We start from the raw sequence: 576,716 nt of genomic DNA on the forward strand, positions 1-576,716 counted from the left end.
GTCAATGCCCATCAGTGCCACCTACCAGTGCCTCCTCATCTGTGCCATCTATCAGTGCAGCCTATCAGTGCCCATCACTGCAGCCTCATTAGTGCACATCAGTGAAGGAGAAAAATTACTTATTTACAAAATTTTATAACAAACTAAAAAAGACTGAAAATTGTGAAAACAAAAAAATGTTTTTTTCTTTGTGACATTGATGGGCACTGAAAGGTGGCATTGATGGGCACAGAAAAGTGGCACTGATGGGGCTACACTGATCATCAGGGCACTGATCATCAGTGCCCTGATAATCAGTGTAGATTCTGTTTGCTAAACAAAGAAAGACTGAAAATTTTGAAAAAAAAAATGTTTTTCTTAGTTTGTCTAGCAATAAATAAAAAACCCAGTAGTGATTAAATACCACCAAAAGAAAGCTCTGTCTGTCTCAAAAAAAATTATAAAAATTTTGTTTTGGTACAGTGTTGCATGACCGCACAATTGTCATTCAAAGTACGACAGCTCTGAAAGCTGAAAATTGGCCTGGGCAGGAAGGGGATAAAAGTGCCCAGTAGGCAAGTGGTTAAAGAGAAAAAAGTTTTTTTGCTAGAAAATTACCTTGAAATGGTGGGTGTTGCAATGTTTTATGTCATACAGTATTTGCGCAGCGATTTTTCAAACACAATTAAAAAAAAAAATAACACTTTTTTAAATTTTAATGCACAAAAACACAATATATTGAAAAATTGTTTAATAAAGCATAAAAGAGGATATTATGCTGAGTAAATAAGATACCAAAAATGATATGCTTTAAAATTGTTCACGCCCATGCAATGGCGACAAACTATGTAAATCTTTAATATCTGCAGGTGATGCTTTAAGATTTACAAAGGAGGTCTAGTGCTAGAATTACCGCCCTTGATCTGCTGTTGGTGGTGATACCTTACACGGGTGGCAAAATCTCTGTTTACATACTGACTCTAAACCGACGCTTATGCCAGAAGAGGGGGGGGGGGTTGGGCTGATTTTGTTTTTTATTTTTATTATTTTGCTTTTTTTTAATTTAAACTGTCCCTTTAATTTTTTATCACTTTTTTGTAATCACAGGGAATGTAAATATCCCCTGTGATAGCAACAGGCAGTGACAGGTACTCTTTTCTGAGAAATCTGGGGTCTGTTAGACTCTAGATCTCTCCTCTGCCCTTAAAGCATATGATCACACCAAGATCGGTGTGATCAGATGCTTTCCCAATTTTAAAATGACGCTGTTTATATCTGGCAATACCATAATAATGAAATGCTCGTATCTTCTGGTTTCTTAGACTATAAAAATGATTGGAGCTTTCCTGGTCTTCCATGATCTCTATGGTCAGTCAGCGGAACTGCCATCTGCATTCTCAGGTTCCCTGGTGGAACGGGAGAGCCCCAGAAAGCTGTGGAAGGAGGCGGGGGGGGGGGAGAATGTCCCTTCCCACTGCTTTTTAAAGTGATTCAGTGGCTAATTAGCCACTAATTAACCACTCAAAGTCCAGTGTTGTACCAGTATGTTGTTGGGTTGCTTTTACATATATGTAACAGCAGAGAACATGGGCATGTGATGAATCGGGTCTGTTGACCAATATGAGCGCAACTGATTTTTTGTAATGCCCATGTTGAGGGTTAGGCCCAAAAATGTTTTAAATTTAGAAACCATATTAGGTTTCCATGCGAATTGTCTGGCAAGAACTAAATTTGGGTGGGCTGTGACTGTGTGCAGGCAATCTAATGCTAGCTGACCCTGGCTGGGAGGGGTGCTTACAGACCCTTATGCTATCGATCTGATGTCACTAGTGGCAGTAATACAGAGATCAGTGAAAAATTATATATACTGATGCTGTACTAATGGTAGTGGATGGGTGATGGGGTGATCAAAAGGTTAATAGGGGCGATCAAAGGGTTAAATGTGCTTATCTAATGTGTGTGTGTGTGTGTAAAATGTAGTGCTTTTACTCAATGTATTGTTCTCTCTTCTCTCCTTGGACTGGCATAGAGGGCAGCGGGGGGCGTACGCACACCAGGAAATAGAAAGTGACATAAGGGTACGTCACTTTGCCCAGAGCTGTTCTGAGCGGTTGGCAAGTAATACAAAAAAAAAGAAAAAGAATGTTAAAAAAATATATTGAGAACATTTTTTAATTTTTTTTTTAATGCTTTATAGTAACATTGTACTACTCTGGAGGGGGGGTGATCAGGGATTTTTTTTTTTACACTTTGCATTGCAGGTGCAATAAATACAATGCAATGCTTTGAACTGTCATGAATGGGTTAAGTTCATGACCCTTAAAAATACTGTGATCTGTGATTGGCTCCAGTTGGTCACATGGTACAGGGTGCTGTGATTGGCTATGTACCATGTGAGAGCTGTGGACCAATCATGAACAGAAGCAAAACTGTTCTGAATCAGATTGATCCATAACAGCTTCTCTAGCATTGTGATCATGTGCGATGACATGAGCACCGGGTCCCGATTACCGGGAGCTGCATTCCGCTGTGTCCGATGGACACATCGGTCGCTGGGGGGAAGCATTAGTATAGTGGTAAATGGTTAAACTGTGTGATTACTCAGTGTTTCAGGGCCAGGGGATTCTTGTGGTCAAGGTTACAGTGGTGTCAGCAGGGGCTGTGTTTCCAAATCTGGCTCAGAACAGACAGGGAACCCAAATTATTCAGCAGCTCTGAAGGGGTAGCGCTACATTAAATGCTTCCAGCAACAGAGTATAGAGGTAGGAGAGCCTAGATATTTAAAAAAAAAAAAGACTGTGTGAGACATATTGGGAAAACGTTTAGTTAAATTATTTTTTAAACACATGTAACTACGCCCGCTGAAGTTAGGTAAGTTGCACATAACCACCCCTACTCTCAAACACACATCAGCAGTGAGAGAACTGAGCATACCCAGGGCACCATGATGATTGTGGCTGCAGGAGAGAGGAAGAGCAGGAGCTAATCACTGACAGAGGATACAGCAGCCAGAGCTGAACCTGACTGGGGACCATTAGGAGAATAGGCACAGTGACAAGAAAAGGAAAGATGCAGTCACTCGGAGGAAGGAAAACAGAGTTGGCGATGATCTGGGATAGGGGGATCCAAGAGGCAGAAAAGAAGCTCACTGCTTCAAAGAATTGGAGGAAAGAGAGGTGCAGTAGCTGGTTGTGTGCTATTTGGAGTAAAGACAGATGGATACCTAGGAGGCAGTGGGAGCTTATCATAGCTAAACCAAAGTGGTTGCTGATAACAGATTACTGGAAGAATGGAAGGCAGGAGATGAAGGCGGAGTAGTAGCCGACTGTAGGATTAAGTGGTAGAATTGAAATCTTTTGCTGCAGAGGCTGTGGAGAAGGACAAAATGGGAAAAGGTTATAAGATTTTGACTAAAACCAGCCATACTTGGATTGAAATTTGGCAGGTTCAGCAGGGACTGGACCAATTTTGATGCATGTATTGGCAGGGAGGTTGTACAGAAGTTGATCTACCTATCGACTTCTGTACAACCACCATGTTAGATGTGAGGTTTTTTTCATTCAGCCCACTGGGTTGAGTAGTGTGTACCAGGCTTAAGGGTGGTACAGTAACTGATTGTGGGTTGGGCAGCACAGGGGAGTGATCAAGGTTAAGGGAGGTAGTGCAGGAGCTGACAGTTGCAGGGAGAAAAAAAGCAGCGGTATAAAAGAAAATCATAGTAGGCAGAGTGTGGGTTTGGGGTGGAGAGGGGGGGGGGCATTTATTGGTATCTGCTTGTTTAGGTGGGGAAGGGACATAGCAGCATACCAGATGGGCAGTGCTGCCAGTAGATTCTATACTTATAATACAAGTGTGCACAATATTGAAATGTTACAAAAAAAAGGATCAGAAAAACATATGCAATAGCTTAGATATGAAAATAAATAGTATTATTTAATTTAACAAAGAGCAGTGACAATGCACTTCATTCACAGAAGCAGATAGCATGCGGTATTTAGGTGTCCAGACACATTTTGCCTAAATATCGAATGTGATCCTGAAATGGTCAATTCACTATATTGTTTTGTAGTATTTGTAGTAACACTCAGTAAATACCGAATGAAAGGCGTTAAAATCAATGCACAGAAGGAAATAAATATTTAAATGCATGAGGTAATGGTAGTGGTCCAGGCATGTAGTATTTAAGAAATGTAGAAATATAATAATAGGCAATTTTGAGTAGTTTCTGCCTTTTTGGATCAGTTCTCTCAACAGTAATGCATAGAAACCTAAATATGGAAATTATTGGGGTTGATTTACTAAAGGAAAACCTTTTTTTTAGTTTTGGATAGAGTGGAGGTGGATTAGAACACCTGTCAGGTTTTTACTGTTGTCTGTGCCCCATCTTCCAAAAAAAAAAAAAAAAAAAAGCTGATAGGGGTTATAACCCTCCCTTACTCTATCCAAAAAATGTTTTGCCTATAGGTCTACTTCAAGGCAATTTGCAAGTTACTCCAGAGCTTAGTACATGCAATCACATGCAAGGAAAAAGAAAAAAATTTTTCCTCGCACATGATTGGATGATGAATGTCAGCAGAGCTTCCTCTAATTTACTAAGCTTTGGAGCAAGTTCACTTGCAAAGTGCTCACTCTATGTGCCTTTAGTAAATCCACCCCATTATATGTAGTAAACTTTACTTATTTTCTCATTAGATTTTCAGAGACATTTTACGTGTATATACCAGCACATACATCATTTGCTGCAAAAAAAGCTCCCAATCACTCCAAACATTATACAATGTTCATGCATATCACAATGGTCGAATCCCTTGTTAGAACATACAGTTGTGTTCACAATAATAACAGTCAGACATCACTAACCTGATCAATCACTGTTTTTGGTAGAAATGATATTTCTACATGGCAAATAATTTACTAGCAGGTGTAGTAGAGTAATCGAAATCCAACAGACCCAACAGTCATGACATGCATGCTGCTGATTCTGTTTAATTGAATCACTAATTGAAAGTGGCATGTTCAAAATAATAGCAGTGTGGAGTTCTATTAGTGAGGTCATTCATTCTTTGAAAAACAGGTGACAATTATTGCCCTTATTTAAGGAAGGAAGGAAGGCAGCAATTGTTGTACATGCTGGTTACAGTGCAATTCTGAGGAAAATGGGTCGTTCCAGACATTGTTCAGAAGAACAGCGTACCTTGATTAAAAAGTTGATTGGAGAGGGGAAAACATATAAAGAAGTGCAGAAAATGATAGGCTGCTCAGCTAAAATGATTGCAAATGCTTTACAATGGCAACCAAAACCTGAAAGACGTGGAAGAAAGCGAAAAACGACCATTCGAATGGATAGAAGAATAGCCAACATGGCAAGGACTCGCCAACAATCGGCTCCAGGAAGATCAAAGAAGGTCTAAAGTTACCTGTGAGTACTGTTACAATTAGAAGACGCCTATGTGAAGCCAAGTTATCTGCAAGAAGCCCCCGCAAAGTCCCACTGTTGGAAAAATGATGTGCTGAAGAGGTTACAATTTGCCAAAGAGCACATTGACTGGCCTAAAGAGAAATGGTGCAACATTTTGTGGACTGATGAAAGTAAGATTGTTCTTTTTGGGTCTAGTGGCTGGAGACAGTTTGTCAGACGACCCCCAAACACTGAATTCAAGCCACAGTACACTGTGAAGACAGTGAAGCATGGTTGTGCAAGCATCATGATATGAGGATGTTTCTCATACTACGGTGTTGGGCCTATTTATCGCATACCAGGGATCATGGATCAGTTTGAATACATCAGAAAACTTGAAGAGGTCATGCTGCCTTATGCTGAAGAGGAAATGCCCTTGAAATGGGTGTTCCAACAAGACAACGACCCCAAACACACCAGTTATTGTGCAATATCTTGGTTCCAGACCAACAAGATTGACATTATGGAGCGCCCAGCCCAATCCCCGGATCTTAATCCAATAGAAAACTTGTGGGGTGACATCAAAAATGCAGTTTCTGAGGCAAAACCAAGAAATAGAGAAGAACTGTGGAATGTAGTCCAATCATCCTGCGCTGGAATACCTGTTCACAGGTGCCAGAAGTTGGTTGACTCCATGCAACACAGATGTACAGCAGTTCTCAGAAACAGTGCTTATACAACTAAATATTAAGTGATTCAAAGGAAAGCAAAATCTTCAAACATGTTTCAGTTTATATAGTGAATGTTTGAGTTTGTAAAGAGAATACAAACACTGCTATTTTTTTGAACAGTCTAATATTCACTTTTCTTCAATTTGTGTAGAGGAACAACACAATTTGATCTATTTTTCTTCATGTTTTGATTTGGAATAGAATGTGTAGTGTTCCCAATGCATTTGTGTGTATGGAAATAAAAGCTATTAGAAGGATTTTGAGCTTTATTCACTTTTTTCAACACACTGCTATTATTTTGAACACAATTGTATGTCAAGTGTAGTGGAGATACTTTACTTTTTCACAATTATTTTTAGAGATATTTTCCCACTGACAAGTTCCCACTGCCATCATTGATCTTTTCAGATATCTATAAGGGGGTAAGTCTTCCCATGAGTTGTATATACAGTATAGTAATTTTTAGCAGGGGTTTCCTGAGACTGGAAAGGTATTCCAAGGGTTCCTCTGTGTTGATAAAGTTGAGAAAGGCTGCTTGAAAGTGTAACTAAAAGCAAAACTTTCATTTTCTTTCTGGATGGCGTAATGGGAGGGTTAAACCTCTGTAATGTTTTTATAATATGGGCAGAAACCTATAGCAACTAGTGAGATTTTAGTTTCCTACAACATACAGTATAACCGGATTAGTAAAATATGAATTCTGATTGACTGCTACAGTTTTCATATTGCAATGAGTCTGATGACAGGTAACTCCTTAACGTTTAAAGGAAAAGTATGTAAACATTACAGAAGCACAAACGCCTATTAAGAACGATTCTCTTTATTTTACAGAAATTGCATAGAACTTTAGTTTTCATCAAAAAATATCCTTATAGTTCTTTCATATACAGCGTTATATGGACTCCTGGAAAAAGACAATTTTTACAATATGGGATAGATTTACTAAAACATAATTTATGAATCCTATAAATTTAGTTCATAGTATGACTAAAGAAAAACAAACACCAAGAATGACCTCACTCAATCAGTACAGTGCCCATCTTTCCAAAGGGAACACTTCAAGAGCACCTGATTTACTGTAATGTTGACACATGGTAATGAGACCTTGCAGCACATGAGAACAATTGTCACTTTTCATAAATGATGATGTGGTAAATCTATCCATCTCAATTACACTATGGCAAAGCTATATATTTACATAACCATCTTCAGCGTTTAGATGTCAGAACATTATTTTTGGAGCTGTTTGTGTGGCCAGGATGTATTGTTCATATTAGGAATTTAATTTTTCCATACAAAACATGAATTCTGGAATTCTGACATAACACAGCCTTCAAAAGACACACAGAAAACCATTTAATCTCAACCAAGAAACACATCAAAACTGTCTCTAATTCATTTATGGAGGACAACCTAATTCTTACCAGGACCATATTATGATTTTTGACAAAATGTTCTCTTTATTATTACAAACATTGCAGGTGTTGAAATAATAAACGCTCAGAAGCATGAACGACTTTGAAGGAAGACAATGTTCCTCACAATCCAAGGAAACAATACAACAGTCCACTACTAAATTGGGTAACAACATACCAGTTTTTGTGATGCCAAAGATTGTGATGCCAGCTGAAAATACGCAGACCCATTGTGGGAGATTTTGTTTATAATGTGGGTAATCCAGTACCAGGATTTTACTCTTCTTTAAAAAAAATAGTTTTAGAATTATATGGTCTTAAAAAAAAGACAAAAATAAAACAGCACTGGATGTTTTTGTTTCCTACATTATCTGTCATGGCTCTTTTACTCTGGCTCACTGCTATTTGTAGTCTTTTCCCACAAACTCTCTTCACTTTGTGCTGGAGATCCACCAGTTGGGCGTGTTCTGAGACCCTGAAAACGGCGACACTCCGGGCAGACTCGAATATGTGTACATTCTCTGGCAACTAGAGCTGCTTCTTGTGCCAGTCTCTGTGCCAGCGGGTCGGGGCCACTGCCCCCACACAGTTTACCATTGCTTAGAATGCTAGTATTGCGTCCTCTTTTATCCTCCGGAACAGCTGATCTGGAGCGTATAATGCCTGCCCGTCTTCGACGTGGCAGAAAACTGTCTTTGCAAAGTATAATGCTACTTAACTCTGACATCATTTCTTGACAAACAGAAACCTGCAACAACACAGAAAGCAAAACATTTTAATAAATAATGTTTTATTTCTTGATATTTCGTGTTTGGGGTGCAAATATGCATAGTTTTTTTCACAATTCGAAATCTTGATTTTCATGTGACAATGCAGAATGAAACACACTGAAACTTCAGGGAAAATTAAAAAGCCTTTGCTTTTTTAACAAGGGAGGAATTAAAAAATGAATTTTTCTCTCTGTCTAACAGAGGTAATACCAACTCAAAAAGTCTTATATACATATACTGTATGTAAAAGAACAATTATACCTAATCATTTTGTCATATTGTGCCTTCATTAAATGTTGCCTCTCCTTGCGTATCGCATTTACTTTCAATGACATACAGCATATAAAAATGTAGTCTGAACAACAGATATGCAAGTAGATGGTATGATCTTACCTGAGTATCTTCAGAATTTCTTATTGTCCACAGGAACTCCAGCATGGCCATGAAGATAGCCACTATTAATCCACAGATTAACACAACAAATATGCCTCCAATGTTTTCCATGCCCAAACCTGAGAAAATGAGAAAAGTACAGCAACATTTGATTACTGTACATTTCACAAACCATCATATGTTGTATGTTTGTTTTAGACTCTGCTTTGTTGGGTTTGCACGTGAGCGTGAACATGTCATATTCATGATAACAAACATTGTGTGCTGTCTGCACTGCACTGCTCCCATAAAGCTTTAACTCTAACTTAAAGCTACTATAATGTTTATATAGACAATACAAGATAGCAGGAATATAGCCATCTTTATATAGAAATGGATTTTCCACTACCTCAAATTATCTGTATACCTCTTACAGAAGCCTAGGCCTGCACCCCACTCAAGTGGCTTCTGTCTCCCTCAATAAGTCAGTGGGCTGCAGAAAATCATGCATACATGGCTGCTTCTCTATAGGACCATGTGGAGAAGCTATCTACTAGCAAGCTTTCTATAGAGAATATCCTGAGCATGTGTCCTGCACTGTGACCAACTGTAGGCTTCAACTACTGCAAAGGTTGCCAACTCATCTGAAGCACGTAGTGGAGCATATCTATGGAATGGGGGAGGGGTGGACAAGGGGACAATTAGGCCCCAACTTGAGCTAAAGGTAGGACTATACAGTATTACCATCACTTAGCTTTCACCTGACAGCTCTTATGAGTAAGGAGGAGGTAGTGGTTGCTGGGGGAAAAGGGAAGAAAAGGGTTACAGTTATTCTTCTAAGCAAGATAAGTGATGCTTCAATGGAATATGTTTTATTGGCATGTTTAAAAACGCAAGAATAAAATGGATAATTATATCAAGAAAGAATGAAAATGCAAATTGTAAAAGATGAAATAACAGTTACCTTTTGCTCTGTGGTCTTCTTCTTTTGGGCATTTACCGCCATCCCACCATTTCCGCTTTAGGTCTTCCAGACAGTTGTTTTCCTGTAGCTGCAAGATTGCTAGATCAAATTCATCACGGAAAGCAGAGCCTGTAGTAAACACAAACATGTGGATTGAGGTGTATGCCAAAACTTTTCAAGAGTAAGGGAGTTATTGAGTTATTGTTTAACTGTCTGTGTTCTGCTAGGGAGATTTCCCTTTATCTTCTGTCTTGGAAACACAACAGAAAGAGAGAAGAAATCTCCCTAGTGTAAGTAAAATTTCGAATTTGTACAACTGCTACCAACTGGAAGATTTTAGGTCACCTCTTGTTTTCTTGAAACTATACAATGTAGAATTACCCTTACTTTCTGTCTCATTGCAATGGTCACTCAAACAGAGAGGTGAATCTCCTCAGTGGGGGCCCAAACAGCCATACAAATTGGTAGGGGGTCTAATGGTGCCTCACTCCATCCAAATTTCAGCTCTGCTTTAACATACACTTTCATGTACTCATTATTAAATATAATTCGTTTTGTGATATGTATCCTTGCAGTGAGCTATTTTCAATGCACAACAGAAAGCTAAAAGAGAAAGACAATTTACTTGTTTTGGCATTAGAAGTGCATTATTTTCTGAGAGGGCTAAGATGACCTTGGAAAATCAAAGATTACCAGCTGCTGATCTATACTTATAAACTGTCATAATTAGCCCATTGACACTGCTACACTGGAATATTGACAACAGGCAAACTCACAAATTAAAAAACGCTCATCAAGGCCACGCTTCATCAGTCCGTCCTGCCTATGCACAGCAGCGCAATCCAAGTGTCCTTAGCCACCAAACAGTCTTGCAGTTTTTTAAATTAGCACAAGAAATGCATGAAATGAAACATAGACTAAGAAGAAAGTACATGGATCTGGTACAGCATAAAAAAAATCCCATTCTATACAAAACCAAAGGGATATATTGCCTCAAATTTAAAATGCAGAGAGGATGCTTTGTACACAGCCTGGGTGCACACCCACATCTTGTCCTCATTCACTTCTTCATTTTACTGTCTTAATTAATTACATTATGGGGGTTTCATTATTATTTGTATTGTTTAGTGTAGTCTTGTCTGATACTGTATCATATATACAGTTGCAAGAAAAAGTATGTGAACCCCTTGGGATTACGTGGAGTTTTGAATCAATTGGGCATAAAATGTGCTCTGAAAGTCATCTAAGTCACAATAGAAGAACACAGTCTGCTGAACATAATACTACACAAACATTAGATGTTGCCTTGGTTTAATTGCACATAACATGTAAACATTCACAGTGCAGGGAGGAAAAAGTATGTGAGGCCCTAGCTTAATGACTTCTCCCAGAGCTAATTGGAGCCAGGAGTGAGCCAACCTTGACTCCAATCAGTGTGATGATATTGGATGTGTTGCTGACAGCTGTCCTGCCCTAAAAAAACACACACCTGTTTTGGGTTTACTGTTTTCAAGAAGCACTGTCTGATGTGAACCATGCGTAGCAGAAAAGAGCTCTCAGAAGACCTACGATCAAGAATTGTTGACTTGCATGAAGCTGGAAATGGTTACAAAAGTATCTCCAAAAGCCTTGATGTTCATGTGTCCACGGTAAGACAGACTGTCTACAAATGGAGAAAGTTTAGCACTGTTGCTACTCTCCCTAGGTGTGGTCGTCCTGTAAAAATGACTGCAAGAGCACAGCGCAGAATGCTGCATGAGGTAAAGAAGAATCCCAGAGCGTCAGCTAAAGACCTACAGAAATCTCTGGCACATGCTAACATTTATGTTGACACAACTACAATAAGTTAAACATTAAACAAGAATGAAGTACATGGGAGGACACCACGGAGGAAGCCATTGCTGTCCAAAAAGAATATTGCAGCACGTTTGAATTTTGCAAAAGAGCACCTGGATGTTCCTACAGCACTACTGGCAAAATATACTGTGGACAGATGAAACCAAGATTGAGTTGTTTGGGAAGAACACACAACACTATGTGTGGAGAAAAAAAGGCGCAGCACACCAACATCAAAACCTCATCCCCACTGTAAAACATGGCGGAGGGAGCACCATGGTTTGGGGCTGCTTTGCTGCCTCAGGGCCTGGACAGATTGTTGTCATTGATGGGAAAATGAATTCCAGAGTTTATCAAGACATTTTGCAAAAAAAACATACGACCATCTGTCCGCCAACTGAAGCTCCGCAGAGGATGGGTGATGCAACAGGACAATGACCCAAAGCATACAAGTAATTCAACAAAACAATGGCTGCAACAGCACAGAATTCACCTTCTGGAGTGGCCCAGTCAGAGTCTTGACCTCAACCCGATTGAAATGCTGTGGCATGACCTTAAGAGAGCGATTCCCACCAGACATCCCAAGAATATTGCTACACTGAAACAGTTTTGTGAAGAGGAGTGGTCCAAAATTACTCCAGATCGTTGTGCAGGTCTGATCTGCAACTACAGGAAATGTTTGGTTGAGGTTATTGCTGCCAAAGGAGGGTCAACCAGTTATTAAGTCCAAAGGTTCACATACTTTTTCCTCCCTGCACTGTGAATGTTTACATGTTATGTGCAATTAAACCATGGCAACATCTAATGTTTGTGTAGTATTATGTTCATCAGACTGTGTTCTTCTATTGTTGTGACTTAGATGACGTTCAGAGCACATTTTATGCCCAATTCATGCAAAACTCCACGTAATTCCAAGGGGTTCACATACTTTTTCTTGCAACTGTAGATACATAACTCATCTATAACTCATATGAGAAGGGGGGAAGGGAGCAAGAACTAGGCAGACTTTTAAGGGACACAAGGATTACACATTTCTTGAATGAAAGTACAGATATTTTTTAAAAACTAATAATTTTTATAAATTTTTCAACAAAAAAGACTACAGGGCATTCACATAACAGAAATGCAAAAATCTCCAATACACAGACATATGAGTAAAGGTACAATAAATGAAACAATCCTAACCGTTCTGAGATAAGCAGCTACCAACCAATGGTCACTGTACCAAATGCAAAAAAAAAGTAAGGGAGTACACGGGTGTAAAAGTAGGAGAGAGAAGAGAGGGGAAGGAAGGGAAAAAGGATGAAAAGACTTCACCTACTACGGAGCCCAGCCAAGACCAAAAGACCCCCCACTTCCATCCCACAGCGACCTGAAATATGTCAGGTAAGGGGAGTTTTCAAAAGGTCCCGCAGTTCCCAAACCCAGTTATGTGTAAAAAATAGTTTAGGGAAGCTGTCAATTACTCCATCCAGTACAAATCTTTTTTATTGTTCACCATATCATAAAAATATAATTATTAAAAGTTACAGACATAGAAAGAGCCTCCTTCACATGTCACGATCTTATGTATATCTAGGAGGGAGGCTCTGTATATGACTGTCATTTTTATAATTTTATGATATGGTGAACAATAAAAATCTTTGTACTTTTTTTCAACAAATTGTAATTCTAGTTCTGGCTCCCTTTTTTGCATGAGTCATCACTGTTAAATATGCATACATATTTATCGTAATGTAGTAATATACCTGAATAATTGTATCACTATCATTTTCTGGTGTTTAGGTTACTAATATGTGCTCCCACCCAGAGCTCAAGAGGTTGCCCCTTCTAAGTGTTCGCTGGTCCCTATAAAAAGACCTGTATGCCATACACCTTTCAGGCTTGAAGAAGGCGAACCCGTCCCTGAAAATAGTTGCCTAGCAACCACCAATACAGGAAGTGTGCCAAAACAGTGCCAGATTCCAATTGTAGCTACAGTGAAGCTCTGGTGTGGAATACACAGACAAGACGTTGGTATGAACCTTTCTTCTACCATGGTCCTACTGAAATAAGGAGGTGGAGAATGGATCTCTGTGCAGAGCTGCTATTCCTGGTTACTGCATTCTCCCCTTCACCCAGGCTGTGCACAAAGAGCCCCATCTACATTTTAAATGACAGTGCAATACATCCCTGGGTTTTATATGGAATACAGTGTGTTCTATGCTGACCCAAATCAGTGTTCTTTCTTTCTTGTTTTATGTTTATAAATCACAAAATAACTTCATTAAACAAGCTGCCAAAACTCTGTGCCCTTTTTTTTTATTTAAAATCATTTGTTTTTATTACCAGTATTACAAAATAAATTATTTTAAATCTGAAATGGTAATTTTTTTGGAGGTTTTCCTAAATAGATTTAACTTTTTGAGTTTAAATGGGCTAACTGCAACAATTTATAAGGTTTTGTTATTCATTTTGAGCTCCATTTACTTGGTATATTACATTTAGTAAGCACTACATACAGTAGCAGAGGAAGACTTGAGTTGGACTAATAATTTCAGTTTCTTAGCTACTGATCTATGCCAAAAATCTAATCTCCTCCATAGTGTACATCTCAGATAAGGAAAAAAAAGTTGTAAAAGGAAAATACAAGTAGAGATGCTGTATATCTTGCTTACTAGAACATTGCCAGTCAAAGACTGGCCAGAGATCATGCAGTGGGTTAATCGAAAAAAAAAACACAAATGGATTCCCCTATCTATACAAGCAAGGTGGATGGAGGAATCCTCCAGAATACACTGATTAGAATTCAATGATCAGCCGCTGATCTAGAAAAATGTTTTAACAAGCTCGTTTGACAGAAGTCAATTGTTGAGCAGCAGCAGCCACACATGGATCAAAATTCGGCCACTCCCTGCTGAACCAGCTTAAACCTCTGTACTAGAGATATGCACAAAAAAAGGGTTTAGTTTCATATTCATTTGTTAAGTCAATCATTTTGTTTTGTCATATTCATTATGTTAGAATGATTTGTCTTCAGAATTTGTTTTCGTATATCTGGATTTGTTTAGTAAATTCAATGTTCTGAATCAATTCTTATTTTCAGAAGTTATTTTGGAAGATTCAGATTCATTTGTTATGTCATTGCAACTTGCTTGTGACTTTGATGTGACTTGCTGTTTTGATGCGACTTACTTTGATGTTTTGTTTGACTTTGATGTTTTGCTTGACTTTGGATTTGGCCAATCATACCAATACAGAGTGTGACAATATTATAGAACTTACAACACCCTCTGAAGTCACAAACAAATGAATATGGAATGACTTAGTCTACATTATAATTTATTTGGGATTAGTTGAAATTCATTATGATTGCGATTTGAAGATTCGGATACATTCAAATCTCTGAATAATGAACATTTTGTCAGAATTTCGATTTGTAAGGAAACAAATCCCACATGTCTACTATGTACAAACTAATCCATATAACCATTGTACCTTGCATTAATGTCTTGTAGCAAAAGGTTTCTCTTTACCATCTCAGAAAGCTGGGAAATATACTTAAACTCATGGCTGCACATACCTAGAGGCATTCCAATGCCATAGCCCTTTGTGTCAAGCAGACCTCCAACCTGAGTGAGGTTACAGTTGCGTTGACGATAGTACTCATTCATAGTGGACTCCAGAAGGAAAGCATAGTTTGAGTTCAGCACTCTGGCAATCCCTTCTTCAGTGCTCTTGACAAACACACTGGGCTGTTTTGAATGCATGTAATTCCACATCCGTTGATAGGTCTGGTATCTAGAATTCTAATAATTAACAACACAGCATTATCACATTATGATATTATTAGTTACTGAACAACTGTAACAATATAAGCTTGTGCTTTGAAATTTAGCTTGCATAAATGTTTAATGGAATTCTTGAATTTTCTGTTTTCTATATAAAGAATAGTAAACTTAATATAATATATCCAACAGCCTTGAATCTCTGAAACATCCCGCAAAATCTGCTTACCTGTGTTTATTCTCTCTAATATACTGTGAATGTACTACAGTGTATGCAACAGAATTCAAGCAGATGGAGAAGCGTAGTTGTGTTCTTGTTTTATATTATATGTTACATGTACACATTACTGGATTGAGCTCCATGGTCCTTGATTATCAATGAATGGACACTTTTCTAGCCCATGTGACACAACCAGAGTGATTGCTAATGAAATACAAAATACAACTCACTGGTGCGAGAAATGCTCTGTAAAGATACTGCATGTAAAGTATTATTTATTGGCTATATAAAGTTGGCAATCACTGGTGAAATTACATATTATATTACTTTTAAGTGAAAAGCTGTCTCTGCAGAAAACAAAGACAAACATGGCATAATTCTGCAAATGGGATGCACAGTTATATATTGGCTGAAATTAACAGACTGGGGAACATATAAAATGTTGCTTTGCAGGAAAATGCAGTCTGACATTAATAAGCTGTAATATTTCACCTAGTAATAAATAAAAAGTGAACAGCTACAGCAGTGCATCATCAATATAGCTGGGTTACCTTTATGGTATTAGAGGTAATATTTAATATTTCCCTTTAGGTGCACTATGATGGCAATGTTGTAGGTGCAGGTCTGTTTAAAGCTGACGTTTAGTTAAAAAACGTGTTTCTCTACAGCTTTAATAACTTTACTTCCCGGTATTGAAGTATTTCCTAGAATGTGCAGGCTGCTGGATTCTGTAGAGATCTTCACTGCAGAGCTGCCCTGTCCTCTTCCTCCTGCTAAATTTCCAACACTGTGGAGTTGATAACTCCAGGTCCCGGGGCTCAGCTGATCTGATGGGGGTCCCTTCCTGCCCTCTCCTCCACTGAGAAAAGTTCTTTCTATGATCACAGGCTAGGCTCACACATATTTGGGTCGGGAAACACATGCTAATCGCACACATTCCCCAACCCGCAGGCAAGACACAACGCTCTTTAGCAATCTGTGCTTCTATTAATCCTTAATGGCATCCCCATGCATTGAAAAACAATGTAACATGTTTTTGGATGCGCAAAACTGTATGGTGCAGCCACACCATGTTGTTGCAAAGAGGAGTGTAGAAACTCCAGTGGGAGAAGCAGAGACCGGATCTATCTTAAGAGATCTGAAAAATAGCTAATTTGCATTACATTTAAATTAGCATGTTATAAAGTAGTGTAAAGAAGGCTTGGTCAAGCAAGCAATTAAAAGTCTTCTATGTAGCTGACCTATCTTTGTATACTGTATAGCTGTTTGGTACAATGGGTATAATTACTTGGAAGAAAGTCATGCTGGATCCTCCATGTATGGTACCATACTCAATAGTAGTCTGATCAGCCAAGTCATCCACTGACTCAATGGGTACATCCATTCTCTGTACAGTAAGAAAGGCAGCAAGATTTGCTGTATATGAAGAAATAATTATCAGGGTGAACGCCCACCTGTTAAAACAAACACACAATCTTTGATTATATAATGGCTTGGCATTACTTTTAACATCCCAGCATTAACATGACACTTGATGTTTACACAGCTAAAGGTACCAGGTGGAGGAAGCTCTCTTGCGTCAACCAGTGTATATATATATATATATTCCAATTTTATTTCCTTGAGTTAAAACTGTGTGTTTCCTGGCATATTGATTTTCCAGAAAATGTACTAGGGTGGTAGAATGTCCCTTTGTTTATGGTTATATTAAAATGCACCCATGGGCCAAATATATTTATCAAACCACCATTACATCGCTACAGGAATATCATTTCTGCATTTCTGTAGAGGGGAAGCTTAAAAACTTGGAGCATTCTGTTGCTCAAACAGCTACAAGCTTCTGAGGTTGTGGGCTCTAGTTCACCCCCTGCCATGGTCCACTACTGGTTAATAGAGGCCAATCATCACAGTGATGGGTTTGTAGCGTAGCTTGGTCTCTGGGGGACTCTGTTATGCAACGCAAGTGATAGTTGCATAAATTTATCATAGCGGCAAGCTTTGGTGGAATGTTTGTTGGAACCCCTCATGTTAGGTGCATGCAATTTTTGTATTACAAAAAATACATGGCCATAATGGCCATTTGGACCTGACAACAAAGAAGAATAAATTTTGACATGCAGTTCCCCTCCAGTGCATGATATCTTATCTTGGAATTGTACAGTTTTCTATATATTAAACACAGCACCCTGTAAAACTATATTGTTTACATTTTTTTTGTAAAAATGGTCAAAACTGGGCAGTAAGAAAGGTCATACAACAAACCTGGCACTTGCTAACCAGAGATTCTATTGTCAGCAAGTATATTAAGGAGTATCCAGAGATCTCCTACAGAAAAAACAAGTCCTTAAAGGATCAATTGGTCCATATTCATTTTAAGGAAACACCTGATATACAGGGACAAAGGAAAGACACATTTAGGTGAGGTACCTGTGAATATTGTGAATGGATTTTGGAAGGGAGCTCTACCATGCTACCAAATTGAATGACACATATGGCTAGACACCATGGAGGGGATTTACTAAAGCTAGAACATTTGGGATCTGGTGAAGCTGTGCATGGTAGCCAATCAGCTTCTAACTTCAGCTTGATCAGTTCAGCTTTGACAATAAAATCTGGAAGCTGATTGGTTTCTATGCAGAGCTGCAACCGATTCTGCACTCTCCAGTTTTAGTAAATCCCCCCCTATGTGTACTGCCAGACGAAGGGGGTGGTCTGTATCATGTTTTGCAAATGTGGGGCCTTCTACATAGGATTTATATTCCTAGGGTTACCTCCCCCTGGGTTTAAATGAAGCATTCAGTGTCAAACTATTTTTGTAATGGAATATTTTTTATGCCCCCCTGGTCTGACAGATAAATATATAATCATCTGGCTCGCCTTGATCAATTTGATCTATCATGTATGGGGTGATAAGTATTCAGCTTTATATATGTAAATATTCAGCAGTATAATAGTCATTGACTGTTCTTACAGATTGCAAATGGAAATGCGGTGTTTTGATGTGTCGGCTTCCTTATGTGGTGGTTTGAGCCCTGTGTGACAAATGTTTGGTGTAGAATGGTGCAGTAGGGTGTTTTTTATTACATGAATGAGTTTATTATTTTGGTTCCTGTTTATTATTATTTTGGTGCTTGTGTCTATGACCAGGGTTTTCATCTGGGCTGCCAGTGGATGGCAGATGTCTAGCACGGCGTTTATAGATATTCTCTTACTATCTTTTTGGTGTTGTGGCTGGAGCTGGCTGATATGAGATACAAGCTCTAGTGATGTGTTATCTGTGGGCATTGCGGTGGCTGTGGATTGGGCTGACATTTTGCGCGCCTGGTGGGCGGACCGGGGGCAGTGCTTAAGCCGGCTGGCCAGTCTGGCCCCTCACCTGTGGTACTGCAGAGAATGCGCATGTGTGGCCTGGGTCGGCAGCTTCTACAATGCTGCAGGATATAACTAGTAGAGGATCAGGCATGGCGCTGGCATGTGACATCAATGGATGTAGCCTGGCATTCCTTTCTGTAAAGGCACCATTTGGGGAATTTAAGCTACTCTATCTCTGCTTTATTTGCTGTGGCGTGCACTGTGGTCAGATGTAGCGATTATGAGATAAGTTGAAATGATATGGTGACTTGATGTAGAATGGCGATTATGAGTTAGGTTACATCTGACATCTTTGTCACTGTTTAATTATTTAAAGGTACTGGTAGATTACCATCTGATGTGTTATCTAGCGGATATTGTTTACTTGCTGAGTGGAAATCGGGATGGCAGTATAATAGTCATTGTGCTGAACATATTATCAAACTTCAGTACAGCATTTGGGCTGTATACAGGTATGTGGAGCAATTGTTTGATATGTTGTATTATATGAAGCTTGATAAGCAGCCAATAAAATACCCTGTATTGATTTATTTTAGAATGGATTGGATCTTTGGAAGAACCTAGTCTGTATATGAATATGCATTATAAGTAACAGGTAATGTATTGAGGTTTTTGCTCATATGTATTCATATTTATAGGTTGGTTCCTCTATGATCCCAGTTGTGGCTATCCTTATGTCGGGGGAGATGTCTCATCATCACTGTTTGAACGCATGGTTGGCCACATCTATGAGGAGCTGCCTTATTACTAGTGTGAACCCATAATTAGCTACATCTTCAAAGTCATTTGATTTGAATGGAATGTAAATAAAAACCTATTAGTTATCATAACACCAGTCTGTGGATATATCCAGTTATAATTACTATATAGATCGGTATAATGTAAATGTTTTGAGAATACCTTTTTTGTCTGTATAGTTATAACTAGCACCAAATAGCCATACTTAGGCAAAGTTGGTGTTGTTGGTTGCCTACGCCCGCTCTTTTTGAAGCAATATGTGAGTAGTCAGGAAATTACAAGAGAGAAAAAATATGTTTGCTTCTTTATTTGGCATATTGTGCATATGCTTTATACATGTTTTGCATTGTAAATTGTTATATTTTTTTTAGAGAAACCTCTCACTCGGAAGCTATATATTTATGAGTGATCTATATGTGGTTGTGGCATATGCTTTCACCATTTTGTACCAAAAGGGATGTCTAATTTCCCCAGCATAGGTTTTAACATAGCTTTTTTAAATCAATAAACATATGTCTAATTGTTTTAAATGTGTATACGTCCTTCTTGGTACCAGTAAAGTCCATTTTCTTTCTCCTCGGCTTTTTTCAGTAATGTTTTATTTTTTCTCCACTGAGGGACACAGGAATTAGGGTTATATCATCATCTACATGATAAATGGAAACACAATCTGCTCTCTCCTGACCACCACTCAGCATAGATGCAGCACCATCCAGCTGCTGCTCCTACTTTGCAAAGCATCATGAGGAGAACCACTCTGTTCCTACTGTGGCCTACAGTGACCTGGTCATTACCTGCTCTCTGACCCTTATCAGCACGAGCTGCCAAATCTGTTGAAAAGCACAGATCTAGGGGGTGCTGTGGTGGCCAGCACTTCCCCACAGATTGTGGTCGCACCTCCCCAGGTCTCTGTCAACGAAACGAATCTACTGAGCCATGACCCAGACCCTGTTCCCCAGCGCAGGCCCTCCCAATCACTCTTCTCTGAATTGGTTGGTTGCTGGGACCGCCGATGTCTTAACAACCAATGACGTCACATATTAAACCATGTTAAACTTGTTAAAGCATATTAGACTACTAGACGGATAGAAGGTGTGCTTACCTTTAAGTAGTCTGCTGACCAGTACTTGATATACCTCCTTAAATCCCAGTTTATTCTGGCAGGTTCTCCCCTAGAACCTTGCCTAATTGAACATGTGGAACAAATGCCTGGAGTCTTATGCTTCAGTTGTGATAGCTTATTAAAAGCATCTAAGCTTATGTCCTGTATGGGTTTTTTGATGTCCACACAGATGTGCAGTCCATTCTGGTTGCACTGCTGGGGGCTGATTCCAAATCAAAAGATCAAATTACTCACTTGGATTTCGAGGGGCAATATCCCTTTGGCCCTACACTTGATATTGTGTTATGGATCCCAGGGGAGGTCAGAGTAAACTAATGCCTCAAAAAAGATCTAGAGAGAAGTCAGAGCAATCCCATCATTCTACTTCCGCAGTAGGTGCCCAAAGGCCCTACTACCTGCTTCTCAGGCAGCCCATAGTAATCAAAGTCACAGACTAGCTAAGCCCTCTAAAAAGCCTTCAGCATGAAGTTGTACCCCCACTTCTTAGGGGGGCTGATTGTGACTCCTGGTGGGTTTTTGAGTAGTTCACCTCTCCAATATTCATATGCAGAGTGCCTCTTAAACTCACAGGCTAATCCCTTGCCTCTGGTTGCCTGAGCTACTGCACAAACCAGGCATACCTGCTGTGTCTTGGAGCATTGTCTCTTGTATTCAGCCTATTGCCTTTTCTTGGCATCTCCATTGGGTGATGCTCAGATAACCTGCTGTAAGGAAAGTCAATTTTATGGATCCTTACAGTAAGCACTTTCCCAAAGGTCCTAACACCTTCAAAATCTGGGCCGATTAGGCATCGCTGGGTTCCAGTGTTGGTAACTACCTGTCACCCTCACTAAAATATTCCAAAGTTTGTATACCCTAAAATCTTCAATCTCTGGGTCTACCACCAGGTTCTTCAGACCAGGTAGTCCCTTTCAGGTTGGGCTGTCAGGCCTTTGCCACCAGGAGGTGGGAATACTTCCTGCGACAAGGGAGGTAGTTTGGTCTCATTCTTCTCAACTGTTAGCTCTGTACCAAGAGGAGAGGTTTATGCACCTAGATGTGCTACAGATCCTGTGAAAAATTCAGAGATAATTGCTGTAGGGCCCTTTGCCTCTCTGGATTGCCATCACCCTAGTTTCCTGCTGCAGGTACCCATTGCTGGGAATAGAGTATGTCTGGATGACTTTTTTTGATACTTCGGCTCACACTAAGGTACAACTTTTTAGGGTGTGTGATGTGGATATTCCAGAAGGCTTTGGGCAGCCGATTACTAGGGGAGAAATTAGGCAGTGGATGACTGCACTATTATCGTAGTAAAAAAAAGTATTTACTTAAAAAAGCATGTAAATTATCTGTAACTGCTTAAAAGGGAGAGGTTAGGAAGAGGATGAGAGGAAGTACATTTTTTGGTAAAGGATCAACTTATTGAAACCTACAGACATAAATATATTGAAAACAACTTTTAAATTGCATAAACAAGTTACAGACTATATAGCATTTTATCGATAGGGTTTATGTCAGGTGACAGTGAAACAGTTTAGATGTGCTAAGTATCCTGATAGTTCAGTGATAGCCCACACCACGAGCAGGACTGTAAGCAATGCTGTAAGCAGTGCAGCTGCTTGCTGGTGTTTGTGGTACACCACTGCAGATGTAAGTAGAGCAGCACTGAGACTACTATGCAGCAGGAGCAGGTCAGAGCAGGCCAAGTAGCAATAGCAGAGAGAAGAGAACAAGAAAGCGCTTATCACTGTGTGTCAGCCAGCTATGCCAGCCAGAAGCTGCAGGGAGAGCTCAGGGTGTGATGCCAAGATGGCCACTGCTCTTCTAAGAAGGTGCTTTAAGCATGGACAGCAAGGAGCTGGCCAATCACCGTCATTTCCAGGTAAGAGCTTTTTCAGGTGAATTTTCCTCAGGCATAAGAGGATAGCCCGAATCCTGATACTGGCAGTTTACAAATACATGTATCATGGGTTCAGGCAGCTAAAATGTGAGGGGAAGGTTTAGTGCCAGAAAGAATAACTTTCTGCAATACCTTCTTATTTTAACTAGAATTTGATATGGAACTGTCCATGCCAAGAAATTACAAATCTTAGCTGTCTTTTGCCCTGTGACTTTTAATACTAATACAGAAGATACGTTTTAAGAATGGCTGTTTAGAGGAGAAACAATTTATACAGAAATCCGCAGTACTTGATTTTGAAAGCACGGTGTATACAGTATATTGTTAGTTGCTAGATGGATTACTTTGCATCAGGACTGCAGAATGTCAGTCACTACACTCACTCAGGACAAGCAAGTAAAAAAAAAATCATTGTGCACTATATTTTATGCCAAAAATGAACAGACCAGTAAATTAAATAGGATTTATTATTTTCGAACTGTTATTTTGAGATTAATTTATGAAACTGAACTGCCCACATCATTGGATACTCCCACACTTCTGATTAATAGTAAAACTATCTATCACATTCCACATAGATTTTCCCTATTATATTTGTACTGATTTGTTGTCAGGAAACATTATACATTTTATTTTTAATGACACAATCCTAAATTAGTGTAGCGAATCAATGTAATGTGAATAATAAAATTTATATAAATAAATTCCATAAAATGGTGAACAAACTCCAAAACAATACTGTGCAATTCTTGACACTATATCTTCAATGTTCATCAAGTGCCAAGCATGCCTTCACCTAATAGTTGAAAAACCTGTTCACCTTGTAAAAGATCAAATAATGCTCATCAATACCTCAAAGATATCTGCCGGCTACATTTTTTAGATAACCCCCTTCACGGTCCTCCTTTAGTTCAAGGGTTTATATACTCTTTGAAAACAAGTATGCTCATATGCCATGAGACACGGATCCCATAAAACAAAAAGGCAAAACCACAGTGCTCTACGTTTTATAAAATGTATTAGACACCCAAAGATTAAAAACACTTACAAAAATAGTGTGCAGTAAAGCTTTATGATACTGTGACAATCCCAGCTTACTACATTACATTCTAAGATGGTACTGGACAGATGGTACGATGTCATGGCTCGGGCTTGGCTTCTCCCTCATATGCGCGTTGTGCCCTGTAATATGGCTTCTTCAGTAGGTCCTACTGAAGTTTGTTTTATGGGATCTGTGTCTAGTGTCATATGTGTAGACTTATTTTTGAAGATTATATAAACCCTGGACCTAAAAGAGGTTTGTGAAGGGGGTTATCTAAAGCAGTCTTTTTTGACCAGGGTGCTCAGGCACCCTGGTGTGCATTCAGGTATCTTCGGGGCTGCCTTGGCAAAATGCCCAAAAATTGTATAGAACCCAGCAAGTGGATCAAGCCTGCCTTTTAGTTACACAAAGCCACAGGTTTTCATTGTGCACCATTAGAACTTTCTAATCACCGCCGACATAAAAAAACAATTATGTCATCAGTTGATAAAAAGGACATTGGGTCTCTGCACAGCATCCTTCCTTGCCCCTCCCCAACCCCTCTCCATCAGCACTGGGGTCACATTAGCAGAGTGACAGACAAAAACTGAGGGAGAAGAGAAACAATGGAATACTAGTGAGTACCAGTGTGCAAAGGTGTATTTGCTTTGGAAGAATAAATCACCTCTGATGTTGGGTATCCCACATGTGCAGATGTTGCTGCATTCTGCAAAACTATTAGTTTAGTTTTCACATTTTGTAATGGGTACCTCAAGATTGTGCAGAATTTTAAAGGGTGCATCAAGATTGTGCAGAATTTAAAGGGTACCTTGACTGAAAAAAGGTTGAGAGACACTGATCTAAAAAGTATAACCAGCAGATATCTTTGGGATTTTGATGATCATTATTTGATTTTTTAGGAGGTGAGCAAGTTTTTCACCTATTGGGTGGAGGCACGCATGGCACTTGATGAAAATTGAAGATATAGTGTCACGAATTTCAGAGTGGTGTTTTGGAGTTTGTTCACCATTTTATGGACTTTATTTATATGTTTTTTATTATCCATATTATATTGTTGCGCTACACTAATTTTGGATTATTTGATTAATTGAGGAGGTGTTGTGGAATCACCTGCACAGTGTTTGAGTGAGCAACAAGTTCTTCAGTAATATAGTTTATTTGTTCATTTCATTCATTATTTTAGAGGTTGTGCTGATTGAATCTAGATATAATTTTCAATGACATGACTGTGCCAACTATTCAAATACACAGAATTCAGTGTTCTGTCAGCAACATTAAGATTTTAAGCAACAGTCTATACCTATTAACAGAAACATCTAAACTATTATGGACATCAGGAAAATGCAGATACCTATGATTCAGACTTTTGGACAGCTACTGTGCACTATAGAAAACTTTTGCTGGCTTCTTTTTGGATAAGTTGGTGGCGAATGGCAAAACATACTCTGTGGTTCCAATCAGAGTAGCAATTGTGCTGTTTGTTGTTAATCTATATTTATAGGTCAGTTACAGCCTAACACAAAAATAATTTAGAACACAACTTTTAATATGTACCGTACTGTTTATTGTCTTTACTAAAATGTGCCTGCAGAATAGCTATGCTGCAGTATGGGGGAGCAGGTACTGGAACACTTTTAGCGGCTGTTCGTATGTTACTTTAGAATTTTACCTAATTTTGTCATTATGTGAAAATTGATATCAGTACACAGAGACATTCAACGTTGAAACATTAGCTGAAGATTGTTTCTTTTCTTACCATACTCCACTAACACATCGCGTAGACAAAGCTCTTGGCGCAATGGTAGATCCCTGCTGCATAAAACCACCAACTGGAAACCACAGACTGTTACCAAGAGAGTACTGATTAATTAGAAGATTGCACCGTCCTTGAACACATGGGTGGGGACTGTACCATTCATATGGAGTTAACCTAAAGCAAGGAAACAAAATAAAACGTAATTGGCTTATAGTGTGTTGAATGTTGTATAATTTATGCATTGTGGAACATCAAGTTTTAAAGTGGTTATAAACCCTTACCTATACCCAGTAAATGTGAGTAGCCTCAGGTGATATACAAAGATGGAACAGACCCTCCTACATATGTTGTACATGTTTATCTGCAGCCATTTGTTCTGTACATCCTGGTAAAACTCAAAGATAAAGGGATTTTTCACAGACTCAGGGGGGAGTTGGGGGCTGCAGTTACACACTGTAAAAGAGCTCTGAGAGCTGACTGGAGGGAAGGGCACCTTCCCTTAGCAGACCGGAACAGAGTTGAGGCTGTTAATCACAGGCTGTGTGCTGGGGATCCCTCCCCTGTCACCTTTTTAGCTCTCGGTGTCAGGAAACCTTATTAGAAGTGACTCACGCAGATAACAAAGGAACTATACATCAAATAGAAATGACGCATAGGGGCAGACTATAATAAACCCCCACCTGCAGAACCCCATAACCACAGGGACAGGGTTGTGAGGAAGAGGCCCATGTCCTTATCAACCAGGGACCCCCTGCACTGAACCCTGGCACATTCATCCCATCACTATCCGGGAATATATATTTACATGTTGTGAGGATACTTGAGCTGATGGACCCTCAAGCACCTGACAAACACCTACTCCTTCAAAGTGCATACCACCACCAGTAGCATACATTTGAATATACTGGGCAACTTCAGGAGGAGAAAAGAGATGACTAGAGCAACTTGAGTTTTAGACTCTTTGGGATTTTGGAAATTAATTTGAAGATACAGTATATGCAGATACATAAGGAAGCTTGCTTTTCATTTATATGGTGTCATTTTATGTTGCTTTTTGAAAGAAATTATTTACTTTAAACTGTAAGATGATGATGATGATGATGTGATTTGTTCAAACAGGATGATAATCATAATAATAAGCAAAAATACTAAACACTTACAAAAACACTAAAATTCATTTTAATAATACTTATATACTATAATTGCAAAACAAAACTAGAAAATGAATGTATCCTTCAGTAGCACTTAGAGATGGGTCAGAATGGGGTAAAAGGTGCTGACTTGTAAACCTCATGATCTATTATGTCAGACGTCAGAATGCAGCAGGGGAGATTTACTAAAACTGGAAAGAGCACAATCTAGTGCAGCTCTGTATTGAAACCAATCAGCTTCCAGGTTTTATTGCCAAAGCTTAATTGAACAAGCTGAAGTTAGGAGCTGATTGGCTACCATTCACAAGTGCACCAGATTCTGAGTGTGCCAGTTTTAGTAAATCTCCCCCACAGAACTTTGGAGAGAGGCAAGTAAACATTTTGCTGTGTTCAGATTTCATGTCTGAGGTTTACAACCACTTTAAAGTGGTTGTAAACACTAACTTTTTTTGCCTTAATGCATTCTATGTATCAAAGTAAAAGACAGTGCACAGTCTGTTACCCCCCCTCCTCCTCCCTAACACTTACCTGAGACCTTTATCAATCCACCGCTGTGCCTGGCTGTAAGTCTCCTCTCCAGTCTTCCAGCCCCACACTTTGCTGATAGCAGTGGCAGACATTGGCTTCTGCTGCTTTCAATCAAATCCTGTAAGCGGAGATTGCCGAGCCAGGCCTTGTGTATCTATGAATACACATAGACCAGCTTAGGTGTAAGTTCGCATGTCTGAGCCCATAGCAGGCGGCTTGTTATGGGGCAGACACAGAAAAGGAGCAGCGGAGACAGCAGGAGGGGGACCCAAGGAGATGAGGTTCAGGAACGCTCTGTGCAACCATTGAACAGGGCAGGTAAGTATACCAAGTTTACAATCACTTTAAAGAAAAAGTCTCACCTCAGAAGTTTTTACTTGCTCTATACCCCTATGGTACAAAGTGCTTATACCATACAGTTTGTGCTGAAGGAGCGGAGATACGGTGTGGCAGCAGCACCTGTTCTCCACTGATTTCTGAGCACACTGAATTGAAACAAATAGGTAATGAGGGATAGTTAACAGTACTTTTCTCTGTCTCTGTGCACTTGCCTGAGAAAAGCACTGTCGTATTGAATGCAGGGGGAAGGGGTATGTCCAATATTCACTGTACATCACAGGTGCATTCACAGCAGAGCTCTGCCTGTGCTACTCACATATGCCCAGTCTGTAAACATGCAGGGAGAGGCTATGGTGTCAGGATGAGGCTCCGCTTGTCACTGCTTCACACAGAGTGCAAAACAGGGAATTAAAAAATAGGCCCAAAGAGGCACACTTGCTATACAGGGGGTGGTGGCAGATGTGCTCTGTCATGCCAAGCCAGAATACCACCCAAATCTGCCATGATTAGGAGGATAAGCAGAGAAGTAGCAGATGAAAGGACAACACAAGCAACAATGCCACTCCATACAATGTAAGATCCAAAATAGGCACACAGGTGATATCCAGACATGATATAGGCCATTCATAATCAATAAAAAAAATGAACATTTACAGAACTCTTAGCTTGGAAAGTCAGACCTAGCCTGTCTTGTGACAAGGTAAACTTCGGGACCAAACCTTATAACCTGCCCCTGTTCTTTCTTTTGCTTTTTTGAACCCTAACAGTTTGGGAAAATCTGAAGCCTGTCCCTATTACCTATGAATTTCCTCTCTAAACTCTATATAAGTCAAGTTGATTAGTCATTTTGTGGTTTGGAGTTCCTCAAAATCCTCTGCAGAGGTAAAGTATAAACTGCTTAAAGAAAGTGTCATATTGGTCTAGGACAGTGGTGGGCAACCTTTTTTTTCAACTGAGCCAAAACCACGATTGAAATTTATTTTGAGAGCCACATTTTTAAAACTGAAAATACATCTCCCATATAGTAATTCATCCCCCATAGTAATTCATCCCCCATATAGTAATTCATCCCCCATAGTAATTCATCCACCATATAGTAATTCATCCCCCATAGTAATTCATCCCCCATATAGTAATTCATCCCCCATATAGTAATTCATCCCCCATAGTAATTCATCCCCCATATAGTAATTCATCCCCCATATAGTAATTCATCCCCCATAGTAATTCATCCCCCATAGTAATTCATCCCCCATATAGTAATTCATCCCCCATAGTAATTCATCCCCCATAGTAATTCATCCCCCATATAGTAATTCATCCCCCATAGTAATTCATCCCCCATATAGTAATTCATCCCCCATAGTAAGTCCCCCCATAGTAATTCATCCCCCATAGTAATTCATCCCCCATATAGTAATTCATCCCCCATAGTAATTCATCCCCCATATAGTAATTCATCCCCCATATAGTAATTCATCCCCCATAGTAATTCATCCCCCATATAGTAATTCATTCCCCATATAGTAATTCATCCCCCATATAGTAAGTCCCCCCATAGTAATTCATCCCCCATATAGTAATTAATTCCCCATATAGTAATTCATCCCCCATAGTAATTCATCCCCCATATAGTAAGTCCCCCGTGTCAATTCACTTACCTTTGCTCCGCGCGTTCCTCTCGCCGTGTTCCCGCGCCGTTCTGGTCTTCAGGGCGGACTGTGAGAGGAGAGGAGTTCGTCACGCTGCCCCGCCTACATCCTGGCTGCCCCGCCTACATCCTGACAGCTGCAGAGTCCTGACTTTTGGGGCGGCCGCCCGAGAGGAGGGAGGGGGGCGGCCGCCCGAGAGGAGGGAGGGGAGGGGGCGGCCTCCAGAGAGGAGGGAGGGGAGGGGGCGGCCTCCAGAGAGGAGGGAGGGGAGCGGGCGACCGCCCGAGAGGAGGGAGGGGAGCGGGCGCCCGGCACACAGAAGAGCCGCATTTAAGTTTGTAAAGAGCCGCATGTGGCTCGCGAGCCACGGCTTGCCGACCACTGGTCTAGGAGATGCTATGTCTCTGGGACCAATATGACAGTTTCTTTAGTATTTGGGCAATATGAAGATGATATGTTTGATTTTGATTTTCCATTATTTCATTGACTTTAGAGAACTGTACCCCACCATGGGAGCTCTGTTGGTTTTTTATTAACACAGGATGAGGCATTTAGCCCTATTCAAGAGGTGAGGCACTGGAGACTTTTTGTATTGTTAGATGTATAGCACAATGCAAACGTTTTAGGCAGGTGTGCTGTAAAGTAAGCATGTTTTAAAAAATATATATTTTAATAGTTTACTGTTATCAATTTACAAAATGCAAATTGAGCAAACAGAAGAAAAATCTAAACCAAATCAATATTTGGTGTGGCTCAAACCAGCATCAATTCTTATACTTGCACACTTTGTATGCTTGCACAAGTCAGGGATTTTCTAGGATTAGTGTCAGGAGTATGATTAATGAATTATACCAAGCAGGTGCTAATGAACATTCATTTCATATGTAGGTTGAAACACATTTATCACATGAAACAGAAACACCTGTGTAGGAGGCTTAAAACTGGCAGAGGAACAGCCAAACTGCTGCTAAGGTGAGGTTGTGGAAGACCGTCTCATGTCACAGGTTATACACCATAGCAAGCACAGCAACCAGATATGAGATACTGCATCAGCAAAGTTTCTCCCGGGTAAAGATCTCAATGCAGACTGGAGTTTCAAGTGTACTGCTCAAGCTCCTTGAAGAAGCACAAACAAAATGGTCAACATTGAGGACCACAGATGTAGTGGTTGGCCAAAGAAATAACGCAGCACATGTAAGATACACAATGCTCTACTGTGCAGAAAACTCTGGCCAGAAGTGGTCTTCATTAAAGAATTATGGCAAAAGAGCCATATCTCCCATGTGGAAACAAAGTGACTCAACTATGCACGAAAATATAGGAACTGGGGTGAAGAAAAATGGCAGCAGGTGCTCTGCACTGTTAAGTCAAAATTTGAAATATTTGGCTGTAGTAGGAGGCAATTTGTTTACCAAAGAGCTAGAGAGCAGTACAATAGTGAGTGTCTGCTGGCAACAGTGACGGATGGTGGAGGTTCTTTGCAAGTTTGGGGCTGCGTTTCTGCAAATGGAGTTGGAGATTTGGACAGGATCAATGGTGTCCTCAATGCTGAAAAATACAGGTAGATACTTCTCCATCATTCCATACCATCAGGGAGGCATGTGATTTGCAGCAAATGTATTCTGCTGCAGGACAACAACCCCAGGGTGCACTGCTAGCCCAGGTGGATGTTGTAGGACATCCTCCCACTTGCGTGTCTCATGTGCATCCTAAGGGGTGCGCAGCGGTGCAATCTGTGACCTGCTGTGTCCACCAGACACAGCAGAACACAGGTAGTTGTACAGGACCGCTGTGCGTGGCCCTGGTAATATGTGATTTCTGTGACCAATCACAGTGATTGCATGTCAGTTGTAAACAATGGCGTTCATTCATTCATTGTGTACTACTGTGATCTATGTGATTGGTCACTGATTACATAGTGCAGGGCTAATCACAGCAGACCTGTACCATATGATAGCTGTGGCCAATTAGAGCTATCACAATTGTACACCATGGCATATGAACGGATACCATTCAAAATTACAGTGTAAAAATGATTGCTTATACAGTGATTATCACTGCAATAAGCAATCAGTGTAAAAAGAAATCCTGATCACCTCTATGGTGATATTGTACAGCTCTGGTAAAAGTATGTAAAAAAGAACAAAAAGATAAAAAAAAAATTTAATAAAAATTATACATATACAGTATATATTTGTTTATATACTGTGAACAGTCAGCTTCCCTGATCACCACCACACCAGTCATATGGTGATGCAGTGTTGCAGTCACAGTATGTGAATAAAAAAATGTGAAATAAATTACAACTTCAAAAACCCACCATGACTCTTACTAAGTACCTTGGGGTGTCTACTTTCCAAAAAGAGGTTACTTTGGGGGTATTTGTATTGTCCTGGTTTTTTCAAGCGTCAAGAAATGAAATAGCCAGGCAGAGTGCATCAGGACTAATCAAGTTTCAAATATATACTGTACACTATAGATCAGCCTTTCTCACCAGGGTTCCATGAAACCCTAGAATTCCTCCAGAGGTTGCTAGGGGATCCTTGAGCAAGAAGCAATTTCTGCCTCTCATATAAGTTCCCATTGAAACTAATGATTTTTTTTATCTATCTGTTCTTCTTCTTGAGAATTCTACCAATGTACTATGAGCTGTAGATATGGTAAATAAAAGCTGGGGTTCCCTCAGAACAGAACATTATTTTAGGGTTCCTCCATGTTAAAAATGCTGAAAAGGGCTGCCATAGATTGTAGAAGCTATAACTTTCATACAGACTAAATAATATACACCTCTTTGTTTTTGGGGGTTTTTCACTAAAGAAATGTAGCCGAATATCCATGATGTTATATGATTGTTAGGCTCATGATTTTATTAGTCACAATTACATATTCACATTATATTTTACTTTGTTGTAGCCCTGATGAGGGAGGAGTTCCTTTGACCCCCGAAATTTATTGGCTGTCTTTTAGCACAATTCCAATAAATAAGTTTGGGCTCTCATCTTTTTGTCTGGCTCTCCTTCCATGTATGCAAGCTTTTTTTTTTCTGGTAATCTGCTGGGGTACCCACTGGAAGGTAGCCTTGTCTGTCATTAGCAGCCAAACCTGAGCCAGTGGGCTCTTCAAATGTTTTTTCCCTCTTACCACTATGTATAACCCCAGCGTCTCTTGGATGACTTTTTTTTTCATTTACAGTTTTAACTACTGCCACAGTGGTGAACACACCTAGAAAGGAAGTTGTCTTAGTTGAATCTCAGTGCATGATAATTTCTTAATACAACAACATTGTTTGCAGATAAGTTAGAAGTCATAATGTGTTTTCAGTATAGTACCTAGACAAAGACTAACACCAAAGCAGTAGGTTTTCATAAAACATAATAGTGGGGTTTTCTTTTCAGATAGAAAGAGGGGAAACAAGGGGACACTTTAATTATTTGCATTATGACTCCAGAAATAGTTATGCCAGGGGCGGACTGACCATTTGGAAACTAGGGCACTGCTCGAGAATCCGGGGTCAGTAGGGGGCCCCATGAGATGCCCCTGGTACCTTTTTCATAGGCTTTTTTGAGTTTGGGCAAGGACACAGGGGCCCCATGATCCCCTATTGCCCAGGGGCCCCATGAGTTGTCAGTCTGCCCCTGGTTATGCCTCTGACTATTCTCTCAAAATCAAACACACAAAATACAGTCAGAAAGCTAATGGAGGACAGATTTGGCCATTAACAATTCTCCATTTGAACACTGTCAGTACAAGAGATGCTGTGGCAAATTCCAAATGACTATGTCAGAATGTACAAATGTAAGCTGTTCTTTTTATGTGTCTGTTTCATTGTTATTTTCTACTCCTTTTCTTGTTCCTATTTATTCCCATGTTCATGTTTAAACTGCAGAAAGACTGACTTCTGTCTTTGTGCTTAACAATTAATTTCAGTCTGAAAAACAGCTGCAGAAAAGTAATAAAAGCTTATGTAGACAGGAACAGCCAAGGTGGTTGGCAAATTGGTTTGGGCCATAACCACCTAGTTACAGGCATCTGTGACATATACCTCAATAAATGGCAGTGGAAATGTAATAACTTCAAACATTACCTGGCTACTAAGAATAAAACACAGCTGACAGCTAAGTAGCCAAGAAGCATAAACAGCCATACTCCAGGTGAGAATGGATCTAGGAAGGAAAAGTAGCCTGGCTTTCTGCCCTGCAATAAAACACAATTGATTAATTGAGAATATAAAACAATTACACTGTAAATATAAAAGCAAGTTCAATGTTATCAAACAATATGCCATAGCATCCATATTACAAAGTAGTTAAAGGTGATATATAATGGTTTTATACACATGCACACAATATACAGTGCATATATATATATATATATACAGTTGCAAGAAAAAGTATGTGAACCCCTTGGGATTACATGGAGCTTTGCATGAATTGAGCATAAAATGTGCTCTGAACGTCATCTAAGTCACAACAATAGAAGAACACAGTCTGCTGAACATAATACTACACAAACATTAGATGTTGCCATAGTTTAATTGCACATAACATGTAAACATTCACAGTGCAGGGAGGAAAAAGTATGTGAGGCCCTAGCTTAATGACTTCTCCCAGAGCTAATTGGAGCCAGGAGTGAGCCAACCTTGACTCCAATCAGTGTGATGATATTGGATGTGTTGCTGACAGCTGTCCTGCCCTTAAAAAACACACACCTGTTTTGGGTTTACTGGTTTCAAGAAGCACTGTCTGATGTGAACCATGCCTCACAGAAAAGAGCTCTCAGAAGACCTAAGATCAAGAATTGTTGACTTGCATGAAGCTGGAAAGGGTTACATAAGTATCTCCAAAAGCCTTGATGTTCATGTGTCCACTAAAAGACAGACTGTCTACAAATGGAGAAAGTTTAGCACTGTTGCTACTCTCCCTAGGCGTGGTCATCCTGTAAAAATGACTGCAAGAGCACAGCGCAGAATGCTGCATGAGGTAAAGAAGAATCCCAGAGTGTCAGCTAAAGACCTACAGAAATCTCTGGCACATGCTAACATTTTTGTTGACACATCTACAATAAGGAACACATTAAACAAGAATGGAGTACATAGGAGGACACCACGGAGGAAGCCATTGCTGTCCAAAAAGAATATTGCAGCACGTTTGAAGTTTGCAAAAGAGCACCTGGATGTTCCACAGCACTACTGGCAAAATATACTGTGGACAGATGAAACCAAGATTGAGTTGTTTGGGAAGAACACACAACACTATGTGTGGAGAAAAAAAGGCACAGCACACCAACATCAAAACCTCATCCCCACTGTGAAACATGGCGGAGGGAGCATCATGGTTTGGGGCTGCTTTGCTGCCTCAGGGCTGGATGGATTGTTGTCATTGATGGGAAAATGAATTCCAGAGTTTATCAAGACATTTTGCAGGAAAACGTACGACCATCTGTCCGCCAACTGAAGCTCCGCAGAGGATGGATGATGCAACAGGACAATGACCCAAAGCATACAAGTAATTCAACAAAACAATGGCTGCAACAGCACAGAATACACCTTCTGGAGTGGCCCAGTCAGAGTCCTGACCTCAACCCCATTGAAATGCTGTGGCATGACCTTAAGAGAGCGATTCATACCAGACATCCCAAGAATATTGCTACACTGAAACAGTTTTGTGAAGAGGAGTGGTCCAAAATGACTCCAGATCGTTGTGCAGGTCTGATCTGCAACTACAGGAAATGTTTGGTTGAGGTTATTGCTGCCAAAGGAGGGTCAACCAGTTATTAAGTCCAAAGGTTCACATACTTTTTCCTCCCTGCACTGTGAATGTTTACATGTTATGTGCAATTAAACCATGGCAACATCTAATGTTTGTGTAGTATTATGTTCAGCAGACTGTGTTCTTCTATTGTTGTGACTTAGATGACGTTCAGAGCACATTTTATGCCCAATTCATGCAAAACTCCACATAATCCCAAGGGGTTCACATACTTTTTCTTGCAACTGTATATATATATATATATATATATATATATATATGTATATATATATATCTTTCAAGACCCTGTGTATATACAGTTGTGTTCAAAATAATAGCAGTCAGACATCACTAACCTGATCAATCACTGTTTTTGGTAGAAATGATATTTCTACATGGCAAATAATTTACTAGCAGGTGTAGTAGAGTAATAGAAATCCAACAGACCCAACAGTCATGACATGCATGCTGCTGATTCTGTGTAATTGAATCACTAATTGAAAGGGGCATGTTCAAAATAATAGCAGTGTGGAGTTCTATTAGTGAGATCATTCATTCTTTGAAAAACAGGTGGCAATTATTGCCCTTATTTAAGGAAGGAAGGAAGGCAGCAAATGTTGTACATGCTGGTTACAGTGCATTTCTCTCTGAAATTCTGAGGAAAATGGGTCATTCCAGACATTGTTCAGAAGAACAGCGTACCTTGATTAAAACATTAATTGGAAAGGGGAAAACATATAAAGAAGTGCAGAAAATGATAGGCTGCTCAGCTAAAATGATCGCAAATGCTTTAAAATGGCAACCAAAACCTGAAAAACGTGGAAGAAAGCGAAAAACTAGCATTCGAATGGATAGAAGAATAGCCAAAATGGCAAGGACTCAGCCAACAATCAGCTCCAGGAAGATCAAAGAAGGTGTAAAGTTACCTGTGAGTACTGTTACAATTAGAAGATGCCTATGTGAAGCCAAGCTATCTGCAAGAAGCCCCCGCAAAGTCCCACTGTTGAAAAAAAGACGTGCTGAAAAGGTTACAATTTGCCAAAGAGCACATTGACTGGCCTAAAGAGAAATGACACAACATTTTGTGGACTGATGAAAGTAAGATTGTTCTTTTTGGTTCCAGTGGCCAGAGACAGTTTGTCAGACGACCCCCAAACACTGAATTCAAGTCACAGTACACTGTGAAGACAGTGAAGCATGGTTGCGCAAGCATCATGATATGGGGATGTTTCTCATACTACGGTGTTGGGCCTATTTATTGCATATCAGGGATCATGGATCAGTTTGAATACATCAGAATACTTGAAGAGGTCATGTTGCCTTATGCTGAAGTGGAAATGCCCTTGAAATGGGTGTTCCAACAAGACAACGACCCCAAACACACCAGTAAACGTGCAACATCTTGGTTCCAGACCAAAAAGATTGACGTTATGGAGCGGCCAGCCCAATCCCCGGATCTTAATCCAATAGAAAACTTGTGGGGTGACATCAAAAATGCAGTTTCTGAGGCAAAACCAAGAAATAGAGAAGAACTGTGGAATGTAGTCCAATCATCCTGGGCTGGAATACCTGTTCACAGGTGCCAGAAGTTGGTTGACTCCATGCAACACAGATGTACAGCAGTTCTCAGAAACAGTGCTTATACAACTAAATATTAATTAAGTGATTCAAAGGAAAGCAAAATCATCAAACATTTTTCAGTTTCTATAGTGAATGTTTGAGTTTGTAAAGAAGAATACAAACACTGCTATTTTTTTAACAATCTAATATTCACTTTTCTTCAATTTTTTTAGAGGAACAACACAAGTTTGATATATTTTTCTTCATGTTTTGATTTGGAATAGAATGTGTAGTGTTCCCAATGCATTTGTGTGTATGGAAATAAAAGCTATTAGAAGGATTTTGAGCTTTATTCACTTTTTTCAACACACTGCTATTATTTTGAACACAACTGTATATATATATATATATATATATTTTTTTTTTCCTTCATGTTTATTATTAGTATGGAGTAATAAATAAGTGTTTGATTTTCAAAAAAGCCTCCATATGGAGTTATGTAGTTGAAATAAATTTTGAAGAGAGGAGTTAGAGGACAGGAGGGGGTAAAAGAAGAGGGAGGGAACGTGGCTGAACTAATCTTTTATCATAATTTGTTATACTTGAAGGGTAACAAGTTGTATTTGAGTTTAAAACTATCTAGACTGACTGACTATCAAGAGAGGTCATACTGGGCTTTAATGAGGTCAAGTTCTCTGAAATAATTGCAGGCTCCTGAAGTAGCAATGCAAATATGTCCATGGTTTTAATAAATTGCAGTTTCTGCTTGATCAGATCCATTGTGGGAAAATTAATGTCTGTCCACTTTTCTGAAACAGAGCATATGGCAGCAAGTATGGCTAAGTACACATTGGATAAAGCTCTGAAAGCCTGGAGCTAACAAAAAATAAAATAGTCCTAAAGTGCAGTATTAAAGGAATCAGCTATAAAAAAAACATACAAATTGATGGAAGAGCTGTATCTGCAAAGACAGCTTCTTCATCGGCGATGGGGGGCTACCAGTCCTTGTCTCCTGCTGAACTCTGGATAAACTGATTTTTTCTGTTAGTCTTGTAAGTGGGATTGTATGTGTATATTAACTACCTGCCGACCGCAGATAGCCGAATGACGGCTGCACTGCGGCCGGCCAGTTCTGAGTGGACGTCACAGCTGATCACGTGATGTGGTAAAAGGCCAATCACAGCGGCCTTTTACCACGTGATCAGCGGTGTCCAATGACACGCTGATCAGAGGGAAATGCAAGTGCCGGTTCTCGGCTGCACTTTCCTCACGCTGTCAGATCGTGAGGAAAGTACTGCCGAGAACCGGCAGTTGTCAGAGCGGGGATGATCAGTGCCCTGATGATCGGTGCCCAGCAGTGCCACCCGCAAGTTCCGCCCACCTGTGCCCAGCAGTGCGCCCACTAGCTCCGCCCACTTGTGCCCAGCAGTGCACCCACCTGTGCCCAGCAGTGCACCCACCTGTGCCACTCTGCAGTGTCACACACCTGTGCCCAATAGTGCCACCTACCTGTGCCCACCCACCTGTGCCCAGCAGTGCCACCCACCTGTGCCCACCAGTGCCACCCACCTGTGCCCACCCACCAGTGCTGCCCACCAGTGCCACCCACCAGTGCAGCCCAGCAGTGCTGCCAGTCAGTGCCACCAGTCAGTGCCCAGGGGTTGTGCCAGTCAGTGCCGCCAGTCAGTGCCCAGCAGTGATGCCAGTCAGTGCCGTCTATCAGTACCCATCATCAGTGCCGCCTATCAGTGCTGCATATTAGTGCCGCCTATCCGTGCCACCTCATTAGTACTGCCTATCAGTGCCCATCAGTGCTGCCTCATCAACACACATCAGTAAAGGAGAAAAAATACCTGTTTGAAAAATGTTATAATAGAAACAAAGAAACTTTTTTTTTTTTTCAAATTTTGTGCACTTTTTTTATTTATAGCGCAAAAAGTAAAGTGCCCAGTGGCGATTAAATACCACCAAAAGAAAGCTCTATTTGTGAGAAAAAAATGATCACAATTTCATATGGGTACAATGTTGCATGACCGCGCAATTGTCAATCAAAGTGCGGCAGCGCTGAAAGCTGAAAATTGGCCTGGTAAATAAGGGGGTATAAGTGCCTGGTAGGCAAGTGGTTAAAGTGGATACCTTTACTACTGCACTTAAAAGTGGTAGTAAAGGCTCAAGGTTTTTTACCTTCATGCATTCTATTGTTGAGACACAGCCAGTGAGCCAATGAAAAGAGAGAGGGGACAGGGCTGAGCCATGCCTCCATGTGTAAATGGACACAAAGAGTAGCGGGTGCCCCTAGAGCAAGCTGCTTGCTCTGGGGGCATCCAACAGGAGGGAGGGGCCAGGTGAGCCTTTGGGGGACCTGAAAAAGAGGAGGATCCAGGCTGCTCTGTTCAAAACCACTGCACACAGCAGGTGAGTATAGACATGTTTCTTATTTTTAGAAAAGAAAACAAATAAGCCTTTAGTATCGTTTTAAAGTGAAACTAAACCATATCTGATGATTTTAATTTGTTTGTTTTAAATTTTCAAAGCAAACCCATCCATCCATGTCTCCATGCTTTATTATGTTAGGAAATCACTTTGAAAACACCCGCATAGCATTTCCAGCTGTGGTCATCTTAAGTAAGGGAAGATGACTCATGTAGCATTTACTTCCTGGATTCCATTTGCCCTTAGGCAGGCAGGAGGGTGTCACAGTCAGGGGTAAAACTCAGAGACCGGTAACTTTAGAAGAAGAGAGGTTCACACCAACCAGCAGGATAAGTACACGAGCAGGTAATCCTGGCGGATGACGCGGACTCACCCAAACACTAACTGGCCTTCACCAGAGCTCCTGATGATGGAGATGGGTTTTGCTACATGCTAGTGCCAGGTCCTGATGATGGGGATGAGTTTTGCTACATGCTAGTGCCAGGTCATGGCCCTCAGGATCTCCTCATCAGGAGGTGAGCAAGCCAGGGTCTAGTGGCAGATGGAGCAAGTAGGGATCAAGCAAAAGTGTAGTCAGTAAACAAGCCAAAGGTTGGTAACATATGGTTACAGGTTAGAATCAAGCTAAAGCGCAGCTGAGGAACAAGCCACAGGTCAGCAACAAATTGGTTGTGAAGGTACAGATGGTAGCAGGAGTGAAAGGAGCAAAATAATCTGGTAAACAGGAATTGAAGAAATGGCTAAAAAACAGGAAGTTCTTTGGAGAAGCAAAGGGTTCAAGGTTCACCAGAAACAAAACACGAAGCAAGGTTTTCCATGGAATCAGGCAGGGAGCTGTCCAGCACTTCAGGTTGCACAGCAAGAAGAAACACAGACATCACAGAGGTTCCAGGTTCAAATCTGATCCTGACAGAGGGTGTGTTTAGCTGAAAAAGCCCCTCTTCCTCCCCTACAGATGATAGAAAAAAATGCCCATGAAGTGTCCCGGGATGTTTGACATCATTTTGGTCTAGGCCAGAAACCAGGACACAATTACTGAAATGTAAAAAAAAAAAGTAAACAAAACAAGTAAATATGATATGCTTTCTGATCAATGTACTAAATCTTGCAGCATAAGGATTAAAAATAGTTAACGTGGATTGAGAGAGTTTAGCGCCGCTTTAAGACTCTGTGTGCCATTTTCTCTTTTTGTATTTTTCCATTTAGACTGCAGATTATCCCTGCCCTGCTAGGGTGCTGCAGGACCTGTGCTTTCCTTGTGCTTCAGTACTTGAGATATAACTATAGGAAAAACTTTTTTTTTGTTTTCGATAGAGTAGAGAGAGATTAGACCTGTCAGGTGACCCTGATTGCTGTATATGCCCCTGTTAGGGAGCTTCACCCTCTCTATTTGTCTTGCTTACCACAATCACTAAGAGTGAAAGTGAAACAAAATCCCAAATTTTGGGTTGTCACTAGAACATGAGTAGAGTGGGAACTTTCCAATGGGAACACTAGTTCTGGTGAAAACCAGGGATTTCTTCACTTTGGAGGGATATACTCCCACTTCCTGTTTTGGCTATGGGACATGAAGTGAGGGGAAATCTCCCCAGTAGGAGACACAGATGGCAAAGAAAAAAAAATCTGACAGGGGTTTTAACCCTATCGTACCCCATCCAAAGTGAAAAAAAAAGTTTTGCCTTTATATCTACTTTAAGATGTGGAAAGGATGTTTGTTTTCAGCATATCTGGTAGTGCAAGTCATGACTCTTTCTTTTATTTGTAAGTCTAAAGCTGGTATTGCAAGCATCAAGACAAATTAATTCAGTTCAGTGATAGACAATTTCCCCCAGAAACCTAAAGCTGGCCATAGATGAATCAAAATTCGTCCAGTTTAGCAAGTCCGGCCAAATTTCATTTCAAATGACATTTCCTGTTCAAGAGGAGTCACCCTAGTGATCGACACTTCTCAAACAGGAATGTTGGAAACTCTGATTTCTATCAGTGCATGCTGCCAAACAGATGTAGTGTCGATCAGTCTATTTTGACAGCAGTCGTGTCCTGATGCCATCTGTTTAGTTTTTTTAATCAGCCCACTGGCTGATCAAAAAAATTAACCATGAAAGGCAAGCTTTAGGGCAAAATTAACCAGTAACAGCACATCCCCTCCAGAAAAAGGAAGAGGAACCCAATAAAAGGCAATCTCGGGCTTATTTTATCATTTGAATGAACTGCATTGTCCTGGAGGACAAAGGTGATAGTGCACCCAAATTCAGGATTCCATTATCTAATATAATTTTTTGGATGGTCAAGGTACCCATGAAGTTATAGATTTTTGAGATTAGCCCTTTGCACACTGAAAATTTTTGGACAATTTTCCTAAATGTTGTGGAGGGCTGTATACACGGTAGGTTTATCAGATTTTAGATAATCAAAATGTTTTATTTTTAATAATACAATCAGGAAATTGAAGGGACACAAAATTTGGCCTGCTTGAGTATGAAATTTACAGGTTTCTGGATATAAGGGATCCTAAAAGGTGAAGTTCACCTTTTAGAGCAGGGGTAGGCACGTTTTGAGAAGTGGAGATCTACCTGAACAACATGAAAGAGATCAAATATCATGTGCTGAAAACGGGTTGCAGAATGAACTGCACTCCTGTGATCCACAAGAGAAGTACAGCCAAAAGAGCTGTGGGTGTACTTCTCCTTTAATAGTAATTGCCATTGCAATTGCTTGAGCAATTATTGAGCTTCTTTAAAGCTAGAAACTATTTTAGAGACTGGCTTCTAATGCAGCTACTTAAGCCCAGTACACACAGTGAGCAGCACGCAAGAAGGTCTTTAACCTCTTGCCGACCGCGCATAGCCGAATGACGGCTTCACCGCGGCCGGCCAGTTCTGAGTGGACGTCATATGACGTCCTCCCAGAACGCGCTCTCCTGCGCGCCCCAGGGGGCTCGCACCCGGCGATTTCCGTGATCGCTGTGTCCTATGGACACAGCTGATCACGTGATGTGGTGAAAGGCCGATCCCACCGGCCTTTTACCACGTGATCAGCGGTGTCCAATGACACGCTGATCACAGGGAAATGCAAGTGCCGGTTCTCGGCTGCACTTTCCTCACGCTGTCAGATCGTGAGGAAAGTACTGCCGAGAACTGGCAGTTGTCAGAGCGGGGATCGGCACCGATCATCAGGGCACTGATGATCAGTGCCCTGATGATCGGTGCCCAGCAGTGACACCCGCAAGTTCCGCCCAGCAGTGCGCCCACTAGCCCCGCCCACCCGTTCCCAGCAGTGCCCCCACCTGTGCCCAGCAGTGCCCCCACCTGTGCCCAGCAGTGCACCCACCTGTGCCACTCTGCAGTACCACCTACCTGTGCCCAGAAGTGCCACCTACATGTGCCCAGCAGTGCCACCCACCTGTGCCCACCCACCTGTGCCCACCAGTGCCACCCACCTGTGCCCACCAGTGCCACCCACCTGTGCCCACCCACCAGTGCTGCCCACCAGTGCCACCCACCAGTGCAGCCCAGCAGTGCTGCCAGTCAGTGCCACCAGTCAGTGCCCAGGGGTTGTGCCAGTCAGTGCCGCCAGTCAGTGCCCAGAAGTGATGCCAGTCAGTGCCGTCTATCAGTACCCATCATCAGTGTCACTTATCAGTGCCGCCTATCCGTGACCCCTAATTAGTGCTGTCTATCAGTGCCGCCTATCCGTGCCACCTCATTAGTACTGCCTATCAGTGCCCTTTAGTGCTGCCTATCAGTGCCCATCAGTGCCGCCTATCAGTGCCGCCTCATCAACGCAAATCAGTGAAGGAGAAAAAATACCTGTTTGAAAAATTTTATAAAAGAAACAAATAAACTTTTTTTTTTTTTCAAATTTTTTGCACATTTTTTAATTTATAGCGCAAAAAGTAAAGCGCCCAGTGGCGATTAAATACCACCAAAAGAAAGCTCTATTTGTGAGAAAAAAATTATCAAAATTTCATATGGGTACAATGTTGCATGACCGCGCAATTGTCAATCAAAGTGCGGCAGCGCTGAAAGCTGAAAATTGGCCTGGTAAGGAAGGGGGTATAAGTGCCTGGTAGGCAAGTGGTTATACTAACTATTCCATGTTAGAACAGTGATCTCCCTGCTGTGCTATTGTGTTCTGACAGGGGTACTGCTCCCCCCCCCCCTCCAGAACGCACCAGTCAGTGCTTACAGCCATTGGCTACAGGATTTCCAGCATGCCTGTTCGATAGAGGCCGGTCATGAGAACGACTTCTGTCAAACAAGGACCTGTACACATGGGCTGTATGTCAAACGGTATCTACTGTACCAGCTGATTTCAGCAGATATTTGGTACAGGTGTATGGGGCTTAAACCACTTACCGACCTCTCACAGTACTTGTACTGCAGAAGGGCAGCATGTAAAACAATCTGATTCATAACAGCTTTGCTTCCCTTCTGGGTGAGCTGTGATTGGCTCACAGCTCTCACATGGTACATAAGCCAATCACAGCACCATTTACCATGTGATTAGATGTAGCCAACTAGTATTTTGAACTGTCATGAACCCATTGATGACAGTTCAAAGTAAGCATTGCATTACAGGTGCAATGATCTTTATTGCACCTATAGTAACATTGAACTAATCTGATGAAAGTATTAAAAAAAATAGAAGAAAATGAATAATGTTAAAAAAAATTAAGATATTGAGAATTTTTTTAAAAACTTTTTTAAAGTTTCCTTTTTAACTACTTGCTGACTGCTGCCCCGCAATGGGCGTGTGCACAGCAGCTCTGGACAAAACGAAGTACCCTTGCGTTACTTTCTATTTCTGGGTGTGAGCATGCATGCACATGCTCCCCGCTGCCCCTCCTGTCGGTCCAGGGACAGAGAGAACACTACACTGTGAGTAAAAGCACATCTTAAAACACGTGTTAGATTAGACATTTTACCCCTGAATTGTCCTTATTAACCCTTTGATCACCCCTGTCACTGAGCCAGTGCCATTAGTACAGTGTCAATATATACAATTTTTCATGCAAAACCGCAAAAGCCTTTCACACAGTTCCCCACACATGGCTAATGTGTCTACGGGTCTACGGGCTTGGAAAAATCCATATGTAAATGGATAGAAAACTGGCTAAAAGATCGTATTCAGAGAGTAGTGGTTAATGTTTCATACTCTGAATTGTATAGGGTTGTCAGTGGTGTAACCCAAGGTTCAGTGTTGTGACCTTTAATTTTTTATATATTTTTAAACAATATAGGGTCTGGGATTTAAAAATATAACTTCAGTCTTTGCAGATGACACCTAGCTGTGCAGTGGAATAACGTCCTTACAAGATGTCTTCAACTTACAAGCCGACCTCAATGCACTGTTTAATTGGGCAACTATGTGGCAAATGAGGATTAATGTTGATAAATGTAAGATGATGCACTTGGGGTCTAAGAATATGCATGCATCATACATACTAGGGGGGGTACAACTGGGGGAATCAATGGTGAAGAAGGATCTGGGGGTTCTTGTAGATCACAAGCTTAATAATGGCATGCAATGCCAAGCTGCGGTTTCTAAAGCGAGCAAAATCCTCTCTTGTAGTAAAAGAGGTATAGACTCCAGAGAGAGAGATATAATTTTACCCCGGTACAAATCATTAGTAAAACCTTATCTGGAAAATGCAGTTCAGTTTTGGGCACCAATTCACAAAGAGAACATTGGGGAACTGGAAAAGTGCAGAGAAGGGCAACCAAGCTGATAAGAGGCATGTAGGAGCTCAGCTATGAGGAAAGATTAGAGGAACTGAATTTATTCTCTCTTGAGAAGAGGAGATTAAGGGGGGAAATGATCAACATGTATAAATATATCAATGGTTCATATAGTGAACTCGGTGTAGAGCTATTCACCCTGAGGTCATCACAGAGAACAAGGGGCACTCTTTATGTCTGGAGGAAAAGAAATTTAATCTCTAAACACAGAAAAGTTTCTTCACAGTGAGAGCCGTAAAAATGTGGAATAGACTCCCTCAAGAGTTGGTTCTGGCCAGCTCAGTGGATTGCTTTAAAAAAAGACCTGGATTGTTTCTTAGATACACAGAATATAACTGTATACTAACATTTATAGGTAAAGTTGATCCAGGGAATATTCGATTGCCTCAGGAAGGATTTTTTCCTCTGCAGGAGCAAATTGGATCATGCTTTGCTGGGGTTTTTTTTGCCTTCCTCTGGATCAACTGTGGGTATAGGATTATAACTTTTTTTTTAATGGTTGAACTGGATGGACTTTTGTCTTTTTTTCAGCCAGACTATCTATGTAACTGATCACTTTATTACTGCTACTAGCATCATCAGATAGTGTCAGGGTCAGTAAGCACCCCTCCCAGCCAGGGTAAGCTAGCACTCACGCTATAGGTTGCTGATCATCGCCATTACCAGTATAGTGCTTGTATGGATATATTGATCATGAACAGAACTATATTAGTCCCCCCTTAGTATAGTGTCCCCAAAAATGCAGTGTTAGCAGGATCAGCCCTATAAGCTGTGAGCACTAGCATTTAGCCCCTCCACTCTTTTTTCTGCAAGATTTGTATCCATTGATTGAGGGCCAAAGCAATTTATACACACAACTATACATCACCGTCCACCAAAATTCAGCTCTTGCCAGACAATTCACATGGAAATTCTCATGGTTTCTGAATATATGTAATGTTCTTTTTTTTTTTCATGAGATTATTAGTACTGAAATGAAGCGCATTGTTGTCTCATATCTATGTCTGGCTATGGCAGCAGAGAACATATGGTGAATCGGGTTTGAGGACAAATATGACCGCAATTCATTCTCTTTGGTAATTCCTGTTTTTGGGCCTAACCCTCAACAATTTGGCAATATATTGTGTTTGTGTTCATTAAAATTCAAAAAAGTATATTTTTTCCCAAACAATTTGCATTTGAAAAATTGCTGCGCAAATACTGTGTGACATAAAAATTTGTAGCACCCACTGTTTTATTCTCTAGGGCCTCTGCTTTAAAAAAAAATCACATTTGGGGGTTTTCATGTAAACAAAAAGTGTCAAAAAAGGCTTGGTCTTCAAGTGGTTAGAAGAGTGGGTGATGTGTGACATAAGCTTGTAATGTTGGACCTGAAATGGCAGGATAGTAGAAGAACCCCTTCTCCAAATGACCCCTTTTTTGGAAAGTAGGCACTCCAAGGTATTTGCTAAGGGGCATGTTGAATATTTTGCACATCTCATTTGTTTTTGGAAAATGAAAGAAAATGAACATTTATTTTTTCTTTTTTTTCTCTTCTTCAAAACCCTGTGACAAAAATATATACAACATACTCAACATGCCTCTTATCAAATTCCTTGGGGTGTCTACTTTCCAAGAAGTGGTCATTTGGGGGGTGGTTGTATTTTAGGGTCTCTAAAACTGTGATAGGCAGTGAGGAAGTGACATGAGGAAATATGCCCTTTGAAAGCCTGAAGGTGGTCATTGGATTTTGGGGGCATATATGTGGCTAGGATGCCAACAAGTCTCTCACATGTGGTATCCCCATACTCAGGAGAAGTAGCAGAATGTGTTTTGGGGTGTTATTCCACATATACCTAGGGCATCTGTGAGCAATATATCATTTAATTGACAACTTTGTGAAAAAAAAATAGTTATTTTCTAAAAATTTGTGGCAAAAAAATAAAATCTTCCATGGACTCATCATGCCTCTCAGCAAACTCCATGGGGTGTCTACTTTCCGAAAGGGGTGGTAATTTGTTTTTTTTTGTACTGCCATGGCATTTTAGCACCTCAAGAAGTGTGATAGGCAGTCAGAAAGTAAAAGCTGTGTAAATTCCAATATATATATACTATAGTTTGTAGACGCTATAACTTTCACACAAACTAATTAATATACACATATTGGGATTTTTTTTTACCACAGACATGTAGCAAAATACATTTTGACCTACATTTATGACTAAATTTGAGTGTATTGGATATTTTTTATAACAGAAAGTGGAAAATATTGTCTTTTTTTCAAAATTTTCAGTCTTTTTTAGTTTATATCACAATAAAATAAAAAACCCAGTGGTGATCAAATACCAAAAAACAAAAGCTCTATTTGTGTGAAAAAAACTCATACATTTTGTTTGGGTACAGTGTTGCATGACCGCGCAATTACCAGTTGAAACAGCGCAATGCCGAATAGCAAAAAATGGTCTGGTCAGGAAGGGGGGAAATCCCTCCGGGGCTGAAGTGGTTAAACTTGGCCTCATCCTTGAAGCCTGTGTGGTTGTTTGCGAAATCTGGCACCATACTGGATTAAAAGGTCCACTGTACAGACTTGTCCATTTGTAGAGCAGAACTAAAGTATATACTGTATATATTTTTAACTGCAACTTAAAAATAGCATATACTGTACATGCACGCTTGCAAATCCATATTAAAGTGTCCCTAAAGGCTCAAGGTTTTTTACCTTCATGCATTCTATGTACAGTGGCCCCCAGCCCCCCCAATCCTTACCTGATCCTCCTCTGATCCAGTTGCATTCTCAACAGCCTCAGCTGCTGTTAATCACAGTCAGTGAGCCAATGAGGAGAGAGGGGGGGAGGGGCCGAGTTGCAGCTCTATATGTCTTATGGACGCATAGAGCAGCAGCTCGGGGATGAGCATGCAGAGGTGTCCCCAGGGTCAACAGCTCTCCCTGGGGGCACTGCACAAGGAGGAACCAGAAAAACTGGAGGGGACCCGAAAAGAAGAAGATCAGAGCAGGTAAGTATAGACATGTTTGTTATTTTAGAAAAAAAAAAACCAAAGCTTTAGTGTCACTTTAACTTTAGCTATATATTACATTATATATTTGCAATCTTGCAGCATCTCCTCCATTTAATTCTTTAGCATAAGTGTAGGATGAAAAAGACAGTGCTACCGTTTGAAGGAAGTGCTGCAATCGTTTACTTACTAAAGTTTCTCAGTAGGAACTACTTGAATTCTATGCCAGAAACCAGGTGAGTGATATGGTAGCTGTGCCCCCACACTAATCTCTCTCTGCCCTGCTCTTTTATCAGCCACCTGTTACTGTTTACTAAATGCAACTGTCTATCCAATGAGAAGGCAGAATACAGGGCACAACTAAAGGCAGCTGCATTGTGTAGTGTTATGCACTGCCATGTAAAATTAGTACGTTTTACATATTCCTAAGTTTTCTGTGCTGACTTCATAAACTGATATGTACTAAAGTGTACAAGTGTGAATGTAGCTGAAATGCTGCTTCTAGGTTGTTTATACCAAACACATCAAATACATGCATTAGTGATCTTTAAATCAAATTTAAATTGTCTTGTAACTTTTCTCTGATTTTTTGAGCACCCACCTTTGGTGAACTAAATTCTGCTACATTTTTACTCATTTATTACATTTGCTAATTAAATGATACCTTTTGAACTGTATGATTTTATGAGATACAGATCATAGAGGCTATGTCAGACCCAAATGAGACACTTAATACTTATCTATGGTCAAAATTTAAAACCATTATATTCATTTAACCGGTGAAGGTGCAGAGGGGATAGCAGGAAGATAATGAGGTCCACACACACAGTCTGTAAAACTGAAAAATAACTCTTGATAACTGAAATAAAAACCTTTTTTTCTTCTATAAGAGTAGAGAAGACGTCAGTTCTCCTAGAACACTAGCAAAAAACTGAGACATGCTGGGAGTGTGAGGAGTCATACCTGGCTGTCCTTACAGTTTTGCTTTGCAGTTGTCCAATTTTCTAATGGCAGATACTACAGTTCTAGCAATTTTAGATTAGGATCCCTGAAGGGGCCCATGCCTGACTCAACATCTGCACAATGCCCAAAGCATGGTTTACAGCATGCATATTTAAAATAAAAGGATAACACTGGGGTGGGATCACTGGCTGATAACCTAATTGGAAAAACGACTTATGCTATCTACCACCAAGTTTGTATACAATTGCTGTAGATACTCCATATATGATTGTTTTACTGGGGTTTTCAAGTAAAAATGGGCAATGATTATAATAAAAATAGGGGGCATTCTTGATAAAATGGGCAAATTGCAACCCTTTACTGGAAGATATAATTTCACATTACAATTACAATTTACAATTTGCTAACACAGGAAAGGGCCAATAATGGGCATTTAAAGAATTGTAAAAAAGAAATGATGATCCATAGCAACTAATTTCAACAGTTTAAACCAGACAGAAAAAAGAAAGATTAGACGATTAGATGGCATGCACTACAGCACATTGTTTTTATTTTTTTTAAATGAGTGTGTTGTAGTAATGTATCACATTCATTTCTTTATCACAAGAGCAAAAGTCAGAAAATTTGGATCAGAATCACACCAAAATAATCTTGACTCAACAAGATCATACATCAAATATACAATTTAAAAACAGAGTTATGTTTTCAGATTTACAGATGAAAAAAGCAAGAGAAGCTCAACGACATTAGTCTGAATATCGTAGGTGACAAGATTATTGAACTTACCATGTGAACACGGTACAGGATGCTGATTCCTAAGGTCATAAATGGCTTGGAGAAATCAATAACCTTTTCTCTTTCTGCTGTAATTGTGAGACCAGCAACAGCTAAATCTGCTTTCTGTAGAGGTACATACAAGAGAAACAGGTAATCTTACTTTTATCAAGCATTATTGCAAAGCTGTATGCACAAAGAAATTATACTGTGCTTAAAAAAAACCTTTTCATTTTGCACTTACAATGCGAGAAAGTAATATTATTCTTCTGGAGATATAAACAACAGATATTATTCACACTGCACAAATTACCTATGTTATTGAGTTATTACACCGAAAGCTTTTTGGCTCTTTTATGTGGATTTGTATCGTAAAAAATATGTAATTTAGGCCAATGTGATGGTATTAACTCTTTGAATCTTAAACTGATATGGAAATTCATGTTTTTTAAATGTCTGAAAAAATAGCTCCAAGTTTCATAAGTAAGAATAGGCAATATATCTGTAGTATAAGAATCAGAACACTATAATATGTTGAAACAGTCACTGATATACTTTATGATGTATTCAAAATGAATGTATTGCTATTGTTCAAGCTACAATTAAATTGTATTGGTGGTAATTGATCTTGACACACTTTGGGGAATTTATAAAGGATTTAGAATTCCTTCGTGCCTCCACACAGCAAATACTATTGAACCGTCTGAAAACTACCTGAATCTTTGGCATGTTTTAGGAAAATTATCAAAATTGACAACAGGGATATGTGAATCTGTCACAGGCCATTTTAAAGAGCCATAACACAAGAAAAGTGTTGGTAGGGATTTATAGAATAAGCCGTGTGAATGCTGCCTAAAGTTTAAGTTTAAATCCAAGCTCAGGATCCATAAAAATATAAATCCTTTTCCAGTCGTGGGTAATGCAGCATATTCCTGTAAGACCAAGGTGGTAGGGGACTTTGATGCCCTGAACGTATAGCAAGTGGGTTGAATGACATCGGACATCATTCATCCAAGAAACGGAGTGTCACTGTATTAGTGAGCAAGTGTGTCTGTAAGGGACAGCACTGGGAGGTAGATGAGTACTGCAATCAGAGCTGCTTTTGTTTTGTTTGTAACAGGGGCGAAGTGACCATTTAAGAACTCGGGCACTGCCCGAGGGCCCCGGGTCAGTAAGGGGCCCCATGAGATGCCCCTGGTACCTTTTTCATAGGCATTTTTGAGTTTGGGCAAGGACACAGGGGCCCCATGATCCCCTATTGCCCAGGGGCCCCATGAGTTGTCAGTCCACCCCTGGTTTGTAACAAATATTGGGGGCTGTATTCTTTGTTTTATGGGAGATTTTCTCCCTTTTGCTGTTCTGCCCGATATCCATCAAATATCCCAAATGGGGACACAGACGGTAATAAAACACTGTTAGAGGTTCTAAGCATTGATTTATATATTTATTAAGTCATTTAAGCTTTGATCACCAACAAAGTTGAATCCGAGTTAAAATTTAACAATTTGTGCAGTAGTGCATTACTGAATATAACACACAGGATGCACGCTTATTAAACATGGCCAAACCATTAAAATGTGCTTTGACCTAAAATATTTCTTTAGACACTGATCCACTTATACAGCCACCTTGTCAGGGAATTCTGGTGAGATGTAAGGGAATTCCAGTACGGCGACTGGTGCATAGATACAGTGAGGACCAGAAGTATTTGAACACCCTGCGATTTTGCAAATTCACATTGTAGGTGCATTCCCACTCTCAGAGACAGAATTAAAAAAAAAATCAGGAAATCACATTGTATGATTTTTAAAGAATTTATTTGTCTTGCACTCCTGAACATAAGTATTTGAACACCTGAGAAAATCAATGTTAATATTTGGTACAGAAGCCTTTGTTTGCAATTACAGAGGTCAAACGTTTCCTGTAGTTCTTGACCAGGTTTTCACACACTGCAACAGGAATTTTGGCCCACTCCTCCACATAGATCTCCTATAGATCTGTCAGGTTTCGGGGCTGTCGCTGAGCAACACAGAGTTTCAGCTCCCTCCAAAGATGTTCTATTGGATTTAGGTCTGGAGACTGGCTAGGCCACTCCAGAACCTTGATATGCTTCTTACGGAGCCACTCCTTTGTTATCCTGGCTGTGTGCTTCGGGTCGTTGTCATGTTGGAAGACCCAGCCACGACCCATCTTCAATGCTCTGACTGAGGAAAGGAGGTTGTTGCTCAAAATCTCACAATAAATGGCCTCATTCATCCTGTCCTTAATACAGTGCAGTCGTCCAGTCCTCTTCGCAGAAAAGCACCCCCAAAGCATGATGTTACCACCCCCATACTTCACAGTAGGGACGGTGTTCTTGGGATGCAACGCATCCTTCTTTTTCCTCTAAACACGACAAGTGAAGTTTAGACCAAAAAGGTCTACTTTGGTCTCATCTGACCACATGACTTTCTCCCATGCCTCCTCTGGATCATCCAGATGGTCATTGGAAAACTTCAGATGGGCCTGGACATGTGATGACTTGAGCAGGGGAACCTTCCGTGCAATGCATGATTTGAAACCATGACAGCGTAGTGTTCTACCGACAGTGACCTTTGAAACTGTGGTCCCAGCTCTCTTCATGTCATTGACCAGCTCCTCCCTTGTAGTTCTGGGCTGATTCCTCACCTTTCTTATCATCAGTGATACCCCAGGAGGTGAGATTTTGCATGGAGCCCCAGTCCGAGGGAGGCTGACAGTCATCTTTAGCCTCTTCCATTTTCTAACAATTGCTCCAACAGTTGATCTATTTTCACCAAGCTGGTTGGCAATTGCCCCGTAGCCCTTTCCAGCCTTGTGGAGGTCCACAATTTTGTCTCTGGTGTCTTTTGACAGCTCATTGGTCTTGCCCATGGTAGTAGTGGCTTCTGACTGACTGTGGGGTGGACAGGTGTCTTTAAAGAGCTCAGACAGGTGCTACTAAGTTAGATTAATGAGTGGAGTAGAGATGGACTTTTTAAAGGCACAGTAACAGGTCTTTGAGAGCCAGAATTCTTGCTGTTTCTTAGGTGTTCAAATACTTATGTTCAGCAGTGCAAGACAAATAAATTCTTTAAAAATCATACAATGCGATTTCCTGAATTTTTTTTTTAATTCTGTCTCTGAGAGTGGGAATGCACCTACAATGTGAATTTCAGACCCCTCCATGATTTCTAAGTGGGAGAGCTTGCAAAATCGCAGGGTGTTCAAATACTTCTGTTCCTCACTGTATGCGCATGCGCACATCATCGCTTATAGAAATGAACACAGGCGCATCACTAATAAGAATGAGCAAAGGCTTGCGCATGCGCACAAGAATTCGCGCACATGTGTGCACGCACACGGGAGATGGGCTATTTAAAGGATGCACTTGCTCACTGTCAGTGCTGACTGGTCTTCAGATGTTCCCTGTGTCCTGCTTTCTTCCAGTGTGTTCCCTTGTTACTGACCTGGTTTGCTCATGACCTGATTTAGGATTCTGATTCTGTTCTTAACTTGTCGCCAGTTCCTGACCCAGCTTGTTCCTGACCCGGCTTGTTCCTGATTACGGCTTTGCTTGTGATTTGGTACCTCGCTGCCCGCCTGTTGATGGCCCCGGCTAGTCCTGTGATTTTGCTTCTGTATCCAACCTTGGCTTCCCGACCTGTTTGAGTGCCTGCCAAACTATCTGCTGCTGAAGCTTTGCACCTGGCTGAGTGTTCCAGACATCACTCTTCTTGGAACCGCATCCACTGCTGCAGGTTCTCCTATCAACATCTGCTGACACTCGTGTTCCTCCTGTCCCTCAGCACCCTCTGTTCCACTCTCAATGGGGCCTGGGCTGGAGATTCAAGAGACGCTGACCTCATCATTTTAGTCTTCCCTCAAGCACCAATAAGCCAGTGGTGGAATCTGAAAGGGAGGCCTCTCTGCCCATGACCCTCTGCAACTATCCCACGTTGTGCAGGGGCTGCATAAGGACTCTGCTCAGTTATAGGGCCAGCTGCAGTCCTTGTCAAGCACTTCTCCTGCCTCTGATTCTCCAAGGGTCAAAGATTAATCTGCACAGACTGTGCCCTGTAACTTCAATGAACTGTCTCCTTCTCCTGAACCAGGAGCGGACTAACCGTTTGGGAACTCGGGCATTGCCCGAGGGCCCGGGGTCTGAAGGGGGCCCTATGAGATGCCCCTTATACCTTTCATAGGCTTTTTTGGGTGTGGTTTGAGTGTGACACAGGGGCCCCATGATCCCCTATTGCCCGGGGGCCCCATGAGTTGTCAGTCTGCCCCTGTCCTGAACCCAGTGTACCTCTTACCTGAACGTTTTTTTGGAGACCGTAAGAAATTCAGGACTTTTCAGAACTCCTGCGAGTTGTACTTCTCTCTTCTGCCTCAAACGTTCTCATCTGAAAAGGTGAAGGTGGGATTCCTATTCTTCCAGCTCCTGGAGGAACCTCAGGCCTGGACACATCACCTTCGGGAATAACATTATCCTGCCTTTGCTTCTGTGAGCTCCTTATTTCTTGGCCATGTCCCAGTACACACAGATCCTTTCCATCACCAGACTGCCGAGACCATGCTGAGCAATTTGTAGTAAGGCCCAAACTCAGTGGAGGACTATGTTTCTGACTTTTGACTATTGAGATATTCAGTGGAATAACTCAGCCTTGCGCTTCCAATTTCGTCATGGTTGATCTGATTCATCTTAGCATCCAAATCAATCATCGTCTGCGTGAACGGCAGCCTGAAAGATCCGGGAACCTCTGCCATGCTTCAGCTAAGTCCTGGGCTCCACCTGCTGCCTCCATTGCAACCATGACAAGAGACACTGTGGGCATCAGTGAATCTCCACAACCCAGTTCTCCAAGACCTCCTCTGTCTGAACAAGAATGGCTAGGGCGTCACCCTGGTAAACTCTGCCTCTACTGTGAGGATGCAGGGCACTTTTTATGAACTTGTCCCAGAAGACGCATTAGGAGACTTTCTTCTACAATCCGCACAGTTGCCACTTTGGACTCTGGTCGCGTTATTACTATTCTGCCAGTTTCCCTTCAGCTACCAGAAAGGACTCTTTTTATTTCTGCTATCATGGATTCTGGGGCCTGTAGCTGTTTTGTGGATTCCGTGTTTGCTGTCCAGCATGGACTGTCTCTTTGTGCCAAGAAGAGTAGTTTCTCAGTCCATTTAGTAGATGGTTCAAACATTAAATCGGAGCCTGTCACTCTAGAGACTGTACCTATCCTATGCTCTATGGCCTCAGGGCACTGTGAGTTCCTTTGTCTGGACATTATCACTTCTTCTTTGTTTCCGGTTATCTTAGGTCAGCCATGGTTGAAGGCTCATAATCCCCACATTGATTGGTTCACTGGGGAAGTGACTTTCCAATCTAGTTACTGCAATAATTTCTGTCTTCCTCCATCACCTAAGCCAGGAGAACCTCTCCTCAATATTAATATAGACTCTGAAACTGCTAAATTGGTACCCGCAGTCTATCACTAGTACCTAGATGTCTTTAACCGCTTGCCCTCTGCCCTATAGCAGAAGTACTGCTACCGGGCGGCAGAGCTGTGCAAAATCACGTATATTTACCTGATTTGCATTTCTGGGTAGGGGGTGTGTGCAGCCCTACCCGTGCCTCTATTGGCGCTAGAGATGTCAAACACTGGGTCACGGCTGGCGATTCCCAGCCTGCACTCGGCGATCATCAAGGAAAGTTGACAGGGGAGAGACCTGTGTGTAAACACCAGATGTCTCTCTCCTGTCAGCATGGACACAAGATACAAAACAGCAGGTCTCCCTAGTAAAACACAGCACACAGTAAGACACACACAGCACACAGTTAATCCTTTGATCGCCCCAGATGTTAACCCCTTCCTGCCCAGATTCATTAGTACAGTGCCAGTGCTTTTTTTTTTAGCACTGATAACTGTATTAGTGTATCTGGGGATGTCAGTGGCAGTTAGTCAGTTCCCACCCAGTGTCAGAATGCCCGCTGCAGTCTCGCAGTCCCGCTATAAGTCACTGATCGCTGCCATTACTAGTATAAAAAAATAAAATAAAAATTTCAGTATATATACTGCCATTTGTAGAAGCTATAACTTTCACGTAAACCAATGAATTTATATGTATAGGGATTTTTTTTAGCAAAGACATGTAGAAGAATACATTTTGGCCTAAATTTATAAAGAAATTAGATTTTTTAAATTTTTTTTCTATTGGATATGTTTTATAGCAAAATAAAAAAATATTTTTTTTTCAAAATTGTCGGTCTTTTTTTGTTTATAGCACAAAAAAAAAAAAATACAGAGGTGATCAAATACCACCTGAAGAAAGCTTTATTTCTGGAGAAAAATGACATAAATTTCATTGCATTGCATGACCGCGCAATTGTCAGTTAAAGTAACGCAGCGACGTATCGCACAAAATGGCCTGGTCAGGAAGGGCAGTAAATCCTGTGGAGGAACTTCATTAAAGACTTTTCGGGCATCATTTCCCCAATCACACAGCTGAAAAAATAATGCTTTCACCTGGACTTTGAAAGCTCAAGCTGTATTTGAAAAACTGAAGGGTCTCTTTACATCTGCACCCATCTTAAAACATCCTGATCCTGCATTGCCATATGTCCTGGAGGTGGACACTTCTGAGAATGCCGTGGGGACCATACTGTAACAACAACAGAGAACTAAGTCCTTATGCCATCCTAGCCTCCGGAGAGGAACTACGATGTAGGTGATCGGGACCATTAAATCAGCCTTGGAGGAATGGCGTTACCTGCTGGAAGAAGCAGCACATCCTATTCTTTGTTCACGGATCAAAAGAACCTAGAATACTCAAAGGCAGCTAAATATCTAAGGCCCCGCCAAGCCAGATGAGTGATTTTCTTCTCTAGGTTCAACTTCCATATTACTTATCGGCCTGGATCAAAGAATGGGAAGCCTGATGTCCTTTCTTGTATATTTCAAGATACTGGGGTGCCCCCTGAACCTGACATGATTCTACCCGCTAAGATGTCAGAGCCTGGAATCGAACCTGGGCCTTCTGCGGTGAGAGACAGTGTTTCTTCTCACTGAGCCACCTGGAATGCTGGACAGCTCCCTTGACAATTCTTTGGATGATCCTGCCTTTGCCCTGTTTTGTCTTGAACCTTGAACTCCTTGCTCCTCCCATGAACTTCCTATAAAAGCCATGTCTCTGCACTTCCTGGTTGCCAGATTATTGTGCCTTACCAGCCAATATCCCGCTTACTGTTCCTGCTGCTGTCTTCATCTACGTTACCGACCTTTGGCTTGCTACTGACTACGATGCTGCCTCATCCTATCTACTACCATTGGTGACCAACCCTTGGCTTGTGACTGACTCCGCTTCTGTTTGATCCCTGAACTGTTGATCCGCTTTTGGTTTCCAGCCTACTCATTCCCTGGTGGGGTGATCCTGAGATCTGTGACCTGGCATTCACACGCAGCCAAATCCATCTCCACCATTAGGAGCTCTGGGGAAGACCGGTAGATGCTTAGACCCTGCACCTCAGGTGAGCCTGCGTCATTCCCATGGTGGGCCGCTGGTGTACCAATCCTGCTGGTTTCAGGTAAGCCTTACAACTGCTGTAGCAACTGGTCTCTGAACCTGACCTTGTACCGTGACAGAATAATCTGGCCCAAACATGGAGGCCGCTATAGCAAGTGTTGTGAATCCTCTTAGACAGCAAATTGCTGAGCTGCAGGAATTTGGGGTTACCCATCAGGAAAAAGTTGCCAAACTGGAAAGCATTGTGAATAGGCAACAGGGAGAGATTCAGGCTCTGCAGAGGCAACTGTTGAACCGTGATGATCCTAGCTCACATATGCCCCAGCCCCAACCATCTAAGTTTAATGGAGACTGCCGCCAATACAGGGGTTTCCTTAATCAATGTCGCATATATTTTCAAATCTACCCTGCTGCGTTTCCTTCAGAGAAAAAGAAGGTAATGTTTATTATTGGACTTCTTACTGGGGAAGCTTTAGCTTGGGCCTCCCCTTTATATAGAGCAAAACTATGGCATTCTAAATAATTTTGATACCTTTTTGACCGCGATGAATCAGGTTTTTGATGATCCCAACCGTTGTGCTTCTGCCGAAGCAAAATTACATAGTCTAAGGCAGGGTAGACGATCGGTCGCTGAATACACAGCCGAGTTCAGAAGTTGGGTTGCAGATACCACTTGGAACCCTGCAGCACAAAAGAGCCAGTTCCGCCAAGGGCTTTCTGAACAGGTAAAGGAGAGCTTGCCAGAGGTGATACTCCTAATGATCTTGAGGAATTCATCCAATTGTGTATCTGAATCGATCAAAGACTTACAGAAAGGAGAAGCTGGGAATACTTGGAAGTAATAGGGGCATGCATCTCTCTGCTAGTCCGTTTGTTCAGCAGGATTCAAGAGTCTCTCTGGGTTCTAACACTCCTGAGCCTATGCAGGTTGATGCAATCAAGAGATCCATCTCCATTCAGGAGAAAGAGAGAAGACGTTCAGAGAACTTATGTCTTTATTGTGGGGATTCTGGTCATTATGCAATTAATTGTCCTAACAAGGTTAAAAGAACTATTGCTGTGACTGATGTGATTGAGCCTGAACACATAAACTCTATAAGCCAGTCTGTCTCCCCACTGATTTCTGAAGAGAATAAAGTGAACTCCCTACTTTCTCACTTTGTTATCCCTATTAAACTTGTATTTGAGGGCCATGAAATCTCCTGCTCAGCTATGCTGGACTCCGGGGCGGGGGGGAACTTTATGGATATAGAGTTTGCCAACAGCAATAATATTGAAGCAAGAGACACTTTTACCCCTATTGATATGGAGACAGTTGATGGGTCACCCTTATCTTCAGGACCTGTTACCCATAAAACGGTCCCCCTGAAACTGTTGTTTGAGGCTGACCATTGTGAGACCATCAGCTTTCAGCTGATTACATCACCCAAGTTTCCCATCATCCTGGGCATTCCTTGGTTCTCCACTCACAATCCTTCCATCAACTGGGGAGCACGGACTATAGATTTTACGTCCTCCCACTGTGAAAAACATTGCAAAAAACCTTGCCGACCAAGTTCATCACCGACCAAGGAAGCGCAAGGTGATATAGTGGCTACCCAGTCATATGACAGCTTGCCCACACATTACCATGAGTTCCGGGACGTCTGTGACAAGAAGAATGCATATCTATTACCCCCTCATCGCCCATATGATTGCCCCATTGAGCTGCTCCCAGGGGCAGAAATACCTTTTGGCCACCTCTTCAATCTGTCGGAACCTGAATTAAAAGTACTCAGGGTGTGGATCGATGAGAATTTGGAGAAGGGCTTTATTAGACACTCAACTTCTCCAGCGGGGGCAGCCCTGTTCTTCGTTGAAAAAGACTCCACCTTGCGTCCATGCATTGACTACAGAGACATGAATAAAATTACTATTAAAAACCGCTATCCATTACCTTTTGATCTCTGAAATGTTGGAAAGACTTCGCTCTGCCAAGATCTTTACTAAGCTTGATCTACGAGGGGCATATAACCTTGTCCGCATTCGTCAAGGAGACGAATGGAAGACTGCCTTCAGAACTAGGTATGGGCATTTCGAGTCCTTGGTGATGCCGTTTGGACTTTGCAATGCCCCTGCAACATTTCAACATTTTGTCAACGATGTTTTTCGTGATCTGCTGGACCAATTTGTGATTGCCTATCTAGATGATATCCTTATCTTTTCCAATAATTGGGAGGAGCACCGCAAACATGTTTGCACAGTCTTTGAAAGATTAAGGAAGAATAGACTCTACATTAAATTGGAAAAATGTGAGTTTGAACAAACCCATATCCAGTTTTTAGGCTATATCATTTCTCCAGAGGGCGTGAGCATGGATCCTGAGAAAATCAAAGCAGTGGTAGATTGGTCAGCACCTGGAAATGTTAAGGAGATTCAACGTTTCGTTGGGTTTGTCAACTTTTAAAGAAAATTTATAAGAAACTTTTCTAAAGTGATAGCTCCAATCAAACAGCTTACAAAGAAAGGGGTACCCTTTGTGTGGACCTCTGAGGCACAAGCTGCGTTTGAAAAACTAAAAACTCTTTTCACTTCTGCACCAATTTTGGTACATCCGGATCCTGAACTACCCTTTACAGTGGAAGTGGATGCCTCCAATTCTGCCGTGGGAGCGATCCTGTCTCAGCGAAGTGGTGAAAAGATGCAGCTTCATCCTTGTGCCGCCTTCTCCCGTTTGATGTCCTCAGCCGAAAGAAATTACGACATTGGGAATAAAGAGCTACTGGCAATTAAGAAAGCCTTTTCTGAATGGAGGCATCTGCTAGAAGGAGCTAATCATCCTGTAGCTGTTCTCACAGACCATAAAAATCTGGAATTTATTCGTTCGGCCAAGAGATTGTCTTCTAGACAAGTTCGTTGGTCTCTATTCTTTTCCAGATTTAATTTTGTTATATATCGACCGGGATCGAGGAATGGTAAGGCCGATGCCTTATCAAGGATGCTGTCCGAGCCTCTCCTGGAGGGCAACTCCGAATATTCCATCCTAACACAAAAGAACTTCCTAGGGGCCACAAGTGCAAAGACATTCTTGAGTCTTCTCAAAGAGGGGTATGAGAATGACCCACTTCTCAATGATCCTCCTAGGGACATGAACCTGGTGTACAAAAATGGCTTTTGGGTTCAAGGACATCATCTTTATGTACCTGAATCTGTTCGGGTGGAAGCTCTCAAGTTGGTTCATGATTCCAAACTTGCTGGGCATTTTGGAGTTACTAAGACCGAAGAACTGTTGTCACGTTCCTTTTGGTGGCCGGGGTACAAGAAGGATGTCAAACGCTATGTGGCCTCATGCTTGACCTGTGCACGCAATAAAACTCCCCGAGCCTCTCCTTTGGGGTTGCTTCAGCCACTCCCTGTTCCATCGAGACCATGGGGGTCTATTTCTATGGATTTTGTGGTAGATTTACCTCCCTCAAAAGAAATGACCACCATTTTGGTGGTGGTTGACCGTCTCACAAAGATGGCCCATTTTGTTCCAGTGAAGGGGGTGCCCACTGCTGAACAGACTGCAGAACTAATGGTTCGAGAAGTATTTAAACTGCATGGAATCCCTGATGATGTGGTGTCTGACAGAGGTGTGCAGTTTACTTCGAAATTTTGGAAAAGCTTTTGCTCAGCCTTGGGTGTTACAATCAATCTGTCCTCTGCTTTTCATCCCCAGTCTAATGGTCAGACTGAGAGAACTAATCAAACAATGGAGCAGTATCTTTGATGCTTTGTCACTTATCTTCAGGATGACTGGATGGACTGTCTTCCCACTGCAGAGTTTGCATACAACAATTCTAAACATAGTTCCACCTCTCAAAGCCCCTTTTACTTAAACAACGGTTATCATCCAGTTTTTATTCCTGATCTCCCTATCACAACTCCAATTCCTGCTGTTACCAACAGACTAACTACATTGCAGGAGATTCAGGAGAAATTGATTGAGACTTTGAGGGAAGCTCAGGAATATTACAAAAAGGCTGCTGACAGACACCGGAGAGCACTTCCTACGTTTCATGTGGGTGACAAAGTTTGGTTATCAACGAAGAATCTGAAGGTGCATGTGCCATCTGCTAAGTTGGGTCAAAAGTTTGTTGGTCCTTTTCAGATTTCTGCTCAGATCAACCCAGTTACCTTTCGCTTAAAACTTCCTGACAGTATGAAGATTCACCCGGTTTTTCATGTATCGCTTTTCAAATCATTTCATGAAAATCCTTTCTCTGGAAGAATTCTTCCACCTCCTCCACCTGTTGAGGTACAGGGCGAAGAAGAATATGTGGTGGAGAAGATTCTTGATTCTAGGATGTTTAGAGGAAAGTTGCAATATCTGGTCCAATGGGAAGGATATGGGCTAGAGGAAAATTCTTGGGAGCCTGAGGAAAATGTTCATGCTCATAGACTAACAAGAGAATTCCACCAGAGGTTTCCCCACAAGCCTGGTCCTAAGACGTCCAGGGGACGTCCTGTGAGGAGGGGAGTACTGTCAGAGCCTGGAATCGAACCTGGGCCTTCTGCGGTGAGAGACAGTGTTTCTTCTCACTGAGCCACCTGGAATGCTGGACAGCTCCCTTGACAATTCTTTGGATGATCCTGCCTTTGCCCTGTTTTGTCTTGAACCTTGAACTCCTTGCTGCTCCCATGAACTTCCTATAAAAGCCATGTCTCTGCACTTCCTGGTTGCCAGATTATTGTGCCTTACCAGCCAATATCCCGCTTACTGTTCCTGCTGCTGTCTTCATCTACGTTACCGACCTTTGGCTTGCTACTGACTACGATTCTGCCTCATCCTATCTACTACCATTGGTGACCGACCCTTGGCTTGTGACTGACTCCGCTTCTGTTTGATCCCTGAACTGTTGATCCGCTTTTGGTTTCCAGCCTACTCATTCCCTGGTGGGGTGATCTGAGATCTGCGACCTGGCATTCACACGCAGCCAAATCCATCTCCACCATTAGGAGCTCTGGGGAAGACCGGTGGATGCTTAGACCCCGCACCTCAGGTGAGCCTGCGTCATTCCCAGGGTGGGCCGCTGGTGTACCAATCCTGCTGGTTTCAGGTAAGCCTTACAACTGCTGTAGCAACTGGTCTCTGAACCTGACCTTATACCGTGACATAAGAACTTCTTATTACAAGCAGATCTCGTATCTCAGACAAAGGCAGCGGAGTTCTGGATCATCCTCTGCCTCAGGAACTTCATCTCCAACTTAAGGAGGGAGTCTAGTTCCATAGTGAGCAGATCTTTGTTCCAGAGCAATTTCAGACGGCAGCCCTTTACATGTGCCATGATCATCCTCTGGCAGGTCATTTTGGAATTCATAAGACTTCAGACTTAATTCTTCACTTGTTCTGGTGGCCAGACTTGATGCAAGATTGCAGGGACTATGTTAAATCATGCACGGTATGTTTACGGAATAAGTCTAATAGAACTAATAATTGGGGTCTGTTGGAGCCACTTCTTGTGCCTAATGATTTATGGAGCATGACTTTATTGTGGAGTTTCCCTCGTCAGAAGGATTTACCACCATCTTTGTGGTGGTGGATCGTTTGTCCAAGATGGCCGACTTTGTGCCCTTAAAAGGAACTCCTTCTGCTGTGGAGACTGCATCTGCCTTCATCCACGAAGTGATACGCCTACATGGTATTCCCAGTAACATCCTTTCTGACCGTGGAGTACAATTCACTTCTAGGTTTTGAAGGGCCTTGTGTGAAGTGTTAAGCAATGAACATTGTCTGTCTTCAACTTACCATCCACAAAAAAATGGCCAGACCGAGAGGACAAATCGGACACTAGAACAGTACTTACTTTGCTTTTCTTCCTTTGCGCAGGATGATTGGGTACCTCTTCTTTCATTGGAAGAGTTTGCCTATAATAATTCAGTGCATTCTGCCATAAGACAGACACCGTTCTTTGCGAATGATTGATTTCATCCTTCTTTTCTGCCAGATTTGCCTCGACAATCTTCAGTGCCAGCTGTGCAGGGTCGTCTGGAATTTTGGAGGTTCAATAATCAGTTCCTGCAAGAAGCTATTTCAAAATCTCAAGCAAGCAATAAGATGTTTTTTGATAAGAAGAAGAGGGTAATCTGGATCTAGAACCTGGAGATACGGTATGGCTATCCACTGCTATCTTAAAATTGGCCTGCCCCTCAAAGAAATTGGGGTCAAGATACATTGAGCCTTTTCCTGTAAAGAGGAGGATTAATGCAGTAGCTTACATATAAAAGTGATGGCAGAAAAAGACCAAGTGGTCCATAGAGTCTGCCCGTTTTTTTGGCTTTTTTTGTGTTTGTTTTTTTCCGCTATTCATCCTGTGTTTCATGTATTGTTGTTAACACGGACTATTTCTAACCCATTTCTTGATCAGGAACCAGAGGCTCCGGCTCCACTGCTTGTTGAAGGAAATCAAAAATATGAGGTTGAAGCCAAAAAAAGAGGGGGGTCAGACTTAGTTCCTCATTAGATGGAAATGTTACAGCCCAGAGGATAATTCTTGGGAACCTTCCTCTAACGTTCACGCTCCACAGTTGGTGCAAGCTTACCTCCATCTTTATCCTGAAAAATGGACTGTGGTGGGCATCTGGAGACCTAAGGGAATTCCAGTATGGCGACTGGCACATAGATAAGTGCACATCATCGCTCATAGAAATGAGCACAGGTGCATTGCTAATAAGAATGAGCAAAGGCTTGCGCATGCGCACAAGAATGCATGCACACGTGGGCACGTACACGGGAACGTGCCCACAGTTTCTGGAGCCAGACAGGCTATTTAAAGGATGCTCACTTTCAATGCTGTCTGGCTGATCTTCAGCTGTTCCCTGTATTCTGCATTCTTCCAGTATGTTCCCTTTTTACTGACCTGGCTTGCTCCTGACCTGATTTCGGATTCTGCTCTTGACTTAACCTGGCTTGTTCCTGACTTTGGCTCAGCTTATGATTTGGTACCTCGCTGCCAGCCTGTTGATGACCCTGGCTAATCTTGTGACTCTGCTTCTGTATCCGACCTTGGTTTCCCGACCTGTTCGAGTGCCTGCAAGGCTATCTGCTATTGCAACTCTGCACATTTCAGAGTGTTCTGGATACCAGTCTCCTTGGGACCGCAGCTACTGCTGCGGGTTCTCCTATCAACATCTGCTGGCACTTGTGTTCCTCCTGTCCATCAGTACCCTCTGTCTCACTCTCAGCTGAGGCTAGGCTGGAGATACAAGAGAAGCCGACCTCGTCATTTCAGTCTCCTCTCAGGTACGCGACACACCTGCACTTTATAACAATGCACATGTTCTTAGGTTATACATTAGTTATTCCTTCTGTAACTCTTTCTTTTTTCAAACCTTTATTTCATTAGATTACAAACTTCTATAAGCATGTCTTGTATCTCTCCATATTTCTATCCCAGACCCTACATCAAAAGGCCAGCGTTTTTCGCCTACGAGTAATTCCTGTCCCAGCACTGACTACGGAGTAATTTTGAGAGTGACAGCTTACAGCACCATCTCTCCCCACCAGCTGTTGCACCACATAACTCTTTACCATCTCACCCAGCCTGCAGGCTAGGAGAAAGCTGCTGTACACATTGCTAGGCTTCACACACAGTGGTTCCAGGCCGTGGTCCCTAGAACCAGTTCCACTCCTAAGATAAGGGCCTAACAACTCATAAGGGCAAATGACAGCTACCAGTCCACCCCTCTTATGGGACCCCCACCTCTGCCACTACCAATTCCATTCCCAATCCTCCTTCCCGTAATCCAACCCTTTGTTACCCAAAGAGTGTACCCAAAATCAAACTCTCTATTCCCTGAAGAGTTAACTCACACTGTTCCCTGAAGCACGTTGAAATTTACTTCACTTTCCTCTTCACAATGATCCAGGCCAGTGGGTGGAGTTTCATTTCATATGCTCAGGAGCCTGGTGGGAGGATTCTGTGCTCTTGCACATATCATTTCTGGCTTCTTCTTCCCCACACAGGGAAACTACACTTCCCATAAGCACACGGGAAGGGATTAATTTAGTGGGCATGTTGGCGGGCCTTCCTTTGGCAGTTCCCAATCCTCAACAGGAAGATGAGGGAGATCAGGCACCATAGGAGAGGAGTATATAGGCAAACAGAGGCAGGGAGCTGTGTGACAGGCAGGGACAGACAAAAAGAAAGCGGTGCTGTAATAGGGAAAAATATGCACAATTAATCCAATGCTGCCATGCATCCAACTGCAGCTGTACAACTATAGAGGGACAGTTAGGGGACTATTCACCTCAGAAATAAATGACATCAGATTTCTGCAGGTCCCCATAACAGGAAATACTGTCACGTACCTGACCGGAGACTGCAATAGAGAGAGGGCTCCCCTTACGGCTAAGTGCAGTGCGCCCCTGGAGGTGGAAACAGGAGACGCAGTGCCCAAAGAAGCATGGGTTGCCAGTGGTGTTGCTGCTTGGAAATGTCTGATGAGATGGAACCTGTGGGTGCTCCAGTTGCAGGAGGAGTTTCTCCAGAGGACATGTGGATCCCAGAGGACGGGTAGTGTAGTCAGTAGCCAGAGCCAGGATCAATATGGAACAGCAGATAAGAGCAACGTCAGGATCAAGCCGGGGCCATACAGAGAGTAGCAGCAGACAGGAGCAATGTCAGGATCAAGCCAGGGTCGTACACAGAGTAGCAGCAGACAGGAGCAAGGTCAGAATCAAGCCAGGGTCATACACAGAGTAGCAGCAGGCAGGAACAAGGTCAGGATCAAGCCGGGTTGGTGACAGGAAATCAGCAGGAAACTCAGGAACACAGTAACAGGAGGGGCTGACGATAATCCAGCAATCACTGAGCAGAGCTGCAGTCCTTATAAAGGCCACTGAGTGTCAGCAATTAGTGCACCCTGCATGTGCTGGTGTATTTTCGTGCACAGGAATGCTTTATTATGTGTCGCCCACCTATGCGCATGCGCACTTCTTTATGCGAATTGGCGCATTTGCCCGAGCTTACTCGTCTTTTCCTCTGACAAATACACTGCACACACGCACACAGGAACCTGATACTTGAAAGGAGCAGAACACAAGATGTGTAACACACATGAATGAGAATGGTACATAATTCAGTATTTACTTAAAATAGTATATTTTTCATGGAGTTCAGCTTGAAACATTCCTTCGACTATGTAACTGTTTAGCACTTTGAATTCAGTCTGCTTAAGGCAGCAAGGGCAAAAAAAAATCACAATTATACTATAGATTTTATTTTATGATTTTTGTTTACGTTATCCTTAGTTTAGTTGCATACAAATTAAAGGATAAGTATGGCCAAAACTATTTTGGCCATACTTTTCCTGTAGGTCACATGAGTCCACCTAGTTCTGCACTCCTAAGACCCATATTCATCCTTATTCTTAATTCATTGTATTTAATGCCTCAGCCCTAAGTTTAAGTCTAGGGTAATATAAACTAAGATATATTTATAATGGAGGATCAAAAGAAGAAAAAAGCCAGGAGGAGAGCCCAGTCATTCTTTCTTTTGCTTTAAGCAAACACAACTCTGTAAGCAACCCCAGGCGCCACACAGCAGACTGCATTTTATGAATGGGCTGCAAAATGCAGGGTATGATGGGCATAACCTTGTGGAATATAACAGTGAGTGAATAGCAATATCTGCTGTTATAAATGAGCCTCTAGGTGATTAGGCAGATAGCTGTTGGCATAAGCTTTCAACTCAAACATTTTTCACATCATGGTGCAGCTCTTGATTTATGAGATCAGATTTCCACAGATACCTCTACTTGTAAACTTATGAGCTTATAGAGTGGGAGGAGAAGTTAATACAGATGTGCTGCTTTTCAAACTCATTTGCCTCTGTCCTCCACAGCAGGCCTTACAAGTATGAAGAAATGTTCAACCCTCAAACAAGCTGAAACTTTATGATCCAACTTATGGATACCTTTCTGCACTCTACATCAAGGTCACATGGGAAGGCAAGATGGTCTTTTTTCATCCACGTTAGTTGAATGTCATTCACTGCTGCAGTGTACTTATATAGCTCAATAACAGGCTGATAACTAGGGCACTGCCGACTCAGCGTACATTTTTGTCAAAATTAGAGGTGTGGGGGGGGGGGGGGGGGGGGGTGCTGAGTACAGACTTACTTTAATGTGGATCTGAACAGATGGGGAACATCTAGAATTAATTGTGCCTAAGCAGCAACCTAAAAAATCTACCTTTTGGCTTGAATTCCTCCTACAAATAGCAATGCACTTCTTGGTATGTAAGTGTGCCCAGGCACTCGTGTACCTATAGCCTCATAGCTGTATACCTGCAATCTGAATTCAAATGCAATGCCGCCTCTGACTTCTAGTCTTAAAATAATTGGAGTAAGATTTGTTCATGTAACTGTGCTATTTACTGTTCTCCTTGCTGGACTCTTGACATGTGGAAGTGAAGCCCTACCTCTACTAAGATGGCCAACTCCACACAGAGAAACCGTGCAGAACAAGGCACATAAGACAGCAATGGGGAAAAGATAAGTTGCAGAGAGACCACATGCATAACTGGTAACTAGTCTGATACCTGTTTGTTTTTTTTTTGTTTTTTTTTTTATTTTGGCCTCAGTTTCCAGTTTAGGGGGATCAGGAAGGAATTTTTTTTTGAGCAGGAGCAAATTGGATCATGATTTGCTGGGTTTTTTGCCTTCCTCTGGATCAACTCTGGGTATATGATTAGACCTTTTTTCTTTTTTTATGGTTGAACTGGATGGAATTTTGTCTTTTTTCAGCCAGACTAACTATGTAGTTCTTCTTTCAGACAGTGGTAAATGATTTCACTAAATTCGGTTTGCATTCTATTTTTTTTTTTTTTTTTTTACAAAATATCATTTGCAACCAGGTTTTTAGCATTTCCATTCTGTATCTTCCTTACCCTGGATATTAGTTCTCCCACCATTCCAGTCCAAGTTCCATTCACCTCTGGAACGCCATAAAGGCCATCAGCAACCAGGCGGATTTTATAGTTAAAATGCAGGATCTTGGACAGTTCCTTGAGCATGTCCACACAGAACCCCTCATAACGTTCATTACCCTCCAGATCATGATGATTTGGTTTAAGCATCAAATATGGGTTTTCCTGTAAATAAAACTAGTTTTGGTTATTGCCATTACCTCAGGAGAATCTTTGAATGCTAATCTATTAATTATTATAATGCAAGTATACAAATCATTTAGATATTAGTTTTAACATATATTTTGAAAATACATGCTGCTACCTCCCAGCCATATGACAAAGACTAATTGTTTCATAGTAAAAATGTAAACAAAGATCATATAAGTGGAGAACCCACTTAAAAGGGGTTTTCTATAAAAGATACTGGGATCCATTCACAAAAGCAGATCGCATATGGTATTTAGGTGTTTTACTGCATGCAATCCTGAAAATGGCAATCCACTATTGCTTTGTGCGGTATTTACCACATAAAGCAAAAACGCTCCTTAAATGCTGCATAAAACAGGAGTTAAAGTCAGTTCACAAAAGGAAATAAATAAATGCATGTGGTAAATAAGTAGTGGTTCAGGCATGCGATAGTTAAGGATCCGTCAGTAGCCAGAGTTCTTAACAACCAGTAAACAACATGGTTGTTAAGGAGTAAGCGGCCACCACTTTCTTAACAGCCAGTGATTCATGTAAAGAAAAGAATTGCCAGCATTTAAAAATTGCTGAAAAAAAACAGCATGGGGTCCCATGCCAAATTAAACTTCCCCCAAAATCCATACCAGACCCTTATCTAAGCATCTAGCCGGCAGGTCAGGAAAGGGGGGGTTTATTGTGATTGACATTGGATCTACACTAGGGGACATTTTTAAATTTTTTAAACATTTTTTTAATGATGACTTGTTGCCTTTTTACTCTTTTTTAGCACTTTTTTGGTGAATGAGTAGGGGTACTATGTACCCCATACTCATTCACATGGGGGAAGGGTGGGATCTGGGGGCGGGATTCAGATATTTATTTCTAAAAATTTTGAAAACCATTTATCATTTTCCTTCCACTTCACAGTTATGTGCCACTTTGTGTTGGTATAGCATATAAAATCCCAATAAAATACATTTACGTTTTTGGTCGTAACATGCCAAAATGTAGAAAATTTCAAGGGGTATGAATACTTTATAAAGGCACTGTAGTACAGCCTGCAAAAGATGAAAAACATTGTGCAGGCTTAGTGGATGTTTGCTATGAGGGGAGTCTCTTTCCAATATGGGGATGTCTCTTTGCTGGATTGAGATGTCTCTTTGCTGAATATATGGGGATGTCTCTTTATTGGATTGGGCTGGCTCTTTGCTGGAATGGGATATCTCTTGATGAATATATGGGGATGTCTCTTTGCTGGATTGGGAAGTCTCTTTGAATATATGGGGCTGTCTTTTTGTTGGATTGGGGTATCTCTTTGCTGGATTGGGCTGTCTCTTTGAAATGGTAGTGCAGTTAGTGTCAGTTGAGGGCCCTGTTCAAAAGAGAAATACTCATAAGAGAAATAAATGGAGAGCATTCTGAGGAAGAGGTACAACCTCGAAACGTGTCAGTCATCAGCTATCCAGAGGTCTACAGTCCCCCACCAGACTACCTTCAGGGGTATTGGACCACACTGCATTTTTTGTGACATGCTTTCCATTTGATTTTATTTCTCTTGTGAGTATGTTACTTTCTATCAATAAATTTTGTTTTTAAAGGTAATGCACTAGGCCCGTGAGCCCTCTTTTTGTCTCTTCATATGCAGTTCTTTTTGGATTTCCCTGGTCTGTTGGCAGCAAGGTTTGCATTCCTTTCATACACATGTGGGGATACTGACATTGTAGCGCAGGAGCTCAGGCATTCGGTTGCTTTTTTCTTCTTGTTCAAAAGAATCTACCTTGTTGTTGTGGCAGGCTTTATATTTTTTGGCCAATATATAATTCCTTACTGTTAACTCTTGAAAGCACTGATGACTTGGAATACATTTTTTATTTTCACATATTAAGTTGTAAGAATGTTAAAATAAAAGTGGGTGTACTGAAGGACAGGGATGGCCAGTGGACGAAATTGGTGGGACAGGCCTTAGGGAATGTTAGTGGTCAGACCCGGTGGGGGCCAGGCCTAAAGCTGTGTAAGGGGCCCCAAAATTTCTGTTGGCTGTCCTGGCAGTAAGGTACTGCTCTGTGAATGGAGCCCACTGAAAGAAAAGTTTTGCATTTGTTATGAATTATTTTCATCATATTTCATACTCTTGAACTAATATGAGCTTGTGAGAAATACTTGAAGTAGTTTTATTCCATCATTATATTTCACCACAAAAATATAACTGTATTAATGCATTTAAAGAATGACTTATCCAACCAATTCCCAAGGCACTTCAATAACTGGAAATGAGCAGACTTACTAGGATCGTAGTGATTATTAATGTCTTGTTAGCCAAACTGTCAGAAATGTTTTGGAAGAAGTATCTTCTGTCCATGGATACACCATTAGTGACATGCCATCGTCCAATCTGGAAAGAAAAAATGATGTAGAAGTATATAATGTAAAGGTAAAAACAAAATAAATAATGTACATTTAAATGTTTGTTTAAATCTGTGAAACATATAGTATGTTATAAGTACATAGTATATTACTAGAAGCCAATGAGTATTTGACCCTCCACCTTCTGGTGTAGCAGCAGGTCACATTAACAAATTACAACCATTTTCCCACTCACCCCCCCCCCCCCATCCTCCACCTTTCAGAAAGCCTTGTGTGCAAAACCAAGTAATGTGCTAATCCAACAGCTCTACAATGGAATTCACAAAACAAGTAATGAGCATCACTATTTTTTAATGTCCAGTAGTGAGCATGGCCGCTAAAGAGAAATGACACTGGTCTTTAGTATTCCATGTTTTACGTTCATTTGATATATGTGAACTGAGGTTTTCCATGTAATACAGGTACCCCAAATGGTACCTGCTGTTGGTGACAGTAAACACATCATCATGGAGTAGACTTTTAGCAGATAAATTATGTGTAATGTAGATTATATCAAGTATGCTTATTTTGCTTTACTTTTACCTGGTAATCCTGCTTATAACACATTTCCTCTCCCTAGTTGGCAGTGCTGACTCCTCCATTGTATATGTGGAAGAAGGGGGGGGGGAGCCATGGTTGTCTCCCATGCTGCTCTCCTGATTTGGGCTACACACATGGCCCCCTCTAATAATTTCTATTACTTACATGGGGGAGGGAAATTAGTAGGCTAGAGCAGACAGCCTGGAAGACAGATAGTGATGTTTGTGTTTTCTATTAAAGTGGTTGTAAACCTCAGACATGAAATATGCACAAAGCATATCCCTCTATAGTGTGTACTTGTCTCAATCCAGAGCAGTAAGTGTTATTTCTGTCTGCTGTTTCATTTTACTGCTATCAGCAGGAGTAATGTCTGACAAGTTTTCCCGACACCAAGAGAAAAAGGTGACAGGGGAGGGATCTCCAACACACAACTTGTGACTGACAACATCAGCTCTGTTCCTGTGTGTTGTGTGAAGGGAGGTGTGTCCCTTCCCTCCAATCAGCTCTCAGAGCTCTTTTCAATGAGTTTTGCAATGTGTAACCTCAGTAAAAAAATGAAAAAGTCTAAGCTCTGGTAAGTTACAATACATCTGATTTTATTAATGGGTTTAGCTATCCGTTAAAAACATTGAGTATTACACAGTTACAGAGTAACACTAACAGTTTATTGCAATACTAAACTTTATTCCTAAAAAAGTAACCCCTCGGCTTCCCAAAAATTACTAGTTTTATCTCAAGAAATGTAAATATTATAACGTGAGGTGGCCACCAAACCTCTGTACAAAAGAAATAGCACGTGCATAGTGGTGCAGTCCATGTAGTGATAATTAAATGGATAAAGTTCAGGAAAGACAAGGGCAATCCAGTAAGCACTTGGGCAAGCTGTGATGGAGTGAAGTAGACTCTGAAGTAGAAGAATCAAAGAAAAGGACACAGCGCCTCTGAGTGTAGACTGTATAATAATTTTAATAAAAGGTAAGTATTACAACTCACATCTTAGTGTAATAAAACAGGCTCATAGGGATGAAAGCGGTATGTCTATCGCCAGATGTAAAGACTGCTCTGGAGAAGAGGAACCCGGTCGGTCAGCAGGAGGCGCTGCAACAGGTAAGGCATAGATGGTAAGGCCTGACTGGGTATTCCAATATGTCCGGAGCTAGTGGAGTTGGGCATCTGATGCCATCGGGATGCCATGCTTTATCTATTAAACAGTCTAGACTTAGAGGGGCTATGTCCTTTGCTTTTATTTTGGCCACCTAACCTCACCTTTTATATTCAGTTGAAAATAAATAAGAAAAATCATGTGCTACTATGACTAGATATTACAATATGCTATAGAATTCTCATAGGTGGTACTTTAACAGCTTAGCATGCCAATATACTTGTATGGTTATGTGTTACCTTTTTGGAATCACAAATTGTCCTTTTAAATCCCTTCTTTTTTGAACAATATCTAGAAACCAAACCATGGAGTGACATGTCAGTGTGACTGGAAGACCTAGAAAGCATTTTGTATAAGGAATAAATGTTTTGGTTTTATGGGAATAGGATTTGGGGGGATAAGGTGTAGGTTGTTTTAATTTTTGAGAATTAATAAGGCTGCTGATGGGTACAATCATATTGGATTTAATGGTATTATATCTTTAAGATCTTTAGTGGAATATGTAATTTGATTGATCCGTTGGTATAAGTTCAGGTATCCTTGTATTTCTATGGTTAAGCCCTCAATAGGAAGAATGCATTAGTGAATGGATCCAGGCAGTGGATATGTGTGGATCATCTTACAAATAAATGGATTAAGTTTTTTCTGACATTGGCGTGGTGATTTGCCATACAAATCCTGCTGATTAAAGCCAAGGAATCCTCTTTGTCTACCTTCTATAGGTGTTGTGTTACACTATTTGATTTATTATTATTCCTCTGTGACCATTACTTGTTTATCATTGCTCTGTGTCTTTAACCACTTGAGCTCCTGAGGATTTACCCCCTTAATGACCAGGCCTCTTTTTGCTACTCGGTGCTGCACTAATTCAACTGATAATTGTGTGGTCATGCAATGCTGCTTCCAAACTAAATTTACGTCCTTTTCTTCACACAAATAGAGCTTTCTTTCGGTGGTATTTGATCACCTGTGCGCTTTTTATTTTTCACGCTATAAACAAAAAAAGACCAAAAATTTTGAAGAAAAACAATATTTTTTACTTTCAGCTATAAAAAATATATAGTAAACTCAAAGTTAGTTATAAATTTAGTCCAAAATGTATTCTGCTACATGTTTTTGGTAAAAAAAATCCCAATAAGTGTATATTGATTGCTTTGTGTGAAGGTTATAGCGTCTACAAACTATGGTATAGATACCGACAATTGCGCAGTCATGCAATACGGTACATAAATTAAATTTACATCCTTTTTTCCCCCAAAAATTGAGCTTTCTTTTGTTTTAAAATGTGGTTTTGCCCAGCCGTGCCACCCTGCCGCCGTATTTCTACAGTGGCTGGGCGGCATGTGGTTAAGCTGTCTCCTTCTGTCTAAGCTGCGCTCTTTCTCTCACCGTACTTGTGTATACTCCTCCCCCCTGCCTCTCTCTGTGATCATTCCACTGTATCCTGTCTTCCTAAATGCATCTTCCATGGGGCTACAACATTAACGTTTTTCTACCTATGAATATTCGCCATTAAATGGAATATTCGAATGGGTTTTCTCATCTGACTTCCTCAACATGTGAGTTTATTCATTGAGTTAAACTATCTCACCCTATGCAAGGGATAAATTCAACACTATGTGGTATAGCTGTATACATTGTTGGAGATAAGGTTTATGGCCTTGTAGTCTGAGTCAGAATAGTAGAAAAATGAAGTTACAGACTAATTACAAGATTCCTGGGAGACAGTACTGATAAAGACAAGATTTATTGTTCTCATTGCAAAGCAAGAAGACAGCACCTGTAAGCCTCCATAACTAGCCCAGGCCGTCAGCATTCCCGCTTGTTATCTCTCAGTCATTATCTGCTTGTGTCAACATGAGTTATAAGGGCTCCGTCTGTGAAGAGATGTCACACACAGCAGACAAAACACAAGTCTCTGATCCAGCTGTGTTACCCAAATGCTCAGTTAAACCAACTTGGAAAATGATGGAAAATGATGAAACTTCAAGAACTGAAATAACTACTAGCCTGAGGTTATTATGGGAAAAGATTGTTACTCAATCTAACACACTGTCTGTTGAACATGGGGTACGGCCACTAGAGGGTGCCATCCAACAACTTTCTGCCTCATGGAAGCTTTATCAGTTTACCAGCAGTAAATTCAGTAATCTTTTAAAGAGCATGCACAAGGAAGATTCATTAGAGGAATTAAACAGCTTCCAGGTTCTTAATCTAGAAAGAGACAGTTTTATCCAGCAAACCAAATTAAAGGCAGAAGCAAAGATAAAGCTGCTACAAGAAACTACATCTCACAGATCCGTTTCTACAAGACATTCTAAAAGGTCCTCTAAATCTCATAGTTCAAGATGCTCTACACTCAGTGAGTGAATTGTTAGTGACTGTGCTGAAGTGGAAGCCAGTAAGGTGCAGACTGCATATGCAAAAAAAAAAGAGAGCAGAGTTAGCACCTCAGATGGCAGAGCTGGAAATTCAGTCAGCACGCCAAAGAGCAGAGCTGGAAACTCAGTCAGCACGCCAAAAAGCAGCGATAGAAATCTTAAAAAAACAGTGTAAGCATGATACAGCTATAGCAAAACTAAGGGTCCTAGAATAAGCTATCAGTGCAGACGGATGTGCAAGTGAGAGACAGCATTAACCTAAACATAGCGGATATGGAAGATCCCCTCAAACGCACTACAGACTATGTTATAAGCCACTGCAGTGGACACTCTATTGTCTCCAATGCTCCTGACAACATAGAGACTTCTTTTCAGCATCAAGTTAAAGAGGTTTCAGCAACTTCCTGCATGCAAAATCACCTCAACACCTTTCCTGCCTATCTACCTAACTTTCCTTCATACGTCACTGAGCATCAGAACAAGCTGCAAGCAAGTCATCAATCTCCTGTCATCAGAACAGCCTCAAACAAACATACCAATGGAGCAACTGACTTTAAGCAAGAAACTCGCCTGAATGCATCTGATGCACCATATTTCCCTGTGTCTTATAACAGCGATGTCAAAGATCAGCACCGTTCAGCCAACAACATCTTGCATAAAGTCGGAGACAACTGAGACAGCAGAGTTTGTGAAATACATACTTTGCAGAGAGCTCACAAAAACTGGTCTTACCAGTTTTGATGACCAACCTAAAAACTGCAGAAGTTGGAAATGTTCTTTCAGAACTGCAACCAATGATCTTGGTATTACAGCTGCTGAAGAATTGGATCTGCTGATCAGATGGCTTGGTCCTCTATCTGCTGCATGTGTTAAGCCATTAAGATCAGTTTTCATGGACAACCCTACAGCAGGCCTCACAGCTGCATGAGATCGATTATAGCAAAGTTATGGCAGTCCAGAAGCTATAGAAAATGCTCTATTCATGCATCTGGAAACTTTTCCTAAGATATCTGGTAAGGACAACAAGGAGTTCCAGAGACTGGGTGACCTTGTTCTTGAGCTTCAGCTAGCCTAGGCAGACCCAAAACTACCTGGACTCAGTTACCTGTACACTGCTAGAGGAATAAACCCAATTGTCTCCCAGCTCCCATATGGTTTGCAAGAAAAATGGTCCGCACTAGGGTCATCATACAAAAAACAGAACAATGTTTCCTTCCCTCCATTCAATTTCTTCTTCAAATTCATCAAGAACATTGCAGAGACCAAGAACGACCCAAGTTTTTCCTATGGTGAGTACAGTCTCTTTTTATCCTTTCCTAAGAGTACCAGTCTGCAGGTCAACTATTGGAACCATAGAGGCCCAGTATCCGTAAAAAAGACTGACATCCTTCCCACTCCCACCACAGTTGTGGCTGCAAATAGGAAGGAATATAGTAGGAAGATTGAAAACTGTAACCAAGAGTGTCCTATTCACAAGAAGCCACACCCCCTCAAAATATGCATCGGCTTTAGGACAAAGCCTCTTGAGGAGAATAAGGAGCTTTTATAGACATTCGAGGTATGTTTCAAGTGTTGTGCTTCTACGAACATTTTGCTAAGAATTGTAATATGTCCATTAAGTTCAGAGAGTGTGGCTCAGAAGAGCATGTGCAAGCCCTCCATCCACTTAAGCCCAGCTCTGCTCTGCACAATCTGTTAACTCTCCTCCCAGGTCAAGGCAAGGTGGGGAGAATACAGACCTGATTCCACCATAAATTCTTCACCCTGCACTGAAGTCTGTGGGGAAGACTGCTGTGATAAGTCCTGTGCTAAAATATGTTTGGAGAACGTATATCCTGAAAGTCGACCAGAAAAGACTTTAAAGGTGTATGCGATCTTGGATGATCAGAACAATAGATCACTTGCAAGATCCAAACTGTTTGATCCATTTGAAATAAATTGTGAAGCTCAGCCTTACACTTTGGGTACTTGTAGTGGAACTACAGAGGTTTTTGGTAGAAGGGCTCATGGTCTCATGGTATCTCCTCTCAAAGCTAACCTGCAATTATTCCTACCTACACTTGTTGAGTGCAACCAGATACCTGCTAACAGGGAAGAAATCCCTACGCCAGCTGTTGCCTTCCTTCACCCTCACCTGAAGGTAATAGCAAGTGAGATACCACCACTTGACAAAGATGCTCAGATCCTTCTTCTGTTAGGAAGAGACATTCTAAGGGTTCACAAGGTACACAGACAAGTCAGTGGAGCCCCAGATGCCCCATTTGCTCAGCTTACAGATCTAGGTTGGGTCATCATAGGCAACGTCTGTATAGGCAAAATGAAGAGACCTACCAACGTTTCATCATTAAAGACAAATATTCTGCCAAATGGCCTAAACACTTACTTTGAGCCATGCCCACATCACTACTGGGTGAAAGAGAAGATAGCAAGCTGCAAATGGCGACATAGTGTCTCAGGTAACACAAGCCCTCTCTCTCCCCATGACAATGACCTCGGCTGTAAAGTGTTTAATAGAACAAGTGAAGATGATATACTGGCTCCTTCAATAGAAGACAAATAATTTCTCAGATTAATCGACAATGAGGTCTTTGAAGACAACTCTAATATTAGGGTAACACCCCTACCTTTTCATCTCCCAAGAGAGAGATTGCCCAACAACTTGCAGCAGATCATCTGTAGATTCTCCTCCTTAAAGCACAACTTAAGCAGGAAACCAGAGATGCAAAGGCACTTTATGGACTTTATGCAAAATATATTTGACAGAGATCATGCAGAGTCTGCACCCCCACTAAAGCAGAGAGAAGAATGCTGGTACCTTCCATCCTTTGGAGTGTATAACCCATGCAAACCAGACCAAATCAGAGTTGTCTTTGATTCCAGCACTCAGTATGAGGGTGTTTCTCTTAACAACATGCTCCTTACTAGACCCAACTTGAAGAACAGTCTAATAGGAGTCCTGATCTGCTTCAGACAAGAGCCCATAGCAGTAATGGCTGATATTTAACAAATGTTCCACTTTGTTGTCAAAGAAGACAACAGAGACTACCTCAGGTTTCTATGGCACAAAGACAATGACATCAACAAGGAAGTGATAGATTACTGAATGAAGGTACATGTCTTCGGTAACAGTCCTTCCCCTGCAGTGCTAAGGAGAACAGCTCAGGCTGGAGAAAAGGATTATGGATCTGATGCCCACCAATTTGTTGAAAAAAACTTCTATGTTGACGACGCACTCAAATCCTTTTCATCTGCTAAAGAAGCAATTGATCTTCTCACCAGAACAAAGGAAATGCTGTCTGTAGCAAACCTTAGACTTCTCAAGATTATATCTAACAGCCAGGAACTTATGAATGCCTTTCCCTCTTAGGACTATGCCACTAGTCTAAAAAAACTTGATTTAGGTACAAATGTGCCTCCCATACAACATAGCTTGGGTTTGCTGTGGAACATCAAACAAGACACATTCACCTTACAAATGTCAACTTGTGACACACCCTTCATTAAGAGAGGAGTCTTGTCGGTGGTGAACAGCATCTATGATCCATTGGGTTTCATTGCTCCAGTCACCATTCAAGGTAAGATCCTGCTAAGACAGTTATCTACTGAGAACTTAGACTAGGATACTCCTTTACCTAGTGAGAAACAACACAAGTGGGAAAGGTGGAGATGTTCTTTGGGTTCCTTAGAAAAACTTCAGATTTCATGTTGCTATGTTTCAATTTCCATTTCAACTGCTGACCATAGAGAGATTCATATTTTCTCCGATGCACCAGCTGAAGCTATTGCTGCAGTCGCCTATTTAAAGACCTCTGGGATTAATGGAGAATCACACTTCAGTTTTGTTCTAGGCAAGGCAAAACTCACTCCCAAACCTGCACATACCATACCAAGACTTGAACTCTGTGCGGCTGTGCTAGCAGTAGAAATTGCTGAAGTCATACAAAGTGATATGGACTCCAGAACTGATTAATTGATTCTTTCACCTTTATACAGACAGTTAGGTATGTGCGGTCTTGTGATGCACTCCAGCTTGGAGAGCATGATGACTCTCAAAGCTACAGTATCCAAGGTAATGAGCCTCTAGTGGCTGAGGGGGAAACAATTGTCTGTTAAAGAACACAGCAGTGAACAAGATCAATTTGGGCTGCATGTGTGCACTCCTAGTGGTAAACCAAGGAGTTTGCACATCTACTATTTGGATTGTCATACAGATGTGGTCTGCTGTTGGATGCCCTATTGTCTTGTTATGTGATACAACGAATTGTGAGAACATATTAAAAGGAATGACAGAATGGAATGCCCATATTCTTTAACAGGGTAGTGGAATGCCCATAGAGAATAATGGAGTCAGAACCATTAGACAAATCACATAAATCCTTAGCAGACATACTCTCCAAGTTCAGTGGTGATGTTAAAAATTTAGATTAACCACTTTACAACCGCGCTTTAGCTGAATGACCGCTACAGCGCTGTTGTCTAGTTCTGGGAGGGCGTCCTCCCAGAACGCGCCCCCAACGGCACGCACCCAGCACTGTCTGTGATTGCTTATCACATGACAAGGTAAAAGGCCAATCACAGAGGCCTTTTACCACATGATCAGCTGTGTCCCCATCAGCGCCGCCTCATCAGTGCAGCCTATCAGAGCCCATCAGTGCTGCGTATCAGTGCAGCCTCATCAACGCACATCAATGAAGGAGAAAAATTACCTGTTTGCAAAACAAACAAAGAAAATAAAAAAAAAATTTTTCAAATGTTTTGCTTTTTTTTTGTTTATATTGCAAAAAATAAAAACCCCAGTGGCGATTAAATACCACCAAAAGAAAGCAATATTTGTGTGAAAAAATGATAAAAATGTCATATGGGTACAATGTTGCATGACCGCGCAATTATCATTCAAAGTGCAACAGCGCTGAAAGTTGAAAATTGTCCCGGGCACAAAGGGGGTAAAAGTGCCTGGTAGGCAAGTGGTTAAGTGGGATTATTATTGCTTACTATGGAATGACTAAAGTGAATGGCAGAAAAGAATGCCCATAGAATGTAATGGGAAGTAAAATATAAACTCATTTTGCAGACAAATCTGAAAAACATAGCAATTTCACCTTTCCCACAAGTGTTCCCCAAGAAGAGTAGCAGATTGTAAGATTAACATAATTTGAGATTATAGCTCTTTTCTGTAGAATGACAAAGGTGAATGACAGGGTATAATGGGAACCAAGATGCAACCTGGAGGCAGAACCATTAAACATTCCAAATGAATCATTAGCAGACAAACTCTCCATGTTCAGTGGTGATGTTAAAAATTTCGATAAAGTGGGATTATCATTGCTTTCTATGGAAGGAGAAAGGTGAATGACAGAAGGGAATGCCCATAGACTATAATGGGCAGTAATATATGAATTTATTTGCAGAAAAATCTGTGTCACGTAGCAAATTAACCTTTGCCACATGTGTTCCCCAAGTAGAGTAGCTGATTGTATGATTGAAATAATTTGGGACTATAACTGTTTTCTATGGAATGACAAAGGTGAATGACAAAAGAGAATGCCCATAAAGTATAGTAGGAACCAAGATGTGATCAGGAGTCAGAACCATTCAACATTCCAAATAAATCCTTAGCAGACATACTCACTATGTTCAGTGGTGATGTTTAAAATTGAGATTAAGCAGGTGCATTGTCAGGTGACCACCTTACCCGCTGAATCCTGCTGAAAATTAATAAGAAAATGTGCTACTATTTCAAGATGATTTAATATTCTAGAGGATTCTTAAGGTTGGTGCCACTAACATTAAAAGTTATCCCTAAGACGTTTCATTGAAAACAGATCTTTACATAAAGGTCCCTATATAACTTTAAAATGTTACTAAACCCACAACAGTAAAATCAGTCTGTGTATGCAGTACAGCCTGCTTGTTATACGCACTGTGTAACCTAAGGGGTTAATCCTCTGCATTGTGTAAAAAGGCTGTTTGATCCTTTCTTCTCTCCCCGTTCTCTTGTTAAAATGACCACCTGATACAAACTGAATCCATAGTCACATACACATGCTCAGTTTGGTATGTATTGCTAGAGAGGTTTTTTTTCTTTGGAGAGTGCATGTGACCAGCACAGGGCCAATCAGTACTGTTTAGACAGAGGGTCAGGGGGTTTCACATCCTCCTAGAGCAGAAAGAAAACTCCTCCTACAAGCTTTAACCAGTGCTCTGCTGAAGTCACAAGACTGCTCTAACTGCTGATGAGAAAAGGTATTTAGCAGTTTATATTTACTCAAATATGTGAATGCAGGGTCCTGCGTTTAGTAACATTTTAATAATTGTTAGCAACCATAAGGGATCCCTCATAGTCACTGCCCTGTATTTTTGGCCAGCTTAAAGAAACTGATTTACGGAACGAACTGATGGTCTTACTGAACAATCTGGGGAATGCTATGCACACTATTGTACACAACATTTGCACTTCCCTGGTGGCCAGATAATTGAACATAGTCTTATGATCAAGGCACAAAAAAATTACCCTAAAATCTAAATTCCCAATGGTATACACTAAACATTGTACAACAAATAGCCACAATATTAGCATATCACACATTTTTGTACACTCCTTATTGGAATTTCACAGCACTCACCAAATGCATGTATGTTCTCCATGTCATCCAGCCTGCCAATACTAATGAACTTTTGGTCATTATTTTGTAGAACAAATGGTAAATTGAATAGAAAATGAGATGGGTTTTATTTTTTTTAAAGTTGAAAAGAGTAGTGAGGGTTTGTCCTCACCACCAATGTTATCAGAAATTAAAGTGGTAAATCTAAATTTCTGATTTGCCAACAGAACAACAGCCTTCCAACGGGGAACACTTTCACCCATGACAACCAACAAAGAGGGGATTCTTCTCATTTTAGAAACATCTTTCCATTTTTTGTTGAGTATACATTTACATCCAGGACTTATATTCTAGCAACTGAAAATGCAGTGTGCCCAACATGTTGATAACATACGGTAAAGTTGAGTTTAAGCTTACATAGCTGCTATACTTTACACACCTGAGAGAGGTTGAAGTAATGAATGGTCGTATTCCAACAGGGTAAAGTTCTTATGTCAAAGCAACAGTCTTAAGGGAACTAAACATTCTCTTAAACTGCTGTCTGTACTATCTCTCTAGCCTTTGCTCTGTACGTTCTCTTTGCCTTGTAAAACTGTGGGTCCTCTCTCTTGCTCATAGTCCTGTTGCATATTGCTTTTCTGCCATACATTCCCTCCATTTCTCACTTCTGCTTATCTCTTTCATTCCCATGTTTCATGAAATGCTCTTTTTGCTTTCATGTTGTTTTATTTTGCTCCCTTTCTGCAATTTTAACTTTCTTTTCGTATAGCAACTCTCATCTGAAACGTGCCCCTCACCATCTTAACGAGCCCCTCCTTTGCTAAGGAGCTTGTCATACTCCATACCTGGAAACTGCCAGTTCCACTATTGGAATTTTGTGTGTGTGCATTATATATGGCACGCCATCAATCTAACTGCTCAGCTCTTCTTCAAAGGCTCATTTCAGCACCTGTGCTTTCTCTAGAAAGGTAGCAAAAACATGAAATTGTGCACTTGACCAACCATGCTACAGTTAAAAACCCCTGTTGTAAAATATTACCAGACTAAAAAAATCTATTATATATGGTAATATGACTATCCATTCTACCATAGTTCAACATTAAAGTGAATTTGCCATATTCTAAAACTAGTTGCTTTGCTGTTTTGTCAATGAGCAGGCACCACAAGGTAAAATACTATTACACCAGCTGTCCAGAAAAGCATCCTTGATCTGAGATCGCTTTCAGTTTGCTTGTGAAATATTTACTTCTCTGGTCTCAAGCTCCACCCACCAATCAATCTACTGACCGATGGGAGTGCTTTGTTGTCCAGTCTGGGTGCTCTCACTAGACAGTGGGCCAGGGACAGAGTGCAGTACAAAGGGTTAGAACTAATGCTGGCCATAGACGGGTCTTTTTCAAGGTAAAAAAATGTGCATTTAGTATTTTTTTTAACTTGGAGCCTAGAAAGGACTCCTGCAGACTTGTCAGTGTATCTGTGTGCTTGTACCTTGTACACGGGCAGGCAGATACACAATGACAGAAAGGGACAATGAACTGTCAAAGTGCTCAACAGCACCATGGTAGTTCATTGTAAACTACAAGCCAATGGACACGAAGGTTGTTGATATTTGTAGTTTGCCATTCACAGAATTCTGTGAATGAATGACGCAGTCAGGCAGGCAGAGCCCCGCATGGCCATGTTTTTGAAAAAATAGTGCCAGCTAGTGGGGGGGGGGGAGATCACCTGCTAGCGATCACCAGATGTAGTGGAGCGGCAGCGGCTGTGTATTACATGTTCCACCGAAAAGTGAACTGATCCTTTAAGGGACACTGTACAGTTACAATACAATTCAATACAGGAGGATTAGGAAGGCCCTGTTCGTGGGAGCTTGCAGTCTAAAGAGAGGGAGTTCTTTTCCCTGAGTATTATGTATGATGAATAACTACTCCAGAACCAGAATGATACATGCCCAGACATAAAGAAGTGAGGATTTTCAATGTAGCCATGCAACAAATGCAGATAAATATATATGTATAAATGTATGGTTATCATACAATGCATTCAACTGAAATAGGTCTCAACATTTACATCTGGACCTGCATGCCTGAATTGTAAAAGTAGTTCACAATTAAATGAGCACAAGCAATAATATGATAATATATGGTACCTCCTGAAATCCTATCCTGGTATATTGCAGAATCTTGAGATCATAGTTTGACCTTTGGCCTTTGCTATTGAATTCCACATGTCCGGTAAGACCTTCCAACTCTACCTGTGCAAGAGAAAGCCAATCACAGAAAGCCACAGGCAACTCTAATTCTTCTGTTTACAAATATGGGCTACAATAACATGTATTAAAAATTCAGTACAATACGGTCTATGTAAAAAAATAGGATACAGTATATTGAATAATTGTTACTTTTATAACTTTGTCCTATGCATTGTAATATTGACTACTAGCACCCAATTTAGAATCCCCATAATCACAGGAAGAGTGTTTCTCCACAGACTGGACGAGTCTGCAGGTATACAGTTAGGTGAATACAATGTGATAATTCACCTTAGGTGCCAGTTGATTTGCACTATGACTCTTTGGCCTCTTTATTGGGCAGTAAGCCCACCTGCAACATTGAAAGGTATGTATATCCTAACAATAACCTTCTCTAATTTTCTCTTTTTTCTTTTGGTCTTAAACATACCATTAAAATTGTTCTTTTATAGCCACTCAATAAGTACAAAAAACTTTTGTTAAACCTGCCAGAATTCCAGTGAGCTTGTAGGTTCTGCAGTGTTGTCTCAAGCAGTGTAGTCAGCCCTTCCCAACATTTTCTGTGGACTACAAAACACCCCCACAGTATGGTGATTAGGAGAAGGGAAGGACTGCTGTAGTCCTAATGCTCCTCCTTTCCTAGGGTGATAACATATTTCCTTCATAGGTACAGCACCCAAAAGTGCATTACTGGCAGGATAACCAGGTGAAAATAAAATAAAAAATCTGAAGAAAAGAAAATCAATGCAGCTACCACATCTGGACTAGCAAGCTGATATATATTTTATTTTTGTTGTTGTTCACTCCATTCACACTGGCTTAAAAAAACTCTGCTCCTAGAGGCGTTTAGCGTGTTTTTTTAATGCCTCTAGAAGCAGCTAATGTTATCTTATGTGTCCACGTACATTAGGTAGTCTAGAGGCGGTTTTTAAACTCAGCGTTTAGAGGCATAAAAAAAACGTTTGGTGAGCATTTTTCTGGCAGAAAAAAAACAGCTAAATGTTCCTAAACACTTCTAAATGTTGATGCCTGAGGCCGGCACAAAAAACACTAAATATGAGCGTTTTTTTTATACAGTAATTTCTGACAACTCTTGTTTTTGTTTTTTTTAAGTACAGTGTGCATGTACCTTAAAACACAACAGGCAGTTTCAGGAGGAAAGAGAGGTGTGCTCAGCTAACACATAGACAACACTGTCTCAGTGACTCAGTCAAGTGTCCTTTACATGAATTATTAAACTGGCAAAAAATGTTAGCATGCTGGTGGGTATCTTTGACCCATTCTACATATTTTAACACTCAGAAAATGAGTGTTATATACTTATAGTGTTTATACTTCCTATAAAGATTTTCATAAGTGAAACAATTGACAATATTAGCCTCAAATATTTTGCATAACAGATTGTATACCTGTACAAAAGACACTTTTTATATATGAAAATGCTGAGCCTTGTCAAATAGCTACTCTGTCTTTTTCCCAAATAATGCTCCTTTCTTTAAACTTATAGAATATAATTGAGAAATGAAAATCTCTCTTCCTTACTCACCATTCTCAGGTAGTTCATAAGGCTAGTGCCATGTTGCCATATTTGTGCGGACCCACATGACAGAGGTTTAACGCCAATTTCCTGACTTCGGTTTAGCTCCTGCACGGCATCCACTATACCATAAACAGCATCAAAGAGCAAAGCAGAAGAAAGCTGAAAAAAATGTGATTATTCGTTTATGTTAACAATGTGAATGAAAGCTAGAAAACCCTTTTAAAGGGCACCTGTCATATCAGAAATTTGGGAGTAGCTACTGTTAACTTTTTTTTCAAGCTATAAGCTCCTAAGTTTTCTTCCAATTTTACTTCAAAAGTCCAGGAAAAATATAGAGGCAGAAAAGTCATTGCTCTGGTCACTGCAATTGTTTCAGTACAGTGACTTACTAAGTTAAGAGGCAAGGAAGAGGATAAAATGTACCATTAAAATGAAGTTGGGAATGGCAGCTCTAATGTATGCATCCTGAGAGTTTCCATTAGAGCTTTGGCCTTTGGAAATGTGATAAGAACCTAAAGAATAAGTCCACTTTTAGTAAAAACTCTCTTACATACGCTCCATCCTCACTATCTCCCCAAAATAAACTAACCTAGGAACACCTATCAAACTGTTTACATACCACAACATGTCAGCCACTGTCTCCTCCATGGTTTACAACCTCCAAGTCAAAACCTTCATCAGCACTGGTCACAGTGCACAGTTAGTCCTCATAAGCTTGAATGTGGCCAAACTTTGAGTGCCTCTTGTCATGGTGAATGGTCTATGCGGGCCTCCATTGTCATCTATTTTTATCACCAAACCGCACTGAAGATTACCTTGATGGGTGATGTCATTCTGGAGGAGTAGGTATTCTAGGCAGGCTATATTTGCCTGCAGGTTGCCCTAGGTATATGAACCTCCTGGAGCAGTGTGGGAGTTTTTTTTAGAGGTTAGGGGAAGGGTAGGGATTTACCAAACCACTGTCGCCTTGCCCTGAATGAGAAAGCTGTTGGTTTATTAAAACTGGAGAGTGCAAAATCTGGTGCAGCTGTGCATGGTAGCCAATCAGCTTCTAATTTCAGCTTTTTCAGTTAGGTTTAGACAAAACAAACTGGAAGCTCATTAGTTTCTATGCAGAGTTGGAACAGATTTAGCACTCTCCAGTTTTAATAAATCAACCCCACAGTGAATCTGGGATACAATATGGTTTTTAATGAGTATAGATATACATGTGATCATATGTATGTATCAATGTATGTTATTTAAAACAAATTTGTTTGTATGTATAGATGGTCAAAGGTCAAATGATGATTGGTAGCCAGAGACAGGCCCAGACTGGCCATAGGGTACACGGGCGTTTGCCTGGTGGGCTGGGTTTGCATGTCCTAACAAGACCACAGCACAATTCCCACTGACATTCCCCAGTTCCCGGACAGTGTTCACAGCTTGCCGCAGATTACAGTAGTTGCACTGAGCTATAGCAGATGATCCGCACTCAGCAGTCTCCATTATAACGTGTTCCCTATTCAATCATGTGAAGTGTAAATTTTGTTATCCAAACAGCAAGCTGACTATGGGGTTGATTTACTGAAACTGGAGAGTGCAAAATATGGTGAAGCTGTGCATGGTAGCTAACCAACTTGTAACTTCAGTTTAGCCAATTAAACTTTGCCAGAAAAAACTGGAAGCTGATTGGTTTCTATCCAGAGCTGCACCATATTCAGCATTTTCTAGTTTAAATAAATCAACCCCAGTGAATTGCTTATGCTATCCACCAAAAACTGCAGTTGTGCCAAAGTCAGAAAGATCACTTAATTAAATTCAATCTGTGTTCTGTGTAATCAGACATTTCTGAAGCCTGTGCTGTAAAACATCCATTCCAAAGCAAGTTTGAATCAGATCAATGACTGAATTTTTTAGCGCTAACATTTTTTCACATTAGGTTTTCCGTATTGAGAGACAAGAAGCCTACAATGTATGTGTGTTGGGAAATTCCTCCTATGCAGAATCATTTTTGGATCAGCAGATGACAGACAAAAGACACTGGTGGGGGCTGGCACACTGCTGCTCTCCCTCTATGCATCTCAAGGTTTACTGTTCAATATTGCTAGACTGTGCTGTTAAGTTAGATAAAAAAATGTGCTTATATTGACATATAAACAAAAACATAAAGAAGGCTGGGGCTTTATTTGCCTTCATTTTACATGTCATGTAGGCAAGATAAGCAATGTTTTCGTATCTGCAAAATGTTATTAATATAGCAGCCCAGGCAACAAGTAAATCCGTTCAGTGAATTTTATAAATCCACAATTTCCCACTCCCTCCTACTGAGCAATGCTAATAACGCCAATAAATTCAGTGAAATGGGAATCTGTTTAAATAATACCCTCCCTGTAGTCCTAAATCTCAATATATTTGTAACAAAGCTTGAATCATACACCCTTTTTCTTGTTATATTATTTAACTAATAATAAACCTCATAAATACAATGTATGTCTAGCTGTTGTGTTTTATCATGCAGTAAATGAATAGGAGTGTGTACTTTAAAAGGGTTCAGATTTACTGAAATTTGAGGATATTCACACAATAAATTGTGTGAATATTCACTTGAATTATCCAGTCATGTGAAAAGAAAATTCCTGGTTACCTATTTAACCTGCACATGACTCCTTTAGTAAATCATTCTTAAACTGTATCAATGCTAAAGTAGAAAAATCACTCAGTTTAATACAGTTTGACTAATATAATTTTTCTATTGTTAGATCGAGCAGAGATCTCTGAAGGCAAAAGAGGGAAAAACAATGGAACTAATTTGTTCTTTTTTTGTTAGAAATGTATGCAAATGCTCTGCATGGATGCAGAACTCTAAATACATATATGTAAAGCTATGATGTAAAGGCCACAGTAAAAATGGACTGGATATCATTCTGATACCCCTATAGATTTTAAATGTATTTAAGTTAAAAATATCAAACTATGATGTAATACAATTTCAGTGTATAGAAATGCACAAGGTAGGTAGAAACACTACCCCATCACTCATGTTATTATTTCACAATACATAAGTGTTTAAGTTTACCGATTTTCTTTTCTGTATTTTTTTGTGTGAAACAATAAACAGCTTTTTGATTTTACTTTAAGCAAGGAGTGAAGAACATAGTGCCCTTGTGTTTAAAGCTCTGAAATATTCCTATATGTTTTCAGAAGTACCAAACTTTTCAACAACTGCCGTGGGGGTAAAATATGAATAATTTACTTCTCAATGATCACTCCTGATAATTACACTGCATCAGACATATGCATAATTTAACTGCACAGAGAACTTTAAAGAGCAAAACTGAGAATTTTCATCTTGCAGAATCACGGGCTCAAAGATGGGTGTTCCCAGAAAAACAAATAACTATCATACAGGTGATCCAGGATGAAAAACAAAACTAATAGGTAGATACGTTTTATCCTGTTATTTATCTCCATGATAAATGCTCACATTCAGCTAATGTGTATTGTCTGACAATGGGAATTAGTGTGAAGGATAGGCTTATATTGATTAATGTTTTGCAGGGATTTTCAAATCTAGGAAACTAAACATTGCAAGACAGGTACCACATTGCTTTTGAAATTTACTTCACCAAAAAAAACATGAATTTTAGTGGTTAAAGTATCACAAACCAAACACTTATATTAAACCTTTCCTTTCAAAAATCAGTGCAAAGTGGCACTGTGAATCAACAGATATGCTCAGGGGTAGTAAGTATCTTCAACATCTTTTCCTAAGCTCCAAAAGCTGGTGTGCTCTAAAATGCAAATATGAACTTAAAGTACAACTAAACTGTATCTGCATAATAAAAATAAATTAAATAATGTTTTTGGTTTGCAATGCTCAAAGTATACTCACCCCTCTATTTATGTCTCCTTACTTTTTTTTTTGAGAAATCACTTCGATAAACACCCCCTAGCAGTTCTAACCATGACTTGATTTAGGCAGGCATCTTGATTTAGGTAGATGATTCATGTAGCATTAATGTAGCAATAATCTATGCATCTATCTATCTACATATATATATATCTATATCCACTACTTAAAGCGGAGCTCCACCCAAAAGGAGAAGTTCTGCTTTAAGGACTGCTCCCCTGCTCCCCATTAAGGATTGGCACCTTTGGGGGGCGGGGGGGAGCGGATACCCGAATTTGACAGGTACCCGCTGTCCTCCCACCCTGTAGTCTTTTGGGACATGTGACAGGTCCCAGAAGACTACAGGACCATTCATGAAGTGCAGTGCTACTCGCGCATGTGCAGTGGGTACCTGGCTGTGAAGCAGCAAGCTGTCACAGCCGGGTGCCCACACTGAAGATGCCGGCCTCCTGGAATACAGGACGGCCGGTGAAATGGGCTGTGGGGGACACACCACGGGACCAAGGGACAGGTAAGTGGCTGTTTTTAAAAAATCAGCAGCTACAGTTTTTGTAGCTGCTGACTTTTATTTTTTTGGCAGGATGACTGGAATTCCGCTTTAATAGCCCTGTAATCTATTTTTCATTAAATTGTTTTTTACTGTGTTTTTCTGTGTCATTGCAATGTCCTCAATGAGTTCTCGAAACCTCTTCTTTTCCCCATCACTCCAGTTTTTTGGAAAGAGCACTGCAATTTAGTTGCAGTCAAGTGCACTGCTTTATGCACACTACAAATTGTATAATCCATAGTACCTAGTCCATCTACTAGATAGCGAGCAAGAGAGAGTGGCTACATTCGTACACACAGTGGGACTGTGGAGAAGTGCAGGCACCCTCTAACAGTAAGTCAGATCAAAGCAATAAACAGGATGTGAAGTTAAGAATACATACCATTTTTTTTTTACTTTTTTAAAAAAAAGTTTAGTGTTAATTAAAGGAAGGAAGACTGAGGGATGTGCCACTCCTTCCACACCTTCCTCTTCTAGGTAGGGATGAGGTCCAAATTTGCTTCGAACACAGGGTCTGACCAAATTTTGCTTGTGGGAGCATTCATGAAAATGCCAAACATTTTGCCCATTAGGCGTAAACCAAATGTCATATACAGTAGTGGCTTTACTACCATACAGTATATATATACTGTATATATATATATATATATATCAGCTTCCACTATAAATGGTTGTTAAGGAAGCAGCAGTGTCAGCATCTATCATGTCCTTAGCAACCAGTGATGTCACCCAGCCCCATTCATTTGTTGGTCAAGAATCCCTGGCCATGTGAACAAAGGGACTAATTGCTGGCATCATTGCCCAAATATGACCACACAGTCATACTTGGGCAATAGCATTAAGCAAATATAGCCATGGCCATATTTTTGTCAATGAAAACTCTGGATATTCCTTGCCCCTTTGTTTATATTCCAGATGACAGCTCAGGAAGCTGTCATTCGCAGTGAGTGAGCGACAGTATTGGACACATTGGCTAGTCAGTGAGTCTTTTCTTTTGGCGAGTCATTGATCATGACTGATGATGATCTGCTTTGCCAAATGACTTGACTGATGGTGGAACTTATTATTTAAAAAAGAACTTGTCTAAAATTGAGGTGTTTTTGTTTACTTTTTAAATTTATATTTGTGAATGCATAACAGTTACTCATCCATGTGGGGGGGAGGGGGGGGGCAGTAACTGGGGGCCACCCTTTCAGACTATAATAAACCCCCACCTGCAAAACCCTATAACAGTAGGGGAAGAGTTGTGAGGAAGAGGCCCATGTCCTCATCAACCTGGGACCCCTTGCACTGAACTCTGGCACATTCATCCCATCACTATCCGGGAATATATATTTACATGTTGTGAGGATACTTGAGCTGATGGACCCTCAAGCACCTGACAAACACCTACTCCCTCAAAGTACATACCACCACCAATAGCATACATTTGAATATACTGGGCAACTTTAATGACCAATAGTGAGGATGGAGTAGGAGGTGAAAAGGGATGACTAGAGTAACCTGAGTTTTAGACTGCTTGGGATTTTGGAAATTAATTTGAAGATACAGTATATGCAGATACATAAGGAAGCTTGCTTTTCATTTATATGGTGCCATTTATGTTGTTTTTTGAAAGAAATTATTTACTTTAAACAGTAAGAAGATGATGATGTGGTTTGTTCAAACAGGATGATAATCATAATAACAAGCAAAAATACTAAACACTTACAAAAACACAAATTCCTTTTAATAATACTTACAGTCAGGTCCATAAATATTGGGACATCGACACAATTCTAACATTTTTGGCTCTATACACCACCACAATGGATTTGAAATAAAACGAACAAGATGTGCTTTAACTGCAGACTGTCAGCTTTAATTTGAGGGTATTTACATCCAAATCAGGTGAACGGTGTAGGAATTACAACAGTTTGCATATGTGCCTCCCACTTATTAAGGGACCAAAAGTAATGGGACAGAATAATAATCATAAATCAAACTTTCACTTTTTAATACTTGGTTGCAAATCCTTTGCAGTCAATGACAGCCTGAAGTCTGGAATGCATAGACATCCCCAGACGCTGGGTTTCATCCCTGGTGATGCTCTGCCAGTCCTCTACTGCAACTGTCTTCAGTTCCTGCTTGTTCTTGGGGCATTTTCCCTTCAGTTTTGTCTTCAGCAAGTGAAATTCATGCTCAATCGGATTCAGGTCAGGTGATTGGCTTGGCCATTGCAGAACATTCCACTTCTTTCCCTTAAAGAACTCTTTGGTTGCTTTTGCAGTATGCTTTGGGTCATTGTCCATCTGCACTGTGAAGCGGCGTCCAATGATTTGTGAAGCATTTGGCTGAATATGAGCAGATAATATTCCCGAAACACTTCAGAATTCATCCTGCTGCTTCTGTCAGCAGTCACATCATCAATAAATACAAGAGAAGCAGTTCCATTGGCAGCCATACATGCCCACGCCATGACACTACCACCACCATGCTTCACTGATGAGGTGGTATGCTTAGGATCATGAGCAGTTCCTTTCCTTCTCCATACTCTTCTCTTCCCATCACTCTGGTACAAGTTGATGTTGGTCTCATCTGTCCATAGGATGTTGTTCCAGAACTGTGAAGGCTTTTTTAGATGTCGTTTGGCAAACTCTAATCTGGCCTTCCTGTTTTTGAGGCTCACCAATGGTTTCCATCTTGTGGTGAACCCTCTGTATTCACTCTGGTGAAGTCTTCTCTTGATTGGTGACTTTGACACACATACACCTACCTCCTGGAGGGTGTTCTTGATCTGGCCAACTGTTGTGAAGGGTGTTTTCTTCACCAGGGAAAGAATTCTTCAGTCATCCACCACAGTTGTTTTCCGTGGTCTTCCGGGTCTTTTGGTGTTGCTGAGCTCACCGGTGCGTTCCTTCTTTTTAAGAATGTTCCAAACAGTTGTTTTGGCCACACCTAATGTTTTTGCTATCTCTCTGATGGGTTTGTTTTGTTTTTTCAGCCTAATGATCGATTGCTTCACTGATGGTGACAGCTCTTTGGATCTTATCTCGAGAGTTAACAGCAACAGATTCCAAATGCAAATAGCACACTTGAAATGAACTCTGGACCTTTTATCTGCTCGTTGTAATTGGGATAATGAAGGAATAACACACACCTGGCAATGGGACAGCTGAAAAGCCAATTGTCCCATTACTTTTGGTCCCTTAAAAAGTGGGAGGCACATATGCAAACTGTTGTAATTCCTACATCGTTCACCTGATTTGGATGTAAATACCCTCAAATTAAAGCTGACAGTCTGCGGTTAAAGCACATCTTGTTTGTTTCATTTCAAATCCATTGTGGTGGTGTATAGAGCCAAAAATGTTAGAATTGTGTCGATGTCCCAATATTTATGGACCTGACTGTATATACTATATTTGCAAACTAAAACTAGAAAATTAATGTATCCTTCAGTAGCACTTAGAGATGGGTCAGAATGGGGTAAAAGGTGCTGACTTGTAAACCTCATGATCTACTATGTCCGAAGTCAGAAGCAGCAGGGGAGATTTACAAAAACTAGAGTGAAAAATCTGGTGTAGCTCTGCACAGAAACCAATCAATTTACTGGTTTATTGTCAAAGATTAATAGAACAAGCTGAAGTTAAAAGCGGATTAGTTATTATGCACAGCTGCACCAGGTTTGGTGTGCTCCAGTTTTAGCAAATCTCCACCAGTGTCTTGAACTATGGTGTCCTTTTATGACACAGAGAATAGCTGCGATTCAACGGATCTCAGCTATTCTCTGGTCATTCACAGTTTATGACACTCAGGAGATCATGTCAGCCCTTCTCTGGAGATCTGTGTTCTCCCTCCAGATTCTCCAGCCCATAGCTGGAGAATCAGAGGGACCGAAAACTAAGCAGAGATAATTTACCTCTGCTTAGTAAACTGATCTTTTACTGTAATCTGGCGAGATTATAGTAAAATGAGCCGTTTTTCACAGTTTGTAGACCGTTCTCCAGCGTTTGGAGACCGTTCTCCCTTCGTTCGGAGAACTGCTTCATAAACTGCATTCACAGGAGAACTGTGTTCTCCGAGAATGCTGGAGAACTGAGCAGCGATCTATTACCGCTGGTCCATAAACGGACACCTAAACTGGATGCCACTTACTGCAGGGCCCGTGAAAGGAGTATGATCACAGTTCTCTTCCCAAGATTGCTGGAGTATCTGTGTGAATTCCTGGAAGTAGCTGTGCGATTGATTAAACATAGAAAAACTCAGGATGTTCACCCGTTCATCCAATGGGCTGTCAAAGCGCTGCAGAGAAAATTCCTGATTGAAGAACATTTCAGGGTTAATTACCAATTCAGCAACATAAAACCATCAAGAATGACCATTTTTACAGCTATCCCTGGTTCACACCACTGCGACTTCAGGTGTGACATTCGATTTACAAATCGCACCTGAAGTTGCACCCAATGTATGTCTATGACACATATTCAAATACACAGCACAAAATTCCCATATAATATCCCAGAAAAGTCATCCACCTCCACCCTTGAAGGCTAATCAAAAAAATATATATAAAGCTTTTCTCTTTTAAAAAACCACAAAAGTGTCCAAAATATCCAAACAATCCCCACTAGTGTAAACAATTGTTTAGCAAAGTCTCTTTTTTTCTTCTTTCAACAACAAGTCTCTTTCTCAACATCCGCAATTTCTGATGACAATATACCTCAAAAGGAAAAAAAACTCAACATAGTGTCATACCTTTTAAATAATAAATACACACGTGCCACTTACTGTGCAACATGTAATACTGTGAGAAAAAAAAAAAATATATATATATATATAGATGTGTTAATCTATATGCGAATATCTACATACACGCATATATTTTTTAAAATTTCTCTGTGTAACCAAATTATTTATAAGTGAAACACTCACACATCGTGTCCACTACAAAATCTGTGAAAGCAACTCAAGTATATCACTGCAAATGTGTATCACCACACTCTGTATTCATCAGTGATCACCTTAAACCCTACACACACCCAAAACCAACACTCTCCAACTCCTGTGCTGATGGATAATTACCCTATATATAAAATGACAGGGCATAACACAAATCTGGGTTAACTTCTTATCAGTAGGGTTCCATCCAGTGTTAGAGTTTTTCTTCCATTATCCTCAAAAGAAAATCTGCAATTACATATGGTAGATTCAATAAAATATCATCCTTTATTTGATAACTCACATTAAAGTTTGGATAAAGCAGCTCCTCCTCATAGAGATACAAATGCAGACAGACTAGGGAACACTGGCCACATGTTCCCACTTCCAAGATGGCCGCGATCGCACTTCCGGTCAATGTCGATGCGTCTGACGACCCTTCTGAAAAAGTCATAGGAAGTGACGAAACGTGTCAGGGACACGTGACGTCAGACGCATCGACGTTGACCGGAAGTGCAATCGTGGCCATCTTGGAAGTGGGAACATGTGGCCAGTGTTCCCTAGTCTGTCTGCATTTGTATCTCTATGAGGAGGAGCTGCTTTATCCAAACTTTAATGTGAGTTATCAAATAAAGGATGATATTTTATTGAATCTACCATATGTAATTGCGGATTTTCTTATGAGGATAATGGAAGAAAAACTCTAACACTGGATGGAACCCTACTGATAAGAAGTTAACCCAGATTTGTGTTATGCCCTGTCATTTTATATATAGGGTAATTATCCATCAGCACACGAGTTAAAGAGTGTTGGTTTTGGGTGTGTGTAGGGTTTAAGGTGATCACTGATGAATACAGAGTGTGGTGATACACATTTGCAGTGATATACTTGAGTTGCTTTTACAGATTTTGTAGTGGACACGATGTGTGAGTGTTTCACTTATAAATAATTTGGTTACACAGAGAAATATTTAAAAATATATGCGTGTATGTAGATATTCGTATATAGATTAACACATCTATATATATATATATATATATATATAATTTTTTTTTTTTCTCACAGTATTGCATGTTGCACAGTAAGTGGCACGTGTGTATTTATTATTTAAAAGGTATGCCACTATGTTGAGTTTTTTTTCCTTTTGAGGTATATTGTCATCAGAATTTGCAGGTGTTGAGAAAGAGTTGTTGAAAGAAGAAAAAAAGAGACTTTGCTGAACAATTGTTTACACTAGTGGGGATTGTTTGGATATTTTGGACACTTTTGTGGTTTTTTAAAAGAGAAATGTCTATGACATTGTCTTAGTAGGTGCAATTTCAAGTAGCACGATTTGAAAAATAGTTCCTGCATTACTTTTTCTCCACTTCAATGCGATATAACTCTCATAGACTATTAGGTAAATGGCACTGAAATTGCACCTGTGTCTATATGAGCGCTACTTTGAAGTCATGCTTTAAATGGGACCAAATCAAATTGCGTTCAGAGTGTACCAGGGATTAAGGAGAGGTTAGTAGTGGAGAAGTATTTGCATAAGCTTTTTCCATAAATGCCGTGGTAGTTCATTGAAGCTTCCTGTCAGAATATCTGCTTGCTCGTACATCCCGTACGGCAAGCAGATATTCTGACAGGTCTGCAGGAGACCTGCATGGCATCAGCGATCTACTGATCGCTGGTGCAATGCTTTCCAGGCTCCTTTTGGCAAAAATAATAAATGCACATTATTTTTGTCCAAAAGGTGAACTTATCCTTTAGGACAGATTAATGTTAGAGATACTGGTGTTTGAGTTATAAAGATGTTGTCACACAAAAACTTACAGAGGCCACAGGGCCTTGGAACAGAGCCTGAGCAGAACATTCCCCATAATTTCTACAGAGTTAACATGTCTTGTTTAGTCCTTAACCTGTTATTTTTTTCTCTACCATGAGAAAATTTTTCTTTTACACCTCTTGCACCTGGATCAGGTATTTTTGTAACTGATTTAGATGCAGCCCATTGTTTTTAATGCACCTGTACACACAGACACATAAATTTACATTGTATATAGATTAGTTAAAAGAAAAAAAAACTGGCTTGACTGGACAGTATTTTACTCGATTACGGTATATGCACAAATATGTGCATATACGCACATACAAACATACAACAGAACCCAAGAAAAGCTGTCATTTTTATGCAAGTGTACACATATGTGGGAAAACACATGAATACATGCATTTACTAACAGCATATCCTCATGTTTTTATGCAGGGACTTTCTACCAGGAAACTGCATCAGTACTGTGTGCAATACCTTTATTAATTACAAAAAACCTTTCTATAAAATAACATACAGGTGAAACTCAAAAAATTAGAATATCGTGCAAAAGTTAATTTATTTCAGTAATGCAACTTAAAAGGTGAAACTAATATATGAGATAGACTCATTACATGCAAAGCAAGATAGTTCAAGCCGTGATTTGTCATAATTCTGATGATTATGGCTTACAGCTCATAAAAACCCCAAATCCACAATCTCAGAAAATTAGAATATTGTGAAAAGGTGCAATATTCTAGGCTCAAAGTGTCCCACTCTAATCAGCTAATTAAGCCATAACACCTGCAAAGGGTTCCTGAGCCTTTAAATGGTCTCTCAGTCTGGTTCAGTAGGAATCACAATCATGGGAAAGACTGCTGACCTGACAGTTGTGCAGAACACCATCATTGACACCCTCCATAAGGAGGGAAAGCCTAAAAAGGTAATTGCAAAGGAAGTTGGATGTTCCCAAAGTGCTGTATCAAAGCACATTAATAGAAAATTATGTGGAAGGGAAAAGTGTGGAAGAAAAAGGTGCACAAGCAGCAGGGATAACCACAGCCTGGAGAGGATTGTCAGGAAAAGGCCATTCAAAAGTGTTGGGGATTTTCACAAGGAGTGGACTGAAGCTGGAGTCAGTGCATCAAGAGCCACCACACACAGATGGATCCTGGACATGGGCTTCAAATGTCATTTTCCTCTTGTCAAGCTATTGAAGCATCCTGGTCTTCCATAACACCTCAGCAGTGCCACAGGCTGATAGCTTCCATGCCACGCCGCATTGAGGCAGTAATTGCTGCAAGAGGGGCCCAAACCAAGTACTGAGTACATATGCATGCTTATACTTTTCAGAGGTCCGATATTGTTCTATGTACAATCCTTGTTTTATTGATTCCATGTCATATTCTCATTTTCTGAGATTGTGGATTTGGGGTTTTCATGAGCTGTAAGCCATAATCATCACAATTATGACAAATCATGGCTTGAACTATTTTGCTTTGCATGTAATGAGTCTATCTCATATATCAGTTTCACCTTTTAAGTTGCATTACTGAAATAAATGAACTTTTACACAATATTCTAATTTTTTGAGTTTAACCTGTATGTGCATTCCTATGAGAACAATAAAATCTGCTTAGCGAATTATCATATAAACATATTACATAAACATAAACACAATTGCTATAGAAAAAATGTAGGTATGTAAAAAGCCTAGTAAATGCTTAAACAGCAGATATGAAAAAAATAATCTATCTATCTATCTATCGTATCTATCGTATCTATCGTATCTATCTATCTATCTATCTATCTATCTATCTATCTATCTATCTATCTATCTATCGTATTTATCTATCTATCTATCTATCGTATCTATCTATCTATCTATCTATCTATCTATCTGTCTATCTATCCATCCATTAATCTAACATCAATCACTGTATCACTTAACATATTTTGCCCACTTTACAGAAAACACGGCACTAGTCACATCAGCTACAGATAGAAAATTACACTTTGTATTAATTTTCAAAAGTGACATTCTATTCAACTGTTAAAGGTACTTAGCACCAGCAAGTGTGGAGTAGGGAGAGGTCAGAGCCACCCATATTGTTATGGCTCAAATTCAGATTACTCTTGAAACTTCCATCAGTATGTACAACTGTGCAATAAGTGCTTTTTACAATTTGCAGTTCTAAAAGTGCTCTCACTTCCAATCAATATTTTTATTCCCGGTGTGAAAAAGACCATCTCTATAAATGCTTTACCTTTCAACAATCTGCAGTAATTACATTTTACAGTTGTTTCATACTTTAGTTACCAGTAATATCATTATAGGTTTAAGTGGTCTATAGAAATACACAGGATAAGAGAACAGAATTTACAGCACTGCTTGTGCTGTTAATAAAAAAATAATTTCTCACCAAATTTGTAAAGATATATGTGTAATAAGCGGAAACCATTCCCAGCTCTGCGGCCTGAAAATAAGGAAAGCAAAATATTAAAAAGAAAACCCCATAAAGGTTTTTTAATGAGCCTTAACTGTTAACCTGCAAGTTTCACATAATAATTTCTTTATAAAAAAAGCATTACACCAACAATAATGTGGCACAATTGTTTTTCCAGTGACACAGATAAGGTGAATCTCTAGTGATGTTATCAATCTGATTGGGCCATTTTGAAATGCAAATTTCGTACAAAAAGCATTTTTACATTGTGCTTTATTAAGTGTTCTTGCATGGCAAGACCACTTACTGTTATCTCACATATATATTCTTATTATTATAGCCAAATTTACCACCCTAACTCCTCCCACAGTTTTTACACTATATAGACAGTAACATACCGAAACGTGCGGATTGTTCCCGATTGGTGTGCTATTACTTTGTGGAACGTTTCGCCGAATGCTACACGAAATATTGGCGTTTTTGTGGTGAAATTGGTCCTATAGGAATGAATGGCGGAATGTTCAAAACTAGCGTGGAAGCTAACAAAAGCTAGAGTGTGAGATGAAAAATCAGGACATGATTTCTAAACTGCCATCACTCCCTCATTGTCAAGCCCAACTACACAAATCGTATATCAAAACGTTCAGCTATCCCCGCTGCCACTAAAAATGTCCACGGCTAAGCCATAGTCCTGATAGTTTTTACAATATGACCATTTGTTGGCAACTCACGCCGCTCATTGAGATTCATTGAAACTCCACTCTAGCCACCTCAAATTTAAAGGGCAATATCTAAACTGCGACTGTGCCTTCATTTTTAATATTTCAGAGACATACTATGCATCAAAATGTAGGTATGGGTCTTGTGATTCTCACAATATAAAGCTCTTCGCTGTAGGATTTAACATTTTTAAACTACAACTGTTTGAAGATGGCAACCGCCAGTGAAGTGAGCAAGTTGGAGCAGTTTGTTTTTAACCACTCTTCTCTGCCCTTGCTGTAGAGTGCGTTGCCATAGGAACCCAGGTGTGTGAGCAGGCAGCAGAGTGACAAAAGCTAGAGTGTGAGCTGTAAAATAAAAGTTGAAATGCATTTCTCACTCTATCAAGCTTGCCATGTGCACTTTTTAAATTTGATCAATCAATTAATTAGTGTAATGTTTACTATCTTTACTCACTCTAAACACTCCACACGGTTACTCTGCCCACTCCATAAAGTTACTCTGCCCAGTCCAACCTTTTCACAGTTATTCCAGCCACTCCAACCACAAAACAGTTACTCAAGCCACTCCAAACAGTTACTCCGCCCACTCCAGTTGTAGGCTACTGGTGGAGGCAAGAACACTTCACACAATTTCCCCAGAAATTGTAGCTTTTCTAGTTAATAAAAGAAAACCTACAGCCTAAACAACAAACATTTCCATAGTGTTCAATAGAAAAGCTATTTATAGATACCCACCTATAACCTATTACCAATTGTGTCTTATTGTCTGCAGCTGAGCATCCTGTTAATGTACAGTTTCATGTATCTTCCAAACCAGACACATATAAAATTTGCAGGTCACGCTTACTCTGATATCAAATTACTGGATGTCAGTGGGTAACATGTGATGTCTGTGCCTGCACCCAAAATTTCATTTCATAAATCAAACATGGAGCACAAACAAATGAAAGTAATCACTGCCAAAATCATTGGAGCTGAATTATTTCCTAAAGCAGACATTCTCAACCATACTATGGTATAGGCAGAACTCTGATTTATTTATTTATTTAATAAACTATATTGAAGAGAAATGCATTTTCCTCAATACTGCATGTGTTAATGTTACTATGGCAATGTATAGATGCATGGATGGAGAAAAAAAACTAACATATATTATACAGCTCTGTGTGAAGTGGGGCATTTTGTGAGCTAAAACAGTTGTAAAATCATGTAACTTGCACACCTTAATTAATATTGTGTGGGACATTGATGCATTAGCATGAATAATGATCGTACTGGTCTTGTCATCACGGATTTCTTTTAAGAGTGGAGTTGGGTCCCAACTGTCATCAAGCATCCTGACTGAAAGACAGTCCTTGGAAATCAGAAACTGACGCAGGAGCTTCTCCAAGTTCAGAAGACCTTAAAAAAAAAAAAATAGTCACTTTCAAAGTAAGAAAAAAAAAGTTAGTGGCCTACAAATCCTCCACCAAAACAATATCTACAGTAAGTATCAGGGTATGCAACCAGAAAAGAGAATACTCTTATTAGAGTACAATGGACAGCAGCCATGATCTTATGTATTTTACTCAAAGTAATGTAAAAACATTACATTACAAAAAGTATAAAATTACCAAAAAAATTAAGACGTTTCCAGTTTAACCACTTGCCCTCCAGAGGATTTACCCCCTTCGTGAGCAGGCCATTTTTTGCTGTTTGGCACTGCGCTATTTCAATTGGTATTTGCGCGGTTGTACAATGCTGTACCAAATGAAATTTATGTCCTTTTTTCACACAAATAATTTTTGCGCTATAAAGAAAAAAAAGACTGCAAATTTTGAAAAAAAATTATATTTTTCAATTTTGGTTATAAAAAATATCCAATAAACTCAAAGTTAGTCATAAATTAGTTTTTTTGGACCCAATTATAAATATATGATAATATTGTAAACACATATATATGCCACATTTCAAAATGTGCAATTTACCATATGCAGAGTGTATACATGGCCCAACCAAAAAATAGCTGAGACAGGTCACATCCCACATGGTCCAGCTGAAATTTAGGATAGACAAAGTCAAGTACATAGGGAACTGCAAACGTATATATTAATTTTAGTCATTAACAGGAGACCTGCAATCAAACCTTATCGTACAAAATGATGATGCTCTTTACTCTCATTGTGCCAGAAGTAGACAAATCTTTCTTTTACAAAGAGCTTTATTGAATAGGAAGCAAAAAATAAACAGACATTCGGAGCATAAATTCAAGGACCAACAATTAAGGATCATATTAAATGACGAGGAACTTATTCAAGGCATGCATCAATAAAGACATAAGCTGAAGAGTTAACATAGAAGCCTTGTAGGAATAGGTGAAGGAAGGGGTTATAAGGGAATGATTAACAAACCTTTGTGGGTCCATGATAATGTAAACTCCAGAGAGAGTTTTAGCTACATCAACATTATAGAAAACATGAGAGGCCCAAGAAGAGGCCTCTCCAAAAAATTATTCATGTTCATAACCTAGAGAAAGTATTGCGGATGTAGCGCAGAAAACAACAAGCACAATCTGTGAAATATATTTAAGGACAAATTGAACAGCAGGAAAGGAAAAGACATACAATAGAGAGACACGGACATCACAAACAACAACGACAACACAAAAAAAAAAAAAAAAAAAAAAGGGAAAAGGGGGGGAAGTTGGGGCTCCAAGGGGATCACGGCAAAATCCAACCTCATATCGACAGGAGAGATTGGTCGAATCTCGAGGGTTGAGCTACATCCAACCAGGGGCGCCATATCTGCAAAAATTTTGTATGGGTATCTAACAATATGGCTGTCAATTTTTCATTAACCATGATGAAATTCATCCGGTTTTTGACAGCCTCAAAACTAAGGACAGGAGTCTTCCAAGCCCTTGCAATTGTCAATTTAGTTGCCATAAATAAGTGTGATGCCAGCTGCCGTTCAGAACGGAGAAGACCCTCCAATGGTTTAAATAAAAGTGCTTCATACGGATTACGCTTGATGTCTGTGTGAAGGATAGTGCGGAGAAGGGCGTACACCCTAATCCATAATCTACTTACTTTAGGGCAAGTCCACCATATGTGGGCCATGGTGCCCAATTGTTGGCAACCCCGAAAACAGACTGGGGAATATGTAGGGATAAAACTAGCTAGGCGAGCAGGCGTATAATACCATCGGTATAGAATTTTGTAGGCATTCTCAAGGATAATGACATTCCTAGAACATTTAGAGATTGCTTGGGTCATGTTCTGCCAGTCCTGTTGATCCAGGGTCCCCCCTAATTCAGACTGCCAACGCTGATGGTAAGAACGAACCGGAGGGGTTCTATAAGATATAATGGAAGAATAAATCAAAGAGATCAAACCCGGGGCATGAGGTCTATGTCTGCACTGGCTTTCAAAGGGGGACAGACGATAAGGTCCCGATTGTGTACGTATCAGTGTTTTTAGGAAATGATGAAGTTGAAGGTAACCAAAATGTTCTCGAAGGGGGATATTATAAGAAGAGCGCAGAACGTCAAAGGTAATTATTCTAGTGGGAGATAGAAGTGAGTGAACATCATAAAAACCATGCGCCTGCCACCATGCAAACTGTCTAGGATTGTCCCTACCCGGAGGGAATAATGGATTATGTAATAGACGTAACAGCGGCAGGTGAGGAGAGATAAGGCCAGCGGAGTATTTGATAGAATCCCAAAGACGTAGCGATAACGTCAGCGTTGGACTAAGGGTAGATGGACGTTGAGAAGGAGGAAGCCATGGCAAGGAGGAGAGCGGTATTGGATGAGAGTCCATCATATCTACAACAGCCCACAGAGGGAAGTGATGAGATGCATGAACATGAGCCAAGGGGGCAATATTAGCCGCCAAATAATAAGACTGGAGATTCGCAACCGATAACCCGCCCGCACTCCTTCGCGCGAATAAGATATGTTTGCTAATTCTGGGTCGAGAGGAGCTCCAGATAAAGGACAAAAGTTTTCGCTGATGGATACGCAATATATGCGAAGGTACTGGAACTGGCAAGACACGAAATAGGTAAAGTAGTTTTGGGAGATAGGTCATACGGATTGCATTAATTCTGCCGAACCATGAAAGCGGTAGACAAATCTTTCAAGCTCTTGGTACAAAAGTATAAATATAAGCTGAAAAATTATTGAGGTTATCAGGGTGAAACATGGTCACTGAAACGGGATGGCGAATCAGCGAATATTTATCCATAAATTGGGTATTTATCCAAAGAATCTGATCCATAGTGAGCATCAAGAGATCCTTGCTTTGCACACATGCCATTAGTGGTAAATCAGATCCCTACAGTCATCTACAGGTTGAAAGTTATATGCTAGATACTCTAGACCTCAATGGATGCCTGGGATAGAGATACTATTATGGTGGATCAAATGCAGTCTGTAGTCATATCTTCAGTGTAATATGTTATCTTTTCAGAGAATACACGAAGAGAAACAACAGTCCAGTGCATAAGATGAAAGCTCAGGTGAAGTCACTCCACGAAAAGTAGTAAAGACAAACTTAGCTTTTATAATAAAAGTGTCTACTGTAGTTCCACTGTGGCCTATGCCAACATACATCATCCACCGTAGTAATGTGGAAATCGAACACATAACGTTGTTCCGAGAGGGACATCCTCCACATGTGATGAACCTTTGCTCATGGTTCTATCATCTGATTATTTGGTGGTTAATGAATATGTCACTCTTCTCAGATAAAAAGAAAGGTTGCCATACTACATATGGCCACCATATTTTTCAGTGATTCTGTGACTCTGCTTCTGTTTATATGACTTTGTCTAAGCTTCATAGAATATACCTGTCAGTACCATCCACTTGCTGTAGATGTGGAGACCCAGCAACAGATTTCCTACATATTTGTTGGCATTGCCCACATATATGAACTTTCTGGGCAGAAGTTTTGGGTTTCATACGTACCTTATTCACCATTAATATCCCCCGTACAGTGGACCTATGTTTACTGGGACTTGTTAATGCCTTAGCTAATACTAGAGTGGTTGGGACTTGGTTTGTTACTTTTCTATGACAGGAAGACCATAGTCTTGAAATGGAAAGCTAAGCTGCCTCCCTCCCTAAATCACTGGAAAACGTTAGTCAATTCTGTTATACCTTTGTAGATGCTAACGTCATCTGTCTAGTGGCTGTCCACAAAAATTTCATAAAATTTGGTGTATATGGCTGGAGTCATCCTCTACAATAGCTGGAGATCCATACATATAGTATGGTAACTTAACTGGGGGGAGGTAAAGGGACTACATAAACCACTGCTTTGTCCAAGTAGCTACACATATTTGTAATTGGTAATGTTTGTATTTGCTGGATGCCCCCCGGGACACTTCCCATTACTTCTGGGCTGTATTTGGTTTAAAAGAATTATTCTAATCCCCATGACCCCTCCCCAACGACTACACTTATTGTGCCATAAACAAGCTGACTCGGTTTTATAATCCCTTCTGACTACGTCTGCTATTAACGCACTGGTAAGAGATATTGAGAAACTGTTTCGTTAGCTAAGTTCTCTTTATTTTGTTTTCACTGTATTGACCTCAAGCCGGGAAATTCCCAGAGGCTGTTTTGTAACTCTTCTTTACAATATTAATAGAAGAGAAGTTAAAAAAAAAATATTTGAGTTTGGCAACTCATTCCTTACTATACTGAATGGTTTATATTGCTCTCCTTTAGCTCTGATTTCCTTAAAAGGATATAAATCTTCCCCCTTCTCTATTCAACATGGCACCCGACAAGGCTGCCCTCTCCTATACGTTTTGCACTGGCGATTGAACCTCTTGTTTTTGCCATATGCTCTCACTCAGATATGAGAGGGGTTCTCTTTGGTCAGCAGGAGCACAAATGTGCTTGTTTTGCTGATGATGTACTTCTATATGTCTCAGCCCCTCATATAACCTTACTGAATCTTTTTGCTTTATTACGTAAGTTTTCGTGCCTTTCGGGTCTCACCTTAAACTCTCATAAAACAACAACCTTTAATACTAACTTACCCAAATCCGAAGTGAGTACTATGTGTGCTAACATTGACTTCCAATGGGCCCAGGGATCTCTTCCTTATTTGGGAATCAACTTAGCATCCTCCATTGAGACTCTTTACCGTGCACATTTACCATGACTTTTCAAAAAAACTTAAAGAAGATCTTCATAATGGACCAATTATCCATTTTCTTGGTTTGGAAGAATCAACTCAATCAAAATTATTTTATTGCCCAGGTTACTTTATTATTTTAGGACTCTACCAGTGGTAGCTCCTAGAAGAGAAATACTTCACTTACAATATGAGGTTCTACGATTTGTTTGGGGCAACAAACGCCCTTGGATAAATAAACAAATGTTGTATTCTGCAAAACCACGTGGCAGTTTGGGCCTCTCCAACCTTTAGGCCTATTTCCATCCTCTGCTCAAATAACCCAATTGGCTTATACTTTGGTCAAAGGACCTACACCTCTGGGTTTCTATTGAAGCCCTTTCCTGTCATCCCATTGACATTGGATCTGTAATGTGGCTTCCCAATCGACTGCGCCCCTATCCTTTGTCATATTCTTTGGCTGTCTGGGACAGACAGCAGGTCTGCAAATCTCTATCGTCACCTCACACTCCTTTAGCTTCTGTCTTCTGCAACCTGGAGTTCACCCCTGGACTTTTACCGAAACAGTTCCAGTGGTGGATCAACCAAGGTCTCTTCCGAATAGGGGACTTTCTTAATGTTGATAAACCATACGCATTGCAATACTATCATGAAAAACTGCAATTACCCTCTGCTGAAACATTTCATTGCAACCAAATCATATCTTTTGTGCAAACCAAACTTATGTACGCTGCTCAAAAAAATTAAGGAACACTTTGAAAACACATCAGATCTCAATGGGGAAAAGATCATGCTGAATATCTATACTGATATGGACTGAGTAATGTGTTAAGAACATAAGGATGAAAAATGAAAATTATCAACCTACAGAGGACTGAATTCAAAGATGACCGAAAAATCAAAGTGTAAAAATAATGCAGCAGGCATTACAGCAACTCAAAATGGTGCTCAGCAGTTTGTATGTCCGCCAGGTGCTTGTATGCATGCCTGACAAAGTCAGGCCATGCTCCTAATGAGATGGCGAATGGTGTCCTGGGGTGTTTTCTCCCAGATCTGGACCAGGGCATCACTGAGCTCCTGGACAGTTTGTTGTGCACTCTGGCAGCGTTAGATGGACCGAAACATGATATCCCAGAGGTGTTCTATTGGATTTAGGTCAGGCGAGCTTGGGGGCTATTCAATGGTATCAATTCCTTTATCCTCCAGGAACCGCCTGAATACACATGAGGCCGGGCATTGCTGTGCACCAGGAGGAACCCAGGACACACTGCACCAGCGTAGGGTCTGACAATGGGTCCAAGGATTTCATCCCGATACCTAATGGCAGTCAGGGTGTCATTGCCTAGCCTGTAGAGGTCTATGCATCCCTCCATGGATATGCCTCCCCAGACCATCATTGACCCACCACCAAAACGGTCATGCTGAACGATGTTACAGGCAGCATAACGTTCTCCACGGCTTCTTCAGGCCATTTCATGTCTGTCACATGGGCTCAGGGTGAACCTGCTCTCGTCTGTGAAAAGCACAGGGCACCAGTGGTGGACCTGCCAATTCTGGTGTTCAATGGCAAATGCCAATCGAGCTCTATGGTGCCGAGCAGTGAGCACAGGGCCCACTAGAGGACAGAGGACGACAGGCCCTCAGGCCACTCTCATGAAGTCTGTTTCTGATTGTTTGGTCAGAGACATTCACACCAGTGGCTTGCTGGAGGTAATTTTGTAGGCCTCTGGCAGGGCTCATCCTGTTCCTCCTTGTACAAAGGAGCAGATAGTGGTCCTGCTGATGGGTTAAGAACCTTCTACGGCCCTGTTCAGCTCTCCTAGAGTAACTGCCTGTCTCCTGGAATCTCCTCCATGCTCTTGAGACTGTGCTGGGAGACACAGCAAACCTTCTGGCAATAGCATGTATTAATGTGCCATCCTAGAGGAACTGGACTGCCTGTGCAACCTCTGTAGGATCCAGGTATTGCCTCATATTACCAATAGTGACACTGACCCTAACCAAATGCAAAACTAGTGAAAAACAATCAGAAAAGATGAGTAGGGAAAAAATGTCAGTCGCCTCCACCTGTAAAACCATTCCTGTTTTGGGGGTCATCTCTTTGTTGCCCATTTAGTGCACCTGTTGGTAATTTCATTAACACCAAAGTAGCTGAAACTGTTTAAAGGTACCCTGTGCTACTTAATTGACCAGATCAATTTCCCAGGAGTTTAATTGACTTGATGCTATACTCTGATTAACCACTTCCCGACCGGCCGTTGTATATAAACGGCCGGACGGTGGCACTGCAGGGTCGGGTGGCCGTCTATAAACGGCCTCCCCGCACCCTGCTTGGGCGCGCTCCCTGGGAGCGCGCAGCACCGCGATCCGGTGCCCGCTGTGTCCTCCGGACACAGTGAAACACTGATCGTCGGACGGGACCTCTGTACGAGGTCCCGATCATGTGATCACTGATTGGCCAATCAGTGATCACATGCAAAGTAGTAAGCAAGATGTCACTTCTGACATCATTGCTTACTATGTGTGAAATCTGTGAATGATCACAGAGGTCACATGGTACAAGGCTATTCACAAAAGCCTTGTACTATGTGACAAGCTGTGACCAATCACAGCTCACTCAGTTCTTCTCAATGAGTGCAATAATGCACACAGAGAGAAAGAGAAATGATTGCTTTTACATCCTATATGGGTGTAAAAGCAATCAGTGTAAAAAATCTTCATCACCCCTCACAAGTAGTACAGTGTCACCATGGTGACACTGTACTGCTAGGGTGACAGTATGTAAAAAAAAAAAATAAAAATAAAAAATAATAATATAAAAAAATAAAATAAAAATGTAAAAAAAAATGTTTAAAAATTATAATTTTTGCTTATAAACTAATTTTGATTTTTTTTTTTACTAAAAAGATAACGGAATAAATTTTGGCTAAGATTTATGATGAAATATTATTTATTTGCAAAATTTTATAAAAAAAACACTTTTTTTCAAAATTTTTGGACATTTCATTTACATAGCAAAAAAATACAAATCCCAGTGGTGAATAAATACCACCAAAATAAAGCTTTATCTATCTCAAAAAAATGGTAAAAAATTCATTTGGGTACAGTGTTGCATGACCGCGCAATTGTCATTCAAAGTGTGATAGTGCTAAAAGCTGAAAATTGCCCTGGTCAGGAAGGGGGTAAAAGTGTCCGGTCTGGAAGTGGTTAAAAAGTGTTACTTTAATTTTTTTGAGCAGTGCATATATACATTATATGCTTCCCTCATAGACCTAAACTATAAACTTTAATATATGCTTATTTGGGAAAAATATATGAATCTCTCCCTTGAACTAGATGAATGGCAGGACACTGCCAATGCTTTATCTAAAATATCTGTTAATACTATTAAAATGCATCCTTCGGCTTCACTAGCCTGTTTCCGGCACAGTGACCAACTGGGTACAGTGTATCATATCTCGTGTGAATATCTTAAAGTATCCAGATTGTGGATCAAAACGTTTAACTTTATTCATTCGGTGATGAAAGTGAATGTACATAGGTCCCCTGAGCTAGCTTTATTCCAAAAATTACTTCCAGAAGTCCCAAAATAATCCACAAAGCTTATATATGGTTTTTGCAGCTAGGATCACCATTGCGAAGCATTAGAAGCAGCCTGTGATACCACTTGACTATGTCAAACAAAAATTGAATTGGTTTATGGTTAACGATAGGCCCACCTGTACCCTCCAAAACAACACAAAATTTTAAAAGACATGGGATCCATGGATTAAATACCATTCCATAGACTAACAGTTCCTGAGATGACCCTCCTTATTATACTCCACTATCTTCTTTCTTCTTTCCTTCTATTACTTTTACATACTCCACGTTCATACTTGTTCTCACCCATTCCTTAATGAAGTTATACTCTCAAGTATTTAGAATGGGTCTATTAGGCTGTTAAATTTATTGTTTGTGCTTAAAATTAGTTCTCTGTATGACACTTCCATTATGCCCACTAGTATGGATGTATTGGCTTGTTTTGCCCTTGAACCTCTTTGTCCTTTCCATGACAAATATGTTGGATGTCCAGTGCTCATTGTTTGCACAGTTTTTATTTGTCAAATCCACTGGTATATAGGTTTTTCACCTGTTCTACTTGAGGTTTGATCTCTACTATATTCACTGTGGATGATTCATGTATCTCATTCTCTTACATAACTGGACATTTTCCTATCTTTATACTGTTACTTTTGTCTATCTGACAAACATTTTATACAAAATAATTGAAAGTAGAAAAACACCTCATGGCATTTCTGGTAGTGGCCAATTTGAGTAAGGGCAGATGATTCATGTAGCAGTTACTTCATAGAATCCATCTGTCCTTAGCTAAGGCATAGGCTGAGCTGAGAACCCTCTCCTCCTGAAGACTCCTGAGATGTATGGCATAATTCGCCTAGGCATGGAAACCAGAAAGTAAATCAAGGAATGTAAAACAAAAGGTTAAAACAAGTAAATATGATATACTTTCCTATCTATTTACTAATACTATCAGCATAAGGATTAAATAGCACATGTTGAGTGATAGAGTGAAGTTACACTTTAAGGAGTTAATATCTTAATATGCATAACCATTATAATTAAATACATATTTGTTCTGCCCTGGTGCAGTTTCTTGGAAGAAGAGAAATATCACATTAAAAACTGCAACTCCACCAAGAAATGATGTGCCATCCGCATATGCTTCTAAAATTCAAAAGATCAAAGTAAAGCAAGTGTTCTTAATGACTTTGCCATGAGGACAATGGTTTCTGGCAGATAAAAAAAACAATAAAACTTTAATAAGCACTAAGTAAGACCAAGTGATTACTTCATCTGCTGCCTTATGACAATAAAAGCTTGTTTAATTTGGTTAAAAAATAATAATGTATGCTTTATCTGTTTAAATTGCTTGCAGCCATAACCTGACTGGGTACACTGTGCTTTCTTCCGCAAGCTTCGTTTTGTACATGTGGTAGGGATTGATTTAGAAATGTCCTACGTACAAACTCGGGTTTGTCAGCATCTACATGATGCTGAGACTTGCCATACTCCTAGATTGTAAGCTCCAAGGAGCAGGGCCCTCGAACCCCTCGTGTATCGCACTGTATTGTTATTGTACTGTCTCATGTATTGTCCCCCATTGTAATGTACAGCACTGAGCAAACTGTTGGCGCTATATAAATACTGTATAATAATAATAATATTCCTATTTACTAAAGCAAAACAGGATGCTCGCATGTGTACGTGTTCTCTGCATGAACAATTCAGGTTTGGAGATATTATACACACATTTGCAGACATGGTACACATGTTCCTATGGCTGTATTCACCAATTTGCAAATCCAAATTTTCTTTATCTCTGCAAAGTAGAAATTTTATTAGTAAAAACCATTTTGACAAGGTTTTAGTGAAATGTTAACATAAATGTTTTCCTTAAAGTTATTAAACCCAGGACCCTGCATTCACTATATCGGGTCTCCCACAGTACACAGAAAATGGAAATGCAATTATTTTAGTAAATATAAACTGCTAAATACCTGTTCTCATCAGCAGTCAGAGCAGTCTTGTGACTTCTATCAGTGTTCAGGGGAGCACTGGTTAAAGCTTGTAGGAGGAGTTTTCTTTCTGCTCTATGAGGATGCAAAACCCCTGTTCTCTGTCTGGGCAGTGCTGATTGGCCCTGTCCTGATCACATGCACTCCCCCAAGAAAAAAAAAACCTCTCTAGGAATACACACTAAACTGAGCATGTGCAGAATGGCTACAGTTTAGTCTGTCTTATCAGGAGATAAGACATAGACATTTGAACAAGAGGTGGAGCAGAGAAGACAGGATCAAACAGCCTTTTTAAACAATGCAGAGGATTAACCCCTTAGGTTTCAGAGTGAGTATAACAAGCATACTTTACTGCATATACAGACTGATTTTACTGTTGTGGGTTTAGTAACACTTTAATAAGATTGTTTTCTTCCAACTAAGAAATGTTATAGCAATGCAGTAAAAGAAAATAAATAAATCATTTAAAATCATATTGACTTCAACTTTTTATTAATCCGTTTTCACCAATTCACTATATCAAAGTATAGTTAGACCTAATTACTAAAATGTTATTTGAATTTTTACACGTTATTGTAGTTTGTAAAGTCTCTTTATTATTTTTAAATCTGCAACTTTCATTAAAGAAAGATCTGGTGATCCCAACTATGAAGGTCCTTTTTTTAGATATTTACTGTTATTGGATTCTGCACTGTCATTCTGTCACATAGGCTTCCGATGGAGAAACTGAAACAATTTAACACACACTACGAACAGGCATTGTCCACTGTTGTCACTCTCTGTCAAAGGACCTCCTCTCTGGCTACTGGCTATCCTAAAATGTGCTGCAGTATTCCTCTGTTTAAATATTGAACCAGAAAAGGCTAAAATAGTGTGACATTGTTTTATTAAAATTCACAATAAAAACAAAATATATCCAGTGCATATCTACTTTCTTTATATTATCTGTGTAGCAAAATCTTTACTCCTGCCTCTATCACACTTTTGATTCTGTCAGTGGGTATGTTCATTTTCATCTTCTTTCAGCAGGGTAAAAACACCATTTATACAGCAGTTATATCACTGCTGCACTGTCCCTCTCTGGACAGGATAGTTTTGGATGGGCTCGTAGTTTTAACCTCCCTAGCAGTCTGATTATGTCCATATTTCTGTTCTCAAAGCGGTACATTTTTTTGCATGGAAATATGTATTTTATTTATTGTAGGCCTGTAAATTTTAGGAATAACTCACTGAAATCTGTCCGAACAAGAGTCTAGTAAACATCCCGGGTATGATAAAATTTGAAACACGAAATCATAAATTATAATTTAATAAATCATAAAAAAATAATAATATAATAATAATAATAAATTTAATTCAATAATATAATCAAACCAAAAACACTGAAATTTGAAATATAGCGCCAAGTTCGCACATCACTGAGCAAAGTCGCAAAATCGTTTTGCGTGTCTGATGACGAATTTCCCCACGAATCATTATCACTCAATTCTGCAAGTAGTTCTAATTTACTATCGCTGTTCTCTAGCTGGTCTAAAGCCGATTTTGACCTAAAGGGACGCTTTTTGGACACCCTGAACGTTTCTCAGTTTCCAGGCAGAAAGAACAGTAAAAATTCAGGCAGGGCACAGGACAAAGCACTAGGGACAAAATGTATGTGAAATGGTTTGATACAGTAATGTTATACTATGTGATTTTAGTGAATGTCACTTTTTGTCATTTTCAAATTTCCCGCCGTTCCGTCCCCCTGTACGTCCCGATGCTCGCAGGGTACGAAACCCAGATGACAGATGCCGGCATCTGCTGGATTACATTGCAGAAACACTGCAGGAGGGACATCGCGGGAGCGCAGGACAAGGTAAGTGATCGAGGATCACGGAGAAGCGCCGCATGGTAAGCCCGAGTGTAGCTCGGGGTTATCGCTTTTGGTATTGAAACTTTACCCCGAGCTACACTCAGGAATACCGTCAGGGAGGCTACATGGGCTTTACGTAAGAAGCACACAAGTTAAAGCCTGACTTATGCTAAAAATTTTAAAGCAGTTCTTTTTTAATTTTTGGAAAATAAAGGTTAAATCATATGAATAAAAGCTTCTCTTCATAGGTATCCCCAGTATATGATTTGTTCCTACTCTGTGCAGTAAGAAGCATAAGGTCTGGATGGTCCACTATGTCCCTTTCCAAAACCTGTAACCTGAAATAAAGACATAATACTGACTTCATGGGAACAATTTAGGGGGAACTCAAGTTTATTGCAGAATTTCAAGCATTTTATTTTACAAAGCCCTACAGTAGATTGCCGCATTGTTGGATCGAGATAGGTCTTAAGGAAGCATAAGGGGGGGCTGAAACCCAGAAGGTTTTTTTTACCCTAATGCATAGAATGCAATAAGTTAAAAAACCACTAGAACCACTTTAAGGCCAGTTGCACACAGACCTAATAATTTACTGATGTTTATACTATTGTTGACAGAAAGAACCTGAATAAGGCTAGGTTCACATCTGTGCAGGTGCGGGAGAGTGTGTAAATCACCCACAAAAAAAATGCACTGCTTTTAAGAAAACCTTTGGGGTAACTCTTAATGGTATCCCCATTCACTGAAAAATGTGGTGTTGTTTCCCACATGTGGAAATGCATGGTATCAAAGCATCATGCAGTTTCTGTGAAGCCACTTTTAAAAAAAGGTTCAGGGACCTTTTCCTGCAGAAAACGCAGGTACAACAGCTTATACAAATGAAAGGGCTGCTGTGACTGCACAAACGTGGCAAGCAGAATCATGAAGATGTGAACCTAGCTTACAATGTTCCATAAAGACCTTGAGTAAATGTACATATGCATATGCATAAGTATAAACCTTCTTCTAATTGCCAGTGTTTCAATAAATGTGTGTATAAGCACATATACATGGGTATACACATGTATGCATGTAAATTTCTGCACTCAAAACATAACACTTTCTATTTTTATGTTATGCCACTGTACTCAATGTTATATTACACAACTGAGTACACTGTTCCATAGACAACAATGCAGCTGTGTTCAGATCAATAAAAAACATGGCATTTTTTACTTCCATATGCACAAGGCCTAAGGTGGACTGAGATATAGTGCAGGTATAGTCATGGATAATAAAACCAGCCTATAATTGGTAAATACTAAAGTGTTTTGAAATTTGTATATTTTTTTGGTTCTCTAGCATCCGCAAGTAAAATAAATAAGAATTCTGATTTATAGTTTACACACTAATACACAGTAAAGGAATGCTAAAAACAGCGGTGTATCTGGCAGCTGTTATGCTGAAAACGTTCAACCTCAATAAACCTACTACAAAACACTTAGAACAGTCAGCACTTGCCCGAGATCTCTCAAAGTTAATTTTCAATTTCAGGGTAACAGGGAAGTTTAAAAACAAATGTCTTTTATTTGTAATATGTGAGAAATACCCATTATCCAAACATTTTAAGCCGTACCATTGTATAAGTTCGAAATGTACCATCTTTTGGTGATTGAATTTGTGTAACAGTATTAGCAGGTGCTAATTATAAACAGTACATAGAAGATGTCCAAAATGGAATCGAAAAACTAAAAGTATGACTTTTTACAGACTTAGTTGCTTTAACCAGTTGCCATCCGCCCAATAGCAGTTTTACTGCTACAGGTCGGACTCCTTGCACAAAATAACGTATATATACACGTTATCCGCGCTCCCACCCTGGTCGTGGGTAGGGGGCGCGTGCCAGCCGACTCGGTGGTGCGGTGATTCGGTGCACCACCGATCAGTCAGCACATTCAGGCCAGTGATGATTCTGCAGCACCCGTACTTCCCCCATTCACTGCCCAGCCTGGAATTCAGGTGAAAACAGCAAATTTAACTACTCCCCTTGATTTTTTGGAGCCATTTTTCACGGAAGATCCGTATGAATTGATTGTGGATCAAAGCAATTTAAATGCACAACAATTTATCGCCGCCAACCCAAATTCAAACCTTGCCAGACCATTTGCATGGAAACCTATTAAGGTTTCTGAATTTACATTTTTTTTGTGCCTAACCCTCAACATGGACATTACTAAAAAAAATGAACTGTGGTTGTATTGGTCCACAGACGCGATTCATTATATGCCCAAGTTTTCTACTGCCATGGCCAGACATAGATATGAGAATACAATGTGATTTATGCATTTCAACGATAATACACTCTGTTCTCCTCGAGGTGACCTTGAATTTGACCAGCTGCACAAAATTTGGCCCCTAGTAAATCACCTTAACCAAAAATTTGCAGATACCTATACTCCCCAGCAAAACATCTGTGTTGATAAGTCCCTCATTAGTTTTTCTAGCTGATTTGCATTCAAACAATTTATCCCCAGCAAGAGTGACAGATATGGGGTCCAGATGTACTATATAAGACCTGTGAGAGGGCAACAGGCTACACATGTAATTTTCAGATTTACGAGGGAAAAGATAGTCACATGGAGCCCCCGGTTGCCCAGACTACATAGGGAGCAGTGGCAAGCTAGTTTGGGACCTGGTGTCACCCTTTTTCCATATGGAGTACCACTTATATGTGAACAATTTTTATACAAGAATGCAACAATTTAGACATTTATACAATCTTGGAATTGGCGTAGGTGCGACCTAATCGCCAGGGCTTCCCCCAACAGCTTGTAAATACCCAATTTAGAAAGGAGGAAAAAAGTCTGCTTGGAAAATGATGAATTGCTTGCAGTGAAGTAGAAGGACAAGTTAGATGTTTTTATCCTGTCTTCCATTCACACAGACACGACCATCCAAATTTCCACGACAGCTGGTTTTGTTGAGAAGCCCCTCTGTGTCCACAACTATAATCTTAACATGGGAAGGGTGGACTTCAACGACCAGATGATGATGCTGTACTTAGTTTCCCGAAAAGCCAGATGCTGGTACAAAAAAGTGTCTATTTATTTCAATTGGCTCTGTACAACGCTTTTGTGCTTTACAAAACAACTGGACAAAGTGATTCCTTCCTAAAATTCCAGGAAGAGATCATCACAGCCCTTTTGTATCCGAAAGGTGCTGTGGCCCAAACCCCCAACTCAGATGCAGTGAGCCAGCTACATGAGAGGATTTTCCCGATGCCACTCCTGGTACCCCAACCCGAAAAACACCCCAAAAAAGATGTTGTGTCTATAGCAGACATGGAATTAGGTGTGACACCTGCTTTTTTTGTCCCTCCTGTCATGGCCAACCTGATCTCTGCCTCAAGGACTGCTTCTGTCGCTACCATACACTAGTGGACTATTAGTATAGAGTACAGCAAGGCAAAGTCTAGAGCACATATATACGCAGGGTCTTGAAAGATGTTAGGTAGTTGGGAAACTGACTATCACATTTTGAGAGACCCTACCATCTGGATGTTGGTTTTTAAAAAAAAAGTTAAAAAAAAAACAAGAAATATACACAAGTAAAAAAAAAAAAAAAATAGTTGTCATTTTATTGAGTTACATTTTTATTGTTAATGTTTTATTGAGCTACTGTTGTATTGTTAACCATTGCTGTTTTTTTTTTTTTTGCAGGAATACCATTCAGCTGCAGCACCAATTTGTTTATTCTGACAGCAACAGGGTCTTGCTCTCAAAATATACATAAGTGTGTGCAGCACTGTTGGATGAGATTTTTCATCCACAGTTAATAAATAGCATATATACCCAAGCATGGGGGCCTGGGGTGGCCAGTGTGTGGATCACCCTTATGCCTTGGCATATATTTAAAACATTTTTTTTTTTGCCAGAGATTTCTTCATCCACATTGATTAATGTGAATAGAGGAATCTGTTAAGTTCTTTTTTTTTATACAGCCTGTGAGCTGAATGAAAAAAAAACATTTCATGTGGGCCCACTATTAGAAGTGGGAGGATGCAGGGCAGTATATTCTAATGGTGGGCATACCACACACTTTTCTTCATTCAGCCCACAGGCTGCATAAAACAACATAGCATATATACCAAACAAGGACCAGCAATGTACTGGTACATTTTACAAGCAGCAGGAAGGGTTCCCCCCTCTGCTGCCTTCCACGGCTGTCTACGGCAGTCCTGTGCCATTGGGGGGAACCTGTGAATGCAGCCGGTGATTCTATTAGCTGACCATAGAGCTGATTGGAGACCGGCATAGCTCCAATCATCTCTATAGTCTAAGAAACCGAAAGCTATGAGCATTTCATCACTTCAGTTTTGCCAGACATAAACAGCGCTATTTTTAAATTGGGAAAGCATCTGATCACACCAATCTTGGTGAGATCAGATGATGTAAGGGCAGAGGAGATATCTAAAGTCTAATAAACCCCAGATTTCTCAGAAAAGAATACCTGTCACTTATCACAAAATTGTCACTCAAATGGCATATTGCTAACACATGCTATGGATATATGTGGAATTACTCCACAAAATACATTCCGCTACTTCTCCCGAGTATGGGGATAGCACATGTGAGAGACTTTTTGGCAGTCTAGCCAGGTACGGAACCCCAAAATCCAATAAGCACCTTCAGGCTTTTAAAGGGCTTCATTTCCTTACTTATCTTAGTTTCGGAGGCCCTGGAATGCTACAATAGTACAACCCCCCCCCCCATGACCCCTTTTTGGAAAGTAAACACCCCAAGGAATTTGATAAGAATCATGGTGGGTATTTCACAGATCTCTTTTGTTGCCACAAAATTTTTGTAAAATGAAAGAAAATGAAAACATTTTTAATTTGTTTATTTTTCTAAACCTTGTTAGAAAAAGAGAGGTCTGAAAAATACTCTTATTAAATTCCTTGGTTTGTCTACTTTTCAAAAAGGGGTCATGGGGGGGGGGGGTTTGGTGCTATCCTGGCATTTCAGGGCCTCCGAAACTGTGATAGGTAGTGAGGAAGTGAAATGAGGAAGTTAGGCACTTTCAGGCTTTCAAAGTGGTCATTGGATTTCAGGCTCCTGTATGTGGCTAGGCTCCCAAAAAGTCTCACACATGTGGTATCCCTATACTCAGTAGAAGCAGCAGAATGTATTTTGGGGTGTAATTCCACATATACCCATGGTATGTGTGAGTGATATACCATTTAAATGAAAACTTTGTGTAACAAAAAAAAAATTCCAAAAATTTGTGGAAAAAAAAAAAATATTCCATGGACTCAACATGCCTCTCAGCAGATACCTCAGGGTGTCTACTTCTAAAAAGGGGTAATTGGGGTTTTTTGTACTGCCCTGGCATTTTAGCACCTCAAACCAATTAATAAACAATAATTGTCAGTTAAACTAGCGTAGTGCCGTTTAGCAGAATATGGCGTAAATTGCAGTATCTATACCATAGATTGTAGACGCTATAACACAGAAAATAATTAATATACACTTATTGGGATTTTATTTACCAAAGATATATAGCAAAATACATTTTAGCCTAAATTTATGATGAGATTTGAGTTTATTGGATATTTTTTATAACAGAAATGGGAAAATATAGTTTTTTTCAGAATTGTTGGTAATTTTTGTTTGATCATCACTTGGCCTCCGGAAGGTTTTACCCCCTTCATGACTGGGGCATTTTTTGTTATTCAGCACTGTGCTACAACTGGCAATTGGTCAGTCATGCAACACTGTATCAAAATTACATTTCTATAATATTTTTCACACAAGTAGAGCTTTCTTTTGATTTTTATTTTATATTATATAAAGGAAAAAACACCAACAATCAAAAAAAAATTATAGAAATACCAAGACAGAATAAACAACACCGAATGATGGTTGAACTGTATGGACTTTTGTCTTTTTTCAGTCAGACTAACTATGTAATTATAAATGTCCCCTTTTTGGAAAGTGGACACCCCAAGGAATTTTTTGACAGGCATTTCAGTCTTCGGAAGATCTTATTTTTCACCACACGTTTTTGGAAAATTAATTTTTTTTTTTTTTTACACAAAGTTGTTGTTTAACTGAGATGTTTCACACACATGTCATAGGTATATGTGGTATTACAACCCAAAACACATTCTGCTTTTTCTCCTGAGTAAGAGGATACCACATGTGTGAGACTTTTTGGGAGCCGAACTGTGTACAATCCAATCCAATGAACACTTTAAGGTTTTCAAAGGGAATAATTTGCTGACTACCTATCACAGTTTTGGAGGTCCTAAAATGACAGCACAGTACAAACAGCCCACAAATGACCACATTATGGAAAGTAGACACTCCAAGGTATTTCAAAAGAGCCATGGTATTTTGCAGATCTAATTTTTGTCACAAGACTTTGAAAAATGAAAATAAAAATACATTTTTGATTTTGTTCATTTTCCAAAATCTTGTGGCAACAAATTAGATCTGCAAAATACTCCTGGCATTTTAGGGCCTTTGAGACTGTGATAGGTAGTCAGGAAATTAAATGCGCAAGTTGTGCCCTTTTCAAACCTAAAAGGTGCTCATTGGTTTTAGGCCCTGTACGCGGCTATGTTCCCAAAAAGTTTCACAAATGTGACATCACCATATTCAGAAGAAGTAGCAGAATTTGTTCTTGGGTATAATGCCACATATACCCACGATGTGTGTAAGAAATATACTATTAAACTGACTACTTTGTGGAAAAAAAAATAAATTTGTTTTTTAATTTTCCAAAAACCTGTGGCAAAAACTAAGAATTCCTAAGAATCAACATGCCTCTCAGTGAACACCTTGGGTTGTCTACCTTTCAAAAATAGGTCATTTGGGGGTATTTATACTATCCTGGCATTTTAGGCCCTCTGAAAATGTAGTAATGTTATCCAGGAAATCCAATGCCTAGTTAATGCCCTTTGAAAGCCTGAAGGTGGTCACTGAAATTTAGGGGCCTGTACATGGCTAGGCCAAAAGGCCTCACACATACTCAGAAGTAGCAAATTGTGTTTCAGGGTGTAATTCCACATATACCCACAGCATGTTTGAGAAATATCTCATTAACCGTTTCCCGACCTCCCTATAGCAGAAATACTGCTACAGGGCAGCACGGGTGCGCGAAATCACGTATGCATTTCTGGGTAGGGGGCGTGCGGTGTCAATTACTGGGTCCCAGGTGGTGATTACCCGTCGATGCCCGGTGATTACCGAGCATCTCCGACGGGGAGGAGGACTGTGTTGTTTACTAACAGTTTTCCTCCCTGTCAGCTCAGGCACACTGCTTTGGATGGCTGTGCACAGCACAGCCATTCAAAGCAGTGTGCTGACAGTGAAGCACACTGACACGGCCCCCTAGAAAACCACTCCCTGCACACAGTTAACCCTTTGATCGCCCCTCATGTTAACCCCTTCCTTCCCAGTGCCATTAGTACAGTGTCAGTGCTTTTTTTTAGCACTGATCACTGTATTAGTGTCACTGGGGATGTCAGTGATACCAAGTCAGTTCCCCCCAGTGTCAGAATTTCCACCGCTGATCGCCGCCATTACTAGTAAAAAAAAAAATTCCAGTATCTATACCGCCATTTGTAAACGCTATAACTTTTATGTAAACCAATTAATTTACACGTATTGGGATTTTTTTTAGCAAAGACATGGAGCAGAATACATTTTGGCCTTAATTTATGACGAAATTTGATTTTTTAAATTTTTTCTGGACAAGTTTAATAGCAAAAAGTCAAAAATATTGTTTTTTTCTCAAAATTGTCAGTCTTTTTTTGTTATAGTGCAAAAAATAAAACACGCACAGGCAATCAAATACCACCAAAAGAAAGCTCAATTCGTGGGAAAAAGGATGTAAAAAAAGGATGAAAGGGATGTAAATTTCATTTGGGTGCAGTATTGCATGACCGTGCAATTCTCAGATAAAGTAATGCAGAGCCGTAATGCAAAAAATGGCCTGGTCAGGAAGGGGGGGGGGGGGGTAAATCCTCAGGAGGGCAAGTGGTTAAAGTGGCAACTTTGTGTAAATAAAAAGAACTTTTTTTGTCATTTTCCAAAAACTTGTGGCAAAAAAATTAAATTTTCAATGGACACAACATGCCTCTCAGCAATACCTTGGGGTGTCTAATTTCCAAAAAGGAGGCATTTGGGGGGTGTTTGAACTGTCCTGGCATGTTATGCCCAGCATATATGCACGGTTCTTTTTTCTGCACAACCTTTGGGCTGAATGAACAAAAGAACCTAACAGAATCCTCCATTCACATTGATTAATGTGAAGAAATTTCTACAAAAAAAAGGGAAAAAAGTAAATGCCAAAGCATAGGAGCTACCAGCTACTGACCACCGCCCGCTCCTAATATTGGTAATACAAGCTCTTTTTTTTTTTAACGGTGGATGGAGAAATCCCCTTTGCAGTGCTGCAAACACTGACATTTCTGAGAGCAGAAACCTGCTGCTGTCAGAATACACAGATCGGTATTTCAGCTAATTGTCGCTCCTGCAAAGCAAATAACTACAGATAACAATAACACACAGTAGCAATATAACATTAACTCAAAAAACAATTTCTTTTTTAAACTATTTTTGTAACTTAGCTTTTCAGAACAATAACCTTTGCAACCTTTGATTTTAGGGATTCTCAAAATGTGTTAGACAGTTTCTTGACTACCTAACAACTTTTCTCAACCTTTTCAATGCAAAGGAACCCTTGACATACAGGTGAAACTTGAAAAATTAGAATAGCGTGCAAAAGTTCATTTATTTCAGTAATGCAACTTAAAAGGTGAAACTAATAGTGAGTTTGCTGGCCAATCAAGCACAGTAATCCCACGGTCATTGAACCAGGTTTTGGTGCTTTTGGCAGTGTGGGCAGGTGCCAAGTCCTGCTGGAAAATGATGTCAGCATCCCCATAAAGCTCATCTGCGGAAGGAAGCATGAAGTACTCCAAAATCTCCTGGTAGATGGCTGCATTGACCCTGGACTTAATGAAGCACAGTGGGCCAACACCAGCAGATGACATGGCTCCCCATATCAACACAGACTGTGGAAACTTCACAATGGACTTCAAGCATCTTGCAGTGTGTGCCTCTTCATTCTTCCTCCACACTCTGGGTCCTTGGTTTCCAAATGAGATGCAAAAGTTGCTCTGATCAGAAAAGAGGACTTTGGACCAATGAGCAACAGACCAGGTCTGTTTTTCTTTAGCCCAGGCAAGACACTTCTGACGTTGTTGATGGAGTGGCTTGACAAGAGGAATACGACATTTGAAGCCCATGTCCAAGATCCATCTGTGTGTGGTGGCTCTTGATGCACTGACTCCAGCTTCAGTGCACTCCTTGTGAAAGTCCCCAACACTTTTGAATGGCCTTTTCCTGACAATCCTCTCCAGGCTGCGTTTATCCCTGCTGCTTGTGCACCTTTTTCTTCCACACTTTTACCTTCCACATAACTTTCTATTAATGTGCTTTGATACAACACTTTGGGAACATCCAACTTCTTTTGCAATTACCTTTCGAGGCTTTCCCTCCTTATGGAGGGTGTCAATGATGGTTTTCTGCACAACTGTCAGGTCAGCAGTCTTTCCCATGATTGTGATTCCTACTGAACCAGACTGAGAGACCATTTAAAGGCTCAGGAACCCTTTGCAGCTGTTATGGCTTAATTAGCTGATTAGAGTGGGACACTTTGAGCCTAGAATATTGCACCTTTTCACAATATTCTAATTTTCTGAGATTGTGGATTTGGGGTTTTCATGAGCTGTAAGCCATAATCATCACAATTATGATAAATCACGGCTTGAACTATCTTGTTTTTCATGTAATGAGTCTATCTCATATATTAGTTTCACCTGTTAAGTTGCATTACTGAAATAAATGAACTTTTGAATGATATTCTACTTTTTCGAGTTTCACCTGTAACGTTCCGGTCTCAGGGAACCCCTGCTAAAAATGACTATATCTACAATTCATGATACATTAGTGTGATGGTCAGAGGTAAGAATGCTCCTTACACTTGTGGTTATTGGGAAGAATTACCCCCTTGCTAAAGTTTGCTAAAAAGATCAACGGTGTCAGTGAGAACTTACCCGAGAGGCAAAAATTGCTCAATGCTCAAGGAACCTCTAGCAACCTCTGGAGGAACTCTGGTTGAGAAACCTTGACCTAACATCTTTATAGACCCTTCTTCTGCAGAATTTTGTGGACTCCTATACTGTGCCATGCTGTACCCTAAATTAATAGTCCACTATGGTAAGGTAGGGACAGAAACATTCCTTGATGAAGAGGCCAGGTTAGCCAGGACAGGAGGGACAGAAAAATGTGTGTCACACCTTATTCCATGTTTGCAACAGACACAACATCTTTTTTGGGTGACTTTTGTGTTGGGGTAGATGAGAGGACATCTGGAAAATGCCTCTCATGCAGCTGGCTAACTACATCTGGATTTGGGCTTGGGCCACAGCCCTTCTGGATACAAAAGAGCTGAGAAGATTGCTTCCTGAAATTTTAGGAATTTATCCCGTTTTTCCAGTAACTTTGTAAATAACAAAAGTATTGTATAGAGCCACTTGAAATAAATACACTATATCGCCAAAAATATTGGGACACGCCTCCAAATCATTGGATTCAGATTGGATTCCAATCACCTCCATGGGCACAGGTGTACAAAATCAAGCACCTAGGCATACAGACTACTTCTACAAACATTTGTGAAAGAATGGGTTGCTCTCAGGAGCTCAGTGAATTCAAGCGTGGTACCGTGATAGGTTGCCATCTGTGCAATAAGTCCATCCGTGAAATTTCCTTGCTACTAAATATTCCACAGTCAACTGTTGATGGTATTATAACAAAGTGGAAGCAACTGGGAACAACAGCAACTCAACCACAAAGTGGTAGGCCCTGTAAAATGACAGAGCGGAGTCAGCACATGCTGAAGCACCAAGTACACAGAAGTTGCCAACTGTCTGCAGAGTCAATAGCTAAAGACCTCCAAACTTTACGTGGTCTTCACATTAGCACAACAACAATGCGCAGAGAGCTTCATAGAATGGCTTTCTATGGCCGTGCGGCTGCATCCAAGCCTTACATCACCAAGTGCAATTCAAAGCGTCGGATTCAGTGGTGTAAAGCACGCTGCCACTGGACTCTAGAGCAGTGGAGATGTGTTCGCTGGAGTGACGAATCATGCTTTTCTGTCTGGCAATCCAATGGATGTGTCTGGGTTTGGCGGTTGCCAGGAGAAGGGTACTTGCCTAACTGCATTGTGCCAAGTGTAAATTTTGATGGAGGATTATGGTGTGGGGTTGTTTATTAGGGATTGGGCCTGGCCCCTTAGTTCCAGTGAAGGGAACTTTTAAGGGGTCAGCATACTAAGACATTTTGGACAATTTCATGCTCCCAAATTTGTGGAACAGTTTGGGGATGGCCCCTTCCTGTTCCAACATTACTGCGTACCAGTGCACAAAGCAAGGTCCATAAAGACATGGATGGGCGAGACTGGGGTGGAGGAACTAGACTGGCTTGCACTGAGTCCTGACCTCAACCCGACAGAACACCTTTGGGATGAATTAGAGTGGAGACTGCGAGCCAGGGCTTCTCATTTGACATCAGTCGCTGACTTCACAAATGCGCTTCTGGAAGAAGGGTCAAACATTCCCATAGACACACTCCTAAACCTTGTGGACAGCCTTCCCAGAAGAGTTGAAGCTGTTATAGCTGCAAAAAGTGGGCCAACTCCATATTGAAACCTGTGTACTAAGACTGGGATGCCATTAAAGTTCATGTGCGTGTAAAAGCAGGTGTCCCAATACTTTTGGTAGCATAGTGTATATAAACACTTTTTTGTGCCAGTGTCTAGCTCTGTGGGAGGCTAAACATGGCTTCATCATTTGGTCATTGACATCTACACTTCCATATATAGATTAAAGCCGCGGATGTAGGAGGCTTTTAAAAGACACCAGACACCGTGTGAATTTGGACTGTTGTATCTGGGTGAAAACAGGATGAATATATCACATTTTTCTTACCATTTTAGTGTAGTAGTTCTTCATTCCTCAATCAGGCATTCTCCCCCTTTCCAAGTGGGTTGTTAGCAAGCTGTTGGGGGAAGCCCTGCAATATGGTTTCATGGTGCCACAGCTAATTTCTAAAAATTGGCACACTTGTATAAGAGTTGTCCATGTACAAATGGTACAAGGGAGACAAGACAAGTCCCACACTATCCGGCCACTGCTCCCCATGTAGTCTGGGCATCCCGGGGGCCCATTTGACGGTCTTTTCCCTCATAAATTCATAAGCTCTAAATACTGCCTGTGGCCCTCTCACACAAAGCTTATACATTTTGACCCCATATCTGTCTCGCATGCTGGGGAGATATTACTTTACGGCAAGCCTGCCAGTAAAATGTACAAGGGACTTGTTTATGCAGATATTTTGTTGGAGCGTTCACACATCTGCAAATTTCTGGGACAGGTAATTTATGAGGGGACAAATTTTGTGGAGCAGATCATAGTAAGAGTCACCCCAGGGACAACAGAGGGTATTGTCACTGAAATGCATAAAATGTATTATTATCATATCTCTATGAGGCCTATGATGAATCGGGTTTGTAGACCAATATGACCGCAATTCATTCTTTTTTGTAATGCCCACGTTAGGCAAAGGGTTAGGCCCAAAAAAGTTTTAAATTCAGGAACTGTAATAGGTTTTCACTCGAATGGCCTGACAGGGTTTGAATTTGGGTTGGCGGCAATGTACTGTTGAGCATTACCATTTCTTTGGTCGACAACTGAATTATAGAGGTCTTTGGTGAAAAACAACTGAAGAAAGTCAAGGGGCGTTGTCAAGTTGGCTGTTTCCACCTGAACTCTGGGCTGTGAATGGGGGGATAATGGGTGCTGCCGAATTTAGGGGCAGTCAGTTAGGGTTTTCAAGTACCTCTGGAAGGCTACTATGGCTCTACAGGCCTGTGCTCAAATTCTTGGTGGCTGCAGTTGCATTAAACTACAAGTTTCAGCTACTACTGCCCTGCTAGTATTCACCATTTCACGATGAAATACTGCAGTGTTGGTGTCTAAAAGGTCATGATGTACTATGCCGCTGGAGTTGGTCAAAACACCAAAAAAGTAGTGCAGAGTTATTACTTGCACCCTGCTGCATTTAAACATAATTATGCGTTTCTAGCACTTCAACAACATGGAGTCGGGTACACCTGGTTATAGCAGGGACCTTTTCATAATCCAAGCTTGATGTCAGGGTGCCACTGCTTTCAACAGGCTCATATTCTAGGTCATCTCCTTTGCTTTCATCTGTTATACTCAGAATATTGTAAGACTCTTCACTAGTGTATCATTTTTGGACACTAACTTTAGGGGTATCCAATGTGGCAACTATGTGAAAAAAAGCTCCTGGCTAGCAATCAGGGACTACTTGTGCACTACAAATAAAATTAACTGCTATTGCTAGCAGAGATCATGCTTGATTTTGCTAACACTACAGTTTTGCAGATAATTTTTCAGAGGTGGCAATGATCATAAAAATTACACTGCACTTGTTGGAGAGGGGGGGGGGGGGCTGAACACAAGTTCTGGCAGTGACAAGGCGGAACCTGTTAACATTGTGTTTTTGGGGACACTATAATATTAGGGACAATAATATAGTTCTGATTATGATCAAAATACCGGTCTGTACAGACACTTCATTAGTAATGGCAGTGATCAAAGACTTATAGTGAGACAGAAAATGTGTGGTGGGCAATCTGGCACTGACACTGACTGTGAGAAACACTATCTTACTGACACTGAGGACGCTAGAGACACTAGTACAGTGATCAGTGATATTACTGTACAGTGATACTGTACTAATTAAATTAATAGGTGACAGTGCAATCAAAAGGGTTAACTGTGGAGAGCAATCAAGTGATTACATGTGCCTAACAAGTGTATATGTGCTGCTTTCACTCATCTTTCACACATATCTGGCTTTCTTCTCTCCCTGAAGGAAAGTAGCTCATGGAGGAAGAACTGGCCAGATCCTGTGTGTTCTGTTTACAAACAACACACAGGTCTGTGATGTGATTTTCCAGAGCAAATCAGCTGGTATAAAGCCAAAATGATTGGCTGCAACCAGCTGACCAACTTATGCTGTGCCCAAAGACAGCATAGGTCAGCAGAGGGCAAATGCATGCATGCCCTAAAATCAGGAAATTCACAGCAACGTACATATACATCCTGGAGCCCTGCTGTGCCATGTACTGTGTGCAGGCGGCAAGTGGTTAAAGATTTATGTATGGTTTGTTTTGTTTTTAACGGATATATCTGATTAATGCTGGTAACAATTTACTGAAGCAGAACGAATTGACACAGAGCCTATCCAGCTGGACTTGTAGAGCATCTTAACGGTCAGGAGCAAACAAAGCATGCTTCTTTGTGAGTTAGGATTGATCTGCTCTGTTTTCTATGATTGAATATCTGATTGCTCTGGCTCTCTCTACCCATACCCTCAATCAACTGAAAGTGAGAGGAAAAAGGAAAGCTGTTAACCCTGCATTTGCTGGGGTTAACAGACGGGCACACAAGCAAGGAAAGGAAACTTTCCCTGCCTAAATGCAGGCTTTGCTCATGTAATATGTTCACATTTGAGAGACATTTGAGCTTACCAGCAGACAATTACCAGCAGACAGTTCACATCTCATATGCCAGGTCCAATCTCACTGAGATTTGTGGCAGTTTTCCATGTTGAAAACTGCACCAATCCCTTTGTAATTAGGCATTGAACACAAGCCAGTTTATATTTCATTTTTAAATAGAAACTGGCAGGGGTAACACAGATCTTTTTGTTAATGTGGTGCATGCCACATATGCTACATTAACAAGAGTGCAAAAAGTTTTAATCAATCCCCTCATTGTTTTAAGTATTGTTTTTTTTTATTATCCCTTTGAAATATATATAAGGAGAGGTATATTTTTTAATTCCTCTTTTCATAAAAGGAAACACTTATTATATTCTTTATTGGGGGACATTGAAAGAAATTACACATCCTTCCCACCCAGCCCCTTAGCATGCTATGTTAAATGGCAGCTTTCATGTTTATTGGTGCATTTACACAGCTGTCATCCTGAAATTTCAATGTCTACACCAACCACTGCCCTCCCCTTCTTTTCACGAGAGCATTATTGTTAGCAATCTCCCTGAGCCTACCCTCAAGGGCAAGGCAAATGGCACTTTAAAATAGAGATTCACACAGCACACATATTAAAAACATTTATATTCAACTGCAAGAGAGAGATGTGCTGAAACTTGCATATGTTCTTTGCAAGAGAAATGTGTCTGTCTGCCACAAGAGGCTGCTGTTAATGTGCTAACGATCCTCTGTAACAGCACTGGGACCATGCAGCTACATTTTCATGATTTCCATAGTGATCATTGCATTCTTCCAATATGTATAAAGGTATGTGTGACTAGCTTTACTTAACTTATAATAAATCTGTTTACTTCACTGCTAAATGTTTGTCCTATTACTAAAAGTTTAAGAGGGTCTGGGGCTATTGGCAACACCTCAGTTTGCATAATTGTGTAAAGACTACATAATGCGTATCTTTTTTTTTTCTTTTACATTTTTAAAGTTTGAGGTCTCAATACAAGTTGAAGATTTTTATCTGTGGAACCACATCAATCTTTGTTATATATTTGATGGTTACACGGTAAAGTATTTTTTCCAATACTTCTGGAATCCTGGTATTTAATTAACATTGAAGCCACCAAGATAGTGTTAGTGCAATATGGTGTTGCAAAACAGATATGGTAACCATAACCAAGTGTCAGCCTACCAACTATGTTGATGCAGACCCTCTAGCTACGCTGTAAGGGATACCTAATGAGAGTTGATAGGCTTACCCAAAAAGTATAGGCCAAGAGTCAGCACAATAAAGCAGGGCACCACAGGACAGGTTAGACCTGGATGCTGAAATTGCAGAGTAGTTAACACACTTGAGCACACTGGAAGACGGAGGTCCAGGAAAGGGGAGTAGAATCAGCTCTGGAATAGATAACTTGGATTAGGACTTGCTGAAATACAGTCAGGTCCATAAATATTGAGACATCGACACAATTCTAGCATTTTTGGCTCTATACACCACCACAATGGATTTGAAATGAAACGAACAAGATGTGCTTTAACTGCAGACTGTCAGCTTTAATTTGAGGGTATTTACATCCAAATCAGGTGAACGGTGTAGGAATTACAACAGTTTGCATATGTACCTCCCACTTGTTAAGGGACCAAAAGTAATGGGACAGAATAATAATCATAAATCAAACTTTCACTTTTTAATACTTGGTTGCAAATCCCTTGCAGTCAATGACAGCTTGAAGTCTGTAACGCATAGACATCACCAGACGCTGGGTTTCATCCCTGGTGATGCTCTGCCAAGCCTCTACTGCAACTGTCTTCAGTTCCTGCTTGTTCTTGGGGCATTTTCCCTTCAATTTTGTCTTCAGCAAGTGAAATGCATGCTCAATCGGATTCAGGTCAGGTGATTGACTTGGCCAGCAGTCACATCATCAATAAATACAAGAGAACCAGTTCCATTGGCAGCCATACATGTCCACGTCATGACACTACCACCACCATGCTTCACTGATGAGGTGGTATGCTTATATATGCTTATATATATATATATATATATATATATATATAAAAAAAACATGACACAGTCATCATTGTAAAACATGTAATATCCTTACATTTTATGCTTGTCGTTTGCATTATATTTGTGTGCCTTGCAATATATATTTTTAGACTTTCTGAAATCCCAGCATCAATAATTTACATCAATACATAATATTTCCCCCACTTACTCTTTAAATATGTAAAAGGGAGGGGGAATTAAATAAAATTTGGAGCCAAGACTAAATAAAAAGGATTAAGACTTAAAAATAATTTCCTAACCTTACCTTTTTATATTTCTGTAACAAGTTCCCTTAAAAACTACTGTACAGTAAATTACCACTATATACTGTACTGCTGCGCAAACTATTTTCTTTTACAATTCATTTTAACAGCTGGAAATGTATAGACAGCCAAAGGTAGAAAGTACAGAACATGGTCATAAACTATGGTATAGTTTTAGAACATTTTTGATCCATCCTTTAAAGTTTTTGTTCAAATATCAAAACCCAACTTGGCATAATGTAATGTTTTAATGAAAGTAATATCCAAGAATCCAACTTCTGATATCCTTTTAATGATGTCTGAAAATAATTTTTTATATAAAACACTAATTCATTGTTTATATAAAACACTAAATCCAAAAGAGGAAACAAAAAGGAATTTTTATCAGTACAAATCTTATTCTCAAAGTCGTTGTAAACCTCAGATATGAAATCTGAACAAATCTCATATTTCTATAATGTGTACCTCTTTCCAAAGTGCTAAGTGTCATTTCTGTCCACTGTCTAGTTCTGCTATCAGTATGAGTCACTTTTGACAAGTTTTCCTGACACCAAGAGTTAAAAAGGTGACAGGGGAGGACACAGCCTGTGATTGACAGCCTCAGCTCTGTTCCTGTGCACTGTGTGAAGGGAGTGTGTCCCTTCTCTCCAATCAGCTCTCAGAGCTCTTGTACAGTGTGTAACTGCAGCTGCCTGCCCCCTGCTTTGTGAGTCTGTGAAAAATCATTTTCACCTCTGAGTTTACAACAGGTACAACAAATGTAGCAGGATTGTGGCCACCTCTGTGTGTCACCTGAAGCCAGCCACTTCACTTGGTATAGGTAAGGGTTTACAACCACTTTAAATCTGTTCCATAGGCATCTTAGTAAAATAGATTTATTGATATACGTACTGTTTGGCAAGGCTAAGCTTCTCTTATTAAATTAATTTAAAAAAATCTTCATTGATATCAGTTGTTTCTTATTATTTCTGAAAAATTACATTAAGGCTTGAGAATTGACAAAAATGATTATGTTTAGGAAAAAGTTTACAAATAGCTCAATTTCAGTACCAGAATCAATCTGAAAATAATAATTCATTTAATATAATTTAATTGGATGAATTTTCTTTTTTTTTTTCATTTTAATAATTCTATGTTTGTTGCTGGGTAATTTACCTCATGTAAGTCATTAACCAGTTATGACCCCAGTTTACAAATAAATGTTCTTCAGTGTGGTGTTCATTTTCAAAACTCTGCATGCTCCAGACTATGAGACTACTCTGTCACTGATGGCTTCTGGTCTCTACTAATGATCGGGTACCAATCAGTGTGGTTCCCGATCCAGTCATCACATTATCTGCTATGACATGGCAATCATATGCTTTTTTTAAGGAAACAAACCTATATTGCTCTAGCTCTAGTTTATTTCTTTCACTGTACACACAGAAATAAGTACACTTTTTAAAGAAGACAGCATATTGTTAAAAAATAATGTAACAAAAGAAAACTGAACATTCACATTTTTTTCATTTCTAAGTCTAAAATAATAAATCTCAGCAGGGTGACTATTAAAATATTGTACCAAAAAGCCTCAAGCAAGGTAAAAATAATTTAAGTAGTAAATATAGTCACATAGTTATTGTCAGGTTAACTGACACATACTGACACTGCTAATTTTGGTCTGGACATTGATCATTAATGACCGCTGGTCATCAAAGAGTTAATATATATTTGTCTATATATTGTATGTTTTAATATTTAACTGGTTTTGATAAATGCCTGTGACAATGTCCCTTTTATTTTTCCATATTACATTAGTAATACTGATTCTTTCAATCTCATAGACCAGTAAATCTATACATGTTTCAAATGCCCTAATATCCTCTCTAAGACTCTCATTTGAATTCTTATTCAATGATAACTAGTTTGTTATCAGCAACCTCTCCCAAAAAAGCCATTGTATTGTCACTAATAAAAGATTTTAGTGCAAAATTAAAAAGCATGGGGTACAGGAGGCACTCTTGGCATGTGTCTTTTCCAATCTTAATCCAATCTGAGAAGGACCCATAAAATAGAATTTTCCCGAGGCTCTTATATATAGACGTAAGGAGCTTTAAAAGGAACATTTAAAGCTGAAAAGTTCAAAACAAGTCTTGGATATTTTCATTGGCTTTGAATGAGTGCACAAGGGAAAGTCCAAATGAATGAATGAAAAAACTTCTGCCAATGCTTCCCTGGTGCTTTGTGTACCTGACTTGACCTTCATAAATCCTCTTTGTTCTTCTGTATCTAATCTAGGTATCACCTTTGCTGAGCTAGTAGATTTTGATATCCTCTTTCAACAGTAAACACACTTTTAGTGCACTTAGCCTTAGCAGGCCTCAATACCCTTCCCTAGCATATCTAGCCAAGCCACCTGCCTGTCATCACAGGACAGGCAGGCCACACAGCAAAGAGGAAAAGAGCTCACCATAGTGAGGACAGGACACCTATGGCTTGTCAGTGATGCTATAATATTACTATAAATGTGAGTGTAAAATTACAGGTACCACATGCTCCGTGGGATTGATCACTATACTGTATAGTACAGTTCAAGAAGCGTCTCTAATATAGTTTCCTAGTATCAAGAAAAAGGCAACAGGCTAGTAATGTGTGATTATGTGAGAAGGGTCAATATTTTTTGACTCCAAGAAGATCATATACAGAAGGTAATTTTGGAGTAAAATGCATTCAGAGATTGATTATAGTCATCACCTTTCTATGTGTCAGCTTTTTAGATGGTGCTGTTCTATTGTTTCATTATTCTATGCAATCTTTCTCACTACTGTGGTACAATGGCTTAACAATTTGGGGATTAGATTAAAGTTAGTCTGTTTGATAAGTATGCATATGGCTGTAGGGTCTGCAAACTTGGTTGTGGGCTGTTCCCTAGACGGTAAGTGTATGGATGTCCTATTGGGGATTACTTGTCATTCTACAGCCTGATGGTAGGAAGTGCTTTCTTCCACCCTGGGGTCCTCCCCCTATTTGTCTTGTGGGCTTGCACTCCGGTCCCTCCCTGAATGTTTGTGTATCAAGGAGGGGGCAGGGGGCATGCCAATACGGATGCTATGTGGTGTGCAATTATCCAGCATAGTCTGGACCTGATTGTGCAACATTATATCAGACGCATGTGCAGTGTAAGTATCTACATCACACACTGCACTTGATGCCCCCTAATAATGGCTATTATAGGAGTGCCTTGTGGTCAAGGTGAAAGACGACCATATAGTAATCAGAGACTAGGGAAGATAGACTGCTGCACGCATGTACCAGGCCTGCATAACTTGCTGCCAAACATGTATGTCCCTGGGTCTGTGGAGGGAGCTTTCACTCAGGCACTGCCTGGGGTAAGCGCTGTTACAAAGTGAGCACATGCAGATACACACAGCTTGGAGTTGTCAGGGCTGGGCTCCTGACACTTTTCTTTCAGTGCTCAGAAGCTGCTCAGTTGTTGGTTAATTACCATCCACTAGTTGTCTCCACAGTGACTCACCTGGGTGCTATTACCTGCCTCATTAGTCCAGCCTAAAGCCAGCCCTTTTTTGCTATTTTAGCAGCTTAGCTCATTTCCTCCTTGCCCTTGCGCGGTCTATGATCTCCACTGTGTTCCTACCTGTGTTCCTGTGTACAACTCAGTTTGGCTGACTTCTCTTCTGATTCTTGTTCCTGATTTTTGGCTCCTGACTACACTGACCTCTGGTTTCCTGACTCTGTCTCATCTAATAACCTGCTCTGGAATCCATGCCCTGGCTTCTGTTTTGATTACGTTCCTGATCTATGTTATATTTGCTATTTCATTAAAGGTGTGATTTTAACTGCACTTTCTGCCTCCACCTGGTTCAGGGTTCCTGACAGGAGTATTGACTAAAACTGTGGTATTTTGTGGGTATAACTTATCTAATGGAGTCCATCCCCCATATGTTTGGATAACTAGTCATGTGGAATTGTAAAAGGGCCTCTTGTCCCCTCTTGTGAGAGCTGAAGAAATGATCTCAGATTTTGGCAATGTGTGTTTTTTTTGGTTACAGCTTAAAATGATCAATCTCTAAGCAGCATGCAGCATGCTATAACCTAGGTGAATTGTGATTCCTGGTAGGTCCACAGTAGGAGGGCAGAAGTGCTACCTTCTTCAGTGCTCAGATGGGAAACTCAGACTCTTTTTAAATATATAAGGGCCAGTCCATTATAATTGCTGCTACAGTAAACTTGCCTGCTATACTATCAACATTAGGTGTTATTGAGATTAAATATGGGTTACTAGGAGTATTTGGGATCTTGCCTGTATTTTCCATTTTCTTATTAAATGGGTTAGATACCTTAGTTTATGACTGGTAGTTTATGGTTGGAATCATGTAAATTAATTATTATTATACAGGATTTATATAGCACCAACAGTTTACGCAGCACTTTGCAACATAATTATTCTTATATTCATTCTCATATATATATATTCTTCAGGGCCCTCGATTTTCCCATGACTTCATAGGGGGGGTCTTTGCAATACCGTGCGCACACCCCAGGGACTTCACTTATGCATACGCCCTGCAACCTGCAGTCATTCAGTATGTAGTGGACTTTAAAGGAGAAATATGGCCAAAGCTGATGTCTGACCGCATCTGGGTCAGCCTCTCAGCGCACCGCTGAGAGCCTGAGCCAGCCGCTCCAGTGCCCTCCACAGCCCTGCGCTCCATTGAGCGCTGGAGGAGCAGCTGGAGGAGCAGAGCAGAGTGCCAGTGCCTGAAGACTGAGAACTGAGCAATCAGCGGTCTTTGTCACTCAATTCTCAGTGTAGTGCTGGTGGGGGACAGCTGCAGCATTGAGCCAATGCTGCAACCATCTAAGTGAGAATGTATGTTGTTTTTTTGTAAACACGCACTTCTCTTTGGAATTTTAGATCATCATGTATTGTTAATGTATTGTAAATATGAATATACAACTATGCAGATATATTGTTATATAAATATTTTTGCAATTGTATCTATGTTTAATACAGTGTTAGACCTTTTCCTTCTATTAAGGAGGGGCATATCCAAAAAACACATAAGGAATAAGGATCCTGCTGTCCACTGCAATTTCAGTCCAAAAATCTCTATTTGTCAACTTGACTGGCGTGACTTCATGAAACAGATGTACTTAAAGTGACACTAAAGTGACACTAAAGGTTCTGATTTTATTAAAAATAACAAACATGTCATACTTACCTGTTCTTTACAATGGTTTTGCAAGAGCAGCCAAGATCCTACTCTTCTTGGGTTCCCAGCCGACACTCCTGGTTCATCCCCCTGCTGATTGCCACCAGAGCAAAAAACCTTCAGCCTTTAGAACCACTTTAATGCTAAGGCATAGTTGACATAAATACTTATATGAGGGATGCATTTTGACTGTAATTTCCTATAATTATATAATTCTTTTTAATAATATTAACAGTAATAAATCTTTGTACTTTTGTATAAATATAGTTGTAATGCTTGGTTACCTCAAAATGGCATTTGCCATTTGAGATCATTACCTAAATATGGCTCCATTATTATTTAGTCTTTGCAGTTTCATGCAAAAAATAGCTTCCCAGAATAGGTTTTTCTGCTTACATTACACAAACACCTTCACTAATTCTGGGTCTTTGTCTCCATGTAATACTTTATAAGCTGTTGGACTATACTCATCTGGGACTCACAACTTCTGTTCTAGAGAGGCCTATATTATCAATGCAATCCTCATAAAAAAAGATGGGTTTAATATTTTATATCCTGTTTTGACAGCTGTGGGAAAGACAGAAATCATGAAAAGGACGCTATCTTTGTCTTCTGTAGATGAATCATGTAGATCAATGAAATAATCTAAATCTATGTTTGTGACTTTTCCCCTTTTACTGGTACCATATCCAGCAATCACACATTAGTGTTACTGATTACTTTTTATTTTCTTTGTTAAATTTAACAGGGACATCCTTACTTTAAATAATGAAGGGATTTTATCTTTTAAGTATTTAAAATTAATTCCCCCTTGGCATTCAACCCTGCATTCAAGGAATGACATTTTACTTTCTAAACAAAATTTCTTATTGATATCAGCCAGGTTCTTTGGAATACAAAATATATTTCTCTGTAATTATTGCTAAACACTATTATGTTACGTGACCCACGATAAATGCTTAGTGCCCCTCGTCAGGCTTACAAGGTCCAATAAATAGGATGCCACTGACTAGTGAGGGTGCTGGCTGGGAAAAATTTTGTCCAGATCCAAATCACGCTGTAGAAATAAGAAGAGATAGCCCGGCCGCCACATACTGTACCCAGCCCAAAATGGGTAGTAGGTAAAAGCAGCCTCAGCTTGATTCATCCAAGCCATGCCCCCATCATGTTTCACTCTACCCTCAGGGTTTAATCATAGAGGATGGGGCAAAATATGTTGGGGGCATGGCTTGAATGAATCGAGCTGAGGCTGCTTTTACCTGCTAACCACTCAGGCTGGGCGAGGTCTACACCATTATGTTATTTCTATTTTTCAGTTCTGTGACAAATGCAAATAATTAAAGTGTTACCAAACCCAGGACCCTGCATTCACTGTATCTGGTCTCCCATGGTACACACAACACGGAAATGCAATTATTTTAGTAAATATAAACTGATAAATACCTTTTCTCATCAGCAGTTAGAGCAGTCTTGTGACTTCAGCAGAGCACTGGTTAAAACTTGTAGGAGGAGTTTTCTTTCTGCTCTAGAAGGATGTGAAACCTCTGACCCTCTGTCTGGACAGTGCTGATTGGCCTTGTGCTGATCACATGCAGCCTCCCAAGAAAAAGAAAAACCTCTCTAGCAATACACACCAAACTGAGCATGTGCATGTGACCACGGGTTCAGTCTGTATCAGGTGGTCATTTCAACAAGAGGAGGGGCAGAGAAGAAAGGATCAAACAGCCTTTTTACACAATGCAGAGGATTAACCCCTTAGGTTCCACAGTGAGTATAACAAGCATGCTTTACTGCATATACAGACTGATTTTACTGTTGTGGGTTTTGTAACACTTTAATATACAACTTCTTAACACTCCTTTCAGTGCATCACAATGTAGTCACATGTCATCTTTACCACTCCTATTGTTCTGTTTATATTCTTTCCAAGTACCCAAATTATAATAATAACAATATTTGAAAACCATAATAAAATACTAGAAGAAATCATTGGTGTTGGACACAGGAGCATGATCTGAGTGAAGTACTGGTAAAACCCTGCTTCATTTAGTTGTGGTTAGTGAATTTGATGACATCAGCCAATAGACAATTCTTCAGAAAGAGTAATGCCTGGAGGAATAAACTTTATATTAGGTGTTATCTAGATGCAATGTCTTCTATGTAATCCAGGGCTGTCAAAAACTCTAAGCCTTGCTCATTAGTAAGGATGAGTATGGGTTTGGACTCAACCCAAGCTTACACTATTCATCAGGTCATCCTGTCTTGTATATCTCTTTGAGCTCTTAAAAGCTGAATTCAAACATTACGTAATATTACCAATTTTGAATATCAACTTCAGCTTGCAACCTTGAGTTTGTTACAATTGCAAACCTTCCTTTCTTTCCCCTGAGCTGGGGCATGGAAATGGTGGCACACACAACCATAATTTAGATATCCTTTTTTGATTCTTACATTTATAAAAATATTTACACTGTTCCTCATAATAGCCTGTTACAGATGTACAGAAGGATTGGGAAAGAATGTACTATATATACACTCACCGGACACTTTATTTAGGTATACCTTGCTAATGCCAAGAAAATATCCCCCACACCATTACACCACCACCACCAGCCTGAACCGTTAATACAAGGCAGGATGGATCCATGCTTTCATGTTGTTTAAGCTAAATTCTGACCCTACCATCTGAATGTTGGAGCAACCAGTCTGCCCATTCTTCTCTTAAAATATTCAGACCAGCCCATCAGGCACCAACAACCATGCCACTTTCAAAGTCACTTAAAGTGGTTTTAAAAGCTCAAGGTTTTTTATCTTAATGCATTCTAGGCATGAAGGTAAAACACCTTCTCTGTACTCCATACCCCCCAGCTCCACCTAATACTTACCTGAGCCCCCTCTCAATCCAGTGGTGTGCACTGGAGTCTCAGCTATCCAAGGACTCTCACTTATCACTGGCTGAGACAGACGCGGGAGCCATTGGCTCCCATTGCTGTCAATCACAGCCAGTGAGCCAATGAGAAGAGAGAGCGGGCAGGACTGAGCCGTTGCTCCTTGTGTAAATGGACACACAGGGCAGCGGGAGGCCCCATAGCAAGATGCTTGGACAGGACAGAGGGGCCATGAGCGCCGGCGGGGGACCCAAGAAGAGGAGGATCCGGGCTGCTCTGTGCAAAACCACTGCACACAGCAGGTAAGTATAGACAGGTTTGTTATTTTTTCTTTAAAAAAAAATAAGCCTTTAGAATCACTTTAATTTTCTCTTTCATTCCCATTTTGATGCTTGGTTTAAACTTCAGCAAGTCGTTTTCACCGCGTCCACATGCCTAAATGCATTGAGTTGCTGCCATGTGATTGGCTGATTAGCAATTTGTGTTACTAAGCAATTGAACAAGTGTACCTAATAAAGTGGCCGGTGAGTGTAGAAAGGCATTAAACCAGTTATGGAACAGAGGGCAAAGGGCAGTTGTCAATGCAACATTTCATGTGGTACAAAGTTTGAGTAGCTTTTTCGCAAGTGTCAGCATTAGTCTTAGTTATTTTAGTCATTTTTTTAATGATGTGGTGTGTGGGGTAGAGTAATGGGGCCATGTTGAGAAATGCTAAGGTTGTATGCCCAAACCATCATAATGAAACCCCTGTAAAAAAAGGAGATCTAAAGTCACAGCATAAACTTTCCATTTACAACATCTGTATTGTATTAGCAAAAAAAACAAGTTATTTTTGACAATCCAATACCAATTTACTTGAAAAATTTACTTGAAAAATATCCTTTCATGTTTTGAGTGCTATCTACTGGCCATCTCTTGCATCAACTTTCTGGATACTATCTCAACTGTAAAATGTGGTTTAATTTCAGTTTCTAAGGACTACATATCCCATATTACATTGCCACACTGCTGATTGCAAGCAGTGATAACTTTGTAATGTATGGATTTTTCTATACTGATGGTGCCTCCTGATACTCTCCTTCAACAGTTATTTGAAATGTGTGGCACACAGCAGTGCATATTCACAATTCATAATGAATATGGAACTCCCTTCCGCAATGTGTCTGACTATCTCCTACTCTGTCTACTTTTAGATGATCCCTAAAAACTCATCTCTTCAGAGAGGCCTATCCTGCCCCCACTTAGCAACTGTACATGTATTTTCTCCATCAGCCCATCCCCCAGTTATTACCTTTTGTATCTTTTGACCCTCCCTCTTAGATTGTACGCTCTAATGAGCAGGGCACTCTATACCCTCCTGTATTAATTTGTATTGTAATTGTACTGTCTGCCCTTATGTTGTAAAGTGCTGCATAAACTGTTGGTGCTATATAAATCCTGTATCATAATAATATGTGTCACCGCATTCAAGGAAGTAAAAATATAGGATTCTTCAAAAAGTAAGTTTGCAAACTTCAAGACAATTCAGAATAATAGACGTAAACTAGAACCAATGGGAATTCAACGTGAAAATAAATAAATAATTTTACATTTGACCATAGATATACTTTATGTAGCCTTTCCCCATCAAGCGTATTCTGTTTAAAGAATTTGGAATATTGATTATTAGTATTCTGAGCAGCACCACCAGTGCTAAAAGACACCTAAAAGCTTGTGATGTGTAAAGGCCGGATAACACCTGATGCACATATTACAAGGCTACTCTAAATCATGTTTAAGGCTGCATCTTGATTATATCACACCGTTTTGGGCACCATGCTATAAAATGAGAATTTAAATAGATTACAAAGAGAGGTGGAAAGGTCTTCAATTTAGTTAGCAGTTAGGAAAACTGTTTAGGCTGTAAAAAAGCAAATTAGAAGTGACCTAATTAACACATGTAAATATATTCAAGGTCTATATAAAAGTTTGAAATTAAAACATTTAAATTGAAAATGTGTACTGTTAATCCAAAATACTGTACAAAGGACACGGGGACATCAGTTGCATATGGACAAATGGAGATTCTATTATCAGTTTAGGAATGAGTTCTTATGGTGGAAATTATTAAACTGTGGAATGCTCGACCACAGAAGGCAGTAACGGCATAATTAACATGACTAAAACGTTTATAAGACTATATCAAAACTGATGGTATCCAAGTTAGCATTACTATAGACAGGCTGAAGTGTTTTTTTATCCAGTAAACTAATCTGACTGTCTAGTGGGGTCACCAAGCACAGCAACGTTACAAAGGTATTTGTTTTGCGTTCTTCTGGACCAAATCTGCTGGAAATTTTTTTCAACCTAAATTACTATTTAATCATTTAATATACAGTAACAATTTCCAGGGTTATTCTTTGTTAAAAAAACTCTGCATGTATATACCTACCCTTAAAGAGAAGCTTCAGTCTCCCCCAAAAAATTAAAAGTCAGCAGTCACAAATACTGTAGCTATTGACTTAATATAAAGACACTCACCTGTCCAAGGATCCAGCACTGTCCTCACCTGAACTGATCCTTCAATCGGCTTTGGGTCCATGTATCGGCATCTTCACTAAGGGAAACAGGCAGTGAAGCCTTCCGGCTTCACATTCAGTTTCCCACTGTGCATGCACGAGACATGCTGCACTTTGTGAATGGTCCCGCAGTCTTCTGGAACCTGTGATGTGTTTGGGATGCTGCGGGGGAAGAAGGAGGAGCAAACTTCTACTTGGATTCCTAAGGCGATCTGAATGAAAGTGGGAGCAAGCACCTGTCAAAACCAGGTACCCGCTCCCCCCTCCAAAAAAGTGCCAATTGTTACAGAAGAGGGGGGAGGATTCAAACAAGCAGAACTTCCCCTTTTGGGCAAAGTTCCACTTTAATTTTGCCAGTGAAGTATGAACAAATACAAGGTTTACAGTACAACTAAGAGTGATAATATTTTCTTTGTTCCGGTTCTAAGTCTAAAACTAGCTTCCACAGTAGCTGGTATAAATTCCCAAATAAAACTCATGTATTGCAATGGTTTATTTATACACAGTACAATTTTATTTTTATCTTGAAAGCTTTTCTAAGTTTGTGATGCCACAGCATTTCACAAAAATATATCTTAAAGCTGTTCAAATTTTTTATTTCAGGCAGGTGTTTTCTTTTCCATTCTCTAAGTACAGTACATATTTATTAAACACAAACGTTAAGAATCAGTGCCATCCTAGTGAAAGGTACAGCACGGCACAACGCTTAAAAGGTATTTTGTGTGTGCACTTGCAATGCATTTTTGAAGTATGTGTGCTCCCTAATGCCCATGTGTAATGCTTATATTGAGCCAAATGGCATTATAGGAACTCATCAAAGCTTGCTTCAATCCACGCCATGTCAAAATAAGCATGGGCTGCAGGTTTAGTCAGAATTGATTCTGCAAGCTCTGTTTCGCATTTCAGGGAGGTTCTCTCTGTCTAAAAGATTGAAAGATTGCTACAGCAAGACTGTTTGGCTGTTTTGTTATGACCAGCAGTTACAGTACCTTGCACAACTAATCACACTTTGGTTTTTTCCTGTTTTTTTGCATTGCAACCTGGAAATAAAATGGGTTCATATGACTTTAAACGATAAGTTCACCTTTCAGGACATGTTACAAGTTCCACCCATTTTTAGGGTGGAACATTTAACATGTTCCCAATCCTGCAACCGCCGCCCGCTGCCTCCCTCTACCAATGACAGAAGTACTGGGAGAAGTTCCCAGTACTAGCTGTCACTTTTCAAAAACAGCGCCTCTGTGAATGAATGGATTACAGGTCCCGACAGCCTTAGCGACTATCGGCTTGTAGTCCTAAGTGAATTACCATGGCGCTGTTACTGCTGTAATAGTTCATTGATTCTTCCTGTCAGAAGTATTGGCTTGCTCATACGGGATTTACGAGCAAGCAGATATATTGACAGTCTACAGGAGCCCTGCATGGTATCAGCGATCTGCTGATCTCTGATGCAATGCTTTAGAGGCTCCTAACACAAAAAATAATAAATGCACATTTTTGTTTACCTGCAAAAAATGTGCATTTATTTTTTGTGGAAAGGTGAAGTTATCCTTTACAGGTGCAAAATATTTTTTGTCCTGACACAAGCAATATTTAATATAAAAAAAAACAGAAATCTTGAGTGTGAATAAAGAAATTAACTTCAAGATACGTACTGCAGGAGCATGGGAGTCAACAAACAGCATTAACATATAAAGATCAAAGAATGATCATTGCAAAGCCCAAATATACGTAGATTGCAGACTACAGTGCCTTGAAAAAGCCTTGCACATCTAGAAAGTGAAAGTTTTGCCCATTCTTCTTTGTAAAATAGCTCAAGACTCTAACAGGTTTTCTTCTAAGATTGCTCTGCATCCATCTTCCCATCAACTCTGACCAACTTCCTTGTCCCTGCTGAAGAAAAGCATCCCCACAACATGTTTCTGTAACCGCCATGTTTCACAGTGGGGATGGTGTGTTCAGGGTGATGTGCAGTGTTAGTTTTCCCCCACACATAGCATTTTGCTTTTAGGCCAATAAGTTAAATTTTGGTCTCATCTGCCCAGAGCACCTTCTTCCACATATTTGCTGTGTCCCCATGGCTTCTCGCAAACTGCAAAATGGGACTTCTTATGGCTTTCTTTCAACAATGGCTTTCTTCTTGCCACTCTTCCATAAAGGCCAGATTTGTGGTGTGCACGACTAATAGTTGTCCTGTGCACAGATTTTCTCACCTGAGTTGTGGATCTCTCCAGAGTTACAATGGGTCTCTTGGCTGCTTCTCTGATTAATGCTCTCCTTGCCTGGCTTGTCAGTTTAGGTAGACTGCCATGTCTTGGTAGGTTTGCAGTTGTGCCATACTCTTTCCATTTTTGGATGATGGATTGAACAGTTCTCTGTGAGATGTTCAAAGCTTGGGATATTTTTTTATAACCTAACCCTGTTTTAAATGTATCCACAACTTTATCCCTGACCTGTCTGGTGTGTTCCTTTGCCTTCATGATGCCGTTTGTTCACTAATGTTCTCTAACAAACCTCTGAGGGCTTCACAGAACAGCTGTATTTATACTAAGATTAAATTACACACAGGAGGACTCTATTTACTAATTATATGACTTCTGAAGGCAATTGGTTCCACTAGATTTTAGTGAGGGTTCCCAGAGTAAAGGAGGTTGAATACAAATGCACACCACACTTTTCAGATATTTATTTGGAAACAATTTTGAAAACCATTTATCATTTTCCATCCACTTCACAATTATGTGCCACTTTGTGTTGGTCTATCACATAAAATCCCATTAACATACATTTAAGTTTTTGGTTGTAACATGACAAACTGTGGAAAATTTCAAGGGGTATGAAAACTTTTTCAATGCACTGTATAAAGCAATAGTCTTCAAGAAATCCACATTGTGATGAAGATCCACTTACGGCAAGCTTATCCAAGAGTAGAAGCCAACAGGGAAATAAAAGTTGGAGAATCAAGATACAGGAGGAGAAAAGGAGAAAGGCTACTCTTGTCCAGATCACCGGAAGACGGAACTATCCAGCGCAGTGTGAACCGCAACACTGACATGATGACCTCACCAGGGAAGGGAAGTGGATGCTGCGTTTCAGAGCATGTGGAATGACGGCTTCCAGTTATCCTTCCTCCTCCTATATCACGGTTTGTGTCTACCTTCCTGCTTGCGGACCCTGGGAGTTTTTGGTCAGCTGATGTTAACCAGTATCTTATATTTTTGTACCAAATGTGAGTGGCCCCTTTTTAATGTGCTAATAAATTGATTTTACGATACTACACTTAGGGATGCTTCTCCTGCTTTTATAATACAGTCAGTATTTTACTTTGTGCAGCCATCATTTGCTGGAAATACAAATGCAAGTCTCTTGGGGGTATGTCTCTATTAGCTTAGCACAGTGTTCTCCAAACTGAGGCTTCTTTGCTTGACTCTATCTGGCCTTCAGGGTACTATTCCTCCCACCAACACCAACAAGGAGATACCATTTTTTTCACTGGCACCAACTATGGGGCACAATTCCTCCGACTGATATAAACAATTAGGTACTATTCCTCCAACTAACACCAAGGATGGGGCTCTATTCCTTCAAATAATACCAAGGATGGGGCACTATTCCTTCCTCTGATACCAATGATGGGGTACTATTCCTCCCACTGACACTACTGATGGGGCACTATTCCTCCCATTAACACCAATGATGGGGTACTATTCCTCCCACTGACACCAAAGATGGGGCACTATTCTTCCTAGTAATACCAATGAGGGAGCACTGTTCCTCTTAGTAATAACAATGATGTGGCACTGTTCTTCCAACTAATACCAATGATGGGGCACTATTCTCCCCACTGATACCAATGATGGGGCACGATTCATCCCACTGACACCAATGATTGGGCACTATAATTCCCACTAATACCAGTGATGGGGCACTGTTCCTCGAAGTAATACCAATGACTGGACACTATTCCTCCTTCCACTGACTATAAGGACTATGTAATTTTGTTTTACTATTACTGACGTTGGGGCATTTTATACTCCCACTGGGCTTTATGGCCCTCCTAACATCTGAAGGAGTTTAAACCGGCCCTTTGTTTAGAAAGTTTGGAGAACCCTGGCTTAGCACATCTAGCCACTGGAATTATTGCACATTCCTCAAAGCAAAACTGTTCTAGCCCCTTCAGCCTATATGGGTTGTGTTGGTGTATAGCAATCTTCAAGTCACACCACAGATTCTCAATTGGATAGATGTCTGGGCTTTGACTAGACCATTCCAAGACATTTAAATGTTTCCCTTTATACCACTCCAATGTATCTTTGGCAGCATGCTTAGGGTCATTGTCCTACTGGAAGGAAAACCTCAAAGTGTTAAATCTCTGCATGCGTTTTTTTTTTTTATTGCCCTATATTTAGTGCCAACCATCCTGGCTAGTTTTCCAGTCCCTGCCTTTGAAAACATCCCCCAGCATAATGCTACCCTCACCCTGCTTGCTTATGGATAGGGGATTGTGTTCTCAGGATGATGGGACATGTGGGCTTGACCCAGGGGGGAGATTCACTAAAAAGGGTGCAAGTGTACAATCCTAACACACACGCTCTGCGTGTATAAGTGGGTGCTGCAGCAACCATCGGCTGGAACTGACCAGAATCAGCAAGGGAGAATACCAAAAGGACACAGAGGATCACCAATATGGGTCCAAAAGTTTTAATTAATATACAATATACAGTTGTGTTCAAAATAATAGCAGTCAGACATCACTAACCTGATCAATCACTGTTTTTGGTAGAAATGATATTTCTACATGGCAAATGATTTACTAGCAGGTGTAGTAGAGTAATAGAAATCCAACAGACCCAACAGTCATGACATGCATGCTGCTGATTCTGTGTAATTGAACCACTAATTGAAAGGGGCATGTTCAAAATAATAGCAGAATGGAGTTCTATTACTGAATTCCATTCATTCTTTGAAAAACACGTGGCAATTATTGCCCTTATTTAAGGAAGGAAGGCAGCAAATGTTGTACATGCTGGTTACAGTGCATTTCTCTGAAATTCTGAGGAAAATGGGTCGTTCCAGACATTGTTCAGAAGAACAGCGTACCTTGATTAAAAAGTTGATTGGAGAGGGGAAAACATATAAAAGAAGTGCAGAAAATGATAGGCTGCTCAGCTAAAATGATCACAAATGCTTTAAAATGGTAACCAAAACCTGAAAGATGTGGAAGAAAGCGAAAAACAACCATTCAAATGGACAGAAGAATAGCCAAAATGGCAAGGACTCAGCCAACAATCAGCTCCAGGAAGATCAAAGAAGGTCTAAAGTTACCTGTTAGTACTGTTACAATTAGAAGACACTTATGTGAAGCCAAGCTATCTGCAAGAAGCCCCCGCAAAGTCCCACTCTTGAAAAAAGACGTGCCGAAGAGGTTACAATTTGCCAAAGAGCACATTGACTGGCCTAAAGAGAAATGGTGCAACATTTTGTGGACTGATGAAAGTAAGATTGTTCTTTTTGGGTCTAGTGGCTGGAGACAGTTTGTCAGACGATCACCAAACACTGAGTTCAAGCCACAGTACACTGTGAAGACAGTGAAGCATGGTTGCGCAAGTATCATGATATGGGTATGTTTCTCATCCTACGGTGTTGGGCCTATTTATCGCATACCAGAGATCATGGATCAGTTTGAATATATCAGAATACTTGAAGAGGTCATGCTACCTTATGCTGAAGAGGAAATGCCCTTGAAATGGGTGTTCCAACAAGACAACGACCCCAAACACACCAGTAAACGTGCAACATCTTGGTTCCAGACCAACAAGATTGATGGTATGGAGTGGCCAGCCCAATCCCCGGAACTTAATCCAATAGAAAACTTGTGGGGTGACATCAAAAATGCAGTTTCTGAGGCAAAACCAAGAAATAGAGAAGAACTGTGGAATGTAGTCCAATCATCCTGGGCTGGAATACCTGTTCACAGGTGCCAGAAGTTGGTTGACTCCATGCAACACAGATGTACAGCAGTTCTCAGAAACAGTGCGACTACAACTAAATATTAATTAAGTGATTCAAAGGAAAGCAAAATCTTCAAACATTTTTCAGTTTATATAGTAAATGTTTGAGTTTGTAAAGAAGAATACAAACACTGCTATTTTTTTGAACAGTCTAATATTCACTTTTCTTCAAATTTTTTAGAGGAACAACACAAATATGATATATTTTTCTTCAAGTTTTGATTTGGAATAGAATGTGTAGTGTTTCCAATGCATTTGTGTGTATGGAAATAAAAGCTATTAGAAGGATTTTGAGCTTTATTCACTTTTTTGAACACACTGCTATTATTTTGAACACAACTGTATATATATATATATATATATATATATATATATATATACATACATATATATATATATATACATATATATATATATATATATATATACACACACATACACACACACACTATATCGCCAAAAGTATTAGGATGCCTGCCATGAACTTTAATGGGACCCTAGTCTTAGTCTGTAGGGTTCAGTATTGGGTTGGCCCACCCTTTGCAACTATAACGGCTTCAACTCTCTTGGAAAGGCTTTGGGAATGTTTGACCATTCTTCCAGAAGTGCATCTGTGAGGTCAGGCACTGGTGTCAGACGAGAAGGCCTGGCTCTAATTCATCGCAAAGATGTTCTATTGGGTTGAGGTCAGGACTCTCTGATCCTCCACCACAAACTCTTGCTCATCCATATCTTTATGGAACTTGCTTTGTGCACTGGTGCGCACTTATGTTGGAACAGGAAGGGGCCATCCCCAAACTGTTCCCACAAAGTTGGGAGCATGAAATTGTCCAAAATGTCTTGCTATGCTGAAGCATTAAAAGTTCCCTTCACTGGAACTAAGGGGAAAATAACCCCACACCATAATCCTCCCTCCACCAAACTTTACACTTGACACAATGCAGTCAGGCAAGTACCCTACTCCTGGCAACCGCCAAACCCAGACACGTCCATTGGATTGCCCGAGAACACATCTTCACTGCTCTAGAGTCCAGTGGCAGCGTGCTTTACACTACTGCATCCAACACTTTGCATTGCACTTGGTGATGTAAGGCTTGGATGCAACTGCTCAGCCATGGAAACCCATTCGAGGAAGCTCTCTATGCATTGTTGTTGTGCTAATCTGAAGGCCACATGAAGTTTGGAAGTCTTTAGATATTGACTCTGCAAACAGTTGGTGAATTCTGCACCCTGTGCGCTTCAGCATGTGCTGACCTCACTCTGTCATTTTACATGGCTTACCACTTTGTCATAACACCACTAACAGCTGACTGTGGAATATTCAGTAGCAAGGAAATTTCACAAATGGACTTATTGCACAGGTGGCAGCTGATCTCGGTACCACACTTGATTCAATGTGCTTTTAACATGCTTTAACGAATTTTTTTATTTTTTTTTATTGCCCAGTTTTTATCCCTAACGAAGGGGGCGTGCTGAGCCCCCAAAACGCATTGGCTGTTGCAAAATAATCTTTTAAAGGAATATACAAGCTGGTGTGGCACTGCCATCCTTTCAAAACTTTAGTAAACTTCTCTGGAGATTCCAAAAGACCCCACAGTTACGGGTGAGCAGCCTCTAGAACCATAAACCACACATTACATTATAAACGCACCTCCATAAGGTTTAGCGCTTCTACATCTCAAAGATTAAAGTGGTCCAAAGGACAGTTATTCCCATCTCTAGGTTTTTGCAGCTCCTTCAGTGTTATCTTTGAAGATTTTGTTGGACCTTGTTTCCTGGTCGGTGAATTTTCGCGGTTTCTCTTTCCATATTTGTAATAGTGCAATATGCTTTCCATATTGTTTTGATGGCTTTAATGGTGTTCTTGGTGTTTCTTTTTTTATACAAGTCAACCATGATCTATACTTCTTAAAATACAACTTTGTGTCTGAGAGCTTTTGGAGAGCTCATTGATCTTTATGTTGCTTGCTTGGTAATGATGTAGACTCAGGGGCCTTTCAGAACAGGTGTACTGTATTTATACTGACATCATATTGCAGATCATGTCATATGATGGAACGTCTTAAGATAATTGGTTTGACCACTTTTTTTTTGGGGGGGGGGGTCATAGCAAAGGGGTGAATACTTATGCACTCAAGATTTCAGGTTTTTTTTAAGTTATGTTTTGCACCTTCAAAGTTGTAGGCATGTGTACACCACAAGGTACAAAGCCGCAACAACTGCAGGTTGTGATGCTGTAAAAAAGGGAAAGGGTGGGGAGGATAATTTTACAAGGCACTGTAAATGCTATCAGCCAGCTGTCACCTTTTCAAGAATTTCAGACATACATATGAATAATCGGGCTACTCAATTTACTATGCTTCAAGTAGCCAGTCTGGTTATTAATAGAATGAGCCATCCTAGGGTATGTAAAAATTTGATAGATCCAGATGTCCGCTCAGATTTTTTTTAAAAGCAGTATTAAACAGGGAAGGGACTAACCATTCAACACAGACAGGAGTGCACATAGATCAGTTTTTATTTATTTTTGTAAAACCTTTATCCCAAAATGGAAAAATGGTGTGCTGTAACTGATTAAAAAGTGTTAGCTAGAATTTGGCTTCAATTTGTTAGTGAATTGAAATCTACCAGTACATTTAACACTACCCTTCTCCCAGACTGACAATGCTGCTGTGACCTCTGTGTTCATTCTTCCAGAGAGGGGACACTTTAATATAGGAGATGTGTTACTGGCCATATCACAGGTGAAAACAAAGGGAAAAAGGCTAAAAAAAGAAAACGAATGCTGCCAATGACTGATAAGCTGCAATATATTTAAGTTTAATATCGCTTTAACTGACTTGGGTCTTACAAATTTACATCTCAGTAGTAAACACCCTCAGTGAACTCCCATTGCGCAGTTGTTCAATCACCAAATAGTAAACCTACACTTCATTCCGATAATCTAGGACTCTAGGTAGATCAATTCTTGTTTGACAAAAATATTTTCATTTCCATAACCTTTTATTACAGAAATGATGTAAGGAAATACATAAATTGTCTCAAGCTATTTATATACATCTTTATAAAGGCAGAATTCAGTTTCTTCAGAGCTGGTCTTCACTGATAGCATGATGTATAACTGTTCAAACAATCAACATTAGCTTTATTTAGTTTTAAGAAAATCACTTAGTTAACATTGTATATGATCAGAAGTTATTTTCCTATGCCTTACAGCTTTCTTTTTTCACTGTAGAAGCAGAACATTCTTGATACTATTTAGAGGTGGGGGCTACTCTACAATGGAATGTAAGAGTGTTCTTAAATGCTGTCAGCTCAATGTTACGGGGGTAGCATACTCAATTAGTATACTACCAACCTTGCAAGGTACAGAATTGCTAAGGTAAATTGTGTTCACATCATTTCAAAGACAAGTCTGTAAATGTATTATATAACCTTTTGGTTCCTTGTTATCCCCCATGAAATAACATGTAAATTAGGAAGTGCAAATCCTCTGACACATTGCTGTCATTTGTACCGTATTCACAGATGCATCATATCCCTACAGGTGACTTGTGGTTTTAGCTAAAAACACTGAAAGGTGTTTTATATACATAAACTTATGTTATTAGATTAAATTCGAGTATTGTCCATCTGTGAATACATTTACACTTTTAGCATATGATGGGCTACTTTTGACAACAGCAACTGATGCATAATAGTTACTTTGTACTCTTATCTGGCAACACACTGTTATATTTTTATTCGTTCAGCCTGCAGACTGAACAGCTGCTGCACCTGACTGGATGCAGCCACTGTCTGGCTGACAACTCTCCACCCTGCTCCTCTGATTTTTCAGTCAAAAGATGTCAACCATTTAAATGGCATTACCCTTTACAGCCTTGCTAAGAAAGAAATCAGCTAATATGCATTGCGGGTGGAGGTGAAGCTGTCTAAAAAGCATAAATGTGTCCCCAGTAGAAGAGACACGTTACAGAACTAAATATAACATGTAATTTTTGGACCTGAAAGGAGTAAAATGTTATAAACATTCAACAAGTATCTCTATAGGTGAATGTATTGAATAATGCAATTGAACAATAAAATGATTTTACATGGAATTATTTATAAGGTCAGAAGGGGTTTTATAATAACGTAAACCTCTTTAATGACTAAGTTTTTCTGTAAAGCTAAACTCCATTCTTACCTTAAAGGAGAAGTATAGCCAAAGCTTTTCTGGCTGTGCTTCTGCTATACTTCACAGGAGAGCAGTTTGTTCTGCACTCCTGTGACCCGTCAGGCTGAAGCTTGCTCTTGGTTGATGTCACAGAACCGGTCCAGGCATTGAAAGATCCTAACCATATAGTCAGGCTCCCCCCAGAACCCTGGGCTGGAACTTGGCTCAGCCTCTCAGCAATCAGCTGAGAGCCTGAAAAAAAACCCTCCCGTCCCCTACACTGAGCTCTGCAGCGGCAGAGCAGAGAGCCGGATACTGACAGTCATAGTGTTTGATCGCTCAGTTCTCTGTACCAGAGCTGGTGGGGGACAGAATTGCACACAGTGGTGTGCAAAAGAAAAAAAACAATAAGTGAATAAAAAAGGAGTGCATGTGAATACACACAAGAAAGTGCACTTTGGTGCAAGGCTCTTGACAGGGACAAGGATTCAAACTTGGTCTGCCTAGCCAAAAAGCCTGGCGGTCTCCTCTCCTCGTGGCCAGCTGAAGTCGACCACCGAGAACTAGGTCGAGGGGCTCTCCTGAAGAGAAACCTCCCCCCCAGGTTCAGGGGAGGAAGGAACCTGATGGCCACACATCCTCCCCCTAGACATCAGGGCCGGCCCGAGGACCCACACCCTCCATCCAGTGAGAGGAAAAAAAATTTAATTGAAAGGTGTAAAAACGTGAAGAGAAAAAGAAATGAAATAAATAAGTGGCCACGCAATTGCGTATTGGCTAAGCCCTGAGGCCTAGTAGCAAAAATTGCCCCGGACTTAGCTAAAATGCCTAGCCCAAAGTGGCGCAGTGCAGAATATAATTTAGTGCCATGACCATGTGCTCGTTCACACAGTGGGTATCCCATGTCCAAGTGTTACTAAGAGCACTCCTAGAAGCACAGACACCACAGACTGTCTGTCTTCCCAGCCCATGGCCAGACAAAGTAGACCCATTCACCCCAGGAGGAACTGGGCCCATTCAGTTTTCCCAGGAGGATTACTCCCATGCTGGTCGTCCTGTGCCACTGTGCCTGGTTGGGGACATATATGTATATATATATATATATATATATATATATTTTATTATTATTATACAGTATTTATATAGCGCCAAAGGGTATGCTCAGCGCTGTACAGTAGCAAGGGGGACATAACATGAGACAAGACAGTAACAGTACACTACACGAGGGGTTCGAGGGCCCTGCTCTTTCGAGCTTACAATCTAGGAGAAATATATATATATATATATATATATATATATATATATATATATATATATGTATATATATATATTTATAATTATTATTATTTTTTTATCAGCCCCTACTTCTCTTTTGGATCCAGCACAGTTGTAGAAACTCCTTTCCTGTACTAAGATCACATATGGTTGTTACTTAGGGCTGTCTGCATGCAAATGAGGTCTGCATAAAAACGGTTACACCTCCCAAAGACATTCACCCATCAAATCACTTTGATATGTATAAATGTGAGAAAAGTACAGTGCTCAAAATATATAAACAAGTGTCATAACATAAGCATACATATACAAAGAGTTCATCCAGTAATGACAGTTCATCTAGTGATAAACACTGTTCAGTGAAATATCAGTGTTCTTTAAATTCTCCACCAAAAAGACCTCAGTGAGTCCCACCACCACTCAAACACACTCCCCAGAGAGAGTTGATGCACAAATTATAGGCAGCAAATTGAGACCAACAACATCCTTCCCAGTAGATGGAATTTTTTTGAAAGAGTCCTTAACCACTTGCCCTCCTGAGGATTTGCCCCCCTTCCTGAGCAGGCCATCTTTTGTGTCACGGCGCTGCGTTAATTTAACTGACAATTGCGTGGTCAAGCAACGCTGCACCCAAATGAAAATTACATCCTTTTTTTTTACCACGAATTGAGCTTTTTTTTGGTGGTATTTAATCACCTGTGCGTTTTTTACTTTGTGCACTATAAAAAAAAAGACCGATAACTTTGAGAAAAAAACAAGATTTTTGACTTTTTGCTATTAACCTCCCTGGCGGTCTGATTATGTCAGTATTTTTTAATGTCAAAGCGGTACATTGTTTTGCATGGAAATTTGTTGTTTTATATTGTAGACCTGTATTGTAGGAATAAACTCACTTAAATCTGTCCAAACAAGAGTCAAGTAAACATCCCGGGTATGATAAAGTTTGAAACACAAAATCATGAATTATAATATAATAAATAATTATAAAAAATAATAATATAATAATAATAAATTCAATAATGTAATCAAACCAAAAACACTGAAATTTGTCCAAACAAGGGTGCAATATTGCTAGACACTGCATATTGGTTTAGTAAACCTCACGGGCATGAAAAATTTTGAAACATGGGACTGCACAAAGTCCAACATCACAATCAGGACAATGGAACCTGGTTTCCTTTTTGATTTTCTTTCCACTGTCATCTCGCTTTGAGCAAAAAATCACGCACATCCTTGTAGGTGCTGACTTTTTCTGGGATTGGTGGGATGTAGTCCATGAAGTGACGGCCAGTCAGGTGTTACGGGTTGACAACGCCAACAGCACGATGACCTCTATTCACAGCCATTGATGGTGTTTGGTGGTTCACAAAGATACGTTTGGCAATTTTCCAAATAAAGTCTGAATTAATCACAGGCTTGTCACTCTTTTTTTTAGCAGAATGTAGGCATCCCACAAGCATTGCTCAAGAAGATCTTCTTGTAGTACTTCTTTTGCTGTTTCATTGCTGGGTAGAATGTCATTGCTTGGTCGGCTCTGTCAGCACCTCCCATTATGTTATTGTAGTCTATAACTACTTGTGGCTTCATGATTTCTTTCCCAGCTTTTGTGCGTACCATAACAGTGGAGGTATTATGAATCATACTCATTAGGCACACATCTTTCTTGTCACACCATCGCAGTGCCATCATTTTGCCTTTTTGCCAGGCAACCATTTCTCCAGTCTTCAGCTTCTTATTACCAAACATTGTCAGCATGTCTTGCCAGTTTTCCCTAACAGTTCCATAGGCATCTGTTTTGTTTTGCAGAAGAAACTCCTAAAGTTCAGGAGACATATAAAAGTTGTTGGTTGTTACGCAATAGCCCTGATTTAGCAATGGCTCAATTAGTGAAAGAACAGAAGAATGTTGTTCTTGTTCTGAATGTTGCCATTCAGTAGTTGCTGTATTTTGGATTTCCAGTGTATATGACTGAATTCCAAATGTAGCCAGTTGACGATTCACATAGCATGTAGGATTTTACGCCAAATCATGGTCTCTTTGATGCAATGTATTGTACCCAGCTGAGCCTTCCCTTGTGGGTATTAGAATATGATCTATGCTGATATCTCTTTCTAATACATAGCTCCGTTGGAAATTGTTTAGAATTATTTGAGATACTTCCCAAATTTTCTTTAGTTTTGGTGCAGGATGAATAGTTTCATTAAATTCTTCATTGTTTTCGAAGTGTAAAAATTTCATGATTAGGGAAAATCTGTACTCTGTACCGTGACAGGACCATGCCAAAGAGTGGAGTTACATAGTTACATAGTTAGTCTGGCTGAAAAAAGACAAAAGTCCATCCCGTTCAACCATTAAAAAAAAAAAAAGTTATAATCCTATACCCACAGTTGATCCAAAGGAAGGCAAAAAAAACCCAGCAAAGTATGATCCAATTTGCTCCTGCAGGGGAAAAATTTCCTTCTTGATCCCCCGAGAGGCAATCGAATAGTCCCTGGATCAAGTGGCAAGTAATTTATTAGTTGTCCAATACCACTTTTGCAGGGGTTTCCCCACCACTCCCTGAAGTATTATTAGGCCCAGAAATTTCCAAATGTCATCTTTGGTTCCCACTTTCTGCTTCTTGGAAACTTCAGATGCAGAATAGTCAATTGTTTCTCTTGGTACCGGTTTGTCTTAGTAACTATTTTTTCAATAACCTCATCGGTCAGAAATAATTATAAGTATGCCAAGGGGTCGTTGTGTTCAACGTCTACTTTCATACCAGATGCTCCAGTAAATAGGAATCTTGGGGGCGCTGCCTGATCCGTACCACAGTTAATAGAGCACCAAGTTCACACATCACCTAGCTCAGTAGCAGAATCGTTGCTGTAGTCACTTTCAGTGTCTGATGACAAATTTCCCCATGAATCCCTATCGCTCAATTCTACAAGTGATTCTAATTCACTGTCACTATCTTCTAGCTAGTCGTTCTCAAGTTTCCAGGCAGAAAGAACGGTAAAACTGCAGGCAGTGCACTGGACAAAGCACTAGGGACAAAACTGAGGTGAAATGGTTTGATATAGTAATGTAATCCTAATAGATTACAATGTATTGTGTGTATGTCATATTATAACTTTTTTGAATTTCCCACTGGTTCTGCCCCCCTGCGTCCCGGCACTCGCACTGAAGACAGATGCATCGGCCGGACGACATGGCTGGAGGACACAGCCGGAGGACATCGGGGGATTGCAGGACAAGGTAATGATTGGGGGGATCGCAAGACAAACACTACAGTGTAATCCCGAGTGTGGCTTGGGGGTTACCACTTTTGGTACTGAAAATTAACCCCGAGCCACACTCGGGATTACTGCCAGGGAGGTTAAACATGTCCAGTAAAAAATATAAAAAATCAAATGTCATCATAAATTTAGGCCAATGTGTTTGTGCTTCACTGTAAGCACACTGCTTTGTATGGCTGTGCTGTGCAAAGCAGTGTGCACGAGCTGACAGGGAGAACTGTTTTGTTCACAAACAGTTCTCCTCCCCGTTGGAGATCCTTGGCAATCACTGGGTGCCGGCGAGTAATCACCAGCTGGGACCTGGTGTTTGACAGCCGTGGCCACGATTGGCGGCGCGGGTAAGGTGTGCGTGAGGCACGTTCTGCTGGCAACCGTCAAACCCAGACAAGTCCATTGCATTGCTAGACAGAAGCATGATTCTTCACTCCAGAGAACACGTCTCCACTGTTCTAGAGTCCAGTGGTGGTGTGCTTTACACCACTGCATCCGACGCTTTGCATTGCACTTGGTGATGTAAGGCTTGGATGCAGCTGCACGGCTATGGAAACCCATTCCATGAAGTTCTCTACACACTGTCCTTGTGCTAATCTGAAGGCCATATGAAGTTTCAAGGTTCTTTAGCTATTGACTCTGCAGACAGGTGGTGACTTCTGCCCACTGTGCGCTGTGCGCTTCAGCGTGCACTGACCCTGCTCTGTCATATTACATGGCCTACCATTTGTGGCTGAGTTGATGATGTTCCCAGTTACTTCACCTTTATAATACTACTAACAGTTGACCATGGACTATTTAGTAGCAAGGAAATTTCATGGATGGACTTATTGCACAGGTGGCAACCTATTACGGTACCACGTTTGAATTCACTGACCTCCTGACAGCGACCCATTCTTTCACAAATGTTTAGAGAAGCAGTCTGCATGCCTAGGTTCTTGATTTTATATACCTGTGGCCATGAACTGAATCCAATGATTTGGAGGAGTGTCCCACTACTTTTGGCAATACATTGTGTGTATATATATATATATTTTGAGCGCTGCACTTTTCTCACATTTAATGTTATCACAAGGTATTATCACAAGGTTTAGCCTTTTTAGCCTTTTTTTTCACAAAGCGTGGATTTTTTCAGATATTTTTTGGCACTTTAATATCTGCATAACCCCCCAAGAACCAGTCCACTGTTTTTTCAGGGCTGATGGATGTTATAAGAAGTAAAAAAGCAGGAAGCTGCAATGTTTTCAGGAAGCTATGACCAGAACCCTGCTCCCACCAGCCATGATTTGCCTATTTTAGATCCAGGGATTACATCATTGGGTCTAAAACAATGTGTGTAATGAAAAAACTGAGTGGTATCATTTAAGAATTTGATTAGCATGTTGATAAGTGGGGAGGAAAGAACCATGGAATGCAAATATAAGTAGAGTAAACGTTAGCTTTAATTCAGGATGAGAAAATGTCTAAATTGACAATATTAACTGTTGTAGCAACTACTTACATTCGGCTTTGGCACAGATAAGACAGGCAGTGGTACTGTTGAAGAAATTTAGTAAAGCTGCAATAGCTGCACTGATGTCCGTGTTGCTGGGATGAAGGTTCAGAGTTGTGAATCTAGGAAATTGAGATCTTAAAACTTCCTCTGGGGATACTTTTATGTGTGGTACCTAATGAAATAAAAACATCCACAGCAGTTACCTTATGAGTTAACTGAAATACAAGAAACTTATAAATAAAAAGGAAAACATGCAGAGATGGGAGTTACAAATGAGTTAAAACAATGGTCAGTATTAGTAGAGGAGAAAATGAACACAGTAAAAGTGTTACATCTCAAATAATAAGGGGAAAAGGCTTCTTAAAAGGTGTATGAAGAAAAGGCTCTTCAGAGTCATTAAACTGGATCCATCATCATATATGCTTGTGTTTAATATACAGTATATATTGATGCAGTAAAGTTAGCACTTGTGCTATGCTATAAAGTGAGAATGCATTCAAAAATTATGCAACGAATAACAAACTACAAAGTGTCTACGCAAAAACTATAATACATTAAGATTTGATATGTCCCTTCTTTGCCTTTAAAACAGCATCAATTCTCCAAAATATATTTGCACATAATTTAAGGAACTCATAAGGTAGGTTGTTCCGAACATCTAGGAGAACTAGCCACAGTTATTCTGTGTATTTAAAACAGTTCTAAAGTCAAAAAGGTTTTTGTACGTAAATGCTTTTCTGCATTACGGTAAAAAACTCCCCGCTACCTATCCTACCAAACTAAAACACTTACATGACTCCTGTCACCGCTTCAGCACTGTCTTGGTTGCAGCACTATTCCTCTCACTTCCTGGTCTTACAGGAGACACTGAGAGCAGTGGGAGCCATAGGCTCCTGTGGCTGTCAGTCAAACTCCTTCGAGTCGGAATGCACACAGCCTGGCCAGGGAGTGCATAAACAAGGGTGCCTCCATAGAATCTGACTTGCTATGCAGGCACCAGGTGGAAAGAAAAGCAGTACCCCTTGCGTAATACGTAGCCTCGCAGTCCATAAAACTTGTGCGGGTTCTAGAAAGTGGATATTATTTTTATAGGCCTGTTTTTGATTTGTTTTTTTACAGATCACGAGGCTACTTATTATGCATAGGGTACTGGTTCTTGAAGTTTATTCACCTATTTAACCAAGGCCATTAAGGCTCATAGTGGGGTGCTGACCATTATTAATAGGAAGAAGTTGGAAGTCTCAATTGTGGAGCTTTGTAACTAGGTGAGAAACTCATGGTCTTTTTATGAGTATACATGAATAAATAATATGTTTTAAACAAAACAAAGTAATTGTGCCTCAAAAATCCCACTTTGATATATTTATGTTGTTACTGTATAGTGGTTATCCTACTGCAGAATGAATTTAGGAAGTGCCACCTTGATGGTAGCGCATGATAGATAAGTACCTGTCTGTACTGTTTAGCATTAAGGAAATCATTATTTTTGAATAAATACCCAACTCCATGTGCAGAAAGGCAGCTTCTCCATACTTGCAAGGAAAGTCCACATGCTTCACTGCTGCCTTTAGACACTCATTTTTAACCCAGTCTTTGGGACTGAAAACAAACTGCATTTATTTTTTAAATCAGGTAATTTTTATTTCAAACAAAAATTTCAGATGCTTGTATCTTAAATACAACTGTAAAAAGAGTTAGAAAAAACAAAAAGTAAATACAGTCTTTACCAATCATCAAAGCATAAAGGTAACAGGGTTAAGCATCTAAGTGCAAAACAGTATACATAATCACGTTTAGCAGTAGATCGCTAAATGATTGACAGGTATATTATATAAAGTAGAAGATGTCTGTCTATAAAGCCAAGATAGTATCACATTCAGCACATCAACTATCTCATTGGGGTAAACAGGACTAGTTGGATTTTAACACATTAATCTGGACAGGACAGTTGGGGATGGGGCAAGAATAGGGGAGGTCACCTAAGATAACCACACATTAACCGCTTCCCTGACGCCCTATAGCAAAAATACTGCTACAGGCCAGCAGGGCTGTGCAAAATAACATATATATACATCATTTTCATTTCCAGGTAGGGGGTGCGCGCATTGGCGGCTACAGATGTGGATCACAGGTTGCACCGGGCGATCGCCGTGAAACAGTGACAGGGGAGAGACCTGTGTGTAAAACAACACAGGTCTCTCTCCTGCCAGCAGTAACATGCTGCTGTGTATTTCTCTGCACTGTAGAGAAATGCACAGCAGCATGTTTCCCAAGTAAAACAAACACAGCACACATAGTAAAACAGCACACAGTTAACCCTTTGATCACCCCTGATGTTAACCTCTTCCTGTCTAGTTTCATTAGTACAGCGTAAGTGCTTTTTATTAGCACTGATCACTGTATTAGTTTCATTGGGATGTCAGTGGCAGTTAGTCAGTCGTCGTCCCCCCCTCGTGTCAGAATGCCCGCCCATGTCCCACTAAAAGTTGCTGATTGCCGCCATTACTAGTATAATAAAAAATCCAGTATATACTTGTACACCGCCATTTGCTGACGTTATAACTTTCACGTAAACCAATTAATTTACATGTATTGGGATTGTGTTTAGCAAAGACATGTAGCAGAATACATTTTGGCCTAAATTTATGACGAAACTTGATTTTTTACATTGTTTTACTGGATATGTTTTATAGCAAAAAGTCAAAAATATTGTTTGTTTTTTCAAAATGTTTGGTCTTTTTTTGTTTATAGTGCAAAAAATAAATAATCCACAGGTTATCCAATACCATGTTGCATGATCGCGCAATTGTCAGTTAAAAATAGCACAGTGCTGTATCGCAAAAAAAACTACAAAAAATGGCCTGGTCAGGAAGAGGGGTAAATCCTCTGGAGGGCAAGTAGTTAAAGAACTTCTGAGGGCAAGCCCTGCATTGATAAAGTCTTTTCATTTTCAGTCATGTATTGATTGTATATTTTCTCTACATCAGTGTTTCTCAACTTTTTTTCAGTCAAGGCACCCTTCAAAATTATGGACATTCCTGAGGCACCCTTTAAAATTAAGGATAGTTGTGAGGCACCCCATTCTAAAATGGGCTGCCTTTAGACTGTCTAAAATTTTAAAAGGGCACCCCATTCCAAAATGCATATGGATGCTGCTGCATCCATATGAGAGGTGATTTATTCTTCCAAAGTAAATACACTTTTGCACACTGGTACTAACTAGTATGCCAATGTTTCTCTTCTCCCTCAGTTTTTTTCCATCACTGAGCTTATGTGACCCCAGCACTGATAAAGAGGGGCAGGAGGCGGTCAAAATAGGATGCTGGGCATGCAGCTGACATCATCCTTATCAACTGATGATGTTATTTTGTCAGGTTGTCAGGACGCCAGCAGCTAGAGGGTTGTAATGGTGTAACAATGAAATCCTGTGGCTTTGTGTAACTAAAAGGCAGGCCTCATCCACCTGCTGGCTTTTATACAAGTTTTGGGCAATTTGTAGACATTTTGCCAAGGCACCCCTGAGGAAACCTCAAGGCACCCCAGGGTGCTTGGGCACTCTGGTTGAGAAAGGCTGCTCTACATGAACAATTAGGGTGTAGAAGAGGTCCGTTTCTGTGATATCAATTTCCGGGCAATATAGTAACCTAGTGATCGTTAGTTGCAGAGATTCAGCACCTAAGGAGAGAATGTCCAATAAACTTATTTTGGGGACCAGGGGTAGTTGTAAAGAGTGCAGTACATTCAAGGGTTTTAAATATAGATGATCGGTGATATACAGGATTGTGGCTGAAGAGCATGATGCTATTGCAAGTATTGAAAGAAGGATTGTTTAGAAAGGCCATATTCCTCTGATAGTGATAGTGACTGATATGTTTTAAGGATGTTATTCTGGTAAATTTGATGAAGTAAAGTTTTGCCAGACCTCCTCTAATTTCCAAATCTCTCCAAGTTGGATAGTTCTGACAAGATCAGATTATTCCAAAGTGGCATAAATTGTGTATATCTCATGTGCTTAGTAATAGTTTTCATTGCAAGCCATACTTTGTGCAGGTGTGTAAGTGCAGGGTATTGAGATCCCTTTTGAAAAAGTACCTTCTTCCAAAAAGGGAAATGAGAGGGTCTTGAGGTAGAATAGAAGACAATATTCTCTGAGATTGATCTCTTATCTGATACACCTCATCCTGCAGCCTGTAGGAACTGGAAGGCCACAAAATAAAGTCTAGCATTGGAAACCTCCAGTCCCCCATCATCCTTTTGGGAGTTGAATAGTTTCAAGCTTAATTCTGGGTCATTTTCCCTTTCAAATAAGATCCATGAAAAGGGAGTTAACCCATCTAAAAATCATCTGATTTAGATTGGGGCATTATGCCAAACATATAATTACTTGGGCATTCAGAGCATTTTCACTAAATTTGCCCTTCCTACAACAGAAAAAGACAATTGACACCAGACCTTACAGTTAGCCTTTAGTTTAGTCAAAAGGGGTTCTACATTCAGTGGTATATAATCAGATAGTATGGTGGAAATATTATTTCCAAAATACTTAAAGATGGTGACCTTCTTAATTTAGCTGAATTGAAAATATTTCCCAAGCCATAAGAAAGTTACTTAGAACCCCCAAACATTATATATATTTTTTAAGCAGGTAATATTACTAAGAGACAGAGGCAATACCACTTGATGCATGCTTCATAGGGGTTAACGTTTTGATCTCTAAGGGTGTGGAGTTTTCCTGCAGGCATGCTAAGATGGACCCTTTGGGTAGATTTATTTTCTTATATTGTGTCTTGAATAACTTGTGCAACCTACATATGTGTTCACCTTTGTATGGGGGGATGGGATAGCTTTAATATTTTTAAAATTATTAATTAAATTTTTTTTCTCTTTTTTACACTGTCTCATTTTTTTAAATCAAATTTATTGCTATCACAAGGGATGAACAAAATCCATTGTGACAGCATGGGCAGTGACAGGTACTCTTTACTGAGAGATCTGGGGTCTACTAGACCTCAGATCTTTCTTCTGCCCTTCAAAGCAACTGATCAAACCCAGATCTGATGCTTTCAAAGGACAGTAATTGTTTGTTCACCTCAGACCGTGAAGTGGCACAATACTCTTTGCTTCCAGTTTCTTAGACCATAGAGATGCTCAGGGACATTCCAGTTCTCAATCATCTCTATAGTCAGGCGGCTTCAGTCCGGGGCTCCCCATGTGAATGGGAGAGCCCAGAAAGTCAGGTAGCCCCTTCCCACCACCTGTAAAAGCAATCCATCAAAATGCTTTTAGCTTATTCAGCATTGCCGGATGAAAACACTGATACTGAGGGTCATGGCTGCAGCTGCCATGGCCCTAGTATAACCACTGAAACTCAAGGATATCCAGGGACATCCTTGGGTGGCAAGCCATTAAGCAGGGTCTGACACAGGTACTCCCATTCCATGCTAATAAAATCATTGGCAATGTCTGATAATATAATAGCCCAATTGCCTACATTAGTAGGTGGAATTTGTAAATGGAGAGATAATCTATTATTGTTAGTGGTGGTAGACCTCATAAGTATAAAACTAACTTGATCTGGATGTACCAATGTGCCAGTAATATTAGACAATCTATTGGTAAGGACTTTAGCAAAAGCCTTAATGTCTGTCCTGAGAAAAGATGTTGGTTGACACAATTGCGACTGTAGGAGATCTTTGCCAAGCTTTAGAACAACAATAATGGCTTTATTCATGAACTGTGGAGATCTGATGCCTCATTTAGGACTGCAAAGAGCTCTGCAAGAAAGACAGTACCACATCTTTTTACATTTCTGTCATTAAGCCATCTGCCCCTGGGGCATTCATATTAGATGACACACTTAGGGTGGCAGATAACTACTACAATGTGATTGGAGAGTCCAGAACGGTGCTGTCCTCTGCAAAAATTGTAGGGAGAAAAAGAAAAAAAAAATATTGCCTCAACTTTACAAGAGATGTTACTGCTATAAAGGTCCATATAAAAAAAATCCCCAAACCATCTGTTATTTTAGAACAAATAGTCACTATACGTCCCCTATCTATGCTTTAGGCATTGACATGAGCTAGAAGCTGTTGTGATCTAGCAATGGCCACCAATAAGCGTCCTGTATTTTCCCCTTCCTCAAAAATTTTTTTTTCATTTAAAAAATCTTGTTTTTCCACCTCAGAGAAAGAGGGACTTCTAGGCTTCTTGGCAATAGAACAACATACTGTACATCTCCTACATAGGGTAGCATAATCATGTTAAATTTATCCTGGAAAATGCCAGAACCAGAAAATGTGGTTTGCCTGAAAGAAACTAGCAATTTATGAAGAACCAATGGGGAATATAAAAGAACTTACACAGTAACTAAAACCTAAGTTATTCAAGACACAATATAAGAAAATAACTCTAACCAAGGGGTCCATTTTAGCATGACTGCATGAAAACCCCACACCATTAAAGATCGAAATGTTAACAACCTCCCCCCCCCCCCCCCCGGGTTATGAAGCATGCATCAAGTGGTATTGTGGATGATAATGATGTATTTTAGGATAATGAGTGGTTTCACTGTTGAGGTATATTTTACAGTATCACCGACAAAGAAACATGGCCTGTTTCTTAGTTGCATTGCCTAAACCTCTAACATTCCATGATATTATAGTTCTACATTCAGCCATGGTACATGGTAATAACAAGAGAGTACGGGAGTTTTATCACAGTTTCATCACAGTAAAACAGGTAAAAAAAAACACAGGAGTTTTTGCAAGCTAAGACAGGTAGGTATCCATAGTGATACTACAAATGAGCGGGCTATAGAAACAGGGCATACAGTAACCCAGTCCTAACATCATGTGGTTAAGAAAGCTAATTCTGAAGACTCCTTCATTTGCAGGATGATTGGAGAGAACTGTATAGAGAAAATGTCAAAGGAGATGCAACTTTGATGTTGGTAGATAATGTAAACCTGGATGACATCAAGTCACAGATAAAAGCCAGCCTCTATAGCAGGAAATCTCATTCATTGCGCATAATAAAAAAGATCTGTGGAGTAAAAATAAGGTTGGCCCAGTAGACGTCTTGACACGTAGATGACGTTCATGCTCATCTAGCCATGCAACAACTACTGCTGGATGTTCAACTCTATAATCAAGCTGAGCAACTTTTTGTATTAAAACGTACATTTTTGTTGCAATGGGTTGAAGGCATATTCCACAGAGCTAACCCTTCTTTCTATGGCTGTCATTCTCTCAATAATATTCTGTATGCTTTGAGGGACAAGCAGAATGTCCTCTTGCATGCATTAGGCTTACAGAATATCTTTTAGGGTAGGTTCTGGTAGGGGCATATTGGATCACTAGGTGTTAGCAGGGAGGCAAGGTTGCCATCAGTACTTACTATGTTAGTCAGCAAGTCCTGTGCATCTTCTTGCTCTAATGGCACTGAGTTGACTTCTTCCTGTAGTTCTTCCTGTGGTTGCAGGTGTTCAGTGACAGCTGAATTTTTGGCGGGTGTTCATGTAAATCTTTCCAGTTGAGCTTTGGTGTTCCTAAGTTTCTCCTTCCCCATTCTAGGAGATAATGCTCTGGCTCCATCTTTAATGGAATGCTCGATGTGTGTCATATTTATTCTGCTTTGCTATGTTAAAATCACTAGAACAATGGATCAAACAGTAGATGACAGAGTAAATATGAGGGTCCTTGTTCCCAGTAGGGATGGTAGGAAGAGCGGCTGAATCTTTATCTGCTCACATCACTATTCAAGCCAAGCCATATTTATATATACAGTGCCTTGAAAAAGTATTCATACCCCTTGAAAATTTACACATTTTGTCACATTACAACCAAAAATGTAAATGTATTTTATTGGGATTTTATGTGATAGACCAACACAAAGTGGCACATAATTGTGAAGTGGAAGGAAATGACAAATGGTTTTCAAAATGTTTTACAAATAAATATCTGAAAAGTGTGGCGTGCATTTATACTCAACAACCCCTGAATCAACATTTGTGAAATAATGGGTTGCTCTCAGGAGCTCAGTGAATTCAAGTGTGGTACCGTGATAGGTTGCCACCTGTGCAATAAGTCCATCCGTGAAATGTCCTTGCTACTAAATAGTCCATGGTCAACTGTTAGTAGTATTGTAAAGGTGAAGTAACTGGGAACAACAGCAACTCAGCCACGAATGGTAGGCCATGTAATATGACAGAGCATAGTCAGTGCACGCTGAAGCGCACAGCGAACAGTGGGCAGAAATCACCACCTGTCTGCAGAGCAAAGACCTTGAAACATCATGTGGCCTTCAAATTAGCACAAGAACAGTGCATAGAGAGCTTCATGGAATGGGTTTCCATAGCCGAGCAACTGCATCCAAGCCTTACATCACAAAGTGCAATGCAAAGCATCGGATGCATTGGCGTAAAGCATGCCTCCACTCAATTCTAGAGCAGTGGAGACGTGTTCTCTGGAGTGAAGAATCACGATGGACGTGTCTGGGTTTGGTGGTTGCCTGGAGAACGGTACTTGCCTGACTGGATTGTGCCAAGTGTAAAATTTGGTGGAGGGGTAATTATGGTGTGGGGTTGTTTTTGAGATGTTGGGCTTGGCCCCTTAGTTCCAGTGAAGGGAACTCTTAAGGTGTCAACATACCAAGACATTTTGGACAATTTCATGCTCCCAACTTTGTGGGAACAGTTTGGGGATGTCCCCTTCCTTTTCCAACATGACTGTGCACCAGTGCACAAAGGAAGGCCCATAAAGACATGGATGAGCGAGTTTGGGGTGGAGGAACTTGACTGACCTGCACAGAGTCCTGACCTCAACCCGATAGGACACCTTTGGGATGAATTAGAGCGAAGACTGCGAGCTAGGCCTTCTTATCTGACATCAGTGCCGGACCTCACAAATGCGCTTCTGGAAGAATGGCCAAACATTCCCATAGACACACTCCTAAACCTTGTGGACAGCCTTCCCAGAACAGTTGAAGCTGTTATAGCTGCAAAGGGTGGGCTAACTTAATATTGAACCCTACGGACTAAGACTGGGATGCCATTAAAGTTCATGTGTGTGTAAAGGCAGGTGTCCCAATACTTTTGGCAATATAGTGTGAATATATACAGTACAGTTGTGTTCAAAATAATAGCAGTGTGTTGAAATAAGTGAATAAAGCTCAAAATCCTTCTAATAGCTTTTATTTCCATTAACGCAAATGCATTGGGAACACTACACATTCTATTCCAAATCAAAACATGAAGAAAAATATATCAAATTTGTGTTGTTTCTCAAAACAAATTGAAGAAAAGTGAATGTTAGACTGTTCAAAAAAAATAGCAGTGTTTGTATTCTTCTTTACAAACTCAAACATTCACTATATCAACTGAAAAATGTTTGAAGATTTTGCTTTCCTTTGAATCACTTAATATTTAGTTGTATAAGCACTGTTTCTGAGAACTGCTGTACATCTGTGTTGCATGGAGTCAACCAACTTCTGGCACCTGTGAACAGGTATTCCAGCCCAGGATGATTGGACTACATTCCATAGTTCTTCTCTATTTCTTGGTTTTGCCTCAGAAACTGCATTTTTGATGTCACCCCACAAGTTTTCTATTGGATTAAGATCCAGGGATTGGGCTGGCCACTCCATAATGTCAATCTTGTTGGTCTGGAACCAAGATGTTGCACGTTTACTGGTGTGTTTGGGGTCGTTGTCTTGTTGGAACACCCATTTCAAGGGCATTTCCTCTTCAGCATAAGGCAGCATGACTTCTTCAAGTATTCTGATGTATTCAAACTGATCCATGATCCCTGGTATGTGATAAATAGGCCCAATGCTGTAGTATGAGAAACATCCCCATATCATGATGCTTGCACAACCATGCTTCACTGTCTTCACAGTGTACTGTGGCTTGAATTCAGTGTTTGGGGGTCGTCTGACAAACTGTCTCCGGCCATTAGACCCAAAAAGAACAATCTTACTTTCATCAGTCCACAAAATGTTGCGCCATTTCTCTTTAGGCCAGTCAATGTGCTCTTTGGCAAATTGTAACCTCTTCAGCACATGTCTTTTTTTTCAACATTGGGACTTTGTGGGGGCTTCTTGCAGATAGCTTGGTTTCACATAGGCGTTGTTAGGGACCAGCCGGTGGTAGCCTCTAGCATTCCACAGACCAGAATTCCCCTGGGCGTGGAATCTAAGTTCCGACCTGCTTGTTCACCAGAGCCCCTGATGGTGGGGATGGACTTGGAGCAAGCCGAGACCAGGTCGCGACCCCTGGGTGCAACCCGCTGTGGTAGAGGCACCTGTCGGTGGTACGCAGCAGGTGAGAATCTGATGTAAGGAGGTAGAGTAAGTGAGGTCAGACAGGCTGGGTCGGTAACAGCGGAGCAGGTTGGTACAAACGGCAGGCAAAAGAATAAATGGGTCACGGTCTGGGTTTGGCAACTGGAGATCAAAAGTGCAGGAGCAGGCAGGAGAATGGTCAGGCAAGCCAGGGGTCAGAGCAGGAGAAGTCAGCACATCAGGATCAGGCAGGGTCAGCAGCAGAGTAAACTCACAGAACACAGGAAAGACCATATGGCACTTGAGCATTGCAAGAGCCGGGTTTAAATAGCCCGCCCGACTCCTCACAGGTGCTCCTGGGTCCTAGTGCTTGCCCGGCGCCGTCATTGGTGACAGGCGTGCCTGGGTCCTAGTGCCCGCCTGCCTGTACGTTTTGTCAGGATTCTACGCATGTGCAGATTCGATTGTCACAGCGATCTTCCCATTCCCTGACAGGCGTCTTCTAATTGGAACAGTACGCACAGGTAACTTTAGACCTTCTTTGATCTTCCTGGAGCTGATTGTTGGCTGAGTCCTTGCCATTTTGGCTATACTTCTATCTATATCTATCTTCTATCTGTATCTATAATATATCTATATGATATATAGATATATATTTTTTATGTCTGATAGAGCATGTGTGGATGTGAAAACCTATGTAATAAACTAGAATATCATGCAAATGCATAATGAAGTCTATTCCATTGTAAATACTGTCATTGTTTGTCTTTCATGCTTACTACAGTCTGAAGGAGTTAGAAGTCTCTGTGCACCACTGATCACTCAACTTGATGAATAATTAATACAGAGGTGTTTATGTATTACTCATGGGCATTCTGCTGTGTGAAGGAAAATAGTCACATCCCATTTATTCAGGTTCTAAACCTTTTAAATATTATTTTGCTTATTGCATAAAATTGCCCTTTCATATAAAGCAATCCTTACTGTTATAACAACAATAATAATAATAATAATAATACTACTACAGTACCGTACTTGGACAGCATGTGTTTACTAATTAGATTAAATAATGTGTTCAGGTTAGCGTGAAGCTTGAATACTAAATTACTTGTGGCTACTGCCATTTTGAAGAATCACCCGCAGTGTCCAGGCACAAAACACTTTGGAGAGATGCCAAGTCAAATTAGTGCCTGCAATAGAGCCACTGGTTATTCAGGCCTAAATTATCCACAAGAAGCCTGGTGGATGTCTAACGGCTTAACCCACCTTCCTTTTGTGGCATCTGAAATGTTGTCCCCACCGCCAGCCTGCACTGCAAAGTAGTAGCAGGCAGAAAGATGCTGTTTGAGGAGGAAGCTGGAGTAGGACAGGATCCTCCACTCATGCATAGAGAGGGAGGTATGCTGCTAAACTACAATGACAAAATGAGAAAGTAAAGCAGAACTTCAGTCTTACCTTCAGTCTTGCACAGTTTTACAGACTCCTTTCATGTATTGAAAATGCTTAGTCTGATAACACTGCACATTGATTTTCTCACAGTGGGCATTATAAGCCTGCCCCATTTCCTGGCTGAAGGACGCCATATTATCTAGGGTTGTCTACTAGGTTTGTATAGCCTCTCTCACCAGCCATGATCTGCCTGGCATGCATATAAAAGCACAGAGACCCGGTAGTGACACGTCTAAAATAGGCTTTTTAATAAAAACATAAAGGCTTTGTTTTTAAAAATGTAATTAGCATGTTGAAGAATGAATTGGGAAAGGAAAAATATAAGCAGATTTTCTTAAAATGCTTCTAAAACTTTCTTATTTGTGTGACTTGTAGCCTCTTCTCCTGGTCCTCAGTTATTCACTGTAGAAAGTTGCTAACAGCTGCTGAAAGGTCCTGGGAACCTGCCAAAAGTGTCTGTCTTTGACTACTGACTTTCAGACACTTAGGGCAGGGTCATAGCAAGTATCCTGATATTGCAGCAAAATTCTACAGCAAATTACTGAGGGGATGCTGCAGACCAGTGCCTTCCCACTTATAGAAAAAAGTGTCTAGAATGCCTGTGACTGCAGTCTTCCTAGTCACTGATCTACAAACGCTGCTGCCGTTTTATTTTCCTGTTTTGGTCAGCAGTGCAGCAAGGTACTGCTCACTAAAGTACAGTGAAGGTCCTGGGCTTGCTGTGCTATATATCCATTCTCCAGTATGTCAGAGATAGGAAAGGTTAAAAGGTACAGTTACACAGTAAACCATTTAAGTACAGAAATTGGCTTGTTTTTCATTAATAAATCACCAAGGCCCATTCTGATTGGTTTGTTATGGTAACGAGCGGTAAAACACATGTACCACGGTGTGTTCTGATGGAAATCACTGCCCACATTTATTTTAAATATATTTTAAAAATATTCTTCCCAAATATATTAACATATATTTGAAATACTACAGTTTTGGCTGTATTCAATATATTTCACTATATATATATATATATATATATATATATATATATATACACACACACACACACTGTATGTTGAAATGCGTTTTTTTATATACTACAAAATATATGAAAAATATATTTAAAAATGTAATTTTTTTAAAATATATTCTTAAGATTTTTTTAACATAAAATGTTTTTACATATACTCATAAATGCATTCCAAAAATGTAGATTAAATGTATTTTTAAAGACATGCAGTATATTTGAAAATGCAATTTAAAAAATATTTTTCATATACTTTGTAACATATAAAAGAAGCATTTCAACATACAGTATATATATATATATATATATATATATATATATATATATATATATATATATATATTAATATATATATATATATATATTTATTTATTTTAATATATTGAATAAGGCCAAAATTGTATTTCAAATTTATGTCAATATATTTGGGAAGAATATTTTAAAAATATATTTAAAATATATTTTTCATCCATGTGGGTGTGAACGGTACCACAAAGTACTACACAGTAGTGGGCAATGTATAATCTACTGAAGCACACCACAAAACACATTTATTGAGCTGAACTGCTTTAAAACATAAGGTGCATATCAGATTTTTTGTGTATTAAAGAATACTTATACTCGTCTTGGCTTTAGCAATGTAATGTCCTAGAGCCCCCCACCAGTTGCTGAGATGTTTGAGTAATCGCGTCCCATTTTCATTGGCTGGGTAGAGATAAAGTCACTCCCACGCATATGCAGGCGTTCCGTCGGCTTTGGCACTGTCAAATTTCTAAAGTGAGCTGCGTGTGCACAGCTCACTGTACAGGGGCAGGCAGGCAGGCAGGTAATTTTAATGTAGAAGATTTTAATATAGCATGTCTCTTCTGAATTAAAAATCTGCCTGTCTGTCCATTTTTATTTATTATCTAAAGTTTCACTTTAAGGTGTGCTACCACTCCCTTTTTCTGAACTCTCAGACAAAAATTCTAAATTTAGCACTTTGAGCATGAAAGTGCATTTCTTGCGAACAGAGACGATAAAGCCAGTTTCCAAAGTGAGGATCTTTTGGCTGGATGATTGAGGCCCTTTGTATTAACAGAGAGTATTTTAATAGTCATGTTAGCTGATCAAGACATTCGTTGATTGAACACAACTCCTTGAGGAAGAGTTGAAGGCAGAAAAGGAAGTCTTGGCACAGGTTAGAAAAAAGAATGTGATTGGCAGCTACAGAGTTGAATGTACCGTTGGAAACAGCAACGAGAGGAAAACTTAAAATAATAATAATTTTTTTTTTTTAAAATGGAGTTGCACACCAAAAAGCTTTTCACGATGCAGGCGCAACTGTGTCCAGGAAGGGAGTGTAGGGGTCAAAGTTCAAAAGAGCCGAAGGCTAATAGACACCGGGTTGGGCATTTATAGTATTAGGTGTTCCAGAATTAGTGTGGTCTAGACCTGTTGTGTTTACGTTGAGGCTGCGAAAAGTTATGGGATGTTGCTATTCTCACAGATCGTGCGGAGTCTGAGGCAGGGGGTTCTGGTATGATGCCCCAGGAATGCAGTTGTTGTAGACCAGCCTGATGTGACGAAATAATATGTTTGGATCCTTGGAATGTAACCAATAGTACTGCAGAAGTTGCCCATTGATATGGGATTTTATGGTTACGCAAGGCTTTGGTTATTGCTAAATTTAGCACTTTGAATGGCTGTAGAGAAGAGATAAACAGATACAACCTATGCAGGAGGATTTATTTCATCTCTGTGTATCACCCAAGACCAGTCACTTCACTGGGTATATGTAAGCATTTACAACCACTCTAAGCTATACTGAATTGATGGCTGTGAGTCAATTATGCTATATGCTATGTTCAACTATATATACTGTAATATTCAATGAAGTGGAGCTATCCCAGCAGAGGTTAATATTCTTGTGACCTTACACTTAAAGGATAACTCCACTTTCATGGGGAAAAAAATAGCAAAGAAAAACATAATATAGCTTATACAATTATGACACAAGTCATATTGTAATTGAATGTTATAAAAAATGCCTTTCCTTTTCAATCTGCAGTGCTTCAATTTTCTGAACAATGCACTGCATTATGGCTACCTGGAGGCATTCTGTACACAGATAGTATACAGAATCCCCTCCAAATATGTCATTTCCTGCTAGTGTGACTGGTTCACTGATTTTCCCAGAAGTCTGCACAAGGATTCAAGTCAGATTTTGAGCATCCCCTGCAACATAAATGTCATTTTCGGTGAGATACTCCCAAAGGGAATTCACATCCAAAGGAATGCAGACCCTGCAATTTTCCTCATTAGAGCCCAGCAGGTGCAGCAGCAGATAGATCATTATGTGGTTAGGGGTTGGAGCTGTCAGGCTTTTATAGCAGTCTGTCCCCATTAGGGAGATTATGCCCCTAATTGTCCCGAGCACCAATGTCACAGGAAATAAAAGTGAAGGTAAATGCAAAATTTTACGTTGCCACCAGAACACAAATAGAAGGTGAATCTTTCAATAGGGACACTTGTACCTGTGACAACTGTTTAAGAGCAAATATCCTCTTTTCCTGTCTACATGAAGGTGAATGATAGTGCTGGATCAATGTGGGTGCAGGCCAATACAAATGCAATAAAGCTAAAATGCATTTGTTTGCTACAGCTTCATGTATAAAAGAGTTAAGGACCCAGTTCTGGGCCTAGGATGCTGCCTTTCTCATAATCAGACTGCTTTAGGCTTCATTCACACCATTGCAGTGAAGGAGCACTGCAGATGTCCAGTGGTGCTATTAATTCTTAAAGGCACCCCCACACATCATGTTAACACGCGCGCCAAAACGCATAGTACTGCAGTACCATGTAAATTGGTGTGATGTGATTTTTAAAATGTGTCAGGCAATTCTTTTAGTGTGATTCTTGCACATAGGCTAGGCCACTGAAACTGGCGGTCTGCCCTAAATATGACACATGGGAATGCTCAAAAAGAGCAAGCACAGTCCGACGCATCTGCAAGGTGTGAATGGAGCCTTACAGACAAACAAATACTGTTAGGAACACCAAGTAAAAACCCGTCTTGCTTGAAATTTGTTGTAAATCTTTATTTCTTAGGAACATAAAATATAGCTAAAATGTTTTCTTCCATCCAACCTCAATTCAGATTGTCTATGTTATTTCATGCTGATTGCATTACAAATTGTTGCTTAGGCCTGAAGAAGAGGCAGTTCTTTCCCCAAAAACACAATGTCTACATTCGTTGTTCCTAACAAATAAAAATGTATTAATTTTAAAGGCTAACTTCACAACATGTTGCATCCATATTTAGGGTGTAACACATTGCTATGAACCCCCCTCTCACCCCCAGAGTGCCCACCTATGACAGTGAGCGGGGGTTCTTCTGCCCTTAGAGCCGCATTATTCATGCACAGCAATCTGCGAATGAATATGCTACACACCCCACTGCAACAGACAGATAGTAGTTCTCAATGAACTATGAGAGCACTGATCAGTGCCCTCGTAGATTATTGAAATTTCCTGCAGCTCTGAAACTGACAGTCCATACAGAAATACAAATAGAGATCTTCAGAAAGTGCTCTCAGAAGCCTGTCACGGCATCTGAGACCTATTGATCAGGCAGGCTTCTGAGAAACACAATAAAAAGATGCACATTTTTTTACTTGCCAAAACATGTGCATTAATTATTTTTTTAAATCCCTTCTGCCATCTCCTGACCCTTTAAAAGGTTCTATATGCCAGGAGGCAGGCATTCTGATCCCTGCCAATCACAGCGGTCACATGATCAGAAAGCTCCTGATCTATGCATTGGAAGCTTTCTGATACCCTCCGGTTACTGTGCTGGGAGCGCACAGTGCACATGCTCCCAGCACAGAAAGATGTTTAAAAAGTCTTCATATATGCGACCTATCCGCATTAAAGCTCACATATATGCATACTTCCAGTGGGAAGTGGTTAAACAAAGGTGAACTTAACCTTTAACCTCCCTAGCGGTCTGATTATTTCCATATTTCTGTGCTCAAAGCGGTACATTTTTTTGCATGCAAATATGTATTTTTTTTATTGTAGGCCTGTCATTTTTAGGAATAACTCACTGAAATCTGTCCGAACAAGTCTAGTAAACATCCCGGGTATGTTAAAATTTGAAACACGAAATCATAAATTATAATTTAATAAATAATCAAAAAAATAATAATAATATAATAATAATAATACATTTAATAATATAATCGAACCAAAAACACTGAATTTTGAAATATAGTGCCAAGTTCGCTCATCACTGAGCAAAGTCACAAAATCGTTTTCAGTGTCTGATGACGAATTTCCCCACGAATCATTATCACTCAATTCTGCAAGTGGTTCTAATTTACTATCGCTGTTCTCTAACTGGTCTAAAACCGCTTTTGACCTAAAGGGACGCTTTTTGGACATCATGAACGTTTCTCAGTTTTCAGGCAGAAAGAACAGTACAAATGCAGGCAGGGCACAGGACAAAGCACTCGGGACAAAATGTATGTGAAATGGTTTGATACAGTAATGTTTTACTATGTTATTTTAGTGAATTTAGTGAATGTCACTTTTTTTCATTTTCAAATTTCCCGCCAGTTCCGTCCCCCATACGTCCCGACATTGCAGGAGACGGAACCCAGAAGACAGATGCCAGCATCCGCCGGAGGACATTACAGGGGACACTGCAGGAGGGACACCGCAGGAGTGCAGGACAAGGTAAGAGAAGAACAGATCCTAGAGCAGCGCCGCATGGTAAGCCCGAGTGTAGCTCGGGGTTACCGCTGTGGTGCTGAAACTTTACCCCGAGCTGCACATAGGGATACCACCAGGGAGGCTACATGACATGGAAGTTTGTACTAATCACACACTTAGGCTGGCCATAGATGGTTCCTTATTTGTTTTTACATATCAGGCAGCAGGCTGATCAAAAAAAAAAATGAATGCATTCTCTCACACACATGCGAGGTGGATGAAGGGCTTCTCTGCTGTCAGAATACTCTGATCAGCAAGCTGATTGACAAACGTTTTCCAACAGTCCTGTTTGAAAGAGCGGAAATGGCCATAGATGGAGCGAAATTCGTCTGGACTATGATGAACTGGCTAAATTTCAATCCATCTACGCACAGCTTTAGGTGTTAAATCTACAGGACAATCCTGTAGTCCAATCTCCCTAATGATAAACTGGCACAGAAATTTTTTTTGCATTTTACCTCATTTGTTTAAATTTACCACCATTGTTACGTAATAAATTAATACTTTATTCATAAATTATTATCACTTTAATAAAAACATCTTAAAGTAACTGTACAGTCCTTTAATTATTTTCTAGATACACATGTATTAATGCAAACAGCCAAAATATGTACTTTAAGGTTTTAAAAACTCTTGATTGTGTTTATATTTGTAAAACGATGCTTCTATATTAGCTTGTGTGACAGGCTGAGACTCTGTCACTGTGAGAAGATGAGAAAATGTGACAAAGGATTCGCATTTAGGGTGATTACAATGTTCCAGATTAGTGTTTCTAGGCAGAGAAAGCCGTGGATTTGGCTTTCTCTGGATTCTAAAGCTCTGGATCGGAACATTCAGTCCTCTGTTGGGGTTTTACCAGATGCCTTCAACTTGTCTGAGTGCACAGGTGTGCAGTGTCATTATATACTCAGGTCTGAGAATAGCTCAGAGCTCCTAGTCAGTGACAGCTCCCAGTGTGGGAGACGGAAGGTCTCATCGAGGGGTGAGAGGACCCATCCAGAAGTCTCAGTTCCAGGAGTCAGGTCAGCTCCTATCAGGGTGGGCCGTGCAGGAGGGCACAGTGACTAAAGGCTGGAGAGCCAAGCATCTAAGAGAGCTGGACAACACAGTCAGAATGGTAAGAGAAGCAAACTGATACTGAAGTTGAAGCTGAGTGAGCTTACGAGCTAGGTGGCTCGGCATTTTCCAGTGTGTGTATTTCTGCTGATGCTTTCCCACTGCCCTATAGCAGAAATACTGCTACAGGGCGGCAGGGGTGCACACAATCACGTATATATACACGTAATCTTGCATTTCTGGGTAGGGGGGCGCGTGTGAGCCAGTGATTCCCGGTGTATCATGGACGAGGGAGAGACCTGTATGTAAACAATACAGATCTCTCCCCTGTCAGCTCCTGTACACTGCTTTTTATGGATCTGCCTAGGAGAGCCATGCAAAGCAATGTGCTTACAGTGTAAAGCACACACACAGTGAAACAGCACACAGTTAACCCTTTGATCGCCCCCAGATGTTAACCCCTTCCTGCCCAGTGTCATCAGTACAGTGTCAATGCTTTTTATTAGCACTGATCATTGTATTGGTGTCACTGGGGATGTGAGTGACAGTTAGTCAGTTTTCCCCCAGTGTCAGAATGCCCGCCGCAGTCCCGCTATAAGTCGCCGCTTTTACTAGTATTATAAAACAAAATTCCAGTATACATTCTGCCATTTGTAAATGCTATAACTTTAACATAAACCAATTAATTTACATTTATTGGGGGGAGGTGTTTAACAGAGATATGTAGCAGAATACATTTTGGCCTAAATTTGTGATGAAATTTGATTTTTACAGTTTTTTTTTTACTGGACATGTTTAATAGCAAAATGTCAAAAATATTGTTTTTTTTCCCTCAAAATTGGCGGTCTTTTTTTTTAAAATAGCACATACAATAAATAACGCACAGGCAATCAAATACCACCAAAAGAAAGCTCTATTTGTGGGGAAAAAAGGACATAAATTTCATTTGGGTGCAGCGTTGCATGACCACACAACTGTCAGTTAAAGTAACGCAGCGCCGTATCGCAAACAATGGCCTGGTCAGGAAGGGGGGGGGGGTAAAAATAGCTCCTGTCTGTCATGGACTCACTAAAATACTGCATCTAGTACAAGAGCTAAGAGTTGTGCTTTGCAAATCCTGCAAATCTAGGAGTTGGCTGATACATTATAACAATGCACTAACTGCGGTTGATTTACTATATGCAAATAGGCTGTTTACTATGAACTTTCACTTTGCAAGTAAATTTTCTCTTAGCTTAATTTAATGGAATCCGAAATGTAAAAACACATTATGGGATTTTACTTATCTCTAGAACTCTAGTGCCAACAGCTGACGACCTCTGTACATTCTGTCACAGTCATTGCATTTTATTGAATCCAAATGTATAAGTCAAGCCCCACAACTACATTTCCAATTATGTTATATGGAAAATTCAGGTGGTTGGACTTGGATCTAACTTCAACAGTATGAACAGTATGGTTAAAAAACAATCAATAAACCAAGATAAATGTGAATATACAGAAATAAATAAATCCCTTGCGCTGTTGTATAAGGCCCCTTTCACACACGGCAGACTCTGATTAGATCCACAGGGAATCTGTCCACTGATACCCTACTAATCAAAGCAGACATGGACCAACACTGCTCTATGGACCAGTGGGTGTAAACAGACTCTGCTGCCCCAACACCCAACTGCCCTACAATCTGATCCACCTAGACAGAGGGGGATGGATCAACTTCAGTTTTTTTTAGTGGACCAGATGGGATTGGAGGTAGGTGGGAGTAAGCGTACACAGTCAGTTTACACCTGTGTGGGCATTTACACATAGGCGTTTAAATGCCCACACATCATAAACATGTTACAAAAGTAATAATAAAAAAGTAACCCATGTGGGAGATAAAAGCTCAAATCGCTCAAATGTTCAACTTTCTTACAACGTAGATTGCCATAGTGGATCCCTTTTCCAACAAGTTTAACCCATAGCAGAAAAATTAATTTGGCCATTAAAAGGCATTGCCACCTGTTATCTAAGGCATACCCAGACAATATAAAATTATAGGTTGTACCGATATTAGTGTTTATAGTGTTTAAGTGATACTGCACAGTAGGTGACAGAACAGTAAGATCAGATCTTAACCTGCAGAATATGAGTGAACAGGTTCATAGTTGTCTTAGTCATGCACAGTGTCAATTAATGATTAAGGGGAGGGATTTTGTGCACCCCAATACTGGCAAGCTTTACATATCAGTCATCATTTGAGATTTATGCTCTGGTCTACTCATGTAAATATGTTTGTTGGAAAAACAACATAAAAAAATAAAAGATTGCATAGTTCAACAAAGTCATTCAATCGGAAAGGGACAACCAAGATTGCCAGTATCCACACTTTGCAGAGTATGCTCACTTTGAAATTGATTTGACATTTGTAGTCCTGGATGATGTTCCTAGAAGCAGGAGAGGAGGAGATTGCATTTGCACACTCAAAAAGAGAGAAGAGTGGTGGACTGGCAGATTATCTCCTTTAAGGTTAGGGTCAAACAGAGATTTCTACTTATATTTATTTACATAAACTTTCTATATTGTTTGATTTCTTTACAGGAATTTCCAACACTACATCTGACAAAATTTATCTCGGTCTGCATGACCCATTAAGTGTCTTAAAGTGATACTAAACAGAGAAGTGTTAATTGCCATAACTCGTTCCTGAAAATCATATATATCATGCCGTTGTATGTATTTTTTTTTTTAATCCTCTAAATTCCTTATTCCTGCAACATTGTTGTGTGGTCACATGATCTTTTCCTGTCCAGCATCTGCAGGGAAAGATCCTTGGAAAGGACTTCTATTACTCTGCTGATTTATGCTCTCTACAATATGAGTCTGTCTACACAACCTTGATTGGTGCTGTGCCAGTCTCATGGCAAAAAAAATATCAGAAACTGTTTTACAGCTCCCTATAAATCTTTATTAAACGTCAAATTATTGATGAGGATGATTGACACTAGCTTTCATTTTGTTCAGACAACATCTGTATCCAATGCTCTTTTTTATTTTACAGGTATTCACAATTACATTTGCTATATTTAATACTGCTTTATATTAAAACTAAGCTTTTTTGTGAGTTTTTTGTAGTGAACATAATTAAATCAGCATTCCCATAGGTGTTTAGCAATAGGAAGACCTGAAGGAGGTGTCATATACCACTGTGTATATGCCCACATGTGTGACTCTAGTTACATGGGCTCCACAGATAAGAAAAATGAGGAAATGAAGAGCTTAGAAGGGAACTGAAACTGGAGCATGCTCATTAGAGGACAACAGCTGGTCTACACAATCTCAGGCTGCAATTGGTACACAGAGATGATGGGAGGGACAGCTGAAGGCAGGATTAACCAGGTATATTTCACTCAAAACAAAAGCTTTAGTGGCTTTTTGAATATGCACACTCGGTTATGTAATATGTATTAAGAGTTTTTCATTGTCTGGGTTTAATGACACTTTTATTGAAGCCTGCTTTTTTTAATGTAATTTTTGGTTTGTGGCTAGAGAGATGTTGGCTATGAGTTGTATTTTTGTATTTGGAATGATTAACATGGTAGTTACTATCTGTTTAGTGAGAATATGTTAACTTTCTGTAAGTAGTGATGAGATAATATTGCAAAAATCAGACATTTGATTGTTTTGATATTATATGTATCTCTGCCATAGGTTACTTTTTCACTCATGTTTTCTCCATGAGGGGTTATTATGTTTCATTCATATTTTGCCGTGCCATACAGTATTTATGGCTGTGTGAGCATTTAAACTTTGTTGTGATTTACTTACCATGACTGGGATAAAGGGATGCCCAAAGCAGTCTTCCTTTGAGAGCATGTTCTTATGTGCTAGGAAATTTAGATTTGCATAGTGCATTCTGGATAATGTGCATTTTGGAGTGTTTTTGTTTTGTTTTTATGTGTTTAGTTCTGACTATTTAAAAAAGAAGAGCAACTATTTACCATGCAAACACAACAGCATAACATCCAAACACACAAACAATGAATGTTTCATGCAAGGTTAGTATAACATTGCATACAAGGCCTAACCTCCTTCTCTCCACAGATGTTGCTGATGATGGAGCTGGATGACGGACTGTAAGATGGACCCAGAACTCCCAAAACTCCTTTGGGTAAGATCTGGCACACTGCAACAAGGAGATAACATTTTCATATAACAAATTCCAAATTTTCATGCATTTCTATATATACAGTAATCATTTCTGTGGAGGGAAGAGGAGCACAATTTAAATAAGCATTTAAAGGTATAAATATCACTACAAGCACACAATTTAGCATTTTCTACACATATATTTGTAAAAATTATCATCCTATAGCAACCAAAACTATACATTTCTTTCATATACCATATTTCAGTAGCATTTAGTGCACTGTTTCTACAGTATAGCCTTGTTTTCAATGCTGCAAACCAATGGTAACAATGTATGTCACCTGTCTGCCCAGTTCCACTTATTTCTGGTAAATGTAGGACCAGGACACAATTTAAATTTAAAGATGCAAGTGCAAAAGGCTCAGCAATGGGGGGTATGACTTGCCCCTTCCAATCGAGGTGTATAGCACCACTGTCATGTCAAATAACCTTCAAGTGGCATGTCTTTGTCAGGGCAGCAACTGTGCTGATGTGGTCCCTCCAGCTACATATATGTGACAGCCAATGGAAGGCAGTAGGTGTACCTGTGAACTTTTTTTTTTTTTTTTTTAAAGGATATGTTTATTGTTTTTTTTTTAATTAACTTATACAAATGTAATAACAAATACAATAATCAGAACCATGAAACATTGTCTGGAGCAGCAGATAACTTACTGAATAATTCCATGGGCAACGGGGGGGGGGGGGGTGGAATAGTTCAGGAGGTTACAGTCCAGAGATACAAGTCAAAGATCAGGGCAGACAGTAGAATCGATAGATAAGAATCAGGTTAGATAGCAGGAACGATAACCAGGGACTTGCCAGCCAGCTTGCAGAAAAGTTGCTCAGGCAGCTGCACCGAGTTTAATTAAGCTGGGCAGGAGGAGCAAGCTGCTCTGACTGGCTGACTAGTGAGTGTGGTGCTCAGATTGATTGGGGCCTGACAGTAAGAGAAGCACGCCACTGTGGTTGCTGGCAGACAGTCAGGAGTGGGGAACCACTCTGACTGGCTGTGGTCTATCATAGGGAGGTCACCACTTTGAATATACATGGCTACAACACTGCGTATAACCCAGAAGTGTGTACGTCCATACACCATATTAGTAGAGTTGGCAATGTATTGTGGAAGAAGTAGAGCCAGCATACTTGTTTTGCAAGCTCTGCCAAGGTACCTATTTGTTTTATGGCCGTTACACTGCAGAATGTGTGCTATACAATGTTTACCATTTAGTTTGATAGCACAGAATCACTACAAGCATTAAGAACAATGAATCAACAGCAGAAAACAGTTTGCCACTATGCTTGCCTGACAAAATGTTGCCCAATTTCATTTCACAAGTACAAAAGGGTAAAACAAAGAAGGGAGTGTCAAAAACAATGTAGTACTTCTATCATATTGCACGTAAAGGTATCCAGCCAATCAGCCATTTTTTTAGATTTCAACAGAGTGAGAGAGTTAGAAACTATGATGGGGGTTTACTGCTATCTGGGGCTCCGGTAGAGAGATTTCCCCCCTCACTTAATGTCTCAGTGACAACAGTTTCATCAAACAGGAAGTAAAAGAATATCTCAAATAATAACACCAACAACAATAATAAAATATTTTTTTTTATAAATAGTAATAAGAAACAGAAAATGTCAGCTTAAAAACTTAAGAACCCATTTGATCTAATGCTGGCCCAAAATCATTAATTTCCAACTTCAAAAACTGGATCCCTATGTTATCACCAATATGGTATTTCAGCCTATTTATTTCAGTCAAATGTGGTAGTAAAATGGAAAATTGTATACTTACCAGACAGCAATTTTCTATTCCTGACACATAAGCATGACAGTGTACATGGATGGGTATAGGCTCGCCAAAATCGGGGACCGGTTATACTATAAAAATTAGTCATTTCCCCAATGGCGGCATTCTTGTAACTATACTCCATGTGAAGCCTTAGGGAGGGAGCTGTATGCTGACATGCTTATGCCTCGGGAAAGGAAAATTACCATCAGGTAAGTATACAATTTTCTGTTTTCCTGACACAAGCATGACAGCACATATGAATGGGATGTAGAATAACAAACAAGGGAAGGTAAAGCTGAAGCATTTTAGTCAATGTCATTAGATTCGTTCAGAACTGAAGCCAAACTCCTTTATTGTCAATGTTGCTTGACCAACTTTGTAATGAGCTAGAAATGCACCCTACGTGGATTCGGTTGCTGTCCTGCAGAAAATCAGGACCTCTGAATTCTGTCCATGAGCACGCAATCCGTCTGGTAAAGTGGGCTCTGCACTCAATTCATGGATTCATCTTTGCCATATAACCCCAGACTACCTTGACCAGTGACAATGGAATTGTCCTAGTGGACAGTGAAAGTCTTCTTCTGACACTGCTAGGCTTGAAGAGCCCATTGTCCGAGCTTCTGATGAAGGGCCATTTCCATGTATTTCTTCAACATCGAGTCCACTTCCAATGCTTGTGGTGACTCAGAAATTTTGGTTTGGACATGCTGAAAGGATGATGTCTTGATCCAGATTCAAAGATCTGAAGACCTCTGAATGGTGCTGAAGAAGAGACTAGAGCTAGAACTATTCTGTTTGATAATGATAGCTATAAGGTAGTTTACAGCTCGACGCTTGGATGTCTGAGATCCTTCATCCAGACATGGAAGCTGTAAGAAATACTGCTTCGGTGTTACTGAGCACATTGAGGAAGTCTTATCCAGGAGAATGGAGAGTGGAACAATATCTCCAGCACTATTTGCACGCCAAGTCCCAAGGGGAAAGAACAGCCTGCACAGGCCTTTCAGACTTGGTTTACCAAGATATGCGATGGTCACCGGATCCCAGAAAGTGAGAACATGACCAAGACTCTACTACCACTTAATCCCATATCTAGGCTTACTTTCAGAAAACTCAATCTTTAAAGCAGGAAACAGAGGATTCCATCCTTTAAAATTCTGCAAGGTTTACATGAAGCTTGTAGCAGGTGCTCTGGCTTCAACAGGGTTTCAAACACTGAAGGTGAGACCTCCAGGTGAGCCTTCACTTCTTGGTGCCCAGCAGCTATATATAGGAATTTGGAAGTTACACTTGGCCATGCTGTGTACGGTCTGGAATCTCGGGAGGGGAATAGGAGATTCCCGGATGAGAGACTGTACTTGAGGATACCATGGCCTGCAAGGCCACTGGAAAAATTTTGTCCTAGTCATAATTAGACGACTTTGGATCCTGATGAGGAGCCTGGAGACCACGAAGTCTGCTGGATATATATAGGATAACCTGCATCCTTGATGTTAGTAGTTCCACTGCTTCCACCTCTGGGAAGCTTACTCTTGCAAGAATCAACTTCCATTTATGACCATAGAGGTTACTTGTGAGGTTGAGATCCTGATAACCTTATTTGTTGTAGATACATTGAACTACAGTGTCTGACAGAAAGTTCTGGGAAGCCAGAACACAAAGTGATGAGATAAGAAAGGTTCTACTTTTGGCAAATCTGAATGGGAGATACTTTTGACATCAGTTGAATAATCTTGCATTCCTTTTTGACAGCAAAGATAGGACATGACAAGTTTTCTGTCTGTTTGGAGCATAACTGAGGCTCCCTAGGCTGTGTTACCAAAACAACTTCATTGCTTGAGAGTCACTGAAACTCTGATGTTGGACACTTTGTATACCACTGACTTATGTTATTGACCTTGGACTAGGAGGTCAATGAGGTGAATACCCAACAAAGTGAATATATTGTGACGATTGGTATGCCATGTAGCTTATGAAATCTTGACTGGCTTTAGCCTCCACCAAAGGGAAAACTTGTCTCATGTGTGGGGTCACTGTTTTTAGTGCAGGAAGCACATCTTCCATTACTTTAGAAAACCTGATTATAAAGTTCTCAACCTTCCAGTGAGTCCAATAGAGCACATGGATAACTGCAGACTACTTTTCTACCATTTTGTGTACATGGCATGAAAACAGAAGGCTCCACTGCTGCCCCTGACATGCGACTTGGCATAGCATCTTGGCAGGCAAGCCAGCTAACCACAAGCCAAATACTGCCCAGGATGATCATTGTAGTGAGATTTCTTTTAGCCTGCCTCCTGGCAATGCACTGTCATTGTCAAGGCAAGTTGCCTCTTCTCCTCTTGAGAAGTGGTGCTGGTGTTGAGGGGTGGCAAGATTTTTAATCCATTATGCCCATAATGTGCAGTCTTTTTAGGATAGTATACCTAACTTATTCTCACCTTAATTATCCTGGCTGGTCTCTAGGTAGTTCCTGGCTCATAGAGGAGCTAAAGGACCATAGGCATACTGAATGCCTAGGAGTGTTGGCCAGAATATTACCATTTTTACACTACAAGTGCTTGAAGTGATTGTAGCTGTAGCCCTGAAAATTATATGTTAGTGCAAATAAAAAGTATCAGGGATGGTACACAACATGTGGTAATACACCTGCAAAAAAGCCCACTAACAACTGTGAAAGGAGCTGTCCACAACTAGCCACAGTGAACCAAGAGCCTCAGCCAACCAGTTGCCTCCAGCCAGTCGTAGTGCCCAAGGGCTCCTAATGACCAGCAACAAATGAACCTCCATGCCAGTGTAAGCAAGGTTTGACACATCAGAGAAGTAATTACAGACTGATGTCTAACAAGCAAAGCACTTAAGGCAATGCAAACTTAGCAGATACTGAAATTCACTCAAACATTGGAAATGACATGTTAACGCACAGCAGTCATAAAAACGCATAGCAATCATTAGTACTGAAGAGTTAATCTATCACAGGAAAAGCAATGAAGGGTTAATACACACCAAATAATCAGCACTGGCAGGTTAACCTACACCAGGCAAAGGCACTACAGAGGAAAGTACAACAAACCAAGCATTAGAGCATTAATACACAGTAAGCCAAACCTGCAGAGCCAGGCACTGCTGAGTTAACAGGAAAGACCCAACTCTGTGACAGCAAACACCTGTACTATCAGCCCATGCATTAGCAGTACGGCAGACACAAACTACAACCTGTGAGGCATTGACAAAACAGACAGAACAGTGGTCAATAAGCCAGCAAAGATTCACATGTGTGATGCCTACTTTCAGCAGTGCTGGATAACAGCATATATCTGATGACAGCTCTTCACAGTATACCACTAGCTGAACTCTATTGTCTTGTGCACAATGTGGTGCCTTACCACCTGAACACCTCATAGCCAGCAGGAAGTTCAATGAATGTCCATCCAAAGAGTCATGATGAAAGAGACACTTGTGCAATCCCTAGAGACCAGCATTCTGCACCCTGGTACCTGGATTTTGGGGAGGCCTCTCTCTTATAGGAGCTTTACAACCTGCATGAAGAGAGCTGAACCTGTGTGGATAGGCCAGATTAATCCGGCAAGGTGAGGGTAAAAAATCTGCTTTAAAACAATTCTATAACCAGGTAAGCAGTGAGGGGGGAAAAAAGGAGAATGCTGCCACTGGGACAATTATACATATACTATAAATGATTTATATAGTATAACCAATCCTGGGACTGGGCAGGAGGTGGAGCCTATACCCATTCATGTATGCCGTCATGCTTGTGTCAGGAAAGGTCCTGTCATGCAGTATAATAAGGAGGACTAAATCTGGAACTTATGCTACACTATCCACACACAAAATATGCCAATTTAACCAGATATGATCCTTTTCATCACCAGCTCAAAGTGTACCATTTTCATTTAGAAAATGAATGCCAAGTTATGGAATACAGTATGATGCAACTGGGCTTGTACAGTCCACTCAAATGAAAGACTAAATAACTGAATCTTGGTACTTGAGTTGCAGGGAATCTTGTAAAGTTCAGCAGCCACTCCATAGTTATATTACACAAAAATGCCAATAAAGCAGTGTCTATCATCGATGCTGTCATCTCCTTCCTTCTTCCTTGACATAATTAAGTCCAAGAAGAGTTCTGCTGTTTATAAAGTGCTCTGCCCTCTATAGGAACTTTATAAATGTGGTTTTAGAGTGCTCTGCCTCCACGGGAACTTTAATGTCTATGACAAGGCTAAAAAGTGTGCAGTCACTATAATGCTATAATATTAAACTGAAAAACATTTTTTCAATTTATCTAAAAAAAAAAGTTCACCTTTGTTACATATTGATATGCATAAAAGGACAACAAACAAGGCAGATTTTTCCAGCTGTTTGTTTTTTTTATGTAGGTACCCCTACTATTACCCACTCATGATTGTACAGATCAATTGAAATGTGTTGGGGAATTGCGGCTAAGGAACATTTTGAGGTTATTGGTGTATGATTCATTATATGCCCAGAATTTAGGGGTACACATTGTAGTAATGTACATTTCCAAAACCAGAATATCTATATGATATTTTTATGGAGTGATTTAATGAATTGTGTACAATTCAATTATGTATTTTATATACTGTTGTGGTGTTGGCTGCATTAAAGTCCCATGGGACACAATTTACTGTATGATACAGTTAAGGGACATGGCAGCCCTCGACTCATGGATGATTTGCATATTTCTATTTTTGGTTCTTCTGGCATGCACCCCATTGTTTTACAGTTTCAGATACATAGGGCAAAGGATACAAAAAAGGATGTGTGTGGTAAATAGTGCATTATTCTTTACAGAAAAACGAGACAGTGGGCAAACAACTGTAAATGTGACTGCACCTCGCAAATCTGCACCATGATTGTGCATTATAAATGCATCAAATGTTTCATTACTTGCCTCCAATTTTCACAGATGTCTAAATTGATATTAAAGTAACATTTTAAACACCTCCACATTTTCTCTTATTACAGTGCTGAGACTGATCAATTATTTATAGCAGACAACAGTGAGTTTGAGAAAGTTACTGGAGACCCTTGTGCCAGTATCTAAATAACAGTGGCTGGTAATCTGCAATGAGGTTTGCTAAAATGTTGTATTAAGGTTGCTGTAAGTGGACTGTTTCTTACAACAAAGGGCAATTTTACGTTTAACATAAAGGGCAAATTTTGTCTCCTGTTCCCACCAAAATGAACGTTTCTTACAGTACTCTACTGGACTTGTCTGTGTAGGGTTTGCAATGTTTTTTCTCAACAGCTCCCAAATTCCTGTGAAACAGTCATTAATTTGCTGGTCCCAGCCACTGAAAAGCCATCTTCATCTCTAATTTGGGACGTTTATTATTCCCTATAGTTGGGCCCAGCCAATGAACAACCATTTCACAACATAGGTGCAATTAAAAAATAAATAAATAAATAACTATAGCCCTCGGCAGGCAGTAGCAATGTCAGACTGGTAATGTGCTACTAGGAATTCTGATTAATATTCTGATTAATAGAGTGGAAGGTGGAGTTAAGATATACAGTATATTTCAAAGATTACTGATTATTTTGGAGTGGCTCAAAAGGCGATAGGAAATTTCAGGCAACAAATACAATCGCACCTCAATGAGTCTGTAGTATATATGTACTGTATGTTTGTAGCATTAGAAAAAAAAACTACTTACTTGTTTCTGCTGTTTCATATTCGCTGTCTCTCAAAAGCTCAAAGATGTCAACCTCGAGCTTGGATTTTCCTTGCCTCTCAGGGTTTCGATTTATTCTGTCCTTTGCCAATGTAATGGAAAGTCTCTCTCCTCTACTGCATTCCATGGGGTCATCCAGAATTGCAGCTGGTGAAGGAAAAAGTGATGTTTTTAATTTTGTTACCTTTCTACCTTTTGTGGCACTGTTACACAACACAATGGGGGAGATTTACTTTAGTATTTCAGTTATAATCGGACAATTCTTCAGCTGTTTGTTGTGGCTGGAATATTGCTATATTTTGTTCATGTGGAGTTTCTTGCAATACAGGTATCACTCTTTGGCCAACTGGAGCCTCTTCACAATGGTGGTTATATAGTAATGTGCCCATATGATCTATGCATTAGTTCATGTTTCTGAGCATTTTAAAATGTTTTTCATGATCACTCATTGGGCAGATAAATTTAGAATAGGTTTTTGTCACTGTGCAGATGATTGATAGAGGATGCTGGAATAACCTTGTACTAGAGAGCAGATTCAGTTTGAATAAATGTGCCAATTGACATTTGATAAAGAAATTCTTAAAATCTTTAAGGAAATACAGAACACAACTAGTTATAATAAGATAATAATCTTGGTATTGCTGGCAGTAAAAGAAGAATTAAAGATGTGTATCTGCTACAGGGTCCCCAGGATCTTTGATCTGAATACATCATTGTATGAATATGTATTAATAGACTATTTTGATGAATTTTCCTAATAGGGATGAAAAAGATATGCAGTTTTGTTTTTTTGCAAGATGGCGTGATATTTTAACTTAACACCTCTAATAGTACTTATTTGATATATGATGAGCATATATTTATTGGTGTGTTCTGTCCATTGATTGTTCTAACAATTTATTGTGTATCAATGCAGTTAATTTGTACATTTTTGATAATGTTTATTAAACGATGAATAAAAAAAACGTAACAAAGATAGAAGAATTATTTACTTCACTAAAACGCCTTCAGGCAATGCTATTTATGATCTCAGTATCTTCCAGAAATATGTTGATTATTATAGGCCATTTCATAATTGCAGTGGTTTTTCCTCTTATCAAATGTAATAAGATATAGATACTTAATAGATACTATGCCTCTAGGACCAGATATTCTTTTTATCTACTTCAGGTACTGTATAAAGTGCTGACATTTAGAGGTGTCTGAATATACTATACCTGCAGATATGACCAAATGCTAGGCTGTTCTGGCAGACAAATTTCCGCCACTTTCAGGTAGTGCCTAGACTTACACCTAGTCCCATCCTGGTCACACTTTAGCACTATGAGGTATTGCCATAGCTTTGCCTGTCAGAATTGTCTTTCATTTGGCCATATCTACAGGCTTTATGAACCTGTTGCAGGTATGTGCTAGCACTTCTAGAAGAGTCCAGAACACTATTATAGTACTAATGACAGGGCTCAAAATTTCAAGTACTGAGTTGCTAGCCAGGACTTAAGAGTTACTCGCCACCATTTACCCCATCCAACCCCTACCCTGCCCTGCTCTTAATTCCGCCCCTAAATACGCCCTTGTAAATTATCTCATGAGATGGCACTGTTAAATGTTTTATACAGAATGAAAGAAATGAAGAAAGCAAATGGAAGGAAGGGAGGGGTGGAAGGAAGGAAGGGAGAAAGGGAGGGGTGGAAGGAAGGGAGGGAGGAGTGGAAGGAAGGGAGGGAGGGGAGGGGTAGAAGGGAGAAAGGAAAGCGAGGGAGGGGTGGAAGGGAGAAAGGAAAGCGAGGGAGGGGTGGAAGGGAGAAAGGAAAGCGAGGGAGGGGTGGAAGGAAAAAAGGAAAGCGAGGGAGGGGTGGAAGGGAAAAAGGAAAGCGAGGGAGGGGTGGAAGGGAAAAAGGAAAGGGAGGGAGGGGTGGAAGGGAGAAAGGAAAGGGAGGGAGGGGTGGAAGGGAGAAAGGGAGGGAGGGAGAGTGTCAGTGGCAGTGAGTGTCCAAGGTTACCAATGTGAAAGATAAGCCACTACATCATGTAAGTGAGTAAATATCTTATCAGAAAAGTGTTAAGGGAGCCAGAACATACACTATGAACTTGACTAGTGTGGACAACAAAAATCATAGTCATAGTACTTGTAGGTCATGGTTGCAGCTTAATCCTTTGCTGTAACTCTTTTGACAGCTAGAGGAAAAGTGCTCTCTTGTGCTCTTCTGTAAATAGTTTAGCAGAGTATGTGATTAAAGTGGTTGCAAAGGCTCAAGGCTTTTTATCTTAAAGCATTCTATGCATGAAGGTAAACAAACCTTCTGTGTGCAGCTCCCCCCTCAGCCCCCCAATACTTACCTGAGCCCCATCACGATCCAGCAATGTGTATGTGTGTCTCAGCTTTCTGGGGACTCTGCCTCGTCATTGGCTGAGACAGAACTAAGAGCACCAGTGGAGGGACCCAAGAAGAGGAGGATCGGGGCTGCTCTGTACAAAACCACTGCACAGAGCAGGTAATTATAACATATTTGTTATTTTTTCAAACTACCTTTAATATCACTTTAAATGAATTGACTGTTTTTTGATGTTGAACTTCCAGCAAGAAATCCAGATAAAAAGAAAGTGGAGATTTAAGGGAGATCCTTTGTACCTGTTCAACCAAAAGGGTCTTTGGAAACATCACAAAGCCAAAAAACTTTACTATCATCTCCTCCAATCAGGCTTTCTTGTATTGTGTCTGCTTCTTCAATCAGCTCTACCATCCTAATGCTGGATCTATGCAGTTGATTTGCTTGATCCTCTGACCAATTTTGGGAAGCTAATTCTGTGTTTTGCAGCATTCACATCGGCAAATTAGTCTTCTACCTGGTTGATGCAGGTCATAGTTTCAGAAAATTGGATCATCAGTATCTGAAAGTCAAACCTCAGAATACAAACTTTTTTTTTTTGCTAATTCTTTTTATTCGATTTAAAAGTGTAGAAATATACAAAACAGAGCCTATAGGGAATACCCAGGCTCGGTACAACACTTATTACAAAGGTGAAAACTTGTAACTGCCAAAAACAAAACAAATGAAACAAACAAACAAAAAGCACGCTCAGTCACTATGCGGGAGTCTGGAGCATTCCCAAGACACCAGAGACTCAGGGCTAAAATGCCATAAGAGAATCCAACAGAAATAACTCTAGAGCATCTATAATAGTAGTCAACCAACATGGCATCATATAGCTCCATGGGGTCATTAGGGAACATCATTTAAACCATCTCAAACTATGTGGAAGGATCCTGCTCCACATTCGTTCATGAAGAGTCTACCCAAATATCCCAGACCTTGTGAAATTTGCAGGGACATCCCCAAGATTGGTAGGTAGCCTCACTCAATGAGATCATGGAATTGATTAACCTCTTCCAGCAATTAGAAATGGGTACACCTGGAGATTTCCATTTCAGCACAACAGCTTTCCTCGCATAAAACAATAAGATTCCTAATAGGGTTCTGGAGGCCATGCTGTGTGCCAGAGAGTCGACCAACCCCAACAGACACACATCCACCGTTAGTGGTACCTGAATAGTGGTAACCGAAAGGATACAGGCGACCACCGACTTCCAGAAGAGCTGAATATGCGCACACTGCCAAAAAATATGAATGAAGAATGAAGTCAGCTGAGGTCGCCCCACATCTACAACAATCAGTAGGCTGTAGACCATGCCTGCAATACCATTGTCATTGCTCCGGTCAATAGAAGAGGAGCAGCTGGGCCACGATAAATAAGGTTCCTCAACGCCTCATAGGAGCCCAAGCAGGAGGCTTCCAATACCACTGAGGCATTGGATTCATCCACAGTTAACTAATTATGAACGTGCGGGAGCATAGCTGTCAAATAATATTTAAATAGGTCAGGGTACGCCAAGCCTCCCTGCTGCCAGGGTCACTGCAACGTTGATATACAAAATCTCGGCTGTTGCAAACCCCAAAGAAAGGAAGTGAGGCAGGAACTGACCAGGCAAAGATATTTTTTCAGAATCCAGACAGGTAAGTGTCTAAGCACATATACATCAAACTTTACCCATCCAATTCTTTTGGTGAGGCTTACTTTGCAGGTTGCAATAGCTTCCAGATTCTTACGCTGTCTTGTGTGACTATATTAGTTATTTTTCCAGACTGGCCAGTTCAACTGTCTTGTACTTCACGCTAGAATCTTTCCAGCTTGAAAGGGGTTTTAGGCACTCATTTTGGAGATGTCATAATGTTCTGTAGGTAAACAGAAAAGGTTCTAAGCAGGATAAATGTTTGTATCCAGAGCATGGGTGAACCAGATAGATGTGGTGGATTCTCAATCTCACTGTGTCTTGCGTATTACTCCATTAGCAGTAAGGCCACACCTCCCTGTATATACTCTTTGGTAAACTTTACTCCTAGTTTCACTTCTTTTTACATTTGTAGGCAAGTTGCCTATGTGTAGTTTAACTAGATGCAGCCCCGAAGGGGGGGGGGGGTTAGGGTTAACTATTTCCTGTGCTTTTCTTGGTGGGTATTTATGGGTCCCACCCACTGATCCTGTGGCAATATAAGGGGACAGTGGTCCAAAGCCCAGATAGTCTCTGCCATCTGCCGTTGCCACTGTCACTGTTGGGGTTCCCTGCTGATGCTGATGCCGATGCTGGAGTACTCGCCCAGGACTCCTGTCATCAGCCTTCCACTATGTATGGAGACTACTGGGACGCAAAGTCTGCCCTGAAGATGCCAAACCTGGATTCTGAAATAATGGGCACTACCAAGTATGGATTTCTGCCTGAAGATATGCTGGGGCAGCAAATAAGCCTGGGTTAGGGATTAGGGATGGTAGAGAAGATGCACTTGTTTTGGACTTTTTTAATGTTCAGAATGTTCAGTAAAGCTTTTGAAACTTTGTCCTTTGTCTGGTCTGAAGTTACTAAAAGGGGTGTAATGCAAGTAGGCGGCACAGCACATAGTCTATAGTCTGGGTCAGTCAAAGCACATTGGGGTATGAAGACAGCAAACTGGTTACCAAGGGTAACGGAGTTTAGCAAGCAGCCTATCATGAAGCGTGTACCCGTGATAGGTGAGACAGCCTCTTGCAGCGAAAGAGATGTTGTTGACACTGTATCCATGAGTGATCCGTCTCCCATAGCAACAGCAGCAGATCTGTGCTGCAGAGGTCCTTAGCCTGACCACAGGTATGGAAGAATAGGAGTTAAAGTGCACGTATGGAGTCCTTGGGAGGTGGAAAGCGGGGCTCCATTCCATTACTGGTAGTAAGGTAGCAGAAATAGGCTGGATAGGTGGAGTGAGCTTTTGTGTCATGCGTAGGATCAGTGTGTCCCTCCTAAATGCTACAGTCTACAGTGAAGATGTACATTGACACAGGGATGCAATAGTTAACTGGAGCAAAGTTTTATGCTCAAATGTGCAGTGTATGAGCATATCTAAACTCCAAAGTCTGTCTTGAGGTTGAGTTCCCTGAAAGAGGCTTTAGCTTTGTCGCAGTGTACTGATGGATATGGCACAAGCAAAGGTACCCCATGTGCAAGGGAGGTGACCCTAGGCTAGGTGCCTAGTTTAGCCCAGAAGAAACCAACAGAGCATGGAGCTCTTGGCGTCAGCCCATATCATGGCACCTGCCTACATTACATGGAGAGGCCCTAACCCCTGTCCTCTACAAACTAATAGATTATATTAGGCCTATCTTTCTAATACCATAATAGACAGTATGATCCTCCAAATCTATCCACATCTTTCCTTGATATTTACTTTTTATACTTGATAGATTATAATCTCTTCCTAAACAAAAGTGATAATGGTGGTGATGTAAATGTAACAGGAAGCTCTTAAAAGTAATGACACCAAAGAGGTAACCACTGTCTGGAGGCTTGGGACAGGTAAAACACTGGTGACATTCAGAGACTAATAGAGCCCTAAACATTACACAGAAAATAAGCTGCTTCACTGGGGTTAGTCAGTAGTCTCTTGTCCGAGTTCAGCTCTAATATTACATTTAAGTAGATAAAAGTGCACCACTACTTGTTAAACTTAGCAACGTGTGATATTGTGATTTGCAGATTTCTGAAACTTCCGCATTAGAAACAGCTGTCTAAACAGCATAAGCATGTGCTAATTATTCGCAAGATTATGCCTTTTTTAAAAGGATTATAAATGCAAGTGAAAAAAAGACGTAAGAGTTGCCCACATATGCAGTAGAAGCATTGCACAAAACTGTACTGTTCAATATGTAAACCAAACACTTAGCATAAATGCCAACCATCCAAATATATCTGACTGCCCTGTATTTAAAGTCATTTTTCTTTACCCACACTCAACAGCCAGCACTAGGACTCATTCAGTCAGGACCTGCTGGGAGAGTGAAAATGTCACTGACACTATGGAGGAGAAACCTGGCAAAGGAGAGGGAAGAGAGCAGCTGGTCCGGAGATAGGATCATAGCATGATATGCCAGTCAGACATTAGTACATCAGTGTACTATCGGTTGTTTTCTTTTTGGATTGCAATTGCGCATGTGAACATTCCCACACATTCGCGCACACACACACGGGCATGTAATCCAAACCCTAAGCTTGTGATTTGTCAAACATCTTGTTTATTCCATTTTGTAAATCAGCCTCACAACATATAAAGAAAAAAAGCAAAGCAGGAGCGATATAACTATTTTTTAGTTGACTCTGTAGCTGCTTACCCACACAGGAAATAGGTGAAAAAAAAAATAAAAAGAGAATTATCACACAAATAATCCTTCACTACTGATGGACTATGCTAAGCTCTGTATCACATTTTATAAGAGCAATAGCATATTCGTTGTGTGAAAGCAATGTGTCCATATCAAAAGTCTCTGATGTCCATGACATTAAAGCAAGGTCCTCTGAAAGACATCTGCCTTGCACACTAAAGGCTTTGCGTCTATTCCCAGTTGCCTCTAAATCCCTCTCATCAGATTCTATGCCTGTGCCTGACATCAAACATTAGCTCTGTCAGTTTAGCTACAGAGAGATTCAGCAATAAGAGAATATTTGCAAAAATAACTCAACTGTTTCCCCCTTCCACACTCCGGCTCACTAGCTAATGCTTCTCCACAGGAGACACAAAATGTGGTTAAACATGTCAAAACTGCATCTGGGCAAAGTGTGCAATTTCGTAAAGCAAGACACATGCTATTGAATTATAATTTGCATTATGAATTCATTAGCATAAAGAGACTTTTGATTACTGGGTTTTAATGGCTTCTGCAATGAACTAAGACACTAAGAGGTTTTTTTTTTGTTTGTTTTTTTGATTATTCAACATTGCTGGGTGTTACTGTTCATCCCCCTTCCTTTAGACTGTAAGCTCCACGAGCAGGGCCCTCACATTCCTTCTGTACTGAAATGTATTGTAATTGTACTGTCTCCCTTATATATGCGCAAACTGTAGGCGCTGTATAAATTCTGTATAATAATAATAATAATAATATGTGTACCATGCATGTACTTGTAAAGTAAATGCGCACATCTCTGTGTTCTGATATTGGACACTTATTTTAAAAAAATATTTAAATAAAAAATAAATATATTTTGCTATTGCTTTAGAAAGGAAATTGAGAACATAGTGTGTGTGTGTGTATATACTGTGTGTATATACATATATATATATATATATATATGCATTAAATAAAATGCAGCATTGATCCTAGTGACATTACCATATACCACCATGCTATTAACCAAACCATTGATAAATCCACTTAATCAGGACAGAGTAGGTATTTAACCACTTCAATACCGGGCACTTTTAACCCCTTCCTGCCCAGGTCAATTTTCAGCTTTCAATGTTGTCGCACTTTGACAATTGCGCGGTCATGCAACACTGTACCCATAAAAAGATTTTATTTTTCTCACACAAACAGAGCTTTCTTTTGGTGGTATTTAATAACCACTGAGTTTTTTTTATTATTTTGCTAAATAAACAAAAAAAAACCAAAACCTTTTGAAAAAAAGTGTGATTTTCTTTGTTTCTGTTATAAACCATGGTGTGTGTGTATATATATATATATATATATATATATATATATCTGACAATCGATCGATCCTGATGTACTAATGGCCAATCTCATTTCTTGAGGCCCAAAAACACCAGGATAATATAAATAACCCCCAAATGATCCATTTTTGGAAAATACAGTCCAAGGTATTTAGTAAGAGGCATGGCAAGCTTTTTGAAACTGTAATTGTTTGTCACAATTTTGTGGAAAATGAATATATAACATATCGTCACCAGTCCAGTACATCATTATCATATAACTGTTGTGGCGGTGATCAGGGACACTGACTGTGACAGTATGTTTAAAAACAATAATAATAATTTAATTTTTTTTTTCAGTACATGACTCACTGGAGTTTAATGCTGATTCTTATATGTAATGCACATACTCTATGTAGTTATATAATCCATTTTTATATACACTGTAATGCCAAAAGTATTGGGACGACCTGCTTTTACACACACATGAACTTTAATGGCATCCCAATCTTAGTCTGTAGGGTTCAATATTGAGTTGGTCCACCCTTTTCAGCTAAAACAGCCTTAACTCTTCTGGGAAGGCTGTCCACAAGGTTTAGGAGTGTGTCTGTGGGAATATTTTACCATTCTTCCAGAAGCGCATTTGTGAGGTCAGGGACTGATGTTGAATGAGAAGGTCTGGCTCTCAGTCTTCACTCTGATTCAACCCAAAGGTGTCCTATCAGGTTGAGGTCAGGACTCTGTGCAGGCCAGTCAAGTTCCTCCACCCCAACTCGCTCATCCATATCTTTATGGACCTTGCTTTGTGCACTGGTGCGCAGTCATGTTGGAACAGGAAGGGGCCATCCCCAAACTGTTCCCACAAAGTTGGGAGCATGAAATTGTCCAATATGTCTTGGTATACTGACGCCTTAAGAATTCCCTTCACTGGAACTAAGGGGCCAAGCCCAACCCCAGAAAAACAACCCCACACCATAATCCTCCCTCCACCAAACTTTACACTTGACCCAATGCAGTCAGGCAAGTACCATTCTCCTGGCAACCTCCAAGCCCAGACACTTCCATTGGATTGCCAGACAGAGAAGCGTGATTTGTCATTCCAGAGAACACGTCTCCACTGCTCTAGAGTCCAGTGGTGCTATGCTTTACACCACTGTATCCAACGCTTTGCACTTCACTTGGTGATGTAAGGCTTGGATGCAGTTGCCTGGCCATGAAAACCCATTCCAGGAAGCTTTCTACGCACCGTTGTGCTAATCTGAAGGCCACGTGAAGTTTGGAGATCTTTTAGCTATTGACTGTGCAGACATCTGGCGAATTCTGCACACTGACCCCGCTCCATCATTTTACACGGCCTACCACTTTGTGGCTGAGTTACTGTTGTTCCCAGTTGCTTCTACTTTGTTATAATACCACTAACAATTGACTGTGGAATATTTAGTAGCAACGAAATTTGACGGATTGACTTATTGCACAGGTGGCAACCTATCACGGTACCACACTTGAATTCACTGAGCTCCTGAGAAAGACACAATCTTTCACAAATATTTGTAGAAGCAGTCTACATGCCTGGGAACTTGGTTTTATACACCTGTGGCCATGGAGGTGATTGGAACACCTGAATCCAATTATTTGGAGGGGAGTCCCAATACTTTTGGCAATATAGTGTACATTTGTGCAAATATCATGCAACATAAAAAATTGCTGTTTTTTTTTGTTTTGTTTTTTTTGCATTGGTACATGTACCCCATGGCAGTGCCAATGGGGTTGATTTAATAAAGGTACATGGGTTTGGGTATTCTTTGCAAAGTGAACTTTCACCATGTTCACTAAGCTGTGTGAAAGTTACTTTGCAGAGTGAACGTGCTATACTTCTTTAGTAGATCAACCCCAATGAAATGTATGGTTGCCCTGATAAATAAAGAAGAGAGAAGTGATGGATGAGCTTCACTGATTAAGCAGGATCAGTACTCTCCCTGTTCTATCTGTAGGTCTGAGTTTAATTTAATTATGAATGAAAATCACTGTTGCAGCCCTCATTCATAAATTATTTTGATTGTAGGAGTAAAAATGATGTGCATAGTTTCTTATTATCCCTTTAACCCTAATTTTAGAAATAACATTGTTTTACCAGCAGCAGGTGAGTGTAGCCAAACTCACATTAAATAAAACACATAAAAACACTGTGGAAAATTGTTATTTGCCACAAACAGTTGTTTATGAGGTGGAAATCACAGAGTACTTTATGATATACTTTTTTAAATTAACTTTTATTCTTTACTTCTTTTCTCCTTCCTATTTTGTTTCTTATTTTTCACTTGCTGATTTTGTTTTACTCTTTGTATGCAAAAATGCTTTTAAATATTTTGGTTGAAGAAGAAATTTTGGTCACACTATTGTTAATGGAAACCTGGCTCTTTGTTAACATGCTCATTATGGCTAAACACACTAGTTTAACCCTGTCACAACACCTCCCCCATCCAGTTTTGTTCTCCAAGGACCAAAAGGAGGCAACCACAGGATTGGTGAGCAGTGGCTATCATTCCTGTACCAGCCCAGCCACTGTATGTGTGGGTGTGCTCACTTCATCTGTCTGAGCTCAAGAGGAGGAGGGTGTTTTATCATATTTGCCTAGGGTGCTAGAAGACCTTGTCCCGGCACTAGCATAATATCAGCATAAATGACCTAAAAATCACTGTTTTAGTGAAATATCAGAACACTGAGATGATGGAACCTAACTTTAATCTGAATCAAATATTAAATATCTTGCATGGTAGCCTAGAGGGTAGACTTTTTGCCACTTTATTAAATTAAAACATAAAACCATCTTAGCTTGACTTAGAGATCTTTTCTTTTCTATACATATCAAAGGCTGTTTGATATTTCAAAAGACTGTCATCATGAAATAGTCCATACCTTACACCTAGGACCAAGCTGAGCAACTAATTTTCCAGCTCAAACGTAATTCTTTGGCTGGTCTCAAGAGTACTAACTATATCTAAATATGCATATGAAAGATCATCTCTGCAGCTTTTATTTGTTTATATAAATTAATAGCAAGTTGTGCTGAGAGATGGCTAAAAACACCTGGTATACACTAGGCATGTCAAACTCTAATGAAACAGTGGAATGAACTGAAGGCCTTGTCTTTGCTATCCAAAGATTATAGCATTTTGGTAATTAAAATGATAGATATCGCTTCACCTTATAGCATTTTATCATAGGGGAGGTGGGTTATTAAACATTTCCTTAAGCTTTTAGCCTCATCCAGTTTAAATGTTTAAACAACTAACGGCTAAAAAGAGAGAGGTTTGTGTGTGGATGGAAAATTACCGATCTTACATGCCACAAAGGTCACTCTCAACCAAAACTTGTGTTTTTTAGTTTTGAGTAGTTGTTTGCAAGCTAAATCACAGTTACATGTTTCAACTCTCTTGTACAGTAGATTGCAGCAGTAATATATCTCCCTCTCCAGAATTTACAGTTTTGGCTAGCAGATGATGTCTAGCAGATTGATGATTATGGCTAGCAAATTCCTCAGAATATCAATTAAATTAATGGAGAATCCACTTGCATTAGAATTATACATTATTACAGCCTTCTGAGAAGAGACAAAAAGACAGACTACTGCTGAGAAATTTAATTACTGAAGTCACTGAGGGATTGGAGGAAATTGTGTGATTATTATTTATTATTATTATACAGGATTTATATAGTGCCAACAGTTTGCTCAGTGCATTACCATATAAGGGGAGACAATACAGTGCAATACAAGAGGGTTAGGAAGGCTCTGCTCCTTAGAGCTACAATCTAAGAGGGAGGGGCAGTGGTACAAAAGGTAATAACTGTGGGGGATGAACTGACAGCAGAAATAGAAGATTTGGTTATTAGCTGAAGTCAGGATAGGCTTCCCTGAAGAGAGAGATTTTAAGAGATCGCCTAAAAGTGTGCAGAGTAGGCGATAGTCGGATAGATTGGGGTAGAGAGTTACAGAGGATGGGTGAGGCTCTGGAGGAGTCCTGGAGACGAGCATGGGAGGAGGAGACAAGGGAACTAAAGAGCAGGAGGTCATTGGAGGAGTGGAGAGAACGATTTGGGTGATATTTGGAGACAAGATTGGTGATGTAATTTGGGGAAGAGTTGTAAATGGCTTTATATGTTATAGTTAATGTTTTTAATTTTATTCGTCGGACAATAGGAAGCCAGTGGAGGGATGGCAGATTTTAAATGGTTTGTAAGGTGAATGAGTCTGGCAGCAGCACCCATGATAGACTGAAGAGGAGATAGTCTGCGATTAGGTAGGCCAATGAGGAGGGAGTTACAATAGTCAAGGTGAGAGATAACCAGGGAGTGAATAAGTTGCTTAGTGGTTTCAGAGGTTAAAAATGGGCGTTTCTTGGAGATGTTGCGGAGGTGAAGTCTACAAGATTTGCACAGTGATTGGATTTGGGGCATAAGGACAAATGGGAGTCCAGGATTACACCTAGTACCCTGGCATGAGGGAAGGGACTGATGGCTGTATTATCGATCATAATGGAGAAGTCAGGGGAGGGGGCACGGGCTGGAAGGAATAGTATGAGCTCAGTTTTAAAAAGATTTAGTTTGAGGAAGTGGAGTGACATCCATGCTGATATGTCACTTAGTAGGTTAGTAATGCATGAGGAGACTGAAGGGGTGAGGTGAGGAGTAGAAAGATAGATTTGTGTGTCATCAGCATAGAGATGGTAATTAAAGCCATGGGAGTTTATCAAGTGACCAAGGGAGGAGGTGTAGATGGAGATGAGAAGGGGTCCAAGGACAGAACCTTGAAGGGACCCCTATAGAAAGAGGGAGTGGAGAGGAGGAGGCAGAGTTATAGGTAACACTGAAGTAGTGCTGCGATAGGTAGGAGGAGAACAAGGAGAGAGCAGAGTCTCGGAGGCCAAGAGAGCGGAGTTTTTTAAGGAGGGGATAGTCAACAGTATCAAAAGCCACAGAAAAGTCAAGTAGTAAGAGTATGGAGTAGTGGCCATTGGTTTTAGCAGTTAGTAAATCATTAGTGAATTTTAGTAGAGCAGTTTCAGTGGAGTGTAGTGAGCGAAAGCCAGACTGTAAAATTGCCAAGAAGGTTGTTGTCAGTGAAGTAGGAGCTCAGCGATTGTTGACTAAGCGTTCTAAGAGTTTAGAGGTAAATGGCAGCAGGGAGATAGGTCTTAAGTTGTCCCTGTTGGTGGGGTCCAGGGAGGGATTTTTAAGTATGGGAGTGATCTGTGCATACTTTAGAGGGGAGGGTAGGACACCATTAGAGAGGGAGATACTGAAGATGTGAGTGAAGGAGCAAAGGACAGAAGAGGGTGAGCGTTATAGTTGTGAGGGAACAAGATCCAGGGGGCTTCTGAGAAAACTTTAGTGACCTCTTCAGTAGTAGCAAGGTCAAAAGAGGAAAGTGTTAAAGGAGGTTTAGTATAAGGTATGCTAAGTGGGATAGATGTCTTTGTAGTAGAGATGCCCATATGAATTGCATCAATCTTGTTTTTGAAATGACTGGCAATCTCATATGCAGTGAGTGAGTTACTGGGTGGAGATGGAGAAAGTAGAGAGTTAAAATTAGAGAAGAGACGACGAGGACTGGATGACAATGTACTAATAAGAGTGGCAAAGTAGGCTTATTTGGCAGCATAGAGGGAGGAATTGTATTTTAAGAAAGCAGATTTATATAGGGTGAATGCTTGCTGGGATTTGGTTTTACGCCACTTATGCCTCTTAAGATTTCTGGTGTCGTCTGTCTGCCAAGGTTGTAATGGTCGAGGCCTGATACTTTGTGTAGTTAGCGAAGCAAGTGAGTCCAGTGTGGATGAAAGCAAACTATTGTTGACAGAAGTGACCAGGTCAGGGCAGAACAGGGGAGATATTCTGTCAGAGGTGGTCAGTTATAGAGTAGAAAAGAGAAGGGTTAAAGTTGTGAAGGTTTCTGCGGGTAATTGTTTGCTGCTTGAAGGGATAGGTGTTCGAAGATTAGGACACTGAAGGTGATGCGATTGTGATCAGAGAAAGGAAAGTGGGTGTTTGTGAGGTTGTAGGTGGTGCAAAGCTGGGAGAAAACAAGGTCTAATGTATTCCCATCAGAGTGAGTGGAGGACTGTGTCCACTGTGTTAAGGCAAAAGATGAGGTTAGGTTGAAGAGTTGGGATGTAGCTGGGATGTTAAAATCATTAAGAATGAGAATGGGTAATTCAGATTAGAGAAAGTAGGGTAACATGGCAGAGAAGTCATCAAGTGCGACACCGGTCCAGGAGGATGATAGATCACTGCAATCCTCAGAGAAATGGGAGAAAACAACTGAGTGCAGTGAGTCTCAAAAGAAGAGAAGAAGGATAGGGGGGGGGGGGGTAGGGAGGACATGAAAGGTGCTCAGTGGGGATAGAAGCAAACCAACCCCACCTCCTTTCCAACCACTGTGTCTGGGTCAGCGAGTCCAGTGGAGGCCTCCATGGGAAAGTGTTGTGGGAGAAGCAGAATCTGATCCTTGAAGCCAAGTTTCTGTAATTGCTAGTGGGTTAAGGGAGTGGGAGTCATGGACAGAGGTGAGCTTATTACAGACAGAGCGGGCATTCCAGAGTGCACATGAAAAAGGGAGGGTGGTTTTTAGGAGCATGGGAATTGAGATTAAATTGAGTGGATTGCGGCTACTGCTGCAGGAAGGAGGGTGCCTGGTGTGGGGGTGAGATACTGGAGGACCAGGGTTTGGGAAGATACCCCCAGAGGTTAGGAGAAGGAGGGTGAGGAAAGTAAGATGGGAGCGGGATGTATACAAGTGCACATGCTTTCCTATCCTGGTGTTTGGATCAGCAGGAGAGTTAAGTATTAGCAGGGGTGATGAGAGCAGTAGTAGGGGGATGGTAGAAGTGATGGTGATATGTATAAGCTTTGGGGTGAAGCAGAGGGGTAAAGAAAAGAGATTTTGATAACAGAGGATACTAATATGACAAGGAGGAGTAGAGGGGCATATTAAAAGGTAGATAGAGTGGGATTCAGACTTGTAGATGTTTCCCAGGGTGTTTTGCTTGCTGTACATCCAGAGTGCAGTAGAGTTCTTTGTTGTATCTTCTTGCTGCTTTTGTTAAACTGCTGTGTTCAACTGCTGTTTTGCACTCCAGCAGAAAATGCACTAACACAGGACAATGCCCCACCTGTGACTGTATCCACGGCAGGGGCGGACTGACCATTTGGAAACTCGGGCACTGCCCGAGGGCCCGGGGTCAGTAGGGGGCCCCATGAGATGCCCCTGGTACCTTTTTCATAGACTTTTTTGGGTTTGGGAAAGGACACAGGGGCCCCATGATCCCCTATTGCCCGGGGGCTCCATGAGTTGTCAGTCCGCCCCTGATCCACGGTCTGCATGATTAACCTCATGATGTAATCAATCAGGTTGCTGCAAACTTAAGACTGTAATAACAGTCTTCAGTTTGTTTTAGTTTGAAATAGGGATAATACTGAGATCCTCTCCTGTTGTTGGTCTCATCCCACACTTTCTGATTCCGTATGGCAATCCTGGGCTGGAGTTGCAGCAGTGAGTAGTCAGCAGTGCAGATCCATCTACCACTCTACAAGACCAGGGAGAGGACCATGTTCAGGAGCCAGCTACTGAGTAATGACAGGAAGTGAAAGAAGAAGTATTATCTAGTACCGATGGCATACCTAGAAGGATTCTGCTGGAGAAACCTATGTGAGCAGTGACAGCAATACACAGTCCGATGTGGCTGATATTCAAGCGATTGTGACCTGAATGAGAGTATGAGTCTATATTAAAGGTGAGCAGCCACTTCTCACAGATGGTGGAGAACAACATACAATTTTGAATCACAGCGCTGGAGGCTTTAGTAATAAGGATTTTTTTCACGGAATATTTCTCACAAAAAAATTATTTTGGATGTGGACATCTTTATTACAATTGTTTATTTATTGTGTTTAATTTGGTTATAGCACAATTTGTGTAATTTTGGGCATATTAACTTGTCATCTTTTTGATTTGCAAGCTACTTAAAGGGACATCAATTGTTAGAATATTTATTCGGAAAACATTTACAGCACTGAGGTTGTGGCATCAATACTGTTTCAATTGGTGTTTATCACTTAAAGATACTATATCAAGTTTCTAATAATTCTATTTATTTACTTGCAATATTGGAAATTATGGTATTATTGCACGCTGTTGTTGGTCACATTTTGTTTGCGCTGCACCAATATTTTCATATTTCCTTATTGTGGAGTGCTATTGTTAACTGTTACAGTGGATTGCTGGCAGCAATCCATCTTTATTTATATTCTTTATTATTTTTTATTTAATAGAGTAATAATACTCTTCACTATTCACTTACACTAATAGGTAGCGCACAAATATCTTTTACTTCATAAGGACCAACATGCTCAATGTGATGCTGCCTTTCTCTTTTTGTAAATGTGTGTGGGAAAGCCATACCACAGCACATTGCAATCCTGAAATTGCCTATGCTGCTGTCACAAGTTATACTGTACATAGTAGAATATTTATAAAGCAATACATGACACCAAGCATTCACTGTAGTTAACTCAATCATTGTCATTTTAAACACATTCACCTGTAGTGAATGTTGGATGACTGTCTTATTCACTGCTTTCTAAATCTACCCAATGTCTTGTACTTCTGTGTTTGCTATTTTGCCTAATTTATCGTGCATGTTTTAATCATACTAGGGTCATTTTTTATTATAACCTTAAAGGCAGTGCTAAAGTTTTTTTCAGTTTAAAGAATATGAAAATTCAACATTTCATATTTCTGATATGTGCCTGCTGTACCATGTACTTGTATGAAAAGTATCCTGTTCTCTTTTGTATTACTTCCTTTGTGTGAAAACCCTGGTGTTTCTGCCAGTCCCTCTGCTTTCCTATTAAAAACTGACTACACTAGGCATGAGAACACACAATGGTCAGTTCTCTAGCTGTGTCTTACTCTCCTCCAATGATCAGTCTTCTGCACACATGCTCCTAACCCCCTGCACGGCCATTTACTGGGAAGATCAGTGTGCTGCTGTTTCTCTTCCCCTGTCTTGTATGCAGCTGAGAATAGAGGGTATGTAATCACTTATAAAAAAGGGAAAAGAAGGTGTGTGTACATATTGTTTTTTATATCTATACACAAAATGTTGTTCCTTTCATTCCCAGCTTAGACTGAATGAGTTGGTTTACAATGTGAGGGTTTGCAATCACTTTAAGCCACTTATCTACAGTTTTTTATACATTTGATTTTCAATGCTTTGCAAAAACACAACATTTTAAAATTACACATATTTGTTATTTATTACAGTTTGTTTATTTCATACAGTTTTTTATCTTCTACATTAAGAAAGATTTTACAGTGGCAATGTGATGCTTGCTCATGCATTTCCTAGCTTGCTGATGTGATCTGATGAGACATGGATGAGTACAAGGGATTTGTGGGGAGGTATCACTGTGTTTCATATCAGTCTTGTCAAATAGGAGCATGGAAAGGGTTGGGCATGCTAAGTGGTCAAGCATAAATACCTAAAACCATGCTTGGTCAATGTTTTTCTTCAAGTTTGGGGGTGTTTGTCAGGTGTTGAAGTGCTTACCAAGCACCTATTTGTTATGTCCATGCAGCATGGCCAAAGGTAGACATTACCGGTAGTAATAATTTGCCAAATCATGTTACTATTTTTTCCAATTCTTTATTTATAGCAACAGTTTGAACAAATATTACAGATTCAAGTTACGAACACTCAGTACTAACCCTGATGCAGCAATACAACCTATCAGAGGCAATGGCTAGTAGTGTTGGGGTTAGAACAAAAAAAGTTAAATGTTCACAATCAAAGTTGATGAGGGGTTGCCAAGAGCAGGGCTGCTAACTATGTAAAAGCCTGTGAGTGGCATCAGAGTGAGTTAAAGTTGCTAGTATGGGGAGCTGAGGCACCCACCCCACTACAGAATTTTCATTTTCCTGTGGAAAGAGAAAATGAAGTGAACAGTAGACGATAGAAAAAGAGAAAAAAAGAAATGGAAGACTAAGGAAAACAATAAAAAGGGGGGAAGGAAGAAGTAGAGGACATTATTAGTATAAAAAAAAAAATTAAAAATCTGAGTATCTTTCCCGCCATTTGTAAACGCTATAAAACTTTCACGTAAACCAATTAATTTACACGTATTGGGGTTTTTTTTAGCAAAGACATTTAATTTCCAGTCGGGGAGGGGAGAAAAAGAAATAAAGGGGGAGTGAGGCAGGGGAATGGGGAAGGGGATCAAAGAAGGAGAAAGAGAAGACAACAAAAGAGAAAAGAAAAGGAGATCTATCAGCCCAAGAAGCTGAAAAGTACTCTTTTGAAAATAGGAGCAGGCTAAGGAACGCAGGAAAGGTACAAAGCAAGAAAAGTCAGAAAAAGAATAACTAGAGTGCCAAGCACCAGAACTTCTTATTCCCACCAGGGGAAGAGGAGTATGCACAAAGTGGAATGGGTGGCTAACCAAGAGGTAGAGCAGAGGCTGCATCGGGCAAGTTCACTTGGACACATTATATATTTTTTTTTGGTAATTTTTTTATCATAATGTTTTATTAAAGTATTATTGCAGAATTACAATCATAATAACATCATGTTTGACAGGATCATAGAACAAAATATGAGTAACCGATCATGTGAAATCATACAGTCCTCCCCAGAAACGTAGGGTCTAAGGTTAACACTGAACCCCTGCAGGAGCCGATTAAAAAAAAAAAAAAGTAATAGTAAATAGAGATCAGCATTTTAGACATAAACACAGGCTGGTCCTTATGCCCACAGGGGACTTAATGGAAGGTGCAGGGTCTATTAATTTAAAAATTTGAGAGGGACTAGCAGCATGAAGCTCCACCTAGAAACTGAACTCAGACAAAAAAAATGATCAGAGGGGTAAACAGTCTATTGGTGGACAGTTCAGTAAATTTTAAATCTGCCTTATTTATCAGCAAACAGAAAACTGGCACGCTTTGTCTTCAGATTCAGCTCAAGCAAGACAGGTAAATCATCCCATCAGTACAATATACAGTCTCATATGGATAATGTCCAGACCTAGCCACAGCACACACAGTATTTCAAAGTCCTCATTAGAGGCAAGCTCACCCAGCAGGTAAAAGACTATGGAGACTTACAGGCTGCATCCAGTTCTCCTCACCTCCTCTCTTAAATTCTTAAATGTGCCCCAGACTGACTCTCCACAGGGGGTAGAAGGCTGTGGGGGGGGGGGGGGGGGTTAGGAACAGGGTGGATAATAGATGTAGATAGGGGAACAGAGTGCAAGAGAGACAGTAGGTAGGTCTGGAAAAAAGTAGGTCAGTGAAGTGGTAATGTATCTAATTTGATTTGCATGGCATCTAATAGCTAATGTTTTTTAATTCAACAGTAGTTTGATAATGATACCAGCATGTCCAGATTTTACTATATTTAGAGATTCTGTCCTAGGAAATATGGATCAGCTCCTCTATTTTTGCAATCTTATTCAGTCTTGTGAACCATTCCCCAAATGAAGGAGCATGTTGACTCCGCCAATGTGTAAGGATGCATGTATGTGCTGCATTTAGTATATGCATGGCCAGAGATTTTGCACACGCATTACCTAGAGTCGAGGAGTGATGTAGTAGATACTGTATGGGTGAAAAGTCTAGAGAGTAACTAGTGACCTTGGTGATATGTGTATGAACCTGTTCCCTTCTATTATCCCACATCTCTAGCAACGATCTGATGTATTGGGATACATTTTATGAAGCAGAGATGGTCCAATACCATTTTGAAAATATCTTGTAGTTGTGTTCCTGAGTATTAACGTTTATGAATCCAATCTTTCAGGACAATTCCATGCCAATCCCCTAATCTGGTTAAATGGCATGCCTTACAGTATATCTGGAAGTCTTGGAGGCCAATCCCACCCCTGCTTTTAGGAAGGGAGAGAGTGTTAAAGTTTCAATAAACCCACATCATTAAAATATATCAATACATGCTGTATTACATGCTGTTCATACTAACTCAGTCAATATGGGATTTGTTTTGTGTATTCTGCTAAAAAAAACTGGTTGATCCTGCTGTGTATAGAGTCACACATGTGGACATATACACAGTGGCAAATGACAGTCCCACTCCCTCCCTCCTTTTCCATGCCCACTAACCAGCCAAACACAATGGGTGTGGGATAATATATCTTGATTGAAGGAGGCTGCACTTCCCTGTCATTCTAAGACACAAGCTGGAAGGCGTGACACAGCTTGTGACTGGCAGAAATCTGCCTACACCATGTTATTGCCAAAAAATAATAAAGGTTTAATTTCAAATTTATATTTGTATGACAATTTAAAACAGTTAATTGATATTCATTATTAATTTTTACTCAGTATTTTAAAGGCTGTTTGTTTTTTTATTTTGAACCTATGACCAGTATAAGAGGACTAAAAGCTCCTCCTGCCACTGTTTCCCTACAGACAGCCTGGGAAAGAGCTGGATTACGTGACAACTGTATATTGATTAGGGAAAAAAAGGTACTTAAGTTTTTTTTTTTTTTAAATTAAAATAACTACACTTCCATCAACCACATACAGAAAGCGAAAGGATAATGTAAATTAAACACCTAATTAAATTAAAACACTCAATTAAATTAAACACACTTTAATGCTGATCCTTTGGGTGGTATTTTTCCATATATACACGCTGAAAAGCTTACACAAAGATGTAAAAAAACAAAGGGGTTATTTTGATGGGATTCACTCAAAATGGGTACAGTGGATATAAAACACCTACACATAAAGTGACAAAGCTAAATCCTTTCAGAACTTTTTCCACCTTTAACGTAACCTATAAACTGTACAACTCAGTTGAACAACAAACTGAAATCTTTTAGGTGGAGGGAAGTAAAAATACAAAACAAAAATAATATGGCTGCATAAGTGTGCACACCCTTAAACTAATACTTTGTTGAAGCACCTTTTGATGTTATTACAACACTCAGTCTTTTTGGGTATGAGTCTATCAGCATGGTACATCTTGACTTGACAATATTTGCCCACTCTTCCTTGCAAAAACACAGCAAATCTGTCAGATTTCAAGGACATCTCCTGTGCACAGCCCTCTTCAGATCACCATACAGATTTTCCATCGGATTCAGGTCTGGGCTCTGGCTGGGTCATTCCAAAACTTTAATCTTCTTTGGGTGAAGCCACTCCTATGTTGATTTGGATGTATTCTTTGGGTAATTGTCATGCTGAAAGATGAAGTTTCTCTTCATGTTCAGCTTTCTAGCAGAAACCTGAAGGTTTTGTACCAATATTGACTGGTATTTGACGTAAGGAAAGGCTTCCATCTTACCACTCTACCCCATAGCCCAGATATATGAAGAATACGAGAGATTGTTGTCACGTACCACTCAGTCAGTACTTGCCAGATATTCCTGCAGCTCCTTTAATGTTGTTGTAGGCCTCTTGGCAGCCTCCCAGACAAGTTTTCTTCTCGTATTTTTATCAATTTTGGAGGGACGTCCAGTTCTTGGTAATGTCACTATTGTGCCATACTTTCTCCACTTGATGATGACTGTCTTCACTGTGTTCTATGCTATATGGAAATTCTTTAGTACCCTTCTGACTGATACCTTTTAACAATGGGATTCCTCTGATGCTTTGGAAGTTCTCTGCAGACCATGGCTTTTGCTGTAGGATGCTAGAAAACGTCAGGAAAGACCTACTAGAACAGCTGAACTTTATTTGGGGTTAATCAGAGGCACTTTAAATGATGGCAGGTGTGTACTGACTCCTATTTAGCATGATTTTGAATGCGATTGCTTAATTCTGAACACAGCTACATCCCCAGTTATAAGAGGTTGTGCACACTTATGCAACCACATTATTTTAGCTTTTATGTTTACTCTCCCCCCCCCCACCCTAAAAGATTTCAGTTTGTTTTTCAATTGAGTTGTACAGTGTATAGGTCACATTAAAGGTGGAAAAAGTTCTGAAATGATTTATCTTTGTTTCATTTTTTTACGTCACAGAAACCTGACATTTTAACAGGGCTGTGTAGACATTTTATATTCACTGTATATTAATCTGGGGAGAATATTTCTTTTCAAAATGAACTGAGGCTCTCCCATAGTTTAATATCCTGTTGTAGATTATGAAGTAAGGCTAAGGGATTAAGAAAGTAAAGCGCTCCTAAATCAGAGGGTAATTGAATCCCTAAGTATGTAATTGCACATTTTTCCAGACAAAGGGGAATTCTCATTGCAAGTGGTGCACCAAATCAGATAGAGTCACATTCAGTGCATATGATTTATTCTTATTTATCTTTAAGTTCAAGATTTGACCAAAGCATTCTAATTCTTTCAGTGAGTTTGGAATTGTTCTAAGGGGTTCAGACAAAATTAAAAGTACATCATCAACATATGCTGCTATTTAGTGTTCTTTACCTGTGATGTGACTGCCTTTTGATGTCCAAGTTATTACAAAGACTACGTAAAAAGTCTTCCAATGACAGAACAAAATAAAATGCAGGAAAGTGGGCATCCCTGATGGGTGCCATTTAGTTATCTCATAGGGATCTCATAGGTAGCCATTGTCCTTAACTCTAGCCTGAGGCATCCTATACAGAGCCTGAATTCATGCACATTTTGACGCCTAAAACAGGGGGTTTAGTGTACTTTTGACATGTACTCCCAGGCCACTTTATCCAACTCTTTCTTATCATTCGTCAAGTAAAAGAAGCCAGAGGTCCTATGCTTAGTTAGCCAGTGATATATGTTGCGAGTTTTTATAGTGTTAAATGTGTCTGGGAATAAAGCCCACCTGATCATGTAAGACTAAGGATGTAAGGGGAGCAAACGGTTGGCTAAGATTTTGGCATTTATTTTAAGAAGTGAAATCGGTCTGTAGTTTGTAACTGAAGTGGGGTCTTTGTCCTTTTTTGTGTATAACTGTTATGTGGGCCTCAAGTAAGTGCTGCATGGAACTTTGGCATTCTACAATCGCGTTAAAAGTTTTTGGAAAATGAGGGGAAAGCAAATCAGAAAAGCATTTATAATATTGAAAAACTGTCCAGGCCTGGGCTTTTTCCAGACCTCGTCTGTTTGAGAGCCAGCTTAAATTCTTCAACGATGGGCTTTTCTGATATTTTGGCTACCAAACATGAAATAGCAGGGGGACAATAGGAGGATAAGTAGTTCGAAAGGAGGTTTTGACATTAGCGTGAAGGGCGGATTTCTACATCTGAAACATCAAGATTATACAGTTTCTTGTAATGCTGAGTGAATGGCTGAGCTATCTGTATTGGTTTTATGATAAGCCAATCCCTGTCTGTGGCAGGTGATATGTACAGTCATGTCCAATTTCCTAGCCTGTAATGAGTGAGGCAACAATTTCCCACTCTTCTTAGCGTGTTCATAAAATAGTTTTTATGTCAAGACAAACAGACATCTCATCGCTTTCCCCAGTGCCACAAAGAGATTGGTACTGAGTTGGTGCAAAGTGTTAAATGTGTTAGCCACAGCATCTTTTATAGGCTGTACCTAGCTTTTGGATTTGAGTTGTCCGGTGTTTATTCTGGCTTGCTATGTCTTTTTTTTTTAGTCTGCTAGCTAGAGCAATAAATTCATCTCTAACAACACACTTATGTGCTTCCCATTGTGTCATGACAGAAAAGTGTCAAGGGTATCATTTAGTTGGAAATAAGTGGTTAAATGGGACTGAATAGCTTCCAAATCACAGGGGTTACTCAGAAGAGCAGCATTCAATTTTCAAGTCTTTTAACACCAGCCTTGGTCTGGGAAGTGCAAGGTCATAGTGATCAGATGATGGTCTGAGAGATACATGGAGTTAATCTTTTACATTGGGATGTACTAGTCTCCAAGAGTCTTGAAGTGTACCAGTCACAATTTAAGACTTCATTTGTCCGCAATAATCAGTATGGAACAGAGGACACGCCCAAGGAAGTGTCTAGGATTGGGGCAGATTGAAATCACCTCCCAGGATGAGAATACCTAACTGAACTGAAAGGTCATAAGCTTATCACACACCTTCTGGATGAAAAGAACTTGCTTTACATTAGGATACTAACATTTGTCAGTGTTAGAGGTCTGGTACCTATTGTCCCTTTTAGAAAGAGATAGTGGCCCTCAGGGTCCCCCAGCTGATCCATAATCTGGACACCATTTCACACCTTTCATTTTAGATGTTTCTGAAGATGCATGGTAAAATAAGGAGAATCTACGATTTGTGAATTTAAGAGCAGAAGACTTCCTAAGTGAATTTCTTGCAGAAATGCTTTATGTACTCTACAGTGATATCCAGGAGGAGCTGTGACCTTTTTTCAGGTATGTTAAGTCCCTTAATGTTAAGAGACAGTATATTTAGAGTGATTTTCTGAGCTTGGGCTGATGTGGAAGACATCTTAGATACAGTGTATATAAAAAGTTTTCACACACGTTATTGGAACTGTTCATAATTCCCTCTACCTTGACTAAGGCCCCAGTTCCAGCTGAAGAAAAACAGCCCCAAAGTATGATGCTGCCATCACCATGCTTCACCGTGGCTATGGTGTTCTTTTGGTGATGTGCAGTGTTGTTTTTGCGCCAAACATATCTTTTGGAATTATGTCCAAAAAAGATCAACCTTGGTTTTATCAGACCATAACACATTTTCCCACATGCTTTTGGGAGACTTCAGATGTGTTTTTGAAAAATTTAGCCGGGCTTGCATGTTTTTTTTCGTAAGAAAAAGCTTTGGTCTTGCCACTCTACCCCATAGCCCAGACATATGAAGAATACAGGAAATGGTTGTCACATATACCACACAGCCAGTACTTGCCAGATATTCCTGCAGCTCCTTTAATGTTGCTGTAGGCCTCTTGGCAGCCTCCCAGACAAGTTTTCTTCTCATCTTTTCATCAATTTTGGATAGACGTCCAGTTCTTGGTAATACCACTGTTGCACCATATTTTCTCCACATGATGATGACTGTCTTCACTGTGTTCTATGGTATATCTAATGCCTTAGAAATTGTTTTGTACACTTCTCCTGACTGATATATTTTAACAATGAGATCCTTCTGATGCTTTGGAAGCTCTCTGCAAACTATGGTTTTTGCTGTAGGCTGCGACTAAGAAAATGTCAGGAAAAACCTACTAGAACAGCTGAACTTTATTTGGGGTTAATCAGAGGCACTTTAAATGATGGCAGGTGTGTACTGACTCCTATTTAATATGATTTTGAATATAATTGCTTAATTCTGAACACAGCTACATCCCCAGTTATAAGAGGGTGTGCACACTTATGCAGCCACATTATTTTAGTTTTTTATGTTTACTTCCCCCCCCCCCCCCAAAAAAAAGATTTTATTTTGTTTTTCAATTGAATTGTACAGTTTATAGGTCACATTAAAGGAAAAAAAAGTTCTAAAATTATTTATCTTTGTCTCTTTTTGTTACATCACAGAAACCTGACATTTTAACAGAGGTGTGTAGACTTTTTATATCCACTGTATAAGACTAAGTTTAAAAGGTGTCAGGAGACAGGGGAAGTGCACTGTTAGTATCAACCAACCACGCAATCCCTATGTCAAATCTGTTCAACCGCAGTACACAGGGTTAGCAGCCCTCTCGTACTCAGCAGGGATGTATAGAAAAGGGGAGCAGATGGAAGGAAAGATGAAAGAGAAGGAATTCAATTTAAAAAAGGGAGGGGGAAAGATGGGGGCTCAGAAATAGAAATACCCTGGGAATCAGATATTCTGGGTGGGATCAATGAATGAAAATATTTCCTACAACTGTTTATCAAATAAGACTCATCATGGCAGGTAGCCCTGCTGTGTGAGGAGATGAAGGATATAGTGAGTAGGCTGTATAGGCCAAAGTGGAAGCTAAAAATGAAAGCATTACATACGCTGCTTTGTGCTCCATTACTGGAACACTAGTCGCTAATGGGTGGTTTGACCCATCAGTAGGGGTTAGGTGGGTTACACAATGGGGTCCACAATGTCAATTTGGGGCTTAGTGACCACCCATATACATGAAGAGAACCTTTGATGGTATTAAAATACAGTACTCAGTCTAGTACATCAATAATACACCAGAGCTTTGTAAAACCCAGCTTTAAAAACATAGGGTGCTGCTAATATGATGGAAAAAGCATAAGCCTGACATTGTTGACTGTAGAAGTCCAGTACCTGGGCATATTCAGATTTAATGCATTCGCTGCCAGGTCTCTATAGCGTGCCAGGTCTCTACAGCACTGGTTCCAGCTGGCAAGGTCTATACGCCATACTGGCTTGCATTCCTCCTGCTATAAGGTCATGGTCACTTCAGTGGGGGGCATGCCATTTTTTAAAAAAAAATTTAATTGCTAGCCGTTCTTTTGTTTGCGAGAACCCCGCTGACAACTGATGAGTCATCGATTGTTAAGGACATGGCAGCCACCCCAAAGCACCCCTTCATGTTGAGGGTATGTGGCCTGGTATGGTTTGGGGGGGCTCGCTCATCCCACACTATCCTGACCTTCTGGGCTGCATGCTCGGATAAGGGTCTGGTAAAGATTTGGGGGAGGGTGGCCACGCCATTTTTTTTTCTTTTTTAATTGATAGCAATTGTTTTGTATGTGTGAACCCTGCTGACAGTTGATGAGTCATTGGTTGTTAAGGAGTCAGTGGCTGCCAGCTCTTTAACAGCCATGATAGTTACTGATTGTTAAGGATGCCTGCTCCCGCCGGAGTTAAAATACTGCAAGCTTTCACTACTAAAATACCACATCACTACATAAAATAGCACATGCAGGATTTTGGTAGTGATTTTTAATGAACTGCAATAAAATTTTAGAAAAATGCTAAGTGTTTTTTTACCGCATTTCTAAAGCAGTAGATACTGCTTAGTGAATTGAGCCCCCAGGCACTAGGTACACTGTAGGATGTTTTCCTTGACAGAGAAGAAGTGCACTCTTTATAGCACATTCTAAGAGTGGGATGGAGAGCTACTTCTAGGGCCAGCTACCCTGTATAATTCAATTGCATCCATTGGTGGTGTCACGGCACACCCCCACCCCCCTTTGCCTGCTGCCCCTTTGCCGTATCTCTTCACCCCTTCCTTCCCCCTTACAGATTTCTTGCATCCTGTGTGCTGTCCCTCTGATGCAGATTCCTTGCATCCTGTCACAGCCTACTTCAAAGGCTGTGCAGGATGGGAGGAAGCGGCCCCTGTGGTGTGGGTCGCACCTCTCCCGGCAATAGCGCCGTAGAGTCACGACCCCCCCACCAGGAGACCCCGGCGCAGGCCACCGGTGGTGTCTCCGCGTGTCCCCCCGGCGGGAGCAGCGCAGGCATGAGGCTTCCTGCGCTCTGCGCCCGCCGGAGACAAAGGCCTCGCTCCCTGAGCGCATCCCGAGTGAGGGGGCGTGCCTCTTTGCCCCGGCAACCCGACGCTGGGCCGGCCGTTGCCGGGGAAATCAGGAAGCGTCCTGCTCTGGTTTAAGAAGACCGGAGCAGGACCCAGCCAGCGGTTGGTCTCCTGCGCTCGGGAGAAGCGCTGTGTGGGGTCTGAGCTGAGGCCAGACCCCACAGCCAGGACTCCCGCTGAGTCCCTGTAGGCCTGCTGGAAAGATGATCGTTGTTGGTCCCCTGCTCGAGAAGAGAACAGCTGTGTGGGGTCTGAGCTGAGGCCAGACCCCACAGCCCAGACCCCACTGAGGGTCCCTGTCTGCTGATCGCTGTTTCTCTGGGAAGCTGCCCCCTGCCTGCTGACCGCTGTGTCTCTAGAAGGGTGAGCACCGTGAAGGTCCCTGCCTGCTGACTGCTGTGTCCCTAGAAGGGTGAGCACCGTGAGGGTCCCTGTTTGCTGATCGCTGTGTCCCTGGGAAGCTTCCCCCTGCCTGCTGACCGCTGTGTCCCTAGAAGGATGAGCACCGTGAGGGTCTCTGTCTGCTGATCACTGTGTCCCTGGGGAGCTGCCTGCTGCTGAGTGTCTGCAAGCTGCCTATTGTGAGTGTCCCTGGAAGCTGCCTACTGCTGAGTGTCTGCAAGCCGCCTATTGTGAGTGTCCCTGGAAGCTGCCTACTGCTGAGTGCCTGCAAGCCGCCTATCGTGAGTGTCCCTGGAAGCCACCTGCTGCTGAGTGTCTGCAAACCACCTACCGTGAGTGTCCCTGGAAGCCGCCTGCTGCCGAGTATCCCTGGAAGCCGCCTGTTGCTGAGTGTCTGCAAGCAGCCTATCGTGAGTGTCCCTGGAAGCCGCCTGCTGCTGAGTATCTGCAAGCCACCTACCGTGAGTGTCCCTTGAAGCCACCTGCCGTGAGTGTCCCTACAAGCCGCATGTTGCAGACTGCCCTGAACTGCCCCTATTGTGTGCTCAGATTACCCTCGTCTGGACTGCCCCTATTGTGTGCCCGGATTATTGCTGCCTGAACTGCCCCTATTGTGTGCCGGGACTAATACTTGCTCGCACTGCCTATTGCGTGTCTGGAGTATCGTAGCTACCTGGACTGCCCCCGAGTGCTCAGTCCATCACTACCCGAATTGCCCTAGCGTGGGCCAGATTATAACTGTTTGGACTCCTCCCCCCTCTTCCCCCCTTTTTTGGGTACCTGGATGCTACCTTCCTACCCTGATTAATTGTCTTCCATAGTTCAATAAAGCTTTGTGTGTTTACCATCTTCTTTGTGTGTTCTGTCCCTCCTACGCTTCCGTCACATACTGAGACCCCAGCGCAGGCCGCTGAGGTGTCTCCACGCACCCCCCAGGCGGGCGCAGCGTAGGCACGGGGCTTCTCGTGCTCTGTGCCCGCCGGAGATAAAGGTCGTGCTCCCGAAAGCGCAGCCAGAGTCAGGGGGCGTGCCTCATTGCCCCGGCAACGTGACGCTGGGCCAGCCATTGCGGGGCAACCGGGAAGGGTCCTGCTCTGGTTTAAGAAGACCGGAGCAGGACCCAGCCGGCGGTTGGTCTCCTGCGGTCAGGAGAAGCACTGTGTGGGGTCTGAGCTGAGGCCAGATCCCACAGCCAGGACTCCCGCTGAGTCCCTGTAGGCCTGCTGGAAAGCTGATTGTTGTTGGTCCCCTGCTCAAGAAGAGAATGGCTGTGTGGGGTCTGAGCTGAGGCCAGACCCCACAGCCCAGACCCTGCTGAGGGTCTCTGCTGATCGCTGGTTGTCCCTGGAAAGCTGAGTACCGTGGGGGTCCCTGTCTGCTGATCGCTGGTTGTCCTTGGAAAGCTGAGTACCATGAGGGTCTCTGTCTGCTGATTGCTGCTTGTCCTTGGAAAGCTGAGTACCGTGAGGGTCCCTGTCTGCTGATCGTTGGGTGTCCCTGGAAAGCTGTTCCTGCCTGCTGACCGCTGTCTCCCTGGAAAGCGATCCCTGTCTGCTGACTGCTGTGTCCCTGGAAAGCTGTTCCCGTCTGCTGACCGCTGTGTCCCTGGAAAGCTGTTCCTGCCTGCTGACTGCTGTGTCCCTGGAAAGCTGTTCCTGCCTGCTCACCGCTGTGTCCCTGGAAAGATGTTCCTGTCTGCTGACCGCTGTGTCCCTGGAAAGCTGTTCCTGCCTGCTGACCGCTGTGTCCCTGGAAAGCTGTTCCTGTCTGCTAAAGATAAAAAATATTAATCAATAAATAATATATATAAAAAAATACTGAAAATATATGTATATTAAACAAAACAAATTGGCAAATGGCCCAAATCCACAGGGGATATAGGAGAGACCGTGACCCTTAACAGACAAATAATAGTTCAGGACCTGACGAAGTCACGAGTTACGTGACGCAACGCGTCGACGGCAATAGCGTGGTGACGTACTTCCGGCGTGGCGCCATCTTGGAACACCTTTTGATCATGCTGTACACCCAGCTCATTGAAACTAACTGGAAACAGGCTGTTGCTAAGTAAGTGTATTTATCTCTGTTTTCTTGGCTTATTGTTGTCTTTTGGCCATTAAAAGCAGTAATACACTATGAGGATTGTGTTTCTTTCCTCATTTATGAGCATATGAGCTTTTTGACATCCGAGGAGGGTACATTCCGTTTGCCCACTGGTCCGGCTGAATACTGTTCTTGTTCATGCGATGACTGTCCATGCCATTTCTATCTGAGGAGCTACTGGCTGGAGGGATCCAAAGGTGATCTACATTATGCTTTTTGGCCCTGTGGGGTCATAGAGTGGAGGTGAGAGGCCATTGCAGCCAGACTGCCTGGGATCACGTTTGCAGTGTGCTGTGATTCACCTGCACGTCTTAGAAATATGAACTGTGGACACTTTATTTTGCACTAAGCCACTATTATTTGTCTGTTAAGGGTCACGGTCTCTCCTATATCCCCTTGTGGATTTGGGCCATTTGCCAATTTGTTTTGTTTAATATACATATATTTTCAGTATTTTTTATATATATTATTTATTGATTAATATGTTTTATCTTTAGCGCTGCATCACTTTTATATATATTTTTTATTGTCCTTTTTTTTGGTATGGGATAGATGCTGGCTGCTTCTTAGTTAAGTGTTGCATTTATCATAAGAGCGCAGGAGGATATATATTTATTTGTTCCTGTCTGCTGACCGCTGTGACTCTGGGAAGTTACCCCTGCCTGAAACCGTGAGTGTTCATATTTCCCCCGCCTGGACTGCCCCCTTTGATTCTCTATATTGCCCTTGTCTGGACTGCCCCATTGAGCGCCCATATTTTCACTGCCTGAACTGCCCCATTGAATGCCCATATTCTCCCTGCCTGGATTGCCCCATTGAACTTCCCTTTTATCCTTGCCCAGATTATCATAGCTACCTGGACTGCCCCACTGAATGCTCGGGCCATCGTTACCCAAATCGCCCTATCGTGGGCCGGACTATAGCTGTTCGGACTCCTCCCCCCTCTTCCCCCCTTTTTGGGTACCCGGACGCTACCTTCCTACCCTGATTCAGTGCCTCCCATATTTCAATAAAGCTTTGTGTGTTTATCATCCTTCGTGTGCGTTCTGTCCTGCCTACGCTTCCATCACAGGTGGATTCCCCAACACTTTGTTTCGATTAGCCATAACTGCCCCCAGAGACTGGAGGTAAAGGTTGCATCAGGGAAGAGACTGGAAGTGGGGGTTGCATCATTGAAGACGTCAACTAATATTGTTCCTACGGTATCAATTTTCCCCATCTTCCGCCGCAGGGAGGAAATGGTATGTAAGTACTGTGTGTGTGAATGTTCCACCTTGCCAAGCTGGGGACTGAGTTGTTCAGTCATCCACTTTGGCCACTGTACTGGAGACCTGCTGCTTCAAGGTTTCCTTGATCTCCAGTGTCCAGGTGCCTAGGTCAGTCTTGGTGGGGAGGGACTGAAGCAGGAATTGCAGTTCTGGGTCATTCATGTGGGAGAACAAACCTTAAGGCTGTGTATTCTCAGTGGGTTGCGGAGTAGAATAAGGCGGCCAAGTTGGGGTGAGTATTGGTGAGGGAGAGTGCCCTGCTTGTTGCAATGTGGTGACTGAGCCCTTAGATGTGGTAGCAGTGAGGTCCTTGCCTTGAGTTGCTTTGGGAGCCATCTTGGCTGGCTCCATGCTGGAAAGAGGGAGTCTTGAGAGGCAGAAACTGTGAAATAATCCCACAGGTCTTGTTGTACAAGGGGTTCAGAGGTAGTTCTAGGTTTTCCCAGCTATGGCATAGGGAGAAAGCCTTGTTAAGATGACTGCAAAGATGTGAAAAATCAGGGTAGCACAGAGCTTATCTCAGCTGCTTCTGCTCCTCTCCATATTGAGGACACTCCCCCCCCCCCCCCATGTTAATATATTTCAGCTGAAAAGTACTTTTTGCTTTCCATAAACATAAAACTGCTGATTCAGAGCTCTGTACTGACCTAAACCCTGGTAGTCTCAAAAAACATTACAAAGACTATAATTCTTCTTTTTAGGCATAATATGGTGCATAATAATTACAAAAAATTAATTTACCAGAACACCAAATCAAGTCATGCAGAGTATTAAGATCAGGACTCAAAATTTCAAGCCCTGAGCTACTAGCCAGAACATAAGAGTTACTCACCACCAGTTACCTCACCGAACCCCTATCCTGTCCCACCCTTAATTCCGCCCCTAGAGACACCCTCGTAAATTATCTCATGAGAAGTGTCACGTACCTGGTCAAAGGCTGGAGTGCTGAGAGGGTTCTCCTTGCGGCTGAGTGCGGAACACCCCTGAAGGTAGGCACAGGGGATGCTCGACCCAGAGAAGCACGGGTTGCCAGCTTGCTGGAGCCTGAAGAGCCAGGAGGAGGAACTGCAGAGCTGATGTTTCCCAGACGTGGCAGGCAGAACTTGGCAGCGGATATATATTCCCCAGATGTGGCAGGCAGAACTTGGCAGCAAGTATATGTTCCCCAGGTGTGGAAGGCAGAACTTGGCAGCAGGCAGGGTTAAGAGTCAAAGTCAGGGCAGAGGTCAAGCACAGGATATCAAACAGAAGCCGAAGCAAGAAGCAGAAGCAAGGCCAGGAGCAGGCCGAGAGTCAAACACAAGAGATCATGCAGGAGCAAGGTTAGGAGAATGAGCTATGGTCATACACAGGTGATCAGGCAGCAGCAGAGTCACCAGAACAAGCCACAGGTCAGAGCTAGGAGAGATCAGACTGGTCAGAGGCAATCTGGGTCCGCAACAGGAAATCAGGTAATCACAAGGCAAAGGCTCAGGAACACAGGGGCTGAAGATCATCCAGCAACTAGTGGTCAGAGCTGCAGTCCTTTTACAGGAAAATGGGTGCCAGAAACTATCACATCCTGCGCGTGCCTCCGCGCATGCGTATTCGCTAATTCGTGCTTTCACGCACCCACGTGCGTGATCGTGCCCTGCGTGCACTTATGCACACCGGAGCACGCAACCTGTGGCCATGCTGGGTATTGGTGGCAATGCGCATCTTTTTCCACTTGATCCTCTGACAAGATGGCACTGTTAAATGTTTTATGCTGAATGAAAGAAGGGAAGGAAGAAAGAAAAGGGAAGGAAGGGAGGGGTTGGAGGAAGTAAGGGAGGGAGGGGTGGAAGAAAGGAAAGGAGAAAGAGAGGGAAAGGTGGAAGGAAGGGAGGGAAAGGTGGAAGGAAGGGAGGGGTGGACAAGAGGGAGGAGTGGAAGGGAGAAAGGAAGGGGAGGGGTGGAAGGAAGGGTGGGAGGGATGGAGGGAGAGGTGGAAGAGAGGGAGGGAGGGGTGGGAGGAGGAAGGGGGGTAGAAAGGAAGGGAGGGGTGGGAGGGAGGAGTGGGTGGAATGAAAGGAGGGGTGGAAGGAAGGAAAGGAGGAATGGAAGGAAAGGAGGGTGGGGCGGAAGGAAGGGAGGGATGGATGGAAGGGAGGGAGGGGTGGAAGGGAGGGAGGGATGAAAAGAAAGGAGGGATAAAAGGGAGGGGTAGGGGGGTGGAAGAAAGGGAGGGATGAGTGGAAGAAAGGAAGGGAGGGATGAATGTAAGGAAGAAAAGGAGGGGGTGGTGTAAGGAAGGAAGGGAGGGGTGGAAGCGATGGAAGGAAGGGAGGGAGGGCTGGAAGGAAGAAAGGGAGGGAGGGGTGGAAGGGAGGGAGGGATTGGAAGGGAGGGGTGGATGGAAGGAAGAGGGGGTGGAAGGAAGAGGGGTTGGAAGGGAGTGGTGGGTGGGTGGAAATAAGGTAAGGGTGGGTGTAAGGAAGGGTTGGGTGGAAGGAAGGGAGGGGTGGGGGGTGGAAGGGAGGGGTGTAAGGAAGGAAGAAAAAGAGGGGTGGGTGTAAGGAAGGGAGGGATGGGTGGAAGGAAGGGAGGGGTGGCTGGAAGGAAGGAAGGGAGGTCAGATTCACATGCTCACTTGCAAGCATCAGAGCTGTCGGCTGCTCTATGTACAATTTCCCGCCCACACATCCTCTTCTGAGAAGCTACATGGACTGTAGTGTGGGTGGGCACAGGGGAGGCAGAGCAGATGCAGCCTCTCTCCCCTCTTCTCCTATTGGTGCAGAGGATGGGGGGCTGGGCACTGAGGAGCACAAAGTGGGGGGGACCAGGAAAGAAATGAAGCAGTTGGAAGCCGCTTCTCCTCCTCTCCCTCCAGCGACTTTCAGCTGCTTCACTGAAAGCCATACAGGGAGATTGATCCTTGTCACTGGCCCCAGAGCTGCCCCTCCCACACACACCTAGTCCTGGAGCTGCTCAACCCCACCTTATTTCCACTCACCCAATGCGAGTGGAAATTTTGAGGGCTGTTAAGATAAATTAAAAAGCTCATAGGTTCACAATTGGCATAGCATTAATTTTATCTTCAACAAATTTTTGGACATTTTGAAAATATATATAAATTCATGACGGCATTGTAACATTTTTCACTGCAGGAATATATACACCTAAAACTGGTAATTAAGTATGTTTTAGACATGTGTGGAGCTGGTTGTAAATTTTGTCTTCATTGACCTCATACTGTATTATGTATGTACTGTATTATTCTTTTTAAATCTACCCTACTTTGTTTTACTTTGTAGTTGTAGTTCCTTTTTAGATATATTAAAATTACTTCTTCTGCTAGCAAGTGTCTTGTTTCGGCTAATGTATATTTTCTACATCTACAAGTTGGCTGGGGTCCATCCATGTATTTGTAACTTTTGATGAGAATAGATCTTTGACAAAAGAGCCCTTGCCTGCCACTGAGCAGTTTTTTTCCTTTTATATGCTTTTTATAATCTCCACCTTTAGGAGACCCTAGGGGTTTATAGAAAACAAGCATTACATGTCAATTTGAGAGTCAATTACTTGCCTAATAAATCTGGTTTCTTGCTGTTGTCTCTTTATTGTAAGAGCATGGCATTAAAATGTTTGCAGGTTCATTTCACCTTCATTCATTAACAACAATGAAAAAAATCTATGAGAAATACTGGAATGCAGTAGACTAAGGGCTGTGAGTGAAATCAGACCAGAAAGATAACATGTTAAGTGAGAAGGAGCAATTTCCTGACTGGCTGATTAATTGAATTGTGAACAGGGGAGGGTTGGTAACTATTGGCCTTTGGTGCAAACATAAGTAAGTGGCCTACACTCCAGCAAGAAACCTTTCTGAGCAATAACCAGAGTACACACTTCTATTGATCTATTTTTTAATTCAAATTTTAATGTACCTAAAGTGCACTTCTTAGTAACTTTACAGATCTGCATGAATACATTCCTAACATGTCACAATATACAGCAATGGTATGATTATTTCATAATGCTGTATCTTTTATGATTAAAGTACAGTCTTTGAACTTCAAAAGTGAACATTGGCTTGCATTATAGGGAACATCTAGGAATCTTAATTGTGCCTAAGTAGTAGAACCCTGCTAAATGTGCATTTTGTCTTGAATCCATCCTGATATAGAGTATACAGTGCCTTGAAAAAGTATGCATACCCCTTGAAATTTTCCACATTTTGTCAAGTTACAACCAAAAACGTAAATGTATTTTATTTTTATTTTATGTGATTCGTTACTATACTATAAAATCATGTTGATCGGTGGCAAACAAAGCTCCAAACCCTACAATGCAAAAGGGGAATGTGCGGAAGGTGGTGACATTGCGGCCTCTGTTTCAAACCCTACCAATGTTTCATGATAAATGATGTCATCAGTGGCCCAGAAAGGCCGTGACTTATCATCGCTTACTGATAATAAGTATTACAAATTGTCCATGTTGGTTGAGAAAGTGAAGTTCCACTTTAAGGAAACCTTCTCTAGGAAACAGGACTTAAGAATTTCTGCTTGAGGAATATAATCCTCTACATGGAAACAATTCCTCCTAAGACTGAGAAATTGACTTTGGGGCATAGAAGAAAGTCATGATTTTTGGTGACAACTATTAAGGAGAATGTAAGAGTTCCTATCTGTAGATTTGAAATGTGTGCTAGTGATTAAACGACCATCTTCCACTCTAATAATAAGATCTAGAAAATAGATCAGATGTTCACTTCAAAGTTCAACACTATACCCCTATCATTAGTTTTGACTTAATTTTTAAACAAGTCCAGTGATGAAATGTCCCCATCTCAAAAGGAGGAGGATGTCATCAATATACCTCCTCCACAGGACTAAATTAGGCCTTGGGGAGGCATAGACAAATTCCTCCTTCCATTTGGATATGAATAAATTTGCCAAACTGAGGGCAATTTCCACCCACTTGGCAACTTCTTTGTTTTGCAAATAATATTGTCCCTGGAACCAAAAATAAATATGGGTAGCAGAAAAAGATAATAGGTACATAATAATTTTTTCTTTTCAATTAGGAATAGTGTCATTCAAATTTAAATAATGTTCTACAGCCTCAAGGCCTAGTTCATGGGGGATATTAGTATACAGTGAGGACATGTCAGCTGAGACCAACAAAAGTCCTTCCCTGTATTGTAATTGTCCTAGAACATTAATAACTTGCTTATTGTCCCATAAATATGATGGAATCTTAGTGACAAGAGGTTGCAGATAATGGTCCACACTCTTCCCTGCTCTAGCTGAAAGAGAGTCAATACGCTAATGATTGGGTGGCCTGGAGGATAGATCGGGTCCTTGTGGACCTTAGGCAGGTAGTATATTACTGGTACTCTTGGAGTTGAGAGAACCAAATATGATTGTTCTTTTTTGTTTAGAAAACCCATATAATATATTCTACTGACTAGACTAGACAGATTTTTTTTTCTATATTTCAAAGTAGGATTACCCCTTAGAGGTGTATAGGTATCTCATACCAACAACATTCTATAAATTTCACTGAGAAAATCCTGTTTGTCTAGGATAACAGCCAGTCAGCCAGTGAGGAGAGAAAATGGGTGGGGCCAAGTGCAATGGACTGTCATTACAGATCTAGTGGGAAAAGGTATTGTGAGGGGGGTCAAGCAATACTTGGACCTAAGTTTTAGGTAAATCTGGCAAACCTAAGTGGATCACAATTTACAGGTGTGTTTCTGATTAAACCTGTGAGTTCCAGGGGCAATGGGGAAGAAAGAAAGGCTTATTCTATCCCCATCCACAGAAATATGTGGGTTAGAGAGTTCCACTGGATAATTTGGTTTAGTTTAGCTGCCTAGAGGCCTGGGATTGCAGCAGGTTTTGTTCTTAGTTGGGATAGCAAAAGTCAGATCAAAAAGCAAGCAAAGAATTTGTTTCAGATTTTTAATCTTAATATAATGTATTCTGTTCACGAGGGACATATTAAATGCATTCCTTTAGAGTAGTTCTAAATGCAGTATTTTAACCACTTACTTTATATAGCAAAATAAAAAGATAGTTGTTACAATTTTTTATGTCGCATGATATTTGCCCAACTGTTTATTAAAGGCATAGTTTTTGGGAAAAAATATTAAAATGAAAAGTATAATACGCAATTTTTTGGTAAAAGATGAAAGATGGGGTTGCGTCTCGTAAATAGATATTGCATTACTACTCTCATTGGGGCACCCAAAGGTGTCCCAGGTCTTTTAAAATCCTATAGTATATCCAAAAAAAAAATTGCTGTGTGCTGCTAAAGTGTTCAGGTTTGGCAGAAAAGGTGGCAGCCCTTCCTGATGCACTGTAAGAAAGCAGCAGCTCTTTGAGGTGATTTCAAGCATCACCTCTGCGGCACTACAAAAGAAGAGAGCCCAGAAGCAGGCTTTAGTAATTAACATCTTTTCTCTCTCGGGTGAGGGCACAGAACTGAGTCTTTGCCCCGAGTGAAAGAATGTCTAGCTTCGCGATCGTGGTGCGTTCGGAGTTTAGATACACGTTTGCATTTGCAGGTGTGTGCAGACCAGCAGAGTTACAGTTATTTTTATTTTGAGCTTGAGGTACAACCGCTGGGTCACTTTTACTTTATAGCCGGGAGCCGGCTAAGGAAACGGAGCATAAGCTGATGGCTGCTTGACATAAGCAGCACGTCAAAAGAGCTGAACTAGTTAAAGCAATATGCAATTAGTCTATATAAGTTTTATGGTGAAACTGACAACTGAACCAACAGGTAGCTTAAACATTTTGCCATTAAATCAAAACACTAATAATATGTTTCTTATTTTTGTAAGGCTCAGGTAAATTTAATTTGCAAAGCTTCCGAATTTGTTAGGTTGGTATTGAATCTCAAAATCTTGCAAAACCTTTCTAGCATTTAGAACAGGCAAAGTAGTGTGATAAATGATAGACAAGAAGATACAACTTGCAAATGTTGTACTTGTTATAGTAATGTTTTGGATGTTGTTTCAATTACCTATCAAGATAGATTTTTGCTGTGTTCACATAGGAAAGGGGAGAACTTTGATACATAAGTTGCGTGAAGGACTATCAAGTCAGTCCCACATTGCAGACTGTTGTGGAGGTACATAATCCTTACCTTACCTCCTTATGTTATCCTTACACATTTAGAAATAAGCCAGAGAAGCCAAGTTGTTGCAGATTAAAGGCATTGTACACTTTTTAAATGTTTTATTTGTTTTTCGTGTAATATTGGAGTGATTATGTTCACTGGTAGATGCATTTGTAGTAAGTCCATGAGAGTCAGGAACTGTGATTAAAGTTTTACTAAACCCAGGACTCTACGTTCACTATATCTGGTTTCCCACAGTACACAGAACATTGAATGCAATTATTTTAGTAACTATAAACTGCTAAATACCTTTTCTCATCAGCAGTTAGAGCATTCTTGTGACTTCTATCAGTGTCCAGCAAAGCACTTGTTACAGCTTGTAGGAGGAGGTTTCATTCTCCTGTAGGAGGATGCAGGACCCTTGACCTCTGTCTGGACAGTGCCGATTGGCCCTGTGCTGATCACATGCACACTCCAAAGAAAAAAAACTCTAGCAATACACACCAAACTGAGCAGGTGCAGCTTGCCCCTAAACCTCTGTTCTATCAGAAGATATTTAGGAGACACAGGAAGAAGGGGAGGATTAAAGAAGAGAGGAAACAGCCTTTTTACACAATGTGGAGGATTAACCCCTTAGGTACCACAGTGAGTATAACAAGCATGCTTTACGGCATATACAGACTGATTTTACTTTCGTGGGTTTAGTAACACTTTAACCGCTAGCCCTCCGCCCTACAGCAGAAGTACTGCTACAGGGCTGCAGGGCTGCACAAAATCATATGTGTGTGTGTGTGTTGTGTGTGTGTGTATATATGTATATATATATATATATATATATATATATATATATATGTATATGTATATGTATGTATGTGTATATATATATATATTGATTTGCATTTCCGGGTAGGGGGCGCGCCACTATTGGTGGCTAGAGATATCAATCACCGGGTCCCGGACAGCAATTCCCAGACAGCACTCAGCGGTCATCAGGGAAAGCTGACAGGGAATGGACCTGTGTGTAAACACAGCACACAGTAAACTACACACAGCACACAGTTAACCCTTTCATCACCCCAGATGTTAACCCCTTCCTGCCCAGTGTCATCTGTACAGTGTCAGTGCTTTTTATTAGCACTGATCACTGTATTATTGTAACTGGGGATGCCTGTGGCAGTTAATCAGTTCCCACCCAATGTCAGAATGCCCGCCACAGTCCCGCTATATGTCGCTGATCGCCGCCATTACAACTATAATAAAAATACAAATTCCAGTGTATATATACCACCATTTGTAGATACTATAACTTTCATATAAAACAATTATTTACACATATTAGAATGTTTTTTAGCAACGACATGTTGCAGAATTTATTTTGGCCTAAATTAATGAAGAAGTTTGATTTTTTTTTTTTATTTTATTGGATGTTTTATAGCAAAAAGTCAAAAAGTTTTTTTTTTCAAAATTCTCATTCTGGTTTATAGCACAAAAAATAAAAAATGCAGAGGTAATCAAACACCACCGAAAGAAAGCTCTATTTGTGGGGAAAAAAAGGACATTTAATTTATGTACAGCGTTGCACGACCACACAATTGTCAGTTAAAGAAATGCAGCGTCGTATCGCAAAAAATGGCCTGGTCAGGAAGGGGGGTAAATCCTCTGGAGGGCAAGTGGTTAAAGGTTCCCTGGCCCACTTTTATTAAACATGAAAAGAAAAGTTCAACACCTTGTTTGCCCACACAAAGGATTTAAGCTTCACACAGAAAAATGTAAGTGAAAATGCTGAGCCACCTGACTCTCTAGCAGAATCACTGCTGTTATTTCTGGTCTCTCAGACCTGGCTTTCTGGGTTTTCCTGGATCTCAGCCTTTAGTTACAGCCTTTAGCTGTACAGGCACACTTCTAACCTCTTGGGGAGGTTCTGATATTCCAAGCTGTCTCCCTTTTCTGAGACTTACGGACTCCTTCCAGTTCCCTGAACTTGCTAGTCACCTCAGCTTTCTCAGTCCTTCCAGACTCGCACAGCTGCCTCAACTCTCCCAGTCCTAAGGGCAAGAAATCCCTGCAACATGGGGTGCAGTGTCTTGGCAGGAACACATGACCCTCCTGACTGGAGCTCACGACCCTCCTGACTGGAGCTCACAGCTCTCTCCTGACAGGGCTCTGTGTCCAAATGGGAGCCATGAGCTATGATAAGGCCTGGATTATAACTAATTTGCACCCCTGTGCACTCACAGGACCTGCAGGTTTCCAGCAAGACCTGGACACAGGATTCACACTCTGTTTTTTTTCAAATCCTGTGTGTCTTTTTCCTATAATCCCACCGTGGCAGAGCCTAACACTGTCACGGTGGGTATTAGTGTAGTTATATTGCCTGTGCTGTTTGTTTGCCCTACCTTGTAATGATGGGCTCACATGTTGTGGCTGCAGTTGGTACTGTCATGGCTAATTAATTCCCCTATGCCCATGTATTCCTTCAGCTACCAGTGTCTTATGTATTTGGCACGGTCAATGATCAGGCTTAAGAGTCAGCAGCAATATCAGTAGAAAGGTTTACACAGAAACCAGCACGATACATGCACAAGCAAGTCCCTCTGACTGATGGCATGGGCTCACCCAAGCTATGGGGCTCTAACCGGTCTTCACCAAAGCTCCTGATGGTGGAAATGGGTTTTGCAGCATCTTAGTGCCGAGTCATAGCCCTCAGGATCACCTCAACAGGAGGTGAGCAAGCCAGGGTCCGATAACAGATGTAGCAGATAGGGATCTAGCAGAGTAATAGCTTGTAAACATTCCAAAGATTGATAACAAGTGGATGCAGGTTGGGATCAAGTAGAAGTGTAGTTGAGGAACAAGCCAAAGGTTGATAACAAGTGGTTGCAGGTTGTGATTAAGCAGAAGTGTAGTCCAGGAACAAGCCAAAGGTCAGTAATGAGTGATAGTGAAGTGCACAAGGGCCAAGATGATGGCAGGAAAGGAGCACAGTAATCTGGCACACAGGAAGTGCAAAGACATTGCTTAAACACTTCAAAACCACCATCAAAAACAATACATACATACAGTCAGGTCCATAAATATTGGGACATCGACACAATTCTAACATTTTTGGCTCTATACACCACCACAATGGATTTGAAATGAAACAAACAAGATGTGCTTTAACTGCAGACTGTCAGCTTTAATTTGAGGGTATTTACATCCAAATCAGATGAACGGTGTAGGAATTACAACAGTTTGCATATGTGCCTCCCGCTTGTTAAGGGACCAAAAGTAATGGGACAATTGGCTTCTCAGCTGTTCCATGGACAGGTGTGTGTTATTCCCTCATTATCCCAATTACAATGAGCAGATAAAAGGTCCAGAGTTAATTTCAAGTGTGCTATTTGCATTTGGAATCTGTTGCTGTCAACTCTCAAGATGAGATCCAAAGAGCTGTCACTATCAGTGAAGCAAGCCATCATTAGGCTGAAAAAAACAAAACAAACCCATCAGAGAGATAGCAAAAACATTAGGCATGGCCAAAACAACTGTTTGGAACATTCTTAAAAAGAAGGAACGCACCTGTGAGCTCAGCAACACCAAAAGACCCAGAAGACCACGGAAAACAACTGTGGTGGATGACCAAAGAATTCTTTCCCTGGTGAAGAAAACACCCTTCACAACAGTTGGCCAGATCCAGAACACTCTCCAGGAGGTAGGTGTATGTGTGTAAAAGACAACAATCAAGAGAAGACTTCACCAGAGTGAATACAGAGGGTTCACCACAAGATGTAAACCATTGGTGAGCCTCAAAAACAGGAAGGCCAGATTAGAGTTTGCCAAACGACATCTAAAAAAGCCTTCACAGTTCTGGAACAACATCCTATGGACAGATGAGACCAAGATCAACTTGTACCAGAATGATGGGAAGAGAAGAGTATGGAGAAGGAAAGGAACTGCTCATGATCCTAAGCATACCACCTCATCAGTGAAGCATGGTGGTGGTAGTGTCATGGCGTGGAAATGTATGGCTGTCAATGGAACTGGTTCTCTTGTATTTATTGATGATGTGACTGCTGACAAAAGCAGCAGGATGAATTCTGAAGTGTTTCGGGCAATATTATCTGCTCATATTCAGCCAAATGCTTCAGAACTCATTGGACGCCGCTTCACAGTACAGATGGACAATGACCCAAAGCATACTGCAAAAGCAACCAAAGAGTTTTTTAAGGGAAAGAAGTGGAATGTTATGCAATGGCCAAGTCAATCACCTGACCTGAATCCGATTGAGCATGCATTTCACTTGCTGAAGACAAAACTGAAGGGAAAATGCCCCAAGAACAAGCAGGAACTGAAGACAGTTGCAGTAGAGGCCTGGCAGAGCATCACCAGGGATGAAACCCAGCGTCTGGTGATGTCTATGCGTTCCAGACTTCAGGCTGTAATTGACTGCAAAGGATTTGCAACCAAGTATTAAAAAGTGAAAGTTTGATTTATGATTATTATTCTGTCCCATTACTTTTGGTCCCTTAACAAGTGGGAGGCACATATGCAAACTGTTGTAATTCCTACACCGTTCACCTAATTTGGATGTAAATACCCTCAAATTAAAGCTGACAGTCTGCAGGTAAAGCACATCTGTTTCATTTCATTTCAAATCCATTGTGGTGGTGTATAGAGCCAAAAATTTTAGAATTGTTTCAATGTCCCAATATATATGGACCTGACTGTATATGTCCTGGTACTGAAGTGGTTATACCAAGGTCATGACTGCAGCTACAGTCATGATGCTGGTATTGGTTTTTTTAGATCAGGTGATTCTGCACATTGTAAAAGTAATCTTAGCAGCTATACAGTCACTAGATTACATTTACAGGTGGTGTAATGGAGTCCCCCCAATCCGCCGTGACCTTAACCAGGCTCCCCTGAGTGATCGGGGAGCTCAGTAAGGATGCAACCAGTGGCATCAGCTTCCCCGGACAAGATGAGAGGAACTGACGTTGTTGCTCCTTCTGTGTGATATCAGAAACTGGAAGAGACAAGGATTTAGTCACTTCCAGTTTGGTTTATTTGTTTACAATTCATTTCCATTTTAATCTGCTGCTTTGGAGGCCAGAGGAGAGATCTGGGGTCTCATAGACCCCAGATGTCTGCATAGAGAGGACCTGTCATGGCCCGTGTTATCACAAGGGATGTTATTCATCACTTGTGATAGTAATACAAGTTAATCAAAAAAATAATTGAAAGGTACATTCTGAAAATAACACAAAAATAGATAAAATAACTCATAAAATAAAATAACATTGTCAGAATTGGCCAATTGGTTAAATAGGAAAGTTCATGGGAGGTACAAGGAGTTCAAGGTTAACAAATGGCACAGTAAGAAGAGCTACTGGCAGATATAACAGAGGTCCCGGATTCAGATGCACATCCTGCCAGTATGCTTTGCCATCTGCTCTGTGTTGCATCACAAATGCTGGAGGGCTAATGTAACAAAGGCATCTTACAACTGCATGAGTGAACTGTATGTGTCATATCTAAATACTGTGTAGCTCTCACCTGCACAGGCAGGTGAGAACTACACAGAAATTTGAAGACTTAGGCTGCCCATACATTATACAATTTTCCTTTAGGTTTACCAAAACCATATAATATGAAGTCAAACCTAATCACTTTCAATTTGTATCCAATCAGGCAGACCCTTTCACTACATAAGTAAAGGTAAATTGAATAAAAATGTATGGCTAGCCTTACTCTACTACAGTGCCTTGAATAATTATTCATACCCCTTGAAACTTTCCACATTTTGTCATGTTACAACCAAAAACGTAAACGTATTTTATTGGGATTTTATGTGATCGACCAACACAAAAGTGGCACATAATTGTGAAGTGAAAGGAAAATGACAAATGGTTTTCAAATATTTTTACAAATAAATATCTGAAAAGTGTGGCATGCATTTGCATTCAGCCCCCGAGTCAATACTTTGTAGAACCACCTTTCGCTGCAATTACAGCTGCAAGTCTTATTGGGGATGTCTCTACCAGCTTTGCACATCTAGAGAGTAAAAAATTGCCCATTCTTCTTTGCAAAATATCTCAAGCTCTGCCAGATTGGATGGAGAGCATCTGTGAACAGCAATTTTCAGGTCTTGCCACAGATTCTCAGTTGGGTTTAGGTCTGGACATTGACTGGGCCATTCTAACACATTAATATGCTTTAATCTAAACCATTCCATTGTAGCTCTGAATGTATGATTAAGGTCGTTGTTCTGTTGCAAGGTGAACCTTCGCCCCAGTCTCAAGTCTTTTGCAGACTCTAACAGGTTTTCTTCTAAGATTGCCCTGAATTTGGATCCATCCATCTTCCCATCAACTCTGACCAGCTTCCCTGTCCCTGCTGAAAAAAAGCATCCCCACAACATGATGCTGCCACCACCTTGTTTCACAGTGATGTGCAGTTTTAGTTTTTCGACACACATAGTGTTTTGCTTTTAGGCCAAAAAGTTCAATTTTGATCTCATCTGACCACCTTCTTCCACATGTTAGCTGTGTCCCCCACATGGCTTCTCGCAAACTGCAAACGGGACTTCTTATGGCTTTCTTTCAACAATGGCTTTCTTCTTGCCACTCTTTCATAAAGGCCAGATTTGTGGACTGCACAACTAATAGTTGTCCCCTGGACAGATTCTCCCACCTGAGCTGTGGATCGCTGCAGCTCCTCCAGAGTTACCATGGGCCTCTTGGCTGCTCACACGGCCTGTTCGTTTAGGAGGATGGCCATGTCTTAGTAGGTTGTGCCATTTTTGGATAATGGATTTAACAGTGCTCCGTGAGGTGTTCAAACCTTGGGATATTTTTTTATAACCTAACCCTGCTTTAAACTTCTCCACAACTTCATAATGCTGTTTGTTCACTAATGTTCTCTAACAAACCTTTGAGGGCTTCACAGAACAGCTGCGTATATGCTGAGATCAAATTACACACGGGTGAACTCTATTTACCTTCTGAAGGCAATAGGTACCACTAGGTTTTAGTTAGGGGTATCCGAGTAAAGAGGGCTGAATACAAATGCACACCACACTTTTCAGATATTTATTTGTAAAAAATTTTGAAAAACATTTATAATTTTCCTTCCACTTCACAATTATGTGCCACTTTAAATTGGTCTACCACATACAACCAAAAACAAAAGTGTATTTTGTTGGGATTTTAGCATGACAAAATGTGGAAAATTTTAAGGGGTATGAATACTTTTTCAAGGCACTGTGTAGGTTGTTTGTGCAGGTGATATTGGAAGTCACAGATGGTATGGGCATGTTGGAGTTTTTTTTTATTGGAGCACATTTTTTTCACTATTGATTTTGAACATTGGACTTTTATTTATTATTTTTTTTATATATTCACATATATTTATTTCACTAATGAAATGTATTATGTATTTTATTAATTTTTGTGCTGTGGTTTAGCTATATTTACAACTGTATAGGTTGTGCAACCAATTACACCATAAAATGACATGATCAATGGACAAGTTTTTATAGTGAAAACACATGGCACAGGTAATAATGTTTCGATGATGCTAAAACAAAGATACTTTTTTTTAGAAAGCTAAAGAGAGATACTAAAAAAGCATCCAGTACTAACACAAAAAATATCAGATTCAGCCTGCATCTAATGTAATCAATTGTTTTATTCCTGGCAATAATCCAGTTTGATTTGTATGGACCAATTTTGGGAGATTGTTGTTAAAATAAAGGACCAATTTTCTTCTGAATAGCTTTAAAATGGTTGTAAAGGCTGAAGATTTTTTTCCCTTCATGCATTCTATGGTAGAAGGTAAAATACCTTCTGTGTGTAGCAGTGCCCCTAGCCTGCTCAATACTTACCTGAGCCTCATCGTGATCCAGTGATGTGAATGACAGCCTTGGTTGTCCCAGGTCTTTGCCTCCTCATCACCTGAGACAGGAATTGGGAGTCATTAGCTCCCGCTGCTGTCAATCACAGCCAGTCAGCCAATGAGGGGAGGGGAGCACCGTGTGTGAATGGACACGCGGAGCAGTGTTTGCCCCATAGCAAGCTGCTTGCTGCGGGGACACCCAACAGAAAGGAGGAGACAAAAGAGCCTGCGGGGAACCAGAGAAGAGGAGGATCCAGGCCACTCTGTGGAAAACCACTGCACGCAGCAGGTAAGTATAGACATGTTTGTTATTTTCCAAAAGAAAAAAAAAACCTTTAGAATCACTTTAAATCACTGTTACTGAGGTAAATTGGCTTTTAGCTGGGACACTGAGTGGAGTACTGGTTAGGTTAGGCATGACTAATATTGTTGCTTGCAGCATATCTGGCAGCCTATGCTTAATAGAGTCAAAAAGCAACACTAGTTTGGTAGGTAATAATTGAGGATACTTCATAAAGTATAGCTTACATGGCTTCAAAGACTTAGCACTGGAACTTCTTGATATATTATTGAGAGTAGTTATCTCAAATGAAGTAAGTTAAAGTGGAAGTTAAGGCAAAACCTAACTAAGGCTAAGCCTACTCCCATTCCTATTTTAAGGCTATTCTATCTAACCCTGTCAAGAGATTTGTATTCTTACCTATTATGAAGCTGCTCGGGTCCGGTCTCCAGCGGAGGCTTCTGTCTACAGGACAGATCATCAACAATGGCTGCAAATACCTGGGAGGTGACATCACCCATAGACCTACTATGGGGCATCTGTTGTCGGCCGCTCCTTCTCTACACAGAAGCAGCACTGACAGCGGATCCTGGGACCAGACCAAAGCAGCTTCAGAATAGATAAGTATACAGACCTTTTCTTTACAGGGTTAGATAGAATAGCCTTAAAATGGGGGCGGAAGTAGGTTTAGCCTTAGCTAGGTTTAGCCTGAACTTCCACTTTAAGGTAGCCATGCAGTATTTAAAATTGTTCTAAAGCCAATACATTTTTGTTGTAGGACAAAAAGCCATTATCCTCTCGTAAGGAATGCAATCTGGACTCCACTACCCATTTATAGTTATGTTTATGGATATTTAGGGTGTTACATGTAACCTGCTCCTATGCACGCATTTTCTGCTGCCAGCGCTCCCCTCTCTGTGACAGCAGGTGGGGATCCTCTCCCCGCACTAACTGTCACTTTTTGAAAACAGTCATTTATTCACAGATTCCTGTAAATAAAAAAATACAAGTATATAGTGCAAATCTTTCAGCGTCTTAATGTCCTAAACACCAGTGAGTGTGATTATCGTCTTTATCAATATTCTCCTCCAAAATGTGAAATTTCTTTTTATTCGCATTTAACCCTCAAAAGAAAAAATTATAATGGCACATAGTGCATTATCCACAATATGTGATATCATTCAAAAAAAACGCACTTCCAAACTAGTGCCAAATTGTCCAAAAACTCCACCGTGTGTCCACTTCTAAACAGCTGTCATCCTTACTCTTACCCTATGTGAACTTGAGAAAAGCTTTAACAAATTCTACCTCCAAATCCCTCCGTGGTTCCACTTCCCAAATCCATCCTCCTCTGCATAGGAGATGCACCTCCAAAGAAATCAGATTTAGTGTAATATCCTCAAAACAATATACACTGTTGTGCTCTTCTCATGTCTCCACAAATCCCCAGTGTATGTGAACACACTATCCACCACCTCATATATCATGCACCTTACCAGACGGTAAAAATCCACCAGCATTGAACAGACATAGGCTCCTCTCATTCCAGAATATATATGATCTCCAATGGCATCCTAACATCTCAGAACAAATCAATATAGTGTAGTAGGCAATAGTAGGAATTTGGCCATTTATTAGTAAAACAATTGCGCTTACAAGCAAATTCTGGTGTCTCAGTATATATTCATTCACAAATATAGCATGGTATGTAAAAACCTTCTCCAAAATGGCCGCTCCACAACTTTCGGTTTATGTTCAACGCTACAAACTGACGCGTTTCATCACTTCCGACTTCATCAAAGGCTTTACACGTTGGACTGGCGGCCAGCTAAACACTCTCATACGTCCCCACCGTGAACAAAGAAGCACCATTGTAGAGGCGGGCAACCACATACTCAGAGATTCCCCTTACCCCACAAACATAAATTACATCAATGGCATGAACGGCAATAGAACATAGCGATGTAAGTGTAAGGAGGTGTAATTGTAATATACATCTCTATGAAGCTGCCGCATAAATACGGATCCATGAACATATAATTATAACACCATGTGTAAACTCTTGGCACACTGCCATCTAGTGGTATAATGATGGATCTGCACCATTGTATAATTGGAAGGATATTACTACTACATATCTATTGTGTGAATAGCTGAATACACCATAAAAGTAAAACCTAAAAATACTAAGTTTTCATTAGATACGAATCCCTCTGCTATCCTCTTTCTGAAACTAGATAGAGGTAAAATAAATACATATGAATTATAACACTATAAAATAATAAATATATGCTATAAAATGTGACTCATATTATGTGTATTTTACCCCATATCATATGGCCTATGGCTCATGTAGGGGGATATTATAACTTAAAATACCTCCTATAACTAGTTTTCCATCATATAGGGTGGTATATAATAAAGACATACCCCCACTAGCTAAATGGTTGCTTGTGTGAGTACACATAGGTACTAGCCTCATAAACAAGATGGATATGGATAAAATATCTGGTATATAATCTGTGGCATAAGATACTAGCCTCATCATCAAAATGGATGTTGGCATATTATTCAGTCTATAATTTGTGGCATAAGATTCCCTGTAGGCCATACTGCCCTAGAGTTCTCCCCTCATGTGCCCCTAAGAGAGTATGTAAACCCTAGAGTTCTCCCCTCACACCCAATAGTAGTGAACCCTTAGGAAAGCAAGTAAGCCATTTGATGGATATGTTATCCTATGTGAAGAAAACTCAAAATCAGATAAAATAAAAATAAAATATGTACCACCAAACAGAATAAATTCCCTCAAACAGAGCAGAAAATATCACCCTGTTCAGAGAGAAATATCTAAAAAATATACCATAAAATATAAAAATATTATAAAATATTAGCTGTGCAATCATCTATTGGCAAACTGAATGAGATTAATCAAATGGCCCCATATCCAAAATAGTGTAGTAGAGATTGAATTGAAAAGGAAATAATAAAACTCCAACTCTCATACTTCTATTAAACTCTGATCATGCATCTGAAATAAAACCGTTAAGATCTAATTCTACGTTCATGCACTTGGGTTTCATCGTGTCTAATTCAAAAATCCAGAAAGTTTCATTCTGAGAGACCTCTCTGGTTCTACTGTTACCTCTACAGTGTTCCTCTACTTTATCAATCCCATAAAATGTCAAAACTGATGGATCACATTTGTGGAAATCTCTGAATTGCCTGGACGGACTGTGATTTTTCTTTCCTTTCTTAATATTTGAGACATGTTCTCTCAGCCTCTTGAACAATGGTCTGGTTGTTCACCCCATGTATTGGAATTTACATGGACGTTCCAATGAGTAGGTGACGTAAGGAGTAGTGCATATTATACATTGCTTAATATGATATTCCCTACTGGTCACCTGTGACTTAAAACCTTCTATTTTTCTTATTCTTATCCTTATTTTGCAAATATTGCATTTCTTACATGGAAAAAACCTCTGAGACTGAACATATTATACTTATTTATCTTCGGAGGAGAGATGATACTTTTAACTAATTTATTAGGTAAGTTCTTTGCCTTTTTGTATATGAAAGATGGTTTGTTAGGCAATATTGGGCCTAGGAACCTATCTTTTTTCCCTATAGGCCAATATTTGTTAATAATCATCTCCATAGCTTTATACTGGCAGTTAAAATTGGAGATAAAGGCAAACTCAAATCTCCCTTCTGTATTTTGTCTAATCTTATTAACCTTTACCATCTTACCATCTTCTATGTACTCCTTACTAATATGTACTCACTATCGGTTGCAGAAATAGGTCTATGTATTCCCCAATCCTGGAGTGCACAGAACCTATACTGCTAACAATGGGTCTACCAGGAGGCCGACTTAAACTTTTGTTAATCTTCGACATATAGTAGAATACTGGGACCTTACAGCTAGAGGGGATCAAATATTTTGCTTCTTTCTCATTAATTATTTTTAAATCTTTGGCATCCATAACTATCTTACTAAGTTGTTTTTTAAACTTTTTAGTGGGCTTTCCACTAATGTTAATATACGTGACTCCATCACTCAAAATTCGGTTCATCTCCATCTCATAATCGTCTCTGTCTGAAAGGACCACTCCTCCCCCTTTATCAGCCGGGCGAATGATAATATTATTCTTATCTGCCAAATGTTCCAGGCCTAAGCAAAAAGCATTTTCAAATCTCTGTTTCTTAATGTTAAGCTCCCTCCGATCACTGCCAACCATCTGCTTAAAAACCTCCACGTTCTGATTTGATGAAATGGTCGGGTTGAAGGTGGACCTATTTTTCAAACCAAAATACAAGTACTGTCTGCCACCATGGCGATGTACTTGTAGATTGAATGGGTTTAGCACACTCAGTCTTCCCTTAGTTTTGTAACTGAAGACCTATATGGGGATATTGGCACAAAGCAAAAGGAAGACTGACATTGCACCTGCGAATTGCTGATCACAAGTGCAATGCTCTGCAGGCTCCAGTAAGGCAAAAAATAAAATAAAATAAATAAATTACCTGCAAAAATATGTGCATTTATTTATTTTTTTATTTTTTGAAACGTGAACTTAGCCCTAAATGTTACCCACTAAACCAAAGAACACTTTCCATACGTGTAGACAGAAAAGTATAAAGTTCAAGGCATTCACATTTGTCAGGTCAGCGAGATGTTGATATGGAAAACTTTGCCCAAGAACTTCTTGCAGTGCTTTGATTCACTGAAATATTTTGACAGTTCTAATTTTTAACGTTGACAAGTAATCTGTGTAAGTAGGCTTCTGTTGTTTGTTTTATGTACTGTCCAGAGAAGCTGTTTGGAAATGTCTGGCAAGGCCTTCCAACAATCTTTTGGCATGCCATACTGTATATAGTTACCTGAAAGGGATTTGTATTCCATAAATCACAAACTTTGTATCATAAATGTTTCGTTAATGTGAAAAGTCTTCTTGTGGAATGAAAGGGTTAGGTTTCTTAACAAAGTATGTTTATTTATGTATTTATTGCATCCTAAAAAATCTCCATCCCTGTCTAGCACACAACTGCTATGTTTTCAACACTATTATGGCTTCTAAGGCTCCACGTGCACGGGACACTTCTGAACGATGGAAACTGACTGCTGGAAAACGTAGGTTAAAAACGTCTGTTCAGCCGCGTTTGCATAAAGCGTTTATGCACGTTTATGTGTGTTGATGTGCATTTAGAAGCGTTTTTTAATGATAAGCACAGGAGAACCTCCCAAATGCCCAGATTGCACTGAAAAGTGGTAAATTATTAACTATTTCAGACTGTTTCAGAGAAATACAGAGAGTAGAAACAGAGAGAACAGTATGTGTTGAAATTAGCTTAGGCGTGAGTTGCTCATTAATATTTCTTTTGTTTCCAAGGGTGGGAAAGGTGTCTGGTGGAGTGAGTCAGGAGGGCCACCTGGCAGGGGGTCTTCATGAGGAATTTGAGGTGTGAATAGTCATTAACATATCTTTTGTTTCCAAGGGTGGGAGAGGTCTGTGGTGTGAATTGGTCATTACAATGTGTGGGGCTGCTGATAAAAACTCTGAATAGCTCCTAAATGTGAGTTTATCAGCTGCAGTGTACATGAGCCCTAAAAGTGCAAGCATTAGTACTATTACTAGTACTGCTATCTCTTTTATCAAACACAAACACATGTATCTCAGCTTCCTTCAAAAACAGTCATTACGTTTTATTACTATTAGCACCTTACTGACCCCCAAAGGCTTTTGGAACTTCCAAGGACAGGGTGGGCTAGCATTTTCCCCTAGGGTGTAGTAGTCTTAGCAATAGTGGAGCCATGTGTACAAATGTGCACCAGTCACTTTTAGATGCAAAACAATAGATGTTTATTGATTCTCACTCAAAATTACAGGGAGAGAGATTCAGGGCACAGAATGCCCATGGACTAGCCAAGTTCAGAAAAGGGGAAATGAAGAACCTTAAAACTGATGGGCACTCTGTGAATGTACTGTAGCTGTTAACTGTAAGGCACTTGCCTATTCAGCCTCCGAAATCCTGGGGAGTAGACACCATACTCCAGTGAGGTCCAAGCTTTATATTTGATCTTTTCTAGCCCCTCGAACATCTGGAGTTCTTCCATGGTCCTTCAATCCTTATATTACACAAGCCAGGCCTCAATCCAGGCTTTGGTACAGGCACATGTTTTCCCTTTACAGGCATAGGGTAAATGTTTCTATAGTTCAACAAATACCAGTTTTAAGAGATTATATTTCAGGAAAACATCTATAATAGGATCATTATTTGAAGCTCTCAAATATTAGTTATCAGTGTAGGACTAGGACATGAAAAGAGTACTAATTAACCTATGCACAAGGATGCCCACATAAAATAATTAGTAAAATAAGTAAAGTAAAATTATTTCCACGTATGCTTAACTGCTCAGCTGACAAATTAAAGTCTATCTCATAAAATACATTTTGGAGAGCCACAAAGTGATATATATCCACCAGCAACATACTTTTTACACTGAATGATAATTCCTTTTTTATCATTTTAAATTCTGCTTTTTTATATATACACTATATTGCCAAAAGTATTGGGACGCCCCGCCAAATCATTGGATTCAGGTGTTCCAATCACCTCCATGGCCACAGGTGTATAAAATCAAGTACCCAGGCATGCAGACTGTTTCTACAAACATTTGTGAAAGAATGGGTCGCTCTCAGGAACACAGTGAATTTAAGTGTGGTACTGTGATAGGTTGCCACCAGTGCAATAAGTCCATCCGTTCATTCCTTGCTACTTAATATTCCACAGTCAACTGTTAGTGGTATATTAACAAAGTGGAAGCAACTGGGAATGACAGCAACTCAGCCACGAAGTGGTAGGCCACATAAAATGACAGAGTGGGATCAGTGCATCCTAAAGCACACAGTGCATTGAAGTCGCCAACTGTCTGCAAAGTCAATAGCTAAAAACCTCCAAACTTCATGTGGCCTTCAGATTAGCACAACAACAGTGTGTAGAGAGCTTCATGGAATGGGTTTCCATGGCCGATCAGCTGCATCCAATCCTTACATCACCAAGTGAAATGCAACACGTCAGATGCAGTGGTGCAAAGCACGCTGCCACTGGACTCTAGAGCATTGGAGATGTGTTCTCTGGAGTGACAGATCATGCTTCTCTATCTGGCAATAAGATTAGAACTAATACAGCATTATACCCGTCTGCCACATCCCAGGTCAAACTTGAGCACAGCATGTCCAACCCCTTTCTATGTATAATGGAACTAAAAATGGATGTTCTTTATCACCACTTTTATTTATTTTGTCCTACACCTTTGGTAGCAACCATCCACAATCATGTGGATATTCACAGAATCAAATTGAGACTTACGAGTATAAATTATCTCTTTTTGCTGATGATATTCTCTTATGCAACCTCAAATTTCTCTCCCAAATCTACATAGCCCTATCCTGCTATCAAAAAGAAAAAAGGGGAAAGTTTCCTGATGAATATCCAACATCCCCAGAATGTAAGATAAACATAGGAGCGGAACCACCTAAATGAATTGGGACTTTAAAGGCATAAATATGTAAATTGAAAATACAAAAAGTACAAATTCTTTATTTTATCACATTTTCACAGCATAACTGGACATTCAAGATCATAGTATAACATCACTGTCAAAATACTTGTTTGGTAATACATATACTATATGTGGTCATACATAATTAACCATTTAAAAAAAAAAAAAATCATATTGTGACATCACCATCAACACATAAATAAAAATACTCACTTATAATCACTTATGTTCCTGTATTTTTATACAGATTGAAAATCACAAAAATCCTGCTAGTGGATAAAAGCAATGTTTCAAGCAAATATATGTTCAATCTTGAAGATGATGTCACCTCTATGCAAAGTTATCTTACTTCCCTAAAGGAGTGACGTCACTCCGAAACGCGTTGGATTTATGGAAACTGTCTCTGTAACAATATGTGTTGATGGTGATGTCACAATATGTTTTTTTTTAAATAGTTAACAATGTATGACCATATATAGTATTTGTATTACCAAATATTTTGAAGGTGATGTTATACTATGATCTTGAATGGCCAGTTATGCTGTGAAAATGTAATAAAATAAAATGTTTGTACTTCTTGTATTTTCAATTTACATATTTATACCTTTAAAGCCCCAATTCATTTAGGGCGTTCCTCTCCTATGTTTATCCAGCTATCAAGTTAACATTACAAAAACCAAGGCCTTGCCTATCCCAACAGCTCCAACTCAACTTAAATTCCTATACACTAACTACACATATACAGGTGAAACTCGAAAAATTAGAATATCGTGCAAAAGTTCATTTATTTCAGTAATGCAACTTAAAAGGTGAAACTAATATATGAGATAGACTCATTACATGCAAAGCAAGATAGTTCAAGCCGTGATTTGTCATAATTGTGATGATTATGGCTTCCAGCTCATGAAAACCACAAATTCACAACCTCAGAAAATTAGAATATTCTAGGCTCAAAGTGTCCCACTCTAATCAGCTAATTAAGCCATAACACCTGCAAAGGGTTCCTGAGCCTTTAAATGGTCTCTCAGTCTGGTTCAGTAGGAATCACAATCATGGGAAAGACTGCTGACCTGACAGTTGTGCAGAAAACCATCATTGACACCCTCCATAAGGAAGGAAAGCCTCAAATTGCAAAAGAAGTTGGATGTTCCCAAAGTGCTGTATCAAAGCACATTAATAGAAAGTTATGTGGAAGGGAAAAGTGTGGAAGAAAAAGGTGCACAAGCAGCAGGGATGACTGCAGCCTGGAGAGGATTGTCAGGAAAAGGCCATTCAAAAGTGTTGGGGACTTTCACAAGGAGTGGACTGAGGCTGGAGTCAGTGCATCAAGAGCCACCACACACAGATGGATCCTGGACATGAGCTTCAAATGTTGTATTCCTCTTGTCAAGCCGCTCCTGAACAACAAACAACGTCAGAAGCGTCTTACCTGGGCTAAAGAAAAACAATCCTGGACTGTTGCTCTGTGGTCCAAAGTCCTCTTTTCTGATGAGAGCAACTTTTGCATCTCATTTGGAAACCAAGGACCCAGAGTATGCAGGAAGAATGGAGAGGCACACACTGCAAGATGCTTGAAGTCCAGTGTGAAGTTTCCACAGTCTGTGTTGATTTGGGGAGCAATGTCATCTGCTGGTGTTGGTCCACTGTGCTTCATTAAGTCCAGGGTCAACGCAGCCGTCTACCAGGAGATTTTGGAGCACTTCATGCTTCCTTCCTCAGACGAGCGTTATGGGGATGCTGACTTCATTTTCCAGCAGGACGTGGCAACTGCCCACACGGCCAAAGGCACCAAAACCTGGTTCAATGACCGTGGGATTACTGTGCTTGATTGGCCAGCAAACTCGCCTGACCTGAACCCCATAGAGAATCTATGGGGCACTGCTAAGAGAAAGATGAGAGACATGAGACCGAACAATGCAGAAGAGCTGAAGGCCGCTATTGAAGTATCCTGGTCTTCCATAACACCTCAGCAGTGCCACAGGCTGATAGCTTCCATGCCACGCCACATTGAGGCAGTAATTGCTGCAAACCAAGTGCTGAGTACATATGCATGCTTCTACTTTTCAGAGGTCCGATATTATTCTATGTACAATCCTTGTTTTATTGATTGCATGTAATCTAATTTTCTGAGATTGTGGATTTGGGGTTTTCATGAGCTGTAAGCCATAATCATCACAATTATGACAAATCACGGCTTGAACTATCTTGCTTTGCATGTAATGAGTCTATCTCATATATTAGTTTCACCTTTTATGTTGCAATACTGAAATAAATGAACTTTTGCACGATATTCTAATTTTTCGAGTTTCACCTGTAACTTGTGTCAACATTCTATTAGGTTTCTGGGTACCCATATTACTGCATCTTAATCAACTCTGTATGAAGCAAACTTCCTTCTGTTAATCCAAGATATTCATACTTAGACAATGGGACACTTATCAAATATCTCTATTAGGTAGGATCAACATCCTTAAAATGTCCATTCTCCCATAATTGGTTTATCTTTTTGAAACTTTTCCGATCTTTATGTCACAACTTTGAAATTTACAAACAACTTTTCTCAAATTTATTTGGAACAATAAAAGCAACAGAATTGATAACTCAGTCCTGTTATCCTTCAGATTCAGGGGGGCATAGGAGCCCCAGATCTGGTTAAATACTATTATGCGTCACACTTACAGTAGATATATAAAGTCTACACACCCCTGTTAAAATGTCAGGCTTCTGTGATGTAAAAAAATGAGACAAAGACAAATAATGTCAGATGTTTCCACCTTCAATGTAGCCTATAAACTGTACAACTCAGTTGAACAACAAATTAAAATCTTTTAGGTGGAGGGAAGTAAAAATACAACACTAAAATAATATGGTTGCATAAGTGTGCACACCCTTAAACTAATACTTTGTTGAAGCACCTTTTGATTTTATTCCAGCACTCAGTATGCTGGGTATGAGTCTATCAGCATGGCACATCTTGACTTTGCAATATTTGCCCACTCTTCCTTGCAAAAACACTCCAAATCTGTCAGATTGCGAGGACATCTCCTGTGCAAAGCCCTCTTCATATCACCCCACAGATTTTCGATTGGATTCAGGTCTGGGCTCTGGCTGTGCCATTCCAAAACTTTAATCTTCTTCTGGTGAAGCCATTCCTTAGTTGATCTGGATGCATGCTTTGGGTCGTTGTCATGCTGATAGATGAAGTTCCTTTTCATGTGCAGCTTTCTGGCAAAAGCCTGAAGGTTTTGTGTCAATATTGACTGGTATTTGGAACGGATCATAATTCCCTCTACCTTGACTAAGGCCCCAGTTTCCACTGAAGAAAAACAGTGCCAAAGCATGATGCTGCCACCACCATGCTTCACTGTGGGTATGGTGTTCTCTTGGTGATGTGCAGTGTTGTTTTTGCGCACAACATATCTTTTGGAATTATTGCCAAAAAGGTCAACCTTTGTTTTATCAGACCATAACATATTTTCCCACATGCTTTTGGGAAGATTTAAAAATTTAGCCGGGCTTGGATGTTTTTCTTCGGAAGAAAAAGCTTCCTTCTTGCCACTCTACCCCATAGCCCAGGCATATGAAGAATACGGGAGATTGTTGTCACATGTACCATACAGCCAGTACTTGCCAAATATTCCTGAAACTCCTTTAATGTTGCTGTAGGCCTCTTGGAAACCTCTCAGACCAGTTTTCTTCTCTTTTCATACATTTTGGAGGGAAGTCCAGTTCTTGGTAATGTCACTGTTGTGCCATATTTTCTCCACTTGATGATGAATGTCTTCACTGTGTTCCATGGTATATCTAATGCCTTGGTATTTCTTTTGTACCCTTCTCCTGACTGATACCTTTTAACAAAGAGATCCCTCTGATGCTTTGGAAGCTCTCTGGGGACCATGGCTTTTGGATGCGACTAAAACAATGTCAGGAAAGACCTACTAGAACAGCTGAACTTTATTTGGGGTAAATCAGAGGCTCTTTAAATGAGGGCAGGTGTGTACTGACTGCTATTTAGCATGCTTTTGAATGTGATTGCTTAATTCTGAACACAGCTGCATCCCCAGTTATAAGATGGCGTGCACACTTATACAACCACATTATTTTAGTTTTTTATTTTTACTTCCCCCTCAATGTCCATTGGATTGCCAGACAGAGAAGCGCAATTCGTTACTCCAAAGAACATGTCTCCACTGCTCTAGAGTCCAGTGATTTACACCACTGCATCTAACGCTTTGCATTCAACTTGGTGATGTAATGCTTGGATGCACAAATAAATAAAAAATATCCTCCTGCGCTCTTACGATAAAAAATGCACTTAACTAAAAAGCAGCCAGCATCTATCCCATACCAAAAAAAGGACAATAGAGGAAATGCATATAAAAATGATGCAGCGCTAAATAAAAAATATACAGGCAGTCCCCGGGTTACGTACAAGATAGGGACTGTAGGTTTGTTCATAAGTCGAATTTGTTCATAAGTTGAATCAGGCACTTTTATAAGCACTAACTACTAACCAAACGACAGGATATTAGATTACGTTTTTGTAATAAGGTTACAGAAAGCAGTAAAACCTCAAGAGGCTCTAAACTGGTGTTTTGCATAAGAACTGCAGCTTGGACACATGTTTGCCTTAACATATTTAACTTTTATGTTTTACATTTTACATGCTCCATTATTCTACTCTTATCTTTTAAAATTGTTGAAATTGTTGACGGAGCATAACCATATGCTTTGCAAATGGATGATGATTTTTCACCACTCTCTGATCTCTTTATTATTTCTACTTTATCTTCCAAGGAGATTGTTTTTCTTTTCTTTGCTGTGCCAGCACTTGCATCAGCTTTTTGCTTTGGAGGCATTATTGCAGGGTAAAAATACACTGTACTGTAATGTACTGTATGAGAGAACTCTGCTCTCCTTTACACAGCACACGCTGCCCCCTCCCCCCTGCACAGACGGAGGATCACTTCAGTGAGCAGCCTGACAGCCTCTCCTTTCCTCTCCCCGGAGGTGCAGACAGACAGTCTTAAATCACTTTGGAGATAGTGGGCAGACACTGCTAGCCCCACAAGTAACGAGCAATGGATGTCTCTGTCTCTTATGTCTCTCTGATGTCTCTTATCAGCTAGTCTCTTATCAGCTTGCTGCACAAGAATGCTGACAGCTTGACTTCCGGTCCCGAGGGAAGTGTACGTAAGTATGAGTATTACGTAAGCCGAATGTACTTAACTCGGGGACTGCCTGTAATATACTCAATAAATATACATAAAATACTAGAGATATGTATAAATTAACAAAGTATCAAATGACCCAAATCCACATGGGGATATGAAGGAGACCGTGACCCCTCACAAACAGATAACAGTGGCTAAGTGCAAAATAAAGTGTCCACAGTACATATTTCTAAGACGTGCAGGTGAATCACAGCACACTCCAAACGTGATCCCAGGTAGTATGGCTGCAATGGCCTTTCACCTCCACTCTATGACCCCACAGGGCCACAAAGCAAATGTAGATCACCTCTGGATCCCTCAAACCAGTAGCTCCTCAGATAGGATGGTATGGGCAGTCATCACATGAACATGGACAGTATCCAGCCGGACCAGTGGGCAAACGAAATACACCCTCCTCAGATGTCAAAAGCTCATATGCTCATAAATGAGGAAAGAAACACAATCCTCATAGTGTATTACTGCTTTTAATGGCAAAGAGGCAACAATAAGCCAAAAAAAAGGAGATATATACACTCACATAACAACAGCCTGTTTCCAGATCCTTTCAGTAAGCTGGGTGTACAGCATGATCAAAAGGTGTTCCAAGATGGCGTCACGCCGGAAGTACGTCACCACGCTATTGCCGTCGACGCGTTGCGTCACGTAACTCGTGACTTCGTACACCCAGCTTACTGAAAGGATCATAGAAACCCATTCTATGAAGCTCGGAGGTCTTTAGCTATTGACTCTGCAGACAGTCAGCGACTTCTGCACACTGTGCGCTTCAGTGTGCGCTGACCCCGCTTTGTCATTTTACGTGGCCTACCACTTCGTGGCTGAGTTGCTGTTGTTCCCAGTTGCTTTCACTTTGTTATAATACCACTAACAGCTGATCATGGAATATTCAGTAGCAAGAAAGTTTCACAGATGGACTTATTGAATAGGTGGCAACCTATCACGGTACCACGCTTGAATTCACTGAGCTCCAGAGAGTGACCCATTTTTTCACAAATGTTTGTAGAAGCAGTCTGCATGCCTAGGTGCTTGATTTTATACACCTGTGGCCATGGAGGTGATTGGAACACCTGAATCCAATGGTTTGGAGGGGTGTCCCAATACTTTAGGCAATATAGTGTATGTCTCTTAGAGAGCAGAGAAAGGGAAGGTTAATACCTCCATCAGGTCAATAAGATCCTAGATAAAGCCCTCCAAGTACAGCTTTCCCCTGGGGATTTGGAGATTTCAAATGGTTCTGAACCCTTTCTCTTATCATGTACAGTTGCAAGAAAAAGTATGTGAACCCCTTGGGATTACGTGGAGTTTTGCATGAATTGGGCATAAAATGTGCTCTGAACGTCATCTAAGTCACAACAATAGAAGAACACAGTCTGCTGAACATAATACTACACAAACATTAGATGTTGCCATGGTTTAATTGCACATAACATGTAAACATTCACAGTGCAGGGAGGAAAAAGTATGTGAGGCCCTAGCTTAATGACTTCTCCCAGAGCTAATTGGAGCCAGGAGTGAGCCAACCTTGACTCCAATCAGTGTGATGATATTGGATGTGTTGCTGACAACTGTCCTGCCCTTAAAAAACACACACCTGATTTGGGTTTACTGGTTTCAAGAAGCACTGTCTGATGTGAACCATGCCTCGCAGAAAAGAGCTCTCAGAAGACCTACGATCAAGAATTGTTGACTTGCATGAAGCTGGAAAGGGTTACAAAAGTATCTCCAAAAGCCTTGATGTTCATGTGTCCACGGTAAGACAGACTGTCTACAAATGGAGAAAGTTTAGCACTGTTGCTACTCTCCCTAGGCGTGGTCGTCCTGTAAAAATGACTGCAAGAGCACAGCGCAGAATGCTGCACGAGGTAAAGAAGAATCCCAGAGTGTCAGCTAAAGACCTACAGAAATCTCTGGCACATGCTAACATTTTTGTTGACACATTTACAATAAGGAAAACATTAAACAAGAATGGAGTACATGGGAGGACACCACGGAGGAAGCCATTGCTGTCCAAAAAGAATATTGCAGAACGTTTGAAGTTTGCAAAAGAGCACCTGGATGTTCCACAGCACTACTGGCAAAATATACTGTGGACAGATGAAACCAAGATTGAGTTGTTTGGGAAGAACACACAACACTATGTGTGGAGAAAAAAAGGCACAGCACACCAACATCAAAACCTCATCCCCACTGTAAAACATGGCGGAGGGAGCATCATGGTTTGGGGCTGCTTTGCTGCCTCAGGGCCTGGACGGATTGTTGTCAGATGGGAAAATGAATTCCAGAGTTTATCAAGACATTTTGCAGGAAAACGTACGACCATCTGTCCGCCAACTGAAGCTCCGCAGAGGATGGGTGATGCAGCAGGACAATGACCCAAAGCATTCAAGTAATTCAACAAAACAATGGCTGCAACAGCGCAGAATACGCCTTCTGGAGTGACCCAGTCAGAGTCCTGACCTCAACCCGATTGAAATGCTGTGGCATGACCTTAAGAGAGCGATTCATACCAGACATCCCAAGAATATTGCTACACTGAAACAGTTTTGTGAAGAGGAGTGGTCCAAAATGACTCCAGATCATTGTGCAGGTCTGATCTGCAACTACAGGAAACGTTTGGTTGAGGTTATTGCTGCCAAAGGAGGGTCAACCAGTTATTAAGTCCAAAGGTTCACATACTTTTTCCTCCCTGCACTGTGAATGTTTACATGTTATGTGCAATTAAACCATGGCAACATCTAATGTTTGTGTAGTATTATGTTCAGCAGACTGTGTTCTTCTATTGTTGCGACTTAGATGACATTCAGAGCACATTTTATGCCCAATTCATGCAAAACTCCACGTAATCCCAAGGGGTTCACATACTTTTTCTTGCAACTGTATTTCGGCTACTTTGGGGACACCTGCATTTGATTCCTATGTGACTAAGGATGATTTGTCGCCTCTCTTAGAGTGGATTAAACAGCAGCTCTTCAGGATACTTGCAAACAAGCAGGGAATTCCTTTCTTCTCCCCCTTCCATTTTTTCTTATTTTTTTAACTTTTTTATTGACGGAGATGTCAGACAATAATACAATAAGCACAATGCTCAAAATGAGCGAATTGAACTCACATTTCTGTTCACAGACATGAAAGCAAGTACTCTACATAAGCATATATACATAATGTAGTATGACATTCACAATCAAATCCAAAGACCAAGTACCTTCAATAATTCTCATATAACGTATCCAAGTAGGTAGAAAAACACAAGTATGACAGTAAAGACGGCAGATTCCCAGGTTTAAGACCCAACAGTACATGTAATGTGCCCTAATTATTGGTTATAATAAGAACGGATGAGCACAGACATCCCACACTTTCTTATATTTCTTGGGGCATCCCCTATGTTCTAAAATAAGCTTCTCCTATGGTGATATTTGGTTCACCAGTTGCATCCATTTGCACATAGAGGGGGAAGTGAACTGTATCCATTTGAGTGCTATAGCCTTGCAAGGTAAAAATAATGTTTCCCACATAATTATAACATATCCCTGCCATTGTACCTCATCTAAGATACCCAGTAGGCACACTCTTGGAATACAAGGCACAGGTAAAGATAGTATAGTACAGAGAGTGTGAACTATTTGTTACCAATATCTAGAAATAGCGGGGCATGATCTAACATGCGTAAAATTAGCCCGTGAACAATCACATCTAGTGCACTTCTGAGCAGGTAATCAGTGCATAGCGTGAAGTCTGACAGCTTAAGCAGGATTGAGGCAACATATACAGCTGTATACAGCATAGCATACAGCAAATGGGAATGAACTTCAGAGATCAGACCCTTGGGTTCCTGAGACCGTAATACTCCTATCAGTGGGTAATTAGAAAATTTTGTTGTACCATCACCGAACTGTATGAGCAAAGCATGTCTAAACTGTAGATACCTAAAACAGGCAGTACGTGCAATGTCATACTTTCTTTGTAATTCCTCGAAGGAAGCTAAAACATTATTACTGAACAAATCATCTAAAGTAGTTAATACCTTTATGTTCCCAAAGGGGACTATCTGTAAAGTGTTGCATCACTGGATGCAGATATAACAGTGGATGATATCCACACAGCTGTGGCCTCCTTGGCTACAGGTAAGGCATCTAGCCCAGATGGCCTTCCTTTGGAGGTTTACAGCAGGTACCTAGATGTAAGTACCTGAGAATGTTTGCAGGTTCTCAGTCCCCAAGCTTTCCAAGATAATATATTACTAGTATTCGCCTTCATAACCTAAATTATATAGATAATACAACCCAGGAGGTGGAGTCCAACGTAGCTGCAGCCTCATTGGTGTCCAGGAAGTCATGCCATGAGTGTACCGATTAACCAACTGGCAAATAACCCAACAAAACCAGTATATTGCCAAACTATTTACAACCTTTAGAGACAGAAACAGTGTAAAATGAGGAATTTTCAACGGGGCATTACCCACACAATGCATCTCCACTTGCGTGGGCAATACATGGATACAACTGCCTGTACAGCTACCATAAACACATTGCACTGCACAAATATTGTGATAATGACCCATTAATTGAGCCAGCATGGATGTGTGAATACACCTAGTAATTGGGTGTGAATACAGTCCTTGATATCATCTTGAGGTTCAAAGGGTAGTAGCCAAAAGAATGGGCTCTTTTTGCCATAGAGGCCTCTACACAGGTAGGAGAAACACATATACGGCAATTCTATCAGTCCTTGGTCTCTGTGGCTGACACAAGATTTAGTCTGGTAGAAGGCGGTAAACTTCCCCCTTCTTCCCCATAAGTCAAAAGTTGCTAATTCAATAGCATGGGCCACGATTGAGTAGAGTAATATGAAAAGAGTACATAATCCAGGCACTGCAGTGTGCAACATATTGTAATAGACAATGGTTTCAGAAAAAAGTGAACTTCATTTGCTGTCTAAGCAGCAAAGACACTGACTTGAAAGATAAGCGCCTATGTAAAGAGAGGGGGGGGGGGCTGATCTGGATGGACTTTGTATAACAGAAAGCCAAGGAATGTGTGAATAGCTTGGTCATGTGCATGTGACCAGGCTATTTACACACTCCATGGCTTTTTGTCATCAGGAGCCCATCAAGATTGGTCACTCACCCTCCCTTTACACAGGCGCTTGACACTGTCTGTTGCCGGAGTCGATGGAAGTGAATGGCTCTACCAGTTTCCTCTCTCCCTGGGCCCCTATCTTGCACGGTAGCTAGCTGTTACATTCAGAGCTCCTGTCAGTGTGTTTCATCTTCAGCTGGACATCAGAGGATCGCAGGTGGTCAGGCAGGACTCGCTGATCAAAGTGGATATGTTAAGAAATTATTTATGTTGTATTGTATGTCAGCCAAATAAAAGGTTTATTGCGCTAGGTTGCACTTTCCTTGTGTTTCATTTGTTTCAGTTTTTTTCATCCTCTTCTTGCAAGGTCCGATCTTCAATCCTTCTTTACACTCATTGGCTTTATTGGCATGGTCAGAATCCTGAAGGACAGGATAATATCTGGTGTGGTTAATCCCAGGCTTCTTAATGGAATATTTACAGCAGGACCTAGAAATCCTATGTGGCTTGGTGTAAGGCTAGGAAATGTCATCCTTGCAAGTATGCTGTGGGGAATATCTTGGCTTGTTGGCAAACAAGAGCTGATATGCATCTGGCCTTGAATACAATCAGGGATCAGATTTTGGCATTGACAGTCCTCTTTCACAGGCTGATTGCTACTCATTCTTTGGTGCATGTCCTTGTGCAAGGGGTTATGCATATTGTTCCTCTGGGTTATGCATATTGTTGCCTGTGACCCCATGGGATCTCAGTTAGGTTCTTTCTGTTCTACAGAGACCTCCATTTGAGCCTATGAAGGACCTTCCCTTAGTTCTTTTGACATGAAAGGTGGTATTCCTGGCTGCCATTACCTTGGCATGGAAGCTGTCCGAACTGATGGCTCTTGTAAGGAGCCATTCCTGATATCCTTCACCACGACAATATGGTCCTTCTGCCTAAGTTGTCTTTTTTTTATCCAAGGTGGTTTTGGCTTTTCATCTCATTCAGAATTTTTTTTGCCTTTCTTTTTTTCCTAAGCCTCAGTCAACAGGAGACAGGTCTCTTCACAACTTAGATGTAGTTTGGGCTATCAGGATGTGTCTGAAATTGACAGCCACAACCAGGCAATCAGACTCTCTGTTTCTCCTTTCTGAAAGGTCAAAGAAGAGTCATGCTGCTAGTACTGTATGTCTACAATTTCCTGTTTGATTTGTCAGCATTTACTGTATATTAGGCTTATGGTATAAAAAGGAAGGCTACACCTTCCTTCACGGCTCATTGTACCAGCAGTGTATGTGCTTCCTGGGCTATCTGTAATTAGGCTTTAGTGGCTCAATTCTGCAAGGCTACAACCTGGTCCTCTGTTCACACTTTTACAAAATTTTACCAGCTGATTTGTGTATTCTGCCAGTGGGAGCTGGTTAAGTTTTTTCATTCAGCCAGCTGGCTGAAGGAAGAAACCTGTACCATGTATGGGCAGCTTTAATCAGGGTAACATTACGCATAACATAGTCTCTATAAAAGACTATAACAAAGAGACAAGCAGAGAATCACTGCTTCAGTAAAACCATTCAGAAAACAGCTACTTATTATTATTATCGTCATAATCAACATAGTGAAGTCCAAGACAGTTGTGGTAACACAGGTGAACACCTGGAGGGAATCAAGGTCCAAGAACAAAGTGCTTCTCACCTGGCTAAAGATTACTTACCCAGTGACCTCAGACTCACTGAGTGTGGCCTCTCTGAGCTTCTTAGGGACAGGAGCTGAGGAACGTATACTCACTGGGAGTGTCCAGGAACCCAGGGAGCTTTGAGAAATTAAGTCAAAAGGGCCTGCTCATGTATCTTAACATGGTTAGTAAATGGGCACTCAACTGTCCGAATTCATTATATATTCACAACTTTCATCAAATTATTTTAAATTTTTTTCACTATATCATGATTCTGCTTTGCCATTGACAATTCTAGTTCACTGATTTTTTTTTTTAAAAAATGTCCTAAGCATTTGAGTATCAGCCTGTAATACCCTTTCATTGCCAGGCCATTTTCAGTTTTCAGCATTGTGACAGTTTGACTGATAAATACTCCGTCATGCAACACTGTACCCAAACTAGTTTTATATAATTTTTTGAGACAGGGCTTTCTTTTGGTGGTATTTAATAACCACCCACTGTGTTTTTAATTATCAAAAGAAAAAAAGACCAGAAATCTTGAATATACCTGCTTTCCTTACTTGCTGTTAAAATAAAAATGCCAGAAAAGGACATTCCCTCCCCCCCGAAATTACCCTTTTTGCGAAAGCAAACACTCTAAGGTGAACTCACTTTTTGTCATAATTCTTTGAAAAGTAAAAAACATGCTGGTACTGAGGGTGTTAACCACTTCCTGTCCGGACACTTTTACCCCCTTCCTGTCCAGGGCAATTTTCAGCTTTCAGCGCTATCACACTTTGAATGACACTTGCGCGGTCATGCAACACTGTACCCATATGAATTTTTTACCATTTTTTTAGACAGATAAAGCTTTATTTAAAAGTGTTTTTCTTATAAAATTTTGCAAATAAATAATATTTCATCATAAATCTTGGCCAAAATGTATTCCGTTATCTTTCTAGTAAAAAAAAATAAATAAGCCAAATTAGTTTATAACCAAAAATTATAATTTTTAAACATTTTCTTTACATTTTTATTTTATTTTTTTATATTATTCTTTGTTTTTTTTTACATACTGTCACCCTAGCAGTACAGTGTCACCATGGTGACACTGTACTACTTGTGGGGGTGATGAAGATTTTTTTTTTTTACACTGATTGCTTTTACACCCATATAGGATGTAAAAGCAATCATTTCTCTTTCCCTCTGTCTGCATTCTTGCAGCCATTGAGAACTACCGAGTGAGCTGTGATTGGTCACAACTTTTCACATGGTACAAGGCTGTTGTGAATAGCCTTGTACCATGTGACCTCTGTGATCATTCACAGATTTCACAGGTAGTAAGCAATGATGTCACAAGTGATATCTTGCTTACTACTTTGCATGTGATCACTGATTGGCCAATCAGTAATCACATGATCGGGACCTCGTACAGAGGTCCCGTCCGACGATCGGTGTTTCACTGTGTCCGGAGGACACAGCGGGCACCGGATCGCGGTGCTGCACGCTCCCGTTTATAAACAGCCACCCGACCCTGCAGTGCCACCGCCCAGCCATTTATATACAACGGCCGGACGGGAGGTGGTTAAACACAGAACTTGAGAATGGTGCACTAGATACATTAATGTACAACTGATACACAGCTGAAACTGCTGATTGATTAATTTAATGCCCATTTATAAGTACTGATCTCTCTCTTTCCCCTGTATTTCCATTATACCCCTGAAAATATTATGGTTGCTTTACACTTCCACCATTGAACTTTAAAATGACCAGCCTTATAACCATTATTTTCCAAGGAGAAGATGCACACTCCTCGTTGAATACAGCCTTTCAACAGTAAAGAACCTGAAGTCAACTGAGAATTCAGGTAAGTGAGATCTAAACTGAAACCATTCCTTCCTGTATTAGCTTTTCAAATGCTTATAACACTTACTACACCACTATTTACAGTTACCTAATAAAAACCTTGAGAATGACCTTACAATGGTATACCCATGTTTTAATTAAGTTAGCCAAATAAATCTTATCCTGGTCCTTTAAGTGTTTGAATATATTCTATAGAATGCATAGACCGGTATATTTGTGTACAGTCATGGCCGAAATTGTTGGCACCCTTGATATTTCTCCAGGAAATCATGTATTTCTCACGAAACGTATTGCATTAACACATGTTTTGCTATACACATGTTTATTCCCTTTGTATGTATTGGAACAAATATAAAACAGAGGCAGAAAAGCAAATATGACATAATGTCACACAAAACCCCAAAAATGGGCTGGACAAAAGTATTGGCACCCTTAACTTAATATTTGGTTGCACACCCTTTGGAAAACATAACTGAAATCAGTCGCTTCCTATAACCATCAATAAGCTTCTGACACCTCTCACCCGGAATTTTGGACCACTCTTCCTTTGCAAACAGCTCCAGGTCTCTCTTATTGGAAGGACACCTTTTCCCAACAGCAATTTTAAGATCTCTCCACAGGTGTTCAATGGGATTTAGATCTGGGCTCATTGCTGGCCACTTCAGAACTCTCCAGCGCTTCTTTGCCATCCATTTCTGAGTGCTTTTTGACGTATGTTTGGGGTCATTGTCCTGCTGGAAGACCCAGGATCTTGGACGCAAACCCAGCTTTCTGACACTGGGCCCTACAGTGCGACCCAAAATCCTTTGGTAATCCTCAGATTTCATGATGCCTTGCACACAGTCAAGGCACCCAGTGCCAGAGGCAGCAAAACAACCCCAAAACATCATTGAACCTCCACCATATTTTACCGTAGGTACTGTGTTTTGTTCTTTGTAGGCCTCATTCCGTTTTCGGTAAACAGTAGAATGATGTGCTTTACCGAAAAGCTCTATCTTGGTCTCATCTGTCCACAAGACGTTTTCCCAGAAGGCTTTTGGCTTACTCAAGTACATTTTGGCAAACTGTAGTCTTGCTTTTTTATGTCTCTGTGTCAGCAGTGGGGTCCTCCTGGGTCTCCTGCCATAGCGTTTCATTTCATTTAAATGTCGACGGATAGTTCGCGCTGACACTGATGCTCCCTGAGCCTGCAGGACAGCTTGAATGTCTTTGGAACATGTTTGGGGCTGCTTATCCACCATCCGGACTATTCTGCGTTGCAATCTTTCATCAATTTTCCTCATCCGTCCACGACCAGGGAGATTAGCTACAGTGCCATGGGTTGCAAACTTCTTGATAATGTTGCGCACTGTGGACAAAGGCAAATCTAGTTCTCTGGAGATGGACTTGTAACCTTGAGATTGTTGATATTTTGCCACAATTTTGGTTCTCAGGTCCTCAGACAGTTCTCGTCTCCTCTTTCTGTTGTCCATGCTTAGTGTGGCACAGGCAGACACACAATGCAAAGGTTAAGTGAACGTCTCTCCTTTTTATCTGCTTTCAGGTGTGATTTCTATATTGCCCACACCTGTTACTTGCCCCAGGTGAGTTTACAGGAGCATCACATGCTTGTAACATTCTTATTTATCCGCAGTTGTGAAAGGGTGCCAATACTTTTGTCCAGCCCATTTTTGGAGGTTTGTGTGACATTATGTCGAATTTGCTTTCTTTCCTCCCTTTTTTTGTTTTGTCCCAATACACACAAAGGGAATAAACATGTGTATAGCAAAACATGTGTTAATGCAATACGTTTCGTGAGAAATACATGATTTCCTGGAGAAATATCAAGGGTGCCAACAATTTCGGCCATGACTGTATTTAAGAAAGACAACTACTATATAAAATCTATTTCTGTTATACTGAAGCCTTGATGAAGGGGGGGGGGGCATATCCCTGAAACGTGTCATCTCTCAACTATTGGTAGATTCTTTATAGTGACAAATAGACATTATATCTGGACCAATCCCTGTTGGTTATAGCTCCCATCCTTTCACTTTACACAAGCTGACTTTACCAGGAACCCTGTTGGGCTACACAGGCCAACAGAGAGCTACCACATGATAACAATCATTTGATCTATTTTGGATCTCCACCAATCTTGAAGTCCAGTGCTTTGTTACCCTAAAACTGATAAGTTGAAAAACTTTCAAAATTACTCAAATAACACAAATCAAAGGGCAACTTTAATTTGACATGCCCGTTGGGGCTCAATTGGACAACAGAGAGTTGTCACATGACAGCAATCATTTCATTTACTGTATTTGGAATCTCCAGCAAGCTTAAAGTCCAGTGCTCTACTACCCTGATTCCAAAATGTGTTTGTTTACTCTAACTACAAAACTAATATTTGCTTGAATTATTCAAAAAACACAAATCACTTCAGTAACTTTTATTTGATATGCCCTTGTTTTGAACTATGTCCTTGCTTTAAACTGTACAGTTAAACAGCTAAATTGCAGTTGTAGAGATAAATCGAAAACCTTGCTTTTGCTGAGCAAACCTCACTTCCAATTGCACATATTTATACCTGTTTCAGTGACATAGCCACTGCAGATGCCAACAAAGGAAATTAACAATATATATTTCTATTGATTTACTGTATTGTTACAGGCCAGAAAAAATACCTACTGTCTCTTTTTAGAAGAATATTTAGTTTTTTTGTAAAACAATGTACATTTTATCGTCTTAGCATCTACTGTTGCTTTTACATTAAAACCCACTTTTCACCCTTCACCAAACATTCCCACAGTATGCATCAGTCAATCACAAGAATCTATTTACATATAGTGTTCTAGAGCAAATATATTTAGTTTATAGATATACAGTGCTCACCCCAACATATTTGTCAGAAAACCTTTACTTTCCTTAAAGAATCAACATTTTCTATGGGACACTAAAAAATACCCCACAAATGTGGGTCATTGATTGCAAAAAAGACTTGTTAATTTGAACACAAAAAAAGTATATTACCTAACAAATTAATTCAGGACCATGTTGCAAAAATACACCCCAATGAATGTGTTAGGAGCAAAGCTCAATTTTAGACAACAAAATCCTAATTAACAAGAATTCAACTACAGGTGAGTCTAATTATATATTAAACAGGTGTCCAGCAGACAGATGATTATAAATGGGTGTTACTTAACAAAGAAAACCCTTTCCCATTTCATACTGTCAGCAATGGCAGCACATGGAAAAGAAATGTCACAAGGCCTGAGAAAGAGAAAATAATTTCTTTACACAAGAAATGCGAAGGCTACAAGAAGATCAGCAAAGCTTTACTTATAAGTAAGAATACTGTAGCAAAAGTGATACAAAAATTTAACAAAGATGGAACTGCAACCATCTCACAGAGATGTCCAAGCCATCCACGGAAGTTAACATTTCAACAGGCGCGTCTTCTGATGAGAAGGGCTGAAGAAAATCACCATGCAATTTCACTGCAGTTAGCTAAAGAAGTAGAAAGCCAAACTGGGGTGATTGTTTCCCGTGACACAATATGGCATACACTGAAGAGGAGTGGCATGTATGGGTGTTGTCCTTGAAGGATGCCTCTCCTAAAGCCCATGCACAAAAAATCCTGCCTAGATTTTGCCAGGGCCCATGCTAAAAAAGAAGAATACAGGGACTCTGTACTCTGGAGTGATGAGACCAGGATAAAAGTTTTTGGAACTGATGGCTTCAAAACTGTATGGCATCGTGGAGTGAGCAGTACACAGAAAAATGCATGGTGCCTACAGTGAAACATGCTGGTGGCAGTGTCCTTCTGTGGGGCTGCATGAGTGCTGCTGGTGTCGAGGAGGTACATTGATGGTATCATTAATTCACAGATGTACTGCTCTATATTGAAAGAGAAGTGCAACCATCATTCCGTGCCCTTGGTCGATGTGCACTTTTCCAACTTGACAATGATCCATAACACACATTTAAGGCCATTGTTGCATTTCTGAAGAACACTGTGAAAGTGATTCAGTGGCCAAGCATGTCTTCTGATCTGAACCCAATCAAGCACACATGGGAAATTCTGAAGAGACAAATTGAGCATCACTCTCCATCCAGCATCCAGGCTCTAAAAGAGGTAGTTTTTGAAGAATGGAAAAAGATAGATATTGCAATATGTCTCCAACTTGTTCATTCCATGCCTAGAAGACTTGGTGCTCTCCTTACAAATCATGGTGGTCATACAAAATACTAGATGTAGTAGTTTTTGTTGTGGGATGTACTCATTGTTGCATCAACTAATTTGAGTAAAACTGAAGATTTTGTAATCAAAGTTACATTATTAACCTTACTTTCATGTAATGAGCTAAACAAATGTTCTGTAAAACTCAGTTTTGTCACAATTTTGGAAACTGTTCTTGTGTTCATTGAGATATTGATTAAAACCTTACCTTTCAAAAGCGGTGTACTCATTTATGCTGAGCACTGTCTGTGTGTGTGTGTGTGTATATATATATATATATATATATATATATATATATATATATATATATATATATAAATTTCTGTCTTCTGTGGTGTTCTGCCCATTCACTGCTCTACCTGTTTACTGCAGATTAACAAGATTGAAAGCAGATGTGACCATCTTTTTTCAGACATGTTGGCAATGTAGTCTGTTGATAATAGTGAATGGTGCAAGGCTTGGAATTGCTTGAGGAGGGCTTTGATGGTCAATACTTGGTAAATACAGTCGTGATGCAGAAAGGTTGTTTCAAAGGTGAAGTCCTATCTCTAGATAATGTTTTATTTTTGTAAAATCTGTAGATGGGGCAGAAAGGTCTCTGTTTAAGAATAGTGGCGGGAGCAAAGTCTGCAAAAAGCTGGAACAGGAGTTCAACTACCTCTCTCAAAGCTGGGAGTAGCTTGTCTTTCGTGTGAAAGAAGTGCATCTTCACAATTACATCCTTTAGAGAGCCTGAGCACAAAACGTCATCAGCACACTCAGCTGCATGGGAGTATGGGAACTGGATCACCCACAGTAGTAAATGTTGTGATGATCACAACTTTGCTACTGTGGGCAAGCCAGTTCCCATACCTCCATACAGCTAAGTGCCCTCATGACTTTTCATGCTTGTATTCTCCAGGACTCTGTGTATTGTTAGTGACACCAGCTTATCTGGAAAGCCTTTTCAACCTATAGGCTATCATTTCCCATGGACTATTCTTTACGATAGCCATTGAACTGTTATTACTGTGGGAAATGGGAAAAGTATGAGGGATAAAACATATCAGAAGCAACTTCAGGAAAGTAATATGTACAGTCTAGACTAAGAAAGGAAAGGGGAAACATGATTTAAACCTTTAAATACATCAAGGGGGTGAATAAGGTTCAAGAGGACAGGATTTTCAATATGAAACCAAGATCAAGAACACATGCACATAACCTCAAACTAACAGGAGGAAAGTTACTTCAAAGATGCTTAGGACAAACAAAAACATTAACAAAAACAAATAGAAACAAAAAAAAAAACCTATAACCCCCCAAAAAATGTATAAATTTAAAAAAGACATTCAATTAACTACTTTTTTTTTTTTTTCTGCCATCACTTTTCCATATTTTAATATTTTTACATTTGTATCATTGGGATATGTTTTAGTTCCCTGTCCAATCCACATCCATATTGGTTTGTCTCCCTTAGAGGGCCTGAGCATCTCTCTTGTTGGTCATGGTAGTGTGGAGGGGTTCCATTTTTGGTCTGTCTAGATTTGGAAGGAGCTCATGAAAGCAGGCTGCGTTTGTGCCCATCAAGCCTTCTACCATTTCCGGAAGGCCCCTGATCCTCTGGTTATCTCTCTGAGCCCTATTCTCAGCATCTTGCTGCTTTTTTCAAAATTATTGTAGTTCCTCTTACAGAGAGTATATTTAAACTGCCTGTCCTGTGAGGACCATCATGGAATTATCCCCCCTGTCCCCTAATGCAGAAATATGCTGGCCTTGTTTCTTTGATTTTATGCAATAGGTCAGTATATATCTTTTTGGAAGGCATTGTAATCTCTACTTGGATAATTTTTCTTAATCAGTCCAGTAAGTTATGGTGTAGTGGAAAATAAAGAGCTGGCCTATCAGGAAAAGAGTGAGTGTTTCTCAGAGGACTGAATAGAGTTCTCTGAATAAAAGAGCTCCACAGACTCATCATCACAAACAGGAGCGGTCACCATTTCGGTTGCTTTACACAAGGCTGTGGAAGATTACCGCACAGGGTTCAGGCTGTGCTTGGTTTTACCATACTAGCTTGACATGTCAGGCGGTGATGTAGGACTGAGGTGTTCAGGGGTTTATTGGTTCACCCAAGAAGTGCAGAACAGTATCAAATGCCACCGTTCTTGGCTGCTGTGCATATGTACCTCAATTTTCTGTTTATCTAGTTGGCAACAATGATGCAGTTTTAGAAGATTTTTACCAAATAAAATTGTTTGTTGACACATAATCTATTAAATAATAAGCTAAAGTAAAGCAACTGGAACATCACAGTTTGCTAATACTTATATTTATATCTATAAGCCTGATATTTTAACTAGCTGTAAATATCTGCAGGGCTGGAAAACCTGAGAAACAAAGTTCTTCTGCACTCCAGCCTTACACCTTTTTTGTTCTCTGCTCTCTAGTTTTTACTTCTCTACAAGATCTTCTGTTTAGCCCCATTTAAACTAGTAAACAAACTAGTGCAAACAGATAACACTCACTGCAAAGACCACCAATGTAAGCTTGGTGGATAAAAAGAAGGGTGTGACTTGCCAATATGAAAGCTCTATGGCAATTCTGAAGGGACAGGTCAGGCACATAAGGCACAGAGTAAACTTCAGGATTTTGTTTAGCTGTAAGGTCATTGTGCACTTGTTTATGTCATTGAAGTAAAGTGCAAAGTCTGCATTAACAGCTAATCACCATAGCTTCTTAATTCTTCTATGTAGGAATTTCAATCAATAGTAAACAATGAACTTACCAATTCGAATGGAGTGGGGGCTACCAGTGGACTCCATCAGAAACAACAAAAGAAGCACCAGAGGCGCCAGAACACGTAGCATTTTACACAAATCGTCATGAAGCCCTCTTGAAATGCGGGCATTCCATAAATGTCTGCAGAAAAAAAAAGCATATTTGAAACAGTACTAAAATATATGACTATAATGAGAAGAAAGCAGATTCATTCTGCTATTCACAGCAGTAAAGTGAAATGAAAATACCAAAGTTACCTGAAAGCAGTAGATTAAAATGAAGATTAAATTGCAGAAGAGTTTTCTAAATTATTATTAAATGACAATGTTTGACAATATATGCATACATGCAGTCTGTAAGGATATATTCCATCAGCTCATGTGTTTTCGCTTTTAGGCACATTCAGCTAGAAAATTGGTTTCAGTGTCTTTTTATTATGCTCAAAACATTTGGCGCTAGGCAACCCTGATTCCCTATGCAGGAGACTAACATGAAAGAGATGAATGTCTCAAAAAATGTGATACAATTTACAATTGAATAATCCACAAATAAATATAACCACAATGAATTAAACAAATAATCTTATGTTGTCAATATATTCATAGTATGCAAAAGGCTTTTGAAGAGATGCCTATTTCACATAGCTACAAAGTGATCAAATAGTGTACATTTTACTATTTTTATCAATTATAAAAATTCACAGCTTTCAAACCTAAAGACATTTTTTTTTAGTTATCATAGTTATATTTATATTTATGCTGAAACCTTACTGCCTCTGTGGTAATACAGAAAATCTCCATTTTGCACCTCTACGAATTCAGGCATTTAAAATGTAAAGGGATAATTCACCTTGGGAACATGTTACATTTTCAACCCTTATTTAGGGTGGGAAATGTAACATGTTCCAACTCCTGCCTCCTTTCCCCTTATGACAGCTGCTGTTAGAATTTAAAAACAGCACAGCCATGCGGGGCTCCACCCAAGCAACCACATCATTCATTCGCAGAGCTCTGTGAATGAACTAACTACATCTACCACTTGCCTTAGTGCCCAACAGCTTATAGTTCTCAATGAACTGCGAGGGCACTGGCAGGCTTCCTCATAGTTTATTCATTCTTCCTGCCATTAAGTAACTGTCTGCCCGTACAAGGTACGGGCAGACAGTTGTACTGAGTGTCTGCAGGAGCCTGGCATTGCACCCACAATCTGCTGATTGCAGAAGCAATGCCTTACAGGCTTCAGATTAAAAAAATAATAAATGCATATTTTTTACCTGAAAGAAGATGTACATTTATTATTTGCTTTGTAAAAGGTTAACTTATCCTTTAACCACTTGCCCTAAATGACAAGACATTTTTTGCTATTTGGCAATGCACTATTTCAACGGGTAATTACGCAGTCATGCAATGCTGTACCCAAACAAAATTTATGTCCTTTTTTCACACTAATAGAGCTTTCTTTTGGTGGTATTTGATCACCAATGAGTTTTTTATTTTTTGTGATAAAAACAAAAAAAGAGTGAACATTTTGAAAAAAAATTATATTTTTTACTTTCAGTTATAAAAAATATATAGTAAACTAGAAATATAAAATATCATTTTTTTTGTAATGCCCATGTTAAGGGTTAGGCCCAAAAAAGTATTTAATTCAGAAACTGTGATAGGTTTCCATGTGAATTGTCTGGCAAGAGCTGAATTTGGGTGGGCGGTGATGTATTGTGCTTATAAATTGCTTTGGCCCACAATCAATTAATACAAATCTTCCGTGAAAAACAGTGGATGGGCTAAATGCTAGTGTTGGCAGCGAACAGGGCTAATCCTGCTATCACTGCATTTTTGGGCACTCTATACAAAGGAGGCACTAGTATAGTTCTGTTCATGATCAATATCTTGATCTGTACAGATACTACACTAAGGCGGTGATCAGTGACCTATGGCGTGAATGCGATAGTGTGCAGGCAATCTAACGCTAGCTGACCCCGGCTGGGAGGAGCACTAACTGAACCTGATGCTATCTGATGTCGCTAGTGGCAGTAAGCCAGTGATCAGTGAAAAATTCTATATACTGACACTGTAGTAATGACACTGGCTGGGTGACAGGGTGGTCAAAGGGTTAATAGGGGTTGTCAAAGAGTTCAATGTGCTAATCTAACGTGTGCTTGTAAAATTTAGTGCTTTTACTAAGTGCCATGTTCGTTCTTCTCTCCCTGAACAGCATAGGGGTCAGTGGGGGCACATGTAAGATTATGTCGCTTTGCCCAGAGCCGCCACATGCCCACACATTGTTGGCAGGCGGGAGGCAAGTAGTTAAAAAAAAATTTTAAATGACAAATTTTTTACAATAATTTATTTTTTTAACTTTTTTTTTTATACTTTTTTAAAATACTTTCATCAGAGTAATGCAATGTTACCATAGTGACATTGTACTACTCTGGGGGGTGATCAGGTATTTTTTTTTCTACACTTTGCATTGCAGGACCAATGATCACTTTGAACTGTCATGAATATGTTAAGTTCATAACAGTTCATTATAATAGTGATCTGTGATTAGCTCCAGCTGGTCACATGGCACAGGGTGCTGTGATTGGCCACATGTGTCATGTGAGAGCTGTGAACCAATCACAGCTCAGCAGGAGCAGAAAAAAAGCTTTCATGAATCAGATTGATTCATAAAATGTTTTTTGTCATTGTGATCATGTGATCACACAGCGATCACGTGATCACCGGGTCCAGATTACCGGGATTCTCATTCTGCTGTGTCCAGTGGATACGCAGCGCCCCCTGTGTTGACAAAGACCAGCAACGTACGAGTACGTCACTGGTCCTGTAGCTGCCGCTCATCCGCAGTACATTGCGGTCGAGCGGCCTGAAAGTGGTTAAAGCAAAGTAAATACTCCTGCGTTGTTATTCTGTTATACGGGCTTCTGGTGGAAATTATAAGTGGTAGATTCAACATACATTATACAGGAATGGTCCTCTGTTATCAACATTGAATAACACTATATTAAACATTTTCTGTAAAAAAAAAGACAAACACAACCGATTAGGCTCAAAAATGGTGTAGAGTTTGTATATATATATATATATATATATATACACACAACTATATTGCCAAATGTATTGAGGGTATTGAGTCGAGTGGTGGAGTGCTTTACACCACTGCATCCGATGCTTTGCATTGCACTTGGTGATGTAAGGCTTGGATGCAGCTGCTCGGCCATGGAAACCCATTCCATGAAGCTCTGTATGCTCTGTTGTTCTAATCTGAAGGCCACACAAAGTTTGGAGGTCTTTAGCTATTGACTGTGCAGACAGCGGCTTCTGCGCACTGTGACCCTGCTGTGTCATTTTACGTGGCCTACCACGTCGTGGCTGAGTTACTGCTGTTCCCAGTTGCTTCCACTTTGTTATAATACCACTAGCAGCTGACTGTGGAATATTTAGTAGCTAGGAAATTTCACAGATGAACTTATTGCACAAGTGGCAACCTATCACGGTACCGTGCTTGAATTCAATGAGCTCCAGAGAGCGACCCGTTCTTTCACAAATGTTTGTAGAAGCAGTCTGCATGCCTACGTGCTTGATTTTATACACCTGTGGCCATGGAGGTGATTGGAACACCTGAATCCAATGATTTGGTGAGGTGTCCCAATACTGTTGGCAATATAGTGTATATACAGTGGGTAAAATAAGTATTGAACATGTCACCATTTTTATCAGTAGATAAATTTCTAAAGGTGCTATTGAAATGAAATGTAAACCACATGTCGGTAACAACCCATGTAATCCGTACATACAAAGAAACCAAAACAAATACGTTATGTGTAATTAAATGGAATAATACAGGGAGAAAGTATTGAACACATGAAAGAGAGGTGCAAAAAGGCATGGAAAGCCAAGACACCAGCTGAAATCTATCAGTAATTAGAAAGCAATCCTGTCCCGTCAGTGCAAATTAATCAGCTGGTTCAGTTTCAACTGATGGCCTTTAAAAAGGTGTCTCATTACCATGGCATCACACAAGAAACACCTCATGATAGATAAAAGCAAAGAGCTCTCCCAAGACCTTTGCAACCTTACTGTTGCAAAACATACTGATGGCATTGGTTACAGATTTCTAAACTTCTGAATGTTCCAGTGAGCACTGTTGGGGCCATAATCCAGAAGTGGAAAAACCATAATTTCACCCTAAACCGGCCACAACCAGGTGCTCCTTGCAAGATTTCTGATGGAGGAGTTAAAAGAATTATCAGAAGGGTAGTCCAAGAGCCATGGACCACTTGTGGAGAGCTTCAGAAAGACCTGGAATTAGCAGGTATAATTGTTTAAAACAAAAAAAAATAAGTAATGCACTCAACCACCATGGCCTGTATGCACACTCACCACGCAACTCCATTGCTAAAGAAAAAGCATGTTGAAAGTTTGCTGCACAACATTTAAACAAGCCTGTGAAAAACTGGAAGCATGGAAGCATATAGTCTGGTCAGATGAGACAAAAATTTAACTCGTTGGATGCCATAATACACACCATGTTTAATGGTCAAATGGCACTGCACATCACCTCAAAAACACAGTACCAACAGTGAAGTTTGGAGGTGGGCACATCTGCAAAATCTGCTGCCATCTACCAGGATGATGAAGATGAAATGAGGGTGGACATTTCATCAAGACAATGATCTCAAACACAAAGCCAATAGAAAATCTATGGAAAGAACTAAAGATCAGAGTTCATAGAAGAGGCCACAGAACCTTCAATATTTGAAGACTGTGTAGAAGAATGAGCCAAAATGACACCTGAGCAATGCATGCGACTAGTTTCTCCATACAGGAGGTGTCTAAAAGATGTCATTATCAACAAAGGATTTTGTATGAAGTATGAAATAAATTTCAATTAGTGTGTTCTATACTTTTTCCCTGTGTTAATCCATTTTATTACACATAACCTAATGTCTGAACTTACTTGTTTTGGTTTCTTTGTATGTATGGTTTGCATGGGTTGTTACCGATGTGGTGAAAATGTCATGTCAATGGCACCTTTAGAAATATATTTACTGAGAAAAACAGTGATGTGTTCAATACTTATTTTACCCGCTACATATACAGTTCCTTGAAAAAGTATTCATACCCCTTGCAATTTTACACATTTTGTCATGTTACAACCAACAACATAAATGTATTTTATTGGGATTTTATGTGACAGACCAACACAAAGTGGCACATATTGTGAAGTGGATGGAAAATGATAAATGGTTTTCAAAATTTGTTACAAATAAATATCACAAAAGTGTGGTGTACATTTGTATTCAGACCCCTTTACTCTGATACCCCTAACTAAAATCTAGTGCAGTGGTTCTTAACCTTGTTGGAGGTACTGAACCCCACCAGTTTCATATGCGCATTCACCGAACCCTTCTTAATTGGAAAAATAAAATATGATTTTTAAAATTCAAAACATAGGTATATATTTAGGTATATATTTATACATAGGTGCACAAAATGAACAAAACCGTTAAGAACAAAACCATTAAAACATGATTTTCACACAAAAACAAAAACATAATAATGAATATTTACTGCACGAATCATATGAGTCCGGTGTGGGTCTTCACCTCCGCCGAACCCACGAGACTGACTCACCGAACCCCTGGGGTTCGATCGAACCCAGGTTAAGAACCACTGATCTAGTGGAACCAATTATTTATTTATTTCAGGTACTTATATAGCGCAGTCAATTTTACGCAGCGCTTTACACATATATATTGTACATTCACATCAGTCCCTAACCCTCAAGGGGTGTACAATCTAAGGTCCCTAACTTACATTCATACATACACATATTAGGGCCAATTTAAACAGGATCCAATTAACCTACCAGCATGTCTTTGGAGTGTAGGAGGAAACCGGAGTACCCGGAGGAAACCCACGCAGGCATAGGGAGAACATGCAAACTCCAGGCAGCTGGTGCCATGGCTGGGATTCGAACCAATGACCCTAGTACTGCCAGGCGGAAGTGCTAACCATTTAGCCACTGTGCTGCCTTCTGAAGTCAACTAATAAGTAAATAGAGTCCACCTGTGTGTAGTTTAATCTCAGCAATAAATACGGCTGTTCTGTGAAGCTCTCAGGGGTTTGTAGAGAACATTAGTGAACAAACAGCATCATGAAGGCCAAGGAACATACCAGGCAGGTCAAGGATAAAGTTGTGGAGGCATTTAAAGCAGGGTTAGGTTATAAAAGATAACTCAAGCTTTGAACATCTCACAGAGCACTGCTCAATCCATCATCTAAAAATGGCACAACTGCAAACCAACCAAGACATGGCCGCCCACCTAAACTGACAGGCCGGGCAAGGAGAGCATTAATCAGAGAAGCAGCCAAGAGACCCATGGTAACTCTGGAGGAGCTGCAGAGATCAACAGCTCAGGTGGGAGAATCTGTCCACAGGACAACTATTAGTCGTGCACTCCATTATAGAATAGTGGCAAGAAGAAAGCCATTGTTTAAAGAAATCCATAAGAAGTCCTGTTTGCAGTTTGCAAGAAGCCATGTGGGGGGACAGAAAACATGTGGAAGAAGGTGCTCTGGTTAGATGAAACCAAAATTGAAGTTTTTGGCCTAAAAGCAAAACGCAATGTGTGGCAGAAAACTAACACTGCACATCACTCTGAACAAACGATCCCCACTGTGAAACATGGTGGTGGCAGCATCGTGTTGTGGGGATGCTTTTCTTCAGCAAGGACAGGGAAGCTGGTCAGAGTTGATGGGAAGATGGATGGAGCCAAATACAGGGCAATCTTAGAAGAAACCCTGTTAGTCTGCAAAAAAGACTGGGGCCTAGGTTCACCTTGCAGCAGGACAATGACCCTAAACATACAGCCAGAGCTACAATAGAATGGTTTAGATCAAAGCATTTTTATGTGTTAGAATGTCACAGTCAAAGTCCAGACCTAAATCCAATTGTGAATCTGTGGCAAGACTTTAAAATTGCTGTTCACAAATGCTCTCCATCCAATCTGACAGAGCTTAAGCTATTTTGCAAAGAAGAATGGGCAAAAATTTCACTCTCTAGATGTGCAAATCTGGTAGATACACACCCAAAAAAGACTTGCAGCTGTAATTGCGGTGAAAGGTGGTTCTACAAAGTATTGACTCAGGGGGGCTGAATACAAATGCACGCCACACTTTTCAGATATGTATTTGTAAAAATATTTGAAAACCATTTATCATTTTCCTTCCACTTCACAATTATGTGCCACTTTATGTTGGTCTATCACATAAAATCCCAATAAAATACATTAACGTTTTGGGTTGTAACATGAAAAAATGTGGAAAATTTCAAGGGATATGAATACTTTTTCAAGGCACTGTATATACAGAGTATATGGGTTGATTTGCTAAAACTGGACAGTAAAAAATTTGTTGCAGCTCTTCATAGAAACCGATCAGCTTCTAGGTTTTATTGTCAAAGTTTAATTGAACAAACTGAAGTTAAAAGCTGATTGGCTACTATGCACAGCTGCACCGAATTTTGCACTCTGCAGTTTTAGTAACTCGACCCCATAGTGTCATAGAGTCCATTGTATGAAACCATTAGGCAAATTCATAATTTTACCATGGTTTCAATCTTTTCTGCCACAATATTTTGCAGGGTAGTCCAATTATGTACAATACATCCAAAATCTGTTCCATTATTAAAATATGTTTGAGATGGGGTGTGTCCAAGATGGCGACTAAAGCGGCCTCATAATCCGGAGCTCCGGCACCTTGGCTTTAAATCCGCAGTGGACCCTAGCAGGACACCGGAGACATCTGCAGCATCCCCTGCATCTAGGAGAGGGGCTCCGGGCTGTATTGCCCCTCTCCGCAGCAACGGACATCCGCGGCCTGGTGCGGCCGCATAGCCTGGAGCTCCGGCGCCTCGGCACTAAATCCGCCATCATCTGGGCAGCGGTGTATCCTTGCTGGGCATCGGAGGTACCTTCAGCATCCCCTGCATCTGGGAGAGGGGAGCTGTGCTTTATTTCCCCTCTCCACGGCAACAGACGTCTACGGGGGCGGACAGGTGCTGATCATCAGGTCCCCCTCCAGTGATCCGGGGACTGTAGCTCCTCCCTCTGTGAACACGGCCCCCGCTGGGCCTGGAGGCCTGCTGTGGCCTACATACTGCTGCCAGTGAGGTACCTGGGCTCCCTACACCTGTCCTGGAGGACCCTAGAGCCAGCCTACAGGGAATTCTGTGCTGCACAGACCCCTTGGCCCTGTCAGACCCTGTGGTGGGAGTTGGAGCCAGCATCTGGGTCTTTGGCCTTATGAATGGTGCCTACCACAGCTTATGTCCACTCTGCATCTCCACGCTTTGAGAATCATTTTTACAATATAAAGATTTCACTGATAAGCCTGATCGCATCTATGTAACTATAACCTTACACCTGTTTCGGGCATTATAGGTCCCCTGGGGTTATTATCTTCCTTGGCTATCCAATTTTCAGTTGATCACCCCCAGGAGACTTCCTGTATGCCATCAACCAAGAAAAAAAAGTAGGGGAAAAGCTCAAAAGTCCCTTAGACATATCTACTTAAAACACACTAGATTTGCAGCATGTCTCAAGATAATACAGAACGAGCATTCCCATCCGGTCCCACACAGGATACTGCAGCTAATCCATTAGCTCAGGACAGTGAATATGCACAGCAGCTTACAAAGGGGGACTTGGAATCTTGTTTGGAAACTATGTACACCAAGTTAGCCACTAAATTCCAAACAGAACTCCACAAGAGCACAAATGTTCTCTCTCAGGAAATAGCCGCATTGGGCTCCAGAACCGATTGCTTATAGACCAAACATGATGAACTCAGCCTAGCTTATGGTGAGCTTTCCAGAGATCACGATCATTTACAGATGGCCTTTGCACAATTGCAGGCACAGGTTGAGGATCTTGACAATCGCAACCGCAGGAATAATTTGCGAATCAGGGGAGTCCCGGAGTCTGTGAATGACCTTTCACAAGCCATAACCAAGCTATTCAAGTCTCTCCTTCCAGACCATGAACCTAGGTCCTTTGCTTGTGACCACATCCATAGAGCCCTGCGCCCAAAACCTCCTAATGATAAACCGCCTAGGGACATTGTTCTGTGTATGAAGGATTTCCTGACCAAAGAAGACATACTCAGAGCTGCTCGCAATACCCCAATGATCACCTTTGAAGGTTCGGTTTTACAAATATTTCCAGATGTTTCTCCGGCTACGTAAGAGAAACATAGAAAAATGAAGGAAATCACAATTGCCCTTTTCTCAGCTCATATCCACTATAAATGGGGCTTTCCCTTTAAGCTGATAGTTCCTCATAATGGGAGCACATACATAGCCACATCCCTTCCCGAAGGCTGAGAAATCCTGGCCAAACTGGGCCTGGCAGATGCCCCATCACCTCAATGTCCACCTTCCACCCCTCGGGTTTCTCCCATTTGGCATACTCCATCTCCATGAAGGGATAAAAGGAGAGTCAGACAGGAACCGGGATGACAAGACCTTGCTCATTTGCATATTACACACTGTTTTGATGGTCTTTTGTAGGATGCTGCAAAATGTTACATGTTCATATATCATTACTTTTGATATATTATTTAGTTACTTGGACGTGCAAAAACCCAGCATGGGTCTTTGGACCCTCATTTTGCCGCCTGTATGCTCATAGAAATCTTTGACACGTGACCAGGGGCGGACTGACCATTTGGAAACTCGGACACTGCCCGAGGGCCTGGGGTTAGTAGGAGGCCCCATGAGATCCCCCTGGTACCTTTTTCATAGGCTTTTTTGAGTTTGGCCAAGGACACAGGGGCCCCATGATCCCCTATTGCCCGGGGGGCCCCATGAGTTGTCAGTCAGCCCCTGCACGTGACCCCACCCTGCCATCTTGCATGGCCGGAAATGTCGCTGCCCTGACGAGCGGTGACAGCTCCGCTTCTTGTGGTTTAAGGTGGCGGAGTTTGGGCCCGTTTGGCCCTTTGATGATAAGGTTTTCTGTCTTTTCAGGGAAGGCAGTTAGCCCACCTGATCCACAGTTTATTGTGATTGCTTTAGTTGTAGGGGCTCTTAAGGCCCCAATTCTATTGCTTTATGTTTTTGTTTTTTTGACAGTTTTGGTACATGATATTACTCATATACAAAGTTGTGGACGTCCCAGCAGCTATATTGGGACTTGGATGCTCCATAAACTGACTTTGACAGATTTCACTTTCTATGATGTAGTTCCAGATATTCCACTAACTAGACAAACTATTGTTGACTGACACTATTTTCTTTTACCATTTTCATAGATCTTACAGACAGGGGTTTTACACCTTACACTCTAATAAAAGCAGAGAGATGGCAATTTTTTTACAAAACTCATTCACCTTCGATATTCAACATGTATATCGTGACCCTGAGAGCAGATTTATCATTATTAAAGGCACACTTTCTGGTCGTGAACTCACGATCGCGAATGTTTATGCACCAAATTCGGCTCAGACTTCCTTCTTTTCTCACTTTTTCACAGTTCTTGATAGGTTTCTTTCCTCTCATTTACTAGTGGGAGGGGATTTCAATCTGGTAGCTAACGCCCTTTTGGACAGAAGTTCATCCTCACCATCTTCCCAGGCCGTCCCAAAATCCCTTACTAAAAAATTGGAAACACTACAACACTTCAGACTCCTGGAGGGCACGCAATGTAGAAGCCAAAGATTACTCATTTTACTCCCACCCACATGACTCTTATGCTAGATTAGATAATATCTATTGTTCCCCTATTCTGCTAGCCAACTCTAGGAAGGCATGTATTCATTTAAGTCCCTGGTCAGATCATAATATAATGGCATTGTCTATTAACCCGTGCGATTAGCACAATAAGACCTTCCACAGCACCGGACCCTGATGGGTTTACGACTAGCTATTATAAACATTTTGCTACTACACTCGCTCTTTTTTTGCTGTCGTTATTCAATCATGTCTTACAGGGCGGCAGGTTCCCTGAGGAGATGCTGTTGGTTAATATGTCTCTTTTGCCTAAACCCTTAAAAGACCACCATCTCCCTCAAAACTATAGACCAATTTCATTGGTCTTACACCCACGCCCTATTCCTGGCGTCTTAATGACTCTATGCTCTATGATATTAATTCCCGCCAAGAACTAGTTACATCTATTCAGGAATACTTTCAGCTAAACACAATTTATCTCCCCGGCTACTTTGTAGATGGCCCATAAGACGGTCATGCGAGGCCGCCTCATTTCTATGGCCTCAACTAGGAATAGGGAACGGTGGAAACAAATTCAGAAACTTACTTAAGAATTAGAAACATATTATAGAGCTCATATTGGCAATCCATCTCTTTTGAACAAAACAATGATAACGCAAAAGCGTTTAGAACTGAATACTTTATTATCCTAGAAAACTGAAAAAGCCCTACATTGGGCGAAAGCCTCTTTTCTGTTACATAGCAACTCAGCGTCTATTATGTTTGCACGGAAAGTAAACCATTCTATACGACCCCCACATATCTATAAATTACAAACTAAAACCAATAGCGTCTCCTCTTTGCCTCATGAAGTCCTGGGTATTTTTGAAAAATTTTACTCTACCCTATTAGCTCCCCCACAATTATCTTCTGCTCCCCTAAACGGCTTTTGGCTTAATTCTATCCCCCTCCCTACTCTCACACCTTCTCAAGTATCCTCCCTTAATGCCCCATGTACATTAGAGGAAATAACCCGTGCGATTAGCGCACTAAGAACTTCCACAGCACGGGACCCTGATCGGTTTATGACTAGCTATTATAAACATTTTGCTACTACACTCGCTCCTTTTTTGCTGTCGTTATTCAATCATGTCTTGCAGGGCAGCAGGTTCCTTGAGGAGATGCTGTTGGCTAATATGTCTCTTTTGCCTAAACCCTTAAAAGACCACCATTTCCCTCAAAACTATAAACCAATTTCGGTAATGAACAATGATCTGAAATTTTTCAGCCGTATTCTGGCAGATAGGTTGGCCTCTATTATACCCACTTTGGTCTCACGGGACCAATCGGGATTTATTCCAGACAGATTTATCACAGACAACAGTCGCCTCACGCTAAATGTTATACAGGATGCCAATTTGCACTCCAAGGAAGTTTTATTACTGAGCCTGGACATCAACAAGGCCTTTGATAGTGTCCTCTGGCCCTATCTGTTTTCTCTACTGCAGAAGATAGGCTTCAATGCTGAATTTCTGTCTGGTATACAAGCCTTGTACGACTCCCTCAAAACAAGAATCAGACTCCCAGGTTGTAATTCTAATTTTTTCACACTGGGCAGGAGTACTTGTCAGGGCTGCCCACTTTCACCCCTATTATTTGCGCTTGTTTTGGAACCCTTGGCTATTGCAATGAGATCACATTCAGATATTTCTGGTTAACCATTAGTGGTTTTGCATTTGAAATTATGTATGTATGCAGATGATGTTATGCTTTTACTCACTAACCCGTTAGTGTCATTGCCCAATTTATGCACATTATTGCATGACTTTGCTACAGTATCAGGTCTTACAGTAAATTTTACCAAATCAGTAGTTATGCCTATTAATGTTACGGACTCCCTGAGTGCATCTCTCCACAATTCTTTTCCATTTCGTTGGGCCACTGACCGAATCCCATACTTAGGTATCTACCTCACTCCCAACTTTTCAAAACTATTTGCCGTTAATTACGTTTGCGGACTTAAAAAAATTTGCCGTTAATTACCCACCATGTGTGTTTCGCCTTGCTACACTTTTGAAAGTCTGGCATGGATACCCCATCTCATTCTTGGGCAGAGTCACGGCAGTACAAATGAAAATCTTGCCTAAATTACTTTACTTATTTAGGGCACTCCCTATCCTAGTCTCAAAGGCGTTCTTAGATCGCTTTCAACGGATGATTAATAATTTTATTTGGCGTAATAAACGCCCTCGTTTTACATCATCGGTCTTATACCGATCGCAACTGGCGGGAGGCTTTGGACTCCCCAATTTCTGGTTTTACTACCTGTCGGCCCATTTTGCACAGACATCTCAATGGTCAATATTAATTCCCAGGTCCCTTGGATTAGATTTGAATCCCAGTGTATTCGTCCATACTATCTTCCAGGCATATTATGGTCAAAAACGCCCCCCCCCCCATTTATTATTGGCCTATAATTCCATTGTTGCCGAATCGCTAATGCTTTGGTCCCGATATAAATTTAAATTAAATCTTGTCTCCTCTCTATCCCCAGGTTCATAATTTTTTGGTGACCCGAACTTTACTACAGCATTCTCATCCCCACAGACATTTTGTTGGTGGTATGATAGATCCCTCATCAGGTTATCTGACTTTCAAAGAGGAGGCACTTATGTCACTTTTCAGATGCTTCATATACTTTTTGACATCCCATATTGAGAATATTATCATTATCGACAGATTAGACGTTTTTTCTTCTCACATTTTGGTCTGAAACCTTCATCCCCGATCTCACTTTTCGAACGTATTAGCCGTGACTCTCCCAGGGGTAGGGGTCTCATTACGGATTTGTATCGCCAATTTCTGGTTGCTGCCTTCCCGTCTCCCCCCTTTATATACAGAAGTGGGAGGAGGATGGTGGTGTCACCTTCTCTGATGAGGATTGGGAGTCCATGATGGATAATATATGTAAGAGCTCTAGATCTCTTTCTGTCAGGGAAACTGCCCTCAAAATATTAACCAGATGGTATTATACCCCATCTAGATTACATATCATGTTTCCAGGGACGTCCCACCTTTGCTTCCGGGGCTGCGGCCTTACTGGTACCTTGGTGCATATATTTTGGGACTGCCCAAGCCTCTCATTGGTATGGCGCAAGATCTCAGATGTGGCCTCCGCTGTGGCAGAGGCCCCGGTGCATCTGTCTATGCAGTCTTGCCTACTAGGAGCCCATATCCCGGGAGTTCGGACTGAGATTATGAGGCTAATCCATACCATCTGTATATCCGCTCTATAGGCTATAGCCCTACATAGGAAATCCCTCACAGTACCGTTGGCCACAATTCTGCATAGAATTGATGCAGTGATGCTCATGAAGAGAATTAATTACACCTTATTGGATAAGATGCACTTATTTGACAGAAAATGGGAAGTCTGGAGAACTCACAGGCATTTACTATCTGACTAATGTCCACTCATATTTTGGTTGATTGAGTCATTTTCTTGGTAGCTATATAGCTTTACATACCCTTCTACTTATACTGCTCATGTACTCTAATTTCTCTTCTCTTTCTTTCCTTTTTTTTTACTTTGCAAGGTTGTACCATTTGAAATATGCTTTACAGACGAGCCTTGTTCCTGTTGTATGCCTTACTTGATGTTGTACTGCCATTTTGTAGTATATTTCTTGACAAAAAAACAAAATAAAAATGTTTGTAAACAGAAAAATATGTTTGAGATAGCAGATAACACAGCAAAAAAAAAAATTCTCACATTTTAATAATGGAACATGTTTTTGTTGCACTGCAAATAAATAGACTACACTGCAAAAATGGACTGCACGTATTATCTTTGGAACTATTGGGTGGGTAAGGCGAAGCTCTGTTGACTTCCATCATCAAATAATGTGCAAGCAAACATGCTGTGTTTTTTTTCTTGCATTAGACTGGATATTCTTTGCAAAGTGAAATGTCATCTCATTTACTAAGCTCTGGAGCATTTGCACTTGCAAAGTGCACAGTCTATTAGCCTTTAGTAAATCAACCCCGATTTCTCCTATTTCCAAATCAGTGTTTCTTCCTATAGAACATTAGCCATTGCTAATTACGAGAATAGCTATTATTTCAAATAATACAGCCATGTTGTGCAAACAAAAAGCAGATCCAAGAACAGATGTTCAATAACAGCTGAATACTTCACTCTGAGCACCCCAAACCTGAATAAGGCCCTATCAACATGAAAAATAAAATACAGTAAAAATGAAAACCCAAAAATGCTACCCTCCAAACCAAATCTGACTTTTTAGCTCTTTAAAGAGATGCCTGGCAGCCAAAAAAAGTTAAAAGGCTAGGTTTGCCTTTTGGAGAATGTTACACATTACACCCATGTTTAGTTTAGAGTGTAACAGTGACAGTGGTTGGGGTTTCTCTCTCTGCACTTCCTGTCACATTTCAAAATCAATGTGGCTGTGCAGGCTGAACAAGCATCATTCATTCATAGGAAGCTGTAAATGAAGAAAGTACAAGTCCTGTCTGCCACTGTGGAAGGCAGCTTATAGTTTTCAATGAATGAGTGCTGATGAGCGAAGGCGCAAAGGTGCTGAGAAGTTCATTCACACTTTCTATAGAGGTACAGGCACAAAGCTGGGGCCATGTCTGCAGGAGCCTGATACTGCACCTACGATCCCCTGATTATGATGAAATGCTCTGCAGACTCCTCTGAAAAAAAAAATAATAATTTTCCCCCTGCCAAAATATGAATTTGCGTTTAACCTGAAAAAAGACTCTATCAGCATACAACAAAAAACAATGTACCAGATAAATGAAACCATAACTTCCTACCCCCTAAAGGAAAAAAAATCAGTTTTAGGAAAAGCCTGGCAACAAAGACCATATTATCATAAAATAAACAATATACCTCCAACATAAATGAAAAACACCACCATCTTGAAACAATAATTCATTCCCCACAAGGGAAGCGGCAAAAATAAAACAAAGTGTTTGCTAAGGACATGACAGCAGCTAAAAGCTAACCACTGACCTCAAATTCAATGACAACATAAAATAAATGACAGAAAGCTCCCAATACTAAGAACAACAAAAAGAAAAAAAGAGTTGATCGCCCAAAGAGCCCAAGCAGCGTTGAAATACAGTTTCCTAATTGGCACTAACATCTCCCTATACAGGTTTGTTTTTTTTTTTCTTTTAAATATTTATTAATTTTTCATGTCACTTACAATTCATTTCAACATTTCTATTAAAATGGTTATCAAAACCATATTTTCTCCTTATATAATTTATTTATATATATAACTTCCTTTTCTAACCATGCCCCCCTCCCATACCCCCCCCTCTAGCCCCCTATCCCCTCCCCCTCACACGCTCCACATTTTCTCTTCTCTGATTGAATCCATGTTATTCTGTTATTCCTAAACCCATTTCTAAACCCACTTCCAGGTATATTATATCTTCATATATTTCATCTTTCCTCTATATTCTTCCCAGCCTTTCCATTTTTTATTATACATCTCCAACTTGTCTTCATGCGTGCAGTACAATCTTTCTGTCCCTGAAATCTGATTTACTCTACTCATCCAATCCTCCTCAGTTGGCACCTCTTTTTTCTTCCAGAACCTGGGTGTCAGGCTCTTTGCTGCGGTCAAATAATGCCATATGCCCGAACTCTTATATGCTTTCACTGAGAGTTCTGAGATATGGAGGAGACATAGTTCTGGATCTAATCCTATATTGATTTTGGTAATTTTCCCTATCAAATAAACTATCCTCCGCCAAAACACCTGTATTTCCGAACATTCCCACCACATATGATACCACGTGCCCACTTCCCCACATCCTCTCCAACACATCCGTGAAATTTCCGTGTTCATCTTGTGCTCCACATTGGGGGTGATATGCCATCTATTCAAACACTTATAATTAATTTCTACTTCCCGCATACTAATATTTTCGTGAATTAATATGAACATTTTCCTCTGCTCCTCCTCTGTTTTTCCCATATCTCTTTCCCATTTCTCTATGTGCATTAATTTTGTGTCTGTATCAAGTTCCATTAGTATCTTGTGTATTTTTGCCATTCTGTGTCTACCATTTCCCCGTGACTCAAATATTCTTTCAAATGGATTCCAGTCTTTTCTAGTTCTTATGGGCTTTGGAAGGCTCTCAAAAAAGTTCTTCAGTTGGTAATATCTTAGTCTATCCATCTTATTAAAGACTTCTCCCTTTCTTTCCTCCATATCCTTGAATGACCCAATTTCCTCTCCTACCATTATAGCTCTCAATTGCGCCTCCTGTTTTATAATCCATTTCCCTGCTATACTATCCTTACCCGGGATGAAATATTTTGTGTTCCTAAGTGGTATTAATTGTGAATTGAAAACCCACCCCCCCCTTTTGTCTATGTAGTAAATCCCATTCTTTTAAAACATTAAGAGTGTACGTGATTGTGCTCTCCTCTAGTTCCCTGTATTGTGCGGGTACCCAAATATTTTTACTTAAACTTATTCCACTCAGTGATTTCTCAATCTTAACCCAACTTTTCTCCGGATTATGAATCCAGTCGAAGATTCTTTATAATATCTCCTAAAATCTGGTACCCCCAATCCTCCTCTTTCTTTACTTCTGGTCAACATTTCATAACCTATTCTAGGCTTTTTATTCCTCCATATACATTTTATTATCATTTTCCTAAGTTCTTTAAAATATGCGTCTGGGAGTTTGATTGGGATCATTTGGAATTTGTATAATACTTTAGGGACAATTACCATCTTTATCAAGTTTATGCGACCTATCCACGATGGATTTCCATTTCCCACTTTCCTCAGCTCCTCCTTAATCTCATTTAATAAGGCTATATAATTAGCTTTATATAGGTTCTTAATTGAGGCTGATAATTTTATTCCTAAATATTTAAATTCTTTGTCTCTCCAAAGGAATGGGAATTCCTCTTGTAATTTTTCGTTTTCGCTGTTTTAAGGTTTAAATTTAAGATTTCGGTCTTTGTCGGGTTAATTTTCAGGTTCGACAGTTCTCCATACTCCCTCAATGCTTTCATTAAATTAGGAAGTGATGTTCTGGGGTTTCCAACATAAAACATCAGATCATCCGCATAAGCCACTACCTTATGTTCTCTATCTCCTATCTTTATTCCTTTTATGTCTATGTTCCTAATCATGGACAATAAGGGCTCCAGTGATAACACATATAACAATGGCGACAATGGACATCCCTGTCTTGTACCATTTGACATCTTAACCTCCCTGGCGGTATTCCCGAGTGTAGCTCGGGGTAACATTTCAGTACCAAAAGCGGTAACCCCGAGCTACACTCGGGAATACCATGCGGCACTGCTCCGGCATGTGTTCTTCACTTACCTTACCCTGCGCTCCCACGATGTGTCCCCTGCAGCGTCCCCGGCCATCTCCTCCGGCCGATGCCGGCATCCGGCTTCTGTGTCCTGTCCCTGTGACGTCGGGACGTACGGGCGCCGCCGCCGGCGGGAAATTTAAAAATTTTAAAAAATGTCATTTTTTTTTTTTTCATTTTACACAGTAAAACATTGCTGTTTCAACCTATTTCACATACATATTGTCCCTAGTGCTTTGTCCTGCGCCCTGCCTGCATTTTGTCTGTTCTTTCTGCCTGGAAACTGAGAAATGTCCATGGCGTCCAAAAAGTGTCCCTTTAGGTCAAAAGCGGTTTAGACCAGCTAGAGAACAGCGATAGTAAATCAGAACCACTTACAGAATTGAGTGATAATGATTCGTGGGGGAAATTCGTCATCAGAAACTGAAAACGATTTTGCGACTGAGCTCAGCAATGTGCGAACTTGGCGCTCTATTTCACATTTCAGTGTTTTTGGTTTGATTATATTATTGAATTAAATTTTTTATTATTTTTATATTATTTTTATGATTATTTATTAAATTATAATTTATGATTTTGTGTTTCAAATTTTATCATACCCGGGATGTTTACTAGACTCTTGTTCGGACAGATTTCAGTGAGTTTTTCCTAAAAATTACAGCCTACAATAAAAAAAATACATATTTCCATGCAAAAAAATGGTACCGCTTTCAGCACCAAAAATCTGAAATAATCATACCGCCAGGGAGGTTAAAATACTCTGATCTTCCTCCATTTACCATTATGGTAGCGGTCGGCCCTCTATATAACTCTCCAATCCACCCTCTCATTCTATTTCCAATTCCCAGCGCTTCCAGGGTATCCATCATAAAACCCCAACTCACTCTGTCGAAAGCCTTCTCAGCATCTATCAACATCAGTATCATTGGGGTTTTCCCTTTTTTACCCTCCTGTATAATCAACAATGATCTTAAAGCATTATCTCTACCCTCTCTTCTTGAGACAAACCCCACCTGGTCTCCATGTATCCACTCCGGCATCAACTCTTTCAGTCTATTTGCCAGCACCTTTGCATATATTTAGTGTCTACATTCAGCAGCGCTATTGGTCGATAACTTGCACATTGCGAGGGGTCTTTATCTTCCTTCTGTATCAATACTATATTAGTCTGTAAAGATTCTCCCCTTATCTCCATCTTATTCCCCAAGGCGTTCATATAAATCTTCATCTTGGGTATTAAAAGCTCTTTATATTTTTATAGTATTTAACCATATATCCATCCGGACCCGGACTTTTCCCTCCCGCCATGCTTTTTAGTGCTGTTTTTATTTCCTCTGAAGTTATTTCTGCCTCTAAATAGTTCAGTTGTTATTCTTTTAATTTCGGAAGGCCTGCATCCTCTAGGTATAACTTTCTTTTCCCTCTATTTACTGTTTCCGTTTTCTTAAACGTATCCTGAGGAATGATATTATACAACTCGTTATAATACTCTTTAAATATTCTAGCAATATCCTTGGTTGAGTGTACAAATTCCCCCTTGGGATTCCTTATTTTCTCAATATAATTTCTATTTTTCTTCTTTCTTAAAGTTCTCATTAAACACTTTCCCGGCCTGTCTCCCCATCTATACCTTTCACATGTTACTTTATTAAAGACTCTTCTTTTTTCCTCCTCCATTACATTCTCTAATTCTTCTTTCTTCTTTATTAACAACTGCATTGTTTCCTTAGATCTTTCCTTTTTATGCACCTGTTCAAGATCATATATTTCATTTAATAATCTATTTATCTTTTCTCTCCTTTCTTTTTTCCTTTTTGTCCCCATTGCAATGAGTATACCTCTAATGTAGGCTTTATGTGCTTCCCACACCGTTGCAACCGACACATCCTCTGTTTCGTTCTCTTCAAAAAACCATTCAATTTCCCTCTCAATTCTTTGGTCAATCTCTTCATCCATGAGAAGTGCCTCATTCAATCGCCATACACATCCTTCTCTCCCCTCTCTACCCCATCTTAACTTCATTGCAACTGGGGCATGATCCGACAGGGTGCTTCCTCCAATTTTTACTTCCACCACCAACTCTATCATTCGATGTTCTACTAATATGTAATCTAATCTAGAATAAGTCTCATTTACATGCGAAAAGAAAGTATAATCTCTCTCCTTCATATTCCTAATTCTCCAAATATCCACCAATTGACAGTCATGCAACAATTTCTTTAACATTCTCAAGGACTTGCTTTCCTCCCTCCTCACACAGGAATTAGTATCCATCCACGGGTCCATACAGATGTTAAAGTCTCCCGCTACTATCATACACCCTCTTTTAAAATCCATCAATCTCTTCAACACTTCTCTCATAAACTTCTCCGGCCTCTTATTTGGACTGTATATGTTTGCTATTGTACACTCAGTTCCCTGTAATTTACCTTTCAAAAATAAAAACCTTCCTTCCAAATCCGTTAATCTCTCCTCCACCTCAAACCTTATATTTTTTGCAAAGCCTATAGCAACTCCTTTTGCTCTTTTAATTGGTGAGTCCGCATAAAACCATGTTGGGAAATGTCTGGTCCTCAATCTAACCTTCGACTCTATCTCTAAGTGTGTTTCCTGCAAAAATACCACTGAGGATTTTCTATGTTGTAGTTCTTTAAATAACCTAAATCTCTTTCCTGGACAGCTTAAGCCTTTTACATTGTAGGTTATATATTGGATTTCTTCCATCGTACTCTTTTCCTACTGACTCCTTCTTCTTCCTTCCCTTCCTCTTTCTCATTCCTATAGAGCGTCCCAGTAGTCCCCTCTCCCCCCCTCCGCTCCCACCCCCCCCACCCCACCCCCTCTCCCAATGATCCCCTCAGCCCCTCCCTTTCCCCTCCCCATCCGCATCCCTTCCTCCTTCCCCCCCTCCCCTCCATCCCTCCCCATGCACCCCCCTCTTTTTAGGCCTTCGATTTGCCTAACAATCATTTGTGGAGATACAATCCACCTTTGATTTAATCCTTAGGGCTACACTCCTCCTATGGACGAGTTCCCCTCTATCCGGATCCCCCGCTGACCCCCACTTCTTAGAAAGACATCTCAAAAAGGGATATAGGCCGGCAGAGTAAGGGAAGATAAGAGGGAGAGAGAGAGAGGAGAGGAAAGAAAAAAAAAACAAAAAAAAAACAAAAAACCAAGCCCTCTCCCCTTCTCTACATAGGTCGGTACATAGTTCAGCGTCTCTCCCTCCTTCTGTCAGATGCCGGCCGGCTCCCTCGGCTCCCAGAGATGCATAGCGGCCAGCCACGCACTCGAGCCACGCCCCTTAACCTCCCGGCACCCAGACCCGCCGTCACTGCAGGACTGCACACCAGCTAATCTCCGGCTCCAGGGTCTCCCCTCTCGCAGACCGCCACTCTTCCCAGGGTGCTCACTAGATAGAGGTAGGTCTCACCCTGCTGGTTTTCACATATCCATGGGTGCTTGGGGGCCTGGGGGGGATCGGACAGAGGAGTCTAATCCGAGAGCTCCTACCTCGAGCTCTCCTCAGCCACCATAGTCAGGCTCGGCCATCTCCCTATACAGTTAATCAGCATCCCTATCCTTTCGCTGCAGCAGCTTTCAACATACTGACACTATGGCTGCCCTGTGCCCCCTACTTTTATAGTGAGGTGGATGGCTTATTCAAAATTGCCAGTATTGGTCTTTCTAAGCCTGCTGCCCATAGTTCAGAGACCATGAGGTGCATTTTGGTTTGAAGGATAAGTTCACTTTTTCGTAACATGTTACACCCATATTCAGGGTGTAACACGTAACATATTTGAAACGGACTGGCCCTCACACCTCCCCGATCCCCTTTGTGACTGCTAGTGGAGGATCTTCTCCTCCTTGCTAGCTGTCACAATTAAAAAAAAAAATAAAAAGTGACCCTGTGACACTCCGCCCGGCCATATCACTCATTCACAGTATTCTGTGAATGGGAAAACCTCAAATCATGACAGCCTTTGCGGCTGTCAGCTTGTAGTTTTCAAAACTTTACAGCACAGTGGTAGCTCATTGAGCATTCCTGTTAGTAAGTATCTGCTTGCCCGTACGAGATGTAGGAGCAAGCAGATACAGTGACAGGTCAGAGGGAGACCTGCATGGCACCAGCGATCTGCTGATTGCTGGTGCAATGCTTTAGAGGCTTTATAAAAAAAATAATAAATGTACATTTTTTTACCTGCAAAAAAATGTGCATGTATTTTTTGTTAAAAGCTGAACTTATCCTTTTCAGACCTATGGTAGTGGTGAGCCTAAACCCCATCTCTGATCAACGAGTATTTTTTTTGTCATCAACATACAAAATATGTATCCATTGCAGAGATATACTGCATATGTTTTTTACTTTTATTTTGCCCTGATATACACTTGAAGGTAAAGGCAACAACTAGTCAATCTACCCAATGATCGCAGCAAAATAATGGGTAGACTGTGAACCCACCGTGCCGCTAGCTCTTAACCCTGCCTGACGCCTCTCAGAAAAGCACACCAATGTAAATTCATAGCCAAGGGAAGTCCTGAGTGCCTTCTTGGCTCTGACTTTTCTTATGACACACACCTGGGAGGACTTCACTCACTCTGCTGGAGGTTACTGAATCTGAGGTCTAGTGAGTGAATTTCTATAGAGGGAAAATGGAATTTGTGCTTACAATTGACCCCTGCACTCTCCAAAGCTTCCTTACTTTGCAATTGGGCCTTGCTAGCTTATGTGCCTTGATGATCTCTGATTTCTTCCATGTTGTTTAGGTAGAACCCTACATTTCCAGGGTTACCTACCCCTGCTGTAGGGCAACTGGTTAAAAGCCCTGCTCACAAACCGTGGTAAGGGTTCATGAGCTACTAAGAAACTGCTGTCTCCTAGAGATATAAGGGTCAGATTTGACTGAACATTTAAATGTTTCTTATGATAAAATATTAGTGAAAAATGCAAAAAATAACTTAAAGGAGAAGTACACTTGGGTAAGTATAATTTGGAGAAAAAACTCCCAAACTTCTCTTTTTATCAATATGCATTTTTTCTTTTCCATTCCTTTATTTAAAACCTAAAGAACACACAGTGAGAGGTAGGGCAGATACATTCGTTCTGCACTTGACAATATAACTGATTGCTCTTGAAGCAATGACAATAGCATTTAACTAGCATTTGACCAGTCATGGTTTGTTTTTTGAGCAATTTATAGACAAGTGGCAGGGCCAGGGCGATGTTCATTTACTAGTCTTGAACAAGGTCCCTTACTGGAATGAGATACTGTAATGAGACACTGGCTGCAGAGTCTGTTAAAAAGTTCCATCAATGCACTTGTGCTAGGAAAGTTGGCAGAAACAATGTGGTTCAATGTGACAAATACAAATTTTCAAAAAAATCTGTAGACTAGAGCTAAAATCGACTATCAAACATTTCCTTTGTAAAACACAACCCATTTTATTCTTTATATCAATTCAATTCCATTTATTTCTAGCATATGTTTCTGTCTAAATATCTAACTTGCTCTGTCAGGTTTAACCTCATCAAAGGGTACCCATACATTGTCCATAGCATGCAATCAATGCCCTAATCACTGGTGATGACTGCAGCAGGCACGTTTTCTAGCTCACCTTTTCTATCTGTTTGGGCTATTATTTTAGTTCTCTTTGTTATTGTATATAGAAAGCTGTTGATTAAAAGATGCATGGGGATACTGAAATAGTTTCCCACAGACCTATGTGATCTCCCAAAAAAAAAAACTTAAAAAAACCCCAGAACATTTAATAATTGATTATACTCCTCAGTATCCACCTAAAAAGTGAAGCATAGGATGTGTGGAAGGGGTAAACCTGGAGTTGCCTAACCACTTCTTCTCTTACACCTGTTCACCCCCTATGGACCAGATCAATTTTTACATTTCTACTACATTTCTGTTTATTCAGTGATATCTTTGTCATTACTAAAGATAACAAGGTAATGCATATATTGGTTTTTTTTTTAGGATAAACAATGCTTTCTTTCCATGATATTGTCTTTCAACGTTTTTTTCCACAATCCTTAGACAATAAAATGCAACAAAGTAAACAAAATGTACTTTTTTCATTTTTTATTTATTTTTTTGAAGCAGTGTTAGTTTAAAAACAAATAGTGTTACTGCATGTAAAGTGTGCCTTTTATTTTGTAATTTGTCCTTTTTATAATGACACTAAAATTATGATTCTGGTACAAAGCATTGTAAAATTATTTACTAATTAAGTTGGGTTTTTTTCAAAATTTTATGCTTTTTGTACTTCAATGGTTTTTATTAATTTTAAACAAAGAAGGACTGAAGCAAAAGGCTCGCCCACGCAGGGGTTATCAATGGCACATAAGGTATAAAAGGAACAATGTGACAGCACCAGCAACGGAGGAAACACGCCCACGCAGGGGCTATCAATGGCACAGAAAATGCATATATTAAATAAAATAGTGTTATAACTCCAACAGTGAAGAAAACCAGAGACAGGTGTCTGCTGCCTTGCAAAAATCATACAAAGACCAAAAGGAAAGAAGAGTAAGAAGAGGAAAGGAAGACAAGACCAACAGCAGGGATTCGGGAACGCCAATACCAATCAACAGCTTAGACCCAGAATAGCCAGGGGGAGCGTGGGAAAAGCATATTACAACCACGGCTCCCAGATTTTAAAAAATTTGTTTTGGGAGTCATTAAAGATACTCAACATGTTCATTAAGCATCAAAGTGGACATACGGTTCCGCACCCCCTGAAGAGGGACAGATGTACTTTTCCAAGCTTGAGCAATTGTTTTAGTCACCGACAAGAACAAATAGGAGACCAATTTCTGCTGGTGAGCCAAGAGGCCCGCTATGGGACAATGAAGCAAGGCATACCTTGCTTCTCGGCATATGGAGAGATGAAACAATGTGTAGAGAAGTCCAAATACACAAGACCAAAACCAGATCAGTCTCGGGCATGACCACCATACATGCAATACATCTCCACGATGGCTAAAACCCCGAAAGCAGCAATAACTATAGGTAGAGTTCGTCTGGGCTATACAAGTCAGGACCCAATACCAAAGGAACAGTACTTTATATGCCGCATCCAGCGTATTCACATTACATGAACATTTAGCTATAAATGACTAGGCCTTATTCCAGTCCTCCAGATCCACGACCGCCCACAAATCGCGCTACCATTGAGCAACATATAATAGGGAAGCAGACGTTGAGCGCCTATTCAAAGATGCATAGAGTAGGGAAACAAGACCCGGGGCACCAGGACGCTGTTGGCAAAGCTGTTCAAAGGCAGGTTTCTGGTATGGAAAGGTGGATTTGCCACGCAGTGAGGTCAGCCAATGCCGCATTTGAAGATAATGAAAAAATTTAGCTGAGGGAATATCCCACGATCTCCGAAGAGAATTCCAGGTAGGAAAAGACCGAGAGGTCAAAAAGTGTTGCACCTGCGAAAAACCATTGGCCACCCACCAGGAGAACGCCCCTGTTTGATCTTAGCCCGGCGAGAAAAGAGGGTTATTAGTAATTGGGAGCAGAGGTAGAAAGGGTGAGATGACGTCACCAGAGGAACCAACCGAGTCCCATTGGCGCAGGCCATGAAGCAAAATTGGGCTCTGTGTCATTGGGCGTAGAGCAGGGGGGGAGCCAGGCGGCCCCGTTTTCTTTCCCTTGGATGTGGGTGTGTGGCAGAAATCCAGGGGAGGGTAGCGGGTGATCAGCTTACCCCCTTGGGAGCCAGCGGACCTGCCGATGTGTTCGGTGGGAAGGAGCACGCCGATTATGCGGCCATTTTTGGTTTCTGCTCACGAGCATCCCAAAATGTTACGCTTTTTAAAATGGGAAATGTGTAAAAATATATTTAATGTGTAAAAATATTAACAAAACAAAAAAAAGTTTAAATATTAAGCACTTAAATTCTAGAAGGTTTTACCCCTTTATGACCAGGCCATTTTTTTCTTATTTTTATTACTGTGCTACATTAACTAGTATTTGCACAGACACACAACGCTGAACCCACATGGAATTTTATGTCATTTTTTTCACACAACTAGAGATTGATTTTGGTGGTTTTTGATTGCCACTGGGTTTTTTTTTGTTTGTTTTTTTGCGACATAAACGAAAAAAGACAAAACATTTTGTAAAAAAACAATATTTTTTACTTTCTGCTATAAAACATATCATCATGGTTTAATACATTTAAAAAATTAAATTTGTACATCGATTGGTTTTCGAGAATATTACAGCATCTACAAACTATGGGGATATATATTGTAATACATTTTTTTTTTACTGCTAATGGCGGTGACCAGCATAATGGGACTGCAATAGTGTGGTGGGCAATCTGACACTAACAGACACTGAGGGGAACTGACTAACTGCCACTGACATCACCAGTGACAATACTATACACTGTCACTGTACGAATGACACTTGCTGGGAAGGGGTTAGCATCTAGGACGATAAAGGGGTTAAATGTGTGACAGTGTGTAATGTGTATATTATGTGCTGCTTTTACTAAAAGATCTCTTTGTTTCTCAACCCTTTGTAGGGATGAGAAACAGAGATATTGTGCCCTCTGTACAGAGCCCTGTGTTAATTTACAACACAGGGCTCTGGGCTGTGATTGCACACAGCTGATCAGCAGGTACCAGCCATGAATCATTGACTGAGACCTGCTCACAGACTCCCGCTGTGTACATCAATCAGCAGGGAGGAGACATGTGCATGCATATGCCCAAAACCAGGAAGCAGGCAGCCTGTGCCTGTACAGGCTGCTTGTCCACAGTACATTGTGGGCAGGCGGTCCAGAAGTAGATAATGGTTAATAAAATAAAAACAAACAAAAAAATCAGCAGCAAAAAAAAATTAAATGGAGAAGTAGAATAAACAGTTAATTAGGGCTGATTAATATACTAATGGTTAAGACGCAGTTAAACAAAGGAACTTTTTTTTACTGGTCAGGTAGCTTTAACTATTACTGATATCATCTGCAGATCAAAGTTCATCCCTTTAATCTGCAGATGAATGAATAAAGTTTTACAAAAGTAACATTATGTTACTCTGTATTTTTCTATATTCCAGTTTGGAGCAGTGTTGTTTATAAACACTGATTCAGACTGATTTTTTGTCTGATGTCCTGTGTGCAATAAAGTTTTTTGGGTGTGTCTAGCATGGTCAAAGTCTGAAACAATTAAAGAAGGGAATAGAGGCTATTCACAGTAGTGAATTTGTTGGGGAAGACTGGATGAGGACACGTGGATTTTTAAAAATGTATTTTTTTTTCTTGCTTTCTCTTACTTCTTCTTCACTTGCCCATGGTTTTGGGAGTTTACATTGAACATATGTAAAAGAGTTTTAAAGATAGATTTTGCAAATGAATGTTATTTTTCTAAGGTTCTGTTGTACATTTAAAAGAGGATATTTTGCTTTTAGTGTTGTATTAAAAAGAACTCCTTATTAATAAAAACAGGTTTAAAAAGGTAAAAAAAAAAAAGTATGGATCATTCTTTGAGCATTTTCTGTGAGTGTGTAAATGCCCCTAAGAAGAAATGGAAACTAAACATGCAAAACGGTTTTGTCACTCCATCACTCTGAAAGAAGCCACCAGGGCAGGTACAGGTAAGTCACTTCTTGGATAAGTTACACGCAGTCAAGCCAGGTCTCCAAGATCTGACCTTCTAGCTGAGCTAGAAGATCCTAGCATGCAAGTAAAACAGCCACTGAGAAAAAATAAAACAGTGTCTTTATATATGAGCAAAACGGATGCTTACTGTGGAGTAACAGGTCACATTCTGTTTTGTACTACAAACCTCCAGTGTCTTTTTTTCCTGATTTTTTTTTTTCCATTGCTTTGACCTGTGCCAGCTGCTATAAAATTACAGAATTACAGAACCGTAGGCCGTTCCCAACTGATATATAGCTTGAAGCTCATAACATCCAGTAATTGATCATGCTTAATGGGAAAAACTCAGCAAGCGTGGTGTGGTTTATCAGCAACACAGTAGGGAATTCATTGGAGTTAACTTGCAGAAGCAATAGTCACACATTCAGTGCTTACTGAGATGTGGCCAGCTTCTATACTGTTAACCTAAAACTGTACCTTGCCATATTTGGAACTATAGTAAAAACACAATCATGAAGGCTCGAAATATGATGTCAAATCTAATGCTAATTGTTGTGTTTGCAAATTGAACATTTAGACACATTTTTATCTGTGTACAAAATGGTAGGACAAATGTTACACTTTCTTAACCAGAGGTCATTATAGCCTAGGTGCCCAGGACAAATTTAGTAGTGTTAGCATGCATCCCTTAACATGACTATAACCCTGACTAAATTGCCATTGGCAAAAGCTATCCACAGACACCTTCTTTTGTAAAGTGACAATGCTTACTCAATTCAGCTGCAGTGTTGTCACCCCTCCCTGCATGGTCCTAAATTGGAATACAATTGTCATCACTCAGTATACAGGCAGGTTCTATCATAGTCAGCAAAGTAAAACTGTCATATTGGGCTGCTACTGGATCACACACATGTCCACAGGTAGTTCATACAGAGAGTTTACAAGATGTGCACAGTGGGAAAATTAAAATGAGCACAGTAAGGATATGTTCACATCAAATACTGGCAACCACAACCACCCACACAGAAGAATCTAAAGGCATGCTGCCCACACTGGAAATCGCAACCATACTGAGAACCTTGATTCCCATGCAGGCTGTGATTTCAAAATAAGTGCAAGGACTTCTTTCCTGCATGCCAAATAAATGGGCTCTTGTGCCATGCAAATCGTGGCCCACAAGGCCCCACAGGTGTAAGCTTGGCCTAAGGAGAAACTGTGTTTTGTAAACATGTGTTTGGCACCAGGGATATAGACAACCCATTCATGTCCATTCAGACTGGTCATGTACTCCCACATGATTGCACTATATAATTATATACAGTCAGAGCTCATGTGGAAAAAGGATGCAATCTTTCTGCAGGAAAACTCAGGAATATGTATTTTCCAGGAAAAAGGTTTTTTGTTTTTGTAATTTTTTTTTGTGATTCAACATGCAGTATCCACAACTTTTGTTACTTCCTACAACACATTGTCAATGGCTTTGCGGTTTCCTGAAGACTAAGAATCTTTATAAAATGCTACAGAACAGAAAGTATCCAAGCACCAAGTGATGCCTTCACATAACCTTTATTAAAAATAGTAAATCCTGACACTCACAAATGCTCTTTATAGGCTTCCTATATCACATAAAACAGCACCCAGGAAGAAACATACTCATCTCTTACTGCATAGAAGAAATCCCTGTAGTGCAGGGGTAGGCATGCCTTTCAGAGGTTGAGGTGTACCTAGATAACATGGATTAAAGCAAAGATTCCAGGAAGGGGGGAGGGGCTTTCTAGTCGGTACCCGTAAAAAAAATAAAAAAATCACCCCTCTACAGTAGTGTCTTCTGTCCCCCTTTACATCACCCCCTAATGTATTGTCCTGTACCCCCTTTTCGTCACCCCCTCCTACTGTAGTGTCCTCTGCCCCCCTCCACAGTAGTGTCCTGTACCCCCAATGCTGTGTCCTTTGCCCCCCTCCCCCCACAGTAGTGTCCTTTACCCCCCAAAGCTGTGTCCTCTGCCCCTTCACATCACATTCCCCCACCATTGTATCCTCTGACCCCTTTCCCCCAGTAGTGTCCTGTACCCCCTCAAACCAGTGTCCTCTGCCCCCTTCACATTACCCCCCCCCACTGTGTAATGTCCTCTACCCAGCCCCATAGCAGTGTTCTCTGCCCCACACAAAATGTCCTCTGCCTCCCCATCCCCCAAAGCAGTGTCCCCTGTCCTTTTCTCATCAAAATCCCCCCACTGTAGTTTACTCTGCCCCCCTCCCACAGTGTCTCCTAAGCCCCCCTCCCACAGAGTCTCCTGTGTCCCCCCTCCCACAGAGTCTCCTGTGTCCCCCCTTCCACAGTGTCTCCTGTGTCCCCCCTCCCACAGTGTCTCCTAAGCCCCCCTCCCACAGAGTCTCCTGTGTCCCCCCTCCCACAGAGTCTCCTGTGTCCCCCCTCCCACAGAGTCTCCTGTGTCCCCCCTTCCACAGTGTCTCCTGTGTCCCCCCTCACCACAGTGTCTCCTAAGCTCTCCCCTCCCACAGTGTCCACTAAGTCCCCCTGCAGTGTCTCCTGAGTCCCCTTCACACACAGGTAGTACTGCCTACATGTCAGCATGTGTAGAGCAGAGCGGAGATCAGAAGAAAACACAGTGCTGGGTGGAAGGCAGGAGCTGCCAAGCTGGTGATTGGTTGCTAGGACAGCCTAGCAACCAATCACTGAGCTGCTTCCACCCCTGACCCCACCCTCCATCCAGCACTATGCTGCCTCCTGCTCTCCACTCTGCCTGTAATATGAGAGTGGGAGAAGCTGGGGGGAGGCAGAACCGTGGTCACAATCGACCTGTCGGATCCAACCACGATCGACGGGTTGCCTTCCAGTGGATCCTGTTAGAGAGCTGTCTCCAGCATTCATTAATGCTGACCAGTTGGGTGAAACCTCTTCATCAGAGATTGATAAAGACAGTCTATAAAGAACTATTGCGAGTACCAGAAAGTGTCATATGATGCTTGTGCACTGTTTGTTCTATAAATATTATTATTATACAGGATTTATATAGCGCCAACAGTTTGCTCAGCGCTTTACAAAATAAAGGGAGACAATACAGCAACAATACAGTTCAATACAAGAGGGTTAGGAGGGCCCTGCTCCTTGATTCTACACTATAATAGTATTGACTGCATGTGTCAGTATTTAACAAACAGTTCCAATCCAACCTGCAGCTCTGCACTTGAAGTGTGACTAAAGTCAAAACTTTGTTTTACACTTATCACCGAAAGTGAATGTGAAAGAAAATCCCAAATTTCAGGTTGACATTGGAACAGTAGTAGAGGGGAAATCTGCAAATAGGGACAATAGTTATGGTGACCCTGGAGATGTCCCCGGATTCCTTCACTGGGGATTTTCTCTCACTTCCTGTTTTGGCTATGGGACATACAGTAAAGGGAAATCTTTCCAATGGGACACATATGGCAAAAAACGTACTCTATCCAAAATGAAAAAATTGCCTTTAGTTACATTTAATCATCAGGCTGAACTTAAATCAATTTCTGTTCTCCAGTTGGTCCAAAACACTCTCCTGCTGGGCACATAACATTATATGCTTTCTGCACTGGATCTTTCGCTAAGTAGGTGGCTGTCACTATTAGGAACTCATTACTCATCATGTCGGTGTTCCCAGTGGGAGACCACTTCCACTACTCCCTATCTACATTGCAGGAAAATGCTGTCCTTTTCACTGGGGATTCATAGTACCTGAGTTCAGTCCACTGGAGGATCTGCAAAATCACTGTAAAGTCCAATAACTGAACTGGTTAGCCAAATATATTGTTATATTTTAATTGCCTTTGCCAAGGTTAACTAGTTGCCGACCGCAGATAGCCGAATGACGGCTCCACTGCGGCCGGCCAGTTCTGGGTGGACGTCATATGACATCCTCCCAGAACGAGCTCTCCTGCACGCCCCTGGGGGTGCGCACCCGGCGATCTCTGTGATCGCTGTGTCCTACCGACACAGCTGAACACGTGATGTGGTGAAAGGCCAATCACAGCAGCCTTTTACCACGTGATCAGCCGTGTCCAATGACACGCTGATCACCGGAAATGCAATTGCTGGTTCTCGGCTGTACTTTCCTCACGCTGTCAGAGCTTGAGGAAAGTACTGCCGAGAACCGGCAGTTGTCAGAGCAAAGATCGACACCAATCATCAGGGCACTGATGATCAGTGCCCTGATGATCGGTGCCCAGCAGTGCCACCTACCTGTGCCCAGCAGTGCCACCCAGTTGTGCCCATCAGTGCCACCCACCTGTGCCCAGCAGTGCCACCCACCTGTGCCCACCAGTGCAGCCCAGCAGTGCCGCCAGTCAGTGCTGCCCAGCAGTGCAGCCAGTCAGTGCCACCTATCAGTGCCGACTACCAGTACCCATCATCAGTGCCGCCTATCAGTGCCCATCATCAGTGCCGCCTATCAGTGCCACCTATCAGTGCCAGCTCATCAGTGCCAGCTCATTAGTGCCACCTCATTAGTGCTACCTATCAGTTCCGCCTATCAGTGCCCATCAGTGCTGCCTATCAGTGCAGCCTCATCAACGCACATCAGTGAAGGAGAAAAATTACCTGTTTCCAAAATTTTATAAAAGAAACAAAGAAACTTTTTTTTTCAAATTTTTTGTTCCTTTTTTTCTTTATAGCACAAAAAATAAAACACCCAGTGGCGATTAAATACCACCAAAAGAAAGCTCTATTTGTGAGAAAAAAATTATAAAAATGTCATATGGGTACAATGTTGCATGACTGCTCAATTGTCATTCAAAATGCGACAGCGCTGAAAATTGGTCTGGTAAGGAAGGAGGTATAATTGCCCAGTAGGCAAGTGGTTAGTAGGCAAGCTATTATTGACAAAAGGGTCATAGGGAGCTGGGCACTGCCATGATGCAAAATGTTTTAAAAAATACTGTTCAGTGGAGAGAGGGTCATTTCCATCTCCCTAAGAGGGCAGCAGAGAATATATTATATATCCTTTAAATAACATGCTTTGAGGATGCCTTAAGGCTGTGCACATTGTTACGGAACAATACAATGATTTCCTTTTAAAGTGATAATAGGAATTTAAACCAAAGTTAAAAAAAAAAAAAAAAAACAAGAAGAGATTACACTTACATTTCCACCAAGATCCTTATTCAAACAGAAAAAGAAGGCAACATTTTCTTCCTTCTTGTTTCAATTTTGACCAGCAGCAGGACAATTTTAAATAGCAATTTTTGGCCCAAAGTTACTATAAACACTGAGCACAGGTAGTGTCTTCATTACAAGAATTAAGAGACTGCAAAGGATACAGCAGTGTAAAGCTGTCCAGCAGCAGGGCAGTTTTAATTAGGGATAGTAAGGTTAAATGGTGTATGTCTAACTTTTGTGGGTTTTTTTTTTTTAACTATGGGGATAGGGGGTGTATGTGTAAATAATAGAATGGGAGGTATTTTAAGTGCACATTGTTATTTCACTTAGTATTAGTTTGCTTACAAATGATGCAGTGGTTTTCTGTGAGCAAAAGGTAATTTCAAGAACAGGTGGCTATAAACAAGTGAATGCTGTGCTTTGAGTTTCCCAAGAAAATAGATTTTTTTTAAAGGCCCTTTAAAGCTAAATAAACAGCCCCCAAAAGGAATGAAAACTTTTTAAAGGGAAGCCTTGCAGCAAAAAAGACAGTTTAATCTAAAAAAAGACCCTTAATACATATAATAAAAACCTATATATCCCCAAAAGAGATAAAAATCTCAATATACTGCACTACAGAAGCAAAAGCACATTTTTAAATAGAAAACTTTGTTGCGAACAAAGCAGTTTAACCTAAAATAAAGGCCCTAACAATATAAAATAACAACCATTACAACCTCAAAATAAATCAAAACCCCAAACATACTGCACCCCTGAGACAAAAGTCCACTTTCTTGAAGGAAAGTCTTGCTGAAAAAAATAGTTTAACCTAATATAAAGGCAGCAAGAAAAAAAAGTTGCTATGGATGGAAAAGCATGCTAAAAATGACTGCTGACCTTCAATCAACCAAATAAATAAAGCTCCTAATAATAGGAAAAAAAGAAGGCAGCAAAGGGGTCGATTGCCCTAAGAGCTACCAATCATCGTTAAAGTACAGTCTCCTAACTGACCCTGAATCTCTCCTTATGCAATTTGATTTTTTTTTCCCTTAGCATCTTTCAATACAGAGACACTACCACTGCTCTGTGCCCCCTTCCCTCTTTAACCACCTCCCACCTGCCATATAAGGTAATGACAGGCGCAAAGCGGTTCTCTCGTTCTGGGAGGATGTCATATGATGTCCCCCCACTCTAATCGCTCTTGCGCAGCTCGTGAAGCATGCAGCGTGGCCATCAGTGGTGCGCTGTGTCCCTCGGACACAGCGGATCACCGATCAATGGCAAGAGCCGAAGATGTCAGCTCGGTCATGTGATCAGCTGTGTCCAATCATAGCTGATCACATGTAAATAGGGAAATGCCGGTGTCACCTATCAATGCCAGTCAGTGCCACCTATCAGTGCTGCCAATCAGTGCCACCTATCAGTTCACATCAGTGCTGCCTATCAGTGCACATCAGTGCTGCCTCTCAGTGCCACCTAACAGTGCCAGTCAGTGCCGCCTAACAGTGCTAGTCAGTGCCGCCTATCAGTACGCATCAGTGCAACCTAACAGTGCCAGTCAGTGCTGCCTAACAGTGCCACTTAGTGCCGCCTATCAGTGCCGCCTATCAGTGCCATATATGAGTGCTGCCTTTCAGTGCCCACCAGTGATGCCTGTCAATGCCTCATCAGTGCCACCTATCAGTGCCCATCAGTGCAGCCTATCAGTGCCCATCACTGCAGCCTGATAAGTGCACATCAGTGAAGGAGAAAAATCACTTATTTACAAAATTTTATAACAAGAACTAAGAAAAAGTTTTTTTTCAAAATTTTCAGTTATTTTTGGTTTGTTTAGCAAAAAATAAAAAACCCAGAGGTGATTAAATACCACCAAAATAAAACTCTATCTGTCTCAAAAAAATATAAAAATTTCATATGGGTACAGTGTTGCATGACCGCGCAATTGTCATTCAAAGTGCAACTGGCCTGGGCAGGAAGGGGGTATAAGTGCCCTGTAGGCAAGTGGTTAATAGGTAGTGGACTGGCATATCACAGAAACCTCATTAATGGCCCTTCTAAGCCTGTTGACCATTGTTCAGTGCATTATTGTTAAATTAATGGAGATCATTGAATTCCCCCATTAGTTCTCAAGGACTGAAAACTACAAACAACTTGGGTTCACCTCAAACCTACATCCCTCCATGCACAGCTTTCACCTCTGTTACCACCCCCTCCTTTTCTATCCATATCTTTTACCTCTGTAAATTCCCCCACCCACCCACTTTTTGTCCCACTTTCTGTCCTAGGCTCACCTGTTCTCCCGCAGCCTACAGCTTACAATTGCAACGTATCTTCTTCCTGTGCTCCTATTCACATTCCTCCTTCTCTCCTTTTCTAAACCATTTCTTTACCTTGGTTTACAATATGTTATTCCTTATTGCAATGTTTTATCCTAAGTTTGACTGTTTTCAGATAATGTTAATAGGATAACGTATAATGAGAGTTTACTGTCATTTAGTAGCATACTCTGACTTTGGTTTGTATACACAGGCATATTTTTTACCATCTAGTTTAGTGCTGTTTTCTCACTGGTCAAAACCCTACAAAAACTACTCACTAGAGAAGGAATGGTGAGTGAACAACATCTTGCTATTTCTGCCAGCTAGGGAGTGACATCATAATAGCAAGTGAGAGCTATCATGGAGATCCTGTTGCTGGAGAGCAGGGACAAGCTTCAGGTTAGGAGGAATGTGAGTTTGACCTGATATCAGCCTGTTCACAGTTCAGTGAATGACTGAATAAACTAGCCATATTTGACCAGTTCACCTACCCGAACCCCAGCTGATGTTTTTAAACAAACATCGCAGTGTGCATCAAGGGGTTGCAAACCTGCTCCTGCATGCCTGTCAAATTCTAACAAGCAGTGGTGTCTGTGCAGCCACTATGTCTGTATTTACTTTAAAAGGCTGCCTGCATGCAGCTCAGGGCAGATGCAGCTCAAAAATCTAATGCAGTACAGGTGTCATCACCCGTGCTAAAGTGTCACTAAACCCACAACAGTAAAATCAATCTGTATATGCAGTCAAGCATGCTTGTTATACTCACTGTGGAACCTAAGGGGTTAATCCTTTGCATTGTGTAAAAAGGCTGTTTGATCCTGTCTTCTCAGATTCTCCCCTTCTTCTATTGTCCCCAACTCATCTCCTGATAACACAGAATCTTTGCAGTCCCTCTGCATATGCTCAGTTTAGTGTGTATATGCTAGAGTTTTTTTTCCTTTGGGAGGGTGCATGTGATCAGCACAGAGCCAATCAGCACTGTCCAGACAGGGGGTCTGGGGTCCTGCCCTCATAGGGCAATCAGAGGAGAATGAAAACTCCTCCTACAAGCTTTAACCAGTGCTCAGCTGGACACTGATCAAAGTCACAAGACTGCTCTAACTGCTAATGAGAAAAGGTATTTAGCAGTTTATATTTACTAAACTATCTGCATTTCCATGTTCTGTGTACTGTGGGAGACCAGATATAGTGAATTCAGGGTCCTGGGTTTAATAACATTTTAAGGTCTCTGCCACAGTGTGAGTGATTTTAGTTGATTTTAACATTTATGGTGAGCAGAAATAATGGGCCCTTGGAAGATCAAAATATTCAGGTCTCCCTTTTTTTAAAGTGGGAAACTGGGTTTAGATAAGTTCCCACCTCTGCCCAGACCAGATGTGTACATGAGGATCTTGTCCCCTCAACCCCCCACCCTTTTTAAAGTCCAGCTGTATGGTTCACGATGGAGGGGCTGCATGCTCGCTGCCCCCCCCTTTCTTGGCCACCCAATATACAGTGGCCAGAGCAGTACACATAAAAAAACACATGGGGTAAGGGCTCGACAAATCCCAGGTGCCAGGTCACCATGAAAACTAGAAATTGCATCCTGGTGCCTGTGATTTTGTCAGCCGTATGCTGTCAGGCAGTCAGACGCAGCTTCACAGATCCAGGGCCCAGCCTTCCCAATGAAGAGCAGTCAGGCTCTGCCTCTATCTCCCCTTTATACCCACAGCATTTCAGTCACAGCCAGCTCCCCATCCCTCTCATAGCAGACACCCCCAGCCTACTCTGACTACAAACATTCCCAGCTCCAGGCTCACAAATCTTCACAGGTCACATGACGTATCACATGACTGCGTATCCCGCATGGCTCATCCTCGGTATTCACCTGCTGTGAGTGTGTGGGAATGACGTCACACAGTGACATTCCAGAGCTCACCCATGTGGTTGTGTGCACTGTGAGCAAAGAGGGGATGGAGGTGTACATTCCATCGTTTCGCTATGAAGACAGTGACCTGGAGAAGGGATACCCGGTAGGGGAGAGCTAGCACTCAGCGGCTGTTTGTATTTAGTCTAATATAGATGTATAGTACAGAGGAGACTGGGATGTCCTGTAATAAGCAGAGTGAGGGGCACAGTCCTGTCAGGTGACCAGCTCTGTATCCATGGACCCCTGACTGTGTGATGTCTTCATGTACAGAAGCTGGGAGAGATGGTTAAGGAAAGCCCATAACTCATACTGTCTTCCTTCCTTCCACTGCCCAGACCCAACCAGAACCTCTTGTCCACCTCACGCTCCAATTCATGACATAAACGGTCCATGGCGCTTCGTACTTGTAGATCTACTTCCGTTTCCCGTGCAGGGACATGGTGGACAGCACACAGGTCCGACACTGCAACACAAAATGAGCGGTCCTAGAAATGCTACAGCACATGCGCAAAAGACGCAGAAAGTTGTATGGCTTCAGAGCTAGGCCGATCATCAGCAAGGGGACAGGCCACCAACCACAAACATTCCAAGGGATGGATAGAATGTGGATTGGCTACGTGACGTATGTCCCCACATTCTTATTTGACATAATGTCTAGAGTAAAGAGGGGCAGGCTCCAGGTCCATTTAATGCCTCGTTTTTGGGTGTGGGCCAGGCGTGAACTATTTCTATTGCCTGAAGCCCCAGACATGCAGTTTCGGGCGCTGGGCAGCTGATTTAAAAAAACTGGCTCCTAACTTTTTTTAACTGGCTCCTAGATTCAAAGCAAATTTGTCAAGCCCTTTAGGGGTTCCCCCTAAAATGCAAACCAGACCCTTAATTAGGCATACAGCCTGGTTGGCCAGGAAAGGGAAGGCATGTGCCTGCCCTTCCACAACCAAACTACCAGGCAACCGTACCTTCTAAGGTACCTTGTTCACATGTTGAGAGAACAAGGGCTGTATCCCCATATCTGATCCACAAGAGCATATAGGTTTTTGTCGGGGAGGACTTTTTAGAATCTAGAGGCCCAACTCAGAGCACATTGGTGCTCTTTGTAACTCATTCCCAAAAATAGTTAAAAAGCCAATAAACACACTCGCATATATGTGGGGGTGGTGGCCTCAAAATTGTTTTTGGGGGGTGATGTTATGTGCTTGGGTGTAACTTTATTTTTTTGCAATAGAAACATTTTTTCACTTAACTTTTCTTAATTTTTTTTTTCATCACATAGGGGACACAAAATCCCCTATGTGATGATTTTTAGGTGACAAGTTCTCTTTAATGAGACATGCAGGGTCTAAAAGACCCTGCATGTCTCTTCTGGTCTCCACTAGATGTATTGCAATGCAAGTTGCATTGTAATACATTGCTTCTCTGTGCTAGCCGAGAAAGTGACAGCCGTGACCCAGAAGTGAAGTCATACATTGCGTTCCGGGTCACAGAAACTTGCTGGAAACTGCCATGGCGCTCCCCGGGCCTGCAGATGTGCAAGCAGAGCCCAGATACAAGGTAGGAGAGCACATGTGGGGGGGGGGGGTGGTACCGGGCTGTGGAAGCGATCAGGCCGCTCGACTGCTTTCAGTTGGCATGCAGGAGTCTACCTGTCAGCATTATACACAATCCCAGAGGCTGCAGCCACCGAATTGTGTATAACCCCCCCATGCTGTCAGCGATGTATGGACCTTGCGGCGAAAGGGTTAGAAACAAAAAAGAAAAACAATGCCTCGTGTGTAAATCCAACATCAATCACATCATCCAGCAATGTAGATCCTTGGAAATTACAATGACTTGCCACCTGACAAAATTTTCACGACAACCTATCATACTATAATGCTGCCCTGCTGCTACTCTTATTGCAAATGACAGATCCCTGGCTGATTGATGATGAATAACAAACCAGATATTGCTAACACTACTAAACTAAATTACAGAAGCCCAGCCACTGTTTGCAAACTAGTCACTTTTTTAAGGGGCATGTCAAACTGCATGCATGTTATTTAAATGATTTACGTAAGAATACTGTGCTTCCTTGGCCATTCTGATAACATCACACAACGTGCTGTAATCTTATAAATCAATAGGGCTCATATAAGGCAAGTTTAGTTGCAACTCAGTGGTGAATTGGTTTCATTAGAGTTGATCCATGCATTTCACACCCTAGAATTTTTTTTTCAGGAAACCTCTGGATTTATACGTCACCTTTTAGAGTGAAAGCGCTGTGTCGATTAGCACCTTCCAAAGTACTATGGCCTTCCAAACATAAAGCAAGAGAGGGCCCAGAGAGGCTTTGGAAGTTAGTTATAGCCAGGGTTTCTATCAGGCCCATAGGAAACATTGCATTATTTAACAGAACAGTAATAGTTAATGGTAGAGAATCGAGGATTAGTTTAGACCCAGTCCCCAAAAACAAATTAGATCCAGAGATATTGAGCTAAACTCAGACAGATAAGTATGACGTAATTACAGATACTTAAAAATAGTTAGGAAGATCACACCTGTCTTTCAGTCTGTGAAAGGACATCAGGGAGTCCCCTAAATTCCCAAACCCTAATTGTGGCCTGCATTAACGAGGTTAATGCGTATGGAGCTTTGGCTCCTCTATAAAACAGATGTCTTCCTAAGACACCACATGAGCTGCCTCCTCTACCAGAATAAAACAAAATAAGGGGAGCGCCTCTAAAAGTAACCCGATCATATATATAAAGACCAACACTGTACTCTACTCACCTATGGAGGTGGCTGACAGTACGCTGCAGTATGTAACAGCATAGAATCATTAAAAAAAATAATTCCAGGCATGGCTATATTATACATATTTAAATTGATCAAGCTTGAACCAATGTAACTATGTATATACCATTCCCAGCCAAAGACCCTGGAAACTGGAAAACACAGCAGCCTCACTGATCTCCACTTGCTTCTGGGTACCATGCAGAGGGACTGCACTCCTGCTTGCTGAACACAAGAGGTTGGCCTCGCAGCATGGGCACCATTCGGAGGATGCTTCGCAATTTCTGTATGAATGCAAAGTGTTTTCTGTTTAGATGAGGTGGATTTATGACATCACATTCTCCACCTCGTCCAATCAGAAAATATTATGCATTCATTCAAAAAATGCATAGTATTCTTTGAACAGCACCCAGGCTAAGCGGCCGACCTTCTGTGTTCAACATGCATCAGGCTGGTCGGACAGCATGGGACATAGAAGCAAGTAGAGATCACTGGTGTAATGTTGTCTGCCTCAGTGATTTCCACCTTCCAGGGGGATCAGCCAGGTTAGATATAGTTATGGACAAAAATATTGGCACCCCTGCATTTCTGTCAAATAATGCACCACTTCGCCCAGAAAATTGTTGCAATGACAAACTTTTAGGTATTCTCATGTTTGTATCTTCTGTTTGTGTTGGTATGACACAAAAAAGCGGAGAAAAAAAAAGCCAAACAAAAAATTATACATTCCACACAAAACCCCAAAAATGAACTGGACATAATTATTGGCACCCCCAATTTAATATTTGGTAGCATTAAAAAAAAATACATAAACAAATAACTGAAATAAATTGCTTCCTATAACCATTAATGAGATTTTTACACCTCTCTACTGGAATTTTGGACCACTCTTCTTTCGCCAGCTGATCCAGGTCTCTCAGATTGGAAGGGTTTCTTTTCCCAACTGCTGTTTTGAGATTTCTCCACACATGCTCTATGGGATTGATATCTGGACTCATTGCTGGCCAGTTCAGTACTCTCCAGCACTTTGTCTGAAACCATTTTTGGGGTGTTTTTTTACGTGTGTGTTGAGTCATTGTCCAGCTGTAAGACCCATGAGCTCTGACAGGGACCCAACTCTCTGATACTGGGTCCTACATTGCATCCTAGAGTTCTTTTTTAGTCTTCAGATATCATAATGGCATGCACACGATCAAGACATCCAGTGCCTGAAACATCAAAGTAACCCCAAAACATCAGTGGCCCTCTCCCATATTTAACTGTAGGAACTGTATTCTTTTTTTTAAAGGCCTCATTTCTTTTTCTGAAAACAGTAGAATGATGGGCTTTACCAAAAAGCTGTAATTTATTTTTGTCTGTCCACAGCAAATGCTCCCAAATGCATTTTGGCTTCCTCAGGTAAGTTTTGTCAAACTCCAATCTGGCTTTTTTATGTTTCTGTGTCAGCAGTGGGGTCCTCCTGGGTCTCCTACCATAGTGCACTTTTCATTCAGATCGTGATATATAGTGCAGGCTGACACAGGTGAACACTGTGCCTGAAGGTCAGTGTCAGGAATGGACTCAGCACTGGTGGTGGGACTCACCTTCCGTGTGGGCTGCAGTACCAGGGCTGACCAGCGGGTGCTCTTAGCAGCCAGAAGCTCAGTCCTGCAGTCAGCCAACACCTGAAGCTGATTGCAGGACGTGTATTTAAGGAATGACCAGGCCTGTGATCAGGGCCTTGGTGTATGTTTCCCATGAGCCCCTGTACCTGGTATCCTGTGTTCCTGCCTCGTTGCTGACCCTGCTTTGATCCTGACCTCTGCTGACCATCTCCTGTTGAACCCCTGGCTTGCCTGACCATCTTTCTGCCTGATCCTTGGTACTGCGCTGCCCGCTACCTGCTGAACCTGGCTTGTGACCCCAACCATTCTCTGCTTGCTCCTCCTGTACCACGCTGCCCGCATGATACCGACCCGGCCTGTCTGACTACGCTTACTTCACCGGACGATCCATCCCGCACAGATCACCTTTAGTAAGTCTGCCTGCCTCTTCCCATCAGACTCCTGCACTTCCCTGCCAGTACTCTCTTCCACAGCCGGATGCACTCAGGGGTTGCGACCTGGTTCCAGTCTGCACCAAGTCCATCCCCACCATCAGGGGCCCTGGTGAATAGCAGGCTGAGACTTAGACCCCGCGCCCTGAGGAAATCCGTGCTGTGGGCTGCTAGAGACACTGCCAGGTGGCACCTGACAGTACCTTATGGCCTGCCTGACCATTCCAGCCTGACTACGCCTGTGTTCCTGAAGCCTGCTACTTCCCTGTGTCAGTCCACACATTTCTGGTCATACCCGGATCCCTAACAGTCAGTCTGAATTTGTTTGGAAGTTGATTGAGGTTCTTTAGCCACCATTCGAACAATCCTTCGTTGCAATTTTGATCAAATTTTTCTTTTTCATGCACGTCCAGGGAGATTAGCTACAGTGTCATGGGCTGTAAATTTCTTGCACACAGTGGACGCAGGAACATTAGATCTGTTAACTGATACAGATGAGTTTAATTACAAATTACAAGAGCATCACAAACTTGGAATGCAATTATTTCTTACAATTTTGAGAAGGTTTCAATAATTTTGTCCAGTCCATTTTGTGGGTTTTGTGTGGAATATGTCAGATTTGTCTTTTTGTTTCTCCACTTTTTTGTGTCATATCAATACAAACAAAAGACATAAACATGAGAATGCCTAAACATTTGTAATTGCTACAATTCTCTGGGCAAAGTGGTGCATTATCTGACTGAAATGCAGGGGTGCCAATATTTTTGTATTTTTGGCCATGACTGTACATAGTTACATTGGTCCAAGCTGGACTAATGTAACTATGTATAATATAGCCACACTTGGAAATACTCCATATATATATACAGTTGTGTTCAAAATAATAGCAGTGTGTTGCAAAAAGTGAATAAAGCTTAAAATCCTTCTAATAGCTTTTATTTCCATACACACAAATGCATTGGGAACACTACACATTCTATTCCAAATCAAAACATGAAGAAAAATATATCAAATTTGTGTTGTTCTTCTAAACAAATTGAAGAAAAGTGAATATTAGACTGTTCAAAAAAATAGCAGTGTTTGTATTCTTCTTTACAAACTCAAACATTCACTATATAAACTGAAAAATGTTTGAAGATTTTGCTTTCCTTTGAATCACTTAATTAATATTTAGTTGTATAAGCACTGTTTCTGAGAACTGCTGTACATCTGTGTTGTATGGAGTCAACCAACTTCTGGCACCTGTGAACAGGTATTCCAGCCCAGGATGATTGGACTACATTCCACAGTTCTTCTCTATTTCTTGGTTTTGCCTCAGAAACTGCATTTTTGATGTCACCCCACAAGTTTTCTATTGGATTAAGATCCGGGGACTGGGCTGGCCGCTCCATAACGTCAATATTGTTGGTCTGGAACCAAGATGTTGCGCGTTTACTGGTGTGTTTTGGGTCGTTGTCTTGTTGGAACACCCATTTCAAGGGCATTTCCTCTTCTGCATAAGGCTGCATGACCTCTTCAAGTATTCTGATGTATTCAAACTGATCCATGATCCCTGGTATGCAATAGGCAAAACACCGTAGTATGAGAAACATCCCCATAGCATGATGCTTGCGCAACCATGCTTCACTGTCTTCACAGTGTACTGTGGTTTGAATTCAGTGTTTGAGGGTCATCTGACAAACTGTCTCCGGCCACTAGACCCAAAAAGAACAATCTTACTTTCATCAGTCCACAAAATGTTGCACCATTTCTCTTTAGGCCAGTCAATGTGCTATTTGACAAATTGTAACCTCTTCAGCACGTCTTTTTTTCAACAGTGGGACTTTGCGGGGGCTTCTTGCAGATAGCTTGGCTTCACATAGGTGTCTTCTAATTGTAACAGTACTCACAGGTAACTTTAGACCTTCTTTGATCTTCCTGGAGCTGATTGTTGGCTGAGTCCTTGCCTTTTTGGCTATTCATCTATCCATTCAAAGGGTAGTTTTTCACTTTCTTCCACGTCTTTCGGGTTTTGGTTGCCATTTTAAAGCATTTGCGATCATTTTAGCTGAGCAGCCTATCATTTTCTGCACTTCTTTATATGTTTTCCCCTCTCCAATCAACTTTTTAATCAAGGTATGCTGTTCTTCTGAACAATGTCTGGAATGACCCATTTTTCTCAGAATTTCAGAGAGAAATGCACTGTAACCAGCATGTACAACATTTGCTGCCTTCCTTCCTTAAATAAGGGCAATAATTGCCACCTGTTTTTCAAAGAATGAATGACCTCACTAATAGAACTTCCACACTGCTATTATATTGAACATGCCCATTTCAATTAGTGATTCAATTACACAGAATCAGCAGCATGCATGTCATGACTGTTGGGTCTGTTGGATTTCTATTACTCTACTACACCTGCTAGTAAATTATTTGCCATGTAGAAATATCATTTCTACCAAAAACAGTGATTGATCAGGTTAGTGATGTCTGACTGCTATTATTTTGAACACAACTGTGTGTGTATATATATATATATATATATATATATATATATATACTTATTTAAGTGATTAGTAATTTTCTCCTGCCATGTTTGAGGTAATAGATTAGTGTCAGCTACTTCCAGTGGGAATCTACATATTATACCTCTGATGTTCATTGTAACACTTGATGCTTCAAGTATTACTAAACCTACAACAGTACAATCATTCTGTATATACAGTAACATATGCTTGTTAAACTCACTGTGGAACCTAAGGGGTTAATCCTCTGCATTGTGTAAAAACGCTGTTTGATCCTGACTTTTCTGATCCTCCCCTTCTTCCAGTGTCCCCCTCTTAATAACAAAGCTTTTACTCATAACAAATTTTAAAAGAGATTTTGTCAGATTAAAAGATAATAAATTTCACTTTACTGGCTTACTGTGTAGTATACAACAGGCTCCTGAAAAAGCCATTTGTCTGGCAAAACATGTAGAGATGGATTGACTACATTGCTAAACCATATGGAAGTGTATTCTTCACTGTGCTTTGGATTTCTATCTTGACAAATATCTCTTTTCGTATTTGTTAAAAGCTTTGTTATTATATAATTATTGTGGTTTCGGTTTCTAACACCCTTAAAATCCCATTTTTCTCATTATCAAATTGGAGGTACATTTTCTCCGTTTAAACATTTGATGTTTTCTATTGTGAATAAAATATGGGCTTATGAGATTTGCAAATCATTGCATTCTGTTTTTTTATGTAGATTTTGTACAGTGTCCCAACTTTTTTGTAATTAGGATTGTATTGGATTCTTTCATCGCCAAAAATATAAAACCATTATCTTCATTTAATCCAGCTCAGTCTAAAGGACCCTACATTAAGGCTTTTAGCTTTTTAGTAATACAAACGTTTACTAAATTGAGTGAAATACTAATAAAAAGGAAATAATTTGATTATTTGAAAATTTAGAGTCCTATGTTCATTAAAAAATAACCCCGATATGATACAGAGAGCCAATAAAGGTGGAGGAGATTAAAATAACATAGACTACTACTGTGAAACCAAAAGAAAATTAAATGGTCAAGATTATTACATTCCCATTGCAATGGACCCTACTCCATTGTTTCAAATAGATTTTATGCTATTATTTGGCTAAGCATACAATGACAATCTAATTTCAAAAGATGAACATAATTTCATAGATACATCAATTCCAAATACTGCATATTATTACCACCTATTTAAGATCCATAAAATGTTAGTGTCCTCTCCAGGGCAACATATTATATGTAAATTTACAGAAAAATGTACACAATTTTCCTTCCTCTCTACAGGATTCTTCAGATGCAATAAAAACTTTCAGTTTACCTAAAAAACAAAGGTACAGCGATGGGGACAAGGCTTACACCGAGTTATGTGAATTTAGTAGTGGGATAGTTTAACCATTTCCATACCGGGCTCTTTTACTCCCTTCCTGCCCAAACCATTTTTCAGGTCTCAGCGCTCTCACATTTTGAATGACAATTGCGCGGTCATACAACATTGTACCCAAACTAAAATTTGATCATTTTCTTCAAATTATATTATATCGGGGGGGGGCTTCATATTGTCGGATTTCACCCTTTCTATACCGGGGCGGGGCTTCATATTCTCAGATTTCACCCTTTCTATACTGGGGGGCGGGGCTTCATATTCTCGTATTTCATCCTTTCTATACCGGGGCGGGGCTTCATATTCTCGGATTTCACCCTTTCTATACCGGGGGGCTTCATATTCTCGCATTTCACCCTTTCTATACTGGGGCGGGGCTTCATATTCTCGGATTTCACCCTTTCTATACCAGGAGGGCGGGGCTTCATATTCTCGAAATTCACCCTTTCTATACCGGGGGGGGGCGGCTTCATATTCTCGGATTTCACCCTTTCTATACCGGGGGGGGCTTCATATTCTCGGATTTCACCCTTTCTATACCGGGGGGGGGCGGGGCGGGGCTTCATATTCTCGAAATTCACCCTTTCTATACCGGGGGGGCGGCTTCATATTCTCGGATTTCACCCTTTCTATACCAGGGTGGGGCTTCATATTCTCGGATTTCACCCTTTCTATACCGGGGGGGGGGGGCGGGGACAACTAGAGCTTTCTCTTGGTGGTATTTAATCACCACTGGGGTTTTTATTTTTTGCTAAATTAACAAAAAAAAGACTGAAAAGTTTGAAAAAAAAACACGTTTTTCTTTGTTTCTGTTATAAAAGTTTGCAAATAAATTGGTCACAGCAGGTCACATGGTACCGGCAACGGGACCGGTACTCAGATCTGTCATCGGCTGTGTCCGAGGTACACGGCAGGTGACAGATCGCGCCACTGCACAGCTCTGCAGGCGCGCAAACTGCGCATACCCGGGAGGACGCCATATGGCGTCCACCCGGAACGTTGAGCAATTTTGCCGGCCGCCATCTGGCCATAGGCAGGGCGGGTAAAGGTTAAAGTTGTAAACCCTTAACTATACTGGCCTCAGGTGCTACATAGAGATGAAAAAACCACCCTACATAAGTTGTATCTGCTTATCTACATCTGTATTTCCCCTACATCCATTTAAAGTGCAGAATTTACACAGGATCTCTCAGCTCTGAAAAGTAGGGGGCAGGGAGCTGAAGTTACACTCAGTGAGGAGAGCTGTTTGGAGGGAAGGGACACACCCCTTTCACACAGCCCACAGAATCAGAGCTGGGCCTGTCAATCACAGACTGTGCCCTTGTCACAATTTTTCTCTTGGCATCAGGAAAACTTGTCAGAGGTGATTTTTTGCTGATAGCAGAGGAACGAGGCAGCAGACAAAAATTACACTTCGTGCTCTGGTTTGAGACAAGCACACACAATAGAGAGATGTGCTTTGTTCATATGTCATGTAAGATCTTTATAACCAATTTAAGATTCAATTGATATTTGCAAATCTATTTGAAACCTTGTCACCAATAAATACTTTTTTGTCATTATATGTATCTGGCAAGGTGAAATATCACATATTAGATCCTCCCTATTACATTGTAAGCTCCCAGGAGCAGGGCCCTCCTTACCCTCTTTTATTGAACTCTATTGTTGCTGTATTGTCTCCCTTTATATTGTAAAACACTGAACAAACTGTTGGCACTATATAAATCCTGTATTATAAGAATAAGAATAATAATAAAGAATATGAATTTTTCCTTTACTTTGATACTATGGGTTTTCAAATGGCATCTCACACATCTGAAATGGATAGAATTCCTAAATCTGGTTCTAACTGGGAATACCACAGATCAGGTCACAGCTAAAATATATTTCAAAACAGATGACAGTTACGTATCTACATTTCTTTAGTTCACATTATGAACCTTTTACACAATTCAAAAGTATTAGGCATAATTGTAGCATAAATGAAGTCTTTGAAAAAAAGCTAACATGATTTGTCATAGATTTGTGGAGAAAAAATTATCCTCCACAATTAATAACAGGGGCATTGAATTGATCCAGGAAACTAGCACAAGAAGATTGTTTAACATCGACACGGAAAGATGCACTAAATAGAGAAAATATTTAAATCTTGTTTAATGAGATTTACTACTAATTATAATAAGCAACATAAATAAATGAAATCTATATTAAATGGATTTTGGTTGATACAAAACAAGACCTATTGCTAAAAAAATAGCTTCCTAAAACATCACTTTCAGAAGATCCAAAACCTTAGCAATCATTATAACTCCTAATAAGTTAACTAACAAAACAACCAAAATGAGATTAGAAATAATAGAATTAAATAGCAGAGTCAGTTTCAAATTTGGCCATAGTAGATGTATGTGCTGTCAAACTATCTATTAATGGGAGAACATCTTTTACCTCTAAATCCAATAATAGCACTTGAGAAATTGCATTGTTCACTGCAGTCCTTCTATAGACTGCAGTAAACAATATGTTTTATATATATATATATATATATATATATATATATATATATATATATATATAAAATAGAATGCACCAGCCGTATGCAATAAACTAAACAAACCTTGTGCAAATGCCTGAATAAGCATAGATTTAATATCCAAACTAATTTTCAACAACACAGCCTCTCAAGTCAAGACACCTTTTCACATTAACAATTCAGTACATTCCAGAGTCAATGGATTATAACAGATTTACCAAACTGTGTGACACTGAAACAATCAATGTACATACACAAACTTGGTACACTCTGTCCTGACGTTTAATTTAGAGTTTTGATCTGTTGCTATGAACTATCTAGCTGATGAAATTCTATACTTAAGTTATCCTCATATGAGAATCATACATTAATAAATATTGCCTGATAATATAAGCATAATTCTAGTATGCCACTGGTGTTGCATTTTATTCAGACTGTGTATCAATGCAAGCAGAATTTTAAACACAGATGAAACTCAAAAAATTAGAATATCGTGCAAAAGTTCATTTATTTCAGTAATGCAACTTGAAAGGTGAAACTAATATATGAGATAGACTCATTACATGCAAAGCAAGATAGTTCAAGGCGTGATTTGTCATAATTGTGATGATTATGGCTTACAGCTCATGAAAACCCCAATTCCACAAAATCTCAGAAAATTAGAATATTGCGAAAAGGTGCAATATTCTAGGCTCAAAGTGTCCCACTCTAATCAGCTAATTAAGCCATAACACCTGCAAAGGGTTCCTGAGCCTTTAAATGGTCTCTCAGTCTGGTTCAGTAGGAATCACAATCATGGGAAAGACTGCTGACCTGACAGTTGTGCAAAAAACCATCATTGACACCCTCCATAAGGAGGGAAAGCCTCAAAAGGTAATTGCAAAAGAAGTTGGATGTTCCCAAAGTGCTGTATCAAAGTACATTAATAGAAAGTTATGTGGAAGGGAAAAGTGGGGAAGAAAAAGGTGCGCAAGCAGCAGGGATAACCGCAGCCTAGAGAGGATTGTCAGGAAAAGGCCATTCAAAAGTGTTGGGGACTTTCACAAGGAGTGGATTGAGGCTGGAGTCAGTGCATCAAGAGCCACCACACACAGACGGATCCTGGACATGGGCTTCAAATATCGTATTTCTCTTGTCAAGCCGCTCCTGAGCAACAAACAACGCAAGAAGCGTCTTACCTGGGCTAAAGAAAAACAGACCTGGTCTGTTTCTCAGTGGTCCAAAGTCCTCTTTTCTGATGAGAGTAACTTTTACATCTCATTTGGAAACCAAGGACCCAGAATATGGAGGAAGAATGGAGGGGCACACACTGCAAGATGCTTGAAGTCCAGTGTGAAGTTTCCACAGTCTGTGTTGATCTGGGGAGCCATGTCATCTGCTGGTGTTGGTCCACTGTGCTTCATTAAGTCCAGGGTCAACGCAGCTGTCTACCAGTAGATTTTGGAGCACTTCATGCTTCCTTCCGCACACAAGCTTTATGGGGATGCTTACTTCATTTTCCAGCAGGACTTGGCACCTGCCCACACTGCCAAAAGCACCAAAACCTGGTTCAGTGACCGTGGGATTACTGTGCTTGATTTGCCAGCAAACTCGCCTGACCTGAACCCCATAGAGAATCTATGGGGCATTGCCAAGAGAAAGATGAGAGACATGAGACCGAACAATGCAGAGGAGCTGAAGGCCGCTATTGAAGCATCCTGGTCTTCCATAACACCTCAGCAGTGCCACAGGCTGATAGCTTCCATGCCATGCTGCATTGAGGCAGTAATTGCTGCAAAAGGGGCCCAAACCAAGTACTGAGTACATATGCATGCGTATACTTTTCAGAGGTCCGATATTGTTCTATGTACAATCCTTGTTGTATTGATTGCATGTAATATTCTAATTTTCTGAGATTGTGGATTTGGGGTTTTCATTAGCTGTAAGCTATAATCATCACAATTATGACAAATCACAGCTTGAACTATCTTGCTTTGCATGTAATGAGTCTATCTCATATATTAGTTTCACCTTTTAAGTTGCATTACTGAAATAAATGAACTTTTGCACGATATTCTAATTTTTCGAGTTTCACCTGTACATTATATCACTTATAATGATCAACCTGTTTTATACAAAGTAGCATAACTCTAGCATGCTTTTAATGGTGCATATTATCTAGCTTGTATATCAAGGTTTTATTTGTTTCAATACAGGTAGAACCTTGAATATACTGTATTACTATTAATAGTCCAGCTCTCTTACACAATATAACTATTTATAGGTCAGGGAGCGTTCTTATGACACTTATATAATATGTAGAATTGTTAAAATAACAAACAAATCGTAAATAAATAGCTTTTTAAACGTTTTTTATATTAGTTTATAATAAATATGATAAATATCTAAAATATACATGCAAGGTTATCTGATCAAATGTCATTTTTATTAGTAATGGAACTCTAGTATTATCCACATTGAAGCTACAGAGCACCTGGACGTACAGCAGTCACTGAAGCAGATTTAATAAAGAAAGATAACTTTATGAAATACAATTTTAGTATACTTAAAGCAGAGTTCCAGTGAAAGTAAAAAAAATAAAAGTCAGCAGCTACAAAAACTGTAGCTGCTGACTTTTAAAAAACGGACACTTACCTGTCCCTCGATCCCACAGCCCTCTATTCCCGGTGCCGGCATCTTCAATGTGAGCACCCAACTGTGCAAGCTTGCGGCTTCATAGCCACGTGCTCATGAGTAGCACTGCACTTTATCAATGGTCCCGTAGTCTTCCAGGACCTGTCACATGTCCCAGAAGAGTATGGGGAGGGGGGGAGGACAACTTTCTCTTTCGATCACCTAGGCAATCACAGCAGAAGTGGGAGCAGGTACCTATCCATTTTGGGTACCTACTGCTCCCCCCCCCGCTCCCCAAAGGCGGCAATCCTTAATGGGGAGCAGGGGGGGGACCAGTCCTTAAAGCGGAACTTCCCTTTTTGGGTGGAGTTCCACTTTAAATATTCTTGATTATGATACCATTGTAATGTAGCACTACCCCCCCTTTAGGAATCGCAAGAAGATTTGGGTCCCCCTATAATCCTGCATAGCCAGGCATCACACATCTTCACAAAAGCTTCCATCCAGAGTCAGAAATCAGTCCTTGAGCTTTAGTTTTGTTGTTTTATTTGGGGAAACTGAACTGGGATAGGGTTAGGTGTGTACAGGATGCCCAAGGATACTAATAAATTGAGGACAATTTCCTGTAACTATTTACAAGTCTTCTCTGAAACACAGTCTTGGAGAGCTAGCCAGTGTCTCCTTGACCAGTTGCCGAACGGGCACAGCCATATGACAACTACACCACGGCTGGCCAGTTCATGGAGAACGTCATATGATGTCCTCCCGTGAGCGCGCTTCCCGGGCGCCCCCAGCGGCATGCATTGGGAACTGATGGTAGGGGTAAAGGGCCAATCACAGTGGCCCTTTATCATGTGATCGCTCTGTCCAATGACGAGCTATCACAAATGTAAAGAAGTGTCTTCTCTCTCCTTTGCTCACACCGATAACGAGTGAGAAGAAAGAATCGGTTGCAAAACTGAGTTTTTTGCCAACCTGCTTGCAGTGCCCTATAGGTGCTCATAAGTGCCCATCAGTGCCCTATAGTGCCCATCAGTGAGTGCTCATCAGTGCTCATAAGTACACATCAGTGCGTGCTAATCAGTGCCCATCAGTGCTGCCTCATCACTGCAGCTTATCAATGCACATCAGTGCTCATCAATTACCATCAGTGCTACCTCATCATTACTGCAGCTTATCAGTGTACAGTTAGGTACATATATATATATATCTATATATATATATACCGTATTTTTCGCTCCATAAGACGCACCTGACCATAAGACGCACCTAGGTTTTAGAGGCAGAAAACAGGAAAAAAAAATTCTGAACTAATGGACTGCGGACACAGTACAGGAGATGACCAGAGACTGCAGACACAGTACAGGAGATGACCAGAGACTGCGGACACAGTTCAGGGGATGACCAGAGACTGCGGACACAGTACAGGAGATGACCAGAGACTGCGGACACAGTGCAGGGGATGACCAGAGACTGCGGACACAGTACAGGGATGACCAGAGACTGCGGACACAGTACAGGGATGACCAGAGACTGCGGACAGCACAGGGATGACCAGAGACTGCGGACAGCACAGGGATGACCAGAGACTGCGGACAGCACAGGGATGACCAGAGACTGTGGATAGTACAGGGGATGACTGCTGACCTTTGGGGAGGGGGGGGAGCGGGTACCTGAATTTGACAGATACCCGCTCCCACTTCCGCGGAGTTGTTCTTTCATCTTACCTGTTCCTCTATCCAGCCGCGCGCTGTCTTCCCGGCTTCTGTAATGGCGCTCGGCATGACAGCCGGGTGCCCAGTGCGCATGAGCGAGAAGCACTTGCGCTTTGTGATTGGTCCGGCGGCTTCTGGGATCTGTCATGTGTCCCAGGTGCCGCCTTACCATTCACAAAAAGCACCGCTTCCTGCGAATGCGCACTTGGCACCCGGCTGTCATGCCCACACTACAGAAGCCGGGAAGACCGCGCCGCTGGATAAAGGAACGGGTAAGATGAAAGAACAACTCCATGGAAGTGGGAGCGGGTATCTGTCAAATTCAGGTACCCGCTCCCCCCCCTCCCCAAAGGTCAGCAGTCATCTCTATAAGGTCCCGCTGTAGAGCTGAGCGGCCGGCCCGGTATTCTGACACGGCGGCAGTGGAAATACCGGACCGGCCGCTCCATATTCGCTCCATAAGACGCACTGACATTTTCCCCCCTTTTTTGGGGGGAAAAAAGTGCGTCTTATGGTGCGAAAAATACGGTATATATATATATATGTACCGTATTTGCCGGCGTATAAGACGACTTTTTACCCCTTAAAAATCTTCTCAAAAGTCGGGGGTCGTCTTATACGCCGGTATACGGCATACTGACACTTTTTAGGGGGGCGGCGCGTTGCCGCCGCCGCCCCCCCCCCTTCCCCCAATGGAAGGGACACTAAGTACAGGGGTGGGCAGCGGCTGTTTCTTACCTGGTTCCGGTCCCACGACGATCCGGTCCAGGAAGCGCGGCTGCGCCTTCAGTTCGGCCACTGGATGTTCGTGCGGCTGCTCGGCTCCGCCTCCTCACCAGTGATTGGCCGCCAGAACTGTAGCTCAGGAAAGGCACACAGGCGGCCAATCACCGGTGAGGGGGTGGAGCCGAGCGGCCCCGCGAAAATCGAGTGCAGGACCAGCAGGTAAGTGGTCAGTGTAGAGGTGCTGCTGCAACCACATATGCTGGCTGCAGCAGCACCATACGAGAACAGGGTCAGCAAGTGTCAGTGGGAGGAATAGTGCCCCATCATTGGTGTCACTGATACCAATGATGGAGCACTATTCCTCCCACTGATACCAATGATGGGGCACTATTCCTCCCACTGACACCAACGATGGGGCACTATTCCTCCCACTGACACCAACGATGGGGCACTATTCCTCCCCCCCACTGACACCAACGATGGGGCACTATTCCTCCCCCCCACTGACACCAACGATGGGGCACTATTCCTCCCCCCCACTGACATCAACGATGGGGCACTATTCCCCCCCCCCCACTGACACCAATGATGGGGCACTATTCCACCCCCCACTGACACCAATGATGGGACACCATTCCTCCCACTGACACCAATGTTGGGACACCATTCCTCCCACTGACACCAATGATGGGGCACTATTCCCCCCACTGATACCAATGATGGGGCACTATTCCCCCCACTGATACTAATGATGGGGCACTATTCCCCCCACTGATACCAATGATGGGGCACTATTCCCCCCACTGATACTAATGATGGGGCACTATTCCTGCCACTAATGCCAATGATGGGGCACTATTCCTGCCACTGATACCAATGATGGGGCACTATTCCTGCCACTGATACCAATGATGGGGCACTATTCCTGCCACTGATACCAATGATGGGGCACTATTCCTGCCACTGATACCAATGATGGGGCACTATTCCTGCCACTGGTGTGCATTGGAAGAGGGGTAGTCTTATACGGCGAGTATAGCTCAAACACTAAATTTTAGCAGGAAAAGTAGGGGGGTCGTCTTATACGCCCAGTCGTCTTATACGCCGGCAAATACGGTATATATTTGGACACAGATACAATTTTAGATTTTTCAGCTATTTACCAAAACATATACAAGCTATAGTTCTATCATGGATATGGGCTGAAAGTGCACATTCTCATGTTTAATTTGAGGGTACATTCACATTGGAGGAAGGGTTTAGGAATTACAGCTCTTAAGAGTAGCCATCCTCCCTTTTTCAAGGGACCAAAAGTAATTGGACAATTGAATATAATCATTAATAAAATGTTTGTTTGTAATATTTTGTTGAGAATCCTTTACTGGCAATGACTGCCTGAAGTCTGGAACCCATGGACAAGTAATTGGACAATTGAATCAAAAGCTGTTTCATGGCCAGGTGTGGGTTACTCTTTTATTATTTCTTCATCAATTAAGCAGGTAAAAGGTCTGGAGTTGATTCTAAGTGTGGTATTTGCATTTGGAATCTATTGCTGTGAACCTGCATCATGCTTTCAAAGGAGTTGTCCATGCAAGTGAAACAGGCCATTGTAAGGCTTCAAAAACAAAACAAATCAATCTGAGAGATAGCAGCAACATTAGGAGTGGCCACATCAACAATTTGGTGCATTCTGAGGAAAGAAGAACGCACTGGTGAGCTCAGCAACATAAAGTTGCATGGACGTCCATGGCAGACAACAGTGGTAGATGATCGCAGGATCCCCTCTATGGTAAAGAAAAACCCATTCACAACATCCAGACAAGTGAAGGACACGCTCCAGGAGGTGGGCGTATCATTTGCAAAGTCTAAAATCAAGAGAAGACTTCACGAGAGCAAATACAGAGGGTTCACCACAAGGTGCAAACCATTCATAAGGCTGAAGAATAGAAAATTCAGATTAGACTTTGCCAAAAAAACAGCTAAAAAAGCCAGACCAGTTATGGAAAAGCATTCTTTGGACGGATCAAACTAAGATGAATCTGTATCAGAATGACAGGAAGAAAAAAGTGTGGAGATGGCTTGGAACAGCTCATGATCCAAAGCACACAACATAATCTGTAAAACATGGTGGAGGCAGTGTGATGGCATGGGCATGCATGGCTTCCAGTGGCACAGGGTCATTGGTGTTTATTGATGATGTGACAGAAGACAGAAGCAGCTGGATGAATTCTGCAGTGATTAGTGATATACTGTCAGCCCAGATTCAGCCAAATGCAGCAAAGTTGATTGGGCGGCGCTTCACAGTACAGATGGACAATAATCCAAAACACACTGCAAAAGCAACCAAGGAGCTTTTGAAGGAAAAGAAGTGGAATATTCTGCAATGGCCGAGTCAATCACCTGATCTCAACCCCATTGAGCATGTATTTCACTTGCTGAAGGCAAAACTAAAGGCAGAAAGACCCACAAACAAAGAACAAAGGAAGACAGCTGCAATTAGAGCCTGGCAAAGCATCAGAAAGGAGGAACCCCAGTCTTTGGTAATGTCCATGGGTTCCAGACTTCAGGCAGTCATTGCCAGTAAAGGATTCTCAACAAAATATTAAAAATAAATGTTTTGTTAATGATTATATTCAGTTGTCAAATTATTTTTAGTCCCATGAAAAAGGGGGGTGGCTACTCTTAAGAGCTGTAATTCCTAAAATCTTCCTCCAATGTGGATGTATATACCCTCAAATTAAACCTGAGAGTGTGCACTCTCAGTCCATATCCATTATATAACTATAGCTTGAATATGTTTTGGTAAATACCTCAAAGAAACTAAAATTGTGCCTGTGTCTAAATATATATGGACCTAACTGTAAATCCGTGCTGCTTATTAGAACACATCAGTGCCACCCTATCATTAGCAGCCATCAGTGCCGCCTCATCAGTACACATCAGTGCCAGCTTATCAGTGCAACCTGATCAGTGCGCATTAGTGCAGCCCCATCAATTTACACCAGTGCACATCAGAGAAGTCTCGCCAGCACCCATCAATGCACCCTCATCAGCACCCATCAATGCACTCTCATCAGCACCCATCAGTGCATCCCCATCAGCACCCAGCAATGCACCCTCATCAGCACCCAGCAGTGCAGCCTCACCAGCACCCATCAGTGCACCCTCATCATCACCCATCAGTGCACCCTCATCACCAATCAGTGCACCCTCATCAGCACACAGCAGTGCATCCTCATCAGCACCCAGCAGTGAAAGCCTCTTCAGCACCCAGCAGTGGAGCCTCATTAGAGCAGCCTCAATGGCTCCCACCAGTGCAGTCACCTCTGTCCCAGTGTTCCCAGCCCACAGTCACCAATATGTCTAAAAAATAATTTTCCTGTGAGGAGGCATACCAAATCCTAAGCAAGACCAATGAGAACAGTGGGGAGCTCTCTGTGTCTGAGTCCAATTCTAGTTCTGATTACAAGTTTTAAGCAGTGGGTCTGCTACAGAATCAGAGGAGGAGAAAAGTGTGCCTACCAAATTAAGGCGTTCTGGCGAGCAGGCTACGACAAGTAGACGAGTGGCATCCACAAGCAGAGCAATGGCTTCCATCTGTAGCATAGTGGCATCCAACTGAAATGGAGAACCTCAAGAAAGGCTGGGTAATAGTGAGGTGTCACCTCAGCCCCAAATTGTTAGGGCCCATGCCGGTCTTCCACATGCCCTTCAAAACCCTCTATGGCTTCCTCCTAATTCTGGAGCAGCTAACATTCCCTCTTTTACTGCCCAGACAGGAGTGCAGGTGAACACAGTAAAAATTTGCCCCCATTGATTTTTTTCATGATTTACTAAATATAATTGTGGACCAGTGCAACGTCTATGCCCAACAATTCATAGCCAGGAACCCAGATTCAAGGTATGCCCGTCCCTATGAATAGAAGCAGTTAACAGTGGAGGAATTTAGAATCTTTTTGGGCTTCACATTTAATATGGGACTCACAAAAAAATTAATTATACTCCTACTGGTCTACCCACCCCCTCCATCATATGCCCATTTACTCATCAGTAATGCCCAGAACAAAATATTTAATGATCATGAGGTTCATCCATTACAACGATAACACCCAGTGCCCTCCCCTAAATGACCCAATATATGATACATTGTATAAAATTAGACCGCTTCCTAATTTTTTCTCAGAGAAATTGACCCAATTATTTATTACAAAAATATCTGCGTGCATGAAATGCTTGTCCCATTCACTGGCAGGTGGAGCTTCAAGCAGTTTATCCCCAGCAAAAAGGACCAATATGGGGTTTAAACTCTACAAATAATGTGACAGAGCCACAGGGTACTGCATGCCTTCCTCATGTACGAAGGAAAGGACACCCAGCTGCATTCCCCTAAATGCCCAAATTACATTGGCTCAAGTGGAAAAGTAATTTGGGAGCTTGTATTTTGACTCCTTGAAAAGGGTTATCATCACTATGTTAATAATTACAACACCAGATTGACGCTTTTCCTCAATCTTCACCGAAGGAAAACACTAGCATGTGGCACCGTGAGAGCTAATAGAAAGGGCTTCCCGCAAAAGCTGGTGAACACAAGACTACAATGAGGAGAGTTGGTGAGTTTGTGGAACGAAGAGATATTGTCTATGAAGTGAAGAGACAAACGAGACACCTACATGAGCTCATCAGTTCACAACTACAGCTTCGTGAAAGTCATCAGAAGGAATGGTACAATCCAAAAACCAGAATATGTCCATGATTACAATTTGATCATGGGAGGAGTTGACTACAATGATCAGATGATCCAACCCTACCTTGCTGTAAGAAGAACCCACCATTGGTACAAAAAAACTCTCCATTTTTTTTTTCAATTTGGCCATTTACAATCCATGTGATCTACCCGCAAATCCACCGAGACACCCATATCCTTTTTTCGCTATCAGGAGGAAATTGTCACTGCCCTTTTGTACCCTGGAGGTCCACCAAAAATAATTTTCTCAGATGCAGTGACCAGACTCCATGAATGCCATGTTCCCAAAAAATTCCCTCCCAGAGAAAGAGGTCAAAGATGTAAAATAAAATGTTGGGTGTACTGGGTGTAGAGGAGTTAGACGAGACAACAGTTTTTATTTTCCCCAGCGTCCTTCCAAACCAGGCCTCTGCATAAGTGACATTTTCTGCCTTTAACATACTTCTTTACAATATTAGTGAAGTATGGTAAACATAATTCTGAATTCCTGCCATTTACCTTCACACTCCTCATGCCTCTGCCTGCTTCTGAACTGACCCTAGCCTGTTACAGTATTTGACCATGCCCTTGCCTGCTGCCTAAACTGATTATACCTCTGCCTCATTTGGAACTGACCCCGGTCTGTTATTCGACCACGCCTCTGCCTGCCGCCTAAACTGACTATACCTCTGCCTGCTCTGGAACTGACCCTGACCTGTTTATTGATGATGTCTCTGCTTGCTGTCTGAACTATTAACCACGTTTCTACCTTTCACCTGGACTGACCTCGGCTTGTTAATTTTCCACGTTTTTTGCCTGCCACTTGGACTGATCTTCTGCCCTGCTACTGTAGTAGCAGGATTCAGATAACACAAGGGTTTGACATATGTGAGGGGCTTCAGAATAGTTTTTTGGAGTGGAGAAAACATAGTTTTTGGTTTTCTCTGGGTTTTGTAACTCTTGGAAAAGAGTTAATCCGCAGGCTTCAAAGAGAATGGGTGGGGCAAAGCCTCCCTGTGCCTAGGTCTTACCTGACTGAGGCCCTAAGCCTGATATTTCTGCCGTCTGCTAACTTACTGCCATCATACCTCTGCCTGCCGCATGAACTGACCACACCTCTGCCTGCTACCTGTACTATAGAACATGTTCCTGCCTACTACCAGGACCAATATTTTGGCTGAGCTGACCATGTCACTGCCTGGACAATTCCATTGGCTGCTGCTGACCACATCTCTGCCTGCTACCTGGACCAATGCTTTGGCTGTGCTGACAATATCTTTGCCTGCTGCCTGTACTGGACAATATTCCTGCCTGGACAATTTATTTTGATGTTGCTGACCACGTCCCTGCCTGCTGCCTGGACCAAAGCTCTCTGTGGACAACTGCACTACTAGAACCGCAGGTAATCTTTTGTTTACCTTTGGTCAGCAGAATGTATTTTGGGGTGTAATTCTTGGTATCTACATGCTATGTGTTAGAAATATGAAGGGCCTTCAAAAATGATAGGTTGTCAGGAAATTAGATGTGTAATTTAGGTTCCTAGAACACCTGATGATGCTAGTTGGATGTTGAGCCTTTGTATGTAGCCAGGCTGTGAAAAAGTCTCACACATGTGGTATTGCCATACTCAGGGGGAGTAGCAGAATGTAGTTTGGGGTGTATTTTTTGTTATTTACATGCTATGTGTTAGCAATATCTTATAAATGGACAACTTTGTGTAAAAAAAAAAATACCTTTTCATTTTCTTTCCACATAACTTGTGAAAAAAAAATTACATGTTCAAAAGACTCCCTATGCCTCATAGAATATACGTTGGGGGGTTTGCATCTGAAAATGGGGTCATGTTGGTGTTTCTACTGTCCTGAGGCTCCAGGGCCAAAAACATGATAGGTTGTCAGGAAACTAGATGTGTAATTTTTGCGCCTAGAATGCCTAAAGGTGCTACTTGGATGTTGGGCCTCTCTATATGGCCAGGCTATGGAAAAGTCTCACCCATGTGGTATTGCCATACTCAGGAGTAGCAGAATGTATTTTGGAGTGTATATTTTTGTATATACATGCTATGTGTTAGAAATATCTTAGAAATTGACAACTTTTTGTAAAAATACGTTTTCATTTTCTTTCCAAATATTCTGAAAACGTTTGGAAAAAATGACATGTTCAAAAGACTTTTAGAATATACATTGGGGTGTTTGCTTCTCAAAATAAGGTAATTTTGTGGGTAATTCCATTGTCCTGGTGCTTCAGGGCCTTCAAATATGTAATAGGTAGTCAATATATTAGATGTGCAATTTATGTCCCTAAAACACCTGATGGTGCTCCTTGCATGTTGGGCCTCTCTGTGGCCAGGCTGTGGAAATGTCTCACAAATGTGGTATCTCAGGTATACTCAGGAGGAGTAGCAGAATGTGTTTTATGGTGTAGTTGCAAGTATGCTTTTGCTGTGTGTCAGAAATAACTTGTTAATATGACAATTTCTGTGAAAAAAATATTCATTTTTCAAACAATTGTGGGAAAAACTACAACTTCAAAAAACTCACCATGCCCCTTAATAAATACTTTGGAATGTCTACTTTCCAAAAGGGATCATTTGATGGGTATTTGTACTGTCGTGGCATGTTATGCAGGCCATAGATGGGTCGAAAATCGGCCGATTTTTCGGCCGAAAATAAAATCGGCCGATTTTCGGATCGTTAGTGGGCGATTTGGTCGGCCGTTTTTCGGTATTTTGGCCGTTTTTTTTTTTCGGTAAAGTTGGAAAAAAATCGGCCAATTTTGCCGATCGGCCGATTTTCGCGGCAATTAGTGGGCAAATCGGCCGATTTTTTACCGATAAAAAATCTGCGCATGAGCAGTGACCTGCAAGAGGAAGACAAAAAGAAGAAAAAGAAGAAGAGGAAGACGATGAAGAAGAGGATGAAGAAGAAGAAGAGGAAGAAGAAGAGGATGAAGAAGAAGAGGATGAGGATGAAGAAGAAGAAGAGGATGAAGAAGAAGAGGATGAGGATGAAGAAGAAGAAGAGGATGAGGATGATGATGAAGAAGAGGATGAGGATGATGATGATGAAGAAGAAGAGGATGAGGATGAGGAAGAAGAAGATGAGGATGAAGAAGAAGAAGAGGATGAAGATAAAGAAGAAGAAGAGGATGAGGATAAAGAAGAGGATGAGGATGAGGATGATGAAGAAGAAGAGGATGAGGATGAAGAAGAGGATGAGGATGATGAAGAAGAAGAAGAAGAAGAGGAGGATGAGGATGAAGAAGAAGAGGATGAGGATGATGATGAAGAAGAAGAGGATGAGGATGATGAAGAAGAAGAAGAATAGGATGAGGATGCAGAAGAAGAAGAGGATGAAGAAGAAGAAGAGGATGAGGATTATGAAGAAGAAGAGGATGAGGATGAAGAAGAGGATGAGGATGAAGAAGAAGAAGAAGAAGAAGAAGAGGATGAGGATGAAGAAGAGGATGAGGAAGAAGAAGAAGAAGAGGATGAGGATGAAGAAGAAGAAGAAGAAGAGGATGAGGATGAAGAAGAAGAAGAGGATGAGGATGAAGAAGAAGAAGAAGAAGAAGTAGGATGAAAATAAGAAGAATTCCAGTCCAGCAAAAAGTGTCTCTGCAGAGAGCTCCGCTATTTCTGACAGTTCTCTGACAGTTCCTTGACATTTACAGCGGTTGAAACATTGTATCTATTTGTTTCCGAATAAAAACATCTGTATCCTAAATGGAAACAAATAGATACATTGTTGCAACTTCTATAAATGTCAGAGAACTGTCAAAGAAATAGCAGAGCTCTCTGCAGGGACACTTTTTGCCGGCTCTAGACGGGTAGAAAATCGGCCGATTTTTTTTACCATTGATGGTAACGTCGGCCACTTGAACAACCGATTTTTCGTTTTTTAAAAGAAAAATCTGCAGTTTTTCTCCCCATCTATGGCCTGCATTAGAGCCTCAAGAAATGAGATAGGCCATCCGTACATCAGGTGTGATCAGGTGTCATCAATTTTAAATGATTGGAACCATAGCTTGTAGACTCTATAGCTTTCACACAGACCAAATATTTGTCTGATTTGGGTTATTTTTACCTAAGAAAGGTAGCAGTATACATTTTGGTCAAAATTTATGAAGAAAAATTACTTATTTGCAAAATTATATAACAGAAACTAAGAAAAACACATTTTTAAAAAACATTTTGGTCTTTTTTCGTTTAGAGCGCAAAAAAGAAAAACTCAGTGCTGAATAAATACCACCAAAAGAAGCTATATTTGTGTGAAACCATTACGAAAATTTTATATGGATACAGTGTTGTATGACTGAGTAATTGTCATTCAAAATTTGGGAGCACTTAAAGCTGAAAATTGGCCTGGGAAGGGGGTATAAGTGCCCAGTAGGCAAGTGGTTAATGTACCACCCCTGATCCTAGATGAACTTCTCCTATTCACACAGCAATCTGGAGGTATCCCTGAACAGGGGATCTGGTTTCTGTCACTTTAAAAGATGAAGAGTGCTCCTTCCCCTCTCTGCCCAGGGGGTGTAGATGTACTCACTCAGATCCTCTCCTGAACCACTTGTGGGTTGTTGGCTGCTACCTGGCCTAACAGCTGGGCTGCACCATCCCTGCCATACAGGTGGTCCTCTCTCAGGGGGCCAGTGACCTCTGAGCTTTCCTCCTTTCCAGCTGCAGGCCTGCCGGTAGGCCGCATCCCACTGAGCCTCCTCACAGCCTCCTTCCTTCAGCCTCACATCCTCCTTTCTTCCACACGAACTCTCCTGCAGCAGAGCAGGCTGTAAAACTTTTAAAGGTGTCCAGACCTTTGCCAAACTCCTGTTGGGGATTGGCTCGAACACCCCTGCAGTGCAGCCAGCCACCCCTCAGATCTACCCACTGTCTCTAGAGCCTTCCTCCAAAAGCCCTAGAGCAAGGGGAAATTCCAGAGGGGCTGGCCTGCAGAGTCTCTCCGCTCCTGACCAAGATTTGACCTTCTGGCTATAACACCCAGACTGCTACTCAGCCTTCTTTACTGACAATCAAGACTCTAGCTCCCCCCTAGCTAAACTAGGAGGGTGCTACTGTAAATCGAATAATTTATATTTATGATTCAGGTATGTAATTGATTAAAATATAGTAACATTTTTTATATACTAAAAGCTAATTATTTTTATACAATAGAGAATGAGTGCTACATTGATGTAGCTGTATATTTATATCTATGTATTTACATACATTTACTAATTTTAATGCTTGGAAATCTCCTTCAGCCATGTTTGAGCTAATAAACTAGTGTGAGCTACTTCCAGTGGGAGTATACATATACCTTTGATGTTCATTGTAATGCCTGATGCTCATTTTTAGTTGTATTCTGTTTCTGGCAAAGGAGCTAATTCTTCCAAAATGCATTGAAATGAAGACAGATTTCTTGTATATTATCATCCAATACTGGCGTTTTACTTTTTATCCAATCGCTCCACAGTGAAAACTGACTGCAAAGCTGAAGAGGATACCTAAACTGGACATCAGCTATTGGAGAACTCCAGCTCCCACTACATGCTACACTCCAAACCAGAGTCTGATGACACTGATTTTGAGCACACCAACCCTCCCTATATGCTGTGTTCCAGGCAGGTCCTGTACCAGAGGAGAGCACTCTGTTACACATCAGATGGCTATTTAAGATTAATGCTTCTGTGCTGACGCATACTGAAGGGTACTGGCAGTTACCACTATAGATGAGAAGAGTACAATATTGATCTTATCATTCAGCTACTCTTAGCTACCCCTTCTTTAGTTTCATAGCTTCTGCTATCTCCCTGTCAAATGATTAAACTGGGTGCAGCAGCCTGAAGATCATATGTATCTGCTCTCATTTCATGACCCTTGTTTTAAGTATCTAATGAAATATATCCTGTATTGGCATCTAGGAGCTTCACTGCACAAGCAAGGTGGTTATTTGTATACCTGCATCCATTACCATGGCTCCATTAGTTAACTAATATGGGCACAGCTGAGTAAAGCGCCTCTGGAGAACAAACAGCTGGGGTGATTTGAAACCCTTAGAAAGGATGTTCATTATGCAGTTAATTGTTTAGATTGTCTTTACAGTATCCAGATTGGTGCATGTCTTATTATATATAAACTGTAAGGGAAATTTTTGTAATCAAGTTGATCTTACCTACTAAAGCAGTGGTTCTCAACCTTTCTAATGCCGCGACCCCTTAATACAGTTCCTCATGTTGTGGTGACCCCCAACCATAAAATTATTTTCGTTGCTACTTCATAACTGTAATTTTGCAGTGGGAGGAGTAGTGCCACGTCATTGGTGTCAGTGGGAGGAATAGTATCCCATCACTGATGTCAATGGGAGGAATAGTGCCCCATCATTGGTATCAGTGGTAGGAATAGTGCCCCATCATTGGTGTCAGTGGTAGGAATAGTGCCCCATCATTGGTGTCAGTGGGAGGAATAGTGCCCCATCATAGGTGTCAGTGGGGGGAATAGTGCCCCATCATAGGTGTCAGTGGGGGGAATAGTGCCCCATCATTGGTGTCAGTGGGAGGATTAGTGCCCCGTCATTGGTGTCAGTGGGAGGAATAGTGCCCCGTCATTGGTGTCAGTGGGAGGAATAGTGCCCGGTCATTGGTGTCAGTGGGAGGAATAGTGCCCCGTCATTGGTGTCAGTGGGAGGAGTAGTGCCACGTCATTGGTGTCAGTGGGAGGAAAAGTGCCCCGTCATAGGTGTCAGTGGGGGGAATAGTGCCCCATCATTGGTGTCAGTGGGGGGGAATAGTGCCCCATCATAGGTGTAAGTGGGGGGAATAGTGCCCCATCATAGGTGTCAGTGGGGGGAATAGTGCCCCGTCATAGGTGTCAGTGGGAGGAATAGTGCCCTGTCATAGGTGTCAGTGGGGGGAATAGTGCCCCATCATTGGTGTCAGTGGGGGGAATAGTGCCCCATCATTGGTGTCAGTGGGGGGGAATAGTGCCCCATCATAGGTGTCAGTGGGGGGAATAGTGCCCCATCATAGGTGTCAGTGGGGGGAATAGTGCCCCATCATTGGTGTCAGTGGAAGGAATAGTGCCCCATCATTGGTGTCAGTGGGAGGAATAGTGCCCCATCATTGATGTCAGTGGGAGGAATAGTGCCCCATCATTGGTGTCAGAGGGAGGAATAGTGCCCCATCATTGGTGTCAGTGGGAGGAATAGTGCCCCATCATTGGTGTCAGTGGGGGGAATAGTGCCCCATCATTGGTGTCAGTGGGAGGAATAGTGCCCCATCACTGGTGTCAGTGGGAGGAATAGTGTCCCATCACTGATGTCAGTGGGAGGAAAAGTGTCCCATCACTGGTGTCAGTGGGAGGAAAAGTGCCCCAACATTGGTATCAGTGGGAGGAATAGCGCCCCCATCACTGGTGTCAGTGGGAGGAATAGTGCCCCATCATTGGTATCAGGGGGAGGAATAGTGCCCCAACGTTGGTGTCAGTGGGAGGAATAGTGCCCCATCGTTGCTATCAGTGGGAGGAATAGCGCCCCCATCACTGGTGTCAGTGGGAGGAATAGTGCCCCATCGTTGGTGTCAGTGGGGGAGGAATAGTGCCCCATCGTTGGTGTCAGTGGGGGGAGGAATAGTGCCCCATCGTTGGTGTCAGTGGGGGGAGGAATAGTGCCCCATCGTTGGTGTCAGTGGGGGCAGGAATAGTGCCCCATCGTTGGTGTCATTTGGGGGAGGAATAGTGCCCCATCGTTGGTGTCAGTGGGGGGAGGAATCGTGCCTCATCGTTGGTGTCAGTGGGGGGAGGAATCGTGCCTCATCGTTGGTGTCAGTGGGGGGAGGAATAGTGTCCCATCGTTGGCGTCAGTGGGAGGAATAGTGCCCCATCATTGGTATTAGTGACACCAATGACTGGGCACTATTCCTCCCACTGACACCAATGATACTTACCTTGCTGACCCCTGCTCCAGCCTGGGCTCGCTCGCTCCCTCCCTCTCCCATGGTACAGACACTTACCGGTCAGCTGTCTTCCTTCTCCGGCCGCTCTCCTCCTCTTCACTCGCTCGATCTTCGCGGTGCCGCTCGGCTCCTCCTCTCCAAGCTCCACCTCCTCGCCGGTGATTGGCTGCCTGTGTGCCTCTCCTGAGCTACAGTTCCAGCGGCCAATCACCGGCGGGGATTAATCCCGAGGGTGTGTCCAGACGACAGGGGCGGCATGTCATCCCGCCCACACCTGGAGACTGATAGAGCAGCGGTGTCTCGGTTCCTAAGACCATCGGAAATATGTGTTTTCCGATGGTCTTAGGCGACCCCTGTGAAAGAGTCGTTCGACCCCCAAAGGGGTCGCGACCCCCAGGTTGAGAACCGCTGTACTAAAGAGAGAGGAAAATCTTCCCAGGCTTTCAGTTTAAATTTGGTTTTTGCAATGTGTAGGACTAGATTTAGCTGACCGTAGTCCAGTATTTTATGGGAAATATAAATGCCAAAATATTTGAATGTATTGGTTGACAACAGGGAGAAAGCAGTGACAAGACAGTGCCCCAGACTCTACTGGAGGAATATGAGAATTACTTTAATTCACGTTTAGGCCTGAAAAAGCTCAATGTGTCCAGAACCTGCAACGCAGTCCAAAGTGCATTTGTACATGTGCCCCAAGGTATTTCCCATCTAACCATACTCCTTTTTAACTAAAGTTTGCAAATCAGCCTTGAAAAAAGCCTGATTCAGCTCCAATAGACTTTATTAGGGTTCAGCGCTAAGGTCATTGAACAACCAGTGAACCAAACTTTGCTCGGTTTTTCTCATCATTACTGGCAAGTTGCCACCAATGACAGGATTGCTAGTGTGATATGACCTGTACATTGTCCCAGTTCATGCTAAATTGAACAAACCTCATGTGTTACTTCACCTTAGATTTACAGTTTTTTGTGCTGCAAAGATTTCTGGTAATGCTCTATTGTCGTGTTTTTTGTGCCTGGTATTGAGAGACTGTGAAATATAGAAGTCTCAGTGCAGCTGCAGCATCCCCTTGTCTCCGCCTCTCCTGCAGACTTCAGCAGCTGACTCCAGCCCTCCTTTGGTCCTCCTCCAGACCCTGCACTTTCTGCTTCCCAGCTCCACCTCCAGCTTCATCCTGGCAGCAGAACAAGGTAAGGGAGGTGCACTGTGATGTAAGGGAGGGTGGGGTTCTCTGGACATCTACAACCAGCCCTTTGAGGGCAACCATAATGCTAATGTGGCCCACCATGAAATTGAGTTTCACACCCCTGATCTAACAGAAAAAGGAATGTTCTTGCCACACCTCTGACCAACAATAACAGCATAACGTAATATAGATTCATCTATTATGGTACTACCAACTACTGACCACATAAAGTTACAACAGTCACATATACTGTGAAGGAATATAATACAAATACTGACCATAGCTTTGCATTAGTGCCTAAGCTTTTATAGAGGCTTGAAAATCTGTATTTGGCTTGGTGTCTGTATTATTAAAGTAAATTCTGTCTATAAAATATAACAGCAATGATACCTTTGGAAAAAAACAGCCATTTTTCTACCTATTGTATAAGTGCTTCAGGGTGAATCGCATATGAACAAAGTGTAGTCAGATGTAAGAAATTATTTTTAAAACTGCAGTTTGGGAATACAGCTTTCATGCAAACACCAAACATAGAATCCTAGCATCACATGATCTAAACTGCTTTCAAAATCTTTTAAATTGTGAATTGAGTTCCTTCCAAAATACTCTAGGGATTGTTGGCTTCCAGAAACCATTTCTCTCTTACAGCAGCTCAGTTACAGTATTGCTAATGTTATTATCACTGTGTGTAACACGTTAATAGCCATGTCTAGCACCATGAAATACTAATGTTGCCTCATATCTGCAGGCAATGAGTTTAGCTACTAAGTAGTTGTTGTCTATAACATATAAGAAACAATCTAGTCTTTGTGCAACAAAGGGAAACTGGATTAGTTGCTTTTGACACAATAATTTGGGACTGTGAGTTTTGGATACGGATGATTTGATCCATTGTATTCTAGTGCTAAGATCTTGCAGCATAATTTCAGTATAATTACTGGTGTGGTAATACAGTTCTGTCATGACAATTCTTTTCACCATGACATGTATTAGGTAAATCTTGCCTCTAGGCATATATATAAAATCACTATTTAATGCAATTCTGTAGTCAATAATGCACCATTATCCAGGTAAGGGTCAAGGCAGGTGGTGTTCATTAAAGTAGTCTGTATCCAAGTAAGGACAGGTCAGATAACTAACAGTAAAATAATACATGTCCAGGCAAGGGGGCAAGCAACAACTATATTCCAAGACAAGGCGAAGCATGAGTACAGGAGCCAGGAATCTTAACACTTTTATAAGTCTGGAGCCGTTGGCTGGTGAACATTAAACAAAGCACCACAACGCTGCCAGCTAAATGATGGAGAGAGGAAGCTAGGCTGATGAAGCTAACCAAAAGAGGTAGGTATTTTCAAGGAGGGTGGAAGTTTTAGGCAGAATCAAATAAGAGTTGATCGTTTTAATGACTTTGAAAGTTCAAATGGGCCAGTTTCTGACAATGGACCTTAAAAGAAATATGGTGGGTGGATAGACATGCCAAATCACCAACCTTCAAAATGGGAGTAGCCAAATGCCAGTTATCAGCAGAGGCTTTCAGGGAGGCAAAGGCATGCACCAGATTATTATGCATGAATTTTCAAATGGCAGAAAATGGTCCACAAGCTTACTGACCCCTGGTAAGTTAGAATTGTGAAAAGAAAAGGAGCAGGACTTGGGATCAAAGCTGTAAATATAAATGAAGGATGAAAACCCAGAGTGGGAGTGTGTTCAATTGCATAGGTAAATTCTGCCAATGGTAGGAAATAGGCCCATTTGTTTTGCTTGTCAGACATGATGCAGCAGAGGAAGCCTTCTAGGGACTGGATAGTGCACTATGTTTGGCAGTTAGATTGTGGATGATACAGAACGTGGAAAGGATATATAAGTCAATTCCCAACTGAGAACAGAAGACCTTTCAAAAGTGGGACATGAACTGAGATCCTTGGTATTAAAGAATGCTTGGTAGAATACCATGATACTTGATGACTAGTTGTATGGAAAGTATTGAGAGTGGTCTGGCAGAAGGTATCCTGGGTAATGCCACAAAATGGGCCATCTTGCTAAAATGGTCCACTGTCATGCAGATGCCAGCCTTGCACCTAGCTATCAGGAGAGGTCCAAGGGCATTTACAAACAGGTAGCAGTAAAAGAAGGACAGCATGCGTAGTTCTAGTGGATTTTGACTATGCACAAGTCTCACAGGTCATGACATGTGCATGGTTCTGAGAGATGATCACCATAAAGAATGGGAGAGAAGAGCTATGGTGCTTGCGAATGACAAAATTACCTGCAGACTTGACATCATGTCACTGTTAAAGCACCTTGGGTCAATAACCAGTTGGCAGTGGCATTGCTATGAGCAGAAATCTGAGCTGCCAGGAGCTACGACAAAAGACCAGAGAGAGCGAGCGAGAGAGTAGAAATTGTCTGGCCAGAAGACCCCAGCTAAAAATTTGTATTAATGTGCATAAAGAAGCCAAGGAAAGATGGAAAAATCTCCAAAAGGCATCAAATTACAGATTAGACATTCTTATAATATGTCAACAAAAGTTAGATTTTATTTCCATCATTTACACTTTCAAAATAATAACAAAAAAATGGCATCTGCAAATGTTTGGGCACCCTGCAGAATTTATAGCATGCACTGCCCCCTTTGCCAAGCTGAGGCCTGCCAGTGTCATGGATTGTTCTCAATCATCGTCTGGGAAGACCAGGTGATGTCAATCTCAAAGGTTTTAAATGCCCAGACTCATCTGACCTTGCCCCAACAATCAGCACCATGGGTTCTTCTAAGCAGTTGTCTAGAAAACTGAAACTGAAAATAGTTGACGCTCACAAATCTGGAGAAGGCTATAAGATAGCAAAGCGTTTTCAGATGTCAATATCCTCTGTTTGGAATGTAATTAAGAAATGGCAGTCATCAGGAACAGTGGAAGTTAAAGCAAGATCTGGAAGACCAAGAAAAATATCAGACAGATACAGAGCGGCATATATACATGATTTTGCACAGCCCTTCCGCCCTGTAGCAGTGGTTCTGCTATAGGATGTTCGGGAAGCGGTTAAGCTTAATTTTAGCCGTATCTTTGTAAATCATTGTATAACTGCTAGCATTTGTGCCTGCTTTCACAGAACTGGGATGAAGCTCTACAATTATTACAAAGAAACTCATAATTTTACACCTGAAATAGTCCTGAACTCCCACGTGTTATGATTTGTGACTGATTTTTGTTTGGAAATTCTTTAAAATACATTTTGAAAATGCTGTCTACTATCCTTCTCAATAGTACTCTGTGCTGGCAGAGCTCAGTAACAATAACATCCCTCAGCACAAGCTTCCTATCACAGATCGGGAAAGGGGGGGTGAGTTTGACCAGGTCATTGTGAGTGGTGGGTCATTTCAGGTGTCTTTCGAACCGCACATTTATACTTCCACTAAAACTACTGTAGTATATATTTGACTTCAACCTAGCTTACAGGTTCATCAGGTAAGATACTGGGTAATTGGCAACAGAGTATGTTAGGAGAACTTTGAGTTGTATTTTTGAGTTTAGACCATAATATGTGAGTTTCACAACCATGCCTGATGAAGGGACTAGGCCAGGGGTCTGCAACCTTTAAGACGTAAAGAGCCACTTGGACCCGTTTCCGAGAGGGAAAAAAAGACTGGGAGCCGCAAAACCATTGCAACATTTAAAACAAATCCGACACTGCATATATTGCAAAAAACGCTCTGGTCATGAAGGGGGTTTAAGGGCCCAGTAAGCAAAGGGTTAATCAGGGCCACAGTGTATCGTCATAATCACAATCATAGCCTTAGGTCAGTGGCGGGCAACCTTTTTTTTCGACTGAGCCAAATCTCGCCAAAACCACGATTGAAATTTATTTTGAGAGAAACATTTTTAAAACTGAAAATACATCCCCCATATAGTAATTCATCCCCCATATAGTAATTCATCCCCCATATAGTAATTCATCCCTCATATAGTAATTCATCCCCCATATAGTAATTCATCCCCCATATAGTAATTCATCCCCCATATAGTAATTCATCCCTCATATAGTAATTCATCCCCCATATAGTAATTCATCCCCCATATAGTAATTCATCCCCCATATAGTAATTCATCCCTCATATAGTAATTCATCCCTCATATAGTAATTCATCCCCCATAGTAATTCATCCCCCCTATAGTAATTCATCCCCCCTATAGTAATTCATCCCCCATAGTAATTCATCCCCCATAGTAATTCATCCCCCATATAGTAATTCATCCCTCATATAGTAATTCATCCCCCATATAGTAATTCATCCCCCCTATAGTAATTCATCCCCCCTATAGTAATTCATCCCCCATAGTAATTCATTCCCCATATTGTGTGAATTCACTTACCTTTGCTCCGCGCGTTCCTCTCGCTGGGTTCCCGCGCCGTTCTGGTCTTCAGGGCGGACTGTGAGAGGAGAGGAGTTCGTCACGCTGCCCCGCCTACATCCGGGCTGCCCCGCCTACATCCTGACAGCCAATGTTTGCCAGCGGGCGCCCGGCACACAGAAGATCTGCATTAAAAGAGCCGCGGCTTGCCGACCCTATTGCCTGTCACCTGGTGGGCAGTGTGCTCCGGAGCCGCAGGAAAGGTGAAAAAGAGCCGCATGCGGCTCCGGAGCCGCGGGTTACCGACACCCGGACTAGGCTGTAACAACATTACAGTAACATTTTCTTCACACTTGTTTATTTATATGCATATAAAGGGGATGACCTTCCATCTGCATATTATTATTATTATTATAATACAGGATTTATATAGCGCCAACAGTTTGCTCAGCGCTTTACAATATAACGGGAGACAATACAGCAACAATACAGTTCAATACAAGAGGGATAGGAGGGCCCTGATCCTTGGAGCTTACAATTAAATATATAATTTTTTTTTCTATTTTGTTTTTCCTTTTCTTTTTTTTCTATCATACACACACTTCTAAACACCACACACACCGCGGAGGGCACTCGGAGTCGGCCCCTGCCCTCCACACCACACACGCGCCTTGGGGGCTCATTCAGTTAGGTGCTGAGCCACGTTTTGCTGCTTGCAGGCAACCCTCAGAAGTGGATGCAGCCTCACAGATACAGTTGCATGTCAAAATCTGACATGCAGGCAAGAGGGGTGCACAGATCCAAACGTACAGTGTCTGCATTTGGATCCATGTATGTCAAATTCTAACTTGCAACTGTGTCCACTTTTATGGGCTGCCTGCATACAGTAAAAAGTACAGTAGCTCAGCATAGAGGGCAGGTCGCGGTGCCCATCTGAATAAGCCCTTAATAAACAGCTGCAGATTTGAATCTACTTTGTGTGACCTTTGTGCTACTTTTAGGGGCCCATTCACACCAAAGGCAGCGGGATGCATTTTTGAGTGCACTCCAAAATGCAGGTTATCCTATGGGCATAGGACACACTATTGCAGTGCAATAAAAAAAAAGCCAGCAAGCTCCATTTTTCCACACTGTAAATGCACTAAAATGATGTGTACATAAAAGCCAGAAAAAAGTAGATGGAAGTGATCTCAAAGGAAACGAAATCTTAGAAAAAATGAACTTCACTGAACATTCAGAATCGTGCAGTAAACATGCAGTTTCTTGTGTGAATGTATCCTAAAATTTCCTCTGTTACAGGCAAAAGCTGAGCCAGGTTCACACTGATACAGTGTGGAATTTGCAGCATTTTCAGTGCGAATTATGCATTGCATCAGAATCGCACCCCGTTAATGCGAACCGCTGCAGGTATGTATGTTAATAACACCCTAAAAGCGGTCCGATGTGCAGAATCGGATCGCATAGGCGTGAATACCCATGCGATTCGATTCTAGTGCGGACCGAAAAAAGGGTGCTGCACATTTTTGATGCGGTGCGATTAGAGCCATACAAAATGTACGGCTCCGATCACACCACACATAAATCGCATGTGATTTGCACAGGAATGCGAACCCAGGCTTACAGGTGCCATGATGTGTAAACACATATACTGGATTTGGAGTGAATGAAAATCCCAAATTCAGAAACTGACCATCTATGGGAGTCCTCAGAATGGAGACCGATACAAGTAATTTTGAAATATTCGGTTCATTGGATTAGTCCCCATTCTCAAGCCTACATGTACAGTTGTGTTCAAAATAATAGCAGTGTTGAAAAAAGTGAATAAAGCTCAAAATCCTTCTAATAGCTTTTATTTCCATACACACAAATGCATTGGGAACACTACACATTCTATTCCAAATCAAAACATGAAGAAAAATATATCAAATTTGTGTTGTTCCTCTAAAAAAAATTAAGAAAAGTGAATATTAGACTGTTCAGAAAAATAGCAGTGTTTGTATTCTTCTTTACAAACTCAAACATTCACTATAGAAACTGAAAAATGTTTGAAGATTTTGCTTTCCTTTGAATCAATTAATTAATATTTAGTTGTATAAGCACTGTTTCTGAGAACTGCTGTACATCTGTGTTGCATGGAGTCAACCAACTTCTGGCACCTGTGAACAGGTATTCCAGCCCAGGATGACTGGACTACATTCCACAGTTCTTCTCTATTTCTTGGTTTTGCCTCAGAAACTGCATTTTTGCTGTCACCCAACAAGTTTTCTATTGGATTAAGATCCGGGGATTGGGCTGGCCACTCCATAACGTCAATCTTGTTGGTCTGGAACCAAGATGTTGCACGTTTACTGGTGTGTTTGGGGTGTGTTTGGGGTGTGTTTGTTTGTCTTGTTGGAACACCCATTTCAAGGACATTTCCTCTTCAGCATAAGGCAGCATGACCTCTTCAAGTATTCTGATGTATTCAAACTGATCCATGATCCCTGATATGCGATAAATAGGCCCAACACCGTAGTATGAGAAACATCCCCATGCTTGCGCACCCATGCTTTACTTTCATCAGTCCAAAAAATGTTGCACCATTTCTCTTTAGGCCAGTCAGTGTGCTCTTTGGCAAATTGTAACCTCTTCAGCACATGTCTTTTTTCAACAGTGGGACTTTGCGGGGGCTTCTTGCAGATAGCTTGGCTTCACATAGGCATCTTCCAATTGTAACAGTACTCACAGGTAACTTTAGACCTTCTTTGATCTTCCTGGTGCTGATTGTTGGCTGAGTCCTGGCCATTTTGGCTATTCTTCTATCCATTTGAATGGTAGTTTTTCGCTCTCTTCCATGTCTTTCAGGTTTTGGTTGCCATTTTAAAGCATTTGCGATCATTTTAGCTGAGCAGCCTATCATTTTCTGCACTTCTTTATATGTTTTCCCCTCTCCAATCAACTTTTTAATCAAGGTACGCTGTTCTTCTGAACAATGTCTGGAACGACCCATTTTCCTCAGAATTTCAGAGAGAAATGCACTGTAACCAGCATGTACAACATTTGCTGCCTTCCTTCCTTAAATAAGGGCAATAATTGCCACTTGTTTTTCAAAGAATGAATGACCTCACTAATAGATCTCCACACCGCTATTATTTTGAACATGTCCCTTTCAATTAGTGATTCAATTACACAGAATCAGCAGCATGCATGTCATGACTGTTGGGTCTGTTGGATTTCTATTACTCTACTACACCTGCTAGTAAATTATTTGCAATGTAGAAATCTCATTTCTACCAAAAACAGTGACTGATCAGGTTAGTGATGTCTGACTGCTATTATTTTGAACACAGCTATATATATACTAGATCGACCTTTCTCAACCAGGGTGCCCTGAAATTTCTTCAGGGGTGCCTTGGCAAAATGTCTAAAAATTGCCAAAAACCTGTATACAAGCCAGCCGGTGAAACAAAACTGCCTTCTAGTTACACAAAGCCACAGGTTTTCATTGTGCATCTATTTGACCTTCTAGCGGCATCCTCACAACCAATGACATCATCAGTTGATAAGGAGGATGTCAGCTACCTACACAGCATCCTAGTTTGACCCTCCACTGCCCCTCTCCATCAGTTCTGGGGTCACTATGCTCAGAAAAACTGAGGGAGAAGAGAAACATTGGAATACTAGTCAGTATCAGTGTGCAAAAGTGTATTTGCTTTGGAAGAATAAATCACCTCCAATGTTGGTTGTCCTACGTGTATGGATGTTGCTGCATTATTTAAAACTATTGGAATAGTTTTTCACATTTTAGAATGAGGTGCCCTTTTAAAATTATGGACAGTCTAGAAGCACCCCATTTTAAAATGCATATGATGTCAGTTAAAGCAATCTTGCAAGTTAAAAAAAATGAAAATAAAATGTGTTTATATTTAACACATTATTACTCTTAATTAACCCTATTTAGCCCTCATTTAACCCCTTCCTCTTCTTTGTTTTCCTCATATTTTTTCTCTTTTTTTTCTATTTCTTATTTCTTCATATTGTTATTAAAAAATGCCTATATTTCATTTGTAAATATTAACAAAAACAAAAGATGGATTTTTCTAGTGCCAATGTAAGAAGAGTTGAAATTGAAGTGCCACACCACAGCTAAGAGGTGCAGATACAACTTTATTCCATTAAGGCCTCGTTCACACCATATGTGCAGAAAAACTGATGGAAACTGACATGCAGATTTCACTTGCAGTGACAACAGTTTAAATCAGTTTTCATTGTTTCAGTGTTCTCCAATGACTTTCATACAAATTGCAGTTTTCTGCGCAGAAAAAATCTGCATGTGATAGTGGTGTGAACAGGGCAAATAGAGAACAAATGATTTTGTTGTGCCCTTGCAGAACGTGTGCATAAAAACTGATGTCTCTGCACAAGCCCTCAATGTCAGGGATATAATTCAAGAAGCAGCCAACACGTTTCGGGGTCTAAGTGCCCACTTCATCAGGGCTAAAAAGAACATCACTGCTAAGATGTCCAGATGCAAATGTATTATTAAATAATTACATAAAAATTAGAACATGCGTGCTGAACAAAAATTACTATATGAGTACTGAAAAACAAACTCATATTCTCATTTTTGTTCAGCACTCATATTCTCATTTTTATGTCAATATTTTGATACCCTCATTACAATTGAGTGTTTGATTTTAATTATGATTCCATGGAGGGGTCATTGTATTGATGTCAGTTTGCTATGAAAATCTTCTTATGTTCTTTCTAGCCCTGATGAAGGGGGCACTTAGGCCCCCAAAAGGCATTGGCTAATTCTTGAATTATAACACTGACCTTTAATGGAATAAAGTTGTATCTAGACCTCTTAGCAGTGGTGTGGCACTTCAATTTCAACTCTTCTGTGGAGATCCTCTGGGGTGTAGAAGCTGCCTGCCCAGGAATCAGATCATTTACACCAACATTAATACCTTAAGATAACAATACCAGTAAATATTCCAGCACTATCATTCCACTTTCCTCATCTTTTCTGGTGCCAATACACTTTCAGACCAAGGTTACAAATTCACAGCTTTATTACAACATAGTAAATATTAAAAACATTTAAAATCCATACAATTGCACTTTGCTTACAATGCCTGTCTTTATATGTCATCCCCTTATGAAGTCACGTATTGTAACGTAACATGTAGGCTGGGCCAATGACGCCAAGCCGAACTAGCGGATGTTTGCGAGCCACCATTTTGTGAGTCGCCTTAGAACAGCAGATGTGGTATCTTGGAAGCTATTCAACGGCAATGCCCTAGTCGGGCACTTTTTATGTGAGTGCACTTACTTTTTAATAAATATTGGTTGATACAAGTGATACACTATGATGGCCATTTCTTCTGCATTTTTGAAGAATATGCTGTACAAGAAATAGGAAGACCATCCTGGATCATAGTGTGGAGGAGGAGAAATAAAGAAACTATACCTACCCAGGTTATAAGGGAAAGGCGCTGTTTGACCTAATTATCTATAGGTCAAATCAAGGAGGTGAGAGTACATATGTGTGCTGGTGGAGGAGAAACACACAAGGGTGATTTCTAACATGGCAGGAAGATGCATGAATGTGTATAAGTATGGAGTGACCTTGTAAAGAGGAATTTATACATATTTCAAGGAGTTTAATTACCATGTGGGAGTTATATGTTGCAAGATGAACACATTGCTTATGCAATGCACTGTGGTTAATATATGCACTTTATAAGAAGTTATATGGGAGTTGATCTATAATGCACATGCACTTTAATATGAGGATTGCACATACAGGTGAAACTCGCAAATATTAGAATATCATGCAAAAGTTAATTTATTTCAGTAATGCAACTTAAAAGGTGAAACTAATATATGAGATAGTTCAAGCTGTGATTTGTCATAATTGTGATGATTATGGCTTACAGCTCATGAAAACCCAAATCCACAATCTCAGAAAATTTGAATATTGTGAAAAGGTGCAATATTCTAGGCTCAAAGTGTCCCACTCTAATCAGCTAATTAAACCATAACACCTCCAAAGGGTTCCTGAACCTTTAAATGGTCCCCCAGTCTGGTTCAGTAGGAATCACAATCATGGGAAAGACTGCTGACCTGACAGTTGTGCAGAAAACCATCACTGACACCCTCCATAAGGAGGGAAAGACTCAAAAGGTAATTGCAAAAGAAGTTGGATGTTCCCAAAGTGCTGTATCAAAGCACATTAATAGAAAGTTATGTGGAAGGGAAAAGTGTGGAAGAAAAAGGTGCACAAGCAGCAGGGATGACCGCAGAGCCTGGAGAGGATTGTCAGGAAAAGGCCATTCAAAAGTGTTGGGGACTCACAAGGAGTGGATTGAGGCTGGAGTCAGTGCATCAAGAGCTACCACACACAGATGGATCCTGGACGTGGGCTTCAAATGTCGTATTCCTCTTGTCAAGCCGCTCCTGAACAACAAACAACGTCAGAAGCGTCTTACCTGGGCTAAAGAAAAACAGACCTGGTCTGTTGCTCAGTGGTCCAAATTCCCCTTTTCTGATGAGAGCAACTTTTACATGTCATTTGGAAACCAAGGACCCAGAGTATGGAGGGAGAATGGAGAGGCACACACTCAAGATGCTTGAAGTCCAGTGTGAAGTTTTCAAAGTCTGTGTTGATTTGGGGAGCCATGTCATCTGCTGGTGTTGGTCCACTGTGCTTCATTAAGTCCAGAGTCAATGCAGCCGTCTACCAGGAGATTTTGGAGCACTTCATGCTTCCCTCCACAGACGAGCTTTATGGGGATGCTGACTTCATTTTCCAGCAGGACTTGGTACCTGCCCACACTGCCAAAAGCACCAAAATCTGGTTCAATGACCGTGGGATTACTGTGCTTGATTGGCCAGAAAACTCGCCTGACCTGAACCCCATAGAGAATCTATGGGGCATTGCCAAAAGAAAGATGAGAAACATGAGACCGAACAATGCAGAAGAGCTGAAGGCCGCTATTGAAGCATCCTGGTCTTCCATAACACCTCTGCAGTGCCACAGGCTGATAGCTTCCATGCCATGCTGCATTGAGGCAGTAATTGCTGCAAAAGGAGCCCTAACCAAGTACTTTTCAGAGGTCCGATATTGTTCTATGTACAATCCTTGTTTTATTGATTGCATGTAATATTCAAATTTTCTGAGATTGTGGATTTGGGTTTTCATGAGCTGTAAGCCATAATCATCACAGTTATAACAAATCACGGCTTGAACTATCTTGCTTTACATGTAATGAGTCTATCTCATATATTAGTTTCACCTTTTAAGTTGTATTACTGAAATAAATGAACTTTTGCACGATATTCTAATTTTTCGACTTTCACCTGTATAATATAAACACGGTGTATAATACGTCAGTATGCGTAGCACTGGTCTATAAAGAGTAAAGTGATTGTTAAATATTGCAAAACAACTGTGAAATAAGCTAGATTTTATATTTTGACCTATATGGGTTTATAAGTGGACCTATATGGGTTATACATTTACTTTGATCTATTTTACATTGCAAAAACATGTGTTAACTTCTTACTTACCCCCAAAATCACCTCCAATGCTGAAGGAGTTGAAACTGTTAAACTTGCATCCACCATCAAATTCTTCCCCACCCTACGTCACACAGGCATCAGGAAGAACACCTCCATTTTACTGCTGCAATTGCAGCAACTGTAAGAGAGATTTTAAGGCAGGTCTTAGCAAAAAAATTAACAAATGATAGAGCTTAACAAATTTGATTTATATTATTTGCACAAAGACCCATAAATATAAAGTAAACTGTATGGTTCACTAAAATAAATGTAGATTTTTGCCTGTCACACTTTTTTTTTTTATCTGTTTGAGAATAGTTAATTGTACCCCCTCACTAAACTTTCAGGATGCTCATTTGTGAGATGAATTAAACAGAGCTGAATTTTCTTGAATTGTAATCTATCTTCATTGAAATAGTCCTATAGAACAACAAAACATTAGGAATCCTTTTGTAACACTTTATAGTCTTTTGACCTTCAACATATCTTCTCCTGAGGTCCCTTTTTAGATTGGTCCAAATTGCACTTCAATCTTATTAACAATTACCAAAGTTGTACTTTTTTTTTTATCTGGCAGGGTGGAAATCACAAATCAACTGATTGAAATATTTGTTTCACTGACATCATACATGTTTTATATGCTTTTCCCATCTGTTACCTAGATTGTTTAAATTATCATTTAACAGATAAGTTAATGTACTGTAAAATGTCATGAGTTCTGTTTGTTAAAACTAGAAGACTGTTTTTATCATGGCTAAGATGAAGCCAATGAATGACAACCCCTAAGGGTTCACAAGCTTATCTCATACCTATAAATTATTTCCTCTCTTCCCTGTTGTTATATTGTGTGCTGTAGCTCAATAACAATAACAATAAACTGTATACTGTTGTTCTACTAGTGGCTTTCAAACACTGTTTAATTAGATTTGCCTCTAAAGAGGGAATGCTTATATATCACCTTTAGGTTCAATATTACCTGCCTGATCACATTTCCTTCTTTTTCCCAGTTCAGTATGCTAAATTGAATGAAATCCCTAAGCTGTTGTTTTACTAAACACTGTTAAACATCCATACTGTCCATTATTGCCCATTCCGATACTTCCCAATTTGATTGTGTATGTTGTTCACTAATCTTTAGATGTTTGTGACTTAGCATAGTGGATTTTAAACTGCATCATGTGGACAATACTCAGTTGTTCTAGAGAGAGCAAAGATCCTACTCTGCAGTATACTGACAGGGAACAGGTCATTATTCTCAAATTAAGGCTGATGTTTTAATTAGAAACAAACTGTAAGACCTTTTTTTTTAAACAGTACATTTTTATTGATGGTTTTAGAGTTGTTAATGATAAGAGGCAGATAGAGTACGTACATTGCTCCTTAGAATGAGGACTCTAGCTGCAATTAAGAAAAATCTTAAGATATCCTTCTGGGCTGAAACAGGATCCTGGTACAGTAAGACAGCAATCTCTGGGGTTAGAGATAAGAATTAACCTATGACTCATTGAATGCGGACCAAAATGTGCAGATGACCCTGCAGGACCACCATGTATGCAACATGGTTGCAAGATCCTGGCAGCACCTCCAGCATCGGTTGGAAAATAGAAGATTTTATGTAAGGTGAATGGGCAACAGCACCCTCTGGTTACAATTTTATAATTATGTTCTTGGAATAAGCTGAAATTCAAACACTCATGGGGTTTGCTCTAGATCTCTTTGCCTATCTCCAGGGCGAATTGCTTCTAGAATAGGTGAGGGAATGCCTATACGCCAGCCGAGGTAAAAAGTACACTTCATCCCAGGGTAACTCTGGATTGCCTAGGATTGAGGTTAGGAGTGCAATGCAAGAGGATATACTATAATCGTGAAATAATGAATCCCAAACCCTAGGTAATAGTGTCAAGGAGATCAGGAAGCATTGGGGTTGGGTTCAATGATGAGGTGAGGTTCAAGGAAGAAAAGTAAGAGGGATGGAAGTGAGGGAAGGAGTTATGGAAACCTACAGTTTGTGTAGTTCATGGTGAAAACAGTCAATCAGTATAGTTTAAGATGAGGTAAGCCTGAGCCTCCAGCTTGTTTTCACTTCATTTACATATTTTCTTTTAATCAAGTATTTTTTATTTAAAGATAACCATTTGGTTACATATTCCAAACAGTGATACATGCATTGGAGTGAGTCAAAGCTGTATCATTACAGTGAATAGCATATTAACAATTGGTACCACCAGAACATACAACTTAATGTAAAGTAATGTACTTGGGAATTAAAAATATGAATGCAAGTTGCACACTAGGGGGAGAACCTCTGGGGGAGTCCAGGATGGAAAACGATCTGGGGTACTAATAGATGACAGACTTAGCAATGGTATGCAATGCCAAGCTGCAGTAAGCAAAGCTAGCAGATTATTAGCATGCACTAAAAAGGTAATTTACTCAAGAGATAAAACTATAATCTTGGCACTTTATAAAACTCTGGTTCGGCCACATCTGGATTATGCCATCCAGTTCTGGTCATCAGTCCTCAGGAAGGATGTTCTGGAGATGAAGAGAGTACAGAGAAAGGCAACAAAGGGGACTGGAGGACCTCAGTTATGAGGAATGAATACAAACATTAAATCTATTCTCCCTGGAGAAAAGACGCTTAAGGGGAGATATGATAGCAATATAAAAATATCTCAATGGTGATTCTGGTATAAGGAACAAACTATTCAGTCTCAGTGAGTAAAAGAGGATGTGGGGCCACTCACTGAAACTGAAGGAGGTTTAACCTTAAACTGTGTAAGGGGTTTTTCACTGTCAGTGCAGTAAGGATGTGGAGCTCACTTCCACAATCAGTGGTGTCAGCAGGAGGTATTGATAGTTTCAAAAAAACTCTTGGATGGGCTTCCTAATGAACACAATAAACAGGGATATGAGATTTAACATGAACACACACACCCACACAGGTTGAACTGGATGGACTGTTGTCTTTATTCATCTTTACCAACTATGTAACTAATACCATGAACAAAAAAGCAACTGACATTGAAGATTATACACAACTATCTCAAGCACATTATAATGTTTATGATTTGCACTGAGGTGGGTATAAATCCTGGGAGAGTGGTATGATCAGGAGAATCATACATACAGTATTATAGTTTGTTAGTGAAGGAAGAGTAATGACCCTACAATCGATTGATAAGAAATGGTCATGGGCATCAACTATTGTATTATTTGGTCCCGGAAAAAAAGAAAGGTTTTTATCCTCCGTTTGCATGAAGTGTTTCATCATTAGTCATTTCAGTCTACATTTTGTTTACCATTAAACAGTCCCAAAAAAGAGATGATTCAGGATTACACTAGGAGAAACTAATGCCAAGCTAAGTCATGTCGACCAAATTTTATACAAAATTTTAGTACACAGTATATACTGTTTTAATTGTGCTGGAAAATGTGGCCAGATATAGTGAAGCAACAGGCTACATTGTGTTTTAAAGAAAAAACGGTATGTAAATAGGTACTATCTGAAATCAGTGGAGAAAACTGGGTATGTAAACATCCTGAACAAAGACATTTTACCAAACCAATGCATGGCATTAGACATTGTTGAGTAGACCATATCATGGGAGAAAGTTAAACTTGTAAAGTTTATATAGACTGGTATAGATGTAGACACCCAGGTATTTTATAGTGTGATATGTCTAATAAAAAGAGAAAGTGCCGATGAGTTCGATTTTCCCCTCCTCTGCCAAGGAAATGTTAAAGATCTTTAAATTGTAAGCACTGACTTAAAAGTTGCTGAGCTGACTCGAACTATTCTACCTCATGGAACACAGAAAGGAAAGCTACACTGGGGTTTCTGATTAATAGCAAGAAATCAGCTGCATAAAGTACCAATTTTTTTTGAACAGTGAGCATAGTAAGGCCCCGTATGGCAGGATTCTTATGAAGTGCTTGGGCTAAAAGCTCCATCAATAGAATATTTAAAGAAAAACAGACTTTAGAGGCATAGCTAGGTCACCTTTGATTTATAAAAAAAATAATTTTTATTACAAACATAATATAACAATATGACAACCAATAAGGCCATTTACAATCAAATCATAGTCCATGTAAGCTAAAGCACCAACTGTAGTACATGTAACTATGGTATATGAAACATTCAAATACTTAGGCTCAATGTGATATTAGGATAAATAATCTTCATGGGTCAACACGTTTCACAATTCCGCTTCTTCAGGACAGCTTGCAAATCTGTGTCAGCGAATGCAAAAAGATGCTACCTGGGCAGGCATTAGGATACCAAGGAAGACCAACAGGGATACATTCCTAATAAAAAGTAATAGAGCAAGCGCTTCAGAATATGATATCAAAAAGCAGCTTGCATAGGAATAACCCCTGAAATCCTAAACATAAATAGTATCAAAAAATGCAGTGCTCTTAATTGTCAAGGTCCTACCTTTTCCCAGAGGTTATGTTACTCCATGTGCTGGCATCCATCTTGGATTTCTGCTGAGCATGGTGGGAAGCTTTTATGCCTTCAGGTCTCTGAGGTCCATCCCCCAGAGGGGTGTGGCTGAGTACATATAAGCCTGTGATCCGCACATGCTCTTTGCACTTGTGTCTTGTGTCTTTGTCTTGCTACAGCTCTGTGTATATGCTCGTGACTCTTCTGGTATTCTGACTTGGCTTGTGACTAAGACCATTCTCTGTGTTTTCCTTCAATCTGACCTTCCGTTGCTGAACCCGGCCCGTGACCTGTGATTCTCTGTCTACTGTTCTGTACTGTTTTGTCCTGTTGTTGTCGACTCGGCTTGCCTGACTACGCTATTGTCATTCTCACCAGCTACACGCCATTGGCGGCGGCCATTACCGCAGCCGGAGTGTCTCGGGGGCCGCGACCTGGTTCCTGGCTGCGTCAAGTCCATCCCCACCATCAGGGGCCCTGGTGAAGGGCAGCCTGGGACTTAGACTCCGCGCCCTGATGGACTTCGGTCTGTTGGTGGTGGTTGTCGTCAGCCAGTGCCTTACCCTGCCACTAGGCCTACCTGTCCGTTCCACAGCCCTGCCCTGACATTAATATAGTGAGATAGTGACATATAATGCGCAATCTTATGCGCTAATAAGTGAACATATAAGTGGTGTCTTTAATGAAGACAATAATTGGTAAAATGTGACATCATCTCATAGTGACATAATAATCAGCGGCCAATTCAATATATATAAAAGTCCTTGAAAATATTCAAGTAAGATGCGTCAGTGGTAGTATGTGCTCGTGACTTCAGTGATATGACAGTGATATGAAGAAAAAGGGTGTGCTTGCACTCACCAGACGTATGATAATATTACACATGTAATATAAGGGCACTAGTAGTCATCTGGGACCCGATAGGCAAATGGCACTCCAATGGTACTGGTTACAACCTGGGTAAGACCTTCAAACCTCTCAGTGGACCCTCTTAGCTTTTGGGGACTCCTCCTTGTTGTTAGTACCCGGTAGTGGATGGACTCAGCAGGAACACCACCTTTAGTAGCTCAAAGTAAAGCCACCAAGACAAAGGGCTAATATAGTGTAGCAATTTTTTATTTTGCCAATGATAGTGCACAAATTAGGATAGCGTACTGCATTGATATGCTCTAATAGCCATAAGTAAACATAAGTGGATAGCAACAGCTATAAACAGGTGGGTAATAGCATAGGTATAGCCAGCAAACAAGTAAGGATCAACATGCATGTAAGTCAGGAAGCAAGATGGCCGCTGGTTTAGCACATGGCTCTCAGCAGCTAACAAGGACGTCGGTGCGGCAAGCTAATACCCTGGCGACGTCCTTGTTAGCTGCTGAGAGCCATGTGCTAAACCATCGGCCATCTTGCTTCCTGACTTTGTCTTGACGGCTTTACTTTGAGCTACTAAAGGTGGTGTTCCTACTGAGTCCATCCACTACCGGGTACTAACAACAGCGAGGAGTCCCCATCCGCTAAGAGGGTCCACCGAGAGGTTTGGAGGTCTTTCCCAGGTTGTAACCAGTACCATTGGAGTGCCATTTGCCTACCGGGTTCCAGATGACTACTAGTCAATTACTGAAATTACTGTAAGTGAAGAAACTGCTAGGTAGGAGATATCCCTGTTAAAGGAAGGGAAAAAAGCAAAAGACTGAGTGGTTGTAACACTGAATTGGTGGGGTAACTGAAAGAATATGTAAACTCAACATTTTATATTTGTGATATGTGCCTGTTGTACCGTGTACTTCTATTAAAAGGTTTCCTGTTCTCTTTGTATTGCTTCCTTCATGTGACATTTCTGACTTTCATCCCAGTCCCTCTGCGTTCCTATTAAAAACTGACCACACAAAGCAGGAGAACACACCATGACCAGTTCTCTAGCTGTGCTGGGAATGCTTCACCTTCAATTATCAGACTTGTCTTGCCCAACCCCCCTCCCCACACACACAAAGCTTTACACTGGGGAGATCAGGGTACTGCTGTTTCTCCTCCTCCTGCACTTATGCAGTTGAGAACAGAGGGAATGTGATCACTTAAAAAAAACAAGATTAAGAAACGGTATGTATAACATTTTTTATAACTATGCACAAATGTTTTGCCTTAAATGTCTATTTTAATCCATATGGCTTGTTTTACAAAGTGCAGGCTTACAATCACTTTAAAGCCGGCTATACATGGATCAAAATTTGGTCACTTTAGGAAATCCATGTGGGGGGCATTCAGTTATCCAGTCAAACACTGCAAAAGTTGGATTTAAATTTTGGTTAAAACTAGATATAAAAGATAGACCCATTATTTGAATGATTCAGCATCTCCCAGTATCACCATCTTTTCTATTTCAATGGTTTTTATTACATTTTTTAAACAGTATAAACAGAGGCAATAAAACATGCCCACGCAGGGGCTATCAATTGCACAGATAAACAAAATGCAAAATAAAAAAAAAGGGGGAAAAACAATGCTCTAATGCCAACAGGGCAAAAGGTACGCCCACGCAGGGGCTATCAATGGCACATAAGTTACAAAACATTAATGTAACTGATTATAACAACTAAATGCAGCTGTCCTAGTCACACCAAAAACAGAGAGAGAGAGAAAAAGGAAAAGAAAAAAAAAAGAAAGAAAAAAGGGGGGGGCAAAGAGCAGGGATTCAAGAGCGCCAACACCGAACGCCATTACATCCCCAGACTAGCCGGGGAGAGTGAGGGAAGGGCATATTGCAACCACGGCTCCCATATTTTCAAAAATTTACGTTGGGAGTCATTGCGGATACTCGACATCTGTTCGTTGAGCATCATAGTGGTCATACGATCCCGCACCCCCTGAAGAGGGACAAACGGACTCTTCCAGGCCTGAGCAATTGTTCTAGTGGCGGATAAAAACAGATAGGAAGCCAACTTCTGCTGGTGAGCCAAGAGGCCCGGTATGGGGCAATGAAGCAAAGCATACCGAACATCCCGGCGTATGGAGAGATGGAACAAAGTGAAAAGGAGGCCAAATACACGAGACCAAAAACGAAACAGTCTCGGGCATGACCACCAGATATGCAATACATCACCACGATGACCACAACCCCGAAAACATTGATCACTACAGGCAGGGTTAGCCCGGGCCGGAACACAGTACCAACGAAACAATACCTTATAGGCTGCCTCCAGTGTGGTCGTATTAAATGAGCATTTAGCTATGAGTGACCAGGCCTTATTCCAGTCCTCCGGATCCACAGCCACTCCCAGGTCGCGCTCCCACTGAACAACATATGACAGAGAAGTATGCGACGAGCGTCTGTTCAGAGCTGCATAAAGAAGGGATATAAGGCCCAGAGCGCCGGGACGCTGTTGGCAAAGCTGTTCAAAGGCAGATTTCTGGTACGGGAACGCAGAAGTACCCCGCAGCGAGAGCAGCCAGTGTCGCAATTGAAGATATCGAAAAAATTCCGCTGGGGGGATATTCCGGGATTCCCGAAGAGAGTCCCAGGTGGGAAAGGACCGAAAAATCAAAAAGTGTCGCACCTGCGAAAAACCATTAGTCACCCACCAAGAAAACGCCCTTGGGTGATCCAAACCCGGCGGGAAAAGAGGGTTGTTAATAATTGGTAGCAAAGGCAGAAAAGGTGACATCAGACCACCAGAATAACGTCCCAAACTTGTAGGCCATGAAGTAACATCGGACTCAGTGCCATAGGGCGCAGGGCAGGGGGAAGCCATAGAAGCGTCGACAGTGCGATAGGGGCACAATTAGGCAGTTCCAACAGGACCCAGAGGGGGACGTCGGAAGAGGCGTGCAACATAGACAGCGGGGCAATCTGGCTCGCTTGATAATACTTAGTCACATTAGGCACCCCAAGACCAACCTGAAGTCTATGGGCAAAAAGCGTATTTTTGGATACTCTGGGGTGCTTATCAGCCCAGATAAAACGCATTAACTTCGCCTGAAGCAACCGAAGAAAATGAGGGGGAACCCGCACCGGGAGTGTGCGAAAATAATACAACAATTTCGGCAAGATGGTCATTTTCACCGAATTAACCCTATCCAAGACAGGTGCGGAAATTGCCAAGAATGCATAAGAGAGGATAGAGAGCTAAGCAATGGATAATAATTTGCAGCAAACAAGGAGTCATAAGTGGGGGTCAAGCGAACGCCTAAGTATTCAAGAGAAGAGGAAGCCCATTTGTAAGGGAAGTGGGATTGTAGGCGCGAAACCAAATCCGAAGCCAAAGTAATATTGAGGGCTATAGTCTTATCCAAGTTGATACGGAGACCTGAAATCAAGGAGAAGCGCTCAAGAACCTGTTGCAAATTAGGAAGCGTCGTCAGGGGGTTAGTAAGAGTCAGGAGGGCATCATCCGCAAAAAGATTCAGTTTGAATTCCTGTCCCGCGTAAGGAACCCCCGTTACATTGCAATCGGTCCGAAGCGCTAAAGCCAGCGGCTCAAGCGCCAGGACAAAGAGCGCTGGGGACAGGGGACAACCCTGTCTCGTCCCTCGCCCAATAGGAAAGGGATCTGAAAAATACCCAGCGTATTTGACGGAGGCCGAAGGAGAAGAATACAAGGCCTGAATCCAAGAAAGAATAGAATCCCCAAAACCCCAACGAGACAGCACAAACCGCAGATATTCCCAGGATAGAGAATCAAAGGCTTTATAGATGTCTAAAGACAGTAAGAATCCTGGGATTTTCCGTTGTTGCAGAAAATGTATAAGATGGACCACCTTACGGACGTTATCACCCGCCTGCCTCCCGGGGACGAACCCCACCTGGTCCCTGTGGACCAGGCTACGCAAATATTTATTGATGCGAAAACTAAGGATCTTGCCCAGTATCTTCAGGTCTTCATTAAGAAGAGAAATAGGCCGGAAGGCTTGCGGTTCCTGTACATCATCGGTCGTCTTAGGAATCATGGCGATATGCGCTCTAAGCGCATCTGGAGAGGGCGAGGAGCCCTGTCGTAACGCATTAAAATACTCAGCCAAAAAGGGCGCCAACAAGGCTGAGAATTTCTTATAATAAAGACCGGAATAGCCGTCGGGACCTGGGCCCGCGGTGGACCGTAAAGATTTGATAGCTTGGAGCACTTCTGGTACAGTGACACCGGCGTTGAGTGCCACCTGTGCTGCCTCGGATAATCCAGGAAGTCGGAGATCTTGAAAGAATGCCTCTGCTTGAGCCACGGGGAAGGGATCTGGTTTAGCGTAGAGGCGTGAAAGGAAGTCTGAGAAACAGGAAACAATCTGCTGGGGATTAGAAGTACAGCCACCTGTAGGAAGTCGTAGTCGAATCGGTTTATGTGGTTTCCCCACAGAATTGAGTTTCCTGGCCAGCATCGGGCCCGGCTTATTAGTATCACCATCTTTTAAGCTAGCTAGCAGTGGGTTCATGGACACACTTGCAATTCTTCTTAAGGGAACAGGACCAGTTGGCATCTTACATGTCCCTGGTACCAGACTGGCTGTCAATCAATGGAAGGAAGTAATGTGAGAGAAAATAATATATATATATATCATAAGTCCAAATATGCATGAGAAGTCTCTGCTAAAATAAAATGCTAGAAGTGTTGAAATAAACTTGACAGGTGCTGTGTGGATATCAAATAATACTTTATTACACTATGATGAATCTGTCTGACACAGCACAGTGCTATAAATATTTCTAATGTAAAAATATAAAAAATCTCATACTGAATATTACTAAAATGGTGCACTCAGAATCTGCAGCTGTAAATGGTAGCCAATCAGCTTCAAACTTCAGAATGTTCAATTAAGCTTTGGCAATAAAACCTGAACGCTGATTGGTTTCTATGCAGCGTTTCACCCAATTATTCACTCTCCAGTTTTAGTAAGTAAACCCCAAATGTATATAAATAGGCAAATAGGCAAGCAATTATGGCAAGCAATTATGTGAAAATACATATATATATATATATATATATATATATATATATATATATATATATATATATATAATTAGTCTCCACACAGTAGGAATGTTCACAATAAAACGTTCAAAGCACCAATCTTCTAGATTGTAAATAATCCTAAAGCATAAAGATGTTATGCTGTTCCTTCCACAGGCAATATTAATATTCAGATCCACTACCATAGCTATCCCATTGAAAAACACTCTCACTAAAGGGAGTTGGCCAGTTAAGTGAATAATCTAATCCAACAGCTTTTGTGATTAACACTGGTCTTCCCTACCACAGGCTCTGGCAAATTTGAACCCTTATTGAGATAAATCAGGCAGAAAAGAAAGCCATAATAGTGGAACACTGTTTATTAAAACATTAACCACTTGAGCTCCAGTAGAACTGTGCTACTTTAACTGGCAATTGCACAGTCATGCAACACTGTACCCAAAAGAAATTTATACATGTTTTCACACAAATACAACTTTCTTTTGGTGGTATTTGATCACCACTGTTTTGTTTTTATATAAATGAAAAAAGAATGAAAAATTAAAAAAAAAATACAGTATTTTCTGGCATATAAGACTACTTTTTATACTTAAAAATATACCCCAAAAATTGGAGGTCGTCTTATACGCAGGGTATAAAATGTGAACCTTGAGTTTGTTTGGGTCAAGCTGGCTGGATGTGCAGTAATGTACATACAGTATACTGTGCTGAGCCAAGCTGGCTCAAAACAAATGTCCCTATGAGAGATTAATCTGCCAGCACACTGGATGTGCGGTATATACAGTATATTGCGCTGAGCCAAGCGGTTTCAAAACGTACCGGGACGTCCCTACTGTAATCAGCCCGCTGGATGCGTGTATGTACGGTAGCTGTGGCTACATACAGTATACACTGGGCCAATCACAGCGAGTGATGTATTCTACTAATGAATACAAAGCCTGCTCGGATTGGCTGAGTCAGAGAAGTGGGTTCATGATGTCACAACCTCAGCCAATCCGAGCAGGCTTTGTATTCATTAGTAGAATGAACTCACCAAACACCTGTTTTTTCATACACTAAATTTTTATTGTATGCAGCAGGTCAACAGCAGAAAACAGATGCAGCAGAAGATTGAAAAGACAGTATTTGCAGGTCAAAACATGGTATTGTGTTCCAGGATGCAAGCAGATTACATGTGGCCTAGCGACAAGTGGCCATATCCATCCCAATAAAGACAGAATGAAAAGGAAAAGGAAATACAGTACAAGCTAGTGGGAGGAACACAGGATGGAAGACAGAAAAAGATGCAAGGTGCAATAACCAAGATATCTAAAAGATGGCAGTATCTTAACCACTGGCCGACCAGCCACAGTAGATATACTGTGGCAGGGTGACACCGCTGCGCAAAATCACATATATATACATGATTTTGCATTTCAGGTAGATGGCGTGCAACCGCCCTACCCACAGCACCGAACGCGGCCACGGGTGTCAATTACCGGGTCCGGGCCGGCAATTACCCGCCGGAGCCCAGCGATTACCGGCAAACACTGGCAGGGAGGACGGCTGCATTGTTTTCAATGCAGCTCTCCACGCTGTCAGTTTGAGCACACTGATCTGGATGGATGAGCACAGCCTTCCGGATCAGTGTGCTTATCGTCAAGCACACCCCCCGCCCCCTAGTGAAACACTCCCCTCTCACAGTTAACCCTTTGATTGCCTTCTAATGTTAACCCTTCCTCCCCAGTGCCGTGCAGTCCCCAGTGCCGTACAGTGTCAGTGTTTTTTTTTTTTTTTGCAGTAACCACTGTATTGGTGTTACTGAGGATGTCAGTGACCCCAAGTCAGTTCCCCCCCAGTGTCAGAATGTCCGCTGCAGTCCCGGCATAAGTCGCTGATCACCCCCCTAAGTCGCTGATTGCCGCCATTACTAGTATAAAAAAAAAATTCCAGTATATATACTGCCATTTGTAGACGCTATAAATTTGACGTAAACCAATTAATTTACACATATTTTTTTTTTTAGCAAAGACATGTCGCAGAATACATTTTGGCCGAAATTTAAGATGAAATATGATTTTGAAATCTTTTTACTGGACATGTTTTATAGCAATGTTTTTCTCAGAATTGTTGGTCTTTTTTTTTATAGCGCAAAAAATAAAAACCGCACAGGCAATCAAATACCACCAATAGAAAGCTCAATTCGTAGGGAAAAAATTTTCATTTCAATTTCATTTTGGTGCAGCGTTGCATGACCACGCAATTGTCAGTTAAAGTAACACAGCACCGCAACACAAACCGCTTCTGTAACCGCTTCCTGAACGCCCTATAGCAGTAACACTGCTACAGGGCAGCATGGGTGCGCAAAATCACATATATATATATATATGTGATTTGTGCTACCGTGGTTTTGACGCCCCACCCAGATAGCGTCAGATTGCCCCTCAGTACACCAGTCAACACATTTAACCCCTTGACTGCCAGGAACAGCTCATACACAATAAACCTCCATTGCTAGTATAGTGTCTGAACGGATCAATATCTTAGACCAGATCAGCACTATACCAGCGTTCGCATTAGTATAGTGTCCCCAAAAATGCAGCATTAGCAGGATCAGCCACGGCGCCTGCCAGCACCTGCGTTTAACCCTATGTTTACCCCCCTTCTCCCCCAGCAAGTGCAGTGTCAGTAGGTCTCTGTCACTTGATACATTGCACACAAAACCACAGTGTCCGCAGAATCAGGCCTGATCTCTGTTAGCACTTGCCGGTAAATTTTGATGATCTCATATGCAGCAGAGTGTCAGTACTAGTGCCGCTCTACCTTTTGATGAACTGGTGAGCACCAGCGGCCTAGTACATCCTGGCCTTTCACATACCAGCACTGCAGTATCACTTGGTGACATGGCGAGTCCCATAAGTGCAGTACAAGCTGGTGCGGTGGCGAGCACAAGCATTGTCCCACAACCACCAAGAATTTGCACACAGGCCCATAGAGCCCATAGTATCCTTCCGGATATGCTTGCAAATCCCGATTGGCAGCTCACAAATTCTGCAGCACCTGTACTTCCCCCATTCACTGTCCAACCCGGAAAACAGCAAATTTAACTACTCCCCTTGATTTTTTGGAGCTGTTTTTCGCGGAATATCTGTATGCGTTGATTGTGGATCAAAATTTATATGCACAGCAATTTATCGCCGCCAACCCAAATGCAAACTTTGCTAGACCATTCGCATGGAAACCCATTACGGTTTCCAAATTTAATTTTTTAGGGGCCTAACCCTCAACATGGGCATTACTAAAAAAAATTAATTGCGGTTGTATTGGTCCACAGACCTGATTCATCATATGCCGTGTTCTCTGCTGCCATGGCCAGGCATAGATATGAGAGTATAATGTGTTTTATGCATTTCAACGACAATACACTCTGTTGTCCTCGAGGTGACCTTGAATTTGACTGGCTCCACAAAATTCAGCCCCTTGTAAATCACCTTAACCAAAAATTTGCAGATGTCTATATGCCCCAGAAAAAAATCTGCATTGATGAGTCCCTCATTAATTTTTCTGGCCACCTTGTATTCAAACAATTTCTCCCCAGCAAGCGTGCCAGATATGGGGTCAAGATGTATAAGGCCTGTTAGAGGGAAACAGGCTATACTGTACATACAAGTTTCAGATTTACAAGGGAAAAGATAATCACATGGAGCCCCCCGGATGCCCAGACTACATGGGGAGTAGTGGCAAGATAGTTTGGGACTTGGTGTCATCCTTTTCCATATGGGTTACCACTTGACAATCTTTATTCAAGCGTGCCACTATTTAGACATTTGTACAATCTTGGAACTGGCTCATGTGGCACCGTGCGACCTAATGTGTGCCCACCATTAGAAGTGGGTGGATGCAGGACGGTATATATAATGGTGGGCATACCACACATTTTTTCTGGCAGAGATTTCTTCTCTTTTTTTCATTGAGCCCACAGGCTGCATACAAAAAAAAAGAACATAGCATATATACCCAACAAGGACCAGCGACATACTGGTACATCACTGGACTTTGAATGATTATACCAGGATGATGCCTACAGCTGCAGGCATCATCCTGGTATAGTTTATTTCAGCCGGTGATCGGCTTTCATGTAAAAGCAATTCTAGTGGCTAATTAGCTGCAGGATTGCTTTTACAAGCAGCGGAAAAAGATGCCCCCCTCCCCCGCTGCCTTCCACAGCCTTCTTGGGCAGTCCTGAGCCATCGTGGGAACCTGAGAATGCAGCCGGTGTTTCTGCAAGCTGATAATAGAGCTGATTGGAGACCGGAATGGTGCCAATCATCTCTATAGTCTAAGAAATCGGAAGCTACGAGCATTTCATCACTTCAGTTTTGCAAATTGGGAAAGCATCTGATCACACCGATCTTGGTGAGATTAGATAATGTAAGGGCAGAGGAGATATCTAGAGTCTGACAGACCCCAGATTTCTCTCACACACACACACACACACCATAAAAAGTTGCAGTACTTTCGTTGTTCACTCACAGAGCCGGGTACTGCATTCTAGGTGGAGGCAGAGAGCACAGCACACACTCCTTCCTTTGCTTTCACTGCGCTCAGCTATTGAGCAGTCTCATGTCTCTCTCCGAAATACATTCTGCTACTTCTCCCAAGTATGGGGGTACCACATGTGAGAGACGTTTTGGCAATCTAGCCAAGTACAGGACCCCAAAATCCAATAAGCACCTTCAGGCTTTTAAAGGGCTTTATTTCCTCATTACATTTCCTGACTATCTATCACAGTTTCAGAGGCTCTGAAATGCCAGGATAGCACCAACCATCCCCCCCCCCATGACCCCTTTTTGGAAAGTAGACACCCCAAATAATTTGATAAGAAGCACGGTGAGTATTTTGCAGATCTCATTTGTTGCCACAAGTTTTTGGAAAATGAAGAATAAAAACAAAAACATATTTTTTCTTTTCTTTTTTTATATTTCAAAACCTTGTGAGAAAAAATGAGATCTGAAAAACACTCACCATGCCTCTTTTTACCTTCCTTTGGGTGTCTACTTTCCAAAAAGGGGTCATTTGGGGGGGGGGTGCTATCCTGGCATTTCAGGGGATCCGAAATTGTGATAGGTAGTGAGGAAGTGAAGTGAGGAAGTTACGCACCTTCAGGCTTTCAAAGTGGTCATTGGATTTCATGCTCCTGTATGTGGCTAGGCTCCCAAAAAGTCTCACACATGTGGTATCTCCATACTCGGTAGAAGTAGCAGAATGTATTTTGGGGTGTAATTCCACATATACCCATGGCTTGTGTGAGAAATACATCATTTAAATGACAACTTTGTGTAAAAAAAATGTTTTTGTCATTTTCCAGAATCTTGTGGAAAAAATAAATCTTCCATGGACTCAATATGCCTCTCAGCAGATAGCATATGGTGTCTACTTTCCAAAAAGGGGTCATTTGGGGGTGTTTGTACTATCCTGGTATTTTAGCACCTCAAGAAATGTGATAGGCAGCCAGAAAGTAAAAGCTGTGTAAATTCCATTATCTACACAGCGTTCCAAATTATTATGCAAATTCTATTTAAGTGTCACAAAGATTAAATATTTTGTTTTTCAGTGTAACTCGTGGATGGCATTGTGTGTCAGGGCTCTTTTGATCACTGAAAACAATCTCGGACACCTGTAATAATTAGATTAGCCGGTGATCCCAATGTAAGGAAAAACTACTAAAGGACGGTGTTCCACATTATTAAGCAGAGCACCATTTTCAAGCAATATGGGGAAGAAAAAGGATCTCTCTGCTGCCGAAAAGAGTGAAATAGTTCAATGCCTTGGACAAGGTATGAAAACATTAGATATTTCACGAAAACTTAAGCGTGATCATCACACTATGAAGAGATTTGTGGCTGATTCAGAGCAGATAAAGGCACATTGAGGAAGATTTCTGCCAGATCAGTGCATCAGATCAAGAGAGCAGCTGCTAAAATACCATTACATAGCAGCAAACAGATATTTGAAGCTGCTGGTGCCTCTGGAGTCCTACAGACATCAAGGTGTAGAGCCCTCCAGAGTCTTGCAACTGTGAATAAACCTTCTATTTGGCCACCAATAACCAATGCTCACAAGCAGAAACGGCTGCATTGGGCAGAAAAATACATGAATACTAACTTTCAAACAGTCCTGTTCACTGATGAGTGCCATGCAACCCTGGGTGGTCCAGATGGCTAGAGTAGTGGATGGTTGGTGGATGGCCACCCTGTTCCAACAAGGCTGTGACGTCAGCAAGGCGGTGGTGGAGTCATGTTTTGGGCCGGAATCATGGGAACAGAGTTGGTCAGCCCTGAAGGTGTAAAGATGACCTCTGCAAAGTATGTGGAGTTTATGACTGACCACTTTCTTCCCTGGTACAGAAGGAAGAACTATGCTTTCCGTAATAAAATCATCTTCATGCATGACAATGCACCATCTCATGCTGCAAATAATACCTCTGCATCAATGGCTGTTATGGGGATAAAAGGAGAGAAAGTCATGGTGTGGCCTCCATCCTCCCCTGACCTAAATCCTATTGAGAACCTTTGGAGCATCCTCAAGCAAAAGATCTGAGGGTGGGAGGCAGTTTACATCCAAACAGCAGCTCTGGGAGGCTATTCTGACAACTTGCAAACAAATTCAAGCAGAAACTGTCCAAAAACTCACAAGTTCAATGGATGCAAGACTTGTGAAGCTGCTATCAAATAAGGGGTCCTATGTTACAATGTGACCTGTTAAAATGTTTAAAAGTTAAAATGTTGTTAAAAGTTTGATTGAAATAGCTTTTGATTTCAGTAAATATGCTGCAAACATAACAAATGACAATTTTCAGTTCTTTACAACCTATAAAGTGTTTTGAAACTTACTGTGTGTAATAATTTGGAACAGTGCATTGTAAGTGTTTTATGTTTAAAAAAAATACTATTATCATTAGGAGGTTTGTTCAATAAAACTTGAATTGTACTCTTAATAGTTGATAACATGAGAATTATGCTGATTGTTATTTACATCAATTATTTAGGTGAATGAGAAAAATATCATTTGCATAATAATTTGGAACGCGGTGTATACCATAGTTTGTAGATGCTAGAACTTTCACACAAAGCAATCAATATACACTTATTGGGATTTTTGTTAACCAAAAACACGTAGTAGAATACATTTTGGTCTAAATTTATGCTGAAATTTTTTTTTTGGGGTATTTTTTATGACAGAAATGAGAAAATATAGTTTATTCAAAAAAAATTATTTTTTTTCTAAAAGTTTTTGTTTATAGCGCCAAAAATAAAAAACGCACGTGATCAAATACCACCAAAAGAAAGCTCTATTTGTGTGAAAAAAGGACATAAATTTACTGTATGTACCATATTGCATGACCGCGCAATTGTCAGTTAAACTAGTGCAGAGCTCTATAGCAAAAAAATGGCGTAAATTGCAGTATCTATACCATAGTTTGTAGATGCTATAACTTTCACACAAAGCAATCAATATACACTTATTTGGATTTTTTGGGCAAAAACATGTAGCAGAATACATTTTGGCCTAAATTTATAACTAACTTTGAGTTTACTATATATTTTTTATAGCCGAATGTAAAAAATATGTTTTTTTCAAAATGTTTGGTCTTCTTTTGTTTATAGCACAAAAAATAAAAAGCACACAGGTGATCAAATACCACCGAAAGAAAGCTCTATTTGTGTAAAACAAGGACGTAAATTTCATTTGGGTACAGCATTGCATGACCATGCAATTATCAGTTGAATTAGTGCAGCGCCAAATAGCAAACAGAGGCCTGGTCATTAAGGGGGGTAAATCCTCTGGAGGGCAAGTGGTTAACAAACTATACTAAGGATAATAAACAATGGCTTAAGGAAATTAACTATATAAATTATCAATTCACAGTAATATGAATTTTAACCATGACTATGCATTGTATTATATTTTTACACAAGTGTAACAGCATAGATGGTCTATCTAATTTTTTGAGCCCCTTAATATACCAGGACAGTACAAATATCCCCCAAATGAACCCTTTTGGAAAGTAGACAGTCTAAGGTATTTAGTAAGAGGAATGGCAAGTCTTTTGAAATTGTAATATTTTGTCACAGTGACAGATGAAATTTTGAAACTTTTTTTTTGTTTACAAATTATTTTATTTTTTAAGAAATAGATTGTAAAGTGACATTACAGCTTCAAACGGTGTGTAAAACAGTAACAAGGCACAACTGAAGTGTACATTTCAAAAAAGGCACAATCATATAGAGTAAAGAAAAAAAAAAGAGAGAATAGAGTTTATGTACATGAGCAATATAAATAAAGAGGTAGGCAGAGTTATACATCTACCAACGGAGTAAGTCAATTAACCCAAATAAGGATTGCCCTTAGTCATGTAGTAGATGTCTATGAGTTCTCCAAATTTCCCATTTTCTATCAAATGAGTGCATCTTGTCCAGTAAAGTATAATGAATTCTTTCCATGAGCATCACAGCATCTACTCTATGTAGAACAGAGGCCAATGGTACTGTGATAGATTTCCAGTGCAGGGCGATAGCCCACAGAGTGGATATACAAATAGTATGGATTAGCCTCATAACCTCAGTCTGAATCCCCAGGATACGAGCTCCCAATAGGCAGGACTGCATAGTCAAATGTACCGGGGCACCCACCAGTGCAGAAGCTACCTCAGAGATCCTGCGCCACACCAAGGAGAGGATTGGGCAAGCCCAGAATGTATGCACCGGAGTAAGGCTACAGCCCCGGAAGCATAGATGGGACGTCCGTCCGCATAGATGGGGTATAATACCATCTGGTTAATACCTTGAGGGCTGTGTCAGGAATGGGCTCACCTGCCGTGTGGGCTGCAGTACCAGTGCTTGCCAGCGGATGTGTCAGGAATGGGCTCACCTGCCGTGTGGGCTGCAGTACCGGTGCTTGCCAGCGGGTGCTTTCAGCAGCCAGGCCTGCAATCAGTGCCTTGGTGTTTTCCCATGTGCCCTGTTGTCCTGAGCCTGTTTCCTGTATCCTGTCTGCTTGACTCTGACTCTGCTAGAACTCCGCCTGCACTGACCCCGGCTATTCCTTACCACTCTCCTGCCTGCTCCTGTTGTACCTTGCCTGCCCGATTGTTCCTGACCTGGCCTGCCTGACCACTCCACCTCTCCAGCCCTGACTACAATTGTACATATCTATTATTAGTTGGTGGTTTGGTTTTTGGTTGCATGTGCGTTTGTATATTTGTGCTCCTAATAAATGTTATTATTATTTCATCATTTCTGAAGCCTGCTGTTCCCTGTGTCAGTCCACACATCTCTGGTCATACCTGGATCCCTAACATAACACCAAGGCTGTCCTGACCAGAAGTGGCTGCAGAGGGAAGCCATCTTGGCTTGTTGTGAAGGATGCATCCCGAAGAGGTTGTGTATTTGTCTCTGCTAGTAATAGAAGACAGAGAATATGGCTATAAGATTCTGAAGGAGTGGGCCAGGGATCAGCTGCTAGAGTGCATGCGGGTTGCTCATTTCTTAGTAGATCAGGGCACAGTGTTTTCTGAGGTGCAGCCATTGATCCAGGCTTGTGCTGAGTTGGCTCTGTCCAGTACCCCTGAAAGCAGGGATGACTTTTCTCCACCATTCAGTGCAGATCAAGTAGAGTCGCTGGTATGGTTGTTGGAGGATGATCCGGATTGCTTCCTTGAGCATTATTCAGCATGTCCACCACATGTGCTTATGGATTGTATAAACGCAGTGCAGTCTTTGGTCAGACAGGCTATGTGTAAGCTAAGCTTTGTTCAACCGGTATTACAGACATGGTCAGATTTGCTACACCCAGCCTCAGTCAGCTTGCAACAATCCAGTCCCACTTCTAATCATTCATCTTCTCAAAGCTCTCTTCCTTCTTTCCCCACAGCACCCCCAGTTACGGCCCAGTATGCCCTGCTATCAACCACATATCAATACCCTGTTCCCACTTGCTGCACCTATCCTGCCTTTAATCCTGTAAAGAAGTTCTCTGTAGCAACTGCTGCCTTCTCTGTTCCATCCTCCAGCTCTTCTCTGTCTTCAGCTGCTCCCTCAGTTTACAGCCCTGCATTTTCTTGCAGTGCTTCAGTAACTAAACCCAAGAAGAAGCGAAAATTCTTTCCAACCAGTACCATCCTGCCAGTATCCAAACCGGTCAGCCTGCTGTCTGAGAACCCGCCTTCTGTTATCCCACCTGATGACCTGACGCCCGCTCTCCAGCCTGATGCCTTGACGCCCGCTGTCCAGCCTGATGCCTTGACGCCCGCTGTCCAGCCTGATGCCTTGATGCCCGCTGTCCAGCCTGATGCCTTGACGCCCGCTGTCCTGCCAGATGCCTTGATGCCCGCTGTCCTGCCAGATGACCCGGTGCCCGCTGTTCAGCCTGATGCCCTGATGCCTGATGACCCAGTGTCCATTACCCAGCCTGATGATCCTACCCGGCCTGATGATCCTACCCGGCCTGATGGTCCTACACGGCCTGATGATCCTACCCAGCCTGATGATCCTATCCAGCCTGATGACCCTATCCAGCCTGATAACCCTATCCAGCCTGATGACCCTATCCTGCCTGATGACCCTATCCTGCCTGATAACCCGGTGCCTGCTGCCCAGCTTGATGACCCGGTGCCTGCTGTCTGAGAACCCACCTTCTGTTATCCCGCCTGATGACCTGACGCCCGCTCTCCTGCCTGATGCCTTGATGCCCGCTGTCCAGCCTGATGACTTGACGCCCACTGTCCAGCCTGATGCCTTGACGCCCGCTGTTCTGCCAGATGCCTTGACGCCAGCTGTCCTGCCAGATGACCCGGTGCCCGCTGTCCTGCCAGATGACCCGGTGCACGCTGTCCTGCCAGATGACCCGGTGCCCGCTGTCCAGCCTGATGCCTCGGTGCCCGCTGTTTAGCCTGATGCCCTGATGCCTGATGACCCAGTGTCCGTTACCCAGCCTGATGATCCGACCTGAGGATCCTACCCAGCCTGATGATCCTGCTCGGCCTGATGATCCTACCTGGCTTTATGATCCTATCCAGCCTGATGACCCTATCCAGCCTGATGACCCGGTGCCTGCTGCCCAGCTTGATGAACCAGTGCCTGCTGCCCAGCCTGATGACCCAGGTGCCTGCTGCCCAGCCTGATGACCCGCTGCCTGCTGTCCAGCCCGATGACCCGGTGCCTGCTGCCCAGCCCGTTGACCCAGTGCCTGCTGCCCAGCCCGATGACACGGTGCCTGCTGCCCAGCCCGATGACTCAATGCCTGCTGCCCAGCCCGATGACCCAGTGCCTGCTGCCCAGCCGATGACCCGATGCCTGCTGCCCAGCCCGATGACCCGGTGCCTGCTGCCCAGCTTGATGACCCGGTGCCTGCTGCCCAGCCCGATGACCCGGTGCCTGCTGCCCAGCCCAATGACTTGGTGCCTGCTGCCCAGCCCGATTACCCGGTGCCTGCTGCCCAGCTAGATGACCCGGTGCCTGCTGCCCAGCCCGATGACCCGGTGCCTGCTGCCCAGCCCGATGACCCGGTGCCTGCCGCCCAGCTCAATGACCCGGTGCCTGCCGCCCAGCCCGATGACCCGGTGCCTGCCGCCCAGCCCGATGTGCCTGCTGCCCAGCCTGATGTGCCTCTGCTCACTGCCCAGCCTGATGTGCCAGCCCGATTCCCAGCCTTCTTCTGGAAATCCTGTGTCCAGCAACCTGCCTTCCTGCGGTCTCCTACAAAAAGATAGGTCTACCAGCAGGAAACCCAACCAGTCGCTTGAATCCAGCAGTGGGATATCCAGCCAGTTACCTGACCCGGGCGGTGGAACATTTTTGCCATTAAGGACTGTTTGGAGCATCCTGAGGCCGCTCATTGAGGGGGGGTACTGTCAGGAATGGGCTCACCTGCCGTGTGGGCTGCTTACCGGTGCTCTCCAGCGGGTGTGTCAGGAATGGGCTCACCTGCCGTCCGGGCTGCAGTACCGGTTCTTGCCAGCGGGTGCTTTCAGCAGCCAGGATCTCACTCCTGCAATCAAGCCATCATCTGAGGCTGATTGCAGGAGGTATATTTAAGCAGCCAGGCCTGCAATCAGTGCCTTGGTGTTTTCCCATGTGCCCTGTTGTCCTGAGCCTGTTTCCTGTATCCTGTCTGCTTGACTCTGACTCTGCTAGAACTCCGCCTGCACCAACCCCAGCTATTCCTTACCACTCTCCTGCCTGCTCCTGTTGTACCTTGTCTGCCCGATTGTTCCTGACCCGACCTGCCTGACCACTCCACCTCTCCAGCCCTGACTACAATATTACATATCTATTATTAGTTGGAGGTTTGGTTTTTGGTTGCATGTGCATTGGTATATTTGTGCTCCTAATAAATGTTATTATTATTTCATCATTTCTGAAGCCTGCTGTTCCCTGTGTCAGTCCACACATCTCTGGTCATACCTGGATCCCTGACAGGCTGTCTCACGGACAGAGAGGAATCTAGAGCTCTTACGTATGTTATCCACCATGGAATCCCAATCCTCATCCGAAAAGGTGAGATCACTATCAGCTTCCCATTTTTGTCTATATAGAAGGGATGTGGAAATGGAGCTACCCAGGAGTTGGAGATACAAATCAGAGATAAGACCCTTGCCCCACGGCTAATTCGTTCAAAGAACGAAATCAGAGATGAAGGTATAAGACCAAAATGTGAATTAAAAGAATGTCTAATCTGTCGATAACGATAATATTCACGAAGTGGGATATCAAAATGTATATGTAGCATCTCAAAGGTGATAAAAGATCCTCCTCTTTGAAAGTCAGATAACCTGATAAAGGATCTATCGTACCACCAACGGAACGCCTGTGGAGAGGAAAATGCCGTAATAAAATTCTGGTCACCAAAAAATTATGCACCTGGGGAGACAGAGGAGACCAGATTTAATTTAAATTTATATCGGTATCAAAGCATCAATGATTGGGCAACAATGGAATTATGAATACTTAACGAGCGGGGGGGATTTTGGACCACAATATGCCTGGTAAATAAAATGGATGTATAGATTGAGATTCAAATCTGATCCACGGGATCTGGGAATTAATAGTCGCCCATTGTGATAATTGTGCAAAACGGGCCGATAGGTAGTATAGCCAAAAATTGGGAATGCCAAGAGCTCCCGTCCGTTGCGACCGGTATAGAACCGATGAAATAAAGCGGGGACATTTGTTTCGTCAGATACAATTATTAATCATCTGTTGAAAGCAATCTAGGAACGTTTTCGAGACAGGGATTGGGAGTGCTCTAAATAAATAAAGTAATTTAGGCAAGATATTCATTTTGACTGCCGTGACTCTGCCCAAGAATGAGATAGGGTAACCATGCCAGATTTTCAATAGGGTAGAGAGGCACGACACACATGGTGGGTAATTAGCAGCAAATATTTTTGAGTACCTGGGAGTAAGGTTAATAACTAAGTAGGAAATCCGATCTGTGGCCCAACGAAATGGAAAGGAATTATAGAGAGATGCACCCAGGGAATCAGGAACATTGATAGGCATAACTACTGATTTAGTAAAATTTACAGTAAGACCTGACACTATAGCAAAGTCATTCAGTACTGTGCATAAATTAGGCAATGAAAGTAAGGGTTTGGTAAGGAAAAGCATAACATCATCAGCATACATGCATATTTTAAAATGCTAGACCAATAATGGGTAGCCAGAAATATCCGAATGTGATCTTATTGCAATTGCCAAGAGTTCCAATACTAGCGCAAATATAAGGGTGAAAGAGGGCAACCCTGACGGGTACCCCTGCCCAGTGTAAAAAAATCAGAGTTGCAGCCTGGGAGCCTTATTCTTGTTTTGGGGGAGTCGGGAGTCATACAAAGCATGTACACCAGACAGAAACTCGTCACTAAAGCCCATCCTTCGCAGTGATGAAAACAAATAGGGTCAAAGGATACTATCGAAGGCCTTGTTAATGTTCAGGCTCAGCAACAGAACTTCTTTAGAGTGCAAGTTAGCATCCTGAATAACATTTAATGTGAGACGAATGTTATCTGTGATTAGTCTGTCTGGGATAAATCCCGATTGTTCCGGAGAGACCAAAGAGGAGATAATAGGGGCCAACCCATCTGCCAGAATGCGGCTGAATATCTTCAAATCATTGTTCATTACTGAGATTGGTCTATAGTTTTGAGGTAGATGATGGTCTTTTAGTGTTTTAGGTATGAAAGACATGTTAGCCAACAGCATCTCCTCGGGAAACCTACCTCCCAGCAAAACATCATTAAATAAAGACATCAAAAAGGGAGCCAATGTAGGGGCGAAATGTTTATAGTAATTGGCAGTAAACCCATCAGGGCCTGGTGCTGTAGAAGTTTTTAGCGTGCTAATTGCATGGGTTATTTCCTCCAAAGTACATGGGGCACTGAGAGAAGATATCTGAGAGGGTGTGAGAGCAGGGAGGGGTATAGAATCCAGCCATGAGCCGGATGGGGAAACAGAAGTTGATTTCGGAGGAGCTAATAGGTTGGAATAGAAACCTTCAAAAATACCCAGGACTTCATGAGGAACAGAGGAAATATTGCCGGATTTAGTACGTAACTTGTAGATATGTGGGGGTCATATAGAATGGTTCAATTTCCTTGCGAACATATTAGACACTGAATTACTATGTAATAAAAAGGAGGCGTTCGACCAGCGGAGAGCTTTTTCAGTTTTCTGGGAAAGTAAAGCATTCAATTCTAAACACTTTTGTGATAACAACTGTTTGTTAAGGAGAGATGGATTACCAATATGAGCTCTATAATGTGCTTCTAATTCTCAGGTAAGTTTCTGAATTTGTTTCCACCGTTCTCTATTTCTAGAAGAAGCCATGGAAATAAGGCAGCCTCGCAGGACCGCCTTATGGGCTTGAAACTTTTTTTTTTTTTACATACTGTCACCAATGCAGTACAGCGTCATCATATGACTGGTGTATCGGTGATCAGGGACATTGACTGGTAACAGTATAATAAAAAAAATTATGTAATCAATTTTTTTAAACATATTCTTTTTTACTTTTTTTTTTTTATTTAACTTTTTTCTTTCACAATTTTTCTGTAACATCCTGTCATCAGAGTAGCCTAGTGTCACCATAGTGGCACTGTATTTTTTTTTTTCGGGGGGGGGGGGGGTAACCATGGATCACTGTATAAAGCAATAGTTTTAGCTGACATAAATGGGTTATTCATTCATGAACAGCTTGCTTTTGGTTGTGATCTGTGATTGGCTACAGCTGTGCACCTTATGATTGCTGTCAGTCAATCACAGATCACAGCAGTAAGCAAGCTGCTCATGAATGGAAAGCCATTCATGACAGAAAGTTTACATTGTTATCATCTGATCGTGATGACCAATCATAGTGATCACATGATATCTGGTTACCGATTACTGGTAACTGTAGTCTACTGTGTCCAACGAACACAGCGGTCACAGGAGGGGAGTACTGTGCGCACCCAACCTGGGGCACAATGACGTACATGTATGAGATTGTGCCCCAACATGCCACTGTGGCAAGTTGGCAAGTGGTTAAAAAGCAAGGGACAACTAAACACACTCACAGGAAATAGTGTTTTTTCCCAAAACTAAGATCTAAATTACTCACATGTGTATAGGGAAAGCACATCAATCAATCCGCTGATCCTGACAGTGTGTAGCTCCTCCTTCCTGCAAGGTGATGTTAAAAAGTGTTGGTTCCTCTCTCAAATTTTCAGTTGCAACAGGTGCTGCAGCCGGGAAAGCGCTGGAGCAGTGAGAGGAGTCAGGTAAGTGTTTAGAGATGGGGTGAGTAGGATAGGTAGTGGAAAAGGAATGTCTTAAGGTAAAAAAAACAATTTTGACTTTAGAATTCACTGCACTGAAGTAACAAAGCAGCTAGGGCCCATGGCAGCAGAAGGAGCTCACCAAGGGTGGTATGTATAGCCAAGTAAAGTCCTGATATACTCTATACAGGCTAGAGAGATGGTTCTAGTGTTGCAATTTTCCTGATATCATCTTTACAAAGAATAAAGCCAGGAAATGGAACAGTCCAATCCACGTATAGAAATGTAGACAAGCTAGCCGCATATGAAGGTTCGTGCATTTCAAAAATTCCTCAGAAATCATAGGAATATGTATGGGCTTGTATCTCAATTAACATAACTTTTCTGGGACAAAACATTCTGTGTATTGGCCTGCAGGCAGAAATCTACTTGTAAATGCTAATAAGTTTAGTCCAAGAATTGCTACATATGAGCCTCGGTCATATGCAGCCATAGGTAAAATCAATATTGGAAACGGTTATTAAAGCAGAACTAAACCCTCCTATCCTTTACAGCCAAGAGAATTGCCATCTTAGCCTCTGTTTGATCTGAAACTGATCTGTTATGACACCAGCCATTTGATTGTTTGACAGTTGTTGGTAGAAAAAGCAAATGTGATAGTTAGCAATTTAAGCATGCCAGGAATGTAGCTGTTTCTTTAATCCGTTAAAGCACAACTAAGGGCTAATTCACACTAGTGCGTTGATCTGCATTTTAGAGCACAGATCAACAGAAGGACATCTGAAAAACAATAATTTCCAACGTGTCCTAGTCACAATATGATGCTGTTTTAACCTGTGTTGCACTAAAATGCAATATGAATGCAGTTTAGTGCAATGCAACGGATGTAAGCAGATGCAAGCGGACGTCAACACAATGCACAGGATGTCCAGTGAAAATGCAGTATGCTTTAATGCACGCTAAAATGCATGTCAACAGACGTCCAAAATGTATGTCATTGGCTGTCAGCATGCGACTAAAATGGATGGAAATGTACATCCATTTTCTATACATTTTAGTGCAAGTCAGTACGAATTGGCCCTTAATCTATCAATTTAACAGTTAAAAAAAAAAGAAGAGTTACATTCCCAGTATGGGCCAGGAATGTAACTCTCAAATTTGTTCTCAGTTCTCAGTTTTGCGCCATAGCAAGTAGTATTTTAGATGTCAACTATCAGTGCTATATCATTTATTATAATTTCTATATGGTTATAATCCCAGACGTATATGTGTATGCAGTTGCTTAGAGGAATGGGCATGAGATTTTCTGGTGTTGGCTACTTTTTTATTATTATTATTATACAGTATTTATACAGTGCCAACAGTTCACTCAGCGCTGTACATTACAATGGGAGACAGCATATGCGACAGTACAATAACAATACAATGTGATACACGAGGGGTTCGAGGGCCCTGCTCCTTGGAGCTTACAATCTAGGAGGGAGGGGATAGTGGTACAGGAGGAAATAGCTGTGGGGGATGGAGTGGTAGGAAGAGTGGAGGAGGTCGGCAATAAGCAGGGGGTGGGTTTTCAGGGTGTGTCTAAAGGAGAGGAGAGTAGGTGATAGTCTGATGGATTGCGGTAGGGAGTTCCAGAGGATGGGTGACGCCCTGGAGAAGTCCTGGAGGCGGGCATGGGAGGAGGAGACCAGGGAACTAGAGAGAAGGAGGTCTTGTGAGGAGCGGAGAGTGCGTGTTGGGTGGTACTTGGATATCATGTCGGTGATTTAGTTTGGGGCAGTATGATGGACAGCTTTGTACGTCAGTGTTAGGATTTTGAATTTGATCCGTTGGGCAATCAAAAGCCAGTGGAGGGATTGGCAGAGGGGGGTGGTGGAAATGGAGCGGTTGGTAAGGTGGATGAGTCTGGCTGCCGTATTCAGGATCGACTGAAGCGGGGATAGCCTGTGGCGAGGCAGGCCAGTGAGGAGGGAGTTGCAGTAATCGAGTCGTGATATGATGAGGGAGTGGATGAGCTGCTTAGTGGTTTCTGGGGTTAGGAACGTGCGTATTTTGGTGATGTTGCGGAGGTGGAGTCTGCATGAGTTTGTTAGTGATTGGATTTGTGGCTGGAAGGATAGATTGGAGTCAAGAATGACACCAAGCACTCTGGCCTGCGGGGCGGGCCTGATGGTGGCATTGTTGAACGTGATGGAGAAGTCAGTGGGGGGGGGGGTGGTATGCGGGCTGGGGGGAAGACTAGGAGCTCGGTCTTGGAGAGGTTCAGTTTAAGGAAGTGGAGCGACATCCAGTCTGATATGTCATTTAATAGGTTTGTGATTCGGGCAGAGACTGAGGGGGTGAGGCGAGGGGTCGAGAGATAGATTTGTGTGTCGTCGGCATAGAGGTGGCTACTTCTGGACAAATGTTTAATGCTCTGTGTTATTTATATCTTACCTACAGTATGTATTTGTTGATTACAAGTGGCTGATCTAATTTACTGCAACTATAGTTAAAAGCAGGGACCTCTATTAGGCATGATTTAAATGATTTTAATAATTATGCTTCATATTCTAGGAAGTAGATGTTGATGCTGAATAATATCTCAAAGCAAAGGTTCCAGCATTCTGAGAGAAAAAGGAAGTGGAGAAAGTTACCACGAGGAGTACTGTGATCTTTGTGAGAGATACAAATCTGAAAGTGTTACCCTTACACATTACTTAGAATGCTTCACTTAAAATGTAAAAAACCTGATTAAGTAGGCTTTAAGGTTTGGATGTCCCAGTACTTGAAAATCTGTGCCCACCCTAGGTCAGAGGCTGGAAAGGGGTTACTAAGGAATGGCCCAGAACACCAGAGGAAAGTTAATTGCTAAACTCACTAATTAAACAGGAAGGGCAATACAGAAAGCTATCTACGGAATATTGAAATTCAGCTAGTAGGACCAGGTACAAATCAATAGCATTGTCAAGCTATGTCAGCATACGATCAGCAGAACAGTATTTTACAAGGGTCGATATTTACTAGAGCAAAACTGATCTGGGTATTTAGACAGAAAGTGTACTGATGTGCATACCAACTTTATTTACATGTTATACGGCTTTGTGATTAAAGCTGTAAGAGACGAGTTCCCTGCTTCTTTCCACAATTGATTTTGAAGAAAAAAAAGGGTTCTAAATTGCTTTCTTTATTATTTTTATTGTGCAGCTGGAAAAACGTTGTATTATTAAACTTTACCTTAATTTTACCCTCTTCATTGGCAAAAATCAAGCTGTGCTTTAAACACTCTAGATCAAAGTATAGTATCACTGCTTGTGTAATGTAAACTCCACAGCAAAAATCCAGACCAGTTTGGTACAGACTCAATATATGTACCGTCACCAATACCTCAAACAGAGGAATGGATTCTGGATGTTGAGGTCATCACTTTGTCAGTCTATCAATTACAATCTCCTAGCAGATCACTGGGCATTTAAAAAAAAAGCTGGGAAAAAACGCAATCAGATAAAATAATGGACAGTTTACTGGAGTACACATGTTCATGGGAAGGAGCGTACATGCAGTCTCCCAAATTCTCTAGATATAGATAAACTCTGCTCTGTTTTACCTTACCATTACAATTTGTGTTTTAATAGTTTTTGTGTAACCTTCTGGTACCAACCCTATTTTTTTATCAGGTTAAGGTCTTCTGTTCCCTTATTTTACATCCTGACCATCCTGCTGACACTGACTGTTACTGGTTCATGCTTTCAAATACACACACCGGCCACTTTATTAGGTACACCTGCTCAATTGCTTGGTAACACAAACTAATCAGCCAATCACATGGCAGCAACTCAGTGCATTTAGGTATCATATCCAGTGAGTGGGCAGTTCTGAAGGCAAAAGTGGGTCCAACCCAGTACTAGCGAGGTATACCTAATAAAGTGACTGGTAAGTGTATAATACATAATACATATATAAAGTGTATGGACTGAACAGTTCACACCAACCTTTTTATCCTAATTTACAGTATCTGTTAAATATTGAACCTTGTGAACCACGTCTCTGCTTGCCAACCTGGGGGTTCTGGATGCTCCAACCTACCTCATAGACCCCTTTATAATGACCACAGCAGGCATGCATATACAGGCGATCAAGAGGAGAGATGCCCTGAACATGTAAATAACTTTAGGTGGTTTAAAGTGTATGCTAGGTCAAAATAGAAAAAAAACCTATAAAACTATATGCAATACATTTTTTACAATACATACATACAGTCAGGTCCATAAATATTGGGACATCGACACAATTCTAACATTTTTGGCTCTATACAAAACCACAATGGATTTGAAATGAAATGAAATGAACAAGATGTGCTTTAACTGCAGACTGTCAGCTTTAATTTGAGGGTATTTACAACCAAATCAGGTGAACGGTGTGGGAATTACAACAGTTTGCAGATGTGCTTCCCACTTGTTAAGGGACCAAAAGTAATGAGACAATTGGCTTCTCAGCTGTTCCATGGCCAGGTCTGTGTTATTCCCTCATTATCCCAATTATAATGAGCAGATAAAAGGTCCAGAGTTCATTTCAAGTGTGCTATTTGCATTTGGAATCTGTTGCTGTCAACTTTCAAGATGAGATCCAAAGAGCTGTCACTATCAGTGAAGCAAGCCATCATTAGGCTGAAAAAACAAACCCATCAGAGAGATAGCAAAAACATTAGATGTGGCCAAAATAACTGTTTGGAACATTCTTAAAAAGAAGGAACGCACCGGTGAGCTCAGCAACACCAAAAGACCCGGAAAACCACGGAAAACAACTGTGGTGGATGATCGAAGAATTCTTTCCCTGGTGAAGAAAACACCCTTCACAACAGTTGGCCAGATCAAGAACACTCTCCAGGAGGTAGGTGTATGTGTGTCAAAGTCAACAATCAAGAGAAGACTTCATCAGAGTGAATACAGAGGGTTCACCACAAGATGTAAACCATTGGTGAGCCTCAAAAACAGGAAGGCCAGATTAGAGTTTGCCAAACGACATCTAAAAAAGCCTTCACAGTTCTGGAACAACATCCTATGGACAGATGAGACCAAGATCAACGTGTACCAGAGTGATGGGAAGAGAAGAGTATGGAGAAGGAAAGGAACTGCTCATGATCCTAAGCATACCACCTCATCAGTGAAGCATGGTGGTGGTAGTGTCATGGTGTGGGCATGTATGGCTGCCAATGGAACTAGTTTTCTTGTATTTATTGATGATGTGACTGCTAACAAAAGCAGCAGGATGAATTCTGAAGTGTTTTGGGCAATATTATCTGCTCATATTCAGCCAAATGCTTCAGAACTCATTGGACGCCGCTTCACAGTGCAGATGGACAATGACCCAAAGCATACTGCAAAAGCAACCAAAGAGTTTTTTAAGGGAAAGAAGTGGAATGTTATGCAATGGCCAAGTCAATCACCTGACCTGAATCCGATTGAGCATGCATTTCACTTGCTGAAGACAAAACTGAAGGGAAAATGCCCCAAGAACAAGCAGGAACTGAAGACAGTTGCAGTAGAGGCCTGGCAGAGCATCACCAGGGATGAAACCCAGCGTCTGGTGATGTCTATGCGTTCCAGACTTCAGGCTGTAATTGACTGCAAAGGATTTGCAACCAAGTATTAAAAAGTGAAAGTTTGATTTATGATTATTATTCTGTCCCATTAATTTTGGTCCCTTAACAAGTGGGAGGCACATATGCAAACTGTTGTAATTCCTACACCGTTCACCTGATTTGGATGTAAATACCCTCAAATTAAAGCTGACAGTCTGCAGTTAAACCACATCTTGTTTGTTTCATTTCAAATCAATTGTGGTGGTGTATAGAGCCAACAATGTTAGAATTGTGTCTATGTCCCAATATTTATGGACCTGACTGTATGTCTCCATATTTTACCCCTTTAAAAAGTGCAAAAAAAGTTATATCTGACAACATTAAGTGGAGTTAAAAGCGCAGTACTGGCCTAAACTGGTAGTAAATCTAGAAAACATAAAACAATCTCATACTATTGTATATAATTTGCCTACATTGAGCATATGAACTTAGTTTCACATCTAGAAGCAGTCCAATTCTAAAGTAATCATCCCTGCTCGGAAGTCTCCCCACTGTCAGAATACAATAGTAGGGAGGATTGTCCTCTCATCGTGTGTGTGGATGGGGGAAATTAGTCAGTTTATTTCATTCAACCCTGCCTTTACTGTATTCTATGCTCCTAACATGCTGCACTGAAATGCCAGCCCTGCCTGCTTAACTGCACAATTCTGCATATTATCACCTCTACTCCCTGTCCCTGTCCATGTGCATAGATTGATTTCTTTTCCAGCAAAACAATGTTGCTGCCTTGATCTCCAAAAACCTTCCCACACATTATATGTAGAGAAAAGGCTTTGGTAAGATTCAGTTATAGGGAGCATCTACATCAATAGGAACTGAGCTCCAAACAGCTGCCTCTGCCAGACTTTTACAAGCCTTGTGATACTGTCACAAAGATTAAAAAAGTTGTTTTCCACAGGGGACAAAAAAAATCCTTCCTGATCCCCCAAGAGGCAAACTGATATTCCCTGGATCAACTTTGCCTATAAATATTAGTATCCAGTAACAGTATATTATATACATTTAGGAAATCATACAGGCCTTTTTTAAAACAATCTACTGAGCTAGCCAGAACCAGCTCTTGAAGGAGTCTATTCCAGACTGTGAAGAAGCCTTTCCATATTGTAGAGATGAAATCTCTTTCCCTCCAGACATAAAGAGTGTCACCTTGTCCTCTGTGATGACTTTAAAGTGGATAACTCTACACCATCTTCACTATATGGGCCACTTAAGTATTTACACATATTGATCATATCTGTTCTGTCAAATTGCAGTATGACGGCCAAGCAGGACTCTCGTCGATCCGGGTGGATGTCATGTGATGTCCTTCCCGGATTGCGCCTCACACGTGACTGCATTGTGGAGAGATCTGTCACCAGTTGTGAACCTTGGACACAGCCGATGACAGATCTGTATACCAACCCATTGTCAGTACCATGTGACCTGCTGTGATTGGTCAATTTCAATTTCCTTTCATGCCATCCATTGTATACAACTGTGTCACTAGCTATAATTGGTCACAGTGATCACCTGTACAGACTGGGCCAATCTGTGTTATGTGATTAGCTGTGGGCAATAGCAGCTAAGCACAAGAAAACCTGAATGAATCTATTTCATTCAGTTAAATGCCTACTTATAGCAAAGAAATCCTTGTGTAAAGAAAACTACTATGTTACTATGGTAACATTATGCTACTCTGGTCACAGTTTATTATGAAAAAACATTTGATAAAAAATTATTGAAAAAATATTTTTTTTTGTTTTGTACTGTCACCTGATCACCACCACACCAGTTATATGATGACGCTGCACTGCACTGGTGACAGTATGTAAAAAAACAAAATTGTGAAATTTTTTTTTTTTTGTAATTTCTCTTATTTTCCCAAAAATTATGACAAAATAATTACAACTTTAAAAAACCTGCTATGCCTCTTACTAAATACCTCAGACTGTCTACTTTGCAAAAAGGGGTCATTTGGGGGATATCTGTACTGTCCTGACTTTTTTGGGCATCAAGAAATTAGATTGGCTGTCAGTACTTCAGGAACGATCAATTTTCAGATATACAGTGCCTTGAAAAAGTATTCATACCTTTTGAAATGTTCCACATTTTGTCATGTTACAACTAAAAACATAAATGTATTTTATTGGGATTTGATGTGATAGACCAGGGGTCTCCAAACTTTCTGAACAAAAGGCTGGTTTACTGTCCTTCAGACAGGAGTGGCCAGTGGGAGTAGAAAATATCCCACCCCATCATTGGTATTAGTGGGAGGAATATTGCCCCATCATTGGTGTTAGCGGGAGGAATAGTGCCCCATCACTGGTATCAGTGAGAGGAATAGTGCCCCATCATTGGTATCAGTGGGAGGAATAGTGCCCCATCACTGGTATCAGTGAGAGAAATAGTGCTCCATCATTGATGTCAGTGGGAGGAATAGTGTCCCATCATTGACAGGTGTGTCAGGGGGGAGGGGTTTCTCCTGCTGTCAGGTGCTCTGAAGGTGCTGCAGCTCCTGTGTGTGAGAGGGGAGTGTGGTGAAATCTTTCCTAGGCCTCCTGGCTCCTTCATGGATAAGCCATGGAGGCCAGCAGGCCTTCATCTATCTATCTATCTATCTATCTATCTATCTATCTATCTTCTGTCTATCTTCCTCAGAGCCTCTGAGGAAGAGCTAGTCCTCGAAACGTGTCAGCAATTTTGGATGTCCATCATTCTCATCACCATTCAGAAATGCAGTGTGAATTGGACAAAGCGGACTCATATGATGTGCTTATATTCATGTACTTTTGTAAGTAGAATACCATCTTTTAAATTTAATAAACATACTTTTAAAGGTAATGCATAAGGCCGGTGCACCCTCTGTTTTGTTTTTCTCTATTAGTATTTTTGGACTCCCCGGTTCTTTGAGGGCAGCAAGGCATGCATATTCCAAGACATTCATTGTGTGATCCCTATGACATAGAGTCCATCCCTAAGCGCAGGAGTATTTGATGTGCTTATATTCATGTACTTTTGTGAGTAGAATACCTTCTTTTAAATTTAATAAAGATACTTTTAAAGGTAATGCACAAGGCTGGTGCACCGTCTGTTTTGTTTTTTTCTATCATTTTCCTTCCATTTCACACTTATGTCAAAATTTGTGTTGATCTATCACAGGAAACATCCCAAAAAAATACATTTACATTTTTTGGTTGTAACATGACAAAATGTGGAAAATTTTGTACACTGTATATCATAGTTTGTGAACTCTATAACTTTCCTACAGACTAAATAATAAATACTTATTTGGGTTATTTTCACAGAGAAAAAAAAAATGAAATGTAGCAGAATACAACTTGGCCTAAATTTATGAAGAACAATTATTTATTTGCCAACTTTAATAACAGAAACAAAGAAAAACGTGGTTTATTTTTTCAAAATATTCGGTCATTTTTAGTTAATTTAGCAAAAAAATAAAAACCCCAATGGTGATTATATACCACCAAAAGAAAGCTCTACTTGTGTGAACAAAATGATAAAAATGTACTTTGGGTACAACGTTCCATAACCACACAATTGTCATTCAAAGTGTGAGAGTGCTGAAAGCTGAAAATTGGCCTGGGCAGGAAGTGCTCGGTATTGAAGTGGTTAATCTCCTCTTCTCAAGAGAAAATGCATTCAGTTCCTCTAATCTTTCCTCATAGATGAGCTCCTCCATGCCATCTATCAGTTTGGTAGCCTTTCTCTGCACTTTCTCCAGTTCCCCAAAATTATTTTTGTGAATTAGTGAAACTGAACTGAGAACTGAACAGCATATTACAGAGGTCTTACTAATGATTTGTACAGGGGTAAAACATTTTTTTCTCTCTCTGGAGTCTATACCTCTCTCAACACAAGAGAGGATTTTGCTCACTTTGGAAATCACAGCTTGGCATTACGTTATTAATAAGCTTATGATCTACCAGAAGTCCCAAACCCTTCTCCACTATTGATTCCCCCAGTTGTACCCCCCTTGTATGTATGATGCATGCATATTCTTAGCCCCCAAGTGCACAACCTTACATTTATCAACATTAAACCTCATTTGCCACATAGTTGCCCAATTAAACAGTGCATTGAGGTTGGCCTGTAAGTTGGAGACATCCTGTTATGATGTTATTACACTGCACAGCTTGGTGTCATCTGCGGACACTTAAATAGAAGTTTTAATCACAGACCCTATATCGTTTATAAATATATTAAAAAGTAAGGGTCCCAACATTGAACCTTGGGGTACACCACTGAAAACGTTATACCATTCAAAGTATGAATCATTAACCACTACTCTCTGAATACAGTCTTATTTCCAGTTTTCTATCCATTTACATACGGATTTTTCCAAGCCTGTAGACTTTACCTTACACATTAGCTTTGTGTGGGGAACTGTGTAACATTTTTGCAAAATCCAACTTTGCTACAGCCACTCCACTGAAGGTTTTGCTCACCTCCTCATAAAAATAAATCAGATTTGTTTGACAACTTCTGTCTTTCATGAATCCATGCTGTCTGTTACTTAAAAAAAAAATTTTCCCCCAAGAACTCATCTATGTGGTCTTTTATTCAACTCTCCAGTATCTTCCCGTTCATAGAAGTTAAACTAACTTTGATCCCTTTTTAAATAAAGGCAACATATTGGCCTTACACCAGTCAAGTGGTACTATACAGTCCTTAAAGAGTCCCTATAAATTAGAAACAATGAAACAAGGTAACAGAATAAAAAAAAAAACCAAAAACACTGAGACATGCTTTAGAGGAGGAAAAGGAGATTTGGGGGTACATTTAGAAAATGCCTGGACTTCACATTCACATCTACCAACAACTGTTATGAGTTTTCATTGAACTGGCCCTATAACTGATTTACACCTTCCTCTGTCCAAATACAACATAGTGACTGCCTAGCTTATAACCACAATTGCCTGTTAACTGATTCACTCCGTCTTTTTGACAATATTAGTATACCAAATACCATTTGCTATTAGAAACCTCTGCATAGTCTTTAAGTATCCTGTACTCCAGATAAAATACAACTGCCCTGCTGTTACTAACCCTTGTCTGGTATTTAAGTGAGGTCACCTGCCCACTGAATTGTCAAGGTCATCAATAACGTGTGACAGGTAGGATATTCAAAATCTATTAGTGGTGGTTTTTGTAAATGAAATCATTATTATCTTGTTTTATTATTAGATTAGATTACATACTATATATTAGTGATATTTCATAGGGTGGATTAAAACCATTTATGAGCCCACACTGGTGCTCAGCAGAGGTATCACTGATCATTTGTTCTAACAACACTGCTGACACTTACACTGCTCAGGGTTGTTTAGATTTTTTCAGTGCCATGCAGCCTGGGCATGAAAGTGTAAACTTTCTTCACTAAAATACAGCATTCAACATTCATTTTTGTCACGGTACATCTCTTAGTGTTTCATTATACTTAAAGTAGACCTCCAATGGTGCCTGCCTCCCTACCCCTGCCCTAGAGAAACAGCTTGCTGAACTGTCATCACCTGAACCTAAATTTGCTTTTGAGTTAAATAAAAGTGTGCAGTTCTAATCCAGAATAATATTTAACATTTTGAGAAATTCCCAGGTCTAAATTGAATATAGAAATGTTAATTGTGGGGATATGTGATTATAAAAAATGTGAGCTGGCATAATCACTAGGGACAAACATATCTTAAATTAAATGTGGCATTTCTTTGTTGTAGGAGCAAATAAACAAACAAAAAAAAGACATAACGTTACTGCCATTTGCTTATGGCCAGTTAAGCCAGTATTCTTATGTGTAAATGCATTTTCTAATAAATTCATTTATTTGCTTCCTTCAAATGAAGCCTAGTTCCATTTACTTTATAAGAGAGTAACTGCACAGCAGCACCATAGGATGCTTGTGAACATTACAAGCAGTATGCCTTGCAGTACTGGGCTGTTAGGATAATTATCTCCCAGTAACACTGCTTAAATGTTAGTGGGCTTCCTCTGTGCAATAATCACACCAGACACTATTTACAATTGTGCTTGTTCTCCCAGTGTTGGGCTGGGTTTCTTCCAGGCATGTGGTTTCCTGCCACAACCTCTTACCGATGAAGATCCTAAAATATTTATCTCCATATTACAGGTTGGTAAAATCTCCAAGTTGGCCACTTGGCCAAATTAACTTTTATGATATCATCAGTCTTATCTACCTTCTATTCCTATCTATTCCTTATTGCTCTGTTTGTTTTATTTCCATTGCTGAATTTCATAGATCTATCTTCTACACAGGAAGAACCACCAAGAAATTTTTTCATGCATTTGGTCATGTGTTCAGTGATGTCACACTGGTGGCTTAACCACAAGCATAGGGGAAGGATTTCTCCTATTCTTGTGAGCAAGCCAACAGTAGTAAAATGCATGAAGGAAGGTTCATTTTAATTGGAGACATTAATGTATGCAATGTTTTTTGAGAAATTAGGCATAGAAGGAAAAGCTAAATTCTGGAGTGTGGCTTAAATGTTTTAAATACTTTTGACTGAGAGTGGTAGCCAGTGCTTGGGTTGTCTGTGTGCAATTAAAGGAACAAGTCTGGAGCAGAACCATGAGTGTGGGTATGTTCCTATGGCCAGGAGCAGGTTTAATGGAAAAGAGACACTCATTTCAGCATCAGCCCTCTAACTCAAGCTTTCCTGCAAGGCTGCGGAGACTTGTAGTTTTCCCATTCACAGAATACTGTGAATGAGTGACATGGCTGGGTGGGCGGAGCCGCATTTGTTTAAAATTGTGACAGCTAGCAAGGAGGAGAGGATCCCTCGCTAGCTGTCAAAACAGAGATCAGGGAGGGGTGCGGGGGGCGGTTTGATTGTAACATGTTACATGTTACACCATGAACATGTTACAAAAGTTGAACTTACCCTTTAAATCATTATGACAACCAATATAATATTTTTTAACAGAACTTATGTACTTAGTGTAAGCAGCAAACAACCAGAGAGTCCAAAAACCTTTTGCTATATTATTGATTCATAAATGACAACACAGAACAATCAATGCATTTCAGGGACTTGCCTCAGGTTGACTTCCGCCTTCTTCAGAGCTTAAAAATAATGGATAATCTAAAATTGACTAAAATGTCACAAATCACCACAAATAAATTATTTGCTACATAGAGTATAGCCAGGTTCCTGGTTCAGTTTACTTTTTGCTGAACCAGAAATGTGGCTATTCTTAATGCAGCATTATTTTTAAATGCTGAAGAAGGGGGAGGTCTTTGATCCTCCCAAAAGCACTGGCTGTTCTGCATTGTTAGGAATCTATACTATTATTAAAGCTTTTTGGACCATCGGACTGATCATGTGGTGCTCTCATTAGACACCCTTTTCTTGTCAAGAGCTGCCTCATCAGCACAACTGTGCCTCATTACATTGTGTCCATTCTTCTGATTTAAATCTAGCACCTCCTCTCTACTTGTGTCATATGCACTGTAATGTCTTTAAAATGTTATTAAAATGAAAGCATAAATTTGAGATCTAGTCATGACAAAAATACCAACTAGCATTCATATCACCAAGCTAAGTAAGTGTTATCTGACATGCATGGCTGGGGCTTATCTGCTGGAATCCATTGTTTGCAATGTCTTGTCTTAGTACAGCCATACATGGATTGAAATTTGAGTTTCAATCCATGTACTGGCATTCTAGTTATACAGAAGAAAATTTTTTCTAATTGATCATGCCGATCAATTTTTCTAATTGATCGGCAGCACTGATCAGTGAATTCTGATGGTGGAGAAGTCTCCCCACTGTATGAGTACAATAGGTCAGAGGGGAGGATTTCCCCATTCGCATTGAGTGATTGAGGGGAATCGGGTCTTTTTTTCGTTCAACCCGCTGGTTGAACAAAAAAAAAATGACTAATGTATGTACTGTGCTAGATCTACAGCATACAGCAGCAGTATAATTTTACAGACAGTCTATTTTTGCTTTAGACAAAAAACAATAGCACAGGAATGTTTCTGACACCATGCAGCGCAGAAACAGGTAAATAGTAATTTACTAGTTATATCTGTAATTGAAATTTGCATTTATCTGGTGCCTGTTGATGTTTAAAGCCAAATGAACTTTCAGATTAAACTACATTTCAGATTATATTTGCTAAATGCACTTCAGATGCTGGTGTTGGACAGCACAGGGATAAAAAGGGGACTGATGGAAAGACTTTATTGGCTGCCATTGCAGTCCTGGATTGGAACTGGCTCCTGCTGTAGCTGAAGAGGGACCCATCCCAGCAACCCTGGGGCAGGAAGGCTTCCTTTAGACTACCTGGGCTAATGCGAAAGGTGATTGTCTGGAAAGTTTATAGCACCGCCCCACAGTGTGCAAAGTCCCATGTGGGCTTAGGGGAGCCTTTGGGGGACCAGCAGGAAGCACCGACAGCTGAAGAAGAGCTCAGGGACCCAAAGTGAGAGCAGGGTGCCCATACAGTGAGTCTGTCCAGGACAGAAGAGGATATATGGAGTCCGGAGAAGAGGGCTCAGGAGCCTACAGCCAAAAGTTGTTTGTGCAGGGGCTCTGGACTGTCAATGCTGTTGTGACACAGGTGCTATTGCTGTGAATGTCAAAGGCCCCATGCTATGCCATTACAGGACGAAGACTGCTACAAGGTTGTAGGTTGCAGAGCTATTGTATTGCCTGGTAGAAGGGAAGAGCAAAAGAACTGCTGCTGAGCGGCAAATGGCTATGCTGTGCTGCCTACTGGAGATTTCGCTACATAGAGATACATGTTATTGCTGTGCTGTGTATGGGGTGAGCGTGCTGAAGAGTCCCAAGACCACATGTTGCTATGCTATAGTTGCAGAGTGTCCTGGTGTAATATGTTGGTATCCTGATTTTCTAGAGACGCTGCAGTTCCAAAAGACACAGGATCTGCAGGATGGTTGAGAGTGCCTGTTGGCATTTTCAATGGTTCATTTGACTATCATTGCCATTGTCACTGTCCATAAGAATGTTGAATGCAGTTGAATACAAATTCCCCAGCTTAAGAGTAAGGGTTGTCTGTGCTAACTCAGGTCCAAGTAAAGGTGAATCATCACTAGTGCTGGGCAGGAGGGACCCAATACAACCAGCAATTTCTTTGGTAGCACTATAGCTCCAACTCAGACTCAGCAGGGAATATGACAGACCTCTGCAGAGAGACCATAGCTTCCACACAGACATCAGGGGACAGAGTTACCTACTCAGGATGTGGCTGCCTTTTAAAGAAACAAACTGTAAGGCATCATTTAACAACTACTATGTCTTGGGGATGTCCCACAAGAGTTGCCATCTTTATTCCTTGATGCAAACCATCTTAAGGCCAAGCAAAGAAAACCCTCCCCCCACTGCAGTTCTTTGTTTATATATATATTCTTTATCAACAATACTTGAGAGTTACAGACACATACTATACGTGTGTTTAACATTTTTTATGCATGCTATTTACCCATAAAAGCCACCACTGTGTAAACAGCCAAAAGCCTTGAGACTGTTGCTTGGCGCTGCCATCTTGGATGTGTTGTCTGCATCCCCAGCAGACTCAGAGTTGTAAATCAAGTGACAATCTATAGAATTTCCCTTCCCTCTCCCCCCCAGCAATTATATAAAAGGGTATACAAGGGAGAGAAGGGGTGGAAGATCTAGGCCAGCACTGAGATTAATTAGACCCTCCTAGAAGAGGAATGTTAGTGCAAGGAGGGAGGAGGCAGCGCTAAGGAACTGACTAGTACAATAGTACAATTTTAAGCAAATAAAGATTTATGAAAAGAAAAAGCATTGCAAGTACGCATTTAACCACTTTAAGACCAGGCCTGTTCTGACACTTCTCACACATATGGAAAAATCAGCATTTGTTTGCAAGAAAATGACTTAGAACCTCAAACATTATATATTTTTTAAGCAGAGGCCCTAGAGAGTAAAAATGGTGGGTATTGCAATTTTTTATAGCACGCGGTATTTGTGCAACAGTTTTTCAATTGCAAATTTTTGGGGAAAAAATATACTTTAAAAGTATGGGTTAACAAAAAAAAAATTATAATCATCTAGGTCAGCGGTTCTCAACCTGGGGGTCGCGACCCCTTTGGGGGTCGAACGACCATTTCCCAGGGGTCGCCTAAGACCATCGGAAAACACATATTTCCGATGGTCTTAGGAACCGAGACACCGCTGCTGTCTCCGGCGATGTGTGGGCGGGATGATATGCTGCCCCTGTCACCGCCTCCTCGCCGCTGATTGGCCAATGGAACTGTAGCTCAGGAGAGGCACACAGGCGGCCAATCACCGGCGAGAAGGTGGAGCTTGGAGAGGAGGAGCCGAGCGGCAGCGCGCGGAGATCAAAGAAGATCGAGGGAGCTGCAGGAACGAGTGAAGAGAGAGGCCAGAGAAGGAAGACAGCTGACAGGTAAGTGCAAATTTTGCTGCTGCAGCCAGGTATGCAGGCTGTAGATGGGAGAGGGAGAGAGCGAGCCCAGGCTGGAGCAGGAGTCAGCAAGGTAAGTATCATTGGTGTCAGTGAAAGGGATAGTGCCCCATCATTGGTGTCACTAATACCAACGATGGGGCACTATTCCTCCCCCCACTGACACCAACGATGGGGCACTATTCCTCCCCTCACTGACACCAACGATGGGGCACTATTCCTCCCCCCACTGACACCAACGATGAGACAGTATTCCTCCCCCCACTGACACCAACGATGGGGCACTATTCCTCCCCCCACTGACACCAACGATGGGGCACTATTCCTCCCCCCACTGACACCAACGATGGGGCACTATTCCTCCCCCCACTGACACCAACGATGGGGCACTATTCCTCCCCCCACTGACACCAACGATGGGGCACTATTCCTCCCCCCACTGACACCAACGATGGGGCACTATTCCTCCCCCCACTGACACCAACGATGGGGCACTATTCCTCCCCCCACTGACACCAACGATGGGGCACTATTCCTCCCACTAACGCCAATGATGGGGCACTATTCCTCCCACTGATACCAATGATGGGGCACTATTCCTCCCACTGATACCAATGATGGGGCACTATTCCTCCCACTGACACCAATGATGGGGCACTATTCCTCCCACTCATACTAATGATGGGGCACTATTCCTCCCACTCATACCAATGATGGGGCACTATTCCTCCCACTCATACCAATGATGGGGCACTATTCCTCCCACTGATACCAATGATGGGGCACTATTCCTTCCACTGACACCAATGATGGGGCACTATTCCTCCCACTCATACCAATGATGGGGCACTATTCCTTCCACTGATACCAATGATGGGGCACTATTCCTCCCACTCATACCAATGATGGGGCACTATTCCTTCCACTGACACCAATGATGGGGCACTATTCCTCCCACTGATACTAATGATGGGGCACTATTCCTCCCACTGACACCAATGATGGGGCACTATTCCTCCCACTGATACCAATGATGGGGCACTATTCCTCCCACTCATACCAATGATGGGGCACTATTCCTCCCACTGATACCAATGATGGGGCACTATTCCCCCCACTGATACCAATGATGGGGCACTATTCCCCCCACTGACACCAATGATGGGACACTATTCCTCCCACTGACACCAATGATGGGACACTATTCCACCCACTGACGCCAATGATGGGGCACTATTCCTCCCACTGACGCCAATGATGAGGCACTATTCCTCCCACTGACGCCAATGATTGGGCACTATTCCTCCCACTGACGCCAATGATTGGGCACTATTCCTCCCACTGACACCAATGATGGAGCACTATTCCTCCCACTGACACCAATGATGGGGCACTATTCCTCCCACTGACACCAATGATGGGGCACTATTCCTCCCACTGACACCAATGATGGGGCACTATTCCTCCCACTGACACCAATGATGGGACGCTATTCCTCCCACTGACACCAATGATGGGGCACTATTCCTCCCACTGATACCAACGATGGGACACTATTCATCCCACTGACATCAGTGATGGGGCGCTAGTCCTCCCACTGCAAAATTACAGTTATGAAGTAGCAACGAAAATAATTTTATGGTTGGGGGTCACCACAACATGAGGAACTGTATTAAGGGGTCGCGGCATTAGAAAGGTTGAGAACCACTGATCTAGGTGGATGCAGCATCGAACTGCTGGCTCTAAGACTGAGAACCGAGTAATCTCATTGTTCCATGAGCAGAGAGCTGGTGACTGTCAGTCACAGGCTCTCTGCTCTGCCCTTCCAGCACTGGGCTGTGGAGGGGGTGGGAGTGGCTGTACCCAGGCTTTTGGGTGGATCCTAACCATATGGTCAGGATCTTTTCAGAACCTTCACCGGCTCTGTGATCAAAGCCCGTAGGCAGCTGAAAATGGGCCACAGGAGTGCAGAACAAACTGCACTCCTGTGATCCCCACAAGTATAGTCAAAATACCCAATGTTTCTGTAAAATATAAAAGATGATGTTAAACTGAGTAAATAGATGCCAAATATATCACGCTTTAAAATTGTGCACGTCCGTGGAATGGCAAAAAAACTACATACATTTAATTATCCATAGGTGATGCTTTAAAAGCCTTTACAGGTTACCAGTTTCAAGTTACACAAGAGGTCAGGCACTAGAATTACTGCTCTCGCTCTAACGTTCACGGTGATACCTCACATGTGTGGTGCAATCGCTGTTTACGTATGTGTGTGGGACCAATGCGCGTGTTCGCCTTTGTGTGTGAGCACAAAGGAGAAAAGAGGCAAAGCACTTTAAATTTCGTTTTACATTTTTACACTGTACCTTTTTTTTAATCAACTTTATTGCAATCACAAGGGATGAACAACACCCTTTGTGATAGCATGGGCAGTGACAGGTACTCTTTACTGAGAGATCTGGGATCTATTAGACCCCAGATCTCTCCTCTGCCCTTAAAAGCATCAGATCAAACCAAGATCAGTTTGATCTAATGCTTTTCCTGTTTACATTCGGTGAAACCAGAAGTGACAGAATACCCATCACTTCCCGTATCTTAGGCCATAGAGATGATCATTCCAGTCCTCGATCATCACTATGGTCAGCTGGGGGTGGGATGAGAGAGGCCGGGAAGGCAAAAGAAAGGCCTTGGGAGGGGGGACCCCTTTTGCCACCTGTAAAAGCAATCCAGCTGCTAATTAGCTGCTAGGATTGCTTTAAAAAAAAAAGTCCATCGCCGGCTCTAAGCAAACATAACAGGATGATGCCTGTAGCTGTATGTCGTGGGGGCTGAAGAGGTTAAAATGCCCGAATTTCCGTGCTTTTACTTTTTTAAGTTGGTAACAGGGTCTCTTGAAGCAATCACTTTCTTCTTCCTAATTTGTAGTTCATACACTGATTCGCATACAATACTTAATTAAACATCTAATATTATTCCAAGTTAATATTCCTCTTTCAGCACAGGCACTGTGAGATTCACATCTACCACTCTGACTTTGCCGGCAGCACTCATCCAGCTAAAGAACATAGTTATCAGCAGTAAATCAAACAACAAATTATAAAAGCGGTCTGTAATAGACTTTCTCGTTAGAGATTCAATATTAAAACTGTAACAAGTGTAATAAGCAGATAAATATTTGTGGGTTTGCCTCTTAAACCTGGTCATCTTCCACTCATGTCCCCAAATATCTTTAGTACAGGAAATATACAAAACCCCTCTGAGGTAATGTTTATGACATTTTGCTAACAATTTCTATCCAAAACAGAAAAAAGAAATCAATCCCTTTAGGCACTTCTTATTATTTGTGTGGTGTCTTCAGTTTCCAAGACAGGCAAGTGAACATAAAGAAGCCAAAGTCAGTACTAATTACCAGACTGAAAAGGGCTGAATCACAAGGGATCCATAATATTATAACAGAAACAAAACAGGCTTAGCAGCTTAGGACCCTTAGCACAGATCTAGGTCGTTCAAGAAAGGACTTTTCTTTTCTAAGCTTCTCTAACCCTGATTGTGTATACAGTGGCACAACTATAACTAGAGCCCAAAATGGTACTTGGTAAATATTACTGAAAGGTTCCATTGGCAAAAATGTAGAAAGAACTCTCTTAGGCTATTACCTGTTCGAATATAAAACATAATTATTGAATGAACATTTCATTGTATTCCTTATTTTTTTGTATCAGTCATGTATGTATGACTTTCTGTATATTTTATTTAATACACATACTTATATAGCACTGTCAATTTACATATATATGTTGTACATTCACAGCAGTCCCTGCCCTCAAGGAGTCCACAATCTAAGGTCCCTAAATTACATTCATACACACACATACTAGGGCCAACTTAGACAGGAACCAATAAACCTACCAGCAAGTCTTTGGAATATGGGAGGAAACCAGAGTACCTGGAGGAAGCTCACACACGCACAGGGAGAACATGCAAACTCCAGGCAATTAGTGCCGTGGTTGGTTGGGATTCGAACCAACAGCCCTAGGCCTGCTAGGCAATGATGATATTTGTAAAGTACACTGTGTCAATTTTATTTTTATCTGACTTCTATAATAAATTTGTTTAAAAAACATCTTTGTTAAGCTAATGGTAACGTAATTAGCAATGTATACAAATAAGAGGTAAAATTAGATATATTCAAAATGTGTAAAAAATAATATCCACTCTTCTCTGCATGCTAACTCTGTGCATACTCTATGAATAATAAGCTACCTAAATAATGTCATTGTTAAGGATTTAATTTAATACACTATTTTAAAACATCTGACTGGTGTTTGATATTACAAGTTAGCAAATTGACAATAAAAATGTGGAAAAATTGATTTTTTTGTTATTCACCATAAAATTTCTCTCTCGTTCATTCATTCATTGAGTTCATTGACGGACACAGCTCTTCTCATTCTTGACCATAGGGTTTTATTGCACCACCTACAGGAGTAGGACACGAGGCAGAAAAGAGCACAGCACCATCTATGGGCAGTCCTAGTTGGTATAAACCCCTTCTCTCTTATAGATAGGTCAGTTAGTCACAAAGCAGCACCAATAAAATAAAAAGAATCAAAGAGAGGGGTGGGTGCTATGTCCGTAAATGCACTTAGAGAAAGGGATTTTACAGTAAGTAACAAAAAAAGTTCTCTTACATTTATTGACAGACACAGCTCTCCTCATTCTTGACCATCAGGACATCCCAAAGCAATGCCTCAATAAGGGGTTGGCAAAAAAACCAGAAGCAAACAGGCAAACATACCAACCACCCAAAACAACCCTCCCAAGGGGGAAACAAGGAACTTCAAACAGCGACCTGCAAAACCTTGTGGCTAAAACAAGCATCTGAAGATGCAAACACATTAGCTTTGTAAAACTTGGTAAAGGTATACACAGACAACCAGGTAGCCACCTTGCAAATCTTAGACAGATGCGCCTGATGTCAGAGCACCCAAGAGGCACTAATAGCCCTGGTGGAATATGCTGCAATGAGGAAGGAAGGAGCCTGACCCTTAATGGCATATGCCTGAACAATCCTTTGGGATATGGTGGAAGAGGAGACCTCCTGGCCTTTCTGTGATCACAAAAGGAGAATCTGACCTCTGATAGGAAGCCGTAGCAGACAGACAGACACAAATTGCCTGGTCTACATCCAAGGGTGCAAAGGACTTGGACCAGGGAAGGCAGGGCAATGTCCTCATTTAGGTGGAAATATGACACCACCTTCGGACACTTAGAAGAAAAGGCCACCAGCTCCAACATCTGACATGCGAAAGTGATAATAACCAAAAAAGGCAACTTTCTGAGAGAGCCTAACTAGGGGAATATCCCTAGTACTCTTTAAAGGAGGCTGCTGGAGGACTGAAATAATCAAGTTCAGGTCCCATGGCACAATGGAGAACACACAATGGGTGCCACATGACAAACCTATTTGGATGAAGGTATGAATCATGGAGTGTATGGCCAAGGGTGGGTATAGAATTATAACTTTTTTTTTCTATTGTTGAACTAGATGGACTTTCTTCAGCCAGACTAACTATGTAATTATGACTATGTAAGGGTTGTTGAAAGAAGATCACAAGGCCAAAACCCAGCCCTTAATGGTAAGCTTTCGGTCGACGCCCCGCTGGAGAAAGGCCAAAACCCAAGACACAATGAATGGGCATGAAAAGATACCCAGAGCCTTGCACCAGGTGATATAAGCCTTTCAGTTGCAATGATAAATCTTCCAAGAGGTAGACATGTGAGTCTTCAACATAGTAGGTATCACCCAACACCCACCTCTCTCTCAGAATATGGCTTTCTATAGCCATGCCGTCAAAGCCAGAGATGGTAAAGCAGGGTGGAAAATAAGCATTCGCGACCAGCCGTCAGTGTACCGGGATTGACAAGGCCAATCTAGAGCTACCAGAATGACCGAAATTATTTTGTCCTCTATCCTGTATAGCAGATGAGAAAGGAGCTTTAGAGAAGGAAATGCATTAATGAGATAATACTGACCCCACGGTGCCACCAGTGGGTCTGTTGCACCCAACAGGGGATCCTTCTTCCCACTAATCTCCAAACCTTCCTGTTGAGATAGGAAACCAGAAGATCCATGTCCAGGTTACCCCAGTGTAGGCAGATCTCACAAAAAACATCTGGGTGTAGGGGTCACTCTCCCTTATTGAAGGTCTGACGACTGTGGAAGTCTGCTTGCCAGTTCTCTACACCTAGAATGTACATGCCAGAGAGAGTCGGCATGTGAAGATCCACCCACCAAAGAGTGTGTGAGGCTTTCAGAACCATGGTAGCACTCCTTGTACCGCCCTGGTGGTTAGCATAGGCTACTGTGGTGGCATTGTCCAACTGGATTCTGACTGGGCACCCGCTATGAAGCTTCTTTCACTCATCCAGACACAGCCTGAGCACTCCTAGTTCAAGGACACTGATGGACAGCCAAGCCTCCCCCAACTTCCAACTACCCTGAGCCAACTTCAACCTCAGGACCCCTCCCCAGACAGACAAACTGGTGTCCATTGTGACCACCATCCAGTGGAGAAGGAGAAAGGATTTCCCTGACTGAAGGGAAGCCACTAGAGAAAAGAGATCCTTGCAGAGTGACCAAGGCAGATCTGGCTGTCCAGTGAAGCAGGAGATTTGTCCCATTTGGCTAAGAATTCCCTCTGCAGAGCCCTGGTATGGAACACCACATACGGGGCCACCTCCTAAGGCAGACACCATGAGACCCATGACATGCATTCAAGACTGCAGGGAAGACCGGCTGAAGAACAGAAGCAGTCTCATGTTTCCCACGCTTTTCCAGCAGAAGGAACATCTTGGTCTGCAACAAATCGAGAATCAGACCCAGATTCTTCAACCTCCTGGTTAGGGTCAAGGCGGATTTTTTGAGATGCAGGAGCCATCCGAAGTCCTGCAGAGTGCGCATTGTGATCCCCATATTGTCCATCAGCACAGAATGAGTCTCCACTCACAGAAGATCAGACAGGTAGCCAATCATTGCAATCCCCCGTTGTCTGAGCTACACCAGAACTGAGGCCAGTACCTTGGCAAAAACCTAAGGGACGAAGTCCAAGCTGAACGGAAGTGCCACAAACTGATAATGTGCATCCCCAACCGCAAAACACAGGAAGCTTTGAGGCTCAGCACAGATGAGAACATGCAGGTACACATCCTTGATGTCTATGGAGAACAGGGCCGTAGCCAACACAGGATGCAGTGCCAAACTGACAATGGTAAACAAGTGCAGGCAACCAAATCCAGCTTACAGTCCGCAGGATCCTTAAAGGAAGGTGGTTCCTCCACTGGTATCATGGTTGCTTTATTCAGCCTAGAAATGGGGGGATCCACAATGGGAGGAGAGGTTCACTTTTTCAGAAGAGCTTCCTTAAAGGGGTAACATATCAAAAAATGCTTCAAAGCCAAGAAAGGGCGCTTTGGGCATTCACAATTTTGTAAACACATTTTTATCAAAACAGGCAGGGTAAGGAAAAAGCTTAGCAGACCTAGAAAGAAAACCTTGAGGTACCCGCTGCCTCCAGGAGGGGATCAGCAGGGGAAACTTGAGCCTGAGACTCTCTAGGGAAACCCAGCCACGAGGTAACAAAGCACTGCCGATCAGAGCCTGCCCAAATCACTCCTGATCAGCTACAGCAGAGAGGGAGGGTCCCCCAGAAGGACTCACCACTGACCAAAACCCAGCTACTGATGGAAGAGCACTTTGAGCTTGTCTATACTGGCACAAGAATAGAGGCCACATGGAGAGTGTGCCAGTCAGTCCTGAGGAACAGGAAACTAGCTCTTATAAGGCTAGTCAAGTACTAGATGAATCTAAGATGACCACCACCCATGGCTACAAAAAATGGCCACTACAATCCCGTCCAGCTAATAGGTCGGCCATTATAGTAACCCAGGCCTAAGGAAAAGGACCATTCAAAAATGGCCACCTGTTAGTCCACAGGAAAATGGCCACCGCTGAAGACACCACTAAAATAGCTGCCACATAGGCACAGCAAACATGGCCACCACTTCTCTGGAAGGATGTCCACCAGCCGCCCAGAGCACATGATAGCTGCACGTTTTCAAGTAAAGAGGCCGTCTTGCCCACTTCAAGGGAAGCCCAACCACAGCCCAGGGTGAGGAACCCCCCCATCCCCAAGGCACACCACACTACTCCCTAGACACAGCAAGGACCAAGCAGGGAGAGAGAAGGAGGTGGAGGGGTTCCATAGACATTACTGGCAGGAGGGACATACTCTCCATGTGGCCTCCATTTTGGAAAAGAGGGAGAGAACCAATTCCCATGCCCTAGGGGAGGGCGGGTAACACTCACTTGCTACCAAGGATAGGACCGTCTCAGGCAACCTAAAAGCGAGCTAGAGGTCTGTGTGCACCTGCTGGCCAGGCTGGAGTGACTACTGGATCTAGATTATGCAGCCTGTTGCCCAATTGGCTGTTGATTGAAGATCTTCACAGGATAAATCCCATGAATAGAGGAAAAAAAGGAAAAAGGCTATGGACCCAGCAGGGAAATACATTCTCATCCTGAAACACTGGGCGGAAAAAACTCGCCTGCCTATATCAGAGAAGGGGTTCATACCGCTAGTACTGTCCATAGGCAGTGCTGTGTTCTTTTCTGCCTAGTGTGGTGCTATAAAACCCTGTGCTCAAGAATGTGAAGAGCTGTGTTTGCCAATGAACGTAAGAGAAAATTGGTCATTTTATACAAAATAAATAAATTAATTTTTTTTTAGTTTTAACATTACTTATACACTATATACGTGTATGCATGTTATTTACCTATAAAGGCATACCTTGTGTAGACTAGGGATGAGATTTGAGTTTGGGTTGAGGTATATTTTGACCTGAGCATTGCATGTTTGACCTGTTAGTTTGTTAGTTTGAGTTAGTTTACTGCTGTGATAAAATCCAATCACCATAATGCATTTCACGAACTGGGAACTATAGTCAGGTGGCATAGTATGGCCAATAAGAGGGGTTTATAAATATTCAAACTCCCTCCCTTTAAAAGTCAGCTATCCCATCAGTCTTTTGTCAGTGTGTGTTGTAACTTATCAAAACCTTAGCAAGACTTTTGCTAAAAATATACTAAAAATCATTAATAGCAGACACAAACAATAACTTACATACAGTCAGGTCCATAAATATTGGGACATCGACACAATTCTAACATTTTTGGCTCTGTACACCACCACAATGAATTTGAAATGAAACGAACAAGATGTGCTTTAACTGCAGACTGTCAGCTTTAATTTGAGGGTATTTACATCCAAATCAGGTGAACGGTGTAGGAATTACAACAGTTTGCATATGTGCCTCCCACTTGTTAAGGGACCAAAATTAATGGGACAGAATAATAATCATAAATCAAACTTTCACTTTTTAATACTTGGTTGCAAATCCTTTGCAGTAATTTACAGCCTGAAGTCTGGAATGCATAGACATCACCAGACGCTGGGTTTCATCCCTGGTGATGCTCTGCCAGGCCTCTACTGCAACTGTCTTCAGTTCCTGCTTGTTCTTGGGGCATTTTCCCTTCAGTTTTGTCTTCAGCAAGTGAAATGCATGCTCAATCGGATTCAGGTCAGGTGATTGACTTGGCCATTGCATAACATTCCACTTCTTTCCCTTAAAAAACTCTTTGGTTGCTTTTGCAGTATGCTTTGGGTCATTGTCCATCTGCACTGTGAAGTGGCGTCCAATGAGTTCGGAAGCATTTGGCTGAATATGAGCAGATAATATTGCCCGAAACACTTCAGAATTCATCCTGCTGCTTTTGTCAGCAGTCACATCATCAAAAAATACAAGAGAACCAGTTCCATTGGCAGCCATACATGCCCACGCCATGACACTACCACCACCATGCTTCACTGATGAGGTGGTATGCTTAGGATCATGAGCAGTTCCTTTCCTTCTCCATACTCATCTCTTCCCATCACTGTGGTACAAGTTGATCTTGGTCTCATCTGTCCATAGGATGTTGTTCCAGAACTGTGAAGGCTTTTTTAGATGTCGTTTGGCAAACTCTAATCTGGCCTTCCTGTTTTTGAGGCTCACCAATGGTTTACATCTTGTGGTGAACCCTCTGTATTCACTCTGGTGAAGTCTTCTCTTGATTGTTGACTTTGACACACATACACCTACCTCCTGGAGAGTGTTCTTGATCTGGCCAACTGTTTTGAAGGGTGTTTTCTTCACCAGGGAAAGAATTCTTCAGCCATCCACCACGGTTGTTTTCCGTGGTCTTCTGGGTCTTTTGGCGTTGCTGAGGTCACCGGTGCGTTCCTTCTTTTTAAGAATGTTCCAAACAGTTGTTTTGGCCACGCCTAATGTTTTTGCTATCTCTCTGATGGGTTTGTTTTGTTTTTTTCAGCCTAATGATGGCTTGCTTCACTGATAGTGACAGCTCTTTGGATCTCAGCTTGAGAGTTGACAGCAACAGATTTCTAAATGCAAATAGCACACTTGAAATGAACTCTGGACCTTTTATCTGCTCATTGTAATTGGGATAATGAGGGAATAACACACACCTGGCCATGGAACAGCTGAGAAGCCAATTGTCCCATTACTTTTGGTCCCTTAACAAGTGGGAGGCACATATGCAAACTGTTGTAATTCCTACACCGTTCACCTGATTTGGATGTAAATACTCTCAAATTAAAGCTGACAGTCTGCAGTTAAAGCACATCTTGTTCGTTTCATTTCAAATCCATTGTGGTGGTGTATAGAGCCAAAAATGTTAGAATTGTGTCGATGTCCCAATATTTATGGACCTGACTGTATTTCCTGCTAAATTCCTACAAAATATAGTGGATGTAACTGTACTGACTTAATAAATAACAAATAGCACATTTTAAATTGTGCCTTTTTGTGAAACAGTGAAAATCAAAGATACACAAAACTGGAAATAAGTAACTAAAGCCCAGTACACACATATTGAAATGTGTACAGCTCTCTGCTCAACAGAAGCTAATCTAAGGATCGGTTTCTGTTGAACGGTCTTGCTGGAAAACCAGCATTCCATCAGCACTTGCAACCAATGTCTGCAAGGGCTGGTCTGTGTATTCTGACCTGTATAACTAGCTTTACTCTAAAAGTTTATCAAAATGATATTTTCACTATAAATAAACTAACATCATTATTAGCAGACACAAACACAGCAAAACTTACAAAATTCCTGCTAAATTGTGCCTTTTTGTAAAAATGAAAAACAAAGATTTATAAAATCATAAATAAGTAAATTGCTCTAAAATCTGAAGGTTATATACACACAACTGTAAATAAAGAACTTGGAGGTTGCCTTTCACATGTGCATTGTGCTTACGCCCAAACGGAGTGCCATGCGTGGGCTGAACTGGAGTATGTTGTGATAAAAATATGCAGACATACAATGTGCAGCAACACACATTTGTATTGTGTTGGATGCTTCATTCACATCGCCACAAAGATCCTCACAGACCCATGAGAAGCGTATTTCTGTGCCCAAGATTCAAAGGTGTTTGCATACAGCCATGAACAGCAGCCTGAACAGAAATTACATGCATACAGCTGTAGTGTCTGTCAGCCTAACATTGATTCATGCTGTTTCCTACAGGTGTACACAAACCCCTTTCACTCCTGGATGCAGAAATGCACTCTGTGTGAATGAGGTCTTGGGGATAATTCACACTGGCACTGTGGCCTGTACAGTGTGATGAACAGTTTGTTTTTGTGACTGAAGACCCCAGGAACTCCATGCAGGCAGACTATGTCAATCTATTGGAACACATCAGCTGTACAAACACAGCTACAGGAGCTAATTTGTCAAGCATGTGGGAGGGCGGCCCCGAACACAGACAGTGTGCATTGGGGGCTGGACACCTGCACACCTGTCAAATTAGGACCTGTGGCTGTGTGCATCCCCATAGAGCAGTGTTTCTCAACTCCAGTCCTCATGGACCCCCAACAGGTCATGTTTTCAGGATTTCCCTCAGATGAAACAGCTGTGGTAATTACTAAGGCAGTGAAACTGATCAAATCACCTGTGCAAAATAATGGAAATCCTGAAAACATGACCTATTGGGGGTCCATGAGGACTGGAGTTGAGAAACACTGCCATAGAGTAACATAGGCTACCTGCACAAAGCTTCAGGGGGCTCCAGCCACAAAGACAAACTGCATAATTAACCGCTTCCCAACCGCCCTATAGCAGAAATACTGCTACAGGGCAGCACGAGTGCGTGAAATCACATATATATACGTAATTTGCATTTCTGGGTAGGGGGTGTATGCGGCCTACTCGCGCCGCCATTTGCGGCTGTCAATCACCGGGTCCCAGCTGCTGATTACTCGCCGCAACCCGGTGACTGCCAAACATCTCTGAGAGGGAGGAGAACTGTTTGTAAACAAAACAGTTCTCCTCCCTGTCATATCGTGCACACTGCATTGCATGGCTGTGCAGAGGACAGACATACAAAGCAGTGTGCTTACAGTGAAGCGCACGGACACAGCACTTAGTAAAAGAGCACACAGTTAACCCTTTGATAGCCCCTCATGTTAACCCCTTCATGCCCAGTGCCATTAGTACAGTGTCAGTGCTTTTTTTTAGCACTGATCACTGTATTGGTGTCACTGGGAATGTGAGTGACACCAAGTCAGTTGCCCCCAGTGTCAGAATGCCCACAGTCCCGCTATAAGTCGCTGATCACCGCCATTACTAGTAAAAATAAAAATCCTAGTATATATACCATCATTTGTAAACACTATAAATTTTACATAAACCAATAAATTTACACATATTGGGATTTTTTTTTAGCCATGACATGTAGCAGAATACATTTTGGCCTAAATTTATGCCGAAACTTGATTTTGTACATTTTTTACTGGACATGTTAAATAGCAAAAAGTCAAAAATATTGTTTTTTTTCTCAAAATTGTTGGCCCTTTTTTTGTAGCGCAAAAAATAAAAAAACACACAGGCAATCAAATGCCACCGAAAAAAGCTCAATTCGTGGGAAAAAAAGGACGTAAATTTCATTTGGGTGCAGCACTTCATGACTGCACTATCGTAAATTAAAGTAATGCCGTAACACAAAAAATGGCCAGGTAAGGGGGGGGGGAGGGGTAAATCTTCAGGAAGGCAAGTGGCTGAAAAAAAAATACATTTAATGTATTTTTTGAATTTACATTTTTTGTTTTGTTTTTAGCAGCCTTGTTGGGGGGCTTTGGTGAAGCATCAGGGGTTTAAACAGACCCCTAGTGTTTCCTCACTTTTTCAGACCTTTTGAAAACACAGATCCACAATCTCCTCTGCACTGAATGAATGAGCAGGAAGCACTCTGTACAGAGCTTTTTGTTCATTCAGAAAACTGAAAGAAGTGTAAACAATGTTATATAATGTTATACAAAATACAAGGTGGAGTGACCTCCTAAAAATAGGGACTTTAAAGGCACTGTGCTAAAAAACAAAGGCAAAGATTAACTATAAAATTATATTTATTAAAGTCCATTAAAATGGTCGACTATCAATTCCACCACTTGATCAGTAAATTATTACACTCCCCACATCGATATGTCCCAGCCCTTTGTTGAAACACCTCCAAAGTCTCTAGAGGTTTCAGGTAGCTGGAAACAAGATTGTCTCGAAAAGAATGACTTTAAGGTGTAAGTGAAGGTGAAGGGCAACCCCCCCTCCCTTTTTTTGTATGTGGTTTTTCTGGGGGAGGTTAATAATATTATACACCCCATATAGTATGTATGGAGGCTATCTTTGCTACAGAGCTCATTCCGTATGTTGTTTGGAAGGATTATCCTTAATCATAACAATTTGCCCCCTATCTGAAGTTATTGAAGTATATGCCATTATTTATGGATATTGGTCAATATAATGGGCTTTGGTGTTTTTGAGTTCTCTCAAGCTACTTTAATAGCAAGATGATATAGTTGATGGGGGCATGGCTTGGTCATTGCGGCATGAACACGCACTTGTAAGAGCTCTGTGAGACCCAGACCCTGAGACTACCAGTCTGGTCATTGCAGTGAACCACCTTAGATGCCTGGAGAGAGGAAATCACAGTCTGCTACCGGTGAGGCGAGGGGACTGGAGATTACCCACTACTTTCTCTGACAACATGGCTCCCAGTCCTCCATCCAAGATGGCGCCGCCGAAAGTCAGCATGCCTGGACCCTCCAGTTCTAAGAAGCACCCGCACCATGCCACAAATAGGGGATGAACTCTCTACCCCGCGCCTGGTCTCACCTATCCAGACCCCAGTGCTCCTTCAGGCTGACTCCTTTGGCTGGCTCACCCTCTTCTCACACCTCGGGCACCCGGCAAGATGGGGAGCTCCAGGACCTTATCGCTGATCTACCTACCAGGCAAGATATACAAGCCATGGCCTCCTCTATAGTATCGGCGCTGTCCCGAGAGCTCCACAATCTGAAACAGGTAGACACGGTCAAGGAGAGGGTAAACACCTTGGAATCTTCAGCTTCTCACGCAGACAATTGCCTGGATGCACTGGAGGCCAATCAGGCTATCTTTCACTGCCATCTCATTATCATCCAGCTCAGAATTGATGACAGTGAAAATATGAACTGGCGGAATAACATCCATCTCTGGGGCATCCCTGCAGCTGCGGCGGAACCTGACCTGCACTCTATGGTGCTTGCCATCCTCAAACAAGTTTTAGATACACCCCCTACTGCAGAACTTGAACTATCCCGGTGCACCGGGCCCAGGGCCCGCATCCTCCTCCCTCAACACATGCAGATCCTACAACTTTACCACCTCCTTGGGATGTCCTTTGCCAGGTACATTTCTACTGCATTAAGGAGGAGATCCTTCACAGGGCCTGGTACAGGGGTTCCCTTAACTTTGATGGCACTGAGGTCTGGATCTATCCAGATGTCTCCTGACAGACTCACATAATGCATGGCTTGCTGTGGCCCCCACTGCAGGTTATCCAGGAAGCTGTGGCTACATACTGTTGGAGTCACCCTTTCCACCTGTTATTCAGCATCAAGACTCCTCATACTACCTGCGCTCACCTGATCAGCTTCCAGCTCTGTTCCAGCTCCTAGACCATCTGGCTGTCACCGTGCAGAATTGGCTGGACTCTCTTCTTCAGGAAGATACACAGAATCATCCGCTACCAAGACCGCACAGAATCCACAGGTCACGCTCTTGCAACCCTACCACTACGGTTCACAGGGGCACTCCGACATCTTCGGAGGACTGACCGCTAAGACTTACCGTTTGAACTGCTTCTGAGAGATTACATACTCCTGGATGGTTCTGGGCTTGGTGAGAGGCAAATTGATCCTTTAAGTTCCAACCGTTTGACTGTATATGAGAAACTGGTTTCACACTGTTATTACTGTGCCTGATGACCAAGCCTTTCTCGTTATTTGTTTTATATGGCCTTTATACGGTTGAGATTGACTTGGGGTGTGTGTGTGATCTGTGTTTCTATGGTGGCGTACCCTCCCCTCTCCTTGTGTGGGTCGTGCTCCCCTCGACTGGAAGCATGCTCCAGTCTCGGGGGAAGTTCTCCCCTCAATGGCAGCTGTGGGCTGCATCTTGCTTCTGGGCCCTCCTGCGATGGCCCCATTCTTGGTGGTTGAGAGGGGGGAGGGCATGCCTAGTAGGTATTCCCTTTCCTCTCCGGAGTAACGGTATGCACAGATACGAGTTGAGTCTAGGTCTGTTCCCTGGTCTCTCTCGGCGGTGCGGCAGGATCTCCTAGGCAGCTCAGTGATTCCCAAGGAAGGCAAAAATCCTGCTCTTTCTGGTAGTTATAGGCCGATAGCTCTGCTCAACACTGACCTGAAACTTATACATATTCCTCAATTGATTCACAAGGATCAAGCAGCCTTTGTCCCTCTTAGGGAGCCACGAGAGCCACGAGACAATACCATATGGGTACTCAGTCTAATCCATGCTGCTAGGACCAGTAAGCGCCCGCTTATTCTGCTCCCCACGGATACAGAAATAGCATTCAAAAGGGTCCGGAGGTGATTTATTCAAGCGACTCTATAACATATTGGCTTTGGGACCCTCATGCTTTGCTGGATTTCTGCTCTCTACTCCTTCGCTTCAGTGGCAGTGAAAGTCAACGAGACCAGGTATGACTTCTTCCCCATTTCCAATGGGACGCGTCAGGGTTTCCCCCTTTCTCCTCTCATCTTTTTTTTAAACGCTGGAACCCTTCCTGTGCACAGTCTGCACAAATCCTAATATTATTGGTTTTTGTGAACCCTCAGGAAGCCACAAAGTTGCAGCTTTCACAGACGACCTGATATTCTTTGTCACAAATCCACTTACATTTTTGCCCAATATTTTACGGGCACTGTGGAAAAGAAGAGTCCCAGTAGTCTTCTTTTTCAGCATGGCAAATTCTAGGCAGGATTTTTTGTGCAAGGGCTTTAGGAGAGTCTTCCTTCATGGACAACACCCATGCATGCTGTTTCTCTGCAGTGTATGACGTATTGTGTCACGGGAAATAATCACCCCAGTTTGGCTTTCTACTTCTTTAGCTAACTGAAGTGAACTTGCATGGTGATTTTCTTCAACCCTTTTCGTCAGAAGATGCTCCTGACGAGGTGATAACTTCTGTGGATGGCCTGGCCATCTCTGTGAGATGGTTGCAGTTCCATCTTTGTTAAATTTCTGTATCACGTTTGCTACAGTATTCTGACTGATAAGTTAAGCTTTGCTGATCTTCATGTAGCCTACGCTTTTCTTGTATAAAGAAATTATTTTCTTTCTCAGGACATTTCTCTTCCATGTGGTGCCATTGCTGACAGCATGAAATGAGGAGTTTTCTTTGTTAAGTAACTCCCTTATATAATCAACTGTCTGCTGGACACCTGTTTAATGAATTAGACACACCTGTAGTTGAATTCGGGTTAATTAGGATTTTGTTGTCTAAAATGTAGCTTTGCTCCTTAGACTTTTTTTATTGGGGTGTATTCATTTTTGTAACATGGTCTGGAATGAATTTGTTATGAAAAAAACCTTTTCGTGTGTGCAAATTAACAGATCTTGTTTGTAATCAATGGCCTGCATTCGTGGGAGTATTTTGTAGTATAGTGTTAAAATGTTGATTCTAAAAGGAAAGTAAAGGTAAAGGTTCTCTGTTGGAGTGCACCCATTTATGCTGAGCACTGTATGTGTGTGTGTATGTGTATATATATATATATATATATATATATATATATATACTAACACACACATACAGTGTGTGTGTGTATATACTGTATATTTATATATACACACACTATACTGCCAAAAATATTGGGACACCTCTCCAAATCATTGGATTCAGGTGTTCCAATTATCTCCATGGCTACAGGTGTATAATATCAAGCACCTAGGTGTGCAGACTGCTTCTACAAACATTTGTGAAAGAATGGATTGCTCTCAGGAGCTCAGTGCACTAAAGCGTGATACCGTGATACGTTGCCACTTGTGTAATAAGTCCATCCGTGAAATTTCCTTGCTACTAAATATTCCACGGTCAACTGTTAGTGGTATTATAACAAAGTGGAAGCAACTGGGGACAACAGCAACTCAGCCATGAAGTGGTAGGCCCTGTAAAATGACAGAGTGGGTGCAACACATGCTAATGTACACAGTGCGCAGAAGACTCCAACTGTCTATAGAGTCAACAGCTAAAGACCTCCAAACTTCATTTAGCACAACAACGGTGCATAGAAAGCTTCATGGAATGGGTTTTCATGGCCGAGCAGCTGCAAGTAATTACATCACCAAGTGCAATGCAAAGCATCGGATGCAATGGTGTAAAGCACATCATCACTGGACTCTAGAGCAGTGTAGTGACGAATCATGCTTCTCTGTCTGGCAATCCGATGGATGTGTCTGGGTTTGGCGGTTGCCAGGAGAATGGTACTTGCCTGACTGCATTGTGCCAAGAGTAAAGTTTGGTGGAGGGGGGATTATGGTGTGGGGTTGTTTTTCAGGGGCTGAACTTGGCCCCTTAGTTCCAGTGAAGGGAACTCTTAAGGCAATAGCACACCAAGACATTTTAGACAATTTCATGCTCCCAGCTTTGTGGGAAAATTTTGGGGATGGCCCCTTGCTTTTCCAACATGACTGCGTAGCAGTGCACAAAGTAAGGTCCATAAAGATATGGATGAGCGAGTTTGGGGTGGAGGAGCTTTACTGGCCTGCAGAGAGTCCTAACCTCAACTTGATAGAACACCTTTGAGATGAATTAGAGCGGAGACTGCGAGCAAGGTCTTCTCGTCCGACATCAGTGCCTGGCCTCACAAATGTGCTTCTGGAAGAATGGTCAAACATTCCCATAGACACACTCCTAAACCTTGTGGACAGCCTTCCCGGAAGAGTTGAAGCTGTTATAGCTGGGTTGGCCAACTCAATATTGAACCCTACAGACTAAGACTGGGATGCCATTAAAGTTCATGTAAAGCCATCCCAATACTTTTGCCAATATAGTGTGTGTGTGTATAAGCTATTTTCAGATTATCACAGTGCATACATTGGAAACTAAGGCCTCATGTACCCTGAGCATTTGCTCAGCTCCTCTAAACATCTTTTTTCCTGATAGGAGAAAAGCTGCTTAACAATTTGTTTTATTCTGGCCATTTGAATGCATTAACATGCAAATACATCTAGTGTGAATGCGCACCTATGCATGTTCAGTCCTCTCTTAAAGGTGCTGATGATGTTGTTTGTTTCAGCCTGTAATCGCCAAACACCTGTAAAAGCGGTGTTTTTTCTGCCCAGTGTACATTAGGCCAAAAAAACAACACTAGCCATCATAAAGTGATCTACACAAAAAAATAATAAATATCAAGTAATTATTTTGCTAGTTTGAAAATATAAAATTATTGAAGAATAAAAAAAAATATAAAAGCAAATATAGGTTCTCTGTATGTGATGTATCCTTCTGCAAAAAGTCAGTGAGATCTTCCCAATGCAATATTTAAAGCCAAAAGATCAGCATCCACCACCAGCTGGAGATCAAACTCTTCTCAATGCAATCTTTAAGGCCAAAAGGTCACTATTGACCACCAGTTGGAGATCAAACTCACCAGATGAAATAGGCTTTTTGATTATGAAAGGTCAAACAAAACTCTGAACTGGTAATGGCACCCCTACATTAAATGCAACCGTTAACGTTTTTTATTTGGGTGCTGGGGGAGGAGCCGCAATATGGCGACGTGAGCAGCGTGGCTGGGAAGCCCGGGATGCCAACCCACTGCTGAACTGCATTCTGTGTGCTGAGACATGAGGACCGTGTGCTGAGGGTACCCTCCTACCTGGAGCCTGAGATCAGAGAAGTGAGTGGGGTGTGCTGCCGAGGACCGGTGCAAGGTGCGATGTTGACTGTAACGCAGGTCGGTGTGGTTGTGCGGGGGTAGGGGGGGGGGTCCGTGTGTAGCAGGAGACTGGAGATGTGAGGAACGGATGGACGGAGATCGATGGTGCCCTGAGAGGTAAGGAAGGATCCGATAGGCGACTGGAGATCGCCTGTTTGTTCGGGGAAGAGCCAGCACAGTGGAGGAATAGAAGGCTGGCTGTAACATAAGTAATACCTCGGGCCTGGAGGAGAGTTGAAAGTATTGTAAAAGTGTATTTCACAAATAATAAAACTGACATGCCTTAAAAACTCTAGTCAGCCCCCCCACAGTATTAAAGCATATAAGAAATATGTGAAGAACGGTACCGCAGCCCCCCTTAGTGGACAAGTCTAAAATGAGCACACAGGAAAGGAATCCTGTATAAAAATTAATAAAGAAAAATGAGTAGAGCGACTAAAGGGGGGGGGGGGGAAACCCCAAGCAATAACAAGTTCCTCAAATATAAAAAAAATATTTGCCTACCCAAGAAAGAAAAAGCCCTAAACCTCAAAATGAAGAAAGTGACCGAGTAAGGCACACTTATTTAGGAGGAGATCAACACAGACTGTCTTATGGGATGACGGAAGAGAATCAGGAGGGAGAACCCTCTCATGTAGAAAAAAACAGAACAAAGAAGAGTAGATCAAGAAGGGACCGTGGTGCACCCAATCTCAAAACTAGATCTGACTGAAATGTTTGCAAAAATGGAGACTGTTTTGAAAAAAGAGATTGGCAATTTACGTAGCGACTTAGAGTAGAGTCATTTGTTGGGACGAATGGAAGAAATCAAGAGAAAATCAGTGGAACAAGAAAAAAAAATTAGGTATCTAGAAATACAAGTAGAAGAGAGGCGGAGAGAACAGAGAGAAGTATCTCTTAAAATGAAAGAACAAGAGAACCGTATCAGAAGGAATAATCTAAGGATCAGAGGTTTTCCAGAGGAAACGGGGCAAGAAGAGGACCTCCTGGAGAAAATTAAAAAAATCAGTAACCCATTAATGGGCAGAGAAGGGACTGACATTTTAAAAATGGACAAAGTATATAGGATCAGACGCCCAAAGGAAATCCCTGCAGAAAGTCCTAGAGATGTGATCGTAAGGTTTCAGAATCTAGGAGACAGAGAACAGATCTGGAAAGGGATACGGGACTTTACCGAGATAAAATATGAAGAAACAGTTTTACAAATTTTCGCAGACATGACCCCAGAGACATTGGCAAGGAGGAGATCTTTAAAGCCTTTATTAACTCATATGAGAGAGAAAAAAGTCAGATATAACTGGGGGTCTCCTGCCTCACTCATTGGCTGGAAAGATTATAAGATAGGCAAGGCTGAAGACTATAATAACTTTTGTGATAAGTTAGAATTGCAGAGAGTAGTGGTCCTGGGATGGTACGAGGGGGAAAGGAAGAAAGAAGTACAGGGCTCAGGATCGTGGCAACAGGCTCCAAGGAAGAGGAATTAGGAGGAAGACATATGAGGGAGGAGGGGGGAATGGGGAGACATGGGGCGGGGGATGGGAGGAGAAAAGGGATGAAGGGAGGGTTCTTCCCTCCTACCCCCTCTCCCCCTCTTTTTTTTTTCCCTTTTCTTCCATGTCATCCTCTAAGCCCATGTTCTTCCCTGTTCTTCCCTTTTCCCTATGGGTCCGAGTAAAGAAATGTTAGAATAATATACCCCTCGTCGGCTGGTACTCTCAAGGGTATAGTTGAGTGTGAGAGGGGTGGTTCCAACTATTAGAGTGGGTCGGCATCCCGGGGGGAATGGCGCAGGGCTGCTCACCAGGGCCTGGAATGACATCGGAACAGGTGATGGATGAGTTCCGAGTTTCACCCTAAAGTAGGAATCGCTAGGAAGGTTCTTTTTAGACAGATTCCATGGCTAATAGTAGGCCTAGGGGGAGGGAGGTAGGGGGGAGAGGAGGGTGGGGGTGTGGGGGGAGGAGTGGGAAAGGGGGGAGGGATGAAGAATGGGAGGGGGGGCAAAGGGAATAATAGAAACTATCTGTATCTATGCAAGTATGAAGGGAAAGTGTTAAGCCAACACAACAAAAGGAGAAATGAATGAGATACAATTTTTGACCTATAATGTGAAAGGGCTAAACTCCCCCCAAAAAAGACATAACATACTTAGGGAGATCCAGCAATATATGATTGATATAATATTCCTTCAAGAAACTCACTTAACAAGAAATACTAATGTGAAATTATATTCGAAGCAATTCTAACTTTGGCTATATCCTGGCTCACCCGTAAAGGGAGCAAAAGGAGTGGCAATTGGGTTCTCAACAAAAGTTAACTTTGCCGTGGAGGACAGAATGGAAGATCCGGAGGGTTGGTATTTGTTCATCAGGGGAAAATTAGAAGGAAAGGAGTATACATTGGCCAATATATATTGCCCCAATAAGAACCCAGTGAGATTCTTAGAGGGGACTATAAGAAAACTTGTAGGATTTAAAACAGGACACCTAGTCGTGGCAGGGGATTTCAACCTATGTTTGGACCCAAGGTGGGATGTATCAACTGGAGTGAGGAGAGAGGGAGATAGAAGTATTAAATCACTGAAGAGGTTATTGTATAAACATCAGTTGGTGGATGTGTGGAGAATAAATCATCCTAGGGAAAGAGAATATACCTTCTGCTCTCATGTTCATGATACATACTCAAGACTGGACTATATAATGATTGAACATAGACAGCTGGAGATAGTGAAAGGATCCACTATAGATGTTATGTCATTATCTGACCACTCCCCTGTCATGATGAAGTTACAAATAGGGAGGGGAGATTATAAAATAATTTCTTGGAAACTGAATCGTTCTTGCGGAACCCTGAAGTAGAGAAGAGGTTAAGACGGGAGATTGAACAGTTCTTTGAAATAAATGAGACCGAGGGAATGTCCGAAGACACAGTTTGGGAAACACATAAGGCTTATATAAGAGGTATATTGATCTCCATAGGAACAGAAAAGAAGAAGGAAAGAAGGGGAAAAATAAAACAGGTCATAGAAGAACTATATAAATTGGAACAGATGCATAAAATAAAGAGGGGTATAGATAAATACCAGGAGATAATAATAAAAAGAGATGAGCTGAAAGAACTGTTGGAAAAGGATACCAGGAGGATATATAATAAAGTCGCCAAACAAAGATATCAATGGGGGAATAGACCAGGAAAATATCTAATGAGAAGACTCAGGAACAAGAAATCCAGGAACTTCATAGAAAAAATCAGGGATGGGAAAAGGGGAAAATAAGTATAAAACATCAGATATTGCCAGGAGGTTTCATGATTACTATAGTGAATTATACGATGTAAGGGGGAGGAATCATGGGGAAAATGAGGAGGAGAAGAAGGAAAGAAGACAGAATTATCTTAGAGGAGTAGAACTGCCCTGACTAGCACAGGAAAAACTGGAGACTCTGGAAAGCCCTATTACCCTGGAAGAGATTAATTTAGCCTTAAAAAACTCAGCACTAGGCAAAAGCCCAGGACCTGATGAGTATACTGTAAGATATTTGAAAAAATTCAAGGATCTTCTTGTACCTAAAATGTATCACTATATGAACGCAATAGGAGAGGGATTGGAAATGAGGGAAGAATTGTTACAAGCATATATCGTGCTTATTTTGAAGGAAGGGAAAGATAGTTTGCAGTGTGCAAGTTATAGGCCGATATCATTGTTGAATGCTGATACTAAATTATACGCAAACATTTTGGCAACAAGGCTGAGGGACCTGATGCCAGAATGGGTACATATTGATCAGGTGGGTTTTGTTCCGGGGAGAGAGGGCAGGGACAATGGACTGAGATGTTTAATATTGGTTCAAAAAGTTAAAAGGAAGAGACCCCTGTAATATTATTGTCGATTGACGCTGAAAAAGCCTTCGACAGGGTTAATTGGAATTTTATGTTCGATACATTGGAAAAGATGGGATTGGGAATTAAGATGTTGAATTGGATTAAGGGTTTATAAAAGGGGCCATCTGCATTGGTAAAGGTAAATGGATCTTTTTCAAAATTCTTTAAAATGTATAATGGAACCAGGCAGGGATGCCCCCTTTTCCCCCTTTTGTTTGCGCTGTCATTGGAACCATTCCTGGAAAGGATTAGGAAATTTGAGGATATAAGAGGGATAAAAGTAGGAGATATAGAACATAAAGTCACTGCGTATGCAGACGATATGTTGTTCTATGTCGCTAATCCTATAATAACATTACCAAACCTAATGAAAGAATTAAAACAATATGGGGCAACATCAAATTTGAAGATAAATCCAGTGAAATCAGAAATCTTAAATATTAATCTTTCAGTGAGAGACAAGAAAAATTTACAAAAAGAATTCTCATTTAATTAAAGTAAAATTAACCACCTCAGTAAAAAAATTATATCAAGAAAATTACATTCCCCTGATAAAAGTAATAAAAGAAGAGTTAAAAAGGTTAGCAAAAGGTGGGGCATCATGGATTGGACGAATAAACTTAGTTAAAATGGTGATACTCCCAAAAATTTTGTATAAATTTCAAATGCTCCCGATTGCCCTTCCAGGAGATTTCTTTACCATAATTAGAAAGATGATTACTAAATTCATTTGGGCAAATAAAAGACCTAGAATATGTTATGAGGTGTTATGCACAGCAAAGGAGAATGGAGGACTGGGATTACCTAAAGTGAAGAATTATTACACAGCAGCAATGCTATCACGAGTAGTGGATTGTTCTTTTAATACACAAAGGAAAAAACTGGGTAAAAATAGAAGAGGAACTAAGTAAATCACAATTACAGAAGATGATATGGATACCTCATAGGTTCCAAACATTAGATGTAGACACGAGTAAGTTGACTAGGATTGTATTGGACAAGTGGGATAGAATACACAGTAAGGAAAAATGGAAATATAATTCACTGTTGATTCCATTAGAGGGTACAGAATTTCTTGCACCGGGAAATGTTAAATAGGGGGGAAATGGAAAAAAGATAAGAATGCACGTTTGAAAGATATTGTACAAGGAGGAAAAATAAGCACATTTCAAATATTAAAAAAAAAGATTTATTTACTAGGTTGGATGAATGGAGGTATAACCAGTTATATCATTTTGTTGCAAGTCTACCACAACCGATGAGGTCATTAGAGGAAATTAATCCTCTGGAAAAATTAAGGAACGGGGCTGGAACCCCAAAAAATATCACCTCAAGGATATATAAGATCCTCATGGACTTAGACGGAATAGATCCTCTTGGGTATGTAAGCAAATGGGAAAAGGAACTGGGTGTAGAACTGAACCTGCAGCAAAGGAAAAATGTTTTTAATACAACACATATGGCAACAAACATGCATACGGTTGAAATGAATTACAAATGTTTAGCGAGATGGTATATAACTCCAAGGGTGGCCCACAAACAGCAAGCGGAGAGCTCCCCTTGGTGTTGGAGAGGTTGTGGTGAAAGGGGTAGCATGGAGCATATATGGTGGAGTTGTCCAAAATTGAAGTGTTACTGGAGGGAAATAGCACAATATATCCAAGACATATGTGGGGTAGATATTCAGGGAGACCCGTGGAAATGTCTATTCTATCATTTTGAGCCTGCTTCGGAACTAATAAAGCATTGTATCATTTGATAAGTGCTGCAAAGGGTCTGATACCCAAGTATTGGCAGGTGAAGGAGGTCCCAAAGATTGTGGATTGAATAGACAGAGTGGAGGGTATTGTTCGAATGGAGGAATTGAGATGTATAGAGGAGGATAAAATGGAGGTGTTCAGGAAAACGTGGAGTAGCTGGATGAAATTTAAGACCTCGGAAAATTATATAGAATTAGTTGGAGTAAAGGGGGTATTACAGAAGACTTAGTAGTCTTAAAGATGGTACAATTTTCTAAAGAGGGAATATTTCCTGATACAGATAGATATTAGAGTAAGAAGGGGAGGGGGGGTAGTGGGAGAATGTGGGATGGGGAAGGGGTGGGTGAGGGTTACAAATATAATAGGAAATGCATCTTTATGAGGCGTAATGTGTTTTTATATTGTTTGTATAACGATTAAAAAAAAAAATTTAAATTAAAAAAAAAAAAATTCAACCAGAACTGCTTATCTGAGGCTTATCTTCAGTACCAAAGCAACAGTTATCTCACTACCCAATAAATAGTACAGGAAACAGAAGGCAACTCTAGTGATAACTTTTATTCATTCATTTCAAGTTACACTTACATGTCAGGAGTACAGAACAGCACTATCAAAAGAGAATGCAAAAAGTCAAACTAATGTACAAGTTTCTTTTTCCCTGTGCTTGGGAAAGAATCACTCGTTACAGTCTCTGCTCAAGAGCAGAAAAGATCACCCACCAGCTCCAGGAATCTAATACCATTCAAACATCAAAGAGAAAAGTGAAGTTTCTTGTTAGCCACAGCCTATACGTTTTGTTGCCTGGATTCATAGGGAGTAGGGCATGGCTAACAGAATGTAATTTCTATTGTTATCTATATTGTTGTCTTATTTCAACACCTGTTAGAAGTAAGAGAGAATAATTGTACTGTTCAGCTAAGGCTTCCCTTATTGGCTAATAGAGGTGGAATGCGTTACAACCTTTCATAGTTTTTTTTTTTTTCATGCCCGTACGAGCAAGCAGATATACTAACAGATCTGCAGGAGACCTGCATGGCATCAGAGATCTGCTGATTGCTGGTGCAATGCTATACATGCTCCTGCAAAAGATTATACTAATTATTTACTTGCAAAAAAATGTGCATTTATTTTTTGGATAAAGGTGAACTTATTCTTTAAATTGTTTAGTGTAATTCACCATCGTTTTACTTATGACACACCACCCTGACAATGCCAGCCAATTGGAAGCATAGTGCATAGCTCCTCCCCCTCCTTTGTTAGAACAATATTTTTAACATGGTAAAAGAAACATTTTGAAAATCCTCTTAGTACCATACTGTATTTTACATAAATGGTTCAGCACATATTGCAAATGTTGTAAAGAATATTTTATGCACATTTTTTTGAATCAATGTATATGATTAGGCGCCCTGATGAAGCTGGGTTTCCAGTGAAATGCATTAAAGTCATGCAGACGTCCGTCTCATGTCTCCTGGTTACGCCCTGATTCTTCCAATCTGTGTCAGGTACACAGAAGGGCATTGTAGCAATTGTAAGTACAGAGATGGATGCGAATCTCCATTTTGCCAAAGGCCCTCCATCTTGTATCATTTCTACTCCAAATCAGCTTCCCCCCTCCCTCTCTGTTGAGTGACACGTGGTCCCTGTGTGCTGGGTTCAGAAGTGCACAGGCAATCAAGCACAGCGGGACAGCTTCATGGTTATAAATCCCAAATTAGCTGGTGCCCGGGTGTATGTTAGCTTCTCAATCTGAGATAATCGTAAAGCCATAAACCAGTCCTTCACTAAGCTTCAAACGCATTCCTAGATAGCCGTAAAACAGGCCTCACATTTAAAACCCACTTTTCCCTATAATTTCATATGTTAACGTAGGAAATAATTACATAGGCATAAAGCACATATTCGGATAGCTCAGCTTAATGCGAGTCGTCTGTTATCTTACACCCCTGGATTACGTATACAGGAGAGCAGAAAGCCATATAGTTCAAGCTGGAATAGTGAACTATGCCATATTTGATGTCTGGATATCGTTCTGCATATTAATCTACTAGTGGCTAGGCTGCTACATGTACCTAGGGAAGGTTATTGACCATAGTATAACTTGGGAGGGATTTGGTCATAGCCTTAGTTCCCCGCCTACAACACCCCTCCCCAAATGAGACGATTGGTTCTCTGCTGTAAGGAGACACCCTGCCGAGATCCTAGAAAAAGTCTGTTATGCTTGGAGCAGTAAGTTGAAGTTGAAGAATTCTCCCTTTTAACATCGGAACCAACTTGGGAGACGGTACCCTTTTGCTCTGAAACTTGATCTGCTTAACCAAGGACTTTTGGCAAGTACTCTACTTTTCTAAACTTCTTTCTGTTATCTCTTTGATGTGTTATTGCTCTCTGTATTTATATATATATAGGCTACATCTTTTTCTGTAAATACGTTTATTGCACCATTTTGACCTTTTTTTCTTATTTTCTGAAAAGTGTTGAAAAGTGTTGAACTGTTTCTAAAGTTCTTTAATGCAAACTAAGAATCCCTGTCTCTGAAGAGCACTACTGTGTGTTTTTAAACCTCTAAATACCTCTGCCTGTGGTGACAGTGGTATACAGATGATTACCCAAACATCATAGTGTTACTGCTAAGATTGGCGAGTTTCCTCCTTTTCTCTACAAAAAGACGGTGGTGGCAGTGTGAAGGGTTAATTGCGTAATTAACCTGACCCAGTAACAATCGCTCTCAGGCTGCAGGTACATAGACTGTGGTCCATTAGCTGGAAAATTTTTGTGCAGGGTGCAGGGTGCAGCTGAACATGGTATTGTTACAGCGCGGTTTTAGATTGGCTAGTCCTTCAGTCATGAGTTGGTGAGAAGGGCTGGGGGTCTGACGCCGCGCTCGTCACAGGCATCGGCATGGTGACGTGCCCCATGTGCTTCAGAGCAACAGGGCAGGGGGAAGGACTATTCACACAGTGGTTAACTAACTATGATCTTTCCACATACAGCAAGAAATGATGTAAGTGCCTGATTTACTGTGGCTGGAGGTGAAAGAGAGATTGTGGAAAACATCCTACATTACATCTGCTGCATTGCTATGCTGCTTGCCTTCTCTCCCTCTGCATACTTTACTTTATCCCGCATCTGCTGTTGGTTGCAGCTTGAGAAAAAAATGTAGAAGACAATCCTAATATACTTGCTGCATTGCTTCGCTGCTTCCCTTCTCTCCCTTTGCTTAGTCTGCTGCATGCCATGTCTTGCTGCTCTTAATGGAGGTGGTAAGAATTTGTGGAAGGAGCTTCGGATGCATGAGTTTATCTCTGGTCATTTTGCTAAAACCTATATCCTACTGGCTCGCTGTATTATTCAATGGAGGATTCAGAGTGATTTATGTGCAGGAGCTGTCAATATTTTACTGGCAGCTCTTCCCCCAACTGTGGGACTTTATCTTACATGGTGTTGCAGCATATTCAAATTAATTTTCTATGCTACTATACCACCCCTAAGCTGCTCTGCATGTTTCCCTAATTGATCGGTATCAAGTGGAAATTTGCTACCTATTGATGTATAGACTGCTAGTTAAAATTGGTTATACCTAGCTGTCCCAATTTGTTGTACAAGCCTGAATGATTAGCACAGTGCTATGGTTTGCCAGTAGAAATATGAGGAATGTAGTCTCACATCCTGTGTTTATTAAGAGGTTGTGCATCATAGCCCTGTGACTTCTTTCATGGCACATTTGCTTGGAAGGCTTTGTAATACAGTCCCTAATGCTCATTTCACATGATGGTATGCACGTTACTATTTAGAATGTATGAATGTGCGTATGATGTCTAGACATACCTTTTTGTACCAAGACAACATTGTATTTTTATGGTGGTGAAAGGTGGCTATTTTCATTATTAATAATCTTTTTGTTATTTTTTTTTGTGGAATAAAGGTTTTCTATTTTATCTTGATTCTGAGCTGAAAATAATGTTGATCAATTTAATGCCCTGGAGGCATAGTTACATGGTCTTTATTGGTAGATTTTTTTTCTCTGTCAGTTTTTTCATGACCACATCCCATCCCACTGTAATATCTCAGTTATATACTATTATTAGGTAAACAAGATGTTTATTGAATTTCAGTGAGTGTAACAAAAAAATGAAGACTGCGGCTACATATAAAAAAGATATTCAAGGAACGATAGATAAAATTATAAGATTTGTTGCTTTGGTCACATTGAAAGAGTTTCAATTGCATAGAGCAAACAGAATAAAGAGCAAACATCTTGTTTCCATGAAGTCTTGTTTTCTAAACTATTAAAATTAATAACAAAATATCTATTATCCTTCGCTGCTGTAAAAAAAATGTAGCTTAATAAATGGGATGAGCTCTATTTTAATTTTAAGCTGCTTTGTTTTGTTAACTTGATTTTGATAAACGCAGGTAATTAGGCTGCTTCTTTCAAACTGATAAAAAAAAGGAAATCAAGAAGCAGATGGGGAGACAGAGAGAGAGTAGAAATAAACACAAATGTTGCATTAGCAAGTGACAGACTGTATAAACACATATGGGGAAAAGAAAATGCCAAACACCATGTTGAAGAAACAAGAAGGAAAAAAAAGGCAACAACCAAATAATCAGTATGTCAAGCCAAATCAGACTACACATTTTAGATGGTGTGTCACCAATTTATGATAACACTGCCAAATAAATTCTCTCTTAGACAAAGAAACATTGATTTTTTTTTGGTATAAGATAAAAATCTACTTGCTGATGAGGATTCAAAAGCTTACAGCTCTACTAAACTGCTCCACTGAGCAAACAGAAGTGAACATTGTGTTACAGTATATCAAAACCACTCTTGATATGTTTTGCGAATGAAAAATGTTTATCAAGAACTAAATATATATTTTTTTACAAATGTAAATTCATTTTTTAGTTAAATTGGTTTTTAAGACTGAAGGTTTTGCACCTTCATTCATTCTATAAATTAAGGTAAAAAAACCTTATGTGTGCTGCTCCCCCCAACCCCCCCATACTCACCTGAGCCCCCCCTCTAGCCAGCGATGTGCATGGGATCCTTGGCTGTCTCAGGTCTCTCTCTCTCCTCATTGGCTGAGACACAACAGCAGGAGACATTGGCTCCCACTGCTGTCAATCACTGCCAGTGAGCTAATGAGGAGAAAACGGGGGCAGGCCGCACTGCTGCTCTATGTGTCTTATGGGCTTGGGGGCGAGCATGCACTAGTGCCCCCATAGGAAACAGCTTGCTATTGGGGGCACTGGTCAATGGGGAGGAGCCAGGAGCACCAGCAGTGGACCTGAGAAGGAGCCCAACATGTCTCCCCCTAAATTTGGAGGAGGGGCCAGTGCTTATCTGGTTAGACCTTGTAGAGCAGCAAGCAGACCCAGCTATCAAAAAAAAATGTGTACACATAAAACCATAACAAGGTGTCAGTGCCAAAGACAGTACAATAACAAATGGCAGTAATGATAGCGATGACAATTGCAAAAGCAAATGCCCCCATATAAGCTGTAAACAATGAATCTGTATAATTTAGTGGAAAAAGTATTGCTGCATGGCAAATGGTGTACCTGTAAACTATGCGTACTATGTCCTGTGTACTGAGATTATTCGTTATAAAAGCTTTGATGATGTGTGCGCATGGCCAGCCAGAGATGTCCTGATGCAATGTATGCTGACAGACATGCCGCAACCTAGGCGAAGTCCATGTGCATGTCTGTGTGCAAGTCGTAGTACACAAATTCCCTTACAAGGTTACTCCTAGCATGTAAGTAGGAGTTCCCCGCAGTCTATTTAAAATGGGGCCTGGAGGTGATTTTCACATCATCATCAAACATCAACTCCAGATCCAAATAAACAAGCCGGTTAATGTCTATGAAATATGTAAATTGGATCGCAAAGGGATTTGCTTGACAAAGGTCAATAAAACCTTCTAACACTTGGTCAGAAGAACCATCCCAGATGATAAGGATACTGTCAATGTAACAAGCATAGAGAATCAGTTTTTCCCAATATGGGTTGTTACCCCAAAAATATAGCAGCTCCCAAAAATACAATGGTATAGTTCAGGGCAAACCTGACCCTCATAGTGGTTACTCTAATCTAAAAGAACGTACACATGAAAGTGAAATAGTTATGAGCCAAAGCGAATTGAATACAATCCAAAATAAACCTAGCCTGTAAAGAGTGTATATTGGGATCCTTGGTCAAGAAAAATTGTACTGCTCGAAGACCAAAATGATGTTGAATTGAAGTGTACAAGGAAGAAACATCAAGAGAGACCCACTTATAGCCAGGCTTCCAGAGATAGTTAGATAGAATATGCACCATGTGGCCTGCGTCTCTAACATATGGGGTAACTGGGCCACAAGACTCTGTAAAAAGTCATCAATGTAGCAGCCTAGGTTGCTGGTGGGACTAGTGATGCTGGCTATAATGGGTCTTCCATTATCTTTATGTATTTTGGATATGTGGTAAAACAAGGGGGGTCAAAGGATAGGCCCAATATAGAAACTGCATTCCGGTTTAGTGATCACTTTGGATTCCAATGAATGATCAATGAGTGATTTTAATAACATTTTGTAAGACGCAATGGGACTACCTTTAGTGGCTAGCCTGATTATAACATCAGAGTTTTGTTGGAGCCCTTGTATCATTTGTTTCTCTATTCTAGAAACGTAACCTATTATCCTATTCTGCCTGCTCACAGATCTTGGTAATCTCGGAGTATACAACTTCATAGAAGGTGGGGATAAAATGGCCCTTGGCCTACTTGGGGTAACATACAGACTTCTGTCAAAAAGCAGTGTGGCCAATTGTGCCAATCCCTAAAGCTTCTATAGGAAGATCCATCTTCAGGATCAAGCCACAAGGTTTTGAGGATGTTTAAGGCTAATGTAACTTTCTCCTCTAACCCAGATGGAGCTTTTATCTCCTTAATCAGATCACTGCTAACAGATTTCATGGCATAATAGTGCTTCACTGTGAGATTTCTTATAAACTTATTCAGATTCACAAACAATTTGTATTAGATTAGACATACAGTACTTGGTGGGCAAAACTGAGTCCCTTTCGTACCATATTCAGTTTAACCTCCATTAAGGGAACACCCTAGCGGCTGAAGATTTTATTGTTGGACATATCTGCCACTAAGTATTTCTTCTTTTGGAACTTCTTACCACACCTCCTTCCTCTTCTGACTTTTCTTCTCTTTTTTTTTTGTTCTGTACCCCTAAAGGGTGACTCTCTTCTAAGAAAGGATTGAGATGGCTCATTGCAATTTATTCTGATTTCTGATTAATTGGATGAACTGCTTTCTCTCCTTTGTCACTATTTAACCTATTGGAGGACTACTGACATCTTCCTGAGATGAGATATGAGGGGAGGTCCCAGCTCCAGCTCTTCTAAGCTTCTTTACATTCAGGCGCCTCTGCTGATACCACTTTCTCATCATTTTTTCGGCTCAAAGATTTATTAATGTGAATACTCTGGAATCCAGAGATTGCAGTAAGTAACATCGTCCGGATCACCCCACTGAGCATTGAGTACGACAGCTTCTGTGCAGGGACAGCTATATTCCCTGTAGGCTTTTACCCAGGTTGTCTCATTCCCCATAAGGGAGCTCAGCAATCTCACAGATGTAAGTATATTGTTGCATTTTACCTTTTCTTTACAGTGTACTGAACTATTTGTAAACTACTACACTATAAGGATCTCTCCTGTGTCGTCTGTCTTTTTTTTAATTTTTCTTATTATCTTTAGAGGTACCTCAGTCATAGAATCCCTTTTTAACTCTAGGAATTTTCCTCTCAATATTGCTTTAATGCCTTTTCTACCAAGCCAGACCATGTATGTTATTTTTCACTTTTTTTATCACGTTACACTATTCTTTCTTTCCCAGCAAAAACTTCTTTCTTCATTTCCTGCTGTCAAAGTGACAGGAAGTGAGATTTAATCTTTCCAATGGGGTAAGTGACAGCAATAAAATTTGACAGAGGTACTTACTCTTGCCAAGCCCACCCAAAACTAAAAAGCATTGTTTTGGCTGGAGTTGGGCAAAATGTGTAAATTATTCTCAGACTTTGGATATTGGATCTTGCTCTCTAAACCATATCTGTCTTGCCACAACTTAACTTATTAAAACTCTCCCTTTTCTCTCCTTCCTCATTACTCCTTCTCATGCATATTCTCTCCCCTAGCACCATTGCTTTTACTATGCTTCCTTGAGCTGAATTCTTTCTTATTTACTTTTCTTCTTTCCACTACCTCCAATTTTCTACAGCCTAAAAAATTAAAGAGCTAATTATTGCTGAAATAAACCTAGTTTTGATTAATTTCCTGTTAAATAATTAATAAGATTCTGCATAATCTTTAATTGCTTGTGCAGAAATCATTCAGGTTGATCAAGTTCAAGTATCACAAAACCTCTATGCTGAAAAGGATTCCTTTTTTCCCTGTGTTGTAAAATGATCTGTGATCCAACCTTCCCTCTTCTTTAAAGGTTTAAAAGGGTCTATTATACAAATTGTTGTTTTTCGACAGATGCACTAGTTTGAACTTTCTATGATTTTTGTGTCTTGAAGTGATAATGTAGTAAAATAGGAGAGAGGCTGTGCTGTTAGCGACAGTGTCACATAAACCAAATATAACATGGGATTGGAAGCTGGAAACTTAAACCAACCAGTCGGTTTGAATCTCAGTTGGTTCAGCAGGGACCAGTCGGAACTGGTATTGGCAGGCTGAATGTACCTAAGTTGACTGAACAATCAACTTGGGTACAACCAGTCTGACGTATTTTAGCTATTATAGCTGCTAGCAGTAATCACTGTTTTCCCAGAGGGAACAGCTCCCCTCACCCCCACCTCCCCACCAGGACAACACAATGGCTCCATGGGAGGGATTCTACCATCAACACTGGCTGTATTGATGAAAGAATCAAGTGATTTTCTTTCCTGCAACCCATGAAAATTGCTCCTTCTGTGGCCACTGAATAGAGATCACTCAAGGACATGTTCCATACAACCTTTTACTGGGATGTGGGCATTAAATGTACTGAAAGTATGCTTAGATGAAGTAGGGCTGATTCAGTTAAGTGAGTAATCAGTTCAAATGTGGAATGACTTGGATATTGACAATTAGACAATTGTTGAGCTTGCATTAAAGTGAATCTATGGTCAAAATTTACAATCATATATTAATTTCCACATTGTATTTCAATAATTTCTGACCTACTCATACTAATCTGAATGATCTTGAAGCTTGTAAACTTAGTGAAGGATCCCACACATTTAACTCCTTGAATTCTATGCACTATATATAGGTGCTGCTGTGTCACACATTTCACAGAGCCTGCTATCTGACCTACAGAGGAGCTGAGAGCAGGAGTTTCAGGAGGCGGGGTCAGTACAGGAATCATGGCTTGAATGCAGCAAGGTACCGTGGGAAATGTAATGCTTAGAAATTAAAAGTAAACAGCATGGGAGAAGCTGCAACGCAATCAGGGAATCCATTAAGTTGTGGAAAGAGATGGTCAGCAGACAGGCAGAACTCGCAACATGAAAGAAGATTTTTTCAAGTTAGCCTATACTGGGTTGTCAAAACTAACTACTGTTTATTTCTACATTGTTATATTTCTTCCTGTTTGCAGGAATGAGGTACAATGTTGTACCTCAATGCAACCATCAAGCTTTTTGTACCTGGACTCCATCCTCAACCATTTGAGCTCTTGGGACATCCTATGTACTGTACATCTAAAGAGGGAAGGGTTAATCTGCAGTAGCATCCATCACCTCCTTTGTTCAGCCAGCTCCTGGCTTGAAAGTGATGTGGCAGCTGTATAGCCACTGATCACTTTCACAGTGTGGGTGGCATGGTGTAAACCACGGTCACACCACACGTGTGGTATCGCTGCAAACAAGCAATGACAGCAATAGTTATCTAATGCAACCTCATCTTTTATAATTTACTAAAAATAGGGTAATATATTGTGCATGTTTGCACTAAAATTAATTTTATTATATTTTTCCTGAAACTCTGCATTTGATAAACAGTTGTGCAAATATGCAGCATAAAAAATTGCAACTATCATAATTTTTCTCTACAGGGTTTCTGCTTTCAAAAAATATATAATGTTCTGCGGATTTAGGTAATTTTATAGCCAAAAATGAAGATTTTTTCATGTGTGCAAAAAAATAAAAAAAATTACTCTAATGCTAAACTAGCTAATAATTCGCCTAGTAAACCTGCATGTAATTAATTTGCCTAATTAAGTGTTTCCTACTTCTCATTCCATTACAGAATACCTGTCTTAGAAATATGGAGATGCAAGCAGTTTAGGGAAACATCCTCTTACTTGTTCTTAGTGCTGTCCTATTAGTAATAGAGCTATAATGGCATTTGAACTGGGGTATCTAGAGTATAAGGCTGGCAGCTTCTCCATGCCGAAGGATCTCCACTGTCTCCTTGGTTTCTTAATGAAAGACTCTGAGACTGAATGAAACCAAATGAGATAATGATTTACATCTAAATATATTTACATATAATTTTATTTTATTTATATAGATTTTTTAAATATATTCTCATTTACCACCATTTGGAAAATGTCTTCTCTGATTCATCAATATCAGGACATTTATATAATATATTAAGGCCATATTTTAAAGCAGTATTACTGAAAACCAAAAATGTAATGTGTTGTATCTTACTGCAATCATTCAATGTGGTGGCTACATCAGTTTTCTTTTCTTTGGCTTTTCCCCCTCTGTTTTCACCTGGTGATCTGGCCAGTAACCTCCTGTATTAGTGAGGCAAAACTCTGGATGAATGAGCACTGGAGGCACACCTATCAGCAACATTATCAGTCTGGGGGGAGGGTAGTTACAGCAGATTTAAATACACTAAACAAATTGAAGCTACACTCCAGCTCACACTTTGTAATCAGTTACATCAAAGAGTTTTTTCCTTCTGGGATAAATATTTTGCATGAATACATAAAAACTGATAATTTATTGACCCCTGCCGGTGTTAAGTGGTTTGTCCTATCCATGTAAACTGATACATTATGCTAGAGAGCTTGTGCTTTTGAAAAACAACAGACTTGCTTGCTGGATCACCAGATGAAAGTAGAAGAAAGAATGCCTAATAAAGAAAACTAATGCAGCCATCACATCTAAAAATGGGTAAGCTACAGTATAATAAAAGTTTGCTTTTGGGTTTAATACCACTTTAAGTTTATCTTTTTATACTTTACCCATATTTTGGTTGTTTTTTTTGTAGCCCCGATGAAGGGGGCATATTCTGCCCCCAAAACGTGTTAGTTTTCTGACAAATTCTTATATCTAATTTTGGAATAGATCTATAACTAAACATTTTAATTTACAGTGTGGCACTTCAATCTCAGGTTCTACCAATCAGATTCAAATTTTCATACTCTAGTTGCCAGTTCATATTTAAAAGTTCAAGCCTGACATGAATGTTTCAATGTTATTGACATTTTTATGAACAATCTTCACAGGGTTTGTGTATATATGTCTTTATGTAATTCCTGAGGAATGTTTATTAGTTATATGAGCAAATGTATTTTGTAAGGCAGCCAATATTACTGGATATAATAAAGATACAAGTCATTCTACGGTGTGCGCAACTAGATTTCCATTATGAATCTCCCCTTAGCCGATCCTCAGAGAGTGAGAGAGCGAGAGAGGTATGACCACCCTAAAAATGTATTGACTGCTGGCAGCTTCATAAGCAGGTACACTTGACTACGTATACTTATTTGTGCTTATACAGGCTGGAGGGGAGTTGCTAACGGAAGTATCCGATGCTAATTTATCAAGGGGGGCAAACAACATGGAAGGTTTCACAATGAGCAACTGCTTTTTTGCCCTAGGAACTACTAGCTTGGTGGAATATGCCAATATAAATACCATTTGACAACATAAACATGTACAAATAAATACAAACTGGAAAACTCTAAAGTTATAACATTTAAAGCAGATTTACATAAAGAAGGCATTTTGTGTTGACACAATGATGAAACAAGTGCAGTATTCTTTCAAACTTAACAACATGCCTCCCTCAGCCCTGGCATTAGCTCTTTTTACAAATCTAAACAGAGCTGGTGATAGGTATGCTCTGAACCATTTCTAGTTCACAAATCAATATTTATACTGTACTTTTTATTACTAGATGGAGAATTTGCTGCCTGCATGCTACCCCAAAAAAATTCCAAATGGTATAAAAAAATTCTATAACAGAATTATCAAGGCAGGTGTCTTGGGCTCAAACTCTAAAACATTGGTTAGCTAACATGACAATGATTAAAAACATAAGAAAAAATGGAAAATTAACAAGTACCGTAGATTGTACACCTCTTGAGGGTTAGGGACTGATGTGAATGTACAATATATACAGTATGTGTAAAGTGCTGCATAAATTGACAGCGCTATATAAGTACCTGAAATAAATAAACAAGTATTATGTATTTTAGAACACCCAAGTCACGGTCCTTACCCCAGTACCATTGTTTTTGCTTATTGCCATTAAAAGCACTTCCACATGTTTACATACTTTGTAAATTTACCATCTGAATTGTTTAAAATCCTTAAGGATGCACAATCCTTTTGAAACTTTATGACCTTAACACTGTGAATCAAAATAATGTTTGTTTAAGAAATCTTTAATTTCTTTCCTTTTTAGAAATCAGAATATGATCCTTTAATATTTCTTTTGTGGTTGAGAGGTTTGTATTTTGAGATTCAAACATTCAAATGTGGCTTTTGAAATAGACTATGATTCCCTGCCCTTTGCATTATAAAATGCTTTGCTATTTTGGTGGCAGCTGTTCCAGATTTTTTATTTGCTGCTCAAATAATTTTCCTATCATTAACTGCAGCTTTTACATTTGCAAACCTGGTGGCTGCCAGTTTGCTCATATTTCGAGTTTATTAGTTTGCTGTGCATAATTAATTCTGTAAGTGTATCATATAGTCTGGACTGGTTTTTAAAGTCTATACTATGCATCTGGCATTTGATTTAAATCTTAATAATCTCTGGAATGGCACCATAAGTAGCCAAACACTAGCCTTCATTTCATTTATGTTTGGCCACTCAGTGCAACAGAACATTCTAGGCAATATTTATATACACTGTATTGCCAAAAGTATTGGGACACCTGCCTTTACACACACATGAACTTTAACAGTATCCTGGTCTTACTCCATAGGGTTCAATATTGAGTTGGCTAACCTTTCGCAGCTATAACAGCTGCAGCTCTTCTGAGAAGGCTGTCCACAAGGTTAAGAAGTGTGTCCATGAGAATGTTGGACCATTCATCCAGAAGTGCATTTGTGATGTCAGGAACTGATGTCGGATGAGAAGGCCTGGCTCGCAGTCTCCGCTCTAATTCATCCCAAAGGTATTCTATTGGGTTGAGGTCAGGACTCTGTGCAGGCCAGTAAATTTCCTCCACCCCACCAAAGTTGCTCTTTCGTGTCTTTATGGACCTTGCTTTGTGCACTGGTTCACAGTCATGCTGGAACAGGAAGGGGCCATCCTAAAACTATTCCCATAAAGTTGGGAACATGAAGTTGTCCAAAATCTCTTGGCATTCTGATGCCTTAGGAGTTCCCTTCACTGGAACTAAGCGGCCAAGCCCAACCCCTGAAAAACAACCCCACACCATAATCCTTCCTCAACCAAACTTTACACTTGGCACAATGCAGTCAAGCAAGTACTGGTCTCCCAGCAACCGCCAAACCCAGACATGTCCATCAGATTGCCAGAAAGAGAAGTGTGATTAGTCACTCCAGAGAACACGTCTTCACTGCTCTAGAGTCCAGTGGCGGTGTGCTTTACACCACTGCATCCGACGCTTTGCATTGCACTTAATGATGTAAGGCTTAGATGCAGCTGCTCGGCCATGGAAACCCATTCCATGAAGCTCTCTACGCACTGTTGTTGTGCTAGTATAAAGGCCACATGAAGTTGGGAGGTCTCTAGCTATTGACTCTGCAGACAATAGGTGACCTCTCTGCACTGTGCGCTTCAGCATGCGCTGACCCTGCTTTGTCATTTTACATGGCCTACCACTTCATGACTGAGTTGCTGTTATTCCCACTTGCTTCCACTATGCTATCATACCACTAACAGCTGACTGTGGAATATATAGTAGCAAGGAAATTTCACTTATGGACTTATTGCACAGGTGGCAACCTATCATGGTACCATGCTAGAATTCACACCTGAGAGCGACCCATTCTTTCACAAATGTTTGTAGAAGTAGTCTGCATGCCTAGGTGCTTGACTGTATACACCTGTGGCCATGGAGGTGTTTGGAAAACCTGAATCCAATGATTTGGAGTGGTGCCCCAATACTTTTGGCAATATAGTATATATATATATATACAAACACACGACTTGTCATTGGCATTGTCGTCGTAAAACACATTTGTCACTGTTACCTAACAAAGCACAGCATGGTGAGATATATTTCCTGCTAATCATGTGTAATATAGTCTACATGAATAGTTCTGAGCAATGAACTGCAACATGTGGTTCGCTGACAACAACTATAAGATAAAAAATATTACTCTAATGGCTACATACTGACACCTAATCTTGTGGATTTGTGCAAAAACTTATAGAAGACATTAACAAGAAAAGAATCAAATGCAAGATGTGGTTCCCTGCTCCTGCAACTAAGCCATTCCTGGGCATACATTAACCAGATTTGATGGCTGTAATGGTACTGCAAGATTGGCTGCACACAGCAAACAAAAGCGTGTGTTAAAATAGATGCTGTGCATTTATTAACCTGCCTTTTTACTTATTAATTAATTTAGTGCTGACATACAGTACTTTATAAAGAACAATATAGAATTCACAGCAATTTTTGCCCCCCGAAGGAGCTTATTGTCCTTTTCACAGTTACATAGCATTAACATTCTTCCTTCCAAGTGCCCATGTTCATGTGCCAGCATAACACAGAAAGAAGTAAAATTGTACTATTTTTGCCAATAGGACTTGCAAGACAACCTTATAATAATAAAAAACATCACATTGTATAAAGTATTGGTCCTGAAGTGCTGCTTAAAATGTTAAATGTATCAAACTGAAATATTCTGGACACATGAACCCAAACATACACCTCTGTGGTTTGTAGTGCACCTATTACATAAGACATTCAATTTAACATGATATGAAAAATGAAATAAAAATATGAGTTGTTGTGACATAAATACCGTTGTTTTGTTAAAATAGACAAATGTCCACTGCGTTTAAAGGATAAGTTCATCTTTTCAAAAAAAATAATAAATGCACATTTTTTGCCGGAAACTGGAAAGCTTTGCACTAGCGATCAGCAGATCGCTGGTGCCATGCAGGACTCATGCAGACCTGTCAGTATATCTGCTTGCCTGTACCTCCCGCACAAGCAAGCCAATACACTCTGACAGGAAGAATTAAGGTCTGCAAAGGATGCTAGGAGTTGTCCTTTCATAACATGTTACATAGTATGCCCTAAATATGGGTGGAGATCTTCACAAAGAAAGTTTACAAATTTCAACATTGTTCAGATTAATAGACATAGGCTAGAAATAATTGAATACAAATTGGAAATGAATAATTATTTTACATTATGACCATACATCCACTGGCCACTTTACTAGGTACACCTGTGCAACTGCTTGGTAACACAAACTAAGCAGCCAATCACATGGCAGCAACTCAATGCATTCAGGCATCTAGATGTGGTGAAGATGACTTGCTAAAGTTCAAACTGAGCATCAGAATGGGGAAGAAAGGGGATTTAAGTGACTTTGAACGTGACATGGTTGTTTGTGCCAGGTGGGCTGGTCTGAGAATTTAAAAAATCGCTGATCTACTGGGATTTTCACATACAACCAGTGAGCGGCAACAATGCCTTGTTGATATCGGGGTCAGAGGAAAATGGGCATTAGATTTCAGCTGTGACGTTCAGATGGTAGGGTCAGAATCTGGTGTAAACAACATAAAACCATGGATTCATCCTGCCTTGTATCAACGGTTCAGGCTGGTGGTGGTGGTGGTGGTGTAAAGGTGTAAGGGATATTTTCTTGGCCCTAGCAAGGTGTACTAATAAAATGGCCGGTAAATTCACTTACTCTTTTCTCACAGCTGAGGTCCTCCATGTCACCTTTAAATCGATTACCATTCTGTTCACTCTCTCTAGCTCTTCAACATACTTTCTTTGGACTGATGTCCAAAACTGATATGCATATTCACAATAAAGTGTTATTACTTTTTTTTTTTAAAGGAGCAAAAGCTTTTTAGCACAAATGTATGTCTGCACTACAGATATACTCTCTTAATGGCACAGCAGCCGTTTAAAAAATATTAAACTTTTGCAATAAATAACAAATAAATAACAGAGCTATCACCAACTCATGCAAAAACAAAGATTAAAAAATATAAAGAAGTGTAAACACATAATATACAAAAAACAAATGATTATCATATAAATATCAGTCAAAGTGCTTTAGAACAATCAATGATGTGAAAACTGTTCTTTGCTTCCAGTTCATAAAGTGCAAAATAATCCTCCTTCATTAATTAATCTTGTTCCAAAGTGCAAATCACCCTTATGTAACTCTTCCACCAGCCATTCTAACCACTCACCAGAGGCATAGACCCAAAGGTCTTATCTCACTCAACTGTAACAATCTCCAGATTCAACTCTCTCTTCCAAGACACAAAAAGCTCCAGGGCCCCATAAAATCTGAGAAAACATCGGTGGAACATAAAAGGACATACAGCCTTCATAGCATAAAACCGTTTATTATTTAAAAAATATAGAAACAATCCATACACTCACATATTTCAAGTTTTCCGCTAATGTTTTCTCAGATTATATGGGGACCTGGAGCTTATATCACTTTATGAACTGCAAGCACTGAACACTTTTCGCAACATGAATTGTTTTAATGCAGTTTGATGTATAATGGTATTTATATGACAATCACTTGATTTATGTATATTATTTAATGTACTTTGGAGGATATATTTTGATACTTCTTTATATTTTTTAATGTTTACTTTTGCACGAGACATTTAAAAATATTGTTGCCAGGAGTTCTTCTCGAATGTCACTTTTCAGACACTTTTCTTTCCATTTAGAGATTTACTACGTCCAAAGATACTCCTATGTCTAAGATTCTGCTTACTTCCTCATTACAGGAAAGTAGATTTGTCTGACCACATTTGTCTTTCTTAAATTTGTTGACATTCTTTTCTAGCAAATATCTTCCCTACAAATTAAATGTACAGAGCTGCAGTTTCCAAGTAGGCACATTGATACCTTATTAAAAATAGGAGCCAAGTTTGCTTTGCACCAACCCACTGGTACCAAGTCAGTTAATAATGAGTTTCTAAACATTGGAAACAATACATTGTGTGAATATTTACTTCAATTATCCAATCAAGTGAAAAGCAAATTCCTGTTAACTTATTTCACCTGCACATGACTAGGTATTCAGAGTCAATAGGATTTTTTTTTCTCATGATTGGATAATTGAAGTAAATATATACACTATTATGTGGAGATTCTCAACTCATTTAGCAAATAAGCCTGTCTTTCTTTATTATGTTCAGTACCACAAACGTATTTAAACAATCTTTGTATTTTTTAGTCTGATAAATGAAACATTTATTTTTTAAAGTGCTAATGGCATATTACAATAACCAATCACATCAAAAGCTGTACAGGACATTATTACCAGAAAAAGGCCACTCATTTACCTACAATCATTTGATAGCCAAAAGCTAACCCATTGACATCAGATTTCAAACTGTAAAATCTGTCTGTATGGCCATCCTAACCACAACTGGGGTGACATTACAGAATGTATCTGCACACTGTCCAGATCCTACATGAGTAGGCAGCTTATAACATATTAACCCAATGACTTAAATATTGACAACCAGACAGTAAGACTTTCTTCCTCTTACATAAATAACTGTAATCTATAATGATTAAAGCAAATCAGCTCTGGGATGTAACTACAAGCACAGCAGACCTTGTGACTAATTGATGAATGATTTATCCAGACCTTTTTTCGAATCCATCAGAACAACTATTTATTAGGAAAATAACACAGGAAACAATTTTAATACAAGGACAATCCAGTTTTGTGTGTTTTGGTCTTAGATTCCAAGTGAAACAATGTGTTAAAATGAAGAGCTCCCTGCCTGCTAAATAAATAGTATGGGTGACTAAGGCTATCCCCTCTAAACAGTGAGCATAAAGGAAACTGCTGCCAGCTATGGTATTCAAAGGATCTAATATTAAAGCGGCACACCAATAATTAATTGTCCAGGTATGGATTAATTCCAATGTGAATTAGGATAAAGCCAACGTGATTCCGGAGCCTCAAAACCACCCCTTTCATAGTTACATAGTTAGTCTAGCTGGAAAAAAGACAAAAGTCCATAAAAAAATAAAAAAAAGTTATAATCCTACACCCACAATTGATCCAGAGGAAGGCAAAAAAAACCCAGCAAAGCATAGTCCAATTTGCTCCTGCAGGGGAAAAACTTTTTTCCTGATCTCGAGAGGCAATATTCCCTGGATCAGCTTTACCTATAAATGTTAGTATCCAGTTATATTCTGTGTATCTAGGAAAGAATCCAGGCCTCTTTTTTATATTGTGTACATTTAGGAAAGAATCTAGGCCCTTTTTTAAAGAAATCTACAGAGCTGGCCAGAACCAAATCTAGAGGGAGTCTATTCCACATTTGCACAGCTCTCACTGTGAAAAAAACTTTCCGTATTTGGAGATTAAATCTCTTCTCCAGATGTAAAGAGTGCCCCTTGTCCTCTGTGATGACCTCAGAGTGAACAACTCTACACTGAGTTCACTATATGAACCACTGATGTATTTATACACGTTGATCATATCCCCCTTTAATCTCCTCTTCTCAAGAGAGAATAAATTTGATTCCTTTCATCCTTCCTCATAGCTGAGCTCTTCCATGCCTTTTATTAGTTTGGTTGCCCTTCTCTGCACTTCCAATTCCCCAATGTTCTTTTTGTGAATCAGGGCATAAATACTATATATGCTGGACAGAATGGATAATATGAAATGACCCAATATTTATGCTGGAAAAGTGTAGAGCAGTGGTTCTTAACCTGGATTCGATCGAACCCCAGGGGTTTGGTGAGTCAGTCTCGCGGGTTCGGCGGAGGTGAAGACCCACACCCGACTCATATGATTCGTGATGACATGCCCCGCTTGTCCATCATTGGCTGCAGGTGGTCACGCAACATCGCTTAGCCCAGTGGTCGGCAAGCCGCGGCTCGCGAGCCACATGCGGCTCTTTACACGCTTTAATGCAGCTCTTGTGTGCTGGGCGCCCGCTCCCCTCCCTCCTCTCGGGCGGCAGGGGGGGATGAATTACTATATGGGGGATGAATTACTATGGGGGATGAATTACTATATGGGGGATGAATTACTATATGGGGGATGTATTACTATGGGGGATGAATTACTATATGGGGGATGAATTACTATATGGGGGATGAATTACTATGGGGGATGAATTACTATATGGGGGATGAATTATTATATGGGGGATGTATTACTATGGGGGATGAATTACTATATGGGGGATGAATTACTATGGGGGATGAATTACTATGGGGGATGAATTACTATATGGGGGATGAATTACTATGGGGGATGAATTACTATATGGGGGATGTATTACTATGGGGGATGAATTACTATATGGGGGATGAATTACTATGGGGGATGAATTACTATGAGGGATGAATTACTATGGGGGATGAATTACTATATGGGGGATGAATTACTATGGGGGATGAATTACTATATGGGGGATGAATTACTATGGGGGATGAATTACTATATGGGGGATGAATTACTATGGGGGATGAATTACTATGGGGGATGAATTACTATATGGGGGATGAATTACTATAGGGGGGATGAATTACTATGGGGGATGAATTACTATATGGGGGATGAATTACTACAGTGGTTCTTAACCTGGGTTCGATCGAACCCCAGGGGTTCGGTGAGTCAGTCTCGCGGGTTCGGCGGAGGTGAAGACCCACACTCGACTCATATGATTCGTGCAGTAAATATTCATTATTATGTTTTTGTTTTTGTGTGAAAATCATGTTTTAATGGTTTTGCTCTTTGTTCTTAACGGTTTTGTTCATTTTGTGCACCTATGTATAAATATATACCTAAATATATACCTATGTTTTGAATTTTAAAAATCATATTTTATTTTTCCAATTAAGAAGGGTTCGGTGAATGCGCATATGAAACTGGTGGGGTTCAGTACCTCCAACAAGGTTAAGAACCACTGGTGTAGAGTCTGTCAGGAGCTGGATGCAGGCTGCTCCAAAAGGCTGCTGATAGACTCTACACTCATCCAGTATAAAAAGTGTGCAATTCCATATTCTCCATTGAGAACTACTGCTACAGGGTGGCAGGGCTGCACAAAATCACATATAAATACGTGATTTTGTATTTCCGAGTAGGGGGTGCTGACATTACCAATTGTGGAAGGAAGTTTCACATCCTAAGAACTCCCTACCCATAAACCACTTCTCTTCAACTTCATTGAATGGCCATGTGTCTTTTTAAGTGACCTGAGACTAAAATTTTTTCCCTATGCTAGAATCACCATTTAGATGTTTGTTTATTGCAATCATATCTCCTTTTAAACATCTCTGCTCTAGGGAGAATAAGTTTAATGTATGTAATTGGTCCTCATAATTGAGGTCCGCAGCCCCCTTAGCGGTTTTGCTGCCCTTTCTGAACTCTCTCCATTTTCAGCACATCCCTCTTGAGGACTGCAGACTAGAACTGGATGGCATACTCAAGATATGGCTGAACCAGAGATTTGTATGGTGGCGGGATTATAGTTTTATCACTTCAGTACACACCATTTTTAATGCATGCTAATAGTCTGCTAACTTTGCTTGCTGCATCTTGGAATTGCATGTTATTTCTAAGTCTGTGATCTACTAGGACCCCCAGATCCTGTTCCATTGTAGATTCCCCAGAAGTTTTCCCCCTAGCATGTAACTTGCATTCATATTTTTAATCCCCAAGTGCATTACTGTACATTTACCAATATTAAACCTTATTTGTCATGTAAGTGCCCACACCTTTTTTTATCAAGGTCTTCCTGTAAGGCTGCCATATCCTGTTGTAAGGTTGTTACCTTGTTTAGCTTTGTATAGTCAGCAAACACTGATATTCATTCCTACCTCTGTATCATTTATATATAAGTTAAACATAATTTGGTCCTTGGACAGAGCCTTGGGGTCCACTTACAACTCCAGACCATTCAGAAGATACACTACATATCACCAACCTCCGGGCGGATTCCTGTAACCAGTTTTCTATCCAGGTATATAAGCTAAATGGTAAAGGCAACACCAAGAAGCTGGTTCACAAGCATCCCAATGTTCTGTAATTAATTTTGTTGCTTTGAACATTCCAGTTAGTTTTAGTTTTAGATGACAAATGGGATTGACTTTTAGATGGAGGAAAAAAAGCCAGAGTGACCTATAATAATTTTGCTATGTGGATCTTTATTATTGCACCATTGTGTCAACACATTTAAAATCTGAAATAATAACCTTTCGCCATGATTTAGAAACTGAAGAATGTGCATGGTGTCTATTAACTCTTATTAACCACCTCCTGTCTGGCCGTTGTATATAAACGGCCAGACGGTGGCAGTGCAGGGTCCGGTGGCCGTTTATAAATGGACTCCCCGCCCCCTGCTTGTGCGCGCTACCTGGGAGCACGCAGCACTGCGATCCAGTGCCCGCTGTGTCCTCCGAACACAGTAGAACACTGAACGTCGTATGGGACCTCTGTGCGAGGTCCCAATCATGTGATCACTGATTGACCAATCAGTGATCACATGCAGAGTAGTAAGCAAGATGTCACTTCTGACATCATTACTTACTACATGTAAATCTGTGAATGATCACAGAGATCACATGGTACAAGGCTATTGACAACAGCCTTGTACCATGTGACAAGCTGTGACCAATCACAGCTCACAAAGTATTTCTCAATGGACGCAAGAATGCAGCCAGAGAGAAGGAGAAATGATTGCTTTTAGAGCCTTTATGGGTATAAAAGCAATCAGTGTAAAAAAATCTTCATCACTCCCCACAAGTAGTACAGTGTCACCATGGTGACGCTGTACTGATAGGGTGACAGTATGTGAAAAAAAAAAAAACATAACATAAAAAAATAAATAAAAATGTGAAAAGAATTTAAAATTGTAGTTTTTGGTTATAAACTAATTTGGGTTATTTTTTTTTACTAAAAAGATAACGGAATAAATTTTGGCCAAGACTTATGATGAAATATTATTTATTTTCAAAATTTTATAAGAAAAACACTTTTTTTCAAAATAGAATGTTACTTTTTAAAATTTTTAAATTTCCCGCCAGTTCCGGCCCCCGTACGTCCCGTACGTTTTGACACTCGCAGGGACCAGAACCCGGAAGATGCATGCCGGCATCGGCTGGCGGAGATGGCCAAGGATGCTGCAGGGGGGACATCACGGGAGCGAAGGACAAGGTAAGTGCAAGAGGAAATCCCAGAGCAACGCTGCAGTGCAGGGTAATCCTGAGTGTAGCTAGGGGTTACCGCTTTTGGTACTGAAAGTCAACCCCGAGCTACACTCGGGAATACTGCCAGGGAGGTTAAAAAATGTGCTTGCATGTGGATTTTGGAAGTCAGCAGAGCTTCGCTAATCTAAGGGCTCGTTCACACTTGACTGTTTTACCAACGCTTGCCAAACGCCCCTATCGCGTTTGGCAAGCGTTGGTCTGACATTTGCGGAACATTTTTTAACGCTCAGCAAATGCTCCGCAAACCCCGTATGCGCGGTTTAGCGGCAGTTGCTAGGCATTTGCCGAACGCTAAAAACGCTCCGCAAACGCCTATAATGAAGTTTAAATGGTGTTACCGCTCCGCAAACGCCCCGCAACCGCATCGCAACCGCGCCGCAAACGCCCGGCACCATAGACTAGAATAGGAGGCTTCAACGCCTCCTGACTCGACCAGAGGGGCGTCCATTTTGCCGCGACATGACGCTAACACTCCCATTAGAACAGCATCATGTGCTACAATGTGCAGACTTGTCAGAGGCATTTGGGAAGCGGTAAAAATGCTTCTCAAATGCCTCTCTGCTGCCTGCACACAACGCTAGTCTGAACGTAGCCTAAGGCAAAAATTCCCTTGTAAAGTTAAAATTTCCTTGCAAAAGTAAACAACTTATTCGCCTTTAGTGAATCAGCCCTACTGAGACTGATGCATCCTGTCACCTGGAGATAATATTAGATATTTGTATTAGTCCTCAGCAATCAAATGTAAGAGAGAAATCACACCGTATTTGCTGACTGGCTGTTGTGCTGCCTCAAGGTTTGTGTCTGGACAGACAATGCACAACAACACATTTTGGCAGTGAGAAGTAGTATTCCTGGCCTGTGCAACATCTCAATTCAATCAATTTGTCAGCAGAGTTCACCACAGTATCTTGATGCATGCCTACTGCCCTTTCTCATGCAACCAAATGCTTATGGTGTAGCAACTGCTACTGCTAAAAAGACCATAGTTCAAGTTCAAATCTTATTCAAGAGTTGTCACCCCTCTCCCTCTCACTGCATTAATGAAATTATTATCATACTGCATATATTAGTTACATAAGAATTTAAATTTTACAAGTTTGAAATATTGTGTAAGGCATTTGTGTGTAAGCCAGGTGCCACTCGTAATGGGAAGATGTCACTGGGTCCTGGAGCACAGCCCAGAAAAAAAATGATTTTCAGTGTGCTGTATTGAACCACTAAGGACAATACATGGGTGTGATCAAACTCTTGTATTGAGTAAATGTCTATTGAAACAATTCTCACAGTATTTATTTACTAAATTCAAACAATGCAAAGCACATTTTACAAAGAAAACAGCAAAATGTTATTATGCACCCTTATCTCAAGAATTTGCTGTTACTTTTTTCAGAATCTTTGAAAGTGAAAACAATATGTAATTAGGGAAATGTAACAGCTGTGTGTTTCTACTGCATATATTTCTTGATGTTGAACAGTATGTAAATATTATGCAAAACATATTCTTCCAACTGTGTTTGACCTGTAACTTATGTTTTTGCTTTTTATCAAGCTCATAATGATATCTGAGGCAGTTATTATGATTAAAATATATATAAATAAATAGAACCTTTGTCTGATGTTGAATTCTGTTTTACTTTGGTCAGGACAAGAATCATAAATAGGTTATGATTTTATCTGAATTAGGAGATTCTCTTGCTTAAACTGAACACTGAGCTGAATTTAATTGACCTTCTACTTCAGTTGTGGCTTTCTTTTTGGTATTATGACAGCCACCTCCTCATGAGCACGGAGTTTGTGGTACAGACTTGACTCCTTACTCAAATCTCCCTACGTGTAGGTTCCAGTCTTTAATCACTTGCCTACCGGGCCCTTTAACCCCCTTCATGCCCAGGCCACATTTCAGCTTTCAGTGTTGTTGCACTTTGAATGACAATTGTGCGGTCAAGCAACATTGTAATCATATGAAATTTTTATAATTATTTTTTTCACACAAATAGAGCTTTCTTTTTGTGGTATTTAATCACCACTGGGGTTGCACTATAACAAAAAATTAAAAAAAAATGAATTTTTTTCTTTGTTTCTATTATAACATTTTGCAAACAGGCAATTTTTCTCCTTCACTGATGTGCGTTGATGAGCACTGACAGACAGCAATTATGGGCACTAATGGGTGGCACTTACTGGCGGCACTGCTGGGCAGCACTGATTGGTGGCACTGCTGGGCACTGGTGGGTGGCACTGCTGAGCACTGTTGGGTGGCACTGATGGGCGGCACTACTGCCCACTGATTATCAGTTTGGATGTCCTCCGTGACATTTGCTGGTTATCAGCAGTACTTTCCTCACGCTGTGACAGTGTGAGTAAACTGCTGCCAATAACCGGCAACTGTATTTATTTGGACACTGGACACAGCTGAACATGTGGTAAAAGCCCGCTGTGATTGGCCTTTTAACTAGTCATGTGATCAGCTGTGTCCTACGGAATCAGTGATCAATGACAGTGCTGGGTACAGGGGGTGAGTTCTGGGAGAACGTCATATGATGCCCTCCCAGAACTGGACAACCACACTGTAGCCGTCATTCAGCTATAGCGAGGTTGTAAGGTTAAGTCTTTAAAGTGGTTCTAAAGCCTTAAGGTTTTTCACCTTAATGCATTCTATGCATTAAGGTGAAAAACCTGCTGCACTGCAGCTCCCCCCAACCTCCCCCATTTTTCTAACCTGAGCCAGATCCGATCCAGCGATGTGTACAAGAACAGCAGCTCTAGCCACTGTCTCCCTCCTCCTTAGGTAAATTAATAGCAGCAGGAGCCTCTGCTGTCAATCAAATGCCGTAACATGGGAGCAGGGCTGAGCTGCCCGCTCTGTATCAATAGACGCAGACAGGATGGCTCAAGAGCAAGCCCGCAGGAGTGCCCCCATGGAAAGCAGCTTTTCATGGGGGCGCCAGCCAAAAAGGAGAAGCCTGGAGTGCCAGTGGGGGACCCCAGAAGAGGATGAGCAGGGCTGCTCTGTGCAAAAACATTGCACAGAGCAGTTAAGTATAAACATGTTTGTTGTTTTAATAAAAAAAAATGAAGGTTTATTATCACTTTAAGGAAGACACCTGAGGATCAAAAATACAGCTTAAGTACAGCTATCCTTTGCAGTGAGTTAGAGTATTCTTTATGTTATTTGAGAACGCACAGATACATTGGGGTTGATTTACTAAAATTGGAGAGTACAAAATCTGGTGTAGCTCTGCATAGAAGCCAATCAGCTTCCAGGCTTTATTGTCAAAGCTCAATTGAACAAACTGTAGCCAGAGGCTGATTGGCTACCATGCACAGCTGCACTAAATTCTGAGTGCACCAGTTTTAGTAAACCTTCCCCAGTATCTCCCTAAGTCCAACATTTGCAGGAGGCAAAGAAAATATCCAACTAGCTTTAGCCCATTCCTCCCACACTCTTCAGTCCATTGTTTCGGAACCTTTTTTCAGTCAAAGCACACTTTAAAATGATGCATCTCGAGGAACCCCATTCTAAAATGTAAAAAAATAAAACTAATCATTTTACATATCACAGCAGCATCTACACATATGGACCACCCAGCATTAGAGGTAATTTATTCCTCCACCTTTGCACACTGGTACTGACTAGTATGCTAGTGTTTCTGATCTCCTCCAGTTTCTCTCCCTCTCTCTGCTAACAAGACCCCAGTGCTGACAGAGGGTCAGGGGAAGGGCCAACAAGGATGCCATGTCAGCACCCAACATCCTCCTTATCAACAATAATGATGTCATTGGTTGCTAGGATGCCAGTGGCTGACCTGTACAGTGGCCAAGGATGTAATGCTGCACAATAAAATCCTGGGTGACAAAAAGTCAAGCTTGAACCACTTCTTGACTTTTAATACTTCATAAATTGTCTACTCAGAACAAGCATGCAGATCATCCCAAAGTCTGTCATAGGCTGTGATCGGTGTTAAATCCAGTTTGAACTTCAACTAAGAACAATTTTATAGGGGCTTACATTATTTCTCTGCTGCCTGACAAGGCTCTTGCAGGGCTACCTCTCACACCTTTAGTACTGAGTGCTTCCACAATACTATGTTTGCACATTAGACACAAAAGCTCCCTCTCTGTGGGATTTTAAGCATTGCATTTTTACAAGTTAGAAGCAGTGTTGGAACAACTAAGCATATGTGACTAGCTTCTGGCAAAGCCTGTTGGAATGCATTAATGACAAATTAGCTTGGCAGATGTTCCGTCTACAGTGGATGACTGTCAGGAACTGTAGAAATTATCTAGTAACAGCTCACTTGTGAAAAATTGCAAGATTTTAGCATGAGCCTTGGTCTTCAGGCGCTGGTCTGCAAGATTAACCAGACAGCAGTTACCAATGGTAGAAGTAGGCTTCCTCAAGGAAGATATGCAAGAAAGCACCTCCAGGTTTTCCCCAATGGCACTCACAGGAGCCATGTAGGGATTTCACAGAAACACAGAAGAGGTAGCAAAACATATGTCCTGAATCAAGGCAAGGTCAATATCAGACAAGTAGCTAACGCCAAACAAAGAGCAGATAAGCCAATGAACGTGATGCCAGAGAAGGCTCAAGAGTCAACGTTTGCATCATATCAAGAAACTGGGATGAGAACAACAGGAACGTGGACATAATTAGAATATTCAGCAACATGGGCATGTACTAAGGAACCTTACATAGTGATGCCCACAAGCCCTCACATATGGACTCCTATATGTGTAGGCCTTCCCTGACCCCAAAAACAAGACAAATATTCCTCACGGCTCAATCCAACTAGCCAGCATACATCAATAGCTTAAGATCAAACTTACCTCTTTAAAGGTACAAGCCCAGAGTCAGAGACCTAAAGTGCACCAATTTAATGGAAACAGCAAAACCAGAAAGTGGCAGTCACTCAGATCAATTTATAATCAGTAGAGACAAGACAAACATGACTACCACAAGTCACAGCAAATAACACACACACACACACATATTAAAAAAAGGGCTTCCCAGTACTCAATACAGCTGGCCACACATAGGATGTTACTCTAAACTTTTAAAAATAAAAACCTGAGTTTTGATATGCAAACGTCTTGATATGCAAACCCTACTGACATTATGCTGTTGTTGGAAGTGTTTTTATATTTACAGCAACAACCAAAGGGATCCTACTGCTCCATTGCTTTTATAACTGTGCAATAGAACTTCTGAAAGCAATTTAAAAATGTAGAGGTCTGTATGCATACATTCTTAACATAATACAGTAAATAGAAACAGTATACTGTATTTATTCTAAAAAGCTCTACTAATTCAACAGCAACCATTGGGATTCAGTTTAGTGACTTTGCCTAGGCAAAGATTAGGTCATCAGTCTGATACAGTCATGAAGAAAACTTTTCTCTGTAGCTGTGGCTGATTTTAACTCCCACAGCTCTGGAAGACAGCCACTGAGAATGGTATCTGGCAGCTCTTAGAAGGTACTGAGGGGAAGATTTTTAGCAAAAGCAGACACATGGAGGTAATGGGATACACCCCATTACACATACCTAGTGTCTATGGTGCTGTATCCATGATATTCTGTGATCATCAGTGTATTGTGATTACACCCATTGCACTATGCCTACTTCTACGTAGTGTTTTACTAGCTTATTACCCTAAAAGCTGATTTCCCAGGATGACATCATTAAAAACATGAAAAGCAACTTATTAGTTTTAAAACTAAAAGGAAACCTATCCTGAAAGAAAGATATAGGCTTCCACTGCTGATATCCTTCTGAACATTTTATTTGCCCGGCAGGCCCTCAACCTTTTGTTTCATTGCCTATTATATTATATTGATTCTTGTATACATTTTTTTTATATTTTCCTAAAGTGAAAGATGTACAGATTGAATTGACACTATAATAGAACATATGTATATATATATATATATATATATATATATATATATACATATATAATATACATACATACATATATATATATATATATATATATATATATATACACACACACACACAGTGAGGAACAGAAATATTTGAACACCCTGCGATTTTGCAAGTTCTCCCACTTAGAAATCATGGAGGGGTCTGAAATTCACATTGTAGGTGCATTCCCACTCTGAGAGACAGAATTTAAAAAAAAATTCAGGAAATCACATTGTATTATTTTTAAAGAGTTTATTTGTCTTGCACTGCTGAACATAAGTATTTGAACACCTGAGAAAATCAGAGTTAATATTTGGTACAGAAGCCTTTGTTTGCAATTACAAAGGTCAAACGTTTCCTGTAGTTCTTGACCAGGTTTGCACACACTGCAACAGGAATTTTGGCCCACTCCTCCACACAGATCTCCTCTAGATCTGTCAGGTTACGGGGCTGTCGCTGAGCAACACTGAGGTGTCCTTTTATGACACAGAGAATAGCTGAGATTCAGAGGATTGCTGCTATTCTCTGGTCATTCACAGTTTATGACACTCAGGAGAACATGTTCAGAACTTCACTGGAGATCTGTGTTCTCCCTCCAGATTCTGCAGCCCAGAGCTGGAGAATCGGAGGGACCGCAAACTAAGCAGAGATAATTTACCTCTGCTTAGTAAACTGATCTTTTACTGTAATCTCGTGAGATTATAGTAAAATCAGTCATTTTCCAGTGTTTGTAGACCGTTCTCCCTTTGTTTGGAGAACTGATCTACATATGCTTCATAAACGGCATTCACAGGAGAACTGTGTTCTCCGAGAATGCCGGAGAACTGAGCAGTGATCTATTACTGCTGGTTCATAAACGGACACCTGAGTTTCAGCTCCCTCCAAAGATGTTCTATTGGATTTAGGTCTGGAGACTGGCTTGGCCACTCCAGAACCTTGATATGCTTCTTACGGAGCCACTCCTTGGTTATCCTGGATGTGTGCTTCTGGTCGTTGTCATGTTGGAAGACCCAGCCACGACCCATCTTCATTGCTCTGACTGAGGGAAGGAGGTTGTTGCTCAAAATCTCACAATAAATGGCCCCATTCATCCTCACCTTAATACAGTGCAGTCGTCCTGTCCCCTTCGCAGAAAAGCACCCCCAAAGCATGCTTCACAGTAGGGATGGTGTTCTTGGGATGCAACTCATCCTTCTTTTTCCTCCAAACTCGACGAGTGAAGTTTAGACCAAAAAGTTCTACTTTGGTCTCATCTGATCACATGACTTTCTCCCATGCCTCCTGTGGATCATCCAGATGGTCATTGGCAAACTTCAGACAGGCCTGGACATGTGATGACTTGAGCAGGGGAACCTTCCGTGCAATGCATGATTTGAAACCATGACGGCACAGTGTTCTACCGACAGTGAGCTTTGAAACTGTGCTCCTCCCTTGTAGTTCTGGGCTGAATCCTCACCATTATTATCATCAGTGATACCCCAGGAGGTGAGATCTTGCATGGAGCCCCAGTCCGAGGGAGACTGACAGTCGTCTTTAGCCTCTGCCATTTTCTAACAATTGCACCAACAGTTGATCTATTTTCACCAAGCTGCTTGGAAATTGCTCTGTAGCCCTTTCAAGCCTTGTGGAGGTCCACAATTTTGTCTCTGGTGTCTTCTGACAGCTCTTTGTTCTTGCCCATGGTAGTAGTTGGCGTCTGACTGACTGTGGGGTGGACAGGTGTCTTTAAAGAGCTCAGGCAGGTGCTACTAAGTTAGATTAATGAGTGGAGTAGAGGTGGACTTTTTAAAGGCACAGTAACAGGTCTTTGAGACCCAGAATTCCCGCTGTTTCTTAGGTGTTCAAATACTTATGTTCAGCAGTACAGGACAAATAAATTCTTTAAAAATCATACAATGTGATTTCCTGAATTTTTTTTAAATTCTGTCTCTCAGAGTGGAAATGCACCTACAATGTGAATTTCACACCCCTCCATGATTTCTAAGTGGGAGAACTTGCAAAATCGCAGGCTGTTCAAATACTTCTGTTCCTCACTGTATACAGTTGCAAGAAAAAGTATGTGAACCCCTTGGGATTACGTGGAGTTTTGCATGAATTGGGCATAAAATGTGCTCTGAACATCATCTAAGTCACAACAATAGAACACAGTCTGCTGAACATAATACTACACAAACATTAGATGTTGCCATGGTTTAATTGCACATAACATGTAAACATTCACAGTGCAGGGAGGAAAATGTATGTGAGGCCCTAGCTTAATGACTTCTCCCAGAGCTAATTGGAGCCAGGAGTGAGCCAACCTTGACTCCAATCAGTGTGATGATATTGGATGTGTTGCTGACAGCTGTCCTGCCCTTAAAAAACACACACCTGTTTTGGGTTTACTGGTTTCAAGAAGCACTGTCTGATGTGAACCATGCCTCGCAGAAAAGAGCTCTCAGAAGACCTACAATCAAGAATTGTTGACTTGAATGAAGCTGGAAAGGGTTACAAAAGTATCTCCAAAAGCCTTGATGTTCATGCGTCCACGGTAAGACAGACTGTCTACAAATGGAGAAAGTTTAGCACTGTTGCTACTCTCCCTAGGCGTGGTCGTCCTGTAAAAATGACTGCAAGAGCACAGCGCAGAATGCTGCATGAGGTAAAGAAGAATCCCAGAGTGTCAGCTAAAGACCTACAGAAATCTCTGGCACATGCTAACATTTTTGTTGACACATCTACAATAAGGAAAACATTAAACAAGAATGGAGTACATGGGAGGACACCAAGGAGGAAGCCATTGCTGTCCAAAAAGAATATTGCAGCACGTTTGAAGTTTGCAATGGAGCACCTGGATGTTCCACAGCACTACTGGCAAAATATACTGTGGACAGATGAAACCAAGATTGAGTTGTTTGGGAAGAACACACAACACTCCAGGGCCTGGACGGATTGTTGTCATTGATGGGAAAATGAATTCCAGAGTTTATCAAGACATTTTGCAGGAAAACGTACGACCATCTGTCCGCCAGCTGAAGCTCCGCAGAGGATGGGTGATGCAACAGGACAATGACCCAAAGCATACAAGTAATTCAACAAAACAATGGCTGCAACAGCACAGAATACGCCTTCTGGAGTGGCCCAGTCAGAGTCCTGACCTCAACCCGATTGAAATGCTGTGGCATGACCTTAAGAGAGCGATTCACACCAGACATCCCAAGAATATTGCTACACTGAAACAGTTTTGTGAACAGGAGTGGTCCAAAATTACTACAGATCGTTGTGCAGGTCTGATCTGCAACTACAGTAAACGTTTGGTTGAGGTTATTGCTGCCAAAGGAGGGTCAACCAGTTATTAAGTCCAAAGGTTCACATACTTTTTCCTCCCTGCACTGTGAATGTTTACATGTTATGTGCAATTAAACCATGGCAACATCTAATGTTTGTGTAGTATTATGTTCAGCAGACTGTGTTCTTCTATTGTTGTGACTTAGATGACGTTCAGAGCACATTTTATGCCCAATTCATGCAAAACTCCACGTAATCCCAAGGGGTTCACATACTTTTTCTTGCAACTGTATATATACACACAGTGGGTAAAATAAGTACACGTCACCACTTTTCTCAGTAAATATATTTTTAAAGGTGCTATTGACATTAAAGTTTCACCACATGTCAGTGGCAACCCATGCAATCCATACATACAAACAAATCAAAACAAATGAGTTCAGAAATTAAGTTATGTGTAATAAAAATGGAATGACACAGGGAGACAGTATTGAACACGCTAACTGAAATTTATTTAATACTTTGTACAAAATCCTTTGTTGGTGATAACAGCTTTAAGACACCTCCTGTATGGAGAAACTAGTCGCATGCATTGCTCAGGTGTGATTTTGGCCAATTCTCTCACACAGTCTTCAAAGCTTGAAGGTTCTGTGGGTCTCTTTTATGAACCCTTTAGTTCTTTAAAAAGATTTTTTATTGGATTCAAGTCAGGTGATTGGCTGGGCCATTCTAGCAGATTTATTTTGTTTCTTTGAAGCCAATTGAGTTTCCTTGGTTTTGTGTTTGGGATCATTGTCTTGCTAAAATGTCCACCCTTGTTTCATCTTCATCATCCTAGTAGATGGCAGCAAATGTTTATCAAGAATGTCTTGGTACATTTTTCCATTCATCCTTCAATAAAATCAAATTTGCCAGTACCATATACTAAGATGTTCCCACCTGATCTACTGGGATTTTCACGCACAATCATCTCTAGGGTTTACAGAGAATGGTCTGAAAAAGAGAAAATATCCAGTGAGCAGCAGTTGTGTGGATGGAAATGCCTTGTTGATTTCAGAGGTCAGAGGAGAATGGACATTCGATTTTAGTTGCGACATTCAGATTGTAAGGTCAGAATTCGGTGAAAACAACATGGAAGCATGGATCCATCCTGGATGGGGGGATATTTTCTTGGCACTAGCAATGTTTACCTAATAAAGTGGCCGGTGAGTGTATATTTAGTGTGTGTGTGTGTGTGTGTGTGTGTGTGTGTGTGTGTGTGTGTGTGTTATCCATACTGGATATGTGATGTGTAAAATTATAATCTAAAGTTCTTGGGCATACCTTGTATGGGAAGAAGCTTGCAACTAATTGTTTAGTTAGAGAGAAACTATGTACAAACCACTAATCATTTCTTTTACTTTCATAATAGCCCTAAAGCTAGTTCCACATTTTTGCGGTGAGGGATGCACACAAAATCGCACACATTCCCGCAAAGCACAAAAATGTGCATCCCTTTTGAAAATGCTGAGTAAAATGTACAATTTTCATCTACAGTAGCAGGTAAGCACATAGATTGTTTCCTTTGCTTATTTTTGTCTTTAGATTAGATTAAAAAAAATATGTTTGTACAGAGATTATTGCCAAAACAATGCTATGTTCATCTCCCTCCCCTGCCCTCAAAAATATGTTATTTCAGTATTCTAAGCAGTAATAAAGTTATTACTGAATCAGTAGACCATAGCTAAAATGTAAAAACTGCTCAGGTCAATAAGAGGTATACAGACTTAGCAGCTCAAGTGCTCAATACCCAGACTTATGGAGTTTATCTAGCTTGCTCTCCTTTCACATCTCTTTTCCAGAGCGTTGGTGTGCCATGTCATGTTTCTACCAGGGAATACAAAGTGATTAACAATTTCATATGTTTTTTTAGCAGTTAGGAACTGAACGGATTTGTTTTTTAACTCTGCTTTTGATTATACTGGAATCAACCAAAACAATTTTTATTAGTAATTCTTAAATTATTTTCACATTGTGCTTTATAGTTCATATGTATACAAATGCCAGTGTTCAGTGTTGCTTAGGCTCAGTGACTGTGTTTTAAATAAAAAATACATTGTAAAATAAACTACATGAATTGTAATATCACTGTTTATAAAACACAGTGAAAAACTGAAACTACGTACATTGCTACACTGAACAAAACAACAGGATATTCTTAGTAGAATATATTGCATTATACCCCATTTATGCATTAGACCAGTGTTTCTCAACCAGAGTTCCTCCAGAGGTTGCTAGGGGTTCCATGAGCAATGAGCAATTTCTGCCTCTCAAATAAGCTCCCACTGACACCATTGATCTTTTTATCTGTAAGGGGGTAATTTTTCCCAATATATGTAAGGAACATTCTTCCCTCTGACCATCACGCTAATGTATCATGGGTTGTAGATACAGTGATTTCTAGAAGGGGTTCCCTGAGACTGGAAAGTTATTTTAAAGGCTGTTGAAAAGGTTGACAAAGGCTACATTAGACAGTCTCATAGCAAGAACACAAAATGATATACGCACCGTAGTCCATATGTTATATAAATCAATATATAATCTGTGCCATACAAATGAAAACCTCAATGAGTATACTTTTGAAGTAAGTCCCCAAAGCCCAAATGAAGCAAGGACACCAACAAAGTGTCAGCACTGAACTGGGTCATAAGTAGAGCAGCAGACTGGATTCCCATGTGCAAGTCCTAGCTTCAGAAAAAGGCTTGTTGGTAACACAGTGATAGTTAGAAATGACACTTAATCAGCTCTGATTAATGCAGGCTCAATGCAAGGGCACTTAAAAAAACAACTGTTTGCACCATATATGTGTAGTGGTGTGCGTAAAAACGCAGCACAGTGTAAACATGTAAACTTTGCAACTACCAACACACACTTTCAGCTGAGTATTATACCAGAGTATGCTGGTGTGACTTGGCTCTTGCTCTATTTCATACCACACATATGAATATTCAGTTTTGGCACTTTAAAGCAGAACTTCACCCTAAAAGGTAAGCTCCGTTAATTGTCCTCTTCCCCCTCCTCTTCCACTTTATTTTTTTTTTTTTTTGGGGGGGGTCTGGAGTTACCTAGGCGATCCCACTGGAAGTTCTTCCCCCCTCCCCCCCACCTGTAACTTCTTAACTTCTTGGAACATGTCACAGGTCCTCCTTGCAACTTTACTCACTTATGTACAAAGGGGAGCCGGCTGTGAAGCTGTAAGGAGTCACAGCCAACTTCCCACAGTTACCATGGCAGCACCGGTGACCTGAAGACTGGCGAAAACCCAGTCCGGTGCGGGCAGCATTGGATCCATGGACAGGTAAGTGTCTCTGTTAAAAGTCAGAAGCTACAGCATTTATTGCTGCTGACTTTTCATTAAAAAAATACTCTTTAAGTTCTGAACCATATTAGAAAACTGAATGGATTCAGGAGTTCTGGACTATGTTTTGTGCGCAAACACTAATTACCCAGACTGACATTCCCAATAGAGACAAACATTCAATTTTAAAATTGATTTGAAAAAAGACAGACTTGAAGATACATGTAATTTTATCTAAAAAAGTAACACCCACATGTCAAAGTGCTTTTTAGTTACTGGCTCCTTTATACATATATTTACCAACCAGGATAATGATTATGTAATTAATGAAAGTGATGCCTAAACAGCAATGGTATTGGTTAATGGTATTTAAGCTTAAAAAAAAATGTTATAAACTGAAATCTTATATTATTTTTCCATTATTTCAATAAAATCTTACAATACACTAAGCATCCGTCCATTATTTATTTTAAATTTTTGTTTCAGGATAGACCTATATTTATCCTATGTGTGGTTGACTGCCAAGGACATGACACACTTGAGAATAATGTGAGTTTATTTAAGAATAGCAGATGCTGCATCTCTCCAGCCATAAAATATAATCTGCAGGTCCATTTTTGCAAGAAAATGAAAATAATATAAATAAATACTATTAATGAAAATAAATATGTCTGCTATGTTATTACGCGTTGATCATGTACAAATAAATTATGGCTTTGGCCTTTGTCTCCCAGCTCTAAATCTAAGACAACAAATGAAATGAACTGAACTGCTGCATAAAATACAAGCAGATGCTGCAGTCTGCACTAATTTTGAGACAGCTCCGCATAGCACACAGAGAATGACTCACATAGCACTTGTATTTATTGACCTATTCATTCCAATACACTCTACTGTAGGCATCAGGAAGTCTGGGCAGGCATTAGGAATCTGCACACGCATTCCATTTGAATTCTACTGTATAAGAGGCTTCAGGAAGTGAACAGCTCCTTTACCCACTACTAGTATATATCTGGGAACAAAGATTACAGAACTGGCACAGTTGTTAATGACAGAAAGGTCAATAGGCTGCATTCCCAATTAATGCATTCTGAGGGAGCTCTATAGATAGCTTGACATTTGATCCAAAATTGGTCCAACATTCCAATATTACTGTCAAAACACTGCTTACACAAACATATGATATTTTCCTATATGGTATCCCCCAAATTGTATTCTCTGGCACTAGCTAAGAGCAGTGACTGTGTATGTGATTCCTCTATTCAGACAATAATAAAGTCCATACATCTACAAATATTCCATATAATTAGTACTAAGGGGGAAACAGAGAAGACAAACAATCCTATTGCCAACACCATGGCTGACTAACTAGAAGAAAGAGTGCAGGCAGCGCAGCACTGTCACCATTCTGTCCTTGATGGAATCGGAAAGCAGTGGATTCAGATCTCAGATCTCCAAGTTGAATATTTGCAGTCTAAGCTGTAGGATACATTTTTTGGAATTCTGTGAACTGTTTGCTATTGCAAAAGAGCCATTAGAATGGACAGAATGCAATATTGAGATTAAAGATGGCTGTAATTATTGTGGTGGGATGCAATGTGTACACTGTTTGTACTATTGTCTCTGTATAAAAGCCTTAAAAATCATATGGAGGTTTTTTCCCTCACTATAAACTTACAACACGCTAAATATGGCATGATGCACTTTAATATGTATTTTTTATACCGCAAAACAGCTTCTGAATTAGATAGTGTAGGTATTTAGAAATACTCCAGGAAAATGAGATTTAAATAGTATCACATGTTCACAATTAGCAGCTTTAAATATTCTAGGCAATTAAACACTATTACAAACATGACAAAGTGTATTTTTGGGATAAAATAATATTCAGTAAGACCCCTTGGCCTTAATCTAATACCATATACATTGCTTTGTAGATGCATTTCCACTTTATCTCTCTGTACATTGGCATTTAATAAAAAGCAATACAAAGCACTGCATAGCTTTCTCACAGGCATTTCCAACTGCTGAATATTGTTAAGCTACCTGATAAATAGAGATGAGAGTCAGGACTGCCACTTCCATGGGTTTATCTGGGGTACCTCCAAAGATAAAGAGAAAAAAAAAGGAAAAAAGAGACAGAGGCCGTCAGAGAGTTCCTTATGGTGTAGTAGTTTGACAGATAATTGGATGACATAATGATGAAAAGGTAAATTGCAATGGTGTACTCCCATCTGTGAGGTTGCTGAGCTCCTTAACGGGGGATCAGACAACCTGGAGTGAAAGGAAGCACACAGGTGGCGCAAACACCTAGCGCATTATCCAAGGTTTATTATAAAAGAAAAAAAGGCAAAAAACCATACTCACACAATGAAGAAAATGTAAAAACCGAACACCAGAATGATAGCCTACAATGATGATAGGGTGTCCAACTGGTGGTACAGAAAACCACAATGATGGCCTACAATGATGATAGGGTGTCCAACTGGTGGTACAGAAAACCACAATGATGGCCTACAATGATGATAGGGTGTCCAACTGGTGGTAGTCGGCCTGCTGACGTGTTTTGGGGACGTACCCCCTTCCTAAGAGCGGAAGTCCCCGAAACTCATCAGAGGGCCGATCGTACCACCAGTACGACACCCTATTATCATTGTAGGCCATCATTGTGGTGTCCGTACCACCAGTATGACACCCTGTCATCATTGTAGGCCATCAGGATTTAACATTTTCTTCATTTTGTGAGTATGTTTTTTGTCTTTTTTCTTTTATAATAAACCTTGGATAATGCACTGTTTGCGCCACCTATGTGCTTCCTTCCCAGTTTAGATGATTTCCCAGTCTGAGGAGTGCTGCACCACTGAGAATTTATCCAACTCATTAAACCCCCTGCCCTCTTCCTGGCATTCATCCCCCCTTTTGAGGAGCTGTTTTTCGTCCAGCCTGGAGTGAAAGCCTGCAGGGAATATGTCTTTCCCTGCACAGAGTACGGTCACTCTCGATGTTCAGTGGGGTGATCCGGATGATCCTACGCTCTGTGGTCTCAGGATTCTGGTGTGTTCATGAAAAGAAGTTTATGAGCCTCAAAAGGTGAGAAACTAGTGTCAACAGAGACGCCCAAATATGAAGGAGAAGCTGAGAAATGGATTCTGCATTGATTCAATATTTTTTACTCACATTATATAAGACATCGTCAATGTGTTTTGTGGCAGAAAACGCTCTAAACAACTGTGATCTGTCTCTCATGCTGTTTGTAAGTGTGATGGTTCATGGTGAACCCCTGGGATTTGCTATGTTCACAAATTGCTCACTCTTGCACAAAATGTTTGCAGGTCTGCCATCAAAAATATGGAACAGCCTATAGTGCAGTGCAGCTTTTTCTTTAGTCAGCTGGATCACAAGAACCATGTATTGACAACCCAGACCCACTTTCTATAACAGGATGGGTTCACCGCAGTCATATTTTCAGTGTGTGCTGGACCTGTTAGGAACAACTGACAATTCTGAGTAGAATGAGATACTGTTTTTTTATGTTTTTTAATTTGGACATTGGTACATATCCCCCATTGCAGTACATGACTTTCCATGCCTTTTGTTTGACAATAGTTTGCTTATTATCCCTACAAATGGGCAGAAATAAATAAAAAGATTCAATACTTATAGACTTTAATAGAGTTCACCATGGGTTAATAGCGCATCCCTGAGATTTGTGTAGTTTGCAAATGGTAAACTGTTGCCTTTTGCATGTTTACCACCAGAAAAAAGGAACAATCTTTACCACTTGAAGTCCAGAGACTTTCACCCCCTTCCTGTCCATGCCAATTTTCAGCTTTCAGCGCTATCATGCTTTGAATGACAATTGCATGGTCAAGCAACACTATACCCAAATTTTTATAATTTTTTTGAGACATATAACTTTTTTTTAGTATTTACTCACCACTGACATTTTTCTTTTTTTGCTATATAAATGAAAAAAGACTGAAAATTTAGAAAAAAAAATAGTTTTTCTTATAAAATTTTGCAAATAAGTAATCTTTCTTCATAAATCTTGGCCAACATTTATTCTGCTACTTTTTTGGAAAAAAAAAATAACGCAAATCAGTTTATAGAAAAACAATTATAATTTCTCAAACATTGCTTTTTTACATTTGTATTATATTTTTTATATTATTATTTATGGGGTTTTTTACATACCTTCACCCCAGCAGTACAGTGTCACCATAGTGACACTTTACTACTTGTAGGGGGTGATCAACTATTTTTTTTTTACACTGATTGCTTTTACACCCATAAAGGCTATAAAAGCAATTATTTCTCCTCTCTGGCTGCATTCTTGCAGCCATAGAGAAATACTGTGAGAGCTGTAATTGGTCACATCTTTTCACCTGGTACAAGGCTGTTGTGAATGGCCTTGTACCATGTGACCTTTGTGATCATTCACAGAATTCACCAGTAGTAAACAATGATGTCAGGAAGTGATAATGTATAATGTATAGCCTTTTCCCTGGTCAAGAGCCAATAATTTCAAAAAAATGGATAACCCAGCCCCCTTTCAACAAAAGGGTAGGATCACAGCAGCCATATGGTCAGTGTGTGCTGTTAGAGAGAGCTGACAACTCTGTATAGAGATACTTTTTACATTTGTATCTATATATTTATGTATTTATTTTATTTTAGCATTGGTTTCTATGCCTTTGTCCAGCAACAACTTGCTTATTAGCCCTACAAATGGGCAAAAATAAACAACAAGATTCTCTCTACATGGACTTCTGTGAAGTTCATTGCAGAGTTTGAGAACTTCAAACTTTAAGCAAAATTTGAAAAACTGTTTGCAAACCAAATCCAAGCAGATCTACCTATCCCTACTCAATGAAGCATGGGAGCAATAAAACATGCAATTTGTACCTGGAATATTTTAGCTACCGTATTTTTCGCTCCATAAGACACACTTTTTCCCCCCAAAAAAATGGGGGAAAATGTCTGTGCATCTTATGGAGCGAATATGGAGCGGCCGGCCCGGTATTCCCGCCACCGCTGTGTTAGAATACCGGGCCGGCTGTTCAGCTCTTCTGTGCTCCTCGGTCCTACCTGATCCTCATTCCAGCGCTATCATCACCGTCTTTTCTCCCTGGCGCCGGCATCTTTACTGTGGGCACCTGGCTGTGACAGCTTGCAGCATCACAGCCAGGTGCCCACTGCGCATGCACGAGAAGCGCTGTGCTTTGAATGGTGAGGCAGTCTTCTGGGACCTGTCACGTGTCCAAGAAGACAGGGAGGGAAGACAACTCCACGGAAAAGGGGGAGCAGGTACCTGTCAAATTCGGGTACCAGCTCCCCCCCCTGCACCCCAAAGGTCCGCAGTCTCTGGTCATTCCCTGTACCATGTCTGCAGTCTCTGGTAATCTCCTCTACTATGTCCGCAGTCTCTGGTCATCCCCTGTACCGTGTCTGCAGTCTCTGGCAATCTCCTCTACTATGTCCGCAGTCTCTGGTCATCTCCTGTACTGTGCCCGCAGTCTCTGGTCATCTCCTGTAATGTGTCTGCAGTCTCTGGTCATTCCCTGTACTATGTCTGCATTCTCTGGTCATCTCCTGTACTATGTTCGCAGTCTCTGGTTATCTCCTGTACTGTGTCCGCAGTCTCTGGTTATCTCCTGTACCGAGTCTGCAGTCTCTGGTCATCTACTGTGCCGTGTCCACAGTCTCTGGTCATCCCCTGTAGTATGTCCGCAGTCTCTGGTCATCTCCTGTACTGTGTCCGCAGTCTCTGGTCATCAACTGTGCCGTGTCCACAGTCTCTGGTTATCTCCTGTACCATGTCTGCAGTCTCTGGTCATCCCCTGTAGTATGTCCACAGTCTCTGGTCATCTCCTGTAGTATGTCCGCAGTCTCTGGTCATCTCCTGTACTGTGTCCGCAGTCTCTGGTCACCTCCTGTGCTGTGTCCGCAGTCTCTGGTCATCTCCTGTACTGTGTCCGCAGTCTCTGGTCATCTCCTGTACTATGTACGCAGTCTCTGGTCATCTCCTGTGTCATGTCTACAGTCTCTGGTCATCTCCTGTACTGTGTCCGCAGTCTCTGGTCATCTCCTGTACCGTGTCTGCAGTCTCTGGTCATCCTCTGTAGTATGTCTGCAGTCTCTGGTCACCTCCTGTACTGTGTCTGTGTCAGGCTCCGCCCAACGGGATCTCTAGTGGTCCACAGCACGGGGTTTCCCAGGACGCGGAGTCTAAGTCCCAGTCTGCCTTTTCACCAGAGCCCCTGATGGTGGGGATGGACTTGGTGCAAGACTGGAACCAGGTCGCGCCACCTGGGCACCCCCGACGGTGGCAGAGGGGTCCCGCTGAGGGTGTGTGTCCGGGATGAGCCTGCTGTGAAGGGGATGACAGGTCCTGATCCGAGCGGGATGGATGGATGACTGCTAGGAGTGAGCGAGGTCAGACTAGCCGGGTCAGTATCGTGCGGGCAGCGTGGTACAGGAGGAGCAAGCAGAGAATGGTCGGGGTCACAAGCCAGGTTCAGCAGGTAGCGGGCAGCGTGGTACCGAGGATCAGGCAGAAGGATGGTCAGGGACGAGCCGGGGTCAGAGCAGGAGAGGGTCAGCATAAATCAGAACAGGCAGAGTTTGGCAACAAGGAAACGTACTCAGGAACAGGAACAAGACCTTGCGGCAACTTGGAGATGCACAGGGCAGGTTTAAATAGAGCGCCCTGTTCTCCCATTGGTGCGGCCATGATCGCTAGTGCGCATGCACGGCCGCCGCCGCGATCGCCGAGGACTCTGTGCTCGCCGGCTCGGCAATCTGCGCATGCGCGCACTGCCGAGCGCCCAGAATCCCTGACAGTCTCCAGTCCCTGGTCATCTCCTGTACTGTGTCCGCAGTCTGTGGTCATCTCCTGTGCTGTGTCTGCAGTCCCTGGTCATCTCCTGTACTGTGTCCGCAGTCTCTGGTCATCTCCTGTACTGTGTCTGCAGTCTATGGTCATCTCCTGTACTATGTCTGCAGTCTCTGGCCATCTCCTGTAGTACATCTGCAGTCTCTGGTCATCTCCTATACTGTGTCTGCAGTCTATGGTCATCTCCTGTACTATGTCTGCAGTCTCTGGTCATCTTCTGTACTATGTACGCAGTCTCTGGTCATCTCCTGTACTGTGTCTGCAGTCTCTGGTCATCTCCTGTACTGTGCCTGCAGTCTCTGGTTATCTCCTATACTGTGTCTGCAGTCTCTGGTCATCTCCTGTACTATGTCTGCAGTCTCTGGCCATCTCCTGTAGTACATCTGCAGTCTCTGGTCATCTTCTGTACTATGTACGCAGTCTCTGGTCATCTCCTGTACTGTGTCTGCAGTCTCTGGTCATCTCCTGTACTGTGCCCGCAGTCTCTGGTCATCTCCTATACTGTGTCTGCAGTCTCTGGTCATCTCCTGTACTATGTCTGCAGTCTCTGGCCATCTCCTGTAGTACAACTGCAGTCTCTGATCATCTCCTGTACTATGTACGCAGTCTCTGGTCATCTCCTGTACTGTGTCTGCAGTCTCTGGTCATCTCCCGTACTATGTCTGCAGTCTCTGGCCATCTCCTGTAGTATATCTGCAGTCTCTGGTCATCTCCTGTAGTATATGTGCAGTCTCTGGTCATCTCCTGTACTATGTACGCAGTCTTTGGTCATCTCCTGTACTATGTTCGCAGTCTTTGGTCATCTCCTGTACTATGTCCGCAGTCTCTGGTCATCTCCTGTAGTATGTCCGCAGTCTCTGGTCATCTCCTGTGCTATGTCCGCAGTCTCTGGTCATCTCCTGTAGTATGTCCGCAGTCTCTGGTCATCTCCTGTAGTATGTCCGCAGTCTCTGGTCATCTCCTGTGCTATGTCCGCAGTCTCTGGTCATCTCCTGTAGTACGTCCGCAGTCTCTGGTCATCTCCTGTAGTATGTCCGCAGTCTCTGGTCATCTCCTGTGCTATGTCCGCAGTCTCTGGTCATCTCCTGTAGTATGTCCGCAGCCTCTGGTCATCTCCTGTAGTATGTCCGCAGTCTCTGGTCATCTCCTGTGCTATGTCCGCAGTCTCTGGTCATCTCCTGTAGTATGTCCGCAGTCTCTGGTCATCTCCTGTAGTATGTCTGCAGTCTCTGGTCATCTCCTGTGCTATGTCCGCAGTCTCTGGTCATCTCCTGTGCTATGTCCGCAGTCTCTGGTCATCTCCTGTAGTATGTCCGCAGTCTCTGGTCATCTCCTGTAGTATGTCCGCAGTCTCTGGTCATTTCCTGTACTATGACTGTAGTCCACTGGTTCAGAATATTTTTTTTCTTGTTTTCCTCCTCTAAAACCTAGGTGCGTCTTATCGTCAGGTGCGTCTTATGGAGCGAAAAATACGGTACATGCATTTTAATGTTTATTATATTAATATGCATTACTATTGAAACACACACCTGGGTCCATAACCAGTCATTTAAAAAAATATTTACCTTATGTGGGTTGTCACTATTTATTAGGGAGATACATTTTTGTCATTTAGCATTTTAAATGTTTTTCCGGGAGGTGTGGAGCTTGCTATTCTTTATAATACATAAGAATTATAAGAACTTATGAATTTTGTAATAAAGAATACTTTTTTATCTGTACACTCATTTGTGAGAGATTGTATTCTAGTATATAGATCTGGAATGTCTAGCTGCCTGGCAGAAAAAAAAATATTTTGGGAGGTATCGCCTATGTGGGGGATCTGAATTAATATACTGTACACCTGAAGAACAGGTTCTAATGCAGCAACTGTGAAAGGCTAAATGCCTGAGGAGAGTACACAGGAACCCAATCCAACCTGCCCTGCTCATATGTACATTTAGGCTCCGTTCACACTTGTACGACTAGTCATGCGACTTTGGATACAAAGTCACATGACAAGTTGCAGTCCATTGTTTTCAATGGCACTCATTCAGATCTATGAACTATCTATAAGGTCACAGCAACTTTGAAAAAGTTCTCGCACTACTTTGATGTGATTTTATGTGGCATAAGTTCCAGAGAGTGTAAAGTCACTTTAAAAGTCACATTCCAAAGTTGTATTGGAAATCGTGTGACTTTGGAGTCACACAAGTGTGAATGGAGCCTAAGTGCATGATTTTCAACTAGTAAGAGCAAAATCTTAAAGTGAACATTGAACCCACAAGATAAAGTCCACTTAATAATTACCCCCTTGGAAAAATGCTACAAGCAACTGTACAAAACAAATAAACCTGCTAAGAAAAGTTTAAAAATGTACTTAGCTGACACCTGGCTTCTGCCTGCAGTGTATAGGCAATGGTGGCACCACAGTCCTTCCAATAAGACCTCGAGAATGCTCAAGGTCTCAAATCTCAAGAAGATACTCCTGGAGATTTGGGATATTCAGCATTCCCAGGTAGATCTAAGCAGAAAGATCATAACATCTCCCCCTCCAGAACAGACTTTGTGTGTAATGTAAGTATGTTTTTTTAACTTCTGCACAAATTTTTGTTTCTCTCAAAATGGAGTGCAACATTTTGCAATAAGGGATAATTAATATTTAATAAGTGACCCTCATATTTGGGTATAAGGTGCACTTGAGTACTGATCAGTCTCAAAACTTTCCATGTTTGCCATATATAAGTACCGAATGAATACAGAACATTCATTTTTGTAAGCCAAGGATCTACAAGACATGCAGTAAAGATGGTCTAGAGATATAACCTATGAGTCCTGTCCTTCAACATGGCTTTTATTGATTATTGATTGGCATGTTCATTGATTGTTTTGCTCTTTGGCCCTATTTTTTTAAAGCTTACTAAAAGCTAGCTACTGATTTGTTACAGGGAAAAACCAAACAATTTGTTACACATTTTAACCATTTAGAATTAACATGTACCGGATACACACGAGACGCAGCTACAATTTATACCAAAGCAGACTAATACCGTAATGCAAAGAGCAATATACAGTTGTGCTCAAAGGTTTGCATACCCTTGGAGAATTGGTAACAGTATGTACCATTTTTAAAGAATACATGAGTGAGCAGGCAAAACACATTTCTTTTATTTCTTATGGGATTCATAATTAACTGTAGGTCATAACAGAATGGCCTAATCATAAAACAAAACATGTCAACAAATAAACAAACTAAATTACCCCTGTTCAAAAGTCTGCATACCCTTAGTTCTTAATATTGTGTATTGCCTCTTTTAGCATGAATGACAACATGCAGTCTTTTGTAATATTTGTCTATAAGGTCCCAAATTCTTTTGGCCCAAAATGTCTCCATGTCATGCAAAGTCTTTCGTTATCTTGCAAGAGCCGCACATTTGAGATCTCCCCAGCATGGTTCTTTGATATTAAGATCAGGAAACTGTGGTGGACAATCCAGAACCTTCACCTTTTCTGCTGTAACCACTGGAGCATCAAGTTATCCTTTTGCTTAGGGTCATCGTCCTGCTGAAAAGTCCCAGAGCATCCTATGAGCAGCTTTCGTGCAGAAGAATGCTAATTGTCTGCCAGCATTTTCTGATAACATCCTGCATGCCATCAATTTTCACAAGATTCCTTGTGTCTTTAGAGTTCACACACAACCAAAACATCAGTGAGCTACCACCATGTTTCACAGTGGGGATGGTATTCTTGTCTCTTCAAACATAGCACTTATGATTGTGACAATAAAGCTCTATTTTGGTCTCATCACTCTAGATTACAGTGTGTCAGAAGCTGTGAGGCATGTCAAGGTGTTGTGGTGCATATTTTACCTGGGCTTTTTTGTGGCATTGGCGCAGTAAAGGATTCTTTTTGATAATTCAATCATGCGGCTCATTTTTGCTCAAGTATCATCATATCTTCCACCTTGAAACAACAACACCATCTATTATACATCTATTATTATCCTTCTCTAGGGGTCGATAATCAAGCAGTGGCTCCTATGTGCTGGCCACAGTACATTGCGGGTGGGAAGCGGGTAATCTAGGACTAAGGATTCCAAGCTCACTCCTTGGGCCATGATATCATCCAGGCAAGAAATAGGAGCCACTGCTTGATTATCGACCCCTAGAGAAGGATATCTATGGATGGGGAAAGTGGATCAGTGGATATCTGTAGATGCTGAGAGGATTTGAGGGTTTGATCCCACTATACGCTTTGACCTTCACGGGTCGAAGCCTGGAGGTGAGAGGCTAATCTAGCCGTGTGTTGGAGTTTCTGCACCTGGAGTCACTTTATGATCACGTGTGCGTGCAATTGCAGTAGTGGTGTCACCCACCCATTGGACATTTGTCTACACATTTTTTATTTTTGTTTGTGTTTTAGTGTGACATTTTTTGCACCTTAATTGCATGATTGATCACAGTTTAATTATTATAATTATTTATTGCTTTCATGTGTTAGAAATTTTCACAAAGATTGTTAATACACTTTACACACTATATTTATACACTATGTTTTTTATGCTATTAGTTTAATATATATTTTCTGATCACTATGACCACTTGATTATTATATGTATATTCATCTTACGAGGTGTATTGTATGTGTTATATATATTTTAAAATAATATTTTTTTATTAGTATTTTTTAAGTTCTATGAGTAGCGCCACATTTTTTGATTTTTATGTATTGCAGCATAGCTACATTTTCTACCTTGATTTAATAGACATGTATGTTGGCTTTGGAAGCCAATGGTTGCCAGTCCGAAACAATCTTTCCCTGACACTAACTGAACACCTCATTCTGCCATTTCCAATGACCCAAGCATCACAACAATTCAAAAGTGCTTGGGTTAGCACCCGTGCATATGACAAGCCATATCAAGCATCAGAAATTATTGTAATTGTTTGCAGATATTTCTTAAAATATCAAAGTATCTCTGTGACCCATAAGTGACTGTTCTCTCACCACCCGTATGCTGCATCCAAACATTGGCTTTATATGTCTGCTTTCAATGAGACCTGTCCATTTATGTGGACCCTAAAGATGGCGAGTCAATGCAGTAAACTAGCACTGCCATGGAAATAAACTTATACAGTTGTAAATGATAATAATGTGCATCTCTAAGTTACTATTGCAGTCAATGTCGGTGTTGTGGCAAAGTCATTCCAGAAATGTTGGAAAAATTGTGCGTCTATATTTTGGTGGGTGACATATCTGACCATTTTGGGGGCTGACATTTTTCATCCTAAAAACACAAATATTCCAGCTGCCATATTTGTAATGGTATTCCTTTGTATGTAAAGTTTAAAGCACAGTTGGCAAGATGAAAACCTACAGCACTTATCTTGTAAATCTTTCAGTGTGCTGGAAATATGTAGCTTGAAAGTATATTCATTTAGAAAGGTACCACAGAGTATGGTTAATAATTGTGTTTAAAAAAAAATCTGAACTGTATCTTTCTAAAAAAATTGATATAGCCAGGCATCTAACTATTTCAAATTGCAAGCACTTCATCTTTTTCATCTCGCTGTATACTATATAAGCTATACACTGACACATTTCACATTTATGGCAAATAATTAGAACATGCTGTACATTTTAAAGATCAAAATACTGTGACAATCAATTCCTGCATCTATGAGTGTGTCGAGCTTCTGGCTGAGGTAAACATCTCTGCAAGTGAAGATTTTGCTTTTTTAGGTTTGCAGTTGTAGCACAATACAATTGGATTTGCATACTCTTAACAAAAGCACATCATTTTTAGTGCACATTAAGGTGCAGCCTGAATAGACTATTAAACATCACAATATATACAAGGAGCATTCACTCTAACATTGGTTTGAGCAAGAAAAATACGCATTAGGTCTTGGTTTAGAGGAACATGTGACTCTTGTTTTTGATGTCTTGGCAGAGTACTGGGACTTGAGTAACCTATCTTTGACCCAAGTGCTGTCAAATCCAGACCGGCTTGGAGCTTACACTTTTTTTCTACTTTACACTCCCGAGGGTGAATGAGGTGGTGGCAGCGCAAACTGAATGTAAGTATAAGCAGAAGGCAGGCTAGGGAGCATGTTACTTTGCCCTGCAGTTGTATTTATATTTGTCCCTTTGTCTTTGAGAACAAGGCATTAACAAGAACTTGTGGTCATGTTGAAGCTAATTTAGGTGCCTGCAGATATATTTAAATATCTTGTGGAAACCCAGCAGCTCTAATATACAAAAAGCAAAATCAGATTCTGAACTATTGTCACGGACAGGCTCGGAGACCAGTAGCTATAGCAGAAAAGGGCCTCTCACCAGCCAGCAGAATTGGTATACATGCAGGTCACCCTGTCAAATGATGTGAGATCACCTGAGGTGCAGAGTCTAAGTGCTAACTGGTATTCACCAGAACCCCTGATGGTGGAGATGGGTTTAGCGGAGTGTTAGTACCAGGTCGTGATACTCAGGATTGCCCCCCCAGGAAGTGAATAAGCCAGGGTCCAGTAGCAGATAGAGCAGGTAAGGATCAAACAGAAGTGTAATCAGTAAACAAGCCAAAGGTCAGTAACGAAACGTTGCAAAGGTATGGATGGCAGCAGGAAAGACAAGAGCAAGATACTGGCTGGAGAAAGCACAATAATCTGGAAAACAGGAAGTGCAGATACATGGCTTAAATCATGAAGTTCATAGGAGGAGGAATTGCCCAGGGAGCTGTCCAGCATTCCAGGTGGCTAAGCAAGAAGGGATGTTGCCACACACAGAAGAGGTCCCAGGTTTGGACCCAGGCACTGACAACTATACTTGGCCAACTCTGTCATACCTATAGGTTTATCAACATAAAGCACAGTAATGATGAAAACTATAGTGTAAAACAGGAGATGGTAAAATAAGACAAATATTGTACGTTTAAGTATCACTATTCCGATATTCAACTAGATAATAATATACAGTAAGTGTGCTGTCTGTCATAAATGTATTAAATCATTACAAAAAATCCATCACTTTTGTTTGCCTGTTTTATGCTGTCTGTCCTATTAATATTTAATACTTTACATTATATACTGTAAGTAGAAAGAAAACTCAACCTATAGAGATTATGTCATATTCTATACCATCCCTTATAAACAGAGCCCATTATTTCTCAATTATAGTGAGATGTTTCATTTTGAAAATCCCATCTATAAATTCCAAACCTTGTTTAAATATTTCCTGTGTTATAGTTCTGTATTTTTCAAATGGGATTATAGTATTAATTTGTTCTATCTAGTGCAAGACTGTCATAAAGGAGATTGACACCCTGCGTAGGATTATACATTTTCTAGCTATAAAAATATGTTTCGCTCAGGAATATTCTATAATAATGCTGTACATCTTTTTTAGTCATGATTCCAAAAATACATAGGGCACTAAAGATAGCTGCAAATTTAAAATTGTCTAAAATAGACCCTGTTCAGTCTTGCCTGGGGCACACTGTATTCTTGGTGGATTGGCTTACACTCCCTAATCTAACTCCCTATCTGTGATGACCTGTGTATCTCCTCCACTGACTGCCTTGAGATTCTCTTCCCCTTTCATAACCAACATATCTACTGGAGAAACCTGCCTGTGACACCATGTACTATGCCTTGTGCAAGACGGATCACCTGTGGACAATTGGCAATCTTATAGCCCATTATCATATATAGTATTAGTCATTACAGCTCTGATCTCACAAGCACTATGTTGCATTTTAGTAAACTTGCTAAATATTTGTCATGATTTAGTGTTGGTGGCCACAGCTGTTTCAAAATTATCTATATACTTTTTTTATTATTCTGGGGATCTGGACGGCCATGGTCTATAATCCATTTTGCCACCAAATACTTGATGCCCCTCCTAGTTTGCCAACTTAATTATAGTGGTTTTCTTTTAAATATTCTGAAATGCTACAGAAAAGCGCTAATCTGATTAATTGTGATTATACTTCAATTTTGTCATTCTAGAGATGCCCTGAGCTACCCTTTATATCGCTTTGGGTCTCTGTAATTAAAAATATCAAAACTAGGGAGGACTCATATTCTCTTGCTGAGTTGCCATTCTAAGTAATTAAAAAGCCATAGTGCTGAATATTTGAGATCACACTTCAGATTATAATGAGGTAATGCAGTCCTCCCCCAATCATTTAGAATTACTGTCCTTACAAATTTCCACAAATTTTGACTTGATCGTGTCTTCCTGAAATAAAGGTCTTCCAGAAATAAAGGTATCTGCTATCGAACATCTCTTTTTTCCAAACAACCCCTTTATCCTTCCCTGTTTGTTCCCATTTATTTTCTTCCTCCACCTTTGTTCACACCATACGCCACTATGATATGATAAAATAGAACTATGGCCTTCCATTTAAATATATATGTTGCATCATTTAATTGTAAGCAGGGATGTGCTCCTAGGTCAGTCCAAACACTGAACTTTGCTTGTACTGACGTTTGTCTACTACTACTACTACTATACAGTATATAACAGTTTCTTGCTTTACATTAGTTGTAAAGGGAGCAACCCTCCTTCACAACCACTGTTGTTACACGGCACCATTCATTTCCTGGCCTGAAATAATCTAACATTTTTTGGGGGGGGAAGGGGGGCACAAGTTTTTTTGTTTTTCAAATTATTTTGCATTCTACATATTATTTACGTACAGTTAGGTCCATATATATTTGGACACGGGCACAATTTTAATTTTTTTCAGGTATTTACCAAAACATATTCAAGCTTTAGCTTTATAATGGATATGGGCTAAAAGTGCACACTCTCAGGTTTAATCTGAGGGTATGTACATCCAAACTGGAGGAAGGGTTTAGGAATTACAGCTCTTAAGAGTAGCCACCCCCCTTTTTCAAGGGACCAAAAGTAATTGGATAATTGAATCAAAAGCTGTTTCATGGCCAGGTGTGGGCTACTCCTTCCTTATTTCTTCATCAATTAAGCAGGTAAAAGGTCTGGAGTTGATTCTAAGTGTGGTATTTGCATTTGGAATCTATTGCTGTGAACCTACATCATGCGTTCAAAGGAGCATCGTAAGGCTTCAAAAACAACACAAATCCATCAGAGAGATAGCAGCAACATTAGGAGTGGCCAAATCAACAGTTCGGTACATTCTGAGGAAAGAAGAATCCACTGGTGAGCTCAGCAACATAAAAAGGCATGGATACCCACGAAAGACAACAGTGGTGGATGATCACAGGATCCTCTCTATGGCAAAGAAAAACCCATTCACAACATCCAGACAAGTGAAGGACACTCTCCAGGAAGTGGGAGTATCATTGTCAAAGTCTACAATCAAGAGAAGACTTCACGAGATTAAATACAAAGGGTTTATCACAAGGTGCAAACCATTCACAGAATAGAAAAGCCAGATTAGACTTTGAAAAAAAAAACAGTTCTGGAAAAGCATTCTTTGATCGGATGAAACTAAGATTATTCTGTACCAGAATGATGGGAAGAAAAAGTGAGGGGAAGGCTTCGGACAGCTCATGATCCAAAGTACACAACGTCATCTGTAAAACATGGTGGATGAAGTGTGGTGGCATGGGCATGCATGGCTTCCAGTGTCACTGGGTCATTGATGTTTATTGATGATGTGACAGAAGACAGAAGCAGCTGGATTAATTCTGCAGTGTTTAGAGATATATTGTCAGCCCAGATTCAGCCAAATGCAGCAAAGTTGATTGGACGGCGCTTCACAGTACAGATGAACAATGATCCAAAACACACTGCAACAGCAACCTAGGAGCTTTTGAAGGAAAAGAAGTTGAATATTTTGCAATGGCCGAGTCAATCAGCTGATCTCAACCCAATTGAGCATGCATTTCACTTGCTGCAGGCAAAACTAAAGGCAGAAAGACCCACAAACAAAGAACAACAGAAGACAGCTGCAGTTAGAGCCTGGCAAAGCATCAGAAAGGAGGAAACTCAGTCTTCGGTAATGTCCATTGGTTCTACACTTCAGGCAGCCATTGCCAGTAAAGGATTCCCAACAAAATAATAAAAAGGAACATTTTATTTATGACTATATTCATTTGTCCAATTACATTTGAGCCCCTGAAAATAGAGGAAGTGTGCATACAGAGCAAAAAGTATGAAAATTGTGCCTGTGTTCAAATTTATATGGACCTAACTGTATTTTTTCTTGTTGTATTCGACTGTAGCATGCAAACACCTACTAAAATGAGCCTTGAGTACAATGTTTTTTTGAGTCAGATGAGCCTATATTGTTTAAACAATAGATCTGAATTTTGTCTGCAATTCTAGCTCAGAAGATTAACAAAGGACATAATATTTTCATCAAAGGATTGCAGAGGGTATTCTATATGCATATTCTATAAAACTGGTGAATGGTCAGAAATACCAATAGGGACATATACAGTGTCACACTTTATATTTCCAGCATTCTTGTGTTAGACACAATGGTATGATCTTTGTGCAACAATGAGTTCTAGCTGGCGTGTAATGGGTATAGGAAATATTCAATGCAGCTGTAACTAGCTGTCTACCCATCCCAATTCTATCAGCTCTACTTTCCTGGGATTAAAAGAAATATTTCAAATGGAGTAATTTGCTCCAGAAAGAACATACAACCTGGCTGAAAATATCTAGACAAGGATTCATCGCCCATATTGAGCATTAGTATGTAATAGTATTATTGGCAGTGTTAAGCTAGCTGCGACAAGAAAACTTGAAGTGGGATTACTATTAACAGTATATTTTCTATCTTTGCCAGATTGAATATATAGCAACCCTCAGGATCATTTTCTTCACTTGAGAATTTCCTTTGTGTCTCCATGACATACCAGCCCTGAGGCTCCTCAATAAAAAGATGTGCAGTAACCATGGTGCCCCCTACGGACCAACATAAATCTTAATCGAGAAGCGTGCTCAGGAGTCAGTTGTGCATCTTGAAGATAAAATATATCAGAATCAATTTTTTTATAAAAATCAAAAGAATGAGAATATTTTCTTTCAGGAGGAGATTCTTACTCTATGTTGGGATTTTTCTCTCTGTGTTTGTGTCCCTTACTAAATGTAGTTTGTTGCTAGACTATAACCAACCTAATCATCATTCACCTTTTTGGGCTCTGCAGGTCTGACTTAAGTTCAATGGGTAGATTGCTTTTGCCTGTTACTGTGAAGGAGGTTCCAGTAATCAGTGCTGGAAAGGTGATCACTGAGTTATGAATATGTATTTGACCCAACTAATCCCTATGGTTTTGAAAGATGATACAATATGTGGATCACCTTTCCAGAGTGTTCTCTATCTCTAGGGCTTCTGCTTGAAGAAGAAAAATGGTGATCTCTAGAGTATCTCTCTACTTGGACCTTTCCCCAAGTCTGGGACATGTGCCAGAAACCTAGGGGCTTAGGCCGCATTCATACCTTGCATTCTGGGAATGTGCACAGAAACATGTAATTCTCCAAGTGGTCCTGGAAACACGTGGAAAACACACTAAAACCTGCATAGTGCTTGCAGTGCCATTAATTCTTAATGGCACCTGATACATAGGTAGAAAAACGCAAAACGCACAAGGCTCACTAAAAAAAAAAATGAAGGAGCTACTTTGCCGTGTTTCTCATGTGAAGGGCAGCCCCTTATACTGATGTGTGACAAAAGCGCAAAAAACACTATAAAAAGTGATGCAGCTCATTGTGCAGGTGTGAATGGGGCCTTAAGTGACTTCCTAGAGTGGATATCTGGAAGTAGTTAGGTTGCAAAGAATCTTCTTACTGAAGAGTTTTTCAGAGAAGCTGGGTGAAAGTTACTGGAGATTGTAAAAAGGATTCATCGCCCATCAATCAAGGGATCTTTGACTGCTTTTAGAGGGTCAAAAGACAATTAGAGAGAGGTCCACTAACTTAAGAAAGAATGGGACTGCTCTTACAGGGTCATAGACCTGTCTGTCTGTTCCGACTGCAACTTCAAAATATCTATCCTAGTTTTGTGTTAAATTGAATTTAGCAATAAAAAGGTAAAAAGTTGAGGTAACTGGTGCCAAATTTATTTTTGACTCCACCAGACACCAAGGACTGGCCGTCTGGTCACAGGTTTACTTCAAAACATAACTGTACAAGCTGCTCCTGATTCCAGAGCTATTTTAAAATGACAATGCTGTCAGAAACAACCGACTTCCAATCCTGCTAACAGGTGCAGCATTTTTCTGCAGTATTAGGTCACTGGAATGGTGTGATCTGTTGCTGCAGAGGTATACAAGGGCTGAGATTAGGTCAAGTAGACTGACTGCTGGGTCTACCAATAACTATGCAATAACTTTGGGTAGAATGTTGTTTTTTATTTATATCTACCTGGAGTTTGAGTTTAGTCGCCCAAATCTAAAAGGAACCTATACTAAAAGAGGTATGTAACCTGTGACTACTAATCTCCTTCTGAAAATCCTAGTTTCTTGCCCGTCTCTGGCATCAGAACCTGAGTCATGAATCAGTAACAAGAATGCAGCAAGTGATGTTAGAGTGAAGTCATACTATTTCTTGGTCAGAAAATAGTGAAGTAGATGACTCAGAATGACAGCTAGGCAACTGTATTTTTAAAAGCAAATTGCAGCAGACATGATTTTTTGTTTTTAGATCTTGTTTACTTGAACATGCAAAAAGAATGTGAAATTTATTTTTCATCTTTTTCTGAATATGTACGTATTAAAGCATTTTCTTATATTTAGGTCGCTAAGGAGTGATTAGAGATATAAATATAGCACATCTAAGGATTTCAGGAAATTTGCATGTCATAATGGACAATCTTCAGTCTTGGACTGTAGGCCATTAAATAGAAAATGTTCTTTTTCATGTAACTAATGTGAATTCATAGAAGCTATACTGTATACCAGTGTTTCTCAAACCTTTTTCAGTTAAGGCACCTTTACAATTGTAGACAGTCTTGAGGAACCCTCTAAAATTATGGACAGTCTCGGGGCACCCCATTCTAAAATGTAAAAATATCTTCTAATAGTTTATATAACACAGGGACATCTACACATAGAGGACACCCAATGTTAGAGGTGATTTATTCTTCCAAAGAAAATACAGCTTTGCACACTGGTACTGACTAGTATTCCAATGTTTCTCTTCTCCCTCAGTTTTTCTCCATCACTCAGCTAATGTGACCCCTGTGCTTACTGAGAGGGGCTGGGGAGGATCAAACAAGGATGCAGTGCAGGCACCCAACATCCACCTTATCAACTGATGTCATGTTAGGTCATCAGTGGCTAGGTGGCCATAATGGTGCACAATGAAAATCTCTGGCTTTGTGTTACTAAAAGGCAGGCTTGTTCCACCCTCTGGCTTGTACTGTATACACATTTTGGGCAATTTTTAGACATTCTTCCAAGGCACCCCAGGGTGCCTGGGCAACCTGGTTTAACCTCCTTGGCGGTATTCCCGAGTGTAGCTCGGGGTAACATTTCAGTACCAAGAGCGGTAACCCCGAGCTACACTCGGGAATACCATGCGGCGCTGCTCCGGCATTTGTTCTTCACTTACCTTACCCTGCGCTCCCGCAATGTGTTCCCTGCAGCGTCCCCGGCCATCTCCTCCGGCCGATGCCGGCATCCGGCTTCTGTGTCCTGTCCCTGTGACGTCGGGACGTACGGGCGCCGCCGGTGGCGGGAAGTTTAAAAATTTTAAATAATGTCATTTTTTTTTTTACATTTTACATAGTAAAACATTGCTGCCTCAACCAATTTCACATACATTTTGTCCCTAGTGCTTTGTCCTGTGCCCCACCTGCATTTTGTCTGTTCTTTCTGCCTGGAAACTGAGAAACGTCCATGGCGTCCAAAAAGTGTCCCTTTAGGTCAAAAGCGGTTTAGATCAGCTAGAGAACAGCGATAGTAAATCAGAACCACTTGCAGAATTGAGTGATAATGATTTGTGGGGAAATTCGTCATCAGACACTGAAAACGATTCTGCGACTTTGCTCAGCGATGTGCGAACTTGGCGCTATATTTCAAATTTCAGTGTTTTTGGTTTGATTATATTATTGAATTAAATGTATTAATATTATATTATTATTTTTTATGATTATTTATTAAATTATAATTTATGATTTTGTGTTTAAAATTTTATCATCCCCGGGATGTTTAATAGACTCTTGTTCAGACAGATTTCAGTGAGTTATTCCTAAATATTACAGCCTACAATAAAAAAACAACATATTTCCATGCAAAATAATGGTACCGCTTTCAGCACCAAAAATCGGAAATAATCATACCGCCAGGGAGGTTAAAAAGACTGTTGTGTGTTATCTTTGTAATTATAAAGAGAAATCTGAGAATATGAAAACAGTACTTTTTATACAAAATGTCCCTTTTTATCAATGCCAGTACACGAATGTCATACTGTATTTGTCTTTTATATGACGTTTGCCAACAGCTGAAAGTATCTTGAACTCATTCAGCTGGTTTTGCTCTGGTGTTTCCTTCTGAAGTTCTATAATTTGTTCTTAGCTAGTCTGGCTGTTCACCAGGGAGGGGGGTGAGGTGTTTAAGCCTAATTTTTGGTAAGCTTCAAATTCCAACCATCTTCCTTGAAAGTCCTAAGGCTTTTGCTCCTTCAATGGGCTCTAATAAACTAATGCGTGGAACATATTTCTATGCAGTCTATTTTCATTATCCATATTATGTTTTTGTTTTTTTTTTTAAATAATCCTTGAGTTGGAATTGGTGCTAGTTGGTTCTCCACAGTACAGATCGAACACTTCTGCATCTTTTGGAAAGCTCATGTTCACCTTTATTTCATCTACTTTATTAATCAGTATCTGATTTACTCAATGGCTACTACTGATTGTTAAAATACTGAAAAAGGGGGCATAAATGCTACTCATTAAAGCCCTTCAAATCTAGGCTGTATGTATTTCTAGACCAGCAACAGTTTCCGCTTGTTTGGAAACTGAACCACTCATTATTAGTATAATTAGTAGAAAGTGGTGGCGTTTATACAGACACTCTCACTTTCCCCTTAGTTGACAAGGTGACAGTGACTTTTTAACCTACCCTCTAATGCGTAAAGCAGAGCTAAAGTCTTTTTTTATAGCAAGCAGATAGGCTTGGCAGAGTATCCCCTTCAAATCTAGGCTGCGTGTACATCTTGAACAGCAGCAGTTTTCGTTTCAGTGCAAGATGGGCAAAACAATACACAAACTGAACCAGGCAAATTCATGCATCCATAAGTAGTAGAAGTAGTGGGCTTCATACAGACACTGTCACTTCCCCTGAGTCAGCAAAGTGATAGCACCTTTTTAACCTACCCCTAACACTTAAAGTGGAATTAAAGGCAGTCTGTTTACTGCAGAAGAGACATGCAGACTCTCTTCTGCAATAAATCAAACCTACGTGCCTGCTCACAGTCTTTCTTAAAATGTGCACTGAGCTGCGCATGCACAGCTCAGTATCCATTCCAGCACTGTGCCTGTGTAATGGAATTACTGAACTCCTGCACAAGTGCGGGAGTTACGTCATCCCTTGCAGGCTTAGCAAGATGGCCAAAGACAGCAACCCGGAAAAAGCTAGGAACAAGTACCTTGTTCCAGAAGGCCTGGTATTTGCCTGTCTGTTCATCATCAAACTGTAGTCTAGCTCTTATCTTATGTTCTTATCGGACAGTAAAGGCTTTCTCATAACACTCATCTCATGCAAGTTGAACTGGTACAATCTCTTTGTGATTGTGCATGCATGCACTCTGACCCCAACTTTTGCAAGAGTTACCAAAACACCCTGCAATGGAATGTCTTGGGGGAGCTTTTTAGAATCTAATTGTCAGCTCTTTTAGTATAAAATGGCCACACGGCATTTGCTGGGCTGGCAGTCTTGGACAACTTAGTAGTCAAATTATACATTATATAGCTATAGATATAACTATATAATTATAGGATTGTTTACCTTACAGTGGAATGGTTGAATTTAAATCATTTTTCATTCTTTTAAAATCCCTTGCCAGACCCAAAGGAGTCCACAACTTTCTGTCTGAGGGCTTTAGATGATATCTAAGGTGTAAATAAGACAGGTTCCACCTGCATACAATGTAAAGCGGTTCTAATCACTGAAACGAGTCTAATTTCATGAATTTGAAGTAATGGTAAATGTAGGGGTTTACTTACATTTTCCATATGGCATCTGTGTTTTTTGCTAATTTAGATCATTAAATGAATACAGCTTTAAAGTGTTACTAAACCTAGGACCCTGCATTCACTATATCTGGTCTCCCACAGTACAAAGAACACAGAAGTGCAATTATTTTAGTAAATATAAATGGCTAAAAACCTTTTCTAATCAGCAGTTAGAGCAGTCTTGTGACTTCTTTCTGTGTCCAGCCGAGCGCTGGTTAAAGCTTGTAGGAGGAGTTTTCATTCAGCTCTAGGAAGATACAGGACCCCTGACGTCTGTGTGGACATTGCTAATTAGCCCTGTGTTGATCACATGCACTCTCCCAAGAGAAAAAAACCTCCCTAGCAATACACACCAAACTGAGCATATGCAGAGTGTCTCCACACGATATGTCTTTATCAGGAGATAAGAGGGGGACACTGGAAGAAGGGGAGGATCAGAGAAGTAAGGATCAAACAGCATTTTTACACAATGCAGAGGATTAACCTCTTAGGTTTCACAGTAAGTATAGCAAGCATGCTTTACTGCAACACTGATAAAGACTGATTTTACTGTTGTGGGTTTAGTAACACTTTAATTTCCCTTTAAAATATTAGTCCACTGAACATCATTTTTAAGGTTTTTGATTTACAAACCAGCTTCCTATGTACTTTAAAAAAAACTCTGCACTTACATTCCTTAGTCTACAAACCAGCAGTGTTCATTTCAGTGGGACTCACTCCCACTAAGGGAAATCTTGGTGTAAATACTTTAGTATCTGAGTTTAAGTGGGAGAAACTAAAAAAGCCAATGTATTATTCAACCATGTTTTTGGCGGAGTAAACCTACACATCAATATTAATGGCGACTTAAACAAAAGGTTGATTTACCAACATAACAGAGCCAGTTTGCTTTGCAATGTGAATTTTCACTAAGCTACGGTAAGTAGATAAGACAAATCTTTGTTCAAATCACCCATGCAATCATGTGCAAGCAAAAAATTTTTTTTTTTTTAGTTTTTTTTTTTTTAATTTCTTGCATTATTTGGTATTCAAAGTAAACACAATACGTAAAATTTGAAACAAAATATTACCTTTCTTTACATCACCATATAATCAGATTTAGACAGTAAGAAATGTTACAATGTACATACTGTATTTTTCTGAAAAAAATCATATTTCTTTTTTACTAAGACCTCCCAATGCCTAACACTAACCATGCATTGCACGTGGCGTGTGAAAGAACAGTAGTGCACTACAAAGAAACTGCATGTGACATTACGTGATCCCTGTCGGACATGTGTCACTTTAACAGGAAAGTATAATGACTGAGCTACAGGACGAATGGCTAGAGTAGACCTTTTGAGGGAAAACGCTTCAAAGACACAACTCTGTTTATGTCAGTATCAGAAGTATAAAAAAGTTTTTTCGGTGAGCTTGTCATTTCCAGATGTGTAATCTCAGGGGGTCTGGTTATAAATAAAATGAAGGAAGGAAATGGGAAAAATGTCAAAGATGTAATCCACAGTGCCCAGATTTCAGATTATGTTTTTTAATTCTTGCAGAGCACAAAACTTGCTGACTAAAAAACCATTATATCACAGACAGACAGATCTTTCCTTTAACAAGTTTGATGGTTCAATTGGAACTAGTTAGAAGTGAAGCTGGGGAACACAATGAAGTCACACAGAGCAGGTCAACATTGTTAGTACCCATCTCTAATCATTATTTTACACTTGTCAGAATGCCAGCGGCTGTGGCTCCAGCAGGTTTAGTGTTCTATATCCCAGGGATTCCTACTTAGCAACAAATGATATGAATTTTACTGACTGTGCAAGGAGGACTATTAGTTTCATTGTTTACTCAGGTGCAAAACTGGATGCAATTTGATTAAGAAATGCACAGCAAGTGAGTTTGTTACATTTATTCCTCTGCAGTATTACCAGAGACTTCTGAAAACTGTAGGGTCCCTTTCACACAGGCCGGATTTGTTTTTCTCATCAGAGGATCTGTCTGATCCACTGCTGAGCTGAGCGTAGCAGGTGGATGACAGGTCCATGTCCGCTCCACTTATGCAGGACAGAAAGAGCCACAGCCCGCTCTGCTCTATGGGCAGTCGGATGTAAACACATGGGCTGTTCATTTACACCCGACTGCCCTCTGATCCGATTGCCCTGATGAAGGGGAACAGATACCCCTCCTGCTTGTTTTTTGCCATATCGGATCGGATTGCAGGTAGGCGGTTGTAAATGGGCAAAAATTTATCTACATCAGCAGTTCATTAGAGGAGAATAGAGGGTCCAATTAGGTCTGCCTGAAAAACAGACAGGTGGACCCAATTAGACCGCTCGTGTGAAAGGGGCCTTGCAATGTTATGTTTTTTCCTTCACATGCCTTCATTATTACAAAAGAAGAGGATTTGAATGTATATGTTTGGGAGTGTTAGTGAAATGTATGCATTTTTGTGAGCGCTGAATTTCCATTCAGCACCCACATAGATAGAAGATGTCAACGTGACTTTCACTTATAGTACGTGACAGCAGGGCACACTTAGGGGTATCCAAAGAGCCCCACACAAATAATCTTGTTGGATATATTAGATTATGTTGAGAGTATCTGATTACATACTATGTACCTGTTTTGCAATACTATCAGTAAACTACAGTTGCAAGAAAAAGTATGTGAACCCCTTGGGATTACGTGGAGTTTTGCATGAATTGGGCATAAAATGTGCTCTGAACGTCATCTAAGTCACAATAATAGAAGAACACAGTCTGCTGAACATAATACTACACAAACATTAGATGTTGCCATGGTTTAATTTCACATAACATGTAAACATTCACAGTGCAGGGAGGAAAAAGTATGTGAGGCCCTAGCTTAATGACTTCTCCCAGAGCTAATTGGAGCCAGGAGTGAGCCAACCTTGACTCCAATCAGTGTGATGATATTGGATGTGTTGCTGACAGCTGTCCTGCCCTTAGAAAACACACACCTGTTTTGGGTTTACTGGTTTCAAGAAGCACTGTCTGATGTGAACCATGCCTCGCAGAAAAGAGCTCTTAGAAGACCTACGATCAAGAATTGTTGACTTTCATGAAGCTGGAAAGGGTTACAAAAGTATCTCCAAAAGCCTTGATGTTCATGTGTCCACGGTAAGACAGACTGTCTGCAAATGGAGAAAGTTTAGCACTGTTGCTACTCTCCCTAGGCGTGGTCATCCTGTAAAAATGACTGCAAGAGCACAGCGCAGAATGCTGCATGAGGTAAAGAAGAATCCCAGAGTGTCAGCTAAAGACCTACAGAAATCTCTGGCACATGCTAACATTTTTGTTGACACATCTACAATAAGGAAAACATTAAACAAGAATGGAGTACATGGGAGGACACCACGGAGGAAGCCATTGCTGTCCAAAAAGAATATTGCAGCACATTTGAAGTTTGCAATGGAGCACCTGGATGTTCCACAGCACTACTGGCAAAATATACTGTGGACAGATGAAACCAAGATTGAGTTGTTTGGGAAGAACACACAACACTATGTGTGGAGAAAAAAAAAGGCACAGCACACCAACATCAAAACCTCATCCCCACTGTAAAACATGGTGGAGGGAGCATCATGGATTGGGGCTGCTTTGCTGCCTCAGGGCCTGGACGGATTGTTGTCATTGATGGGAAAATGGATTCCAGAGTTTATCAAGACATTTTGCAGGAAAACGTACGACCATCTGTCCGCCAACTGAAGCTCCGCAGAGGATGGGTGATGCAACAGGACAATGACCCAAAGTATACAAGTAATTCAACAAAACAATGGCTGCAACAGCACAGAATACGCCTTCTGGAGTGGCCCAGTCAGAGTCCTGACCTCAACCCGATTGAAATGCTGTGGCATGACCTTAAGAGAGCGATTCACCCCAGACATCCCAAGAATATTGCTACACTGAAACAGTTTTGTGAAGAGGAGTGGTCCAAAATTACACCAGATCGTTGTGCAGGTCTGATCTGCAACTACAGGAAAGTTTGGTTGATGTTATTGCTGCCAAAGGAGGGTCAACCAGTTATTAAGTCCAAAGGTTCACATACTTTTTCCTCCCTGCACTGTGAATGTTTACATGTTATGTGCAATTAAACCATGGCAAAATCTAATGTTTGTGTAGTATTATGTTCAGCAGACTGTGTTCTTTTATTGTTGTGACGTATATGACGTTCAGAGCACATTTTATGCCCAATTCATGCAAAACTCCACGTAATCCCAAGGGGTTCACATACTTTTTCTTGCAACTGTATGTAAAGTTGTTTACTTTTTTATTTCTAATTGTAGGTGACTATTCTTAGTCCTGATTCACACTACTGCGACTTCTCATGCAACTTGCTGTGACATGTGACACAGAAAGGTACATGAAAAGTCAAAACACATTAATTCAATGGGTGCCATCTTAATTGCTGTGACTCAAGTTGCAGCAACAAAAAAATAGTTCCTGCACTACTTTTCTGTGTTTTCTGTGAGTGCCATAGACTGCAATGTTAAAATATCTGTGTGACATGGGGGTTGATTTACTAAAGCTAGTGCAAAATCTGGTGCAATTCTGCATAAAAACCAATCAGCTTTCAGGTTTTATTATCAAAGCCTAATTGAACAAACTGTAGTTAGAAGCTGATTGGCTACCATGCACAGCTGCACCAGATTTTGCACTCTCCAGTTTTAGTAAATCAACCATTTTGGCTTTTTCAGAGGGTTTTGTAAGTTCAATAATATGTCACTATAATATATCATACTCTGTATTGTTATGATTTGCCAATTCCTATGTCACATGAAAGTTGCACTGAAATAGCACCATGTTGCAAGCAAGTCACAATGCAGAGTCACACTGAAAGTTGCATGACTTTGGGGTCACAGCAGTGTGAACCGAGCCTTACTTACCTGTCCACACTCCTACTGGGAAACAAACAGCCATTACTTTCAGAAGAGTAGCTTCTTCTGTACATGTGCTTATGAAACTTCCTCGTGTGAGGCCATCTATTACACTTTGCAGTAGAGGGCAGTGTCTCTATAGCAATTAATGTGAATTTTCCGCATGCACAGAAGTTGCACTGCAGGGAGACTACAGCGGCAGCTTTGGGTTTCACAGCAGGGCACATGGAGGGGATCTGGCAGGCACATGAATAGGTAAGTATCAGACTTTACATAGGAACTTCAGTCCCGCTCCTTCCTCTTTCTTTTACTCCCTTTTACCTGTTATCCAGTGTTGTTGTCGATTTAGGTACTCATCTGCCCAGTAAATCCAGTCTTTTCCTGATGCAATTCACTGCTCATGTGTCCAAACGCATGCCCCACGATGTCATTTTTCCCTCTAACATCATTATGAGCCCAGCTGCCTCCTTCGTGCCCAACTGCCTTTTTCAGCACTTGGCTGTTGAGTACCTGCTCATGCATCCTCCTAGGATATGTGAAAAATATCTTTTAAATCATTCAACAAAAAAAAAAAGTCTGCTTTAGGGCAGTACTAGCTGAGTATCAATTAAAGGAAAATATATAAAGAGTACACTTACCCTTCAAATCAGTATAATGGAACTTTGATAAAACAAAATATTTTTGAACATTAAAGGAGAACAATTTATAGCAGAGTGCATACCACTACAATGTTACTGCAGCCATCATAAAATGCAGACCATGGTTCTGATTCTACATCATCCCACGGTGTCCCCCCTGTTTAATGCTGCACAGCTTTGATTGGCCATGTTACCCCACACTTTGTTCACTATCAATGGTTTTATGCTTGCTTTGAGTTGAGTCCCATAGCAAACAGAATGCATTGTACATTTGTAAAGCACAGCACTGCGCCTTTTAAACATATTGTCTTTTGTGTTTGCTTTTTTTTATGAAGAAGTGCGTGTGCCCCCTTAATGGGCAGCAGAGACCGGAGGTGACTCAAAGTTATAAAACACAGCACAATAGCAGTCAAGCTGTGAGCAGCACTACCATGTATAATCTACATCTGAGGTCTGTATAATGTATGCCTACGTGATGAAGGGAGGTCATATTGAACAGTTAGGTAAATACTGCAGTCATCTTGCAGTCAAAGTGTAACTGTAGGCAAACAGCTAAATATACAGTTCAAATACATACAGTATGTGTGAACTGTCTTAGCAGCAAACTAAAATTAGAATTCTGTTCATCCAGTTTTCTAATTCATGCAGGAAATCAGATAGTTGCACACCTGTGCCTTTGCCTGCTTCCACTTAGAGGTTCATGGATTACTGCGAATCCTGGAGTTAGGCAGTGTATAGATATACATTCAAGGGGCTCTCACCACCGATATCACTCAAAGAAGGAATTCTTGGCCACAATCCAACACGTTATGAATGAATAAAAATGAAGAAATGATTCTGCACCATTCCACTGTTATACAGGGCTTTTACCAAATGCAGTTAATCCATATAGGTCAAACACGTAGTAAATCTGGCCAATACTACCTTAGATTGTGCGCCCCTTGAGGGTTAGTGACTGATGTGAATGTACAATATGTATGTAAAGCACTGCATAAATTGATGGGGCTGTATATGTACCTAAAATAAATAAATACTGATCATTATACATTCAACTGCATTCTTCTGTAGGGTAGTCAGACCTAATCCAGGCACCTCTGACAGACACTATGCAAAGTCCTGAACATTTTCTTTTCTCTGCTGTTTATGGAGAGTGAAGAAACTTCACTGATGAGGTCACCTCTTTGCTCCTTTCTCCAATCAGTAAACTTTATTTGTTAGTTTCAGATAAGTACTGCAGTAATTAGCTACAGAACAGTGCCTTCCTCTCCCAGTCAGGGGTACAGGGTGTTACAGGGGGATCGTACAAAGATAGATTGGGATACTATTCAAAATCAATTTAGCACTGATTAAAATATAAAGGTAGATATAAAAGACAGCTCTGTGATCTTTTTTTAAAGGTGTTTATATTTTATTTCTTAGATATGTGACTTCATAGAAATGTAATAATAAGCACTGAATTGGTACTGGCAGTGGGAAAGCTGTACCAACAACAGCAATAACAATACAGACACCTAGTCACACACATTCACTCTCGTCCTCTTCAGCCCCACCAAGAACACAGCTTATAAGATACCATGTCCATCTATAACACAGCATTAGTTCTCACCCAACCATGGGTCCCATATCTCTTTGAATTTATAGGAGCACCCTCGCCCACTGAATATATTTGTACAGCTGTGCTCAAACGTTTGCATCCCCTGGCAGAAATTATGAAATTTTGGCATTCATGTTGAAAATGTGACTGAACATGCCAAAAAACGCTTTCATTTAACGATAGTGATCATATGAAGCCATTTATTATCACATAGTTGTCTGGCTCCTTTTGAAATCATAATGATAACAAAATTACCCAAATGACTCTGTTTAAGCCCTGGTTCACACTAATGCAGTGCAGAATTCGCAGCATTTTCAGTGCAAATTCCACACCGCATCAGAATCGCACTCCGTCCATGCGAACCGTTGCGGGGGTGTATATTAACCACTTCCTGTCCAGCTCATGTATATAAACGGCCGGACAGGAGCAGTGCAGGGGCGGGTGGCCGTTTATAAATGGCCTCCCCGCCCCCTACTTATGCAAGCTCCCTGGGAGCACACAGCACCGTGATCCGGTGCCCCTCCGGACACAGTGGAACACCGATCGTTGTACGGGACCTCTGTGCGAGGTCCCGATCATGTGATCACTGATTGGCCAATCAGTGATCACATGAAGAGTAGTAAGCAAGATGTCACTTCTGACATCATTGCTTACTACGTGTGAAATCTGTGAATGATCACAGAGGTCACATGGTACAAGGCTATTCACAACAGCCTTGCACCATATGACAAGCTGTGACCAATCACAGCTCACACAGTATTTCTCAATGGCTGCAAGAATGCAGCCAGAGAGAAGGAAAATTATTACTTTTACAGCCTTTATGGGTGTAAAAGCAATCAGTGTAAAAAAAAAAAATCTTCATAATCCCCCACAAGTAGTACAGTGTCACTATGGTGACACTGTACTGCTACGGTGACAGTATGTAAAAAAAACAAAAAACAAATAATAATATAATAAAATGAAAATGTAAAAAAAAATTAAAAAAAATTATAATTTTTGGTTATAAACTAATTTGTTTTTTTTTTTTACTAAAAAGATAACTGAATAAATTTTGGCCAAGATTTATGAAGAAAGATTATTTATTTGCAAAATTTTATAAGAAAAACACTTTTTTTCAAAATGTTTGGACTATTTCATTTATATAGCAAAAAAAAAAAAATTCTACTGGTGAATAAATACCACTAAAATAAAGTTTTATCTGTCTCAAAAAATGCTAAAAAATGTATATGGGTACAGTGTTGCATGACCGCACAATTGTCATTCAAAGTGTGATAGTGCTGAAAGCTGAAAAAAGGGGTGAAAGTGTCTGGACTTGAAGTGGTTAAGTTAACAACACCCAGAAAGTGGTCCGCAAAACACGGTGCGATGTGCAGAATTGGATCGCATAGGTGTGAATACTCATGCCATCCGATTCTAGTGCAGACCCAAAAAAGAGTCCTGCACCTTTTTGGTGCGGGGCGATTAGAGTCATACAAAATGTATGACTCCAATCGCACCGCACACAAATCGCATGTGATTTGCACAGGAATGCGGTGGGGTTCCTGTGCAAATCGCATGCGCTATTCCACACCGCACCGCATATATGTGAACCCAGGCTAAAAGTTTACATACCCTGGAATGTTTGGCCTTGGTACAGACACACAAGCTCACACACACAGGTTAAAATGGCAATTAAAGGTTAATTTCCCACATCTGTAGCATTTTAAATTGCAATTAGTGTCTGTGTATAAATAGTCAATGAGTTTGTTAGCTCTCATGTGGATGCACTGAGCAGACTAGATACTGAGCCAAGGGATGCAGAAAAGAACTATTAAAAGACCTTCTTAACAAGGTAATGGAACTTTATAAAGATGGAAAAGGATATAAAGGAGATCCAAAGCCCTGAACATGCCAGTCAGTACTGTTCAAACACTTAGTAAGAAGGGGAAAATGAAGGGATTTCTTGATAACACGCAAAGGTCAAGTAGACCAAGAAAGATTGCAGCCTCAACTGCCTGAAGAATTGTTCGGGATACAAAGAAAAACCCACAGGTAACTTCAGGAGAAATACAGGCTGCTCTGGAAAAAGACAGTGTGGTTGTTTCAAGGAGCACCCAACAATGGTAGCCCCCTGCCCAAAAAAAAAGGCTCTGCTACTGATGCTGGCTCCTGGCCGTCTGACTGCTCCTCTGGTATGACAGTCCTTAAATATGTAAGGAGCGGGGCCATCATGTATGTACCCCCACCCCATGTGACATCAATGACCCAGCATGCCCCGGTTGATGATGTCACCGGGTGGCCCCAGGAGCCAGCGTCTGGAGCGGAGCCTTTGTTTTTTATTGGGGGGGGGCAGTGCCGGGCATCGTGATTGACGTTGCATGTACTTCAGGGACATTCTTTTATTTTCCTTCTTTTAATACAGGACATGTCAAAGACTGTCTCCTGTCTTTTTTCACACTACACTTTTTTTTGTGAATGAGTAGCAGGACCATGTACCCTATACTCATTCACATGGGGGGGGCTTTCAGATTCCGATAAGCCCCCTGCCCGCAGACCCCCACAACCACAGCCCAGGGTTGTGGGGAAGAGGCCCTTGTCCCGATCAAAATGGGGACAAGGTGCTTTGGGAGGGAGCCCCTCCTGCCCCAAAGCACTCCCCCATGTTGAGGTCATGTGGCCTGGTATGGTTTCTTGATCTGCTGGGCTGCATACAATCTGTTTACATCTGTTTTTCATCCGTTCCGGGGTTTTTGCGGAAGAAAAACATGGTTTTCTTCCATTCAAAAAAACGGATGTTAATTGATGTGGACATTAATGGATGTAAAAAGATGTTCATCTGTTTACACCTGCAAGTCCATAGAAATACATGGGGACAACGGACAGATGAAAAACGGACATACGGAACACCTGTGTGAAAGGGGCCTTACAAAAGACTGCCGCTCTCATTGATGCTAAAGTGGGCAATACACAGTATTAAGAACTATGGGTATGCAGACTTTTGAAAAGGGTCATTTCATTGGCTTACTTCTTGCCATGGTTTTTTTTTATGATTGTACCATTCTGCTAAGACCTATATGATCCCATAAGAAATAAAAAAATGTGTTTTGCCTGCTCACTCATGTTTTCTTTAAAAATGGTGCATACTGTATACAATCCTCCAAGGGTATGCAAACTTTTGAGCACAATTGTATTTGTTTATCATTGACAAGTTTAATTGCCATATTGATGTGTAGTGGGTTCAGGTCTCACCAATGCAGTAGAATCACTTTCCAAACATAACACAGTATCAGCTGAAACAATCCTAGAGAACATGAGAGGAGAGGAGCGTATTGCTACAGAATATTCATCAAGAAAATCTCAGAGGTTAACAGTCCATAAGATGTAAAACATAACTGCACTGGGGGCAGTTGGAATGAAAATGTAAGCCAATCTTATGTAAACAATTTAGGGTATAGTAAAGCCTATGCCTAAATTAAAATTCTATCATTTTGTCCACTGTGCTTACAGTATATTGTCAGAGAACCAAGGCTACTCCAGCTCCAGCAAGTTCTCTCGGGATAAGTTAGGAATGTATGAAACCTATTTTTGGTAACAATCATTAAACGGATGAGGTCCCACTGTCTGCAAAAGGCTGTTAACTGCAGTGACCACTTTGGATTGTGTGTGATCATGCAGTAACTTTTCTAAAATACTATTTTGAAGAGTCACTGTAACAGACCCAAAAATACAATCTCACGCCATGTTGCAATAAAAAATATCTATTAAATTCTCTGTGTAAAATGTTTTGTTTTTTCCTGCAATTTGTAGGAAGCTCATGAAGGTGTTTTGATGCGAGATATATTTGATTACCAATATAGCCCACCATGCTGTATCAGGATGGGCATACAGTTCCCCCAACCTTTGGTTGTACCACAAAGATGATGTGGTGAAATTTATTTCAGGACATGTCCAAGAACAAATAGAGTGTTAAGCCAAGCCAAAGCAGAATTATTATTTATATTGGGAAACCATCCTTTGCAAGTACTAGCACTTCACTTTCATGAAGTACTAGCAGAGGTTCTCAGTGGTAAATTATGTGGTTGCTTATAAGAACCCAAGGTACCCAATGCCACCAATGCTGCATCATCTTCATTTGGTGGTAACCACCAGTCGTGAAAGAAAGCCAGCTGGAAGGCTAGCGAGTAATGGAAAAAATATGGAATGTGACAGACTGCCCACTGCTACTGGAGCTTGTAGGCCCACCTAGGAGAGGCAGGGTTGGGAGTCACTCCAAATAAAAAAGGAAATGACAGAGTCAATATGTGCAAACCACAATTTAGTAAGAAATATCAGGGATGTTTTAAATAAAAAAAGCTGTGTAATCATTAATAAATCATTAAATGTATTTTTTAAATGCAAGTACCTGAACTTGAACTGGCAGCTTCTTGCAGTCCCTGCACAGCAGGGCTGGAATGTGAGGAAGAAGCAGTACAAGGAACCAATCAGTTCATGTAATGACAGAAAGGGAAAGCAGAGTAACAGAAAGATGAGCTAATTACTGTGCTGTTTCTCTTTTCACTGTCCATTCACAGGTCCAGGACAACCAGGGCTCAGAGAAAGGGATTAAATGGAGCTCAGCATAAGAAAAAAGTACTATGCGGAAATTCTGGATTGAAGGCGAACAATGTAATCTCGTTATTTTTTGCTAGAGTTCTGCTTTAGGTATTTTAATGAATACAAAATTGAATAAATTGGTTTCCTGTATATCTGTCTATACTTAAACATTTATTGAAAATCAACACTAAAAATCCAAATATATTCCAATCAATAAACATCACATTTGCATTTATATAGTGTAAGGTCCTCTAAACAGAGTAGTGCAAAACAAACTTGAATACAGTGGCTATTCCTCTAAAATTCCCTGGAAGAAATGATAAAATGTTACATGATCTGCACCTGCTAAAATAATGGTTTCTCCTTCAGCAAACATGCACGCTAGTGTATCACTATCACAGCACATGCTGTGATACAAAGCCCTGTCTTTGCCCTGTACTGACAATGGAGAACAAAGAGATATCATATCTGTAATCTTTGCCTTTTTGGGATTGGTTTGTATATGTAATTATGTCAAATTCATAGCATCTTTATCGAAAATCTATCAGTTTCTGCACAAAACTTTCAAAATAACATTGATTGAGAGAATCACTGGAGCCAGAGGTAAAATGTGCTTTGCATGAAATATTTATGGCTATTTTCATTCTATTTGCTTTGGCTTATTTTTTTAGCAAATGTGAGAAATGTATAATCAGATTAGCACATTTCTCTCACATACACATCATTTACAAAACCGGCTGTGTAATTGCAGCCAATTTCACATACAGTGCAAACAGCAAAGCTGTTGTATGCAACCCACAGGGACTAGTAAGCCTTTTTTACTAAATTGCATTAAACAAATGATTGATATACATTCACTTCTGCTTGATAATGAGTTAGTGCACTTTGCCTCATTTAATGACAGCCCTGCTGGTTGTATACCTTTACCTCCCCATGTGTCAGCTTTGGGTGCCGAACGCTCAACCAGCAAGCACCAGCGCTGTCAAGTGGGAAGAAGAGGTCAATGCTTTGGAATTTTCTTTTATTCCCTGGGGCCACATGGATCGCTGGGAAACAAGGGGAAGGTGAGTATTAAAGTGAATCTGTTGCTTTGTGCTGCATCAGTAAAGCATAAAATCACTTTCCCAACATCTCGCCAGAAAGCCCATGACGTCACCCTTGCCTAGGTGCCACTGGTGGAAGCTGTAAGGTAAGGTGAACATACTTTTCAATTTTCACCAAATGTGTGTTTTTTTTGTTATGTGTAACTTCATTTTTTTTACATGAGAGGAATTTTGAGAATAAGTGGACCTTTAGTTTTGATGCTACTTTGACACTTCTGTAAGAAAATACAGCCAGCTGCTCCCTGGAATACAAGAAGATGAATACTTACTATTTTAGCAAGCAGCAAATGAAATCTTCTCTGTCTATATCAGCTTCAGGCACCAATGCTTTCCGACACTTCTGGGTGTGTCGAATAGCATGTCCCTCACTAGGAGCCATCATTCCTACCTCTGTCTATGTCCGTACACCAAACAGTGGCCAGTGGGAAGAATCATGACTCCAACAGGGAACAGCCTAACAAACATACCTGGAAATGTTGGATAACCAGGATTTGAAGAAGACAGAAAAGATTTCACTTGCTGTCTGCTGGAAAGGTAAGAAATCCTCTTCCTGTACTGCAGGGAGCAGCTGGCTGTATTTTATTAGAAAGGTGTCAGGATCGCTTTAAGGCAATCATAATCATGCACAGCCTGATAATTGCAAGTGATCTGACTCCAGCATTACTTGCTACGACTGGTAAACAATCTGGTCATGGGCCATGAGGAACTCTAGAGGGCAATAATGAGTACTTAATTCTCATAATCACACAGAATTTTTCCCAACACATTGGAATGTTTCTCCGCAACTCAGCACCAATGGCTCCCTTTTCTCTACTGACAATGGAGCCAATTTTCACCATGCAGGTGGTGCATCCACTTCACCCAACACAAGAGGACCGAGTCTCCGCTGGCACAGCAATGGGAGAATAGAGAGAACAGAACAGCCATCTCAGTCTATGACAATCTGCCTGTCTATGAGCTTCCTTTATTGTATTTCAAATATGCTTATTATACGCATACATATTCATGCTGCAATCTTGTGTTTGGATTACTTTGCATAAAATTAGTATGAATAACAAACTTCCACTGCATCTGTCTTGTCACCTCTGTTCACAGCCGGGCCCATACTCCCAAAAAGTCTGTGTGTACCTACTCACACTATATAGAAACAGATGCAGCATGTGTGAGCACGCGTATATATTTATTAGGAACTATCAAATACTAGAGTTAGGTAATAATATATTGAATTATATATGTTGCATTGTATTTATAATATATATACAGTATATATATTTATTTGTAAAAAATTTTGTAATCTGAACTCACCAATATTATTAGGTTAAAATAAAATATATATGAGTGGGTATATATATATATATATATATATATATATATATATATATATATATAACCACTAATATAGATAGATAGATAGATAGATAGATAGATAGATAGATAGATAGATAGGATAGAATTATGTATAATTACCTATACTACATATGGAATGTGTTTTATATATATATATATATATATATATATGTATATACATATATATATGTATATGTATGTATATATATATATATATATATATATATATATATGTATATATATATATATATATATATATATATATATATGCCTCCCTTTTTTTGTAACCTAACTGTAATATTGGTGAGTGTAAATATTAATATTTGTGTAAAATCACTCAGATAGATAGATAGATAGATAGATAGATAGATAGATAGATAGATGATACATAGAATTAGATATAATTACTTTACTTATTCTTTTTTAATCTGAACTTGCCAATAATACAATTAGGTAATCATTTATGGGCACCCATATGATTAGATAGATAGATAGATAGATAGATAGATAGATAGATAGATAGATAGATAGATAGATAGATAGATAGATTTCAAGTATATACAGTATATACAAACATACATAAATATATTTCTTTATTTTTTGTTCATCTGAGCTCACCAATCTTCCAATTAGGTAACCATATATGGACACCCGTGTGACAGATAGGTAGGTGGATGGATGGATGGATGGATGGATGGGATTTGGCACTAATATGAAAGTTGGCCAGCGGATGAGTAGCAGCCCATACCCCTGCAATATGAGAAGACATGAGATTAACATTTGGCCCACCCTGTCTGCTGCACAACACCAATCCAGTAATTACAGCTCAGCCTCGGCTGTCTCCCCTTCCCAGGACTGGCAGGGATGGCTCCTATAGGGATGAGTGTAGGGATTTGGGGACGCTGCACCTGGCTCTCAGTGTAGACTGATGACACTCCAGTCATGCACAAGGCTCCCTCTGCCACACAAAGTGGCCCCTTTAACCCCTTGAAGGGCGGCAGTGTCTCTCCAGCAATAATGATTCCATGGTGCCCAGTCAGTCCACTCCATTGTACTCACCCCCAATTCTACACACACCTGCCACCAGAATTTTCCTTCCTTGACACCCCGTCCCCAGCTCAGTAGTTTGTAGTACACAGAGAAGGTGACAACGTTGTTTTGTTACCTTGTCAGTAGGTGTCAGCGGGGCTCAGTACATGGCAGTGTCCTCGGGCAGTCAGGAGAAGGCTTCCTCTAGTCGGAGGAGGTGATGGCAGAGCCGGGGGCACAGTCCGTGTCTTCCCTCTCCTTCTCTTCCATCCTCATTGTCCGCACACCGTCATGTCCCCGCTCCTCCGTCCTCCCTCATGCAGCACACGCAGCATCTGGCCGGTGCAGACGCAGACAGAGGCGCCTTCTTCTCCTTCGCCGACAGCCTGCACTGACATGGAGAGGAGAGAGGAGGGGAGGGAGGGAAAAGGGGGGCTCTGAGAAGAAGAAAGGAGGGATTAGGTGAAAGAAGGGGCTGAGGAGAGGAGGGGGGGATGGCTACTTACTGAACAAGTGACATAGGGACATGATGGAAAGAGGAGAATGACGTCAGGGGAGAGGAGTGAGGAGAGGAGAGCTCCTCAGGTAAAGGGACTGCCATGGGAGGGAAGGATGAAGCCTCATATAGCAGGGAGGTGATTAGGATAATGGGAGAGGAGTGCAGGCATTGGGGTAGGTGGGGGGGACTTACCTGAGACAAGGATGTCTGGGGTCACCATGGTCCACATAGAACAATATGAGGAAACATCCCATAGCCGGCCATTACTGGAGGATGCCAGCACCCAGTTGGATTCCATAACAATCTCAGGGCTCATTCACACAGGCTCCTACAACACCATGTTTAGATGCATACAGTGTATAGTTATGTACACAGCCAAGGCCTCAATTACATGGGCGTATAGAAGAGTTCGTTCACTTTTACCAAAAAATCTGCCAATGCAGATAAGGGACATCTGTAGATTAAAACAGACCTGCAGCTCGGAGCAGCGTTCAGTAACGCCCTTGTTATAGGTGGAGGCCATTTACATACCTCATGAAGCCTGACTGGAAAACTGCAAGGACATTGCTGAGAGAGTCGCGTCATTACTGCTCACCTCCACCATCACTGGAGTCAGCCATCAAGCACTGAGCCAAAAGCTACTATCAGAGGAGAGAAAGGGCATGTGAGGCATCAAAGAAAGAGCTGACTCCTGTGATGGTGGAGGTGAGGTAACAGCTGGGCCTCTCTTAGCAACATCCTGGGAGTATTCCAGTCAGGCTTCATGGGGCACATAAATGGCCTACACCTATATAGCAAGGGCATTATTCAGCTTTACTCAAAGCCTCACAGCTTGTTTTCATCTACAAACACCTCTTACATGTACAGGCCGTTTTTTGGAGCGGCTGCCCACAGTTTGACCTCTGACGGGTGCAGGTGCACGGCCCCAAATTCATACAGTGTGCGTATGGGGCCGTGAAAGTGCATGGATGTCAAATTGGGAGCAGCAACTGCGTCCCCAACTGACATGAAAGGGACTGCCTGGATGCGGATGTACAGAACATCTGTGTGCGTAAACAGCCCTCAAACAGGATACACATGCACAGGTGAATGAGGCCAAAAATTAGTATAAAAAAGTATGCATGGCATTTAGCATCATACAAAAAAAAAAATGGATACTGCTGCATCTAGGGCTGTATATTTCTTCAATTTGTTTGTTTTTTTTTTAATTGTAAAAATGTTATTACGAAGAACAATGACCATAAAATTTGGCCAACAAGTCAAATGAAGAAAGACAATATACAGTAAGTGTAAGCTGGGAGAGATCTAACAATGTTGAGACTAATGGTGTATATTGAGAAACATTTACTGTAATGGATGGCCATCGGACTAGGAGGTACCGTGGAAAGGAAAGAGGAGGAGGCCTCAATTTGTAGATTAGTATATGCAATTCAATTTACGAGGGGTGTGAAATGTCAATTGGAGGATAATTGGTTAAGAGTCTGAGTAGATACCATTGAGTATATTGAATGCATTGTATTATAGATTGTTGCCTTTCTTCGAGTAAGGTTTAAATGAAGGATTCCCAAATGTTGAAGAAATGTTGAACCTGTAATTCCCTAGGCAAGTAGGCCTCTACCCATTCCATGTAAAAAACGTAGGACAATTTAGCTATGAATAAAGAGATAGGAGTGGTTCCAGGTAGATCCACTTCTGTAAAATAATTTTTGTGCCACAAGGAATATAGTAGTAAGGAGTTTCTTGCAGTCCCTTGAGATTTCAATGCCCTGGAAATTGATTAGGCCAAAAACAGCCCATTCAGGCTTTAGAGGTAGTTTACTAAGAATGTGGTAGCATAATGCACTACGGAGTTCCAGAAACGTTTGGTCCCGGGGCACGATCAAAAAGCATGGAGCAGGTCCGCATCTAATTGTCTACATTTCAAACCGCAAGAAGAGGAGCTTAGGCCCATACAGTAGGAACGAAGAGGTGATGTATAAGAGTGATGGAAGAGTCAAAGCATCATTTTGTGGTACATTGTGGCCTTGATCGTGCCCCAAGACAAATGCAGTAATTTTAATAGAGTATCATCTGAAAGCTGGGGGAATTTTTTGGTCCATTTGTTAAGACCAGCTGGTGAAGAAGAGTAATCTAGAGGCTGTCTGATATTTCTGCAGATTGTACATATGCTTGCACATATAAAACCATTAGAAAAAGTGTATGTGTCTAAATACATCTAAATGTGAGAATTTTAGGCATGTGTTTTACACAGGGCCTTCTGATAGCTCTGCCAACAAGAGTCTGCATTCCATGCAGGAAATACGCATATACCAGTGTGAATGAAGCCTAAAGCTCACCATACAAGTTATAATCTGACTGTACAATTAACCTTAGATTTACCATACCTAAGTAATATGAGTCTAAGAGCAGAATTCAACGTATGGTTTTTTTGCATAGATATAATGGTTCACCCAACTATTTAAATTCCATACCTGTAGGATCCCTGTGGAAGCTGGGAATCACCATCATAGGCACTGAAATTACAGTGATTGCCACTGACTTCCATGTTCTTGTGTTTTCCAATTGGACAAGGTGAAGCTCGTGATGTCACATTCCCACCTCTACAGCTCATCCAATCAAAGAACACTTTGCAATCATTGAGAAAAAGGAAAGTTTTCTCTGAATAGTGCAATTGCTGAGTGAACAAGCAATCCCTCTGTGTTCACTAAGCAGCAGGTAGCAGTGCCTACTTCAGTGATTTCTAGATTCCACATGTATCCCATGGCTATGGCACATACAGTGTCTCACAGAAGTGAGTACACCCCTCACATTTTTGTAATTATTTTATTATGTCTTTTCATGTGACAACACTGAAGAAATGACACTTTGCTACAATGTGACGTAGTGAGTGGACAGCTTGTATAACAGTGTAAATTTGCTGTCCCCTCAAAACTCGACACACAGCCATTAATGTCTAAACCGCTGGCAACAAAAGTGAGTACACCCCTAAGTGAAAATGTCCAAATTGGGCCCAATTAGCCATTTTCCCTCTCCGGTGTCATGTGACTCGTTAGTGTTACAAGGTCTCAGGTGTGAATGGGGAGCAGGTGTGTTAATTGTGGTGTTATCACTCTCACTCTCTCATACTGGTCACTGGAAGTTCAACATGACACCTCATGGCAAGGAACTATCTGAGGATCTGAAAAAAAGAATTGTTGCTCTATATAAAGATAGCCTAGGCTATAAGGAGATTGCCAAGACCCTGACACAGCTGCAGCACGGTGGCCAAGGCCATACAGCGGTTTAACAGGACTGGTTCGATTTAGAAAAGACTTTGCCATGGTCTTCCAAAGAAGTTGAGTGCACATGCTCAGCATCATATCCAGAGGTTGTCTTTGGGAAATAGACATAAGAGTGCTGCCAGCATTGTTGCAGAGGTTGAAGGGGTGGGTGGTCAGCCTGTCAGTGCTCAGACCATACGCCATACACTGCATCAAATTGGTCTGTATGGTTGTTGTCCCAGAAAGAAGCCTCTTCTAAACAGTTTGCTGAAGACAAGCAGAATAAGGACATGGATTACTGGAACCATGCCCTGTGGTCTGGTGAGACCAAGATAGACTTATTTGGTTCAGAGGGTGTCAAGCGTATGTGGCGGCAACCAGGTGAGGAGTAAAAAGACAAGTGTGTCTTGCCTACAGTCAAGCATGGTGGTGTGAGTGTCATGGTCTGGGGCTGCATGAGTGCTGCTGGCACTGGGGAGCTACAGTTCATTGAGGGAACCATGAATGCCAACATGTACTGTGACATACTGAAGCAGAGCATGTCCACCTACTACTTTACATTGTAGCAAAGTGTCATTTCTTCAGTGTTGTCACATGAAAAGATATAATAAAATATTTTCAAAAATGTGAGGGATGTACTCACTTCTGTGAGATACTGTACATGCTTACATGTAACTATTAACCTCCCTGGCGGTATGATTATTTCAGATTTTTGGTGCTGAAAGCGGTACCATTATTTTGCATAGAAATATGTAGTTTTTTTATTGTAGGCTGTAATTTTTAGGAATAACTCACTGAAATCTGTCCGAACAAGAGTCTATTAAACATCCCCGGTATGATAAAATTTGAAACACGAAATCATAAATTATAATTTAATAAATAATCATAAAAAATAATAATATAATAATAATACATTTAATTCAATAATATAATCAAACCGAAAACACTGAAATTTGAAATAGAGCGCCAAGTTCGTACATTGCTGAGCAAAGTCGCAAAATCGTTTTCAGTGTCTGATGACGAATTTCCCCCACGAATCATTATCACTCAATTCTGCAAGTGGTTCTGATTTACTATCGCTGTTCTCTAGCTGGTCTAAAACTGCTTTTGACCTAAAGGGACATTTTTTGGACGCCATGGATTTTTCTAAGTTTCCAGGCAGAAAGACAGACAAAATGTAGGCAGGGCACAGGACAAAGCACTAGGGACAATATGTATGTGAAATGGGTTGAAACAGCAATGTTTTACTGTGAAAAATGTGTTTTGAAAAAAATGAAATTTTTTAAAATTTTCAAATTTCCCGCCGCCGCCGCCGCCCGTACGTCCCGACGTCACGGGGACCGGAACACAGAAGCCGGATGCCGGCATCAGCCGGAGGAGATGGCCGGGGACGCTTCAGGGGACACATCGTGGGAGCGAAGGACAAGGTAAGTGCTGCAGGGACTCCTTATGCAGCGCCGCATGGTAAGCCCGAGTGTAGCTCGGGGTTACCGCTTTTGGTACTAAAACTCTACCCCGAGCTACACTCGGGAATACCGCCAGGGAGGTTAAATAACAAAAAAAACAGCGCAAAAATTAAATACATAAAAATAATCACAAATAAATGTCCGTGCAAAAATATATAATATTTCAAACATAAGTCCTTATTTTCCCAAAAGGATTTTCAAAACAATATTCCAAAATGTGCTTCCACCTAATCACCACGTGAAAAATAATATTGACCGCACTCACCAGATGGAGGTGAGTAATAAGCCTCATAGGATATAATGGATCCTATAGCCCCTCAGGAGGAACTCAAATCGCCTTCACCCTGCTTAGATACAGCAATCGACTCCACTCTACTTCTCCATGGAATCCTCAATAATGTGCAAGGAAAGAAAGGCTACATAGTGTAATACTGCTACTCAATACCATATAAATCAATAGAATAAGGACACTCACATGTTTCAATAAAATAACAGGCCTTGTTTAATAGCCTCAAAGGCTTCAAAGGAACAAGTTTCCAAATTGTAAATATAGGGATCTCACGCTTTAAGGATCACTGTAGAGGATGACCAGCTTTCCACCTCAAAAATGGCTGCTTTAACTGCAAAAGTCGGCGTGCGTTCCAAATACCGGAAGTGACATAGGCCAAGAAGACGGCAGACCAGAAGTGCATCAATGCATTTTGCCCCACCCACAGGGCGTTTTCAAGACCTTGAAAACGCCCTGTGGGTGGGGCGAAATGCATTGATGCACTTCTGGTCTGCCGTCTTCTTGGCCTATGTCACTTCCGGTATTTGGAACGCACGCCGACTTTTGCAGTTAAAGCAGCCATTTTTGAGGTGGAAAGCTGGTCATCCTCTACAGTGATCCTTAAAGCGTGAGATCCCTATATTTACAATTTGGAAACTTGTTCCTTTGAAGCCTTTGAGGCTATTAAACAAGGCCTGTTATTTTATTGAAACATGTGAGTGTCCTTATTCTATTGATTTATATGGTATTGAGTAGCAGTATTACACTATGTAGCCTTTCTTTCCTTGCACATTATTGAGGATTCCATGGAGAAGTAGAGTGGAGTCGATTGCTGTATCTAAGCAGGGTGAAGGCGATTTGAGTTCCTCCTGAGGGGCTATAGGATCCCTTATATCCTATGAGGCTTATTACTCACCTCCATCTGGTGAGTGCGGTCAATATTATTTTTCACGTGGTGATTAGGTGGAAGCACATTTTGGAATATTGTTTTGAAAATCCTTTTGGGAAAATAAGGACTTATGTTTGAAATATTATATATATATTTTTGCACAGACATTTATTTATTTGTGATTATTTTTATGTATTTAATTTTTGCGCTGTTCTTTGTGTTATTTATTATTGGTGGTTTTCACTGGTGCACAGCTGCATAATTGTATACTTTCTTTGATTGGCGCTGGGATTTTTTTAGTTTACATGTAACTATGCCTGAATTGCTATACCTGGAATTTATCTTTAAAAAGCACATTGCACTGTCCTATATGGATACAGGAGCGTAGCGTGTAAATCTACTTTCCAGCCAGGGCTCCCTTTCAGTTCAAAGAATGTAGGCTGAAATCCCATAAAAAAATTCTTAAAATCTTCTGCAGCCTGTGATGGCCCCATCCCGAGTTGTTGTAGGGACAGAGTAGCCATCTGGACCATCAATATACTTCCTCCACTATGCGTAGCAGTTAGGATGAGGTTTTAGTGCTGATTAGAGATGAGTTTCAGGTTGAGTCACACTGAGTTCACAGGGAATGTTTTGGTGCTGATTATAGATCAGGTTCAGATTGAGCCACAGTGAGTTCACAGGGAAGGTTTTGGTGTTGGTTAGAGATGAGGTTCAGGTTGAGCAACAATGAGTTCACAGGGAAGGTTTTGGTGTTGGTTAGAAATGAGGTTCAGGTTGAGCCACAATGATTTCACAGGGAAGGTTTTGGTGCTGGTTAGAGATGAGGTTCAGGTTGAGCCACAATGAGTTCACAGGGATTCCCTACAATTTGCAAGTTCCCCTCTAGATGCAGAGCATAGCTGTTGTCCCTGGTAAGCTGAGGCACAAGAGCCACTAATTTGAAGTAATAGATAACTCAACCCCTTACTAGAAAAGGGTGGGCTAACGGAGCCGTATTGTCATCATGTGTTGGAATTGTAAAATGGAAATGACAACTCTGTGTAGGAGGAGACACTGTTTTAGACTTCAGTGGGGTTTGTTGCAAAGTTTGTGAACTGTGAACTACAAGCAAGATTCACAAAACTGTTATTGAACGAAACCTAGACAAATGCACTTATCCCTATGAACACATTCATACTATGATGTGCAATGCATTGCACATTAGTGCATTTATGCAATTTTTTTGTGCACATTGTCGCATTACACACATTGGGCAGACCATTCATTTAACTTTGCTACCCTATGTGTGACAAACAAGTCGAAATAGCTAATGCTGCTTTTTGAGCATTGAGCTTCCTGTGTACATTGTGGTTTTCCATGTGAAAAACCCACACGTCTGTTTGCCATGTTTGGGGTACTATTAACAGTGTATGGGACCACCTTGCCATACATAAGAGCAAACTTTCTGTAGCAGTCACTCAGGTGCAGAACGCCAGCGCATAACTATAAGCCATCTTTCTTTTTCATCTCCTATCCTTGGGAATACTGCAGTGTTGGAGCCTATCTCCCTGTATACTAGATCTATATTCAAACCAAGATTAACAAGGTGAAGCATCCTGCTCTGTCAGCCAAAATTACCAAGGCACTTTCTGAAGTATACCGCCGGTCTCTCTGTCCATGTCCCACTCCAGAGCTCTGTCCAACTGGGCACGCTCCCTAATATTTCTCCCAGGGTCAATAGTACTTCAGGGGGCTCTGACCTGGCCCATGAGTCTCTATGCATCCCGCTGACAACTCTCTTCACGTTGTATCAGAGTCAGGAAGTTTGCAGCTGCACCTACTAAATTCCCGTACACTTCTCCCACGGTTTCAGCCCTGTGTAGGGCCTTTGCAGTAGCTGACTACATATGTAGTTTCACTTCCATGCCCCATCTGCTTAAGGTTCCTCCCATCCTGGCTGTTAAATGGGCACTGACTGCCCCCATTACATCACTAAGGAGGGACTTCTCCAAAAGGGGAGCTATCACTTGCTTACCATACTACAATTGGATTTTGTGAGTTTTGTAAACGTGCACAAAATCACGTCATTTTGCACTTGTTCATGAAATGCTATAGTGTGAATGCAGTGTAATGCTGATATGAAGTTTCTTTTTAGTACACAACTTTGTCTACAGTTACCAAAACTTTTTATCTCCTTTATCAAGGAATATTTGATCAAGATAATTGGGTCCAAGATATGTACATTATTCTTAGTAAAAGCTGTTCTCACTAGGGAGCTCTAATTAGCGGTGTGTTAAATTCTCCAGAATGCAGCATTTTTGTAGCATATTTAGACACTTTGACTATAAGAGCAAGCAATTTATACATGTAAGGGAAATGCAGCACTTTATTGTATTTGTCACCTAAATGGCTCCTGTTCGGCAGCGGCAACAGCTGCACTGTTCCTGTAATAGTTAACTCTTTGGCGCCGATCGCCTCCTGGTCCTTTAAGGGTTCTAAAAGTTGGGAGTCAGAGGCAGGGATTCGGGTCATGTGACCTCTGTGATTGGCTGTCACAGTGGTCACATGATCAGAAAGCTCCCAATCGTAAGTATACATTGGGAGTTTACCAATCCCTGCTGGCTGATGTGCTGGGAGCGTTAAGCTGTTTCAACAGTGCTGAATATATGCATACTGTAATTTCTTTTCTGAGCAATCACTCCTGATAGAAATAATTGATTTATAGTCGACAACCCATCTAATCAATATGACACACCAGGGGAAGTAGATAGGATTGAATGAACAAAATATCTCCGTGCTGCTGATTTATGCAACATGGTCAATCATTTTCTGCCCTGGCTGGTTGACTCAGTTTGATCCAATTGGATCTAAACAGATTCCAAATCAAACAGAAGAGAAGTTATGCCTGTTTGATTGTTTGCTGTTTGGCAAAACAATGCACAAGTGCACCAAATTCAAAACAAAACAGGTGTGTGCGGGGAAAAAACCCTGGGATTCAGATAATTGCAGGGTGGGGAACTGGGGAATGTGACCATGTTTCATGTTATACTTTAAATATGGTCAGAAAGGTGGAGCATGTTTTTAAAGCTAAAGCCCAGGCAAATGTAAAAGACACAAATAAATCCTACTCTGTATTCATTAATACGCCCTTGAATGTATTTTTGATTGTAAGCGGTCAGGCGTAGCTGCAAATCATGCGGCCCCATAGCAAAATTTTGATGGAGTCCCTGGCTATCTCTCTTTGTAGCAGCTTGTAGTGTGAGCTGTGACAATATGTGTCATTAATCTTACCATAATGTATGACATAACAAAATTTGATGAGGTCCCCCAGTTAACTCTCTCTGTTACAGTTTAAAGTGTCAGCTGTGACAATACATGTCATTGACATACCATAAAGTATGACCTAAATCAAGGACAGACAGCAGAAGAGCTGTCAGTATAACTAGGCAACTAGGGAGTCGGTATCATTGCTTTAGATAAAAGTTATTGTTGTAGTAGCAATAATAATAACCATAATGGTGTCAGATGTCCTATAAGGTTATATCTGAGAAGAAAATCTGGAATTTTTACTGAATTAGCACACAGGGTTAATTTCAGTGTGTAGTGGATGGATGTTTAGAGGGCAATAAATCTACACTGCTGAGACAGCTGAGCAAATTATTCTTACTGCACAGAGGGGGATCTGTGATTGGCAAGAATCCCAAGGTCTGACATCAGCCCTTCTATGCTGGAAGTTTCACAATTTTGCTTCCTTAACAGCCTCCCTAATGGGCCCCTAGCTCAGGCACTATAGCAGCCTGTGAAAGTCCAGTCACAGGGTAAGGGGAGGGAAGGAGACCTGTAAGTGAAAGTTAAACTGCAGCAGAGAAAGATAAGGTCCGCACCCTGCCACACAGGGCTGTGTTGTGTTTCAGAGCTACGTAAATCTCAGAACTGGTTCAACAAAAATACATTGACAGGTGAAAATTGTTCTTTTTATATACATTTCATCTATATTTAGCAGTTTGCCTGTAGGCTAGCTTTAAAGGTGCACACACTAGGGGTTATTTACTAAACTTGATATAGCACTACCCCTGAAGGAGCCTCTTGGTAATTTTGGGTTCTCTATTCTGTGCCTCGACTCCAAGAACAACCTCCTTTCCTCTGGCACAACTGGTTAAATGATAATCACTGCAAACATGAATAAGGACACCAGTGAAAAATACCTTTACCTTGGCTGCGGGTTATTACCAGGAAATAAACACACACCTGTTTAGTGATAAACAAGCTTGACATATTGTTACGTAATCAAATAAGTGAAAGCGTGAGCATAAATGAGCACACTTAGGCAGATTAGAAAGCTACAAGACAACAAAGGTATGAAATATACGATAATGAGCAGTAAAATAGTAATGATATGCAATAATAAGGAATAACATTTGCTTATGTAAGGGACAGTACACACTTATTGCTTGAATGCTCAAATGGGGCTCAATGGTGGGGGAAACTGTGACTAGAAGGAGCTTAACCCAAGGAACCATAATCTTATGGTGAAAGGGCCAATCTCTACTTGAGTGGGTTCTCTCCCACTGTTAATGGGATAACGGCAGTCCAGGTGTCAGGCCTAAACACAGTCTTCATTAGCAGGTTGGAGCTCAGTAGCATGATAGCAATCCTACGGGGGAGTTAACAGGTGAGAAGTGGATATGGCAAAGTGTAAGGTTCCTTTGTAATTTGAGGGTTTGATGTCTGCATGCAGTATCTATGTGTTGCGTGTTACTGAAGGAAAGGGTTCTAAGCTTTAGCCCGCACACCAGATCCTGGAGGTAGACAACATGCACGGGCAGCAATGCAGGCTCTGAACACCAACCAGCAGGAGGATGGAAGCTGCAGGTCATTCAGATGTGGATCACAGCAGTGCAGGTTAATGCTCACAGCACGGTCCACTGATCGCCAGCAGGAGGGACAGAGGAAATCTAATGTTGCACAGTGATGCAAGTTCACTCATGCAGGGACAGCTATGGCTCACAGGGTCTTGATAGGCTGCAGTCCCAGCAGCTGAACAGCAGCCCTGGTGCTCACTGATGGATCCTGGAGAAAATAGAGCCCTGTTCCCCTGAAATCAGCTTTTTAAATAGCCTTTCCCACAATCCCCTTTCTTATTGGCAGCTTTCTGGGAATGTAGTCTAAGAAAGACCCAGCAATCCAGTTATAGCTGGACTACAATTCCTACAATCCTGTGCTTCTTGGCTCTGGAATATGATACAGTCTGAGTGCAAAACTAGAGGGAGAACCTGAACAGTCTGCAGCTATGAAGGGAATGTCCACTGCATTCATATCATTGTAGCTGAAGCCTGGCTACGTTGAGAGTGCAAAATCTGGTGCAGCTCTGCATATAAACCAATCAGCTTCCAGGTTTTATTGTCAAAGCTTAAAGTTTCACTAAAGCCACATCATAACTATCAATAAATGCTGTATTACATGTTTCTACTCACTCAGTCACTATGAGATTTGTTTTCTGTATTCTGCGAAAACCTGGTTGATCCTGCTGTTCTCTATCGCCACCTTCTGTTCACATCCCCAATTCAGCTAGGGATTTTGTAGCTGCAGTGGCACATGCTCAGTTTTAAGTGAGCTTCTTTGCTGAACATTTTCTCCCTATCACATTTGAGCAGCCCATGCGATTATAGAGTCACACGTGCGCGTATACACAGTGGTAAATAACAGCCCACTCTCTCCCTCTTCCCTCCATGCCCACTAGCCAGCTAAACACAATGGAGGTGGGATATTACATTCAGATTAATGGAGGCTTCACCTCCCTCTTATTCTAAGACACAGGCTGGAGGGAGTGACACAGCCTGTGAATGGTAGAAATCCGCCAACACCATGTTATTTACACAAAATAATAACATTTTGAGTTCAAATATATATTTGTATGACATTTTAAAACAGTTTATTGATATTATTTATTTTAACTCTGTAATCCAAAGGCTGTTTTTTTTATTTTGAACATATGACCAGCAGCAGAAGACTAGAGGCTCCTCCTGCTTAAGTTTCCCTGCAGACAGACTGGGAATGAGCTGGGTCGTGTGACAGCTGTATATTGATTAGGAAAAAGGTACTTAGATTTTTTTTTTAATTAAAATAGTTACAGTGCCCTCATCCACATACAGAGAAGGGACAATGTAAATCAAACAGTGTGTTTATTATTGCTTGAATTGAACAAGCTGAAGTTGGAAGCTGATTGACTACCATGCACAGCTACATCAGATTCTGAGTGCATCGGTTTTAGTAAATCTACCCTACTGTGTAACCACCCTGTATAATATTACATCTCCAATTGTCCTTGCAAACACATTGAGCCTGATTTAATAAAAGATCAGCAAAACCATAAAAAAAATCACTAGGATACTTTTGCATTGCAGGATCATATGAGCAGATATATACATAGCGATCACCATCCCTGAACCTATCTGATAAATTGTACTGATGTTCAATGTGTAGACTAAGGTCCCAGTTTGCTGTGTGCGTGGCCTGCCCACAGCATGTACATCTGGATATGTGTACTCTGATATCTCCAATACAATGTCTACTTTGATTTTTTTACATTCACTTTTTTTTTTCGATTTACTTCTAATAATAGTATGCAATGTGTTAGGTTTTGTTTCTTTATGAGATGTAACAGTCGTCATCTGGAACCAAAATCAGACAAAATGACCAGATCATATATTTGTTTGTGGAATGTGACCACTTTGGTGAGTTTATTTGGAGTGTAACTACATAGCAGACCACACCTCCTTGTAAATTCATGGCATGTACTCTATAATGTGGTATGTACATGGCCATGTCCTGTGTCCTATGAACATCTTTTTCTACCCCAGTTATGTATCTCTGCAGTTCTTTTAGAGTTACTGTAGGCATTTTTGTTGTATCGTTCACTAATGAATTCCTAATCCATTCACTGAGTTTTTTTGGACTGCCTTCTCTGTGTAGAGCCTTAGTTGTACTCCAGACAATGTTCAAAGTTTGGAATTTTGTTTCATGACTCAACACTGATTGGTGCTTCTACCAAATCTTGTCCTTGACCTTGTTTGAAAACTACTTGGTTTTCATGGTGCTGTATTGTATATGTTATATAGCAATCTTTTGGGCTCCCCATAAACAGGATAATTTGAGATCACGCAAACCTTAAATTCTGTGTAAATGGGTGATATAAAATTCCAACTATATCCATTTTATTTTCAAGCTGTTACACTACAAAATATAATAAAACCCAACAGTGATCGGGAAGTACATCTCCACCTGTTGTTAAACTGGAAGTTCCAGCATGCCAAAGCACATATGGTTAGCTAGGTAGCTGACAGGACAAGCAGTACTTGTATTTTTAAAGCTGCTTGAATCACTGATATAATGTAACTATAATTATTAGTCAAGATTATACTTGGTTACGGCAGGCAGTAATCAGTAACGTGAACAGTTTGTCCAGGCAAGGGTCCAGGCAGGCTGCAGTCAGAAAGGCCACACATGTCCAGGCAAAGTTATGGAAACTGTAAAGCAAATTGAACCAAACATCAGAGAGACAAGGGGCAAGGTACAGGGGCCAGGAGGCTGCAAGTTATCACAAGACCAGAGCCCTGGGCCTGTGATGTTCAAATAGAGGGCTACAGCAGCCAATCAGAGCAGAGGACATAGAACAGGCAGCATGAAGACTAGCAATGAGGAAGTCTCCCACCTCCAGCCAGTGAGAGCAGAGGAGATGTTGCAGGGACTGACTGACTAAGGAGGGAAGAGCAGTCGAGCAGTGGTTGTGAGGAAAGGGACAGGCATTGTATGAGCATGTCTCCTAACAATCCCATACCCCCTCCAGACTCAAAGGAGCAAGCTTAGCAGGATGAAAGTTAGGGAAACTCCTTACCAGATGATCAACATAATTGGAGCAGGCCAGAGCCCAACTTTTTCTGAGGCAAAGGTATTAAAGTGAGTTCTGAATCTGGTGCCTAATATGGCCTGTACCTTAAACTTTTCCTGACCATTGACAACAACTGGAGGTTAGGAGGACATGATGGTATCCAGGTTGACTAGTTTCAGCAAAGTAACATGGAAGGAGTTGGGTATCTTCATGAAGGGAGTGCATTTCAGATGGAAACAAACAAGGTAGTTTAATCATTTTGAAAGGTCCAGGGAATTATGGTGCTAGCTTCTTGTGGACCTTGAGATAGAGAAAGAGGGCAGCTAACCATGTCAAATCACCAACCAGAAGGTGAGAGTAGTCAAACATAATTTTTCAGCATAGGCTTTAAGGGACACAGAGGCATGCCACCAGGCAAAAAATACCAAATAGGAGAAAAAAAGTCCACCTCCAACCTTTGGGAAATTGGAACTATGAAATAAAAAGAAGCAGGACCTGGGTGGAGGCCATAAACACAGAAGAAGGGTGATAAATCAAAAGAGGAGTGTGTCCAGGCACTGTATGTAAACTCTGCAAACAAATGGCAACCACTCCAATCTATAAATTACCTTTGCAGCAAGGAGCACATGAAAGGGTGACACATGTCAAAAAAACAACAAACATTGTTGTCATTGTGATATAGAAGGGTGTCCAGTACGTTCCTATACCCTTAAGGAGGGGTGGGCTCCCTCCAGGCATGGTGAGAAACACAGCACCTCTAAGTGTAGACTGTTCAGCAGTTTTTAATGCCTCCAGGCCAGGGGCGGACTGACCATTTGGACACACGGGCACTGCCCGAGGGCACGGGGTCAGTAGGGGGCCCCATGAGATGCCCCTGGTACTTTTTCATAGGCTTTTTTGAGTTTGGGCAAGGACACAGGGGCCCCATGATCCCCTATTGCCCGGGGGCCCCATGAGTTGTCAGTCCGCCCCTGCTCCAGGCATACCTGCCCTTAATTTATCCATTGCTCCAACTTTGGAGACTCACAAAATTTATTTAGGACTGCAGATATAACGAGGTGCCATGAAGTGGCCTCTGCAGCTTATGGATACTGTCAGGGATCCCCTCGATCCCTGCCGCGATGGTCCCGGCGCAGGCGCACTGCTCCGCCCTGTACACGGGCACTAGGTCGTTCGAGTTCGCGCATGCGCAGTAGAAGCCGCGGCCGCCCGCTGGGCACCAATGGCAGCGCAGGGCGGGATATTTAAATGTCCCTGAGCTGTCATTTCATTGCCTTCTGGTCTTACCTGCTTCCTGTGATTCTGAACCTGTGCCTTGTAAGTTTATTGACCCGGATTGTTCTTGACCTGCTGATTTCTCCTGCCCAGACCCTTGCTTTGCCTGACCTCTCTCCCTGGATGCCCCTCATTAGATCTGACCTACTGTTGCTGACCTGGCGTGTGACCCGACGATTCTCTGCCTGCTCCCTTGTACCTTACCGTCCTCTACGTTACCAACTCGGCCTGTCTGACTTCGCACTTACTCAGCCATCCATCCATCCCATCAGGGTCACCCGACCTCCTCACATCTGGCTCTCCCTGGTTGGAGCCCCTGGCGAACACCCCTACCACTGACAGGTGTGCTCAGTAGTGGCGACCTGGTCTCGGGGTACTACAAGTCCATCCCCACCATCAGGGGCTCTGGTGAACAAGTACCCTGGGGCTTAGACTCCGCGCTCTGGGTACGCCTGACCGGTGGAGTGCTAGTGGTGCCGCTCGGCGGTCCCTCACAGTACCAGAAGGCCATGACTGAGCCTCGAGGAGGACCCTCCCCGATGGAGGAGGTTTGCAGGCACCTGGCTACCCTGACGCAAGCTGTAAACTCTTTGCAGGACAGATGTTTGCAGATTGAAAATCGGTTTCAGGTCTGCACCATATCTGCTCCTGTTTCACAGGCCCCGGCTCCTGCACCTCCGGTCGCAGCAGCCCACGTGCCGGCCCCTGGGTCTTCCGCATCACTCCCTATGGCGGAACCCTTACCCAAGCGCTTCCACGGGGATCGCACACGCTTTCGGTCATTCCGTGACTCCTGTCTGCTCTACTTTGAACTGCAACCACGGACCTTTTTGACAGAATCGGTGAAAGTGGGGTTTGTTATCTCCCTGTTGCAGGGTGAACCCCAAGACTGGGCCCACCGACTAAGGGGAAATAATGATCCCCTTCTGGTTACGGTTGACAATTTCTTTAACGCTATGGCCATCTTATACGATGACCCACAACGGGCGGCCTCGGCCGAGGCCACATTATACGCACTCCGACAAGGTCGGCGAGCGGCTGAGGAATACGCCTCTGACTTTAGGCGCTGGATGGGAGACACTCGCTGGAACGAGTTCGCACTTTTGCACCAGTTCCGTATGGGCCTATCTGAGGCTCTGAAAGACGAGCTCGCCCGGGTGGAGGTGCCCGAGACATTAGAGGACTTGATTGCACTCACCATTAAAATTGACCGTAGGCTACGGGAGCGCAGATTGGAGAGGTCTGGTCAGGGTCGCGGAAATACCTGGGGGTCATTCCAAGGATCCAGTCAACATACTAGGCCAAACATCCAGAACCTGCCGTCTGAAGATGCACCCGAACCCATGCAGCTAGGCCTGGCACGGCCTAAACTATCGCCAGAGGAACGCCAGCGCAGACGCTCCCAGAATCTGTGTCTTTACTGCGGTGAAGCTGGTCACATGGTACGTTCCTGCCCGCAGAAACTGAGTAAGTTCACCTCATCTTCTTTATCTATTGGCAATATGAATCCGTTCCAATACTTAGTTGTCCCCCTCTCCTTTCAGCTTTCAGAAAGGACCGTGGAGGTGACGGCCATAGTTGATTCGGGGGCATGCAGCTGTTTTGTGGATATCAATTTTGCTCACCAGCAGGGTATCCCCCTCCGTCCAAAGGAGAAGGGGTTTCACATCTTTATGGCTGATGGGTCCCGGATAAAGTCAGGGGTGGTTAACCAGGAGACCCCTTCCATTGTGACTTCCATTGCCGGTCAGCACCGGGAACTCCTCCGCCTGGATGCTATTGCATCACCCCTTTTCCCAGTCATTCTGGGGCTCCCATGGTTGCGGGCCCATAACCCCCAAATTGACTGGGAAACTGGGGTTGTCTCGTTCCCTTCCCCATACTGTCGGGAACTGTGCCGAACTTCGGGCCCGGGGGTCCCCCAGGTCTTCCTGTGCTCCGAAGGGGATGCCAGCCTAAAACAAGTGATTCCTGCAGCCTATCATAAGTTTCTTGATGTGTTCAGTGAACGGGGAGCAGATACTCTACCCCCCCACCGCCCATATGACTGTCCTATTGATCTGTTACCCGGTTCTGAAATTCCCTTCGGGCGAATTTTTCCCCTTTCTGAGCTAGAATTAGGGGCCCTGAAGGATTATATTGAGGACAGCCTCCGGAAGGGATTCATCCGTCCCTCCACTTCCCCAGCGGGTGCAGGGATCTTCTTTGTAGAAAAAAAGGACAAGACTTTGAGGCCATGTATTGACTATTGGGAGCTGAATAGGGTCACAATCAAAAATCGTTACCCATTACCACTGGTACCAGAATTATTCCAGAGCTTAAAAGCTGCAGTAGTATTTACCAAGCTGGACTTAAGGGGAGCCTACAACTTAGTTCGCATAAGGGAGGGGGATGAGTGGAAAACGGCCTTCCGCACCCGTTTCGGCCATTTCGAATACCTGGTCATGCCTTTCGGGTTGTGCAATGCGTCGGCAACCTTCCAGCACTTTGTAAACGACATTTTTAGGGACTTCCTGGACATCTTTGTCATCGTCTACTTAGACGACATTTTGATTTTCTCATCCTCCCTGGGGGAGCACAGGGTATTATTATTATTATTATACAGTATTTATAAAGCGCCAATAGTTCACTCAGCGCTGTACATTACAAAGGGGGACAGAACATGTGACAGAACAATACCAATACAATGCAAAACATGAGGGGATCGAGGGCCCTGCTCTTTCGAGCTTACAATCTAGAAGGGATGGGATAGTGGTACAGGAGGAGATAGCTGTGGGGGATGGAGTGGTAGGAAGAGTGGAGGAGGTCAGCAAGTTAGCAGGGGGTGAGGTAGGCTTCCCTGAAGAGATGGGTTTTCAGGGTGCGCCTAAAGGAGAGGAGAGTAGGTGATAATCTGATGGGTTGGGGCAGGGAGTTCCAGAGGATGGGTGACACCCTGGAGAAGTCCTGGAGGCGGGCATGGGAGGAGGAGACCAGGGAGCTAGAGAGAAGGAGGTCTTGTGAGGAGCGGAGTGTGCGTGCTGGGTGGTACTTGGATATTAGGTCAGTGATGTAGTTCGGGGCAGTATGGTGGACAGCTTTGTACGTCAGTGTTAGGATTTTAAATTTGATCCGTTGCGCAATCGGAAGCCAGTGGAGGGATTGGCAGAGGGGGGTGGCGGAGACGGAGCGGTTAGAAAGGTGAATGAGTCTGGCAGCCGTATTCAGGATCGACTGAAGCGGGGATAGCCAGCGGCGAGGCAGGCCAGTGAGGAAGGAGTTGCAGTAGTCGAGTCGTGATATGATGAGGGAGTCTATGAGCTGTTTAGTGGTTTCTGGGGTTAGGAACGTGCGGATTTTGGCGATGTTGCGGAGGTGGAGTCTGCACGAGTTTGTTAAAGATTGGACTTGGGGCTGGAAGGATAGGTTGGAGTCCAGAATGACACCAAGTACTCTGGCCTGCAGAGCGGGTTTGATATTGGCGTTGTTGGATGTGATGTAGAAGTCAATGGGGGGTGGGGTTCGGGCTGGGGGGAAGACAAGGAGCTCGGTTTTGGAGAGATTCAGTTTAAGGAAGTGGAGCGACATCCATTCTGATATGTCGCTCAGTAGGTGTGTGATTTGGGCAGAGACCGAGGGGGTGAGGTGGGGGGTTGAGAGATAGATTTGTGTGTCGTCGGCATAGAGGTGGTAGTTGAAGCCGTGAGAGTGTATGAGTTGGCCAAGGGAGGAGGTGTAGATGGAGAAGAGAAGGGGCCCAAGGACAGAGCCTTGAGGGACCCCAACAGAGAGGGGGAGTGAGGGGGAGGTGGTAGCATTATAGGTAACGCTGAAAGAGCATTGTGACAGGTAGGATGAGAGCCAGGAGAGAGCAGAATCTCTGAGGCCGAGGGAGTGTAGTATTTTGAGGAGGAGGGGGTGGTCAACTGTGTCGAAGGCCGCAGAGAGGTCAAGGAGTAGGAGCACTGAATAGTGGCCATTAGCTTTGGCGGTTAGAAGGTCGTTGGAGAGTTTGAGTAAGGCGGTTTCGGTGGAGTGTAGGGGGCGGAAGCCAGACTGTAGGGGATCGAGGAGGTTGTTGTCGTTGAGGTGAGAGCATAGGCGGGTGTAGACGAGGCGCTCGAGGAGTTTAGATGTAAGTGGGAGCAGGGAGATGGGTCTGAGGTTGTTCGGGTCATTGGGGTCCAGGGAGGGCTTTTTAAGTATGGGGGTGATGTGTGCATGCTTCAGTGGGGAGGGGAAAGTGCCGGAGGAGAGGGAGAGATTAAAGATGTGGGTGAGGGAGCGTAGGATGGAGGGGGAGGGAGGTCGTAGGAATTGTGAGGGGATAGGGTCGAGGGGGCAGGTGGTGAGGCGGGCATCAGAGAGGATCTTGGAGACTTCCTCGATGGTAGTAAGGTCAAAGTTGCGGAGTGTTGGGGGAGCTTCAGTATGAGGAATGTAGGGTGGGGTGGGAGAGGAGGTCAGAGCAGTGGTGAGGCCGTGGGAGAGGGGTGAAGAGGGGGTAGCTAAGTAAGGGGGAAGGGGGTTGGAGGGAGTTTGAGCAGCGACGAAGTCCCTGCGGGTAATGTCGAGGGGGAGGGGGGATGATGGGGTAGCTGTGTGAGAGGGGACGGGTTGAGAGGGCGTGTGAGTTGCGGCAATGTCCTTGCGAATTGTGTCAATCTTGTTTTTGAAGTGATTGGCAATATCAAGGGCGGTGAGTGAGGTGCTGGGTGGAGGTGGGGGTGGAGAGAGTAGAGAGTTGAAGGTGGAGAAGAGTCGGCGAGGATTGGAGGAGAGGGCCTTGATGAGGGTCAGGAAGTAGGCTTGTTTGGCTGCGTGGAGGGAGGAGGTGTAGGTGCGGAAGGCAGATTTGTAGCAGGTGAAAGCTTGTTGGGATTTTGTTTTGCGCCATAGTCGCTCCAGGGCACGACTGCGTCGTTTGAGGGTTTTGGTGTGATCAGTCTGCCAGGGCTGGAGCGGTCGGAGTCTGATGTTGCGTGTGGTTAAAGGCGCTAGTGAGTCAAGGGCTGCTGACAGCGCGTTGTTGTAGGCAATCATAGCCAAGTCGGGGCAGGACAGGGGGAGGATGCGGTCGTGGAGTTGATCAGCTGCAGAGTGGAGGGGGGCAGGGTTAAGGTTGCAGAGGTTACGGCTGGTAGTAGTGTGACATTTGGAGGGGTAGGCGTTGGAGGACGAGGAGATAGAGAAGGTGATCAGGTTGTGGTCAGAGAGAGGGAAGGGGGTGTTAGTGAGGTTGTGGGGAGCGCAGCGGTTGGAGAAGACAAGATCAAGGATATTACCGTCGGAGTGGGTGGTGGATTGTATGCACTGTGCAAGTGCAAAGGAGGAGGTTAAGTGGAGGAGACGGGCTGTGTCCGGGTTGTCAAGGTTGACAGGGATGTTGAAATCCCCAAGAATGATGGTGGGTAGCTCAGAGGAGAGGAAGAAGGGTAGCCAGGAGGAGAAGTCTTCCAGGAAGCGGGGTATGGATCCAGGAGGCCGGTATATCACAGCAATCTTCAGGGGGGTTGGGGAGAATAGTCGGACGCAGTGGGCCTCGAAGGAGGAGAAGGATAGGGAGGGGGGGTTTGGGAGGACTCGGAAGGTGCTCTGCGGTGACAGGAGCAGACCAACCCCACCACCTTTACGACCGTTAGGTCTGGGTGAGTGGGTCCAGGTGAGACCTCCATAGGAGAGTGCAGCAGGGGAGGTAGAGTCAGTGGGCTGGATCCAGGTTTCCGTGATCGCCAGGAGGTTGAGGGAGCGGGAAACAAAGAGGTCGTGGATGGCGGTAAGCTTGTTGCACACCGATCGGGCGTTCAGGAGTGCACATGAAAACGGGGGGGGAGATTTTAGGGAGCAGGGGGACAGATACTAGGTTGCGGTAGGACATGGAGGCGGGAGGGTGTTGTGCGGGTGAGGGAGGTGGTGGAGGGCCAGGATTTGGGGAGATGTCTCCCGCGGCTAGGAGGAGGAGAAGGGTGAGAAAGGTGGCATGGGAGCGGGATGTGCAGGAGCGTGAGAAACTCCTAGTGGAGGTGTTCGGGTCAGTGGGAGAGTGGAATAATAGGAGGAGGTGGTGGGTGCCATAGAGGGGCGAAGGAAGCAGTGAGGACACAATATACAAATGTTTAGGAGGAGCAGAGGGATATAGTGAATGGATTTTGGGAATGGAGGAGAGGAAAATGAGGAGTAGAAGAGGCATTTTGGGGGTGATGAGGGCAGTAGTAGGGAGATGAAAGCAATGAGGGGGAGATGTGCAAGTTTTGGGGTGGAGCAGAGGGGTAAAGAAGTGAGATCTTGGGAACAGAGGATAGTCGTATGAAGAGGAGTGTATTATATAAAGGTACACAGAGTGGGACTCAGGCATGTAAGAGATGTTTCCCAGGGTGTTTGCTTGCAGTCTGTCCAGCATGCAGTAGAGTTTCTTGCTGTTGTTGTGTCTTTCTCCTGCTTTAGTTCAACTGCTGTGTTTAACTGCTTCGCACTCTTTCGAAGCAGCACCCCCATCAGAGACTGTGCCCCCCATCAGAGATCTCCCCCATGAGCTGATCTGAATTTATAGGGAGATGCTCAAATGAGCATTCAACTCCACCCCAATTAGAAGCTGATAAGGCTCACATGAATGTTGGGGGATGTCTCATAGGAACCAGGCTACAGTCGTAAACTGGGTGCAACTGAAGGTGAGGACTGCTCAACATACACACAAATATAAGTACACCATTTGTTCTGAACATAACAGGAGTGAAAGCGAGTTTGAGTTAGGAGTGGAGGTAGGAGAGGTGCATTTACCCAGGAGAAAAACAGCAGGAGTCAATGCGTTTGAGTTAGGAGTGGAGGTAGGAGAGGTGCATTTACCCAGGAGAAAAACAGCAGGAGTCAATGCGTTTGAGTTAGGAGTGGAGGTAGGAGAGGTGCATTTACCCAGGAGAAAAACAGCAGGAGTCAATGCGTTTGAGTTAGGAGTGGAGGTAGGAGAGGTGCATTTACCTGTGAAAGTAGAGAAGGCATAATTAGATTGCTGTGTTTAACTGCTTCGCACTCTTTCGAAGCCGCACTCCGTCAGAAGCAGCACCCCCATCAGAGACTGTGCCCCCCATGTAACAAAGGTGTTGGGGCGGTTGCAGCAGCACGGGTTGTACGCTAAAGCAGAGAAATGTTGCTTTGAACAGGCTAGCGTTACATTTCTGGGTCTGATTATATCCACCACGGGGGTCGCAATGGACCCTCAGAAGGTCTCTGCGATCCTAGATTGGCCTGAACCCACGGACAGGAAAGGCGTCCAACGTTTTATCGGGTTCACAAACTTCTACCGGAAGTTCATCAAGAACTTCTCGGGTCTGGTCTCCCCCATCACTCAGTTAACCAAGCTTGGGACTCGATTCAGATGGACGCCAGAGGCACAGGAAGCTTTTGAAGCACTAAAGAAGTTATTTACCTCGGCACCCATTCTGGGTCATCCCGACGCCTCCCTGCCCTACATCTTAGAAGTAGATGCGTCAGAAAACGCGGTTGGCTCCATCCTTTCCCAGCGGAAGGGCTCCAAGGAATTACTTCACCCAGTAGCGTTCTTCTCACGGAAACTTACCCCTGCGGAGAAGAACTACGACATTGGGGATCGAGAACTACTGGCTATCAAGACCGCGTTAGAAGAATGGAGGTACCTGCTGGAAGGTGCCTCACATCCCATCCTGATATTCACGGACCACAAGAATCTGGAATATCTGAGGACGGCCAAACGTCTGCGCCCACGACAAGCAAGATGGGCATTGTTTTTCTCGAGGTTCCAGTTCCACATCACATACAGGCCGGGATCAAAAAACACGAAGCCAGACGCGTTGTCACGTATGTACGAGGACGCCAAGGAGATCCCAGTGCCTGACACTATTCTGCCTGCGGGGAACTTCTTGGCTCTCCAGACGAACCTTCGCTCCGAGATCCTGAGAGCGTCCACAGCAATGTCTACCTCCGATGGGGCGCCCCTCCAGAACAAGGGGGGACTCCTATGGAGGGAGGACCGGATTGTGGTGCCGGAGGATGCCCGAACCTTAGTCTTGGGACATTGCCACGACCACCCGATGGCAGGACATTTTGGCCCGGTCAAGACCCTGGAACTTCTCCGACGTTCCTTCTGGTGGCCGGACATGGCCAAGGATTGTAAAAGTTACGTGGGCTCCTGTGCCATCTGCCAGCGGAACAAGCCTTCAAGAAATAAGGCGTGGGGCCTGCTACGTCCGTTACCCATCCCTGAACGGCCCTGGCAGAAAATCTCTATGGACTTCATAGTCGAGCTTCCACCTTCACTGGACCACACAGCAATTCTCGTGGTCGTGGACCGCTTATCCAAGATGGCCCATTTCATTCCTTTACGGAAGACTCCATCAGCAGCCGAGACGGCGCAAGTTTTTATTCGAGAGGTCGTTAGACTGCATGGGGTTCCCGAAGACATCGTCTCGGACCGAGGGGTGCAGTTTACCTCGAGATTTTGAAGGGGATTGTGCAAAGCCCTGGATATCAAGCTATCCCTTTCCTCGGCATTTCACCCTCAGACCAATGGTCAGACCGAAAGGACCAATCAGACCCTAGAGCAATACCTGCGATGCTACACTTCATTCTCTCAGGACGACTGGGTGCCACTTCTCCCTTTGGCGGAATTCGCGTACAACAACGCTTGCCATTCAGCAACAGGGCAGTCCCCGTTCTTCTCCAACTATGGGTTTCACCCTGTCTTCCTCCCGGATTTAGTCCCGGAATGCCCAATTCCAGCGACACAGGATGCACTAACCTTTTTCACTTCAAACAATAAAAAACTACAGGAAGCCATCCGTCAAGCCCAAGAAGACTACAAGAGGGCTTTTAATCGGAAGCGAAGAGGGGATCTGGTGTTGCGGCCCGGAGAGAAGGTTTGGCTGGCTACATCGAACTTGAGGATGCTCTGCCCGTCAAAAAAGTTGGGACCTAAATTTATAGGCCCTTTTTGCATCAAACGGATGGTCAATGAAGTGGCCTATGAACTTGTTCTCCCTGAGACACTCAAGATCCACCCTGTCTTCCACGTGTCCCTGTTGAAGCCAGTAGTCCCTGATGCCTTCCCGGAACGGGAATCCAGGCCCCCGGAGGCCATAACAGTTGAAGAGGAAGAAGAATTCGAGGTGGAGGCAATCCTGAAGTGCCGACGAAGGGGGGGCCAGACCCAATTTCTCATCAAGTGGAAGGGCTACGGCCCTGAGGACAATTCGTGGGAACCAGCCCATAATGTCCATGCACCTAGACTTGTCCGGAGGTTTCTTTGTGATCACCCGTGGTGGAGAGATCAGGTGGGCATCCAGAGGTTGCCCGTAAGGGGGGGCAATGTCAGGGATCCCCTCGATCCCTGCCGCGATGGTCCCGGCGCAGGCGCACTGCTCCGCCCTGTACACGGGCACTAGGTCCGGGCCGGCCGCGGCGTTCGAGTTCGCGCATGCGCAGTAGAAGCCGCGGCCGCCCGCTGGGCACCAATGGCAGCGCAGGGCAGGATATTTAAATGTCCCTGAGCTGTAATTTCGTTGCCTTCTGGTCTTACCTGCTTCCTGTGATTCTGAACCTGTGCCTTGTAAGTTTATTGACCCGGATTGTTCTTGACCTGCTGATTTCTCCTGCCCAGACCCTTGCTTTGCCTGACCTCTCTCCCTGGATGCCCCTCATTAGATCTGACCTACTGTTGCTGACCTGGCGTGTGACCCGATGATTCTCTGCCTGCTCCCTTGTACCTTACCGTCCTCTACGTTACCAACTCGGCCTGTCTGACTTCGCACTTGCTCAGCCATCTATCCATCCATCCCATCGGGGTCACCCGACCTCCTCACATCTGGCTCTCCCTGGTTGGAGCCCCTGGCGAACACCCCTACCACTGACAGGTGTGCTCAGTAGTGGCGACCTGGTCTCGAGGTACTACAAGTCCATCCCCACCATCAGGGGCTCTGGTGAACAAGTACCCTGGGGTTTAGACTCCGCGCTCTGGGCACGCCTGACCGGTGGAGTGCTAGTGGTGCCGCTCGGCGGTCCCTCACAGATACATTTGCAAATGTGTGCAAACTAAACCCCTTATTTTAACGTGTAACGTTAGACAGGTTGATTCGGTTTGTTGCAGGCTGGCTGGTAAGTGAGCTGGGAATTTTTGTTTGTTGCTTGAGATGAAACAAGAAGCCTTTAAGGGACCTATTGGTGTTCTTGGTTGCCTGGTAAATTTAGCGTGTTATGAAGATGAATAGGTCAATTCCCAAATGGGAACAGAAAGCCTTCCAAAAATGTTCGCCGGAATTCCATAATGCGTAAAGTGTTACTAAACCCAGGACCCTGCATTCACTCTATCTGGTCTCCCACAATACACACTACATGGAAATGCAATTATTTTAGTTAATATAAACTTCTAAATACCTTTTCTCATCAGCAGTTAGAGCAGTCTTGTGACTTCTATTAGTGCTTAGCAGAGCACTAGTTAAAGGTTGTAGGCAGAGTTTTCTTTCTGCTCTAGGAGGATGCAGAACCCTTGACCTCTGTCTGGACAGTGCTGATTGGCCCTGTGCTGATCACATGCACTCTCCCAAGAAAAAAAAACTCTCTAGCAATACACACCAAACTGAGCATGTGCAGAGTGTCTCCTCACGATATGTCTTATCATGAGATAAGAGGGGGGCACCGGAAGAAGGGAAGTATCATAGAAGTCAGGATCAAAGAGCCTTTTTACACAATGCAGAGGATTAACCCCTTAGATTCCTCACTGAGTATATCAAGCATGCTTTACTGCATATACAGACTGATTTTGCTGTTGTGGGTTTAGTAACACTTTAACTATTTTGTTTATGAAAAGAGTAGACAATTGTGGCAGAAGGCAGGTTGGGCAATGCAACAAAGTGACCATCTAACTAAAATGGTCTACAATTTTCCAGATGACAGTCTTATCCTTGGGGGAAGCAGGCCATCAATGCGTCCGAAGAGAACAGCTACAGGTAAGAGTGGGCCTGAAGACTTAGCCCTTGAGGGATTTTGACTGTGCACATGTCTCACAGGCCTTGACATAAGACTCAACATCCTCCTTGAGAGATGGCCACCAGACAGAACTGTAGAAAAAAAGAGATGGCTTTGCAAATGCCACAATGGCCAGCAGACCTGGCATCATGTGGCTGTTGAAGTACCTTAAGTGGAATATAAACAGAAACAAGCAATTGGTTGGCAAGGGCACTGTTAGGAGCAGATTTGTGTGTTGCCTGGAACATACAGAAATAGTCAGCAGAGAGAGTGGCAATTATATGTGCAGGAAGCAGAATAGGATGCTCATCACAATGAAAGGGCAGCACAGTGGCTATATGGTTAGCACTTCCGCCTGGCAGTACTAGGGCCGTTGGTTCGAATCCCAACCACGGCACCGCATGCCTGGAGTTTGCATGTTCTCCTTGTGCCTGTGTGGGTTTCCTCTGGGTACTCCGGTTTCCTTCCACACTCCAAAGACATGCTGGTAGGTGAATTGGCTCCTGTCTAAATTGGCCCTAATATATATATATATATATATATATATATATATATATATGTATATATATGAATGTGAGTTAGGGACCTTAGATTGTACGCCCCTTGAGGGTTAGGGATTGTTGTGAATCTACAATATATATGTTAAAGCGCTGCATAAATTGACGGCGCTATATAAGTACCTGAAAAAAATAAATAAAAGAAGAATAGGGTTCAAAAAGAAAAAGAGTGACCACTGGGACTGCTGGGATTTTAGACACTTGGCTGACTTAATATACGCAATTTTGTTGTGATCCATATAGATGGAAATTGGATGTCAGGCAACCACCAACCAATGGCGCCGCTCTTCAAAGGCCCATTTACAGTTCCCAATTGCAAATATCATAGTTGTGTCTAGGAGAGTCTGGGTCCCATCTACAGAGCTCAGAACAATATTATTCAATGGGAAGTCTCCCTTGACGTAAAAGATTAGCTTCTGCCATGAGCACACAGTCAGTGTCATCATAAAGCAAACCTAGAGAGTTGAATTACCCATGCACAGAAGCCAGTACACGGTCAGAGGATGGTAAACAGAAGGCCCAGGACAACTACTCCCTTGGAGTAGGGACATTTTAACTGTATTTCACTGTCTAGAAGCAGGGACATACATAAAAGGGTCTCAGGGGTTACAATTGAGACCTCGCCCCATGCTCCAGGGGGCCCATGCGGCCTCCTATACACCTGGACAGGAGGAGTGGTGGCGGCGGCAGTATATAGGGAAACTGACCCTCTTCAATTTCCTCCTGAAGCCTTTCAACAAAAATAAAAAGATATTGACACCAGTGGCGAAACTACCAGGGTTGCAAAGGTCGCACTTGTGATCGAGCCCAGGCATTTCGCCACTGTGGGGGGGCCCTTCATGGCTTCTTGCACCGGGGTCCTGTAGGTTCTACCTACACCTCTGTTTAGAAGAAACAATCTAAGGCAGGGGTGTCCAACATTTTGACTTTCCTGGACCACATTGGAACCAACAATAAGGATAGCTGATGAGCAGAAAAAGACAGGCAGATCACAAGTTACCAATCACTGACATTGATAATGTACCTATCTGAATAATAAAACTTTTGTAATGTTTTCTGTTATAAAAGTAAAAGAGGGCAACATAAAACTACTGCAATATTTTACAATGTTTTTGATAAACTAAGGCATCAATATCTGGTTTGATGGATGTAGTAGCAATTCTCAATGAATTCTCAAGGTGCCCATCAAATATTTTGGTTCTAATTTTGCCTTTTGTGTTGGACACCCCAGATCTAGGGTGTAGCTGGAAATAGAATTTGCAAGAATTTTTGAACGCCTAGATGCCGAGCGCACACAAATATGCAGCCTCTCGGCACCTGGGCTTTGACGCCGAGCAGCCGCATATTTGCGTACCATTGGAAAATCCATATGTGTTGAGAGCGCACACCCAGCGCGCTCCCAGCATATATATCCGTCACTCACGGAAAGGTCCTGATCTCCCTTTGCGATCGGGACCTTTTCTGATCATGTGACCGCTGTGACAGCGAAACATGGCTGTCACATGACCCTAAAACCCCGCCCCACCTCCCAGCTTCTGAAACCTCTTAAAGGGCCGGGAGGCACCGGTGCAAAGGGATTAAGTTAGAAAATCCCTGGCACTAACTACTAAAATCATCGAGTAAAGGGGTGTTAGGTTCAGAAGAAGGAGCTGGGTACAGTCCAGAATGAGAGTGCTTGAGCTTGGTGAGTCAGTTTACAGAGTTAATCTGAGAATAAATAACCCTTTGATGGATCCATTGTAAACTCCATGAGCAGGGTTCTCCTAATCCTTCTGTATTGAACTGTATTGTAATTGTACTGTTTCCCTTTACATTTTTCCCTTTACATTATATAGCGCTGCACAAACTTTTATCACTATGTAAATTATAATAATATATACTAATATATTAAGAGTATTTTAATAATATTATTCTCTACCACAGTAGGCTTGTAGTAATGTAATTTTTAAATGATAAAAAATTGTGATTTCTTACTGAAAATGCCTGGACTTCAGATAAACCAGATACCAATGTGTCATATGAAATCTACCTATCTCTGGACTGTAGAAACTATTTTGTTCTGCAAAGTTGTTTACAGCTAAATTAAACCTATAGACATTCTGAGCTGAGAAACAATGAAGGGTTTTCTATTCGGTCACAAATAGATTTACAACTTGCTATTTGCCCAGCTGACTGAAATAAGACTTTTTGCAGAATGTCAGTTTCTTACCTTGTCCAAATACTAAAAAAATGAGGAATAATACACAAGGAATATTTAAGAAAAGTCAACATTCTACAATATTCTTACATCATGCTATAAATCACACCGCTATCACAAACATCACATGATTACAAATATTACATACACCAAGGAACATGCCTATACATCCTATAGTGAAAATAGCATAGAACGATTAACCCAAGGAAAAATAATATATCTCATATAGACTGAATTGAATAAATTCAACCTTAATTCCAGAAGACCTAAAACATTGATTCCTAGTCTTAGAGCACAATCTACTGGACAAGTAAATCCTGTAAACACCAAGTTAATCGGAAAGATTATTCCCCAGTCAGGTGTGAGTAAATGTTATAAATTAGTGCAGCGCATATATCTCTATAACCTCTTATATGAATTAAAGCATCCAAACCGTGTGATTATGCAACAACGATGAATATATTGAATACAACTTAAAAGTCCATAATGTGTGCTTGATCCGTGCCTTTATAATTTGTTCACAAAACCAGTGCTCTTTATTGCTTATATCCACATATATTCCTATAGGTGCTCCTCCACCAAAAATATACATATATACTCTCACCTCCTTCTATGACCCAAATTGCATTGGTCAAATACCGCCTTTTCCTTTTAACCCGGGTAGGTATACTGTATAGATGACTCCATTTTCCTCCTTACTCTGTTGCAAATGGTCCCGTCTCCTCTTTATCCCACAAATCCTCCGCATATGTAAACAGAAACGTTTGCCATAGTGTAGTATATAAATAAAGCATGATTTATTAAAAAAACAAAGTGCACTCACATTTAAAAGTGTCCTGCTGGGACACCACAGTAAAAAACCTTGTTATAATGTATTTTCAATGTGTTCAGGAATTTCCAAGATTGCATCTCGTAAACTTCCTGTTTAGCAGCTTGATGTCATGGGCCCACTCTACGCGTTACATCACATCACGTGACTTCCTCAGAATTCCTGATGAGTTTGAACACACTAGCTGTGCATTTTTGGAAACTGTTTCAAGCTGCCAAACTCCAATTGCATTAGTAAACCTAGGAGCCAGAAACTGTATTTCCCTAGTCTCCAGAAATGCAAATTCATATACAGTTGAAATAAATACCTAATTTTATATACATTTTTTTAATAGACTGATGAGGTACATGAGCCATAGTCCCTCTGACGTAATATGCATGTGAGTGCATAGTCAAAGACTGCACTTACAAACAAGACAATCAGGCTTAGATCCATTGCATTACTAAGTGCTGCAAAATAAAAAGCAATTAAAGTCAATTAACAATTTATCTACCAATTAAAAGGATTAGAATATCCAGACACAAAGAAAATTATGTTAATACAGTTACAATTTATAAGAATGTATTACATGTATTAAAAACATCTATCAATATAATGATTATATATAACAACTCCACTAACACAACTATAATATAGACATTCCTGCTAAATTGTGCATAGAGCTTTTAGATAAATTATACTTCAGTGCAAAAGAATCATAAAAGCAGGAAACATCCCACTCAGAATTAGAGCTAAGTCTGCCTAGGACATGGAGTAAAAATCTGATATACTTATTGTACAATTACAGTGTTACATTTGGAGCATTTCATCTTTTTAAAATGATCTGAATGATGGTAATTAATATAATGTCTGGTGACATTACTATTTGTAGCTTTATAGACACCATATAAATTATGTCTTGCCCAGTTTTATCATTTTGTAATGATTTTCACTCATATAGAACTTGAAAATTCATACAAATAATAAGATAAAAGTTATCTTTAGAATGACAGTTGATAATGGTTTTATAAGCAATGTTTTCTCCATAAATGTGAAGTGAATTATATCAGTCATGTTAAAGTGGACCTGTGACTTTACCATTCTAAAGTGGTTCTGGGTGCATTAAAAACAGGAACCTCTAGGTGCCTGCCTGCTTGCACGCTTAGTTTCCTTGAGATCACTCAGGTATCCCCAAAACTCTAATATATTAATACAGACCACAGCTTTTGCCCTTCACTCCTCTGCACATGCCTTACTATTGGTCACCATTAGCATTTTATGGCCAATAGTGGTGGGGGAGGTATGGCCGGGATCAACCAGAGCTAAACTGTGGTCTGTATTTGCATGATATATATAATCAACCACACCCACCTACACAATGAGACCCTCTGACCGTTTAATATATCCTTCCACCAATTCTAATCCTCAAGCATATTCTCAAAATCTATTATGCAAATAAATATACACAGCATCCAGTCACCCTACATATAACAGTGTCAAACCCCGTAAGTATAAATAAATACCATGTGGGACGTGCATAAGTCGTGTAAACAAAAAGGCTTAATAACAATCAATGATGAACAATAATCACAAATAATAAACAATAAACATCTATTAAACCGGTTATTTTTTGTATGCTGTCCCAGTATGTGAAAATAAGGTGCAAACGTGCTAAATTTTTGATTGTGAACTACGTACTAAGTGACAAGTACTCCACTGTGCTCAAACCGGTGCCCCACATGGATTTGCACTCACCGTCATCCCATGACCACCTATCTCTAGGATGGTCACTGGCGCTTTTCTTGGGACTATCCCAATGTACAACGTTGATGACCAATGTTCTTTCACATATGCTCCACAGCGTTGCTAATAGTAACCAATGTATCTTCCCATGGGTTAAATAGCCTTGTTGATAGTAACCAGTAATCCTTCTCAGATCCCAGAAATCCTCTTTTCCTTCACAGGCAATTTTGCAAATTGTCAGCATAGAAATAGAAACAAAAACGAACATCCCATAGTGTAAAACCTTTAATAGCGGGGACAAATAGTAACAATGCAACTCACAAAAAAAGTGCCTATGACTTGGCACTGAGTGTATTCAGCTTTGTTGCTTGTGAATGGAATCAAAGATGGCCACCGTATTCCAGCATGCGTTCCAAAGGGCTGAAGTGACGTCGGCGTCATCAAACCTTGATCAGTTTCGACTAATAGATCATCATCAGGAAATGCAAAGGATGCTGGCATCCTTTGATAAAGTTGTGATGATGAAACGCGCCAGTAAGTTACGTCAGACCTTACCGGAAGTATCGCGGTGGCCATCTTGGATGAGGTCCAGATTGCCATGAGGGGATAGTGAGCTATTAAGCTGATATATACTCTGCATTGATGTAAGCACTTTTAATAAAGTTTCACAAAACTTTTAAGAAGGTTTTGCACGATTACATTGTACTTTCTTTCTGATTATTCTCATCGTTGATTTGGAGTACTGGTTTCAAGAACCTGGAGCTATTATTGAGTCTGAGTCAAGCTTGCATTACCTGTCTTTTGGTAAGGTATGACAGGTGCCATAATATTTAGACCACAGAGGATATTGACCACTTTTGAAGTTTGGTGTGGCACAAGTTCACATTACAGGAGTAATAGCTGACCTTCTAGTGGCAGCAGAATCCTGGAGCACTTAATTTTATTTATTTAACCACACCACCTATTGATTCAGTAAGGTACATGGATTTACAGGAGGCACACTTGATTGATTGCACTGTATGGTCACTATTTATAGTGTGGTGTGGCACATACTCACTGTGTATGTGGAGTGTAGAGCATTAAGCTATTGTTCACTAATTTTGGTTAGGAGAGGTATTTATAAAAGTGATCACAGGGATATGCTTTGTGATTCACACGCACTTATTATACTTGCATTTAAGGATAATGCACTATGTTGAGTTTGTTTGTTTTGAGGTACTTTAAATAGAAGAGGAAGAATTGATTTGCTGTACACAAAGAATTGAAGGAGCACCAAGTACTGGGGGACTATATGAAGATTTAATAGGGTGTATGGACTTATATGGATGAAAAACATATATTGAACATTTGGTTAATACTTACGGGGATTGACAATGTTATATGTAGAGTGACCGGATACTGTGCATATTTATTTGCATAATAGATTTTGAGAATATGCTTGAGGATTAGAATTGGCTCCTCTGTGTCATTTTAGGTGTAAGAAGCACATGTATCATCTAGCTCCACAATTATAGTTCTGTAACGATCAACCATAAATGTATTTGTTTTCATTAATCTGAAATCTAGGTAGAAGAAAACACTAAGGGTTGGAGCTGTGCTGCCTTGCCATTGCAACTGGATGTTTCCCCAGAGTCATTTTCATCTTCTTTAATTTGCTTGATGGTTTTATTAGCAGGTTTTCCTTATCCTAACACTGGAACTGGTTGAATGATTATGGCTGATAGGCCCTCCTACTTTTTTCTCGAGTAAAGTAGAATTTCACTTTTAAAATGCCATCATAATAATAACATTGCTGATACTGCTCTTTTAATCTCAGACTAAATTATTGGCCTAAAACCATGATCTTCTCTTTTTGTTTCTTGTTTAAGGTAAATGAACCTATCCCTGCTATAATACATGTAGACCTGCCAGCGCTGGTTTCACAGTGTCAACATCTCAATTACAGTAAGTGCTACAAAAAGCAAGAAATTTGGGGTTTTGTGAAATCTGACATTAGCATTATCTCTGTTAAACATCACATCTGCTGATATCTGATGGAGTTTAAGTTGTCCGAGCTATAAAAGGCAGTCAGTAAAAGCATTAACTGCAGGATGCATACGCCACTTGAAAAATTTACAGTTCTTTCAGTTCATTGCATATCTAAAGGAGTACTGGGAATACTGCAATTCAGAAAACAAGGTATGTATGTTTTTATGCGCTTTCTTATCTCATAATACCAATTCAAATTAGGATTTTTCCTTTAATGCAAGCTTTACCAAATAAATCAGACATGAGTATACATCCCTAAACTCATCTATGTCTGAGTTTTGAGACATAAAAGACTTAAAGCAAACCTGTGGGGAAAAATAAAACTACTGAACCAACAGCAATAGCAGGTAGCTGACAGCATAACTTTTCAGCACATACAGTATCTCTTGCTTTAGATATAGTGTCTCCAGAGGAGTGTCTGATGGGGAACCTGGGGTCCCCCCAGAGTGAACAACAATTCACACTGAAGCAGTGTGCTGCAAGAAATGGACATTGTGTACTATAAGCAGGAGTGGATTTCACAGTGAAATAGGATCAGTTTTGGAAATATGTTTTTTGCTTACTAAAATTTGTATTCTTTTTTAGTAGCAGGATAGATGACCCTATTTACAACACATTGATATTTCTGACATCTTCCAACAGACTACCACAAATCACTTCCCCGTTTCAGGAAATTGTCGACATTTTACAAGAGACTGTTAGTAACTGCCTGCATGTTACTGTCTGACTTTGGTGTGCTAAATAAGCTTCTATGTTTTTGGCTTTGGCTGTTTTTGACAGATTTAAAATTAATTTTTTGGAGATGCATATGTGGCTTAAGGATGAGAGATGACTTGTTTGAACTCCGTCTATTACTTTATCTCATAATGATTTTCTTCTAATAATGATCAATTTACAATCATACATATTGCTGAAGTGTGGAATGATTTTGTTTTTGTTCTCGTAGAATTGGCATTTAACAATAAAAAGCCTTATTTTTCCATAAATCAATGTAGGAAGGGTTACTTTGTCACCATATCAAATGGCTTCTTTTTTCTGCTCTCCTCAGTAGCAGGAAAACACAACTATTGTTAGCAGAAGGCTAGCAGTATTTTAAGAAATGATAACCAATGCAGTATTTTTTGAGAACTGACTTTACATACAAGATACCTCAAAATCAATAAAAAGTGTGTGGTAAATTAGCCTGATTCATGTGGTAATGCTTTATAATAAATTGGAAAATTCATTATAAAAAAAGCAAGTTGGCAAATAATTTATAAACATACAGTATCTGTTATGCTTTTGTGAATCACTACTAGTAAAAAATTGAGCAGTTTAAAAGTAATATCTGAATGATAATTTACATATACTGAACAGACAATCTGGGGTTGATTTACTAAAATTGGAAGAGTGAAGAGTTCTGCATATAAACCAATCGGCTTTCAGTTTTTTGTCAAAGCTTAACTGAACAAGCTGAAGTTAATAGCTGATTGGCTACCATGTACATCTGCACCAGATTTTGCATTCACTACTGCACCAGATTTTGCACTCACTATTTTAAGTAAATCATTCCCTCTGTGCTTCTTGACTATCAGTCAGGCAAATTACTTTCCTTTTCTCCTCCCTAAAATATTAAACAGCATGTATCAGTCAGTGGTGGTACTTTTATACTTCCCTGTAACGCTTCGATAACACTCAGAATATTTGGGCACTCACCAGTACTGACACCAGTCAGTGTAACCCCATAATTCTTAGTGTGTCTCTTCAGCTATGTCTAGGCTAGTCTCCACATATTTGTGTACCCTCAAAATTTCCACTAGGCAAAATGATGTTACGCAACTCCTATGATAAAGTGTTCTTTATTTGATCTTTAAATTTTTGAGTAGTCCTTCCAATGAACTATTTTCCCCATGCAAGGAGGAAGAGAAGAGTTACAATGTGCACAACGTATTTGGCATTGCATGCTATAAACGTTTGCACTTGCACCTCCTCTTCCACCTATCATTATTACTATCATTTTTCATTATTATCAGTAATTCTGCCTTCCTTGTGTTTTCTACATGAGTGGAAACTTTTCAATCCCATCCCTTTTGGTGTTAGAGCATCATTAACAGTACTATAATATTGTCACATTTTGGACTCTCCTAGATACTGTTTTTGAAATGTTAACTGTGCTTCATGTCCTCTTTTAATAGCCTGCTAATGTTTTTAATAGCCTGCTAATTTGTTGGTACTGTAGCTGACTTAAAGGCAACCTTTTTTTTTTCTTTTTAGTTATTTCACCTTGTCTTGATTCCTTAATTCTTCTCATCTAAATATTTTACGTTATACCATGTCTAAATCTTTCCTTCTACAGACAGTATCTGATTGGTGTTCATAGACTTTATGATCCCCTGTATCCAAGGTGGGTAATGTTCATTATTTGTCATAGTAACAGAATTTCTGTCCTTGTCTCCTTAAAATGATTCTTGGCACATACAGTATATCTCCTAAAAAGGGTCCTGTACTGCTTCTCTTGCACCACTTACGTCTATGCAGAAAACAGAAGGTTACTGATTTGTTGGTATACGGTATTAATCAGTGAAGAGAGAGACACTCCTAAATGTTCCTCCTGTGCATCATTCATTGGTTCAGACACCAGAGATGTGCATTTTATTAGTTAGCAATACTTCTTTATTAATTCTGAGTATATTGACAGAAGATTAGTCACAGAGTAGCTGTTTTAGTTCCCCAACTTCTATTTCGGTGATGGCTATAAAATAGTCACCAGGACAAATAGTGGATGTGAATTTCCCCACACAAACAAAAATGAGTAGAAAAGAAAAAAAATGTCTAGATTTCACTTTATACTGCCCGACATTTACAAAGTTTTTATTTATTCACACCACTTTCTTCAATGTCAAGCTAAGATCAGGAACACATGGGCATGATCTACAGGGTGAAAGTTCAAAACTAATCTTAGAAAGTATTATTTTACCAAAAAAAGTAGTTGATGCTTGTAAAAGACTGACAGCAGAGGTATTGAGTCAGTCAACTGTAAGTGAATTCAAACATGATTGGGACAAACATAGATCCAATTTAAGACATAAAACAAAAATGGGGCAGACGCAATGGACCACTTGGTCTTTATTCCGCTGTCACTCTTCTATGTTTCTATGTAGCAGCAATAATGCTCCAACACATCACTTTCTGTTCCCACCCTAAAGACCTGTCAAATGTCTCTTATGATCTTCAGAAACACATAATAGCTCCCTAGCAACAGCAATCTCTAAGAGTACCCATACATATGACTTGCCAGTCACCCCATCTAGCTACTTTTGTCTGGAATGGTGGACAGGAATTACATGCCTTTGGATCAATGTGTTTGTCAGTTCTTTTTATACATATATAACATCCATCCTTTATATGAACAGGCAATTACTCCCTGCATTCTGTCCACCTTTTTAGTTCTTACCCCTTTGACACATGTCACCATCAATGGACTGCATTTCCCAGTGTGAGCTGTATACACTGGAGGTACAACTGCCACCATGAACTCTATTTAATTAATGGCTGTTGTCCATCTATAATCTGTGTCTGTTCTTCCCCGTCCAGGGCACCAAACACTGATGAGCTAGTAATAAATACATAAAATATATATAAAAATAGTATACATTCCCTTTAAGGAAACCTTAAGAAATAGACAGACATGCCTGTTGTTAAAGAAAACTTCCAGGCATCGGTATGTTATACATAGTTACAATGGTCTAGATAGGACAAATGTAACAATGAATACACTATACCTGACCAATGCCCCTGGTTGAAGAGCCTGCTTTCTTGCTTTGTGAACAAGGGAGGTTGGTAATTGAGTACGGGCACTAAATGCTAAAATATTTTCTGTTTGGACATGGTGGAGCGCATGATGTCACTGCCCCGCCTCTCCACCTCATCGAATCAGAGAGCTCTTTGCATTCATTCAGAAAATGTAAAGCATTCTCTGAATGGTGCCTGTGCTGAGCAGCAGCTTAGTTTACAGGACATCAGGCTGGCCGCTCCACACAGGGCCCAGAAGCAAGTGGAGATCACTAGAGATGAGCGAATCGAACTCGGCGAAGTGGAATTCGTTTCGAATATTAGGAAAATTTTGATTCGCGACGAATCCGAAAATTAGCAGACTTCGGATGCGCGAATCGAAATTTTTCCTAAAATGGCGGCGACATGTGCGGCGACGGAGTGGGGATGTCTGGGAAGGCGCGCAGACAAGGCGCGCTGACCCATAATGCATTCATTCATGACATGTGATCGCATTAGCCAATCAGCAGCCAGCCAGCACTGTGTAATGGTCGAGCTATAAATGGCGGCCATTTTAGAATTCTCCATTTGCCTCCAGTCATTCAAGAGAGGCAGAGATGTCTGTATTGAGGGAGAGAGTTAGGGCCAGAGAAACGTTACTTAGGGCCAGAGAAACGTTACTTAGGGCCAGAGAAACGTTACTTAGGGCCAGAGAAACGTTACTTAGGGCCACAGAATCGTTACTTAGGGCCACAGAAACGTTACTTAGGGCCACAGAATCGTTACTTAGGGCCACAGAAACGTTACTTAGGGCCACAGAAACGTTACTTAGGGCCACAGAATCGTTACTTAGGGCCACAGAAACGTTACTTAGGGCCACATAAACGTTACTTAGGGCCACAGAATCGTTACTTAGGGCCACAGAACCGTTACTTAGGGACACAGAACCGTTACTTAGGGCCACAGAAACGTTACTCAGGGACAGACACAGAATTGTTACTCAGGGACACAGAATTGTTACTGAGGGACACAGAATTGTTACTGAGGGACACAGAATTGTTACTGAGGGACAGACACAGAATTGTTACTCAGGGACAGACACAGAATTGTTACTCAGGGACAGACACAGAATTGTTACTGAGGGACACAGAATTGTTACTGAGGGACACAGAATTGTTACTGAGGGACACAGAATTGTTACTCAGGGACAGACACAGAATTGTTACTCAGGGACAGACACAGAATTGTTACTGAGGGACAGACACAGAATTGTTACTGAGGGACACAGAATTGTTACTGAGGGACACAGAATTGTTACTGAGGGACACAGAATTGTTACTGAGGGACAGACACAGAATTGTTACTGAGGGACACAGAATTGTTACTGAGGGACACAGAATTGTTACTGAGGGACACAGAATTGTTACTCAGGGACAGACACAGAATTGTTACTCAGGGACAGACACAGAATTGTTACTCAGGGACAGACACAGAATTGTTACTCAGGGACAGACACAGAATTGTTACTGAGGGACACAGAATTGTAACTGAGGGACACAGAATTGTTACTGAGGGACACAGAATTGTTACTAAGGGACAGACACAAAATTGTTACTCAGGGACAGACACAGAATTGTTACTGAGGGACACAGAATTGTTACTCAGGGACACAGAATTGTTACTCAGGGACACAGAATTGTTACTCAGGGACAGACACAGAATTGTTACTCAGGGACAGACACAGAATTGTTACTGAGGGACACAGAATTGTTACTGAGGGACACAGAATTGTTACTGAGGGACACAGAATTGTTACTCAGGGACACAGAATTGTTACTCAGGGACAGACACAGAATTGTTACTGAGGGACACAGAATTGTTACTGAGGGACACAGAATTGTTACTCAGGGACAGACACAGAATTGTTACTGAGGGACACAGAATTGTTACTGAGGGACACAGAATTGTTACTCAGGGACACAGAATTGTTACTCAGGGACAGACACAGAATTGTTACTGAGGGACACAGAATTGTTACTGAGGGACACAGAATTGTTACTCAGGGACACAGAATTGTTACTCAGGGACACAGAATTGTTACTCAGGGACAGACACAGAATTGTTACTGAGGGACACAGAATTGTTACTCAGGGTCACAGAATTGTTACTGAGGGACACAGAATTGTTACTCAGGGACACAGAATTGTTACTCAGGGACAGACACAGAATTGTTACTCAGGGACACAGAATTGTTACTGAGGGACACAGAATTGTTACTCAGGGACAGACACAGAATTGTTACTCAGGGACAGACACAGAATTGTTACTGAGGGACACAGAATTGTTACTGAGGGACACAGAATTGTTACTCAGGGACAGACACAGAATTGTTACTGAGGGACACAGAATTGTTACTGAGGGACACAGAATTGTTACTCAGGGACAGACACAGAATTGTTACTCAGGGACAGACACAGAATTGTTACTGAGGGACACAGAATTGTTACTGAGGGACACAGAAGTGTTACTGAGGGACACAGAATTGTTACTCAGGGACACAGAATTGTTACTCAGGGACAGACACAGAATTGTTACTCAGGGACACAGAATTGTTACTCAGGGACACATAATCGTTGAATTAAAGAGTATGTCAGACAACATGCAGAGGAGTGGCAGAGGAGGCAATGTTTTAGGAGCGAGCAGACGTGGCAGCAGAGGAAGGGGTCGAGGCAGCACTAGTCGCAGCCAGAGGCCATTGCTCCCGGTGTCATCCAGCGGTCGTGTCTCCACCGACAACCCTGCCGTCATCGATTGGTTGGCTCGGTCGTCTTCCTCTTCCCAGGTCACCTCTGACACCTACAGCCAACGGTCGGTGGGTACGTCAGACACAACCGTTAGTTGGCATGGCCCGGGAGCAAGCCCACTGAAATCACGTGTCCTCTACCTGCCCCTGTCCTTTGGTGTTCCCTCACCAAGCAAAGTATCGCATGCTGTGGGCTCAGCCCCACTGTACAGTGAGGAAGAGCTAACAGAGGGCGGTCAGGAACGGGGGGAGACATCCGCCTCTTCAGCAGCCAGGCGAAGAAGTAGTGGCGAGGAGAGTGGCTCGGTAGCCGGTCTAGAGACAGGTCTGTCTCCTGACCCACATGCAGCCGAGGGGGCTAGTAGTGAGGCGGAGACCCTAATTGATGATGATGAGGCTGATCGCACTTGGCAGCCTCGTCGTCATCAGGCTATTGCTTCCGCATCATCAGGAGAAGAGGGTGGCAGCTTGGCAGCGAGCAAAACAGTCGGTGGGTTGCCCAGGAGGCAGCAGGGTCGCAGCAGTGTCAGTGGAGGCAAACGGCCACGGAGTAGAGCACCAGCTCCACTGCAGCCTATCACCACGGCCAGTAGTGGTGCCGGTGTGCACGGAGGAAGTAGCAGTCAGCCAGTGAGGAGTAGCGGGGGCAAAGTTTCCTACTCGGCGGTGTGGCAATTTTTCGTCAAGCCGCCCGAGGAAGTAAACGTAGCCGTATGTCGACTATGTGGCCAGAAAGTCAAGCGTGGCCAGGGGGCCCATGTTGGGACTACAGCGTTGCGGCAGCATATGCAGCGTCTCCATTTGGTGGCCTGGGAAAACCGTGATAAAGATACGGCGGTTCTGCCTGCCCCAGCCCCCGCTCCATCACCCACTCCGTTACTTGCTCCGTCACCCGACGTCAATCGCCCTCTATCAGCCAGTCAAGGCTCCAACACCTCTGCTGAGGGGAGTTGTCGCTCGTTAGCATCTTCCGCTCGTTCAGATGCTCCTTCTCCTGCTACTCCTCTTCACGGATTCCGTCAGCAGTCTTTCTTGGAATCCGTTTCCAAGAGACAACAGTTTGTGAGCACGCACCCGACGGTGCAAAAGCTGAACGTCCTCCTGTCCAAGTTGCTGGTGCTGCAGTCCCTCCCTTTCCAAGTGGTGGACTCAGCACCTTTCCGAGAAATGATGGCTTGTGCCGCGCCGCGGTGGAGAGTGCCAAGCCGTCATTTCTTCGCCAAAAAGGCAGTGCCAGCCCTGCATTCACATGTAGAAGAGATGGTGGGCCAGTCTTTGAGCATGTCGGTCTCTGCCAAAGTGCACGGCAGCGCCGACGTGTGGAGCTGTCATTTATGGCCCACTGGGTGAACGTGGTGCCGGCACAGCCGCACCAGCAACTTGGACAGGTCACGCCGCTTTTGCCTCCACGTTTGCACGTCCTTGGTCCACAAAAGATGTCCGCCTCTACCACCTCTTCTTCCGCCGTGTCCTCAGCCGCCACCCCCGTGCCAAGTCCCATTACCCGATCGGCATATCACATGTGCAGGGCGCAACGGTGTCACGCTGTGCTGCACCTGGTATGCCTTGGCGAACGTAGTCACACAGGGGAGGAACTTCTGAGTGTAATGAACAGAGAAATCGACAGATGGCTGTCTCCGCGCAAACTGAAAATCGGAACCATGTTGACCGACAACGGAAAGAACATGGTGTCTGCTCTGCGTCAAGGAAGGTTGTGCCATGCGCCATGCATGGCTCACGTGTTCAATCTGGTTGTCAAGCGGTTCCTAAAATCCACCATCCCACTGCAAGACATCCTTAAAATGTCACGTAAACTTTGCATGCATTTCAGCCATTCCTACACCGCAAAGCACACCCTCCTTGAGCTGCAGCGGCAGAATGGAATTCCACAGAATCGCCTGATCTGCGACGTTGCAACAAGGTGGAATTCAACCCTACACATGTTAGACCGCCTTTACGAACAGCGAAAGGCCATCACCGATTTCCTGATGTTACAAGCGGATAAAGGTACTCCCCTGTGTAACTTCGATGTCAGCCATTGGCAGCTCATGCGTGACACCTGCCGCTTGCTCAGGCCCTTTGAGGAGGCCACGCTATTCGTGAGTCGGCAGGACTATGGGATGAACGACGTCATTCCTCTGTTGCACGTCCTGGAACAAATGCTGTTAACAATGGCTGGTCAGGGTGCGGTAGACGTGGCGCACAGATCTCAATGCCACATGACCCCTGTGGGGGCAGGACAGGAAGAAAAGGAGGAGGTAGAGGAGGACATTTGTGCTCAGGAATTATTGAGTGAAATGGGTGGTTTTTCCACTCAGCGGACAGGAGTGGAGGAGCAGGACCATCTGGTAGAGGAGGAGGAGGAGGAGACAGAGGACCCAGACGCACCGTGGCAGTATGCTGTGGAGATGGAGGCAGGGAGTCCCTCGCATTCCTTGGCACAAATGGCCCATAGCATGCTCGGTTGCTTGCGTAGCGACAGCCGAATAATAACCATCAGACAGAGGGATGACTTTTGGCTGTCCACCTTGTTGGACCCTCGCTACCGTTCAAAAATGGTGGCCTTTTTCACACCTGCTGAGAGGGAGGCCAAAATAACGTACTATAAAAACCACCTATGTAGTCAGTTGGTCTCTGCCTTTCTGCGCCAACGTCCATCCTCAGACACTGTGGGCCCTGTGCGCTCGCGTTCCGCTGCCATGGCAGCAGGGGAGGGGTGGGGTGGTAGGAGCAGTGGCAGCTCCACCAGCAGCGGCTGCCTCAGTCTGCAGTCGATGATGAGTAGCTTTCTTCACCAGCGCAGTGAGGAAACTACTAACCAGCCGCAGCAGCAGCAGCAGCATCAGGTGGACCTGGAGCAGGACCTCAAACAACAGGCTTGGGCCTACTTGGACAGCACCCTGCCAACCGAGGTAGACAATCCCCTTGACTACTGGGCAACGAAACTTGACCTTTGGCCCCAACTAGCTGAATTTGCCCTTGAAAGGCTGTCATGCCCGGCCAGTAGAGTGGCATCGGAGCGCGTGTTTAGTGCGGCAGGAGGTATTGTAACTCCGCGGAGGACACGACTGTCGACCCAAAGTGTGGAGAGACTCACGTTTGTGAAAATGAATCAGGCGTGGATTAGTCTGGATTTCAAACCACCAGTTCCTGACACAACTGACTAAATCCACCATGAATCATGCCCCAAACATGTGCCACTTTCAGGTCTCCTCACACTGCTTGTGTGTTCCATTTTTTGTCATAGGGTGCTGGCAGATTACGGGCCTCCCATTGCTGCTGCCAGGCCCGTAATCTGCCATGGGCCCCTGTACCGCCTCCTCATGCTGCTGCCAGATCCAGAGTCTCTCATGGGTCCCTGTACGGCCTCCCATTGCTGCTGTCTCCATCGCCACACTCTGCCATGTGCCACTTTCAGGTCTCCTCACACTGCTGGTGTCTTCCATTTTTTGTCATAGGGTGCTGGCAGATTACGGGCCTCCCATTGCTGCTGCCAGGCCCGTAATCTGCCATGGGCCCCTGTACCGCCTCCTCATGCTGCTGCCAGGTCCAGAGTCTCTCATGGGTCCCTGTACGGCCTCCCATTACTGCTGTCTCCATCGCCACACTCTGCCATGTGCCACTTTCAGGTCTCCTCACACTGCTGGTGTGTTCCATTTTTTGTCATAGGGTGCTGGCAGATTACGGGCCTCCCATTGCTGCTGCCAGGCCCGTAATCTGCCATGGGCCCCTGTACCGCCTCCTCATGCTGCTGCCAGGTCCAGAGTCTCTCATGGGTCCCTGTACGGCCTCCCATTGCTGCTGTCTCCATCGCCACACTCTGCCATGTGCCACTTTCAGGTCTCCTCACACTGCTGGTGTGTTACATTTTTTGTCATAGGGTGCTGGCAGATTACGGGCCTCCCATTGCTGCTGCCAGTCCTGTAATCTGCCATGGGCCCCTGTACCGCCTCCTCATGCTGCTGCCAGGTCCAGAGTCTCTCATGGGTCCCTGTACGGCCTCCCATTGCTGCTGTCTCCATCGCCACACTCTGCCATGTGCCACTTTCAGGTCTCCTCACACTGCTGGTGTGTTCCATTTTTTGTCATAGGGTGCTGGCAGATTACGGGCCTCCCATTGCTGCTGCCAGGCCCGTAATCTGCCATGGGCCCCCGTACCACCTCCTCATGCTGCTGCCAGGTCCAGAGTCTCTCATGGGTCCCTGTACGGCCTCCCATTGCTGCTGTCTCCATCGCCACACTCTGCCATGTGCCACTTTCAGGTCTCCTCACACTGCTGGTGTGTTCCATTTTTTGTCATAGGGTGCTGGCAGATTACGGGCCTCCCATTGCTGCTGCCAGGCCCGTAATCTGCCATGGGCCCCGTACCGCCTCCTCATGCTGCTGCCAGGTCCGGAGTCTCTCATGGGTCCCTGTACGGCCTCCCATTGCTGCTGTCTCCATCGCCACACTCTGCCATGTGCCACTTTCAGGTCTCCTCACACTGCTGGTGTGTTCCATTTTTTGTCATAGGGTGCTGGCAGATTACGGGCCTCCCATTGCTGCTGCCAGGCCTGTAATCTGCCATGGGCCCCTGTACCGCCTCCTCATGCTGCTGCCAGGTCCAGAGTCTCTCATGGGTCCCTGTACGGCCTCCCATTGCTGCTGTCTCCATCGCCACACTCTGCCATGTGCCACTTTCAGGTCTCCTCACACTGCTGGTGTGTTCCATTTTTTGTCATTGGGTGCTGGCAGATTACGGGCCTCCCATTGCTGCTGCCAGGCCCGTAATCTGCCATGGGCCCCTGTACCGCCTCCTCATGCTGCTGCCAGGTCCAGAGTCTCTCATGGGTCCCTGTACGGCCTCCCATTGCTGCTGTCTCCATCGCCACACTCTGCCATGTGCCACTTTCAGGTCTCCTCACACTGCTGGTGTGTTCCATTTTTTGTCATAGGGTGCTGGCAGATTACGGGCCTCCCATTGCTGCTGCCAGGCCCGTAATCTGCCATGGGCCCCCGTACCGCCTTCTCATGCTGCTGCCAGGTCCAGAGTCTCTCATGGGTCCCTGTACGGTCTCCCATTGCTGCTGTCTCCATCGCCACACTCTGCCATGTGCCACTTTCAGGTCTCCTCACACTGCTGGTGTGTTACATTTTTTGTCATAGGGTGCTGGCAGATTACGGGCCTCCCAATCCTGCTGCCAGGCCCGTAATCTGCCATGGGCCCCCGTACCGCCTCCTCATGCTGCTGCCAGGTCCAGAGTCTCTCAAGGGTCCCTGTACGGCCTCCCATTGCTGCTGTCTCCATCGCCACACTCTGCCATGTGCCACTTTCAGGTCTCCTCACACTGCTGGTGTGTTCCATTTTTTGTCATAGGGTGCTGGCAGATTACGGGCCTCCCGTTGCTGCTGCCAGGCCCGTAATCTGCCATGGGCCCCTGTACCGCCTCCTCATGCTGCTGCCAGGTCCAGAGTCTCTCATGGGTCCCTGTACGGCCTCCCATTGCTGCTGTCTCCATCGCCACACTCTGCCATGTGCCACTTTCAGGTCTCCTCACACTGCTGGTGTGTTCCATTTTTTGTCATAGGGTGCTGGCAGATTACGGGCCTCCCATTGCTGCTGCCAGGCCTGTAATCTGCCATGGGCCCCTGTACCGCCTCCTCATGCTGCTGCCAGGCCAGAGTCTCTCATGGGTCCCTGTACGGCCTCCCATTGCTGCTGTCTCCATCGCCACACTCTGCCATGTGCCACTTTCAGGTCTCCTCACACTGCTGGTGTGTTCCATTTTTTGTCATTGGGTGCTGGCAGATTACGGTCCTCCCATTGCTGCTGCCAGGCCCGTAATCTGCCATGGGCCCCTGTACCGCCTCCTCATGCTGCTGCCAGGTCCAGAGTCTCTCATGGGTCCCTGTACGGCCTCCCATTGCTGCTGTCTCCATCGCCACACTCTGCCATGTGCCACTTTCAGGTCTCCTCACACTGCTGGTGTGTTCCATTTTTTGTCATAGGGTGCTGGCAGATTACGGGCCTCCCATTGCTGCTGCCAGGCCCGTAATCTGCCATGGGCCCCCGTACCGCCTTCTCATGCTGCTGCCAGGTCCAGAGTCTCTCATGGGTCCCTGTACGGTCTCCCATTGCTGCTGTCTCCATCGCCACACTCTGCCATGTGCCACTTTCAGGTCTCCTCACACTGCTGGTGTGTTACATTTTTTGTCATAGGGTGCTGGCAGATTACGGGCCTCCCATTGCTGCTGCCAGGCCCGTAATCTGCCATGGGCCCCCGTACCGCCTCCTCATGCTGCTGCCAGGTCCAGAGTCTCTCAAGGGTCCCTGTACGGCCTCCCATTGCTGCTGTCTCCATCGCCACACTCTGCCATGTGCCACTTTCAGGTCTCCTCACACTGCTGGTGTGTTCCATTTTTTGTCATAGGGTGCTGGCAGATTACGGGCCTCCCGTTGCTGCTGCCAGGCCCGTAATCTGCCATGGGCCCCTGTACCGCCTCCTCATGCTGCTGCCAGGTCCAGAGTCTCTCATGGGTCCCTGTACGGCCTCCCATTGCTGCTGTCTCCATCGCCACACTCTGCCATGTGCCACTTTCAGGTCTCCTCACACTGCTGGTGTGTTCCATTTTTTGTCATAGGGTGCTGGCAGATTACGGGCCTCCTATTGCTGCTGCCAGGCCCGTAATCTGCCATGGGCCCCCGTACCGCCTCCTCATGCTGCTGCCAGGTCCAGAGTCTCTCATGGGTCCCTGTACGGCCTCCCATCGCTGCTGTCTCTATCGCCACACTCTGCCATGTGCCACTTTCAGGTCTCCTCACACTGCTGGTGTGTTACATTTTTTGTCATAGGGTGCTGGCAGATTACGGGCCTCCCATTGCTGCTGCCAGGCCCGTAATCTGCCATGGGCCCCCGTACCGCCTCCTCATGCTGCTGCCAGGTCCAGAGTCTCTCATGGGTCCCTGTACGGCCTCCCATTGCTACTGTCTCCATCGCCACACTCTGCCATGTGCCACTTTCAGGTCTCCTCACACTGCTGGTGTGTTCCATTTTTTGTCATAGGGTGCTGGCAGATTACGGGCCTCCCATTGCTGCTGCCAGGCCCGTAATCTTCCATGGGCCCCCGTACCGCCTCCTCATGCTGCTGCCAGGTCCAGAGTCTCTCATGGGTCCCTGTACGGCCTCCCATTGCTGCTGTCTCCATCGCCACACTCTGCCATGTGCCACTTTCAGGTCTCCTCACACTGCTGGTGTGTTACATTTTTTGTCATAGGGTGCTGGCAGATTACGGGCCTCCCATTGCTGCTGCCAGGCCCGTAATCTGCCATGGGCCCCTGTACCGCCTCCTCATGCTGCTGCCAGGTCCAGAGTCTTTCATGGGTCACTGTACGGCCTCCCATTGCTGCTGTCTCCATCGCCACACTCTGCCATGTGCCACTTTCAGGTCTCCTCACACTGCTGGTGTGTTCCATTTTTTGTCATAGGGTGCTGGCAGATTACGGGCCTCCCATTGCTGCTGCCAGGCCCGTAATCTGCCATGGGCCCCCGTACCGCCTCCTCATGCTGCTGTCAGGTCCAGAGTCTCTCATGGGTCCCTGTACGGCCTCCCATTGCTGCTGTCTCCATCGCCACACTCTGCCATGTGCCACTTTCAGGTCTCCTCACACTGCTGGTGTGTTACATTTTTTGTCATAGGGTGCTGGCAGATTACGGGCCTCCCATTGCTGCTGCCAGGCCCGTAATCTGCCATGGGCCCTTAGTACCGCCTCCTCATGCTGCTGCCAGGTCCAGAGTGTCTCATGGGTCCCTGTACGGCCTCCCATTGCTGCTGTCTCCATCGCCACACTCTGCCATGTGCCACTTTCAGGTCTCCTCACACTGTTGGTGTGTTCCATTTTTTGTCATAGGGTGCTGGCAGATTACGGGCCTCCCATTGCTGCTGCCAGGCCTGTAATCTGCCATGGGCCCCTGTACCGCCTCCTCATGCTGCTGCCAGGTCCAGAGTCTCTCATGGGTCCCTGTACGGCCTCCCATTGCTGCTGTCTCCATCGCCACACTCTGCCATGTGCCACTTTCAGGTCTCCTCACACTGCTGGTGTGTTCCATTTTTTGTCATTGGGTGCTGGCAGATTACGGGCCTCCCATTGCTGCTGCCAGGCCCGTAATCTGCCATGGGCCCCTGTACCGCCTCCTCATGCTGCTGCCAGGTCCAGAGTCTCTCATGGGTCCCTGTACGGCCTCCCTTTGCTGCTGTCTCCATCGCCACACTCTGCCATGTGCCACTTTCAGGTCTCCTCACACTGCTGGTGTGTTCCATTTTTTGTCATAGGGTGCTGGCAGATTACGGGCCTCCCATTGCTGCTGCCAGGCCCGTAATCTGCCATGGGCCCCCGTACCACCTTCTCATGCTGCTGCCAGGTCCAGAGTCTCTCATGGGTCCCTGTACGGTCTCCCATTGCTGCTGTCTCCATCGCCACACTCTGCCATGTGCCACTTTCAGGTCTCCTCACACTGCTGGTGTGTTCCATTTTTTGTCATAGGGTGCTATCAGATTATGGGCCTCCCATTGCTGCTGCCAGGCCCGTAATCTGCCATGGGCCCCTGTACCGCCTCCTCATGCTGCTGCCAGGTCCAGAGTCTCTCATGGGTCCCTGTACGGCCTCCCATTGCTGCTGTCTCCATCACCACACTCTGCCATGTGCCACTTTCAGGTCTCCTCACACTGCTGGTGTGTTCCATTTTTTGTCATAGGGTGCTGGCAGATTACGGGCCTCCCATTGCTGCTGCCAGGCCCGTAATCTGCCATGGGCCCCTGTACCGCCTCCTCATGCTGCTGCCAGGTCCAGAGTCTCTCATGGGTCCCTGTACGGCCTCCCATTGCTGCTGTCTCCATCGCCACACTCTGCCTTGTGCCACTTTCAGGTCTCCTCACACTGCTGGTGTGTTCCATTTTTTGTCATAGGGTGCTGGCAGATTACGGGCCTCCCATTGCTGCTGCCAGGCCCGTAATCTGCCATTGGCCCCAGTACCGCCTCCTCATGCTGCTGCCAGGTCCAGAGTCTCTCATGGGTCCCTGTACGGCCTCCCATTGCTGCTGTCTCCATCGCCACACTCTGCCATGTGCCACTTTCAGGTCTCCTCACACTGCTGGTGTCTTCCATTTTTTGTCATAGGGTGCTGGCAGATTACGGGCCTCCCATTGCTGCTGCCAGGCCCGTAATCTGCCATGGGCCCCTGTACCGCCTCCTCATGCTGCTGCCAGGTCCAGAGTCTCTCATGGGTCCCTGTACGGCCTCCCATTGCTGCTGTCTCCATCACCACACTCTGCCATGTGCCACTTTCAGGTCTCCTCACACTGCTGGTGTGTTCCATTTTTTGTCATAGGGTGCTGGCAGATTACGGGCCTCCCATTGCTGCTGCCAGGCCCGTAATCTGCCATGGGCCCCTGTACCGCCTCCTCATGCTGCTGCCAGGTCCAGAGTCTCTCATGGGTCCCTGTACGGCCTCCCATTGCTGCTGTCTCCATCGCCACACTCTGCCATGTGCCACTTTCAGGTCTCCTCACACTGCTGGTGTGTTCCATTTTTTGTCATAGGGTGCTGGCAGATTACGGGCCTCCCATTGCTGCTGCCAGGCCCGTAATCTGCCATGGGCCCCTGTACCGCCTCCTAATGCTGCTGCCAGGTCCAGAGTCTCTCATGGGTCGCTGTACGGCCTCCCATTGCTGCTGTCTCCATCGCCACACTCTGCCATGTGCCACTTTCAGGTCTCCTCACACTGCTGGTGTGTTACATTTTTTGTCATAGGGTGCTGGCAGATTACGGGCCTCCCATTGCTGCTGCCAGGCCCGTAATCTGCCATGGGCCCCAGTACCGCCTCCTCATGCTGCTGCCAGGTCCAGAGTCTCTCATGGGTCCCTGTACGGCCTCCCATTGCTGCTGTCTCCATCGCCACACTCTGCCATGTGCCACTTTCAGGTCTCCTCACACTGCTGGTGTGTTACATTTTTTGTCATAGGGTGCTGGCAGATTACGGGCCTCCCATTGCTGCTGCCAGGCCCGTAATCTGCCATGGGCCCCAGTACCGCCTCCTCATGCTGCTGCCAGGTCCAGAGTGTCTCATGGGTCCCTGTACGGCCTCCCATTGCTGCTGTCTCCATCGCCACACTCTGCCATGTGCCACTTTCAGGTCTCCTCACACTGCTGGTGTGTTCCATTTTTTGTCATAGGGTGCTGGCAGATTACGGGCCTCCCATTGCTGCTGCCAGGCCCGTAATCTGCCATGGGCCCCCGTACTGCCTCCTCATGCTGCTGCCAGGTCCAGAGTGTCTCATGGGTCCCTGTACGGCCTCCCATTGCTGCTGTCTCCATCGCCACACTCTGCCATGTGCCACTTTCAGGTCTCCTCACACTGCTGGTGTCTTCCATTTTTTGTCATAGGGTGCTGGCAGATTACGGGCCTCCCATTGCTGCTGCCAGGCCCGTAATCTGCCATGGGCCCCTGTACCGCCTCCTCATGCTGCTGCCAGGTCCAGAGTCTCTCATGGGTCCCTGTACGGCCTCCCATTGCTGCTGTCTCCATCGCCACACTCTGCCATGTGCCACTTTCAGGTCTCCTCACACTGCTGGTGTGTTCCATTTTGTCATAGGGTGCTGGCAGATTACGGGCCTCCCATTGCTGCTGCCAGACCCGTAATCTGCCATGGGCCCCTGTACCGCCTCCTAATGCTGCTGCCAGGTCCAGAGTCTCTCATGGGTCCCTGTACGGCCTCACATTGCTGCTGTCTCCATCGCCACACTCTGCCATGTGCCACTTTCAGGTCTCCTCACACTGCTGGTGGGTTCCATTTTTGTCATAGGGTGCTGTATGGCCTCCCATTGCTGCTGCCTCCACCGCCGCACTGTGGCTCCACACTCTGGTTTTGGCCCCGTGACTGCCCAAATGAGTGAAGTGTGCGGTGATTCTAAGATCGACGGCACTCATCTGCATGTCATACTGACTGACAATATTATTTCTCTTCCCCAGCAGACTCCAAGGGCATTTAAATTAAAGGTACAGTGTTCTGCACTAATATAAAGGCTCTCTGAAGCCTAGAAACACCCTTTTATAAGTTAAAATCGCAGCGAATATATTCGCATCGAATCAAATTTATTCCTCGAATTCGCCGAATCAGCCGAATCGAATTTTTGAATACTTCGCTCATCTCTAGAGATCACTGAAGAGGTGGTGTCTATTTCTGTGATTCTCCAGCTTCCCAGAGCATCAGCCAGGTTTGCTATACATAGTTACATTGGTCCAAGCTGGCTTTCTGGCTGTTCCATATATAGTTAGGTCCATATATATTTGGACACAGGCACAATTTTAGTTTTTTTCAGGTATATAAAAACATATTCAGGCTACAGTTAAATAATGGATACGGGCTGAAAGTGCACACTCTCAGGTTTAATTTGAGGGTATAAAATAGACAGACCATTAGGCTCTAATTCCCACAACCAACGTAGGGTAAAACAAGGGTGAAACAAGGCTAGTTCCACAGCTGCTTCAATGACCATTAGGAGTGTGATGTGATGTTGAAAAAGCCTAGAAAATCAGAGTGCTTGAGGTGAAAGCCAGGATTATAATGCAATGGTGTACATATCCAGCAGTCAATATGTATGATACAAAAGTTTAATAAACCAATAAAACCATAATCAACATGTTACAATGTATCCATATGGTTGTATGGTACGAGTAAAGAGATTGACACAAGTCACAAGTTGAAAGACATGGTGGGGGCGGCTTACTTGTATATAGACATGGCTATGAGGAGTCTAGATGGTGAACTCCACAGATGAAAAAGTTGTGAACAGCAGCAGTTGGTGAGAAATGTGTCCACAAGCCAGTGGTCTAATGAGATGCCACTTGAGAGATCAGACAGACTACAAAAGACCTCCTCGGTGTTACCGAGGATCGGGCACCAGAAGTGACGTCACAGCACACCAGAAGTGACGTCACGGCACACCGGATGTGACCTCATTGGAATGCAGGAAAGCCAGCAGCAGCCATCGTGAGCCCTCAGCAGGAAGGAGACTGACCAAGACAAGTTCCGGTTACCATGATGACGTGTTTCGCATGATTCAGTGCTTTATCACAGTCAATTAGTAACCAGGGTGAAGAGGAATATGATCAGTTCGCCCAAACAGGGAAAGAGGAAGGAGTGGCTGGAAATGTAAAGGCATATATTCCTAATATAAATAACAGTGTAAGCCAGTCCCACAGACCATCATAAAAGATACATATTGTTACAAATAATTATATAGAAATATAAATATATATGTTCAGTATACAAATATAAATGAAACGAAAAGCAATAAAATCACAGATTACAAGTTACACTTTTTATAAAAAATGTATGTAATATATGTAATAATATTATTATAACTAGAATGTAAATACATATATTGATAAAAAACATATATAATGGGAAAAAGAAAAAAAGGCGGGGGAGAAAGAAAAAAAGAAAAGGAAGGAATCAACCATAACAGGTACATTAATAAATGCCTATGTCACAATGTGTTATGTTACAGTATACAGTGTACCTCAGGGTCCTCATTTAGCCCATCTGGTCATGGTACCTAATGTAAATATCCAGAAGGTTTCTCTCCTGCAAAGGAAGGATAATCTTTCATTCTGAGTTAATGATCTGTCATTAATGCATTCTATTGCCAAGACCTCCATATTCTTGAAATCTTTATTATAATGTTGGAGAAAGTGGCGTGGAACACTATCTATATATATATATATATATATATATATATATATATATATAAAGTGTTACTAGTAATCTGTGATTTTATTGCTTTTCGTTTCATTTATATTTGTATACATATATATTTCTATTTAATTATTTGTAACAATATGTATCTTTTATGATGGTCTGTGGGACTGGCTTACACTGTTATTTATATTAGGCATACATGCCTTTAAATTTCAGGCCCTACCTTCCTCTTTCCCTCTTTCGGTGAGTTGATTATATATATTCCTCTTCACCGTGATTACTAATTGACTATGACAAAGCACTGAATTATGCTAAACACGTCATCATGGTAACCAGGACTTGTCTTGGTAGGTCTCCTTCCTGCTGAGGGCTCATGATGGCTGCTGTTGGCTTTCATGCATTCCACTGAGGTCACTTCCAGTGCGCGATGCTCATTGACACCGAGGAGGTCTTTTTTGGTCTCTCTGATCTCTCAAGTGGCATCTCACTAGACCACTGGCTTGTGGACACATTTCTCACCAACAGCTGCTGTTCACAACTTTTCCATCTATGGAGTTCACCATCTAGGCTCCTCATAGCCATGTCTATATACAAGTAAGCCGCTCTCACCATTCCTTTCAGCTTGTGACTTGTGCCAATCTCTTTACTTGTACCATACTGCCACATGGATACATTGTAACATGTTGATTATGGTTTTATTGGTTTATTAAACTTTTGTATCATACATATTGACTGCTGGATATGTACGCCATTGCATTATTATCCTGGCTTTCACCACGAGAGCTCTGATTTTCTAGGCTTTTAATTTGAGGGTATGTACATCCAAATTGGAGGAAGGGTTTAGGAATTACAGCTCTTAAGAGTAGCCATCCCCCCTTTTTCATGGGACCAAAAGTAATTGGACAATTGAATAAAAAGCTGTTTCATGGCCAGGTGTGGGCTACTCCTTTGTTATTTCTTCATTGATTAAGCAGGTAAAAGGTCTGGAGTTGATTCTAAGTGTGATATTTGCATTTGGAATCTATTGCTGTGAACCTGCATCATGCGTTCAAAGGAGCTATCCATGCAAGTGAAACAGGCCATTGTAAGGATTCAAAAATTAAACAAATCCACCAGAGAGATAGCAGCCACATTAGGAGTGGCCAAATCAACAGTTTGGTACCATCTGAGGATAGAACACACTGGTGAGCTCAGCAACATAAAAAGGCATGGATGTCCATGGAAGACAACAGTGGTGGATGATTGCAGGATCCTCTCTATGGTAAAGAAAAACCCATTCACAACATCCAGACAAGTGAAGGACACTCTGCAGGAGGTGGACGTATCATTGTCAAAGTCTGCAATCAAGAGAAGACTTCACGAGAGCAAATACAGAGGGTTCACCACAAGGTGCAAACCATTCATAAGCCTGAAGAATAGAAAGGCCAGTTAGATTTGCCAAAAAACATCTAAAAAAGCCAGACCAGTTCTGGAAAAGCATTCTGTGGATGTATGAAACTATGAATGATCTGTACTAAAATGACGGGAAGAAAAAAGTGTGGAGAAGGCTTGGAACAGCTCATGATCCAAAGCACACAATGTCATCTGTAAAACATGGTGGAGGCAGTGTGATGGCATGGGCATGCATGGCTTCCAGTGGCACTGGGTCATTGGTGTTTATTGATGATGTGACAGAAGACAGAAGCAGCCGGATGAATTCTGCAGTGTTTAGAGATATACTGTCAGCCCAGATTCAGCCAAATGCAGCAAAGTTGATTAGAGGTGCTCCACAATACAATGATCCAAAACACACTGCAAAAGCAACCAGGAGCTTTTGAAGGAAAAGAAGTGGAATATTCTGCACTGGCCAAGTCAATCACCTGATCTCAACCCAATTGAGCATGCATTTCACTTGCTGAAGGCAAAACTAAAGGCAGAAAGACCCAGAAACAAAGAACAACTGAAGACAGCTGCCGTTAGAGCCTGGCAAAGCATCAGAAAGGAGGAAACCTAGTCTTTGGTAATGTCCATGGGTTACAGACTTCAGGCAGTCATTGCCAGTAAAGGATTCTCAACAAAATATTAAAAATGAACATTTTATTAATGATTATATTCATTTGTCCAAATACATTTGAGCCCCTGAAAATGGAGGGACTGTGTATAAAAATGGTTGCAGTTCCTGAAATTTGTACTTGATATTTATGTTCAACCCCTTGAATTAAAGCTGAAAGTCTGCACTTCAAATTCATTTGGACTGTTTTATTTTAATTTATTCTGGTGGCATACAGAGCCAAAAGTATGAAAATTGTACCTGTGTCCAAATATATATGGACCTAACTGTAGCTGCCAATTCTTCTGCCTTCCTCTTCCCCGCCTACAATGTTAAACAGAGAACCAGAGCAGCCTGTGTAAAATCCTCTGCTCATGCTGGCTGTGCTGTGGCTCTGTGTCAGCCTTTTCCCCCCAGCTCACCCCTCCCTTTCTGGCAGCAGGACCAATCAGGGAGCAAAAGAGCTAGCCAAGCAATCTCATAGACTGTAATGCAGAGCACGTGGGATCATGGGAAATATAGACTAAAGCGGCATCTTTATAATGTAGAAACTGACTTTCTGAACTACAATTCCAGATAGACTCTGAAGCTCAGAAGGATCGGGACATTGGGCTGCTGCATTTCACACCAGGATATGTAGTTCCTTGGAGAGACTGCTGCACTCTGGAGGATATCTACAGAACTACAGATCCCAATAGTCTGGGAGATACCAGAGTCAAGCCAACAATCCATGAGGGGCCCCTACACCGTCAAAACACACAGCTGAAGCGCAGGATTGGTGAGAGGGTTGTCAACCCACCAAACACTGCACAACAAAGCGAGACTTTAGCTAACAGCAGGTTTCAGGTTAGACACTACCATTCTCATGCAGCATACCAATGAACAGCACCACATTATCTGTTTTGGATTACCCTTATGGATTAGCTCATATCCATTTAAGTCCTCCCTGCACTTGTTGCCTGCCCTTTTCATTACTGTTAAGCCTTGTTCAAGTTATTCCTGCCAGAGTTCGTCCTCAAGTTCTCACCTTCTTGAACTGGGAGTATCAAGAAGCCACTTAGCATCACAATGTGTGTATCACTTAAAAGGCCCCAAATATTTATAATATTTACATAGAGTTTAGCAATTTTTCACCTTCTGGGAAAATTGAAGTCCTGCAGGCAGACTTGGACCTAACAAAGTCACTCCAGGGCCTAAAACAGCGTGCCTCCAGGTATACTATCCATTTCTGGCTGCCCTTATGGTACTTTAGGTGACTACAGTTTAAGCGGGACCCAGTTACTCGTAATTATCCTGTATATTAGGTGTATCACTAACATTGTTATTCATTTCACCCCTTAACTCTGTCTACCTTTACCTACTTTATTTCATGACAATATATTGAGTTTGTTTTACTAAATGGTTTAGTGTTTACATTCTTAAAAATAACATAGCTGGGTACTAATGTTACTGTCAGTGATTTCTCTTTAAAATTGCTTGAGTACTCAGCCTGGTGTGTCAGAGGGAAGGAGGTATTTGGAAAGGTGTGTACTGAGTACCTGAGTACTCATAGCACATTGACAGAGCTGTCACCGATAGCTTAGTCACTATGCTATCGGAGCCAGAGGGCACCTAACTATGAAGCAGCAGCAAGGGGTTAAACATGATTGTGAAATATAATATCCATATGACATTTCTAGCAAACATTTTTAATAGAAGTAGTTTTCCAATTCACATATAACCTAGTAGAAAAAACATTTAGCTTTGGCAATGTCAACTTTTGTTTTTTTTTAAGTCCCCTATTTTAGTTTTTGCTTCATCGACTATAATCTGCTGAAATGCCTTGCTTCAGTCTTGCTGCAGATTTGGCTCTGCAGTTCCCTAATATGTTAAATATAATGTTACAGTCAGGTGCCCGCCATAAATTTCAATGAAGGTCTTAACTTCAGCTGGAGACAGTTTATCAATCCATTCAGAAGATTTAGTATTGTTGGATCAGTACTCAAGGAATTTCATCTAATACAAGAAATTATATATCGACAACTTAAAATAGGAATGAGATGATATGATTCCAGTAGGCATTAATAATAAATTCAGACATGTACACAAAGTTTTTGCTTTGATGTATGTTTATTTCACAAATAATATTTTAAAGCTCAGCACTTGATAAATGTTATAGATTATATTCAAGTATCACTATTACGACCATAGCAATATTATATCGTACATATTTTCCAAGATAAAAAAAAGAAAAAAAACAAAAAATATAACCTTATTTCAATCTTCGCTTCAAAATACTGAGTTATGAGCTACAGTGCTCATGTAGAAGGCTATATGTTTGTATTTGCTCTCTAAATGTCATAAAAATACACACAAACGTTTTTCAGCAGCATCATATATATTGTTCCTTGTGGTAGTATTCTATAAAAATGGAGAAAGATTAAGTAGTGGCAGTTGTAACCGATGCTTGCTTCAAATATCCTACAGGAACGTATGGAAAATAGCTGAAATGGAATTAGCTGCTTTATGTAGTGCTTACACTTACACTCTTTCTATTCATTTGCTAAGCTTTTACACATAATCATAAAGTACTCTATTCAATACAATTTAAAGCCAAATTATAACTGGTATGACATACAAGCATGTATATACACCGCGTTCCAAATTATTATGCAAATTCTATTTAAGTGTCACAAAGATGAAATATTTTGTTTTTCAGTTTAACTCATGGATGGCATTTTGTGTCAGGGCTCTTTTGATCACTGAAAACAATCTCGGACACCTGTGATAATTAGATTGGCCGGTGAGCCCAATTTAAGGAAAAACTACTAAAGGAGGGTGTTCCACATTATTAAGCAGAGCACCATTTTCAAGCAATATGGGGAAGAAAAAGGATCTCTCTGCTGCCGAAAAGAGTGAAATAGTTCAATGCCTTGGACGAGGTATGAAAACATTAGATATTTCACGAAAACTTAAGCGTGATCATCGCCCTATTAAGAGATTTGTGGCTGATTCAGAGCACAGACAGGTTCGTGCAGATAAAGGCACATTGAGGAAGATTTCTGCCAGATCCATGCATCGGATCAAGAAAGCAGCTGCTAAAATACCATTACATAGCAGCAAACAGATATTTGAAGCTGCTGGTGCCTCTGGAGTCCCACGGACATCAAGGTGTAGAGTCCTCCAGAGTCTTGCAACTGTGCATAAACCTTCGATTCGGCCACCACTAACCAATGCTCACAAGCAGAAACGGCTGCATTGGGCAGAAAAATACATGAAGACTAATTTTCAAACAGTCCTGTTCACTGATGAGTGCCATGCAACCCTGGATGGTCCAGATGGGTAGAGTAGTGGATGGTTGGTGGACGGCCACCCAGTTCCAACAAGGCTGCGATGTCAGCAAGGCGGTGGTGGAGTCATGTTTTGGGCCAGAATCATGGGAACAGAGCGGGTCAGCCCCTTTAGAGCCCCCAAAGGTGTAAAGATGACCTCTGCAAAGTATGTGGAGTTTATGACTGACCACTTTCTTCCCTGGTACAGAAGGAAGAACTATGCTTTCCATAATAAAATCATCTTCATGCATGACAATGCACCATCTCATGCTGCAAAGAATACCTCTGCATCAATGGCTGTTATGGGGATAAAAGGAGAGAAAGTCATGGTGTGGCCTCTATCCTCCCCTGACCTCAATCCTATTGAGAACCTTTGGAGCATCCTCAAGCAAAAGATCTATGAGGGTGGGAGGAAGTTTACATCCAAACAGCAGCTCTGGGAGGCTATTCTGACATCTTGCAAACAAATTCAAGCAGAAACTGTCCAAAAACTCACAAGTTCAATGGATGCAAGACTTGTGAAGCTGCTATCAAATAAGGGGTCCTATGTTACAATGACCTGTTAAAATGTTTAAAAAGTTAAAATGTTGTTAAAAGTTTGATTGAAATAGCTTTTAATTTCAGTAAATATGCTGCAAACACAACAAATGACAATTTTCAGTTCTTTACAACCTATAAAGTGTTTTGAAACTTACTGTGTGTAATAATTTGGAACAGTGCATTGTAAGTGTTTTATGTATAAAAAAAATACTGTTATCATTAGGAGGTTTGTTCAATAAAATTTGAATTGTACTCTTAATAGTTGATAACATGAGAATTATGCTGACTGTTATTTACATCAATTATTTAGGTAAAGGAGAAAACTATAATTTGCATAATAATTTGGAACATGGTGTAGATAGTCATTCACTGTACTATCATAAACCCCTCCTTGTTGGTCCTTGACTAAGCGTAAAGGGTAAGTGCACCCCCAACCTAAACTAATCCCCCTTCTCTGTCCCAAATACTTACCTACATTTTTTTGGACATGGCCCACCATGGTGTTGTCACTTTTCATTGACATCATATTGCTGCACAAGTAATCCTTATAGACTTCTATAAGGCCATCTCCTGAGTCAGAAAGCTCTCAGTGCAGGAAGGGGGAATAGGCAGCTAGGCAGAACTTCCTGTGAACATGTATTTCCTTTAACCTTTTCACTGATAGGGCCATTTTTGTGCTATTTACACACATATTAACAAATAATATTAGGCCCAAAAATTAGTTCAAACCCCCAAATGGTATTTATTTTCTGGAAGCAGAGACCCTGGAAAATAAAACAGTTGTAGTTCCAATATTTTTATGTCATATGATATTACTGCAACAGTTTATCAAGTGAAAATTTTGAGTATGAAATACACTTATGTTAATTTTTAGTACATACAAACCCAATATATTACCCAACCTTAAAATTGTGTGTGTGTCTATGAAAAGTCAACAAACTTCAGTACTGAGAATTTTCCATAAGCTATGCTTTAAAAGCTCTTGGTAGCCGAATTTAGATTTAACCTTGATTAACGGCCATAGAAATTTTGCTGTCACTTTAACATGCATGGTGGTATGTAACATATGTAGTGCTTTCGTGTGTAGGCCCCACCGGCATAAGCTTTTACATACGTATATGCGTGTTCGTTGGGTCGGGGGTTATTAAGTGCTTGGGTTTAATGTTATTTTTTCCACTTAACTTTTAGACACTTGGGGGGAGATTTAAAACTGGTGCATTCAGAATCTGGTGCAACTCTGCATGGTAACCAATCATCTTCCAGCTTCAACATGTTCAATTAAAGTGTTACTAAACCCACAACAGTAAAATGAGTCTGTATATAAAGTAAAGCATGCTTGTTATACTCGCTATGGAACCTAACGGGTTAATCCTCTGCATTGTGTAAAAATGCTGTTTGATCCTGTCTTCTCTGATCCTCCCCTTCTTCCAGTGTCCCTCGCTTATCTCCTGATAAGATATATCGTGTGGAGTCAATCTGCACATGCTCTGTTCGGTGTGTATTGCTACAGAGGTTTTTTTTTTTCTTGGGAAAGTGCATGTTATCAGCACAGGACCAATCAGCCCTGTCCAGACAGAGGTAAGGAGTTCTGCATCCTCCTAGAGCAGAATGAAAACTCCTCCTACAATGTTTAACCAGTGCTCTGTTGGACACTGATAGAATTCACAAGACTGCTGATGGGAAAAGGTATTTAGTAGTTTATATTATTGAGTCAGGTTTGGGGGTCCACAACCAAGACCTTTCAGATGAGATAGTGAGTCCAAATTGATAAAGAAAGGTGCATTTATTACACTGCAGTGGAGATAATATAGCATACAGAAGTTCACCTCATATAAGATAGACCTAAGTAATCAATATATATCTAACTCCTAAATTTTAAACTGATACATATATAGTCATAAAGTCCAGGCGTGATTATATAAGATCCAGGTGTGTTCGTATAGTTTTAGTCCAATCAAATCCTTATATGCTTAACAGCAAGCTCAGAGTTACTGTAAGTGGGGGTTAACATCATATGACTAGTACAAAATAGATACCTGTGGTCATCCGCCATGACAGTTGCTGGTTCAAACTGGTTTGACCACAAGATGCTTTTCTTAACCTTGAAACAGGAAGATAGCCGGCTAGATGCTTATGTTACAGGCACAAACCTACTAGGTCTAAGCAGTACTGAAACAAAGATTTAGCAGAATGTTAGAAGAGATGTAGGGGATGGGAAAAAAAAAACAGAGATAAGACACAGCAAAAGCTGTGAAACATCTTGTAAAAGATGTTTACAAGAACATTCATTATTAGACCCCCTATATTTCTACTCAATTCCCTCCTCTTGACCCCCCGCCCAGGGGTCACCACTATATTCCCTACCTAATATGAAACCAGAAGGTCCACAGTGCAACTTCACTACTAAGTGGGGTAAAGTTTCTTCTTAGGATGTATGTGGATACTGTAGATTTTACCCATTTACATCACCATCTTGGCATCATATTAAATCTACTAGGTTAACTATCTGGTAACACTCTGTTTCTTTCCTTGGGGTAATCTTCCTCAGTTTTAACTGTCATTGTAGTAATCTTTTGTATTCCACATTTAGTACACCTGGAAAACAAATAGGCAAGCAATCCTACAACTATGATTCCTATGAGCAACAGAACTTTTATTCATTAGTGAAAAATCTTAACAGAATTAATGTACCACAGACTAAACAACCCCAGAGGGCAGTTACAGCATGTATATATTTCCTTTGTACTTTGAAACTTTAAACTTATAATCTTTGAGCAGCTAGCAAATAACTTTTGTGGTCTCACACTTCTGCTTTTTATTTCTCTAGTTTAAATAGATGGAAAAGTACAGGATATTAAGAGAGGGGGGGTGAGTTCTGTATGTGTAACTGAGGGTAGATATGAGGAACTGCAACGACGGACTAAAGGTTACAGCCAGTTCTCTGCAGCAAAAAAAACTTGAGCAGAAAGAAAGCATCACTTAGCATACCTTCTATATAGATCACTGAGCCCAGGGGAACTCTTAGGGCATGGAAGGGACCAGGGGCGGATTGACCATTCAAGCACTCGGGCACTTCCCGAGGGCCCGGGGTCAGTAGGGGGCCCCATGAAATGCCCCTGGTACCTTTTTATAGTCTTTTTTTTGGGTGTGCTTTGAGTGTGGGTGAGGACACAGGGGCCCCATGATCCCCTATTGCCCGGGGGCCCCATGAGTTGTCAGTCCACCCCTGGAAGGGACTAATGGTTGGTACTCCCACATGGCCATTACATGAGCTGCAGCCTTCCTCTCTACAGTGCAAATTGAATAATTTGTTTCATTGTATTCATTGTATACGCAAGTGTCAGTTACTGTGCCTTTCCATTTATAATGAGAATGCCATAATAACATTCTAGTGGTTACGGACCCTACTCTAGTAGTCTTGATACACGGGTCACATGATTTGTCCTCTACAGCCTTGACTACTAAAATCAAGAAAAGGCATAACAACAGTTTACTCATCTTTTGAGATTGGCTGTATTTTCTTGCAATAGCTGGCATGTATCCAAGTCTGTTTTCCTTCTAATTTTACACCTGTGGCAGTTTTCATGAGTACTTGATAGGGTCCTTCAAACTTTGGTCCCAAGGGTACCTTTACATGTTCTTTTACTAGGACCCAATCACCTGGCTGTAAATAATGCATTCCAGTGTCTTGATCTGAATCTGGAATGGAATCAAAAACAAGCTTGTGTGTCGCAGTTAATAGCTTGTGTAAGTCAATTACATAAGAAACAAGGTCATTATGCATTACAGCAGTCTGATGTGGAAAATACAACCCTATATTAGGTGGGCCTCCAAATAAAATCTCATAGGGGCTCAGGTTCTCTGTCTTATAAGTAGGTGTGATCCTGATGCTGTAAAGAGCCAGAGGCAGCAGTTTTGGTCACTGCTTCTTTACTGATCCTTCCCCCTTTTCCTGCATTAGTTTAACTTACCTATTCTTAATGACTCCATTATATCTACTTTCCCTGAACTCTCAGGATGATATGGGACATGAAAGGCCTGTTCAGTCACCAAGTCCTTGCATATGATTTGCATCATCTGTCCGGTGAAATGTGTTCCACAGTCACTCTCTATGGTTTCAGGGACTCCAAAATAGCATATCACTTCTGAAAGGAGTTTCCTTGCTGTTGTCTTGGCATTTGCTCTGGCCACTGGCCAGGCCTCTACCCAGAATGAGAACATGTCCACACACACCAAAACATATTGGTATTTGCTCAGCCTTGCTCTTTCCAAGATTTCACTTGGTGCATGTGTTGTGTAGACACAATGAGAACATGTCCACACTCACCAAAACATATTGGTATTGGCCCAATTTTGGTAATTGCATGTAGTCAATCTGAAGTCTTTGGAAGGGGAATAGTGGCTTGGCCAAATGTCTTTGTGTCACTCTAGTTGGTTTTCCTGGGTTATATTTAGCACAAGTTATGCATTCCTCAACAAAGTTCTGACATGTATTCCTAGAATATTGAATGAACCGTCCGAACTTTTCAATGTTTCTCTCCATTGCGTTAGGGCCTACATGACTTGGACCATGGGCTTGTTGCATGATCATCTTCTCTGTTTGAGGCGGGACACATATTGCATTTTTCTATGCACAACAATCCATCTTGGTTTTTCTTTGCTCCATCCCTTTCCATGATCTCATACCAACCATCGGGTGCAGACTCTTCCAATTTCCTAATCAATTCTTTTGCCTTCTTTATTCACTCTTTTTCCTTCTAAAGTCTTGTGTGAGCTTCTTCTTTGGCAAAGTCAGTGATTAGGGTCATACTAATCTTCCGCTGAAAGTGGTGAATGTAGCAATTGGGTCTCAATAACTTCCTCTAATGTTGTCACCACATATGCTGTTGTTGGGACTCAATCCTAGTATAGGCGTGAACCGTCTACAAACAGGATCAGATCAGGATTTTCAAGCAGAGTGTCCTTTACTGGGGAGATTTGCTGCATTTCTTCTCCCATGAGTTCTAAGTAGTTGTGATCACCCTCCTCTTCGAGGTATTCGTCCCTTTCTGGGAGAAAACTGGCAGGATTGATTGTAGTACATCGCTTCACTTCTATTTCCCCTGATTCAAGCAGGATTGCTTCATATTTGCTCAGCCTTGGCTCTTTCCAAGATTTCACTTGCTGCATGTCTTGTGTAGACTGTCAGAGGTTGATTCATCCTTACAATGGCAACCTTTTCAACTAATAACGCTGTGGATGCAACAGCTCTTACACAAGTTGGTGTTCCTTGCAGGATTGGGTCCAGTTGTATGCTTTCATAGGCCACTATGTGTGTTCCTGATGGTGACCTCTGAATAAGGACTCAGTTGCCTGTGGCTCCCTTGACAGAACAATATGGCTGAAAGGGTTTGTTTTGGTCAGGCAATTTGAGGGCAGATGTGGCTTGGATATCAGCCTTCAACTGATTGAAGTGATCCTCCATCTCTTTTTTCCATTCAAAGGGGATAGTCAGAGCAGTATACAGAGATTTCTATTTGGTATTTAGCATCTGGTATCCATTGTCTCACATATGACACCATCCCAATGAACTCTCTGAGCTGCTTGTGATTTTTCGGCAGAGACATTTTAGTTATTGTCTGTTTTCTTTCAATGTCAATATGTTTGGTTCCAGGGCCTAGACGGTGACCAAGGAACTTCACATGTGGTCTGCACCATTGTACCTTTTCCTTTGACACCTTACAAATCTGTTCACTGAGATATTTCAACAGGGAAAGAGAGTCTTGTTCACAATGTTCTTTTGTGTCTGCAAACAGTAAGATGTCATCAGTGTACACTTTGATCACTGTGACTTCACGGGCTGGTTGCCATCCGTTTAGAATAGTCATCATGGCTTTTGAGAATTCACTTGGGGAGGAGACCATTCCTTGGAAATTCTTGCCCAGGTGTACATTTCTCCTTCAAACAGGAAAGCATAGAGTTTTTGGCTTTCTTCCTCCAGACCCACACTAAAGAATGCGTTTGACAGATCTATTACTGTATACACCTCTGTTCTTGTAGGTATATCATTTAGTGGGGCACTGGGATTTGGGACAACCGAAGTGTCCTCTTCGATCTGATTGATAGCTCTCAAATCATGTACCATCTGGTATATGGGCTTTTCTCCTTTTTTGATTTTCTTCTTTACAGGAAACAATGGCGTTTGTGCTCTACTTTCTGTTTTCTTTATGACACCTGCTTCAAGCAGTTCCTTTATTTGCACTCTTATACCTATGAGTTGATCTGGTGATAGTGGATATTGTGGTAAACGTGGGATTTGGGCTCCTTCTTTTATTTTAACTTTTACTGGAGGGACTTGTAGCAGCCCTACATCATATTTTCCCTTGGCCCAGAGAGTATCAGGTATTTGAGCAACAATTGCAGGTGGAATACTGCCTTCAACTTGTTCCTCTAGTTCCATGGCTATCAATTCACATACAATTTCCTCCTCTAATTTCCCAACATGTACTTCTGCTCTGTTGGGTGTGTACTGTATACAGGCTTGCAAGTTACTCAGCAGATCCCTTCCTAGAAGATTGCATGGTACAGTATCAGAGACAAGCAACTTATAAAAAATGTTGTGGCTTGCAATTCCTATTCATATAGGGGGCGTTTCTTTGAGAGGAGTGAACTTTCTTCCTACCCCAATTGCTTGTGGGCCAGATTTGAGGGGGATGTTTTTTGGTAGGCGGGACCTTTGAATTATAGGTCGGGCAGAGCCAGAGTCAACTAAACATGAAATTTCCTGGTCTGTTAATTGTGGAAAGCGTAATATTACAAAAGCATCTTTACTGTCTGTCTCAGAGATACACAAGTTGGACCATGTGCACTCAGAAAGTTCAGGAGACATTGATAGTCATTTATCACCTTCTCCCTCTTTCTTCTGCCTGTGTTTCAATACTGCCAGTTTGAATACTGACCTGTCCTGTTATATATGTTATTTAAATAAACTTTTGATATACTACACTATGGGCATTCTCCCGTTTTTTACCCCTTATTGAGGGGTTATCAGACTGGCAGACACAGCTATATCTGGAGGAGGGAGCCCTCACCTGGCCGTCTTTAATCCTGATCTTAAGGAGGTCCTGTGAGCCTAGCAGATCACCGCCTGATGATACCTCGTCCTGAGGGAGTTCGACACTTGTGTTTTTAACACACAAATGCGCATTTCCTATGCGCGGTCGGTGAGTGCGCATTTCTGTCATTTCTACTGGATCCTTCTAGCTGTGTACACCATAGTATTGATCGAGATATCTTATGAACTTTTGACAACGAACTTCTAAGAACGAACTTTTTTGATATGCTTTAGCGCTGCACTTTATTCATCTATTTATACAGTCAGAGGAGGTTGTGATCCCCTCTTGTGCCATTAGCTGCTTACTTTTCATTGATATTTTCTTTTTATTTAATGAGCGCTCACTTTATTTTATATTTTATGTGTGTTTCAATACTGCTACAGACTTCTCTTAGCAAAGTCCATTCATATCCCATCCACTCTGGTTTTGTTGCCATTAAACGTTTCCTTGTTATTTCTTTCAGTCCCATCACAACAGCATTCTTACAACCTATGGCAGTGATGTTAGTGCAATCTGTCACATCTACACCCACAGTTTCTGCCATAGATTGAACACGCTTAAAGTAATCAAATACATCCTCAGTCTTTTCTTGTCTCACATCTAGCAAGCCACCAGATTTGTCCTGTGATTACCTTTCATTAATAATTCTACAAAATTCTGTCCATTTTCTTTCTAGCCCTTCTATTGTTTTATCTTCAGCCTGGAACAAAAAGTTTCCCCTGCCTGTGGGGCATATAGTGACATTGTGATTGTCATCTGCACTTTTCTGCGCGACCTTGTTCTGGTCAGCGGATCCAAGGACTATTCTCAATAATTGAGCAATATCTGCCCAACACAAATCTTGAGATTCTTTTAACCTGTTCATTTCCTGCATAAAGACAGCTTTATCTATTGATGGGTGTGTTCACTTCAGTTAGCTAAAGAATTAGAAAGCCAAACTGATTGTTTCCCATGACAAAATACAGTGTACACTGTAGAGGAATGGCATGCATGGGTGTTGTCCACAAAGAAAGCCTCTCCTGAACCTCATGCACAAAAAAGCCCACCTAGAATTTGCCAGGGCCCATGCGGAAAAAGAAGACTACTGAGACTCTGGAGTGAAAAGACCAACATAAATGTTTTTTGGAACTGATGGCTTCAAAACTGTATGGCATTGCAAAGGTGATGTGTACAAAGAAAAATGCATGGTGCCTGCAGTCTGTCCTTCTGTGGAAAATATATTATAAATATAAATCATTAATTGAGCAGTTCATATGGTGACTTGAAGTGACTTGGCAAGTCCCCCCAGACGACGTGCGTGCGAAACGCGTAGGAGGAGCCAGCAACGCCGTGACGTCACGCCGCCAGAGCATCTTGGAGCTCTGGCGGCCATCTTAGACTCTGGACGGTTAGTCCATGCTGCCGCTTGTTTATCTACCTATCTCATTCGTTTATGAATTCTTGGTTAACACAATAAAATAACTTACTTACTACACTATGGAGATGTCTCTGCTTTGACTCCCTTGGGGAGTATTAATCCACAGCCATCCACTTGACCACTGGAGAGGGAGCCTTCACAACCTTTATAGAGCAGTCCTTAGGCTATCGTCTGCGGGGAACTCTGGACCACCTGATGTCCTACTATTAGCATCCAGGACCATTGAAGGGGATATACAGGATTCCAGACATCACCCAGACTGGCAGATGACATCAGGAGAAATATATACATAAACGCTCATTAAATTATGCATTCTGGTGAGTGTGCATTCCTTCTGCACTATATCTCACAGCACCTTACCACTAGGAGGATATGGTTATATGAAAGCACCCGAAGTCACTTCAAGTCACCATTTGAACTGCTCAATTAATGATTTATATTTATAATATATTTTCTTCTAGCGCTGCACTTTTGATTTACATTGTTTTTAGAGGTTTTTTATGGTTACCTGGTGTACAGCTGCTATACTTTCTTTGTGTGTGCGCTCGCATATATTTTGTTCATTGTCCTTCTGTGGAGCTGCATTTCAAGGATGGTATCATGAATTCACAGATGTACTGCTCTATATTGAAAGAGAAGATGCTACCATCACTCCGTGCCCTTGGTTGTTGTGCACTTTTCCAACATGACAATGATCCAAAACACACATCTAAGGCCACTGTTGAATTTCTGAAGAAGAACAGGGTTTAAGAGATTCAGTGGCCAAGTATGTCTCCTGATCTGAACCAAATCGAACACCTGTGAGGAATTCTGAAGAGACAAGTTGAGCATCACTCTCCATCCAGCATCCAGGATCTAAAAGAGGTAATTCTTGATGAACAGAAAAAGATAGATGTTGCAATATGTAGCCAACTTGTTAATTCCATGCCTAGGAGACTTGGTGCTGTCCTTACAAATCATGGAGGTCATACAAAATACTAGATGTAGTAGTTTTTGTTGTGGGGTGTATTACATTTGCATCAACTAATTTGAGTAAAATTTAAGATTTTGTAATCTAAGTTAGATTATTAACCTTACTTTCATGTAATGAGCTAAACAAAATGTTCTATAAAACTCAGTTTTGTCAAAATGTTGGAAATTGTTCATGTGTTCATTGATATATATATATATATGATATAAAAAGTCTACACACCCCTGTTACAATGTCAGGTTTCTGTGATGTAAAAAAATTAGACAAAGATAAATCACTTCAGAACTTTTTCCACCGTTAATGTGACCTATAAACTGTACAACTCAATTGAAAAACAAGCTGAAATCTTTTAGGGGGGGGAGTAAACATAAATAACTAAAATAATGTAGTTGCATAAGTGTGCACACCCTCTTGTAACTGTGTTCAGAATTAAGCAATCACATTCAAAATCATGTTAAATAGGAGTCAGTATACACCTGCCACCATTTAAAGTGCCTTTGATTAACCCCAAATAAAGTTCAGCTGTTCTATTAGGTCTTTCCTGACATTTTCTTAGTTGCATCCTGTAACAAAAGCCATGGTCCGCAGAGAGCTTCCAAAGCATCAGAGGGATCTCATTGTTAAAATGTATCAGTCAGGAGAAGGGTACAAAAGAATTCCCAAGGCATTAGATATACCACAGAACACAGTGAAGATAGTCATCATCAAGTGGAGAAAATATGGCACAACAGTGACATTACCAAGAACTGGACGTCCCTCCAAAATTGATGAAAAGAAAACTGGTCTGGGAGGCTGCCAAGAGGCCAACAGCAACATTAAAGGAGCTGCAGGAATATCTAGCAAGTACTGACTGTGTGGTACATGTGACAACAATCTCCCGTATTCTTCATATGTCTGGGTTAATGGGGTAGAGTGGCAAGACGGAAGCCTTTTTTTTTACGAAGAAAAACATCCAAGCCCAGATAAATTTTGCAAAAACACATCTGAAGTCTCCCAAAAGCATGTTGGAAAATGTGTTCTGGTCTGATGAAAACAAGGTTGCACTTTTAGGCTATAATTCCAAAAGATATGTTTGGCACAAAAACAACACTGCACATCACCAAAAGAACACCATACCCACAGTGAAGCATGGTGGTGGCAGCATCATGCTTTGGGGCTGTTTTTCTTCAGCTGGAACTGGGGCCTTAGTCAAGGTAGAGGGAATCATGAACAGTTCCAAACACCAGTCAATATTGGCACAAAACCTTCAGGCTTCTGCTAGAAACCTAAACATGGAGAGGAACTTTATCTTTCAGCATGACAACGACCCAAAGCATACATCCAAATCAACAAAAGAATTGCTTCACCAGAAGAAGATTAAAGTTTTGGAATGGCCCAACCAGAGCCCAGGCCTGAATCCAATCGAAAATCTGTGGGGTGATCTGAAGAGGGCTGTGCACAGGAGATGCTCTCGCAATCTGACAGATTTGGAGCGTTTTTGCAAGGAAGAGTGGGCAAATATTGCCAAGTCAAGATGTTGCATGCTGATAGACTCATACCCAAAAAGACTGAGTGCTGGAATAAAATCAAAAGGTGCTTCAATAAAGTATTAGTTTTATGGGTGTGCACACGTATGCAAACGTATTATTTTAGTTTTTTATCTTTACTTCCCTCCACCTAAAAGATTTCAGTTTGTTGTTCAACTAAGTTTTACAGTTTATAGGTTACATTAAAGGTGGAAAAAGTTCTGAAGTGATTTATCTTTGTCAAATTTTTTTTACATCACAGAAACCTGACATTTTAACAGGGGTGTGTAGACTTTTTAAATGCACTGTATGCAGTCCCCAGGTTACAAACAAGATAGATTCTGTAGGTTTGTTCTGAAGTTGAATTTATATGTAAGTTGGAACAGGTACTTTTTTTAAGTGTAACTCCAGCCCAAATAATTATTTTTTAGTTTTGGATAGCATAGGGAAGGGTTAACTGGCCGTGCAATGATGTGGGATTGCTGACAGGTCTGCTGGACAGTAGGTGGCAGCATGCGGTGAGATGCAAGATGGCCACTTGGCAGTTTACGGGACTAGTGTTACGTCATGCTGCCGCTGTTCTTAAGTATTGAGTCGTATGTAAGTGGGATGTTTATAACTCTGGGACAGTATATATATATATATATATATATATATATATATATATATATATATATATATATATGACACACACGCACACTATATTGCCAAAAGTATTGAGACACCCTTCCAAATCATTGGATTCAGGTGTTCCAATCACCTCCATGGCCACAGGTGTATAAAATCAAGCACCTAGATATGCAGACTGCTTCTACAAACAAGAAGAAGAATATGTCGCTCTCAGGAGCTTAGTGAATTCAAGCGTGGTACCATGATAGGTTGCCACCTGTACACTAAGTCCATCTGTGAAATTTCCTTGCTAATAAATATCCCACGGTCAACTGTTAGTGGTAGTATAGCAAAGTGGAAGCAACTGGGAACAATAGAAACTCAGCCACAAAGTGGCAGGCCACATAAAATGGCAAACCGGGGTCAGCGCATGTCGTGAACAGAAGTCGCCAACTGTCTGCAGACTCAATAGCTAAAAACCTCCAAACTTCAGATTAGCTTTCAGATTAGCACAACAACAGTGCATAGAGAGCTTCATGGAATGGGTTTCTAAGGCCAAGCAGCTGCATCCAAGCCTTAAATCACCAAGTGCAATGAAAAGCTGGACTCTAGAGCAGTGGATACGTGTACTTTGGAGTGAGGAACCACGTTTCTCTGTCTGGCAATCTGATGGACATATCTGGATTTGGCAGTTCCCAGGAGAACAGTACTTTCCTGACTGCATTGTGCCAAGTGTAAAGTTTGGTGGAGAGGGGATTTTGGTGTGGGGTTGTTTTTCAAAGTTGGGCTTGGCCCCTTAGTTCCAGTGAAGGTAACTCTTAAGGGATCAGCACACCAAGACATTTTGGACAATTTCATGCTCCCAACTTTGTGTGAACAGTTTGGGGATGGCCCCTTCCTGTTCCAACATGAGCAAAGCAAGGTCCATAAAGACATGGATGAGTGAGTTTGGGGTGCAGGAACTGGACTGGCCTACACAGAGTCCTGACCTCAACCTGATAGAACACCTTTGGGATGAATTAGAGCGAAGACTGTGAGCCAGGCCTTCTCATCTGACATCAGTGCCTGACCTCACAAATGCGCTTCTGGAAGAATGGTCAAACACTCCCATAGACACACTCCTAAACCTTGTGGACAGCCTTCCCAGAAGAGTTGAAGCTGTTATAGCTGCAAAGGGTGGGCCAACTCAATACTGAACCCTACGAACTAAGACTGGGATGCCATTAAAGTTCATGTGCCTCTAAAGGCAGGCGCCGCAATACTTATGGCAATATAGTGTATATATATATATATATATATATATATATATATATATAAAATGTATATCTATCTACACTGCTCAAAAAATTAAAGGAACTCTTTGAAAACACATCAGATCTCTATGGGGAAAAATATCATGCTGGATATCTATACATACTGATATGGACTGGGTAATGTGTTAGGAGCGTAAGGATGTCCCATCGTTTGATGGAAATTAAAATAATCAAACTACAGAGGACTGAATTCAAAGACACCCCGAAAATCAAAGGGAAAAAATGATGCAGCAGGCTAGTCCATTTTGCTGAAATGGTACTCAGTAGTTTGTATGGCCCCCACGTGCGTGTATGCATGCCTGACAATGTTGGGGCATGCCACTAATGAGACGATGGATGGTGTCCTGGGGTATTTCCTCCCAGATCTGGACCAGGGCATCACTGAGCACCTGGACAGTCTGAGGAGCAACCTGACGGTGTCGGATGGACCAAAACATGATATCCCAGATGTGTTCTATTGGATTTAGGCGAGTGTGGGGGGCCATTCAATGGTATCAATTCCTTCATCCTCCAGGAACTGCCTGCATACTCTCGCCACATGAGGCCAGGCATTGTTGTGCACCAGGAGGAACCTAGGACCCACTGCACCAGCGTAGGGTCTGACAATGGGTCCAAGGATTTCATCCTGATACCTAATGGCAGTCAGAGTGCCATTGTCTAGCTTGTAGAGGTCTGTGTGTCCCTCCATGGAATTGCCTCTCCAGACCATCACTGACCCACCACCAAAATGGTCATGCTGAACAATGTTACAGGCAGCATAATGTTCTCCATGGCTTCTCCAGACTCTTTCATGTCTGTCACATGTGCTCAGGATGAACCTGCTGTCATCTGTGAAAAGCACAGGGTGCCAGTGGCAGACCTGCCAATTCCGGTGTTCAATGGCAAATGCCAATCGAGCTCTATTGTGCCAGCCAGTGAGCACAGGGCCCACTAGAGGATGTGGGCCCTCAGTTCACCCTCATGAAGTCTGTTTCTGATTGTTTGGTCAGAGACATTCACACCAGTGGTCTGCTGGAGGTCATTTTGTAGGGCTCTGGCAGTGCTCATCCTGTTCCTCCTTGCACAAAGGAGCAGATACCATCCTGCTGATGGGTTAAGGACCCTATATGGCTTTATTCAGCTCTTCTAGAGTAACTGCCTGTCTTCTGGAATCTCCTCCATTCTCTTGAGACTGTGCTGGGAGACACAGCAAACCTTCTGGCAATGGCACGTATTGATGTGCCATCCTGGAGGAGTTGGACTGGCTGTGCAACCTCTGTAGTATCGCCTCATGGTACCAGTAGTGACACTGACCCTAGCCAAATGCAAAACTAGTGAAAAACAGTCAGAAAGGATGAGTAGGGAAAAAATGTCAGTGACCTCCACCTGTACAACCATTCCTGTTTAAGAGGTCATCTCATTGTTGTCCATCTAGTGCACCTATTGTTAATTTCATTAACACCAAAGTAGCTGAATCTGATTAACAACCCCCTCTGCTACTTAACTCACCAGATCAATATCCCAGGAGTTTAATTGACTTGATGCTATAGTCTACTTAAAAAGTGTTCCTATAATTTTTTTGAGCAGTGTATATGAGGGGCATTCAATTCAAACCAGGACTTTTGAGTTTATATAATAAAATAACAAATTTCATGGAAAGGAAACTGCATTTATTTTTCATACTCCCCTGCTACATTTATCCCAATGTTTAATGCCTGGAATGCTTTGGCATAGAAAGATATGTCAGTACTCCTGAACCATCCTAGGACAGCCTGCTTCACTTCGTCATCGTGGTGTTCACTGTTCCCACAGAAAAATTTCACAACAGGTTATGCCTTGATTATCCAGGATCAGCCCCCCATTTTTTCTTTTTTATCTATATCGGTGTTATTAGCACATATTTTTGTTTGCTTGTTTAGTCAGATTGGTTTGATTTGATTCTATGATTATGTTGATCCTTTATTGTTGTTGTTTAGTAAGTCTCTAGTGTATAAATAATTGGCATGATACATAGTCATAAAATTTGTGTGTATACCATATAATATGCTTTTTCTTTTTTTTTACTCTTTTTGCTTTCTCTGGTCTTTGTGGTCTGCCTTGCTGGTCCCTTTTCACCTTCTCAGTTAGGCTGTATGCACCCCCCCAAGTGCGGACGTGGGGGAACGTCCGATCATTTCTGGTTGATTTCCCCTTATTGCCTCTCCCTCCCATTTTTGGCTTTCCTAGTGTGTGAAGTGAGGCGGACATCCACACTGCTTGTGTCCTCAATAATTGTGGTCCATCGCACATGCCCGCAACGTCTTTATGTCGCATGCCACGCAATGGCATCATTACACCAATCACCGTTGGGAGTAACAAGCCTGCTTACCTCTACACAAATGCACGTGTCCTCACCACGAGACGTTGCACGTGCCCAATATCATCCTTGGCTGGGTGGTCAGCATTTTTAGCATCATGAGGACGCTGGGGGAGCCATTTTTATGGGCGGGGTGCATGGCCGGCAGCCTTCTCCACAGCTGATACCATTAACATATGGTCTATTTAAACACCAGGACAACACTACCTCTTCCTCTGTCTGCTGGAACAGTTGCAACAATCCTCTGTCTGACTGAACAATTACTCCATGTAATCCACATTCTAGGTAAGTTAGAAGGTTTAATTTAGAGTCCTGCTCATGAGTCTTCATGTTTCTAATAGCTTTTTATCAAACTCTTATGGGGCCAATTTGGTCTTTTTTACTTTTATATTTAGATGTGTGAACTTGTACATAGCTCTTGGGTGTATCTATCCATTTTCTATTGAGAATTCTATTTTGGCTCTCAGGATACAGACCAACAGAGGTAATGTGTCCCTATGGACTTTACATTTTTTTTCAAAAATATATAAACATCTTATGAAGTTTCTGTCGTTATTTCTTTTTTGAATCACATAGATTGGTCTGTGGATGTTTGCTGCTGGCTGAGCGTATACCCTGTCCTGGCTCCCTGTGGGTTCTGGCCACCCAATTGGGGGTTTGGGTCCCCCAAGGCAAATTCTTTACTTACTAGACAGCAATGAAGGCTTTTTTACCACAGTTATAAATGTAAACTGTTCTTGATACTTATTCCATTCTGATTGTTGATCCTACTTATTAGTTTTTGTTTTATACTTGTATATATATATATTTATATTCATCTTTGTAGGCACTCCTGCAATCACCCTGATGAAGACTTGTCAATAGTTGAAACATGTGGGGAAAGCTATAATGGGAAATTTATGCTGTATTGTAATCTTCAACCACCTTCAGTTTAATGAATAAATGTTGTGTAAATTACATAGTGTACTGTTTGAATAGATGATGCACTATAATGTACAGTACACTTTGTATACAATGTCCTAGAGTCTTATATTCAAAGACTACAGTTTCTTGTTTTTAATTATAAATGTTTTTTATGGAACCATAATAAAACTTTCTTTTTTATTGGTACTCTGCATGGTAATTTTTCTTTGTTGCTACATTAAAATCCCAGGAAAGATTTTTTTGTCCTATTCTAATCCAGAATCAGGCATTCCATGTGCTGAATGTTCATAGGAATGACTGCTGTGGGCTGGGAACCACCATGGCTGGGATTTTCACTGATGGTTGTATGGCCATCTTTGAAACATTTACACCATTCAAATGTCTTACTGCGGTTGAGCGTCTCATCACCGTACTGTGCGTAAAGTCTTCTGTAGATATCCGTGGGTTTTACACCTTCGTTCACAAGAAATTTCATCACCACACGCTGTTCCATGCACGCACTAACACTATTGTCTGTCATCTTGATTAACAATCTCTGGACTGGCCCATGACACGTGCACTGCCTATCAGTAATAAGACACACTTACCACTTACTACTGTGTGTAGTGTCTCCACCCTCGCATTCCTTTTTATACCTATAGAAATTAAAAATGCTTTCAGAAATAGCAGTGTTAATAGTTTATTTTTATCAATGAACAAAATGGAAAGTAAATGAACAGAAGAGAAATCCAGACCAAAATAATATTTGGTGTAACCACCCTTTGCCTTCAAAACAGCATAACTTGTTCTAGGTACACTTGCACATAGTAGGTTGTTCCAAACATCTTGGAAAACTAACCACAGATCTTCTGTGGATGTAGGCTGCCTCAAATCCTTCTGTCTCTTCATGTAATCCCAGACAGACACGATGATGCTGAGATCATGGCTCTGTGGAGGCCAAACCATCACTTCCAGGACTCCTTGTCCTTCTTTACGCTGAAGACAATTATTGATGACATTGGCTGTTTGTTTGGGATCATTGTGTTAGAGATTCTACATATAGCAGTACAGAACAGACAGTGCACATCCACATGCATTTATCTGCTACTTTACCACTAACAGGAAAGAGGAACTTTATTATAGAAAAAAGTCATAGACTTTATCATAGATGCAGCTACAAACATATAAACATCATCTACTGGTTGACGAATGTCTCTACTGAATATGGATGTAGTTGTTGCACATAATACATGAATACTGTATTCCAACACATTGTCCTGTTGTTGAATACATTTTGTGCAAATCACACACCTCCCTGATTGTATGGCATGATGGATAAGTATCTGCCTGTATTTCTCAGCATTGAGGACATAATTGATCCTAACCAAATCTCCAACTCCATTTGCAGAAATGCTGCCTCAAACTTGCAAGGAACCTTTACTATGCTTCACTGTGCCCTGCAGGCACTCATTGTACCACTCTCCAGCCCTTCAGTGAACAAACTGCCTCCTAATACAGCCAAATATTTCAAATACTGACTTATCAGTTCAGAGCACCTGTTACCATTTTTCTGCACCTCAGTTCATATGTTTTCATTCATGGTTGAGTCACTTAACCTGGTTTCCGCATCTAAATATAACTCAAATTTAAGTGGGTTTCAGATCAGCCCTGGAGTCAGATACATGCTGTGGGATTAGTCAATTAAAAATACTGTATGTAAGTATCTTCACAGTGGTAACAATAGTGTTACTGAGTTAGAGTGTTGTCATGCATGAAAATTGGCCAAAATCTATACAATACTGTCTCTCTGCATGGAGCACAATATTCATGTAAGTAGCTGGTTTTGAATTGATTTTCCTTTTGATAGCATTATTATTTCTGCACTGTCCAGTGGAATTCCTTGGCCAATTTCTATAGCTGTAAATAAAGGGGAATGCCTGTGGAATAGTGTCAGAAATAATTGGATTATATGAACGGTTGCAGCATGCCACAGTATTGAATTAACGCCAGAAAGCACCACTGCATCCAGGGTAGGGGGTTTCCAAAGACAAGCCTCGAAGAAAAATGTTCCAGTATGAAAATAGCACAGGCATCTCATGTTGCCCAACAACCATTGCTCCAACTCTTCACTTGTCCAGGTGAGCATCCGATGAGCAAGTAAACTGGCCCCATACACATTTATAAGTTTCTAGGAATTTAGGATAGTTGGGTTTGTGGGGGTTCTTTTGCCAATTGAAACACAAGTGTAGTGGCAGGTGAATGTCAATAGCCTAGGCCACACGTATTTATTGGAGTACATTCTTGTCTTGTTAAAGTTTTGTTTGGCAAGCTATTTACCCCTCCCTCCTTGTATTTTACTCTCTTGTCTATTAGTTGTATTTGGCTGCAGATGTTCTGCAATAATTTGCTTTCCAATAGTGGATTTAATGAGACATTTGATAAAGATTTATATAGGACTTTAGCTCTAAAGCAGCAGGTTGTTCTCGGTAGCCCTGTGGTCAATTCCATTTGGTGCTGCTTAACTGTTTGAAGGGGATTCATTAAAAATATTTTAGCATAATAAACACCCTTCCCTTCTTCCTTTTCGAATAATGGTCTATAAACATATTTTAGGCTCAATTCACAAAGCACACCAGAATAAGGATCCTTTTTTGCATGAAAGTAAGTTTTATCAAATGAATCCAATGGGATTTAAAAATGACTGTCAGAAATCCTCATCATTGTTGCTGTTAATTTTGCTGGACAACATTAAAGTGCAACTTCACTCTCTCAATCAACTGACTATATTTAATCCTTATGCTACCAACACTAGTAAATAGATAAAGTATATCATATTTACTTGTTCTAAACGGTTTTTGTTTTTTGCATTTTAGTTACTTCCTAGTTTTCATGTCAAGGCAAATGATGTCATACATCCCAGGAGTCTTCAGGATGGGAGGAGGGTTTTTTTTTCAGTAATTTTGGTTTGTGGTGCTCAGATACAGTGTAGTTCCACTTTAACATGAAAATGGCCAAGACCAGACCTTTTCTGACACTGTTTGTTCAAAATCAGTATTTTTGCTAGAAAATTACTTAAAATCCCCCAAACACTATATATTTTTTAAAGCAGAGGCCCTAGAGAATAAAACAGTCGACGTTACAATTTTTTTTTGTCACACTGTATTTGCGCAGCAGTTTTTCAAATACAGTTTATCTTGCAAAAAATACTTTTTTGAATTTGAATGAACAAAAACTGAATATAATACCCAATTGTTTGGGAAATTATAAAAGCTGATATCATGCCAAGTAAATAGATACCAAACATGTCACAATTTTTAATTACGCACTCCTGTGCTACAGTGAAAAACTACGTAAATATTATTCTCCATAACTGACAGGTTAAAAGCCTTTACAGGTAAACAATTTAGATTTACACAGGAGGTCTGGTGCTAGAATTACTGTCCTTGATCTGATGTTCACAGTGATACCCCACATGTATGATGCGATAGCTATATACCAGGGGTATTGAATTAAAATTCAAGGAGATCCAGTCACTAAAATTTTCTTCTGGCCGAGGTCCGACTAGGGTGTGCCCATTAGTGTGCCCCCTTAAATAGCGTGTCGCCATCAGAGTGCAACTTTACATCAGGTATCCCCATCACAGTGCCACCTTACACTCAAAGTACCCCTTTCCATCATATTTCCCCATCAGAGTGCCCCTTTCCATCCCATGTGCTAATCAGAGTGCCCCTTTCCATCACATGTGCCCATCAGAGTGCCCCTTCCACAGTATGTACCCATTTGTGCCCCCTTAACATAAAATGGGCTCGTCGGATTGCCCCTTAACATAAAATCTTCCTGTCAGAGTGCCCCTTAATATAAAATAAGGGGCACTCTGATGAGCACATTTATATTAAGGGGCACTCTGATGGAAACATTTTATGTTGTGCCCATCAGAGTGCACCTTAACATTAAATATGCCCATAAGTATGACCCTTTAACATTACATGTGCCCATCAGAGTGCCCCTTAATATAAATGTACCCATCAGAGTGCCCCTGTAAGACTACACCCTACCTTCAGGGCAGACAGGAACTGTGCTGGGATCCTTGCTGAAGGATGCTTGTGTACAGGCAGGGAGAGGAAGCCAGAGAGACAATGAGCTGCAAAGGCCAAGATGCACACGTGACGTCATCGGTTGCCTTGAAGCTCACCCTGCTCAATGGTGGATCTGTCATTGTGGGCTGGTGGTCCGGAAGGGCGAGGTGCTGGGGCTGTTCTCTTACCGCTGCTATATACCCATGCATGCAGGATCGATGCATGCATTCATTTTGCACATGAGCATGGGGGGACAGGGCACTTTAATTTTTTAACCACATCCTTCTCGCTTAAGCCAAATGAAGGCTACAGCGCAGTTGTCCAGTTCTGGGAGGGCATCATATGACGTCCGCCCAGAACACGCCCATCAATCTCCATGATCGCTGTGTCCTACGGCCACAGCTGATCACATGATGAGATAAGGTTCCAATCACAGTGGCCTTTTACCACATGATCAGCTGTGTCCAATGACACAGCAGATCACTGAGTAAATGCAGCTGCTGGTTATCTGCAGCACTTTCCTCATTCTGTCACAGCATGAGGAAAGTACTGTCGATAACCGGCAGCTGTCACAGAGCAGATCGGCACTGATGATCAGTGCCCTGTAGTGCCTCCAGTCAGCGCTGCATCATCAGTGCCTCCTCATCAATGCCCACCAGTGCCGCCTCATCAGTGCTGCCTATCCATGTCACCTGATCAGTGTTGCCTACCAGTGCCCATCAGTGCTGCCTCATCAACGCACATCAGTGAAGGAGTCAAATTACTTGTTTGCAAACTTTGTTTATAGTGCAAAAAAATAAAACACCCAGTGGTGACTAATACCATCAAAAGAAAGCTCTATGCGTGTGCAAAGTTGTCAAAGTGTGACAGCGCTGAAAGCTGAAAATTGTCCTGGACACAAAAGGGGTAAAAGTGCCTGGTATTGAAGTGGTTAATTTTCCATTTATTTTTTGTTTACACTGTCTCTCGGTATTGAAGTGGCTAATTTTTCATTATTTATTTTTTTGTTTGCACTGTCTCTCCAAAAAAATGTTTTGATCACTTTTGTTATTACAGGGAATGTAAATATGATAGCAATCAGCAGTGACAGGTACTCTTTACTGAGAGAACTAGGGTCTATTACCGCCAGAGAATTTCTGGAACTGCCTCAGCCACTGGTCAGGAGTGCCAGCTAGGCCTTCCCTTTCTGCCCTCCTCCGTTCATAAAAGTTGTACTATCGCCTTCCACAATGAATTGTGGAGGCTGATTTTTTATTCATCCACCCATCCTACATTCATAGAAGACCTTTTCTTGCTGGAAACTATAGTACAGCTTCTTTAAATAGAGGAGGGGTGGCAGAAAGAGCGGGCATAGTTGGCAGTCTTGACAAGTGTCTATGACAGGTCCAGAAGATCACAGCGGTGGGAGTATATGGGGAGGGGAGACAATTTAAACAGAGAGTAGCCAATAGCAGTAGGGACACTTAATCATTACATTTACTGCAAGTATCATCCCTTGTGCCAATTTAAAAAATGACAATTACCAAACTTAAGCATTACCTTTTTTTAGTAAAATAAAGGTTGGTAAAAAAAAAAGCCAATGGTCCTATCTGTAAACAATACACACTATATCGATTTAAGCTAGGTATTTATCCAGATATGTTCAAGGAATACATTTTTCTTTTTTTTTTTACTTAAGTGATCAGTGTAACTAAAGTCAGTCTGTATGTTGCTGAGCAACAGGATACACAACGGAATACCACTACATCTGACCATTGAAACCCCTTCTTATGATTGAACTTATAACATGCAGTAGGGAAGTTGAATGCTTTGAATGACAGCTCTCGACATGACGGTGAACTGTTTTCTTACAAACAAAAAGTGTACGGCTACAAAAAAACTATAGTCAGTGCTGAACCCCAGTGACAGCAGACATTTCATGATTACCAAAGTTCAAGTAAGAGTGAGGCCTGATGGCCATTTCTTTATGCTGCAATTCTCTTACTGGAAAGCAATACCGTGTTTTCTCCACACTTCGGTGAGATATACATCAACCAGAAGGTTATATAGGATTTGCTTGCTCTATCTTATGTCACACAGATTCTCCCTACACTAACTGCATAGAACAGGTTAAACACAAAAAAAATAATTTTTTTTTTCTCTAACCCCCAAAAGGGTTCAGTTTGGTATTTGTTTGCAGTCTACAAGAATAAAAGTAGGCATCATACTGATTTCTATAGACAACAAGAGCTGTCCCTTATACGTTTGGGCATGAGCACTAGTCGATATGATGAACAGTGAGACCATTGGGAGAGAACTAAATATTTGTTGCTATGATGTACCTACACTGTATGCCTAATCAGTTAGGTAACTGCCAGGACCAGCTGTCAGTTTGACAGTCAAAGTCTTAAGGGTGCTCAACCTATTGAAGAGTGAGGGCTAATTAAGTGATTTGGCAATCGGCTGTGGGCAACAATGAAATTAAATGGTTCAGAATCTCAAATTTTGTATTTTGAACATAATAATGCGTAATGAATATTTTCTTCTGGCAGGTGCTCAATGAAGGCAGAAGGGAGAGGAGGAGAAACTGGCTTTCAGTGGTTGAAGGAGAAAAATGGAGGGGATTGGTTCCTGTAAATGCCATCTCTGCTGCCCCTTGTGTCCAAATGCAAATCAGGATGTGACAGGGAGGCCGCACGAGCTCCCTGACGCTACACTTGTGGTTGGGGGTGTGTGGTAAAAACACGTCTCAACTATGTGGTTTTACCACTTTCTAAACCACAAATATAAAGAAACCCTTACTGCCCTGAGCCCCCTTCTAAGGCTGCTTTCACACTGATGCACTGCTATTTACCTGCACTGCAGGTGCAATGCACCTGCAGCTTTCCTGTGGGTTAGCTGCACTTTGCCATAGACTTCTATTATATCTTGCAGGTGTGGTGTGCTTTCAGAAAGTGCCCACAGGATATAATAGAAGTCCATGGCTCAGTATAGCTACCCTGCAGGAAATCCTCAGTTGCACTGTGCTGCACCCGCAGATCAGTGTGAAAGCAGCCTAATAGTAGTTAACCCTTTTATAGGTGCTAATATTCTCATTGCAAAAGCGCAGCATATGTGTTTAATACACTGACCTTCTTTTCCTTTTCCAGCTTCTGCTGGAATTGCAAAAGTCCCAGGCAAAGTGCAGATGGTATCACTCCACCTGGGACAGCAGCCACGCTACAGAGAAAGTATTGACCTTTGCAGCTCCTGCTCTCTCCGCGGCCCTCTACTTCATCCACTGCCGGCACCAGCTCAATGCACTCTGAAGCTCTGGGAAGGCAAGTCCAGATCGCAATCAATGGGTTGCCGACCCTGAGCATGTGCATGTCTGGTTTGAGGTCAGAGGACCACATCAGAGGACTCCGTGGGCCACAGGTTGAGCAACCCTGTCTTGAGATCTTGATTTTTTTTTTTTTTTTTAAAGTAGACATGCTGTAGCAGTTCTCTCGGCACAGATTACTTTATAGTGGTTGTAAAGGTTGAAGGTTTTTTTCAATCCAGCATTGTGCCCGGGAGCAGCTGATCTGCTCTCTCTCTCTTCCTCCTCATTGAACTCAGTGAGAGCTCCTACTGCTGTCAATCAAATCCAGTGACAAGGGAGCTGGGGGCAGGGTCGAGACACACAGAGAGCAGCTGAGGATTGAGCCTGCTAGGAGGTGGATTCCTGAACAACAGGAATGTGTTATTTAAAAAAAAAAAAAAAAATTTACAATCACTTTAACACAATGGTTGTCAACTAGAAAATTATAGAGGGTCTCAAGTATGGTCCCTGACACTTTCAGGGGGCTAAGCAACAGCACCGCATTTTCACACCGCAAAGCTCAAAATATTTCATCTGCATTTCTTTGTGTATTGCAAAGCGCACTGAAGAGGTTGGAGTACCTAAACCTCCGAGCATTGGTGTCAGTATTATTAACATACACACATTGGTGGTCAGTGGCAGTGAAAGTTAACCCCCATGCCTCCCCTGCATTGGTGGTCAGGGGCAGTGAACTTTAATTCCCACCCACCCTACATGGTGGTTCATCAGTGAAATTTAGCCCCACCCACCCTGCATTGATAGTCAGTGAAAGTTAACCCCCCAATCCTCTCCCTGGTAATGGTATTCATGGCAGTGAAAATTAACCCCCTACAGCATATTGGTGGTCATGACAGTAAAAAAAGTGTTAACCCCCTCTATATCTGTGGTCATGGCAGTGAAAATGTTAACCCCCTCACTTACCATACTCATCTCTCCCTAGGTTGGGACTTTACTTGTCCTGTGTGGGAAATAACTTCGCCCACAGTACAGTCTCTCCTTCAGTGTTGGGTTCTGGAACACAGAACATTCCAGCGCCAGGTGCCCCACTGCCACTTTCTGACTGATGCCCAATAGTATGCAGGCCATGTAGCAGGACGGTGGGCTGCATGCTTTAACAGGTGTGTTAACATGTGCTTGTTAAAATGTAAATAAAATGGATACCTTGCAAAGACTCATACCACAGCCACAAGGGGACCATGCATGAGCATCCAGAAGCTGTTTAACCACTTGCTCTCCTGAGGATTTACTCCCCCCTTCCAGGCCAGCCAGGACATTTGTGTTACGGCGCTGCGTTACTTTAACTGACAATTGCGCAGTCATGCAACGCTGCACCCAAATTAAAGTCCTTTTTTTCTCACAAATGTAGCTTTCTTTCAGTGGTATTTGATCGCCTGTGCGGTTTTTATTTTTTGCGCTATAAAAAAAAAGGCCGACAATTTTGAGAAAGAAAAACAGTATTTTTGACTATTGGCTATTAAACCTGTCCAGTAAAATGAAGAAAAAAAAAATCTAATTTAGTCATAAATGTATACCAAAATGTATTCTGCTACATGTCTTTGCTAAAAAAAAAAAAATCCCAATACATGGAAATAAATTGGTTTACGTGAAAGTTATAGCATTTACGAATGGCGGTATACATACTGGGATTTTTAATTTTTTTTTTTACTAGTAATGGCAGCAATCAGCGACTTATAAAGGGACTGCAGCAGACATTCTGACACTGGGGGGGGGACGGACGGACTTGTTGTCACTGACATACCCAGTGACATCAGTACAGTGATCAGTGTTAAAAGCACTAACTGTACTAATGGCACTGGGCAGGAATGGGTTAACATGAGGGGCAATCAAAGGGTTAACTGTGTGCAGGGAGTGTTTTACTAGGGGGCGGGTGTCTGTGTGCTTAACTGTAATCACACTGCTCTGGATGGCTGTGCACAGCCAACCAGAGCAGTGTGTCCGAGCTGACAGGGAGAACTGTTAGTAAACAAAACAGTCCTCCTCCCAGTCTGAGATCTTCGTAAATCACCGGGCACCAGCGAGTAATTGCCGGCTGGGACCCAGTGATAAACAGCCGTGGCCGCAAATGGCAGCGCGGGTGGTGCGCACGTGCCCCCTACCCGGAGATGCAAAATTACGTATATATACACATGATTTTGGGCACCTGTACCACCCTGTAGTAGTATTTCTGCTATAGGGTGGTCGGGAAGCAGTTAAAACCTTCTCTGAGATGCACAGCTGCTGTGTACAACTACCCATTGACAGCAATTACAAGATGTGGCTGTGCGAGTGTATATGCCAATACTTGCATGTAACGGTGCATAGCTGTACAGCTGTAACTTGTAACTGCTGTCAGTGGGGTCCTGGGCAAGATTTACAGGAGGTTCTGGATGTCCCTGCATGCTGTAGGGCCCCTTCATGGTCGTGTGCATGAGCCCTACTACATATCTGGCAAGTGCAGGTAACCACAATGGGAGCATTTATCAAGAAAAATAGCTACACAATTGGTGGTAAATTGGGCTGCCTCTTGCTCAATAATGTTTCTGGACCTAGTTTACAGTGTATTAGGGACTTGTGTGTTTGTTATCCTGGGCAGCCACTGTGACAGTTTGCAAAAGTTTGTCTCATCTCCAGTGATAAATCTGTTACAGATTTTGGGGTCAGAATTCATTTTGTCTTAGTGCTACATCAGAGCAGATGACGGAGGAATCTATGACTAAAATTGTAATCTTGAAGTAAATTTGTCTCATTGCTTCTGTTGAGCAATGCTATGCTGGATCCTCCATTTTTTTTTTTTTTTTTACACAGTACAAACTAAGGCAAATCTGAAATTAAAATAATAAAAGTAAGTCCCGTTTAGCCAATTTACCCCTTTGTTTTGCCCAACTAGTCCGAATTAATGCTGAAGTTTAGATAAATAACTGGAATTCTGTACTTGCCTGTAAAATCCATTTCTTATAGTACATCACAGGACACAAAGCCACCATATTATTCTTTATTATGAGCCATCTATAGGTTGGATTGGACATTGGCAAAAAAAAAAAAAAGGACAGGAAGTCCACCCTATATAAACCCTCCCATACAGGAAATACCTCAGTTTTGTAACAAGCAATGACCACACACAGGGGAGAGATCTCTGTGTCACGTGAGGTACTCCAAGAAAAAGATTTTACAGGTAAGTACAAAAATCAGGTTTCCTTTATCGTACATCATGGGACACAGAGTCACCATATTATTCCATACTCATAGGGATGTCCCAAACCAATTTTCATGAGGGGAGGGAGAGACAGCCACCATTGACAGGCCAAAAAGAATCCTTACAGTAGCCTGAAATACTGTGCAGTAAAAAGCAGTCATCTCAGCAGCTCTAATATCCACCTGATAAACGCAAATATGGGAACAGAGAACCAGGCTGCAGCCTTGCAAATCTAAACCACTAAGTCCTGATGAAGGAAAGCCCAGAAGGCACCTAGAATAAACCATCACCAGAAAAAGTGGAGCCTTACCTTTCAAGCCATAAGCTTGAGACATAGGCTGACAAATTCAATGTGATATGGTCAACTCAGTAGCTGCCTGACTCCTTTTTGATCCTTTAGAAAGGATACAAAACAATCTGACTGCCTGATTGCAACAGTCAATTATGATACAACTTAACAGCCTCAACCACAACTAATGTGTATAGGGCCAATTGGCAACTGAGGCCTGGGTAAAAAAAAAAAAAAAAAAAAAAAGCAAAAAAGCAAAACAATGTTCTGATTAATCCGAAAAGGTTAAAACTACCCTGAACAAAAAAAGATGCTGATGTTTTGACAAAGTACTCTGTCAGTGTGAAATGCGTGAAGCATCCATCCCTCCCCCACTATTGCTTGTGTGGTGCTTATATGCTACTTTGACTAATACATTATCACTGAAGATTTATGGGTGTGCAGCCATCTGGAATGTATTACTTGCAGAACAAAAACAGAAGGTTGAGGTAGAAAAACCACCTTGTCATAATGGAGTACCCACAACAACTATCTGCAAAAAAAAACAAATCTGCCAACTCTGACACCCTTATTGCTAAAGTAAGTAAAACACAACCTTCTGAGACCCAAATTTGTTCAAATGGTGGTCTCTGTAAAACAAGCAATACCAAAACCTTATGGGGACTGGAGTGACCTGACCAGAGAAACCAAATGTGCTACTCTTTGGACACAGACATGCACTAACAAATGAAAGGCAATTGGCATTTGGAAACACTGCCAAGGCCGAATCTGTCCCTTGATGGTATCCAAGGCCAGTTTAAAAAAAAACAAACTCTGGATTGGAAAAAATCAAACTCAAAGCTCAGAACATACTTGCAAGGATGGAACTTCCTAGTCTCACACTGTCCAGAACACATAGGATTTAGAGGTCCTTTGGAAACATCTTCCTAGTGGTTTGCGCTTTAATATTGTAGGAAAGACTACATCAAACACCCGTTTATCCTTCACAATAATTCTAGTTTCAATGGCCAAGCTAATAAAGGCAGGAACTATAAAGAAGGATGACGGATTGGCCCATGTGCCAGGAGGTCCAACTAAGCTGTAGGAGACCAAGGATTATCCACCAACATGTCCACAATGTTAGAATACCATTTTCTCCTGAATCAACCTGTTGTGATCAGAATCATTAGTATTTCCTCCACATGAATTCTGGGCAACGGATGTGGAAGAAGCTCTATTGGATTGAAGCTATACGAGACAGAAATGGTCCAAAGATGTTACCAGAGCATCCAATGCATCATTTGATGACTGCAAAAGCTTGTGGGTCCCTGGTTCTTGAAAAATCTATTCAATTTGGCATTGAACATGGTTAAATTGAGATCTGGTGTGCCCCTCTACCCACAAAGTGCTCTGACCACTTCTGGGTTTAGTGAATACTCCTCTAGTGATAGGTGCAGGTGACTGAAAAAATCTGCCTATCAATCTTTCACTCACGTAAAGAGAACTGCAGACAGAGCGGAAACATGTAGCTTTGCTTACAACAAAATGAGATACACCCCTTCATGGGCAGCACGGCTACTGTTGCCCCCCTGAATGAACTGAAAAAAAAGGATAAATATACGGATAGGAAATGTCAGGAATGTGGAACTAGCTGTCAGGCTAGGACTTGCTGTTTGGGTAATGTGTGTGTGCATGGGGATAAGCATGGAAGACAGATTGCTCATACGCCCGCATGTATGAGCACACATGTACGAGCACACATGTACTGCTGACTGGCAGCCTATGTAAAAGAATCCTGCACTGGTCCTGTGTTGTATGGTCGTCAGACTTTTCCCCGTGATCCAGTCTTTATGTGCATCCATTAGCTGTTACAGACCAGGCTTCTGCTCTGGCCTTGCTCTTTGATATTCTTTACCTGCTCATGTCTGCTATCTGCCTCTGTTAATGACCCTGGCCTGGACTACTGACCACACTTGTGTCTCTACCTCACTGCTCAAATGTTGCTGACCTCTGCCTATTTCCAATTCTGTGTACATCACGGTATACGCCATCCACTGAATTTGGTGCTACCTCAGTATATCATCAGATGTACCTTTGCTCATCAAATACCAGCGCTTAAAAGTTCCTGCTCACAGCGGCTATACCTTGGCACTTGTGCCTTTCTTTCACCCCTGCAGTCCCTGTCACAGTCACTATCCAGTGCTGGTTGGATGGGAACTGTGCAAAAGGCCACCCTTGTCACTTCAGACTCCGCATACAGGTATGATACAGGAAAAAAATTCTCAGAATTTCAACCTGTACCCATGAGCCATTGCACAATATACCTAATCATCTGCTACCTTCCCTGCCACACTTCCAAAAAATTATGGGGAGACTTGGTTGGCATAGCATACCAGGACTAATACTGCTAAAGCCAAAGCCTGAAAGCAACAAAAATACTATTTTGAGGATAAAGAAAAAGAAGTAACAGGAATCCTTAAAGATGCACTCGTACCCTTCTTTCTTTGTGGTAAATGAGAACAACTCCCAGCTGAAAAAAATGTTTAGACATACATATCCAAACTGGCCCAAAGAGGTTCCCCATGAAAAGGAAACTATGCCAATAGCTTCTTACAGGGTAATTCTGCAGACCAGTATTCTTGGTTAAAGAATCTTGTGCATGTGCACAGACCTTGTCCTAAGTGCAAAACTTGCTGCATGGACCATCCATAGCAAACAAAAAGAGCCCCAGGGAATTCTTCTGTACCTTCACCAAGGTCAGCCTTGCTGTCTGCTGAGACAACCACCTAGACAGACACTTCATTACCCCCTTAAGGCTTTGGTATGCTTCAGGCTTGGTGACCCACTGGGTAGACCCAGTCTGGTCCTACAGCAGCTCAGAGCAAGCCAAAGGATGCCTTTAGTAACCCTTTTTACCATTCTCATCTGGATGGATACAAGACTGGAACGTCATCCAAGTGCTATACAAAACACTTATTAAAATAAGAGATTGCTGCATCCACCAAGGGTATACTGCCCTGCTTTATGAAATTACTCTTCCCCAAGTATAGCTGAGCAAATGCCTTGTTATGGGTACCCTGATCCGCATATACTAACTCCTTAAAATGAAAGTGTAGTGGAAAAAAGACTGGGACCTTGTGGCAGCTGCCACAAACCCAAAGATAGACCTTCAGATCAATGTGGACAATCTCCTCATTGTCCACTCACTCCTCCTCTAAACATTAAGAGTGAACCGGAAAAGGAGAACGTCCCCACCCTAGGCCATCTCACCCCATAAAAGTAAATTCCCTTAGGAGCTTAGGCCCTAATCCTGCTAAAGCGGCCGACAGATCCTCCTTTGCCATAATATGGTGTGCCAGAAGTGGCCATAATACTCTCTAGGGAAATGGGTTCAGAACACCTGGAAACCCCTAAACCCTCAGGGAAACCCATACCAGGGATCCATGTCTAGAATCATACATGACCTGACAGGGGTACTTGCAAATTCCCCCCCCCCCCACCTCTCCACCATCTGTAAGACATAAAATTTGCTGACTTAACAATGGAACCTATGTTAAGGTAACAATCCCTGTCAGCTAAGAGGACACTGTGAAGCAACAGTGTACAGGTAACTTTTGGAGATAACCTTCTCCCAGTGCTCCCCCTTACATGGTGAGCTTACATGACCCAGGTTCAGAACATTGGATCCCCATAGCTGTGAAGCCTGTCCTCTGTCCAAAAAACACAATAGGTTGCTGCTGCTATGGACCTTGCTGTTATACCTGCTGCCGTTACTATAACTAGTCTTTCCAGAAGCAACTATGGCCAATGCACATAACAGCCATCTCCAATGACTTTCTGGTGCCACACGCACATGCCATGCAGCTCATTGTGAAACGTGTGGAGGGCAGAGATCACTAGCTTGTCCCAGCTGCATCCCCATGGTGACAGAATAGCCCAGTATTAGCTTCTAAAAAAGTCTTGGTTAATACACAGTATCCATGCTTCCAAAACAAGGAGGCGAGCCCAATAAACACATTTTAAAGTGGAACAAAACGCCCTTATCCTTTTCAGCCAAGGAAGCTGCCATCTTTGCCTCTGTTTGACAGTTTGGTTGAGAACACAAGCAAATGTGACAGTTGGCATTCCAGGAATGTAACTTTTTTTTTTAAACTGTTAAGTCAACGGGTTAAGTTCCACTTTAATACCTGCAACAGACGCAGAGCTCTTCAGATTATACACCATAAAAACATTACCTACAGGAGTATTTGATATAGAGCAGGCAGGTCTGTCTAAACTCCAGCAGCTATCACTCACTCACTAAGCTAAATATCATAAAAACACACAGAGGCAAACAAGACTCTGTTCCAAAGCTGGAATAGGGAGGAGGAGGACACCACAGTCTGAGTACCAGCAGACTACCAAGGTATTTGCTATCTCATCACAGGGCCTATTACTTTAATGCTAGAGGTTCAATCTTCAAACACCATGGTGGGCAATATCTAACCAGACCTTCAAGGACTCGATCCCTCTTCCTCAGGGTCCACTGGCTTTGACCTGTATAGCCTCCCACTGGATATACCTTGTTCAGGTATTACTGCAAAGGGTTCTATATATGCAGGATTCAGCACTGAACAGTCACATTACAGGCCATCTCCATATCCAGACTTATATCTCAGCGGGGTCCTGGTACCATGTATTTTTGCATAATAGCTGTAGGAAATTACATTACATTGGAAATAATCTGGATAACACCAATCTCTTGATCCCAACTGGAACCATCTCAGCATCTGGTAGTGTTTGTGCAGAGCTGTACATCAGTGATCATCACCTTCAGACACTGGTGAAAAAACTGAGGTACTTCCTGTATGGAAAGGGTTATGTAGGGGAGGACTTCCTGTCTTGGCAGTGTTTAATCACCTATAGGTGGCACATAACCCTATGAGTATTGGATAATATGGAGGCTGTGTGTCACGTGATGTATGATAAAGAAAAATAGTTTTCTTCTTTTACATTAGTCACATTGTTTACCAGCAATGAAATATGCCCTACATTGAGAAGCTGGATCCTGAACAATCTCCACTGCAGGAATGCCCTGTCCTCTTCCTGTATCCAAGCTTCTGACACTGCAGGGTTTAATAGCTTTGGGCTCCAGGCTGAGCTGCTCTGAAAAGTTGCTTTCACTGCCTGTACTATAACCACTATATGTGGCAGAGAATCCTTTGACTCATCAGACTCTCCACCCCCCAAAATTCAGAGAACGTGTTACAGGCAGTGAAAAAAATTTCTTAATGGAGGATGAAGGAAGAGGGGGTGGGTCCTCAAAATTTGACTTTTTCACAGCAGCTCAACTATTAACCATCACTGTGCTGGAAGTTCAGAGACATGAAGAAGATGGAGAATCCCTGCAGTGAAGTTTTCTCCAGAGACCAACTTCCTACACGACATGGGATATACTTCATTAAATAATGTCACTAAAGCTGTTCAGAAAACAATAGAGTACTTTAAAGAAACACTAATATTAAAATTATCACGTCACTGTTAGAAGCAAATATTATTAAATGAAGCCCATTTTGTGCCCTCCCAATAAGCAATACAGACCCACAACTGAATCGTGAAAATGGCTCTGAAGATTAAGACTAGAGTTATACAGGAGATTTTTATTAGCTCAGGTGTGTTAAGAAAAACTGGAGATGAATGACTAAATCAATAAAAAAATAAATAAATAAATAGACTCCCAGCAGTGTAAGCTACACAAGTAGCATGCAGTAGTGATGAAGTACACACATTTGGAGTATTGAGTCATCATGCAAAATAAATTATTTCATGCTACTTCCATAATTTTCACCACAGGGAACCATTTGTTTCACTGGCTTAGCGATTCATCGCCAGTGATTTTAGTAGCTTGACTGTAGTAATATGTAGTTGTTGCCCTATTGGCTAAAGAAGCCTATATAATTCATTCATTCAAATCTTCTGAAAATATCCTGAAACCAAATGTACAACAGTCGGTATAAGCAGACAGCAAATAAAACGATCAGTTCACAAGATTTGGGGCAAGATCAACAGGTATTTTCTTAGAATCTATCAGATATAAAAAAATGCTTTCATTTGTACACTGTATGTATGACAGACCAAAAGGGACCAAATAGGAGAAGGGGCACACATACTGATCAGCAGCTAGTAATCATAGATAAGTGAAGTGGAAATCAGATATAGAAAATATGAATATTACAGATGTTAATGACAATGATATCCACAATGTGTAAACAATGATAGTGGCATTTATACAATAAAAATATGTAAAAAGAGATTTTATATATATATATATATATATATATATATATATAGTAAAAAATAAGGATTATGTATACATATTCCATCCCTTAAACAGTGACCTCCATTCCACCAACACCCTTACAGTGTCCTTTTATTTCATCTTGTGAGGTCCAAGTGACCCTTCATCATGTCCCTATACACATAAGCCATGTAAGTCTACATCATTCACTTAATCTTATATTGATCCTTTTCTCAAGAAAGCTCTTCTTGCTTCTTCTATGATTACTAGCTGCTGATCAGTATGTGCCCCTATTAGTAGCACTAGTGTGAGCATTAGACTCATCATCCATTCATCATGAAACATAGGTACGGATGGCTGTTTCATTGTGGATATATTCTAAGATCAGGATAGGATTGAACTTTCTTATGAAAATAGATCTTTTTGTCCCCATGGGATTGCTTTCTTTGTATATATACACACACATGTATATTTTATTTATATATACATTTTTTTATGGATTTCTTTTATGCCTTCCATGTGTTTTATGGTCCTTATATTATTCATCCTATGTGGTATCACTCAAATGATGTCTACATTTATGTTTACATTCTTATTTATGATGGCATGTAAGAACATTTCATGTGACGCCAGTCTCTGCCTCTGGTGTTACCAGGGACGACCCACATGTTTTTAAAATCTGCATTAGTTAACATATATAATAGGTACAGACTCATGAAACCTCGAAACACGTTAGATGTTGGAAGTCCAGGGTTCAATTTTTTGGACTTACAGTTGTGTTCAAAATAATAGCAGTCAGACATCACTAACCTGATCAATCACTGTTTTTGGTAGAAATGATATTTCTACATGGTAAATAATTTACTAGCAGGTGTAGTAGAGTAATAGAAATCCAACAGACCCAACAGTCATGATATGCATGCTGCTGATTCTGTGTAATTGAATCACTAATTGAAAGGGGCATGTTCAAAATAATAGCAGTGTGGAGTTCTATTAGTGAGGTCATTCATTCTTTAAAAAACAGGTGGCAATTATTGCCCTTATTTAAGGAAGGAAGGCAGCAAATGCTGTACATGCTGGTTACAGTGCATTTCTCTCTGAAATTCTGAGGAAAATGGGTCATTCCAAACATTGTTCAGAAGAACAGCGTACCTTGATTAAAAAGTTGATTGGAGAGGGGAAAACAAATAAAGAAGTGCAGAAAATGATAGGTTGCTCAGCTAAAATGATCGCAAATGCTTTAAAATGGCAACCAAAACCTGAAAGACGTGGAAGAAAGCGAAAAACTACCATTCAAATGGATAGAAGAATAGCCAAAATGGCAAGGACTCAGCCAACAATCAGCTCCAGGAAGATCAAAGAAGCTCTAAAATTACCTGTGAGTACTGTTACAATTAGAAGACACCTATGTGAAGCCAAGCTATCTGCAAGAAGCCCCCGCAAAGTCCCACTGTTGAAAAAAAAAAAGACGTGCTCCAGAGGTTACAATTTGCCAAAGAGCACATTGACTGGCCTAAAGAGAAATGGTGCAACATTTTGTGGACTGATGAAAGTAAGATTGTTCTTTTTGGGTCTAGTGGCCGGTGACAGTTTGTCAGACGACCCCCAAACACTGAATTCAAGCCACAGTACACTGTGAAGACAGTGAAGCATGGTTGCGCAAGCATCATGATATGAGGATGTTTCTCATACTACGGTGTTGGGCCTATTTATCGCATACCAGGGATCATGGATCAGTTTGAATACATCAGTATACTTGAAGAGGTCATGCTGCCTCATGCTGAAGAGGAAATGCCCTTGAAATGGGTGTTCCAACAAGACAACGACCCCAAACACACCAGTAAACGTGCAACATCTTGGTTCCAGACCAACAAGATTGACGTTATGGAGTGGCCAGCCCAATCCCCGGATCTTAATGATGACGTAGCCCCTCCCCCACGCGTTACGCCTCCAATCACGTGGCTTCATCAGGATTGGAGGCGTAACGCGTGAATCACGTGATTGGAGGCGTAACGCGTAGGGGAGGGGCTACGTCATCACTCGGAGAGGAGCTGCACAACACGATAGATGGCAGGTGTATGACTCAGAGGCCAGCAGAGGATTTCCAATGAGATATTGTGTTATTTAAACCTGTGCAATGTGAGTTTAATACTTGGATGGTGGGAATAAAATGTTTTAAAAGGTAAAGCACTATGTCCTCTATTTCTTCCTGCATGCGGAGTAACACAAGGAGAGGATAATTAGAAGGTCTGAGATAACAAAAGGAGTGTGTAATCCCTGAGGGGATAATCAGCCACAGGAGGATACATCCATTACTCCTAAAGGAAGGATCTCCCAATTTTACCAGCAAAAGTATATGTCCAGCAGGTTCCAGGGAAAGTGAACCGAAAGCGTGTATAGCCTAATTGCAGGCATCAAAGCAGGTGAGCGCACATCTTCACTATTTGAAGGATTCACAAAAGTCACAAATTGAAGAACAACAAGCACCAAGTCACTATATATAAACAATTGTTTATTCAATGGGACTATTATTTTGGTGATATTTGGATTCATACTAATCACTACTAATTATTTATGAGCATTTGGTTATTTTTATTTATGGGGGATCATTTAAATGCATTTTAGTTGAGGGTTATTAGTTGGTTTATATTATCTTTATTATATTAAATGAGGGTATTCTGAATATAAATGAAATTGAGGGTATTAGTAAGCACATCATGTTACTAATAGATGATTTATGAGCACTTGGCAAAATAATTTTTTTAGAGGAGTATTTCATGTGGAATTATTTTGATATTTTTTTGGAGGAGATTGATTAGTTGCAATTATCTATTTTCTTTGGTATGTATACACTTTTATTAGTTATTTGTATCAACATTTGAATTAATTTAATGGTAATAATTTAAATATTATTTATTGAGAAGTATTTAGGAGCGCAACATATATTTGTAGATATTTCCAACACAGTTGTAGTTATGTGTTTCATGTTTGGGATCCTCTAGTAATTATCACACCTGTGGCTCGCAAGTCACTCTGATTCACCTATACAGATGTACAGCAGTTCTCAGAAACAGTGCTTATACAACTAAATATTAATTAAGT

The 576,716-nt window shown here is 41.5% G+C and overlaps 1 protein-coding gene across 6 annotated transcripts; it reads right to left on the bottom strand.

Annotated features, from left to right (window-relative positions):
* Nucleotides 1–6,912: 6,912 nt before the first annotated feature.
* GRIK4 (glutamate ionotropic receptor kainate type subunit 4) lies at nucleotides 6,913–481,925 on the bottom strand. Of its 6 annotated transcripts, none has more exons than XM_089678553.1 (22): nucleotides 481,467–481,925; nucleotides 445,164–445,210; nucleotides 340,643–340,772; nucleotides 261,523–261,656; nucleotides 186,700–186,864; nucleotides 179,109–179,206; nucleotides 156,489–156,654; nucleotides 100,307–100,485; nucleotides 98,339–98,392; nucleotides 93,337–93,498; nucleotides 84,770–84,922; nucleotides 83,122–83,226; nucleotides 70,169–70,276; nucleotides 67,681–67,896; nucleotides 49,260–49,373; nucleotides 33,120–33,229; nucleotides 25,366–25,539; nucleotides 16,741–16,906; nucleotides 15,028–15,253; nucleotides 9,630–9,758; nucleotides 8,687–8,805; nucleotides 6,913–8,271 (listed from the first exon to the last, which is right to left on the bottom strand). In XM_089678553.1, the coding sequence occupies exons 4-22, from the start codon at nucleotides 261,602–261,604 to the stop codon at nucleotides 7,909–7,911; spliced, it is 2,889 nt and encodes a 962-aa protein (XP_089534679.1). In that variant the 5' UTR covers nucleotides 261,605–261,656; nucleotides 340,643–340,772; nucleotides 445,164–445,210; nucleotides 481,467–481,925; the 3' UTR covers nucleotides 6,913–7,908. The 6 variants fall into 6 exon arrangements, with proteins under 6 accessions (XP_089534679.1, XP_089534678.1, XP_089534677.1 ...); XM_089678552.1 differs by having other exon boundaries at nucleotides 445,164–445,219; XM_089678551.1 differs by lacking the exon at nucleotides 445,164–445,210 and adding an exon at nucleotides 480,920–481,051.
* Nucleotides 481,926–576,716: the final 94,791 nt, after the last annotated feature.

Source organism: Staurois parvus, unplaced genomic scaffold (assembly GCF_062004578.1).
Source record: "Staurois parvus isolate SC_StPar_1 unplaced genomic scaffold, SC_StPar_1.0 ptg000207l, whole genome shotgun sequence".
Lineage (NCBI taxonomy): Eukaryota > Metazoa > Chordata > Amphibia > Anura > Ranidae > Staurois > Staurois parvus.

Excerpts from the sequence above, each read along its gene's own strand:
- GRIK4 (XM_089678554.1), bottom strand. The coding sequence starts at position 261,604 with ATGCTACGTGTTCTGGCGCCTCTGGTGCTTCTTTTGTTGTTTCTGATG. Across the intron at positions 186,865-261,522 it reads CCCCCACTCCATTCGAATTG|CTGCAATTCTGGATGACCCC; the intron begins GTAAGTTCATTG and ends TTCCTTCACCAG. Across the intron at positions 25,540-33,119 it reads GTTTTATTCTTAGTAGCCAG|GTTAACTCCATATGAATGGT; the intron begins GTAATGTTTGAA and ends TCCTTGCTTTAG.